At 45.9% G+C, this 525481-nt stretch overlaps 32 protein-coding genes, 3 long non-coding RNA genes and 1 other non-coding gene across 90 annotated transcripts; 21 read left to right on the top strand and 15 right to left on the bottom strand.

Annotated features, from left to right (window-relative positions):
- Positions 1–136600: 136600 nt before the first annotated feature.
- Positions 136601–139394, top strand: LOC113562080. The gene is made up of 2 exons (XM_026970236.1): positions 136601–136706; positions 138225–139394. Exons 1-2 carry the CDS (start codon positions 136697–136699, stop codon positions 138389–138391), a joined length of 177 nt encoding a protein of 58 aa, XP_026826037.1. The 5' UTR covers positions 136601–136696; the 3' UTR covers positions 138392–139394.
- A 925-nt stretch (positions 139395–140319) lies between these two features.
- Positions 140320–220605, top strand: LOC105274982 (Krueppel homolog 1). 4 transcript variants are annotated; one of them, XM_026970129.1, is made up of 13 exons: positions 140485–141543; positions 143252–143362; positions 169945–170275; positions 188293–188486; positions 192280–192309; positions 198635–198794; positions 200338–200550; positions 200802–200924; positions 201050–201190; positions 201666–201863; positions 202453–202670; positions 202858–203011; positions 203146–220605. In XM_026970129.1, the coding sequence occupies exons 1-13, from the start codon at positions 140485–140487 to the stop codon at positions 203274–203276; spliced, it is 3063 nt and encodes a 1020-aa protein (XP_026825930.1). In that variant the 3' UTR covers positions 203277–220605. The 4 variants fall into 4 exon arrangements, with proteins under 4 accessions (XP_026825935.1, XP_026825930.1, XP_026825933.1 ...); XM_026970132.1 differs by having other exon boundaries at positions 169957–170275; positions 203146–203276; XM_026970130.1 differs by having other exon boundaries at positions 188293–188477; positions 203146–203276.
- Positions 220606–222433: 1828 nt separating this feature from the next.
- Positions 222434–224938, top strand: LOC105274980 (aminomethyltransferase, mitochondrial). Its single transcript, XM_011331511.2, has 5 exons — positions 222434–222813; positions 222954–223294; positions 223358–223677; positions 223751–223833; positions 224030–224938. Exons 1-5 carry the CDS (start codon positions 222528–222530, stop codon positions 224365–224367), a joined length of 1368 nt encoding a protein of 455 aa, XP_011329813.1. The 5' UTR covers positions 222434–222527; the 3' UTR covers positions 224368–224938.
- Positions 224939–226429: 1491 nt separating this feature from the next.
- Positions 226430–230516, top strand: LOC105274978 (probable ATP-dependent RNA helicase DDX46). Its single transcript, XM_011331508.3, has 9 exons — positions 226430–226501; positions 226578–226633; positions 226738–226944; positions 227103–227250; positions 227311–227622; positions 227695–228019; positions 228103–229225; positions 229299–229830; positions 229924–230516. The coding sequence occupies exons 2-9, from the start codon at positions 226614–226616 to the stop codon at positions 230344–230346; spliced, it is 3090 nt and encodes a 1029-aa protein (XP_011329810.1). The 5' UTR covers positions 226430–226501; positions 226578–226613; the 3' UTR covers positions 230347–230516.
- On the bottom strand, positions 230457–246014 carry LOC105274979 (reversion-inducing cysteine-rich protein with Kazal motifs). The gene is made up of 8 exons (XM_011331509.1): positions 245673–246014; positions 237573–237625; positions 234667–234750; positions 234349–234385; positions 233916–234263; positions 233355–233787; positions 231865–233239; positions 230457–231740 (listed from the first exon to the last, which is right to left on the bottom strand). The coding sequence occupies exons 1-8, from the start codon at positions 245758–245760 to the stop codon at positions 231357–231359; spliced, it is 2802 nt and encodes a 933-aa protein (XP_011329811.1). The 5' UTR covers positions 245761–246014; the 3' UTR covers positions 230457–231356.
- Positions 246015–250097: 4083 nt separating this feature from the next.
- On the top strand, positions 250098–257605 carry LOC105274976 (zinc finger-containing ubiquitin peptidase 1). 7 transcript variants are annotated; one of them, XR_003406455.1, is made up of 10 exons: positions 250333–250352; positions 252198–252437; positions 253149–253432; positions 253506–253809; positions 253902–254332; positions 254407–254809; positions 254880–255007; positions 255070–255293; positions 255401–256073; positions 256191–257605. XR_003406455.1 is itself a non-coding variant. In XM_020030262.2 (9 exons), exons 1-9 carry the CDS (start codon positions 250333–250335, stop codon positions 255443–255445), a joined length of 2079 nt encoding a protein of 692 aa, XP_019885821.1. In that variant the 5' UTR covers positions 250102–250332; the 3' UTR covers positions 255446–257605. The 7 variants fall into 7 exon arrangements, 1 of the variants encoding a protein (XP_019885821.1); XR_003406456.1 differs by having other exon boundaries at positions 255401–256078; XR_003406460.1 differs by having other exon boundaries at positions 255401–256313; positions 257368–257605.
- A 166-nt stretch (positions 257606–257771) lies between these two features.
- Positions 257772–258580, bottom strand: LOC105274975 (cytochrome c oxidase copper chaperone). Its single transcript, XM_011331504.3, has 2 exons — positions 258390–258580; positions 257772–258154 (listed from the first exon to the last, which is right to left on the bottom strand). The coding sequence occupies exons 1-2, from the start codon at positions 258488–258490 to the stop codon at positions 258070–258072; spliced, it is 186 nt and encodes a 61-aa protein (XP_011329806.1). The 5' UTR covers positions 258491–258580; the 3' UTR covers positions 257772–258069.
- Positions 258581–261786: 3206 nt separating this feature from the next.
- LOC105274974 (MOXD1 homolog 1) lies at positions 261787–277522 on the top strand. The gene is made up of 10 exons (XM_011331503.2): positions 261787–263485; positions 273080–273232; positions 274188–274361; positions 274442–274528; positions 275006–275213; positions 275498–275763; positions 275905–276323; positions 276499–276707; positions 276833–276963; positions 277126–277522. Exons 1-10 carry the CDS (start codon positions 262505–262507, stop codon positions 277279–277281), a joined length of 2784 nt encoding a protein of 927 aa, XP_011329805.1. The 5' UTR covers positions 261787–262504; the 3' UTR covers positions 277282–277522.
- A 606-nt stretch (positions 277523–278128) lies between these two features.
- LOC105274973 (arginine/serine-rich protein PNISR-like) lies at positions 278129–281887 on the top strand. Of its 2 annotated transcripts, none has more exons than XM_011331502.3 (4): positions 278129–278275; positions 278406–278570; positions 278694–281135; positions 281219–281887. In XM_011331502.3, exons 2-4 carry the CDS (start codon positions 278407–278409, stop codon positions 281256–281258), a joined length of 2646 nt encoding a protein of 881 aa, XP_011329804.1. In that variant the 5' UTR covers positions 278129–278275; position 278406; the 3' UTR covers positions 281259–281887. The 2 variants fall into 2 exon arrangements, with proteins under 2 accessions (XP_011329804.1, XP_011329802.1); XM_011331500.3 differs by having other exon boundaries at positions 281216–281887.
- A 2220-nt stretch (positions 281888–284107) lies between these two features.
- LOC105274969 (centrosomal protein of 162 kDa) lies at positions 284108–290541 on the bottom strand. Of its 2 annotated transcripts, none has more exons than XM_011331489.2 (6): positions 290220–290541; positions 289780–290061; positions 289564–289660; positions 285923–289491; positions 285604–285765; positions 284108–285538 (listed from the first exon to the last, which is right to left on the bottom strand). In XM_011331489.2, the coding sequence occupies exons 1-6, from the start codon at positions 290256–290258 to the stop codon at positions 285314–285316; spliced, it is 4374 nt and encodes a 1457-aa protein (XP_011329791.1). In that variant the 5' UTR covers positions 290259–290541; the 3' UTR covers positions 284108–285313. The 2 variants fall into 2 exon arrangements, with proteins under 2 accessions (XP_011329791.1, XP_011329792.1); XM_011331490.2 differs by having other exon boundaries at positions 285938–289491.
- A 113-nt stretch (positions 290542–290654) lies between these two features.
- Positions 290655–293329, top strand: LOC105274970 (actin-like protein 6B). Of its 3 annotated transcripts, none has more exons than XM_011331491.3 (6): positions 290655–290798; positions 291149–291501; positions 291616–291945; positions 292046–292297; positions 292372–292569; positions 292641–293329. In XM_011331491.3, exons 2-6 carry the CDS (start codon positions 291175–291177, stop codon positions 292854–292856), a joined length of 1323 nt encoding a protein of 440 aa, XP_011329793.1. In that variant the 5' UTR covers positions 290655–290798; positions 291149–291174; the 3' UTR covers positions 292857–293329. The 3 variants fall into 3 exon arrangements, with proteins under 3 accessions (XP_011329793.1, XP_011329796.1, XP_011329795.1); XM_011331494.3 differs by having other exon boundaries at positions 290666–290689; XM_011331493.3 differs by having other exon boundaries at positions 290689–290821.
- A 372-nt stretch (positions 293330–293701) lies between these two features.
- Positions 293702–295987, top strand: LOC105274971 (odorant receptor 13a). 4 transcript variants are annotated; one of them, XM_011331496.3, is made up of 8 exons: positions 293702–294312; positions 294433–294585; positions 294655–294847; positions 294942–295094; positions 295185–295273; positions 295360–295573; positions 295667–295822; positions 295920–295987. In XM_011331496.3, exons 1-8 carry the CDS (start codon positions 294077–294079, stop codon positions 295974–295976), a joined length of 1251 nt encoding a protein of 416 aa, XP_011329798.1. In that variant the 5' UTR covers positions 293702–294076; the 3' UTR covers positions 295977–295987. The 4 variants fall into 4 exon arrangements, with proteins under 4 accessions (XP_011329798.1, XP_019885814.1, XP_019885813.1 ...); XM_020030255.2 differs by having other exon boundaries at positions 294655–294767; positions 294967–295094; positions 295360–295822; XM_020030254.2 differs by having other exon boundaries at positions 295390–295822.
- Positions 295834–307498, bottom strand: LOC105274972 (serine/threonine-protein kinase ATR). Of its 3 annotated transcripts, XM_011331499.3 has the most exons (40): positions 307145–307497; positions 306616–306815; positions 306310–306480; positions 306038–306195; positions 305792–305941; positions 305523–305721; positions 305319–305458; positions 304657–305228; positions 304408–304569; positions 303853–304344; positions 303545–303722; positions 303241–303486; positions 303039–303155; positions 302836–302958; positions 302512–302759; positions 302205–302426; positions 301945–302116; positions 301719–301845; positions 301498–301622; positions 301256–301416; positions 301005–301165; positions 300735–300928; positions 300569–300653; positions 300353–300498; positions 300163–300279; positions 299939–300078; positions 299628–299852; positions 299288–299548; positions 298981–299206; positions 298713–298897; positions 298403–298596; positions 298156–298328; positions 297940–298083; positions 297676–297833; positions 297363–297594; positions 297144–297291; positions 296947–297064; positions 296708–296861; positions 296326–296562; positions 296070–296252 (listed from the first exon to the last, which is right to left on the bottom strand). In XM_011331499.3, the coding sequence occupies exons 1-40, from the start codon at positions 307186–307188 to the stop codon at positions 296070–296072; spliced, it is 7488 nt and encodes a 2495-aa protein (XP_011329801.1). In that variant the 5' UTR covers positions 307189–307497. The 3 variants fall into 3 exon arrangements, with proteins under 3 accessions (XP_011329800.1, XP_011329799.1, XP_011329801.1); XM_011331498.3 differs by having other exon boundaries at positions 295834–296252; positions 297156–297291; positions 305792–306195; positions 307145–307498; XM_011331497.3 differs by having other exon boundaries at positions 295834–296252; positions 305792–306195.
- Positions 307499–308011: 513 nt separating this feature from the next.
- Positions 308012–328365, top strand: LOC105274968 (inositol hexakisphosphate and diphosphoinositol-pentakisphosphate kinase 2). Of its 17 annotated transcripts, XM_011331483.3 has the most exons (29): positions 308799–308828; positions 308896–308991; positions 310525–310670; positions 310984–311184; positions 311263–311403; positions 311472–311562; positions 311740–311894; positions 312014–312306; positions 312697–312891; positions 312987–313073; positions 313145–313333; positions 313446–313543; positions 316209–316346; positions 316816–316845; positions 317522–317756; positions 317840–318275; positions 318346–318479; positions 318598–318712; positions 318788–319027; positions 319226–319342; positions 319469–319626; positions 319771–319919; positions 323141–323464; positions 324755–324976; positions 325227–325470; positions 325915–326006; positions 326077–326188; positions 326457–326834; positions 326947–328365. In XM_011331483.3, exons 3-29 carry the CDS (start codon positions 310587–310589, stop codon positions 327398–327400), a joined length of 5112 nt encoding a protein of 1703 aa, XP_011329785.2. In that variant the 5' UTR covers positions 308799–308828; positions 308896–308991; positions 310525–310586; the 3' UTR covers positions 327401–328365. The 17 variants fall into 17 exon arrangements, with proteins under 17 accessions (XP_011329786.2, XP_011329778.2, XP_011329779.2 ...); XM_011331484.3 differs by lacking the exon at positions 310525–310670 and having other exon boundaries at positions 308012–308828; positions 326592–326834; XM_011331476.3 differs by lacking the exon at positions 310525–310670 and having other exon boundaries at positions 308012–308828.
- A 2552-nt stretch (positions 328366–330917) lies between these two features.
- Positions 330918–333291, top strand: LOC105274967 (protein Fer3). Of its 3 annotated transcripts, none has more exons than XM_020030264.1 (4): positions 330918–331251; positions 331635–331857; positions 331985–332144; positions 332243–333291. In XM_020030264.1, exons 1-4 carry the CDS (start codon positions 330933–330935, stop codon positions 332393–332395), a joined length of 855 nt encoding a protein of 284 aa, XP_019885823.1. In that variant the 5' UTR covers positions 330918–330932; the 3' UTR covers positions 332396–333291. The 3 variants fall into 3 exon arrangements, with proteins under 3 accessions (XP_019885823.1, XP_011329777.1, XP_019885824.1); XM_011331475.3 differs by having other exon boundaries at positions 331056–331251; positions 331703–331857; XM_020030265.2 differs by having other exon boundaries at positions 331056–331251; positions 331613–331857.
- A 3879-nt stretch (positions 333292–337170) lies between these two features.
- Positions 337171–359732, top strand: LOC105274964 (inhibin beta chain). Its single transcript, XM_011331468.3, has 5 exons — positions 337171–338686; positions 356167–356387; positions 356886–357114; positions 357258–357435; positions 359074–359732. Exons 1-5 carry the CDS (start codon positions 337759–337761, stop codon positions 359312–359314), a joined length of 1797 nt encoding a protein of 598 aa, XP_011329770.1. The 5' UTR covers positions 337171–337758; the 3' UTR covers positions 359315–359732.
- LOC105274962 lies at positions 339601–343928 on the bottom strand. Its single transcript, XR_893159.2, has 2 exons — positions 340108–343928; positions 339601–340031 (listed from the first exon to the last, which is right to left on the bottom strand). It is a non-coding gene; the product is annotated as an uncharacterized LOC105274962 (long non-coding RNA).
- A 3492-nt stretch (positions 359733–363224) lies between the features above and the next one.
- Positions 363225–369004, bottom strand: LOC105274965 (cyclin-dependent kinase-like 4). Of its 2 annotated transcripts, XM_011331470.3 has the most exons (6): positions 368918–369004; positions 367574–367769; positions 367164–367358; positions 366187–366472; positions 365626–365980; positions 365044–365344 (listed from the first exon to the last, which is right to left on the bottom strand). In XM_011331470.3, exons 2-6 carry the CDS (start codon positions 367739–367741, stop codon positions 365044–365046), a joined length of 1305 nt encoding a protein of 434 aa, XP_011329772.1. In that variant the 5' UTR covers positions 367742–367769; positions 368918–369004. The 2 variants fall into 2 exon arrangements, with proteins under 2 accessions (XP_011329771.1, XP_011329772.1); XM_011331469.3 differs by lacking the exon at positions 368918–369004 and having other exon boundaries at positions 363225–365344; positions 367574–367741.
- Positions 369005–370472: 1468 nt separating this feature from the next.
- On the top strand, positions 370473–373336 carry LOC105274966 (zinc finger CCHC domain-containing protein 24-like). Of its 2 annotated transcripts, none has more exons than XM_011331473.3 (4): positions 370473–370708; positions 371014–371262; positions 371748–371921; positions 372523–373336. In XM_011331473.3, the coding sequence occupies exons 1-4, from the start codon at positions 370505–370507 to the stop codon at positions 372643–372645; spliced, it is 750 nt and encodes a 249-aa protein (XP_011329775.1). In that variant the 5' UTR covers positions 370473–370504; the 3' UTR covers positions 372646–373336. The 2 variants fall into 2 exon arrangements, with proteins under 2 accessions (XP_011329775.1, XP_011329776.1); XM_011331474.3 differs by having other exon boundaries at positions 370477–370708; positions 371748–371912.
- LOC105274961 (Golgi-specific brefeldin A-resistance guanine nucleotide exchange factor 1) lies at positions 373294–381514 on the bottom strand. Its single transcript, XM_011331467.3, has 15 exons — positions 381224–381514; positions 380766–380964; positions 380464–380691; positions 380288–380394; positions 379641–380202; positions 379196–379566; positions 378908–379085; positions 378714–378829; positions 378443–378634; positions 378038–378373; positions 377749–377957; positions 377421–377666; positions 376847–377345; positions 374638–376770; positions 373294–374365 (listed from the first exon to the last, which is right to left on the bottom strand). The coding sequence occupies exons 1-15, from the start codon at positions 381368–381370 to the stop codon at positions 374264–374266; spliced, it is 5625 nt and encodes a 1874-aa protein (XP_011329769.1). The 5' UTR covers positions 381371–381514; the 3' UTR covers positions 373294–374263.
- Positions 381515–381723: 209 nt separating this feature from the next.
- On the bottom strand, positions 381724–384902 carry LOC105274958. Of its 2 annotated transcripts, none has more exons than XM_026969160.1 (7): positions 384785–384902; positions 383860–384138; positions 383473–383718; positions 383241–383398; positions 382974–383164; positions 382616–382889; positions 381724–382550 (listed from the first exon to the last, which is right to left on the bottom strand). In XM_026969160.1, the coding sequence occupies exons 3-7, from the start codon at positions 383691–383693 to the stop codon at positions 382297–382299; spliced, it is 1098 nt and encodes a 365-aa protein (XP_026824961.1). In that variant the 5' UTR covers positions 383694–383718; positions 383860–384138; positions 384785–384902; the 3' UTR covers positions 381724–382296. The 2 variants fall into 2 exon arrangements, with proteins under 2 accessions (XP_026824961.1, XP_011329767.1); XM_011331465.2 differs by lacking the exon at positions 384785–384902 and adding an exon at positions 384235–384505.
- A 78-nt stretch (positions 384903–384980) lies between these two features.
- On the top strand, positions 384981–389959 carry LOC105274959 (acyl-CoA-binding domain-containing protein 4). The gene is made up of 6 exons (XM_011331466.3): positions 384981–385112; positions 387430–387623; positions 387703–387865; positions 388115–388263; positions 388351–388701; positions 388862–389959. The coding sequence occupies exons 1-6, from the start codon at positions 385052–385054 to the stop codon at positions 389003–389005; spliced, it is 1062 nt and encodes a 353-aa protein (XP_011329768.1). The 5' UTR covers positions 384981–385051; the 3' UTR covers positions 389006–389959.
- On the bottom strand, positions 389781–390564 carry LOC105274960. The gene is made up of 2 exons (XR_893157.2): positions 390473–390564; positions 389781–390326 (listed from the first exon to the last, which is right to left on the bottom strand). It is a non-coding gene; the product is annotated as an uncharacterized LOC105274960 (long non-coding RNA).
- A 75-nt stretch (positions 390565–390639) lies between these two features.
- On the top strand, positions 390640–394277 carry LOC105274957 (prostatic acid phosphatase). Its single transcript, XM_011331464.3, has 7 exons — positions 390640–390889; positions 391151–391246; positions 391604–392026; positions 392175–392298; positions 392399–392610; positions 392731–392899; positions 393077–394277. The coding sequence occupies exons 1-7, from the start codon at positions 390791–390793 to the stop codon at positions 393202–393204; spliced, it is 1251 nt and encodes a 416-aa protein (XP_011329766.1). The 5' UTR covers positions 390640–390790; the 3' UTR covers positions 393205–394277.
- LOC105274956 (protein Malvolio) lies at positions 394278–400346 on the bottom strand. Of its 7 annotated transcripts, XR_003406470.1 has the most exons (13): positions 399341–399532; positions 399064–399186; positions 398708–398934; positions 398167–398305; positions 397922–398083; positions 397677–397835; positions 397536–397586; positions 397059–397441; positions 396764–396974; positions 396580–396650; positions 395314–395475; positions 395022–395064; positions 394401–394916 (listed from the first exon to the last, which is right to left on the bottom strand). XR_003406470.1 is itself a non-coding variant. In XM_011331461.3 (12 exons), exons 2-12 carry the CDS (start codon positions 399530–399532, stop codon positions 394847–394849), a joined length of 1788 nt encoding a protein of 595 aa, XP_011329763.1. In that variant the 5' UTR covers positions 399533–399555; positions 400131–400346. The 7 variants fall into 7 exon arrangements, 4 of the variants coding, with proteins under 4 accessions (XP_026824926.1, XP_011329765.1, XP_026824929.1 ...); XR_003406471.1 differs by lacking the exon at positions 395022–395064 and having other exon boundaries at positions 394278–394916; XR_003406469.1 differs by having other exon boundaries at positions 395022–395475.
- A 1662-nt stretch (positions 400347–402008) lies between these two features.
- LOC105274952 (lipoma-preferred partner homolog) lies at positions 402009–407183 on the top strand. Of its 5 annotated transcripts, none has more exons than XM_011331453.3 (6): positions 402009–402885; positions 403405–403549; positions 403921–404410; positions 404621–404988; positions 405140–405555; positions 405892–407183. In XM_011331453.3, the coding sequence occupies exons 2-6, from the start codon at positions 403409–403411 to the stop codon at positions 406142–406144; spliced, it is 1668 nt and encodes a 555-aa protein (XP_011329755.1). In that variant the 5' UTR covers positions 402009–402885; positions 403405–403408; the 3' UTR covers positions 406145–407183. The 5 variants fall into 5 exon arrangements, with proteins under 5 accessions (XP_011329755.1, XP_011329758.1, XP_011329757.1 ...); XM_011331456.3 differs by having other exon boundaries at positions 402010–402885; positions 403945–404410; XM_011331455.3 differs by lacking the exon at positions 402009–402885 and adding an exon at positions 402892–403199.
- An 821-nt stretch (positions 407184–408004) lies between these two features.
- On the bottom strand, positions 408005–421184 carry LOC105274954 (trithorax group protein osa). 2 transcript variants are annotated; one of them, XM_020030248.2, is made up of 7 exons: positions 419712–420959; positions 417613–417897; positions 417377–417512; positions 417111–417227; positions 416687–416790; positions 413992–414423; positions 408005–413685 (listed from the first exon to the last, which is right to left on the bottom strand). In XM_020030248.2, the coding sequence occupies exons 1-7, from the start codon at positions 419754–419756 to the stop codon at positions 412102–412104; spliced, it is 2703 nt and encodes a 900-aa protein (XP_019885807.1). In that variant the 5' UTR covers positions 419757–420959; the 3' UTR covers positions 408005–412101. The 2 variants fall into 2 exon arrangements, with proteins under 2 accessions (XP_019885807.1, XP_019885808.1); XM_020030249.2 differs by lacking the exon at positions 419712–420959 and adding an exon at positions 420974–421184 and having other exon boundaries at positions 412102–413685.
- Positions 421185–421285: 101 nt separating this feature from the next.
- Positions 421286–421931, top strand: LOC105274955. Its single transcript, XR_003406480.1, has 2 exons — positions 421286–421403; positions 421672–421931. It is a non-coding gene; the product is annotated as an uncharacterized LOC105274955 (long non-coding RNA).
- Positions 421932–424434: 2503 nt separating this feature from the next.
- LOC105274951 (choline-phosphate cytidylyltransferase A) lies at positions 424435–433607 on the bottom strand. Of its 5 annotated transcripts, none has more exons than XM_011331449.3 (9): positions 430526–430832; positions 429714–429881; positions 428493–428601; positions 428296–428412; positions 428053–428204; positions 427719–427940; positions 427459–427626; positions 427247–427368; positions 424435–427082 (listed from the first exon to the last, which is right to left on the bottom strand). In XM_011331449.3, the coding sequence occupies exons 2-9, from the start codon at positions 429825–429827 to the stop codon at positions 426980–426982; spliced, it is 1107 nt and encodes a 368-aa protein (XP_011329751.1). In that variant the 5' UTR covers positions 429828–429881; positions 430526–430832; the 3' UTR covers positions 424435–426979. The 5 variants fall into 5 exon arrangements, with proteins under 5 accessions (XP_011329751.1, XP_011329753.1, XP_019885809.1 ...); XM_011331451.3 differs by lacking the exon at positions 430526–430832 and adding an exon at positions 430122–430296; XM_011331448.2 differs by lacking the exon at positions 430526–430832 and adding an exon at positions 432809–433607 and having other exon boundaries at positions 425128–427082.
- Positions 433608–434062: 455 nt separating this feature from the next.
- On the bottom strand, positions 434063–442740 carry LOC105274948 (importin-5). Its single transcript, XM_011331446.3, has 14 exons — positions 442600–442740; positions 440884–441033; positions 440454–440680; positions 440266–440362; positions 439351–439916; positions 438731–438839; positions 438139–438438; positions 437854–438036; positions 437646–437772; positions 437187–437552; positions 436795–437048; positions 436190–436710; positions 435863–436082; positions 434063–435779 (listed from the first exon to the last, which is right to left on the bottom strand). Exons 1-14 carry the CDS (start codon positions 442678–442680, stop codon positions 435690–435692), a joined length of 3291 nt encoding a protein of 1096 aa, XP_011329748.1. The 5' UTR covers positions 442681–442740; the 3' UTR covers positions 434063–435689.
- Positions 440079–440213, bottom strand: LOC113563568. Its single transcript, XR_003407491.1, has one exon.
- A 1043-nt stretch (positions 442741–443783) lies between the features above and the next one.
- On the bottom strand, positions 443784–450491 carry LOC105275008 (rootletin). The gene has a single exon (XM_011331587.2). The coding sequence runs from the start codon at positions 450489–450491 to the stop codon at positions 446727–446729; it is 3765 nt and encodes a 1254-aa protein (XP_011329889.1). The 3' UTR covers positions 443784–446726.
- A 4595-nt stretch (positions 450492–455086) lies between these two features.
- LOC105274949 (sporulation-specific protein 15) lies at positions 455087–469094 on the top strand. Its single transcript, XM_026968088.1, is given in 11 exon segments — positions 455087–457470; positions 457551–459600; positions 459816–459902; positions 460272–460531; positions 460665–460748; positions 461181–461548; positions 465615–465963; positions 466747–467269; positions 467948–468172; positions 468311–468562; positions 468709–469094. Coding segments are annotated over 11 exon segments (6666 nt in total). The 5' UTR covers positions 455087–455172; the 3' UTR covers positions 468879–469094.
- Positions 469095–469192: 98 nt separating this feature from the next.
- Positions 469193–472142, top strand: LOC105274946 (cytochrome P450 6A1). The gene is made up of 5 exons (XM_011331444.3): positions 469193–469806; positions 470304–470826; positions 470901–471122; positions 471244–471495; positions 471758–472142. Exons 1-5 carry the CDS (start codon positions 469477–469479, stop codon positions 471928–471930), a joined length of 1500 nt encoding a protein of 499 aa, XP_011329746.2. The 5' UTR covers positions 469193–469476; the 3' UTR covers positions 471931–472142.
- Positions 472143–474219: 2077 nt separating this feature from the next.
- LOC105274945 (hemicentin-2) lies at positions 474220–503708 on the top strand. The gene is made up of 9 exons (XM_011331443.3): positions 474220–475977; positions 493043–493387; positions 494593–494907; positions 495270–495421; positions 495519–495663; positions 495923–496216; positions 496654–497046; positions 497844–498161; positions 502572–503708. The coding sequence occupies exons 1-9, from the start codon at positions 475896–475898 to the stop codon at positions 503138–503140; spliced, it is 2613 nt and encodes an 870-aa protein (XP_011329745.1). The 5' UTR covers positions 474220–475895; the 3' UTR covers positions 503141–503708.
- Positions 503709–512433: 8725 nt separating this feature from the next.
- LOC113561951 lies at positions 512434–513371 on the top strand (the record flags this gene model as incomplete). The annotated part of the gene is made up of 1 exon (XM_026969629.1): positions 512434–513371. A coding segment is annotated over one exon (237 nt), but the record flags the coding sequence as incomplete, so codon positions are not given.
- Positions 513372–525481: the final 12110 nt, after the last annotated feature.

Here is a 525481-nt window from a genome sequence, read left to right as displayed (position 1 = left end):
GCTGTGCTGCAACATATTCTTTTTGTTTTATAAAATTAATGTAAAAAATGTTAACAGCCATGCTTTTTGGAAATCGTAATATATAGAAAATGTCGTACGCGATACATGACGTAGAAAGTTGCAATCGCGAAAATTAGATAAAACTCTACTGACGTGGTATATAGTAATAATAAATATAATAAAATAATGTAATAATAATAAAACGTCAATTAATATAAACGTCAAAAATGGACTAATAAATCGGTATCTTAATCCCCTAAAGAATCCATAGAATCTTCTGAATGTAAAATAGGAAAGTAAGAAAAGTAAAATATTTATTCTCCAAAACTTCAATAATTCGCCAGTGACAATAAATGTGCAAAAAACTTTATTAGTGACCAAGCTGACGACAATCAAATCAAAGTAGCACTACGTTTCGGCCGTGATTATTGACAAATTGAAAAACAATATAATTCAAACAATCAAATACGCACTAGCAGAATGCAATTGAAATTCAATCAGGAACGCAAGGGACACGTCAACGATCATTCTGCGAATTAATAGTATGTCGTAACGTTTAATAAAAAATATCTGCGTTTTTTGTATTATGGATTATAATGTTTGTTTCGTTTTTCTATTTTTAGAATGTAACTGTTGCTCAGTACTATTTTATTTGCACTTGATAAGGGCTGGAATCACGGCCGAAACGTAGTGCTACTTTGATTTAATTGTCGTCAGCTTGGTCACTAATAAAGTTTTTTGCACATTAAAATATTTATTAATTATAAAAACACATGCTTCTTGCACTAGATGCATTTTTAATGAAGTCGCGTAATTTCCTAATTAAACATTGTTTTATTTCTCCACTTATCATTGACTTACAACAATGACAACAAACGATAAGGATGGTAACGTTGCATCATTATAAGAATACATTACACTTTTATTTGCAAAAAAATAATAAAGTGTTATAGAATAAAACGCTATAAATTTATTAATTGATTTATTAAAGTTTCTTTTAACATTATTACTAAATGAATACATTTGTTCAATATGTCCAATCGCTGGTAGTTTGATGATACGATGATGTCACCATCTAGCTTCTAGGTTTCACAACTGTTGACCTCTATCACGCCATAGGGTACCTTGGATAGATCAGATATTCTCTTGTAACATAGCTAACTGTTGATTAGATGTCGGTTCTTATGGTATTTAAAATAAACAGATATCTTTACAACTTTTTAAACCTGTAGTTGATCAAAGTTGGTAATATAATTTAATTCAAATTGTAGTACAAATTTGATAACATAGTTGAAATTTAAAATATGTAAGATATATTATATATTTCGGGCATTTTTATTTATTGCACTACCAACAGTGATATAATAACTTTGTTTCCTTTCCTACAAACACATGTTGGATTAATTACAGATATCTGTGATAAAAAATATTTTAACAAGCAGGTTTTTAACGCACAGGGATATTTAAACAGAATCAACAAAATGCGGGTGACACAAACATTCTAAATAATTACAAAACTGAATTTATTGATCTTATTCTATTCTTTTCTCACTCGAGTAACCGCCCTACACGATTTTCGACAAAACGAATAGGGATGGAATTAAAGATGGCTGAACTTTTTCCATTGTTTTACCCCCTACGATTCTTCCACTTTCGCAGCTTCAGTGCTTTTCCTTCTAAAGGGTAGATTGCGTTGGTGGGAGAGAAACATGGCCGAAAATATTTTAGAAACAGGTTAAAGAAAGGAGCGGTCGCTATCGTTACGGAAGAACTTGGTTAATATATTTCAAAATGTCGGATATATGTCTCTGGAAGAAAATTGTTACAAATAATACACAAGAACGTGTTTCCTAAATTAAAGAAAACATTTATATAAATTATCTCTAGTGCATTATAAAATATTATTTACGTTATTTCTTTGTTCTGAAGAGTTTCTTTTACAGTAATTTCTTGACGCATATTGACCGGACGGCCTCGCAGCGACCTTTCAGGTTCAAGAAAAGCACCTTCAGGTCTTTGTTTTTATTGCAAAACAAGAAAGGAGTAAATCGAGAGGGAAGAAAAAGGAAGAGATGAAAGAAAGAAGAAAAGCATGAATTGAGAGAAGGACTTATAGAAAGGAAAGGCAAACAAGGACGAGGCAAGTAGAATGAGACCAGTAATGCGAAAGGTATGCAAGAAATCGTGAGTCTGTTTCCCCATTTTCTCCGTGGACTTTCTGCATGGTCGAATGCAAAAACTTGCAGTGAACGCATAAACGAAGATCTGTTTTTGACATTTCTATTAGAAATTAGTCGTAAATACGATTATTATTTTGTATAAATCGTTTTCTATTGCATATAATTTTTATAATAGCTGCTTTCCAATTTATTAATATAACTAAAAAAGAACTCGCAGCTTGGTACAATCAATCGACTGTGCTCTGAATTTAATTATAATCTTTGAATCTAATGTAATTATCACAGAATTATCATTAATCACAGAACATGTACAAAATTTTGTAAAAGCCATTGCATTAAGTTACAGGACACGTTAACCAAATGTCATGATGTCGTTTCACGACAACTATAATTAAAATAATCACATTTATTCAGACTGTTAGACAGCTTATTGATTAGCGAGATTTCATGGAAATAAATAAGATAGTGGAAACCGTCGCGGAAATAAATAAGACAGTAGATGCGATCTCGTGAAAATTAATAAAACACGGAAATTAGTAAAACATCGATTTTGAAGACAATTTGTTCATGAGACAGTTTGCAAAGTAACGTGAGTAGATTTCGGGGAACGGTCCTTACGAGGCACCCTTTGAATTATCAGAAGCCATCTGAATTGACATAATTTAATGATCGCATTAATGAGACGAAACGCGCGATTACACGAGACGGACCGAAGACTTTCCGAGCGCGACTGGAATTTAATTAATTTGCAGCATCGAATCGCTCGATCGCACGATCCGCGATCAAGGGATATTAAATTACGATTGCGGGTGAACGCGTATGCTACGTATACGTGACATGATACAAATACGAAACGCTAGGTCTGGAATCACATGGCGAGAACGATTTTCCAACTGGCACAATACTCTTCGATCGTGTATCGGATCGCAAACTTTAAACGTAAATATATATATATATATATTTAAAATTCTAGCTTCTTTTTCGTGATAATATAACAATAGTAATATGCAATAATGATAATACGATGATATAATAAAAAATATGTACATATTAAAAGTATGTGAGAATTCTAATATTATTTTAAATTAAATGTCAATTTTTCCAATTAAATCAGTGATAAATAAAGTATCAAAAATTGCTTAACCATCGGATGAAGAAATGTTTGCGTAGAAAATTTTCACGATGTAGCTAAATAAAAGATCTCGATGTTTTCTCTGAAAATATTCCTTTACTCGGTCAGTTTTAAGATGTATGAAGGCCGTCATACATCTTTTCTTGTCATGCATCTTATGAATTTATTAATTCCGATCTTAAATTTAATAACTGATGATCAGTAACACCTTTGACCATTACCATATATGTATATTATATAATATATAATGACACACGTCTCGCCGTGACTAGTATTGATAGGTATTGCATGTGTTGATTAACGCAACGTCATTTCCTCTTCCTATCGTTCGAACTCACTCGTAGAAAAGACTACCAAATTCGCGCACTGCAAACGTATACTGAATCCAACATATATAAACAGAATAGTAGCTGTACGTGGCCGTGACGTTGCCAGTGTTGTTTGACCAGTATGCAAATCTTACCTGACCAACCTCTTGAAAATGGTCCCTGCGCTTCCAAAATTCTCGATGGAGGGTCGAGAACACTGCGCAGCTGCTCGCGGAAGATCCTTTTGTTCTGCGGAACGAGTGTCCATCTTTCCCCCTTTCCTACTGCATGCGTTAGATATTACACGATCTCTGTATTATATCAGTGCAAAAAATACACCTAGATTATTATCATTTTTTGTATTTACGTAATGCAATTGATACTTCTCCAGACAGTTATTATATAGGTATCTCAACAATCGTTCACATTAATTAGGTATACAATCTTACCTAAACGCTATTGTATTATGATTTAATTTGACGTGCCTCAAAAATAATGCATGGCCAAATAATTGTTATATTGCTTGTACTATGAGAGTGAGCAAAGACAATAACATTTCTGAGCTTTCGCGAGAAACCTGATTATGAAACCTGAAGATTGAATAGCTTGATTATTTTCCATGAATCGCTTTACATTAATTTTGAGGAGATAATTCTAGAAATTCTAGCTACCGCGTATCGTGAGATGGCGAACAGAGGGAAAGTCAATCGCGACGATACTGGAAATGGCAAAGTAGCAACGGCAAGCTCGATAGCTTTCCATGCGAGCAACGCTGTAGATCGAAATAGTTTTTCAATTTTCACGGACGATTGGTTACCCTCCGATCGCAATTTTCCCGTCGCTTAACTTTTCGATTACCGCTTAGTTTGTCGGTACTGCTCGCGTGCGTGATAAAAACATGCTACTATTCAAGATTGTTTTCTTGTCTGCTTTAATCAGGAGATATCTGTATTTTGCAGATCTGTAGCAAATTACTTAGGTAATAAAAATTGTAATAATCGCAGTTGTGTACATCGAATGTAATAATACGGTTTTTCTAGTTTTTTTTCTGGTGGTACCGATTAACGTCAATTGGTACAATTATCATATCGATTATCACATTTAAGATGGTATAATATATGGCATGATAATATACGGTTCGATTTATTCAATTTATTTGACACAATACGTTATATCGTTATATATTTATGATTCAATACGCAGAAAAAAGAATTTATAGAACTTATTATTGCATCTTACATTATTGATTAATTTTCATGATAATTAGAGTAATTAATCACAGTTTTAAAATTTTATTAGTTTTTAAATTAATCATTTAAAAAACACTTTATGAATCCTTTGTTATTTTCTTCATTTTGTAAAACCAAGAGATGAGTAAAGATCTTGTCCCTTTGATAATATCTTGAAAGGGACAATAGTCAAGAGAGGACGTTGACTGGATAAATTATAACGTCATAAGGCAAGGCCCAGGGCAAAAACAAAAGATGATGGCACGGCTAATAAAGACTTTTTGATTGTACCATAAATCTAAGAACCTTTGTTTTTACGTCGTTTGGGGCTTACGATGAATTTTATGCTGGTCATGTTTTCTCTCGTCTTTTCTTTTTCGTTCACTATCTCTCTCTCTCTCTCTCTCTCTCTCTCTCTCTCTCTCTCTCTCTTCGTTATAGAATTAAAAAATTTTAGAAAACTATAAAGATTTGAAATAATTAATGAGAAAGAATAAATGAGATTGTACGCAGTTATTAAAAAAATCATACAATTTTGCTTAAAGCTACTTTTAAAAATTTCGGAAGGCCTATTATAAGGTACTGCAAGTAGGAATAGAATATTTCTCTCAGGAATTCGATAATTCCTTATCCCAGAGGTTACTAGGGCGAAAAGGCGAAAAGGGTCGATGCGAAAGGGTCGAAAGCGGAAGAGAGAAGAAAGAGTTGAAAATTTGGCTATCGTACAATACGTTTTATAGTTTGGACAAACCCGGAAGTCCTTTCACTTAGCATCCTTTCATAAATTTCTAAGCAATCCTTTTAAAGATTGTACAAAACACTATACTCTTGCAAATTCGCAACTCTATTACATTTTTTTCAAGTATGGTTTAGAGAATTACAATCCAGTTTATATGATTATCGACATATTTTATTGGAGTGTAAGCATAATAAAAATTATGCAGATATAGTTTCTTAATATATTTGTTTATCTCCTGAATGTAATTTACGCATACAATATTTCCAAAAACTAATAATAATTCTAATAAATAAAAATATTCTACAGCAGAAGAATTTGCACGCATAACCTGTGTCAAGTAAAGCCTGCTTTTAATTCTGTTAGTTATTATTCAGTTTTATAATATTATGTTGTATAGTCGGAAAGATATCTTTAAAATACAATACAACAGTATATCATTGAAAAATAAATTACTTTACGATAAAATTGTTGAAGAAAGTTGTATACTTAAGAAAATATCTTTAATTAAGCAAGCCGTAATGTTTCAACTGGCTTTACACGAGATAACTATAGACGTAAGATCGCGGGATACTAAAAAGTCAGTGGTTTTAAGTATCGTATGGCACTTTTACGTTCTTCTAAAAAGTGCAGGTGCGACGGTAAAGAGTACCCCCGGAGGGCAGTCTCGTAAAATCGCCGGAGAACACCGATACGACAAGCTTGGGTGAGTGGGAAGGTTTAGTCGTCGGTCCAGTCGTAAAAAGGCAGAGGGGTCGAGAATGCCTTCCAAAAGTCCTTAGTCGCCGCCCGTCGTAAAAACGGCGCAACCCCGTTTTACTGCTTAACGGAAAAATGCGCCATGAAAATATTTACGATGGCGCAACGTCGGATTTCCAACAGAGATACATTCAATTAAAAAAAAGCAAATTTATATATTTTGTAACGTAATTTGATGTTGTTGCTTCTTCAAAGAAAAGATCAACATTGTACATTAGAAATTTAATATGTATTGTTAGATCGAGAGGGCCAAGTGTCTAAATGCAGTGTTGTATATCTTTGATCTCTCTGTTCCCCGTGCAATCACCGCTGCGAACTGCGAGGGCAAACAAACCCCTAAAAATGATCGCGAGTTTCCCCACCATCCGATCCCCTTCTGCCGTTCTCTTCTTTCTTTCTGAGCTTTTTGCTCCTTCTACCTTGAGAAGACAAAGTCAGAGGTAAAGGCGATCCACCTCCTCGAGCAGCCCGAAGGTAGAAGGACTGCGGGTGCTGTTGGTGGGTGGTGGCAGTGGTGAGGCGAGTCGGAAAAGCGGGAAGAAAGAGCGAGGGACGACCACCTTCGCCTCTCTCTAGTATTTCAGATAAGAATAAAGTAAACGGCGAATGGGGCTGCCGGAGGGATGGCTGTTGCAGCACAGGGATCGGCGGGGTGGACGGCCAGGGAGAATTGCTACGGGGGGATGATGCTTCTCTCAGGCCAGGCCGTATCAAAGCGAAAGGGGAAAGGCAAAAAGTACGGCGATCGATGCTACCGGTCACGCGGAATACAATGAAGACGTGCTCCGCTTCACTTTTCCATTCCTCTCCGCTCATGAATCCGCGTTTCTCAAGATGAAATATAAAATGACATTTGAGGAAAACATCTCTGCAATCTTTTAATGTTTATACATTAAAATAACTGACGTAATCCAAAGAAGGCAACAGTATAAGATATATCTGGAAGATATGTAAAGTACGCTAAGCGAGTTGTTTTATAATTTATGTATTCGGATACCTCTTTCTCTCTGTTATTAACGTTCTTTATTTAAGGTCTTAAAGATCAGCATTACGTATATGCAGTTATTTATTACCTATGCAAAAAACTTGGAAAAAAGAATTTCTTGTTAATTGCTCACATTAATCCGCAATTAGTCAGTATACATGAATCTTGGATCTAATACAATACTTCATCATTTTTTTTCCATGCAATTATGTTTTTACAGACAGTAGGTAATATATGTATGATATGAATCAAATTATTTTTTTCTACGTAATATAAATGATATTGCACATTTGTTCGGTATCTACAAACATCTATAAGCTGGTAATAACTGAAAAAACCTGTTAATGAAAATAATGCTATTGAAGTTCAAAAGTTCATTATACCATATGGAAAACTTAAAACGCCCGAAGCATTTGAGTGTAGGATTTTCCTTTTTTAGAGAAAGAGCAATAAAGGAACGAGTCGCTATTTTACGATCAAACTATGCCGTAATTACTTAATAACGCGATCGGTACGCGCGGGAAAAAGTTTACCTCGTTATAAGTTCGCCGTAATTTTCGTTATTGCTAACTGAAAAAAAGGATGACCGTCAGGCTTTTTTTGTATCCCTTTTAACGGACCGTCGCCTCTCTCACCGCTGCTGCCACCGTCGCCGTCACCGCTGACATCGCCGCTCATGGGGTTGGTTGAGCATAATAGAGGCGAATGGGGTGGGTGGGATGAATTTCCTAATTAAAACTCGCGCGAAACTATTTAAAACTTAAAAAGGAACGAAGCTAGACCCAAAGCAACTCGGGCCCCATTATCGCCCACGCCGGAGAAACTTCGGCAAATTATAAATTTCATCGGACCTGCCTCGTTCCACGGCGAATCTCGCTCTCTTCCCTGCCACCCTCTCGCCCATTCTCGATTCTTAACTATCTGGTCGATTGCGCGATCGGGTATTATATAATGAGAATTGATTCGTTTTTTTTATTTAGTCGCTTTTATTGTGAATAAACTTGCAATGAAGAACGAGATGAAGAGCGTCGATGTAATATGCTAAAGTTAGCGCATTGTGCTGTAATCAATTGCAAATTTGTGTATATAAACGTCCGGAAGAAAATTCTCACGAAATTTACTTAAAAAGTTTATGATCGATTATTGCATCTCTGTTATTCCGAATAATTATTGTACAATTTAATTAACATCTCAATAATTATATCGGTGAGTTTGTCCTGAAAAAATTCGATAATTTTCGTTACTTTAGCTACGGGGAAAAATCGTTTTGCCTTCCATGATAATTAGTTGTATTAAAACCTCGACTGCTTTTCCTCCTGCAGAGCGGCAATCGGGTAAGTACCTCGTTCCTTACCAATCCTCTTTATTCTTTTCTCTCTGCTTTTCATTGTACGAAGGTTTCTACTCGAGACTTACTTTAACAGCCTCCGGTGTGCCGGCAATTAGAAACGTCGCTTTTAAGCCAGGTCATAGATTTTTCCGCGTAGCTACCTTGCTTAAAACCGGAAAATTTAAGGGTGCTTTGCGAGCCACTTGATGCATGTGATTGTTGCCTGATTTTCTATGGAATCCTTTCAATGTTATTTTGCCATTTTGTTTGTGGAATTCTATTTTAAAAGTATCTTAAAAGTATCGTAAAAGTATCAACCGATTTACCACGAATCTTTTGTTCACACATGACTATTTTATTAACAAACGTTTTGAATTAATTTTACTCTCTTCTTTAAAACATGATATAGTAGATTTCTACTGTATCGACTTCCTAGAAATGATAGCTCTTGCCATCTGCTACAAACCAGCTACACTTGAAAGTGTGATATTGATTGGTTGCAACGAAGGGCATCGAGCAAAATGATACCTTCTTTAGCAGCAATAGATATAGATAATGGATTAAATTATACAAAAACTATTCTGACTCATGTCACATCATATTTATTCCAGATCAAAATTAATGAGAAGTGTTTGTTTGCAATTGCATAAATTTTATAATATTGCTACCATGGAGAAATATAGTATTTTAAAACTTGTTTCGTTTTTTTATTCGAAACTGAATATGTAATGTTCCAGACAGCACAAAAATCCAAAAGATATCTCAAAAATGTTTAAAGTACGTAAAGATGTTCTGTAACACTTTTTTGATGTCTTTTGGATTTTTGTGTTGTCTGAGATGTCATCGTCTGAGATGCAATCAATTATTATATATGTTTCTTCAAGAATTTTTAAAAGAACAAACGTAAACTTAAAATTTATGCATATAAATAACGCAAACGCAATAGCGTTACAAGATTTAGTAAAGGTTACAGGATTTAGTAAAAAGATTTATGAAATGCAAATGTTTAACTTTTTCATTAAATTAATATATATATTATAACCATTATTATTGTACATATAATATAATAAATTTACACAAATAAACCGCCAATTTAACTTTTTGTAACAAGCGATTATGTTATAATAATTCATTCTGTGACACGCGTACTATATTATATTCATTCCTGATGTAATACAGCGCAACGTTGATGCGATATAATTCATGATAACTTGGTTACGCACAGCAAGTAAATGCAATATTGCAAGAGCATCTCACATCACATCCTGGAACAGCAACGTTCGTGAGGTCGTGCAAAATTAATTGTCGTTCAAACATGAAATTAAAAGTAATTGAAATCTTTTTATAAATATTAAGGTAATTGTTTAAAAAACGTGTAAACAGGATTTGTAGGACAACAAATACGATTAAAAGAATTTCTACAGTTAAAAAAACATTCGGAAAATAATTGATAATCGAAAAAAAAGAGACTGTAGCTTTGTTAGTGTTATATCAAAGTTCCAAACGGTTGTTTAGCTGAAAATGCGCCTCACAGAATTTTGCAGGAGAAAGACAGCCCTGGCAACCATTGCTAAGGGTTCTCATAAAAATTTTACCCCCTCTCTCTCTTTCCAGGCGAGCATCCTTCTTTCTCTACTCTCCGTTTCGCGAGATCGCTCTTACTTGCTTCTCTAAGCACGGCTAATTCAAAATGGCGTCGCCGCCCCTATATCATTCGCAGCCCTCTCTCGCCTCCGCATCATCCCTCGTCTACCCCTTCGACCCTAGGCAAAACGGCGCGTCAAGGGTGGGGCCGTCGAACTATGGCGCCCCGTACACCCTACGCCGCGAGCACGTCTCGGAACTCGACCAACAAATTGAAATCTCGTATTTTCTACCGGCCTAAGCCTATCTCTAGCCCTCGGCAACTTTGTACGATATATCGCAGGGCTTCGTCCTAACCCCTAGGCCGGGCAAATATTTTATAAATTTGGGAAGAATATGAACACACGTTCCAGTCTGACTACGTAACAGCGTCAAGAAGAGATATGAGAAGTAACTATATTTATACTTTGCTTTAAATATGTATTTCTTATTTTAATAATTGAAAGAGAAAAGCAGAATTGTATAAATTATATGTCCAGAATAAACCATTTCATTTACTGCCGATGATAATAATATATAATTGTTTAATTTTCTATTAGCTCCATTAGAACCATAGTGATTGGAAATGAGATAAATTATTTGGCGTAGAATAAACAGGCAATGCATCCGAATATAATTAGCTGCGCCTAGTGATGCAGTAAATATATAACGCAAGATTTATCGAGACTAATTATGAATCCATCTGTGCAGAATGTGGCGAAGAGCGCACAATCTTTTCAAAGAAGTGCATTATTCTCTTCAAAACATAAACACAGAAATGCAGTTCAAAAAACAGAACTTATTAAAAGAAATTCGAAAAATTTGTGGCAGTTTGTCACGCGCAAACCGTCCGTTCAGGAAAATCGAGGTGAACGGAATCGGTTCGTCGGACGTAGGGTGACAAAATGGAGGAGGGAGAGGAGGAGGAGGAGGAACAGTTTGGTGCGTCGGAATGTGAATTCGGACAACGAGGGGGCGAAAAGGGGTGGTGAGGACGCTCGTTCGCGTGTCCGTCCCGCAAATTTCGACGACCACCGAGATTTCGGTGTCGCCGTCCATATAATCGCCGTGCTCCGAATTCCGGCAGCGAGATAGTTAGGGCACTTGTGGCCTATGGCGAACTTTTGCACTTTCTTGCGATTTTTCTGTCTTTCTCCCCCTATGTCGCGACCGAATCGGCATATTTCGCGAAATTGCGACTGGAATTGCATTAATCCGACGCGGCGGTGGTTGATTGGTGTCGCGTACCGCGGTATCGTCGGCGTTTCGCGACTCGCGCGATATGCAATCTGCCCACCACGTTCAGTATAAAATCATATCGTTCGTCTCGAATTCATGAGGTTTTGATAATCACGGGTTGGCGCGACGACCTGATTTCGGGTTCGCCCTTAAACCGCGAATTTTACACGACGGTGAGGTAAATTCATAATTTTCACAGCTTTCGCGTTGTGTCTCGTTACGATATTTTCTCTAATGAAATATTTCTGTTACGTACTTACTGCTCGTAAGTGAATGACAATGCTTAAAAAAGAACGATTCCATCGCTGCCATGAAAGATTTAATTATGTACATGTATTTTAGCATATTGTATATTTCACATTGATAAAATGTTCGTCATAGTTATTATTCTTTCTTTACAGCGAGAATTGTGTTTTACGAATAAATAATAAATATATGTCGTACGCTACACAGGTTATTTTAAAATCGACGATGTGATTTACCATTGTTTCACATTTTATCCTTTGTTCCTGTTAAAAAGTTACATTTGTCAATAAAGAGGCTTTAAATTCATGCGATATGAATGTTTGGCGGGGACTAAATTTAATGTTGACATAATGAAAATTTAATGCACCGTCTAATGTTTGCGCAGTTAACAAATATCAAATAGTATAATTAAACGAAATGTAATTAATGCAATTACAAATCGATGATGGGCGACACAACATACTGAAGTATTCCTCTTTTAAACAGTATAGTAGTTAGATGCGATAGAAAAATTTACAAAATGCATATACGTGTTCGTTCAGACGCAACCGAATTTTGATTAATGGTAATTAATGAAAGCTGGAATTTTATATTATATTTACTTGTTCGCAATAGCGTTTGCAAGATTACCTGGCTTATTTAATGTCATTTTATACGTCAGATATTTAACAAGTATTCTTACTTTGCTGCCGATACAAGTTCAATACGAGACATCCAAAGTTCACCAAAATTTCAGCAAAGACGAGAACGAATACACTAACGCGCCTTTGAAATTAACGCGAATTTTTCCACGGTTCGCGTCCAACTGACCTCGCCCTTATTTTTCGGCCTCGTTCTCTCCTTTCTTGCGACCCTCCCTGCCCTCTGAGCACCCCACCTTTGGTCCGTTGCGGATTTTTACGATTCTGCGCGTGGAAAAATCACCTTTTTCCAACCACTCGGAGAGATTGCGCACTCGGTGCGATATTCTTATCTCAAGAACGTGATAATAGATTTATTACTAATTGCAAGTGATTATTCACTTTACACAAGAATATTGATAAGAAGAAAAGACTTACGAAATAGTTGAAGATTGAAGACTCACTAACCAGTAAATATTGCTAATGTGCGGGAATAAATTTCGAAATATGATACATCACATCACATGAAATGTGATTTCAAAATGTATGTCCTAAATTATTTCACATTAATAATGCATTAGCCGATAGACGCGTCAACGGCGTCGCGCATCTTTCTCTCGTCGCGACACAGTTACATAATGAAACTCGATGGACTTAACGGCGGAATCTCGATCGGTAGAGTGCCACGCGAAGGATGGTTTCCCGCGCTGGAATCTCGCAAAGGGATTCTCGCGAGGAAGTTCGAAGGAAACGCGCTACCTTGAAGGAGAATCGGAAGAGAGGAGAGAAATCGAACTCCGCGAGGCCATAAATCTGCCATTCGTTTCGAAATTCTCTCGCTCGTACACGCGCGCACCGTTGACTCGTACACACGTTCACCCATACGTGCGCGAGTCCGGGCATATAAATTCGCTTCGCGGAATAAGGATCGGCCCCTTTCAGACGTCGGGTGGCTGGCGTATTCGGGTGGGTGGATGGGTGGTGCGGCGTGGAGTGGTGCGAGTCTCGCGTCGGAGGTAGGTCGCGCGGGTAGGAGGGTGGGTGGCACCTTCTTGGATCAATAAATGATTTAACATTCACAAAATGGCGGGTGAGCCCCCGGCAGGGGCGGAGAAATAATATAATCTACCTTAGACTCTCTCTCTCGCCTTCCTTCCTACCCACCACCCTCAGTATCGTCGTAGTGGCGGGGCCACGCGGGGTTCTTGTCGGGTGGCTGAACGAGGGTGGGTGCGTCCCCCTTTTCCAACTTACCTCCCCGCGTACACCAACCCGCGCCCCGACCCCCCGCATCGTCAGCAGACTCCTGCTAGAGAACTCCGGCAATACCTACGGTTCCGCTCCCGATGGCGTTACCACGTAAGAGAGAGAGCCCGAAGCACAGCCGGCACGAATCGACGGGGATGACGCCGTGAATTTTGACTTTTCAGATTCCGCGGATAGTTACGGAACCACGTCGCCTTGCGCGAGCGATCGCCAATTCGCGTAAGGGTTGAACGTGCGCCGCACGTTTCCGAGTTAAGATTCCGACGCTGAATGTCATTGAGGTATTAAAATACGAGAGAGAAATTCGACAGAGAAGAGAATTTAGAGAAATGGAAGATGGAAAACGAAATATAACTTTTAGTACGCGTGTAAAATGTTTTGCCAAACCGTTCATACGTAGAATGGTTGGCATTACAATGAGTAGCGAAATGCAACTTAAAAAACAGTTTTTTAGAATGATAGCATTTCGAGTATAGAATGTATTGTTGAGTATAGAATGTATTGTTATATTCAACACAGATATCCAAAAATTAATTAGTAATTATAATCAGCTTTTAAAAGTGTTTTACGTTAGACGAATGAGTTCAAACTCGGTGCTGGTTCACTTGAACATATTTTATCTTAATGGAGGCAGTAAAGTGGATTTTAAGAGGGAACGGCAGGAGAAGCCGGAGAGGTGCTTCCGCTTCAAGGCTGGCAGACGTGCAAGATCCCTAAATATTAAGGGGGCATTAACGTGGTCGGCCATTTTGCAACCCCTCGGAGCGCGTATAAGCGAGCCTTCTCTAGCGTATATTATTATATTATAAGGGGGTGCCAGGGCGCCTCCCAAGATTATGGAAATCGCGGCGGGTATTAAGGGAGCGAGGCGACGGTGGTGGCACGACAAAGACGAATAGAGGAGTAGTGGAAAGGAACGTAAAATACGTATCCCGTGCCCCCCTCTTCTATCGTCGATTCTCCCGGTTAAACTCCTTCGAGATTAGACGGGCAAATTGATTTCGTAATGTAATCCTTCGATTTTTTTTACAATCTCGTGATTTTTAATTTTTAATTTTTATGATGCGATGAGCGAGACGTCTTACAAGACGTATCTTGATAATTCTACTTGATTGCAAATTATTTAACTCATACGAAGATGCGTTGTATTTTTATTATTTTTACTGTATAGTTTATGTACGTGCATTCAACATATGCATGTTAATATGTGTATATCATAGCATCACTTATTTACATTGATTGGCATCAAGCCATTCCCTCATAATCGTTACGTTATCCAAATTTACTTGTGGTTGTTTAGGGTTAAATTGTTTGGAGATAACGTGACCGTCTGCGATGGGGAACGTGCACACTAAATATATCTTTCGTGTCAAATTCGTAATAAATCGTTATCTTATTTTAAAAATTTCTGTCCGTGAGAGGAGGATGTACGACGAATGTAGATATTCGTACGACGGTTGGTTCTGTCACATATCTTCATTAAGGGGGTGGTAACTGGCAGGACAGGAAGGTACTTAGTTCGCGGAGGGTGGCGAGGAGGATAGGAAGGAGGTAGTAACTACCGTCGGAGAACCAGCTTCGGAGTTCCTCCAAGTTTGTTGTGTGAGAAAACAGGGACTGATTTGAATTTATATTACTTGGCCTCCCCTCTGAATACGTTCCTGGCTAAGGAAATTTCCATATATCTGAGAAAGCCCCAGCGCCGAGTCCGCAAAATGAATGCCCCTGCTGCCAAATTCGAATTTTGAATATGGTGAGACTTGAACGAAAACGTGAATCAATCTTGGCGATTTGTATATTTCGTCCGTTCTCCATGTTGGGATAGCATAAAGAAAAAGAATTAGACTGATATGGAGGAAGCCATATTTTTGGCAAGCATATAATAAAGTAGAAGAGTTGAGCTACGAAATGGATCGAGAAGAGTGAAGAACATTTCGTTTCATTCCTCATTAATTACCCGCGTGTGGGAACTTGGCACGTCGATGTAACCCGATCAAAAGGCGATGCGGGAGACGGATGAATGACACGCAAGTGGCGGAAAACATCGAGAAGCTCATTTAATTCACTGGCAACGTCGATTTTATTTCTCTTTTTGTCATTCCTTCTTTTTCTCTCTCTTCTCTGTAGGCGCTTAATTCTCGCTTAACCTCCGGGTTTTTACGCTAAATTTTCGCCGGTCTCACCCTCGTTACCGCAACCGACGGGGGTTAGGTGGCTGGCTACGCGCTTAAGCACTTTTTAAACGTCCCGTATATTTATATCATCCCCTTTCGGGCCGTCTCACTCGCTTCCACTTTCTCCTCTCGCACTTGCATGAAAAGCGGCGAACACGAAACAATTAAAACGTCGAAACGAGGGTCCGGGTGTTCCGCGGCGAAACGTGTTTTCGCACCACCGTGCTCGCACCATCCTTCTCACCCCCGCAAACGTGGTTATATAATCCGAAATGGAAAAGAAGGTGCCGGACGAATTCCCGTTTCGCGCGGATTCTCATTTACCGTCGGATTTTGCACTGCCAGAAATGTTGCCACGATTTTTGTTCTACATCTTATCGCTCGCTCTGAAAATGTTGCGAGAGAACACTAAATCGTTTCTTCGTGAATTACGTGTATAAAACGCAATCATATTGCATTATTATTGCACTGTAACGTTTGTTTTTTAATATAAAGAATATCTTATAAATATTCATAATTCTGTAACGATTTTGCACAATTTTTTATAATACGAGATAGATTCACGAGCACTTTGTGCTTTAACAATCGAGACGCGAATACAGCTCCCGAAGTTCTCTCGATTGAAAACGACACAAGACTGGTTACTTCCATATCTGAAATCTTCGCGGATGTCTCGCGATGCAATTGCGAAGAAAAACCTGTTAGACACCTCGACCTCGGGGGTCGGAGCTGCCGACCAGTTACGTGAGAATCGCAACGCGATGGTCCGATGCGCATTATGAAAACAGACTCGCTTTCCGTGGTCAGTGAATATAGGACAGCTCGCAGGATTCCCACAGGACTGGTCTTGGCAACCTGCTGTTGCTCCGGCTACTCATGTAGACACCGCGAGAAGACGCCGACCAGTCGCTGACCAGTCGTCGACCAGTCAGTCAACCGATACTCCGAGGCATTAATGTGGCCTGCTTGATCTTTTCGGTGAGAGTTGGATCTCAATCGATAGAGAAGTTTCTCTTAATGCGAGAACGATGAATTATGAATGAATATTGTTCCTGATTTAGAAGGATGTAAGATTAAAGTGATCCGATTCTTCGGACTATGCTGGTTATTTTCCGACGGCACGCGCTATAATACGCTTATTATATCCACTATGTTTGAAAGTGCGTACATTTGCTGTGCAAATTATATAATTATATTTTATAATATAATTATATAATTTAATATGACATATACGATTTTACTTTTAACTTTTCTGGTTAAAATCGACTTTCTTTGCTGAACAATGTATTTCACGATGCGCTCCAGTTCCAAAGAATAAAATTACCGTATCATGCAATCGTTAGATTCAAGACAGGTGAATGCACGCCGCGTAAATATTAATTAGTCGGCCTCTTTGTTTCATTTCGACCGGGTATTCTCATGGAAATAATTTTTTTCTTGCGTAATTTGCGGCACAACTCGGTGCCGTTCGTTTTTGGTAGTCGGTGTGTCTAATATATAGCTTCGCGGACACTAGAACGTCCACAAAGGACGACAATGCTCATTGTCGTGCTCGGAGGAGAAACTTAAGTTCTCAAAGGCGACAAGTGTACAATTAAGTCATTAGGGGGACTTCCGGAAACTTGGACCGTGTAAGTTTTCGCACGGAGAATGGACCTAAGCGACCGTTAAACGGTTTGCAAATTGCAATTTCGTCGCGTATCCACTGTGGACGATGATCTCTTCGGCGGAGAAGTTGTTTGTTTTTTAAATGATGAGAAAGATGCGATTTGTAACCAGTTATAAATTATCTGTCATATTCGCATAGATTTTCGTACCTCAATCTTGTTGATCCCTACAAACGTTCTTTCCGTCATCTCCTCCTATCATGAAACGTGAAATGCGCTCACAATTTTCCACTGGTCGTTTATTACCTTCACGATGATTTGAAACTGAAGAGCAAATAAATAGATTACGGCGAAACGAGTCGATCGTGCCAATAGGCGAAAGGAGAAAGAGGGCGAAGGGAGACGGTCTCGGCACGCCGACGAGGTAGAGGAGGCTGAGGGGGTGGCTCGAGGGTGGTGACTGGCTGGCTGGCTGGCTGGCTGGCTGGCTGGCTGGTAGAGAGTTCGTTCGATTCGATATTCATCTCGAGATTCAATTCAATTTCCCCGCAGCTATCCCGCTCTCTCGGGCGTCGCAGCGCGTCGAGAATCGCGAGTCGCGCGACGAGGGGGCGGCGGCGGTTAGCGGGGGTGGAAAATAGGAAAGCGGGCGGCCGGGTGTAGTGCTGGATGCAGGGTGCAGCATTGAAAACCACCGTCAGCCGCCACTCCCCGCCTACCACCCTCTCGCTCTCTTCGCCATCTCGAAGAGGAGATAAAACGAGCCGGTGCACAGAGGCAGGACCCTTATACCGCCGACGCCCTTCTGCCAACCTCCTCTTCTCCTCGCCGTCGCGCAGCCCGCTTCCAACCCCCGATCCACGCCATCCCCCTCGACACGCTCGCGATGGCAGAAGGTACTACGCCGTCTCGAGAAACTCTCCCGTCGAGGGAGGTTTTGGGGTGGTGCGGGTCGGGTGGGTGGTTTAGGTACGAACGGGGGTTGAAGGGGGTGGAAACTGTTTTCCACTCGGTCTTACTGTACTAACTGTACCTAACCTACGCTCGTATCATTAATTATCTAAATTGAAGCTGCCACAGCGCACCCGAGTGTCTTACATCGAAATTCTCAAAGGAGCTCTCCGTACTCTCTTGCTCGTTCCCTCTGCCTCTCCCTCTTCTCCACCTCGCTCTCTCATCCCCTTCGTACCCCTTCGTATCTTACCCCCGGCTCTCTGTCGCTGTACCGCGCGTATCTCGGATGGAAAATGGCGGATGTTCGCGGGTAGAATAAGGCTGCCTCTCTTCTGCGAATTAGAGTGCGTCGTGCTCTCGATATCGGCGTTGAAGATCGCCAAACGAGCTCGAGACACACCAGCGCGAAACTCTCGAGAGTGTCTCTGGAGATGAAAGCGACGTGTGCTTTGCTGATAGGGACCAGTTTGCCACAGAGAAATATACGTCGAATTCATTAAGATAATTAATTATTTTCATTAGTGCTAAATGTCATTAATTTTTGCGTTTAAGAGTCGTCCGCTTTCTCGAATACGTAGATATTTATCCATGATCGCAAGAAATCGCATATTTTTCCGATTATCCGCGATATGTATTTGCTATTATTCATGATTATCTTTGAATGAGATATATCTCATTATACACACGCGAGCTATCCTTCGAGAAGAGGATATATATATCCTCTTCTCGAAGGATAGCTCGCGTGTGTATAATGCATATATGTATATAACAGAGACCATAAAGAGATGAAGCAACATAAATTTAACAAGGATCTTGACTAACTTAGATCTAGATCTCCTCATTCTCGCGTAACTCGCTGAACCAGCTGTCTCATAACTCTGGTCGATCCCTGAAAATAAATATTTCCATATCTCCGAGGGTGAAGGGATCGCCGGACCGAGTCGGGTAGAGAAGCGAGGGGATTTCTCAGGTCATCTCATATCGACGTATTTTAGGCGTTTTCCCCGGGATCGTCTTGCCCAAACCTAGACGGAGGGTCGTACGAGTCTTTATATGTATGCATGTGCATGTGTGAGGACGCGGGTGTACACGCGCGTATCTGTATAGGTGCTCACGAATCTCCCTCTTTCAAGCGGTGGAGTCTCTACACTCCCTGCTTCTCTCGCCCTCGCTCTGCCCTCTCAACCCTCGACTTCCCCACGACTAGTGAGTAACGATTTTCCTCCATCTTACCCCGATTCCGGAACACACCCTTGAGGCATCGCGTCCCCCCTTTTCCGAGTACTACCGCCAAACTCCTTCCATCGACGCCACCTTTATTCCGGCAAGCTGGCGCTTCCACGTGAGACGAAAGCGGATAGACATGATGGAAAGAAAATTCTCGCAGAGATAAGTTCGTTCAGAACTGAAATCGAAATTAATATAAATTCTGATTCTGATTCTGAGAGGGAGAAGTATTGTAAATCTCGACTGAATATTTCGCACATCGCGATAACGCATTTGTTCGAGCGTGAAAGATTGATGTAACCATTTAAATTCATACTGTTTAGGAAACGTTGTCACCTAGGTGGGCTTGATGGCTGACATTAATATCAATTTGAACGCTGACGTTTATGTCGACGTGTTCATGTTCCAATTGTGTAATAGCAATCGTGGTTTAAATTGAACGCAGAGAAGGGGGAGAGGATGTATAAACTCGCGCTACGGCACGGCACGCATATATTCTCCCATCCATCCTACGTATTCGCGGCGACTTGACCCAACAGCACTGGTAGGATAAGGCGAGGATGGAAGGGTGGAAAGTGAGGAAAAAAGCAGGGATTCGTCGGTGGAAAACGAAAAGTCACACCCACCGAGTACGTGGAGACATCAACGCTCGGTGCAACGACTGACATTCTTTTTCCGCAGAATTTTCCGCGAGTCCAACAGAAAGAGCTCTCACAAAGCTTATCGAATCTCACTGAGATCGAACTTCTTTATAAGTACTGCTTTACTTCAAATTAAGTGTCACGCGATTTACTTTTACGGCGAATTATTTTCCAATCGTATTTGCAATTCTTTGAACAAGTTGCCAATTATTACGTAGCTATTACATTAAGTTTCCTGTGTCAGTGCCATGCAATTGGAAAAATATTTACAGTTTCGGAGACTACCAAACTTCTCAAAGACACGCGATATTATAGTTGTCGAAAACTTGCAATCCTATGATAACAAATTAATGTTGCTGGCATCAGGGGGATCCGGGAACTCGGTAGACTTTCAGGCGACGTCGCTCGTCAGAGACGTTGCCATTGGAAGAGAGTGACGCAAAGGGTTGGTACATCATCAGACCGACGATAGAGTAGAGGGGTGCGCGAGGGGTGAACATAATCCAGGATCTCGTCTCGAGACAACCGGCAAACGAGGGTAGGTGCACATAAATACATAGGTACGTCATCGTTGATGCGTGCGTGTGCTCTCCTTTTCCGACTCCGGCACACGTCGCATACACGAGAGTACGCGAGCGCCCCGGAAGTGAGAGAGACTTCTCTCTCTTCGTCTCTCTAAGCGTGGAGTGTCTCTCAGCCACGAAAAGCGGCCGCGTCTCTACTGATTACACGGGACGAGTCTCGTGAGTGGTGTTGCTTCACCAGTTAGACTCGAAGCTTCCTTGGCAGTGCGGCTATATTCGGTCTTAGCACACTTCCAAAGACCTTGCCTTCACGTCGTTGGATAACGAGAACGAGGGTAACGCGATGTCGGGGTGGTGGAAGAGAGTCGGGTCGGCGTATCGTTGGTCCCTCTCTCTCTCTCTCTCCCTCTCTTTGGTGTTTCTCGTTTCATTGTGCGGCCACTGACGGAAACTCGAAGACGTACCTTCGAAATTAACGTAATGAACACGCTCGTACGCCGAAACGAGTGATTGCCTAATGCGATCGCGGGACTTTGAGTTTGCAACAATGATCAGATAGCGATCGATTACGACGGATGCTGATCTAAGTTACAAAGTTGTCATGGTTGGATAAGGATCTCATAAATTTCAGTATATTGTTGTGGTTATAGATATTTTTCTAATCAGCACCCTTAAGATAGACCGAAACACCATTATGAAACACAACGTTTAAAGAAAACTTGGACAATCATTTCCATCCATGTGACAAATCTTCAGATCTTGAATTACCAATTACGAATTATTTCTTTATCGAAATAAAATGTTACAGTCTTAAATTAGAAACGGAATATTCGATCTTAGCAAGCGGTTCTTTGGCGAAGAGTGGATGAAGATTCGTCCTGTCTACTAAGGAGCAACTGGGAGGAGTAGATGGTAACGGGGAGGAGGAGGAGAAGGAGGAGAGAGCCGGGATGAGTAGATCTGTTGGTTGGCCTCTCATGTTTCTCATTTCATTGTGCAGATTCCCTTAGAAACCCAAAGGCGCACGTACATGTGGATGGTTCGTGGCGAAACAGGTTCCGGGGAGCGTTTGGTACCGGCAAGGGGGCAGACGCGGAGGTGGGTTGCGATACCCCCACAAGAAGGTGGCTGGCTGGAAAGGAGGATGAAGCGTCGGATGGAGGGTAGTCTCCGCGCTCTTGGATCTCATACATACATTAACGTCGCTTGTCAGGCGTACCGAGCCACCCTGTAAGACTTAAGATACTGCTCTGAGAAAGGGGGAAGTTGCCTGCTCGCCTCCCATCCTCGTCCCTCTGCCGCGAATTCCTCTTGCCTCAGTCTCTCTATACCTCAGCGTAGTCGTTACTAAAACCACCCACTATCTTGGGAACACCCGCTTTGTTTCCTCGAAAATGGCTGCCGCGAGCTCGGATTCCATTTGCATCTGATTATACGTTTTACGCAATCCCGGCCCAAACGTGGAAATAATTCCCTGTCGCTTGCCTGCTTGCGCCATCGCGAAGGTTGTTTGCACGCGCGTTCGCCGGCGCGGAAGCTGATTTACGAAGTCGGCGAAGCGACGTAAGCTATGATACGACACATCCGATATGTCTCCAAATTTCATCCAAGTCTCTAAGTTATCGGATTAAACTGAATAGAATCGTGCGTGTGACAGAGATCGACAAGAATTTCAATTTATGGCACCTTTTCTCTTGCAATACACATATCAATATAATGTGTACACTCTAAAATTCTTCAAAAATCTGGCCGCGATCTGAAAATTTTTATCGAGTAAATGTTATAACATGATAAAAACAGTTTTACTATTTCTCGCATTTTCCGAAATATTTGCAACCATTTATTGTTAAAAACGAAAGAAATTTTAAAGACGCAGGAAGAAGCTATGGATAAGTTTACTGATTCGGGTACCGGCAGGAAGAAGGATGGTAGCTGCAAATGGTGCAAAAGGGGGGTCGCGGAGCAAGCGGAAGGTGGCCTTAGGTTTACTGTGCAGCATAATATAAGGGTAGTTTGTGTTAGGGCGCGTAGTGGTGGTACGCTGCACGCGTCTCCCCTTCGCCAGCCCCCGCCGCCCCCCCAAGACGCCTGAGCAGGGTCTCTGATTGGTCGACATTATTCAAAATGGCGTCTTCGCCACATAAGATCCGTTTTATTAGCATACCAGGAAAGGAGACGTCGCTGGTTCTCCTGATGACGCGCGAAAAATTCGGTTCAGTCGCTGTGATCTAGAACGAGACCGCCTTGCGACTTCCGGCGAGATCGACGTTCAGTTGCGGCATGCTGCAGTTGATCTGACAATGATTATGAGATATTGGACGTGACCTTGAGAAATATAACGAGGATTTAGCTGCGCACCGATGGACAACACTTTCCAGATGAGGGTTTTAAGCCGCTACCTCCTACGAGGATAGCGAGGAAACGAAGGAGAGAGATCGTAATGTTGGTTCCCTGGAGGTTCGGATGTTCGTAGGGAAACTTTCATTACTGCGCCGGAGCCGTACATTTATCGTTATGTACCTCTCGTGCCGCCGCCTACCAAATGAGGATCGTCAATCCGATATTAAGTCCCCGTGCCTGGCGACCGTGCTCTAATTGTAAGAAAATCTCATTAGCCTGCGTCTTTCACGAGCATACATGTTTGACATTAATAACGAAGTAAGCTAAATCGTGCAAAGATTGCAAACATTTTTGTTGTTGGGCAGTTCAAGTAATAAAATGTGCCGCAAAAGAACCGGCTGCCTTTGATATCTTTATCTTGAGAACGCAAAATTACACTTCGTGAAGGCCAAACCACAGTAGTGATCCGCTTCCGTAGAACTCGAAGAACTCGTCTTGAATATTACTCGCTGGTTCGGTGAAGAGAGATGCAGTTATTGTACTCATTGTCGCAGGCTCGAGGCAGTATCCTGTGGGACCTTTCGGTAGGACATACCATAGCGGACTCGTGATAAACCTGTTTCCCGCTGTCCCACTTTGACAGAAATGAGAAGTCACTTTACAGGATCTTGGCCTTCGAGACTGATCGTAACAAGTTTGTTCAGATAAAAATAAGCACGGCATTGTCCTGAGAAAGACGGTACCTAGATTATATAATGAGTGAATCGTGGGAATGTACACCTAATACCTTCGAGTCCAGGTTAAAAATAAACTATAAACTATCCCGTATCAAGATAATAGTTTGATTTCCTTAATGTGCTAAAGTTTAATGATTCAAGTAAATATCGTTTGAAAATTGTAATAGAAATACGAATAATTTGCAATACACACACTTGAGTAAATAATATTAATCACTTACAGGATAAAATGGATAAAATTTCATGAAAACATGTTTAAATTGTCAATCTCATTCAAGCATTGTACAGATTTATATATCAATTGATATTTTGTATCGCAAAATGAAATAAAATATGAGAAAGATCTGGTACTTATTCTAAAAAGTAATAGCAGTCAGAAACTCGTTCGGAACCAGTAATACCGGCGAAGAAGTTTCCAGGAGAGCACACGCGGTACTTTCCCACCGCTGACCAGTGGTCAAGCAACATCAGAGAACCTTAAACTGGCACGTATCGTAGATAGCGCGGGAACGGGGAGAAATAGTTACCGGAGGTATCGAGCTTTGCGGAAGCGATCCGGTAGGATTGTATCTAAGATAGCCAGATGGACACAGTGAGGAAAGTCCGGTTCGAAGGGAACGATATTCTTGTACATTTATTACGTGCGAACATTTTTCTCATGAACGGCTCCCGAAGCCGTCAACATAAAATTAACAATGTATTCTGCGATCAGCTTATAATTTCTTTACAACTAATTGTGAGACAATAAAAGTAAGTTGTATAATTTCTATTCTGGTTAGAATGTTTGACATTTGTCTTTCGCGAATCTTTCGCGGATCTTCCCTTCTGCTTGACGAGTACATTTACAGAGTACGGACGGATTGTCACAGTCGTGTTACAGCCCGAAAATCCCATTCGGACATTACGGAAGTTCGAAATGCCTGCGCGCACTACAACAACAAACTCTAATTACCGTAATTAATCCCGTTTAACTCGGTAAATCGGATTTTTCAGTTAGTACTGCAACTACTCTGTGAAGGTAGCAAATCCCGAGATCCCTCTTCGTGTCGACTGTGTGGAAATGCGAAGAGGCAATTAGACTAAGACTGGCCTGAAGGATGAACGGTGCACCTAAATAAGATGATAATAGTTGCAAGGAATCATTTGTTTGGAGATCGACCATTTTGAAATTTTAAGGATATTTTTGAAAAACTTGAGATTGATACATTTATTTTTCGCAACGTTCCATTATGAAATTTTTAGGATCAGATTTTCATCACTTTCCATTTCAAGATCAGACACAAAGACACAAAGAAAGAACAACTTTGATCAAAATAAAAAAAAACAATCTGAATTAATATCTAGAAAATGAAGAAAAGCAGAGAAAAGAAAATACGCTGCTTTTTAATATTTTCGTGGAATAAGTCTCTCCGGATACAAGATGTATGGAGCGAGCAAACCCATCGACTTATCTTTAATTAATCTTTGCCAACAATCATCTGCAGCCAGCTACAAATCCATTAAGAGACGATCATGTCAGTCAGCGATCGTGGATTCTTCCCACGTTACCATCATAATCCATCTCGGCAACTACTTCGCTAACTACCTCGGCAGACTTGCCCGGGATGGGTTCTTTCAGGCAGCAGCGACGATCATCCGAGTGATGCTGCATGGAGAAGGGGGTAGCGGAGAGGGTGCGAAGAGGGCGGGTGGCGGCTGCTTTCGGGGCACATTAACGTCAATTTCCATCCAGGTTCCCCGAGAACTTACTTGCAGTCCAAGTTCCTCGCAACTAAGGCTGCCGCCTCCGTAGTCGCGAGGGGAGAGAAAGAGGAGGGCCACCACGGGGGGAGAAGATGCTGCAGTACGCTCTTCCCCGGTATTATTAATGTTACGAGACACGTGAGCGCGCGATAGAGGAATAGAGGAACGTCGGCAGCGGGTTTGGCGTACTATGGTGGCGGCGTCGGAGGCGGTGGTGGCGGATAAGGCGGATTTAGGAAGAGAGGTAAGGCGAGATGCGAGGGCGGCGAATGGAGGAAGAGGCGGACACGCGGCGAAGGAATGAGACGAAGGTGCGCGCTCGGGGCGCGCGCTACCCCCTTTCTCGTCGGTCCTTTAGTCTTCGCTAATTGTCTCGGAGACGTTTCCCGACGTTCCACCCCCCACGGGCTGACAACGTCTTGGAGTAAGATTCTGCCGGCAGACAATCGCGGTGCAAAAATGCGCAGGCAGCTGTTAGACGCGACTGGAAATATGATGCGTCTAAACCCAGAGATTCCACGGTTGTTGTTCTCCGATTCCATCGGGGAAGCTTCCATCCTGAGATCCTGAGATCGATTGTTCTCGAAGATAGCTTAGAGAGAGCGCAGCTCTTCCAGAAAAATCCGAGAATTAAATTTATATCAATACTTGACAGTAATCATAAAATATTATATCACAGTGAATTTCATAATGAAAGTGCAAACCTATCTTGAGAACTAATCACTTTTAATTCTGTGCGAAATTATGAGAAGAATTATACGTATTTATGTCGTACTGAAAAAGACACCTAAAATATCTAAAAGTATTCTTTATTTATCACTGTATAGCGATATGTTTTAAATAAATGTGAACACGTTGAAGCGCAGTAATTATTAAAAACATTTGGAAGAGTTAAAAGTGTTTGAAAATATGAAACATTGAATTTACACACATACACAGTAATAAATGAGAATTTCTTATAAATTGCTCTTCGCGATTTCATTAAAGCAAATTGTCACAAACGAGATGATTTGATTGAATAAGAATACATAATAAAACTACGATATGCACAAAAATCATTCCGATTAAGCTAAACAGGATATATGTTGAAACAGCCCGCGTGCCAGAAGAGGAAACCCAACTCTAACTTATCGATTACTCGGAGTCGCCTTTCGCGGTGGCAGCGGCGTGCCATTGGCCCCTTTAAGGTTCCTGAAAAGCGAAGAAAAGCGCCCGGGTCGGGCCAATGGCTGTGGCGCGCGCACCCCCTTCGCCCTCGTCGCCTTTTTCCCATGGATTTTTCCGCGCTGTCGCGCCTCTAAGAAAGCTGCCGGCAGCGAATCGCGGCCGCGCAAAATCCATCGCGACCATCGTCATTGGCGGAGCCGCAGCGTCTTGACACCGCCCATCGAGAAACCCGGCACCCGGGAAAACAGAGCTCGCGTTCGTTCCCTCTCTCTTCCCGGATTTTCCCGCCTCTCTCGAGCATGCTTCTCGTACTCATTTTCTCTCTCTCCGTACAGCGACGCCTCCACCTCCCTGTCTTCTTCTCCTTCTTCGTCCGCCACGCATCCTCGCCCGGCTCCACCTAGAACCGTTCTCTTCTTATCTCGCTCTACCTCAGCTTCCCTTCTCCGACGACGACGACGACGACGACGACGACGACGACGATGTCGACGACGACGACGTTACCGTACGCCGCCCGCGCTCACGCTCCTCGCCCTCTTTCTCTACTTTCACTCTGCCCTCCCCGCTCTTTTGTTCCCCCCGGCCGGCTTCCTTCCTCTTCTTCGGTGTCGGTTTCGCCGGCACCCTCGGCGCACACCGAACACCCCCGAACGCACCACCGAGATGGTCTCCTCTTCTCCTCTCCTTTTCCCTCGGGCCGCCGTCTTGCCACTTGCTACCCTGACTGCCTGCGTTACGAGGCACGGCATACGGCGACCCGGAAGGAACCCCGGGTACGGGGGATACGAAACCCAAGGAAGAAGAGGAGGAAGAGAGGAACGGCGGGCTCGAACTACGCGGCAGCGCTTCCTCAGATATTAGATTTTACAAGGAGCGTGCTGGGATTTTAGAGGGGTCACAGGGTGGGTGGACGGTGATGAAGGTGGAGGAACAAGGCCGCTGAATTCGCGCCTCCTCCCTTGAAGTTGAGGATGGGATAAATATTAATTACGTTTGTAAGGGCTGCCTGCGGCCACGTGCACTGGTTATACTTCCTCGTATCCTGGGTCTTACATCCCCGGGAATTTGTGGAAGCATCTTCGCGAGGCTTGCTTTCTTATTGATCGTCGGTACGGCTGTTCCTACGAGGTACTGTTTCCACTGATTTCTCGAGTCTACGAATTCTTCGGTGAATCTCGAATGTTTCTCAGGAGAAAGGATTTATTGCGCGACTTTTTTATCCTGAACGAACTGAAAATTTATTACCATTAAATAAAACAGAAAAAACGCGTTTCCCTCTTTTATTTTTATATCCGCCTGGTGTTGATAAATAATTTCAGTATTTCATCGTTATACGTTTCTAAAGAGGAATTGATTAAATTATATGTATGTCATTATTTCAGTTATGAAAATTTTTGCCTTGCCTGTTAATAGGCACGTTATTTGCTGGCCGATTGTACGCCATTGAATCAGGTACGGTAAAGTTTTATTAAATACCATAGACGTGTGATGGTGCCGACATGGAAAAAACATGCCTCGTCGACTCGACATGCATTCGCGACGCTACTCTATTTCCCTGCGTTAAATTGATTCGCATTATTAAAAGCAGTCGTGAATTGGCCGTGAAAGTTTTTCAATTTCCCTGGCACTGTCTCTGCCGGTAAATTGCACTGATAAATTGCACAATACGACGCGCGGTTCGGAGAAAATCGCATTCAAAACTACACTTCTCCCGGTGTCTAGACGTGCCTGCGCGTCGTGGATTAGTTGTATATTTCATTTAGAAGCACAATAAATGACTTTTCTAGACGACATTAAACCACGGAAGCGACGCACTCACACTAGCAGCACTTTCTTACATTATATGTTTGACAGAATCCACAACAGATATGGTGCAGTCAAAATAAATATCGAATAATTGTTCTTTTATTAATAAAACTTCAAAAATTGTTTCTGCTTTTCTATAACGTTATCTTTTTGTCTATCTTCTTTATCTCTAATCCAATTACGTATATTAAGTTTTTCAATTAATTTATGACAATTTGTCAACAAGATATCGTAGCTCTTTCATTTTAAGTGCAGCCTTCTTCATAAAAATATTTTGTGTGAGAGTTGTTGAAACTGAAAAATTTTTCATCGCAATTTATCTCATAGTAATATCAATTTTCATATATTTTTCTGTCAGGTCGCGCCTGCTTAAACCGTCAAACTGACCACATCTCGCCGGCGGCATCCGGGTCAATTTATCGAATTTGCGGGATAATTATGTGGGGGTTGCAAACTGCACGACGTCGATCGCATGATCTTGTGGGTACACGTGACTCATGATCATGGTCGATTATCCACGGAGTCATTCGCCGCTCTTCAGGTAACGAACCAGATCACCCTGACTCACTGGAAACACCCTTCGGGGGACAAGGATCGAGGGGTGGCTGGTTTGAAACTCGGCTGAAATGGGTGGTGCTGCCGCATAGTGACGAGGTTGATAACTGATCCTGTCTAGACAGCCGCCGCAATTTAGTATCGCAATTTATCAAAATCCCCCTGGCACGTTTTAATTAGTTATGGACGCATAAAAATATTTTATAGCGGTTTACAAATATCAGATAAATCACGAGAAGTATGAAAATAATCGATGAAAGAAATGTACAACTTTCAGCTTTACAAACTGTTGAAATTAATTGTTTTTTTTATACTTGTATTTTTTTCTCATAAATGTCATAAATCTCATAAATTGCAAATATAATCGGAATAAAGTGTTTTGGCTTAAGATGTGTCATATAAGAAGTGGAGAACAGGTTCTGATAACATCGTATTAAAACACTCAGATCATCGTGACAATGATTTCATTTTATTCGTAACAAACGGTACACGCAATTATACAGAAGCAACAATTAAAATAAAAATAAAGTTTCCCTTGGGAGGTGATGATTGCACTGTACTACCATCTCAAACGGTGACGTCCGGTCTCGACTCTTGTCACCTCGTCGGACAGGATCGACTTGTCGATTGATCGCGGCATCGACGCATCCCCTGATAGGGCGTTAGATCGTCGGCTCGAGGTCGGCCATTAGCCGCAAATGACGTACTTAGGTGGCCGGCGATCTCCACCAGTGATTTGATCGGATGCGGGATTCCTTCGGACAATGATTCCGGCTTCAGACCCGCGAGACCACGCAAGAGCGAGCGAGCGGTAAGGGAGTTCACGGCCCCTTCTTCGTTCGCCCTATTGATTTTCCATTCGGAACAGCTTCGGCACTCTCGAGGCGCCAAACGTCGACGCGAGCTGCCCGACCGATTGACCGACATTCGATTGCCAATCGACGCGTACGACGTTCGATCCGCCAGTGACAATGATTGAGGCATCTGTGACTCCTTCGCAGACCGAATTTGATCGGCCTGCCACGAAATTGTTGGAAAATAACGTCCAGAATTAACGGAGATAGAATAAAGTCATACAACTGTAATTTTTCTTTTCTTGATATTTTCATAAATCATGTCTTTAAGGAAATCATACGATAAAACGAGCGTCGATATTATAATTAGCGCAGTAATCTACGATTGAGGTAGTTGGCGGTAAATTCCGGCGGTAATTAGTCGTACTGTTTGATTTGGACGACGGTGGAAGGCTCTGATTGGATGAAGCCGACGTAGGTTCGTCTTCACTTTCCGAAAGGAAAGAACAGCCCGGGGCCTCTGGCTCCGGGAAATGACGAGAAGACGAGATGAGACAAGACGGGACCCGCGAGTTAGGAACGACGAAGTCGTTGAGTTCGAATGAGATGAGACGGGATGAAGGAGAAGAGACGACGAGATGAGATGAGAAACAGCAATGTCGCAATGAGATATTGCCAGTATGCGAAGGTGCACAAAGCTACCCTAGAATCTACCTTCGTGCCTTGTAATAATATCGTGCATAAGTTATCATCATAGGACATCTCGCGGTATGATAATTAGCTTCAAAAAAACATATTTTGTTGTCACTATAATAATTATTATTTGCTGGAAAAGACAGATTTTACGTTTACTAAGTTTTAGTTTAAATCTTTTTTTTATATAACATATTCAATTAAATTAATTAAAATTATTTATAAATACTTCTGATTAATCTTAATAATCTTTTTCCTCCATTAATCTGTTATTCAAAATATTTGGTTGACTTTGTAACCGTTGCAACATACATTTTTCGATTTATTGTGCTATCGATGGTGTATCTCATCGATACGAAATATGTAGTTTTTAATTTTCTGATATATTTGCACGTCTAGGACAAATTTTCCATGGGGTATGAAGATAGGGAAGAGGATGGAAAAGCAAAAGGAAAGGAACGTGCCCACGCTGCGCTTGGGGGGGAGGCACGGGGTGCAAGATGTAAGACGAAGGAGGCGTGGTCTCAGCATTGATCCAGAACCCCCACTCTCGTACTTAAAAGTACGGTCCTGGTTGCTCCGCTCTGTGCTCACCCCCGTCGACCTGTAAGAAACTGGCAAGAAATGAATATTCATGAGCCATCAGCTTTGCCGCCTCTATCTTCTTGATTCGGTCACCAGCGTCTAACGAAAAAATATCCTTGGCTCTAATTACTTTAAACGGTGTCAGATATTATAATTTGTATTAAATTAATCGAGCAAAAATGTATAATTTAGACAGAAAATTAGAAAATTACATGAAGAAAGTAACAAAATTAAAACTTTATTTATCCAGCAATATTACGTGATATTATAAAACTTTGTTAGCGATATTATAAAAATTTCTCACTTATCGAAAATTCAGTTTAAACTTTGATTGATAAATATCTATTTTAAATTAACAATTTTAATCATTTTGCAAGCTGAAATCGTCAAGTGGATCCTCTAAATGTTCTCACCACGTGCGTTGAATTAATTGTGGTAATTCTATTTCTATTTACTGTCGCAGGATATTGCTTTATCTAATTGCTAGTGATACGCGAGCGAGGGGAAAGTGCCGGTAGTCGTAACGGTGGATTGATCGCCGATCTCGACGTAGAACACGCTATATGCGGGATGCTGGAACTCAGTTAACAATATAAATCGTTTTCAGGGAATGAGTCTTTGTTTTATTAGACAACAGACAATTACAACAGAAATATGTCCGTTAAACAGCGCATACGAGCAATCTTCAAAAAAGAATTTTTCTTTAATTTAAACAATTTTTTCACTAGAAAGAATAACAGATTTTCATTATAAAGGCAACATGTTGTGATCTGTATGACTCTCGCGTTGCTTAAATCGCACGTAAGGTACTTATACATGGTACAAGAGGGTGAGATCGTCCTATGAATATTTCATCGCTGGTCAGTGATCCGATATAAATAATCCCTCCGGAAGTTACAGCTCAATCTAAAATTTTCACGCGGCCTTCGCTCCATTCACATCAAGTATGCAGAATTGGTGAACGACTGTCCGTGAATGCATCTTGCATTACAGACAGAAACCTATTCGCAAGTATTCGCGGCGAGCTGCGGTGGCCACGCGCTCGCACACGTTGCGAGCGATATTATTTTATCCAATCGCGCACTTTGCAAGATACGTCTGAGAAAGGGACGTAAAGGGATTGGGTACGACGTTGGCGGATTGAATGCCGGCTACGACGTTCCCAGAGTACACCGAGAGTTTGTTCTAACTTGCAGTCGATGGCAGTTCTCCTCAAACAGGCTAGATTATGCTCCACATCTCTCCGTTTTCGTTCTCCCGGCTGGCTCGCGCGAATCGCGATTCGCACAGCGGGACTACATCCGCGTTTGTTTGATCTAACTTCACCCGCCTCAATCTAGCTGATTGTGAAAGAAGCGCGGACGAGGAGAGACTGTGCCAGCAAAGGGCGACGCTTCTGGAGTTTCCAGTCTTGCTAGATACGAGAGAAGCAAGACCGTCTTCATCAGTGACAAAAGGTTCCAACGCCGAATATTCCGGAGTTCGCGTTGACGATCCAGATGGATCGATCGACCGTCGCCGCTGAAGCTATTAATAACGCATTCTATGTCTCGCGGAATTTCTTGCTGTAATTTGCATAACTATCTTGCATTGTTGTAGACCAGAAACTTACTGTTTCTGAAAGAAATATATTTACGAACAAGAATATGAATAACAAATAATTTGCATAAATTTATAAAAGCAATTCTCTCGTAAATTAATCATAAATTAGTGACGAAATCGTAGCGAAGTGTTTCAAATATTCTCTCCTCTGGATTTTGATTCTTACAGTTGAGACATAATTACGGCGAACCTTTGTCTTACATTGTCGGACGATGCGCGCTATGTTAAACCCAAGTTTGGACTCTGATTTACGAAGCTGTTAACCGATAAAATACAGCCTTTCGGTTTTATTGCGCCCATTCAGCGCCATTTTGGAGCGAGAATTTCTCTCCTCGAAACACTTCTCGTTACTCTTACTTGCCTACCCATTACGTCTTGGCGCATCCCTTGGTACTGTAATTTCAATTGCCTCGCAACGAGTTCCACACAATTTATTCTTTGAAATTTTTCACCGAAATTGATTCTTAACAGAGCGATTCTAAACACGAACCAAGTCTCACCCTCGACTATTTAATTTACTTTGATCACGCTGCTGGGTTGGCTAGATCCAAGAGGTGGGATTAACCACGCTTCGTAATGCATAATATATCAGGATAGTAAATACAGGGATGCTTTTGCTTCGTTGAAAACAATTAGCAAAAATAAACTTACATTTTTCAAGTTGCGTTAGTGTAATATTATTTTGACTAACTGTATATTCTCCTTCATTATCTTGTTTAAGATATATTTATGCATAATTTGTAAGACTACAAAGTTGAAAGTGTCGGTAGGTCACGACTATGTTTTTCTCTCTCACATTGATGGGTTTTTGAAGTTCATGCGTCCCTTCTCGAGGGACAACAACTCATAGAGCGGAGTGTCACGATCCTTTAAAATATTTAGAGGAGGTAGAGAGTCCGGGGAAGGAGAGGTAGCGAGTAGTGAGAGAGAGAGAGAGGGGCGGGGGGGGGGGAGAGACTCATCCAAGTTGGCAACTTTCGGTCGTATTAGCTTTTGTATATATATTACCTCATTTGCGAGAGGAAAGCTTATACTTCTACCCCCTGTAGACACAATATAGATATACCATGCACTCACCTTCCTACCGCCACTCTCTACAATATACTCGTGCACGTGCTTCGGCTATATTCTGTCGTCAGCGTGACACGTCAGTCGTCGTACTTCGCGCAACGAATCGTCTATCCAAAAAGTTTCCCGCAACCCCGGCGGAGTATGTTACTATAACGCCGAATTGTACGAAGAAGTTAAATGTTCGTCATAGTTAACGCTGCCTACTCAAGATATTAATTTCGACAGATAATACAGAGATCATTGCGAAGTAAAAGAATGCAGCAGAGACAAAGTCCTGAGGGCTTAGGTACTTCGATAAGCCGATCAGACAACCTGAGAGAAAGGTAGCGGCGCTGCGGCGCGAAAGAACAGAGATTCACCGCGGGGAAATACTAGGTGACGAGCTGCAGGTATACATCCTCGACGCGGGAAAATAGACGTTTAATCTAAAATAACACGCGGACAATGCATACAAAATATACATCAACACGAATCGTAACTCCCTATTTCCGTCGCATCGTTGGTCGTTCGGTCGGTGGTATCATCCCGGCGCTGTTCCGATTTCAGCTCGCGCGCTGGCACCGTGACGTCTGGATGAGCCGGGCGTAAAAATAGGGAGGCGGAGAGAGGGTGGGAAAGTGGAAAACGCGATGGAAACGGAACGACCGAACGCGAGAGAAAGAGGAGGAGGAGGAGGAGGAAGAAACGGGGGAAAGCGGGAAGAGTGCGAGGAACATCGGCGGCGCATCGCCTTCGAGCAAGTATCGCCCGGCTGTTAGATGGTAGAGGGTTGGAGGAGAAGGAAGGTACCTACGCGAGCGAAGGTTAGGTCGGAATATAGTTTAAGCTAGACGAATGGGCTGGTGGGTGGTTCTGGAGGCAGAAGAGTGAGCCGAGGCGGGTAGTTTTGCCTGGGTACCACCGCACTACCGCCGCACCCCTTCGCCCATCTCCGTCGGTCTCCCGCCGCCCAACTCCCTCTCTCCCCCTGCCCCCGCCAGCCCTCTGGAGGCACCCCCGGTTACTACTCCACCACCTTCTCCACCTCCTCGACGACGCCATACCCTCGTTCATAATATCCTGCACGTCAGACTTTGAAAACTCCAACAATTTCCTCCTGCCGCCTGGCTGGAGAGCGAAGAGGAAGGGGAACGGGGAGGAAGGGGATGGCCGGGGCTCCGGGGGTTGGTTCTACCCGCCGCGTGGAGATGGTTCCAGGTTGCTGATGCTGGTGCTCTCCTCGCGCGGTGCGTTAGTAGCAACGGTAGTAGTAACGGTGGTAGTGAAGGTGGCGGTGGTGGTGGCGAACCGACGGTGCAGGGGAGACGAGTTTCGAGTTTATATAAAGTTCGGGCCACATCAATAATTATAAGTAGAGAGCCGAGGCAAGATGGCGCACCCGACTGGCAAACCCCATCCCCTCACATGCCAACCGAGTCATTATTCAAGGCATCCTTACTTCCACCCGCCTGCCTGTCCGATTGATCCTTGGTGTCGTCTTAGAGAACGATCGACGCTTTTCCGAAGAAGAACGGAAGACGGTCCTATTGCTTCTTAATGTCCCTTGTCGCGCTCTGACACGTATGTTAATATTTCACAACAATATTGAGCTTTGTTCTATAGATTGAACGATAAGCTTAACTATTATAAAGCACAAAGAAAGATGATCAAAAACTCAATTTTATTTACTAGCTATCCAACTACTAAGATTGATTTCTTCTTGCGACGAAATCGAGGCATTATAAAAAATGATGATAGTTTGCAATACATTTTAATTGTGATGTACATATACGTATATCCATACCGTTTTCAAGAAAATAATATTTTCTTGAAAGTTTTACATCTATCGGAGATATAACTAGGATTATTAGAGGAACACGAGGTTGGTGAGGAGGAAAAACACGAAGGGCCATGGCGATAGGGAAGGGTTGGTTGGTTTCTGGCAAAGATGACGGTTGATTAATGTTGAGGGTAGTTTCTTACTCATACCCAGCTCGACGGGATGGTCGGTTACAATGGCGAGCGGCGTCTTAGATAAAGCGTCAAAATGATATCACATGCGCACAAGGAAAGACAACTGCCTCCTAAACGATATACTCTTTGCAGAAAATTTTATATTTTAATAATATTTAATAATTATAATAGTAAAACAGAAATAGGCCATCTTATTAAACTTTACATTTCTAAAAAATATACAAACAAATATTATCTTCACGCGTTAAACGCGAGTGGTATCAGGATCATTTCGACTAATATTTTACTTTCGCGAACGAACCAACGAGTCAAATGAAAGTTTCGTTTGACTGCACGGAGCGAGATTTTTCAGGCGTGGATCAATTTCCTCGAGCGGTCCAGTGACGCGTTACATACACATGCGTACACATCCTGGCTATTGCATATACATGTGTGCATGCGAATACTTGGCATGGGATCGGTTCGAATCTGTCCCTAACGTAGTTTCCAGTTGAAACGCAGATCTGGTGTTGCCCTAACTCGGCCGGGGAAACTCAGAAATCTAATGCCAGGAGGACACACGGGCTGTACCAGCCCGACGTTAACTTTTAATGCACGGGATTAGTGCCGCGGATGCACGCGGGGACCTCGGCCAAACTTTGCACTAATTTGTTCGTCTATTAATCTCGCACTTCCTATCCGCTCGTGCCACGCACGAAAGAAGCTAGAGTTGTACGCAAGAAAGTCTGTATCATGAATTCTTTTTCCGCTGAAATGACCGACTGTCATTCAGATACCAGTAATTTAAAAGCAGATCTAATTTATGTAAAGATCGATATAGAAAATTATAAACGTAGCGTCGAAGAATCTCATCTTGATTTATTAAAAATGATTATTTATTAAAATACAGCTTTTTTTGCCTCACAGATTACGCGGTAAAATAATTGAGAAAGAGAAATATCTAAATACGGAATGTGGGTCGCAGCAATCGTTTGGCGAGATTTTTCGTGCCAAAGTAACGGGTAAGGGGTAAACGAGGAGTGTAAAAAGCGAGAAAAAAGTCGAGAGTAACGCGCCGCAGAAGGGAAGCGAAAAGAGGAGGAAGAGGCCGCGCGCTCAATTTACCGGTCGTGAAAAAAAGGAACGCGGGAAAAGACGGGAAACAGCTTAACGGGGTTAAAACCACCCCTTCGGGGGCTCGGTGGTAGGAGGTAAAAAAGCTAAGCGGCGTTTTATGGACCCAACAAGCGGCCCGCGTATACCTACACGGGTGCCAACCCCGTTTTTACACCCTCGTTGGAAATTAGAGGCTTTTTGTGCTAAATATACCCTGTCCCTCTATTTCTCTCTTTTCTTCTTTCGCTTTCTCTTCCTCGCACACAGCACGCCACGCCAGTGAATCTCATATTAATTTTAACTCCACGCGAACCTGACCGCGCTGCGAATTACTCGCCTGCAATCTTTTTAATCTTTCTATTACGCGAAAGGTTTACTCGAAAAAGGGAGCGAGTCAGAATGCATTTTTCTCTGGAATCGCCTCACTGTTAATTTTGATTAATCAACCGTAAATTCTCCACGCATTAAAATTCAATATTCGCATAGTATCATGTAAAAAAATGTAAAATGTACTTTATATATTATATTAAAAATCCTTGTAAATATTTTTCTTTTTTTCCTTTTTTTATAAAGATTTTCCGAGCGTTGAGCTTTATAATTCAATTTTGCAAGAAATTTCTATTGAGAAATTTCGTGTTTAAATCTCTGCAATGAGCGACACAGTTTGCAACTGCGAGAGAAATTTGCAAAAGCAGCTTAACCAAGTAGCAAAGCAGATTTGAGAATCTTCTCTGTGGTCTAAGTGAAAATAAAACGCTCGACCAACCGGCCAAGAGGGTGTAAAACGAGGGTGGCATTTCTCTCACATAAATTAGCCGGCGGGGGTAAAATGCAAAACATCCGTTCAAGCCGCAGTTCAACACAGGCGAGATTGGTCACGTTGCGGCTTTGTGTCTTCTGATTCGCCCGCAGGTAGATTCACTTCATCCACCTGCTCTTGATTTTTGAACTGACATGATTGTAGACCGTTTAGAAAATAAGTATCTCATTCTAACGAAGATACTCTCATCTTATCATAGTTTCTATTGTCGAAAATGGATGTTATTATAAGAAACTTTGATGAAGAAAATTTCCCAACACAATCAGACAATGTCTTTATTATTTTTCTCCAAAGAATTTTATTTTATAAATAAAACACCATTTGTGATTTTACATTGGCATTATAATTTTCGGATCGTATAGACGTTCTTGTATTTTTCGAGCAGAGAAATCCAGAGAAGCAGCGAGAGATTGCTGAATAAATAATCAGAGAGCTGGCGAACCACGTTTCGGTACTTCGATCCACGGGAGCGGGATTCATTGGAAAAAGCGGCGTGACAAATCACGCGCTACCAATACAACCCCCTTCGACGCCTCGGCAATACTCCGGGGCAACATCGAAGATGCAACTACCTGAAAATTCATGGCCGGCACGAAGGAATCGAATATCGCTGGCGCATCGGAACCGATGTGTCTCCCCGGTTGTTCCCGCGGGGCGAATCGAAACAGCGAAGGTCGGTGGTACTCGAAGGCGAAACGTTTCTCTAGGCATTCGAAACGAGCGTTGCGCGCGTATATCTGGCGAGTAGGTGGGCACGAGATAGCGCCTGATTTCCAACAACGACTAACGGTGGATGTAGGTACGAGAAAGGTGGTGGCGAGGGGTGCGGCTCGATCGTAGGTTGTGTTAGCTTGGGTAGCTGAGGCAGTTCACCCTCTCCCACCCTCCTTTGGCGCCCCCTCTGTCCCTTGTCCCTCCTTCCTATGCTTTTGGCTTTCGAGGCAATATAACTCGAAAATGGTGGCTGGCTTGCGAGTGCCGTTATCATTTCTTAGCCCGGTATCAGCCCGCCCTCCCGGTTATTACTGCACCCCCGGGGCTACGCCATGGACTCTTAGATAAGCCACCCACCGCGAAGGTGTATTGTCTGTTTCACCTACCGTCGCCTTCTATATGCTTCTCCTTCTCCTGCCACGTCTCTTATCCTGTCTTGTTCTATCGGGCTCTCTTACAGCGTTTCTCTATTCCTGACTGTCTCCTCTCGCTCCATCTCGTTCTTTCTCTCCCTCTCCCTCTCCCCTCCTCTCCTCTCTCTATCTATCTATCTATCTTTTTCTCTCCTGTTCTATGGGGTAACATCATCTCCTTTCTCGTGCCGACACCAGCCACTTCCGACACTCCGAGATGTATAGAATTGTTTGAGAATCGCCCGAAGCGCCGCGAGATTACTTGGGGAAAACGGATATGTCGTTCGCCGCCCGGACCGATAAGTCCGAAACGCTCGTCGTCGAAAAGGACCACATCCACGGCCGGTTCAGGCCCGATCGATCCTCGTCCGCGGGCAGGTGCACCTTCTGGACCGCCCTATCGGGATATCCTCCGCCGGACGCGCCGAGGGTTCCTATCGCCTCTGTTTTCTTAGGATTATGGCGGCAATCGCGCCGTGCCGCGCCGGGTTATCGGAATCGCCGCTGCTAATCTGACCGCGCGATCCGGAGATGTGCAGCGGATGCTTTCCTTCCTCCTCGCGGCCGATCGTACTACGGAAACCACGTTTAACCGTTTTCTACCTCTAATACGAATATGTGCACTGTATTTTCCGTTCTCCGCTGTTTCTCTTAAAGATTCCAAGACTATTTTTTTTCACATTGGTGACACGTTGGAAACTTTGAAGAAAGAATCAGAATCCCCCATACTTTTGTTTGCTCCCGAGTCACTAATAAAATCGTGAGACAGCGCGCACACAATAATTTGACAGTTGTTCGAATGAGAGTCGTGATATTCTTCTCCGGAGAACGTAAAGTTTCGGACCGCCAGTTCTCAGATCTACACGAGGGACGCGCGCTCGAGAGGGTGGCCACGGCTGCGAGCGATTTGCGGACGTACCCAAAGTTGAAAGCTAGGTTCGAATGCGAACGATTCCAAATGAGGTCGCGGCCGACTGACTGATGACGTCATTACTGTCAGGCTTAATGAAAATTTCCGGAAAGTTACCGCTCGCCTCGACTGCCGACACCGTGTTACCTCCAGCTATAGCGGGACGTGGGCGTTTTGGAAGGGGACCATGGGGGGGGGGGCGGGTGTAGCGGGATGTCGGTACTTTGCAGGGAGTGAGGACGAGCGCGGGGGCTGCTGGCGCCCGCGAGTGAGCGAGAAATTTTACGAGAATTTCCGAGACTAATTTCTCCGGCGCTTTGCGCTCGAGGCAGGCGGGCGTCGTTAATTTCTGACGTTAATTGCTAAACCTGAAGTTTCTAGAAATTTCCTGGGCGCCCCCAACCTCACTTCCACTGCACCAGTCTATCCTCTTCCTCTTCTGCTCCCTCTCGTTTACGTGTGTGTACGGGACCAACCGTCACCCACCCCTCCGTCGGTGTTTCCTTGCCTTCTCACGAGCGCGACTGCTTCACCCGGTTTTCTGATATGAAGATTAAGCGTCATTTATTCAGGACAATGCAGTGCAGCCTGTTCTTGACGAGACCATTGAGGACTGGACGCCGGAACCGACCAGACTTGCGATTGAGTCGCTTTTGTGATAATATAGTTCCGCATCAATTGCGAAGAGGTGCCAAAGTTTACATCGCACGTTACTTTGCCTCACAATTCTACACCCTGCAGAATTTTTCGCATAAAGCACATCTGAATACGTAAACGTTCCGTTCTTTCGAATCATTCATACGTTAAGATGTATCTTAGTGTCGATATACTTATTAACAATGAAAAATTGAGTGTTTTCGACTATGGAATACTGTAATGGAGAAACCGTCGTCGTGAGGAATCGTGAGAAATAACTTGACTATAAAAAGAAAGAATACGTATCCATCCGTGGTGACGTACCGCAGAAACCGCAACTACCGCCTGCCATTCCTCGTGCTCGGCTTTCCGCCCATCCTCTCGTCCCGATAGAAAGGGTCGCGCGCCCCTCTTCGATGTGCACGGGGGTCAATTTCGTTGCGATAAAAGGGCGAGAGAGAGAGTTCCTTGCGCCCTCGCCTAGTTGTTTAGTTTTCCGCCATCTTTGTTCGCGCTTAGGTGGTGCAGGGGGCAGAAGAGGCAGAGGGGGCACCCGTTCCCGGAGAAAGAGCGAGTAGGAGGATGCTGGAGCGAGGAAGAACGACGAAAGGGAGGGGGTGGGGTTAATAGCGGGCTCCGGCGGTTCTGCAACCCCGTTGAGGCTTCTCGGGGAGAGAGGGGTCGGTTGGTGGCGGTGGAGGATGAGAAGGGGTGCGGAGCGAGCGAGCCAGCAAAGCAGAGACTCGCATCGAAGAGAGAAAGCAGAAGGCTCGCGCAGCTTCGCCGGAGACGAAAAGAGAAATATAGAGGAGGACCAAGACGGATAGAGAGGGTAGAAATAGACGCAAAAGACGGGGACGAGAGAGCGAGCGAGCGGCGGCGACGGCGGTGGCGGCAACGGGCGGCACGAAAGGCGGGAAGGGAGAGATTTTACTTACTTACACCCCCACTAAGGGTGGTCCGCACGCGGCGAGACGGGCTAATGCGAGTGCGCGGGAAAAGGAACGACGACAGCGACGGTTAGGTATTTCCCCCGTAGCGCGCGCGCAAAAGGCACCGTAACGATTTTCTGCTCCTTCGAAGGAATATGAAAGGCGATATTTGCGCGAACCCAGTACCGGGAGAACGATGGGTAGAGTAGGGTACGGAAAGCAAAGGAAGAGGAGGAGGAGAAGGATAGGCGGCGGGAAAAGGAGAGCGGCGGAGAGTAGAAGGTAGCTTGGCATCGTCTCGCTCTCGCGCCCCCCACGTGTCTCTCCTGTTCTCGTTTCCTCTAATGATGGAAAGCGAGAGGTATGGTTGCCCCGGCAAATACCGCTCGGGTGGGATTTAAGGGATGAAAAGGGGCAGGAAGCCTTCTTTGCTGCCTCCGGGAGCTCTTTGATGTCACCAGACGTGCCGCCTAATTTTCAGGCCGGATCAACGTCGCGCACCCAAGGCTATTCAGGAAGGAAAAATCGTTATCTCTCGATCGCGGCAGATTCTTGCGAGAAAGTTTCAACTTTAAAGTAGATTCTTGAGAAATCGAAGCAAAACTTGTCAGAATTTCCATTGGAATTCTTGAGTCAATGTTTGAGATACCGTAAACATGCGTTGCATCGATGTTGTCAAACTACGCCTTCATTACTTGAGATATATAGTAGTGACTAAAATTTGCGGTCTTGTAGTTTGGCTATCATTAATTGCAAACGATAAATGAAAACACAAAGCGGCATCGAGTTTCTTAGCTACGAGTATAGTTTTGTGAGGACAATTTGATCGTCCCCTAAATGAGACATTTTGACGAAACTCTTCTCTACATTAATCTAAATAATCTCAGCAGTTTGAAGAACAAATGATGTGGACCAATCGTCGAGGAATGGCTCGAGAAGACAAGACGGGTGCTTGGATTATTTTTTCATCCACCCGCGGAGAATGACGATGCCACAACCAATGCATTCTCCGCGTCGTTTAAGGCAAAAGCTTGCGAGGGTGGCTCGTCGCGGGGTTGAATGGGGACGGCAGGGGGAGGTCTGTGGATGGCGAAGAAGAGGTACGCCCGGGTGGAAGCTGCCTCATTCCCGGCTGGAGACTTAGAGTTGGTAATTAAATACAAGGAACCTTGCTTCGCCTCGTCTCACCCCGAGTCAGCTCGTCCTCTTCTTCCACTCCTCCCCCTCCTCCTCCTTCTTCTCCCGTTGCTACCCACCCTCTATCTCTCTCTCTTCTCGTCTTCTTGCGCCCCTTTCGCCGTGCCCAGAATACAGAGAGAGCTGTATTTAATTCGAGACTTCATTCGATTGACTTCGAGTCGCGAATTACGCGTCGTCGAACTTGGAGCAAACGCAGACCGGCTGTCTGCGCGACTGATCCGTGAAGAACGATGAAACAGAGAAAAAAAGCTCCGAGCGTTGCCACGCGTGCACTATAGTAAATCACAAACTTGCTGGAAGAAATATTTTTTATAATACATTTACATTTTATTTGCACCCCCGCAAAATAAAAGATGAAAGCATGACATAATTCTTTAAATTTCAATGGTGCAGTCGCATAAAAACAGCCTCCAAGTTTTCTGTATTTCGGTGTGTACAATATTGAATTCATAAAAATTAGATTATTATGAAGCCGCGACGCGTGACCGTAGAGGAGAGAGATGATCGAATGTCTAAGCATCGCGATGGCGTTAATCGACCGACGCTAATTGATCGCGTGCGCACGACGCTCGGTAGCAGCTGATAGCCGCCCGATGGCGGGCGTTTTTTTTTCGTAAATCAATTTCTCGATCAGCGCGAGGCATGCATGCGCATAGTCGTGCCATTATTGGCAATAACAGTGTTACACCAGCCCATCCAAGCCGGCGGAGGTCTTCTCTGTACCTCTCCCTCTCTCCAGCGCTTTCTCGGCGTCTCGCCAGGTCTCCTCTCTCGCCGGGGCTCTCTCACTCTCTCGTGGCGAAACTCAATTCCCCAGGCCGTGCTGAACAGAGAGGGTGCACACACTTTGCTTGCTCCTGCTGCACAAGACGAAATTTCATTCCCGCCCGCGCCCATCCTGTGCCCGGTAATTGTGCACGTGAAGCAACCTGAAACCTGCATTTGCCCCGTAGGTTCGCAAAGGAGGTTTCCCTTCGTTCCTCCCGTCCTCCTCATCACGGCGCTATCCTTTCCGGCGCTTCGAGACACAATCGCCCGGATGGCGAACATCATCAACGGCGGTCTCGAGGAAAAATTCCGCCACGCTCGATCACGGAGGAAATTGATTGGCTGAAAGTAGACGACCGCGAGACCACGAGATGGTCGCACACTATAGATGAAATATTCACTTCGATTCAGACGTTGCTTTTATTTAAAAGAACATGTCCTTCGGTCTATGTAAGGACAAGTACGATATTTGATTTCTGACCAAGAAAATTGGGATTGTTTTTTAATAATTTCCAACTAATAAGAAATTTGCGCAAGACGATTTACGGACGATAAAAGCAAGCGCTACAAGCTTTTGTCGCATCAAGACACGTTCGAAGAATCCCGAAGATGTCTGTCGTCAACATCGATTGTAAAAACGGAATATCCCTTTCGTAAGGAAGGGAAAATAGTCGGATGTAGCCGAGCAAACAGTCGCGCTAACGTTGTTGGGAAGTTCAGCGCGGCCGACACAATAAGACGGCTCAATGAAAAGCGTCCTTTACTGCGGCTGCACCGCGAATGCTTATATGCCGTTCCACGGAGAGCATTCTCTTTCTCTTCTCGCCGAAACCTCCCTCTTTCGCCGCGGCTTCTCTCTTTCTCTCTCCGACTCGTCGTGCTCGACGCCGCTATTTGCGCGATATCTCGCTCGTTGGCCGCCGGCTCAGCCAATGAAAGCACGCGGAGGCGAGCTTTTACGGCGTTCTTACGGCATGGCGGGGGTTGCGGAAGGTTGGGGCTGCTGCCTCCGCAACGTTCTTATTGTTTCAGCCACCCCAACCGCCCCCTTTCTCCCCCGGCAACCACCCCGGGCGCGCAATCATCCTTCGCCGCCTCACCCCGTACACTGCCACGTTGGCGGTACCACTCCAACCCGAGTTTACTTCCTCCTCGTTCGCTTGCCCCTTGCCCCGCACTCGAGAGAGCGCCCGACCGCCTCCTACGGCACTGTGCTTAGAATTTTAATGGACCGGCTTAGAAATTGTTGGCGGAATTAGATTTTAGGACGAGATTAGGCGGGGCTGCTCGAAATTACTGCAAGGAACGGCAGGCGAGCAAGGGGAGAGGGCGAGCGTGCCCAAGCCGAAGGCCTTCACGAATTTATGCCGTTGCGGAAAGAGCACACAACGAAATCCTTCCTTCTCCCCTCCCTCGTGAATCTCGGACGATCGTTCCGTTGAATTTCGAAGAGGGTGCGAAATTTTACGATCGAACACGTCGCGCTGTCGTGTTCCACGAACCACGAGAGCACCTTTCGGACGTTCTCCACATCTCGGTTCCCTACCTCGAATGGGCCGGCTCCGTAATTTTGCGAGTCCTGTCACTCTCCTTCACCGAGTTGCTCTCGCGCGATAACTCGGTCGGTTTGCGAGCCGCGGGATGCGTGAGAGCGCTAAATTGAAATACAGACGTACATCCTGGGAATTCGCCAATTGGGAATTGACGGTCGATCGCGCCCTTTTCTTGAGACGATTATCGTCGCCGCTCTCTCCGTCATCGGAGAGGACGAGAGCACATACGCGCGCGCAACGACACGCACCCACACAGGCGTGCCGAAATCTCAGCCATCCTTCGACACCCCTTTCCCGACATCCTACGACGTCCTAACCACCCGTAACCGGCGAAATACGTGGACGCGGGGGTGAGAGCGAGATGGCGAAACGCAAATGGGGTGAGCCGAACCCGCGCTGCTGTTTGAGTTTGAAATTACAGAGCGAGAGAATTTATATGCTGGTGCCGCCTGTTCTTGCGCGACGTACTAGAAGTTTCATTTATTTAAGATCCTGCTTCGGGAAGAGGCACAGGCAGCCTCAAGAAGGGGACAGGAAGCCCTCGTCGTCCTCACATCGATGTGTAACGATATGTTCCATAATCGTCTCCGAACACCGAAAGCATAGCACTTCTCACAAAGTTTTAGTCTTTCGTCGTGTAACTTTGCATCCTTAATTTTAGAGAGAATTTCACAGCCCGTTAGCGACATCCGGCTAGCGCAATTTTCCGGGGGCATCGAATGCGGCACGTGCCTTTTTTGTTGCACGAGCACTGTCCGTACGTAAATTACAATTTTGCCGTAATTGTCGTTAGAACTAGTCGTCGTGGTCCCGAAGTTACGTAATATTCGTACGTGAGTTTCAACGTGCCGCAAACTTTGCTTCACCATCGCACCCGATTCGCACGCGAGTAATGGTAACCGTGATGTCTGTGAACATGAGGATATAAAGGATTTTTCTGTGAAAGAAAAAAGAAAATGAAGACTGGGACTCGATACATCTGATTCGCAAGATAATTTGATGCTCTTCAAGCAGAGGCGCGATTCATCGTAGAATTTCCGACTCTAACATAATTTGAGATGAACAGAAACGATCGCGAGTGGCTGACAACCCGTCAACAAGAGCGAATAGCTATCTTTTATCGTCTGCAAGGCCACGTCTCCGGCTTGCATTGTGCATACAGCTCTAATCGGGACCGACGATGAAAAGGAGCCTGCAGGTACGAGGAGGAGTCCTCACTTTGAGGTCCTTCCGAGGGAATCGACGACGGATCTCAAAGTTGTCGAGGTATCCACCCTCTCCCTATACCGAAGCACCCACCTCGTCCTCTTCCATTTCCAAGCGGCTTCCCACCCCCGCGCGCCCATCCTAACCTGCAGCCCAGGTCCTCGTCCTCAGTGGCTTTGTCTGTAACTTCAGCCGGGTGTTTCGCGATTATAATTTAACGACGCCGGCAACGAAGCGAAGTTGGCCCCAGAAATCAATGCGCGCTCCGAGACAAAAGCCAGCGACGACAGAAAGTCAGCGGGGGTAGTAGCGAGGGGGCGCGAGACGGAACGGGAGGATTGCGAGCGAGCGAGAAGGCAGGGGTTTGAGGAGGGTTGTTTTGAGGGAATATAAGGGGGTCGCGTCTAGAAAGGCGAGAGAGAGGATGCCTCGAACGTCTATGTACGCGCGAGGGCGTCATAAGTATCCTGGCGTTGGGATGTGGGGGTCGCGAAATCCAGCTGTATTTTCTTGCCGGAAAACAATCTCGCCTCGCGCGTCGTGCATCGACGTATGTATAAAGCACGACGTATTAGATCGCATCCCAAAATCTCTCTATATATCCTCCACATTCATCTGTCACTCACAATATACCGCGGAAGAATAAAATTTTCTTCAGTTTCCTCCTAACCAACCTAATCTCGAAAATTTAATTTGCAAATAAAAAGTAGATCATCTCCAGAGAATAAAAGAATAAGAACGCATTGGTTATGCAGCCCCAAATTTTCAGTTTCTCTCTCTGATTCTAGTTTAGTGAACCACTACCGATACGAGAGACCACTCTCAACCCCCGTGCGACGAAAGCACAGACGCCAGGCATTTGTGGCGGGTATTAAGAAATCTCTGCGGACGTTTGGCGGTCGGCCAGCATTCCCGGCGAATTAAAATACCGTGCCGAACGTGCAGGGCATCTCGCATTGCCGAGGTTTTCGCTGGTGCTGCAAAAGTGCTGGATAATTCGTTCTCCAGCCTAACCGGTATCTCGGCGAAGAGTTGGCAAGAACGTTAAGAAGAAACAGAGAGCAGTAGCAATTTCAAAAGTATATTTAAATATGTGCCACTGGAAAAAACAATGATAAGTTGAAATCCGCTAAATATGTATTATTCTTTCGTATTTACACTTGATACAGTTCAGACAAGATTCGATCGAATGATGCAACAATCGAAAACTATATCAGGCAATCTCTTTGGAGGCAAGACGACCGAGACACAGTTTTTTGCTGCCAATATGACACGACGTGACGACGTGACGTTCCGGCAACGGCAGAATAATTCTGACGAGTGACAGAAGCAGAAGCATGGGCGCGGCGTTTGTCGAGATTCGAAGGCTCGCTGCGCTGAATCGGGTGGTAGAAAGCGACATAAGGAAACGGCATAGACGGCGGCGCCGCTTTTCAAGGTATTGCGGGGGTACCCTGGCAGCCACGGGACTGGAACGTTTGCAGACGCGTACCCGGTGTACAAAGTCGTAGCTCGCGGCCCTTTCATTTGTAAACGAAATTACAGAATAAGGTTGAGAGCGAGAAGGAGCAGTTGCCTAGGACGAATGAGAACGAGAGAGAGAGAGAGAGAGAGAGAGAGAGAAAGAGAAAGAGAGAGGATTGGCGTCGGCGTCGAGGTGAGGACGGTTATACGGCGAGGCTGGTAAGGGACCGTCGTGGAGCAGCTAGAAAGGTGGATAGGGAAGAGGAGCGTGGGATGGTGGAAAGGAGAGAAGGAGGGAGGGTGGATTTTACTCTGAAGCAAACGGCTCAAAGGAAATTAAGGAGCATTCACTCCACGAGAAGCTTCCACGGAGAAATATCGTCTGTGAAGTGAGAGGCAGAAACGCGCGAGGACGGTCTAGGAATACGAGAACTCCTTCGAAAGCTACGCAAATGAAGCGGCAGATCTGCTTTTCTGTTAACCGAGGAGTTCGGAAAAAGCCGACAGCCACGAGCGAAGCCTAGGGTGGCATGTTCCGCGGATAGTTTATCGAGGAATATCACGATGTAATGGGAAATCGATTTTCCCTTTCACCCGGACGTCGATTCCAGGATGGAAAGTTGCATTTTAATTAAGCTAATCATAGATAAGTCACGTCGTCCCTCAACTTGACGTGCTGCTGCGACAATGCAAACGTATAGAAAACTTGAAATACTCTTTGAATCTGAAAATGCAACAGTTGTTGTGAATTTTTCAGATTAATCGCCTTATTTCTTTATATTCTGCGTACGTAAATTACGAAAGGTACATGAGAGATTTCGCTTCTAATTATGGGGAGAAACGAGTTGGATAAGACGCACGAACCTGGTTAAAAATTAATTACCTCGCTCCAGTGATTTTCTAAATTCTGACGTTTACGGTCGACGGGGCGGTAATATCAGCCCAGTAGAGGGTGAATTCACGATAGAGCTTTTGTAAGCAAGACTGCTTGCTTGAACGCTCGTAGAAGCACCGTTGCCCTCGTCCTGTTTTTCATCCCTTATTTTGCCAGAGGGGTTAGAAGAGGGCTGGTAAGACGGGGGTGGCAGTATGGCCGCTTCACCCGGGACTCCGCCCTCGAGTGGCTTCCCTCGAAAGGGGAGAGAACTTGGAAAACCTGACGATCCTACGGGGTAGTACAAAGTACGTACTTACGGCCTGGTATGAAATGAAAAGGGGATGAAGTCGAGGGTGGTGGGGGCAGCGACACCATTCTCGCGCTCGCGCTTGTGCTTAATCTTTATTCCTAATACACCTATCACAAGCGCACTTTAATCTCGATGATAAACGTACAGAGAGCTTGCTGTCGTTATCATCGCGTGAAGAAATAAATTCTAATAAATTGATAAAACTCAAATACAACATTAAACGATTGAAAACTGGCCAAATAATAAAGAAAATTGAAGGATATTTCTTCAATTTTCAGTCATCCTCTAATATTATTTTGAAATTTTCAATAAGTCATTAAACTCAATATTTTAATAGACATGATAGAGAAACACTATTTTCACTTGACAAACATTTTGATTACCAAATGAGATTACCTTTAACTGATAACGCGTATACAAATCTATTTTATCGCTTTTCGTTTCATCTTCCTTGTCTTTCATCTACTCGATATCCAGAATGTCACACTAACGAGAACTATTTGAAAGATCCATATACGCGGCACCGTCAAACACGAGACAAAATCGCAAACTGACCAAGGGCGAGAATCGTGTCCAAGTACTTGGTCAGTGGCGGTGCCCCACTCTGGACTCCCCCTGAGTGACCAGCGGCCCCCATATGTGGGAAAGAAAACCAGTTTCGCGTTGGATAGCACGCCAAGGAAGATGGACAATCGGTTGTAGGTCAATCCTGCAAGCGGAAGAGGGGAAAAAAGCAACGGAGACAAGACGTAAACCTGTTTCGAGTCAGTTTGAAGGCCCCGCTGACCCAGAGAAGGGTCCGAGGTTCTTGCCCCGTCTGTGTGAAAGTTGGACCCTTCCATCACAAACTGTAGCAAACTCGCGTTGCATCACGAAATTGCATTACGGATACTTGAAAATCGATGCAGCGGTAACATGATTTGCGAATAATTGTAAAATATTAACAATTTCATTACGATCTTTACGATGGAGAATCTCTTTGTCTTTTCATATCCCATTAGGGTGACATAATATTATCTTAATATCACGAACATTAAAATTTGCCCTTTATTACATAATTTACATGTATATTTCCGCAAAAATGAAAATATATCACTCACACACGCAAGGGATTTATAGCAGTGCCTGCATGAAATGGTATCAACGATCAAATTTCCGTGCTTTTTATTCCACTCAAAGTATCAAATCGCTAATTCGGAGATTGTTCGTTCAGGACAACATATTGTCCGCGAGGCATCTGGTTCCACGCGAAACAAGATCGACCGGATCTGCCGGACAGCGGCTTCCTTCGTGTCGGCGAATCGGCGTAACGTCCAGTTAGACCAGTTTTCAAGCATTTCTGGGACAGGACAATGTCCAGGGCGCGCAGCAGATGCGCGCGAGAACTGGCCCTCCGACGAAATTTACCTTTTCATTCAAATGTCTCGCGACGAAAAGGATTTATCGCGGACGTATCGGGCTGCGCCGTCTTTTTTCGTTCGTTTCTCTCGTCGCCGCCGTCGCTCTTTTCTTTCCCGTAATACACGGAAGATTTTCTCTCCCCTATTCGAATAAAAACGACGCAGCTTCCGACGAGCTGTCACGCCGACGGGAAGGGTAACGACGGGTAGCGCTACCGACGTTCATTAAGAAACTTTAATTAAGTTCCATCAAGTTCGGCGGAACGACGCATGAATAAGTCTCGCCTATGTTAAAATCGACGCAACATGTATACGTATAAGGGCCACGTCGTACATGTAATGCATTCAATTTTTAATCACGATAGGCCGCACCATATAATCGTAATAATAATATTAACCGGATTCCGTTTGCTTACCCATTGATAATTCAGCCGGCCCGTAACAGCCCACCCGTAAACAAAACGCGTTGCCCGCGATGTATTGATTCATTACTTTTGTATGATCAATAGTAACGTGCTATTGCATTTCTTGATTTATTTTTTCAATCAAATTCGGCTGCTCATTAATTAATTATGGCCGAATCCGGCTCGTGTGGTGTTATTATTCCACGCAATGAACATTATTATTGTACTCTTTGATAAAAGAATCAATTAAACAGTACAGAAAGAAGGGCTGATTAATAACAGCATTGTGCCCGCGTGTATGTGCGTGTATTTGTATGTGTTGATCGTCGTTGATAATCAAACGCGAGAGAATAAAAATTGCAATGGCCACGCGTGGACCCCTTGATTCATCGTGGCGAATAGCAACGAGGGCGAAAAGTCTCGCGATCGACGGCACAAAAAGAGATCTCCCTCGGTTCAGTGACCAGTGGTCAGTCTCTTTTCTTCGTCGCATCATTAGCTACGCCGGCGACAATGTGACTGCATTCTCGCGTGCGGTCAGTTGGTCATTAATAAGCAATTATTCGACACCTCATTAGACCGCGCAAGATTTTGTGCAACAAAAGGCCGTCGGAACGGGAGAGAGATGCACCGAGGATGTGTACGTGTATAGATGAACACGGTCAAGTTCTATATGTTCTATGTGCCTTTCTATTAGAACAGTCATCGCCCCGAGGCATCGGCACCCCTCTGTCCAATCCTGTGCTACCGAACCGGCAACTGAACTGGTCACCACTGGTCAGTCAACGGGATGAATTACGAGGAACCGCCACGTCGCTCTTCAAGTTTCTTTCCCCGGCTACGTACCATCGGAACGTCGACGAGTATTTCACGTGTACGGACGTATTACAATAATACAGAATATTGTCTTTCAATTTACGACGAGAATTAGCACCAGCGTGTGTATTTATAATTAAGTGAGCTACAAGCGATAAAAAAGCATTTATGAGAATGTCCGCATTGGGATGTACAATGCATATGCCTGACGGAATAAGCTCACAAGAATTGCGAGGTTGCAGTACTCAAGAGGACCTTGAAACATATTTCAAAATGCTAATGTCAAATTGGAGGTATCTTCATTTATACACAAGAAAGAAAGACTGAAGACTATCTCCTGATGAAATACACGAGAAGGGTAGCACGAGGGGTTGCGAGGGGCGTGGATGATTGCACCAGGATAGGAAAGGAAAGAGATAGCGCGCGGCGGGCGCATGCGGATGGTAGTCGCGAGCATATAAGTAAAGTTTGTTCGCAACTTATAATAGGGACGTCCTCCCCTCACTCTACGCCCCCGTACCCGTCACCTCATCCCCTCGCGCATCAAGGGAAGGATGAGGTACCAAGGTTTGAAGCTAGGTTACTCCCGCGGACGAACTTGCACGGTAATAGACCGTGTGCAGGTGCAATCTACGGCGGCAGGCAAATTGCAAAGAGGACTGGCGCAGGGAGGACGTGGTTATCGATGCTTTGTGCGCAGTTCTCGCAGTTGCATCCCCCGCAATACGCACGTGCTACCGCAATGACGGTATGCATGGTGTATATACGTGTGAAAGTGCAGAAAACGCGATCATCGCGAACCATTTCCGACGACGTGAATACTGAGGGTAAATCGGACCGTCCGGTGCGATTCGCTTCTCTGCACACACGGGGTACCAGATTATCTAAAAAAACTATCTAGATGAAAATGGTAACGCCCCTCGCGTCCGAGAGCACCTCTTTGTGCCGGGCCCGTCGAGACCCTAGGCGGGGCCTATGCGACCCCTTGCAGGATGAGTTGCGTTGCGAATATGGACGTTGACTAACTTCGAAAAAAATTTATCGCTATGTCTCTTTTAATTGCATGAATATACAAAGATTATTTATAAAAAAATTTTTAAATTTATTCTTTAGATTTTAATGTGACGATATATTATATATCGTGGACCAACGAAGACTGAATTAAAATTTACGAGCCGCTTAAGGATTGGGCAATAAAAAAAAGCAATTACCAAGGGATGAGTCGTAAAGCTTGCGTGCATTTTATGAAGCCTTAAGTGACCATAAACCTTGCACTTTGAATTGGACAGATAATGCTTGATGTAGGGAAACCTGCAAATTTCCTCGGCAATTTAGCCCTACTCGGTTCGCCCCTTTAATCGCTACCCTTCCAGGATCATCGTTTATCTCTGTGATCATTTCCAACCATTTTGGAATTCTTTGCTCAAAATTCTTTTCAGACCGACGCCGACGCAGCAATCAATCGCGTACCGCATTTGCAAAAACTAAATAAAAAGATATATCTTCGCAAAAATAAATATTTAGAAAGAAAAATGTTGCGTTTTAGATAAATAAAATGTCTTGTGTATAAAAAGTAACTATTGCCAACTAATTGCAAGCAAGTAAAGATGTCATCATTCAAAAACAATGTATGTTCATAAATAATTTTTCTTGTTACAATGACGGAGTAGTCCGTAAACTCTCGTACACGCAGTCGATATTAAAAATTTCCGACGTTTTTTCCGAGCCACTGATAGATGCCGACCTAGTATAATTCTTGTCGGTAACGCAACCCAGAAGGGTTGCAACGAGAAACGGTAGATAGCGCTTCACGTTACAAAAAAACCCGAGGGGTGAATGGATGTGAGGAGCAACTGATGTAAGGGGTGACTGATCTTTGAAGGGTCATGTTTTTTTTGAGTTTACCCTCATGTGCGTGTGCGGTCGCAAATTGCATCAAAAAATTTCGTCCCTCGGTATTACGCATTTCTTCGATTGCAGCTTCATTGAAGTAGATCTAAATTCATATTTGCATATTTTTCATTAAAAATAAATTTCTACTAATGCATTAATTATACTGTTTGCTATTGAAAATTTAATATTACACGAATATATATGCATATCCTGTGAAAATATGCGAAGGATTCAATTGATACCTCCGCCGGATTGCAAAAAGCACTCTCGACCCCATAGCAATTATTCGCCACCCTCGACTCGCTTCCCAAATTCTTCCGTCCGTCTGTCCGTTCGTCCGCGCGTTCCCTCCCGCCAGGAGAATTATTAAAACCCAGATTGAGACGAGAACGATCATCCACGAAATTCTCGCTCGCGGGCACGAAACGAAACCAGGCTTGATTCGCTCGCTAATCAGACTGGCATGCCCACCAGCCAGTTTCCTATGCTTTGCCTTATGCAGAGAATCGCATGAGTTCTCAAAACCCAAACATTTCAAACTAAACTTCATTTCTATGCGAGTGGAATAAATGAAGATTGTAAATATCTTCATTTCTCTATTATGCAGGTAATCCATTTTCGTTAATGGGAAAATAGCCTTAGTAAGGATACAATGATCTAATTTTCACAATAAAAAACGTCTGTGCGTTAACGTAATCGGTAGTTATTTCACAAATTAATCAAGAGTCTTAATTAATTCTGCTGTGGTAATACTGAGGTGTATTATCCTCGTTCCTTAATAACCACATTTCCAATAAATCGGGTCCTAGAGCGAAATCCCCCATCGGGAGCGGGCTTCTTTGACGACGCGGTCGACGTGGAAGGTTCTTGCGATGGGCAGGCTTCTCTGTTTCAAGGCCACCTCTCGCGGGGCGTCGATTTCACGTTCTTCGTGCCCTCTCGTAGAAAGAGCAACAAAAGGCTGGTGCTCCAACTGCACCCCCGTATAGTTATAAAACGCTTGTTACTGCCGCTGGTTCTCGCAATGTTTAATAATTACAACGGCCAAAGAGCGGCAAGGGATGAGGTGGCAGTCGGATAAAGCTAAAAGAGAAAGAAAGAGCACGAGAATGAAAGAGAGGGAGAGAAAGAGAGAGAGAGAGAGAGAGAGAGAGAGGCGACGGAAAAGGTAAACGGCGATAGGAGAAAGAGAAGCGGGGTGTTTAGGACGAAAGGAATGGACGGCAGCAAGGCTGCATGAAGGGACTGAGGGGGAAGGGGGATGGTAAAAGTGCGCGGAGGCGACGGCGGGAGATGAGGCTGAGGACGTTGGAGGGGAATGAGACCCGTAGACGGAGGTTAGAGGTGGCGAAGAAGGTTCGCTACGGAAGAAACGAAGGCTAACGCGAAGAAAGAGCGCGAGCGAGAAGGGAAAAAGGAGACCGAGACACAGCGCGGGGTGGAGGAGGCAGGGTGGAAGCGAGAGGCGATCCACGGCTGTTGGGATCTTCGCGGGAGAGCAAGCCAGGGAAGGAAAAAGGGGGGAAAATAAATTGAAAGCAAAATTGTACTCGCACAAGAAAATGGAATTATTCCTCGACGCTGTTCCACCGAGATACGAAGAAAAAGAAGGGTAGCGGAGGCGGGAGGGTGGTAAGGTTGTCCGAGATGGATTCGGGCTCCATTGTGTTCGCAAGAAGAACCGGAAGAGGAGGTAAGGCGGCAGGGGATACTATGGGGCGCGAGGGGTGAGTCAGAGAAGGACGAGCGGCAGCGGTGCCGACGATGTCGAGAGGTGGAAGGGTGGAAAGTGGCGGACGCGCGGTGGGAGGGACGGGGGCAGCGACGATAGCAGAGAAAGACCCGCGTTTCTTCGAGAAATTTTCTTACCGAGGGTAGCTGAGTCGAGCGATAAAAGAAAGGCGCAACGAGCCGACTATGCCGGGCCCTTCCCGGTCTTGTGGCTATCCGCCACGGAAATGCGATCTTTGTCGTGCAACGATGTACGATTACGTGCGCGTACAACCTATGCACATTCTCTTCAGATCGATGCGTGAACTCTCGCGATACCAATCTATCACTATTACCGTGCTCGTCACCTCACGAAGCTTACTACTGAAGGGACAAAGTGCGTTCATTTGCTGGACGATTTAATTCTCCTATAGTTTCATTCTGTTACGCGCTCCTGGAAACTATTCGCCAACGAGATCGTCCTGGACCATTACATTTCTTCAAATCCCACCAGCTCGACCGATGTCTCCGGGAACCTCGCTATTCTGTAGCTCATTCAATATAATTGCCTAATTAACGGGGCAATTTCTCGTCCCATTACCTGATCGACCAAGTAAAAGAGATCTTAATGATACGACAGTCAAGGAACCAATCGAAGAGTGTACGCGGACTGGACATGCCGGTACGTGTTATGAGAGAGACCCCGATTGGCCCGTACGCGGTCCGTTCTTGAAGGTCTTTCAGCAGTAGCAGCGTCACGGGGAAACGCAGCCCGTAACTAAGTTCCGCCGATAATGGCAATTAACGGAAAACACACAACTGAGGTAATGATATTCCCACGCGTATGTCGCGGCGCGTCTACTTGCGTGCGTGAACGTGAGTGTGCACATGCACCGCACGCAACGTCGACCTTATCGTTGTGTTGTCGGTCGGTCGGAGTGGTGAGGGGGTGGTTTCCTATGTACGTGCGAGCCTACCACCCAATAAGGACGCTCGCTCTTGGTCTTTTGAACGCGACCTCCGTGCAGCTACCTTGTACGTTAGGGTATCTATCTATCTATCCATTTATTGGACGACGGCGGATGCCGGAGGGTGGAGGGTGGCGGGTGGCGGCTGCGGGGAGAACGAAGAAGGTGGATGCTGGTGCTGGCGAGGGAGGATGCCAAGTACTTACGTTCTCTCAGCATCGCTAATTACCGAACGATACTGTACTACGCGCGTGTACACGCACGCAGTCGGAAAACGCGGTGTACTAAAGCTAAAGCTACCGGAAATATCGACCGCGTCAGATCCATTTCTCTGGATGATGTCCCGTGAGGATATCTGCGCAATATAAAAATCTAGGACACCATCATTTAACGAACATTATGAAAAATGCTCAAAATGTGTCTTTCAGATATTTTCACGTATTTTGCCGATGTTTCAATGTTTTAATTTTATTGTATTAATTCTTTACCAGTCTTAGTAAGCACATTTATGTCGATACTTTAATAATAAATACTAAATTCAACGTTTTTCAGAAAAAAAACTTTTATGCACTGATGTACATTTTAAGCATACTGCTGTTAGAAACATGGTAACAGCCATTATTATTCGACACGGCTGTTACATTAGGACATTCGAACGAAGGGTGGATCGACTAAGCTTTATTTCCAAGGACAATCGTTGTTTTAGCATCTTTCTTCCCCTTTCTGTTTTTCTCGTAGACTTCGCTTTTCTCCCTCTACTCATTCCAAATCGAATAAATGGAATCCCCGCGTCGAGCTTACTTCTATAATTAGAATTAATTCTACGGCGATAATAAATGATTGAAAAAAAAAACGGATTTGCATCGAAAAAGAACATTCAGATTCTTAAGATCGAAATGAAAAAATAATATAAATTTCTAAGGCTCTGAAAACATTATGCTTTCATTATTAATAGAACTGAGTGAAGTCTATTAATATTCGCTGAAGTTTGTAGTAAACTATACAAGAGCGGCTTTTACGATAATTACGTTGTAAAGGAATATTTTGCGTTGGTGTTATGTTGGTGACAAAGCGCTTTGAAAGAAGCCGCAAGAAACCCGTACTAGCTAGCACGTGACTTCAACGTAGTGCGATGCTTACTGCGATACTCGCAATGTTACAATTACATCAAATGATTCTAATTAATTTATATTATCCGCAACTATACAATGTTTCCACATTTAGAGCATTATGTATCAACAAGTAACGAAGCTTATTTGACTTTGAGTATCACGCTGATAAACTCACGACACGTGGTAGCTACTACGAATGACGCGATATTCATATTTTCCAAAGAGAGCGTCCTCTAATCTTGCAATGTTAAAAGAACATGAAGAAGAAGAAGAAGAAAGAAAAGAAGGAATGACAGCGGTGAGCCAGAAAAGCCAAGCGAGAAGGATATGAAGTACAATCCCTATATAGAATGAGACGCGCCGAGTGAGACGGATTCGCGGGCAAGAGCGAAAACCACAAGGGTAAGACTCCCTTAAAACATCCATGCAGCTTCCATCTTGCCGATATTATTGACGTTTTTTGCCACCCCTATTTTTCCACCTCCTCCTCCACCACCACCCATCGTCACGGTGGGGTCGAACGGGGTTGCCCAGGGACGAAGAAGTAGCAGGGGCGACGGGGATTGCCAGCTAGAAACGAGAAGGGGGATGAGGATGGCTGCTGGATGGCGGTAGGGGGAGAGAGGGAGAGTAAGACGGCTCTTATTCGCGCGGGCTTTTTAGAATACTTTATTGACTGAGCCTTCGTGGAACGAGGTGGCTGTGGGGGGTGGCTGGAAGGTGGTACTGTCGGCGGACAGTCGGGGGTCCGAGGGGATGGGTGAGGAGGTGAGCAGGGGTGGCGGTAGCGCGGAGGTTCGCTTCGAAGGAAGGATGAGAAACGAGGGAAAAACATTAGGAAACGCCGCGAGCGAGACAAGGACGATGAGAAAAGAGAGAAAAGGAGTCGGTTGGCTTGCTCTCGTTTTTGAATCTAAATACCAGACCGTAAGAGAGCGGAGAGAGGAGTCCCCAGGAGCCCCTGCAGCCGGAAAACCCCCGTGACTCTGACACTGTCTTTGCGAGAAATTAATGAAGCGAAGTGGGTACCATGGTCGAGATGCCGGCAGCACGGCAGCCTCCTTGATCTCTTTCTTCCCCTTTCTCGATTTCTCTTTATTCCATGCTGTCGCTCTCGTGCAGTTTCTCCGCTCACGAGTCTGACACTCGCGTGCACTTATTCGGCCGTGATATACACGTGTGGAGATGCAAACTCGAGATACGTAAGTTACATTTGCAGCCCAGCAAAGTTTTATTTGATAGAGATTTATGTACGCGGAGAGATGTTTCATGAAAATTTCTCTTGGTTCGTCTTGGTACGTTACTGACTGAATAAAGATTCATTTCTAGGCAAAATAACAGTTTATGTTATTCTGTTATAGCATAGGATATTGTATCGAAGTATAAAAACACATCCAAGAAGCTTTATTCGAAGAATTGCGCTTCGAAGTCAGGAGGGGATTGTGAATTCGCGTTGCATTACGTGTGACGGGGCCAGAATCTGGGCCATATGTCGAGTGACCCTTCGAGCTGACCCTACAGCCGTAGCCAGGAACCATTTGCTCGGTACCTTCAATAAGATCGCGGTACAGTCTTGATCACAAACTCCTCGAAACTCCTGTAGTGAAACTTTATTGAAGTCTCGTTGAAAGTGCATTGTTTTGGCGCACTTTCAGACAAAACTCATTTGATGGTCAATCACGCGAAACCGTTCTACATAAACTTTATAGTGATACACAATTTATTATGAATATTATTTTATCTTATAAAGATATACGAGTTAAATTCTACACAATGATATTTGTATTTCTACTGATTACCAATTACAAGTGAGATACAAGTGAGTCGCGATTCTCAATCTCACGAAAAATATCGTAGCGCGAAAAAACGGTTATTGCGAACAAAGAGAATCATAACGGTTCTCTTAATTCTTTCGTGAATAATCGTGACGAAAAGGACACCCCGAGCTAGCCCATCTTTCTAGCGTTAAAACGGTTTACGAGCGTGTAATTGCCGCGTTCGCCAACTTTGCTAAGCTTTCGCAAACATCATTATCCACTCTTCGCCTCGCGAGAATGTAATTAACGTCTTGCTTACGTGGTAACGTTGCACCATGAAAAATATCGCGTACGATGGGAACGTCGCGAGCGAAAAATTCGTCGGTGCCGTGATCCGATCTACCGTCGACGACGTGGAAGCCAAATTTAAGCGAGTCTGATCGGGAATGATGAATTCCAAGGGTAATGAGGGTCGACGGCTCGGAACTCGGATCGAAGCCGATTTTGATTTTCATCTCCCTTCTTTGAGACTTGACTGCTGGGTTCGCGCGGAGAGAAAGGGTTCGGCGAGAAGAAAAGGACGAGAGAAAGGGGAAAAACAGAAAGAGGGCGGTCGAGAAGATAGACGGCAGGAAGAAAGCGAGACGGAGGTCGAAAAAGAGGACGATGCCTCCTTCTCCAGCTCAGCTCGAGGTGGAAAACTTTCTAATCGAGAATTATGAAAGTTATTTGCTATGCCGGGCTTGGCAAGGGTTGCCTGCCGGGGAGGTGGGAGGATCGCGGAGGAGAAACGCGGAAGGATAAAGGAAGAAGGATGAAGCTTAGCGGACCCGAGCGAAGAGCTCCGCGGAATCGGAAAAAAGGCAGGAACGCCCAAGGCAAATCGGTAATTTCGTTCTGCGCGTGCGGCTATGATATTTCCAACCGTTTGCCCCCTGCGCCAATCCCCTTTCCCCGCCCCCGCACGCCGCCATCTCACGGCCCGCTCTTACCCCTTGTCTTCTCTATACCACCCCTCCGGAGAAAGTAGCTAGACTCCCGAGCTCTGCAAAAGACAAGGCTGGATGGGTAGTAAGTCGCGGGGATGGTGGGTGGGTGGTACGAGAGGGGATGCAAATTAAAATCCTCGCCATTTTCCCGTTTCTTATTTTCCGCGACGGTTCTCAACTGAGACGGCTACCACGTCGGCTGATTAACGGATCCGAATGTGCGCTGCATTTCGCGTGGAGAACGCGCGTTATACATGTGTCACATGTGTTTCAAGCATGTGACATCGAATCGTCGTAACGCGATCGCACAACGTAGACTTTAGAAAAATATAACTTGTGTTAAAGCTGATTGAAAACTACAATATAATGTAACTTCTTTGTTTTAATGAAAATTTATGATGCAAGAAAGGATGTTCTCTCTTGCATTGATATTTGTCCACTTATGACAAGATATTTTCAAGTAGTACTTGCTTCGTATATTAAGATGAAGATATTCTTGCATATTTCGCATTCGCGAGACGGATGTTGTCCGCGACAACAGTTGCATTTGACAACCCCGCGCGACTCCGGACTAAGACAGATTAAGTATTTTAAATTGAACAGAGGGAGACGTTCTCTGCGGCGGGGGTACGGGGTTGTCGGAAGGATTGGTGGCCGGACCGAGAGGGTGGACGCGGGCCGCGGGGGGAGGTAGCCGTCGGAGAGTCGGGGGCTTTTTCCCTCCTTATCTGCCTCTCTTCGTTCTCTCCTGGCCGGAGGGAGTTCAGTTTTTATAATAAAGGACCGTAATTAATGCCGCCCTCCTTCCACCACCGTCTCCATCCGCCTTCGCCGTCTCTCTTCCTTCGTCAACCCCCGCACTGGCCCACCCACCCTCGTCAGTTCTCACCGGCTCCCTGTCCCGGAGAAGGGGAATCGAGAACCGCCCTGGGCTCGACTTTTTCTTCCCTCGAAGCAAACGGCTGCGAAGTGTTTCGCCGTTCTCAGATTTCTTTCAACGGGAATTTTCTCAATGGCCGCGATCTCACCCATGATATGCCGGCAAATTAAAATTTATGCCAAACTGTGTGCCAACATATGATTCCTAAGATAAATTGAAGATGTGACAAAGAATGGTAAAATACTTAATTTAAAATACTTAACTTAAAAATAAAATCTTTAATATCGTCTTTCTTTTTTTCATCATTTCGCGACTTAATCGACAAATATTCTTATCGTAACTTGTTTCCATGTTCAACAGCTCAGCTTAATGCACGCGAGTGTTTACTCGGATGTAGATGCACTGTCGTCGATAATTTGGCATGCACTAACTAAATCGGCCGTGAAGTGTCGCGAAATAGAGTGCGAGGCTGTCGTTCGATTGCATCGATTTAATTTCACATCGCGGCGCATTGTAGCAACGCGGTCGCTGTAAGTCCATTACCTTCACCGGGTCATACCTCACTCTCCCCTTTCTCCCTTCGACCCTCTCGAGAGATTCCTGAACTCCGGAAACTTGAGTCTCCGACACCGAAATGGATGCTTTTGATACGCGCGATTTATCTTACTTGCGCTCCGTCGCAAGCGCTTTCCCGCCTTTCGACATACGCTCGTGTTACCTCGAAGGGCATACCTTAAGAAATCTACTCGTCCATTAAAATGCATAAATAAAACTTTAATGTACCTTCAATGTAAATGAAATTGTCACTTACAAATATGATTATGTAAGGAATCAACATCGAAATAAATTGTAAACGAATCGACTCTCAAGTATTGCCGAGGGAAGAACATGCCGGTCATGTTGAAGCGTAACGATCGGTACTCAAGCCTCCAGGTAATGCGTTTACCTGAAGACTCGTTCGCTCGTACGCACAGCCGGTCTCTCACGCCGGCCGTTAAACGTCCGAAAAATCCCGGGTAGCGGCCGGGCGCGAGCCGGAAACCGGTTTCACGATTTTTATGGGGTCATCCGGGGCTGGCCGTGGAAGGGGAGGTCATCTCATTGAGGTCAGGCCAAAGGAGCGGCGTCCTCCCCTTTGCTACGCGCAAGCCGGCAGACCGGCCGGGCATCTGGTCATCGGGAATTAAAAAGTGCGAAAAAACTAACCTGACCAGTTCTACGGCCCCCTGGCATACCGGTGCACACGTGGACAAACCGTAAGGGTTATGCTAATGCGGAAAGGGCCGTTCGGCCCGCGCGTCCTACTCTTTCTTTCCTTTTTCGATCCTCGACCCTCTGACGTTGCTTCGCTTTCTCTCTTTTTCATCTACGACCCTTCGGCCGGGCTCCGTTACCGCCAGGTAGGGTCACTTTTGAGAAACGGGTTTTCAGATTTTTTCGCAACGATCAAAGGGCCCGGCAGAAATGGAAGGAGAAAGGGATGGCCAGCGAACGGCCCAAATCGAAGGTGAGTTAGAGCACTTTCGCCGTGCCGGACACGTGCGTACAGTCTCGCGTGCAACGTTCGCGAGAGAAGGAACGTCTCGCGGATTTGTCACGTGTTGTAAAGTGTGCAAAGTGACTTATACGGTGAGCTGCGCTCTGGTTGATGGATCGTTAAGGCGAGAAAACGAGCGCGAAGGTATCAAAGTTCACGCGGCGCAAAAATTCGCGACCGTCGGAAACCGCGAGGCGACGCGGGAGGCGAATTGGGGGACGCCGCGGAAATTTAGGAAAGCAAGCGACAAATTTGCGTCTCTACGTGCGATCGACTTTAAAGTTTCGCTTAAAGTGCGCAACAGTGCCGCTTTAAGCTCCTTTCGGTAGTGCTTTGATTCCGTTTGCCGGATCGGCGAAACGACAGCGTCCGCGTAACGGTTGGCGATCGTTGATCCTGTTGCCGAGTCGGATCACGTTCTTTGTAGGAAAACAGCGGCCCTCCACGGCTTACGAAATCGACAGGACCTCGCCATGCCGTACAGTTGGAACATCGCATCAAACGCCGACCAAATATTTATCCGACGAACGAGCTTTTCCGAATCGTCGCCGTCGTGCGCAACACTTCGCTGCACGTTGTCAATTACAGAAATATTCGTTATACGAAGGGACTGACTCATAGTATAGCTATCCTGAGAGGCATGTACGTAGATTGTTGGATGAAGAGAAAATTTTCAGTTAATCGGTATGGATCTTCAATCCTTCGCAGATTTCCAATTGCTCAGAATCATTATAAAATAATGGGATCAATTTTTGCTGAGCAGATCGTCGTGATCCAGGCTTGTTTTCTCTCGTATCCGCGCTACGGCTAAGCGGGACGAGCGATTAAGGCAAAATTAAAATTGCAAGTTTCGCGGAAGCCCCTTAATCTCAAAGTAAAACCGAACTCCGTAAAGACGCCGCCTCGGCGAAGCCCGAATCGCGTCTTATAAATTGACCTGGTTGAATTCCATGAAAATGAACTTGCTCTCTCTCATTCTTGTTTTCTTTTTCTCTTTTGCTCTCTCTAGAGAAAAGAACGGAGATGTTCTTCTCTACATGTGGCCATTTTACTTGATATTTACTTTTTTTAAAGAGTACTCCCACTGCCGAAGCAAGCAAGCAGTCATCGACTGCCATGAAGTGGACCGGCATAGCGAAAAGGGGTTGGAAAAGCCGGGGGTGGAAGGATGGCTGAATTGGACGAGGGTGGTTTTTCTGACGTCGACTCACCCTCAACTACGGATCCACCCGTCTCATCCCCGGCCCTCGACGCGGCTAGGGGGAATGAAAGACGAATAAAATGGCCGATGGCTCGCTTAATACCTAAAATATACACGGCAGAAATTGAACCGCAACAAAACAGGATCCTCATGAAGTGGCTCAAAGATTGGAAAATCCGACGATAGAAATTCCGTACCGGTTCACATTGTCTACATTTTGAATAATGTATTTCTTCGCTCTAGCATTTTTAAAGCAACAATCTACACCGTCCAAAATGTATCATATACCGTGAGAGTGTTTCAATTAACAAATAATGTAAATATAACTCATACAAATAAAACAAATAAATGCGGTATTATATTTTACATTGAATATTGAAACCTGTATCAATAATGTTTCTTTAGACTATAGAAGTGCACGAGGACGAGCTTGAGAGGAACGCAAACCGAATTTAGCATCTTTTCCACGAGCTGGCAAAGTTTGAAACCCAGTTTCTACATCGAGTTTCCGATTAGAGGAATCCTACCTTGCGATCTCGTCGTATTATCGTTTAATATCATTATCGCTTGGTTTCCTGATCGTCGTCCATTGTGCAATCGGAATGTACGTACGTAAATCAGCACTGCAATATATAATATGTAATAATAATACAATATATATTATATTACAGATGTATTTTTAATTTTCATATAAATCTGTTCCTTGCAATTCTGGAAAAATATCGAGGAAAAATGTTACCAAATGTTAAACCTGAAATATGATACTAATTGATTAATATAATAATATTAATTGATAAACTTGAAACCTTTCGAAACATTTTCACAACATTTTTTTAACTTTGTTTTGGAAAAGAGTAGATAAAATCAGAGTTCTAATAACCGAAGTACTATTATAATATCGAGTTTATAACATCGAGTGGAAAAATATTGCGCGTCTTTTGCCACAAAATAAGGGCAATTAATGCTCGAGACGTTGGTTATGCAACGCGAGGGTGAGACGATAGGGGTGGACGGTTAGAAAATGAATCTCAGTCCTCGGAAGGGATGCTTTTTGTCACTTGAAATATGCCGAAAGAGGGGTGTATTCGTCTGGCGCGAAGGCGAGGAGTGATAAAATGGCGTGCTCTGAACAAAGGGTCTCGGGATTTTTGTCCCCTTCTTTAATGACACCAAGTCAAGTCCTGGCCAATTGAGATTTTCGCGCGTGGTAGCAGCGGGCAAGAATTACACGAACGATAGAACTTGCGCAGCGATACAGATAGTAATGTATTTCAAGCACAAGAAAGCTGCGATACGTTGATGAAAAATGACAGAATGCCTTATTGTTTTATTATATTCAAGTTGTCTTTGTTCCGAGAATTTGTACCATGAAAATAGTTTGCCCGAAGAAAATTAGTATATGATTTTATACAGAAAAGAAAGTATACAACTGGGCTAAAGAGAATACCTTATTCTTTTCCATGTAATGCTGAACTTGCATGTCGAGATTCTTACAAATAAATTATTGCTGGCATTTCGCGAGTACGCCAAAGTATTTCAGCTTCCCCATCTGGCGAAAATCTTTCGGCACGAAAAAGGAACAAAAGAACGTAGCGTTGGATGACTTCCCGGATTGCGAGGGTGTACGATCACCGAAACAAGGAGAGGCAAGGGGGTAAGAGATACGCGCAAAGGGGGTTGCCGAAGGAACCAGAAAGCGGGGGCGGCGGTGGCAGGCTCTCGGCAGTCTTCGGAAGGGTTGTATTTTAAGATTCACCCTCGGCTATCTCGTCCGTCCCATCGGCAAGGGGATGGATTTTTCCACGACTCGCTTTGAAACTGAAAGAAGCGACGATTCGGTATAACGAAACAAAAATTATTTATTCGCTGCGTATGTCAATCTTGGACAGATTACAAATTTTTAAATTAGGATTATCGTAGGACTTATCGAGGTTAAAAGTATTGTGCGACATGAATATAATTTATATCTTAGTCGTTTGTTGCACGGACCACACCTTTCAATGCTGATTCAACAAGCTGATCTAAATCAGTAACGTTCAATTCTGTTTGTAGCATTGTTTCTAATCGACGTTCTTATAATTGCAGCGCTTTTTTTGTCGCAGGATACACGCTGGGATTACGTTGCTGGTGTAATCGCGAGGGCTTTCTTACCCGCACGAAGATGCTAGTCAAACATCTCGCGCCGCCTCGCCTCCTCGCCGAGATGCTTCGACTTACAAGTATCCTCGACTTGAAGGTACTTTGCACCGACTTGAAAACGACACGAGGGTCGTCCGAGGGACTCGCTTGCCGCCAAACTTTGAGCGCTGTTTGCAGCGAGCAACACATGCCACGGCACTTGAGGCTGAAGAAGATGATGAAGAAACAATGCTTGCCACTTGAACGAGACTACTAATTTGTTTTTTAACACGAACATGATTCAATGAGTGCTTTACACAATTTCCATGTGCATTGACGTTTCTTACATTAAGATTACATTAAGATTAAGAGGCAAATTAAGTGCAAAGTATAATGTTTTTGTATTTTTATGTTTATTCAAGTGATATGCATTAATGTGATAAAAGATACACAAGGGAAGACTTTCATATCTACATACATCCAAGAGGATATTATTCGCATAACTGCAGTTTCTCATCTGAGTCCAGCAATGCGCGGAAGGATCTGTCCGCGCAAACGAAGACCTGAAGAACACTTTCGTATTTTTATTGATTTGCCCGGTGAGGGGTAGTTAAGGGGCGCCAATCCCCACCCCGGTTGCAGTACTCGCGCCCCTGCCACTCCTTTTTGCGAGGGAGGTCGAGAGATTGGAGAGAAAGAAAGAGAGAAAGATCTTCTCCTTTCCCGTTCTCCTTCTTTTCCTTTCGGCTCTCCCACCGTCGCGCGCGGTGGACTCTCCACCCTTGGCTTTTCCTACGGACGCCGTAAAAGAAAAGTAGCCACGAAAAAGGAGGAGCGTTCGCCCGCGCCGCGCGTCACTCTCCGGTCCTTTATCCGCAAGCGGTAAGATTTCGAGGTCCACGGAGGCCGCGCGAGCAAACTCGATGCGGAAAGTGAAAAGTTTTCTTTCATCTCGTTGCGGCAGGCGGCTAGGGCATGGGGACGGGGCGAGTGGAGGGTGGGTCGCCTTTAGCGAGCGGGGAGGGTTAAACGCGGAAAAAGTTTCAGTCGAGATTTCATTTGCGACGGGGGTGCAATCTGCCCGGCTGGTAATCTCCGTCTTTGTTCTAATGGAATGGGATTCGTCCGCTGCTTCGCAATGGCGTTTTTCTCTTAACGGCCGCACAGCAATAAAGTAATAAAATCTTAGCGAGCATACTTTCTCTCTCAATGCGATGTCGGCTCTATCGAACGTCTTGATGTGCCTTTATGCTATTTTCCGGATGTCTTTAAAACGTCAATTAATTAGTGTAAGAGAGCGCATTTATGCTGCGTTAAATCAAAATAGTTGCACGGAAGCTTAGAACGCAACGCACGATATATTGAAAAACAGCTGACAGTTTAATTGGTTCTGACAGGCTCTCGCCGGTTCTACCAAAAGTCTCTTTATTTATTACCCTTTCACGTACTCGTGCCTGCAACGACATTACGCGGCAACGCGCCTCCACGCCGTCGCTTTTTATGCTCGGCGCGTAAGGTAATTAACTTTTCGTACCACTTAAGGTTCTCCGTACTCGAGGAAAAACCACGAGAAAAAACGAAACAAGCAATTTGCGGACAGTGCGCCTTTTTTCTGCGTTTTTTTCTCTTTTTTTTCGTCGATCCCGTAAGGCGGTCGCACCGACAGTTTATGACCTTTAATTAAGTGAAAAAGCGTCGACGAGCGGTCGACGAGAGTGGCCGGCCACGGTCCGCGGAAAATGAATGGGACACCGATGCGAAAGCAGAACGGTGGATAATGGGTGCACCTGTAAAAAAGAGCGAAAAAAAGCGAGGAAAACAAGATGCAGGGGACGCACGGGGCGAGAACAGGGGGGAAAAAGCGTGGCCGTGGGCTACCACCTGTTAGAAAAAGCATCCCTCCTGTGGAGGGTGATACTTGGTACTGGGGTGGTGGAAAAAAAAACGGCAGGCAGCCCAGACACATGCGCCCGTGTACACACACTGACGTGCACCGACATACATGCGTATCGCTCACCCGACGCGAGAAATTCCGTGGAGCGGTGGCGCGTGGCACGTGCCAGTAATCCAAAAACGTTAACGGACAGGCTGTAGGGTTGAAAGGAAGAAAGCGTGGGGTGCCAAGTGGTGGCCCACACTATTTTCTTTCCTTCTTTTTTTTGAGACTCAAAATACTTTCCGTAGAGTTGAGGATGCGAAAAGAATGTTGGCGGTTGTTTCACATGCTTTCGTTGCTCGAGTATCGATGACGACGGTGTACTTTCCTTTGCGATTGTATATTATACTTGTTCCGTGTACTTATAATTGCAATAACATTTATCTATTAGCAAGTGCCATGTATGTTTACTAAGCTATTGCTATTGTATAATAAATTTATGTACTATGTCATTAAATTTTATATCTTATGTATTTCCATCTAAATCTATTTCACTCTCGTAATTCTAATCTTTAAATAAATTTATTTGATTTGCTTCATGAAAGAGTTAAAACTGTGAGGAGTAAAAGGTATGCCAGAAGAGAGCGACACAGGGTGAAAGGATACAGTATTCCTGCAGTAAAGGGATAAAACACGAGCGCTCGTAAAGCTCCTACGGAATTGGATGATAAATTTAAAACTCTGTTAAAACGCTTCTAATGAAATCTGCACGGTGGATAAGCTTGTGTTTGCCCTACAAAGATGCAGAAAAAGTAGTAAAGCTGTTAACTTATTACAAAAATATATGCGTCCATAATTTTTTCTGGTTAAAACTTTATTAAATTGTATTTAATTATTATTTATTTAAACGTGAAAGTCATATTTCATTCACGAATGATTTTAAAAAACGTAGGATTACATTAAAAAACCAAGCGTAGCCGGGACACGAACCTCTGGTAGAGGGACTAAACCGGTAGCGGCATCTTTTCAAGGCGAGGTGTACTTGTTGGCAAAGGGGTGACTTCACACGATCAGCAAATTGTTCTTTCTGTTAAACCGACCTTTCTTACAAAGATACATTATAATATTGTAACATTTTATTGTTATAGTCACATAAAAGATACAAATGAGTACTGCAAAGCGCATTACAATTGCTCGATAATTGTACATAGCTAATTTATTAATACTAAAAATCTATTCGAGTAGAAATCTAGGCAATTTTATTATACTCTTTACTTTAATGTAAACATAATCCAATTGAAAAATGTACGATTTGCCCTGTCCTCTTTATCTCTATTTCGTCGTAACATCTTGTTTTCAATTATCAAAAGCTCGCAGCAGCAGGAGCATCCCTCGCAACCGAGCGGCCGATGAATCTCTATGAAACGTCCCCGACTTTCTCACGAAATAAAGGACCGAGTGTCGCGGGCGGCCCTCCCGGTGCGACTTAGGCGAAACAAACGCGGCGACGTTAAATCTTCATGGAAGTCTGGAAGACCGCGTTAATGTTCGGGTAACCATGTAAAACCGTGCTTACTTATCTCCGGGAAAACAGCCCTTGTGCGGCCGGGCAGGCGGGCGAGCAGTAAAGGAGGCATAAAGTGGCGTGAGTCGAAAAGGGATGGTTTGGGAAGAACCACCGCTCTCGCATTCGCGCGGCATTTGGTTTTTAACGAAAATTAACGGCGCCGGGCCGAGATTCTGCAGATGCTCTGGCATAATCTAATAGCCAACGAAGTTACCGAAAGGCGGCTGCCGGCAAAGAGAGCACAGGCCGTCCTCGTGGCTTTTTCTGATTTATTATTTCGCTTTGCGGACCGACTGAATCATTTCGATGAGTTTCATCAATTCTCACCCGGAGAATCTTTAATTTATTGACGATGTCAATTGATTTATGTTATGGAATTACATTCCAGCAAAGCATAAAGAAATCGATAATTTCGCGCGGATTATTATTGCATCGAGAAGCGAAAGAACGACTGCAGCATGACTGGCAGGTATGCAGAGAAAAAAAGACGTGCTTCGAGCTGACTTTTCATTCATCGTAATCCTTCAATCGCTTTTTGTTACCGTATGCACTCGATGTTAATGGCACAATAAACATCAGCAGCCACCGAGGCGAACGAACCCCGCGACAAAGGCACACGATGCCTCGCTGTCCGTAACTTTGTCGAGCCATTCATCTCCGGAGATTAATTAAAAATTCATAGTCTGCTTCTCCCTTACGTTCGTCGTCGTATTCGCCGAGGAATTTATATAAAGAAGGGAAACGCGTTGGCCTTTTTGCGAGATTGTGCGCGGGCGCATAGCGGAACGGAGTGGACCCTTTCCGGTCCGGTCTTTTTTTGACCGGGCCACAACGAAGACAGTATGTTTTCACTTAAAGGGCGGTTTAGTTACGATATTCCCTTGCGCCAACCCGGGACGGAGTCCCGGCAATTTTTCACTCGTTCCAGCCCCCGCGACGGCAACGGACGTCGGCGACCACTTCATAAAATTACTTTATTACTCGTCCGGCCCCTTGCGGTGGCCCCGAGTGTCCCTTTTTCGAGGCCATTTTTTACCGCGACATATGTCGAGGAGGGCTTGGCCCTCTCCGAGGAGCAACCGGCCCGTGTTTTGCCTTCGGACCTTCTTTTTGCCAAGCTTTGTTCCGTGTGGACTTCTTGCGATAACGCCTATTCAATTTCTTCTCGTAATTTTAATCCTGCCATATGCATTACGCATTCTAATAATCTAAAGATTAGAGAAGAATTTTTCGATAAATTTCATATAATGGGTGCGCTATATTAATTTTATCGTCACGTCTGTATGATTTAAACATGATTTGCTATGGCGGTGCATTTACGCTTACGATTCTTGCGACACGCTTAATCGAGCGAGGCAATGTCGTCCGAACGACGGGTATAATTAAACTTACGAGAGCGAAAGCATTATGGTTGTCAAGCACGGTTGCTCGATCGATCGAGCAACGCACCCCGATGGATGAACGGTGCCATTGTCGATGAATTTATCAACTAAATGCAGCGTCACGGGCGACCAAAGATAGCCCCGGTGTCTCTTGAAATATCGGCAAAAATCTTTACAATTACAAAACAATTCAAACTACATTAATTATGTCTTGAAAAATAACGTAGTACATTTTATCATATAATATTTCTTAATGCAAAAAAATGTCACGTAACAAATGTGCGCTATAAGTTGTACATATCATTTCAATTATTAATTATGTTTGGGAGCAATTAACATACCCTGTAATTTATTGCAGTGTAGTAGGTTAATTACGCTAAACATCATTAATACTTACGGTGGAATATTTCCGAAACAATTGAATAGAACGTTTTACTTACAACAGGGCGAGTTAATTGCAGCAAATATTATTAATACCAATATTGAAATGCAATTTCGCCTAGCATGAGTATCTAGTACAGTTTTAACGAGAACATTTTTTCATATTTAAGGAATGAAGCTAATTGGCTCCGAATAAACCTTGTCTACATCAGTAGCAATCTTTGTGCAGAACAACGTTACCGCAACAATTATTTTACTCGTCACGAACGTATTCGCTCGTGAACGCTAACCAATTCCAAAACGAACGTTACATCCAGATTCTTTTCCACATTTGGGGGCTGGAAGACGAACACGGGGATGGAGACGGGGGGTGAAACTTGGGCAACTTGGAACGCGGAGTCGTCACGTGCGTAAGTTCTGTGATACATAGTCGATTCAACCTGTCCGCGTACCAAACCTAACCCGACCACCAACACACTTGGCGCGCGATGTGCGCCAATCTAGCCGAGTACTACTAAGACGCTCGCTGCGGAGACGCGACGGGTAATTTCATTGCATCCAGTTCAATGATACGCCAGTACGATGGCACCGGTGGTATTGCACGTGGCGACAGGCACCTCCTATCAATGTGACGTAAACTCTCTCGCGCGCTGTTATCATTATTCCCGTTGGATTCTTTCTCGACAGAACGTATTCTCGTCGTAACCAGTTTAGTCTCAGGGCTAAACTGAAAGCCACAAATGTCACGTCTTCGGAAAAGCGTCTTCTCAATCAGGCATTTATTCGAGATGATTAGTCGTTTCGAGCTAGGTGACGACACGTATCACGTTCGATAGAGCTAGAAATGTATTTCTATCATCAAGCAAGGGAAGTACATGTCATTTCATCGTAGAAATAGGCGAGTGGTCACGTATCACGTGCTTTCACTCGCTGGTATGTCCTCATGTGATGTAATTAACGGTGACCAAACGTCTTTGGCGTAATATCGCGCGCGACATCGCGATGTCACGAGGGGGTGCGTGAGTTTCCCGAAGAAGTAACGGCGTTACAGGCCGGATAATATCGATCACCGGCGTTGCACAACGCGAGCATAAACACGCGTCGATGTACGGTAGTAGCCGGATAGATGCCAGGCGATGTAAATCCGCTCGTCGCGATGAAAAGCGGGTTAATCTACGGGCGCGTATCCAAGCCGGTTAAGAAGGGGAATACTCCTGGATAGGAAAACGGTTCACCGGAGACGACGATGGCGGCACCCCGGTCCGGGACCGGAATTCTCACGTTTTAAGCGCGCCTCGCGAGCAAAGTTGGCGACTTAGCTGAACATTTTTCGGGGTTATCTTAATCTCGACGGGATTAGCCCGGCTGCCGTGGCCGCGCGCGAGGAAAGAGACGAAGGAAGACGAAACGAGAGACTAGAAACAAACGTGAGCACGCTTCCTCGCATAGCATCGTGCCATCGCCAGTGGCGTCTTGCAACATGGGCAAACGTGGATTGGTCCTTCGAACTACGAGACTCATGGATTCTTCATGGACTCGTGATTAACGTAATTGACTCACTCGTCGTGAATGAGTCAATTACGTTAATCACGATCCTCAAATAAACATCATAATATTTTCTCGAGTGATATAATCCACAGTGACATTAATTATTAATTCTGCGAAATTTAATGAAGTTTATTTATATATTATATATAACTCTCATTTATCTTGCAATATTACTTTCTCTAAAAATTAGGATGCCACAAAAGCATTAATCTGAAGCAAAAGTATTCTCTTACGTGAAGATACAGATTACTTTTATTCAAAAGGATTCTCATTTGCACTTTTCTAAAGTACAAAGTCCCTCACATGTAATTTCTTGAGGATCTCTCAAAATTACAAAGACGACGCCGTTGCATCTGACGCACGTGTGTGAGCTTACGTGCACCCCCCCCCCCCTTTGTTCGCTCGTGTGCGATCGTATGTACGTTCTTCTCACCGCCACCGTTCTCCGCATGTGTCTCTCGTGTATACGTTTAACGTAGCCGTATATGCGGCTCCGGCTGAAAAGTTCGTCTCCGTGGATGCTGCGGACTTTGCATAGTAGCCTTTTCGAAATCCGCTCCGGAAACTTCGCGGAAGTTGGAGCCGAATACGAAATAAAAGTACGCGCGCGCCCTGAGGAGACTTGTTGCGGCGCATAACAAAGAGATTGTATTATACAAAAGGATGATTTTTTTTAGAGAAGGAAGACGTCAATGATATCTCTTCGATGAAAAATATTTCGTTTCATGAAACTATGTATATATATATATATATACATAGTAAAAGAATATATATATATTCTTTTACTAAAAATCAGCAGATTAGCAAATCGAATAGAAAAATGAAGATGAACATTTTGTTCTCACATTCCAGAATTACTTTTGCTTGCATATACAATAAATCCCTGTTACATTGTATATTGTATGCGCATCATTGTTTTTCTCAACCAAACCTCACCATTATTTATTGTAAAACATGGCTGCGAACGGGAGAAGTTTTATCGGTCAAGATTCAAATGAATTGCTTTTTTGTTTTATATTTTTTATATTTTAATACCACGTCCTGCCACGCGTTCAAAAAAAAACATGCATTCACTAAGGCACCGCAGACAATCCAATCAGAAGCGGACGATGGGTAACAAAAAAAAACCATTCTATAAAATCCTGTTACGCACTCCACCAACACGTCGAGCGTTCCCGCGTTTGGGGTTTTGCAATGGCAGGGATGAAATCGAACGACAATTTTTTTTCTGTCCAATAGCAGAAGCGATTCTGGGGATTCGGGACGTCGCTGGGAAGCAGGCAGAGAGAGAGAGAGAGAGAGAGGGGGGGAGGTGGGTGAGTTACGAAAGGATACACGCGGTGGAGTTCTGTATCCTCTCGTTGGCGGCTTGCGGTTTAAAGCAACATCCCCAACCCACCGCAACTTACGCGAAAGAGCATACGATAGAAAGAGGATAAGGGAAACAGAGAGAGAAAGAGCAAGAGGAAAATGAGGGTGGAGGAAGGGCGCGTGCGGGTGGCCGCTCGTTATTTTTATTGGCCGCGTTTATCGGAGGGCTCTCGTTGCAAAGAAAAAAAGTGTCTGTGGCAGAGCAAACGAGAACGAAACGCGAGGAAGTAGGAAAGATAGAGCGTCGAGTGAGTCAATCTGGTGAATTTTTTTCGCTCTGATTTTCATGAGTGGTTGAACGGTGGAAAAATGGGCCGAGTTTGTTCCAACCGACACGTCGCGGCGTATCCACAAACGAGCCACGCGAGCCACGGTTTAAAAGTTGAAACGACCGAATAGACTCTCAATTGTGGTCACTCGAGTAGGATTCCTACATCACGAAGCTGAATTACGCAATGCGCTTCGCATTTCAGTAGCAATACTTTGATATGAACTATTTTATCGATCATCAATCAATCGCGTATCGAATCCCCTTTGATAAATCCCCTTTAAATCTTCTTAATTTTGATGCATAAATAAAAAATTGATAACGAAAAAATGTTGGATAACAATCTTTGTTATAGAAAAAAAGTCAACATATTTATTGAGTACAATGCAGCACAAAGTTTTTGGTTTATCGGTTGATGCGGCAATTTTGGCAGCGGTTCTTCCAGCTAACAAAGCAAGCAAAAACAGTCGGCGAACCAGGAAATAAGCGGGTTTCGCGGAATGCAGAAGCCATCTTGATACGGTTTCTAGGCGGCGGCACACGGTTTTTCCGGCAACTTTCTCAGCCATTTTCCGCGGACTATGCGGAAGCACTAAATAATGCGGATGCTCCTGGCGTCCTGAAAGGATGGCAAGAAGGGGAACGGGGCCTCCGTTCCTCGCGGGTGTGGAGGCGAGCGAGACTGAAGTGGTTACAAGGGGCGTAAGGAAGGCGGGGGTGGTCGGGAGTGGGGGTTGCAGGACGAGCTGGAGATTTTGCGCGTAGAGTTATAGTGAAACTTTCGAGCATTTATTTCACGAATCTGCATATTACGTCCGCCGTCGTGGCTGCTTCGTAAAGGAGGGTACAGGATGGGTGGACGGGTAGGAGGTGAGAGAGTGCAACGAGAGACGAGTGTCCTCGGCGACGTACGTACGTACGTAAGTACATGCACAGGGTGGGATGGCAAGAGGGAGGTTGTGTGTTTTGCTACCGTCCAGAAAGGGGTTGCAGGAGACGACCGACTTTGTGGCTCCAGCCACGTCCGACGTCCGCACGAGGTAGTAAATACGGATGGTGATTTGTAGCCCGATCGTGCAAATTAACCCCGCACGTCCCGTTCCATCTGAGGCCCAGTTCTTCGCTCGGTATCGTCTAGATTTCGCTGTGCATTTAGATTGCACCAATATCGTTACGAGTGACTGACGTTTCATTCAACTTTGTTGAACGTACGTAATACGATTACAATTACAAGGTTCGATTACTCTTATCGCTTGCTCCTACGCTTCGCGATGGTAGGTAGATGGTAGACAATTGGCGATAACCGGCGGCGAATCGCGCGCAAACTTATCTTTGACGCGATTTTTTGACGATGCATGCCGTATTATCGTGCACCAGCTAGTTCACGGTAAGTTTCGCGAGAAATTATTGATAGAAGATGGTGGAAAGATATGTGTGGCGTAGGCGAGCGTTTGCCCGCGGCCCTACCAACCCTCCCTTCCCGCCCTCCGGAGCCATCCTACGGGAGAAAATTTACGGCCACGCGAACTACCCTCTTAAACCTCCGCGAGACCAACCCCCGGCCTTTTGCCCACCTACCCCGATGCCCCCGGGGCCCACCGTGCTCCGCCATCGCAGCGAACTTTCAAAATTCGGCCCATAAAACTTTTCGAGGAACTGCGGCGCTGCGTTTGGCCAGCAATTCTCTCTGCTCCCTCGTATTATTGCATTTCGTGATCGGATTTTCGATCCTTTGCTCGCATAATCTTTCTGTAGCGTGCGCGTGTTCGTCGAATGTCACAGAATTGAAAAATTTCGAATATTCGCGCACTGACATAAGATCTTCATTTATTAAATATTATCTTAAATAATTATCCTATTGAAATACCGATAAAATAAGTAATGTCCGAAATGAGAAATGAAAAATAGAATGACATTTGCGGATTTATACATTCGCCGGAAATTTGGTTATTAAATAACATCTTTACGCACGATTTATTGAGCTTTTAATTTAATTTTCGATGAATTAAAGAAACGCATGCATTATCGACGAATAGTCACGGTTACTGTCGTAGGTACTTGACTTCTCGAATGCATCTCAAAGAGCTGGATAAAATTCGTTCCAGTACGTAGCTCGCACCGTCAGTGTCAGGCGATCCGGGCGAGGCAACCCCCGGGCGAGGATGACATTTTTGAAGAGGCCATTAGCGCACACGTGTGTGTGTTCGCGTGTCTCTCTACCTGACTCTTCTCTCTTTGCTTCTTTTTGGAGTGGAAACGATTACGTTACAAGGGTACGGGACACGAGCTGGAGCCACGAAGCGGTGTAACGTGTATATTCGCGTTTCATGAAGTAGCGCGGACGGAGAAAGAGATCCTGCACGCGTGTAAAGGAGAAGCAGAAGAGAGAGGGTGAGGGGAATAGGGAGAAAGGAGGAAAAGGGGCAGCAGGGGGAGGACAGAGGAGCGCGGATGACGCGGGGCGCGAATGCCGGGTACTCACCCCGGTAGTGGGCGAAGCGGAGGTGGGCGAGCCACTGCAACCCCGTCTGAACGAGCACCGAGGGGTGGGTTAAGAGGGTGTATCACTTGTTTACTACCCGACCGCAAACCGCCGACAAAAACATTAATGTCGAACGTTAACGGCGATAATGCGAGCGACCCGCACTCCATCCGCGATTTATTCACTCGGGACAAATCGGCATATCGTTCAGAACATATCAAAGTGCGTCCAGCCGGGCGAAGTGTGATCCCTCTTTTTATTCATACGTTATTTAACGCAACGGCATTTGATGCAGAGAAAGCGTATCGCGGAGAGAAACAACGAGAACAAACGATTCGCGACACGTGACACCTCTCATGCAATTATTTAATTTAATTCACACCTCAGTGAATTACTGAACACACGATAAATTCCGTGACACCAAAATGCTTTGACTTGCGCACGGACGTATCTGCCATGATAATAATTTCGAATATACGCGGACAGATATACGCGAACGCTTTCATATCTTTTCGCGAACAGACATTCCACGATAAAAATATTGCTGAATAATGTCTCGTAATATCTTAAAACTCGCCAAACGACGTAAGGTACATACTTTTATATATTTATCGTAAAGGTGGCTCGCATGATCCTCGCCGTATAATCGAGGATCGACCGAGTAACTCACGACACCGCTAAAAGCATCCTGTAACACAACATCGCGTCGCCTAACGGGCTTATGAAAAATGGTAACTACCCCTCGGCGGAATGAGAAGCTGCTTGCCAACGGCTGAGAGGGGTGGCATAGACTTCTTCGCTGATGCCGCAGCATAATTTCCAACAGAATGTCCTCGTTTATCTGAAAATTCTCGCTCGACACCAACGCTCGGGCCAGGCGGATCGGACGAAACTTTGCCCATTTTTGGCCCCTTTCCTCCCCCTCTGTGGCGTCCCCCATTGGAACCTCCAGCCACTTTACCAGTCTACCAACGGTACCATCTCCGGTAACCGCTGGTAACCGCCCGAAGGCTCCACGCTTGTTCCAACCATCGTCGAGAAAACGGGGGGAGGATGGGAGAGGATAAAGAGGATAGAAAGAGAGCGGCGTGAAAGGGAGGAGAAAGAGCGCGGACGGCGTAAAGGCGAGGGTGGCTGCGACGGGTGGGCGGGCTGTGGAGCCCGGGCAAGATGATATTTTCTTATCTTCTCATTACTTAATTTTACGATTGCTCCTGATACTACGGGCGTTGCCATGGCTACCCCACTTAAGTGCCCCATAAAAAGATGAATGGCGAGCCAACCATATTTCCCCGCAACTCGAACTCTCGGCTTCTTCCACTCGCGGGGGCGCGCTCGCCTACGAAAGCTCGTCGTTTCGCAGACTTATCTCAGAAGCGTTCTTCAGAATGGCTCGTTGCGAGCGTTATGACGGCCAGGAAACGGCGACCCGATTAAGTCACACGCTACCTGCAGCCGATCAACCGTACCTCACACATTCCTGATACATAATCGCGCAACAATTCGTACTTATGCCAATCTGCGTTAACATTGGCAGCCACGATCGCTGACTTTCAGATCTTGGCCCGAGTGAAAAATTCTCGTAGATAGAAATAAAAGATCTCGTAGATTGTCACTTAATTTATTATATGAATTTATACATGTACTCAAAAAATAATATATTACTATTTTTTCATATAAAAGATGGCAAAAGCTCGTTTTTTTGTCATCGTATACGATACGTGTGAAGATCCGTTTTCCTCGGTCCGATTATATCGGAATTTCCTCATTCTCATCCGAATATGAACGCGGACGGGATCGCGCTCTAAAACGCGATAGTGCGAAAGCGATCAAGCGTTTCACCCGAAAATGACGCGTCGAAGTAGCCCTAAATCTTCGGTGGCGCGCTAACGTCGGGGTAAATTCAGCCGAAGAAGGGACGGAATTGATCGTAGTGCGCCCTGGAATGATGCCGCATGATTAAACCGACGTGTCGGAAATCTTCCGCGCGATCAAGCCCTCTTCTAAGCTATTTCTTGCTGATCGCCCAGCCAGCCAGCCAGCCCTGCAACCCCTTCAACCCCCCCGGTATCTTTCCTCCTCGTCGCCGTCGTCACGGGTGCCTTCCTCCGGGCTCCTTTATCCTATAGTATCTATCTTCATTTTCTTAATCGCTCCCAACCACCCGCGCCGCACCCCCGTGACCCACCTCACCCTCTTTGGCGGCCAAGATGGCGCCCGTTGACGAAGACGTATTACCCGGGACGTTACACAGCGATGCTAGCTAAAAGGGATCGACTGCGGGTTTCTAAGAGATTGTATACTTAAGGAAACACCCTGTATTCATTCTTTCTCAGAATCCATCGGGAGATTATTCCGTGCGATAGTCTACTCGTCAAGAATCGCGTCGTTATGTGAAAAGGGTTAACTACCGCGGTATTCTGTATGCGTGATTACCGTTCGCAACAGGGCGCCGTCAGTAACGCAAATTTCGCCATGTCGATACGCGGGGATATTTTGAACGCGGGGGTACTTTGTACGAGTTCTATATAAATGTAAATAGGGGAACAGTATTACCTGCGTTTATCATAATGGAAATTGCATTTCTATATCGACGTCACTGTTGCATATTTATCGAAGCAAATGTTAAATTAATCTGAATTTCTATCGAGTTAATTAAATTGAATCAAATAGTAATTCCGTGTTGCTTGCATATTAATTGATTACGCCGCACGACACTGCCGTGAAGGATTGCTCTCGCAAAAACTCACGCGGCGCGCCGAATAAATAAAATCACGAGTGGCATTGTTATCGACGGCCTAGTAAATCACCGCGACGCGGGGAGTAAAAATTAATTACGTGCATTTACACCGGGTCGGCGCGTCAATTCTCTCTCATTACGCGCGTTAAGCGATTTAAAAATAATTAACTGCTACGTTGCTGGGAGGGAGGCGGTTTTTCGCGGACAAACTCCGTGCTGTTTTTCGTGCCGCGTGACGGCTGTTGTTTGAAAGTGGCGTACTGATAGTTATAATTCGATCGCCGTAATTAATCTCGAACGGGATGGAGAACGTGGTGGCACACACATACGTGCATAAGACCACGTGTTCACGCGGTACGACGCGCGACTCGAGGTAATCCGTAGACGAGCAGAGCACGCATGTACGCATGTGTTCGCCCTCACGCGCACCTCTCACATATACACACCCACATATACGCACACATACACCCGTGCCGGAAGAGAGTATGCAGAGAGCGAGAGCCGAATGTGGGACAAACTCATACCTCATTCATCCGCACCACGCCGGGTGCGTTTACTCTCGCACGCCGGAAAGTCAAGGCGATCCGTGATGTCATTTTTTATTCTGTTCGGGCTACGACGACTCTCGTGTCCGTTTGCAGCTTGCTTTGCAATTCAAATATTCTTCATGAAATAAAAATAACGTCCAGTCGAGATGCCCGCGGGCATCTTTTATTTCGGGAGTCCTCTGATTTTTGGATTTCGAGACGCGGTGATTCTTTATTAACGGCGTGAATTTATTCGGATCACCCGGTTTTGACCAGAGTGCCTTCTCACAAAATAACATTGATTTAAGCATCGTCTCTTTAATTGAGGTTACTGTTCGTGATGGAAATAAAATACTTCATCTTCGAAATAGAAAATCTTTCAAACTTTTGGCAACTAATCCGAGGAAAAGCGTTTTTGAGATGTGGATAATTTCTTGTGAGAGAAAGGGTTTATTGTTATCAGGCGTTACCGGGCGTATCTGTGCGAAGCTGCATAGTCATTTTTTAACATGCATCACCGAACCTTTGTTCGGGACGATAAATTTGGATCGACTACGAAGAGACAGAGATTGTCCGTGCGTCGAGCGACTGAACTCGAAGAACTCTCTAACGACGGGCGAGCCGCCGCCACCGCCGACGAAGAAGCTGCCGCTGGGTGAAGTGGGGGAGACGAAGGCGAACGAAGTTGCCGGTGAGAAAACGAGTTTCTGCCCGGAAAGTCTGGCTGGCTGCAGCCCCTTCGTGAAGGTGCGGTGCACTCCTACTACCCCTTGGTACCGGTATCAACCCCCCCGGCCGCCGCTCTGGCCCACCAGTTCTCGCCACCGACGTCGGCGTCCATGTAGTATGTGTCCGTAGACGCGCGTGCACGCGCGAGCACGCTCGCGTTGGGACGAGAAGGAGAGCGGAAGGGAAAAAGAGACGAGAGAAAGAGGAAGACGGGGATAAGAGAAGTCGACGGAAGGAAAGAGAAAGGGACGGGTGCAAGAGAGATCCCAGCTTTTCCTTAGCTCGCGGGTGGGGACGGCCATTTTCCCGAGTTCTTAATATTTTCATGATGGCGGCCGGCGCTGGCGGAGCCGCTTGGAAATGGAGAGTGGGTGGCGGGTGTAGTGACGGGGGGTGGAGGCGGCCGGGGGTGGCTGGATGAGATGGGATGGGATGGGGTGGCTGGATGGAAGAGGGTGGGCAAGCGGAACGGAGTACCAGAGGCGGGCTGAGGGGGTCGCGCGGGCCGAGAGGGGAGAAATTAGAAAAGGGGAGATTTAAATATCAACTCCCGAGGGGCGGACCGCGCGCTCGCTGCTTCTATCTTGCTTCGTTCTTCCTTTCTCGCACCGACGCCCCTCTAGCTCGCGCTCTCTCACTCACCACCCCGCGTGCTACCACCCTCTTACCACCCTTCGCCGTTCTTCGCTTATGCACACACACATACACACCGAAAGCCCCGCACAGAAAGATATGTACACAGACAGACGCTCACGCACACACCTATCGATCCTCGGCCAGAGAAAAGGCGTCTTAGAACCGTTCGACGTTGGAGGACGCCGGTAAGGCAGTGCTACGTGCTAATTGGACGGCCCCTGCCGACGCTTTTGTTCTTCGTGGACCGGCAAACTTTCTCGATATAATGATAGCGCGCGTGTGTGCGCGCGTATGTGCACCACCCCGGATACGAGGCTCGTATCGTGTGCGCGATTGTGCCACACCGACGATGAGTCTGCAAAAATTAATGCTGATAAGTCGAATATTGTTCCGATATTTTGGGCAAACATCATCTACCAGACCTTCGATGTTGACCATTGTCGATGGACCGTTGGTTAACGTGACTGATGCTTCATGTAAGCGCGAAGCCGGCTGGAGGACATTCCGCATTCGGCATACGTTAATGAGCGCAACATGAGGCACTGCAGCGTACGCTGTTAAAATTTGCCAGCGGATCGTGGAATGCCCCAAGTCCTCGCACGGAGATACTCTCGTTAAAATGTAAGATGTTTTTAATTTAACAAATGTGGAGTTTTCTAATTAAAATCGTGCACACGCGTAGCCTGGGCAAACGTAATTAAAAGTTAGATGCGTGATGGTTTGTCGAGTCGTGTTGTAAAAAAGGAGAATTGATAATGTTCCCGTACTAATTAGACAATAAAAATATAGACGGTTTTAATTTTTAAATGTAGAAATATCTTCAAAATTAACATCGATAATCATAACCATCGATGCACGTTGAAAATCATTATGAATAATTTAGGAAATAATTTAGGACAACATTGTCCTGCGATCTTTATGTAACAAAAATAGGAAAATTTTGGAAATCTTTGTCAGAGGAAAATTCTCAAGAGTAAGATTCTCGAAAGAGAAGGCTGCTGGGAATTACAGAGTGCTTTGAGAGAGGAGAATACGTGGAAGCGCGAGAAAGAGATGAGAGGGGGACAGGGCCCGGAGGACAGTGGGAGGGTGGAGGAAGACGGCGAACTCGAATTCGTCCTTTGAGAGGCCGACAGCAGGCGCCAGCCGGAGGAAACGGAGTAAAATGTTCTGGAAACAACGAAGTCTTTTGCTGCCCCTCCTCCCTCCTGTTCCCACCAACCCGGTCGTCCTCGCACCCACCGTTATCCCGTTCTCTCGTAGATACAGCTCTCGCTTACATCGCCATGAACTTCGCCCACCCTATATTTTCAGTATCTGGAATAAGTGCAACGAAGAAGAGGGGGAGGGATTGCAAGACGATGTTCCGCCTCCTTCTTTAATTACGTTCCGCCACCTCTTGGACGCGCTGCTCTATGAGAGATTGCCCCCTTTGCCATTCGGCCACCTTCTTGGTCCTCCTTCCTCTCTCCTCCTCGTTACTCCTTGGACCTCCGTGTAACTCCGTCTAACTACTTCGTTTCATCTATTCACTCGCTAGCCTCTTCTGTTTTTCAAGGAAGGAAATTTTAATTGAATTTAGAAACGCTCACGCCGTGCGTCATCCAGCTCGTCTTCCTCTCCTGCTCCCGTTCTACCGTTCTCTCCCGCATCGCAAATCATTCCCCTTACCCCTCAGACCATCCTCTTTACCCGCGGAATCAACCCTTCGAACGTCGAATCAACCCTCGACGCCCACGATTTAAGATGGTACCAATAATCCAATTATTGTCGTCGTCTTCTGCTCGACGGCAGTTGGATGCATATTAAATCGATCCGATTGATTGACTCTTCTTCTGTGATGTCGCGGTTGCAATCCCGAAAGCCCAACCGAAAGGTGAAACACGATGAGTGGAACGCATAGAGCCTTCATCGGCGCGTTTACGATATTTCGCAGGATTTAACGGCAATCCGGCGCCTGTCGCAAATTTATTTCAATTACGAGTTTACGGATATTTTCCGGGTGTCGAGGGCGGACGGGATAAGGCGCGAGAGGTTGAATTATTTTCCGGCTAATTGCAAAATCGATATGTACATAATGAGGTAGCTGCCAAGCTGAAATGAAAATCTTAATTACATTTACGGAACGTATGAGATGTAACGCAAAAAAATCACTGTCGAAAATTAGAAGGTGGCAGATGCTTAATTAAAGACGTGCGAGCATATACATGCCACGTACCACCACATCCATCTATGTACCATCTTCTAGTGATCTACGAGAGCCTTACGTGTGCCACGGCAAAGTATTGTGTTTTCTCTTAGAACAAACGATGATCCATTAACCATCAATCGTGCACACACACAATCACATCTACTGTCTTCCAATTTCCTCTTAGAAACAAAAATTATCGCAAAATAGAGCTTAGTGCAAACGCGGTATGAAATTCATTGGAGACAAAAACGTTTTACAATTTCATATAAAAATCTGAATACTATCATGTAAGAAATTGAGATTTCTATTAAATGACGAATCTATGACGATGACGCAAAGATGTAAAACGAACGCAATGGGATGAGATAACGCTGCGGTCAGGACGAAGTGAAAAGAGGAGAGACGCGAAGGAAAAGACGAACGACGGTAGAGAATTGATTCACGAGAACGAGCGAGACGCCGCGGATGCTGCGGCAGGTGCGAGAGAGACGTGCGATGAGACGGAGAGAAGGAACGGGCAACGATAGAACCGCTCGATTGAGTCCACTGAAACAGTTTGTGCCTGCGGTCCACCGAAATTGATCCGGCAACACCGCGGCAACTGTCTCCAACACTCTCCGGCCCTGCATCCCTTGCTCCTCTCTTTCACGATTCCTCTTTCCACCAATTCCACCACCTCCATCGGCAAGCATCACCACCACCACAGTAACATCCCCGCGCTTCCGCTCTGACCGTGCGGACACCTGTGGTACCTCGTCGAAGATCCTGACGATTACGAGCCGCGGGATGATCTCTCGGGATCTTGGTCCTCGATGGGATTTCGCGATTATGGGGGGAACTAATAGCGAGTTGTTGGTAGTCGGATGAGAGGGAGAGCTTGCAGGCGATCTCTTCGTGAATCGGATTTTGTCAAAGATCATCTCGTTCGTCATTATAATCCTTTTTCCTCCATTTAATAGTATTGACGATGATCAGTATTACCAGAGTTAGGAATTTTGCAGTACTAAAGGAGATAATTCTGACACGTGTAATTAAAGCGTTAGACATATTCGAATTAGACTAATGAATTAGTCGAGGCGTATGGTAGGGCTAACGCAGCAATCGCGTGTATGACTTCGTTCCCGGAAATGAGATGTAGGATTAATCCTTTAAAATGTCAGTAACAATGGTACGTAACGATCTTTCTAATATCACTTTTCGTAATGACTCTAATTTGCATAGTAATTTATTTTGATCGTCGTAACGTATCATTACATTCAGTCACTAATGATGACAGATAGAGTTCAACTTCCATCTACGTAAAAAGAAATGACTGTCTATGTTAGATGTTATCTTTCAATATTTTATTTGCACGTGGCTATTATTAATAACTCAGAAAGGTATAATCTTCTTATCAGTACAATGATTATTTTCAAAGACGAGTACGCTCCTTTGCGACAGTTAGCTACCAGCGCGTTCCGGCGAGCGCGATCTATAGAAAACTACTGAAATATCTTGATGGAAGGGGCGGAAGGGTGGAGAAAGGGCGTCGGATAGACGACACGTTGGTGGAGAGGGTCGCGGAGGAGGGTAGTAAGAATAAGAAGAGGTGGAAAGACACCGTTGGAAGCGGCTCTCGTTTCCAAAAGGTCGAGCTCTCGCACGTCAGTGGGCGAGGGAAGAGGGCAAGAAAGAGTCAGAGGGAGAGAAAGAGGGAGCTCGGCGAGGCAAGACGGATGGAGGTCGTAGGACCTACCCCGGTGGATGGAGGAGACGAAAGGAGAAACCGGAGGAGAAAGAGGAGGTCGAGATGGAGGGTAGGAGAGAAATAAAGATGGCCGCTCCCGCCTCCGGGGTCGACCCACCCACTCTTCCTCCTCGCGGTAATAAAAGGAAAAAGGGGAGAAAACTGAGGAGCAACGTTGAAGGTGGTAGGTCGGCCTGTAGGGGTGCTACGAACGAGGCGACGAACAGGGTGACGGGGGGCAGTGGGGTGGAAAGAGGGTGAGGTGGACGGGGATGGGTATCCGCGGGGGAAACAGTTCTTATTGATTCAGAGGAGCCACCCTCACGGAGGAGCAAGCCTGGTGGACTCGCTCCTGGACCTCTCTCCCTCTCGTTCTGTCCTTCTTTCGTCCTTTCTCTCCCGGTCTTACGCCATCTCTCTCTTTCTCATCGCGCGCGCCAACCTGGCTCTTGCGAACAAGTGCTCCTCCGTTTGCCACCCTCGACAGTCATCCGTCGTATCCTTCTTTTCCCGTCTTTCTCGTCGCTTCGCGAGAAATGCGGAAGTTTCAAAAGTCGTTAATCGATTTGGTCGTCATCTCATAGATGTTCCGGATCGATCATTTCTTATACTTGCATGTAACTCACCGAACACGAATAACAGAACGTCTTCATAATTCAAAATTATATAACGCTTCGTATAATTAACGTGATTTCCGCTTGCAAACTCGTCTGGCTTATTTCCTATTCCCAAGAGAAAAGTATCCGCTTTATGAGATATCACTTTTTGCTTGTATATCCGTGTCACCCTTTCCAACGTGTCCACGTTAACCGTGAAGGGATGCGAACGGTCAGCGAAGCCCAGGGGTCAAATTGACTCCGACTTGCCGGCTCTTGTTTCACGTAAGAGACCCGCGTTTACGCCGGTGGGAAAAGCGATTTCGACGAGTTTTTCTAGAATGCTTATTTACTCAGCGTAAATTATTCCACACTCGTAGTTACATTTGCATTTGCATAGCAAACAATAGAGACAAAATAGTAGATTAATATCAAACGATTATCCCTCGATAAATCTTATGAGGGATATTATCTTATCTTTGATCGACGTTTGCTGAAAGATATTTTTATTCTTCTATAAAGATTCAGCTGCAGATTATTTTATAATACTCCGTTTCTCAACTTGCAATTTCCTCGTGGTAGAACTTGGCGGCAAGTGCGTTCCTTAGCACAGGGTGCCTTAAATTTCTCCGCACCGACGCGATCGCGAACGTCTCTCGAAGGTAAGCAGCATCCCTGGTCACCGTTGACGTCGAGCGCTGTACCCGCCCCGGTGTGGGCGTTACGCGAAAGGAGAAATGCAACGTCGTAATTTTGTAGGACTTTTCCAACCTGTGTTGGTAGTCGAGTTTCTCTCTCTCTTTCTCTTTCTCTCTTCCCCTTTTCCCCATTACTCTCGCTAAAGCATTGCTCTTCTCCTTTTCTCTCTCTCTGCCACCTCTAGCTCTCACCCTCTCTCTCTTTTCGTCGATCTCGCTCGTTCGCTCGGCTCTCTGGGCAAATTGACTTTTCCTAATAAACCAACTCGCGAGGCAACTTCGGCGAAAATCATTTAAAACTTTGCCAGACTCGAATTCGCCTCTCGTTTTAATGCGGAGGCCCGCAGAAACCTCGCTATGCGTGCATCCTCGGGTCTCTTTCCCTCTTGACTCGTGCGAGCTCTTGCCTCCGTCTCGGCTCCGTCCATCCCGCAGTTCTTGTCCCCATCGTGGCCGATTCCTTTTACCGTGTTCTTTCTCCTTGCTTGCGTTTTATTGTATCGTTTTCTCGTTTCGCATTGTCGACACTTTTACGCCGTGATAGTCCGCGATAGTCTAACCACGAAGAACTCACTTATCGACCACAACCACGATCTTCTCATAGCTTTGTGATAGAGAAATGTATCAGAAAAATTCGAAAACCGGCAAACTAAATAGTTTACACCTCAAATAAATGATGATAAAGACTCGCAGCTGACGGTGAGGGAGTGTATTGATGAGAAACGTAACAGTTCTTAGACTTCTATTAAATATTAAATGCAAGATTCATCCTTCGGTGTGTGACGAGCGAGGCTTAAGGAGCCGCAGAATCGATCATGTGATCTCCGAAGAATATCCTTCCTACTCTGGCCGACCCTTTTTGCATTAAAGTTGCATACAAATCTCACTTTAACAATATTTCATCCCCGTGAATTATTCAGTGGGCACTTCGCGATGGCTGCTATCCGCTATAGAACGATCCAAGTCACAAGACGAGAGAAAGGGAAAACAAGAAGTAGCGAAGGAGACGGGAAGATCATTCTTCGCTTTCTCCGGACGAACGATTATCTAATTAAGCCAAGGATCGCCGATAATAATTCGATTTCACACCGTAAGCGCGAGAACGTCATCCCGTAAGAATGGTCTCGGTCTTCTCCCGGACACAAAAATACCGATTATTACCATTCGAATTCCTACAAGTTCGTGCATGAGAATGAACTCAAAGAATATTTATTCTCCGAGAATAATTGAAGAATAATGAATTTTTTATTTGAAATATATTTTCCGTCATAACGTACGCGACTCTGGTACGCAGTTACCCGTTTAATAATCGTCGTCATCCTTCTTCCTCGAACGCACGGCAGTAATTTTCTCGAGTTATGTCCGGATAATATTTTTGTGCCGTATACGTTATGCAAACACTTCGACCATGCCGCTACTTTTTCGACGTGTATATGCGAGAAGCTCCGGTGGTTTCTCGTCTCTCGGCTTGTTATTCCTGGTTTATGGGTTCTCACGTCGTATGGCGCGAGAGATGGTAGTTGTGTGGTGAGTTCGCACAGGATTCCGTTACTATTTATTTCATGGTGCACATGTTGGTCGCTTCGAGAACGAGACGACTACGGCTACCGGAGCGACGCGAGTTACAAAATTCATGACGTGCCATGCAAAGTGATTGCAATCTTTTTTTAACACGTTCCTCCATTTTATGTCGTTGCCCTGTATTCTGCGATGTAAATCACACATGCTAAAACGCGAGCTTTTCAAATTGATCTTTAAATATTTGCGAAATGGATTTTGAATAATTTCAATAATTTGTGTAATTATATCAGGTTTATTAATTTGAGTGAATTACTAATATCTAAATAATCTAAATAGTGTATAGATATAGTCCGCTCAAAATAAAAATTGGTAGCGACAGAGCAACGATGTTAGAGAATACTAAAGCGCCTCGGACTATTCATTTCATTCGTTGGATGAAACCGTCTCGAAATAATTACGGCCCGTTCGTTCCTTTCGTTCCGTATCCTCTTTTTCTGGGCGATGATACACGCGCGGGGCCGCACGCGGTCTCGAAAAATTAATTATATCTCGAAAGTTAAAATCGAGTTTAGGTGGAGGGGCGCGTTTGTTTTTGCTCAGCGTCGTCCCTCGTCCACCTCCTCAGCCCCTTACTCACGGAACGGCAGAAATTTTAAACGAAAGTTTACTAATGAAGGCGACTTCCCGCGCACACCTCCCTCCGCCGTTATCCCGGCAGGAACAGGAGGAAGAAGGGGAGGAGGAGGCAAAGAGGAAAATCGCGTGGCGCTTTTCCGTTTTCCGCGCTTCATCATCAACGCATGGCTCCCGAGACTTTCCCGGAGTTTCGTTTCCTTTTTTTCGCCCCAACTTGCACGCGCGAGTGGTTATGGCAAATTACGGCTGCGAAAAATGAGATACCGCGGTTCTGACAAAAATTCATCTTCCCGCATGCGATCATAATTGCTTTAGAAGAAGCTTCGTGAAAGCTTCCAGCTCTCGCGTCCAGATTTTAAAACCACCTGCTTGTTAAAATTAAACGTCCGTTGCGGCCATTCTAACTGTCAAATATTCTTTCATTTTTTAAACGTTTGTTTAATAAATCTTTTTTTTATTGATATCAGAGAAAATTGTGAAGGAAAAGATCGTCTCCTTCGTTCAAAGATACTTGTATCTTAAGAGATTTTTTTGCGGAAAAATGTTGTCACTCGTAATATTGACGATCAAATATCTCGAGGATACGGAGAGTAGGTTTCTTTTTCCTTTCTGTAACGGATGTCCCGTTTTTCGGAGATCGATAAGGGAGTTCTTTGGAGCGTAGAAACCGGTGCCAAGGGACGGGGCATAATAGAAAGAGATCCCTCCATTTTGCCAGCCATCTTTCGCGCAGGACCGACTAACCCACCCCCAGTCTACAAGTCTTTCTCTTCCGTCTCCCCCGTAGCCGCCCGTCCTTCTCCCCATCCTTCCTGTCGAAACAAACCACCCCCAGGTTTTCTCGCCGGGGTAAAAGCTACGGAGAAAGGGCTACGACGAGAGCACCGGAGAAGAGGGTTCCTACCGAAAGTAAGGGCTTAAAAATGCCCCGTACTCCGCGCCCCCGCCTTCACCCATCTGCAGAAAGGGTGCCATTCCTGGCAACCCCCAAAAATCATTAAAACCATCCCTCGCCAAGGACTCCTCTCGAGTGCGCGGAACCGGCAGACGAGGACAGACGGAGGCGAAAGGGAATGCCACCCTTCGGAACGATCCTCGAGGAAATTCTTTTGCCGGGGAAGCAGCTGGCGTCAGCAAATTTTCGCGCCAGCCGCCGCGTCGGTTTCTTTAGGATTCGCGTGATAGTCCCGTGTCTCACCCTTAATGCCTGTAATTACATCCCCCGTCGTCTGTATCGCATCTGAAGGATACGTTTCGCGTGGAGCGCGGTGAATGAGATGTAAGGAAACGCGATCGCGTAATGTGCCGATACGGAGGAACAGAGAGACGTATTATTGCGCACCGGGGCAATTGTCATTATGAGCGTTTCTTTCGCGGGAATCACCACGCCGACGCCACGCGAGGGTGGAACCGCCTACTGGAGCAATTTAACGTAATTTTAGTACTTTTGCAGTCCTCGTAGCGTAGGAAGATGGTGGAATGACCATGGCTGGCACGCGAAAGGGTTGCTCCCTGTTGTTGCGATGAATACTACAAAGTTACCACCCTCCGCGTCGTCGGTAGAAAATTGTCGAGCCGTTTCTATCGTGACTTATTTACGATGGGAGCGCAGACACGTGACAATTTGCGACAGACCGACGGCGGAGGCGGGACTGCCAACGTCGTCGGTAGCAGTCGGAGACAGTCGACAAAACCAGAAGGTCACCGGAAGTCGCGCCGAAAAATCCGAAAACTAGGTGAAAAAATCACGATTCATCGGAGAAGGCCAGATGTTGCGTCATGTGCACGCGTGCACGCCCGCCGTCTTTCGCTCACATGCACATCCGTAACCCGCACCGGGAGAAAAAAATCCCAACCATCCGGTACACCGCGTGGCCTCATTACGATGATGATCGTAGAACCGTCGGAAAGTCTCGCAAGTAATCCAACTGTAATTTGAACGATATTTACGGCGACCATAAATTACGACCGACTACAGGACGCTCTTCCTATTTTACAAATACAACGGTTCTGAGGTTCTGTCTCGTAGTTTGGTACCGTTTGACATGCAGAATCCGCGGTGTGCAGACCATCGATATTTCGACGTGGAATCTACGGAAGTACGAATGATGTTTCTCACAGTAACGAGTCTATGTAAAACTTTTTCGAAATTGCAAATTCTGCAATTTGATTATTCCCAGATGCATATTCCCGCGCCTTGAGAAGCGAGATTAATGAATGAAGATAATCCGTGGATACTCCATTGCAGTAGGAAGGGTTTCCATTTCGTCCAAAGAAAGCGACTTTCAGCCGTTCGGGAGATGCCGCGAGCAATTTTCCCGGCGAGCGATATAAATTCGTCTAATCTAAATCGAGGTAGCTTCAATTTCAGATCTCCTTCCGGCCGTACCCCCTCGCCGCGCTCATCCTGTCTAACCGCGCTCAGCAATCCTTTGCCCCGTAACCCTCCTCCCTTATATTCCTCCTTCCACCCTCTTCTTGTCCTCCTTCATCTACCTACCATCGCCTCGTACTTGCAAGTCCTGTTATTCCAGGATTCCTTAGTTGCCTAAGACGCCTTCGCCGACCGCAGAGTAAAGTATGAGGCTATACTTCACCCGCGGGGCTACATCCTCTCAACGTCCTCTCACCCACCCCCTGCCTCCTCATGCCGACCGGCAGCGTCTAATGAAACTTTGAAAAATCACCAGAATTAACCGAATTTGAATTACATCGGGTGCCACGGAACGCAGGAGCTCTGGGGAAAGCGAATCGCGCGAGGGTGCACGGAGATGGAGATCGAAAGGTCAGGAAGAAACTCCAAGAACCCCTTTTTGTCTCTGTCGCGAGTTTCTGGTGAACTTCGGCCTCCTTACTGCTTCCTTCTGTCTCTGTCAGTGAACAAATAGCGATTCGTGCAGAAACCGCTCAGATATCTCCGCCATCTTCTCCAATGGCATTTGCTGTTATCGTATTGTATATGACATACTATCATTATACATATTGTTGCTTCACACTTGTCTATCTATTAATCTTATAAGCTTTAAGACAATTCCTAACGTAGAATTTTTTCTGATATATTCTTCACTATGCGAGAGCACACGTTGTTGCCACGAAGGAAGCGCTCTTTCGTTTGCGCGAGTCCGCGCGAAAAATCCGAACAAATCGCACTCTTCGCGACGCAATCGAGTGCCGATCCTCGCGAAAAATCGCGAATAACTGTGACCAGTGTCGTGTGTCCAATGGGAACTGACCGACTGGACCCTGATCGAAAAAGTGACCGTCGCCATGGTCCCCCTCCGGTTCCCGGGGCCCTCTCTTCTTTTTGGGTCCAGTTGGCTGCACCGGCGACCCTACGCGCGCGAAAGGAAGGAAGGAAGATCGAAGGAGCGAATAAAGGTGGAAACTGGACAAACCAGTTTACCGTTTTCGAAATTAGGCTCCCCCAGCCAACGGGACCACGGCTGTCCGATGTCCAGCGTGTCCAGGGGTGTGCGTACATGGGGTACACACATGGGTCAGGACGTTCGTGAATGCTCCGATCGCAATGCCGTTGTCAAAGAGGCTCGACAACACTGATTCTTTTCTATTGTTGCCTCGAAATAAAGGACTGGAGACTAGTGGCCTTCAGACGTGAGTGCGCGACCATCACGATCGAAAATGTGAACAAATGTATAAGAAGGATGTAGAGTGTTATACTTTTCTGTTGCTAGTTTAAGAATAACGTAAATGCGACGCTTGAAATGATAAAAAAATACATATGTTTGATTAAAAGTGCGCTCTGAAAATCTTTTGTCGTTGAGTGAAATTGCCAGTATCGCGCGTGGAACGTCAGCTATTAACCCGGAGTTGAGAAAATCATTTAATTGAGGAATTTCTGTTTTATACGGAACAAAATTATGATAACTATTATTCAGGAAAGTTTCATTTGATTAACCCGCTCGCGGTAATTGCAGCTAATTTAGAATTTTGGTTCACGATTCCTCTGCCATCGGCACATGAGCTCTGAAATCTTTCACACGTCCATTCATCGATCCGAGTAGAAGTAATTGTAACAGGAGAAACGAACATCACATGATATCAATTTTAAGAGAAAATCTTCATCTCCTTTGATTCTAATTATAAAAGAAGACATACTAGCATATTTGAAAGAGAATATAATTGATCATACGTGAACAAATTGTACGTTTCACTCAAGTCTTCGTTAACGATGACGAGATAAATGAAATTAATAATTAATTATAAAAATAAGAAGCCAATGCAGTGTCAGCTGGATCTCGAAGAATGTCGCACGTTGCGCGAAGAGAAGATTAAAGACGAGGGAAAGGTGGAGAAGACAACGCGGCGCGTGTGGGTGGTAGGTGGTAGTGGCGGCGGCGGTGGTGACGGAGGCCGGAGGTGGCGTTGAGAGAGGCAAAAAGGGGGCCGCAGCATCTCCAGGAGAGACCCGGGACCGGGGCTCGTAAACACGGCGACAGAGTCTCTTGTTTTCTTATCTACGGGCGGCAACAATGGGCCCCCAAGAAACAAAAGACGAAAGACGGGCTATTTATTTCGGTCCATTGTTCCCGCGGCACAGCGCCGTAGCGCGGCGTCGAGCTTGCGAGAGCCCGAGGCTGAGGACTGCGAGTTGCGAGGGTGGTCGGGTGGGTGGAGACGATCGGGGGTCGGGGGACATGCTACCTACCTCGGAAGATGGTTGCAGAGAACCACACGCCATAAAGGCTAAACGCTATGAAACGCTACGCGGGTCCTCTCCTACGGCGAAGACGTACATTGCCTTTCGCCAGAGCCAAGGGTCTATCGTGCCTTTCGCGGCAGATAACGAGCTTACGAGCTTTAATACGACGGTGAAATACTTACAGTCGGCGTTATAAGTATCTCGCCGGTGCGTCATAATTATGCCGCACATCTTAGAAAATTAACAAATCGCATTTATAGAATTCCGGTTGAGATGAATCGCTTTCAGGAACTCCGTTGCGTTGCAGATCCGTACCGATTTCGACGATGTTTCGTGGACTGGATAACGTATCAAAGAAAATTTTTGGAAATGAAGTAATTAAATAAATAAAAGAATATCCTTTTTTTCTAAACTGTTTAAAATGTATTTTGAGATTGCATTCTTTCGCGGACCAGAAGAAAAGCGGAATCTTGCCGTTCTGTCATGATCAAGTTCGGATCAGCTTCTCAGATGTTGCGGATGTGGGCTAAATCTTGAGCGCCGCCACGTCGCCCGGCGGCAAATTAATTAAAATTTTCGCAGTCACGGCCGAGAGATGGCTGGGCGGCGAGGGGCCAATTTTCCGGCAAGAAAATTCTGATTCTAATTTCATGCAAATGGCCGCCGCGCGCTGCCGCTGCCGGGGTACGGCAACACTACCACGCCGGTTACGGTTACGGTGGCGGTGGCGAAGGGGGTTGCACGAAGGCACGGCGCGGTGGTACACGAAGGGTTGCGTGACAAAGGTGGGGCGAGGGTGGCCCCCGGAGCCGGCGACTCGAAACTTCGCTCCGAGGGTGGGCCAAGAGGGGGGTAAGAAGAGCGACAAAACAATGGAACGAAATTTAAATTATGCTCCCCGCAAAATGGCGATCGTATGCAAAGCGATGCTTATCCGGCGGAGGAGAAAGACGGGCGGGCGCCGACTTCGCAGACGCCGCCAGACGCGGCGTCGTCGTTTCTTTCTCTCGTTGCCGGAATTTATTTCCTTCTTTTTTTTCTTCCCTTCGTCGTCTCCGGATCCTCGTGGATCCCCGTTGTTGCGCCCCTTTTCGCGCACCTTGCCCGTCGCCATCTTCACCTGTCGTTCCACTTTCCCGAGATACGTTCCTCGCCTTATTCCTTTCGTCCTCTCGATTTATCTACGCATTGTATTGTACTGCTGCGTTCCTCGCGTATGGTCGCCGCAATTTCGAATGATTAATGGCACGACTCGCGGTGTTACCTCGCAAATGACGCACGCGTTACGACGAATGAATCGTCATAATCGGCACAATCGAAACATTCCCCTTTTTAAACGCGTTCCGTGAGACGGAAGGAGCAAACCGCGAGGACGGTACTCTTATCCCGCATGGTTTTCTCTCGTGCGAGAGGGTAGCGTCGACAGGATGGAAGTAAGGTGAGGGTGGAAAGGGCGGGCGGTAGCGGCGGGAGGCGGGAGGATGGATTCATTTATCTTTCTCGTAGATCTAGCTTATATTTCACCGCCCCCCGAGGCAGATACTAAGACGAATGGTCTCTCGAGCAGATCTTACAAAACATCACCCCCATCCACCTCGCTCTTCTCCGCCGCCTCTTGCCGTCGCCCTCCTTCCGCCACCTCTTCTACCCGCGCCGCTTGCCATCGAATGCAAATGTAAAACACTGAAGAGGCGAGCTAACCTTCTCAACGTCTTGTCAGACGTGAAATCGTGGCATTAGTTCCGGGCATGACACAAAGCGACGGACATCGCGGCCGAGTATCAAGATTAATGGCGATGCGGAACGTTAATCCGCCACGACTGAAAATTTCGCCGTAAGCGCGAATCATAATTAAAGTATATTTGCCAGTTTAAACCCATCGATTCGAGAATTATTCTTATTACACGGCGGGTAACCGTTGCAAAAATATGCATAATTCGCGGAACGAAAATAAATAAAAATTAGACGACAGTATGCGCAATTAGATCGCGTCGCTAAAACTATCGAGCCGGGGAAGAGATTTTATAAAGCTTTATATAGACCGACATGACGTTCGAATTACTTGCGACCGAGTTTATTCCACTCGTTCTCCGCTCTCGAATAAAAGCCATTAATTACCGAACTTCCCGCTCTCTCATATATATTACCCATAAAATCAACCGCTCGTATTATGCCGTGGATATCCACCGCGGCTGAATATTTATCCGTATACATTTCGATTTGAAAGCGTGATAAGCTTCGTTAATTACAGGTGAAGCGGAATGTCACTGTAAAAATTAGGGGTTGAGTGTTTTGACGTTGTTGATACTAGAGAATATATTTTCTCGACAATTGCCGCACTTTTCCCGTCAAGTAGAAATCATTCTCTCGTATTTGTAACTTGTCGGTGTCTATAGTCATCAAAATTATTACTTGAGCCTCAAAAATCTGCTAAGCAGTAAAAAGCGTGCTCGTTAAAATTATTGGTACAAAACTAGTCACTGAGACGTGACAGAGGTTTCGCGTGACGCATTTGCATCCTCGCAAATCGTGCCGCGGAATTAAGAAGCAGCGAGCATCGAACGGAACAGGGGAGAGCTTAAGAATGACCCAACTGGGGTGGTCAGGAAGTGACCACCTGGACATACGTTCGGTTGACCGGTCGAACGGGTTCGCGATAAAAATTCTCCGGAAAAATTGCCGTACGCGCGCATTCGAAAAACCGGTTCCCATAAAGCCGAAACGGGGGTTCGCTGACCGTTGGTCGACCTGAAGGGTTGCCCGCAGCGAGGGTTGCATAAGAAAGGGTCAGGTCACGATAAATAATCGCGAGTTACCGGGCAAGAACCAGAGGGCTTTCCCACGAACGTCTTTGTCAAGTTTCTTCGCGCGCGTGCAGCCGATTCCGAGATACGCTGATTACAATTTGTTGTCTCCATGTTAAAGTATGTATTCTTAAGAGAATCAAGGGTAGTTTCCATTTCCATTTCCCATACAATATTATTATAAAAATCGTAGCGCGTTAATAAATTTCCGACGAAAAGAGATGATCTCTCTGTGATACTCTCTATGAAAAATTATTCTTAGGAGCTCGTCCTTGAAATTAAGCACACCTATCCGTGCGAACTGAGATAAAGAGGGGCGGGACGATGACTCTAGTGGGTTCAAATTGGTAACTCTAGAAGATCAAGATGAAAAACGAGCCGAACGCCCCTTAACCCTCCCACACCGTGGTCCTTCAATCCCCACCCTCGTGCTCGCCGGTCGGTACCTCCACAGAATCGTGCGCGGCCTGAAACACCGCCACCCTCTTTGAAACAGCCCTCGCGAGAGGCTATGCTCCTGTTTTAATATTAATGGAAAGGCTGATGGGAAACCTGAAAGGAAGGAAATTGAAGGAAAATAAAAGGAGTGGCGTCCCGACGCCCGCCACGCGCGCGTTGAAAGCTCATGCGTTGCACGTCCATTGGAAATTCCTTCGAGTATCTTTTCACGCCGTCCAAGATCGTCGCGCGGATTGCGGAATAATGTTGCCCCCTCGCATTATGAATCTGCCGACTATTTTCGAACACGTTCACACACGGAATTCAACGAGAGATACGTACGTGATAGATCGAAATCGATCGATCTAGAAGATATATATGTGTAATTGCAAATAATTAGCAACAAGATTGCTAACAATAAGTAAGCGACAATCATGAAGAAGTGGCAAAAATGATACGAATGAATAATCGGGACGGGACAGACGTTTTACGCAAAGACAAAGTGTTAACAAAGTACGAAGTTGACTGATTACGAGAACCGACCTGACGTGCAGATGAGCGATGATTTTATGTTCCACTCCATCTCATTCGCGTTACATGTTTTCGTTTCATTTGACTGGGAAAGATGTCGACGATGTTTTCTCGAGTAGGAAGGCGCGCTTTCGCGCGAATTCGTATGTGCTGTATTTGTTCGCCGCGTATGCTCGTTATATGCGAATGGAAGCGAGCTCGGGCTATTGAAGAGACCGATATGATATGGCAAGGGAGATGCTACGTTACCACGGCAACTGGATGTGATTGATAACGGAGTATATAATTAATTTTAAACGCTCCGTACTGAAATGAGGTTCGATCTAGAGGAGTGATCGGAGCCTCCCGAACGGAGCACAACAAACCGCTGCGTGCACAACGCTTTCAGTGCTTCGTACGTTGCAAACGCGATTGGCAAATATTATTTCACTGGAGAGAACAGCCAAGATGGAAAATTGCGCTACGCACTTGTAGCATCTCCAAAACTTGATTTTTTTAAAATTTGATCGTATAACATAATTCGCAAGTAGCGCATCATCGAATTATGCGATTAAATTTTCAAAGAATCTTTGCGCTATCACACCTGCGAGAAATGATCAATCTTCGAGAATAACTTAGTCATCACATCAAAAGAAAAGGTTCTTATTCTTTTGTTCCTTCATCTATTAAAGTGTGGCAAACAAGCGGATGCATGTCGATATCCAAATAATTAACCCGTTAAAAAAAAAAACAGAGAAAAACCTACGATGAATGCCGAAGAATGGATGGAAGCGGCCGGCACACTTTTTGGTCGGTCGACGCGACGACGCGACGACGGGATTACCCTCACAAAGAACTTGCCAATGCGAGTCCTGCGTAATGCACAACGGCGAGGAGAGCGCGGTCCATGCTGGATCATATACAAGGTTTCATGCAGGACGTACAGGACACACGGAAAGCGGAAGAATCCGCGGCTCGTCTCCAGGAGCGGCTTTCGTCCTTTTATCTCGAACTGCGAGGCCGCTCTCTCGCGCCGGGCAAGCCGGGCGTCTTGGAGCGGGCGTCTCCTGGACGACGCCTCGGATCAATACCGACGCCCAGCGTCTCATTGGCCCCTTCTCTTAGGTGCCGTGGAAAATCGCCCCGGAGATGACGGCCAGGAAGAGGCAAGAGGGCGGCGGAGGAAAGGGACGGGTAGCGAGGGGGTGAGAGACAACCGAGCGGACCTTCCTTCCTTCCTTCCTCCATCCTTCCACAGCCTCCGGCCACTCTTTGCAGCCCCTTTCGGCTTTCGTTTTCTCATTTCAGTTGTTCGCTCCTCCGTCGATGTCGGCGTCGTCGTCGTCGTCGTCGTCGTCGTGCGACTTCTTTCGCGACGCGTATCGACGCGAGGCGACTTACGTTGCGTCGAATTATTACCGTACATGTAATGCCTACACTTGTAATAAGAGCATTTTCCCAAGATGTATGAATTCTTTTTATTATTAATTTGTTATTCATTTTTTACCTTACAATTGATATGAATAATCTCGTCTCAACATCCCTTAAGTATACTTATTTAGATCCGCTGAGTTGGTATCGCGATGCACCAACTTTCCATTTTTCTTGGTGTTACCTGCGGCGGTTACAAATGTTCGCGGAAAGTTTCGCATAAATTCCTGATAATAGAGAGTTTATTTCATGCTTTGCTCCGCCACAGAGTCCGGCTATTCTTTACCATCCTCTCCATCCTACCTCATCCTACCTATCTTCCTGTCTGCGAGTCTGTTTCAGAAACATCTACAATAGAGACAAACGCTTGCATCACGAGCGAGGAAAATGGCTCGATATACCAGGATATAAATTCTTTGTTATAAAGGATGCATTCGAGGCTGCTTCTGAAACATTCATAATTGAAAGGTTTGTCGTTCCCGAAGTGCATTAAGTCGTGTTTTTGCGCGAGTTTCGCGCACGCGATTCAATATTGTGTATACAATTGTATTAACTTTGCATTCGTCGGCGTGTTTTTTACGATTACTCGCACAAGTGTGGTTTGAATGAAACGGCTTAAACTGAAAAGGTTTAGAAACAAAGTTTCGAAAGGACGAGGAGTCACTCATCGCCCAACCGGGTAAATCCGACTGCATTTATTTTTCATAAGATCGAGGAGTAACGTTCGACGGGAACTTTGACAGAGCGCATGAAAAGCCACGTGAGTTGACCGCGTGTCCACATGTCCACATGAGGCGTGAGGTGACTTTGGAGAGCCGGGTCGTCGTTTTTGCAGACTCTTGTAACCATCGCCATCGGCGGGATCGTCCCGATAGAGGGATCGGAACGGGGCTGTGTACGCGTGCCAAAGTGATTTTTTGCGGACCCTCTTCTTTTTTGCCGGACGACCATCTTCCCAACACTGCCTCTCCTAGTCTCTTTTCTCCTTTTCCCTCTTTATCCATCGTCTAAACCTTCGCAGCTCACCTCCTCGCCAGCTTTTTTCCTCCTCGACCCTTTTCCCTTTTCCCTATCTCTGTCCCTTTGGATCTCTGCCTCCTTGTCGCTCCGTATCTCGGGAGGTACGGCACGCGCACGAGACACATTATTAGCTTAATAACTCCGGGGGACCTTTTTTAATCCCGCTGCCGCTCCAGGAGAAGCTGCCTTCGCGGAAGACTTTAATTAAAAAATAAACAAGCGAGCTGGCCGGTAAACGTGCGAGAGATTTAAAGAGCCTCCGGGAGAGTCGTGGGACATTTGCATTTCGATTTTCGGCCGAGTTACCGAATGGCCCGGGAACATGCTTGTCACCCTCCGCCCCCTCCACGCGAAACCTGTTGAGGATTATCCTAAGCAATCGCTAAAAACGCGAGCTTTTTTGTCCCGCGAAATTCGCATCGATCGCTAAAAGGTATGAATCATTAACTACCCATCGTTCCACCGTTTCACCGTTATCGAGCAAAAATTACCACCTCAGGCAACGTTAAAACGATGGCTGTATATAATAGCGGGAACGTGAATAAAAAATCCCTCGGCGTTCGTACTCTGCGTGCTGTCAATAAGCGAACAACGCGAGCAAAAATCCGCGCCGCTTAACTTTTTAACATGTATAAATAATTAAACGGCTAACGAGATTTCATGGACGGAGGCGGATGTGCGGTTCGCATGCGGGCGTCCACCGTCGATCACGATATTCGCCAAACATTTGCGAGACGCGCGGTTTGCGTTTTATACCGGGATCGATTATCCGAGCATATAATTACCACTTAACAAATTTGTTGGCACGCTGTGTATCCTTTTTCATGCTAACCGCCGACGAATCACGTTGGCGAGAAAATAAATATTTCAAGTCGTTAATCAATCGTTTCTACCGTCATGCAATTTACTCGCTAAACAAATATACATGGTTACCTTGTAATTCAATAACACTTTAGCAATTTATTAAAGAGATACAATATCATCTTTCCGAAACGTATCTTCAAAAAAGACATTATGAGTATATGAGTAACGCGGAAAGAAACGCCATGATAATTAAATGTAACAATATTCCTGATGAAGCCATATGCAATATTTATTACAAATAACAATTTATATCATTGTGCAATAAATAATTTCAGCATTGCTTGTTCGTTCTGTAAACCATTCAGACGATTAAGTCCAATCAATTTTTGTAGAAGATTGATCGAAAAAAAAGACGAAAGATATGGCTCGGGTAAGCCAGCGATTGCATAAGAGCAGTCAATGTGTGCCGTTGCATTTCCTGTTTGCACTATTTGCGAGGTCGTATTTCTCGTAGGCTCCACCGAGACGTAGACTTTACCTGCAGATTACGGACGACCAATCGCGGCCTAGCTGGCGAGGACCGGTAAGGTGTCCGGCCGCTTATTTTTCCTTGGGAGGGTGAGAACCCGAGGTGGGGATAAGTCGCGGGGGTGGGACGGTGTATGGGATGGCCAGCCTTGGACGAAAGAGGGGAAAAGGTGGGAAAGTGGGGTAAAATAGGCCGCCGGGTGGGGACCAGGCGTAGGGGCCGAGGAGGGCGACACTTAGATGGTAAATCGTGGAGAAGGGGCGAAACGAGCGGCGAAAGACAGGGGGTGTGGAACAAGGGGTTGGCGCCCTGATAGGCGTCCGAGCGACAGAGTCTACACTTCGTTAACCCATTGCAATGTTATTTAATTTGCAAAGTACACGGCGGCAAGGCTCTGCCTCGGGTAATTTTAGATTTTCAGTGAACCAAGTGGACGTTAAGACGGCGCGGGCGGCGGCACGGCCACTTCCGTGTTGTCGCGTTTTCGAATCCGCGGAAACGTTCCTCAGGACAAGAACAGCAAAGCACGATACACGCTATCGATTAAACGTCGTATTTAATCTTAATTAGCAAAACCATATCCCATTACTTGTTACGCGATACCACCGAGACTATTTTCCTTCGTCTGAAACGTCGCACCTTACAGGAACACACCTTGCACCGACGATTAACGTGACACGCTGAAAAAAATTCCATCCCTGAAGCGCGACGCCCCAGCGCTTGTTTTTCAGCCAGGTGGATAAAAATCGATGGACGAAAAAACGCAACCTGCTAGGGGCAACCACCGCGACCCTCGCACCCTTTTTTTTCTCCCTTCTTAACTACCCCCAATCATGATACCCTTAAAAGGTTTTTTCTCCGGGATACCTTTTTTTTCATGATCCGCTTTGTCGGGGTCGTTGTGCGTGTCAGCTAACAGGGTGTGGGGTCATTGAAACGCGAAATAAAAAGTCCTCACCCTCTGGGTGGTGCTGGGTGGTCCGTGGTGATGACAGGTTTGTGTTTATATTTATATGCAGCGCGCGATACCAGACGATGATGATTTATCTGCGCGAGTGCACACGCTCTACTGCAACGTTAGGTAAATATGAGATCTCGCCGTTTACGTGATGACTGATGACAGTAAAAACCCGCTCGCAGCGCAAATCCCGTTGCATTGTTGCGCAAAATCCGTACTCGGCGCGCGATGACGAGGGTTTCGCGCGGACCTTGATACCGTACAAATTCGCCGATATTAATGGCACTGCCAATTTGCTTGCAGCGCTTCCGTTTTGTGATTCATAAGAATGCCGTTTTTATTTATTGCGTACGAAACTGCCTGCTACTAATAATGACGTTATCCAAAATTTTGCCACCGAAAAATTGCCCGCGGCTAATTGTATAATTTGATGTTGAAGTATATCAAACGAACGTTTAATATACTTATATACATATTCTTTACCGAGACAATGCTAATAAAGTTATAATGCGACACATTAACAACGCCGAACCAATACACTGCTGAGTCCTGGCTCGGACATTACCACGACGAGAAGCGACAACCGAGAAGCGAACCACTCGAAACAGGATCAGAATCAACTCGACTGTGTCAGCTGCTGGTAGCTATCGCACCATCGGTCAGCTGGACGCCTGTAAAAGCACGTCGATATCACGGGCTGTTTCTGGTTCATGTCTGAACTGCGGTCGTTCGATCCTGCTCCCAACCCACCCACGTTCACCTCTCGTGGCCTCTCGAGCCTCTCTTGCACGCGAAATCCTTTCCACGACCCGCCACTCGATATCCTCGAAGCCGCACGCTCGGCCATAAATTCAATTCCGAATGCATCTGTTTTTTTTTCCCTCTCGCCAATGTAAACGGATGTTCCGGCGTGGAGAGAACGCGATGCCAAATCCCAAATGGCATCGAGATATCCTGTCTGATTAAGCAATAACAAACGCCCAACGCAACAAAGGTCCATAGAGTGCAGGGTCCATTACATCATAATGGTTAAATTATCGGGACGCTCTCATTGTTGCAATGGCGTTAACTAGTTGAATAGACAGATTCGGTCAGGGAACGCCGCGAGAATGCATCGCTTTTTTGAATGACCCTCTCTGTGCAGCGAGACTGCACTTTTTAACTTTACGTGCAAGAGGTATGGTCAGTTCGACGAGTTATTTTCATCAAGGTCGACGTTCTCTCTCTCTCCCGCTCCCTCTTTCATTCTCTCTTTTTCGCTCTTTTTCTCTCTGTCTTGACTCCCTTCTCTCCTCGCGACTTATATTCTCTCTTTCTCTGCCTCTGGATGTTGCAACCTTTCATCCCTCTCTCCGGAGCTCTTTTAGATGCAAGGTCCACATGCGAACGAGCCTCGACGAATTGGCGAATTGGAAGGGGACTTACTTCTTTTCGTTCATGATCTTCTCGCTGTGGAAACCTTCGCGTTTCGTTGCGCTGTGTGCATCATAGATGGATAATGCTTGGCATTAAAACGATAACGAAAAAAAGGGACTAGGAGAGCTCTTTTTCAAGTAAAACATTTTGATTGCATCATGTTTGTTACATTCCTGTTTGAGATCTCACAATGATACGAACCTAATTTACAGGTTTAAATGGATCAATACAAATTAAATAATTTTCTATACATCTTAAAAAAAGATCGAAATAACGTCTTTAGTGCACGTCCAGTCGAATTTCATGCATTCACCTTACTGAAACGTTATTTTACACGTTGCGACTTATCGAGGGTAACTTTATCAAAAAGCAGATGTGCACAGTACATCTCGCACTTTCATATCATGAAAGTCGTCAGCGCTAAACGTAAAATCCACCATTAAGATAAGTGGCTTTCGTCCGAGCGGACAACGGCGCTCGATCGAGAGTACAAAGTTGCCTTTTATTTTTATTATGCGCGAAGGTGTTTCTCATCGCTGCGTTACGACCGAGAGTGTATTACCCGCGCTCGTAGATCGTATCTTCGGACTCAGGCGCAATATCGATATCATTACCGTCACTTCGCCGCATATTTTGTTCGTCGCAGAAAGATACGCTTGTTCGATAGCGCGATGCCATTATCACGGGAATCGTCGGGACCGCCATCGCATTGTAATCCGTAATAAAGCTATCTCGCGTTCTTTATACGCGTCGTGCGCGTATCTTCGCGTATCGCACGCGGGGTATCTGCGTTTCTCAGGCCCGCAAATTCATTCGTCCGCCTTCCCCGCCGTTGCTTTTTTCTCTCTTTATTCCTAGACGCATCCTACTCTAGGTCCAAGCCTCCTCCAACCGGTACTCGCCATGGGAGCGCACCATCGCCGCGTATTGGCAAAGTCAGTCCCGCCAATTTTAGATGCTTTACCTCCTTTTTTCCCTAATGCCTCTCTTCAACCGCGCCCGCCTCCTCCTACTTCTTCTTCCTCCCTCGCCCCTATCACTCTTTCTCCTGCCTTCTCGCCGGCCACCGCCTGCGTAGAGCTGCCATTTTATTTTCGCGAGAGTGCGCGCGCTATTTTTAGTCGTTCTAGAAAACCCGCCTCTCCTTTTTCCGGGTCTTGGCAGCGGCCGGCCGCTGAGAGTCGATCACGATACCCGAACGCGATGCAATTTATTCTTATGCTTATGCGACCGCGAAAAATATCGGGGCGAACACTCGTCACTGTCAAAATGGCAGTCAGCGCCGCTGATCACTCTACGCTCTTTGACGGTCGCAGATTCATGCGCGATCCCGCAATATCGCGGCGATTGCGGAGAAACATTAATCCCCGTTTAGTCGATCAAGTACGTTCTCCATAATTAATCATTTCGAGTGACGCCACTTTTTTCACTGCAACTATTTACATGTCAAATCAATCCCCATGCATTCCGGCATTAGCCATTCATCCGCTTCATCAGCTACGTTGTACGAGATGGACGAGCAAGACTGTACAATCAATCTCTTCAAATCGGAGTAGAAAAATGTATCCCTCGAGAAAGTTGCTGTTTGTTAAAATTCGCTCGGATGTTAATTGATACTCGAACAGCGTGTAATTGCATACGCCGTTCATCGCACAATAATAGCAATGATCTCTAATAAACATTGCTGAAACTATTATTCAGCAGTGTCTGGATGGGATATAAAATTTGCTGTGCGGCAAGTCGGAAATAGTCGACAGTCATCGCTTGAAATACGATTTAATCAAGTTGCAAACGCGGCGCCTAGGTAAAAAGTACGCGACACGTTAGATTCGCCCGCGATTTGTAATAATATATTTTGTCCATGCAGCGAAATATTTTCATTGGCGACTAATTTGGTACGCGCTCGGTTCTACGCCGCGTGTAAACTCGATTATTTACGCTCCGGCGGCATACCATTTTAAGTTCATGCAACAATAAACGCATAAGGGAACGTGGAATATTTTTATGCATTAAATCTGCGTTGGATTGGCGATAACTGTATCTGACTGTTTAAATTGAAAAACATTGCAACTATTTCACGAGTCGCAAGCGTTGACGTGACGCTAGGGGATGTCTATGTAATAGACGAGCTAATGCATTTACGTTACAGCAACTTGTTAATTTAATACAAAGCTACATCGCACAATAATACTATAACGTGTCGTTTTTATGATTGATGACGCATACTGCATCATTACGTTTGACACGTGATCCTATCCATCTGTCAAACCGGCGCAGATCGTGCTTAAAGAATATCGGATAATGCACGATTCTCGACGAAGGAAAAAAGAATAAAAGATTTATGAGATTCGATGAGAAAAACGATGCCCGCGTCGAACGCGTTGGATCGCGGACAATTTAACGGAACGCGGAAATAACCGGGCGGAACGTACGAGCGCGGGCGAGGTAATGTTCAGTCCCATCAGAATTGTGTGAGTATTGATCGTTTCGTAGTAAATATATAGTTTCATCTAGCGCGTCCTAGTGCGTCCTAGTCGATAAAATATGGCCGGCGTGTTCGACGAGGTCCAGTAATTGTCGCCGAAAGTGCGCTTTTCGTTTCTTCTTCGCGCGGCGCGAGTCAGCAGGGTTCGAGAGAGCGAGAGCGCGGGGGTCGTCGACCCCGCGGAAAATCGATCAACTGGAGATCGGAAAGGACGAGGGCCAGCGCGTATAAAGTCCGCCGTTGGTGGCATGGCAAATGCACCGATACGATGCGTCGCGTTGCGGACAAAGCGTGCGCTTCGACATCGCGCTCGCCGATGCCAATTTAGTGGCGTTTCCTGAATAAAAAAAGATTGAGATTTTTCACGTGGCAGGTTGATCCCGATCGATGCTCGAACTTGGAATGACGGCGTGCGATTTCGCCGGAGGCGACGAATTTCCGCGCGCGTCCGACACGCTCGGGAAAGATCATGCGATAGTAAAATATGAGACGTGCGCTCGCGGACTCGCTGCGAGGGGAATATTTAAACAATTAAAAGCGCGTTCAATTAAACGCCCGCGCACAGCCATAATTTGCACGCGGGAGCCTGCAGCCTCATACGTCACGTCACGGAGAGTTCATTCGAAGATAATGACGAGGTCGAAGCACGCTGCCATCGCGCCTGCCGGTCGCGCGATCGTTTCGGTGCGAGAAATCGTCGAGTGCCCTTCGGGGCGAGTACTCGCTGCGAGCACTCTGCATTGACGGTAACGTGGCCTCCTTCCTGGACACGACGGACACGAAGACGGGATATCGAGAGACGCCTCGAGAAGGGTTCTTTTTCCGCGCGAGCGTCGCTCGCCCGTGTCTCTCTCGTCGCGTATTTTTGGATGATTTTCCCCTCGACGCGACACGAGATCCGCGCGAGAAAGAGAGTAGCCGCTTCTCACCCTCCCGATCGTGCCCTCGCGGCCTCTCCCAAACCACCAGCACTCGCGCGTGTTCCCGCGGAACGGCGGAGGGAAACGGACCGGCGTTTAATGTAAATCGCCACGCACGGCTTATACGCGGGCGGAAAGAGCGCAAGAGACCGAAAGCCGAAGTATAAGCGGAGGAGGGAAACAGCGAGGACGAGAGGGCAAGTGGGTGGAGAGGGGGACGATGAAGAGAGAGAACGATGGAACTACAGCTCGGCGAGATAGAGAGCGAGGTAGAGTGGACCGGGGGTGGAAGCGAGGGGGATCAGAACGGGACGGTGGAAGGTAGAGGAGGTAGAGAACGAGGAGGCAGCGGAGGAGGCGGCGGCGGCGGGTGGAAACATACATATGTATAGGTAAATGTGTACCTACGCCCGCATCTCTCTCGCGCTCCCTCTCCCACCCTCTCTCGCTCCCTCCTGCGTACCGGACCTCTTTCACTCGCCGTGTCCCCCCAACCCTCCCGTGCATTCCCGCTCTCCACCCGTCCCCTTCGTTCCGCACCGGTCCTTCGTTCCTCTCGTTCCCACTCGCGACGATCTCTCTTCGTTCCCCCGATCCTGTAATCTCCCTTCCTTCCTCACCTCGCTCTCTCACTCACACTCGCGCGTCATCCCGCTTTCTCCCTCGGCGTGCCTCCGCTCGTCGCGCTTTTTTTCCCCCATACCCCCTTTTTTCCTCAGCACGCCCCGGGGCCGTCGAGTGATTTTTATAATCTGCTACTTGTTGCGCCACACACCACCGGCCGCCACCGTGTGTCCGGCGCGGCCCACCCGGAAAAACCGGAAAATAGAGGAAAACAAAAGCGGCCGGCGCCGCCGCGCACCCCGCCGCCAGGGTGGTGAGCTCGGACAGCGGTGACGGCAACGGCGGCGGTGGGGAACGACGAGGGCGGCAAAGGGGGAAGGACGGGCGGCGAAGGGGATGGAAAAAAAAGAAAAAGGCATCGTGGGACCAGCAGCCGACGCGACGGATCATCCGCGCGAGCGCGTGTGCGCGCCTATCCCGCGCGAGCGGTAGCTGAAAATTATTTTTCGGTAGCCTCTCTCTGTGCCGGTGCCCGCCGGGAATTCGCATCGGATATGCGAATATCGAATGCGCGTTCCTTTTGCCGGCGGATGATATCGATTGATATTTTTTCCGATGTCGCCGGGGATCCGCATCGAGAGCGGAATTTGCCCCAACGTTTCCTTTAATTAATTCATCATCGTAATTAGTTTTTACGCTACACGAATCCCCCACGCGTATATACCGCGATTGTGTTCGATTAAAAACCATCTATCATATTTCGTAAGACGATTCGAGCATCAACGATGTATGTAATAAACGGTTGACAATGGCACATGTTCGTTTGCATTTTGCAATTCTCGGATTTTTACACTTTATTACGTTATTGCCAGGCACAATAGCGGCAGAATGAAAAATTTATTTCGTTTTACGCTGTATCGATATTTAGATATCAAAAACTTTCAAAAATGGCGGAACGAGGAAAGAGAGGAGGAGAGAAAAGAGGAGAGCGGGTGGCATAATGCGACGCGCGACAAGATACGTTCTAAATCAGAGTGTCAAATGGATTAACAAATTTCGCACGATGCGATGAGATAGTTTCCCCTGTACTCTCGAGATCGTCAGCGCAACTGAGTGCAACTGAGAAAGAGGAGACTGAAGACAGAGAGAGCAGGCGTCTCGTGCTATGTAACCGAGATGCATTGGTCACTTTCCGAAATACGTAAAATGCGAACATTTTCGCGCGTCGCTTTTTCTGTTGATTAACATAGGGCAATGTTGCGAGCGGAACAATACTGGCGTCAAACAACAAAGCGCAATTAAAAGCGGTTATCGAAAATGTTATCGGACCTCGTGGATTGTATTTTGCGGGGAACAAAAGTATTGGATTTTTTATAACACGATCAAACGTTCGCAAACGATCACAATGCGGCGGGGCCGGAGGGACGTGGAAGGGACAAGGGGGAGGATAATAATGGAGCCCGGCGTTTTGTCGGTTTGCAACCACGTCGCGCGGTTTCGGGCGAACCGATCGATCCCGATCTGATAAATCATTCAGTCGAACGGAAAAAACAACGAGCCCGGCTGTTGCACCGCCATCATCGTCAGCGTCAGCGAATGATTTTTCGCCATCTTGCTTTACCGACGGCGAAAAATCATTCTCTTTCTCTCCCTTAACGTGGATTCATGGAGAATCAAAGCCGAGGTCTGCGACACGCTGCTGCGCGAAATGGCTTCCTCCTTTTCAGGAATTATCGCGATGTAGGAAGTCTCTCGCGCGGCAAAAGGACGAGAGGAGGACAGGGAGGAAGAGAGACAGAGAGACAGAGAGAGGGTGAGAAAAAGAGGGACAGGCCGAGTGCGGAGGCGCGCAACGGCAACGACTGCGGCGGCGGCGGTCGGCCGAAAGTTTAAAATAGAATATCTCGCGAGTAACTTTCATCGGTCGTCAAAAAATCGCGCAGTGTCGTACCTAGCGGGGGGCCTCGCAGCCAGTCTATCCTCTTTCTTCTCCATCTCCTACGCTGCGTCGTCTCCTTCTCTTCCTCCTCCACCCACCATCGAAGACGAGGACCGAGAAAAGGCATCGGAAAGAGAAACGCGGAGAACAGCCCTCACCATGCTGCGGCTATGGTGCTACGGGATAGGCCGTGCTCCGACATAGCGGGTGTGCATACATACGTACGTACGGACCGTACAACGCACACGGACCCACATGCTGGTCGTATGTGTGTGTGTGTGCATACGGAGCAGCGCATCGGACACGCGAGCGCGCGTATAGAGAACGTTGAGCGAGAGAATCCAGCAGCGGTAACTCTCTCGTGAGTGCATCGGGATATATTTTAGCGCTTTTCCAGATCGCGCGGTACGGTGCGCTAGCAGACCGCTCGGAATTACTGACGTGGGTGGCCTGCGAGTGGTCCACGCGGTGGGTTTCGCGTATTTCGGCTGTGCGCTAATCGCGTCGGAATTGCGCGCGCTGGACCCACTCCGAGAGGAATCTTTCTCTGTTTATGTATCAAATGTATTCACCGATGCGTTTCGCGATTCTTGCATGTCGTTAATTTACCCCGAGCACACAACGCTCACGGGGAACAAAAATAACTTTGGCGGCAAGGGGATCAAAGATCTTGGCAAATAAATGGCGGTAACAGCAAACAAATAAAATCAAACGGAACTGTGTGTCCCTGCCGGATGAACGTCCAGCAACTCCCGTTCTCTAGTGCTACACGAATCTGCTGGAATTTCTTTGTTTCCCGAGGCTGGTTTGGCTGGTGGCACGGTGAGTGCCCTGGTCTCCACGCCAGTGAACGACGTAGCGTAGGTACTCCTGGTCGGGCGATCTGCTCTCGCCCGCGTTCTTGCTAGCTCGCGTTAGCTTGGCTAGAGATCGCGCGAGTAGAGAACACACGCTCTTGTCGTCGGGAGCGCATGCGTGGATGCTGCTGCCGTGACTCGACTCGACTCGACTCGGCTCGGCTTCGTCGACTCCGGCTCCGGCTGCTTCTCGGCTCTCCGCGGCTCTCGCCCTCCCCGCCAAGGTGCATGCATGCATTCTATGCGGCGTGCACCGCATTAGATGCATTTCTAAGTCGCGCCGCAATAAATCGCAGAAATATCGAAGTCGAGGCCTCGCGAGTACGGTCGCGCGCGTCCCCAAGAGAACTTGCGAGCTGTGCGTCAACCGATACCGCCGCGCGCGCGATACCGATCGTCCGAAAGGGAGAGACAACCCGGAGGGGGAGCCTGGAGGGAGAGATAAGTAGGTAGAACAGAGAAAAAACAAAGCGACAAAAAGGAGAGAGAAAGAGATAAAGAGATAGAGAAAGAGAGAGAGAGAGAGAAACAGAAAGGGTGGAGGAGGTGGAGTAGGAGGAGAGATCACGCGGTGATAAAGATCGAGAGATAGACGATTTCAGTGACGCGCTCCCGCGCACCAGAAGAAGCTTTCTTCTCTCTCTCTCTCGGCCGCGGCGGAAAATCCGCGACCGGGAAATCACGAGGAAGAACTCGCCGCCGAAAAGACCATCGGCCAGTCGACTCGCATCCGCACGGGATACTCTTCTTCGCGTGTCCGTCTCTCGTGGTAGCAGTGTGTGAGTGCGTCTACGCGAATTATCATACCGGTTGTTCCGCGTGCACGCTCGTACGCATGTAGAAGCACGTGCGAGTCGCTGGAATCGTTCGGGACACTCGGTAAAGTAAGCCCTTCCCCTCCGCTAGTGGTAGGGATTCACGCATAAGTAAAAAAATTGGATTTCCGGAAAGTTTTTGGTGCTCCAGGTGTCAGCAGGCAAATCGATTTTCTCAGAGGAAACAGTGATCTTTGTGAGATCAATCAAGAGGCACAACAATTGGCGATCGAGCGACGTCGCGCTCGAGTATTTGGAGGACTTTGATGCTGCGTCTAACGGGTGTACCGAGAGCAACCACGTAGGAGAACGGAAAGACTCGCATGCACCGATAATCTGCATCCGGCTGGCATTGCGAATCACCGACACATTGTAATTGTGTCGTCGTGCTTATCTCCGAAGACAAAAGTGATGCGCGAATAAAGAATCGACACATCCAGAGTAAGCTCTATCGATCGCACGATCTAACTTGATCCCACGAAGAATCAATAAACTGAAAACATTAAGCAGATTACTCGACAAAACGCGAGGGTGAACAACACGGAAAAACGGAAAAGGATCGATCGAGTGCCTCGGAAAACTCGCGCCTACTAGCAGTTTCACTTGAGCATTGAGTCTGATTTTTGGTAGAACAGCACAATATTGGCGAAAAGCCGACTTGCGTTCCGGACACAATCGAGGAAGGCGCGCGGAGATTTTTTTGCGGCGCGGAAGGGTCGAGATTTCGCGCACGAACTCGCGGCAGTGTCGTCTTCGGCGCGGCGTCGAGCGCAACCGTGAGGCTGCGCAACAAGGCGGCAAAAGGGGACACGCGGAATAAGGCGAGGGTATATCGATCTGCATCGTCGATCGCGATACACGCGCGAATCCGTCGAAGCATCGTTGGAATCGCGTGCGCGCGCTCGGAACGGCACTTGATTGACCGCGAGAGTGATTGCGCGATGCGCAAGATCGGTGTACGGTGAGGCGGAAATCTGTGAGATTGAAAGGAAAAGTGAGTTGACACACGAAAAGAGGAAGCGCGCCGACTCGAGAAAGGGCGTCGGATGAACTGGAAGAACAGGCTGCGCCAAGTGGAAAAGGATGCCGATGACAACGACGAGGACGACGAGGAGGACGACAACGACGACGACGAGGACGACGACGAGAATGACGATTATGATGATTACGAGGGAGTGCTGAACGGTGGCCTTACGAAATCCGAGTGCCGTTTTCATTAAGGTAGAAAAGACACATGTCTAAATCGAGTGACTCGACCATATATAGCGTTCTTAATATTTCTGCTATCGCTATACTGATATCGAAAGAGACGCCCCGCGAGACGGAGACGAACCATTGCAAACGAATTTTTATAATACTGGCGATATTGAGATAAATCAATTGCGGAATCGGACAGAAAAATAATATTGAAAGAGTTTCATCAAAATTAATTAACGGAGGTGTAAATTTAATTAACAGGATATAAGAATTTGACACTGCTCAATTATCGATTCAGTAATGAAATAATTATTACGACTGATCACAGTTACTGCAGTCATGTAATTTTACATGATACGTATTAGATTAATTTCGATGGTACACGACAAAGAGCGGGACACGCTCTGTGCATGTTTCACGCTCGAATAGCGTTGCATCTACGCCATCGTTCTGTCACGGGTCGAATCTATGATTCGCAAAAAGTGACTCCGAATCACCGGCGTCTCGCTTCGATGGATTCTTTCATGCTCGACCTTAACAAACATTAATATTCCTTGCTTGCAGAAACTCTCTGTGCCGGGTAGACGCTTTAGACGCAAAACTACTAACAAAACCGAAAGACGATAGCGGACGGAGAAACGACGTCGGCGAAGATTTCGCCTGCCGAAAATCTCACGTGCGTCTCCCGACTCCCGTTTTTTTTTCTTTTCGAAAATTCGCTTTGAATCCTGACTGCTGTTGCTATCGTTGCTGTCGCTGCTGCTGTTCTGCCATCCCGGCTTCCTCGACGAACATGCCGAGAGTGTCGACGTAACTACCTCGAAAACCGACGAGATATCGAGGATCGACCGTAGACAATCCGTGGCAGGGTCGTGCGGAACGATCGATCGAATAGGTGCCAACGTGAGGTGGCGGGCGGGGGAGAAGGTGGTGGTGTACGGGAAAATGGCAGGAGGGTTGGTGTGAGGTTTGGGATGCGGGGGTGAGAGAGGGAGAGAGAGAAAGAGAGAGACGGTGGTGATTAGTTGCAGTGTTTTGGAAAACAATGCGCAGAATTTCGACGGCGATAAATAATAAAGAACAAATAAAGTGTATCGGAGAATGGTGAAGTGAATGTGCATCGATAAATAACTACCGGCATATGTATTGTGCGTCGAGAATAAAAGCGCGATAGAATTTGGAAAAAAATTCCCCCGGAAATATCGACAAAGCGCTCCTTCTTTGTCACTCCCGGCCTTTCATCGCGAAAAATTGCGGTGCAGCGGGGAAGCTCTTGCTCCAGCGAATCGCGAGTTATTGGCTTGATTGAATGAATTATTTCGTTTGTCAGTTTTGCTGTCGAAAATTACAAGCATTTCTTTTAAACAGATAATTACAAATATTTCGAATTCTATTCAGCATATAACAGCCGTTGTACCGAAAATCTCCTGTAATCGATAACAGAATGCGCCTGTATAACAGTATTGCACCGTTCGTTTCCCATAGAACACACGAGAAAACCCTCGTGCTTCCTTTCCCGTTGAAAAGTACAAATAAACGAGTTGGTCTCACAATGGTCTCGACGCGAATCAGCGCCATGAGAACGATGATGTTACAATTACACAATAGCGCATTTCCAGAAGATACATTCACCGACCCTTCCATCGTCCTTTGATTCGATCTTTAAACACAGACCTTAAACAGGTTCAACCCATCTTGAGATACGTCTGCCGGGAGGGAAGACTAGATATAACGTTCGTACGGAACGGAAGAGAGAAAGAGGGGGAGAGAGAGAGAGAGAGAGAGAGAGAGAAAGCCGCGAAAAAATGAAAGAATCCTGGACACACCATGATGCTCGACCCTTCTCTGATCCCCACCCTGCGAGGACCCCGTGCGAGATGGGCCATCCCTCTCTCGCTCGGGGCCCTTCTGCCCCCCTTTTTTAAGGTGGCCAGCTGCGGGGTCAGTTTTCGACGGGCGCGCGGCGCATTAAGATGCTACGCACAAAATTTGTCATCATTGGCCGGTCATCGTCGCGGATATCTCGAAATTAGTAAGTTTCGGCGAGTTCAACCCCGCGTACTCGATGGCGAGAGACGGACCCCGCAGAAACGAAGCAAGTACCGTGGCGTGGAAAGAGAGAAGAGGAGGACTACCTCGCAACGTGGCGCGAACACCGGCTGGGTCGCTTCTGCAGTGATGAACGCGTGATGGATATTAAATGGACGCACGGTACGCATCGACAGATTAATTCCATTTACGAGGTGACGCTGCTTTTGAGCAATAGGAAGGTTTTAACAAATATACGAATTACGCGCAGGCGGGACGCGCGAGTCACTAAAACCCGACAATCACTTTTTGGGTGCTTTGTCGTCGCCCGGAGTCCCTCGTGGATAAGTATCAGATCAATTGTACGGACTGCCAATGTATGTTTGACTTCGTCGCATGGTTCGTTGAATAATTCGCGCGCGAAATTAGTAGTTAGACCCTAACGTCCATCTCAGATCTTCAAATCGTTCCCTGATGTCATTAAATTTATTCCATCAATTTCATCGAATTTCATTAATCTGCTCTTGAATAAAAAAAAGACATTGTAACGTATCGCGAGGAGTGGTTCGGGACAAAATGTTCCCTCTCGTAATTACGGGTGAAATCGTAGAATATTCATCGAGCGACGTCAACGCGCTGGCGAAATACCCAATAATGATAAGTTTTAATTTCCCCGTTTAAACAGTGCGTCCGATGTACCCGTTGGTTATGGGTCGAAATATCTCTCCTCTCTCTCTCTCTCTCTCTCTGCCTCCCCCTCCTCTTTCGCTCACTCTCCTTCCTCTTTCTCTCTCTCTCTCTCTCTCTCTCTCTGTCTCTTTCGTGTGTTTCAATCGAACGAGCCGAACGAACGTAACGCGCGCGTACGCAATCGTACGAATCTCCGGTCACGTTCTCGCTAGCCCTTTACTCAAGTGCGATGTATCCTGACGCCAGTGATTTCACGCTACCGAAGCGGTTTCAAATACTTGTCTGATTTTCTTTCGCTGTATTTGCGCCATTGTTTCTACCTATTTGGATCTTTCGGACAGCTATCCCGAATAATTAATAGTAAAGAATCCGATGGAAGTGGATGCGTAGGAAGAATGGCCGGAAAATAAGGGGAGGATTCGTCGTGCCCTTCGATCCTTTCGAGCAGCCGAGGCACGGCCTGACGTTTAATTTCGCTAATTTCTTTTCTCCCGTTCGAATTACTCGCGGTACGACGCTTCGTCCCCGACGTAAGGGTGGCTTCTGCTTTCTCGAGTCACCCTTACATTTTCTTTCTCCCCGAGAGCGCGAGAAGGATCCTCGACACGAGGGTGCGATGAAGGTGGAAAAGGGGCCAGCCTGCCATGAGAATGAGGGCCGGAAAAATAATTACTCCCTGCACACCGCGAAAAGAATATACGGGAGCCTGCCTCGAGATGATGAGCGGGAACGGAAAGAAGCTCGGCCAATTTCCCTTAAATTTGCTCCCCACTCTGCCTTCCCTCGTAACCACATTTAATAATTTTTAATATTTCTCTCATTTGGACGCAGACAAAAACATTGCAATATCCGCAATGTATGAACGCGTTTCTTTTCAGAGTGAGAGTGGCGTGAGAGAAGAACGGAGTCATGTAAGGGAAAAGTTTGAGACGCGTGATTTTACAATTCGAGCTTGGCAGAATATAAAAATTTTAAGCGCATCTTGGTGGCAAAGAAGAAGTTACAAGCACAAAACGTGTGGCATAAAATGGATTCGGCGCACCGTGAAATAAGGTGCGAAAAGTATGATAATAATTCACGATATTCGTAGTGATGGACGCGGCTATTTTTGGCGGTAGAACAATGGTGAGTGAGCACTATTTTACCGAGAAATGCATACGCGCGACTGAAATAGGGTTATTATTATGAAGAGGTGCGCTAATTCGAGTAGCGCTTGCATTAAAGTTTATCCGATGTTTCAACCATTCATATACGAATAACGTGATTAAAAAAATATTTAGCCAATTAAATGAATCAAAACGGATAAAATGGAAGGACCGACTGGACGGTATATAAAATGTTCATAAAGCCGCAGAAATTTAATACTTTATGAATTGTTCGATAAAACGCAACGGCAGGCTGTTTGTTTTGTTACGAAATGTAATAGGCAAATAAAATCAATGAAAAATTCAATTATTAAAAAAGGGATGTTACGTGACAGATAGAAAAAAATATTCGGTCGCCAATTTGTCAAAAAGAACAGAACAGAACAGACTTCTTTTACACGAGATTCTATTATCTTTACGACCAGATTGAATCGTCCAATCGCGAACCGGAAATTGGGCTTTTTCTTTCCTCCTAGGTGGATAAAAAGTTCCTTCTCACTCTCTTATCTCTCAACCACTGAAGTTTTAAGTAGCCAGAAACCCGTCGTTCATGATCTGAATAATGAAAATTGTCTCTCGAAGCTGACTGTCCAATGCTACATCGTAAAAAAAGAATGAAAAAATAAAAATCATTCACGTTTGATCGATCTGCTACCATTTGATACATACAATGTACTTTTTGATTGTTCTCAGTTATGAAAAAAGAGGTATCCATCCCACAAAGTCATTTCAATTGCACGTTATTGATCAAAACAATGGAAACAGCCATGTAACAAACGGAGAAGAACGATGGACGCTGCAGAGCGAGAAAGGGAGTTTGAAGGGACAGAAAGAGAGAGCGTGCGTGTGAGAGAGATGAGGCGAAAAGGGAAAGAGGGTAGAAAGGGGTCAGGGAAAATACAAAGAGGGTGGACCGCCACTGACGAAAGATGGCGTAAAAATGGAGGGTGAAAAATGTGGAAAGGGCGCCCCGCGTATTCTCTCTCTCTCTCTCTCTCTCTCTTTAACGCTCTCGCTTCCTTTTTGGGCGTTCCGGTGGGAATACGCCTACCGAAACGTGCTGGAAGATTTCGAAATTTTGCAGGTGGCATCCCCAGGGCCATGCGGCAACTTTTTAAGGAGGTTTCCATTAGCGCATCGAAGAGGGATGCCCGTTGCTTAATGCTGCGACTTACAAATGGAAATATTTTAAAAGCATCGGTACCGTTCGATCCGAGGGAAAGACATGCACCGTTCTTTAAACGCAGTACTTTGCTTGTTGTCCATCATGGACAATAACATGTCCACAACGAAATAAACCAAGCGACAAAGCGACGATTCACGTCAATGATTATATTCCTCGCGAACATTATACTTTAAATACGATATTCTTATCACGCGACGATTATGCGAATAATTTTCTTCCAAATAGCTATCCAATTGTGTTTTCACATCCCTAAAATATCTAAAATATCTACGATAAAAGTGTAAACATACATTTATTACGTACGTGCTATTTTCACTTGAGGCAACGTCTGTTTCGTGACGCGGATAGCCGCGAGTTAATTTCGACTCATCGATTGATCCGTCAGCGAGATCGACACGCACAATAACGCTAGAAAAGTCCGCTCGCATCGTTCGGCCAACTTTTCCACTGCAATAAAATAGAGAGAGACATGGACGGACTGACGGAAAGAGCAGAGGGTCTAATTTTACGGATTTTCTCGCATTCCGAATAATTCAAGGCTGCAACCGGGGTCGAACAGGAGGGTGGGTGGGGCGGGGATGAGAGCAGTGGAGAGGCGGGCACCAAAGTTAAAACAAACATTTTTGCGCGTGCGAGCTTCGGCCATAAAGCTCTGCCCGGCCAAATGCATCGGCTGGCAGTTGCATAACACTCTAGAATAGCCGCGGAAAATGGTGGACCTTCTCTCTCCTACCTTTTTCTTTTTTAGACTGCGCCGAGCGCGCTAGCTGAGCAGCAGCGGCGCGAGAACCATTGCATTTCGCAACTGATTTGCCCGTTCGAGGACAATTCATCGATCGCACGCAGACGAATGCGCGAGAATGTACCGCGTCCCGGTCGCCTCGAACAACGGTATTAATTAAATTTTGATGCGTGCAATTAAAACACGCGTAAACAGGATTTTTTTTATTTTTTTCTCCCCGCAATACACGTAGCAATAATGCAGCGTGAATTAACGGACGGATGAACGGGCGAAAATATGGATAGTCAAAAAGCTGATCTGGAACAACATCTTTTGCCAAATAGCAAGCTGGCGTTTCTACGGAACTCCGACAAGTTTTCGCTGTGGTTGTTTTCAAAGAAAAACAAAATGTATATATTTAATCGCGCAAACGAACGAGTGCATCGAGACGTCACCGTCTACGCGAATGCACCAGATTAATCGACGAAGATCGGTCGTACCGAAAATCAAACGAGTGACAGACACTCGAGAATCCTGTCGTGAAAAGGCCAGAGCAATTAAAATTATTTATTAAAGGCCACCGCTTCAAAATAAATAGAGAGAGATAGATAAAGAGAGAGAGAGAGAGAGAGAGAGAGAGAGAGAGAGAGGGAGCTGCGGAAGGGCGCCGATGGAAACGTGCGATCCGATTAAAATCTAATTTTTCACGGATACTCTCTTAATTAAAACATTAAATTGATTGCGGCGTGAGGTCGCGGCGACGACGGGGTGCTGCGTGGGAGGCAGGGGGCGGACGAGGGGTTGGCACCGTCTTCTCAAGGCACGGTGAAGTGACGAGAGAGCGAGCGGAAGCGAGGTGAGGGCTGGGGGTTCGTGCTAAAATAAATGAAAATGAAATCAATTATAAAACTGTTTGAGGAGCCTCCGAGAAACAGGCAGTACTCGATAGACGGATAGATGGATGGATGGATGGACTGGCGGAGGTCGATCTCGAATGTTCTTAATTAAAAATCCACAGACTTTGCTTTCAATTAAAAACAAGCGTACCATGTCTCCGCAGTTCTCAGATGCATCGTTTCTTTTATTCCTCCATGATATCGATAGCCGTTACGACGAAATAATTGGAAGATCAGTAAATTAGATTTCTGGTACCAATTGATCTGATAACGAGAATACCGAATTGTTGCGTCGACAGATTAAGAGTTCTGTCTGTCTGTCTGTCTGTCTCTCTCTCTCTCTCTTTCTCCCTCCCCCCTCCTCCGTGCTCTCTTTTACAGAGAAATAAAAGAGAAAGATAAAACTTGTCACCAACGAAGCAAAGTTTCCGCGATGATCCTTTTTTCGAGGCGGAGAGAGAAAGAGAGCGCGCTTCTCTCTAATCTTCTTGAGATTTTCGCGGCGCCAGGACGTCGTCCCGATTTATGATCCTCCTAAATCTCGTCCTCCCTGTCAGCCTCCCCGCGTGTCGCTCTTTTGTCTCGGCGCACTTTTGCACTTTTAAAACTTTCTTCGCCGCAAAGAGAATTTCATTATAAGAGCGCACGAGCGACTCCTCGGGCACTCCTCCCGCGATAAGGAACGGAGCCGAGTTGGCCGGCGTGGTTTACGCCGTGTAGTTTGAAACATTGCTGGATCTTAACTGTCCTACCCCCACGGCGTGTTCTCGGCCTGACTTTACCGCGACTTAATCAGGGACATGACTTTATAGATAAACAAAGTTAACGCACCCAACGAGCGGACGTGCCAAGAATGCACTGAGAATCGACGTGCACACGAGACTCGATGATTGACATAGGTTCGAAGCGACATCGTAAAACACGCGTCACTATGTCGTCGCTGAAAAGAATTCTCCCGCTAATACGGCCAGGCGACACTTTTGGCGACAAAACGCTCGAGTAATTATTATTTTTTGTAATGGGAGCACCGGGGCGAAATCAGTCCGCTCGCATTCTTCATAGATATCCGACGGACAATGGCCCTTAAGTTCTCTCATTCTCCTTTTTTCGGACCCTTTCCACCCCTTTTGTTCGCTTGCCGAAAACAGACCAGATATGCACAAAGGGAAGAGACTCAAACAATGAGACCCGGCGACGATGACCTCGAGAGATGAGTGAAATTACCAAAAGATTCCGCGACTTATTCATTTACTTACTTACGTTACACGTGCACGCGATACATGTCGCGACTGTTTTACAACGTCAAAACTGAGTTCGGCGCTGGGATCATCCAAATTTCCGCTACCAATGGCGGAATATAAAATCGTACAAATATTGCCCGTCAAACAAAATCGATCAATACGCAATTATTTGAGGAACAGACGATAAATATTTAAAAATTACACGATTCCAATTCTCCAAATACGCCATGTGTATATGTGTACACCATACGTACATGCACACGCTTTGGCATATTACGTATGCTAATTACCATGGGCTTTACTCCTGTTCTAATGCAACTAAGTGGCCGTATAAAAAGATGAATAAAAAAGTTAATTAATTCTAGAGAACGAGTGTGCGTTCCGAAACAAAGGTGTCAATATAAAGCTCTGTAAGGAGGCGTTACGTGTTTCCGCACGATAATCTTTCGAGATTGCACCTTACATGGTGGTCGATACATTCTGATACAGGCCGCAGCTGCTCTCTCGGGGAATCGCGACATATGCCGTGGTGAGATCGGCGGCTCGGTTCGCTCGGCTCTTCCGATTATCCACGTGTTACGTGCGCGGAGGATGGACATCTGGCCCATCTGGAACGCTTAATAAACGGATTGTCGTCTCTCGTGTCGCGTTCGCGCACTCCTTCTCGTGCTCCCTTTCCCTCCCTTTTTTTTTGACGAGCTACCTGGTCACGCGATTCCCGCAAATGTCGAAAAATCCGCTGACGAAACGAGAGCCTCCTCCGCGATAGCGACTCGCGATTCGGCCTCGTGAAATCTAGGTCACCACCGCTCATGCCGGCAACCTCGGCGAAGGACGAATAGCCTGAACACTCGACTCGGAGATGACCAGACCCGTCTATTTTCGACCAAAGCGAAATTATCGTAAAACGCTTATCAAAGCAGGAAAAACCGACCTAAGCGGTGATAAATAGCGCGTTAACGAAGCAAATCACGAGTTGAAAATTGCAGCTCGATAACTCAAATAAGGTGATTGATCGTTTGTGAACGCGATTAACCATTCGCGAGCTCTCATCGGCGGAGCCCCCGCGAGTCGGCGAAGGGAACATTGACCTTCGCCGCAGTCGTCCACGAGCGGTATGGAAATACAACGAGAGGAGCCACTAAACGCAGGCAGGGACCGAGATTCACGGCTGAATCGGCCACAAATTGCGGCGAAAAAGGCGAAAGTTGGCCGTGTAACTTTCTTCCTCCCGCCGGTCGGTCGAGAGGTTGGCTCTGCGATTTTTGTTTTCATTTGATTACCCCCGAGAGCCGCGAGCCCTTCACTCCACCCTTCGCTCGACGCCGTGAGGGCGCGAAGCGGACGGCAGTGACGGCGGTTACCGGAGCGGGTTGCCGGGGCCGCTTCGCGGAACTTCGCGAAATAACTTTGCGGGAGCGGTGGCCGCGCGCCATGAGATCCCCGTTATTTTCTCGAGGTGGGAATCGATAGGGCCACCTACATACGCCGGACGTACGGCGATACGGTGGCGGTGGCCGTCGACACGCTAGGTTGGGTTAGGGTAAGCTCGAGCGCTTAGTCCGATATATGTACAGAGAGAGATAGAGATAGAGAGGACGAGAGAGCGCATCGACGGACCGGCTGTGATGCGCTAGGTGTTTACAACGCGGAAGGCCATCACACAGGGAGAGCACCCAGATGCCATGACCTAGGACGAAAAAGGAGGCGCCTAGGAGAGATCGTTTCTTACAGCTCGCTCTCGCGCGCCTCCCTCGCCGCTCGCTCGTTTCCTCATCAACGTCGGGGGATTACTTTCTCATTTAGATTTTATCTCGCGTCTACCGCTGCCGCTCCTCTCCGTCCGTCTCCCGCCACTCATCGCCACCCGGCGCGATCTTCTGCTTCTCTTTCAGCTTGTCTCTTATGTTCGCCTCCGACGACCATTTCTCGATTCCTTCTCGCGGCCAGATCCTTTGTTTTTACTAATTACCCAGGACGTCAGCCATCGACCTCTCCCCCGCAATTATCTCTTCCTTTCTCTCTCTCTCCCCCTGCTCGCCATCACGATTCCTCCGCTGATCATTAGGCGACTAGCCAAGAGGGTGTCCCCCGAATCGCCGTCCCTCCGGCGATAGAATGTTCTCGATCCTCTCTCGGGCTTTCGTCCCGCTCACGGATGGATGAATCAATCTCCCGTAACGAAACGTACATCGATAATGAGCATATTTTAATGTGGAAAGGAAGTTGCCTCGTCTTAACGTATAATGCACTTAACTGAGACTGTCCGAGGGTGACGTGTAACGTATTCATCGCGTCGCGAGCGCTATTAAGAGATTCCTGCTGAATCGACGGACTTTGTATTTTCCCAAACGCGCCGCAAGGGTTACCGCGACAGTGAGAAGGGTGATAGGTCGACAAATCGAGAGAATCCGGCCCGTATAACAATGTCCAAGGGTCGTAACCAACGATCGCGGTTGATGCTGCTGACTGCAGCTGGCGCGGCAAAAAATGAGCCGCGATTGTTTTATCGCCCCTCGGGCCGCCCGATGGTCAACCGGTCTTTCTCCTCTCATTATTATGATTAACCGATGGGCGATGGGTCGACGGGTACAACGAGGGGCGGGTAAAGAGTGGAACAAACACGAACGGATTCATCGCTCCCTGTCCGAAGTCAGCCAGTCCTATCTGCGTCTACCTGGGCCCTCCGCTCCTCGATGGAGTGCATCGCGGACACTCTGTCGCGAGCGGCAGAGGCAACGAAATCCAATTTTTTCCCTTTTATCGACCCTTCTGCAGACTACCCCTGTCTCGGGAGAAGAGAGAAAAGTAGCCCATGCGATGCGCCACATGCCCTCGCCGTTGGCCGTCCGCGTATGCAAATTTTGTCGGTGCATTGTGTCTGCACGAGCTGCCCTTTACTCTATTGCCTTCCCTCCCTCCCTCCCCGTCTCGCCACAAAAGATCCAGGTCAAACTTTCATCCGGTTAGGAATTTTTATTTTTCGATCGGGTGAAACAACAAAGCGGATCACCCCGTGCCACGGCCGAGAAAAGGGGGACGCGAGGTAAAAGAGAGGCGAGGCGACCGGTGCACCTTTCGTTGGCGCGTAACGGTCGGTCGTGGTGTCGCCCTAAGACAATCGATACAATTACGAGGAACCGCCGGCGACGTAGGTAGAGAGACGAAAGGATCGTCTGCGAGATCCCCTTTTTCAGTCATGGCCACCCTTCCTCGGCGCGGTTCCCTCCCTTTGAGCCGCGTCTTCCTGCGAAAGAAGCATTCGTTGCGGATGATGCTCGGAGATGGGAAAGAAAGGCGGGCTTTGTGATAACGCGATGACGATACGCTGAAATGTAACACTTCTTTATATATTACGTTTGTTATCCTTTGTTGCTATGCTTATATGTATATCATATACATTTTTATATTGTACATATTGATACGCACATGGCACTCACATGTTAAAATTTTAACATGTAATTCCGTTGATAAAATCGCAAACACAATTTGCAATTTTATGTTATTGAATATCTTGTTTATCGACGCGGAAGTTTCGCCAGCAGAAAATACAGTCGTGGCGAGCGAATTGAAAAGCGGCGTGGCCCGACTCGGAGCAGATCGATTCCGGGTCCCCGCATCATATGCAACGAAATCATACCTCGACGCGTAGTCTGCAGGTCGTAATAAGATCCAGCCTCTCTATCGACGAAAGGCTCGCGCTAGGGAATGCCGCTGGAGAATTTCCAGAGGCGAGGCACGCCGACCTGGGGGCGGCCGAGCAACCCCCGTGGAAGCGCGATGGAGCGAGCTGCGGTCGACGCTAGGATTCGAAATACGATGGTGTACGTACTCGGTTACGTCGCGTACGCAATGCTGCTGTGTTAACCTTATTGTCACGGTGGTACTGAAGCACGTAAAGCCGCACGAACGCCTCGAAATTGTTATTGCATGCGAGGAACAGAGACAGAGCAAACCGATCGACGTGCCAGACAAGTCGGATCTCTCCACCGATTAAAAGTCACGTTAACGACTCACGTACCTGAATAGCTTTGAAATTGTTGCAATCCACAAATAAAATACTATAAAAAATTACTTGTTTAATAAACCGGAGATTTTCGTTAAACGTTTCTTGCTAAAAACATTTAGTCAGTAATCTCGAATTTTATGAAACGAGAAGAAAAACAGACCATAGTCTTTACTTTCCACGATATCTTCCCTCTCATCTATCCACTATAAAGTACGATGGGATGTACTGTGGTCAGTGCCACGATTCGAAATACACGATGAACGTGAACTCCATTCTGGCGTGTACGCAACAACGGCGTGCTAGCCTTACTGTCACGCCAGAGCCAAAGGGATGTAAAGCCACGATAACGCCTCCAAATCGTTATTGGGTAGCGACAGAGAAGCCACCCCTCATCGTTTACCAGCCGTTCTATGGCCCCTGGAATGAAGCGTTAGAGATACTGCGAAGGCTGCTATTTTAATAAATTTAATAAACGTTAAATCGCGTAAAACACTCGTAATCGAACACCAGAGTACGATCGTCAACCCCCTTGTTGCGGGACGCCGTCGTTGGTTTCTTCTATCGATCTGTCGCCTGATAATATGTCGTCAGTGAGAATTCGGCTTGACTGAAACGACGGTCTGAAAAATATATATTCGAAGGATACCGTCCTCGCATACGTGTTCAACTCAGCGACTTGACGGCTCGGCCAACTTACGCCTAAACCCGAGAAGACGTCTTCCTCTTTAATAACAAGAAGTTTCTGCAGCGGATTATCGTCGGCCTACCACGCGTATTTATCACGAGTAATTATCAAGAATGCAGATTGCCGCTTGACTTAAAAAATTACTTTAATTAGCAATGAACGATCGCGGTTGTCCGCCTCTCCCGTCTGTGAGCTTCTCGCGAAATCTATAGAGACTCATTATATCGTCGAGAGCTACCCTTTCGCGTCTACAAGCCATTAGCATGAGGGCTAAGGGTTGGAAAGAGGACAGGAGAAGGGGAGAGGGCAAAAATTAGGCGCTAGTTCCCGCGCCTAATTCCCGCAACTAAATTACCCAAATCGCATTCGCACCCCTCCCGACGTGGGACGCGTCAACGCGAGCGTTTTCGTAGCGGCCAGCGCCGCCGCTGGCCATGAAAACTTATCCGGATTCGAGAGAGGAGCGGCACTGGCCGGTTATCGTCATTACAAACGGTCTGCACGACGTACATGGCGTCATCCACCTGACGCCTCGGTGCGCCTAGCCGCGCGCGCGCTGGGCTGGGCACGGTCGCGCGCAGAGCGCAGAGCGCACAACGCACACGACGATACCGGAGCGCAGCGCATCGCACACAGCGCACGCCGTTCGGTGAGGGACATGGAGGCGCGAGGAAGATGGTGAAAGAGGAAGGCGCGCGTCCGAGTAACCGAGCGAACGCCGGTTCGTGGTCCGAGCGGGCGGAAAGAGAAAGCGAGATGAAACACGCGCGCGCGCGCGGCCGCGCGCAGGAGAAAGAGCGATGGAAAGAGAGAAGAGAGAAAGAGGAAGAGAGACGGAACGAAACGAGGAGAGAGAGAGAGCGGGCGGATGGACGGACGGACGGACGAACGGATGGACGGGCGTGCGGGCGTATGTGCGAGAGCGCGAACGGTGGCGGCAGGGAGCCGTTGAGGAAGCGAGATAGAGCGCGGGTGGAGGGCCAGCGCGCGTCCGAGAGAGGGTTGGTGGCTCGCTTCGGCACGGTTTAGGCGGCGGGCGGCGTGTGGTGCAATAGAGGCGGCGAGGAGGTGAGGTGGGGGTGCCCGGCACGGGGCCACGGCGCAGTTGCTACTCAGACACGGGGATGCTCGCAATGCCTCTATCAAAGGTTACCGAAATCCTACGGAAATATCCACGCGAACGCGGCGGGCCGTGCCGTGACGATTCGATGGAGACGCGTGTCGCGATCGCGGAGGTGCTCGTACGCGAGAAAACGGAGAATCGCGCTAAAGACCCGCGCCGCGCGCGTTCGAGTCCGCGTGTACGGGAAAGGAGGGACCGGGATCGGCTTGGGGGGCGGCTTCTCGCGGGGCTTCCCTCGAGGAGATCCGGAGGAAGCGTTGTGCGTTCGGAGACGTAAGGAAGCGATCCACAAAAGAGGGAAAGAGAAGAAGATCGCGCGAGAGAGCGCTGAGGGTGAAGGAGGGAAGAGGAGGAGGAGGAGGAGAACGAGGAGAAGGAGCAGGAGCGAGCTCCGAAATCCTTTCTACCAAGATCGCCACCCCGCGACGTGCCAGCAGACACTGCCGACTCGCGAGGAGCACGTGGGGGAGAAAAGTCCGGGAAAGCACGAGGATAGAGAGAGCGCGGCGAGATAGAAAGAGGGAGAGGGAGAAAGGACGTGAGACAGGGAGCTTGCGAGGGTGCGAGAAGGATGGAGACAGCGTCCCGACGCGTCTTACCACGACGCGCAAGGAGCGACGCCGCGCGCCTCTCTAGAAGGGGAAAGAGAGAAGGTGGAGGGGGCGGGCGAGGATGCCACGGCGGGGGTGGCAAAGACGCTCATTCGTTCCTCGAGTCACGTGGCCCCCTTCTTATACTAAAGGTTTTTCCTTTCGTCGCGCGGGATATTCGAATAGACTTAGCCTTTAACGCCGACTCGGACTCTGGGGATGCCCCGAGGGGGTGGCTGCGACTTATCGATGATGCCAGATCCGCGCGATATCTCGCATGGATACACAGTGCGCCTTTAAATTCATCGCGTTTTTATTTCAACATCCGAAATGGTACTTGGAATCTCGTTCCATCGGTAATCCAGGGGTGAGCAACCCCTTTATACAACTTATGATTTAAAACTTTCAAATTCGACAAACAGAATTTTTTAAACTCTTTCAGAGACTCTTTGATTTATAGTTTTATTTTTTTCATTTTACATATATACTTAAATTTGGAATCGCGACGAGTTGGTTTCCATCGGAATTGGTAACGGCTACTCGCCCCTCGGAACTCGAAGCAGAATCTGCCATGATCGATATACCCTCTTGTCGCTCGTATGCTTCTCTCGGTCCCTCCGCAAATGTTCACGAGACTCGAAATCCGTTACCGTAACCGCATGCCGTTTACCGCAAAAAGAAAAACATAAAAAAACGCGTTTAAAACCAATCGGTGGATCCGTTCGCGATAAAGGACATCGCGAAGAGGACCCACCGCCAATCGCCAAGTTCAACGGATCGATCGTAACGAGGACGTATGGGGGTTCGGTCCCCTTTCCCCTTTTCTGTTTCAGACGCGTCGCACTGTGTTGTTATGTGTTGTCATAGTTATTTCATTGAAAAATTAATTTCGCCGTTTCCGAAACACGCACCGATTTCTGTCTGTGAAACACAACGTCTGAACAACTACTCTTAAGTTTTGCCGAAAGGACTTAAATAATTTAGAGAAGCTAAAACACTTTCGAGCGATCCTGATTTCGAAATTACGACGAGCAAGAAGACGACGATTAAGAAGAAAAAGGAGAAAATATAGAAAATCAAGAAAAAATACGCGAAAAAAGCACCACAAAAAAAGAGAAGAAACGAAATTGAAACAAAAGCATTGCCTTAAAGAAGAAGAGTACACCTACACTGTCGAAGGAACAAACGAGAGACACAGGGGGGAAAGAAACAAACAAACAAAAAAATAACTTTAGACGCCTACAAAGTAAATTGTAAAGATATGACTAAAGTATATTTTTAACAAGTTTTGAGAAACTTTAGATTTTAAACGTAAATTTAAAAAGCGAAAAATGAAAAAAAACGATAAAATTCTTAATAACTAAAAATGTGATCTAAAAGTCGTTGCTACCAAGAGAAGCCTTATGTCCTTGTTTCAGTTAGTTCGGTTCCAAACGTAAGTACCCCACCAACTAACTTGATATCGATTTTTTGCATGGCATGCATGTACGCTTTTCTCTTTTCTTTTTTCAGACCCAAAGTCGCCACTCGAGAGAACGATCCTCTCGAATCTCTCGAGCGAGTAGCGCCTCCTCTTCTCCAAGAGGAAGAGGCGCGCGACTTTGTGCCGCTCGTAGAGGATCCATCGTGCCGTTTAGCGGCGGATCATAAACGGCACGATAAATCTTCGATGGCTGCCACTTAAATCCGTATCGTGCAAATAACATTATGTCCAAAGGCAACTGTTTTACAAGTTACTGTATAACGACGGCCCTCGCGCGCGGCACCACCTAACAACGGCCCCTATAAAACTTAGCCGGCGTAATGCATACTTTCGCGCAGGCCGCGGCCTGCCTCTACCGTTTTCTCTCTCGTTCCCTGAACGGTCGCGACTTATTACGGTAAAACAGTTAAACGCGAAAGTGTCCGTAATAATAGCGACTACCGTAATGACTACTGTTACACCCGTTGTAGAATCGTTGTTATGTATATTACCATTATAATTCGCGGATTATTAAGTAGTGTGCAACAACTTGATGGCCGACCTGTCGCGGGACGAATCTCAAACAGACTCGAAACGAGTTTCTCGCGGCGTTAGCGGCAAACTGCTCGAAGAACTGCCCTAAACACTTGCCGCGACTAATGACGAAATTGTCTCTTTGACAGATTCGCGAAAATACCAAAGAAAAGTGATCGTGGCATTTTCATAGTGTATTCATTGCATGCGATTCTAATTTTGTGTCTATTCCAGCAGCGCGCGAATTTTCACACCTTGTCTCCGCTGAACTATCGTTCCGCGATACGGCGCGTACTTTTCGGTCGAAAAAACGGGGAAAAAATATGAAAAGGGAGCGAAAATCGCGAATCTTTGAGACAAAGAACGCGCGATACGCGAAATCATTTCATTTCCCGAGTTCGATGACGCACCCCCGGGTCCGGTGCCAGGCCCGGGAGCTCCACCGATGATCAAGGGTGATGCGGGAGAAAGAGGGACGAGGGTGGGCTCGGCACCGGCGAGCGGCGATGCGGAGCTTCGATTTCAAATTTCCTATTTCCCGACGAGTTGGCCTGTGTTGAAAACGTAGCGTGCAACGTAACAACGCACACACGCGAGCGAGAGAGAGAATCGCATATACTCTCGACACAAACCCGGAGGGGAAGAAAATGACGGTGGAACGTGGCGTCGACGGTCGGGGGTGGCGGCGGCGGCGGCAGCGGCGTTGGCGGTGGCGAAACACCGGCAATGCCGCTTTCGCCGAGCATTTTTTCGATGATTTTCGAACGCGCGAGCGAGTGCGGACTCATGTGTGTCTCGTATGTACATGTACGTGCGTTCCTCCGCGCGCATACACACGCGAAACGGTCCTATCACCCCCTTCGGCTGGGTCGTCGATGGTTGTTGCGCCGGGGATGCCATCGGAGGAAGAGCGGTAACGACGGGCGGAGGGGTACCGGGTGGTTGGTAGTCGGCGGCGGAAAGGCGTTAGGGTGCCCCTGGGGTGGAAAGAGGAGGTGGTGCAACGGTGTCCGTGGTTGCATGAACCGGTGGATAGATAGAGAGCGAGGGAGCGAGCGAGGGAGAGCCGGCGGTGGCGTGCGAACGGAGATAGAACGGCTGTGAGATACGGTCGAGGGAACCGGGGGCGGCGGTGGGCCTGCATGCACTTTTTTTTCCGCACCCCGCGTATTGATCCCGGAGTCATTCAAAATGGCGGCCGGGGCCGAGTCAGCCAATGACTGCCTGAATCGATGACTGCAGCGAGCCACCCCCGGACCGGCCAATGGGAGGCCAATGGGAGGCCGTCGCACGCCGTTCTCTGCGGGAACTACCACCCCGATATACGAGACACAGGCCTCCCACGTTGTGTACCCTGTTACACACACATACACACGCACATACATGCACGCTCTGTATGCACATGTACGTGTCTGTGTGTGCCATACGTGTGTAGCTGTTCGGTCCGCCGGGTAGAGCTCGTCGATGACCCGGGCGACGTCAATGATTTCCACGGAAAATTTTCCCCCCCAAAAATGGCAAAACTCGCTCCTCTGGCCGGGGTATCCCGGACCGGAGCGCTGCCGCTTTGATTAACGGTCTTCCTATGTATATATCCCACCGCTCCGCCGCCGCTCACCCCCTCGTATACTTTAGGGCGAAATATATACGAGACGGAAAGTACTGCGCAGGCAAAAATATTCACAATCATCGACCGGCGTCTGCCATCTTTCATGACTGGCGGACCCGTCATTGGCCGAGCGCTCCGGCCGACAGCTACGCTTCGAGATAAACGAGCTTCGTACGCTACATTTATAAATCCGCTGATTCGAAATCATTGAAATAGCAATTGTTTCTCGATATTACTGACGACGCGGCGATGACGATGAGTAACGCGATGCGCTTTCTTCTTTTCATCGTAATCGTTGCTGCATTGCGCGTTTCGCAGAGGAGTCTCGATAATTTCGCGCTTTCGTCATTTTCGATAGTTGAAAAGACGCACGAGTAATAAAACATCAACTTGTCGCTGAACGTGTCATGTCGTCGAGCACGTCGCGCCTGATTTAGTAACCATTGCGCTTAAAAATTAAATCCAATTTAATTACGACGTCTTGGAATATTTTCGCGAGGCAGAGAGACCGGAGGGAACACGAAGATATCTCTGGCGAACCTCTCGTCGAATTTCTGGTAGTATCGAATTTTATATTCGCTCGTGTGATTCGTAGTACCCGATGTATTTTTTTTCGATGAGAAGGCAAACTGCTAGTTTTTCCAGAAGTGATCGTCGCGAAACCGTCCGAAGTCACGACGCTATCATCGTCACCTTGATCCTGGATCCGTGCACGCTTATCTTATCACGCGGCTTGCATAAAGTCTCAGAAAACACAAGAGCGATAGATAGCCTTGCAGTTACGCGGATCAGAACCGCTCCTCCGAGGCCGTAGTTGTTCGGCGATCTGGTTCGTGCCGATTTGTGGGGCCCAGGGTCAGAGGTCGATCGGACCGGGGTACGCGGTTAAAATTTCAGGCCCGTACCGACAGATCGATCGATCGCGGAATTCATCGGCGCACTTTGCGCATAGCGCGGGGCAAAGAGAATGTCGAAACTGCGCGAGGCACGAGGCACACGATTGCATCACGAGTCGCAGTGTGCGACGAGCTGCATTACGTTTGTGTGTGCATATGTACTTAGATTGGCTCCTATTGACACAGCCGCATACGACGACAGTGGTGGTACAGTCGGGAAAAATTGCATGCGACGCGTTCCGCGGCTCGTCTCTGTCGTTGCGCGGAGTTTCGACAATGCTTACGCTCTCGCTGCACACGCACGTACGCGCTCCTTTGATCGCGCGACACGTATTTGACATCCTGAATTATCCGGAATTGATATCGATTGTCGACGGATCGGTTGTCTGTACACTCGTCAACCGCGTCTCGACATGCACCCGCGCGCGCGAATGCCGGCTTCGCGATTCATTCTTTTTTTACGCGCTTTTGTCCTTTTCACGCGGCTAAATTATCCCCCCAACCGCGTGCGCGCGCGGTCCGAAATAATTTGATTCATTACGCGCGTTTGGCTATATTTAATGCGGCGATACAGACATTACAGACTCGCGGGCGCACGCATGCACGCTCGTCCCAACGAGCGTTCTCATATTTAATGTAAATCAAATTTAGAACCGGAACAAAGTACACCGGTCAGCGGCGAGCCGATTCTACACGTTTGCTCGATTACTGTTAATTAGCCATCCGTCCAAATGGACTTGAAAAATTCATGAGGTGTCTCGCTGCTCTGTCCACCCAGTTTTCCGTATCGCTGACTTTCCGCGCGCCGCAACGTTACAACCGTATCGATATCCCCCGCAAACTTCGTTCAACACGCCGCAAATTGAAAGAACATCAATGCACGCAGTGACACGCGCAATTTCCCGCGAAATAACCGAACGTTCGTATATATTTTATTGAAATCTTCAATGGAAAGGTTGCGTTCGATATGGCCAGGGGAATCTTTTTGGGAACGTTCAATCGCGTTAGATTGGCGGATATTAATAATGCCGTTTCTCGTCACAGAAAGATGAACATTCGTCTTGGCGTTGACGACGCGAGGGGAGAACGACCGATGCAGCTTTCTGACGCAGCTGTACTAAGTGCACGATGGAATGGGTTTTTCTAGCGCGGGCAGTTTTTCTATTAAGCTTCATTTGTTTCTTTCATTGCGTAATGTGCCGGACGCGTCGCTCATTTCATCCTACTGCCGACCGGCTACTCCTACCGTTAGAATTCTTAATCCGGGCCGTCAGTTTCGATGGCTCGCGTGCTGCACGTTCCTCCGATTCGCCGATTCGCCGAATCGCGGTCGTCGCGACGATCTTAATCTCATTTCCCGGCGAATAAAGTAGTGAAGCTCTCGCGACGTATACGTATATCGCCGCGACATAACGTGATAACGCGCGTGAGGTGGCTGGGTACATCGAAACCGACGTAACGTATTGCAGTGAGTTCGATTGAAAGATGCATTTCGCGCGTATTCTCTCGACGGATTCGTCAAATTCGCTATTGCATGGAACAGATATTCTTCTTTTTTCGTCCATAAATTGAAAGTTTAAAAAGAATGTCAGTCAGAAACATCGCATCATTTTGTTGATTGTGCGTACAATGGGGAATCGCATTTGTCACTACTGGCCCTTCAGCATGATCGATATTCTACAGAAGTTAGCACGGACAGAAACCTTGCAACGATTCACCCTTTTTCTCCACTCGTTCATTTCTGTGTTCCTTCTTTTGCCGCCAGGCGTCACCTCGCCACGGGGTGGTTCTTATGATGAGGGGTTGAGACGAGGCTACATCACACGATCAGCGAAACAAATTTTTGCGACAGGAACAAATTATTACTTTTATAAATTTTTGCGTGACAGATGCAAAAAAATGTCAAAGTTACAAATGCGCTTCAAAAATTGTAGATTGATTTAATTTATTTTCTATTTTCTTGGATCCATTTGAAGATTCGAACAATTTATTCAACAAAGTTATTCAACTAATCTAAAATTTTATTTTCGTAACTCAAAGTAGAAAAAATGTCAGAAATTGAAAGCGATGCAGCACCGGTAAAATAATACTGGTTCTTCCGCTTCTATCCTAGACCAGGTAATTCGAAAACCTCGAGCTAACGAATATTCTGGCGTTTCCACCATCTGACGACCGTCACCTTCGTCGAGGCGCGTTTTCGCGGACTCCCCCGCTACCACACATTCGCGAAGAGGAAAGCGGACAATCCAAAGTAGGCAGGATCAGACCCACAAGACAAATGTTTTCCTACGCAAAGGCGTGCGGCCTATCGCGGTGGTCGATCGGCTCGATTCAGAGAGCACCGCACCGCGCCGGCACAACTGGCCGTCGGAGTTGCAAAAGTGCACGTGCAACAACTCGTACGCCGCAAGTACCCGTCCGTACGTCCGTTGGCCGGCACTTGAAGTCCAGCTGCCGATCGGGATCAAGGGGGAATCGGGATCGGGATTGAGATCTAAAAGGCCGCGTATGTACGTACGTACGTCCGCACGTACATACGCACGCAGGTAGACACACGTGCACGCGTACCTGACAATCCACCCACCCTATAACTGCGAGCGCGAACGCTCGATTCTCACCTGTTTTTATCCTCGCGTACGCCGCGCCGGGCCGGCCGCTTCATTTGTAATTTAAAGTGAGCCTCGATTGCCCAATGCACTCCACGTACTTATTTTCGGAGCCACGAAGGAACACGCGCACGAGAGTGAGCGAGCGAGTCCCTCTTCCACCCGCATACGAGACCGAGCCGAAATTCTTACCACGGCGGCAGCCTGCCGCGAACGGAAGTTCGATCGCGATCGCGCCCGGCCACCTTCCGTGCCGGGGACCCTCGTGTCGGAAGTGCGTTACTTTCGTCCTGTTCATGCCTTCCTGTTCATGCCGGTGGCGCGACCGAATATCTCTGGCACTTGGCTCTTGAGAAATTACCCGTCACAATTCGTCGGTACTGATCTTAAACGTAATCTCTTTCAGAGATATCGATTATATGAGACTGTTCTTTGACGCGTATTTCATATTAAATTCGATTTCCTATGTCGAGATACTAAAAGTTTGAAAAACACTCTGTGACTTTTTGCGATTTAAAAGAATTGTAGATGAATTGATTTTGTGCAAGATTGGTACAAAGATTCGAATTAAGAGTAAATAGAAATTTCTCACTATCTAATATTCTAGATTGCATTCAACTGTACGAGAGCGTAACGGAACTATATGTCACGATAATCGATCTCATCGGATATACCGAAACGCTCGTCGTAGGATATCTCTTTAAGGAAGAGGAGACACTTCTCGATGGTCCATCACATCGCGACAAAGAAAGCTACGGCGCGCGTGGTGTAGCGTCGCACGTGCCACGAAGGTCACACGATTTTTCCACCATCCCTGCCCAGCCGAACCATTGGCTAACTTTTTTCGCGCGATGGTCCACCCTCGCATGTCGCACGCGCGTTGGGAGAGACACGGATAGGGTGGACACGGCGTGGGTGTATGGGAGTAGAGGGACGCGAGCGGACGCTACGCAATACTCTTTTCTTTGCTTCTTTCTTGCCACCGCCACCCTTCAAATGAGAGAGAGAGAGAGAGAGAGGGGGGAGGAGAAAAGGATAGAATCACGAAAGGGTGGACACGTTGTCGCGTCGTCTCGGACGAAGCCAGTGAAGCACCCTTGCGTAGCAGTAAGGGGCAGGGTGAAGAAAAAAAGGGGTCGCGCTTCCCCCACTCTTCGGATACACACTTCCACGTGTACACCACGTGGAAAAAAGGACGAGGCTAGCGTAAAAAAGCGGTGCGTGGGGGTTGTCGCGCCGGTAGGGCGATGCGAGTCGAGACGGACAAGAAAGGGAGGGAAAGAAGGGAGAGAAAAGGACGTAGGAAAGGGTGTCGGGTGGCGTCCGCGATGCACAACGAGAGAAACCGACGGTGCGAGAGGGACAGACGAAAGAGCAAGCGAGGGAGGGGAAAGACGTTGGCGGAGAAGGGAGGAATAGGAGCCTAATGCGATGGTGGGGCAGCTACGTTAGATGAGGGTTCAGGGAGGGAGGGAGAGAGGGAGAAGAAGGGAAGGAAGGGGTGGCTTGGTTGTCTACTTCGGCGAGGAGGGTGCGTAAGACGAGCGGGATGACCATCGACCACCCTCCACCGTGAAATGAGCATCAGCGCGTCCACTCGAAAGCCGACGTCCTCCGCAAGGTCGATGATCCATGTTTAAATCGTGATTTGACTTTCAAAATTCGGAGGGGCGAGTGACGGATGGCCAGGATGACCGAATACATCCGCCTCCGGTTTCTCGATCGATGCGATCCACGAGACGTTTAATCGACGCGGTTGTCGTCGCGAACAAACTTGACGAGTTGCATCGAGACCGTCATTGTGAGCTATGACTCGAGCCATAAAGAGGGATAAAAAAGAAAGTCTGTCCCACTCCCCCACACGGTACGGTTAGTCACGCGTGCGTTGCCATACGGGACACGAGGGAGGAGACCATTTTTATACGACGGTCCCCTTCTTTTTATTCGTACCTCAGACTGTTACACACCCCCTTACATAGAGAAGCCCCCTACAATTTTTCGGTCAGTCGAATACCCCGATTCGTAGTGTTCGCATGTCTCGTAGACACTTGTATATCGCGCCGGTGCACGAGAATCTTCCGATTTGCCTCGAGGGAAGATCGCGACCAGTCCAAGTGAGTTTCCGCGATGGAGATGATTGCGACAACCGAGCGACAAGTTTTCAAGGACAAACCCTTGGCAAAAAGAGCCCACGGTCCAAGACAGTCCGCTCGCCCTGGCCTTCTCGTCAACTTACCTATGTCGGAACGTAACCGCGAAGTGTAAGACAGCGATCGAGATAGACAGGGATGGATAATCGGTCCTTACGACCCTCTCGTTCTCTTCTGCCGAGAGGGTTTTCTTGGCCGGGCGAAACGGAGACGGAGAGCGGCCCCACTCTCTTTCTCTCACCCCTTACGACGCTTACCCCCGTACGAGGCGTCGGCGGAGTCGGCGGCGGAGAATCCCCCACCCACCCACCTGGGCGCGGGGTGAAGGAAGCGGGGAGTTTGAGGAAAAGGGGGAGATAGAGCGCGCGCCTCGACGTCGTTTCTGGTGGGGGCAAAGGAAAAGAGGGGTAGCTTGAAAACTCCTGTCCTACGGTAGCCTCAGTTTTTCGTCCTCCCGGAGGTAGATTTTCGTCGTGGGTGGACGCGAGCGGGGTCACGAGTCGGTCCACGGTCACCTGGGCCCGCGCCCGGGCCCGTTGGACCCGCGTACGACGTCGCCGCGATAAGAAACGGCGGCCGGCGAAGGCGCCTCGAGGTGGCCAGAAATTTCGCGGCCGCGCACCACCTAAGACAACGCCCCTACCCGAACACGCGTTCTTTAAGGCACGAGGGGGTGGCTTTTAGTCAGACGCACGCGGTCTGAGAAGCGCGCCACCACCGGCCCCCGACGGAGAAGGACTTAGCGTTTCTCGTGAGCCGCAGACCCGAGTCAGTTTCGGTTCCTCCTCCGTCAAGGACTCGAACGCGGAAGAGGAGAGAGCTTTTTCCCCCGTCGTATGTCGTCGTCGTCGTCTTCGTCGTCGTCGTCGTCGTGAGTCGTCGTTGTCGTTACCGTCGTCGTCCTTCGAAGAGGAAGAACAGTGTCTTGGCCGATACCGTGCACGAAGGTCGCGAGAGCAGCCGGGCTGAGGTGCAACGATCTTGTTACGCGTATTACCGATCATCATCGTCCACCGTTCTGCCAACTCGTCATCCGCACTTGAATCTCATCTAGTAAGGGATCCTCCCGGATTCTTTTATTCGGAATATTTCCTGCCTCTTGTCGAATTTTTGTGTCTCGACCTGTGTGAACGTACTACCTGGCGACCAAGACTTAGACCAGATTTCTTGCCTTATTTGGCAATGCGTTTACTACTTGCCGTTTGTTCTTCTCTTCTTCTTTCACGTGATTTTAGTCAGTTTTCCCCACTTTCGGCCGAGACCACTACTGACCCACCCCCTCCTATCCCCTGTTCCGAATCCTGACATGCCCGGTACGTCATCGCCGCCGTCTCAACAGTGTTACGTCGCGATCGCACACGCTTCGATCCCGTCTCGGTTCTCGGAGTGATACGATGTGCCTCGGTAAGATTGTGAGGAACGAAGGATGAGAGGACAAACGGTGAAAAGAAACGTAGGATATCTCGATTATTCCGAGAGTCGTCAAATTCGGGAACACATCTTGATGCTCGATTGCGAAATTACACAGTGAACAATAAACGTAACGAATCGCTACGGCGCGAGTAAACGAGTTAGCAATTACGCGAATAACCGTGCGTGATCATTTCGGATCGTTAATTCAGCAGACGGGCGACAATGCCCGTCACATCGCGTAAACCTAGAACACGTCGCAACAAATTATTTGGCGTCTCATTGACGTCGCGTCAACCCTCTTCACCGTGATCAGTGATGATGAATTCGCAAAAAATTTTCCGCGTAGGAAACAACTCGACGTGATGAGATGCCGAATTCTCAGTCACAAAAATACGAATTCTCGATTACACGAAGAAGAACCGAATGATTGGAAAAGGAAGGATCGCGGATGCGATTTTACTCGTGTAAACGTGGACGTCGCAGTGAGACATTACGTTAGTCGCAGTGACGTTACATTGACATAACTGATATTCCACATGTTGCGATATATCTGAGAGAACGTTTAGTGCTCCAAACATCTCTTTTCCTTTTGTCACCCGCTGTGCTCCGATTTACTGTTCATTACGTGTTGCTCTTACCGGCTAACAAGCGTCTCGTTTATCGGCGCGTGTCATCCCTTTCCAGTTCCGAGAAAATCGGTTTCCGGTTCTTCGTGTCAAACCTGCTTTTTTCCGCGATACATTCCTTGCACTCTCCGCGTTATCAGTGACGAGTACCACGCGACGGCAAAAGACGTTCGCGCGCTTCTAACCAGGAGATTTGTCTAAAATTCCGAAGCTAATTGAAAAATTCGTGTCGGTGAAGCTGGCACGATACTTGTGTTACGTTAAATTATTATCAGCACGAGAGCTGGATGTGTCAAATGGACAAAATTTACCATACCGCGTAATTAGTGCGTGCTCCTGACAGTGCTGGCTGAAATTACTGTTTGTGTCGCGGCCGAAAGTGCAACCCTTGATAAACGTCAGCTGAAAGAGAATCGCGTCCAATACTACCCACGGTCGTAAGACCGTAAAACCTCGAGGCTGATATCTTTCCGATATCACGAAATTTTATTAAGATTCTCGTAACTCTATTCATGTCGCTCGGCACTCGATATTTTCGCGCTGCGGCAGCCGGTTTTAGGCAGTGTCATCTGGCTAAAATCAATGTTTTAAATGTAGTTAGCTTCACGCGTGTTCCGAGTAGAAACATTTACATTTTAATAATATCGCCGAATCCGAAAGTCATAGTGAACATGTTGTGACTGTCACTAATTTGAATACTTGAAAAGACATGTGCCTTTCTTACCGGACGTGTCGCAAAACGTTATTCCGTTCGCGAGCAGAAACGTGTGAAATGGTTGCCTAGGACATAGGAAAAAGTAGTCGTAGCATTAACGTCGAACGTCCGTCGTCGTGCGTAACGCTGAATAACGCAAAAATGTATTTGTTCTGTTCTGGGTTGCAGCTTCGAGCGGGAGACGCGTTGCAGCGAGAGATTCCCGCGCAGGAGAGGAAGACTGGACAAAGCGGAAGAAGCAGAATAAGACGAGCAAAGCAGAAGCGGAGGAGCAGAAGAGCGCAAGAAAATCGAGAGCCGAACGAGTGGAAGCGGGGTTGCGAAGAAGAAAGTGATTAGCTTGAGTTGAGCGTGCGAATCCGAAGATAGCGCGATTTGGAGAGAGAGGACGGAAAGATCGGGAGCAGCTACGAAAGCGCAGAGAGACAAAGATCGTAGAAGCGAGACGAAGGAGAGAGAGGAAGAACGAGAGAAAGAGCAAGAGTCGGAAGAAAGCTCGACAGAGAACCCCGCGCTGCATACATATATATTTCAGTGTGTTCAAAAAACGAGTGTACCTAAGTGCAATATTAATTAAACCTAAACGATAATAAGAAGCAACCACAACTACCATCGACGATATCGGTAACGACGAGCGGTGATCGATAATCGAATAGAATTCCTTTTAAAGAGTTAAAACGCTAGAGTCGCATTTCGAGGAGGAGTCATCGACGGACGCGACGAAGCCGCTTGAAAGAAGAGAGAATCGGAGGAAGTAGGTAGAAGCAGAAACGGAGTGACGGAAATCCCGGAGAGAAACGCTCTCGTCCCGCTTAAAAGAATCCACACGGACTCACCGACTTGAGCCGACGCGCGCGACAGCCGACAACAACTTTTCGAGCCTGTCGAGCGCGTTCGCGACACGCACACACACGCACGCACACACACTCACGCACATCCAACATAACGGGGCTAAAATACTCAGGGCAAAACGGGACGAGCGGTGATCATCCGCGAGTGTGATTTCTCACCCCGAAGAGGAGCGGAAGCCCTTCCGACCGATATCCGATTCGCGTCCGCGTGGACTATCCTTCTCGTTTACACCGTCCGGGCTGGGCAATCCTGAATTTTAACCTGAACTTAAATGTACGCTAGAGATTAAGTTAGATAGACGAAGGAAAAAATAGGCCGTTCTCCAATTTGCTGGAGGACGTTCGCTCGCGCGCGCAGCAACTCACGCAAAGCAGCACACGCATAAAGCAGCACACAGACACACACACACACGCATACACCCACCCACCAATCTACATACGTAGACACACCGAGAAAGGGGAGGAAAGAAGAGGAAGAAAACGACGAGAAAGAAGAGAAGAGGGAAGACAGATCGACCATCGACGAGTCGAAAACGCGAACGGACGCGAACGTATGCGGCAGCACGAGGACCCGCGTACGTAAAATAAAAGCCTTACACGCTTAAAGAACGCATTACGAACGTACGACCACCGAGGATCGGCGGTGCACTCGCGAGGGGCATCGCGATCGACATCTACAGCGACAACCACGATTTAGGGGAGGCACGATAGAGAGGGAGAGACCCGAGAGAGGACCCGGAAGAGGGAGTGGAGGAATCATAAGAGGAAGTTTCATGAGCCAGGCGGTAGGTAGCAGGGTCGGGAAGTCGCAGCAGGTGGCGAGTAACTGACGTTGCCCGCCGCCCACGTCGAAGCTCGGCACGGCGCGAGGATCGTTATCGTTACGACGATCCCGAGGTTGAAAGCAGCGGCCGAGCGAGAAGAAAGGTAGGAAGGAACGGCGGCGAGCGCAGAGGTGTGCCGGCCGTCGAGCTGCTTACCGGAAGGGGTGCGAAAAAGCGGGCAAGCTGCGCCGGAAGGGGGTAGCCCGGGCTTCTCGCGAAGGCCTCAAAATTTCGGACGCGACGGCGGCCCTGGACCTGCGTGCCCAGACGCAAGCCCAACCAGACTTTGGCCAACTAGACCACCAGCAGCCGCAGCATCACCATCAACAGCAGCAGCCGCCACAGCAGCAACAGCAGCAGCCGCAGCAACAGCAGCAGCAACAACATCCGCAACAGCAACCGAACCAAAATCCAGAGTCGCGTCCTCACCATCACCTGCAGCAACAGCATCACCATCAGCATCACCCGGGGAATCATCTCCACTCTGGCGATTCGGGGGGTGGGATAGGAGGTGGTGGAGGAGGAGGAGGCGGCGGCGGTGGCGGCGGCGGTGGCGGCGGAGGTGGCGGCGGCGGCGGAAACGCCGGTGGTGTTGCTGTTGTTGCTGGCGGGGGTCCGCCCGGACCCGAGCCAGACCGGTCTACAAGGATTCACGACGAAGAGGAGGAGGATATCACCGAACGGGAGGACGAGGAGGAGGACGAGGATCCCTGCAGCTCGCCAGAGCCTGACCTTGAAAACGATTCCGAACCCATGGAGATCCAAGCGTCGGCTGTCACCGCGGCAGCCGCGAACCTCCACGCGCTGCGCCAACATGTATTCAAGATGTCGGACTACTGGCAGCAGCCGCAGCGCGGACCGCCTCAACACTCGCCCGGGATACAGCACAGTCCTATCTCGAACTCGACGCAACAACAGCAACAGGTCCAGCAGATGCACAGTCCGCTCGGGCAGCAGCAGCAACAGCAGCAGCAACAGCAGCAGCAACAGGCCGCGGTGTCGCAGGTGCAACAGAACGCGAACACGAGTCTCGGTCAGACCGCGAGCCCTCAACAGCAGATACAGCAGCAGCAGCAGCAACAGCAGCAGCAGCAACACGCGCTGTCTATGAACCAGACCAACCAGGGCCCGCAGCATCAGTCTTCCCCAGCACCGACGACGCCGTCGCCGCAAGCGGACCATCAAGGTGCCATTGCCTCCAGCATGGCCCAGAGTTTGCATAGCCTAGCGCAGGCACAACAGACCATGTCTCAGGCGTCAAGCCCGTCGTTGGCGGTTCAGGCCGTCCAGGCGGCACAGGCGCTCAATCAGAATCTGGGCCAAGCGCTCACCCAGGCGCTAACGCAAAACATGCAACAGAACCTCGGCCAGACCCTTCAGCACAATCTGGCGCAGAGTCTGACGCCGAACCTGTCGCCGCAGCAGCAACAACAACTGCTCAATCAGCCGCAAAACCTGAGTCAGGCGAGCCAGAGTCTGCAGCAGAACATCCAGAGTCAGGCGCAGAACCTGTCGCAGACGCTGCAGCAACAGGCGCAGAATCTCACGCAGAACCTTGGCCAGGCGCTTAACCAGCAAGCGCTGCAGCAACAAGCGCAGAATTTGCAGCAACAGGCGCAGAACCTCACCCAGAACCTACAGCAGCAGGCGCTCAACATGGCGGGCACGATCGCGCAGAACGGCGGTCTCGCCGGCATGAACATGTCGGGCAATCAGCAACAGAATTCCCAGAACTCCATGCTGAGTCCGGGCGCGACCAGCCAGGACTCCCACGACGCCACACTCACGGAGAAGCTCGTCAACGAGTTGCAGGTGAGAAGCCGAGAGGAGCGAACCGGCTGCCCCCGGCTTTTGCATTCCCGACCGGAGGCACGGAAACTCGGTCTTTCTCTATCATATGCGTGCGCGCGCGCGCGATATGGCGCGCACTCGCGTCTTTCTCTAATTCCCGCTGAAGCGCACGTTCCGCGAGAGAAACGTCCGAGTCTCTCCCGCAAGCGTATCCATTGCGAGAGCAGCGATAAATAACTAGGACGAGGCGACCGCGATAAAAATACATAACGCACCGATAAATAGGGTCATTCACTCACAGGCCGACAGTCGCCGGACAATACTTTCAAGCGAGGTTTCTCTTGTCGCGAGGAAAAATATTTATTCAACGCTGTCGACGACAACATCGGCGAGCCCTAAGCATCGCGAGATATCAAGGTTCCTTCTATGTATTTGCGCTCGCTCGCATAAATATCGCGATTTTAACGTTACGTGAACGTCGTTTTGCACAAAAATCAGACAGAAAAACGTACGTTGCATCAACGCGTTCGGCAATGTACCAAATGTTGCCTCTGATTCATCGCTTAAGTAGCGTCGCTTGCTAGCAACATTTGTAAAATGAGGAAATTGCTGATCCTCATCGGTCATAGAACACGTGCAATAGTTTTCGTGTTAATTTAACATCATCTTTGCATCACAGACTCGCATGTCATCGACAATTTCGTCGGTTTGATTCCGCGACTGTACCCAGATACGCGCTGACCACGGTTCGCATACACACATACGCGCCGCATGCACACATGCACACCGGCAGGGTACGTTGACTTACCACATCATAGTGACTTACATGCTCGTGCACGCGGAAGAGGGAGAGAGAGTGAGCGAGTGAGTGAGAGTGAGAGCGGGAGAGAGAGAGAGAGAGAGAGAGAGAGAGAGAGAGAGAGAGAGAGAGTGCGAGAGAGCACGCACACGTCAAAGTAGCAGTGCAGTCCGCAAATGCGAACGCGGCCCACGCACACCAATGCGGGGAGATGCAGATATACGTCGTCTCTCGGGGTTCTTGACCCGCGCAACACAGATAATACCATACGCATACGTCATACGGTACGCCGGGAAGATGTTACCAAGAAAATATCGCGCCGTGTTTCTGCGACGGCATGGGCCGCCCGAGTCTCGATACGACGAGGGAAAGAGTGAGAGAAAGAGAGTAAGAGAGCGAAAGGAAATGAGAGAGCGAGAGTGCGAGAATGCAAGAGAGAAAGAGGGAGGAAAAATTACGGCGTATCTTCCAACAAATAGCGGAACTTTGAGATCGCGTTAGTGAGCCCGAACATTGACGATACGTAATTAGCGAGACTGTAAACGACGCTCGTGAGAAAATCTAAGAGGACCCTAGAGCTACGCGCGAAACGTTAGATCGGAAACGCCGTCGCTGTAGGGATCTCATTTTGCACTTTCGAATGGTTATTGCGAGCGGCAATAATAAAAGTATTATTGCCTTTACACCCGGTCGCCCTCGACGAAGCGATTCTGTAGCTACCTTCGTATGTCCTCACGAGGTAGAAATACTTGTTCCGTCACGCCGTTCACGGCTCGTCACTGCCGGGAATAGCGGACGAACGAACGAACGGCTGTTTTACATCCAAAGTAGTAGCCCGACGAAAAGAAGCTTTGTAGTAGAGACGGTTAGTAGCGCAAAAGGACGACGAGGATCGGGGACTAACATGAGCTATCCTATCTTGCCTGATAGTCTCGTGCCTCTGCGGCGGGGCTTGGAGGTGCAGTAGGTGCCGGCGGTGGTGGAGGAATGGGCAACATCAGCGAACGCACCCTCGAAGAATGCTGGTCCACCCTGCAGCGAGTGAGTTGAACACTCAGCCCGTTCAAGAAACCCCTTTTTTATTACACGCTCTCTTTGCCCTGCGTGACCAGTCCCTATCTTAAGTTTCTCGCTTTCCCTCGCCGAGCATTGCGCCGGTCGAGGTTTCTCTCTCTTCCTATCGTTTTTTTTCTTTTCACATATGTTTTACCTTATACTCACCCGCACGTTGCAGACGCACATCTCGCGTCTCGTCTTGCACACATTCGCATTATTTTTCCTCGTCGATTGAACGCTCGTGATTCAGTTCGCTGTCTTGTCTCCCGCAATGACGATGATTGCGCTTACGCGCGATTTTACCCCTTGTTTCTCGTTTGCATCTAGTTCGCTTTTGCTCGTTTATTTGTTCGTTACACATCTTTTTTTTGGCCTCCCTACATGTGGCATGCGACGTATGTGTATCGCCGTTCGTTTTGTATCTCATCGGCTGAATGTGTCGCCTTGTTTCTGTGCATTGTGAAATAGTCTTATTCACAGCTGACCGCCAGCGGCGGCTCGAACGATCCTCGTTCTCGCTTGCACTCGTGCTAACGAGCGCGCCGTTGCATCGCGCACTGGAGATTTAACGAATGGCGCGACGAAACGTGCATTATGCGTTGCAGCGAGCGGTGCTTGTGTCACGCGCGCGACGAGAAAGTATATCGACGAATCAGCAATTTTTCGGCCGACTGATCAATTACGCTCTCGTGTGTCCGATCGATTTGCGTCGCACGATCGCCAACGCCGGTCACACAGACGGTGTCGCGTTGACGCGACTTTGCGCCAACGCCGCAAGCACGACGAACACGAAAATGCAAGAAAAGAAAGCGGCACTAACGAGCTCCGAATTACGTTAAACTGTCGTACGATGAACGGGGACGAGAGGTCGAGGAAAGAACGCTGCACGAGAGGAAAGAAGAGATCGCACGGTAAAAAGGCGGGGTACTCCTCCCTTTCGTGGTGCGCTCTCTCTCCGAGAAACTTTCAAATTCTCATCCCCTGAACGAAACAACAATTTGTTTCGTTAAGTAGCCGCGGCGTTCTTTTGTTTTTGCGGCTTCTTTTATTTTAGCAGCGATAGCGGCGGCGGTCGCGGAGTGATGGCAGAAAAGGTAACGCAAAGTGGGAGGGAACACGAGGGGGTTGGTCGAGCACCCGTCCTCTCGCCGTGCTTCAGCTTTTCTTCCTTTTCTTCCATCGCCACCTTAAAAGCCGTCCCGCGCCGCGCGCGCGGAGCGAAACTTTCGGAAAATCGCAAAAACGCCGAGCGATGGTAAAGTTTCCACGTTTCCCCGGGATTTAATTAAAACATTCGCCTCCTTTGTACCGTCCCTACGCGCCATTCGCGGACCACCGAGTCGTCGAAGCGAGCTGTCATCCCGCCGTGTTTCACCGACTGATGTGAGGTTGATCTTAATCCTTGATCTTTCAAAATCATTAATAACTTGTTGCTGATTTTGTCGCTGGGCTACCAGCAAATCGATATTCCAAAAATAACGAACGAGATTGTTGCACGCGGCACGAAAGAGCTGCATATCGTCTCGGAATATTCTACGAATTACAGGATAACGCTAAAATTCTATTCGATCGCTCCGAATTGTTTAATTAAGGATTGACAAAGACGGCACACGTTCAGCCGTTGTCTGCAACGATAATCGGAGTCAGCTGGATAAAAAAATGTCGAAACACTTGAGGATTTATCGTGAGCTCGTGGGAAAGATGAAGGGTTCTGCGGGCCAGAGAGGATGAGAGACGAGTGCTACGCGATATTACATAAACATTCGCGGAGAACGGTTCTCAGGACCGGGGGTGCACCCGCGTTTTTTTGTTCTACCTCGTACGCTACCTCGAAAATTAAAATCCAATTATCTCGACGCCTTTGCTCGACCCAGGTCGGCCGATTCAAATGAATTTTTTGCGCACGCTTCTCCCCAATTCGCTCTTTCACCGCGCGTTAAACCGGTTCGCTCGGCGCAACGACCGTCGCCAAGTTGCTGCCCGAGTACGATACACCCTTGATCGATCCGGAACTACGATTTCGGATCGAGCTGACAGCTGGCAGGAGAAACCAGAACCGCAGCGAAGCAACGAGAAAATCCGAGAGAGGCTGAGTTCCTCTCCATGCAAAATTGTCGCGACACCTTGCTATTGTCTCAACGTATGAAAACTTGCGTACTCTTACCACAAACGTTCTCACATTGTCCCTCGTACTTTTAAATTGCGAAAATGTTTTTCAGAAAAATTTTATTATTTCACTACGTAATGCACGAGAGTCTGAGACACGACGATAACTGTAAATGCCGTGTAAAACTTCAGTCATCGAGTGTAGCGTTAAACGATCAAATAATGATTATGTTCTTCTCGTTTCTCTTTACTAAGACAGCAAAAAAGAAGCGTGTATTATCTATTTGCCAACGCGAATGCATCTCATTCAGGCATGCAAATCTCAAGGAGTCTTTCTCACGTTGCGTCCCTCGGAAGAGCGGAGACTTTTTTTCCTCCTCACGAAAGGTTCCCGTACTATTTAAATAACGGTTCTCGCGCGCGTGTCATTGTTTCACCGCTCCTTCTCTCTCGGTGAGTAACCCTTTTGGTTAACGGGGATAGGACAGGGGGAGAGGGGTTGTTCTGTTTCGAGTCGAGAAAGAAAACCGAAAGGGCGGATGGAGGGAAGGGAGTTCCGTGCTGGATAGCCGTTACAGCAAAGACAGAATTACGACGTCTCAAGACGAGGGGTGCTCCCGTCCCCCCGTTTTACCTCCCTTTGCTTGGTCCCGGGCGGATCGTCACGGAGTTTCTTGGCTTTTCAGTAATTTTCTATGATTTTCGGATTGCATGATCGGCAACAATAACGCGCGCACGCCCCCGCGGCTTATTCGAAATCGGCCTAATCGAATACGTTCGATCCCTCGCGAAAGTCGGTGAGCTTGGAAGAATGGCAGGTGATAATGACGGGGAAGAATCATTTCTGAAAATTAATTTCCCTGCGAAAGGGGAGCGTTTCTTGCGAAAGCGTCGTCCGAGAGCGAAAGAAACGATTGCGGAGAACAGTTCTTTATAATTTTCTACCTTATTATCGTTCTAATCGAATCAACGTGGATATATTCCGCGAGCAGGTTGTGCATCGGAACACGAGTACCGTTCACGGTCGTGAATGACGCGTCGAAATCGCGCGGCCAGCATAAAGACTCGTTTACGGATGGAGAAAGGTGGAAGACGCGTCGCGACGACGCGGGCTCCGACGTGCATACGCGCGCAGCATGCACGCGGTTCTTTTCTCTCTCTTACTTTTCTGCCGGCTCTCCCATCTTTCGTTCGCGGCTTCGCCGTGACCTACCCCAAACAAACCACGAGAAAAAGAGGGAAGAGAAGCGATGGGCGCCGCGAGGGCAGTGAGAGGGGCAAGGAGGGTGCATGATAGAGAAAGAGAGAAAGAAGCAGCAGGCAGACGAACGGGCGGAGGGCTGTGGGGGACGGAAAGGGAGGATGGAAGAGAGTGCATTCGCGCCCACATACGTCCGAGAAGTTGCAACACGCGGATGACAAGGAGGAGAGCCACGAGCACGCGCGCGCGCAATAGAAGGAAGAACGGAACGCGGGGAAGAGGGGGACGCGGAACGGAGTTTATTCTTCGTGCTTTTTTTTATCGTTCGTTGACTCCGCGCTCCTCTCTGAAGCCGCGGCGAGAGCAGCATGCTGCAGCACGATAAGATTGCACTCGCAGGGGCGTTCGGGAGAAGCAGAAAGAGAGAGAGAGAGAGAAAGGGAGAGCCTTGTTCCACGACGGAGCAAAATCCGCCCGCGCACGCTATGCGTGCACGCCGCTTATATTACGTTTCAGTGTGTATATCGGAGCTCTATCGCGGAAATATCTCGACGCGCGGTAGGTTGCCCGAGGTTCGCGGGAAATTGAACGACGCGGATAAATCCCGCCCGGAGCGTTGCCTAATTTTTACAGAAAGAGATCGTGGAGTAAAATACGGGGTGACACGTGTTGCGCGATTATCATTGGACACGTGTGCACGGACTATTTTAGAAGAGAGAGAGCGGAAGTTTATTCTTGTCGTGTGTGTGTTTATATATATATATATATATATATATATATATATATATATATTGGTTACATCCGTACTCAACAATGCCGTTCTACTTCTACGCTTCTAATTACACAAATTGCGGCAGGCAGAAAAGAGATAAACGGAAAAAGAATGGAAAGATGCGTGCGACGTTAAATATGGTTCTCCCCGATAATGAATGGGCGAAACTTTTCCGGTGGCCCGCGGGGATATTTGTTGCGGACAATTATGTCAATTAGCGGCACGTATTCGCGCGACGGACCGGCGAATTCGTTATTGAGCGGGGAATGCGAGTCCGCGCGCGAAACCCGCCGTGAGCGAGTCAAGGCGACGACGAAACACACACACTTCGCACAAGGTGACTGACCTCGAAGTTCCCATAATGCATGCGCGATTATAGGGCAACGGAGGGACCGCGTTGTTTTCGGCCTTGGTGCATCGCGCGATATTACTCAATATGCGTCACGGTGTCACGCTCGCCTATAATTTAACGGCGTTAATAATACGTAAGGCGGAGGAAACAGATTTGCGTTTGATGTCTGTCCAATTTTAAATTTCACAACAATCCCATGAATACTGCACATGAATTCTGCAAATGTTTCGATGAATTATTTAAAATAATTAAATAAGTCTTGCGCTGCGTCGGCAAGGCAATGTTGCTGTACGATTAAAAACTGATTAGAGTACGTATTTCGAAATCATTGAACCGAAATCGTGGTCTGACGTAGAACGATGGCTCTGACCTGACTCTCGCAGATCCTGACGACGCCATCGAGACAAGGAAAAATCACCCACGACACGAGACTGTGAGATGAGAGGATGGAAGGGTACGGATAGTTGGCAGAAAAAGCAGGGCACACAAACGCGATGGTAGCAAGAGTGGCCATTTCGTGGCTCTCTCGTGGTCGAGAAATCTCCGCGTCTCGCGAGAGAAAGACAGACAGAGAAAGAGAAAAAGAGAGAGAAACCGCGCGCGTATCCGGAGAACCTCTCCTCTCCTCTCCTCTCTTTCTCGCCGGGACAGCCGCGCGCGCGGCAAAAGATCGTTGCCCTTCTAAATATAAGTTTGCAAAATCGAACAGCAAAACTGCGGAGTTTTGCCGCGGTCTGCGCCGCTCCGTGTGTATATTGCCGCTGGATCAGCCCCTTCTTCTTCTTCATCCTCCTCTTCTTCTTCTTCTTCTTCTTCTTCTTCTTCCTCCTCGTCTTCTTCTTCGCCTTCTTCTTCCTCGTCGAATCCTCTCCTCGGCCCATTTGCCTCCTGTTTCCCACCCATGAGCCATGTCGCTTAGTCCTCCGCCACCACCGCATCCTCTGGACGTCTCCCCCTCGATTCTACGTCCACCTCCACCACCTACTTCGATCTCTCTCTCTCTCTCTCTCTCTCGTCTGTCCTCTTCCCTCACGTCGCGTCATCCGTCTCCTTCCCCCTCGTGGATCCATGAGCTCGGATCCCCACTGTTGCTCCATGACCTGGGAGGCTCGCGAATCCGCCTCTTCGGCCGCGTTGACTTTCGGGCGAAATTCGCGCGCTCGCACTGAGCGTAGTCGTAGGTCAGGATCTTGCTGCGAGAGCGCGGGAAGAAAGGAGAAAAAGAGCGAGGAAGCGAACGAATGAGGCGCGCGCGAGATGAAGAGAGAGGAGGACAGTTCTCGAGTTCCCTCCACGGCGATAGCGAGACAGATATATCTGTGCATTTTGCGTGCACTCGGAGCTGATCGTCGAAATGCAGCGCAGCTAAAACGCTCTCGCGGTTTTCACAACTATACACGCGTGTGTGAGCCCCACCGTTATCGAACAAATATCTCACGAAGGATTTGTCAGGATAATTTCGCCACTGTCCCGTAAATGAGAGAGGGCTTGTAACACTCGCGTATATGAATCATTAAACGAAATTAATTTAATACAAATTAATATAATCGCGATCAGAGAAGCAAAAAGAATTTTAAAATGTCTCATCTGAGAATTTTAGAAGATAATTTAAATAAAAATCTCTCAATTGTACTCGGACATTTTAAGCAAAGGGCCACATAATAACATGACGTTAATGGATAAATAAAAATTCATTATTAATACGTTATCATGGATATCAAAATTGTTTGATATTTTGAGAATCTCTGCCATTCTCTGCCACCCTCTTATATCTATCGACTGCCGAAATTCAGGCGTCGACCCGGATGTAGTCATAGGTCAGGATTTGGCTGAGAATGCAAGGCAGAAGAGGACGCGAGAGACAAAAAAGGATGAATGCGTGGAGAGAAAGGAAAGAAAAGCAAGCGAGTGAATGCGGTCTGCGAACGGAGGCGCGCGGGAAGGAAAAAGGCGTGCACGCACCAAGACGCGGAGATAAAAAAGCGCGAACAGGCCGGAGGAAAAAATAACCGATTTGGAATCTGTGTCAGTGAGGCTGTTCAATGACTGCGACGATGACGGCGGCTGTGGTGGCATCACGAGAAAAAAATCCACGCGATACGCCGGCGAGTTCGACGTTTCTTCATTCTTTGAGATTAAAAATGGAGGTCAGACAATTGAAAAGATGGTAACCGTTTTGCATCGCAAAATTAATTCAATTAAGAATCGTGAAGGAGGATGTGATTTTTTTAAAAGTCTGCGAGAAGCGGCGTGAAGATGTCGCGTCAAGATAGATGATTTCCACGATGCCGCGATTTTACGTACGAGGTAACTATAACGCCGCGTTCGCCAAATGGGAAAGCAGCGACCGTACGGAGTCTGCATGCAACAGCCAGCGTTCCCGGCATCATCATCATCGTCATCTCATGCATGCGTGGGTGAATACCCTGGCTGTTCCCAAGCGCGAGAGTGGAGGGAGAGAATGAGAAGGATGAGAGATAGATGAAAAGGATGAAGAAATGAAGGCAATAGATGAAGCGAGAGAAGGAGAGAGAATGAGATGGCTGCAAAGCGAGACGAGGATGGGAGAAACCGCAGAGAAACTGAGATGGAGAGAAAAGAAGAGATAGGCACTGGATAAACACTCTGACTCTCTCCATGGTCTCTCTTTCTCTCTCCTTTTCTCTTCGTTTCTCGCTTCAATCGCGTCCTTGTTCCGCCGATAGAAGAAGGAGGAAGGTCTACTCGGCTGAGTCCGCTTTGCTGGTCCGGTCGTATCTTCTCTACGGGCCCCTATCCCCACTAGAATTCGTCTCGTCGTGTTACTACGTGCCTACGTAATCCCCACTAGAGCACGGTCCCAAATTTAGAGAAAGACCATTGGTCGCACGTATCCTACTTTCTGATTAGGAACACCCTCCGAGCCCACCACTATTTTTGGCGGTCCAAGCACTTTAGACATCTTCACCACCCACTTCCCGAAGCCAATAGAATCATCCTCGCCGACATAAAACAATTCGTTGAATCTCTTCATTGACACTTGGCGATCTGATTGGATCGCGAAAAAAATATAAATCGACATTGAGCTGTTATGAGTTACGTTACGCGTCATAGAGTCCATCTACATGCCTCATCATTTGCGAAACCCCGCGAAATGTCTGACTCGGACGAACTCGAGCGTGGTCCACGATGCAACCTCGCATAGGATGTAGCATCCTACGGCGGATCTATGCAACCCTAACCGTCCCTGAAACCCCCTGTAGATAGAACGTGTGCTGCCGGCAATAGCAACGAGCGCTACCCCACTCTTGTACTCCCCTGGATCCGCTCTGGTGCCTTCTCGAGGCGAATACTCTACCTTCGGACCTTCGCGCCAGTCCCCCCCATCGTACACAGTGTGGCCAATCCGCGACGAGGACGCCGGCGTGAAGCCTACGCGGCGACGGCCAAGCCGATTCTCGCCGGCGCCCCAGCATTTTATACGGAAAAGACTCTTTAACGAAGCACAAGGTGCGCACGCACGATCAACTTCACGCGACACCACGCGCGCACCGCGTCACACACACATACGGGGGAGGCGAGAGTGCAACGGAGACGACGACGACGACGACGACGACGACGACGACTGCGACGACGACGACTGCGACGACGACTATTACCATCACGAAGACCACGACAATCCTGACCAAGGACCTACGAACGTTTCCCGCTTCATCATCATCATTACCATCATCCCCTTTCCTCTCCCACGCACTGTCAGTCCAAAGAAAGAAACGGGGACCAACCTGGACGGCAAAGGTGCGACGAGTAATAGATCAACGGGACTAAAAAGCATCTACGGTGAGACCGACCGACAGAAGAAGGTGGATTCTTGAAAGAAAACGTTGGAAGAAGAGATAGACACATCGCACGTTACTCCAGCAAGAAATCACACGACCAAGTCAAACTGCATCCATCTTTGAGGGACCAAGGTGATCATTCGAGAGACCAAAAGAGAAGCATCGAGGGTGTCGAGCTGTCAATCTGTCTCGTCTCAGCCGGAAGACTCGTAACGGGTGTGAGAGAAGACCATCGACAACGTGCGCGCCGTTGACAGCTGACAGTGCGCTGGGCAGATCCTCCCTCGTCTCGTTCTTCGTTCCTCTCTTCGCCGTACTTTGATTCCATCGGTTCTCCAAGCACTCCTCCTCGTCTCCCCGTTCTAGGCTCTCTCTCTTTCTCGCTGTCTTTGTACTCTTCTTCTTCTTCTTCGTCACCCTCCTCCACCGGATCCGCCGCCCCCACCAGAGCGACCAGCCGCGTCGCGAAGTGCCGAACGATGAACTCGGGCAACAGTGTGCCATATTTTGTGATCTTTTTACCTAGCTCCTACCACCGCGATTTAACTGTGATCCACCTACTGTAGAGACTCGCGCACGAAAGGTAAGAAACGATCACCATCGAAAAACTACAATCGCACAAAGTCAATAGGGAGGCAGGGTCAAGTTATTCACTCATCACGTTTCTTGAAAACCGGGAAAAGTAAAAAAGATTGAGAATGTATTTGACTAGTCTCTTCATTGACTACGTGCGAGCTTGATACTAACACCGAGAGGCAGAAGGGGAGCGAGTGGACGATGCATGCAAATCCTCCAATGTCATGGTTTTGTTCTCCATTGTCAACTCGATCTACCGGCAGTTCCGGCAACGCGATGGAATCGCCAAAGCAACATTGACATCATCGTCGTCCACGTGCTCCGCCATTCGCCATCCGCATTCACCAAACCGATCGCCGATTAACCTTAAGACCCCAGGATCGCGTACCGCGGCCACACATTCCGGAACGAGGACGACGCGCTCCTTCGAGCGCGAACGACACTGCCCGCTGGATGACGCGACGCCGCCAAGATATCCGAGGAGAAAGATCCTCCCGTTCTCCGTTCGCGAAAGGCTTGCACCACGCGTTCCGCTCTAAACTTGCACCATAGATTCCCGTGCCTCTGTCCTTCCCGGACACAGGAGGAACTCGACTCGTCGATACTCGAAGTTTGATCCTCGCCGAGCAAATATTTCTTTCCTAATCGTTCTTGCAAAGGATTTTATAAATTTCGAATTGCGTACATGCAGTTCGAGTTTTATCCGATTTTTGATTAACAACGTTGCATCTAATCCTCGTACATGGCAAATGCAATCCAATATCGGGGAACCGGTCACATGCAGAATTTCGACGAGTTTCGCGATTCGACCGAATCTCTTTTTCGGGGTGTACTGATCGTGCAGGGTGTACTGAGACTCGCCGCGACCTACTCCAACGTCGAGGCGAACTGATCGACCTCCCGTGACGCTCCGTCACTTGCAGCCGGCAAGAAACTTGTCCCGGACGGTTTCGTGTGGCCTGCACTCGGCTTCGGCTGTACAAGTTCCGCGTAGCACTGTATATCGGCATTTTTCGCCATCTCTTGAGCCGGCGCGGCAGGCGGCACCGTAAGACGACGAGACTGCTCGCGTGTGGAGGGAAATGAGAGCCGAGAGTGAGAGGCGTGGAGAGTCCACCAGCAGAGAGAAAGAGAGCGAGAAAAAGAACGACGAAGAGAGAGAGAAAGAAAGTTGACGTTAAAGCTACTCGTGTGCCAAGAAATAAACGTGAAAAAAATTATATGCAACAGAGGAGCGAAAGACCTATAAAAAAGATAAAGAAAGAGTAGACGGAGCACAGAGACAAACGAAAAAAGCCGTCATGAATGCAGATCGCGCGTACGTCCGAAGAAAAATGATTTCGCTGGCGAAAAGCCAACTCCCGGATCGCGCATGGGAATTTCAGTGCGGTTCACGAGGGGAGGAATTGGAGTTACCTGCGAACAGCGAAAAAACTCGCGGCGCGCAACGGGATGAGCTTCGCTTGGCTTGAACGTAACGAGTTTCAGCAAGCGTAGGAAAAATCATCCACGTCCACGATAGACTAGTCATCGCGTTACATCGTCGCGGTAGATCAACGGCAGGCAACAATCGGTGCTTGTACTCGATGCTGCTTAATGTCTCGTTCGGCTTGGCTCGTACCGAGTGCTTATTTATCTCGACAAGCAATCTATCAAGCATACCAATGCTGTATTGTAACGCGCTTTCCCCCCTAGGTTCCCCTTTTTCGGTGTGCGAGCATTCGCTTTTCCGGAGTTCGTTGACTCCGCGATTCGAGAAGCGCGGGTGGAACCGAAGAAAAGATAGGAAAGACGAAAGGCGGGATAGAGAAGGATGGGATTTAATGAGAAGAAAAGACGCGGATACGTGGAGAAAGGGAGGACGGCGATGAGAGGCCGGCGAGGAAAGAAGGAGAGAGAAAGACAGAAAGAGAGAAAGAACTCGGAGGAGGACGTGGCAACGGCGCAAATGCAGAATGCACGCTGACATAAAACATACATATATGCAAGATGCAGCGACCAGCATCCTGCGTTCTCTTTCTACTAGCGCGCTGCGGACGCTCGGCCGTGAGCAGCTCGATGTGCGGCACGGCACTCTCCGGGGCCTTCGAATTCCTTGCGATTTGACTCGGTGTTACTTTTGACTATCCTCTTACGTGTTGGGAACGTTGATCCCAGCTCCGCGCGGGACCTTCGCAAGAACGCGTCGCTATCTCGCGACCTTCGCCGCACTTTGGCGTCACGATATTTCGCGTTGCAATTTCGCTGGACCAAATTATCATGTCAATCACCGATAGCTGTTCCGATCTTATGTGATTACGTATCTATCAAAAATGCATACACGTTGAATAACGGGCTCCGCATTATATAAAATTTTCTGCATCCCCGATGTAAAAACAAGTACACTCTACTACAAATACGCTATGCTTGCGAATTTTTTCATGCTCACGTCGGTTTTTACGTCTTCGGAGGTTTGCGTAACGCAAAATGATCGTAACTGCTGCGTCGATCTCTTTGAGCTTTATCTGCGCGTTGAAAATGAGGAGCGAGGAAAGAGATCGAGCGTATCACGCGGCTGGTGAATCTGACCTCAGACAACATAGCGGCGTCGGCGGCGTTCGGCATTCCCCCGAAGCCACGCTGAGCCTCCATCTCTCCTTCGCTCTTTCTCGTAGTCGTTTCTTTTGCCTCCCTCGAGTCACGCTTCGGTGTCATTAAAATAAATTAGAGATTATCAAAGACAGTTCGCCGGCTTTCTTTCATCAGCGACTGACAGCGGAACAACTGACCGCAAAGATCGCTTGAAAAAAAGACTGCAATATTGCGAGATGGTAAAGTGACGAATTAATAATACATAATTTCCTACAAAGTCTTCTTTCTCAATTTGAGATCGTGAGGAAATATCTATACTGTCGTGAAGGTATTCTCGCGAGATGCGGATAAGATAGCAAGAACTTGGACATTGGTCGCGCCGCGATTTCTCACCGGCGCGTCGTCAGGGTCGTCTCCAGTGTCGAGGATTCAGCAATCGGTCGCGTACTCGGTCAAGGTTGCGCGGATATCGGGATGTTAATGCCATCTCGTCCGATCGACCGAGTTTGAATGCAAACGTGGCCAGAGTGCCAACGTTTCGATGCCGTTTTGCATGAATGATATTTTCGACGTCTGCATTTCCGCGCGAGGGAGTCCGGGAATTTTAATTTATTTCTAATTCATTATATCATCATCGAATGGAGTGTCGATACATTGTCGTCGCCGCCGTCGTCGTCGTCGCGCTTGACGTTAATTGCATTCGAGATAATTTTCTTGTTCTCCATCCGTCGTTATTTTACAACACGTCGCGGTCGCAGCGAATCCACTGCCACCACAGATCCGCTAATCGATTCCACAGATTCGCGCTCGATTTTTCTGTCTCTCTTACAATCCCTCTCGCTCTCCACTCCACTCCCTCCCTCCATGACATAGTCTGCTTTTTATAATCATGCATACAATATTCTGGGACTTATCTCGACGCGGCGACTTATCGCCCGCGCTCCAGCTGTCGCCAGCGATCGTTGTTGGTCTGAAAGAGCGCGTTTCACAAGCTGGTGCGCTGGTCCGCATGTTCGCGGCATAAGCTCGCAGGAAACGAAAACAAAGAGTCGGAAGGAGAGCGAGGAAGAATGATTTTCTACGGACTGTACCGGCGATACTGACCACTGACAAGTCCGCTCATATTGTCTTACCTTGCCGCAGCCGCGACCGCGTTACCGCGCGCGTCGCGTCACGACTGTTAGCATACGTTTGATATGATAAAAAAAAATTACGTGACGCGAGAGCGCAAGGTTACTGCCACACAAGCTGACCAGGCCGATACGTCCGTACTACCGCCCGTGGCGAAGACCCCACCAAGCCTTCGTCAGTCCGCCTGTTCCGAGCGCGAGTTCTCGAGCGTGAAGGTAGGATTTCGTCCCCTGGCCATCCTCAGCAATGGCCGCGGTGACGAGTGGTAACGGAAGGTACGCTCGAAACTGGAGCGTTATGGAATCGCGTTATCGTCGGTATCGCAGATAGCCGCCATTGCGCCTCGATGCGGTTTCGATTACCGCGAATAAAAATAGAGCGCCATCGCGCCGACACGGCGATTTGTAACGTCGCGCAGCCCGTCGGCCGAACGTCGACTTAATTAATGTCGAAGTCCATTTATCGCGGCTCGTTTAGTCGGCGCGACGCGCACGGAGAACGCAGCTTTGATCCGACCAGCGGAAGAGAAACAGTAAGTGCAGCGAGGGGCAACGGAGGCTGCGGACGGGGAACCGGCGCGTAATCTGACACGGTCTCGCGCGGATGCAGCCGGTTCTTAAATCCGGTGTTGTTTGCCCTTTTTCTTGCCACATCAAAAGTGCAGCGAGTCGACTATGGTTACTCAATTCTGCGCGTGTCGCCAGGTCGACACCCGGTCCTTGTACCGATGGTACACTTCTTCTGCCACCGTCAGAGGAGAAGCGATGCTCGAATGGCATCTGCATCTGATTAAACTCTCTGCTGTATTAAAGATATGTGAACATGAATATCTTTACGCGAACGGAAAATAACTCACGTCGACGCCGGATCAGAATGTCGCGAGGCCGTTTCGCGTGGCACGTTATCGGCGCAACGGGATGACGTACGCGCGATCGTGATGCAACTCGGTGCATTCGACTGCGGACGGTTTAGCGAAGTCGAATGCGCACACCGAAACAATCTCCTCGTATGTATGGGAATGCAGCCGGCGATCCCGCATGTACGACCGGGAACGTCCTCGCTCGTAATTCCGCAGAATGCGGAAATATCGGACGGTGTTGGAGAAATCCCGCGTGCACGCAGGGCGAACGCGTGTAGAGGTTCTCGGCGTTCCTCGCGTGTGCAATGTCGGGCGGTCGTTACAACTCTTGGTGTTCTCTCGCGGCGACACGAGAAGAAGAAGGGTGAACGAGAAGCAGGGGAAGCGAAGGGGCATCGGGGAGAAAGATGGAGCAAGGAGGACGCGAGAAGGATTCCGGTAGCGCGTGCTTTCACGCGATCGTCCGCCGGCGAATCGATAGATATCGCGAATCGGGGGAAACAGCACGAGATCACGAGAGTTCGAGCGGCGATTCGGTCCACGCGCTGTGTGCAGCCTCGCGACCGTGCCCCGCTTCCGCTTCTTCGGCGTCTTCTCACGACTCTCCTCCCGACGATCGAGCACCGGTAGCGTCGAGCCGTTGCCGTGGCCGTGAATCGATAGGGCGATTAAAACTGAAATATACCCACGGTGCAGAGAAATGTTAAATTACTCCGGACCGGGCGGGCGCGGGCGGCAAGGCGTAACCCCGCCGTCCTAAAAATGAGGATCCATAAATAATGGAAGAATTCGCGCGTGGATTCCCTAATCAGCATACCACCCATCGAGATACCCGGTATATTTGTATGCAAACGTTTGTAAGTGCGCGAGGGCCAGTAACGAGGGCGGTAGGATGCAAGGAGAGGAAGGAGGGCGACGAGCACGGGAGACGATGGAGCGCAAGCGACTCCGTGATCACGAGCGTCGACGTCGGTTGTACTCGCGCGCTGCGTGCACGCACGATGAGTCAGAGGACCCCGACAAATCCACGCGGCAACGCGACGACGAGTGCGAGATCGAGAAGAAACTGAAGAATCGCGCGCAATTTACCGAATGGATTCTACAACGAGTTCGGAGTTAACTTCTTCGCGAAAATGGTCCAAGAAAGTTCAAACTGAGGGGAGAGTACTGTAAAGATTGTCACTGCTTTGCGCTCTGTCTGTCTACTCGGTTTGCGAGATGACAATCTAGATATTTCGTACGTAGACGACGTGCGTAGACACGCGACGAATGGTCTACGCGTGGAATATGTAAATCGCCGCCTTGTAATAATCCACGTAGAGGCATGATAGAATGTAATCATGACTCTCCATTATTCGTCCACCCGTGTAATCAGATTATGCGTAAGGCTTTAGGCCTCTTGCGCGTAGACTATCCCTAGACATCGGCATAGATTTTCTCTCGAAATGATCGCGTAATTCTGGAATGTTTCGCGCGTTACGTTATAAGTATGTCGTGAATTGACTTGCAATTTTATCGGATATAAGTAGCTATTATACTATCGTTGAGCGGAATATGACTCCCACGTCATTTTATTCCAGCAACGTTTTATTTGTCATCGCGGTACTTTGACGGAAACAATTGAAATTCTGCGACCGAAGTCTCGAAGCGTCGCGCGCAGGTTGTGTCATCGCCGATGACGAGCACGTTGCAATTTGCAGCGCGCAAAATTCGGCCGCAAATTACGAGAGATTTGCGAGATTTATTCTTTTCGGAGCTTCAGAAGCGGAGGCTGGCGAACTATGATAAACAAATGAGAATTGGCAACGCAGCCGTCGACAACTGTGCATCAGCCAAGGCCTGCCGAACTTTTATTTTTCTCTCTCTCTCTCTCTTTCTCACTCTCTCTTCTTGGCTCTCTCTCTTTTCTTCTCTTTCCCTGTTTCTTTCTTTCTCTCGCTCAACCTTTCTACTTCGTCTCGCGAGCCCCGTTCGCGCCTTCTTGTTCATTGCCTCTCTCCTTACCACGAAGGAGGGAGCACGAAGGCGGCTGCAACGTGGAGGAGGCGGTGGTGGCGACGCCGGAGGAAGAAGAGGCTCACACAGAGACTCTTATTTGCTTCTTTCGTTATTCTCCTTATTTTCCTCCGCCCGCCGCCCGCGGATGCTGCCTTCTTTCTCATCGCACTCTTACTTCTTCGGTTACTACTTCTCGTCTTCTTCTTTCGTTTCTTCGCGTCTTTGCGCGCGCGTTTCTGCACGCATCCCCTCGCCCGACTGCAACTCTGCAATGGCCTTTCAGCCCCTCGAACGGCAGTTTATTTTTATTGCGATGTTCCGCTCCCGCCTATTCCACCCTCCTTTCCGCGCATCTCAACCTCGATCACCGAGCTCTCGAGTTCTCGAGTTCTTTTTATTCTTGTTGCTCTCCCACAACGTTCTTTCGATTCTTCTTTCTTTCTTTCTTTCTTCCTTCCTTCTTTCTACGGCGCTCGCGTTACCCGTGGTCAGTAATTTCACGAAGGGGTGGCATCGAGAATGCGCGCCTCGGCCTTCGCGCGTTGGCGTCTTCTTTTTGCTCTACCACCACCACCACCACCACCACCACCACCTCCCTCGTCCTACCTTTTCCTCCACCCGTTCCTCCTCCACCTACTATCTCCGTTCTTTTCTGTTCTTTTTTTCCATTCTACACCACTCTTATTTCTCGCGTACACGCGCCGTGTCTCGCGGTAGGGAAAAGTATTGACTGCAAGCGGGGAGTGCGCGGCCCCGGCCGCTCTCATTGCCACGATATATAACCGGGATATTTGCGGAGTTAATGGCCCGCTCTTTATCCGCGCGACGATCGCGATCGACCGGCGATACCGCGGATACATGTAACGCGCGATCGACCATACGTACGCGCCGGCACTGTAAATCGCTCTTAAATTAGAACGCGACGCCCTCCGCGATATTTCGATACGTAATAATATCGGCGCGCGCGACTTACCCGCGCGAAATCCCGATAAATTGACCCTCCCCTTTATATGCGCGCCGATCCTCAGGACGAAAGGGTGCTCGATAATTTAGTTATACACGTATAATACGGCCAATAATCGGTAATTTGCGAATCATTAGCGGCGTAACGCGGCGGGATATTAGCGATAAAATATCGTCATTGCCGGACTGCGAGTCCGTTCAGATGGACTGCTTACACGGAACTGCTTAACCGGTCTTACTGCTACTCGGAGAATTAACAGGATTAACGGACTTTATTAAAATGTCTTGATCTACTTTGCCACCTCGCCCTGCTTACGCACGTTCATGTATAGGTGACGAGGCAATCAAAGCGCGAGAAAGATCGGGATAAAGTTGCGGGGATTTTATTTTTACGCGACCTTTAATGTATCTTGTTTGAAACGCGCACACCAACGCGAGTAGACTCCGAATACGATATATCTTGATTGTCCTGCATTACCCGATATCTCTCGATACACTTTCTCCGCGCGCGCGCGTGCAGCAGCTCGCCTATGGTCGTTGCACTTCTCTTTCGGTTTTTCACGACGGCTCTCCGCCATCGTTTAACGACTTTATTACAAGGTTCGCTGCGCGTCGAGAATCATCGATATACTGATCGGAAGATCGCGACCACTTTCGCCTACATATGAACACTGATAAAGAAGCAGATACGTGTTGCGACGTGTCATCCAAGATTTATGCAGATTTACGATACGTATTTCAATATTAATTGGAAAATAAAATATTAAATAACGCGACGATATAGCAAGTACATGTAAATAATGCAATGAAAGTTGAAATTTTCAAGCGAGTATGAAATATGAGTCATGTTAATATACATAACATGATAGTGTGAGGGAATACTTTATCGAGATGCATGTCGCATGCGTGACAGATTACCACATTTCAAGTAACAAAGTCTCGCTATCTGAAATATTTACGCGAATCGCCGGGTTCTCCAAATTTTTCTCCGGCTCGCTAAGTCGACCCTCATCCGGCAGAACGGAGATCTCGCCGATGCGAATAATCCGATTGAAAGTTTCGCGGTCCAGGTACCAACTTTCGGGACTTTTGAAAAGTCTTTCTCGCATTTCTCGAAAGAGGAGACAAAAAATTAGAAGAGAGAGAGAGAGAGAGAGATACGATCGTGTCACACGGTACTCTTCTTCCGGCCCCATTGAAAAGTCTCAGGGACACGCGCGCGCGCGTCTGTAGCCAACATCTTATCGCGACGTCACTGATAAAGCAGCCATGATGGATAGGCGAAGAATATCTACCGCAGACTCCGCCCTGTTTTTTTCTCTCTCTTTCTTTAGACGAACGTACTTTTAGCACGCACTTTTCTAAGCCGGTAACCTTCGCGTCTCCACGCCCAAAATAAATCGCCGAAGGCAGGAAAGAACATGGCGAACGCGCGATGAAGAAATCTCTTGACAACCAGTCTGATTCGACTGATCAACCTTGACTGTATACGCTGCCTAAATGTGATCACTGGATATTAGATGACGTTATACATGAATAAGTGACAAGGATTTGAAGATAATTAATCAAATCAATTAAATTTCTAGATGTTCAAGTCGAGAGGAGATTCGAAGCACAGAACTCTTAAACGTGTCCGCAACGATTCATAATAAAAGTCGAGGGTGTTACGTTTACGATCGTAATGAGAGTGGCTCTTTTTAATGGCGGTATTAATTTATAAAATCACATGAAGGCCGATGGTGGAAATCGCAATTAACGAATTATCAGGACGATGATATGCAGGATTCACGTGCATACCCTGCTTGTGAGATCGATCGACAGCGCGCTTCCCTGTCCTCATGTATTTTTACCCCCGATATCGACCGGTACGTTATCTCCGCACGTTTCGTCGGATATATGCATCATGCACGAGGAATGATTGGTAAGGTGCCAGGAATTAAATGATTCGCTTCTCACCGTTGTGGGGCACTTATCCCCGAGAGGCCGGTAGCAGAGGGGGTTCTTAAATTAATCTGAAATTATTCGGCGCGATTCGCAATTAATTAAAGCTTAATATCGGGGCTTTCCACTCGGAAATTAGCGGTAATCGGATAATCGATATCTATATTAATACGTTATAATATATGATGGAATATATTATAATGCGCGCGCGTGCGTGTGTGTGTGTGTGTATGCGCGCAAGCTACTCTGGACTCCATCTATCCCTCCCCGTCCCGAGACCCTTCCGAATCGAATTGGCAAAGGTCGATGCTTCTGTGGCAAGATCCGGATCATCTTCTTATATCGTCATCCAACGAGCAATTTCCGCGTTCTCTCACAGTGCAGATCATCCACCCTCCAAATCCGCGTTGTACGAGTGGTACCTGACAAGTAATATCGCGTGGGCGGCGGGGGGCAAGAAGATGACTGCTTGGAAGTGGAGGAGGATCATTGTCGTGTTCGCGATGAAAAAATGCAGCTGGCGTGATGGAAAAATCCATCGGGTCGAGGATGACACCTCGATCGGCGCGTACACTTCCTGTACTGGCCGGATTGTTTCCATCTCGCTTCGTCGTTCGCTCTCTCGAACGCCGTGCCTTTCTCTCTCTCTCTCTCTCTCTCTCTGTTTCTCTCTTTGCTCTCCTCTCTCTGGTCGCGCGCCCGCGAGCGAGTAGAGGGTGGAGGAAGAGAAGTAACGGCTGCGATGGAGTAGAAGCGGGCACGAGGACAAGGCGGCCAGGAGGCAGGAGGCAAAGAGAAGGACGCGTATGACGAGGAATCGCGGCGGCAAGTCAGGCAAGCAACCAGCAGCAGTAGCAGCAGCAGGCAGGGGGCAGAGCAGGGGGCTAGCTAGCGAAGGGGGGTTGCGTGAAAGAGGAGAGAGATAGCCCGCGCGGCGTAAGGCGGTGCGGGCGCGATTGGCCGCTTCCGTCGTGTCGCTCGTGCCGATTGGCGGGTCTGCCTTCCCCGGAATCGTGTTATTTCAATCGATATCTCTTCGAGTAGCCACGGCGGATTTTTCGTTTCGCCGCGGCCGCCTTATCAGTGCGCCTTTCCACCGCGCGCTGGCGGCCTTTTTTCCTTCTATCCCCCGTTTAGCGCACGCACGCACAGACGGAGCGGAGGCCAAGAAATTGCCGTGTCCCCCCCTTTGGACCGGTTTAGTTTGCGAGAGACGCCACACGCTGGTGCACAGCGCTGCGTCCGCGCTTCTACATCCGGCCTACCCGCGCACGGACTTACCCCCCAGTACATATAAAAAAACTCCACCCGGTTGGAAAAAGTGATAGTCTCTTAGCGGTCGTTGTAGACCATCTCGTGGGATTCGTCGTGGGTGTCGTCGTCGCGGACCCCGTACCTCAGCCGTTCGGCCGCAGCCGCCTCTCGAGCGCGCGCGGTACCCGATCGCAACGAGCGTGGTGGAACGAAAGTAGTACAAGACCAACGATCAACGAAAGATCAACGAAATGTGAAAGAAAGAACGCGCGACGAACAATGATGTGAAACTGATCGACCCGTCGAAAACGTGTCATACGCGAAAAATCGTCAAAACACAGCGACGAAGGCTTCCATTGACTCGGGGAAAAAAATCGGTCACAAGATCGCAAGAATAAAAGTGCGAAGAAAGTGCGGAGAATTAAGGAGAAAATTTTCTTGTTGATCGTCATAGCCATCGATTTTTTCATCATCAAGGACTTTGTTCGCGAGTGCAAGGCCGTGGCACGCCTCTTACGCAACGATTCTCAACGGTACCGTTGCGCAAAAGATGACGATTACTCGAATGTCGGACCGATCGAGGTGACGTCGACGGATATGCAGTGGAGAATTCAAGTACCGCATGAAAAAAGAAAAAAATCGTAACGAGAAAGAGATTTGACGAGGTGGCTTAATGTCCGTTGAACTTGACGACGGCCACGGGTGCAATATTCATGGATGATCGGCCGATGATTGGGAAAGTAATCGCCGCGAACGACGTACCCGACGTGTGATCTCCCGTTCACACGCGTCGCAATACACAAAGGGAGGAACTATGGGGTTCCGTAAACGCACGCGGAGGCAACCGCTATCGTTCCTTCACGCGGCGATTTCCCCATTTTCGATTACGTAAGACCCTGTCGATCAGAGAGGCCTCGCCCGTTGAAACGTGAAATGCACACAATAAGGAGTCGCTGGGCGGGAAAAAGATCCGCGGGCGAGATTGATCGGAACAATGGCGATCGAAGAGCCAGGCCGCACGCACTACGTTCGCGGCAGTCGAATATTACGCGAGCATAACGATCAAGACAGTCCGTGTTCAACTAGTCAGGGACCAAACGCCGTAGATTCTACGGTCACCGGCTCGACCGAAATCGATTCTAGTCGTACACTCTTCCTCGTCGGCGAAGCACAGTCTCCTCGATCCACCCTGTGGGTAATCACCTTGTGAACTTTGTAATAATAGCGAGAGCAAACCACGTGAACTCGTTCCGCCATACGCTTGCTTAATCGCGATCCGAAGTTGGAGATCGTGTGACGAGCGCTCCAACGAATGGTACCACCGTTTGCCGCACAAAGGGACAATTCTCGCGCGCGTGGTGAAGCCGGGACGCGACTTTAAATTCCTCATCGAGTGGTCGAAGGGCGCGCGAGCGCTCGCGATCATGCCAACAGTGTCGGGGTCTTTCGTGTCGTCGTCACGCATGGATCGGGGCGGGTGGGACTCTTCAGGTTGCGTGCTTGAGATTCTTCCCTGAAGATGTATGGCACCAATGAAAGCCACGGGCCGAACCACGGGCCTTGGACACCGCCCCCCGCGCCCCAACCGCTCCCGCCACAAGCCCAGCATCAAAACCATCCCCGACCTCACCCCCACAACCATCCACCGAGCCACCCACCGTACGTACCGCCGGCGTATCAGCATTCTCATCACCACTTGCCGCCCCAGGTAATTATTGATGGATATATTCCACGGCTAGTTTGAGGCCGAGGATCGAAAATTCGCGCCGGGAGCAAACGCCAGCCCATGTGTGGCAACGGAAAGAACTCACCCTCGAGGGTGCGTCTGTCACACGTGTTAAACATCTATGACAACGCGCGCGACGTGAATATTATGAATATTATGAATATTAAAAAGCTAAAAAGAACGTTGCCCAAGATCGAAGGATCTTTTCGTACTATCGTTCGTACACGTTCGCATTAGAAACAAGTATCGCAATTACAATACCAAGAGTAATGATACTCTCTGGGAAGAATGACGTGCGATTACAACCAGCTGAAAAAACTCAACGTCTTACTCGCGACGTTGGCGATCGAAGGGAGAGACTATACACACGATAAACAGTTACAGCCGTAGACGATGTACAACTGTCTTTAGATGCACTTTGCTCGCAAGCTCAATCCGATGATTAATCATGTGGCGGAGACCGCTACCTGATGACCGCTTATTAAATTACCTACGTGACTCGAATTATGGTTATATACGCGACAGTGTCTTTACCCGCCGCTAACCTGGGTGTTTGCCTGGTAATCACCGTCGCGATCGAAACTTGTTCGAATCGAGCGATCATGTATAGTCCACTGATCGTACGAATACCTCGTCTTTAAGGTTGACGCCTCGTTAAAATCACCGTACAGAATGAGTCGTACAGTCGACGTTTCCGAAAATATCGACGTGACAGCAGCAGCCACCGCTGCAAAACGACCGTTAATAATTAACACTTTCGTGAAACCGTGCTAAAAATGACTATTGCATATTTGATCGGCCTCGTGGAAGTTGGCGCTGTTCGCTGCGGAAGAGTTTCGAGAACCGAAATCGTTTTTCCGTGGAAATCGCGAAGTGGACATCGCACTTTCCGTCACGAGGCTGCGACGTCCTCCGCTTAGCTGACTGTTCGGTGGAAATGGCGATCCTGTGTCCATCGCACAGGTACACGTCGCCGGGTAATCCGAACCGAGGCGAATATAGCATTACCACCGACGTCAAGACAAGACCGCAAGGCCGACCGATCATTGACAGACTTTCGCCCGATCATCAGCGCTCGCATGGCGTTTCTGCTTCATTCTTGGCATTGGACTCGGTCTGTCTATCCGCCAACGCACATTAATACGATCAAAAACCCGTTATCGTGCGATCTCGCGAACTCCGATTTTTTCTTCTCTTTCCTTTCCTTTTCTTTTTTTTATCGGTCTGCCCCTAAGCTGCAGGATAATGACCACCTTTTGGCGTCCTTAATTTCGACGTGCCGCATCGTGTTATTTGATCCTATCCGCCGACAGGAAGCCCGATTTTGCCTACTGTGGTAGAAGGAAACAAAAAGATAGCCCAGTGCCTTTGGCGGTACCAAAATCAAAATCTCATCTCTCGACAAAGAAATTTAGCCAGTCTTGCGTTCACTATTTGTTTATCAGAAATGATCACGCTCGCATGTGCGAGTGTGACCAAGACGTCCAATTGCGACGACTGTGGAAGTTATCGCAAGACTGCTCGAGAGTAATAGGCGATATTCCGCGGTTCGATCGTCCGTCTATAATTAAACGATTCGTAGAGATGGAGAGTTGCTCTCGACGAGATAACGCGTACACATACTAACGAGAGCGCATTCGCGTGAAGCGCCTTCACGCTCTTTGATCTAACATCAGGCAGATGCGGGAAGTGGCGACAGGACGTATCGAAGAATCGGTTTCCGAAGAAATCAAATCGCCAGGTAGTTCTTTCTCGCGCAGCTGATCAGCGATCGTCCGCCGGAAACGGACAACGTACCACGCGGAGAATCAACGTGCAACGATTCGGACGGATTAAAGCCGACAATTATAGGGAAGTCGGGGATGGCTCTCCCCTTTTCCTTTATATTACAGTATGTACTATCCGCGGCGGTAGTTTAGACAGATAGGTGGGTAGGTAGGTCTGCGAATGAGTCAGGTCATGCCATGTTAGATTGGACGTTGTCTCCGCGCACGTATACGCTCGTACATACGCACAGCGTACACGCGTAGACATATGCACGTACATAGGCAACGATATACCATATGTGAGCCGCTGCATGGCCAGCGTGCGTGGGTGGACGGAAGGCGCCGCTCGCGCGTATACGTGTACGCGTGTACGCGCGTGGAGAGAAGGCATATGGTCAGCAGGTGAGACCTTTGCTTTGTATTCCAAGTGTATAAAGTAGCCCAGTTCGAGTGGCCCGACGTTACTCACGGACGTAATTCATGGTGAGGGGGAGAGAGAGAGAGAAAGGAAGGGTTGCACGTCGGTTCCTCCTGAAATGCTAACGATCCCTTCGAGCATCAGCATCAGGAGGAGACTCGCCGAAAGCGAACGAACCCATCCGTCCATCACGAGAAAACGGGGTCGTGCATTTTTCGCAAGAGCTCACAGTCTTAGATTCTACTACTCTATTAGAAAGAGAACGCGATTAATGAGTGATTCGAGAGTTAATAAAAAAAATGACAGACAAGGGAGGAAGATGTAAAAATTAGAATACCGCAAAAGGGATGAGACTGGAGAACGGGTGAGGGAGATAGAGAGAGGATCGGAAGAGATGCTCCCAAAGAAATACAGTGGGTGTCATTTGATATATTTTTCCATTATTAAGGACATTAAGCCGGCGGCCCGCGGGCCAACTCTTTCCGTTTTCTTCTTCCTCTTTCCATTTCTCTTTGCGGGTCCGGGCGCGCGACCGTGACTTTTCTCTTTTCTCTTTTTTTTCCCGCGGCTGGCGACGGCGATAAATCAGAAAAAAAGATTCAAACCGTCAGTATGGTCGGGCGTCGGGACGCAATTTTCCGTCTGCCAGGAGATAAAAATTTGATTAATGGTCACGTAGTCTTGAAATTTAAGAAAGGCATGGCGTTCTCGCCAAACTACGTTGAAAAACTTCCATGGGAAATAATAACTAACATTGTTCCTCTGTCAATAGTGTTAAAATTACGCGTTTTCATACAATATTCCTTCTCCAAAATGCATATAATTATGAAAATAATGAGAACATTTTTTTCCATAATTTAATTGTAATTTAATTCGTTTGTAATCAGAGACACCCCTGAATATTCGATATATTTTACGATATATTATATATTTTATCAGTTATAAATACGAAAACGTGGAAAAGTAATTATCGGCTTATAAAAATCGAAACGTCTTTTTCACGAAAAGTTTGAAAAATCTCAGCAGACCACTGTCGTTAAATATTCACGATGCGACTGTGTCGCAATGTCACGCCGTTTTTTACGAACCCTTCTGTCATTCTCGACCCCGGTTAATCACGATGAAACTTGGTTTGCGAGGGGTAAAGAGTTTGAAAAGGGAAAACCCGTGTTGGCAAGCAATTATAAACACCTCCAAAGTACCTTCAAGGAATCGAACAAACAGATTGGAATTGCACAATGCAAAAATACAAGAGAACGCTTGATTGCACTGCATGGATACTTCTTAATCGTACATTCTGTATCTGATTATGCAATTTAAATGCACACGCGTCCCGATCCCAGGTATCGACGCACCGGTCGTACATCGATTAAACGAAGCATCGCCGTGCTCATTGCTTTCTCCCTTGAATATCGCAAAACAGGAGCAATTTCATCCAAATCGACGACGAACAACAGCCGGCCAACCGTGTCCGGACGGAGGTAGAAAAAATCGAGAAAAAAGGCGCGGAATAAAATCACACCGGGCAGCCTCTCTCTCTCCCACGGGGATTAAAGGGTCCAGGGATGCCCAGCGTCGAAGACCGTCGTCGACCGTCAAGTGTCCGCAGTCATCTCGAACGTCGGGAAAAGGGTTGAACTCACGGAAACTTGAGAACCCTCGATGACAATTTCAATTCTCCCCGTCTCACTCGAGACCGCATTTCTTTTTCTCTTTCTCCTGCTCGCTCTTAGCACCCGGCGCTCCTCGTCGTCGAAGGGGGTGATCTAAGATTCTTAAAACTTCTCACGAGATTTTTCGATTTTAATTACAGTTTTAACATATTTTAATAAAATCCCCGCGCTGTCTTTCCAGTCCCTCTTTAATTCCGCCAAGTTTCGCGGCCCTTTTCCTTGCACGCTCGACCACTCTTTCCGCGGACTGTACAGACCTAACGTTAACCCTTTCGCACGTTCATCTACGAACTTCGTACGTACACCCACACTCGCGGTGGCGCAACACCTGTTCGCCGAACGCCGAGGAGAAGCCGAAATTGAAGCCGTTTCTCCAACAACCGGCTAAGCGGCCCGGTTCGCCGCTCTATCAGTTTCGATTCTTCCTCGCGGCGCTCACGAAGAGCCGCAGTAGCTATTCAACCGCTCTCGTACACGTTCTCGTACGAAACTCGCGTGAAACTCTCCATGTGTGTGATTTTTTTAACTGATCTACCTCGGGATTTCTCTCGCCGTTGCACCAGAATCGATGGCGAACCTGATAAATCGTAAGCACCTGGACGATGCGGTAATCGTTTGTATAGTTGGCGAACGACTAATGACACGATCAGATATAAATGCACATGCGTGCCTCGGATGTATGGCCGGAGAGAACGTTTCATTCTCGTGTGCGTCACATAAAACACGTGCGTGCTATAACGGTACTCGAAATCGGAGCAGCGACTTAGAACGAGCTAAGTGACAAATTTCGCCGGGCTAGCCGTAGAATCGGCGGTTGCAGTATCGGTCAGTGGGTCAAGTTGCACACCGCGCCTCCATCTCGCGATTATAAACATTGGCTCTCGACCTTGCACACCGGGGCCTCGGTAATTCCTACTCGCCAAGTTTAACCGATGCGAGTTTAACGATATATCTCTCGCAACACGCATTATTTCCTCGCGATTTCTGACAAGCACAACGCGATGCGAAAAAAACAGCGGAGCACGAGGATCGATTGAACCGCGCTTTCCGAAATCAGCCGAAATTATGAAGATGAATGTCGTACCCTGGAACAATAGATTGAATAAGTATTATTGAAAATTAATTCAAATATGTTTTCGTCACTTGTTCGTCTTTTCTAATAACATTGACCTTTGATAAATATCACTTCCATTGTACGATATTTCTTCAAGTCGAAGTGACCTCGCCTCTTCTTCTCTTCCCGAGAAAGGACATTTTTAAGAGAAAAATTGAGTGGTCTACTAGACCGGCGGAAATTTGCATGAAAAAGATTCCGAAGAGGAGGTGACGTCCTCGGTTTCGGCGATGCGAGAACGATGGCGATCGACTGCGAGGCGGTCAGGGTCGATCTACCATCCCCCATTGCTCGGTGAAAAGTACAGCGTACCAACTAACCGCGGCAGTTCTTCTCGCAGATCTTCATGCACAAGAGCGCGATGCAGATGCACGCGAGGGAGCTGGGCGCGGGTGCACTGACGAGGCCCGGCGGCGGCGTCGCCGGCGGCCTGGCCGGCCTGGGCGTCGGTGTCGGCGTCGGCGTCGGACCGGGTGGCATGATCAGCAACGAAGTTAAGCCGCACCAGTGCCAGCAGTGCCTCAAGTCGTTCTCCAGCAATCATCAGCTCGTGCAGCACATCAGGGTCCACACCGGCGAGAAGCCGTACAAGTGCAGCTACTGCGACCGCAGGTTCAAGCAGCTCAGCCACGTGCAGCAGCACACGCGACTTCATACGGGTGAGTGACTCTACCTTTCTCTGTATGTGTGTGTGTATGCCGCGAATTATCTATGTCGCGGGGAAGATTTTTCGGCCGCGATCACCCACCGATTAAAATCGGCCCACCCACGCAATCGGCACCGCTCGATTAATGCAGAATAATACGCGTTAAACCTCGGTACCCCACCACACGGCCGCTGCCCAGGGCTCGTCGTCGTTATAGAATCGCGCCGAGTTATTGGTCAATAAATTAGTGCACGAATATATATTGCTGTTATAGTAAATTCTATGAATACTATATCGCTCGGGCTATAGCCAATAATCAATAAATTAATATGCAGTTATTGTCTGTACGGGCAATCATGCGTCCCGATTGTGACTAACTTGAATGCGCGCCGGTGCGAAATTGCTTTGTGCATGCAACATGCGCGCAAGTAAAATATTCCTACGCTACTAGATTCAGTTGAACGAACGAATGAACGCACGCACGCACGCACGCACGTATCCCTTCGCCCTCAGCGATCCGTGCTCTTTCGCGTCCCCGCGTGACTCCCGATATTTAAATAATGATGCATCTGCAGTCGCGCGCGCGGAAGGCGGCTGCGACTAAAATAACATCGACCGGGCCAGGCACGGAGGATTTGCAATAATGAGAAAATCCGATCTGGCTGCAAAGGCAAGCCAATGGGTCGCGTTCGGGTAGAAAGAATTTCATTAAGGGATGAGCGTAGTCACTCGGAAGGTATTAGCCTCTCGCAGGCGAACGGTCAGCGCGCGCGACTACTAGACCCTTGGAAAAATCTCGTTGACCTTAACGAAGATTTGCTTTGGCGAAGCAGCAAAAAAAACGAGAGAGCAAAGAAAGAAGCACCCCGCGTCGGGTATTCGAGCTATTTAATCGAATCGGCCCGAGCGGGAGTGCGGAGCGGAAGAGAGATACGAGATCCCAAGTAACGATTGATCGGAGGAAAAGCTCGTCGACAAAGTAAACGGATCCCCCGTTTCGCTCGATGCTGGATTCGTGACGAGTCACAGGGAACAAATGTTGCGCGACACAAATTCGCTCTCAACACAAAGTATTCTCGCGATGCGTTTTAACCGTACACGGCTTTCGCGCCTCCGATCGGAATGGCTCATAAAAGCGGACGATGCTGTGGATTTGACGAGAATATCCAGCGTAACCTGGTTTTCCACGTTCGCGCTTATCTTTTTATTTCCGCGCAGCGGCGCGCCGCTTCGGTGTCTGTCTTTTCTTAACCGTAAATAGCGGCGAAAGAAGGACTCGCATTGATTTTAGCCGGCCCGTCTCTCGACCTCCCATCTTCTCTCTCACCCTCTATTGCGACCACCCACGGCCAAATAACTACTGCTCAGCCACCTCTTACATTAATAACCGCCCTTCCCCACATGTCCCACCCCTCGTCATCGTCCTTCTCCGTAGGGTGGTGCTCAAGCTGGGCGTGTATGCATGCGCGTACACGTAGAGGGTCGCTCTGGATTTCCACACTTCCATCGATAAAATGTTTTAAATGCACCCGTATGCAGAGCCTTCTTCTCCACCTTCTCCAACCCCGCGAGCGTCGAGGGAGAGGGTGCAAAACTTGCGGCGGTATCTCGTGACGCTTGTTACGAACGCCCGAGTCAAGTTTAGCAGCGCATTGGAATATTTCTATTTTCGAACGCCTTAAGGAGAAATGATTGGGCGGTGCAAAATTTATATCCATGCAACATGCAAACGCGACAAACTTGTTAGCTCCATGTAAATCATGAACCTTGCTTCTACCGTGTAAACAAGTTCTTGATAATTACTATTAGTCGATCTTAGTTAACTGCATTTTCCGTTATCTTCATCGTGTCTCGCTCAGAACGATATCTTCCAAGGTAAATATATAAAAAATATCAAACCAGATAGCGCAGGAATATTTAAAAGTATCAGGCTGCACTTTCAAACGGATGAAAGTCTTCGAAAGAACAAGTTGCAAAAACATACTGGATTGGTGATTTTTGTTAATTTAATATTTCAGTTTTTACTGCATGCGACACAAGATTACGTAGACAGAAAAATCGGAGAAGCGGCCGTGCAATGTCGGCGTTAATTAATGTCGAAGTAATGCGAATGCAAAGCAGCATACTCGCGAATTGCGCACATTTTTGCAACGGAACAATCCCGTTATAGCGTTTGCACCGTGTATTGATTTCTCATTTCGATGAAATTCTGGCGCGGCGGGGCACGCGGCGATTGGTCGTTCGCGTTCAAAAATCGGCGGGAATTCGCCGGCGTGCCGACGAGCCCCTCCTGCCACCCCCTGTTTCATCGCTCCGCAAATATGCACACGAGTTACATCGTTCGCGCGCATATATGCACGCGTGTCTATATATTATACATATAATTCATTAACCGAAATTTGCGAGAACGCGCGGCTGCTAAAACGCGCGAGGTGGGGAGCAAAACGAAAGAACGGACTCGGAGGAGGGGAGGGTGTTGGGACAGCAGGCGCCACGGAGAATATAATATCGACGAGTGTGCACGATATCGATAGCTGGTCAATATCTGTAGCCTAGACAAATACCTGGCGAGGGTGTAGAATGCAAGGGACAGAGAGGGAGAACGGCCGAGAGAACGGGGACGAGGGAGAGTGAGTCCATCCACCCCCTCTTGCGCCAGCGGCGTGCAAGGATGACCAAACGGCCGAGCCAATGAGGGACCGGCTCGCCCCACCGGGATATTTGTGCGCGAAAAAGCGCGGGAATTTTTCGATCGCCCGATCGCTCAATAATGGAACCGAAGTTACGCGCCGCCACCGTCGCAAGTGCGCACGACCGCGTGAGCGCATAAACGCGACCGTAAATTTATATATATATATATTTTTTCATATACATAAAAGTGCACGCATGCAGAAACCTACGCACGTACGTACACACGCACGCATGTGTATTCGTAAGGTATGCAATGATCGGGATGCACAGAGCGAGAAAGGGGAAGAGATAGAGTCCGCGCGCACAGGAGGCCAGAGGCTACCAAAGATTATCCCTTCGGCAGCGGGCAAAACTCAATTTCCCAGCCAAAATCTAATGATCGGTCGCCCTGCGCGCCAGGGATTAATCGGTTTTCCCGGAGCCGCTAACCGGGCGCGCGTGTGCTGGCTGTGAAAATCGCCGCACGAAAAGCGGCGCAGGTGGAACGGCGCAGAATGGTCTCAAAGGACTGCCGGGGCGATTATTAAACGCTCGCGAAAGCCCGTAATCTGGGCGTCCATTCGGCAACATCTATGACCTAATGATCCGTCTATGAGCGCAATCCACCTTGCGAAAGACGCTGATGCGTAATGGCCACGTTATCGATAACCCATCGGTATTCGCCCTGCAGCGAATTCGCAACGTTTCTCGTCGCTCGTAATTTGTAAAGGATTCCACGAAACGAGGTGCGACTTCGCGTCCATCGCGAGGACCACAAGGAGCATTAAAAAGAGGGTCTCCTACCATCGGGGACTGTACGGCACCGCGTCGATGATGGCGGTGCTTGAAAAAAGGAGCACGTTCTCTCGACGAAATTGACCAGACAATTTTAAAGCTCCCTTAATACTGCGAAAAATTGCCGTATCGTCGGCACATGAATAAAAATTAAGGTCTTTTGCCCTCCTCCGACCATCGCTTTCCACCTTCCGAGTACGTTACTACTTCTACAGGCGCGAAACGTAGTTTGAAAACGAGGCTGCATATCCGTATTTACAAAGAGTCGCAATAAAACGGGGAAAAGGATGACTTCGCGTACCGGAATTTAGACTTCCTCATCCCCGTCTCGCGACGTCTCGCGCTTCCACGACGATCTTCCGGCAGTGTTCTTTCCTGTTCCGTGTTCGCGTCGCGTTTTTCCGTCCCTCTCGCACTTTTAATTCGCTAATTTTGCTCGGTTAAGAATTCATGCGGCGGAATGCCTCTCGGCGAATGTCTCGAGAAAAATCAAAGCGACGAGAAAGCGGCGACGCGAGGAGGGTCCGGAGAACCGAAGACGCCGCGGAAAAGAGCGACGCCGTTGGTCCCTTTATCACAAATGGCGTGGAATGAAAGATTAAACAACGGTGCGGCGGCACTTTGAGCTCGACAAATAAAAATAACGAACGGGGTGACGACGAGGAACGCAACCAGCTGGGAAACGAGCTTTCAATCCTCCCTGCCGCGGTCCCGATCTTGTATGCAAATTTTTCAGGTTCAAACCAACGGTAAAATCTGCCTATTCTCGTATTCTAAGCCCGAAAGTTGATTAATTTTCATTGGTTAATACAATGCAGGCTAATCAGCCAGCCGACCTGTACTCCCGCCATGAATGTTTTAACAGAGAGTGAGCATTAGTTCTAATACCAGTTCGCGTACAGCGCGGCGTACTCGTAAATTGCTCGCGCGGGCAGAATTCATGCGTTTGTGCAATTTTGCGGGCGATGTAACCGGCTCATGTTTAGCAATTAACGCACTCGGCTGTAGCTTCGTCGCAGTAACTTAAAAAGACACGATTATCGATACGTGTTGAAATTTCGTGCAACTTTTCATGGTCCTCTGTATATCGCGCGTAAAGTTTCTCTAGACCGACACATAACTATATATAGTACATTATGTACACGACAATCTCTCGAAAGCATTACTTTTCTGAAAAATATTATTCGAACAGCCGTTAGAAAATACCGGTAAACTCGAGTGAGAGAAGATACTCTGCGCCGGGGGAAGAAAAGAAAAGTGATTAAGCCGGGAGAAACGCCGTATGGCTCGGACCGAAAAATGAACGTATAGTCACGGCGCATATGCATAGCCTATCGACGCATCGGGCTATTCTAATTTCCCCCAACCCTTCGGCGGCGGTTCCGCGTTTTTTCCGTGAGGGTTAATTTGAATAGAGCTGCTGCTATGGGGAGGACGATACGTCCGACGTTACGTACGCCTACGCTTCTTTTTTTACCCTTAGACCGCCGCATGGAATGATTCGGCGATCGACTGACCGTCCAACTTTTTTTGTACGGCTGTGTTGCGAGGTGCGATCGCTTCCGCTATCGATCGCGAGGTCGTGGCGAGACAAAAAGAAATGAAACGGAACGACGACGACGGGAGCTCGATCGTGAATCGCCTTGGCAATTTTTCCGACTGGTTACGAACTCGACCGCGCGCCGATTGTCACCGCACGGCTGTTTGTTATATGAGATAAGGAATCTCGGTACGATGTTTGCACGGCGCTCTGTTGACAGATCCGAACTAATAGCCGGTAAATTGACATTTTTGCGCAGTGTCTCGTGGCTGGATAGAAAACTTCACGAAAAACAGATGAATCGGGGATGCGCGATGCATTTTGAAGGAAATTTATTTTGCGAAAATAAACGAAAATAACGTCGATTTTTTCCCAGATTTGTTCTCCAGAGATACAAATTTCACGTGATGGCAAAATCAAATTTTACATCTTCCTGTCGGCGATATTACTAATGCGGAGGAATAATTGCAGAAGTACCGTGTTTTCGAATTGCTTTCCAAATGAGGAACAACGGTTAAGTCCTTTTTCACGGAGCCCGGCGGCGAGTCTCCTATCCTTTTTGTTCAACACCTTGTACGACGTTAGTGGTCGATGAAACTAATTACGCGGGATGGCAAAACGTGGACTATAGTATGCATATTGTGGGGTATAGTGCACTTACCTCGTTTTTTCCCACCCGCAGCTAATTAAAATTTAATGGGAAGGGAAACCGCGAGCCGCCTAACCGGACAAATCACGTGACTCGAGTGTTCTCTATAGTTCAGTTATGAAGAAAGGAAATGAGATACTTTCTCTCTCTCTTTCTCTTTTTCTCTTTTTTTTCTCTCATTTAAACGGAAAAGAGCCGGCACGAGTCGATTTTGTAATCGAATTATGTTTTAACATTCCAGTAACACCGTATAAAAACGCGTCGATATCGTAATTTAATTAAAATCATAAAAGTGCAAGGGCACGCTTTTAATACGTGATAAAACTCGCGAGGCAGACGGAGTTATTTCATTGATCATACATATTCTGCACAGACGTTTTTCAAGGCGCGTTCACTTTTTCCGCAGCACGCAAATCCGCAGCGCATCGTGAGATTGTTGCTATGAGAGTGATTTTTTCCACGGTTATCTTATCGCTCGTAGCTGATATAGAATAGTCCGAGATGCAGCTAGAAGTATTCGTCGAAGTATAAAAAGCAAGGTCGCGTTAGTTTTCACGCTCTCCTCGATTCATCGTTTATTTAGCGCGACGTAAAAGCGACGTTGCTCCTCCTCCCATTAACGATCCCAATTTAGTGAATAAACGTTCGCAGCTTCGGGAGCAGCAATTAAAAATGTCGCTCAGGACCGTCAGTGAATCGAAACGATTCCAGAAACGACGAGGTACGCGATTCTCGTAGGATGCTTAAAGAGACACCGCCGTTTTAATCTTTGAATTCGGCTGAAAGTTCACCCTTGCTTTACTGACTTACTTTCGCAACCCTTTCGCGAGCGGAGACGCTCCACGCTCCTTCAAGATTCTCCTAGCGAGACGAAAATCCCTTTCCACGGCGAAACATAAGTACGCCGTGGAAACAAAAGGAATATTTCAAGTACAAATAAAATATCCGCGTTTGCCCTTTCCGGTGCAAATGAATTATTTTACAGAAAACTTCCATCTCGGAATCTCATCATTTTCGGCAACGTGAAACGTTATCCGAAAAATATAAATGTATCAGACAAACGTCAAATGTATCAGATGCAATCTCACGCGACTATTTCATCATTGACAATTTCGTTTTCTCTAAATGCTCGCTGATTAATGACCGGCTAGTGCAATTGCCATAAACAACGTCCACGATAATTCAACAGAAGTAGAGAAAAAATCGCAACGTGATTACACCGTGCGGAGATGATAGAGTTTCAAAAGGACCGTTGAATTTTGGACGAGCATCATAAACGAGAACTCGCGACAGTACTCCAATCTCCCGGTCGCGTTTGTCTCGCACCGCGTGTAATTACCCACACGCGGGCAGTGAGCGGTGCGGTTAACGAAATGTAGATTAACTTTCTAATCTGACACGAAAGCCGGACTTTTAGCGCAAAATCAGGTATGATCTTCGAGCGCGCTGCTAGCGCGATCACGTTTTAGCGCGCGGAGAACCGGTCAGTAGGTTAAGGATACTTAATGCTCCTCAGCCTCGAATGCAATAACTTCGCGCCGACAAATGCCACGACGATGGCGGAGCTAACGTTTCCCTCTTTTTCATTTGCCTTTTTTACTTTTTATTCGCTTCATCGATAGTTATTAGCATCACGCGCGCGAGATGGCTAATCCACGCTGCGAGCGCGACGACTATTTTGCATCTGCAATTATTCCGATTATCGATGACGCGCCTCGCGTTATCGTGCCGGCCATCCAATAATCCAATAAAGAGAACAAGATGCACCGAATGAGAATCGTCCGACAATTGGGATAAAAGTGTATCCTTAAGTAGAACGAGGCAGCGACGCGATTATCGCGCTAACATTACGATTACAAAACGCGAAGCGCGGATCCGCGCATAATTGCAACATCAACGCTATCTTGTTGATACTATTAATGACTCGGTAATATTAATCGCTCCGTCTGAGATTAGGCGGCATAAATTTAGTCTTTATGAATGACTAATTTATTAATCACCATTTCCCTCTAAAGGAATCTCAAATAAAGTCATTCTCGCGCGAGTCTACCTGGATTTACGAAATATCGGAGTTTAACTGGCAATACGTAATCCCGAGTACGACCGAGGAGAGATATTCGGAAAATCACGGGATTGATCCGCGTTACAGCATATCGGAGAACTTCTCCGTAACGTTGTTGATAAAATTTTCCATTTCGGCGAGGAAGAGATGCGTCTCTTTATCTGCGCCGCTCGGCGAGCCTCGAACTGGAAAGATTTACGCGGACCATTTATATCGGCCGCTCGGGGCCGGCAGGTCAAGAATATTGAGCACGATCGGTCATAAAATAAGATATAGATTTCCATCTAGTAAACTTTCTACACGGCATGTGTGGGAGGTAACACGCGGGACGCCATACGGTATACGAGAGCGCGTCGGTTCTCCGCCGTCTTACGTCGGAAACTTCGGGGCCCAGCTTTGTGTGCGGCGCGATGCCCGCGTTATATACGCCTCTACCTACGTGAACATACATGTACATACGTGTACATACCTCTATATACGTGTATTCACCGTGTGCGGTAGGCTTAAAGACGCGGGTATGTTTCGACGATGCGCGAGCTTAAACTCAAACTGCACGCTTTCTCACGAACGCTGTCGTCTTTACGACGTCGTGGCTTTTTCCTCGCTCGAAAGAGTTGGCGCTTTGAAAACATGATGCGCGTGAGAATAGCAGAGAATGACTTTTCCTTATCAGATTTTTCGCTTTAGATGAGATTTTATCTATAATTGGAGCGGTTCGGAGAGTGGTGGTTGTTAATTCAGTTGTACGTCAACCTCATCGAGGAATCAAAGGTCGTTCAACTGGCAAGCACGGACGAAGGGGTCGCCTTCCAGGATCTTACGAACAAATGGCTCGCGATGAAAAATCGTAAAGACACGAGAGCCATCAGGACTTAGCTCCGGCCACTCGACAGGCCGAACGTTCGTTCTGAGACATTAATTTTTACCCCTTTTTACCCCGGTCTGCCTAATGACCCAAGGTTCTCCGACGTCCTACGACTGAGAGAGAAAACGAAACGGGGAGAACGAAAGCGAGAAAAAAAAGGTCTCAACGAAATGCCTGTTAAGCGGCGAGAGATTGTCGTTAGGGGAACAGGGGGCGACGATCCTGTCCTGCATCTAGAAACGATCGTTACCACTCTCGGACGGATGCGGACGGGTGGTAGAAGCAGGCGCCGCGTGTACTCCTCTTCCGGTGTCTTATATAATTCGCGATCCTCCTTTTTTCCTCTCTCTCTCTCTCTCTTTCCTCGACTGGCAGCACGGCGACCACTTCAACCCCTCGTTTCCGCGGGGCCCTCCCTTCCTCGACTCGACTCGTTTTCAACCCCCTTCGTCGACGAGAGTGCGAGAGAGCGCCGACATCGTCTCGGAGACAATGGGTCTCATCAGACATCGGGAATAAATTATGCTCGGCTGAGCCCGCGAGAAAAATTACGGACCGGTCCGAAATTAGAGTTTGTCGCGCGGTGGTAACGCGCGTCGACGACGAGCGAAACTTGTCAGTTCCGCATATTCTGCTCGATGAATTTTTTTGTCGATCCTGCTTCTCCAAGCTCGGCGACTGACACCGAACGAGCGCGAAAATAAGACATTCACGATCTATCACGTTGAATTCGCAGGTGTCACAAATGACGTGTGAGAAAAGGCGTTTTGTTGAATCTATCGCGCTTCCGTATCGCGATTCCGAATATTCCACGTGCCGGTCGATCGATTTACGGGGACGGAACCGATCGCAAAAAAAGGGTTCATCAGCCTCGATGCGTGGAAACAAGCGTGCCACAACGATCAGGAAGGGTTACGAGCCTCACAGAGTCAGCGACCCTGATGTTCCCCGTAAACGGCTCGAAAAAAACGAAGGCATTGGTCGAAAAAAAAAAAGTAAGAGGTAAAGAGTTTCGGGCAAGGCAGGTGAAGCTCTTCGAGAGGGTAGGAATGCAAGAGAGAGAGAAAGAGAGAGAGAGAGAGAGAGAGAGAGAGAGAGAGAGAGAGAGAGAGAGAAGGAGAGAAGGAGAGAAAGGACTACCATATGCCCGAATAATGTTCCACCCGCGCAACTCGACCAACCGGCAACGACAACGGAAGTTCGTTGGCATCATCATCGTTGCAGGAAGAACCGCGAAACATCTTCGAGCGTTGAACGACCTTGCTCACGAATTCACAAATTTTTGCATCGCGATAAACGGCATCCCCGTTGCGCAAACTGTTGCTAAATTTATAAAATTATTTCGGTACGCCGAGAGTCGTCGATGCTTCGTAACGGATTTCATGTATCTTTTAAGCCACTCCCATTATCGATTACCATCTAATTAGTACCTTCATGTCGAGCGCAGTCGGTGTTAAATTATCTAATTTTTAAATTACTGAAATTGTTCGAATTAATTACGCGAATTAGTACGTGCACCATTCCCCGGTGGTTTCGTATCGTGCTACAGATAGCCTCCTTAAATCGTTCGTTTTTGAATGATAATAACGCTGTTAACGCACAATGATTCTTCCGAAAGAGTTTGTTCACCGAGGGAGGGAGAATGCGACCTGTCATAAAACACGGAACGAACAGCGAAACGAAGCGTAATAACGATACACGGGACAAAGTGGAGTCGGCAGTAATCTTTGCTTCATCAAACTTTCATGGCCGCTTAATACGCCGGCTGACGTTTCGACGTGAGCGAATAGCGGTCGCATTCGGCAAAATATAAACGCGCGCCTAACCAAGTTACAGGATTATTGATCAACTATTACCGCCCTTTGCTCTGCCCGGCCGCGATTCCCGAACGCTTGCCCGCGTGCCTTGCCCGCATCATCAAACGGTGCATCTCGTCGCCAGACCGAGACTAGATTCCGCGAGCCTGCCCGCTAACTCGTTCTCGCTTGATATCGACTCGAAAATTTACTTGAGCTCTGGCTGTGCATACGCGAACCTTGAACTTTCGGGCGACGTCGGCGCGACGACGAGTTGCAAAATGCCGGGATTCCGCCAACGTCATCCCAAGTGCATCGTTACTGACATTGTCTAGAGTCGTGATTCAATCCCGGTATATCTCGCTTATTTTGGCGTCGTAGACACGCGAGAACGATCTTTGCTCTTACTCGCGTACCGGAACCAGAATCGGAACCGGTTGCAACATCGTTTGGTGCAGGTTTTATTTTAAATGTGGGGAAACGTTTACTACGCGAATTTCGTGATCGTACACCGATTTCAGTGGACGCGAACTCGTCTCATTCAACGCGATGCTTGCATGACACAACGCGGCTATGGCACCCGGTAACTAATGAATCCGAACTGAAAATCAGTCCCGCTGAATCGTCGGTCTTTTCTCGAGTGCATGATTCATCATTCGTGAGTGCTGCAATACCGCACGAATGATTGAATTTCTCCTACGAGTGACTGAAAAGCCCCGATTTCAATCCTGAAATGCACCTTCTAGAACGCTCGCTGACGGCGAGTTTGGAAGAGGCTGTACCCGGGTGATTTCGCCTAGACTACTGATGATGACTGTACCCCGCGTATGCGGGGGATATACCCCACACACCAACGTACCCGTGCACAAACACACATACACGGGAGAAATTTCGCACGTACGTACGTACAGTACATTCGCCAGGGGGTAGAAATCATTAAAGGGGCGTGGCGTGCCCGTGGTTGCCCGGATGACGGTCACGTGAACCAAGATGGCCGCTAACCGGGAGGACTCCCCTCTTTGCAACAGTCATTTGTTATCGGCCATTTTATTTTAATGATTTCCATGCATGCGTGAAACGCTCCGCTGCATCGCTCGGGAAAGGGATGCACTCTCTCCCTCTCTAGATCCCTCTCTCTCTCTCTCTCTCTCTCTCTCTCTCTCTGGCCATTTCTCTTTCTCTCTCAAATTCTATACGCCTGGTAACACGCTCTCCTAGCGCAATATACCAAACGCCGAACGTGGCGCTAACGCCGGTTTCATGGTAATTCCGAATCATATAAATTTCCAGGCACGTCCACGATAATGTCCCCGCGCTCTTCTTTCGATAAATCTGATGGAGCGTCCCGATAATGATTCCCGCGGAAACTAATTTCATCTGTCCGACGCGTCGCCGCAGCCGGGAACACCGCCGACGTTAACCACCGGGCGCGAATTTCCCGCGGAGCGAACACACCTTTCGGTGGCGGCATTCGCGAACGAGTTAATACTAAAGGGTCGAAGCGGTCGTTTGACCGCTTACCGCATTTTAACGCTGCACTGCTGACCTATGCTCTGCAAGCCGAGACTTCTTTCGGTGCCTTTCATATAAATTGCCACAGCAATAATTTTAGCGTGCGGTTGCGAGTCACTTGGTTTTTCTGTTCCTCATTCGAGAAACTTTCGCTAAATATTCGTACCTTTCCATGACATGCATTTCTCCTACGTGTGTTCCTACGTGCGTACGACTAATAATTATGATGCACTTTGTCAACGTTTTCCGTATTAAAAGAATTCGTTCGGCAATGTCGAATGGGGATAGAAGGCGGTTCCGGTATAGCAGTTAATTATGCGGCTATATAGCACGCTTGATTATTAATGACTGTCACGGGAATAATTATCAAAACACAACGACTCAATTGTTCGGCTCTCGTACTAGCTGGGTTAGCGAAACCGTAATTAATGTAGACCAATAAACGCGGTGCGCCCATAACCCGTCTAAATAATTAATTCTCGATTTTTGTTGCGGCACGAACACGCGCGCGAATGACGTTTACTAGCGCTAATTTACTAGCACGCATAACTAATTTAATACACACCACGAACCGCGATTTCCGGGACACCCTGTATACTTCGCGATTGTGACGCGGATCTTTTTATATCACCCGGAACGATCGTTTTCCCAATCGATCCGGTGGAAGATCAACGATTCCCGGACACGGAAGAAAATTAATGAAAGCTGTCATATTAACGTCGTACTTTTAGGCTAAATTTGAAGCTCCATCGCTCGTCGACTCTCGCTTTAGTGAGGGCTGCGCGGATAAGCATGCTTTAATTAGCAACGAGCCGAAGTGCGCTATAGACCGTCTTTTCCCAAAATACTTTCCCGCCGAACCAAGGTTAATGCAATCCATGTCGTTCCCGCGTGAGGAATCTAAATTTTTTAACGGCCACTTTGCACCTAAACACGCCTGTATTTCCCTAATCGTCGCGTGAATACTGTAGATTAGAATAGCATTAAAACATCGCGTCTCTGTCTCAACATGAAGTAGTGTATCGTTTCGAAAGATACGATAATCAGACGGAAATCGATTGATAAGCGAAAAAGTTTTATTCCCGAGTCCCGATAACGATCTGGTATAACGTTGCGGCTACAACAGAGTGTCTGATTTTCCATGACGTCTCTGAATGCCATCATTTTCAAAGATACTCCCTCTTTACAATGAAACATTACGATTCTCGCGACTTCAAAGCGATCTGATGCATGCAGCTTCTGCAAATTGCCGAACGGCAGTTGGCAATTTTGTGTCGCAAATGTCGAGGAGCGAGATGAAGCGTGAAATTTCACGTTGCTCCCGATAATTGCATAAACTCGTTCTCCGCCTTTCGCGCGCCATCGCTGTCATCGTCAATTTTTCCGGGGAAACAGTGCGTATTCGCCACACTACACCATCGTCCACCGCCCCTCACTCGGGCACACGCCAAAATTCGAGGTATCACTCGTGTGGATAGTTCGACGAGTGTCATAGAAGGTCGCGAGAGCGAAAGAGCTGAGGGGGTGGCAGTGAAGGGGGCTCGCCACGGGAGAGAGAGCCATCAGTGCGAACGACGCACGTGCGTGTGAGTGCGTGCAATTTAATGATTTCCAGCCGGAATTTCGATGACGCTGGGAGTGCGGGGCGAGGGCCGAGAGAAAGAGGGGAACCGGAGGGAGAGGTGGGTGGCACGGGGAGAAGAGAGGCAAACGCGGAGAAACGCGAGGCCGGAAGAGAGAACGAGCGAGCGCGCGGTCGCGAGTTGGTCGGGGCCGGCGCGTTTCCGTTCGCGAATTCCCGTGCGGAGGATGGAAGGACAGAGATATCGACAGAGATCAGCACGAGAGAGAAAGGGAAAGAGAGAAACAGAGAGAGAGAGAGAGAGAGAGAGAGAGAGGGAGAATACGTAACAAGAGAAAAGACGCTCGGCCGGGAGCGAGATGGGACGTAAATTTTCTGGCGGTGGTGCGTTCATTTGTTCGTTGAACGAAATGCGAATGCATTATACATGGATTGCAGGGGACATTAATTTTCTGCCGTGGACGTGTAGTGGGCCACGCGCGCGGCAGGGCGGCAGGGCCGTGCGGGCCGGGATCGCGGGAGGGATGGCCGAGCGCGAGGGGGTGGATGGCCATCCACCCGGTATATAACATGCAGCCGGTGCGTGGCCGGGGACGTGCGGGAGCGCGGGACGAACGACCAGAGCACACACACCACCGGTCAGGCCGAGGTGGCGGAAAGGTGGGAAGGAAGGAAGGAGGGAGGGAGGTGGTGATTCCACGGGCTGTTTCGTGCTCACACGTCCAACCACGTGCGAGCTTTTGCCGGGCTTTCTACCTACTTTCGCGAGCCCGGTGATTTTGACGAGTGCAATGGCGAGATGTATGGGCGTCGCGGAAAAAAAGAATCGGAGAGAAAAAAATTCCGGACGAAAATGTCGCAGTGCCGATTGGTAAACGTGAGACCTCGCGTTCACGAGAAGAGTCACGGGTGCGGCTGACGTCAAAGGGTTGCTGCGCGGCGAAAGGGCGAACGGGGTGGGAAATCATTGGACGTTCTGTTAGAGGTGTTTGATATTCTGAAAATGATTTGCGCGGACGGTGGAGGAAGAGCGATGATGCGAGAGGAAGGGGAGGGTGAAAGAGAGAGAGCAAGAGAGAGAGAGAGAGAATTGGAGAGCGTTGGCAGGAAGAGGCAGGCAAACCGGGCGGATGGAGAGAGAACGGGAGAGAGAAAGAGAGAGAAAGCTCGAGGGTAGTAACCGTACGTCAAAATTAAATGTTGAAATTCATGTAGAATGTCTGGCGCGATAAATTCGTTCGTGCAACAATGATCACGATTTTTAATGGAATAAAATTGAAATTGTCCGGGCCCCAAAATGACGGATAGAATTTATGGCTCGCACGGAAATACGACGCGGCAGCAAATAATATATTTTACCTACGGTGCCCAGCCAGACGATATTTTCGAATGTTAAAGCGCGTGATATTAAGAAAAATGCATCATTATTCATTTTTTGAATTTTAACTTCGCCATTAGTCCGAAATAACTTTATATTATTTATTAAATAATGATTATTATTTAGTTATTGCAATTTCGTTATCATGTTGCACGTGAAAACATTCCGCGAGGAACATGATCCTACTACGATGGGCTAGAGAACATCGAATGTCGAGCTTAAATGGGAAGTGCACTGATTCATCGAGCGATTCTTTACAATTCGTAATTCTTGCACTCGACAAAAGGCTTCAAAGAGTTAGGGCTAGGCTACCCTTCGATGCGGCAACCTCGAGCGATCCCTCCTTCCTCCTGCCCCTCATTGTTCGATCGCTTGTCTTTCCGTTTCGCACGCGAGATTTTAAATTTAATCACAACTCGTTGCGCGAATTATCGCGGACTAGTGTAAATCATTACGTAACAATATGAAATTATTTAAACAAAGCACAGGATATTCTATGCAAACAATCGAGGAGGTCGTCGATCCTTCGGGATACATCATTAATCCCTAATGATGTTATTCGAATATCGAATCAACGAAAACTCGATAAGAATTAATAAAAGTCGGTTGACGACGGTTATTGTAGAAACGATATTTCTCCCATTACGCGTTTACGGATTAATACCTTCGCGAGTGACACGGTCGATTAAACGATAACGAGGTAGTAAAAAATGAATGTCAACCGCACGCTTGAAATACCAGTGTCATATATATGCTGCCGCAATGCCCTTTTTTATTATTATCGCGCGAGAATGCTCGGCATTGTACGTTAGCGCAGCGTTTTATCGTGTTATAGTGTGGGAAAACGGACTATCTTCGTAGAACGAATGACCAGCCGGAGTCGCTCGTTCTATGTCATTATTTCTCTTTCATGAACTAAGAAAGAGGAAGGCGCGCTCACTTCGTAACCCTTCTCGCCGCGTTTGTTCGTACCGCCGTTGTTTCCGGTAGCGCTAAGCGCACAAAAAAGGTGCATATTACGTATGTGCGAGCGTACACGTGGGCGAGCTCATCGTTCTACAAATAAATGTTTCAACCGTCAATTAAGCGCCGACAATAAGAAACCACTAGACTTCCCCCGATGCCACTGTTGCTATATAGCCGGCGGTATATTAATACGTTTTTAATTGTAGCGACAGAAAACATACGGCGAAGAAGGGAAAAGCCGAGTATCCCTTCATAAAAATTCCAATAATGCCTTCTAACGTTTTTCTTCCATCCACGAGACCGTTTGCACCACGCGGTTAAATATCCGGATAAAAGGAGCAAAATTTCTTTTATTTTATATTCTCCATGGAAGAAAGGAAAATTTTGTGCAACAACATCTCGGTAATTGTTAGCGATTATTAATCTGATTATAATAATATTACAATCATATTACAATCAATAATATTACAATCAAGAAAAAAAGAAACAATCTATATGCGAGTATGCATATACACGCGGAAGCGTGTTCCTATCGTGAATAAATTAACGCATTTATGTACGTACGCGGCAAGGTGTTTCATTTCATGAAAACCTTTGCAGATGCAAAGGTACTGTCTCCCCTGCGCCTGTTTCACGTGGGAAATAAATATGAGCGATCCGCTCGCTAATTTTCCTCAAGCAATCGCTTTCTCTAATAATAGACTTGCCGTACCGACGTGGCCGTAAAACGCTCACTTTTACCGTCGCGCAAAGAAACTACCATCATTTTCCGCAGTAAAAAAATACGTGTCGTCGAGATCGCGTTCTGTTTTCGCGCTCGGAGACGCCAAATGCCAACACGCGATAAAAGATTGCAGAATCTAATTTTGCTCGCTCGAGTTATTTTTATTAAATCGAACAGGATGAAATTCTCTGATGAATCACGCGACTGAATAAAAGATGAATCCCGCGGAACGACTGAAAGCAAGAGGAGGAGGTCGACGTGAAGGAAAAAGAGATGGAGCGAGAGGGCAGAAGGAACAAGTGCCCGGGGTAAAAAGGATTGGGGAAGAATGTCGATATTAATAAAAGTTAAATTGAGCCAATCGCTTGTGGGAATTAGAATCGAGTCCACTCGAGACGAACGGCGAGTCGTGGAGAGGAGAAAAAACGCAATAAAAACGCAACGCCAGCTGAAGTCTGCCTCACGGATGCCGATCGATCGAAGCGATTAGACGATCGCGCGAGGCTACGTTACTCTATCATTATTATGTAGGATGAGAAGGAGGAGAAGAAGAAGGCAGGAGGCGCTTAAATATTCGCATTTTGAAGTAAACGGAAATTTCTTAAGACCGTGCAATAAACAACTTTGCGCATTTGCATAGAAAACACTTACGCGTTAGCTGCCTCCAATTTACGCACTCGTCGACTCGCCGTCATGCCTTCCTGGCCCCGGCCACGGGGAAAAATGCGGCGTTTTTCTTCCCACCTACTCTTCGATGTAGATGTAGAAACCTGTTGCATGTCCATAAAAAAACACCACCGGAAAAAAACCACTGAGAGTCACTGACCAGCCAATTCACTTCCTAAGCGCGTTTTTCCACGTAGCTTTTACCTTTCAAGACCGAGTTGCGGAGTGAGAGATACTTGGCGAGCTGACAAACGAGTCATTAATGACGTTTCAATCTCTTCATCAATCTTCGTCGTACATGAGACCGCGTGTGAGGACAAAGTAATACTTGAATACACGATACGTTATGAGAGAGGATGATACTTTAGACTCCAATCATAAATAAACGATATAAACAGCTTAGGAACATAAATACTTTACCCATAATCCGCTAATAATACCAAAGAATATGGCAAACGTATAAATGATTAAAAACAAACAACAATTTCACGCGCGTCATCGAGACGCGAGGAATATATTATAACAATTTTTCGCGAAAGAAATAAATTTCAGGTAATTTCCACGCGAAATTCTCTCGCGTATAATAACGTTCGATAAAAAATATCTGACGATGCCAGGGCTCGCGTTCGACTCTCTCGTTGGAACGTGAAATTTTTCGAATTTCGTACGATCCGGGGGAAAATCGCGTGGCATGACCGGCGCGAATTTCCCGATTGAGCGTGTACGCGGCCGTTACGTGCTCCATCGTCGGCCGTAACACAATTTACGTATGCCCATGCACACAGAGCACGAAATTCTAATACGCCTTACGGTATCTGATCGCAGGTGAACGACCGTACAAGTGCCATTTACCGGACTGCGGGCGGGCCTTCATCCAACTGTCGAATTTGCAGCAACACCTGAGGAATCACGACGCTCAGGTGGAGCGGGCGAAGAACCGGCCGTTCCACTGCAACATCTGCGGCAAGGGTTTCGCCACGGAGTCCAGCCTCCGTACCCACACGTCGAAGGTCAGTCATGTATGTACCAAATCCGACGTCCAACTCGCAAGATTCGCTGATACGCGGTGCCGGTGAAACCGAGTGGGTGAAAAATGTCACAGTATGGCAAGGGAGATCGTATCAATCGATCGCGGCAAATCCGCGCGTACATTGTATTTCCGCTAATCGCTCCTCTAACGATCGGGATCATATATTAACTCTTTCTCGCGCGACACGTTCAGTTTAATCGTACGCACGCACATGGTGGTGGTGGGTTCACGCTTGCCTCGATACTTGTACAGATGGATTCCCGTGTTTGAGCGCTCTTTGTCCGCCGTTTCCTTTGTTCCGTTTCGAGGGCTCCCTATATATAATCGATGTGTCTCAAGCCGGTTAAAACAGTCGTTGCCGCAGGAGATGCGGCCGACGCGCCGAGCTTGCGAATCGAGAATTCGGAGACCCAAGCACGAAAGCAGCCTAAATAATCGCGTCATGAGTCTCGTAGTCGCCCCTTTTTGTAGATAGCGTATTTATTCTCTCATGTATCATAACGATGTAACGAGGGTGGCTTTGGATAGTACCTCTGGGATCCTTCGCGGGGTGCTTGGGCTTGCTTTTGCCGCTCATCCAACGCTTATCATCACGACGAATCGCAACGTCGACGTCGAACCGTCAATTCGCGAGAACCGCAAGAAAATAACGTTCGAATTTCGCAGATCGGATTTTTGGCGAGGACGCCCGGTTCACGGCGAATAACCGACTCCCCCGATAAAAAATGCACAGAGTTGTCACGAGGGGTGAGCAGCACTCTGACACACGGCGTCACCAGCTACGCAAGCCGGAGAAATTTTCTCATACCCCGTGAATGAACAATCGCTGTTTACATACACATGATCTCCATGGTGGCCGAGGGTGCGTGCCACCGACCAGTTATTTAAAGGGACAGAAGCTTGAAAAAAAAACTTGAAAAAAAAGTCTGATCTGGGAAAAAGACCGCGACCCCCGTGCCCGTTAATCGAATTCACCCTTCGCTTCGCGTGGAATCGCGACGCGCAGCGATTACCAGCGGAATCTTGTATCGTTTTTACTGCCGCCGCTGCCCCACCCCGACCGGCAACTGAATTTCTCAACCCTTTCGCCTTCCGCGCCGGGCACATGTCTCAACGAAAAAACGTGGGAAGGCATCTGTCGGCCCTCTTTCCTCCGTTCCTTCGTTTCTCCACCACCTCTCCTTCTCTCTTTCCTGTTTCTTCGCCACGGAGAAACACGACGAGACTCGCTCGAATTTTTTTTCAATCACGCGTATGCGTTTGTAAAACAGCTTTTTGCTTTGTCGTGAAACGGATGCATTGCAGTCCGACAGGCGGGAATTAATTACCAAGAGTCGCGAGCGATCGAGTGTGCATAACTGATCGCCGTCTTTGCGTCAGACTTTCGCGAATCGCGGAATCAGGTGCGGCACATCGAGGCCCACGCGAGCTTAATCCGTTCACACGTCGGATACCCCGGGGCAATAAATATCGTTCTTTTAACGCCCCGCTCATCGGGCTCGTCTAATTGAAACCTAATCCACGGCTAAAGCTTGCAGATTATCCCCTTCCCGTCCCTCGCACGACCTCGATAAATCGTCAAGTTCCCTGCCGGCCACCCCTGCCTTACCAACGAGCAACCCAACCGATACCATTTTTTTCCCTCCTGAAAAACACGCAGTAACGAAAGAATTAACTGACGCATAATGACGATCGTTATCGCGCGCTCTTTTACGCACCATGTCGATAATCCTCGCAATAATGAGGATGTTTTTTTTCCGAGTTACTTAGCCCGTCGCGCTTAAAATAACGGATGGCGTTGAACGATCTTTCGATGATAAGACTCGTCTTTCGCAAAATTATCGCTGAATAGCCGGCTTATGCGCGCGCGAGAGAGATCGATGCGCCAGATTAAATAGCAATACGAAATATGCACGAACGTATCAAGCTACGAGAACGGCGGCGTTGTCCGGACTTATCGGCAAAAACATCAGAATGCACGTAGCTCGCGCTAAACGAGAGAAACGAGAAAAAAAGTAACAAGAAGAAGAAGACAAGCGACGCAACGAGAAGAAACGGATAAGACGCAGAGGAAAAGAGCAGAACGAGAAGCGGAGAGTAGATCTTACGGGGAGAGAGCGCGGCGAAGTAATTAAAAGCCGCCGGGGCGCGCGAGCACGAGCGTGCAACAGAAACAGAGTACGCCCGCTGGAAATAAAACGAAACGAAACAAATGGAGAGCTCGAGCCCATCTTCCGCGGCTAATCGAATTTTCGTCGGGCAGATTTCTTGAAATTATTTTCGCTATTTCAAGACCGCCTAGCCGACCGTTTTCCCTCGCGTCGGGCTGACGTTACCACCCCGATAGCTATCGCTAGTTAAAAGAAAAAAATAAAGAAAAAATAAAGAGAAATGAGAGAACGAGAGAAAGATGAAGGGAAGAAGCAACCGGAGCACGAGAGGACTCTCGCAGAGAAAGCGAGACAACGAAGGAGGAACGGCCCACGGAAGTACGGCGGAGAGCGAGGGGAAATGAAAGAGTTACGCTCCAGGTCGAGGCCTGGCGTGTCGGCGAAACATTATCCCGCTAAGAAAGACAATACACCCAGAGTACAATATTATAATAGGCCGGAACGTAAATGTATTATAGAGAACGATCGGTAGCTCGGGCATAGAAACTCGTCTACGGTACCTGCACACCTCCTTCGCCTCGTGCTCTTCCTCCTCTTACTCCTTCTCCTTCTCTCTGCGTGTATCCCATTAACGGTTATCCTCTTCCCGCTCGGCTTCGAACAGGGGCGGATCATCGCGACGATACATCGCCGCGATATGTTCCCGGTTAATACACCTACGCTCCCAAATCCCGCATGGTCAATTCACGAGCAGTTATTCCGCGTTGAAATTTCCTTCCCGCTGATTAACGTACAAAATCTCTCGGTCTCTGTGCGTTCCGGTACGTTCCGGCAAACCAGTCCTCTTTCTTTCTTTCTCTCAACCCTTGTTTTAGATTTTCGTCTCAAAAGAGAATTTCGTCTGAACGATCGCGACGAATACGCGCAAACACGAAAGCGAAATTATAATCGGTACGCAAATGAGAGTTTCGCAAATTCGACCGGTCCTGATCTCGCTCCGTCTCGTTCTCCTTCTCGCGGCCTCTTTGCCACTTTCACGTGGCGCACAGCCTTCGTATTTATCCGTAGTTTAGCGGTGCGAGGATTGAATGTCGTGCAACACGATACAACCCTCTTTCTCCTGCCTCGCGGACCTTCTTCTACCTCACCTCACCTCCGCTCCAGCCAGCCCGTCATCCCTCTCACCGGCGACCGTTCTCCACCCCTCTTCTTAATTGCCCCGGCGCGCAGCTCGGTAAAAACTCGTTAGCCATTAGATTTATTTTCTCTCGCCACGGGGATTCATCCCTCTTCCCCTGCTGTGTTAAAAACCGCGCGGTGGTTGTGTGACGTTTAACGCCGGATCTGCTTTTTTTTCGTTTTTACACGCACGATCATTATTCGGATGCCACGTACGGATTGATCGCCTGCGATAAATGTAAATCTGTTTGCCTGGATGCAGGTGGTTTCAGCCGCTTATCGCGCCGCATTTTCGCCGACACGGAGCGCTAATTAATTACCACGCTCGCGGTATTTACACGGTGTTTTTTTTAATTCCTTCCGCGGGAGCGCGTGCACACACACGTTATGCCGGTATGAATACTCCTGAAAATCTAAACCTATGAATGACGATTTAATGGTATCACATTAATTCAGATTGATCTCCATTTCATGCTGGTCTCTTTGTCGCAGTGTTCGAAGTACCCATGGCAACGATTAAAGGTAAAACGATCGGGTCAATATGGGAGAGCTCATGGGAATTCCTTTCGGCTGTAATTTCAACTCGTTTCGCCGCGCATTTACAAGCGCACTCGACACGCGTACAAAATCTCCGATTTTCATTATGATGATCCATTCGCGCGAGTACATACACATGTACATTTATATTCGCATATACATACATATATATATATATATATGTGTGTGTGTGTGCGTGTGTGTGCGTGTGTGTGTGTGTATATATATATGTAAATTTACATATATTCATATCCGCTTTCGTCACACAGTTTTCTCGCAATCCGCGAAATTACGATAGCGTTGTGGCGCAAAATTACGATGGCGCTTCGCGTTTTTCATGCGTCTGATACACGTGATCTATTTAATTAACGATGCGTCGCGTGAAATTATATATCACGAAATACAACACGAGTCGCCGCCTGATTGAGCTCACGTCGCAAAGATCGTGAAACGATTATAATCCGGCTCTTGTTCCTGTTTTTTCCTATATCCATACGATCATGAGTACGCAACGATTCGATACTGTCTCATGTCGCGTTATTCGTAATTGTAGTAAATAACGCTCTAATATTACGATGGCGATGCATCGCCAAAGAATGGTACCACGAACCTAATTTTTTTGCCTAATCGATTGCGACTAATCACTGTTTCTTAATTTTGGTCCGTTCTTCTAATTAAGCAAGGTTCACTCCACGTTCCTACTCGAGTCCCTCTCTGCTCCTTCCTCGGATAGTTTTTCGTTCTCTCTCCTTCTCCCCTGTAAACATCGCCGGTTGGCGAATCTCCAGAAGGATTTCGCTCTTTGTCTCTTTTGCGACATTAAAATAGAAAAGTGGGACGGCCTTTCGCGGCAGAACGCCTCGTAAATCGGCTCGCTCTTACGAGATTTCGCGTGACTCCTTCGTCTTTCCCGGTAATTTCTACAAACGTGTATTTTTATATATATTTATTCAACTGTTCAATGTGCATTGATATCCTTTGGCGCGTCATCTCTTGTGCGAAATTATTTGAAATTATTTATAAGAAGTATTAGACTTTTTTCGCTTTCGACCTTCATCATTATTGCGAGTCCATTTTCCGATCGCACCCCTCGAGCTCTCCTTCTTCTCACCCCGAGGCATTAATTTTTTCGACCCCGCCTTCGTGGCGCTCTGTCACCCTATTTTTTTCTCCATGCTCGATCACCAGCGCGGGTACTAATGAAATCATTCCCGTGGCGTTTCCGATAGGGTGGGATTCGTGCCCCCATTGTACCGACGCCCCTTCACGCTCCTTTTTTCCGCTCGCCTAGTCGAACGCGTCCGGGGTCGATCCAAGTCTCTTATTGGCACAACACAGAGGGTGCACCGTTGTCAACCCTCACGGCGTTAAGTAGATTCGCTTTTTTCCTTCGTCATTCTCGCCTTGCATCATTCGTCAGCGACTGATTTTCGCGTGCGTGTGTTCCGCGCGGATTACTACAGGCGCGACTTGGAAGTGGACTAATAATGCGGACCGACAATGCGAGGAACGAGTCACGGGGTGACGAGCGATGCATATTAATTTCTATCGATCGCACGCCTAGGTGCACCTTTTTCCCGCGCTGGAGAAAGAAATTCTGGACCGTGAGAGAAAACGATGTAATTGCATTAATTTCCGAGTAGGATTACGTTGTTGCAGTTCCACGGGAAAATTTATTCCTCGACGCGGAAACAAAAATCTACGAGCTCTCAGAGGTACTTCCGATGTCTTTCAGACATCCTATGGACTTTCACGTTGTTTGTGTTCTCCTCGCCGTTGGTCCGAAAGCTCCGAAAGCAGCTATGAGTCAGACGCGAACGGAGAAAAGGAATCAGGAATTTCTGGTACCTTCCTTATCGGGAGACAAAGCGTTCTCGTCTCGAGAAAATAACGTTCGCGCGAGCGAGCGAGCGAGCCGAAGCGAGGGAGAACGGACTCTTTCTCTCGTACGACACGGAGAGGAGAAGGAGATGAGCAAGCCGGTGAATATCTCTCTGCGGATTCCGCGAGCTGCGCTGGAGCAACGAACAGCCCAAGTATCATACTGAAGGTTGTCTGCCGGCGAGTCTCGCGGCCTCGCTGCGGCTAAAAAAGCCAAGGAAAGACGGCGGCGACAATGAAAAAAAAGGCAAGAAGAAACGACGGAGGGCGGGAGAAAAGTATTGCGCGAACGGCCTTCGGATTTTATCGCCGCCCGGGGAAAAGAGAGGAGCCCCGCATTGTTGATTATCGGCCGCATTTAGACCGCGTTTTCAGATTGCGATGCTCGAAACGCGAAATCGCAGAGTCCACGAGAGACGAACGGTAATGGCTGGGCACGAGAAGAAAAGAGAATGATTTTGCGGCACGCGAGCGTCATGAATCGCGCGGATGACGTTGCACCGATTACATCGACTGATGTGCGTAAGGGAATCTACCCGGCTTGATTTGCTCTAATAGGATCGCTCCATTAACGAGATCTTAGCTCTCGATCGAAGACGGTTTCATCTCTATGAACACAAAATGGCCACACTACGGCCGACGTCACGCACCGCTACACGTGTGCTCACACCCACTTCCTTTTTACGCCACTCCCTGACCCGGGCCCGCGTCGGGGCCCTCAAGGAGCGGATAATCTACGACCGGGATCGCTGGAAAAATCGAGGGACCAATTGACGGTAGGGTGCGAAAAAATCCGGAAGGGTGGGCGTGATCGCGCCTGCCGAAGCATTCGTTTAGCCTGAATCGGCGTCCAATGGACGCGGATCAAATCATATTCGTCGCTTAATTGGGAAATCGTCGAATGCTATTTAGTCTCGGCTAAAATCGTGCGGTCTATTTATTTGCAGCGCAACGTTAAAAATATCACCGGACGTAGACACTGCGTCGTCAACCGTTGTATTCGTTCTCGTGTCGTCCAATTATCAATCACGTTTAAGATAATGGCCGACGCGCCGCTAGAAATCCATTTAATCATCCGCGCCGGCGAAATTGAAATTATTCGCGAATATTTGCCCGGATATCTTTTTATGCACGCGCACTTTCGATATTCCAACACACGACTGTGAGCAATTCTGTACTTTATATTTAACCGAGAGAAACTGATTGAACGTTTCTTTCCGTTCAGTGTTTCTCTTGCCTCGCGATTGAAGACCGAAGCAGAAACAAAAAGTCGCGTACAGAATCGATCGCTTGGTTCATCTTTCTATGGAAACGAGGATCTTGGCGCGAGGAAGAAAATTCACGGCCCTGGCGGATGCACGTAGAACCTCTTAACGGGATCAGGAAGTGTAGAATTGGGAATAGCAGCGAGAGCGGCGTGCGGAGCCGCGCGTACAGCTTCGCGAGAGATGAATCTGGTCACGGCGGATCATAAAGTTCCCTCGGGGATTCGCCCACGCCGCGTCGTCCACTCTCTTGACCGAGCTAGAGAGAACGGGTCGGAGAGACAGCGAGAGACAGAGAGTAAGATAAAGAAGAGAGAAAGAGAAAGAAAGAGAGAGAGAGAGAGAGATGGAGAAAGATAGGAAAAGAGAAAGAGACGACCGTGGAGAACGGGTGGAGAAGAAGGGAAAGAGCGTCAGAGGAGTCGAGGTACTCGCGGCGCAAAAAGCGAGGATATAAGCAAAAAAGGAAGAGCGCGACGAAGAAACCGGTTTTTTCCAGTTGGGCCAGGTCGGGGCGTCGAACCTAGGGGGACCGCAGCCTCCCTCCGAGAATAACTTGCATGCAGCAACAGCGGCGGCGGCGGCGGTGGCGGCGGCGGCCAACGACGCCGTCCTCGTCGTCGTCTTCTCAACATGCTCGCGGTTGCCCCAGGTTCGGGATAAAAAAGGAGATAGAAGGCATAAGTATGCCGGCGCGGTCGGCCACCCACTCTCTGCGCTTATCGCGAGACTGTGAGAGCGGGACCAAGTCGAGAGGGAGAAGAAACGCGCGTACGTGAACGTTGAAAGACCGAGAAGAAAACCGGAAGGAAGACGGCAAAGTGGCAGCGAGGCCATTATCATCCGATTGGTATCTCGCCAGCTTTTCTAGCCTTTTTAGTGCGCCGACTCGCGCTCGTTTACGAGCGGGAAGAGCCGGCAGAAAATCAGGATTGCTTCAGCATCTAGCACATCGTTAAAAATATCTGGAAAGGGAAGAAGCGCGAGAAGGCGCGGGATTAAGCGTGGATGTATCTATAAAGGAGATCCAACATCGATGCAACGAGGAAGATGCAAGAAAGTTACTAGCACAAAAAATATGACGCGAGGAGCGGAGAATCATGCCGACAATAAGGAAGAAGCAGAGACGCGCGAGAAAAAGAGATGCTGCGATGTCCGAAAAATTCGGGGTCATTGCCGTCAGAACTCGTTTTAGCCGTACCCGCTTGCATTCGTTGGCCTCAACGCGTTCGCGATTACCGTAGGTCCAGGATAAAAAGAAGGACGACCGATGGAGAAAGAGTAAAAGCGAGAGACGGGCGGAACAGGACTGGGGGAGTGAGGCGAAAAAGTATACGAAAAAGAAGAAATCGCGAATCGGAGAAGGAGAACAGGAAGGAAGAGAGGAAAGGGGACCCCGAAACTCTTTGGGGTCATTGCCGCCCGGTCTCGTTTTAGCCCGTTCTTGCTCGTTCGCTACCTTCTCCTTTCGCGTCTTTTTTCTTTCTCTTCCTTCTCTGCCGTTTTAAGCACTCTTTCGCGCAAGTACGATCACCGCCATGTTTTTCCGAGTTGAGCGTGCACCTACCGCCTTATATGCGTGTGAGCAACCTTCGCGTGTTCGCGATAGAGAAAGGAAAAAAAGAGACAGCGCGATAAAGGGATGGGGGACGCGTAAGAGAAAAGATGAAAAATATATATATATATATTTTTTTTTTCTATATATATATATATATATAGAAAAATCGGCGCGAATCGGTTCCATAACGCGTGATAAGCCAGAGAGCGAAGCGAGGGAACAAGAATCGCTCATCTGGCGCTGAGGACGTCGAATTTCATTCATGATTTCATTTTTTCTGATCGATATGGCCGTTGGTAGAGCAACTGACTCGACGAGACAAAGGTAGATCTCCTATTTAACGATAACACGCATAAAGCGTAAAGACGAGGAAAAGGAATGCAGATGCACGCGAGCCAAAGATGTACTAGCAACGGCCATGGTAGTTAAAATTGATGTATGGTACAAGCTAGTCATTCCATGCTTCGCATTCCCGTTCATGGGTGAGGTCGTGCGAGGTCGATCGGAGGTCCAAGGTCGACGAAAGTGGCGGCTTTGTTTTCGCAGTGCAACGTCTGGCACCAGCCTTCAAGTTCGTATATACGTACGCGGAGGCGAGACCGATGCCGAGCAGCATTAGCCGACGAAATCCCTAATCGTGGTTAGGGATTAATCCGCTCCGATCGTTCTCCGCGCCCCACGCTTCCACATATTTGTCTGTCTAGGCTTCGCTTCGAGCTTCCCGATCATTACCCCATCTTGCCCATCCCTCGTTCCTCCGAACCGAGTGCTCTGTTCTGGCATTTAAAGACGATGTGTTTTTGATCGGTCAAGCAACTCTTCGGTAACTCTGTCTTTGCATCAAAATTTCGCGGCACAAAAATTGAGCTCGGCAAATCGAACGCGTTTGACAAGAGCGTACATGTGAGCACAATACATCCCTCTCAATAGCGATACATTGGAAATTACGAGCGTAATTCCAACGATATCGAAAGAATATCTTACTCCCATCCCGTGATGTTCCAAGAGCTAGCTATGATCTTTCCGAGTATCTTTAGCGACGACTCACCTGCAGCGATCTAGCCATTTGCTCCGAATAAAAAATGATTCATTCTTATTTTGACGAGTGCTACGATATTGGAGAAGCAAAGTCAAAGTATAACAATTAATCAAGTATAAAAGTTTAAAGAATGAATCATCCTTCGTTTGACGGACAATGAATAAATCGCGGCGATGAGTGAATCAATATGAGAGAAGATCGTCGATGCGCTTCGGGAAAGAAATTTCGTGAAAAAAATTTTAATTTGTTTTATATCTGCTTTCGTTATCTCGATTCTTTACGATCGCACACTGCACTTGACCGACTGGAAAACCCAGCCAGGGCGCGATACCACAAAGTTCCTACCAGACACACTCGACACGAATTCCCTGTGCAAAGGAGTAGTCTGTGGTGGCGGCGGTTTATTGGTGCCTTAACTCTCACTGGTCAATCGTTCTGTTCTGTGCCCTGCCTGTCCTGCGCTTCTGGTTCGCAACTCTGTGGTGGTATTCTCTGGGTCGGCTCTCTACTACCGGTGCGCCGCGTGTGCCTGCTTCCGGTACTTCTTCTTCCGGGCCCCCAAAAAAGGAGTTGCAACAGCGTGTTGTGTTCCAGCAACACGCCGCCCTGATCGGCGGCCCGAACGCAACCAGCTGTCCAGTATGCCACAAGCTCTTCCTCGGCGGCGAGGCGCTGATGGAACACATGAAGCACACCCACAAGGACCCGAACGCCTCCGGAGTTGCCAGTAAGTATTAAGAAATCGCGTACCAACCGCCCTCTCGACCGGTCGTCTATGTCTCTCTCCTGCCACGCGTTGCTCTCGTATTTGCCCCCTCCGTTTCGCGTTACTTACCAATCTTCGTTAACTGTAACCGATCGATTAACTGGAATCCCGTCGCATCTCCCGTAGCGGAGTGCATCGTTGCATGAGAAGCGAGTTGCTTGAGAACGAAACCTTGACCGTGCTGTTTCTTGCCGACTAATCACGAACTTAACACCAAATCTCCGCTCGCGCTCGCGCGTTAACTTTCCGACCGAGGGATCCAGCTCTGTTCGCTCTCTAACCGCATTTAACTGGGATTCTTAACCAGAATCCTTAACTAGGATCGCACAAGGGGCCTCTTGAGAGTTTTGAGAAAGGGAGAGAGAGAGAGAAAAAGAGAGAGACAGACATAGACGCGAGAGCGGCGACGTTAATCGTGAGTAAGGCTAAGAGAAAGGTGGAGCAACCGCTCGTCGAGACACGAGGGGTGGTTCGTTCTTTAGCCTTTAAGTACATTTCGCATCCATCCCAAGAACTTGCTTTGGCGCGGGCGGTACGCACACACATTGTCCTTCGTTCACTTCTTCGTACTGTTTTCGCCTGGACGGGAGAGGCGTGTAGCATTTGGCACACTCGCCGACTAATACTTGGGTACTACTCGCTAATACAGATACACGATGCTTCGAAGGTGTCTCGTTCTCAACTTATACATCTATAAAACTATATGCGTGCATTGACACATGCGTGTGTGATGCAGATGTGTGCGCACTCGCGGACGTACAGAGAACAATTGTCAAACCGCGTGTTTCTCGTTCGTCGTTCGATTTTCACGCGGGAACCGACGCTTCACCGAATGCGAGTGAGCACGATGCTGGTCTTGGACGATCGACATGGTCGACGTTGAAAAACGGCCGTTGGACGGATCGCGCCTACTGCGAAACGCTGCCGATTGTCAACGTAACGTTGCAATATTGACAAGACGGTGCAAGCGCGTGTTAGCAGCCCCTTTTCACCGTACGTTCCGGCTTCGTGAAGTGAACAGCGAACAACCATTTCGGTTAAACGAGTGGCATTTTCGTGAGATTTTTTTTCTCTGTGCGTCCGCATACGTGCAACGCGCGCGAGTACGTGCGCGTGCATCCCTGGGCTTTTTGGGACGGTGACCTTGCTCGTGAAAGGGAGTCAGCAGCAATGCGGTGGCGGCGCCGGCCGACGAGCACTCTACGTGCCCGAGGTCAGTGCTCCCCTGGGTCCTTGGCTATCCACGTTCGTAAGGTCTCCCTTCGCCGTCGAGGTCGACTGGAATCTGTGCGTACGTACGCGCGCGCGAGTGCACGCGAATGCGTGAGAGTGAGGTGAAGGATTAAAAAAAAGAGCGAGAGAGAGAGAGAGAGAGAGAGAGAGAGAGAGCGAGAGAGCGCGATAGAAATGATGGTGAAGGAAATGGATGAGGAGGAGGCGGCTTTCGTTCCTTGGGACGCTTTATCCTGCTTGGCATTGACCTTGAAATTGTGTCGCCCTATTGTTCCCTCCGCTGACTGCACAACCTCCGTTGCCGGGGTTTACCTAGCGAAGCGACGGACCGCCAACCACCCGTGCCCAGTGTGCGGGAAGCACTACGTCAACGAGGGTAGCCTTAGGAAGCATCTGGCCTGCCATCCTGAGACCAGTCAACTTAGCACAAGCCTCAGGATGTGGCCGTGCTCGGTGTGCCAAGCCGTCTTCACTCACGAGAGCGGTAAGTATTTGCCACGTAAAGAAGACACGGATCGGCGGGCCGACCGGGTCCGCTCGTGTAATCGGTTGAAAGTACACCCGGTTCAGTTTCCTTACTGTGCTGTTACAACTTTTCATTTCCGTTCTGTGGAGTAATAACAACGTTTACACCGAGTGACACGTATATATCGTCCATCGTTCATACATGCGATAGTGATGGATCATCCTCCCTCTGTACTAATGACCACGCACGTTTTTTTCTCTGGTGTTAAGGTCTCCTGAGCCACATGGAGCACATGAGGATGGACCCGAAGCATCAGTTCGCGGCACAGTACGTGCTGAGTCGTGCGGCCGCCGAGAGGCGAGAAAGGGAGATCCTCGCAAGTTCGAGTTTAGGTATAAAAGACTGACGAGTGTTCTCACGTTAACGTTAACGCCGGCCAGCGCCGCGACGTCGCGGCGAATTTACGACAATTGCGTAAACCGAACGTGCCCTAACATGACGCCCTTACGCTGTACAGGAGCCGGTTTGGGAGTGTTGGGAGGTAGTCAGACCGGAGGACCACAAAATTTGCAACAACCACCAATGTGCCCGTCGCCGTCGGCCCATTCGGACAGCAGTAGCGGCAACGGAAGACTATCGTCGGCCGGTAGTGAACCTGGTACGCTACGATACTTGTTCTACTACTACTTACAAACGATCGCCCGCCAAGTATCTAGATATAATAGATATAATGTTGTCACAGAGTTTCGAGCACAGTTTGTAACACCGCCGTTATCCTCCTTTTTTTCTCTGATTTCGTTAATGATGATAACTCTGTTGTGAAGTACCATTACTTATTGTAGTATACGTAAGTTACATATATATATACGAATAAATATATATATATACATATACATATACTTGAGTCGAAATAAAATATATACGAATTTCTGGTCTGAGTAATTCTCTCATGTGAACGGCGCTCACTGCAGTCTCACTATGGGCGGTTTCCACTTCGGGATGAAGCCCTTTTTAACGCTTTAGCGTGCCGATTTTACGTACCGACGCGGAACGATATACAATATGCTACCTAACTAGACTAGTGCGCAATAAAACCCGTCCGCCTGATATCCTGTACATACTGACGAGAGCAGATTTTTGCGCAGGCACCGGTCTACTGAACAATAACAACAATAACAATAACAACAATATGGCATCGCCGGGACCGAGTGGCAACAAGCTCAGCGAGATGCTACGAGCGGGTAGTCAACCGGGATCGGCGCAGCAGTACCACGACGAGATGCAGTCGCAACAACAACGCATGGCTGTTATGGCCGCGGCCGTATCAGCGGGTAAGAAAATCAATAAATAATGATAATTGACGTAATGAAATCGTGTACAATGAACGCGTAAGCCGACGTGTCAGTAAGATTTAACGAATCGATCGAGCGAGCCGCGCGAGTCGTCTCCAAGGACTGCGTTATCACTTATCAACGCTAAATTGTAAAGGGGAAAGCCGATAGCTGTGTTCCAATTATTGTCGATAAAGCTTGATTTACAATATTGTTTCTTCGCTTCGACGTTGTCCGTTTCTCCCTGACTGCGGACGAGCCGAGCGGATGACGGACGTGCGAAAAGAAAGCGACGTTTCCACGAGTTAACTTGGCGAATTTATCTCATCCATGTAGCTCCGATCGCGCAGCTCGTCGTGAGATTCGCCGGTAGAAACGGTGGTATGAAAAACAAATATCGGAATCACTTACCGCCATCCCTCGCCTTTCCCCACGACCAAAGTTAGCAACTGCAGCGATCCTTCTCGACACGTGTTCCGCAGATCGTGAATAGCCCAAGATTCTGAAACACACCATGCGGGATATTTAAGTCTCTTGCCTTCTCTCGTGTTCAACGTTGAGCGTGATGTGAAAGCGATATTTCTGTTAGGATTGCAAAACTCTGTGTCGCCCAATCTCTCGCCAGTCGACATGGCGTCGCTCGCGGCGGCCATGAGGATGGGCAACAACGGTGACATGAGCGGTACTCAAGGGTCGACGGGACCGCAACAACAAGGGGTGCAAGCGAGTGGACCGGAACAGGCTCTGAGGATGCATCAGGCGGAAGCTCTGCTTCGTTCTCAAGCCGAGGCTGCCCTCAGACTCGCGGTAAGAAATAAGTATTGCGCAATGCTGCTTTCTTGAGTCACAATTTCGCAAGATAAGTCTATTTGACCACTACAGATATGGAACATGTGTTGAAAAATTTTCTACATGGAAAGCACTTTTACAGATAACATAAAAAGACATTTTTCGAACATTCTTTCAACTTTCTTTCTCGCATCTTTGCGCACAGGTATCTCAAGCGGCGGCAGCCGCGGCAAGTTCCGCGGTGGGCGGCGACGTAAGACATCATCTAGGACAGCACAACGGAGGCAGTGCTTCCGGCATGCCGGGACACCATACGAACCAACAAATGTCCCAACAGGACTCCCTCGCGCCAGACCTCGGTACGTATTCAACGTTGCGTTGCGTTACGTCATTATACATCCATAAGCGATAGGCTGATAGAAGACAGATCGATACTGTATCTCGTTTCGCGGAGATTTCTAACAGGTCGTCGGTGCTCGGGGTTTTTTTTCAGGAGAAGCGCTGCGACTACAAGAGCAACGATTAGAACAGGCTCTCAGGCTGCACGGTGCAGCTGATCCGCGCGCCCTGAGCTTCACTCTGGCTCAGCACGTCGTCAATCAGCAGAGCAATCAGCAACCCTGAAAATTCAGTTACTACTGAGACGAGTGGACCCCTTGGGCGCCGGATCAGACGACCCTGCAGCAGAACGAGCGCATGAACCAGCAATCGCAATCGTCGGTGGAGCGCTCGCCGCCGTTACACGATTCGCAGCAACAACAGCAGCAGCAGGGTACGTCTTCCATCGGTCATCAGCAGCAGCAGCAGCCTGAAGACCGTGGCATCAAGAGGAAAGCCGACGAGATGATCGGTAACTCCGAAAACGTGTAAGAGCGATGACACGTCTGTCGCTGATAGCGCCGACGAATCGTCGCTATCTCGCTGGCGTGACTCGCCTCTAACGCCCAAGTGCGGTCACTAGAATTTCGCTCATTGTCTCAGCAGTACGAAAATGTCGACAAAACAGAAGGACTTGACAGGAGGGAGAGAATATCGGTGTCTTCCTATGCGGATAGAACCGACGATCGCCGGACCAGCCGGGAGCGGCCGGGAGATCCATTCTCCCGGTCGACGAACTCTCCGGATGGTACCGTGCCGGACGACGGGAGGAGAGTGAGAATACGTACATGTATAGCGATCCGTTGCACGGCTCGAGGCGGAGGAATCGCAGTGGCGACGATCGTCTCCCGCGATTTTTCGCGTCGTTGTTCCTACACCGGTCCTGGATCAAGGATCCGCCGAATGGTGCTCCCGTTCGGAACAGCTTGACTGCTCAGGTTCCTCAGGACACGTCGTCACTGCCCTGCCACCGCCTCGACTCCCGATACGTGCCATAATAACGAGAAGCTGCTAAAAACAATAAGCCATCCCGGATGTCTCGTCCTCGGGACGGGCGCCAGGGTGCAGCCCCCGAGGTACTATGATCTTTTAGTACAAGAGCCTTCTAGTGCGGCGCGCGACGGTACCGAGGATTCAACGGATGATCCTCGACCGTCCTGTAGCCCTGGCTCAACAAACCTAAACTATATATAAATATTATACATACATAGACAGACGTGTCTCTATCGAACCGCGTTTAGAGAGGTTTCACTCCCCTCAAAACTCAAGCCCTCTAATATTAAAAAGCTCCCGTAATGCTTAAGGCGAATCACACCACACACCCACGTACGCAGGCTCATCAAGAATGTACGCGTCGCGCGGTTGCGGCGAACGATCCACCATACGGCGTGGAGTCGTATCGCCCCGTTACACGGTTGTTAATTATATACGTACCGAAATCCCCTTCCCCGTGTGTGTGACAGACGGACGCAACCCAATCCGAACTGGACGTTCTCTCACCTGCGATCAACGTTTCGCGCGAACGACGACAAAACGACGTTGACATTTCGCGCACGAGAAACGAACGTCGGACGTAACTGCGTCGGGACAGATACGTATGCAGCAGACACACACGCAGGCATGCACATGCATACATACACATACAAATACGTACAGAGATACACATACACACGTGTACAATATGATCCACACATATAAGACTCATCAGCAGCACACTTATAAGGTGAAAATATAATGCGCGCAACTTGTGCTCGTCGGTAGCACGAAAACTATTAGCTCATAAGCGAACAAACAAAATATAGTTATTACAAACAGTTATATTATATATATTATATATACATACAGAGTATGAAGAGTATGACAGAGACAAAAAGAACGTGCGAAACCCATTCACACTTGCGCGTTTACGCCGAGAAAAGGAAAAATGCGGCAAGCGTGAAAGAGCGAGCATTTTTCGTGAGCAAAGCACGCGACGACGGAGAAGAGAGAAATAAAAAAACTAAATGCTAAATATTATATATATTATATATATAAATATTATAAATAATGAATATAGGGTCTATGAGACTAGGATAGTTAGGCGAAAGGGAAATACGAGCGAATGCGGAGCGCGCGCCCCCGTTTTACGCGATCACGAGCACTGTCGACGAGAGAATGTGACAGCACGGGACGAGAGAACGAACGAAGAGGAAATCAGTGTGCGAAAGCGCGGGAGAGCAAGAGAGGGAGAGAAAGAAAACGTACGAAAGAGTGATTTTTTACGAATGCACGACCTCGGGATCGGCGTAGATGCGCGGGCGCGCCATCGTGCGAATGGCCAGATCGAGTAAATGTGAATGCTTCGTGAGCATCAAGGAGGAGCGAATGCGAAGAACGAGAGTGAGATTTTAGAGTGGCGTGCTTCAGGTAATCTGAGGTCCTGTGATCGTTATAAGCGAAATATTTTTTTATTTCCGGGTAATATAATCTGAAACGCGTAAAACTCTTGCGTCGTTTTGAACTTTTACTTGCAATATACCGTTACGTTCTCGCAATACTTAGGATGAAGAAGAATAAGAAGAAGACGAATAGGAATAAAGAAGGTGGATGAACAAAAACGTAAATAAAAAAAACAAAGATACGAAGATGAGGATGACGAGGGAGAGGAAAAACACGAGATTAAAGTCCATAGGTTTGATCGTGGAGCGAACTTTTTGAGACTCGAGTCAGCCCTTGCCCTCCTAAAAGCATTCCTTTTTCGCGATGCCCCATCAATCCTGACCTCACCCGACTGAACTCCCCTTCGCCTTCGTCCGTACTTTCGATGGAGTTTATCTTTCGATGAGACTTAGACGAGATGAAACGAGACGCTGACTGTGAATGCATCGCAGAGAAAACGAGAGTTTGACGTTGGTTCGATTGGAAAAAATCATTTCTAGACATTGGAGAACGGAAATGCTTGGATCTCCCAAAGGACAAAATCGAAATCGACAAAGTTTGAGTAACGGAAAAACGAGAGGAAAACGAGCACCCCGGAATACCGGCCGAAACATATCGAAAAGATTCGACGTGCATTCACCTATGACACAATTCGATTTCTTCATTTCTTCGACTGCAATCGCGGATTGAGTGCGGAATTGAATGGTAGCGTGCTGAATTTGTTCACTCCTGGACATTAACGTCGATCGATCACGTTACTGTTATTTCTTTTCGGAGACTCTCGACGGGACTTTTCGTTCCTGACCGGTTTATTTTTCCAAACAATATCTCGGTTCCTTCGATCCTTACTTTCCATCCCGCTCTGTGCATTATCTTGTTTCCAAAATCTTCTAAATTCGGTCAAATAAAATTTCGCCTACGAAATAATCGGTAAAAGTCTTTTCTCTCGCTACGTTTGGCAATCGTACTTTTCGAGCTGCGAAAATTTTCCAGAGGAAATTGTGCATTCGCTTTCGCGACATGTCTCCGCGACATCTCCCTTTCATGTCCCTTTGTTCGCCAATTACGAAAGTAAAGCCTAACGTCGTCATCTTCGTTGAACGTAAAAGACACGCGCTGAGAAGCCGCCGAGTAGCCAGGCTTTTTGACCATCTGGGACGAGAGAAGAAAAGATCGCTAAAGGATTCATCGTCAAAGCTACATTTAACGATCGCATTCGCTTCGCGATCGGAACTCGACGGACATGCCCGTTATAGTATGTCTCGTTTCGAAAAATTGTCAAAAATTCGCGACTTTCTGGGGAAACGTTCTCGTCGTCATTGGGATCGATCGTCGCGCAGAGTCAGAATTCGGAAAATTTGGAAAATTTTTTTACGTTGGTCTACCGTGTTCTCGCGAGCAAAAACGGACGGGCCTCCTCGAGTTCCGGCGATCGCAACCGCGGGTCGATTCATTGATCGTTATTATTAAAGTTTTTGCGTTACAGGGCGTTTTTTCCTCGGATTAAGTAGTATGTAAATACACCTTGATATCACAAGCATAAACTGAGAATTTACTGGTAAACTTAAACGAACGTACATAATGCGAAATAGGGTTAGTTTCTATGTAAATACCTAAAGCTGGGCGAGTGCATACACCTCGTTCATGCAACCAACGATAATCGTTTCTTATCGAACCAGAGTTTCTGTTCGTTGTCGGTGCGTGTCCCCGATGATCGGCGAACGCTTTCGCGCTCTCCCGAACTCGCTGCCGCCCCACACTGACAATGAAGGGTGAATTTTACATCACTGAGGGTGGGTTGCGCGCGGGAGCGTTCGCTGTCTCTTGGACATCACCGATCGGGAAATTTTTTTTTTCTCGACACCAATACTCTGACACACTGATACACACAGACACACTCACACAGCATTGCGATGGATTGTACAGCTACGAGCTAGCAACACGTAATATCTAAAACAATCTTCGTACATTTCGGCGCCCATGCAACATCATAGAGACCGACTTTTCGGGAAATTTTCGTTAATAAACGATCGCGCCTTTTTTTCGGAGGATACAAAGGGTATCAGTCAGTATCAGGCGAAAGTTTCGAGTGTTGTGTGAAAGGTGCGAACGTGCTACACGAAATTTTGAATGAGAGAGCTCGGAGAAAGTTTGGAAGAGAGCAGGAATGCAAAATTGATAAATCTTTAGAATATCGTCAGTTGATGTCTGTGAGTTTGAAGCGGATGAACGATCTGGAACGAATGAGCAAAGCTTAGTTAGGCAAAACTGTTAGCACGTGTCGCGCGAAGCGACGGAATTGTCGTTGAAATTTGCTAATAACGGTTTCTCAAAGATGAAAATTTTATTTCGCGGTCTTTAATCGAGAGCGTCGGGAGGTATGGAGAACGGTGCACGAAACGGTAGTAAAAGCGCGAAAGTGAGCGGAAAAGGAAACGGAAGGATGGAAAAAGTGATCAGCGTTACTATTTACCATCATCTCACTATACCATCACAAAAATTTTAATAAAACAGCAACAACAACAATACAAAACACTACCACCACTACCACGTCGAGATCCTTCATGATGATCGCGATCATGAAACGATTGACAGACGACTGTTTTCGACCGGTGCATCCTGCCGTGCGCCGAGGGTTGCTTTTTTAACTAGTAAAGCGACTAGTAATGATCGACGGGACGGTTCGGAATCGTCCCGCGATCCATTAAAACACGTACCTCACGCGTAAAGGAAGAATTCCCGAGGCGCCGGCCCGTGCCCCGCGAACGTGTACCATAATTTTAAATTTAAAAACAAAAGGTAATGCAAAAGAAAGCACACACACACAAGCGCGTTAAACAATAGATCTAGTAGTGTATGTTCTGTAATCAAGCGAGAAGTAAGCGAGGATAAAGATAAAGAAAAAGTAATAATATAAAAAAATGCGGGTTGCACCCGCGGAAAAAGCACAAAAAAATAATTTACAAATATATTGATTTACATATGCCCGTAACTCGTAAGGGGGCCGGTGGCGCAAACGCGCCCGCGTGAGATTTTCGGGCCCCACGACGACGACGACGAAAGGGTGGAGACGGCGGGGCACACGCTCACAAAGGGCGTCCGCGAGTTTCGCGACGCAAAGAAACGTGCTCGCGGTCAAAGAGCAGTTAACGGAGAAAATGTGCGCGTGCAGCGCGAAAGAGAGACCGCGAGAGAGAGAGAGAGAGAAAGACCGCGAGCGATTGGGTCGTCCGTTTTCGTCGCGAAAGAGGCAGCGAGCCGCGCAAACACGAAAATGGCGATGGCGGTCCGGCAGCGACGAGATGCAGAGAGACAGAGGTTCACGCCTAACGACGGAAGAATCCAGGAAGGGAGGCCCCCCCGAGGCGTCACGGACGACCCGAAGATGCGTACCCGACCGTAGCCCCGTGGCTCGTGGAGATGCGACTAAAGGCTTAGTCGAGAAGGGGTCCACAGTATGATGACACGTATATACATATATATACGCAAAGGTATATGTATATGTATAAAAAGGGGAAAATCCACAGCGCGACGTCGCCTGCAAAATCGGCCCTATCCATAATCTTAATCTCTTTCATGTAAATTTGCTAAATGTTTAAATAATCTAAAAAGTGCCATAGCCCGGATGCGCTGGTGCATACTCCCAGCGCATACACACTTACAAATACGACTCGACCTTCACGAATAAAACGCAAAATCCGCGGTTCCGCGCACGTCTGAGGCGCGCGCGGCCGCGGTAGAATTGGTATCCTCGCCAAGGAACAAGTACAATGCACAACAGTGACAGAAACCAACGCAAACAGGAAAATACGCCACAAGAATGGCGCGCACCCCGCGTCGCGACGCGGGGATGCGTCCCAATGTTACACAATCTGAAAAGTTGCCCTGGTTCAGAGCGTGCAACCCCGCGCGCTCAAACGCTTCTCAATACACGAGCACGCGTGCTCACATACAGATTACAAGTTACAATACAATGTTACACTTCTGATACACTTGAAGCACACTTATCTACACTTAACCACACACGCTACGGATATGTAAAGCCAATTGATTTTGTAAATTGCCTAAAAAAGGATTTTTAAAAAGCTACGATTCGGCCCCGTGATAATATTATATTTTTGCGCTGAGATAACGCCGATCCGCCTCGGAAAAGCCGTGGATGGCCTGGATGGAGAAGGGAAGGCCCGCTTTCCAGACGGAGACGCGTCGTCTCGGACGCCCTCGAAAAAGCGTTGATCGGTTCTTCGCGGTACTTTGGAAAGAAAGGTAAATTTCGTGGATGACATAACAGCACACGCGTTTGTGCTCGTAGTACTATCGTATAACGTATAAATGCAGCAAAATTTCGCGGCCTTTGGCATACGTTTGGATGCAATACCGATGATGAACGGCTGCGTGCACGCCCGCGTGAGTACACGCGCGAGAATGCACGCTCGAAACGCGTCCCGGACTTGACACGAGAGTACCCGGATGTGACGTGTGGGCGGCTTCTTCGTCGGGCTATATCCCGACAGGTGGCAAGGTGCCAGAGAATTTCGTCAACGAAAAAGTGCAGTGCGAAAGGAGAAGAGAGAGATTTCGCACAAAGAGGAGTGGACGACAAAGATAAAGTGACGAGCCAAGTTTGAGACGAAATTCGTGACCCTTCGATCAAGAGAAAGAGAGGAGGGCACCTCTGATCGCCACCAGGAGACCCCTGTTCCACGAGACTCAATCAGAAAGGTGTAATAATCACATGAACACACACAACCAAGAGGAATGTGGCAGCGGCAATTGCATAAGGGCCGTTGTTCGAGTGCGGCTTTACAAGCAAAAACCGTGGTTTGTTTTTGATCGGGTTTTAATTTTTTAATGAAATAATCTCACGACGAATACATATGACGTACGATCGCACGTGCTCGCCCACTCGTCGCCGCGCCATGGTGCAAAGATAAGCGCAAGGTGCAGCGATACCCAAGGGGCAACGGCACGACGACGTATGCGCATATTATTCGTGACAGTGTGTATCGTAAGTGCGCAGCATATGATAAAACCGACAGTCTAGCAGTGCGAGCGCCTCGGCGGCATTCGCGTCTTCACGCGGTGACCCTGACCGAGCCTCCGTGATTAAAAACCGGAATAAGTTGTTTCAATGTCCACTATATAAATGAAAGAGCCATAGTTGTTAAGGCGGTGGGTTCCGGCGTTCGGCGGGTCGACCTGATTCACATCACGCGCTCGTTCTGGCCCCAGAGAGTGAACTTCGAGAGAGACGACGGCGGCGAGTCGACGGGGAAACGCATGGAGAGACGGAGACTTCAACGACCGCGAACCTTCGGTAGACTGGCAAAATTACATGGCTTCTGGCAGATCGAAACGATCGAGGTAGCCGGGACAATCCGATTCGGAATTCGGCGATCTGAACGCGCCCTTCGGCAAGCAAAATTTCACTCTCTTGTCTACACCCGCGCTGCGTTTTCAACGCCACGCGTGACTCCGATTCTTCCTGTCTCTTGCTGACAGGATGGCACCTGATACCAACAAAGGATGTGAGAATCAGATGCATTCAGCTGAGAATGCGAAGCGAGGGTGTGGACGTATATCCTGGCTACCAAGCGGGTGAGAAAGGAAAAGAGTGAGAAACAGGGAAACACCGGGAACGGAGATAATCCAGAGACTCTAAACCTTATGATCGATCGAAGTCGTGAAGAAGTAGCGACTGCCATGATCCAACTCCCAATAATCCACACCGACAATTGATAACGGTCGACAACGACGAGCGTGCGGACCCATCGCGCTGCTTCGTCGCGAACAGATTATGCGGACAACGACCGACCGATCGATCAATTCGATCGACTCGATTGTGCCGCGTGATCTCTGTGACGAGGCGATACTCTTTTCAAAATATTCTTCATACTTCCGTTCAGGAGAATGTGTTTCTTTCGACCCGAACCTGAGCAACCCCCCGCATGCGTGTCCGAGGTGAAAGGCCGAGTCCGTTATTCGACGTTTAATAAAATCAGTGATCGGAAATAATGGCGAAATTGAAAGGCGGATTAACTTGCGACAATCAAAAGAGAAAAGAAGCAGACGAAACATGAAAACGAGATGAATTAGTACATAGTCCGCTGAGTGGGTGCCTTCGTCAGGGTTTTCCGTTACAGTAAACAGACAGTTTTCAAGTATAACTCACAATTAGTAGTGCTATGGTAGAACAGTAATCACAGTGTACCGCAGTTAAACAGTTAAATAAGTAAGTATACGGGAAGCACGTGGTCTTTTTCAGTGTCTGCAGAATCTCGTCGTACACCACCTACCTAATCGGTTAGTGGCACGACCGGAAGTATACCGGATTCATTTCGTGCGCAACTTCCTACCCCTACCGGACTTCCATTCGATCCACCGTTTCGCAAGAGTTTCTCCCCTGACCTTCCCCAATTTTTTCGGCTCTGAGTGACTGGCATAGAAAGAAATTCGATCGAATTATCGAGAGAAAGCATCCTGAAAACAAAATTCAAAAAAACCCTTCAACCAAACCGGTCACTCGCAACTCCTCCTCCTCCTCCCGCGATTCAATCGACATTTAATGAATAAATATGATAATAAGTGTACTAAGTGTCTGTAGTTTAGCCAACGTGTACGTTGTATACTCTGATAGGCGCGAGTAAGCGAGCTGTAGGAGGCTGATAAAGCGCGAAAAGCGAAGAGAGATGGCAAAAGAGAAAGGAAGTAGAGAGACAGGTAGACGATTGCACGGTGGAGCCATATTTAACTAACTGATAACGATTAATTAATTACAGTAATCATTCAAGATGACTTAATTAACAGTTAACCGTACCGCATACACACATGCATAATTATTAATTACACGTATTCCAGTACATAAGTAAGGGCCAAGCGGTAGCGCCGCGCGTACCGCGCGCACCGCATCTATCCAATAAATAAATCGCGGAGGCACTCACTACGGAACTCAGCGAGCAAGGACTTTGGGACTCGGACGCGGATCGGAGGGTACCTGAACACGCGCGCCAGGATTCCAGAATTTCGAGAGTCGAAATTTACTCGCCGCGGAGAGTTCGCAGAGAAAGCGAACAGAGAAAAAGGAGAGACGGCCTGCAGGTCCGACAACTCGGAAAAGCCCGTCTGGTTTTCCCGACGTCGGATAGTGTCAGCCGTTCGGTTTCAGGTTCGCATCAGCAGACCGAGATCGTTCAGGCAACGCGTGTTCAGGTGTCCCGCACCCCATTACTTTATTGGTCTTTCAAGTGCAACGTTGAGTTACTTCACTTACAGCGTTGTTTTTCTACACAATACAAAATACCCTACCACCCGTCCCCACCGGCGAACCAGTTCACCTCATCACGCTCCCGCAGGAACAAAGCATCCCCCTCATACCCACCGCCCTCAACCACTCATCCCCCCCCCCCATACAGTGTTGTTTCACGTCCGTTCGCGATCAACTTGGTTGCGAGTCCAGCGGCGACTGCGCGCCGTTCCTTACGCGAAATTGAGATATTTGGCAATCCTGCTTTCCCTCGAAAAAGAAGAAAATATTTGAAAATCGTGAGACTCTTTTTCACATCTGCGGAAAAATGTTCTACGAAATTCTCAAAAATATTACAAAAGTCTCATCCGACTGGATGCAGTTTCTGGACAACGGAACGGAGCGCGCTTGACCTGGACTCCGAAAATAGCGAACGTTAAGTTACAGATTTCAGACTTTTACGTACAGTTAGTTACCGAGTAATACAGCGCAAGTTATCGTTAATTTTCGACGCGCAGCCTCGTTGCGACGAGGGCGATTTATGAAAGAGTGCAGCTCATCCGCATCGTGAGTTTCGCACCGAGGAGCGCGACGAGGATGCGCGTGCAGGTTTAATGGTATCGATTGAGTTTGGTCGAAGTCCCCTTTTGGGCAAACACACCGACGCACTTCCGGTCCCGCCGGCCAGCATCGTTCGACGGAAAAAAAGAAAGGAAAAAAAAGAGAGAAACGAGCTCGAGCCTCCGAAGAGATCGCGACAGAGAGGGAGCGATTCTCCGTTCGAAATTCAATTCTAGTCAAAAGAGGGTACAAAGCCGAGACGGGTGTCAACTCGGACAGGCGAAATCGGTACTTATTTAATTATTTAATGTGAGGAGAAGGGAAGGGGTGGAAAAATGGAAAGAGACACAGAGAGGAGAGAGAAAGAGAAAGAGGAGGCTCGAGAGGAAAATACCTTTCATGGGATTGCGCGAGCGCGCGTTCCACTCGGCGCGCAAAGATGAGATAAGGAGAGAAGCAGAGGAAATTGGCGAATAAAAATAGTAAGAAAATAAAAAAAACAAGAAAGAAAAGATAAGGTGCTGGCAAACGCAATCTGTGGAATCGGCGGGGTGGCGGGACCGTACACGAGGAAATATCCGCGTTGCTGACAAAACGTAGCCTCTTTTCGTTGTGTCAAACCGCCGGCCAGGATCCGGGCCGATCCTTGTATAAGCAAAAATGACAAATTTTCAAAAAGCAAAAAAAGATGAATGTACGGTGCGAATGGATCTTTCATGAAGCTTCGATTGTTGTTCCGTCGAGTTTTTCCTTTTGCATATAGATGCAATGCATATCCACCCTCACGCTTTTCCGGCGAGGCTGCGGGGCGGGATCTCGCACGTACATTTCGAACTAGAAAATCGGTTCTCGATCGGCGCGAGATACGCGAAAGGTTTTGGCGAGTGGGATAAAAAGGAAAATCGGAAACGTCGAGAACCCGTCAAGCGAGCCCCAGCCTTTCGATACCGCGGTTAACCTACTATTATTATGATTATCATTAGTTACTAATTATCATTAATATTATTATGTTGATTGCCACAGGGCAATTGGAGGCGTATTTTACAGAGAAACGAAAGGGAAGGGAGAAAGAGAGAGGGAGAGAGAAAGAGAAAGATCTAGCAAGCAATGCCTCGATTGGAAGTTCGCTCGGATCGTCGAAGCCATAATATGTTATAAACGTTTAATAATTCTTAAGTGAATCGACGAGAAGCGGTAGTAAGGCAAGAGAAGCCACGTTTCGAGATTCTCCTTTCTTTCTTTACCATTTTTATGGCTCCTTTGTTTGACTATACACGTATACACGAAACACACGTACATATAATTACGCTGGTTAAATATTATGTATGTTACTTAGCAGATAAAATATTTATGTGTACTAAAGTAGAAAAGAAACACACGATATATCCCCCTCGCGTTACGGAGAAATTAGAGTCTTTCCTTGTTCTATTATTATTGTAATTATTATTGAACAATTAGGCATCGAAATTTTATTGTTGTTAACGATCGTGCAAGATTGGTTTTTCATTATTTGTTTGTTATTTTTCTTTTTAGTTATGCGCGTGGTATTGCACGACTGAGAAAGGCGGAAATGACTTGATGACTTTTAATTGAGCTTTACACGCGTTTTCCTTTACGTTTAGATGTATCGAGTTCGACTCTCGCTTTCTTGATCTTTTGTTTTCTTTTTTTTTTATATATATTTGCACATTGCGCACGCGGATCGTGCGTGCATTGCGTAGGTGTTATTAAAATTTTACGTTCCTCCTTGTCCCGCCCCTTTTTTTACGTATACCAGTGCACTTTCCTCGTTCAGAAGGCGAAGAGTACGAGGATTAATTTCGATCTCATATTTTACGTATCCAACGTTGTCGCGGGAAATCAAACTCGTCCGAATCGACGAATCGCGCGGATTGAATTTTTATTTCTTCCACGATTACATACGTACTCTTCAATATCGTCTCTTCGCAACGTTTTCGTTCGCCGAGCCGCGGAATTACTATTAAAAGACCACGCTTATTACGTGACAATTATCTTCGGTCTCGCTATGAGAGAGTTCCTATTTAATGAGCAAAATAAAACGGTAATCGATGAGGAGGACGACGAGAGGAAGACTCGGGCTGAGAGAAAAGCGAGCGTGGCGGAAACGCGGCGTTCGGCGAGCGAGCTCGTCGTGTTACGTTTGCTAGTCAGAATTGGTTTAAAAACGATGAAGCAAGATAGGGATTTTTTTCTTACGATTAGTTACTGTCTAATTAATTAATCTATTAAGCGTAGCCATTTACGTTTAGTTGACGCGGCCCCACATTCGAGCTGCACTCGTCCTGAAGTTAAGTAGGTCAACGTATACACGTGCATGCACACGCGCGCAGATACAGAGGCACACGCACGCAAAATGGTATACAAACTACGGTTCATTAGTTACTATTCACATAGATTGAGTCGCCGATTTATGAAAATTAATTGCAGTCCGCCGGGACGTAGGTCACGTTAAATTTAAGTCGACATGTAACTCCATCCTTATTTTTGTTACTTGAATTTCCTCCTCTCACGCCTTTAGATGCATACAATCACGCAGGCTTTAGCCGCAACTACTTTACACGTAGCGTAGTGCCGACACTACCATCACTCCTATACTATTACACCTACTGCTACCGCTATCGCTAGAAAATGTTAGTACATCGCTATTATTACTATTATTATTATATTATGTTATATATTGTATGTTATTATTAACGTAATTATTAATTTTTATTAATATTATTACTATTATATTATTATTAGTATTATATGTTTTAGAGAGAACCCGTGTTGTAAACTGTTCTGTCTTCGTTCGCGTGTGGTTCATTAGTTAAATCGATGTGATAAATGTCTAGTTCTCTTTGTGCCGATTCGATTAGTTCCCTTCTTCACACGTTCTCTTTTTTTTATTTTTTAATTCATCTCTCGTGTGTGGTTCCTCGCGTCGAAATTTGCAACCGACGGCTTCTTTTGCGTGAGAGAAAAAGAAAGAGAGAGAGAGAGAGGCAGGATAATGTGTCGTATCTTTAAAATACGCTGACGATTGTCACATGGAGTTTAGGACACGTGCATTTATTAAATTTTATCGTTACCTACTATTACCTTGTCAATGAAATACCGGGTGTACGAGCGCGTAAGCAGGGGAGCATCTTCCTTTCTCATCGCTCATTTTATCGAAAAAATCTCGCATGTAAAGTTGACGCTTCGATGTAGAAAATGTAAAATGAATATATTTATTTGATTTTAAATAAATATATTTAAATTATATACAATTTATATGTAAATTGACATGTTGCATTAAGATCTCGGTAAGGAGCGCTTGTACACCCGGCAATATACGTTATTAGTTAATACTATTAGTTATTATCAGTTAATGCCACATTAGTACTATTATCACTATTATTAGTTATCGCTATCGACTCTTGATGCGACCCTTATTGTCGATCGGCGAGCGAGATAACTATTTCGATTGCCCCTCGTCTCGAGCGTGCTTGAGCTTGTAGTTGATACTGTCGCTACTGTATTCTTTATTGCGTTAATATTAATTAATTTTATCAAACCTTAGACAATATCAAGATATCTGAAAAGTCTCACCGTTGAACAACGTATGATTTTTATTTCTGTTTATGCGGTTATAACTTTTATAACAAAAAAAATAAAGAATTATTAGATATTAATCGTGAGAGACATTGTTGCATCGAAATCATTCGAAATTCTCTTATCGGCAAATTGTTGTTCGACAGCGCAAACCACGAAGCTAACCGACCGAGACGGGGAAAGGTGTACGCGATTTGAGATATTTCGATGGAGGGTTAGTGTTCAAAAAGCGCGATGACCAGCAAAAGGGAATAGATTGCACGACCGGAACATCGAGAAGAAGGATCCTTCTTCTCTCTAATCGTTTCCGATCGTGGAACTGTTCCGGCTGCAACTAGAGAAGCTATGATGGGATCCTCAAAGCGCCCACGCATGTCGCGAGCTACGTACATACAATTTCCAGTTTCGAGAAAGTGAATGACGCGCGATAAAGAAAATGTAAAAGCAAAAAAGTTATCTTAAAGCAAGCACTATGTAGTAGTGAGAAAGAAAGAGAGTGAGAGAGCAAGCAAGGAGGAAGCATGTCATACGATTATAATTGCATCAGTCTCTTTCGGTTACGAGCGAGTTCCGCATTGTGTAGGATGTCTAATTGATGATTACGATATGGAGATCATATATACGAAATGAGGACGAGGATGGTCGATGATTGCGACTAACGGTCGAAGAGCAAGACCCAAATTGAAAAAATCGCGAGAGCCTTTTTGCACGAAAAAAAAAAAAAGTAAAACGCATCGCAGGCGCGTGATGCGTATCTCTAGGAACGTTCTTTCTGTTGTTGTTAATGATGATGATAATGATAAATATGTCGATTAAAAGAAGAGATGCTTCTGTGCGACGGAAGGCACTCCGGACACGCGTGGAAGGAAAATTCGAAATTCGAAACCCAGTCTTTTCTCTACCACGTACGTGACGATCCGATTCCATCTCGCGTACGTGGGCAGTGTTCGATGAGAATCCAAAAAGAAAACCTAGCGATCGTATCGATAGCTACTGGAATCAATTTTTCTGGACGATCAGTCGACCGTCAATTATCTTCCTGAATGTAGCAACGGTGAATGAATGCGATCGCAGGCTGAACAGGATGGTGAGAATTTCCACTTACTGACTCCTCTGGATTCGAGGAGCGATTATTCTCACGATCGTAATTCCAACATTAATCTTCGCTAATCCTGCGATTCCATTTGTCCAATGCGTTGCTGTAATCCTTAGCCGAAAAAGATGCTCAATTCTCTTAAATCAATCAATCATACTGTCATATTCCGTATCTAGGACGCTCGAAAGTTGTACTTAATTTACACGTTGCAAAATTTGTTACGCGAAAAAGAAAATACGCCGCGGTGTCTCGTCGAAATCCTTTCCGATATATTTCAAAATGGCATTATCGACAAAAAATAGCTGTTTCGACTGCAAATATTTGTTTAAGGAACTTCTCAAATTTTCACGTTCGATGCACATTATTCACCTCATGGGGAAAGCGTCTCGACGAAACGCCGCGATTCTCTCGATCAAACATATCAAAATACAAAGGCTCCCACGTTGGAACGTTACTGCGACATTGCTTTCGTAACATTAGATTGTAAGCGATAAATCCGAAAGGAACACGCGTCTATGCTCGAAACGCAACGCGTTCCGCGCGTAGACGCCATTGAACACTGCACGATCGATGACCGCGAGAAAGAATGAATAATCAACGCGAGATCGAGGAAAAGACTCGATCCTTGAAACATCTTTTAGGCTTAACGATCGAGGATTAAGAGTTCGTTAGATGTTAATGTCTACGGAGCGGGTCGGCTTCGCGTCTTCGTAGACGTGATCTTCGTGCAAAAATAGTTTCGCAAAATTCCAAATTCTCTCGAAAGATCCCAGTAGAGAAAATTCAAACGAGATCTGATCCGTGAAACAACGACTTTGATAAAAGTAGAAAAAAGATGAAGTTTATATGGCAAGAGAATCGAAAAAAAGGATTCGAACCGAGGAGATCACTTTGAGAAGATTGCGAGATCGATTCGCGGGCGTGTAGATCGAAGATAGGCGAAAGGAGAAAAGAAGTTTATAAGCGAGAATAAATTCTTTGTGCCTCACGACTTCCGGCTGGACGACCTTTCGCGCGACTACGATACTCGTGATTAACGCCCCGGATCGTTGGACGGGAGACGAATGGAGGAATTCGTGTCACGGTTAAATTGTAAATACGCGGAAATTACGTGAGATGCTCCCGATCGCGAAATTCGTTCCTTCGTAAGCGCAAAACGGAAGCTCGTCGATTCCGGAAGCACGCGATCGGCCAGCCTAAATTTAAGGTCTTTTTTAGAAATTAGCGGCGGAAAGGCAGATATATATCGCGAGGGCGACTATCGCTGCAATTTTGTGAATGAGAGAGCAAAGGTTTGACTGCGAGCGAAATAAATTGCGAGACAGGATGATCTATTGAGAGAATGCACAAGCAAGAATGCACCTGTTGGCGAGAATTTGTGCATCGAGAGAACGACAACGAGTGAATGATAAAGAAAGAGAAAGAGTGAAAGAGCAAGAGATGTTGCAAGTGCGAGAAAATGGGATGTGCATGTGAGATGGGAGAATAAACAAAATTTTACTACCAAGTGGACTAGAATCGCAACCGATGGGCATTATTAAGCGAAAATAAAATTTTCGGAACGTTTTTTCGACGAAGAAAAGCGTCCAAAATTGTACCTATTTTCATTTTATAAATTATATATATATATATGTATATGTATATGTATATGTATAGATATACGACGACCTAAACGATTATTATTGCAAGATGTAATTGCAAAAGAGAGAGAGTGAGCGTGAGAAAAAGGAAGACAGCAAGCGTGAAAGAGAACGTGCGAGAGAGCAAAGTAGTAGGAAGATGAAAAATAAGAAATTATTGTATCTATATTCGGAAAAATGATCGATGATGTATTCGAATCGTGATTATTATTATTATATATTATGATTATTGTGTATAGTTAAGGCGAAAATGGAATTTTAGACGAAATTATCGAACTCGAGGTATACATATAGAGAATGTAAGTAAGAGAGAGCGCAAAATAGTGCGAAAGTGGATGTGAGAAAGCATGCGAGAAAGACAGAGAGAACGAGAGCAAGAGAGAGAGAGAGAATTTCTCGATGGTGATTGCACATTGCATGTCGACAGGCAACAAAACAGAATTCCCCCTCCCCTCCAGTAAAGTCAATAGAAAAATCAAGTCACGGCCAAATGCAAGATGCAGGAGCAAAACGTTTCGAGATCGTGAACCTTTCCGGGTAATTATGCAAAATTGAAAAAGAAAACGGACTAAAACGGGCGACTTTTTTCCATTTTTCGAAATCGCGGTTCTTCCGAGGCAAAAATAGAAAGAAAGAGAGTGAGAGTGATTCTCGTTTCCTTTGTACCAGGACCAAAAGAAAGCAAATAGCCGAATATATATCTATATATATAAAAATATACATATATGTATGTATGTGTATGCATGTATATACGCATTCCGTATGTACGTACATACACGAATCAACACACGCAACGCGTACGAGACGTGCAAGCGCATCATCCCCCGGCGCGACGATCCTGCCGGATTGACACGCGATCGAGCGACTTTCGGACAACCAGAACGAGTGCCTCGGGTCCGATTCCAGATGCGGACGGGCCCAGATTTGGGAAAATTTCTTGCCGGCAGATCGACACGCTCGGGGATTCGGAGCGGAGAGGAAGAGAGAGGCGGCAGGAGGCAAAAGTAGCTCGGGCAGCAATAGTTACAGATTGAAACAAAAGTAAAAAGCAGGTTGATTGAATTCGATGTCGGAACAGCGGAAACAAAAATCGCGTGAACACGAGGCAACACGTAGTTATATACTTTCTCTATCGCGCACAGATCGCAATTTCAGTTCACCCCTCGCGATCGTAGACCGATCGTTTATTAGATTTTTCGATGCTCACGGTATCGCGACGCCCGTGTTCCTCGATCGGGAACGAGTTTTTCCTTTTCTTTTCCTTTTTTTTGTTTGCGGTGCACGATGATCACACCGCTCGATGAAACATCGCGAAACGATCGGAAGAAAAGAAAAAGAACGAATTTGCCATCGATCATCGGACCCGCGTCGTCGCCGATGCCTACTTTTTTCACCGCGATGTATATATCCATTTTTTCTCACCAATATTGCATTCCCTTCCCCCCGCAATCCCCCTCGTCTGATTACGGTAAATCCTTACGTGCGGTACAAATCCCGCGGATATATCCCGTTTCCACCCTGACCACTCCACCGTCACCGAACCCCCCCCCCCTCACACAACTAACCCGTCCTCTCCCCAGTCCCTTCACTACTAAACCGATTTACTAGTGTGAGTGAATGTGTCAACACGTGCAAGGATTTAAAAAGGAAAAAAGAAGTCTAGCGAATTTCATGGAGGAAAGGTGGAAAAAAATGAGGAAAGCGTCGAGCAAAATACGATCGTGAGGATTGATTAAAAGAGAATAACCGGGAAAATGTACACACACACACATTTCGTCGGACCGTGTAGGGACATTTTGCATCAATTGTGTAAGACACGAGACAGAGGGAGAAAGTGTGCGTGTGTGTGAGAGAAAAGGGGAGATAAAAAGCGAAAAAAATTAAATAAAAGAGGAAGCGAAGTCGAGTGAGAATGCGCGTGTGGAAGATGCGAGAGCGAGAGGTAGAAGAGATCCTAAAGAGAGCGAGCGAGAAGATAAAAAACGGCGGAAGCTAAAAAACAAAATGTACGAGCGAACATTGATACTATCTTCGTTTTTTAAGATCGTTTTTCCGTTCAACACGCTACTGTATGAATATTGACATATGTCATTGAATTATTACCGACGACGATGAAGTATCATTATTATTATTATTACGAAACTATTATTATTACAATGATAAATGATTATTATTATTACTACCATTTATTATTGTCATTATTATCACAATTTATTATTGCGATGATGACCATGATTATTATTATTATTAATATTATTATTATTATTACGTGGTACAATAAAAATTTAATAAGCAATCCAAGTCTCGTGACTGTTATCCAGCTTCCCATAACCATCGTACCACACAGTTTCCTTATCTATCGTAACACTTTCGTACTATGACCCCTCTTACGTATGTAAAGATAAGTGATAACTGTCTGTCCACAACAGAAGAAAATAAAGTTATCGTAAGGCGGAACGATATCAAGTCTCTATTTAGTTCGCAGGGACGTTTTGCTCGCGCCATTTTCATCTGCCCAATAAATCATGCATGATAAACCGTGTAATCTCACCGCTCTCTCTTTCTATTGGCTAATTATAAAGTACACAATCGCAATGGCGAAACAAAGATTAAATTCAACAAAAAAATGTCTGAGAAATTATAATGATGATTAATAATATTTTAAAAGGCCGACCGATGTTCTCGATAATTATGTTTCTCCGGTAAAAGTTCTTTCGAATTTTTGCGCAAAATGAGTTTTACGATAATTGCAAGGGACTGAAAATATGATCTATTGTATCTACTAGGCTTTTGAGTCTAATGATTCTAACTCGTATGATCGATACATCCGAGTCTGTGAAGACAAACATCATGCAGGGTCATCAACAGCCTTAGCGGAGCACTCTGCCGTTGAATCAAGTTAGTCAAGTAGTTGGCCGAAAGCACTAGAAGGAAGAGGCATCATGCTTCGTTTTGGCGCTCGTGGCAGATTCGTTATCTGTGACAATCTCGAGAAATGCTTGGACGCTTTGGGAGGCGTGCGTGATACCTGCAGTATAGTCAAGGCGTCAAGGATCAGGGAAAAACGCGTTGGTGGTTCAACGTCGCGTTCGAATTGTTTGATCGATTTCTTAGCACCTCGTGCGGCCACCAAGACGATTCAGAAGGAAAATTGCCGGCAATCATCGACGTCAGCCGTCAACGAAACTCAGAGGACATGTCTTTACGATTTTCACGTGGAGAAACAAGGTGAGTCGCAGTTTGAGTGAATTGCTAGTATATCGAATAATCAGTCGTGTCACAGAATTATATTTTAAATATCTACACGATCTGTCAGAGGAATAATGGGAGTGAAACTGTATATCTCACTGGATTTTACGAATGTTTAGGGAAGATTGTCAATTTTGCCGGATGGTTGTTGCCGGTGCAATATCGAGAGACAATCGCTGTGTCACATCTGCACACGAGATCGTTGGCATCGCTCTTCGACGTCAGTCATATGTTGCAGACACGCGTCTCCGGTAAGGACGCTGGGGAATTTTTGGAATCGCTAACCACGTGCGATCTGATAAATTTAAACAAAGGTGCCGCGACTCTGACGGTCTTTACTAACGATAATGGAGGAATTCTCGACGATCTCATCATCACCAAAGACGACGAAAACAGATACTTTGTCGTGTCTAACGCGGGCAGACGGGATGAAGACGTTCAGCTTCTTTTGGAGCGTCAGGTAAAAACAACTTTTAGCAATTTAAAAATTTATTTAATGCAACTAATATCTTTCGATTCTCAGGAAGACTTTAAAAAGCTTGGCAAAAATGTGTTTGTTGACTTTCTGAATCCTCTACAACATGGTCTAGTAGCTCTTCAAGGTCCAACAGCAGCGAAAGTCCTTCAGTCATTAGTTAAAATCGATCTTTCTAAGCTAAAATTTATGAATAGCGTGAAAACCGAGGTGGCAGACAGCCTTGTGAGAGTTTCGCGATGTGGATACACCGGAGAGGACGGTTTTGAGATCTCGGTGCCTGCGAAAGACGCGGTTAATCTAGTCGAAAGGATCCTGGAGATCCCTGACATAAAACTGGCCGGTTTAGGAGCCAGAGATAGTTTGAGGTACGTAAACGAACATGAATCATATTTTATACTCGTCTCCACTATTTTTTTTAATTTTCACGAATCTTTGCAGATTGGAGGCTGGACTGTGCCTCTACGGCCATGACATTAACGAGGAAACCACACCAGTCGAAGCTGCCCTTACGTGGCTAGTAGGTCAGTGGCAAAGGTCATTAATGAATCTCTAAACGCGATAGATATTCTCATGTAACCATTTTTAAATGGAAAATTTCTTTTTCGTCTATATTCGCACTTGTTCTTGTCACGCGAGACACGAATTATCGCAATTTTGCTCGTGCTTTATAACTTTAAAATTTACATCAATTTATCTTTTTCTTTCTCTCTTTCGTAGCGAAACGGCGAAGGGCCGAGGCCAATTTCCCAGGTGCACAGAGAATACTGTCGCAGATTAAGACCGGTGCCAAGAAGAAACGTGTCGGGCTCTTACTAGGTCAAGGACCACCTGCCAGGGAAGGCGCACCCATATTGACGCCGGAAGGCGAGCGAGTGGGCAGCGTCACTTCCGGTGGACCAAGTCCGACCTTGGGCCGGCCGATCGCCATGGGATACATGCCGCCGGATTTGGCACAGTTCGGTGGAGGAGTATTGGTCGAGGTACGAGGAAAGACCTACAAGGCTACCGTGACAAAGATGCCCTTTGTGAAGGCGAATTATTACACCGCGAAGTAACGCATTGATCGACGACCATGACCACGACCACGACCACATCAATCAGGAATGACGACGAACACTAATCAACTATAAATAAAATCGCGATACTAAAAACGATTAACTAGTAATGACCAGCTGTTTATACATTCGCCGAGTGCGTGAACAATTTGCTAATAGGTTCTCATAGATTAGACAGTTTTTAAATTGCTAAAAATGTGTCGCAAATATAAAGTGTTTTGAATTGATAAGCGAATCAGGCTAGCGAATTTGTGTTATATTTTAATCAGTTGATATAATTCTCTAAATAAAATTTCCTGTTAACTTTCTATACAAAAGTAAAAGCATAACCACTGACATCATAATATTCTTACGTCAATGAGCATAACAACAGACAAACAAAAATTAGAAGGAAAATGCTGTCATATTTTATATATTCAGAACTTACAATATTGAAGATGGAGTGAAAGAAGAAAAACCTATCTGAACAAGGCACCTCACTTTACAATGTATGCACTCTAGTGCATTGAGTTCATTTTTTGTATAATATCAGTATGTAAAATATAACGTGAGATTATAATTTTTATGAAAATTTTATAAAATAAAAGTTATATCGGTAAATATAATATATCGATAAACTTTACAAATATGTCAATGTTGTGCATTCTTGAAAATCATCATCTATTGCAACTGATTCATCTATATCAATGTAAATAATATTCTTTATATCATATTATTAATTGATAATTAAATCAAATTGCATGTTCCGAATGTTATTAAAAAGCACAGTGCATACGAAGAGATAGAAGCCTTTCTCGAACACGTTAATTTAATTAAGTTTTGTAAGGGTTTGAATTCATAAATACTCAATATCCAATCACAAATATTTCAGTAGCTTTCATTAATTATTAATCATACTTTAGCAATCATATTTCTATAATCCAATGCAATAAAAATGTGAATAAGACTTGAGTAACCATAAAATTAACTAACTAAAATTAATTTTACATTGCACTATAATTTAAGTATAATTATTAATTAAATATAATTCGTAAAGGAATATGATTGCGAAATTAAACTCATCGATTACGCAGAATTTTTCGCGGCGCGATTAAAAACACGCGATTGAGGAAAAAGCGAAATAAAAATTGTTAACAATTGTTTTTTTGCTCACGCGCATTACGAGATTTTTCAATCACTCCAGCATTCCCTTAACTTGAATTTCTTTCTAGCTACATTTTCATACTACTGTCCCCATCTATGTCATAAAATTAGTAACAAAGCTACATAAAAAACTACTACTTGCTTATCATGTGAATAGATATAGTAGTGTTACCCACTGATTCTCTTAGGATAATGCTGGTCTGCGGGATAATTGAAGAACACGATTCACTGTCGGTAACTATATGGCACTTCCTAAACAATTTCAAACATATAATTTAATGGACGGCAAAGTTGCGATTCTTGAAATAATGGAGTATCGTTGAGTGCTATTGAGTGATCGTAGCAACACAAGTATCTTTGCCGGTGCAACTATCTGAACTATGTATCACTACGAACGAAATTTTAGTAAATGTTAAAAGAATGCTCGAAATATCACAAAAAATGTAATTAGAAAACATTGCGTATACAGGGTATATTATAACTCTGTTAATGGCGTATAATTTGGAGTTTTTGACAGTCCTGTACCATTTTGACTCAGCTAAGTCCAAATAATACGCCATTAACCAGCATTAACAGCCATTAACAGAATTATGAGACATTTTGTATACATACATAATAGTGCACGTATTGCATTGCACTTTAATGATAGCACTTATTATTGTACTCACCAAAAGAGATTTTGATCGATGTCGATCGCGATTTTGACGTATAATAACGATGACGCATGGCGTCTGTTACATCATGATAAACATCTGACATGCTGCGAAACGCTTGCGGTGATATTTTCGCAAATCACGCAAAATACTTACTTTTAGGCAGCAACAACCGTGAGAAACGGGTACTCCGAACATGGCGCCGAATACATTACAAAAACTAGCAGGAGTGACGTCACAATCACGTCGGAGCTAGGACCCTAGCTAGGGTCCTAGTCAGCGCCTTCAGCAAGCTTCGCTCCATTGCTACGCTGCACGCTGAGGGAGCGGTTGTTGACGTATGATTCTTACTGCTATCATCAATAATTAGTTACATACATAAATATATACGCAATAATTTAATTAACGTCTTAGGTTTTGACTAATAGCTTAAGAAAACCATATTCAAACATGGTACGAAGCAGCGACAAGTGAGTAAATCATTTATATCTCGCATTTTGAGGTTATACCGACGTCCTTTTCCTATTTCGAAGTTATTATCGATGAAATTATTGTAAACGTTTATTCGTTATAGGGACAGACATCACCGACGAAGATCCAGATCGAGATCGAGATCCAGATCGACCGAACCCGAAAAGAAACGGCGCCGGTCGAGAAGCAGAGACCGAGAAAGGGACAAGGGACGACACAGGGAACGGAGGAGCCGTTCTCGGGACAGAGACAGGGAGAGGGCTGACAGGAGGGACCGTTCCGACAGGGACAGGGATCGCGAGAGAAAACGGTACATTCTTAAAACCGAAAGAATTTCAATATCTTAAACTGAGACAATTGTTTATGCCATTTCTCTCTCACTTTAGTCACAAATATATCCAAGATGCTTTTGATAATGATTGCAACAATGAAATAATTCCTTAACATTGATTGTTCTCGGTATACTAGTGGAGACAGTAAAGAAAAGCGTCTTACAGGCTCAAAGTCTTCACGCTCTGGCAAAGAACGTTCGAACAGGTCTCGGTCACGCGATAGAAAGGATAAAGACAAGGGCGACAGTGAAGAGCTGCCTTTCGATCACACGAAATTAGATAAGGTAAGTCTTCAAAAGTTACGTGAAATGACGGAATGATGTACATTGTTGTTGATTCCATAGGAAGAAGAACAAAAACGGCTAGAATTGGAAATGCAAAAAAGGAGAGAAAGGATAGAAAGATGGCGGGCAGAGAGGAAGAAAAAAGAGCTGGAAGCAACCAAAAAAGACGGTAAGACATCTATTTTGGCAAATCTTCAGCTACCCATGAAAAAGTGGTCCCTTGAGGATGATAGTGACGAAGAGACTCCTGTGGTACAGAATAACACCAAGGAGACAAAGGAGGAAGGTGTAAAGGAAGAAGTTGAGGAAGTAAAGGAGGAAGTGAAAGATGAAGAAGAGGAGATTGATCCGCTTGATGCTTTTATGGCAGAGGCAAGTAGTACTGTAATCGACACGGAAATCGATCATACGATACGTTTATGTCACGTTCATTTAATTCGACAGGTTCAAGAGGAAGTGAGGAAAGTAAATAAGCTTGACAACAAAGCTCCGAAAAGTGCCAACAATGGCACCAATTCTGGAGCGCAGAGTGGTGGCGTGGTCATTGTGACTGGCGTGGCCAAGAAGAAGGTTCAGAAACAAAAGGGAGAATTGATTGAGCAAAATCAAGACGGATTAGAGTATTCCAGCGAAGAAGAGGGCGAGAATCTTCACGAAACCGCAGCTGGTATCGCGAACAAGCAGAAGCGAGAATTGGCTAAGGTCGATCACGCCACGACAGATTATCAGCCATTCCGAAAGTCCTTCTACGTGGAGGTTCCTGAAATCGGTATTCTTCATATTTCTTTGTATGACTCGTTATTTTAAACGTGTTTTATTAATGTTTAATCATCATACGTTGCGTTCTTGCAGCAAGAATGACGCCAGAAGAAGTGGAAGCGTACAAGGAAGAATTAGAGGGTATTCGCGTGAAAGGTAAAGGCTGCCCGAAGCCTATCAAGTCTTGGGCGCAATGCGGCGTTACCAAGAAGGAACTGGAGGTGTTGAAGAAACTCGGTTACGAGAAACCGACACCCATCCAGTGCCAGGCAATCCCGGCTATAATGTCTGGTCGGGATCTTATAGGTATTGCAAAAACAGGTAGTGGAAAAACACTGGCGTTTCTGTTACCAATGTTTCGCCATATTCTCGATCAATCGCCATTAGCCGACGGTGATGGACCTATCGCTTTGATTATGACACCGACCAGAGAGTTGTGCATGCAGATCGGCAGAGATTCAAAGAAATTTACAAAATCGTTAGGGCTTTCACACGTGTGCGTTTATGGCGGGACCGGCATTTCCGAGCAAATAGCCGAACTTAAAAGAGGAGCTGAGATCATCGTGTGCACGCCTGGAAGGATGATCGACATGCTGGCTGCCAACAGCGGACGAGTGACGAATTTGCGTAGAGTGACGTACGTTGTATTGGACGAGGCTGACAGAATGTTTGACATGGGTTTCGAGCCGCAGGTGATGCGCATCATGGAGAACGTGAGGCCGGACAGGCAGACAGTATTGTTCAGCGCAACGTTTCCGAGGCAAATGGAGGCGCTGGCGAGAAGAATACTCACGAGGCCAGTGGAGGTGCAAGTCGGAGGACGTTCCGTTATTTGCAAGGATGTCGAGCAACACGTGGTCGTGCTGGAGGAGGATCAGAAGTTCTACAAGTTGCTGGAGATCCTCGGGCATTACCAGGACAAAGGCTCCGCCATCATATTCGTAGACAAGCAGGAGAATGCAGACACCTTGCTTAAGGATCTTATGAAGGCTTCGTATTCCTGCATGTCCCTTCATGGCGGCATAGATCAATGTGACAGAGATTCAACCATTCTGGACTTCAAAGCTGGTCGTACGAAATTGCTCGTGGCAACGTCCGTGGCCGCCAGAGGTCTGGACGTTAAGCAGTTGGTGTTAGTGGTCAATTATGATTGTCCTAATCACTACGAGGATTACGTGCACCGATGCGGCAGGACTGGCAGGGCTGGAAATAAGGGGTAAGATAACTGTTTGCACCTTGACGATACGAAATATTGTTGACAAGTTAATTGGGTTACTTTCTTGTTTCAGATATGCGTACACTTTCATCACGTCAGAGCAGGAACGTTACGCTGGCGACATTTTACGCGCGCACGAGTTAGCGGGCGTTCCGGTTCCGGAACCCTTGCGTCAGTTATGGGAGGGTTACAAGGCGCGTCAAGCCGCGGACGGGAAGAAAGTGCATACCGGTGGCGGTTTCAGCGGCAAAGGATTCAAGTTTGATGAATCGGAGGCCGCTTTGGCGAACGAGAAGAAGAAATTCCAGAAGGCAGCTTTGGGCTTGCAAGATTCCGACGACGAAGACATAGAAAATGATATCGACCAGCAGATCGAGAGTATGCTGGCACCTAAGCGAACAGTTCGCGAGATAGCCAGACCTACCGCGGCTAGCATCACGGTTCCTGGTCAACCGGTACCTAGTGCTACCGACAAGCTAGAATTGGCCAGAAGATTAGCCTCGAAGATAAACATCGCAAAGAATCTGGGCGCCGAGGCGAAAGGTGCAACTCAGCAAGCTGCGGAAGCCATACTCAAGGGTGCGGGACCTACGAACCTCATTACGGTAAGATTCTCAAAACTTTCGTTTCGAACACTACCACGATAAATAAATATGATAATCGTAAATAATCGATATTTCTTTCATTTCTGCACACAGGCGAAGACAGTGGCGGAACAACTGGCGGCGAAACTGAACACCAAATTGAATTATCAACCACGTGAGGAAGATCTGGTAGAGAGCGACGCGGAAACGGGCGAGCAAACGTTCCGCAAGTACGAGGAGGAGCTTGAGATCAACGACTTCCCGCAACAAGCGAGGTGGCGAGTCACGAGCAAAGAAGCTCTGGCTCAGATCTCGGAATACTCCGAGGCGGGTTTGACCGTGAGAGGAACGTATATCGCACCTGGAAAAACGCCTCCGGAGGGTGAGAGGAAGCTGTACCTGGCGATAGAATCGACGAGCGAATTGGCGGTGAGCAAGGCCAAGGCGGAGGTTTCTAGACTTATCAAGGAGGAACTCATCAAGCTACAGGCATCTGGTGCTCACACTGCGTCACGTGGTCGATACAAAGTTTTGTAAAATGTTTCAATTACATACACATACACACATATTCGGAATGTTACATTACACAAATGTTACATCTTGATATGTATGCATGACAAAAGTTAAAAATTTATTACACATTCACATGATGATATAACGTGTTTGTATTTAACGATACAATAACAAAGTATACTTATAAACACCTATGGGAGTATTATCCGCATCATTGGCACAAACCACTCGCAAGCGATCCAAATTTCTGTAGATTTAAATAAAATGCAGATCCCTTTTCTTCGCTTAACTGTATTTTAAGGAGTTCTGTCTAATTAATTTATTTGTTCGCAACATAAAATAAAATTCGGAACGCTCAGCAGAGTAAAACTTACATTACATGTGCCAGGAAAGTCTTATATTCATTACGCAGTTATGATTTTGATAAAATTTTATGTTATCTTTTTCAGTTCCACTCTAATTATAAAATCCACTCTAATTGATTACAATCCAAGAGAGAATAAGAGGCTTATTGCTTTTACGACGCGCTGTAAAGTTGCACATGCGAACACGCGATATATTATAGATACATAATAAATTTATGAAATCCTTTTATTTACAAATGAAAATGAGCAGTTCTTAATCATGCACGCGGAAAATTCCACGCCTTTGTACATTCCCTCTTTCTCTCTCTCTTCTTCTCGATTATACGTACGCTCTTCTCTTTGGCAGTATTAATTAGTAATTAAAAATACATCCTATATTACTGCATATTATTAAAAGGCACTAGAAGAATCACAGACACGAGACACGCTGTAGACATTCGCCGCTGCGAATGGCATCGCGATTAGGTAAAGAAACGCATTCAGCACCAAAAACGAATGAAAAAAATAAGATCTATCGCTTATAACTGCAACTCGGAACTCGACACTGTACAATAAAAAATATATGGATATCTCAATCGATTAATTGGATTTTTCACGCGTAAATGCTTGAAAATCATACTGGGCAGAATAAGCGATCTATCTTGTTCTCTTCTTTCGATGTAATCGCGTTCAGGATAAAATATTTAGCGCAAAGATGGTAACGACAATGGTTGCGAGCCGAACTCGGATTTTCATGGCACTCGAAACGTAACTGTGAGCCACCTCGGCTCTGGTAAGCGAACCTAGAGGCACTTCCGCCGCGATCCTGGGACTCCTCTCCGAAATTCTGGTGACGAGTTTCTCCGTTTCCGTCACGCAAGCTCGCAGTTGCAGTTTCGACGGTTTCTTGGTAACAGGCTGAACGATGATGAAAATGTCGCGATCGGGCGTCATCATACCGTGAACAGCGCATTGTGCCACTTGCAATTGACGACCCAGAGCGACCAGAAGAGCTTCCAGGGTGACGGAATCCTTGTCGGCTTCCTCGTCCATCATATAATAAATTCTGTCCAACTGCAAATTGAAACAATATGACACTAATTGTAAGAAAAACTGCACAAAGATATTTATTTTCAGTAAATTTTTATCATCAAATTTTGTTGAGAAAAGTCCTGTCTTATTTTTTTTAAAAACTCACCTGTTTCTTCGAGTAAAACAATCTTGCCGCTCCTCCGCAAACAGGACAACAAGCACCCGGGGGTGTAACTCCGATGCAGTATGGCTCCACCAAAGCAGGACACTGCACAGCGTCACTACAACGTGGTTTTGCCTGGTCGCCTATGAGACCGACAGCGACACAAGGTCCTTGGTAGTCCACGACAGTCCTGTCGGCCCAAGCTGTGCATTCATTGGCATATACCTCGCCGTTGATTCCGCACACTGGACCACGAAGACTGCAGCCTCTCAGACAAGGTCCCCTGTAACTTAGGATGGCTCCAGCTCGAATCATCGCACAGACGGAAGGGTACTGACGATTTTCCCGATCACAAACCGGTCCACTAGATTCATCACGTGGATTACAGTCCATCGGCACGCACTCATATTGACGACAAGGCTTGTGTAAGCGCGACAAACAGACCCTGGGCCTGCGGACGCACTTCTCTGCGCTATCGCAGGGGTTGGGTTCGCAGGGATCTCTGCTGGAACAGCTGCCAAACTCCACCTCGGTGGCCGACAACTCGGCGCACTTCGCCAAGCAAGCGGACGCGAAGGTGAAGCCCAATCTGCCGCAAACCGGCACGTAATGTGCCGGACAGTCGCAGGGCAAGGACGGTGCACGCAACTCGCCGCAGCTTCTCTTGGAGCACGTAAATTCGCCCTCGAAGCAGTGGCAGGGGTTGCACTCGAGATAGAAGCTGGCCTTGTGCTGAATAAACCGGTCGTGCACCCAGCAGGATTTGAAATTGAAGCAGTTGAGCGTGCGACACTTCTCCAGACCACGCGTTGTGCATTGACAAATCTTGAGGCAGCCCTGCTGATCAAACCGTGGGATCTGAATCCAGGATCCGACTGGTACCAGCTGCTTCGACATCTCGCCGAGGGAGCACGCCGACACGCAACGATAGATCTTGGCGCCATTTGGTTGGAGCACGCAGAGCTGACCCTGCGGGCAAGGATTCTGCTTGCACGGCGTCGTGATGTCTTCCTCGGGATGGATCACGGCCTCGTCGTCCTGCGGATCGTTCAGGAACGGTCTCAGAGAGACGCAGGGCGCGTCCGGTCTACCTGGGGAGAGTTTAGCGCAGAGCGTAGCCGCAGTGTACGGTCCAGTGATTGCACTCCAGTCGACGCAGCTGGCCATCAGCTCCAGGCAATCCTCGCGGCAGAGTCTTGTCTCGTGGATTCTGTTCTCGCAGGGTCGCAGTTGCAAAAGACAAGCCGCCGCACGCAGGGTCTCTGCTGGACAGGAAGCTGCGGCACGCACAGGCACTCCTAATCCGCGAATGATGCTGCCTCTGGACCAATGGTCGGCCTCCCACTTCGCGGCCTCATCGGCTGCAGTCGTGCACGTTCTATCGAGAAGTTAAGATTTGGTTATGACATAATCGAATCTCTCAAGAAATCTCAATTTGAAATTTAAACAAAGCGCAATCGCTGATGCGACTAGACTTTAATTTAAATCCGTACCTAAACAAGGTAGTGGGTCTATCGTTAAACCGCGCGCAGTAAGACAATCCGGAGCAGCCCATCTCGCAGGAGTCGTCGGCGTCCTCAAGACATCTTCTGAGTTCGCCCTCCAAGCTGGACGAGAGACACTGCGCGTCCAGCTGAACCCAGGCAGACTCCCAATCAGCCTGAAAGGCTCGCCAGCATAAATTCTGGCAGGAGGATCTCGTCGCTTTCGTGCAACATGCAAGTTTGCCCGCATCCAACGGTAAACGCGCGGGTTTCGTCGAGCCTGATTTCAACAAGCAACTCCACATCGGCGACTGAGGCAACACGGGGCTGCACTTTTCCGCAAGGGCGTCCATGATCTCTTGATCGGTGGTTGCGGTATGCAGGATCTTGCGACAGGTGTCCAGGCACGCCGGAGTAGTTGCTTCCTCGCAACAATGCAAATCTGCGCAAACAGAATTTGTTAAATTACGTCGAAAGTAGTTTTTGATTTAACCAAGAATATCTTAAGAAGATATTTTAATGTAAAATTAAGAGGCATATAGAGACGCGATAAATTTATTTTCAACTAACGTTGTTTCGGATCTTCGGCGTGCTTCACCTCAGCTACGCTCTTCAGGCACTTGGGAATTTGATGGAAGCATCCCTTACTGCTGTACAACTTTAAACTGGACTGCTTGTCAGGCTTGTAAAAGAGATCCTTGCAGATGACCCTGCAAGTGTTATTGGAGACGTTGCTGCAGCATCGTTCAGCCTCCTCGCGTTTCTCCAGGCAGAAGAAGAACTCGGGCTCGTCGCTCGGACGACAGGACTCGCTCAGATCGTTTGTAGAACCTGACAGAGCGCAAGTCGTACGACACGAGGGATTTTGTGCGAGACGACAGCATCCTCGACCTATCCAATTCTCGTTCCTCTGTAAATCTACAAGAATTCAAATGACTCGGTATTCAGCGCGGCGATATTGTTGCATATTCGACCGTGACACGGTGCCGTGGGCAATACTTACCATTCAACGTCGAATTCACGCAGGACCAGAAGTCCATCTGAGAAAAAAAGGATTCGTACGTAAGAAAAGACAGTTGTAAGAAAAAAATGATGAAGGACGCGAAGCACCACAATCGTGCGATCGACCGCAAGTCCCGAGATCATTTTTCATAAAGCCATCACTTCGGATGAAAGAGCGTGGATCACATTGCAGACATCCTAGATCGTTTAAGGTGCCCATTGTCAACAGGCTTCCGATCCAGATTCAAGCGGAATGAATGAAACGGGCGGGTGTCGATCGCACGGGGCTAAGTCTTAGAAATGAATTGCGACGACTCACCAGCTCCATGGAGCAGAACTCCAACAGACGCTGAGTGGCATTTTCCCTCGCTTCAACTTCCGCACCCAGCACCACCAAGGATATCTAAAGTTGCGACAGAGTTATTTTCAGGAGGGAACATGGATTGTGTGTGATGTAACTAAAAAATTATTAGCATAATTTAATACAATACATAGCACAAAATAAAATACGTAGCATAGATGAATACTAATTCGGACGTCGTTGCGTAAAATTGCGAGAAGTGTCTCGAGTCGCATAAATGTTACAAATAAAACGTCAATTTCTTTAATATCCGTCTTAGGATCGCGCGCTGAGGACTTCCCAAATTCGAAATGCAGAGTGGTGCATTAACAATCATTAAGAATCAAGGACACGAATGCACGCGAACCCCACGATTTTCTGTTGCCCGTCACTGAATAACAATCGCTCTCGGGGCCAGATATCGACCGTGCGTTTTATCCTCATTCCGGATTCAATCAGTGTCCTCCACGAGGACACACCGGAACCCGCTTGGTATGTCCATCACGGTTGGGAGTTACGACCATCCATCAACGTGTGGTGGGTCCTGACGGGCCTTGGCGATGGGCCGAGTCAAAGGTTACATTCGACCACTGAACATAAATCATTGATCATCTGTTCGTGCTTCTCGAGTGATTGCCGAATTTTTAATTAAATTTTACATTACAGAGAGACTGTAATGTAAAATGTTTTATTATATCTCTCTATTAAATCGCAACAGCTGTGTATTGTAAATTTGCTGAGTGCTTAATCGTAATCCATTTTATGCACGTAATAATTTAGCAATATACCCCCAAGGTATTTCTCTGTCAAGCCAGGCTCTTATAAATGTTAGAGGCGAAAGTGATGGGGAGTTGAGAACACGACGTACGTATTTCCGTCACGGTGTATTCTTGGAGGTATGCGCAGCCGGGCTTCGTCGCCACGGGATGCATTTTTGCGAATTTTTTGCAGTTTTGTAGTCTTACCAGCGAGAGTGATTTTTAACACGACGATAAATTTCTGGTTTTCGCTGAATGCAAAAGAAGTCTCGAGAAATCTCAGGATTTTTATATGATCATTCAAAGAAAGTAACGCGATCGAGAGACAATTTTCATGCCGCTGCTCTATTTTTAATATCATGAATAATATCGGCGCACCAAATATCGTTTGCAAAAATCTGAAATAAACGCCACTTCAAAGCTTATATATTTCTAACCAGATAAATCAACCTCGACGGCTCACGAGCGAAAGTCGAGATCAAAAGATACCGAAATAGAGTCCAGGAGCTTCCATAATTTGCCCCGTGCTCTCATTTGCCGAACTCTCGAGCCGCAAACGACTGCGAGATGTCGGTCAATTAAACTGACAATCAGAAAGTTCTTCGTAATTGTCATAATGTGTTATTGTAAATATCCCCTTTATACTGACAATAGCCTTACCTTGATTGATTTACCTTGACTAACACAATACTATCAAAAGAAAAAGAAGACCGTGAAATTAATGACTTCTTTTGTAACGTGTGCTACGAAAATATTGCTAATTCGAATTAACATCTTCAAGTGAGGAACATCTCTTTCCTGCCTACCTCAGAAATAACTCGTCACATAACTCGATGCTTCCGTCACGATTTCCGGTTATTTTGCTGCTAGATGGTCAAGAAGGAAGCGCTCATCAGTAGTCAAGCAAGACTATCCGGAGAGACGGCTTTCTCGAGTTTTTTTGCACCTCGCACGGCCGTGCCTTACATCTCAAGTGACCAATAACGTTTTAAATGCTAAGACGGGAAACGCTACAGCCACATTTACGGTATCAATAAATTTTTCTACAAGGCTCTATTGACACTTTCACATAATTTTAACAGATGATTCCATTTATCATTTTCACTTTCGGAAATACGAGGTACATTGAGATCATAAGTAAATTCACATTATTTTCTTCCTCTCGGTGGTAAAATATCCATTGTGAATGAGACTGTTTTGTACGTTATTTCGCAATGAGGAACCAACAAAAGGGCACCCAACGTGCGTTCCACCCCTTTGGCTAAACTGCATGGAGACACGGTATCATTGATAACGCACCGTACGTCCACCATGTTCAACGCATCAATTCGTAATATTTGCGTATGAATGAGCTCACGAGACGCCCCGTAGAGGCTCCACGTAAATCTCGCAGCGGGTCCCCGATGTCTCCGATATTATCTCCGAAGAGGAGGCCCCTGCAGTCACCTCTAAAGAAGCTGCAGCGAGACGCGCCCCACGTGGAGAAATCCTCATCGAAGGGAACAAGAAGGTACGCGTCTCGCTTCTTATCTTTTTTCACCTATCCATTTCCTCTTCTCCTATCTCACTTGTCGCGCCCCGTTCCGTTTTATTTTCCGGATCCTAATATATCCGCGGACACGACGTATTTCGTGTCCTTTATCGTCCCAGGGTGGGCCCATGGGTATTTATCAGCCACGCGATATCGCATTCGTCCGACGAACGATTACGCCTTCGAGATTATCTTTTTGAAATTCCCACGGGGCACCATCCTTCGGCGTATAATTAATAGATTGTATTCCACAGCGCGGTTACGACTAATTTCTTCACCGCAGGGAGAGGAGAGGTGTATCTTTATGTCTTTTACTGTCCCATATATTAATTCCGAATTAACAGGCGGTCTCGGATTTCGCGAGTCGTTGTGGACACCTTGCTGTCGACGATTTATCTTGAACACGAAATACGGTAGCGAGAAAAGTGCGCTTTGAGATGAGTAACGAAGAGGTGATTCTAGTAACTTTCACGGTGATGACGCAGCGTGTAAAAATATAATTATATCGCTGCATGACTTTACATCCTTTTGAGATTCCTTAAAGAAAGCATGCACACACAAGAGTGTGGTATACCGTGTTTATTTAAAATGCGTACCTTCGAGCACACATTCCGACAGGATCCAGTAACCAGTGAGCAGCAGGGCATCTCTGCAACAGAAACAGAAAGCGGATATTAGCTTTGTCTTTATGTGCCGAGAACATATGGAAATTATGGTCCAGTGGACGCTTGTATACGCGCAGTCGAGGCTCTTTTCTCGGGTTTTCCATCGACACGAAGCAGACGCGTGTCCTGCATTACGTCAGGACAAGAGGGGACAGAAAGAGAAAGAATCCGTTTTCGAGGGTCCAGATGAAGGCACGTACGACCTGTCAAAACTTTACCGCTCCCTCGAAGGACCTCACATATAGTATTCCAAAGCTGAATCCGATTTACAACCAGAGACCGAATCGTGCATTCTCTATTTAATACGAGACTATTTCTGTTATTTCTTTCTTGAATTTTCTTTTTCCACTCTGTTTTCTTATCGTGTTTTGTACCGTAAGAGAGAAATAATTTTGTATTCGCTGTCGCGATATCTAATTATTAACATCTGCATTATTTAGCTTAAGCTACTTCAGCTACTTGAAGCAACACTTTAACTTCTCCACGAGAAGTAGGGTAAAATAGGTCAGAAGTCGGAACTTTCGCTGCAAACCTTTCCGAACAACGAGTATTCTTTCGCTGGTGGTATTAAATATTAAAGTCTCTACTTGAGCTAGCAACTGCAGCGGCGTGCAATGTCGAGGAATATTCCGTGCGTCCCCTTTCTTCCCAGCGTCTTTAATTATTAAATGACGGAGGGGAATTGTCCGGCGCGTCACACTTGGATCGAAGAATCGAATAAGACATTCCCTTTTACGAGCCTTTTTTCGTACTTAATGATAAACCGCGAAAACGCACGATATTTTCAGGAAACGTGGAGCAATTAATTTTAGTGCCTCGCTTAGACTTATCGCGCACGATATTGGGCCAGCTGCTCTCACAACGCCTCGATTGTGACGTAATTATGTACACACCAGCGGTTATTCCTATTTCTACATTTTTGACGTGAACGGTTATCAACGGCTCCTCCCAGCGTGTCACATTTGACGCGTGAGATCTTTAACGACTTTACGGGGTTAACATGCGGGTTCGATCAAAGTGGCTCGTGTGAAAGGGGCCTTTTGAATGGCGACTGAAATCGTAAGGGCCGCCGAGACAGTGCACGTATGCACTGCGTTACAATGAAGCTAATAGATACCAATAAATATCAATTAGAGGCAAATTGTGTTCCTCGAGAGAAAGAGAGAAGTACGTCTCGGAGTTGACAGTCTTTAAAGAAAACAGTTAAAGATCCTTGATGTGCGCATAAAGAGATATGCTTGAAATATGCGTGAAATTGTCTGTAAACTATGTAAAATATTCTTTTATCAAATTACAGAGTACAGAATCGTTCCCCCACAGTCTTGCATTTTATAACGTTCGTGGAAAAAACTATAATTACTGCCATATTGTCGGGAATGGGGAATATCAGTCGCGACAGGGATCGTTTGCATTCCTGGGAACGGATGGGAGGGTACTCCCGTACTACAGGAACGTTCTCCTATTACAGAATAAATTACAAATGTTTGGCCAGATATCGGTTTCGGTCACCGACACTTGGCACCTATCCGTTTGTCACCGAGTTATTCGCGTTTCCACCAGAAATATACCGGCTGCCGACGAGCGAACTGGTTGGCGGTTTGTGGAAGGGCATTTTCCATGGGACGTAACACCATTGTAAGAACATTGAACAGCAGTTTATCGCCATGACTTTGCGGTCGCACGAGAGAACGATCTTACTTATTATTACGCGAGCGCGTACCATTTCGCTGCTGTAAAAAGGCGAGTCGTTCAAGACTTTAATCGAATTCTCGCCACAAGGAGTCTTGATGTAAATTCCACGTGCGATTCGCGGCGACAAGTGTACGTCGTGCCTTAAAACAGCGCCGTTTTGTGGCTCCTGTTGCGGGCGACACAAAAATAGCCGGCGTCGTTCGCGGCCATCCGGCGTTTACACCGATCTAAACTGCGGAGCCCCCTTCACTTTATCACGTCCATTACGTGCTGAGGAGGAGCCGAAAACGTCCGTGACTTTGATGAAAAATTCATCGGATCGACAAATGGGTTCGATCCGAATCGAGCAACTTGTGAAACGCAGTCACGCACAACGTTCCATCTCGTACTCCGATGATCGCGCATCTGACCGGGGAAGAAAAAGAGACGAGAAAGAGAAATACTTGTTACGGTATGCAAGAACTCCGTCGTGATTATGTAATTAGCAGCAATATTGCGGTAATGATTCCGTAAAAGAAATCGACATCATGACGATGGTATACCGAGGAGTGACGACTAACGTCTGAATTGGACCGCTTAATTTGACTAATTCGAGATTCCACGGAGCGGGACCAGTGGCATTTAAAGACCGTTAATGCGCTTGATGAAGAGGACTCGGTTCTCGCCGTTCCTCAGCATTAGCATAGAACAAAATGGGAGGGCATTCACGACAATGCATAAACGCGCGAATCTTCCCGAGAATGGTCGCGCGTGTTCCGCCTCGTGCGTACTCGTTCGGTAGATTATACGTTGCACGATCATAATGCCGTGCCCCGTGGACGTGCTGTAAATTTAATTCAACGTTCTCCCTCTCTCTTCCACTCTCTCTTTATGTCTTCTGCAGGCGCCACACTGTGCGATACGTCGAATGCGTCTAATATATGACACCCATGCCAATAATGACAGATTCCATCTGCAGTAAATCCCGCGGCGTCTAAATTTATACATCAACGTGTATCTACATATGCGATTTCGCGCAGTACCTCCTGGCGCAGGTCTCCAACCGGAAACCCGCATCAATAAGATAATATTTTTTACATATACCATAATCGCGCTCCGGGGTGTAATAAATTCAAATTGCTGGACGGGGACCACCTTAATCGGTTGCCCGGCCGTCTGCTCGGTTAATTAAAAAAAAAAACGTTAATATCAATAATGCAACGTGACATTTCACTATAATATATTATACATCATTTATGCGTTCATGCCATTAACGTGTCTTCCTGTCCGTTCGAACACTCTTGGCATGTCGCTCCTCGCACGTGTACCACGATGTACCACGCATGCAGCTCGGCGTTCCGCTGCGAATCTTTTTATAATTTTTTTTTCTTCTGCTGGAACGAGACGGGCGCGTTTCTTCAACGAATTTAAACGACCCGGGTGACGTCGATCGACGGGAATGTGTCGTGCGATGTCGGTTTCCTCACGCACTTTGCTGTACATACAGACCCCGGGCATAACTGCATTCGCAGCTGCCTGTTGACGCCCGAAGGCAAGAGACGCGACATCGTCGGCGTCATTGCGCTCGTAAAACCTGCGCGATTCTCCCACGCCCTGGGATAACGAGCCTACCAGCGGATACGTAATACGTAGGTATGATGACCCCGGAAAGCCGGAAAAAGGTCCCGCGAGAGCACGCGCCGCTCCCACAAACCTTTTCCGTTCTAATTCTGATAACCAGACGAACAGTCGAACGAAAAATTCAAGCGAGATGAAACGATCGGGAGAAGCAAAATGTTGGACGCAGAAACAATTTTTAAATGTTTGTAAAACATTGTTAATCTAGTCTGTTACAGAGATGTGGAGTCCCTAAGACCTAGGACATCAAGCGGAAGACTACGTCAGCGATCCGGTTAATAGTCATCAATCATACCGCAATTAAATTCTCCGCGAGTTCTATCTTTCATAATTATCGTTTAATGCTAATACCAACTGCGCAGCATCGTAATTCGTAGATGGCCGCGACAATCCTCGTAAACTGTAATTTCGCGCTATCAATAGGCGAACGAAGCGCGCGGCTCATTCAGAGAAATCGCATATTATTCCTAATTAATACAGTCATCAAGCTCGCGCGCTGCGTCGCGCCGCATTGAGCGAGTTGGTGCTCATTTTACAACGCATCCAAGAGAGAAAGAGAAAGAGAGGGATAGGAAGAAAAAGAGAGAATCTCGAGGGAGACAGAGGCACGGGTGGCGGAGATAAGCAGGAGGGGATCGAGATACGTGTCTCTCGACATGTTTTTATCCGGCGTGAAGCTGTCATGGCGCTTTATGTGTTTATTTCTCTCTCTTCTCCCGTGATACACACAGTAAAGACATGCACATCGACGAGCCAACACATGCGAGATGCACGCTGGAGAATCTCTCTCGGAGGCACCTACCGATTGCAAGTCGTTCTCTCCTTTAACCCCTTTGCTGCTTGTCCTCTTTCTCCCGCGTTCTCTCCATCTCTCCTTTTCTCTCGAGATTTGCTCTGCCCTTTTTTTTGCCCCGGCTAAAGGTTCGCAACAACCGGTCCTCCGGGGAACACCATCGGGTGTCGCCGTAAAGTCCACAAAAAGCTCCCAGTATCTCCCTAATTGCGATCCCCGTCTCTCACATTGTGCGAGGGTGCGTAATCTGACTTTTGAAATCGGATAAGAGTGCGACGGCCGTGGAAGATATACGTCTCTCGTGCTTTTCCATCTCCTCTTACGTATGTATGCTATGTCACCGTTACTAAAGTAATTATTATTTATTAATTTGCGTTGCACCTATCGCGCTGTTCGTCACTTTTCTGGAGCGGAACAGGAGCGTTTTATTAGCAGGACCGTCAAAATCGTCGAAAGGATCACTCGTAAAAAGTCGATCGAGGAGTAACAGACATAAAAACACTCCGCGAGAGATTTAATTATCGATCGACCAAATTAGAGTCGCGTAAATCGCAGGTGTGACGTTAACACGTGTCCCCGAAATTTCCGAACAGGGCCCCGAGTGCGTGCCACCGATTTAATTATCGGTTGGATATGTCAACGCGACAGGGGCACGTGTATTGGCACTAAAGACAAAAATTGAGATCGCCATATAATTTGGACGCGTTGGGATCTCGATACGCCGCGGATACAGCAAGAAAATGATCTCTATAATTATACGTCCAGTAATGAAAACTGAAATAATAACAGTAATTTTAATCCCGCGCGTGTCGCTTGATTAATACTCGCGACACTGATAAGCCGGCTCTGTTCTAATTTCAGAAAATTGCTAGAAGGGGCGACTGATCTCCGCGTGACTTTTCAAAGTATTTCAGATATAATGGCTCATTGAGGAAGAATCCCGTGCCGGACACACGCATTAGGATTACTTGGAAAGCAATCGGCGACGCATAATAATGCATTGACAGTGCGCGAGGGCGGATCAAGGGCGGCGCGATGAACGGATGTTAATGGTAATTAAGAGTTCGATCACGATCGGCGATCAGAGGAGAGCGCGGCTGTATGGTGCATACGTGTACATTATGTATATTACGACTTGCGTAAGTTCCCGCTCCAATTTCCAATCGCGCGGGAGAGACACACGCGCGAAATTACACGCTCGGCTAGAACGCCCGTCAAATTTACGCCCTGGGATCATTATGATCGACACTCTCTCGCCAGTATTAAACGATGCATGTGTGTACGCGTGACAAGCCGCCAATTATCCCGCCGCCTTTTACGCAAACCCAGTGAAACGGTCAGCTCGGCACGGCTTTACGCTCCGTAGGTGATCTGTTTCAAATGGGGATCATTACGATCGGGAATGGGCCGCTTAAATGCTCCTCGCGATCGCCCGTCGACGCGATTAACGCGCCGATGAAAAGTCGTCGCGTGGCGCGGCGCCCGTTTTCCTATCATTTATGCAATTACGCGAGAAACGCGCGAAAATTGCATTTCGCGCGATAACGACGTGACAACTGGTAAATATACCGTCGATAAAGAGAACGGCAAAAGGAGAGAAGAGAGAGAGAGACGGAGAGATGCAGGCGTACTTTATTGACAACGTAGACACATCGAATTGCTGTTCCAAGGCGTTTAATTTCTTTCAATCTCTCTCTATAGCTGCTTTTTCCAACTTTTGAACGCGTAGTGTCGTATATATCATTAGAATAGGATAATTACGTAAGCTTACGGCGGATTTTATAATCAGTCATGCGCGCACGTCGTGTAACTATAAATCAAACGGCGAATTTTGTAACACAGTCGTGCCAGCAAATTACGTATTATGCATTTTCCAGTCGCGTAAATAAATTGCCTTTACATTCCCTAGGCCATCAAGACCGACACGTAACGTGTTAATCATTTGCGACACATGGATACAATTCGCTTTCTATGTAAGTCGCGTGCGTTGGTGATATCTATTACGGCGTTGTTTACGCTTGATATCGCGCTCGTGCGAATGGAAGAATTATGAACGATGAATGGCGGATCTATCGGTGATTTATGGGAATGACGCAATAATTGCAGCAACATTTTCGTATCTGAGACCAGTTGAAGTACAGCCTCGTTGAAATAGGACTCGAAATCTGGGAGGAAATCAAAACGTCGATATACCGTCATTCATGTGTGGAACTTCATGTAATAATCTCTGATTCCATAGAAATCTCGCTATAGACACTGGTCCACCTGGATTCCTGGTTCTTCTACGAATGCAACGTGTTCTCCGCATTGTCTCGCATTGTAAACGCAATTGTGTGGTGCGCGCGTGAAACACAGCATGTTATCACCTTGGGTTTTCATGTGTGGATATACTTATGCGAGAATACGCGCTGCCAATGCCTCCGCTTGTGTGTTTCTCGCTTTTCTCTTATTATACCGTATGCAAGTACGCCTCCGAGTCAGGATGCAAAGAAGAAGAGAGAGAAAGAGGGAGAGACCAAGGACCGTTAGCGACACCTCGTTCACACGCATGCACGTGCACCATGTAAATTTCAGGAAAGATTAAAGGGACCAGAGAGAAAAGTAGAAACGAAGCGAGAGACGGCCGGAGAACGCTGGCGAAAGCGCGAAAACGGAGTACAGATGGCAACTCGATGAAGCAGATCCTCGACGGTGCACGACGCGTGAAAATTTAGGATTATCGGCAGCAAAATACGCAAACGCGCCTAATATCGTTAATATTCATGTTATCTCGCGTCAACTTGCATATTCATTCGTCGATAATTGCGACATTATCTCTCGCATCGCGACAAGTGGAACTGCTTCTTTGATCTCGAGGATACCGAGCAAACTCTGAGGCAGACCGTTCCATTCAATGACAATATCAGAAGGATTGTACAAGGAGAACCTTCATCATTTCTCATGCGAACGAACGAGCCTCCGTTCTCGTAATTCTCGGCACCTAAGTCATTTATATTTAAAGCGGATGTAAATGCAGGCATCGCGACGCGCGAATCGAAGATTGTCTCACGTCACCGCGAGCTCGCCGAAGAAAAATCTATCGGTTATAGCGTTGACCGGAAGAACGTAATGAAAGGCCAGATCACGGAAGGAAACGGAGCTTTTTGCGACACGGCGATCCGTGAGAACTCGAGCACTCCAGATAGCGGGGCACTCGACTGAAATCACGATAAAAAAGCACTCTTTCCTCGAGTGCCTCTCGTTCTTCCGTTTCTCCGCGAGAGCGTTAACGAAGACGAGCGAGGAGAGACATTAAAAATCGTCGTATGACGGCAGGGTGCAGGCGTGAAAAAATTAGCACGACGAAGAAACGAGGAGAGATCGGGGAAGTAGAGGAGACGGAGGAGGACCCACATGTGGCGGGAAGTTGTCGTTGATATCTTCTTGCCGCACGATGACGGACGCTCTCGCGACGGGTTCAATGAATCTGTCCCAGGCTCATATTTTTGCGCGTCGGGCACAAAATACCGTCGCACATGCGACATCGACCGATCTTAAAAATAATCGCGGTTCATCCGGCACGGTGATAAGCATACTCGTGAACTCCTACGCTCTACTAGAACACGCTCCCGCGTTTTCATCGCGAGGGATCGCAGCTGATATTTCTGGCAGGATGACCGTGTCTTTCTTTCATTGATTTTTACGCGGTCGATGACAGCTCCGCGCTCACAAACTGCCTGTGAGGACGATAAAACTTGCTCAGAAATTTAAAAACTTCAGATTTTGTACAGATTTCTCTCAAGTTCACGTTCACTTCGATTTACTTATCTAACTTTATCTAAATCTCTTTGAAATTTAATTTATGTATTTAACACTATAAAAGATATAAATTTTAATTTATTTATCTTTCTACTAATCTCTCGCACGAAATAAAAAATATAATTAATTACCTTGAGCAGCGTCGAGGAAAGGATTCGCGATGACAGGCGCGAGAATCATCGCGGACGCCGTTATCAGCAGCATCATTATGTGACACATTTTTGTGAGTGCCAAGCGCCCTTCTCTTGGATCCCTTCGTAGGGACGCGCGAGTTCATCTCATTTCACTAGCATCCGCACGCGAACACGCGTGTTTCCACGTGGAGGAAATGAGAGAAAGGAAAAGGGAGAAGAGAAGAAAAGAAAAGATATCAGCAGCGTCACGGACTCGCGTGGGGAACTCACATGTCGAGGAGAAACGCGTGGAGCACTCGCACAGAATCGAGGTGTGCACTCGAGCGCAGCTCGCGAGCGACTGAGCTTTTCGTGGCACTTACGAGCTACGAGTGAGCTTTTTACTGACTGAGTGGGTGAGAGGAAGAAACGAGGAGGAGAACCGGAGCCCCCCTCGAGTGCCGGAGGTCGGGACGACGAGGGTAAGAGAGAGAAAGAAAAAGAAAGAGGGACGAAGAAGAATTGCATGTGTGGGTGGGAAGAAACGCTTGGCGCGCGCGGTCGTCACGCGGTGCAATCGCTATTGTGACATCTTCGGGGTACCCACACGTATTTTTCCCCATCATCCCTTAATCGCACGTTCTGGCAGCTCTTTGTTACGTGCGCAAATAGAGAAGTGCGTTTAGATACGAACGTTTCTCTTCCCGTAAAATTAGTTTTATGATAGAGAACGAGATGTCTAGTACATTTTCTTCTTTTTCTTCAATTTTTTGACTTTTAAGAAATCGGAAATAGGAGTTGGGAGATAATAAACGCATGATTGAAAGATTTGATGCGTTCGTTTTTTCAGGTCCAATCTATCGAGAGTTTTCTCGGAGGGCGCGCACTCAGGAAGATACGGACGGAAGATACGAATTGGTAGAGACGCGAGAGAGCGCGTAATGGACCACTTGACCGTGCACTCATTCTCCAACTGCAGCAGCGTCTCTTCTTCAAGTACTCGCTCATCCCGGGACCGACAGGTCAGACGAAAATCAGTCCGCGGTCATAAATCTAATGTCGTTGCGGCCCATTACCCCATGGTTTCGAGTGGCATCGTATTCCGAGAAGGAGAGAACCCGATAACCCAGGGACTTCCGCCGATAACGCGACGATACGACGCGAAGTAAGTCTCCGTAATACATTTCTGATACTCGGCATCGATGCTGCAGACGACCTCCTACGCTCGTAATCTGTGCGCTTATGGACGTCGATCGTGTAAAGTGTCTGTGCACGAATGTGTTATGTCCGTGAGATACGATTATTGCCATTATTATTTGTAACGTATTCCTGTGACAAGATTATTAATTAACCGAACAAATCCATCGTCGTATCGTTGCATTTGAGAGAACGGGAACGACTCAATTAAATATTGTGGCAAGATTTTGTCGAACCGCATAGCTCGCGTTTCTCCGAGCTGCCTGATTTATCACGCGGTCGGAGATTGGAGGATCATCCATTTTTTATCGATATCTCGTAGCAGCCAACGGGTATCCGAAAACGCGTTCGCCGTCGTCTCCGGATATTTGATTGACTGATCGGAGCGGATTCCCTCGGAACGTTTGTAATTTATTAATTTATTCCATCGATAAATCGCCTTCAATCCGCACGTGGGCAGCGGACGACCGGTTCCCGGTATCTTTGTCTCTCTTTCTCTCCCGGTCGTCGCTATCCTTCTCCCTTTCTCTCCACTTAATCTCGTCTCCTTCTGTCTCTATTGCTCCCGCTCGGTCCCTTTAAAGAAAGGCCGTTATTCTGCTGCCGATATAAATAACAACAGCACGGTGTGTCATTTGCATGCGTTGCACAATTGGCGGCTATTGCGTAAAAAATGAATTAACCCAGCAGGTACTAATTTCAAGTAAATTAAGTTTAAAATACGGTTTTATACCGCCAACTCATCTCTCTCCATCTTCGTGGTGATCTTGTTGGTTACACACCTTTGCATAATACCGTTCAATTATCCTCGTAACAAGGACATTTTTCATAGACGTACACAGTGTACGCAGAGAATAATATCGAGCGTATTCTTGGTACTGTTTAACATTCAAGCATTCTTTCGAATCACTCTTCATCTTTCCGGGATTCGAAGATGGTAAGAGATGACTGCAGCGTCTAAAGTCCGCTCTCCAGCAGCCGTGTAAAGCAAACGCGCGACCAGTTCCGCGATCGAAGTTCTCCGTCCGAGACACGTCCGCTATGTTAATCGCGAACGATCGTATAAATATTCAAACGTTGCTGGACCGCAGCACGATGGACCTCCATGCCTTATCTGAGTACATCCACTGCTATCTGTCGCGCATAGATAATTAACGATGAATAACAGCGTACAAATCAGCGGGCCTGCTCGCGTCGATCAACGATCGACGCATGCAAGAATGTGAGCGATCCCTCGGGCGATCCCACGGTGTCTGCTCAAAATTAAACGATTTAATTGGCCATTAAATCGCGACAGACCGACAATCATGGCAAAAATTACTGCTACTAATTTTTTCCGCTTGTGTAAATTACGGATCTAATGACGGCCTTCAAGACTATCGGCTGAAACATCTGTTTTCGGGAATTCGACGTGTGATCGTCTGACTGTTCGAGCTCATCGAAATTTCACGGATTCTCGCATACGTTATCACCTTGATAGAGACATCTGAGAAAGAGAGAGGATCCGAGGATGTATTTCAATTATCCACCTGAGATTCGAGCGTCCTGCCAAAAATCCTCTCGCGAATGCCAATTCCGGGGAAACCAGTTTTGCCGATCGCCGAATGGCCGAAAAACGTGATCGGAGTTGCCACAAGTGCATACCGGTTTAACCTTGGATCCAAGTACCATCAGGATCTTTATTCCCGTGCGGGAGGATACGGTGAGCAGGTAATTTGCGAGATACAATTTCGAGCGTAAAATTATTGTCTTAACATTTAAAGCCTGGACAACATTTTTCAGGCATTGTACAGATGCATCGTCGTTTCGTCACGTTGCTCTCGTCGTGCGTCTATTTATTCTCGCCGGACCAACATCCTCTCGATGAGGTTCTTTGTATCGGAGCGACCTAATACCAGGAACACAGTCCGGCAGCGCGATCTCCGCCGGACTTGGTTTAACTCGCTCAAGTACTCAGAATGGTTATTAATTATCTCGTGCAGACGTCGGCTAATTGGACGGCGTCGTATGCATTCAGTGGACGAGACGAGCGAGATGCGAATTTTGATTTATCGTGAACCAAAGGCAAAGCCCGCGGACGATTATCACGGCGTTCACCATGCAAACGAAATAATAAAACGCACGATGAAAAAACAGTAATAAGAACCTCATAAAAATTTTAGCAACTTAAAAAATGATTAAACATTTATTCGGTGGTACTCTCCAAGAAGTTACGTCGCGATCTAAAATTCGACGTTCGATTTCACAGGAAATCGAGCCAACACGAATTCTTCTTGAGCAATTCCAACTCATTTATTTTTCAGGACGGGAAAGACGGACTGACACCAGGGAGAAAGGAGCAAACGGTTCGCTGAACGCTCATATCCTGCACCAGTCGTCGGCTGCATGTCAATGAGGCTGCTGAGGCACGAGCTGGGGTTGTCGGCGCGAGCGTCAACGAGCGGACGGTCGACGAGCGAGTGAACCGTGAGAAATTGAATTCCTCGTGCGAATTTGTCGCACGTTGCGATCGCGAGCGGAATCCCGAGCATTGATTCACGTTTCGCATCCATCACGATGCATCGCTCGTTCGCGAGGCGTCAGCGCGACGGTTGCGTCCGCGAAAACTAAGGGTGCCGCGTTCGGGCGACGCGCCAACCATGCGGATCTACCAACGGCGGCTCGCGCGTTGCATTCTGCAATTTGGATAATGCACGCCGTCACGCGGCCCTTCTCTTACGCGCCGACTTGTCATTATGGAAAGCTCGGGCGTGGAAAGACAATGCGAGAGCGATTAGAAGAATTGGAACGCACGATAATGAGCGCGCCTTTCTTGGTACCGGAGATCACAGTGCACAAGTGCGCGGTACCGTTTATCCCGTTGTAATTGTCCTCTTGTCGAAAGAGTTCGGAAGAAGCGCGAGCAAACTCTCGGTCACTCATCTCGCGTGTCTTTTACCGAAGGATCAAGTGACGTGAAGAGGGTAGTTAAGATTCAGAATCCAGTTTGGACCTCTAGAAATATATCAGCAAGCGTATTTTAATATATCGTGATTTTTTCTCTACATATTTCCCCATTATTGGAGAAATTGTGGTGCATTATAATCGATTAACTAAGATATTTGTAAAATTATTTTCAGATTTTTATTTTTATACAATTATATGATCGATATCGTCGCGGGTACCACATGTTGGCATTCTTACAAGTCATCTCTCGTGAAACAACCCGTGTTACCGACAGTGTTTTAAGAGGGTGAAGAGTGGCGCTTCGAGCATCGTTAGGGGTGGCGTCGGAGCGACTGGTGCGATCAGCGGACACACTGTCACGGGGTGACAGCGGCGGGCGGCGGGCACTCTTCGCGCAAGGAAAAGCGAGTCGTAAATTCGTCCGGACGAAACGACCGTGATACCCGTCATATGGAGAACGGAGTGGCGCGTTAGGGTGACCGGTGATCCCGCTTCCGCGGGTCAAGAGCGAGGGCCTACCACGAGGAGAGCGCGAATGATCGATCCGACAGTTCGGTGAGTGAGTGAGCGGACAGGTGAGCGATTATTGAAAGAGTGCCGCGAAGAAGGGAGGAAGAAAGAGAGGAAGGAAGAAAGGAAGGCAAGTAGGAAGCGAACGAGGCGGACGAGCGACTTCCGAGTGCACGCGTACTCGAGAGAGAGGCTCGAAAATGGGTCAACCCAACCCGGCAGCGACCGTTTTCTCGCGCGAGTCACTCGGTGGCCTAGTTTCGTCGAGGGCGAGCAAATAAAAAGAATCGCGACGCGACTCTCCCTCCACCAGCAGCGACGTTACGCGCGTGTCATCGTTGTCGTCGTCGTCGTCGTCATCGTCGTCACCCTCGACGACGCTTCTAATCGCGAAACGGTGTTCTCTCCGTCGCGGGAAAAAAATTATGGACTCTCACAGACTTCCTGCTGGCCTTCGGTTGGCGAGAGTCCATTGATTGACTCGCCACCCCAACGTCGCGATACGGCGGCATTAAATACGGCTGATAGTCGAGTCTGTGAGGGTGAAATCGCCGAGGTGAGAGAAGTCACATTTGCAGGTGCAAGGTTCGACTGACGGATGCAAATGGTGCTTGCAGCAAAACACATTCTGACAAATTCGCTTCGACTGACGAAGCAACGGACACGCTAAAATATAACGCATTTGATCGCCGTTAAACTTTGTGACTCTGACGAGAAATAAAGATCCGGAAAGACATCTCTTTAGGACAGATGCTCCCGCTGCATAGTTGCTATATTGCCATCGCAACTTCACGGTCGCGCAAAAGGATGCACCTGGTTCGATTTCCCACGAGAAAAGGGAAATGTCGAGCGACATCGCCACGGTGAAATTATTCGAATGCTTGTTTGCCCGCAAGGATCAAGAAAAAGGATCTTTCAAAATATCGTCAAAATTTAATTAAAACGAGCTTTGGCGAGAGTGCTTCCGGAATTGAATTATACCGATAGTGTAGAATGTGGAGAGTCATATCGAGATTAGTGTGTGCCCCGTTCCTTTCTCGCAAATTGAATCCTTTTATTAAATTCAAACTAAAATTTTATCTATGTAGAAAAGCAGATTCAATCAATGAGATTGTATTAGATTAACTGATTAAAATTGATTTGTCGCGATTCTGGATGATATAAGCGAGTGGCCCAGAAATCGCGGATTCACTCGTTGCATAATACTATCCTGAACTCATATCGATTGCCGGAGGAAGTTAATTGAAATCGCAGACGCAACGTCAAATTATCTGCCGTGAAATATCCACGTGTGTTAATCCAAGTGTCATAATGTATCTACAAATTAGTCAGAATTTGCGATGTCATCCTCGTGCTCGTCACGAGCGTTTAATCGTAAAAAGAATCTTCCTTCGGAATTCGAAAACATTTTCCATCTAGTTTCTCTTTCGCGATACACTATCTTAAAAATATAGAAATGTGTAAAATAAATAATAGACAAAATTAAGGAGACCAAACCTAGTTAAATAATTTTATTGGATTTTGATTTCAATTTCAAGTTATAATATTGGAAATATCATTATTGCAAATGCAATAAATTATTAATTTCTATACAAGGTATGTATACATATTTCTATAGTGATTCATTAACATTACTGATCTCAATATGATTAATCTGATAATCTAACAATAAGAGCTTCCGATTTGCGAGCAAATGCTGGCAAATGGTATTTGCGTAAAGATTACGTTACTCCGTCAACATCCTTTTACTATTTACAAACTTGCTGCTAATCCCGTCTATTCACGTTCTCGGACAGTCGATATTAATTTTATGACCGCCGCGGCGGTGGGCTTGACATCAATGCTCTTGTTTAATTCGGACGATTAAATTATATTAATATTCTGACGAAGGATCGGGAAGGCCGCTACCTCGGATACGCTGAAAATGGCGTCCAGCAAACCACCGGAGATGAATTACACATGCGAGATCTGCGGCCTGGAAGGCTTCAACGACGAGGAGATGCGCTCGCACATGGTGCAGTATCACCTCCAGGGTGCCGCCAACTGCCCCTTCTGCGATTTAGGCGAGATCTCGCCCACAGAGATGCTGGTCCACGTCAACAGCGCTCACCTGGATTACCTGACCCCGAGGTACGCTCTCTCGACGGACAGATATTATTCATAGACGTACTTCTTTTAGACTTTACACTGCATTTCTTCGCATCTCTACGATAATATCGCAGCGAAGTGGAATAGAAAAGAATTCCTCTTTTAACTCGTATTAATCTTGCAATTATTCTTCTCAACGGCAATCACTTTTCACTATCCAGTTTTACTCGACTTCTGCGCGACTGCTTTTTTATAGAAATAGATCGTTATTCGCTTCTACTCCGCATTAAAGAGCGCAAAATAGTACTAATAAATTAAATAGATTAATACGAGTTGAAAGAAATTTATTCCAAAATGGAATAAATCAAAAGTTATGTATTTTTGTATTCATTCAAAAAGCTTGAATAAATACACATCCAATTATGAAATGTAAAATGTAAAAGACATACAGTCGAACCAAAGCGTTTTCCGACCCTCATTTACGATCGAGCGCGTCCAGGTGCACTCGCATAGATTTGAAAAAAAGCTAGGGAACTCATTCTGTTGAATCAAGGAGGGAGATTTCCAAGGGATTCGTACAATTGTCGGCAAAACCGGATCCGCTCGGTCGTGCGACGAGCACCGAAGAAGCAGATGTGATATTCACGTTTAAACTTGTGTGTAAACAGCGATCGATACTCTGAACTACCGATCGCGGATCATATCGTGGTATTATGGATCAACAGTCTCATGATTGATTACGTGTTTGTACAGCACTCCGGAAAACGATATGATGGCGTTCATCGACGACGACTCGCTGATGGAGGAGCACAACAGGCGCGACGAGTGCCGGGCGCCCTCGCCGTCCATGTCCCTGCGACCACCTTATCTGCAGAACGGCTGGGGAAATTCTGCGGGACAACGTATCAAGCAGCAGCAGCAACAGCAGCAGCAGCAGCAGCAGCAGCAGCTTTCGTCGAGAAAATCCGACGCTCAAATCGCGAATCCCAACATGAATAATAACAACAATAACAACAACAGCAACAATGCGAATACCGGTAAAACTTTAGATTCAGATTGATTTGATTCGCGAGACTGCGAGAAGTGAACACGTGACTTGTCTTTTTCTAGTGTTGGAAGGTGCAGCGGGTCAAGGTTCGCCACTGCGTTCTGGCCTAAATCTGCAGTTGCGCTCGCACGCCACCCCGAAACTTCCAGTGCAGGAGTGCCCGATGTGCCCGTACAGTTCCGACAGCCCCCTGAGGCTGGAAGAGCATATCAATCGCCAACACTTTGATCTCACCTCGCCGTCCTTCCCGCCGGAATCACCACCGACGCGGGACGGAGTCTTCAACTGCCCTCTTTGCGTTACGTCTTTTCCGAATTCTTCTGATCTTGAGTTACACGTGAATATCGAGCACAAGGATATACTAAGGTGCGATATATTTATTTCACATTGCGACATGCACTTTTGCGGCTCCGCAAATTCACGTGGTGCACACAGAATAAGCGATTTATTTTCGACAGCCCTGCGAACGGGACAGCCTCGCGGTCCGACGTGGCTACTGTCGGCAGCGACTCGACGCCCGCCTGTCCAGTATGTCTTAGTACATTATTTAAGAATAATGACGACCTAATGGCACACATCGAAGAGCATTTCAACAAGAAGAGCACGCCGTCGCCCGTGACACCGGACGTGTCGACCGACAGGCTACTCGCAAAGGACATGGAGAGAAGAGAGAAAGAAGTGCGGAAGCTGCGTGAGCAACGCGAGTTTGAGATGTTGCGGGCGCAGTACGGCATGGACAATCAGGGTAATTTCCGGGAGCAGAGCGTCACCAATATGCAGCGAGCTGTTTACGCGGGCGAAATGTCGGTGGCTGACTTCTTCGAGAGGCAAATCGAGCTGAGGGTCGCCGAGAGCAGCGGCATCGACGACGGCAGCTCTTGCACACGCGGTAAGGCAATTTGATATGAAAGAAACATTAGCTTCCGCTATCCGTATAAACTATTCACGGTCGTCCCTTCGCAGGGCTGGTCCCGAAAGTATGTGCCATCAGCCAGGCTTGCAGCAACGTAGTGAACACCTGGATGTGTTCGACCGTGGACCATTACGCGTCGACTTACGGCGACAAGGGCTGGGGTTGCGGCTACAGGAACATGCAGATGTTAATCTCGTCTCTCTTGCAGCACACAGGGTACAACGAGCTAGTTTACAAGGCGTGGAGTTCCGGCGCCGGTGGCAACGGCTCCACGGAGAACCCGCTGCGCAGCTCCATGCCGTCGATCTCACGACTGCAGAAGATGATCGAGTGGGCGTGGACGCAGGGCTTTGACATTCAGGGTGCGGAGCAGCTCGGCGGTAAACTGGTTAACACTAGGAAGTGGATCGGCGCCACGGAGGTATTCACGCTGCTGTCTAGTTTGAGGATAAAGTAAGTTCCATGATCTCGGCCGGTCGCCAAATCATACGACGCACACTTTTCTCTCCCTGACTTCGTACAGGTGCCAGCTGGTGGACTTTCATAGACCTACCAGCGCGGACGGCGGCCACCCCGAGCTGTTCAACTGGGTCATGCAGTACTTTCAACGGTGTGACGACTTCAAACCACCCCTTTACCTTCAGCATCAAGGTAGGCGTTTTACTCTGCGCGTCTTTAAGTATCGCTGACGCATGATCCAATGTTGCTTTCAGGGCACAGCAGAACGATAATGGGTGTAGAGCAGTTGAGGGACGGCTCGATAACCATGCTGGTGCTGGATCCGAGTCATAGCCCGGCGCAAATGGCGCATTTCAACAGCACGAGCAGCGCAACCGGCGCGATGAGGCTCGTACGAAAGTCCACCGCAGCAATGAAGGCGAGACAGTACCAAGTTGTGGCTGTAACCGGTACCATGGACACAGAAGCGCAGTACCAGGTGATATAGACACCGTTAAATCTCTAAATATAGACGCCTCGTTACTTATTGATGGCGCACGCACTCAACTCACTTTACTTTACGTATTCTTTGTTTTCTGTTTGCAGCAAAGTAAGGTATTACGATCAATGCGCGTGCCTCAAGACAGGTGAGAGTTGCTGGTTCGAGAAACGATCGAGCTACGCGCGAAGACTATAGACTACTGCCTGAAACCAATCTTATCCGGCATCCTTGAAATTACGCGACCGCGATATCCTATGTTCTCTACCACTAACAGACTTATTCCATTGTAGTAGTTGCAGATCGTATTATTTAACAATATATTCTTACATCTCTAATCGTTAACGGTGGACTGACTCCTTGTGAATCGTTGTGTCCGCGCGGAGCTGACATTTCAAATATCAAAAGGGAAGCTGTTCTCTCGACGGACTGCTGCTCGAGCAACTCTTTTCCGAACGCAGGAAGACCTTATCTTCAACAACAGAGAAGATCGAAGATTCGTTGTATTCGAGGAATGCAAAAGTCTTGGTCCTTTTTCGTGTCGGAAAGTCCATTGGCTTAAATGAGACGTTTTATTTATTATAATTATATTGTCTTCATTTTCCATAATATTTCGCCAACGTTCGTCTAATCTGCCCAGAACGTAGCTCGTCTTCCAAGATCGAAATCATCAAATTGAAAACTTGTTTGCGAACCACCCTTTTGCGCTTCGCTCGGATGGAGAACAGCCTTCGTACATCTTTTGCACGTTTTCTACCAGTTTGAGCTTCTTCAATAATCGTAAAGTATAAGATATTCTTCTTGTTCATCCAATATTCGTTATTTTAATTAATGAAAGCAAGTCGAAGAGAGTTATTCACGTTTAATAATAATATCGTCATCTTTGCGATATTGCAGTTGCAGACCATCAGCAAGTCAATCTTTTAGATAAGAGCCAAGACTTTTGTGCTCGTCCGATACGTGCATGCGAATTTCTGCGGGGACAACTATCAGATTGAGACAACAAAATGTCCGATGAAAGTTAGTGTTAAAATCGATCGTCATTTCTTGTCCAAAAATGTTCTGCTCAATTTTCGTCGCACCGAACAGGCTGTGCTAACCCTTAGTCGACCAATCGTCTTGTGCCGATCGGTTGCATCACCGAAAAAGCCGTGGCAGAGCTTGGAAAACGAGACTTTTTCGTAGATGTGATGCTGTTATCAATACGATGCTAATCACACACATACGTCTGAAAAACCGGACGCACTCTTGGAAACGCTCCAGAATCAACTCGGTGTTCCCAGCACTTATCTCGTTCCACATTCTACACAATTTGTGACATGGATTTTCCATCAAAGTGTCGTCGACTTTTAGTCAATATAAAAAGTGCCGAGAGCTACACATATGGTATAAAATATACATTACGACAAATTTTATATAATAATACGAGAGATATTCTTTGACGCATTTTCATTGCTAAAAGCGCTTCTATGTGAAAGGAGAGTCTGGAGTGTCTGCAAAAGTGACTAAAAGTCGCATTTTCATATATATTATATATACATATATATTATATTATACACACACACACACACACACACACACACACACACACACACACGTATTATACACATCTGCACACTCTCCGTTATATCGTACTTCACTTGCCCACACATAAAGTACAACTACTTTCGTATTAATTACAGATATTCTATTTAATTATCCAATCGACTCTTAGGCTACTTATGTCTAGCTCGTAAGTCCAAACGCGATGCTGTGAACGAGAAGATAGTTGAAGAAGAGAAACAAAAAAAGAGTCCATTTATTTGTTATTTGTATTATACACTGGACGCAAGAGTTACGTGACGATTAGTAAAAGTTCTTATTATTATCAAATATTTCATAAATTGTACTGATATATATATATATATATATATATATATATATATATATATCTAAGATCTATTTATTATAGTTAAAGAATATATTTGCGACCATTCGAGAGATGTGGACGCGGCGCCCGCGGGCGCCACGTTCGTTGTTTTATAGCTTCGATATTTATGGTGCACCACAGTCGAATGTAAGTTTTGTCTTTCAGCCCAGTAGGACCACGTCGCAATAACGTTACTGAGATATCTGAGATACTAATTGCAAAAATCGTCGGACGACGACGAGTCATTATTACAGTACTGGATTTCGCCATATATGTCGACTTAAGAATCTGTTCATTATTTGGAGTGTTCAGGGAAACCAAGCTGTGGAATTGTTATGCAGGAGTAAAACCTTCGCATTAGCCACACATCAAATTAAAATATATGCTTTGTTAGAATTCCCAATACGCTTTCTTTTTTACTCTCGTTCCCTGCTATGAGGTCGCAGAAGTCGAAGATAACAAAAACTATTGCTTCAGAAAGCAGAAAGAAATGAGCAGAATGACTGATGACTATGAAGAAGAAAATTAAGTGAAAGGAAAGACCTGGGAAAGGTAAAGTGAAACAAGTCTCACTGGAAAACTTATTGCGAACTTTATTTTTCCTGAGCGATCATTGTTATGTACAGTGCTCTTCGAAGCATGTTCGAAATGAAATGAAAGTCATTAAATTAATGTACTAAACTCTCACTTGGAGAGAATCATCACTTGCTTTTTAGCTCTCATTATAGCTAAGAATATCGATTCACAGAGAGATATATGTACACAGGCATGTAGATGCCTACAACCACTCGCAGAGTTCTTCGCAGAGAGTATGGTCTTTGGTTTATCAAAAGTCTCTCTAGTAACGAGGGATCACTTTCGTGCACTTTATATCTTAAATCCCATTGATCGCATACAAGCTTTATGTGCCTCTATAAGGTCGCCGCAATTTTCTTCGCCATTTTCTATGATACTGGAAACATCAAACGTGATCTTACGATATCAGACAACTACATAAATGTCAATGAAGAAATTCAATCTTCTTTATTGATTTCATACATGTATCGATAATTTCAGCAGAAATGCAATCGCTGTCATGTGCAATGACAGTCATGTACAAAAGATGAAGAAACTATTTTTATTGACACGTGACAAGATGATTCAACCAGCACAACTATTTCGAAATATGCAATTCATAATTTACTAACCATGCGTCTCTCGCTTTCTTCGTTTCAGGACAAGCGCAGCAAGGCTTTAGCTTCTTCTGCTCCTCTGGCTTGGACTCTACTTTCGCCGCGGTGTTTCCCATTTTTATTAACTTTAACCGAAAAGAACTACGCAAATCGCACGCAATTACACGGTTATGTGAGGACAACCGGGATGCTGGAGACTTGCGAGCGCCACTTAGCAACGGCTGCCTGCAACAGCTCGACCGCAGAAATACTGTCTACTAGGTGCCAGTCTAATCGTTGCCTGCAAGTATCTGACTCAGGTATCAAGACTACTTTAGCGATGATCAATAAAGAAGAAATTTGCTTATCGAAATAGGTTTTTGTACTTTTTCATTGCACAGAAGAAATTATATTATAAAATTGATTGAAGAAGCAGCATTGGTGAGTAGATAAAAAAACAAATTTATTAATTATTTATCGAAAAATTTGCAGAAATTTTTAATTATCTCTCTCATATTATGTATCTTAATCGGATGAAATGCAATGTGTCTAACATGGAATATTATTTGTGATTTCAATTTGATGCAATTTTATTACTTCAGTATCTGTCGAAAGAGATCTTTCTTTCTCATACGGGATTCCCCAGGACATTTCGACAATATTCGCATGCCAGCACGTAGCACACCTTACGTGGCACAAGACCTGAATAGCATACGAGTTATTATCCATTTATTTGCGTGCAACTTCAACAAAACTCCATCGACAATGCCTGCAAGATTCTTTAATCAGCTTGGACAATGACGTGTCTCACTGATTCGAACATTATACGGGGCAGGAAATACTTCGACGTTCTTCGTCTCTTTGAAAGTCTTCAGTATTTTCAGCATTCCAGACTGTTGGAGAACGCGAAAAGTGGCACAAAACACATTCAGGAATTACTTCAGCTAGTAGATATCTTTGGCACAGTTTTCGACTACTGCGTTTTCATTTTTATCCACCGCATCGGATATCGAAACCTTGAAAGGCAGATGGTGTCGGGACGATGTGATTACGTAGCAGGTGTATAGCTCTGGACGCGCGCGCGACAGGTGAACGGTAGGAGACGGCTTTAATTCCTGCCTGTGCCCAAGATTGCTGCCACATTTCTGGAAAGCCATAGCCCGACAGAGAGCCCAGCGAGTTACATACTATCTTAGCGCATTCCAATAGATATCAACTTAATCTTACGGAATTTCAGTTAAATCGAGACGGACTGACAGAGATCCAAATCCGGTCTCCTCAGTTATAGCATTTCTGACTTCTTTCATCGAAAGCATTGAGCCTGCGGATTAATATCGATATCACAAAGGCCAGCGCAACCATCCCGGGACCAGCCGGGATTTCATCATCCGGGTGCGAGCTGAACCGCGATAAAATTTATTTCGGACACCGATGCGATGGAGAACGCGCGCGGAATACGCGATCGATCGAACGTGTCCCGGTATTGATCGTTCGTTTGCACGCACGTGTAATCGATGGGAATGAATCGCTTCTTATGCTTGCCGCGCGTGAAGCACTCGGCTCCTTCGGTTTTTCCCAGGATGAGGTGATTTCCGAGCCGCGTGGTGTCCTCTCTCTTTGTATAAAAGTCGATGAATAATTTCGCCGAATGAATACTGATACGCCGAGTTCTGCGCTCGTGTCGTGCACACCTCAATCTCGCGTATATCTCTGTTCCTTCACGATGAGAACACCAGCCAGCGAGGAAAAACGAAAGGATCCAGCTTTCCGCGATTTCCCGTGCGTCTGCACCTATCGTGAAAAGTAATCAAGCGATTTTTCCAATTCGTTCCAGAGGACGGCACGCTTTTATGTCGAAGGCTGTAAATCGAATCGCTATACGACGTCATAAAGCTGTCCGGCAAGCCGTAAAACAAATCCCTGCTTCCTTACGGCTGGCGATCCTTCCTGCCAAACTAGTTTCGGAGGGGCCAATTAATCCTGCGGGCAAGAATTGACTTGGATGACGACGGACGCGTCGATCACGATGACGTGCTGCAATGTGAAGTTGACGGACTGCATCATCGGGGTAGTTTTCTTCTTCAGGATAGAATACTAGTTTGAATTCATAAAATTCATGAAATATCTCTGTTAATTGTGTATTTACTAATTTTACTAAATTTTGCTTGAAAAATATACATTTTATATGTTTTTGTTAGTGATCTGTTATTTCAGAATTATTCCGCGAGACATTCTCTCTCTTGCATTTTCGCATCGATCGATATCCCACCCTCTGAAGAATATAAGGATCATCGATAGTCTCTCTCTCACACATACGACGTATAGTGTTTCGATGTCAGTTTCAATGTACAGGAAGTAACTCGATACACTTGGCTTCTGAACACGTGCGGACGCTTAAGCGAAATAAAATGTCCGAGACGGCCACCGACCGGATGAGATTCGCACGATTGAGTGCTGAACCGACAGCACCTTCGCTATCAACATAAATCAGCTATTAATACCATAAATACACGTTGGCGAATGGATATTCACGGTAAACACATACATTCTTAACAATTTCAAACGATTTATCGAAAATCTGTTAATTAAAAAAATCTAAATGAAAACGTATGAATTAACTGATTGAATAATTTTTTTCATGCAACGTCAACTTCAAAGTAATCTACTTCATTGGGGGAACCGAGAACTGACATGAGCATCACTGGGGAAGAAGGGCGCGTGCCGAGGGTTCGCATCTGCTGTAGTTGGTTTCACAACCCCTCGTTTCTTTTCTGACGAGGGAACGCTACCACTAGCACCACGCATCGCCATCGATGCACGAGTCTCCGGTTACAAAAAAAAAAACGAGAGAAAGAGAAAAAGAGAGAAGAAGGGACGCGCTTCCGCAGGAAGCACCGTCCAGAACCTTCTTTCGTCCCTCATTGAGCGCTCTCGCAAACCGGCGCAGACGAACCGCATGTTGAATAATCGTATGTGCACTCACCAAGCGAACTCGATCGTAAAAGAGGATTTTTACATCCCAGTCACCGCGATTTCGTATTGCCGGTAATGCACCCTCATCGTCCTCAGCGTCCCCAGGATGTTGCAGTCGCAACGCGGAACGTACGTATCATCGCCAATTACGTGAGTTGCAGCTAAGCGTATAGCGCTGTTACGATTAGTCGCACGTAATCAGTTGTACGCGAAATAAAAAAGGAAAAGGTGCAAACTGCTTCTTGGCAGACATCATAAAAACTGGATAAACGGCGAACAAGATGTTACTTGAAATTCAAGTAATCTAGTCATCATCCGGACTGCAATCATAAAAATTGTTAAAATAAAAATTATTCTCAGATCGTTCCTTGTCTTTTACTTGAAGCTTTAATTCCGCATGAAGTTCGTTAACAAAGACGAAATTTTATTTTTTCAGCTTCGCAGGTTTTTCCTTGATCAATCTTCCGCGTTGCAACGGAGGGAAGGAAAATGTGTGACAAAGAGGAAATAATCTTTTGTGCGATTTTATAGATGCTGGGCGACCGAATGCAAGAGTCTCAAAGCAGGAGTCAATACGTCCCTGTGTTGGGGCCCACAGGAAGGGGACCAGGTAAGCAGCTGCAAGCATCTGCAAGGGAAGCGGCTGCCGCGTGTTTAAATTAGTCCCGGCACAACTGTCGTGCGCGCAACATGTACGAACGATCGTTCCCGAGTCCGGTGTATTGGAAAACGAATTAGCGAGAAATTGTGAAAGAAACTGACACTCAGTGTACTTCGAACTATCTTTATTTTTATTGCACAAGTAGATACAATCGCTCTAATACAATATTGGCTCTAGGAAATTAATTTCCCGATCAAATACAACTGATAAAAATCTTGTCCGCGCGAAGAAATAATTTTGCAAACTTACGGTGCATGCAATTAATAATTGAATTTCTTGAAAATCGCAATTAAATTCAAGCAACTGAAAGATGGCATATTAATTTCGATGGCACGTATAATTAAAATATTTAATTTGACGGATAGAGTAATTAATATTTAATTTGACGGATAGAGAGAGGAGAGAGAGAAAGAGAAAGGACAATTTGATGGCCCTGATGCCGACAGTGGAACAAACGGCAGAATTTGTTTAAATGATCGTATGAAGCATCAGGAAGAGAAAAAGGAAGCGGAAGAAGATGTTGCTACTCAGGTTGATCGTGACATTGGTCACGTGCTGGATCGTCAAGTGCGATCTGCTGGATCTCTACGTACAGCACATGGACGAGACCATGAGGACAATGTTGTACAGAAACAAGCGGCATCCGATGGACCCCGTTTCCAGGAGGATAAAGAGAAGCCTCGAGACTGAACCTCTACTCAGAGTCGGCAATTTTAAAAAGCAGCGACTGGATGTCGACGAAGACTGGCTGAAGCAATGGAAGGTTAAAAAGAGAATCATCCCTTACAAGAACGACGCTCTGGACTATTCGAACAAGCGAGAGGAAAACCTGGACCCTGATCAGCATGAGATTCTTCTTAACACGACACAGAAATCGAAATTATATTCGGAGGAGATGACAACAATTTTCGAAGACGCTACTGATGCAAACTATAACATCGTGCGAGACAAAGATGAACCGCCAGTCGTGGAGGATCAGACCAATGCCGAAGACTTGACCATCGAGCCTTTAGAACTCGAAGAGGAGATCGCAGTAGAGGACTGGCAGGATCCTGAGATAAACAAAGAGACTTCAGAGTTTGAAATCATTAGCGAGAACGAGCGGATCAATCCGAAACCGTTTGACGATCCGAGCTTCAAGCGGAAGCCGTGGGGAAGCCGCGCGCCGAAGAAGTATTTTCCACCCTTGGAAAAGCCGGTCAAGGATGCGCAGGAAGCGAGAAGCCATGCAAAGGGCGAAGTAACGAGGCCCAAGAGGGACACTACTAAGACTGCTAAAGTTGAAAAAAAAAGGCCCAAGTTTACCAGATATGAGCAGCTGGACGAGGATGGAGACGTGATCCTCGAGTGGGATCCCTCGGACGACAAGGAAGTTGTCTTCAAGGTCACCGCCAGGACCCTGGGTTACGTTGGCATCGGTTTCAACGAGAAGAGTCACATGAAGGGTGCCGACATCTTGCTTGCTTGGGTGGACGACACTGGCATTGTCAACCTATTGGTAAATTGCACTTTTATGTTTTATCGATTTTATGTCCGATAATCTAATGTTTCGTTCGATTGTCGATTAATAAAAAAGCGACCGGATGCGCGCGATCTGACTGATAAATCTCAATTATTAATTTAACGATCGGAACGATTTTCCTTTCCGTTGTTATTCAAGCTTCGCGTGCGGCTAATTATTCTCGCACGACGGCGATGCGGCAAATTTAATGTGGCGCAAAAAGCAGTTTACGTAGGCATCAGAACGCGAAGAAGGATTAATAAAACGATCGTCGATCTGACTAGATGGATCGGTCGTTGTTTAACCGATCCAACGCGTGGGAAGGACTCGTTTTCTTCTTATCATCACCTATCGATTGCGCATACGGTGCACGCTTCTCTCTCGCACGACGCTTTTTTCTCGCAAGGCATCCTTCGCGACCAGTTCTCTCAGTGAGTCACCTCGGTGATTTAATTAATGCAGAACCTGCTACTGTGCAGCTAAATAAAAACAATCAAAAAATCCGACATGAAACGAAAAACAAAACGTAAAATTATTCAAGTTAATGAAGGATTGGAGAATCTTTTGCTATAATAATCTACAACGCGATTATTATAAAATTTTTCATTCAAAACGTGTCAATGAATCAACGATGTGTAAAACGGGGTAGTTTGACCATTTTTAAACTGCACAAGCAAAAGTGGTGGGCGCGGAGTCTCGCTCCTGCCAACTCCGACAATCCAACTCATGAAGTATCAGGAATGCTCGGGCGGAAAAAAACACGCGAGAGGACGAAGAAACGACCGGCTCGATTTCGCGCCGAAGCAGCCCCTCTCGAGATCCGAGACAGTTCGAAACCTGTCGGCGCGGATCCCTCGCCGGCGAAGAGAGCCGCTGAAAGAACGAAACGCGCGCTGGGGCGACAACAAAGAAGAGGACGAGGTGGAGAGAAGGAAGGACGAAGAAGAAGAGAAGATGTGGAGAAGAAGCACGACGAAGAGATGGAACAGAGGAAACGAAAAGAGGAAAAAGAAGCTAAAGAAACGAGAAAGCCGGGGGAATTAAAGGAAGATTAAGAAGGCGGTCGAGGCAGAAAGGGAGGTCGAGGCAGCAACTTGAAGGACCTGCGAGAGGCCTCGGTAGAACGGGATGAAGCGAGGGGTAGGAAAAGGGAGGGAACAAAAGGACTATTGCGAGTACCCCCGAGCCGTGCGTCTCTCTCCGCTCGAACGACGAAATCGCTTTCGAAGGGGAAACGCACTCTCAATCGCGCAACCGATTCGTATTAATGAGAAGCATTAATTAACGCGACGTCATGGCGATGATGAAGCCGTTTTCGCTTTCGTCCACGTGTACCGGCTCGTACGCCGAGCTCGTTTCGCTTTCTCCGAAAACTGCACTTGGTAGAGAACTCGCAACGAGAAAAATTACACGTTCGCCGGTATTCATTACCGAGCGGCAGGATTAATAATGCGTATCATTATTATACAGTACGGAATCACGATGATCGTTGACAATTAAAATTTCCGAAAAGCGGCACAGGACGTTTTAATTGGTGATCGAATACCAGAAGGAGGCCGACCGGCAAACTTGAGGACAGTCCCGGTCCAGAACCTGCTTCCAGAACGGGCTGGACCCTCTTTCTACGAAATCCTAATCTTAATTAAATTTATATCCATTACGCCTGACGACCCGGCCAGTATCGCCGCGCGAGGAATTCCTCTCGACAGCGGCTTGTCCCCTCCGTTTAACACGGAGGCTGAAAACACGGAATGTACTCGGCGACGACTTCTTGCAGCCAACTTCTTGTACTACTCGGACTTCGACTGCAGCGTGTCCCGTTCTTCTTCTCGCTGCAACCTGCAAGACGAATCGATTCTGTTTACCAAGGACCCAGCTATCAAGAAACCGTCGAGATTGCGAAGCGACGCGAACCTCGCAAAAATATCCTTCCTTCCGAAGTTAATTCACGCCTCGCCTCCCCGCAGCGGGAAGATTAAAACGAGATCTCGAGCCGCACGAGAGTCACGCGATACGTGTTGGACCGAGTCCTAAATCTTTCCGAAACGAAGAACTCTCTCCCTGGCACTGACACACGAATCGCGTTTCCATCGACTTGAGATTTTCAAGCACATTTTACCTGACGCTTGTCTTAACGACGAGAGGGTTGAGAAAAAAAGGAGAGGAGAAGAAGGAACAGCGAAAGCCATGGGGAGAGAGCAAAAAGAAGAAGAGGAAGGGAAGAATGATTCCGAGAGAGGCCAGAATAAAATTAACGAACGTGGCTCCAACGGGCGAGATAACGTCGTGATAAATTTACGTCCGAGCCGGGCGGCCTCCCTCGCCGCGCGCTTCTTCGGCGTATGCGATCGATCTACCCTCGTGCCCTTCTTACCTTGATGAATTGTAAATCCTCGGGACCAAACGAATTGAGACCCTGGACCCAGGTACCTCATCAACGTGCCACGTAAACGAATTCTTCTTAGTGAAATATAATTACGATTTTAGGAACAGCCTTCAAGATCTCCGGAGGCATAACTGATCGCAGCAGATCACTTCCTCTTTGGAACAAGGAGACACTTTTAATCTCTCTCTCTCTCTCTCTCTCTCTCTCTCTCTCTCTCTCTCTCTCAGCGAAGCCAGTTTGTTATCAATGTTTGACAAATACTATGCTGTACCTGTTGCGTCGAGAGACGTACGTGCGCATGTATGCATTTGGATTCAGACACCCTGGAGGCTGAAAATGCCGGCGGTGAAGAATACACGCTCGGCGTGTGGATATAAGGATGCGTACGTGAATTTGCGTGCGTGGCCGAGTGTGTGGTCGTGTGTGGAGATCGACGTGAAAGAAAGAAAGAGAAAGAGAGGACAAGAGGAGGGCCCGGCGGGTATGTCGAGCCCGGAGTTAGGTCCGAAGGGGCTCCAGTCAAGGCCTCCAGACATCGTCGGCGGGGGGGCCTTGTGCGAATCTTCGAGCATCTGAGCTGCCGAGAAGGACGAAAGAATAGTCCCGATGAACAAACCGGTGGTGTGCGTATCGTAATACGCGATACCTCGGGCCTTGAAGGCCCCGAACATCGCCCCGAGTACCAAGGATCTTTTAATAGGTTCTGCCGATTAAAGACGAACGCAAACGAGGTATGCAGCGAGCATGCGTTCGAGCCGAGGAGCTGACCAGGGAATGAAATAAAACGGAATTAACTTGTAGAAAATTGCAGGTGAACGCACGGAGATATATCTTCAGACTTTCCCAATCAAATGGGGTTCGCAATGACTGCCAAAGTAGCAGCGACTGCCAATTAATGAACCGCTATTAATTTACGGCGACGAGAGGGTGAGGCTTCATCGGCGGGGTCTCCGGTGAATGGGCCTCATCGACGAGAAGCAGCGGTAGCGGCGGTGAGGTCTCGAGGACGTCAGGCCGGATCGGCGGCCGCTGTCCAGCGTGACCGACAATGCGTGCACGTACACGACGATTACGATCGTAATTTATTACCGCGCCGGGAAATGCGAGTTGCCGCGCTCCTCGGGTGAATCTGAAATGCACGTAATCTGCGATCCGTCCATCCTTCGGTCCGAGGGTCCGATGGTTCGTCCTGGACGGACGGGCGGACAGACGGACAGTCGAGCGCAACGGTGCATGGATGGGCATCCTCCTCTTCCTCCTACTCGATTTCGCTGGGATTTTTTTCTCATTACCCTGGACGAGTCCTCTTCTTCGTTTTCTACCAGCGGCCGACACGTTTTCTTTCTTTTCCAATCCTGCTTGGCGTCGTCCTCTCTGCCGTGCGGATATACAACGGTCGTTATCTTCTCACAAAGTACGGTGCGGATGCCGAAGGAACGCGAAAATAAAATCCTTAATGCGTCTGCGGATGATAGTCGAATTAGCAGCGATCATTGGATTACCGTGTCCTTCAGAAATTATTGCGTACACGAATGAAGAAATAAAAGTGAGAGCCTTGGCTAAATTATATTAACATTTTAGAGTAATTCATGAGAATAAGGAACTATCATCTAAAGGTTCACGAACTGCCTGTAACCATAAATAAAAATTCGTCACGCTTCGTAGCATTATTAATAACGTGATTAGGAAGAGGTGTGAACGTGGAAGAAGGGAGTCGAGGTAGCCAAACGGCAGCTGTTACTTATTGTATCTTTGAATGTATACCCCGAAGGTAGGTCAGGCAGCTGCTCAACTTTACGATGTTATCGCCGTCGCTGCGATGTGAAGACCCTAAGGCCACCGAGGTGTTTACTCCTGTAACCGGCATGCAACAGATTTCGTTCCGTACGAAGACGAGACCAAGAATTTACCAGAAAATTTGCCTATCTGCTCTGCCTTCGCTCTAATCAGCGTATCTTCACCTCTTCTTCTTTTTCGACTTGTCTAGTCGGTTCCGCCGCTTTATTCCGTTCTTCGCCGCAGTAGCGAAGAAAGACTTCAGTCAATCGAGTAGAACGCTTCACGGATTAATGTCTTCGTCAACTTCGTACTTTGTAGCGCAAAGTCCACCTTGGTAGTTCTTTGACTGTGGACTTCGCGGGTGGTTTCTTTCATAACGAGCCTGCCGTCGTGTCTTTCCGATCGACACGTCCGCGGATCTGAAACGCCGCTTCCGCTTTCGCAGAATGGAGGAAGCGGACGCGAATGGGCATGCAAAAATATCGATTGCAAGATTAATCAGACGAATTCGCCTACGGCGAAGCCGGCGAAAGGGATTTTTGCGTTATTGATAAACGAAGGGCCAGGCGCTTATTAGCATTCCCGGTGTCGGAACTGACGAGTAATCCAACGTATGATTTACGGTGTCCGCGTCGCGGAACCGGTCCACGCGGGCCAAATAAAATGCCGTCCGGTACGTGCCGTTTGTCCATCGTTGGCAAACCACCCTTCAGATACGTACCTGAATCATCGTTCGTTTTTTAGGCGCGACGAGTCGGCGTGATCCCTCCTCTCGTGTTTCCTCCTGCCGTAATCCGAAACTTCGTTCTCCATCGAGAGCCCGATAATTTTACAACACCTGTAATCGAGCGTCGACGGATTCCGAGAGACGTCGGGGACTCCCACGAGGATATTAATGAGAAGATTCGTAATTATAGCGTCCGTGCGGCGACATTCACGCGATGCGAACTCTGCAGGTTCTGCAGAGAGCTTTCTTCATCCTTCCGCTGAACCTATCCAATGACCTAACCGATACAATTGATAAAAAGTGATAGCTGGAGAACCTGCAGGTTTGCAAAAATCATCATTTGCACCGCGTTTCTTTAATGTCTCGAAGGAGCACGAAGCTCATTGTTTTCCTCTCTTTCAGCCATGTCTTTTGGTCGTTCCAGTTTACCGGTAACGCCACGATGAGAATTACAAACCCCCTTTTTCGTGCATCACCTTGCCTCGAGGCCCGAAAACAACACTCAGAAAGGGGGAGCGAATTAGTGTTCTTAACGGTCGAAACTGCTGCGAAAACTTGTTCGTAGAACACTCTCGTATTCCAACGAGGTTTGTCTAGTTCAGCGATCGAAGCCACGAAGGTCCGTAGTTTGAGATTGCTTCAGAGAAGTTGGTCTTTAACTCGTTTAAAACAATAATTTACGCGTAATGGACATAATTACGATTTTTTAAGATTTTTTCTTAAGTGGTTTATTACTCATTTAAATCTTGGTTTCACTGATGGTGGCGAATTTATCGTTGAAACTGCTGCCATAATTGCGAGCAAGAAACGAATGGTCCTCAACTTTATTCATCGTTATTATTGCGGACCCCTTTTAGTACGATTTTACGTCGATCGGCGGGACCACTAAGAGCAGAAATTCCACGTGCGATTAAAGCATTAACCGCCGGTATCGTTAAAGTCAGCCTGCCGAGAGAAAATTGCGGAGGACGCGCGCACCCCCGAGTGACCGGGCGGGCGGCCCTCGTCTTCCCCCGTCTGACGACGAGAGTGAAAGGAATTTCCACCGCATTTTAATTCGTTGATTATTATTCCGCGTAACCGCTCGTAAAACCGGCCACGATGAACCTTAACGACTCGCCACGTAATTGCGCGTAATCGCGTGCGCGCTCCTCCGACGCCGCGACACATGAGAGAACCGAGTTGGAATCGCGACTAAAAGCTCGGCAATAATAATCTCCACTCGAAGAACAAAGGATTACAAATGCGATCCGCGAAATGCGACTGCGACGATGGATCCGCGCGAAATCTCAAGAAACCTCAGCGCCGATATCGCCAGGGTTCCCGAGGGACAGAGGAATCCTTTATTCCTCCCGAGGAAGGATCTGATCGTCGCTACCAGCTGCTGTTCTGCCAGGTGGTAAAAAGGAAAAGGCGGTAACGGGAAGAGAAGTGTGGGGAGGGAAGGTATACTCGAATATACGTGAAGGGAAGCAAGAGAGAGAAGGATGGAGCATACGGTTAGTTTCACCGACCAAACGAGTGTGAAAGAGCGAGAGAAGAAGAGAGATGGAGGAGCAAGAGAGACCAACACTCAAAAGGAGAGGACGAGAGGAGTGAAGGGATGGACCGACCCAAATGCACGCACTGCGAAGTGCACGAGGGAGAAAGAGAGAAAAGGAGAACGGTGAAGACGAGGAGAAGGCTACCACCAAAACACCTGGCGAGCATCCTTCTCCTAGTGGCGCCTCTTCGGAGAAATTCCTTCTTTTTTCTCCAGGACCATGGGACCCATGGGAACCATCGCGCAGCGCGTTCCGGCACAAAGCCGAGGCGGCATTTCCTTTTTTGCGGGACCGGTGACGCGTCGATGCACGTCGATCGAGAAACATTTCATGAGATATGCGCGACCGGGATTTCGGGATCCCAGCCTCCGAGAGGCGACGATCGCGTTTCTCCGAGAAGAAGAGACGCGCATTGTGCGAAACGAAACCGCGGAAAACGCGCCGATCCGCTCCATCTTCATCCCCCGGAGTGTTGTTACTGGAGATCTACCTTGACGGTGATCTTAATCCCGATCTTAATCCCGATGTGAATAACTGATGACTCAATGGTGGGATCCAAGCAACATTTTTTACATTGACAAATTTCTAAGAAGGACAGTTCTTAAAATTTAATCTTTCTTTAGCTTGCATCATGCTTGTGAAGATATCTTTCAACTTCACATTGCGATAGCGAAGGGAAAAGCAATGGATTAATAATAAAAATTCCTCAATATACGCGAGGGGTGATTACATAAGACAGAGCGATTCGTTATTTCGCGTGGAGGATATTCTGCCCTGAATCGGATACAATGATAGTTTGTCAGCTGTCACGGACTTGTAGTTATAGAAAATCAGGTGGCAAGCCGGTTCGTAGTTCGGATCGTTTGCATAATATTTTCGTGTAACGATCGACTCACTTTGTGACATTTTTCGTCCCGACTGGCACGACCACGATAATCCACCGTGGGAAACCGAGAGTGTTTCCTTCTCTTTCGTTTTTCCTGCTTTTCCCAGTCGAGAGACACTTAACTGGTTCCCAGATGTTTGTGCGCGAACCGCCCGAACGTGTTCTGAATCTGTTCTCGATAAATTAGCATCGAGATAACGTGCGGACGGAACGAGCGTTATTGCTATTACGGTTTAGTCCCGCGTCGCGCGAAACACTTTATTCGTGCGAAGCTGTGAGACAAACTGACAGGACGTGCATATATATTAAAATAATTGGCCCACGTTCATCGTGTGAGTAACAGCTCAATTAAAACACCCCCGGAAAAACGTGACAACGCCTCAAACGTATCAAATGTGAGAGCGATATCACACGTACCGCTGACTGTTCAGAAATTAAAATTAAATTTCACAAAACAGACCAATTTCGCAAACCAAATAAAACAATTACGAATATAATAATAAAATGCGAGAACCTGACATAACAAATATTCCACCTTGAGATATGAACCTTTCGATAACGACCGAATAGATTAATTAAAACGGTCTTTTTCGGATCTCAGATCCTTCTTAATCGCCGAACAACGGCAAGACCGTGCTAATTAGTCCGATGACGATGAGAATATCCGGATGCCATGAGAAAACCGTCGCAAACTTCGTGAGAACGCACTTGAACCCCACGAAATAGCAAGATGCGACTCCACCGCTGATCGAGATAAAAAAAGATTCTCGCCGTCTCTCTTCCGGGAAGATTTATGCACACGTATCATTATGATACCCGACCGAGGTCGTTGAGTGTTCCTCACGAGTGAAACTGATTATAATTAAGACTCGCTTATCTTTACTCGAAAATCAGAAATCATCCATCAACCTGACACGTTGAGCCATCCGCGATTCCTGTCTATCAACGCCTATTTTTGCCCATTAGATTTCTTTTTCTCTTAAAATAATAAATCTTAAATTATTTGCGGTTCATGCATGCGGCGGGATCACCTCGCAATATTCATATACATATACGGAAGCCTGCGATCCAGAATGAAACTGGAGGTGATGATCAAAGCGTTGATGCTCGCGGGTGCGCGACACGCCGAATAAAGTGTCATGCGGTATGATAACGATAATCGCGTCGGCGAGAGAAGGTGAGAATATATAATTTCGCAACAGCTTTCGCGCGCGGAGAAATATGAATACTTTGGATGTCATTTGCATGTTAATGAGCATTCCCCTTCCGTGTCCCTGGCCGCTTCTCCGTTTCCATCGGTTCCTCGCAACGTTCCGAGACGCTTATTACTATTTCCTTTTTGCACGTGCTCGTTACGAGGCACGTAGTACTCCACCAGGCATGACGACGTTCCAGCAATTATTTGGATTCATTACGAGCAGGAAGGGGACTTCCCTTCGGGGCCCCCGTCTCACCCCGCGCATACGAACGTCAGTGAACGCTTCACCATGACCGAGGCCCAACGGACCCAAACGCCTGCGGCCTCCCTTACTCGCGTGCGCTACCACGGCAGCTGGGAAATTGTTTCCTTCTTCTTTTTCTCCAAGTGCAACGCCTTATTGCCGTGCACCGAAATGTCGATCCGTGATTTTGCAGATACACACGCTCATTCTGCGTAAAATTATAATGATACACCAAGTGTACTCCAGAACTACCACGAGTGGATGTAAAACCGATTCTTCCTAGGTCCAAATTAATGAAAAATCATGTGCTTTGTCAGCTTCAAAGTGTTTAGCGTTCAATGTCCAAGCGATCAGAACATTGCGATATCTCGATTTAATTAATTTCGAGTTTCTCGGAAGTTAAAGAACTCGCACGGAAATGGTATATCCTTTATAATCGCGCGAATAATTTTACTCCGAGATGGCATCAACATCCTCTCCATTGTGGCGTCCAGGACGTAACTGTACGTCACGCTGGCGAGCATTAAAGGGCGCGAATGAAAGCCGCGGCATAATAAAGGATAACGTATTTGCCGTGTTGTTAAGTGAAGTAAAAGAGAAAGTAGGTAAGGATGGAAAGACAAATTGCGTCGGACAGAAGGACCCAAAGTCCCAGTTCGCCGCCAACGTGAACACCTGGCGTTCACCTGACCCGATAAAGTTCTCGATCTCTCGTCCAATGCCGAAACGAAGGAGCGAGTTTCGAGGGCCCGCGGGCCTTGTTTCGATGGGTACGTTGAACCTTCGTCGATGTTTCTAACGTCTCTCTCTTCCTCTTCGTATTCCAGGACTCGCACGGTATCGAGGAGGTGAACGCCGCGCCGGTTACCGATACGTCCCAGGACGTCCGAGTCCTCGGGGGTTCACAAAATGATACCCACACCACCGTAATGTTTGCCAGAGATTGGGACACGTGCGATCCACAGGATCATCAACTCACGGTGAGTCTTGGAATCAACAATGCAATTTTGAAATAACTATATATCAAGTTAATACTTTTCTCCGTGGTAGATAGATTTTTTTATTTCTTAAACAAGAAAAATGTCTGTTAAGAAAGAAAATAAATATCTCAAGTAATATCTCAGCCAATTATAATCGAGTACTGTCTTTGTATTTCTTGCAAATTGAGAATTGGACATAACGGAGATGAGAGTGGTTGTCTGAAATTAAAACCTGTCACGGCTGAACGGCCGTACGGTCGTCGTAGACGGTATTTCCAACTCGAAATAAATCTTGCGAGGGGGAGAGAAAGAGAAATCTTGAAACTCCCGAGGCCTCGAATATTGTACGTAATTGAAAGAGGCCATTCAGAATGCCACGGTGATCCGCAAGCACGCATTAACGCAGCGAGAGTCAGGAATTTATCGTGCCCCGCAAACGCCAAATTACCTTCCGACCTCTAATCCGCTACTCTATAATTAAAACGCGTGCAAAAAAAGCAAATCCGCCGTCGCACATATTTCGCCGCGGTGTACCGGCCGAACGGGATCCTTAAGAGGTCCTACGTGAAAGAAGGACCATGCGGTCCGGAAGATTTACTGTACAGCCGTCGCGGACCCCGTAGAATTCGCGGAGAACCCTCTCTCGATTTATGCCCGGGGTGGCGGGGCCCCGCGGCTTTAAGAGGCCCTAAGGCCTCGCTGTCTTGAATTCCCGCGGCGGTATTTAGGCGTTTAGCATGCCGTCTGCCCCCTTTCGCCGTGGCGCAACCCTCCGGGCGATCAACGTATCCGATTTTGCTGAGATCATGCCGTCGTAATCCGCCTGAAGTGAAACTTATCGAGATAAACTTCTGGAAAAATATACGAGAGGTCAAGATACTAATTTTCGCGTATTAATATTTTTTAATATCGATTTTATCGCCTTAAATAGCAAAGCTTGCCTGTTCGAATCTAGGGTGACAGCATCAGGGTGCTGTGGGCCTTACACCAGACCGATCCCGAATTGAACACGGCGGAATGGCACGGAGACAGACGCGGTGGAAAGGCTCTGAGAGTGAGGACAGCAGCAGCCCATTCTCCGCCAGAAGAGACGCAGAATGTACAACACTGGGATATAAAACTCAGTCAGGTAGAATCTTCGATGATGTATCATTTTTCCATCTCGCATGCGTTAATAAATTGCGACTCAATAATGTTGTCATTTTACAGTACAACGTCTCGGGCGACATGGACACTATCTACTGGTGCAAGCTGTTCAAGGCTCCCCCGCTGAAAGAAAAACACCACATGATAGGGGTAAGTACATGGCGATGCAAATCCACGCTAACAGGTTTCTCAGTAAACTCGAGACCACTCGAGAGAGTAAGTCCCGGACGCTGTGATGGAATGCAAAAGGCTGGGCCTTATTCGTATGTGCCACACGAATCACGGTCATTCATGCCGGACGTCGCGCGACGTGGATGCGCGTCATTAAAATAAAGAAGAGACCCGGAATGATGTCACTGCGCGTACCGAAACGTTCGCGGACTGTCAATGGGATCCTCGCGGGAGAAAGGATCGCGATTGTGTTCTTAGGATCTCATCGTAAATTTCTCGGCAGCCCGATCTCTGCGTATGCAGAGAGGGCTTCTAAAAGATAATTTTCTGAAAATAAAAAATAAAATAAAATAAAAAAGGCGGAACAATGTGAATTTCGCGCAAGCTTGAAAAATTGGATAATCGAGACGAACTGATTTTGAACTCTTCGCATTTATGCATTATTTATGGTTTCAGTATACACCGCTCGTGGAGAAGACTCACGAGGATCTGGTCCATCACGTGATTCTATACGAGTGCGCCTCGACAGGGTTGACACTCGACAGGTTGGACATTCTCCGTCGGCAGACCAGGCTCTCCGGTGTTCACTGTTACAGCTCGAATATGCCGCCGCAATGGGAATCGTGTTTGCAACCCATCCTAGCTTGGGCTCGTGGCAGTAAAGGTAAATTATCGCCAAAAGCGAAAATAAGGCTGAATCATAGGATAATCGATTCCCTGTATCCTCAGCAGAAAGTAGTTTGCACAAAATTATCTACAAAATTGCTCTCACAGGCCGAAAACACCATGGGGTGTCAGCGAAAGCTACCCTAAGTAGTTCTTACTCGCGTTAAAAAATTGTTAACAATTTTTCACAAACTACAAATTATATTCTTAAAAATAATTCATTAAAAAGTTAATAAGCAAATCTTATAAATGTTACCTCTAATGAGGAAAATTGTTTTACAGGAGAATGGTTGCCGAAACATGTCGGTATACCCATAGCGGAGCACGGAGAGGAATCCTATTATATGCTGGAAGTTCACTATAATAATCCGAACATGAGAAAAGTGATTGATAGCAGCGGCGTAAGACTTCACTTCACTTCACAACTTCGTCCTCAGGAAGCAGGCATCCTCGTAACCGGCGTGGCTGTGAGTCCTCTTCATCTAGTACCCCCGAGGCAGAAGGAATATGCCACCGCCGGATATTGTACTCCACATTGCACTAATACGGTAATTGAAGAATCACAGCGATATAGAGTTTTTCTTGCGATATACAAGAAGTTTTACGCCAAAAATTACAAATGTATAAAACAAGATGTAAAATAATGAAAAAGATGTAACAAGATAAAAATAATTTATAATTAATTCTAGATGTTTCCCGAGAGTGGTATCAATATCGTATCGGTAGTCCTGCACTCGCATTTGGCAGGACGTCGTCTCAGCTTGAAGCATATTCGACAGGGTAAAGAGCTACCGAGAATAGTTGAAGACAAACATTTCGACTTCGACTACCAGCAGTCTCACAGCCTAGAGGAAGAAGTAAACGTGTTACCTGGCGACGAGCTCGTTGCCGAATGCGTTTACAGTACTTTGGATAGGACGATACCAACTTTAGGCGGTTACGCAGCCTCCCAGGAAATGTGCCTGGCGTTCGTCGTGCATTATCCCAGAACGCCTCTCGCCGCTTGCTACAGCATGACGCCTGTCAAGGATCTCTTCAGGACCCTTGGTGTGAACAGTTTCCAGGGAGTGACAATGGACTACTTGGAGACACTGTTTCTGACGACAGGGTAAGTGACACCTGGCGTAAAATATTTTTGAGAGATACTTTTAAGATCATAATTTATATAAATAATTATAAAAATTAATTTTTTCATACATATTTTTTCTCAGACATTTATATTACATTTATATTCGATTGATCGAATCGCTTAACTTAAACTTAATGCATGTCAAAATTTTCAGAACTGACTTGGCTTTATCTTCGAATAATCAACAACAGCTGTCGAATAATCAACAACAGCTTGCCACTTATCCGATTGAGAAACGGATGGACAAAATCAACGTTACTCTTGCTAAAGAAACTGAACAAGCGTTCAGAAAAATGAGAGAAAACCATGAGAGTGATAACGTGTTTACGCGGCTTATCATCGAGGAACCTGAGGAATTCAAAGGTAAATCTATTAACAAAATTATAAAAATAAATAAAAATAAACTAATTCTCTCTTCAATGATTAAATTACAGAATGTTTAGTCATTGTGAAATATGTGCTTTACTAATATGTTTTTTAATTTTCAGGTCGAACTTTGGCCGAACATATGCTGGCTTTGCCATGGACGGAAGAATTGCTTGCGCGATCGATAGAAAACAGTCTTTATCATGGCAAGCACATGACATTTTGCAGGAAAAGGGACGACAGATTAGCATTGGTAAGATTGGTTGCATTATTAAAATACTCTCTCAAACTAGAAAAAAAAAATATATTTTTCTATATAAATATTTTCATTATTACATAAATTTTAGCTATTGAAATTTGTAGAAAATAAAATGTATTAAGTTTTATTCTAAGATCGTTTTCTCATTTTTTCCAGCCGGCAGATATTCAGACTTTCCCGAATTATACGGCGTTACCGGAAGCGAATAACACGTTTTGCAAGCTGAAGATGAAGTCTGGCTCTTCCTCAATTCCTCTTCCACTCGTGATAAACCTGGTCACTATCATCATCGCATCGGTCCTTATGTTCTAAGACGTTCCGAGCGCATAGTCAGCGACAGTGATAAATGTTGCAACAAGAAGCGGCTCTTTACGACATGAATATTCCTTGTACATTTCCAAATGATTAAGTTATTAATTTAAGCACGCCTATCTTATAGAGAACGATTTCTTCAGACAAGACTCGACCGCTCGAAACAAGTCGAGAAGTCTTTAAAAGTATTAGGTTGCTGGTCAATTCCTCTTTGTTAGAAAACAACAGTGTTTTCGAAAAACTTTCGTTGCACACCGCACACTACGCGTATATATATATATATATATATATATATATATATATATATAGATAAATATATAAATAAAAATATAGAAATATATAATATAATACAACATGTAAATACGCACGATTAAATAATATGTATATTTATATAAGACGTATAGAGTATACATTCTTCCGTTAGTATGTAACACGTGTTTTGTATAAAAATTAATGTCTATAGTATAAATATAATTCTTTCAATGCATGCACTCTCGTCTCGTCTGTCTTTCAACGATCGCAGTCGCCTACATTCATCTACATTCCTCAAACATAGTTTTACATGGAGTTTTATTTGAGAGCGATGCAGATCCTACTTGGAATTGAACTTCAATTAGATTTCGAATGACATCTACACGCAACATGTGCAACCACCATATAGGATATCGTCCCGTATAGGACGATTCGCAATTTTCCGCGTGGTTAACGCAAATGCGTCACGATTTTCCAATCTTTCCGCTCGCAACGCTGCCCACCCGCACAGCGATCTTGTCACGCTGATATATGAGACACCATCTGGTCGTCGTTGATAAGCAGTGAATTGAGCTTCTATCAAATTACGACGCGAGTCCTGCGGGTATAAAAGCCGCTCCCTCGGGACGTCCGGTGTCAGCAGTTCCTCGGAGCACCGAGCAAGAGCACTTGTCTCAAGAACTTGAAGAGCCCTTCGTATTCTTCTTGGAGAACTTGGTCGCGGCAGCCTCGGCTTCCTCAAGTACAGCTTCAGTGAAATATTCCAAATTTCTAATATTTCTTAAATGCGGATTTTTTTCATTTCAAGTGTAACAAAGAATCGCAATTAATTGAGGTAAGGTAACGTAAATGTTTATAATCTTTTGCGACAGAATGCGGCGTACGCGTCACGTAGTGCTGCCTGTACGATCTTGGCAGTACATCGGACTCCTGATAGTATCGTTGGCGTGTCTGACTCTAGGACTGGTGTCTAGAGATAGGGAGGGACACTCCGGTAGTCTTGCAGGACCTGAACTCTCGCATCAGGCTCCCCATGAGTACGAAAGAAATTAATATTTTATTTCATATTAATTTTTTATGTTATAATTATGTGTACTTTTGTGAAATATATTCTCTAAAATCGTTTGTTATGAACTATCATAAAATAATATTATTTCTAGGGTAGACGCCTGTCCAAATTTGAACGCTATCACTAAAATACTTTCGTGTCCGATTGCCGAACCAGAAGAACCTACGAAACCGGTTGACGATCATAAAACAGGAATATCCGAGTTCAGAGTATTACCCGCGTCTCAAAGATCCGTATTCTCACGATCGTTGAGTCTGGATCGTTCGTCTAGGATCGGTTCGCAGGAAATCAGGGAACAATCCAGGAACCGAGATCTAAGAGCAGCCGACAGGCTTTCAAGGACCCGCGTCTCCGACGACGAAACCAACAGACGACTCCGAGAATCCCGATCCAGAATGACTGCACGATCTCGTGACACTAGAAATTCATTTGATGCTTCTCGCTCGCGGGATCTACCCAACCGAGCAACCGATCGCCGTTCTGCCGAGCAAAGATCGCGAAACCTCCAGAACCGTCTGACTGATCGCATGAATTCCCGTTTCGAAGATCGTCGATCACGATCCACGGAACGACGTGAGGTGAACGAAATCGAGCGTCGACAAGATCGGGTGAAACGATCGATGGATTCACGAAATTCTCTGAGTCTTCAGCGTCGTACCAGCCTTGATCGTGATCGTCGGTTACTCTCAATGGAGCAGCGACTTCCGAGCGAGATCAATCGGCAGGAATCACGTAAAGTTTCGCGTGAACGCCGTGAGTACCGAGATTTGGCACGCGATCGTGTAGATCGCCAATCCGAGATGCGCGAACATAGATCAAGCCGTCGTGAGGACCGCAGGAATCTTCTGGATCGTTCGGCGAGAATTGCACGAGACGACATCGATCGTAACAATAATCTGGATCGCCGAAATCGGGAACGATCAATTGAAGTCCGCCGCGCTCTTCCGCATCGTGTTGCAGATCAAGTACGTAAATCTTCAGTCACTACCATAGATTCTCGTAGAGACCTCACTAGGTCCAACAATCGTCATTCAGTGTCTCGATCAGTGGAACGTCTAAACACCAACGATCTTTCCCGTGAAACGCTTAACAGACAAGTTCGATCGATAGATTCCAATGAGAAATCCAGTGATCGCAGGTTGTCCTCCGAACGTAGATCTTCGGTCCGTTCCATGGAACGTCGCGAAATTAATCATTTGGAGCGGCAAAAGGACGAGAATCGGAGATCCCTCGATCGAGCGCGAGTTTTGCCCGCGGATTCCCACCGAAGGATCGTAAGCCAACGTGATTTCCGTGAAAACAGGGCAAGAGAAAATTCTAGGGCTGGTCTGACACGATCACGTTATGATTTCGAAGAGATCGCGAGTCGGGAGCAAAGACTTGCCCGATCATCCCGTTCGGTTGATTCTAATGCGATAGATCGACGGGAATTCGCGAGGATCCGAGACTCCAGAGATCACGAACGTAAAGTGCGTGATTCTTCAGCAGCTCGACGAGATTTAAGCCTGGAGCGACGAGAGCGGACAAATCGCTTGCAACGATCTCGCGAAGAGCGAAGGATCGTTGCTCAAAAATCTCGCGAAACTGAACGACGACTGTCCGAGAGAATTTCGGAAAGAAGATTTTCTGACCGACGAGTTACTGCGGATTCTGCGCGACTCGAGTCACGAGGATTGTCCGAACGAAGGATCGACGATAGTTTGCGATCACGCGAAGGATCCAGGATGACAGATCGGCGTCTGGAACGAAGCCCGGAATTGCGAATTTCTCGTGAGAGGATCCTGGAGAGACGATTACTCCATTCTCAAAGATTCGACCGAAGGATCGACGACAGCTCAAAATCGCGCGAAAGATCCAGAGTAGCAGATCAACGTGTCGACCGAAGCCGGGAACTGCAAATTTCTCGTGAGAAGCTTTCGGAGGGACGCAGGCTCGAGAATCCGAACTCTCGCGAAGGATCTAGGATGCAGAATCGTGTAAGAATAAACTCCGAATTACGCAATTCGATGCGAATGATGGAGCGTAGAGCAAACTCCGGAGTATTTTCAGAGAACAAAATCGTTCATTCATCGGAAGGAAGATCGAACGCACGGCATGATCTTCACATTAGAAATGAGAAGGAACGTGGAATAGCTCGATCAGCCGAGACACCTGATAAAGGATTCATCAGGCAACAACGTCAGACATCGGCGAATCTGGATACCACCAAGAAACCATCCAGACTCATCTCTCTTCATCGGGTCGTCGGGGTTTCTCGAACTTCGAATCAAGTCCGCGAGCAATCAAAGTTATCTGCTGAGAGAACACTTGCCAAGAACGCAGAAAATAATCGATTATCCGCAAGATGGAAACGAAATTTACAGGACACCCGCATCGATAGGAACGTGGAGATCTGGACGAAGACCGCTTCATTAAAGGATTATGGATTTCTCAAATATCTTATGAACTACGATCTCGTGAAACAAGCTTTCCTCGTGGCACTTTGTACCGTTTACGGGTTTTCCCTTTACAACGGCAAAAAATCTTACATTAGGTAAGGCGGGTAAACTTTATCGCGAATTTTTAATTACGTTTTATAAAATACATTATAAAATGTGTATGATATTTTTTCAGTAGCAACATAGTGCAACGTATGCAGCGTTTCATCATATGGTAAACATGAAGAAACAGTCGACTACAACGGCATTGAAACTTGCTATTGAAAATTGCTATTCTCTGGACCTTCTCTATCGATCTCTTTATCTCTTATAAATTAAAGAATTAAGTTGCAATATGTGTACTGCTTCCGTGAAGATGCTTAGAATGTTGATGCTTAGAATTAACATCCTTAGAATGTATATAATGTGTATCCTATAGAAATGCTGTAGAGATCCTATATCTAGTATGTACCTAATTGTAAGAGGCTATATTTTGTGCGAATTAATATAATATTTCTTCTCGCCTATCAATACAAATGTGAATTATTTTTTTCTAATAATTCCGCATCTATTATACAAATTCGACTATTCTACGATAAATTGAAAAAATTCCTCGTCATTCACGATGATACCTCAACGAAATTTCGGATCTATACCCATATCCGGAAATATTTATAAACCTTTTATGTACTTTTTATATAGCATTTTATGATTAGATAATTTATAAGTTGCTATCAAAGAGAGTATATCAAATATTAAAAATTATGTTCACATTAAGTATTAATCTATTGCTAGAGAGACGTAATCGTATGTTTTACTCACAACATGTAATAATTTTCTTTTTAAGAATAAAATATTTATAATTATGTTTATATTGACTGTTAGTCCATTACACAAAAGATGTAATGATGGCATGTTGCGGGTCACTCATCTTCGATGCGGAAAATATATATTTTTTATCGATAAAATTCATTAATTTTGATTTTGAAAAGAAAGAATCAGATCTTGAGAATCATAAAATGCAATAAAAGTGCATGAAATATTCCTAATTACATTAATATTAATTATTAATATCGCGCATAAAAGTGGAATGCGAAGAGGTTACATTTATTCTATGCGAATCGGCATAGCTGAGGCGTCGAAAATCTCGAAAATTTACGTATCAGGAGCAGGGTAGCATGATAGGCGAGGAAGTGACACAAGTTAACATGTCGATAACTGTATGTTTTATCGACCTTACTTATCAAGTCAGTAAAACAGTATTTTATCGACCTACCAGTGAATGTCGATAACTATATAATAGTATACCACATTACCAACAGATTGGGAAGATTCGTGCCACTTCCTTGCATAACATGTTATTCTAATCCAAATCCGTCAATTTTCAAGATTTTCGACGACCAGCGTGTGATACGCATAGTACAAAACATAACCTTTCTCATTCTACTTGCTTGTACGTTAGATTAATCATTAATTGAAACAAATTACAAATATATGGTGCACTTTTATTGCATTTTATGACGCTATAGATTTAATTCTTCGTTCCGAAATGTAAAATTAATGCATTTTATTAGTAAGATATACATATTTTGCTCTCTAATGATGAGCGTACCACGTAATATAATCTTTTTATTAATAAACACGTATTGCTGGTTCTTTAGAGAGATCTTTTTGTTTCCCGACACGTTGCTAAATGATCGAACGGATAGATTTGAGTTATAATACTTGTATGCAAAACGAAAAAAATGCAGTGTGTTCATTTAGGTTATTCAAACAGTTAATAAATTGTTAATATAATTATAATAAATATTCTGTAGACGTTTAAGGCATCCCATTAAAATTGTTACATTTTATAAATAAAACATAAATATTTTTGTCATATTCCATGAACGTCCGCATAGAATCATTATCATATTTTTGTTATTGATATAATTAATATTAATGGAAATATAAAGTTGTATGAATTCTTATTGCATTTTATGATTAGATAATAAATATACGTTGCTATAAGAAAATGTGTTAAATATTACAAATATATATTCTTATTGAATATTAATCTATTGCTAAAGAAATGTAATAATTACGTGTATTCTATATTTTGATTTAAAGAATAAAGATTTAAGTCTCAAAAACTATTAAATGCTATAAAAGTGCATAGAATATTTATAATTACGTTTATATTAACTGTTAATCTATTACAAGAAAGATGTGACGATTGCACTATGCGAATCGCTCATCTTCAAGAAGGAAAATATATATGTTTTACTGATAAAATTCATTACTTAAAAAGAAAGAATCAGGTTTTAAAAATCATAAAATGCAACAAAAGTGCACATAATATTCCTAATTATGTTCCTATTAATTATTAATGTAGCGTACATTTAAGTGGTAAAAGGTTACGTTTTGTACTATGCTGGTCATGCGGCTTGAGTCGTCGAGAATCTAGAAAATTGACGGATTTGGATTAGAGTAACATGTTGTGCAAGGAAGTGGCACTATGTCTTTAAGATTGTTGGTAATACCGATTGTATTAATTACCGACATCGACCAGTCGGTAATACACACTACCATTATCGACTTAATATAGGTAAGTCGATAATACTACAGTTACCGACAGTTTAACTTAACTGTCATCTCCTCGCTCATCATGCAACTTTGCTCCTGATCTGTCCATTTTCAAGATTTTCGAGCTCAGCTGTGCCAATTCACATAGAGTAAACGTAATCTTTTCACATTCCACTTAATTATGCGCGACATTAATAATTAATACGAACATAATTAGGAATATTGTGAGCACTTTTATTACGTTCTTTGATTTCTTATAACGGTTAGTATTTTATTTTTAAAAGCAAAAGTAATAGATTTGTTGTCATAACATGCATATATTTTCTTTGTCGAAAAGGAGCGTCTCATGTATTGCAATTATAATGTCTTTTTGTCGATATTTAATAATTTATGGAAATGTAATCAGTAATATTTTAGAAAGGAAAGAGAGACTGAAATGTGACGAGAAAACTATAAAAATAAAAGATATTAATCAGGAAAGGGAAAGATTTCATTACGGGAAAAAGTATTGAATTAAACGAAGTAGACGAAAAGATTAAAGATATAATTATAGATTTTGTACATGTGTCGAGCTTAAATCTATTTAGAAAAAGGATGTGATTGTTGATCCGACGTAACCGAGTTTGAAGAAGATTGCCTCGTGAGAATCGACAGACTTTGATGAAATTGAAATACGAAAGATAGGCATTTTGCGCTAATTGATTATCATCCTCAAGCCTTGGCCACATCAATTTGTGCTTGCGTTTATTATGAGCGCATACAGACATGGCTACATTTGACGAGATCATTAAATTACCAGCTAGGCTTGGCAACAGTAATAGAATTACTTATAATAATACGATACACATGATACAGTCGAGCGCTCGAAGTAGGCTCAACTTCGTTGATTGCGAATAAATCGACGGAATATCCCGAACTAAATACAGCGGTTTATCTTATAACATCTATATACAGCAAAGTTTCGAAAAATTTAGATATAAAAACTAGATATCGTTTAATTTCGGAAGAGAAATTCTTTACGAAAGTCCTATTCGCCTACTATACTTTCTCCCTCTGCTCCAATTGTCGTGCCAGATAATTCATTATAAAACAAATCGTAATAAGATTGATTAAAAAAAAGAGATCAACTTGTCAATAAAAATTACAATAAATAAATAAATAAGATTAACTATTCTAGGTACGCGATATTTTTAAAAATTAATTCTTGATTCACTTTAAAATAGACTGATCTAACAGCGCTGCAGAGTATCGTGAGTATGCGCGCGGCAAGAGAATTGGCAATGGAGAGAGATCGGGAAGAATCTGCAATTTAACTACACGTTCGTTCGCCGTTATGTGCGCTATCGCTAGTTTACGGTAGCGTTCCTTTCTTTGGCAGTGATTCGCATCTACCAAGTAATCTGTGAAAATTCGACGTTGATAGACACGAACTCGCGAAACGAACGGTGTCATGGACGCAAGAAAGAAGACTGCGCGTATAAGATTGCAATGATAATCCTCGCCGATCCTGGAAGAACCGATGAAGGTATCGACCAAACGTATTGACTAAGCATCGCAAACGAACGCGATATTATGCGCTACACGCGGTATCTAAAGTAATACCTCTCTCAAATTATCTAAGTTGTATCGCGAGTCTTACATACGCCTGCAAAAATTATCACAATGTTCGATGATGAATCGAGAATCGTCCAATTGTGCTCGAAGGACGGAAACTCCCGATTCAGCGATATCAATGGACATTAGCGATCTCCTGGAGCATCCCTAGAATGTGATCGAGCTCCTGCCGGAAGTAGCAAAGCTGCCGATTCTTGCCTTTTTCGTTCTTGCAGTCCTTGCACTGCGTACGATTCCTCAACAAGTCGCGGACCAACGTTTGCAGGGTCATCTCTCGACTTTCGTGCCGCTGCTGGAGGATCGTGATCTTGTCTTGCAGCAGCTGCAGCTGTTCCGTTCCCTAGAATAGAAATAAATACCGTGTCGAGTGCCATGCCTCAAAAGCCGTCACGACTTTTCACGTACCGGCGTTGTTAGGTACTTGACTTTCTCATTCAGCGTCTTTACTTTGTTTTCCAAGTGTTCCCTCTCGGCCTTCAGCATCACGACCTGCTCTTTGTAGTCCCGGAACTTCTCGACTTGCTCCTTCAAGTGCGATATGATTGCTCCCTGAGTATTAATCTGACCCTGTTGATGATAAAAACTTTAGTATTTCGATAATTCTCAGTCACGATAAATTAATTACAGTGAAGCGAAGCAAAGGTGCAGTTTATTCGAATGCCTTCGGATGATAAAAAGCAAACAAAATAATATACAAGCCAAACGCTCGCACAGCATCACAAACCTGTAATTTTACCACCTTAGAGTCTCCGAACTTGACGCTGTATTCCTTCACAAGGGTGGCCATCTCCCGTTCGTGTTCCTCCTGCAACAGGTTCAAGTCGTGCAACCTCTTGCTCTTCAGCGCCATAAAGTCCTTGTTCATTTTGCTCAGCTCCTCCTTCAAGATATCGTTCTCGTTAGCCAGTTTCTTGATGATACCGTTCTTGCCATTCTCCGTGTACTGCATCGGATCATACAGCTTCGTCGTCGATGACGACAGTTTCTGAGAATCGGCGACATGACCGTTCTGATACACATTCGAATTCTGATCGTTCCCCTCGCCGTTCTTCGTCCCCCGCAGCACTTTATCAAACTCCATACTCCTGAAGCTCTTCCTATCGTTCAGCAACTTCTCTCTCTCTTTTTGCAGCCTCCTGTTCGTCTTCTGAAGCTCCTGATATTCCTTGGTCATCTTCGAGACGACTTTATCCTTGTTCGCTATCTCCAATTTCAAACCTCTTATGGTAGCCATGAGATGCGCGTCTTCCTTCGGATTTTGGGACTTCAATCCGACTTTTAGCGTCTTCTGATCCTTCTTATCTTCCACTGATGAAGCTTTATCATCTTTCTTGTTAGTTTCCACGCTCTTGCTCTCGACGTATTTGACTGTCGTCTGTGTGAACATGTCATTGAACAGCTTGTGCTCCTTTATGGAGGTCTCCAATAGTTTCGCTTCTAATTCCGTCACCTGCATCGTGTACTTCTGTTTCATATCGGTAAACTTCTTCTGCAACTCAGCCAAATTTCGTTGCGCGATATCCTCTTTGGCCTTGATCTCATTCTCGAGACTTACTATTCTCTCCTCCAGAAGTTTCACCTTCTCGGAACCGATCTTGTTGTGCTCCGAATTGGCAGTGAGTATCAAAGCTGAAACCGAATCGGGATTTTTCCTCTTGAGTATACGCTCCAGTTCGCGCACCTGCCTGTTCAGATCCATCATCTTCTTGTTGTCCAGGATGACTTGATCTTTCAGCTTCTGCGTGAGCAGCTTCTCGCGCTCGACATGACTCTTGCTTACTCGCAATTTCTCCTGAAGGTTGCCATCCTTGACTCGTAACTCCAACAACTCCTTCTCTAAGGGTAGCACGCTTTGCTGAAGCTTTTCTAGCTCTTGTTTCGTCACTCGCAGCTGCTCTGACTTTGAGCTCAATTTGATATCCTGATCCTCCATTTGCTTCTTCAGTTCCAACTCTGCAGTGGTCATCACCTGCAGCCGATCCGTGATAAAGTTGTTCTTCGCTCTCAACTGCTCCTTAAACATATCCAGTTCGTCTGTGAGTAAGCTATTCTGTTGTGTCAAGTCATCGTTCTTCAGCAAGCAGTCGGCATTCTTCTCCTTCAATTCGGATACTTCGAGATTCAACTTTAACGTTTCCTCTTGAAGGTCTTTCATCCGATCGGCGAGCTGTTGAACGTCGTTCGTTTCCGAAATGGTGTTCTTCTGCTTGGACTGGAGATTCTTCAATTCCTCCTGCATGCGTTTCGTGTCTTGCATCAGTTTCTTGTTCTCGGTCTCGTAAGCGCGGATCAAATTTTCTTGCTTCTCCAATTCCTGTTCAAGAAGAGCGACTTTCGTGTCATTTTTCGTATTAGCTTCCGCGTGCCTCTCGTTCAGAGAGAGCTCGTCGACTCTCGCTTTCAAAATTATATTCTGTTTCTTCAAGGCAAACAATTCTCCCTCGAAGGACGCACGCATGTCCGCGATCTGGCTTTTGTACAATTTCGCCTCAGCTTCTAGCTGTTGCTTTAAGAGTGCATTTTTATGTCTCTCTTCTCGACATAACATTTCCCAGTCGCGTTTCACTAGATTCTGCTTCGTATCTCCGCCAGCCATTAAGTTTTTCCTATAACTGTCGGGCGATTGTACTTGATATCCTTTGCACGTAGCCGGCAGACTGGATGTCGATCCAGTTTTAGCGGGATCCATTTTTGGTTTTAACGGCGCGTTAGGCTTCGATATAGCTTTGGATATCACGTGGGATTGCACTTTTGGTTTTACCATTAGCGATTTTTTATTTGCAAGCTTTTTGGAAATGTCCGGTGCTTTGTTAGTTCTGATATGTTCGAGGGAAGTTTTCAGAGGAGGCTGGCATATCTGATCGTAACTCTTGGACTTACAAAATCTGATTTCTTTCTTCAATTGCCTATTGCCTGGTGCGCTAACAATGCGATCGGCTTTAGGTACATCTATTGCTTTTCTCGAGGTGCTGTGACCATCAGTCTCCTGGTGACTCGTCTTAGAAGTTTTCAATGCTTTAGTACCGTGTAAATTGTCTGTCTGCACGTCAGCCTGCGCTTCTGGACATGTAGGTTCTTTTCGCATCACATCTTCCTTCTCCACGTTCTCTTTCCCACCGTGTTCGCTCAATAATCTCTCAGCTATAAGTTTAGGTATTGCATCCGCGAACAACTCTAATCTTGGTGTCAGTCCTACCGTATACAATTCACCCTCAGAATTAACTATCTTCTTATTGCTTTCTGCTACGTTTTTATTGCTCTCTGTATTTTTTGATGCAGATTTTTTAGATTCGTTGCTAGAATTTTTCAAGAATGTCACTCCGGTTGATGGAGAATTCGGTGCTCGTTTAGATTGTTCCTCACTCATGCTAGAATCACTCTCATTGATTTCATGTTCCACGTGTGCGTTGCAACTCGGTAGTTCCTTTCCTAGAATTTCAGAAAATTCTTTCTCAGGGAACTCCGGAGTTTTCCCGCTAATTAACAGCTGACCTGCAGCAGTCGACATCATTTCACCGTTAGTGGACTTGAGAAAAAGATCGTACATCGTATTGGGTTCTTTTGATTCTGGCTCCTTTCTGTCCGTGTTCTGTCCCTGAAGCAGCTTCAGGAAATGCGAAAAGTCTTCCTGTCCGAAACTGGAACTCTGGGACATCCCGCCTTCCATCTTCTCCTTGGATCTTCTCAACAAATCCTCAAAGAAGTCCTTGTCCACGTCCGTGATTTCTTTCTGCAGATTCTCTTTCTCCATTTCGATCTTTTTTGTGCTTTTTAATTCCTCGGACTTGGAATGTCTCTCAATCGGATCGTCCAAGTCGGAACTGCTCGATATTTCAACTTTCTGTTCTTCAAACTTTCTCCTTTGGAGTTCCAGTGACCTTGGCGGTCTTAAACTACTCAGACTCTCGTAAACGATTTCAAACCCAGGACTATTTTCCCGTTTCTTCTCATTTTTCGGACTTCTCTTTATTTTTTCGGTTTCTTTATGCACTTCTTCTTCTATCAACTGGAAAATGTCGGCTTCCAGCTGCCTAACTCTACTCATACTCTCATCCAGATTATTTTCTGGTATTAGGGTATTGGATTTTGACGTGCTCTTTGACAGAGTACTGCTATTTTTTCTCACTAGTTTCTCAGCCTCTTCCAATAATTCTTCCACAGACTTTTCCTCTTCAGTGGGATTCTTACTGGAACCACTGGACTTGGTATGTTCGGGACCTGGATTAGGACTCAACGCACCAGCAATTTTGCTCATTTCCTCCAGTATACTGCCGATATCTTCATCAGTTGCATCTGTACAAATCATAAGCATGTTAGCAAATACTGTTAGCGAATACTGTCTTGTAAAATTCTAGAAAAACTTACTTTCAAAGTCTGATGGATATTTATCAAAAGCTGCAGATGCAAGTATATCGCACAAAGTGTCATCTTTGTCTTTCACTTCTCCTTCACTTTTCGTTGCCTAAAAATCATGCAGAGTGACACATTAGAAACAATACTGAATTAAAGAAAGACTGCTACGTCTCAAGTTATTCCATGAAGAAAATGTTTTATCACATCGACATTAAATGATTCAATTACTTTGCACATTTTCTCCTTCTCGAGAAACTCTTTCATAGAAGAGCTCACGTCCGATGTAGGTGTAGGGGAATGTTTCATCTTTGCTTCCGTATTCTTGGCACTTAACACCTCCAGTTGTGTCTCAGGTCTCTTCAACCACCATTTATGTTGCACGTCCTTCTTATCAACTGATAATTCTTCTTTTTCTTTGATAGGTTTCGGTTTTGCTTTGATACGTATTGAGTTCTCCCCAACACTTAGGCTTATGGAGGATCCCAAAGTGTCATCTTCTATAGAAATTAACTGAAAGAAACATAATGCAAGAAAGTTATTATTTAATTTCTCTTGTGAGCAAGATTTACAAACAATTGAGCAAATTGTACAGAATCAGCAGAATATATAAGAAGGGATTTAGGTTAAGCGTACAGCCTTGCAAATGAATATCAGCGTGAGCAACTTACGTCTTCCACTCGCGGCGATTTGCCGGCATTCAAAGACATTTTATTTCCTGGCTAAAACGAAATTATTTCAAAACGCTCTACGTTTTCAGTCATTCTCTCCGAATCTTCTGACACCTGCCATACTTTTGTTTGTTTGTATATACCTGTATAGTTGTTATATGCACTGTTATATATACATATATATAACAGAGAGTAATGCAGGATCCTGTTAGCTTACTATCGTGCTACACTTCTTCCGATCAACCGTGAAATTATATCATCTAAGAATAAAACCTTGTCTATTGAACAATATTATTAACAAATAAAAAGGTTCTTCAATTCGCCGTTGAAATTAGAAATTGAAAACTGGCTGCAATATCGTTGAGTTGTACTACTACCTCAATTTTGGAGCGAAGACAGTGGAGCTCGTAGCGGAATTTTTTGGAACTAATTTTCTTCGATGGGAAATAGGAAGCGTTCTGCCAGACAAGGTTATGGTCGCACATATACCGTAAAGAATTACAAAAATAAATTTTCATGTAGTCATCAATAGACGGAAATTTTACCGTCTCATTCAATTATTTCTTCAATAAAAATAAGGTGAACGAGTGAATTTTTTGGATGTGAGAATACTGAGATACTTAATCCCTTTGCAGTTTTAAGTCAAATTTGACATAGGATACCGCGTTTCGTGTTCTTGTGCCGCTTCAGAAAATATATTTGTCTTGATATAAATATAGCGATATCTGTAGATTGTGTTGTGCGTTATATTAGTTACTGAAATATTAAAGTGAGCGCAAAGTACAACTTGGATCGCGGAAGTTTAGAGACCGCATTAGCAATGACGTGCAATGGCATACCATCAGTGCCGCTAATCAGAAATTGTCAAGATAATATCGCGAATATTGTAATACGTAAACTTGCAATATTTATAAGAGCTGTTTATGCAGATATCCCATATTGACAATTTGCCAAGATGTCTGGAGGTATGCTATACGGTGGGGACGAGATAGGAGCACTGGTGTTTGACTTGGGTCATCATTCCCTAAGAGTGGGCTACGCCCAGGAGGACACGCCAAAGGCAGAGATCCCAGCCGTCGTTGGTATAGGGGAAGATGCCAATGGCACAGCTGCCAAAGTTGACCACATGGATATTGACGACAAAAAGCCTGATAACAATATCACACAAAGTGGGTCCAAATACTACATTGATACTACAATTCTTCATGTTCCACGTAAAAATATGGAGATTGCGAGTTACATGAAGGATGGCATGATCGAAGACTGGGATCATTTCGAAAAGGTAATGTACGAGTTGAATAACATTATCAACAAATTGTACAATGTGAATTTTAGATGTGATGAATATATTATCAAGGTTTTTATGTTAATAATTGTCTATATGTGTGTCCGTTAGGTTCTAGATTACACTTACTCAAAGATAATTCAATCCGATGCCGAATACCATCCTGTGTTATTCTCCGAATCACCATGGAACATACGCAGTAAGAGAGAAAAGTTGACCGAGCTGATGTTCGAGAAGTACAACGTGCCAGCTTACTTCCTCGTGAAAAATGCAGTCTTGGCTGCATTTGCGAATGGCAGAGCGACTGGCATTGTAGTGGACAGTGGAGCGACGCATACATCCGCGGTGCCAGTGCAGGATGGATTCGTATTAACACAGGCCATTGTCAAATCTCCTCTTGGCGGAGATTACATAAGCATGCAATGTAGACAGTTCTTACAGGTACGCAGAGAATGTGTAGAGCCATCAAATTGTCCAAATCTGTAGCTTGTCTATATATAATTCCTATATGTTCTCTCGTTATCTACTTGAATAATTGCAGGATAATGATATCGATTTATCGCCTCCTTACATGGTGGGCAGCAAAGAGGTAGTCAAAGATCACGACAAACCACGATGGATCAAGAAGAAAGGGCTACCAGAAGTCACCAAATCTTGGCACAATTACATGGTAAAGAAGATAATTCAAGATTTCCAAGCCACGATTCTTCAGGTGTCCGAAACGCCATATGACGAGAAGATTGTTTCGACGATACCTGCGGTTCAGTATGAATTTCCCACTGGATATCATCAGGTATGTACAGATTTCAAGCAACGTTACGTAATCCTCAAACTTGAATCTAGCATAATCGAGGAACACGTTTTAAGGAGTTTGGAAGCGAGAGATTTCGAATGCCGGAAGCGTTGTTCGATCCTAGTATGGTGCAAATGCGGGGAGGAATGGTCGGAAATACTATGTTGGGCGTGGGCCACATTGTCACAACTAGTGTTGGCATGTGCGACGTGGATGTGCGACCGGCGCTTTATGGCAGCGTCGTTGTAACTGGCGGCAACTCATTCATCCAAGTACGATGGCTCCCATCATCGCGTTTAATCGAGCAATCGTTTTCGTATGTACTAACGAATCATGCTTGCAGGGATTCCCGGAACGTTTGAATAGAGATTTATCCATGAGAATACCATCCAGTATGCGTCTCAAATTGATCAGCGCGAACGGTTGTGCGGAGAGGAGATTTGGCGCTTGGATAGGCGGCTCGATATTGGCATCGATCGGCACTTTCCAACAGATGTGGATCTCCAGCCAGGAATACGAAGAAAGCGGGAAAAGTCAAGTAGAAAGGAAATGTCCTTAAATCGTTAATAGTTCGTTGTGTGTCCCTTTCCTCCATTTTTCCGTCGAGTCACGTTGGTGTCAGTGTCTGTACAAACGTCTGTACAAACGCAAGGAACGAGTACAATTTTGCGAATAAAAGAATCGATGACGTCGTGCACTGCTTGATACTATAAGAATATAGAACCAGACTTCTTTTTAATAAAACGATTTTGATAATATTATGCCATGATGATGATGAACACTTGTAATGGTAATGGGGAATCACAGCTGCTCACATTCGATATATACATATATATTTGAATAAATATATTTTATCCAAACAAATATGACATATTACGTATTGTTCAAAATATTATAAATAGTGCAACTACTAAACGAAAGAATTTCATCTTTACTATCAATGTTCTCCGTGCATGACGAAATTTTTGTAAATTGTAATAAGATTTTTTATAAAGATATAAAAACTTACCGTGACAGGCTGTATCTTTGAAACTCTGTCTTTGAAATTCCTTTAATTCTTTCTCTTGTCTGTTCCTTTGATCTCGTTCATTTCTCTGCACTGTGTGCTTTTAGTTTCACTGTCAATACATTTATCGCATTCATCGCACTCATGAACATTACTGTCCAATAACACTATGGCAAGTGTCGCACAGTAGCGAGATAAAGTATACATTCAGCTAGGAAATGCAATTTTTCTTCTATGACACGTACATGCATTTTGCATTGAAATAATAAAAAGGTATAAGAAAAATACAAAGGAAACCATTTGTCCCCTAAAATATCTTAATTAGTAGTTGACTTCAAGAAGCAGGTGATGTCGAACTGCATAAATAAAAAGGTATGCTAAGGGGAAGATCATAAAACGCAGTTTGTCTTTGTGCCTTCATAATGAAAGACATTGATCTAGGAAATTGACTGTCATTACAGTCTTAAATATTAATTAACAGAGGCAAAGTATTTATAACATCTATCTTTCGTGTTTTGCGCCTCTGGAAGGCTCTTTAATACAAATACTTTAAGTCTGTAAGTCTATTAACCGACTCGATGCTAATCAGTAAATGTCTGCTAATTACCGTAGGATAAATCAATTAAGAGAACTGGGTTGAAAAAATAGCAAACTGCTGAAAACCGATAATGCGTTTTCAAATAACGAAATATTTATAATATTTGTTTGTCGAACCCTCTAGTTAGTGTTCCTGTCAATATTAATTAACGTAGATAGATATAAAGAGCTCGCAAATGCTTCCTTCCTTCAAAGCTTCAAAATTTCGAATTGCATATTCTTCTAACGAAAATAAAATGAATATTGATGATTATGTATTTATCAATAAAAGAGTTTTAAAGTTCGTCGGTTTGTATCCGACGAATATTGCGAGATACATCGTGTGTTGCGTGTGTATGTTCACGATCGTTATACCACAGGCAGTGCAAATTTATCAGAATTGGCGAGATTTGGCTGTTGTGCTGGAGACAAGGTATGTACCACGAATTTTCGTCATTGACGTGCAAAACTGAATCTTAAACGTTACATTTTTGCGATCTGATTCCGAGGAAGAAATTTTTCGCAAAATTTTATTCGATTCGTTTTCTTTCAGTTCAGTACTGCTCACTATCTTGCTTGCCATTTTAAAATCGCTAGTTTGGATAAGCAATAGAAGGAAGATGGATTCTTTTATAGATTACATGTTTACAGATTATTGGGACGTTATGACGGCACACATCTCAAAACATGAGAATGTATATGCTATGTAAAGTAACTCTTTGCTAAATTGAGAATATCTGACAATTACGTTACATCATTTGATGCTCATTTGCAGATACGTGAGAAAAGGACACTTATTTACTAAAGGATATTTATTTTTAATATGCAACTCTTTACTGTTTTTCTTTAGTCTACCCATTTTTGAAAGCGTTGTCACTACAATCAAAGGTACTAGCGATAATAGTACAAACAATTTTCCATTTGTAGCCTTGTATCCTGAATCCTATTACAATTTTCCAATGTATGAGGTAAAAATCTTCTTTCTGACTTATCGAAACTATTGAAAATATTATTTCTATGTATTTGTATATATTTGTGTATGTTCTGTTTAATTGAGTTTAGATTGTCTATTTCTCGCAAATGCTAGCAACGAGCTTGTGTGGCCTTATTATATTGGGGACTGATACTTTAATAGCAACAGCACTGTTTCACACATGTGGTCATTTTAGAGTTCTTCAAGGAAAAATAGAGCATATTAACGGTGAAATTGGCCACGTTAGTATTCACTTTACGAGTTTCTCGGATTATTTCGTATCGTCCTATTACAATTATCACGTCAAGTAACAGATTTCCTTTTTTATTTAGATGCTACAAGCACACAACGAATTAAACATTGTGCGGAAAATTAAATTGCAAATAATAAGTACCATTAAACATCATTATACAATTCTTTGGTAATAATCTTTTTACACAGTTCGACATTTACGTTATTCTGGCACGTACAACCGTGGGATAAAAATATCGCATTTATCATATTTAGGTTTTGCGATTACATGGAGACTATTTTCAGTCCAATGCTGTTTCTGCAAACACTAGCTAGCAGTCTTATAATCTGCTTAGTAGGCTTTCAAATTACAGATGCACATATAACTGCAAATGCAATCTCCAAATTGATTAAATACTTTTCATATTTATTAATGGCACTTTTTCAATTGCTGCTCTTTTGTATTCCTGGTGATGCCCTAATAGACGAGGTATGTGACAGTAGTAAAGCCAAAAAATTAATGAATAAGAGAGGAAAAGTATATAAAAATCGATATATTATGTATCGACTTTTCACATCGCAGAGTTCCACAATCAGTCGAACTTTATATACAATTGATTGGTACGAGCTACCGGTTTTATTTAAAATCGAAGTATGTTTGCTCATGTTACGCAGTCAGAAGTCCAGTAAAATCACCGCAGGAAAGTTTTACGTGATGCATTTGGAAAATTTCAACGCAGTAAGAAAATATCGATTCACTGTGTTGTAAATTTATTAAAAACACAGAATTCCTACAAACTAAAAAGAGATATCTGATTGTTTTTTTTTATTTACAGGTATTGAGTACCGCGGTCTCTTACTTCATGTTACTACGAAGTTTCAATTCAGATTAAAAAAAAAAAAAGACTGATTTAGTCACGGTCGAATAAAATCGTATGTGTGACTGAGAAAGGAATCCTCCGATCTCTTTACCTGATAAAACATCGTTACAAAAATGCGCCCCAGCCGCAATACATCTGGCACAGATTATCCACGCTTGTCGCCTCCAAAATCAAATGATTAGTCTGTCCCTCGACGCTAAGATGCAACGCGATATTTTCAGCTTTCCTTCCGGGATATCGAATCAAACCTTTCAACCGTTGCTCGATGTTCTTTATGTGTTCCACAGCCTAAGACAAAATTAAATTGATAACGGTTACGTTTTTATTTTTCTTTGCAGTATTCTGTACGTATTAGTTGTACTTTTTCGTTCGTTTTTTCAGCCGCTTCACCGAGTTGATTCTTATTCCAACTGACGAGTGGATCGTAGACGAAGGGCGTCAGGACGCTCAATAGTGTGCTCGATTCCTGCCGAAGTACTCGCATAGTAATTTGGCAGGCGCGTCTGAATGGTCCCTCAATTTTTAGCGGACCCATGGCATCCACCATGTTGTGCGTCAAACGGAACGGTACACGTTCGGGCCAATCGAAAAGTTCACCCTAAAAATTACAGCGCACAATACTTGATCAGAATCGTCACAATTTTTTAACACATGTGTGCCAATAAAAAAAATATGGAAAATTTATGATTTTAAAACAAATATATTAACTTTTCGAATTTCTAATATATGTGGGATCTACTTACTCTGTTGAACAAGCAGTTAAAATCAACGTGTACGCAATCTCCGCACTTGGAATCGAACAGTATGTTCTCCCCGTGACGATCTCCAAGCCCAAGTATGTATCCCACCATGGACATGACGGCAGTGGTTCTAATGTATGCCGTACGAGCTTCGTACCTTGTTAAATAATTGGTAAATCACAGAAAATTACAAAGGAAATATAAATATAAATGCATATAATATATTTCATTGGCATATTTACCATCCGTATGGATCAGGGAACATAATGCGAAACCAGTCTCCAAATATGGGCGGATGCCGCGGTAATAGTTTCTCCAGATACATTTGCCTCTTCTTTTCTAACGGATGTTCTTTTAACGCTAAAACCGAAACGAAATTTTCAAGATAATCGTATTATAATCACATGTGATCACATATAAAATGTATAGCCATATGTACAGTCCATCTCACATAGCATCGTTTTAAATTCCTTGTGCGGAACTGCAATGCCTTTTTCCCTGTATAGATTATTAAGAGTAGGTCGAAGACCCACGAGATTTGGTACCCACTCTATTAAACCACATTCTTCATTTAATGGCACAACGCTCTGCAAATTAAGGACAATTGATACTCCATCAAGAGATCTCTAACTCGAATAATATCACTGACGAGTCTTACGTATGTTCGTATATAGAGTCTCCTTTGTCGCGATTCTGGATCATTTTGAAGATACTTGTTCACAATGTCGTTGAATTCCATCAATCTGAAATCTTTACGCAAGTCGTCTTTCGGCTTGCACATAAAGAGATATCGTTTCCCGTCCGATCCTCTCAACGTGATCCGTCGCGGTCGTTGAAGCGACGGCATTATTACCACGTTTTCTTCTATCTTTGCTATGTGCACCCATCTCCTGCACGTTAAAATGTGACAGAAAATATATTGCTTGCTACTACGAAAAAGGAATTATGAACGAAATAATTACGATACGCACAATAAGAAAGGATTGTGATCTTCGATTGAACCATTCTTCGAGGGAAGGTGTAGCTGTCTGAATTTTGTCGTTGGTATCATGATCGGACTGAAATCTTTACTCACGAGTAATCTGGGCAAATTTCTTGACAGATGATTCATCGTGGTGTTCAACATGCCCTGTTAGTACAGCATATCATTATTCTTCAATCTTTGGCATTTTTTATCTTTATGTGCACATTAAAGATACAAAATGATGATGATGATTGAGTAACGTGCGACTTACATCTGGTATCGTTTTGTTGGATAATTCAATTAGTCTTTCCCAAAGTCTGTGGAAATCTCTAATAAGCTTGGACATCTCCGGTGTTTTCAGTTGCGCATTATTTAGGATCTCCTGGCATCGTTTCTGTCGCGTGGGGTACGAGGACTGCAAAATAGATGGGAACGTCATGTCTTGATCAATCAAATAAAATATAAACAAAAATGTATTAATAAATACGTTAAACACTGATGCCATCATCCACAAGCAATGCTGAGGATACGCCGAGATCAATTTCACCAGGATCGTGCAAAGTGTGTTCTGTACTTGCGGAGACGGATGACAGATCCTGGATACAAGCTGGCTGAACGCAGTCAGCCACATAAATGTCGGTAATCTGTGATGATAGACCTCTGCAAGAACATGAAACTTGATTAGTCGCTCGAATTAATCTCTTCTATTTTATTCAGGCAACACATACACGTACCCATGATCTGAGTCATCTTCGATACGCGATCCTGACGGAGTCTACTGATTTCCGGATCTAGATCGGAGGTACCCATAGCGCGGGAGGCCAAGTCCAGCCAAGTAGTCAACATCTTGGGCATCGAGTGGTGGATGTACTTACAACCGTACTGAAGCGACTTGCCGTAAAAGTTCATCATGTGCACTTGTAGATCTCTTTAATGAAGATTATTATTATTAACTTTTTTGTTAGAAATGATACATATATATATGATTTCTAGCGATTAGTATCAATCGCAAACAGATTGATTCCTTCGTCGGAGCAAACGTACCGTCTGTTTCTATCCTTGTCATCCTCGGTCATTCTCTCGATGATGTTCTCGTAATATTGAGCGCACGACAGCCAACTCTTTTCCCATCCTCTCCAAACTTCTATCGCTTCTTTGTAATTGAGAATACAACCATCTGTATCGATGTTGAGAGTCTCGTCGTTATATTTTGCAAAAAGAAGTTTTGCCTGAAAGAATCAAATATAAAGTAATTGTAAAAGTTTAAATGAAAATTTGCAGTCAATAGTTTGATTCTCTTAGCATTACCGACCTTTGCGCACTGCTTCCTTTCTTCGTTGCATTGTTCGGAGGGTAATTGCTTGTAATACTGGACTGGTTGGAAACAATTCGAAAAGGAACGCTTTAAAGTGGTGAAAGCGTCTTCCTGGCAACCTTTCTGCCAGTATAACTGGGCTTGTTCTATGTACAATGGTTGCGGCGGACATGAATCGCTAGCCGACAGGATGTGCATATACGCCCGTTGATACAAGCCGGCTCTAATAAAACGATTTAAAATCCAATTTAAATTGCAGCACGTCAAGAAAGAAAGATATTAAAAGATATCAAATCACACATACTTTCGAGCAATTTTGGCACTTTTCAACCATATTTTACCAATTTCTTGTTTCAGCATGGAGTTTTCCGTATTGCGAGTCTTTCCTTGTAACTGTACAGCTAAATCCAAGATCGCCCTACGCATACTCAGGACAAACTCTACGCCACGAGACGCCCTCAACAGCTGACCACGGTTCTCCCATTCTTCCAGCATCGCTGGAAGGTCCTCCGCGTTATTCAGCATCATCGACGTTGCCTTGTCAAATTCGTTCAATATATGTAGCCTAAAAATTACATGTTTACAACGAATACAGTTTGAAAGCTTATAATTCTGGGAGCGCAATAAATCATCAAAACTCTCACTTCATGATATACGAGTAACTCTGTTGATAAGCTCCTGGTCGAGAGGTATCTTCTAATAGTGATACCAGATTCTTCTTTAGCGACAGCAAGTCTGGCTTGATTCCTTTCACGAGATCATCTAGTAATACATGTTTTATGTTCTTTTGCGAAGATTCTTCGAATCGGGAGAAATGAGCGAGTCTCCAGAAGAGCTCGTGTTCGGTGATGAGAGGCTCCAGTTCTGGTCTATCAAAAAGAAGTTCAGATTCATAAATAACTGTGCAGATATATTTTTAATCAATATAATAAATATTCTTAGTACATATGATTACCTATTGCTTAACAAGCCCTCGGTGATGTGCTTGGCAGTGAACGGTTGATCCAGATCGACGTAACACTGGATCATACCTTGCAGATACGTATGTTTCAAGTCCTTCTTCTGTGCCAATCTTTCGTAACATGTAGCTGCATCCTGTAAATTAATATTCAGGATTGTTTCAATCGAACAAAAGTAGCTTCATAGTACAATTACATAAAACTTTTTTGTAGAACATACTTGTAGCTGTCCATTAACTTCGTGGGCTAGAACTAGCTGCTGCAAGGTAGGCGACTGATCTTGGGTCACCAGGATACCAGAGACTCCATCGGGTTCATCGAGTTGCGCATAAATTTTCTATAATAAAATACGTCTTACTAAAATACGTCGCATACGTTACTGCATAGGAAAAATATGAAATATTACGTACAGCGAGTAAACCGCCTTCTATCGATTCTGATAAACCTTTGTTACTGAACGCCATATGTTGTTCCAGGTACATCAATGCCCGATGATACTCCCGCGACTGGTAGCAACCTTCCGCCACTACCAGGCTGTCTAAACTGCTACAAAATTCTAAAAAATATCAAATTAATTAGATTACGATATTACTACGTTGAAAGAATATTCATTTCCTGATACACACTTTTTATTGCTTCATATCTGCTATCCTGAATTAATCTTTGTTCCCTGAGCCACCTTTGCAAATGATCCAATATGCAAAAGACCACCTGTTTCGATCGCCGAAAAGAAGAACGTTTAAAAGTAATGTAAAATCGGCACATAAAAATTGTTGACAATCTTATACTCACTCGCGAGCAGCGTGTGCGCTTGGTTTCCTCGGAGATTCTATTGTTATCGGCCTTTACGCTCTGTCCATACCGAAGTGGTTGATGACGCAAAAGTACAGGATCCAACACGGGCTTGTCTCGAACGTTAATCACAGCCAGCATTTCTTCTCTGAGTTTAACGTAATCCTCTTCTTGGTCGTTCGCAATTATGTACGCTAAGATAAATGACATATAAACGCGTACAAAATAGATTCTTTACATGTATCATTGAAATACAGAACTCGAACTTACACACGATATACGGCAGACAAAAGATCAACGTTTTTATATCTCGCTTGAATGCCAATTTGCACGCCTGTAATACATTATTGAGCGTTGTATCTCGCACAGCGCTGGACATACTGCAAAGCCAGTTGTAAGCCCAGTTTTCGACTGAAGAACCCGCTTCAGAGCTGTAAAGGCATAAGATGAACGGCGATACTAGCATGAAAAATTCGGAACAATTAAATTTGTGCTCATCTCTTCGTTCAAAACAGACGTACCCATAAATAGGATGTGGAAATTCATTGTCGTCACTAACAGTCACTATTTTATAGTGGGACGTTAAAAAGGGAATAATAATCTGTTGCATTGTAGATGGCAAATTATTCCACAATTCACTGTTTCGACCTTGCGGAGAAATGTCGTAGGCTCTCAATATCTCCTAGTGTTACAAAAAGTCAATTATTGAATACAAATGACAATTTTTCGCATATTCATCAAGTGTGTAAATAAAGTTATATACCTGTATTGCGAGAGAAAAACAATCCATACTTTGGCTGTTCTTTTGCATTTGGAAAGCCCGTACATGTTCGACAAGTAGTGCACACGCGAATTCCTCATTCATGTCTGATATAAAGTTGCTATCCTCTGTAACACATAAAGATATTTTTTTTAAATCTGGAAAATTTATAAAATTGACAAAATTGATATCTCTTATTCATTTATAAAAATATATAATTAAACCTCTAGAAATGATTCTTCGTGGAAGAAGACTCGGCTCGATCGCTCCCAATTCTCCCAGACATTCCCCATAACGTAAACGGATAGATTCATCTTTATCTTGACATCCAATCAACAAAATATCTAGCAACTTTAAAACATTTTTATTAAATTAATTAAATTAATATCCATATAAATGTAGTACACACTACACACACATGAGGTTGGTGTAATAATACTATATACATACTTCAACAATTAGTGGATGGACGTCGGTTTCGCTTAATATCATACTGTTAAGCTCACTACGATGCTCCTCCAAAAATGTCTGCAGATATTTCAAAGCTCTCACTCGCACTTCGTCAGTTTCATGAGTGATCCGTCTCAACCATAACTTTAAATTGACGTTAAATCCTTCAGGCCTTTAGAAATTAAAGAAATTATTATGCAATTGTACATTATTGTTACTATTACTGCAATAGGAAATGCATAAGTTAGAAATGTAATTACTTCGCCTGCAAAATATGTGCCTTAACTATATCAGATATGTGAGTAGGAACTTCGATGTCATCTATGAAAAATAATTCGGAGATGTGACTGTTGTCTCCTTCGTTACTTCGAACGATCAAAAATTCTAACATTTTGTTAACTCTTTCAGGGAATGTTTTCTGTAACTGCATCAGTGATACACATATCGTTGGAAACAATGGTCCTAGATCCTCAAAAGTTATACTGCAAAATTTTGAGAATTGATATTTCTCGAACATGATGACTCTTTTTCTAAATATTGTATTAGCTTGATATTTCTCTGACATACTTGTGAATAAAAGCGTCCCACGCGTCACAGACCAGGCGCGGAAAACCGGGTCTGTTAAATCCAAGCGAAGTCCGTAACGTAGCTAAAATTTTGTATCGAAGTGGAGTTAGATAAGCAGCACCCATGTAACGGATCAAAACTGCCAACGAGGCAAGTGCAGATTGCTGTGTGTGTTCGTCCGACTTCGGGCCAAGTTTTATGTCAAAATTCACCAGTATGCCGTGTAATCGTAGATTTAAGTAAGACGCCTGCGTATCACAATACAATTGTATTATATTATAATATAATCATAATATAAGTTATTGCATATTCTAAAATACTCACAACTTGTTCTTGTGTGCGAAAGTTCCCTTTTTGATTATTATCATATTCCGAAATAATTTCTAAAAACCCTACTATTTTCTCAGGGGACTCGTAAAAGTGTAACATAAGTTCTTCAAAGATACCCTGTAAAATTATAAAAAACATATATGCATATCATGTAACAAAACTTACAATTTACTAAAAAGAATTCAATATCCCTTTACCATGAATGACTGCTTCGTAAGTTGTGCGAGGCTGAATCCTGTTAACTTCATCACGAGCTTCAGAGTCTCAGTAGTTACGCGTACAGACGTCCCTAAAAATGCATGGCTGCAAATATACTGAAAAGAAAAACAATATTTCGAATCACATGACAAGTCGAATTACGTTACATTAAATTATGTTGGACAAATTTTGCGCACATACCGGAAAGTATTCTTCGAGCATCTGCTTTACATCCATACTTATGAGTTCGGCTATGTCGTAGAAAAGTTCGTGTGCTTTCGGTTCGTCGACGATGCAGGCAATCAGGAAGCAAATCGCGTAATGGCCATCCTTGCGCAGTAATTGACGCGATCCTTCGTAGCCAATGCACTTGGCGACGCGATGTACAGTGGTTGCTATATTATACGAGAAGCTTATGTAATTGCTCACCGCGCGTTCCATTATAATCTGCAATAAGTTATATTAATAATGCGCTTATATAATTTACAATATAAAATATAGTTACCTGTAGAAAATTCTTTCGATATCGAACGTATAAAACTTTTGGCGAGATGTCCAGGAAGTCAGCAACATCCTGAAACGCTACGGTAGCGGATGCTACAGCGACAGGTGATGAATTCGGATGTAATATTGTGATTAAGAATGCATTCAAGATTCTTCTCTCTGTCAAATGTAATGGCACACTGTATGTGCAAAATTCTCATTATAGTAATAATAAAAAACAACTGTTACATTAATAACAAATTGATACAATGAAAGCTTAATATCTATTCCAACGTTGATATTAAAAAAGGAATAATTATTATATCTTACCATACAAAATTCTTGGCAGTGACGAGTAACGTGTCGTGCAAGGAATAATTGGAGGTGCCCAACGCAGTCGCAAGCGTATTGGCTATCTCGTCAATTACCAGATCGACGAATTCGTCTAGATCGTCTGGTACAGTGTCTGGCAAATGTGCGTTGGCGCTCTCCGATATCGAAATCCTATTACTCAACAATCGCCCGATCACCGACGCAATGTTCGACCGGATCTCGACGTCGTTGTCGTGTATATAAGGGAGCCATTTCTTCGCCACTTCGTTCGTATTAAACGATTTTACATGATTCGAGAGAGAGAGAATGCTTTTGGAGATGTTCAAGCGTACGGGATCATTCGTCGATGTAAGCAGCTTAAGGTACGTGTTAAAAACGTGATCGTAAACAGTTGGAGGATAACGACGTACGTCGAGTTCAACGTTGCGTTTGATATTCTCTGTGCAGTGTTCGCAATGTATCGTCCATTCTCTGCTATTCGGCGACTTACTGAAAATTGATATCGTTAATTCATGTGTTTTAGATTATTTTACAGAGATATTAAAAGAATACCTGATTTTCGCCTTCCCTGACGAGACGCAGGCAATCTGGCCCAATACCCTGGCAAGAGCCTCGTGTATTTCCACTTTCGTCGAAGATAAGCCAACGTTTAGAATGTACTGATTAATATCCTTCAACTTTATATGCGCGTCGTTCAGTAATAACATACTGTTCCTGATTTCGGTAAAATTAATTAAGAATCAATCGGTAATTTCAAATAATAAGTAGCAAATAAGACGTATAAGTTATTGTGTAACTTACAACACTGCCGTAACGGCTATTTGTGACTCGCCGTTCAATACACACATCCGTAATAATTTTAATCTCTCCTTTCCGCTGCCGTGTGCGCACAACGTTTCGAGGCACCGTATCATCGTTGCAACATCCAGAGACTTTGCTCTCTGCACCATTCTCTGACTGATTTCCATGGATCCTTTGAAATCTTGCGTGAACGGCAGCGCTAGTATTGTTTGCAACAAAACTTTATTCGATTCATTATGAGCCATGAAATTCATCAAGATTTGGAAAATGATCTGCTCGTCCTGGCATCCCTCCGAGTTCAAATTTTGTATGAGAATCTTTAACATAACGTTCAAGTCGTTTTCGTACAGTCTCACTTCGATACTCTCTTTCTCCAGGTAGCATTGCAACGAGGACGAGGCTTGAGCAATGTGCAGAACTTCCGTAAACTTTTCAGCCTGCACAAGGCTCATTAACTTCTTTCTCAATAATTTCCACGATTCGCTGATTTCTGTAGCAAGAATAACTTTGTTCTGCGCAACAGCCCGTCTAATATCAAAAAGAACATATTGCATGAAAATGTCGATGACAGCCTAAAATAAATATACCCATATAAATACGAGCTACTTAAACTGTGGAAGGTAAAGTAATACGACACGTGAATGCTTTTAATGATTACAGACCGGACACCATACGGAGCAAGCTAACAATCGTTGGGCGTCCGAAATGGTACAGGACTTTGGCTCGACAATCAAATACTGCTTAATCTTACAACATGTTGTCTCCATTAATTTCTTTGTTGCCTCAGCTTTTACATCGTGTACTGAAGAGCATACAGAATTAAAGAGATTAAGAAAAAATAATGAATCAAGAAAATAAATACTAACCGGAACATTCGGAAGCGATGAAGTTGATGACTTCAAAACACAGTTCGACAACCTTGAACGAAACAGGTAACAACTGTATCAAGCGCGTTAATGTTTCCGCAAACTGAGATAACAAATGCGCAGGCAAGTGGAATGAATTAATCCAGGCTGGGAGACTCTTCACTATTTCCAGACTATATGTAGTTATAATCATCAAGTCCTGAAAAAATGAAGAATGATTTTAATATGTAACCACAATGCAAATTAATTTCCACGTTTCAATTACTCACTCGATCTTCAATGAGACAATATTGCATTATTTCTGTACAGAGACGCAACGCTTCAATCTTAAAATCTGGAGAAGATTTAACAAGTATCATGACAGTTTTGTCCCACAATACTCTTTGATTCCAAGCTGAGACACCAGTCTTCATAATTACCTGTGAAACCATAAAAATATCGTTATTATCAAAACAATACCAAAATTTTGGTGGAAATATTCTTATTAGAAGGTTGAATAACTTGACAAACGATACTTTAAATAGAGATGTTAGCACTGCTGGCACACTTGACGATTTAATTGTTGCAGGAAATGGCGTTAGATCCAAATTTTGTATAATATTCTTTTCCGTGTGAAATTTTGAGAGAGTTATTTCCTCCGTTTCTTCACTATTTAAATAAAACTCTGAAATTTCTGTGAAAAATACAACATTTCAATTCCATTAACAAAACATACTGTATTCATAACTAAAATTTCTATTTTCACTCTTAATTCTATCATTTAATTCTTAAGTCCATTATTACATACCATCAAGTATATTTAAATACTCCAAACTAATGGTCTCAAACATCATCATGTGATGCCTTGACAAGATTCTGAGCATACAAGCTTGTACTTCAATACTGTTGGAAAGTATCACATCACTAGACGGTACACATAGCAAGTGAAACATTGTGCCGAATAACCAGGTCGTAAATGCTGAAAATACATGAACAAATCTGAATATTGCTATGCCATAAAATGCAAATTTTTTATAATATGACAAATTTATAACATAGATTTATGTATATGACAATATTATTCCGATATAAAAGAAAAAGAAAATAGATGTACCTGCATATTGTTGTTGCAGTGTTTCATCCACTGTACCAACAAATGGTGGAACCAACACAGTAGTTAAGGTGGACGATCTTTTCAACAAGGACTCTAAAAGAGAACAAAGCATCTGCTCTGTTGCAGGATTTTCCAGATCAGAAAAAATCGCAATTATCGGACTGTTAATAAATCTCCATACTGAATCAGCGACAGTTATCCTACACAAGAACAAGAAATATTTCTCGTTGAATTAGATTCACAATTTTTCAACATTTTCTACAACGCGACGTGTATAATTATCCGCGATATGTTAACATTCGGAATTAATAAAATTTTAGACATAAATTTGGCATTGCAACGATGTCAGTGTCAATTTTGGTAAATAGAGCAAATATTCCCATCACATGCGATATTTTCTTTATTTTATTACTTGTACAATTCCTTGATGTTTCAACTGTGCATCATGTGCATTTGTACACGGCCCAACTATTCGTAATTGGATATATTCATATGACAATGAATATTTTTGATACAAAGGCATTCTTACGTGCTGTTATCTTGAGGAGTTGCCGAGTCATTATTTACTTCCATAATTGTATATAAATCAGTGAATAGCTGTAAACCGCTTAATTAGGCGCGCAGCTAAATTGTTGAACCTTCTGCGAAGGCGCGAAATCTGACGTTCGAAATGTTAAAACTGGGTTTATATAATCTATAGCTTCCTCAATGAAGAATTCTTACTGAAGTACTTCTAGTAAAAACACAGTACCGCCATCTAAACTTTTCTCTCATTCACTCTTTCTATTTCTCATTCTTTGGCTCTCTTTTTAGCATATTATTGTATCTAAAATTGTAACAAAAATTGCGTAAAAACAAGATATTATTATTATTATTTATGTATATATAATCTTTAGCATTTTTCGACTAGCATTAAGTCTTATATACAATAAGCAGTTTTTGTAAAAAGTAAAATACATATATTTAAAGTTTTCTTTAGCTGCGACTATTGACTCTCGAATTTTATTCTGTTTTTTATTATAATAAGAATAATTTGAAATTTTCTTCTATTCGATTCAGCCGACTGCAAGTGGCACAACTCAACGACAGGTCAGAAGAATTCCCTTTCCAACCAATGCAACTCGATAGCGGAACTTTTATTTTCAAGTAGTACGGCTCAATAACGAACTGAACAAAACTTTATTTACATTGATTTTGCATAATTTCATTTCGTGTAACCATTTATTCTTCTCATGAAATTGCAGAGGAAAAAAGAGAAGAGTATAGATGCGAGAAGAGACGTGACAGCCAATGAGCTTCCCGCGTTTTCAAAAGTACCATGTGCATACGGAGGCGATTGGCCAATCAAAAATTGGTGGATTCTCCCTCCACCTCTCGGTTGACACGAGATTCGATTATTCGATTGCCACAATATGTCTGAAAACTGACTGAAAGCAAGCGTGAATGCAAGGCTATTTCAAAATTCGATATCACGTGGCGTGTTTCGTGTCATATTACGAATTATTCGCAACCCGCATTATCACAAATCGCATTTTCACCGCGATCCGTAAGTATCGTTCGATTTACCTGCGTGCTGCTGGAAATCATCGAGAAACGTGCGGTCGACCGGCACGTGATTTTGTACGCCGCATTCCAACTGCGACGCAGCGTTGCCCGTTTAATCGGCGAACGAGGACAAGCGCGCTCGCTCGTTTGTGTGATTAATTATTTGCGATTAGTCACTTGGAGTTACTTGAACCCGTCTGTCTCAGTTAAACGTACGTACTTACGCGGCGTTTCTCTGTATCGCATTGCTTACAGACGATCTGCGCGCGCGCGCGCGCGGGTGTATAAACATCGTCGCGTAGTATCTTCAAACACGGCTTGCTTACGGTTTGCCGAGGATAAACAACGTTCCGAACGACGTGTTCATAGCTGAACGAATATACGAGGAGAGGAGAATTGATCACCAGTCGAAACCCGCAGGAGAATTCACGTGAGAAAAGAGTTCGTGAGGCAGCAAACACTGCAAGGGAGACAGTTCAGCAGTTCCTCCTTGGAGATCCCTTTGAGTGGTTGCACAATTAGCGCAATTGATCGAATGGATTAACGTGCGGTAACGTGTTGATTTCAGCAAGATATTGCGTAGCTCGAGCGCACGAAACGGCTGTTTCCTCTTTATCAATGATACCTGATCTGACATGTCTTACACCGAGCTGGAACATGGTTATCAGGTGCGTTGTTAACAGCCTCCTGATTAAGCCTCCTGATTACACTTATCTAATTGGATCTGACTTGCAGGGTCTCAAGAATGCGAGCAGACCAATGTTCTATATAGGAGATGTAAATACGGTGCAATCATCTGTTATTCCTTCCATCTATCGCTCATCGAAGAGGGTAAGTCTGGAGTTTGCTGTTGTCATAGAGGGATGCCAATCTCGCCAACAAAATTCATGCATGCCTGAGAAATCATACCGAAATATCGCACAATCCGAGGTCTGTCTCTTATTTCTAATCACAAAGCACACGTGTACAACATTTCATGGATGTGTAAGACAGAGCGTTCTCTTTATTTCTATCATAACGTACATAATGTTCCAGTGATTGTATGTACTTAATGTACATTTGCATATTGTGGAAGTAGAGACCAATTTGGTAGATATGATATAAATAAAACTACATGTTTCTGCAATGACAATGTCAATGTTTATCTTCAGGAAGATTAGAGCTTAAAATAGAGTAGCAATATTAGTGCATATCTACGCCTTGCTTTGTGTTATAGAAAAGTATCAAATGTAACGCACGTGTAGAGTAAACATGAAATAAAAGATGAAATTTATTTAGAGGTTAGAAGTATATATTTTGGGAATATGTTTGCGATATGTACGTAGATCTCCCACACTCCAAAATACAAATAGTTCATTAACGCTGATTTACAGTATGTTTGCACTTTGCAACGGTAAAAAATAAACACGATATATAAGCAGTTGCTAAGTGAACGTGAAGAAGTCGGAATGAAAGTTGGGTATCAGTCAGCGTTTAAGTAGTCAAGTGTACATGTTCCCTTATGTAATATTGGCTTTTAAAGGACCAAACCTCTCAGTTTAGTGAACGTCTTTTGCAGTGCATGTGTACATTTGTATATTGATTTGTATGTATTGATAGGCGTTTCTACCTACTGGAGTGTGCGAATGTAGTCGATAAAGGAAATAGGATAAATTCTGTGTCTCTTCATAATGTTTGGGCAAGCGGGACTTTACTTCATTGTAAGGCAAATCATTCGAGCACGAATGGTATGCATACGATACAGTTAATGTGTTATTTAAATTTCACCGTGATGTGTAGAGTGCAGGCTATTAGTCATTTTGCTCTGTTTGTAAAAAGTAAAATAAAAGTGCATTTATGTGATGCCTGTACCACTAGTTGTGCTAATTTTGAGCAGTGTTAATGTTGAAACTGAATATTTATTTGTATAATTATTTGTGATTAGTAATAATTGTATATGTAATATGTGTGTAATTAGATGTACATGTTAATGATATTCTAAGAATGTATGTGCATAACGTTAACTGTATCATGTCTACTTCCTTTGGTTTGCGCTTAACTTTAGTTTATCTCTTCTTTTTATTTTTTATTTTGATCTTGTCATAAATCTTTTATTGCGCGACGATTAATAAAAGCGCTCATATGCTTCCGCTTAGTTGTTGCATGACTGGCATCGCATTGATCTTGAATTGCATTCAAATTAGCAGTAATACAGTAACGGTAATAGCAACAGTAAAATAGAAAACGAAGAAAAAGTGGAAACAGAAACATGTAGATAAAGAAAAATGTTACATTGAACAAAACATTTTGAAGGTTGCGCGACGTCTACTTCTCGGATTTGTATATCACGCTTTGTTGCTTGATACGTATTACCTTTCTATGTAGGCAATAACATATGTGATCAACGTGTAACTTACTTATTGAACGATCAAACTCTAAAGAGTATAATGAGTAATCTTACGAGAGTTCGCGATGAAAATTGTCCTGCTGACGACAAGCCCAGATTTCTATCCTGCCTAAAGGCATACTGGGTGAGCACTCCACTTAGCCTGAAGATTTTTTGATCTTTGTCTTTGCTTGTTACATATATATCAAAGTATAGAAGCGCTTTTCACTCATTTAGAAAATATGTCAAAAGTCATGCTGCGACATTCTTTCACCTCAAATATCACTGATTTTTCTAGAGGAAAAAATGTGTGACAGTGAATTTAGTTTTAATTTTAATTTTCTGTGTAGCCTTCTGATCATTTTTCGTTTATTAACATTGAGCATCGTCATAACATGACTTCCGTAACATTAAATATCCTCTTTAACAATCGTTATCATCTGATCTTCATTTTATAGCCCGATCTGCCTGAGGGTTGCACTCAAGATGATGCTTACATGGGATGCAGCGATTTGGAGGGAGAGGGAAAGCAGGTCCTGGTTGGGATATGCGCAATGGCGAAGAAGTCGCAGAGTAAACCAATGAAAGAGATTTTGACAAGGCTTGAAGAATTCGAATACATAAAGATTGTTGTATTTCCAGAAGAAGTAATATTAAAGGTAAACAAAAATTAAATTGTATTTATGTTATGGAAGAATCTGCATTGCATCGTCTACATCTTAAGCGTTTGCTTACAGGAATCTGTAGAAAATTGGCCTGTCGTCGACTGCTTAATAAGTTTTCACAGTAAAGGCTTCCCTCTTGATAAAGCTATAAATTATGCGAATTTACGTAATCCATTTATCATTAACAATCTCGCGATGCAATATGATATTCAGGTATATATAACACTTTTGACATAACAAATTCTCATATTACACATTAATCAAAATGGAAATTGCAACAGGATCGCAGAAGAGTTTATGCTATATTGGAGAGCGAGGATATCGAAATTCCACGATACGCCGTTCTCGATAGAGATTCACCGGATCCGAAGCGTATGTTATTAATAAATTTTATTTGTTTTCATTCCGATAAAATTATTGTAAATACAGTCGATTTTAAGTGATGTAGGTGATTTGGGAGCAAATAATTTCAGTGCACTCGAGATGTATTTAGAGAATCTTGTGCTACATACTTTTGATATTTACGCGTGCATAATGTATATACTTCAGAGCACGAGCTGGTGGAGTCGGAGGATCACGTGGAGGTAAACGGTATCACTTTCAATAAACCGTTTGTGGAGAAACCGGTGTCTGCTGAAGATCACAACATTTATATTTATTATCCTACTTCTGCTGGGGGAGGAAGTCAGAGATTATTTAGAAAAGTATGTGTAACACCCTATATAATAATTTGGTATGCGTAGAATGTTATCTGAACTTAATAAACGAGCATTACAGTCTTCTTACGCGTAAAAATACTCATGATATTTGTTTTGTTACACAGATAGGTAGTCGTAGTAGCGTGTACTCGCCAGAGTCTCGCGTTCGTAAGACTGGTTCTTATATCTACGAGGATTTTATGCCCACCGACGGCACCGACGTTAAAGTTTATACCGTGGGACCTGACTATGCTCATGCCGAGGCAAGGAAAAGCCCGGCCCTCGACGGCAAAGTTGAGAGGGACTCGGAGGGTAAAGAGATTCGGTATCCGGTAATATTGAGCAACGCTGAGAAACTTATCAGCAGAAAAGTGTGCTTGGCTTTCAAGCAAACGGTGTGCGGTTTCGATTTACTTAGGTACGTAATTGTACGTTTAAATAATACACGTGTAATCGGAAAATTTAATTAATTTATTTTACTCTGAACAATTCGAAACATTTGATATTTATAAATACAGATTCAAAATAAATTTATTTTATTTTGAATCTGTATCTGTACCATGTATGACTAAGAAGACGTGATGCGTTATGCGTTGACGTATTATACGCTGACACAGTTGCCGGCATAGTTATCAATGTTATTTTAGAGCTCGTATCGCGTTACATACTCGATAGCTTTGACTTTCATTGCGGTATCGTGAACCGACTTGGCTGAGAGGCAGTATTGATACCATGACGGACGTACCACTGCTTGTAAGTGGCGGAAACTCGAGTATAATTGGTACAACGAATACGGTCTTGTTCGCAGAGCAAACGGTCAGTCGTTCGTGTGCGATGTAAACGGATTTAGTTTTGTAAAGAACTCGAATAAGTACTACGATGACTGTGCCAAAATCCTGGGAAACATGATCCTGAGGGAATTGGCTCCCACGTTGCACATTCCATGGAGCGTACCCTTCCAGTTGGATGACCCGCCTATCGTGCCAACTACATTCGGCAAAATGTTAGTGCAAAAGTGTAACTGCAAATGATGATTCCAGTAGAATTGATGTTGAAATGCATTTCTCTTGTATCACTATTCCTTCAATATTCATCTAGGATGGAGTTGCGTTGCGTTGTAGCGGTCATCAGACACGGTGACAGAACTCCGAAGCAAAAGATGAAGGTCGAAGTGCGTCATCCGAAGTGAGTGCATGCATCGTTGTTAATGGTTCAATGATATCGCGACAAATTGAGACAAATTTGACGTCCCGTAGATTCTTCGAGATATTTGCAAAGTACGATGGCTACAAGCATGGCCATGTGAAGTTAAAGCGACCTAAGCAGCTGCAGGAGATTCTCGATACGGCGCGTAGCTTATTGGCAGAGATACAGCATCGTGCAGCGGGGCCCGAGCTCGAAGAAAAGCAGGGAAAACTGGAACAACTCAAGAGTGTCTTGGAAATGTGTGTATTAAAATTGTGATTTCGATTATTATATTACATTTGGACGAGTCATAACTGAAAAAATTTAACGAATTTATAAGTTTATAACAAAAGCGTTAAATCTATATAACAGGTATGGACATTTTTCTGGCATAAATCGCAAGGTCCAATTAAAGTATCAGCCGCGAGGACGACCACGAGGAAGTTCCTCCGACGACGGTAGTGATCTTAGTATGCCACATTTGCTTTCTCACCGTTTTACATGTGATATTATATAGTATCTACACTCACTCCCAAAAAAAGCGGTACACTAAAATTTAGGGAAAAACTTACCAACCTTCAAATGATCATAACTTGGTAAATAATGAAGATAAAAATATGTTCAAAAATGCAAAATGAAGCTTCAAGTATCCACTTTAAGAATATTTGAATGGCAATTATGGTCGGCCATTTGATTCAAAATGGCGGATGACAAAATGAGAGGATGCAAAAGTGATAACCGAAAGTCCGAGTTTGTGACGGTGCATGGCGTGAATTAGATATCGCAGCCTAATGGGACCAAATGCAAATGAAAATATAGTGTTATCTTTAAAATGCTTTTTACCGAGCTCGATGCGATCATTTTTCGCTGAGTTGTGCAACTTTAAAAAAGAAAACACTCTGTTAAGTAAATTTGGAGTATCTCAACAAAAAATGATCGCATCGAGCTTTGCAAAAAAGCGTTTTAAAGATAAAACTTTATACTTTTATATGCATTTAGTCCCATTGGGCTGCAATACCTACTTTACACCATGTGCCATCGCAAACTCTAATCTTCATTTATCAATTTCGCATGCTCTCCCTTTCCGCCATTTTAAAAAACTCGTCGTGCACAATTTCGATTTAAATTGCGAAAAGTAGGGTTTCAAAGCTTTAAAACCGTTTTTGAAATTTTGTGCTAGGATAGTTAGGTACCGAGATATTCAATTTCGAATTTGCAATATCGTCGATTCAGCAAGGCCTAAGGAATTAGAAAACCCTGCGGTTCGTTTAGTTCTTTTATAATTCCAACTGCTGCGTTCATTATTCTTTGTACTCCAAATCCTTCTGGTGTGTGTGTGCGTGCGTGCGTGCGTGCGTGCGTGCGTGCGTGCGTGCGTGCGTGCGTGCGGTGCGTGGTGCGTGCGTGGGCGTGCGTGCGTGCGTGCGTGCGTGCGTGCGTGCGTGCGTGCGTGCGTGCGTGCGTGCGTGCGTGGGCGTGCGTGGGCGTGGTGCGTGCGTGCGTGCGTGGTGGGCGTGCGTGCGTGGGCGTGGCGTGCGTGCGTGCGTGCGTGCGTGCGTGGGGTGCGTGGGGGCGTGCGTGCGTGCGTGCGTGCGTGGGGGGGGGCGTGGGGTGGGCGTGCGTGGTGCGTGCGGGTGCGTGCGGTGCGTGCGTGCGTGCGTGCGTGCGTGCGTGGTGCGTGCGTGCGTGCGTGCGTGCGTGCGTGCGTGCGTGCGTGCGTGCGTGCGTGCGTGCGTGCGTGCGTGCGTGCGTGCGTGCGTGCGTGCGTGCGTGCGTGCGTGCGTGCGTGCGTGCGTGCGTGCGTGCGTGCGTGGGCGTGCGTGCGTGCGTGGCGTGCGGGTGCGTGCGTGCGTGCGTGGGGGGGGGGGGGGGGGGGGGGGGCGTGCGTGCGTGCGTGCGTGCGTGCGTGCGTGCGTGCGTGCGTGCGTGCGTGCGTGCGTGCGTGCGGCGTGCGTGCGTGCGTGCGTGCGTGCGTGCGTGCGTGCGTGCGTGCGTGCGTGCGTGCGTGCGTGCGTGCGTGGTGCGTGCGTGCGTGCGTGCGTGCGTGCGTGCGTGGCGTGCGTGCGTGCGTGCGTGCGTGCGTGCGTGCGTGCGTGCGTGCGTGCGTGCGTGCGTGCGTGGCGTGCGTGCGTGCGTGCGTGCGTGCGTGCGTGCGTGCGTGCGTGCGTGCGTGCGTGCGTGCGTGGCGTGCGTGCGTGCGTGGCGTGCGTGCGTGCGTGCGTGCGTGCGTGCGTGCGTGCGTGCGTGCGTGCGTGCGTGCGTGCGTGCGTGCGTGCGTGCGTGCGTGCGTGCGTGCGTGCGTGCGTGCGTGCGGTGCGTGCGTGCGTGCGTGCGTGCGTGCGTGCGTGCGTGCGTGCGTGCGTGCGTGCGTGCGTGCGTGCGTGCGTGCGTGCGTGCGTGCGTGCGTGCGTGCGTGCGTGCGTGGTGCGTGCGTGCGTGCGTGCGTGCGTGCGTGCGTGCGTGCGTGCGTGCGTGCGTGCGTGCGTGCGTGCGTGCGTGCGTGCGTGCGTGCGTGCGTGCGTGCGTGCGTGCGTGCGTGCGTGCGTGCGTGCGTGCGTGGCGTGCGTGCGTGCGTGCGTGCGTGCGTGCGTGCGTGCGTGCGTGCGTGCGTGCGTGGCGTGCGTGCGTGCGTGCGTGCGTGCGTGCGTGCGTGCGTGCGTGCGTGCGTGCGTGCGTGCGTGCGTGCGTGCGGTGCGTGCGTGCGTGCGTGCGTGCGTGCGTGCGTGCGTGCGTGCGTGCGTGCGTGCGTGCGTGCGTGGCGTGCGTGCGTGCGTGGTGCGTGCGTGCGTGCGTGCGTGCGTGCGTGCGTGCGTGCGTGCGTGCGTGCGTGCGTGCGTGCGTGCGTGCGTGCGTGCGTGCGTGCGTGCGTGCGTCACAAGGATGAGGAGGACCCCGTGGTTCGTCAGTTCCACAGTAATTTAAGACTCCAAACCCTCCTTGTAGTGTGTGTGTGCGCGCGCGCGTGCGTGAAGGTAGGTAAGTTTTTCCCTAAATTTTAGTGTACTGCTTTTTTTAGGAGTGAGTGTATATTAGCTATAATTACATGAACAATTGTTTTACATCAGAATATGAAAACTAGTTGAAGAAATTGCATATATCTAGATATACGTACTTCTTCATTCTCTCTGCTTTCAGACCGGCTAGGAGAACCATCTCTCGTGTTGATATTGAAGTGGGGCGGGGAATTAACGCCGGCTGGACGTATTCAAGCGGAGGAGCTGGGACGCATATTCCGCTGCATGTACCCTGGTGGTCAAGGTAGACACCTTAGTGGTTCGTATCTTATGTTCATATGCTTGCCATGCTCGTTTTTAAGTTTCCACGCAGTATCGAAGATCACTTTTACAATAATTCCCTCTGTTAGCTGAACTTGATCTAGGATTTAATATATTGCGAATATCGTAATTGGAAGCCTTTAGGCTTTTAGTACGCAGTTTACTATATCGCTCGTATCTTCAGAGTGCTATGTGCAAGTTGCAAAATTCTAGGACGACTTTAAGATCGGCGTAATGCGTGCTGTATTGGGCTGTATTCTCACACGATCTCGCTATTGTATATCGCGCAACAGATACGAAAACTACTCATGAGCAATTAATATTTCGGGTATGCGAGAATAATTTGTAGCGGTCGCTCTGTGGCACTAACAATCATATTGGCAATCATATCTAACAAGAAAGTAGTTAGTAATAAAAAGTAGTTACATACTCGAGTATAGGATAATTGATCTCAAATGTTATTTCAGAGGAAGAATCAGAGATGTTACCAAGCCACGGTAACCTTTTATTTACGATCCACGCTTATTCTATCGTTCTCTGTAGGTTGTATTGCTGTCCTTAGAAATAGCGATGTTATAGCGAGTCTTCGGTGCTAACAGTAAGAGTACACTTGCACCCTTCTGTTCATTTGAGTGCTCCGGCTGCCATTCCGGCTCAGCGAGACGAGTCGTCTGGTGGCTTGGGAGTAGCATGGTTTTTAGCGTTGTGCATTACACACTAACTCACTTCTCGCTACTTGCTTCTTCTACGTTGATGAATGTTTTCGACGGCACACCACGATGCACATTTCACTACACACGCAACACACGTTAAGTGGCATTTTAGTTTTCATACAAGACGTCACGTATGCACGCATTGCACAATTGTTTTTTCATGTAATCTTTAAAGTACGTAACCAGGAAGCTTAAGGTAACTTTAATACATTTAGAAACATGAGAAACTTATTTATCCATTTTACGTTCCGATTTCACGTATGACGTTAATTAATATAATTAATAACAATTGTTGTGACGTTACGATGATCTCGATACCAGAGCGTAGGTCATCTCGGCCATTTCTGGAGTAATATCAGAATTGTTTAATTGTTCATTGTGTTCTATAATTCTATAATTATCATAGTGCCTCTGCGAATCTGTTCATTGCACTAAGATCGTTCCTTTTATGCAAACATAGGTGAATACGCGGGTGCGCAAGGATTGGGTTTATTACGTCTGCACTCCACGTTCCGTCACGATCTGAAGATCTACGCCAGCGACGAGGGACGCGTACAAATGACCGCGGCCGCCTTTGCGAAAGGGTTACTCGCGTTGGAAGGCGAGCTGACGCCGATTTTGGTACAGATGGTTAAAAGCGCAAATACCAATGGCCTGTTGGACAACGATTGCGACAGTAGCAAATATCAGAACATGTGAGTACGAATGTCCCGGTGTTACACGCCTCTATAATCAAGCACGCGACTTTCGTGTCACGCATATTATTTGTGATTTGCAGGGTGAAGACGCGCTTGCACGAGCTACTTCAGCAGGACAGGGAATTCACTCGCGAGGATCGGGAACAGATCAATCCAGGAAACGCGTTGAGCATCAATGCCGCTTTGGACTTTGTCAAGAATCCAGTCCGATGTTGCCAACACGTTCATAGCCTTATCCAGAAGCTCCTGGATATCGTGCGGATCAAGAAGGACGACCCGAAAACGAAGGACACGATACTTTATCACGGCGAGACGTGGGAGCTAATGGGACGCCGCTGGGGCAAGATAGAGAAGGATTTCTGCACGAAGAACAAACGCTTTGACATATCCAAGATTCCCGACATTTACGATTGCATAAAGTACGACCTGCAGCACAACAATCACACGTTGCAGTTCGAGCATGCGGAGGAACTGTATACGTACGCTAAATCCTTGGCGGACATAGTGATCCCTCAGGTATAATCTCCTTTTAGCAGTAATAGTAATGGCACTTTTTGCGTGAATTACATACTAACCACGTATGCAGGAATACGGTCTGACGGTACAAGAAAAATTAACTATCGGTCAAGGAATATGCACTCCTCTACTAAAAAAGATACGAGCCGATCTGCAACGAAATATTGAGGAATCTGAAGAAAGTGTCAACAGGCTCAATCCTAGGTATAATAATTCAATCCTATTTACAAGGAATTTATTTCCTTAATTTGTAATTTTTAATAATACTTTAATGATTTTAGAATAATTTATAATAATGATTTATAATAATGATGATCCATAGATATTCTCATGGTGTTTCGAGCCCTGGACGCCATGTACGTACGAGGTTGTATTTCACGAGCGAGAGTCATGTACATTCCTTGCTTACCGTATTGCGTTACGGTGGTTTACTCGACGTAAGTGTCACATTTAGATTCGACAATATTATTTCATGCAGTTTGCTTTTAACTTCCAACGTATCGAATTAATAGGTGGTGAAAGATGAGCAGTGGCGGCGCGCGATGGAATATGTCAGTATGGTTTCTGAGCTGAATTACATGTCGCAAATTGTCGTTATGTTGTACGAGGATCCGACCAAGGATCCGTGTAGCGAAGAACGTTTCCACGTCGAGCTACACTTCAGTCCCGGTGTTAACTGTTGCGTGCAGAAGAATCTGCCGCCCGGTCCTGGATTCAGGCCACATTCGCGCAATGAGAGCAGTCATAATGTGGTAAGTCGATCAAGATCTCTAAGTATCTGGAAGAGCAATGCTTAAAATTTTAACATTAAGAAACGATTGAGAAATTAATTATTAATCAGAAAAGAAAACAAAAATTACATATTAATAAAGTTAATAAACAAATTATGTTAGGGAGAATTATGAGACTTTTGAATCATGAGATGAATTTTATATTGATACTTTTTTAAGGGGGACAATGGCGGTTCCGGGCAGGATACCAGTTCACAATGTAGCACCCGGATAGAAGAGGAGGATGCGGAATTGGGAATCATGGAGGACGATCTTATGAATCCCGCAGCACAAGCCGTGAGTATTATAGTTTGCGTCGTGTCGATTGTAACAAACGCGACAAACACACAAGATTATTACATTATTTGTTGATCGTTCAGGCGTTTTTACGATGTGACAAATAAATATCTGCAACCTTTTCAGGACACACCTCCGTCAATAATGGAAACCGATGCTGTGGACTCCATGCTGGACAGCCCGACGACCAGTCGCGCAATCGACATGATGGATCTGGATCCGAACATGATGGACGAACCGTACGACAGCGGATTCTTGCAGAGCTCGGCTCCGATCCCTATCAGGTTCGTTATTCGCCTGTATCCAACTTTTCTTGAGTGCTTTTTTTGCGCCGCTGTAATCTGTCTTTGAGAGCATTAGTAACATGTAATAATTATTTCATTAGTGTAAAGAACAGAAATTTTATATTTAATTATTAATATGTGCAGTGCTAGAACCGTAGCTGGACACGAGGCTGCTAGGCTTGGCAGCCAGTTGGCGGCGAGTCAGCGACAACGTCGTGGCAGGGAGGCAGGGGCCATCGTGGAACCGCGCTCGCGAAGCTACGATCATCAACGACAAGAGAAGCCCGAGAAAGGTAAGTGCTTAGTTTTGGTGCTAAAATTGTTCGTATCAGTGAGCAGATCTGTAATAAAACTAGTGTGAAGGATGCTTGTCGAACGGCGTCGCTGATGAACAAGCGACGTCGAACGTGGTACGATGTTAACGAGTGATCTTACTGCATACGTACGCGTATACAATGTGTACGTAGGCGGAACGTGTACGGTATCCTTAACACGTTAATAGTTTGTGCATGATTGTGATTATTAATTACTATGTCGGTTTCTCTATATACATATCACACTGTGATCTCGCACCAATCGATATATTTATACGCTACATATGAATGCCGTATGCTCTCCTTTTAATTATGTAGCAGCTTCACATTCTCTCACGGAACTGCATCACGATAGACTCGATTTCCAAAGTGTATGCGCGCAGTGCGAAATTTGTGTGTCAGAATATCTTTGAAAATATCTCAACACAAATTTTCAAATATCTATTCAAAATTTGATATTGTCAAATTTGACTTATTCCTTGTTACGTTAAATGAGCAAAAGTAGAGATTGCAATATCGTAAACTTATACCCTACGAGGTATTGCATGTAAATGAATGAAATTGGTGATGCGCGACATAAGGCGGATAGTATGGTACAAACTCAAGTTGTTCTTTCGAATAATGCAGAGCGTTTTACACAAACGTAAAGTAATGATGCTTAATACATATATATGTATTAACGTTAAAGGCATTATCGGGCTATTACGTAGAGCTTTTAGGGCTAATTGCTGTTGGCAATTGAATTGATGGTGGAACGTCGCCACAATGCTCCTTTCTGTGTTCTGCTATCTCTTTTTGTAGCTGCGGACAAGCTGCAGTATCAGAGCTTGGACGCGGTCAACAAAGAAGGTATGTTTATCGGCTACCAATTTTTATATGATGATTCTGCGAGATAATATCGCATATATAACGTGAATTTTTCAACGGTACTTATAGACATTCTTGTTTGTCACAATCAAGTAGTTTATTCTATATCTGTCCTCTTTCTTCATATTTGAATATTATATTCCTTTCTTTTTTAAATATTTATGGAATCTTGCACATGTTGCAATGAATTAATTTCATCGATCAATAGTAATGCACATAGAATTCCTGATTAAAATACTTATATATTTTTTAGCAGGGATTTTTAGTTACAATTTAAGAGAATAGTTAATGTGGTAGTCTCTCTCTCTCTCTCTCTCTCTCTTTTTCTCTTGCCGAATGTAGTATATAACTCCTACTCCTACATAAATCACAGATAGTTTTAGAGATCCTTCTTTTTGTTGCATTAGAGTGTGCATATTCATTGGACCAATATCGATATCTGGAATGCGCTTTATATGCATATATCGTCGGTATTTGGAAGCGCTGATTAAAGTAACTGCTAACTCCGATACTTTTACACATACCCCATAGTTATAGCCTTGATGTATATCTAATCCTTTCCTCGTTAAATTGATTTTTTTCTGTTTTATGCTCTGAGTTAATTTTTCGCGAGAGTTGTTGCAGTTCGTTCTCTGTTTGTTATTTTTCTTTACCTTTACTTTAATCAGTTTTAGAAAAGTATATATAGTACTATATAGAGACTGTATATTGTATAGAGACGAGAGAGAAATTGATACTTCTTTTTTTTTAACCGTTTAGAATACTGGACAAAGTACAAACAGTCTGGTCAATCGATCGGGTGGGATGATCTATCCGGAGGAATCTAATGTGTCTTGTTTCATGTAGTATAGCCAAGAGAGATTGTGTATTTTGCCAAAGTAGGAGACGATATGAGATACTTGAAATAACTCTTTGCTCAACGATAGTTGTGCGCGTGGAAGCCAACTAATCTAGTATCGGCGACTGTCTGGATCACACATGCACTCGCGCACACATCGTGGTGTGTGTGTGTGTGTGATTCATTCAGCCTGCCCAACCCGAATCCTCGATCCCGAAGTCACAGCTCCACGAAATTCGTAGCATCTTCATCATGATCATCATTGTCTCTCTTCGAGGAGCCTCGGGATTCATACACGTACATCGTCACATCGCGAATTGCATCATTGGATTTCTTGATGAAGCATAATACGCTTGTTGAATCGCACTCATCGACATCATTGTCAGCCGCTTCTTTCGCATCAGTTTATAGTCATCATATTCTCGCTTCTCATTCAGTAGTCTTCACTTTCCTCGCAATCCCATCGATTGCGACGAGCTTCTCTCGAATGTTCCACTTTGGTATCTTTTATCTTTCATCGATCAGCTCGTGCGGCATGTAACATCTTGGAGTTATCCTCCTTATCATTTATACATATTTCACAAGGACAAGGTTAATTAAAACAAGACTCGAATCGATGTACATCGGTGCATCGCGTCCTTTTTATCATTGCGAATCATATAACTAATGCCGTTAGTGCTTCGGCAACTCTAATAAATGTCAGTGTACGAGGCTGTCTATATATGTAAAAACTCGTGTCGTGTGGTTTGGTTGGCTTACTGGTTGCATGGCTATCGTGTGCCACGGTTGTTGTGTGGTGTGCGTGAATCCAGTAAATTCGCTATGAAGGGTCGAAGGTATACTATTTCCTTAATTTACTTGATTTCTTCCTCGGCGACGAATCTTTATAGACGCCAGAGTGTCTGAAATGCAATTATTTATAATCTAATTTTAACAGTTCAAATGTCATTTGTTTAAGATTATGATGCAAGAATACATGTTTCTTATTGATATTATAATAGAATATTATTATAGAATAATATCTTTATCTTTTTATTTCGCATGTTACAGAGATTATTGTTCATAACATTTTATCCACATGTATTATAATATATTATTATATATCTGAGTTACTCGAAATCTCCGTATACATAACTCACATAAAAAGGAAACATAAAAGTACATTACAAAGTATATCGTTTTACATTGATATAATGGTACGTACTAATAAAGTTAATACTGTTTATGTTTGTTCATGAAGGAGAAGCGTCGCAAGTATATAAGATTCGTCTACCGTTTTTCCGTTTCTTCGGTAAATGGATTATTTAATCGGCTCTTTCTCTCTTTTGTTTTCTCTCCCCTTCCTCTCACAACACCGTCATTCCGAATGCTGCACCGGTACTCCTGCTCTCTGATAATGCTATCACCTGGATCTGTACTGCCTGCGCGTTTCGCAAACCCCCGCACTTGCCTCGCATCGCACCGCACCGCACCGCAACACAATACCCTTATTCAGTCACGGAGCCGACTCCGCAGGAATCCCGCGACGATCGGTGGACGTGCCCGCGGGAATCGGCGACGCTGTCGCAGTCGTACAGTTCCCCGGAGTTGCCGGTCTCGTCAGACGAGAGCTTCGCTTCCTCGTGCTCGCTTCACAATATGCGTGATGATAGACAACCGCCAGCCGCCGCCACCCTTCGCTCATTGTTCGATTCGCAGATCGCGACCGTCGTCAACGATTTGCCAGCGAGGCAGACTAACGTCGTCCACTGTCGCGGCAGAAAGTACGGACGATCGCATTCCGAAGTGATTTTGCCGAACTCATCCGCCGAAACCTGCGGTGAGTTTGAATTGTTCTTGAGAACAATTAAATGCGTGATGTCTCTCGAGATGAAGAGAGACCGTTGTATGAAGGGTGGCGCGTGGAAAAATAATCTAATCTTAGTGCCAATGTCAAAAAGAAGTTTACTTTTTATTAATTTTCAGATTATATAAGATTTTATATAAGATTTAATGAATTTTATTATGTTTATTGATCGAATGAAATTGATTGTTTAATTAAGTTTATTGTGAATTTTAATGAATGTGTTAATGAATGTTATGTACTTGGTATTTGATGATGAAGACCTTGGCAGAACGACTCTAAATCGGTAAGTAACATTTCAAACATAAGGTTATATATTAATATAATTTTCATTTAATATCTTTACTAATTGTACAAAACTCTTGTTGGCATTGACACTGGCAGTTTATAAGACTGGATTATTTTTTCGCGCACTGCTCTGTAGTTTCCATAAATCGGATGTCTAATATTGTGCGAAAATTTGACTAACCATTAATCCTATATGAACTGTCGGGTTTTTTTTCGTCACAGCATTATGATCTGAAACTGAGAAATTGTATTAGTAGGAATTACGTGATCAATGCGGTAAGTTAAACGAGATTAAAGAATCTATCGAAAGCAACGAAATAATTCGAACACTGCTACCTTTTAAAGTTATTAGCGTAACAAATTAGTATTCGTATAGTTCTGTATCGTATTTTTTGCTCGATATCTTCGGGAACGAACACTCCAGTTCTATACATTCAACAGTTTCTTCTCTGATACGGATCAATTCCTATAAGTATTCATTAAAATCTAGTGAAATAATTAAAATTTTTAAAGTTTAACGAGGCTTTCCTCGTCTCTGTCTAAGTATGTCTTTAGAGAGAGACAGGAAGCTGATTAATTGAAATTTTTATATTCACCGGCTGATCCGCTTTGCTCGTTCTTGCTCATTCTTTTCTCCTACCAATGTCTCTTTTCTCTCGTTGGTACGCAACGCGAACGCGCAAGCATGTACACAAGAGCACGAGCACGAGCACGAGTCTGTCGTAGTAAAAAGGGACCTAGAGCTTCGCACGTAACACCGGGATTTTTGTAGCTTTAAGAATATGCTGTATAAGTTGTAACCACGTTCATGACATTCACCAATTGTCACTACCATCAATACCAAATCCGCGAGTTTAATCGTCAACGCTATCCGGAGTGTTGTTTATCAGCATCCAAGTCCTCTGTTTGTCCGTTTTGTCGGTCCAGACCAACAACCTTGGCTTCCTTCTGACCTGATCCCTCTTCTCCTTATCCTAGACACGCGACCTCGGATCATTCAACCTGATCCTACCTGCACAGCAAGGCGCCACCGTCACAGTATCTCCGGACAGATGAGTTATTTCAAGCTGCTGGGTTACAATGTCAGCAAGAAACTTACCGGCTCGGCCAACAGCCTCTTCAGCACCGCCGTGATAAGCGGTTCGTCGAGTGCGCCGAATCTTAAAGACATGGTGCCACCGCATGCTTCCGCGGTCGCTGGTGAGTAACGAATCATTGGCCTGACATCTGATTCATCTGTAACATCCAATTGAAGAATAGAGATTAGAATCGCAGATCAAAAATGATCATTCTTGCGCGACAGACGCTAAAATGTTCTAATTCCCACTAAACACCTGTAAGATATATTTCTTACCTGTAGCACAATTTGATCGATTAATTCGAGTCTATTATTCGTGATTTTCCTGATCTACGTAACAAGCGATTACGTAAAATTACTTTTTATCAATAGCAATAGAAGGCTTCGGCGGAGTGCCACCCATCAGACCGTTGGAGACCCTGCACAACGCATTGTCGCTACGCCAGCTAGATGCCTTCCTGGAGATGATGACCACCGCGCCGTTGTACCGGACTCCAGCTTCGTCGCCACCCAAGTCATCGCCAGCAGGATCGACGCACGAGTCGCTTAATCCGCCCCTTGGTCATCCCGGGATTGTTCGCGAGTATCATCACTCTTCCGACTCTGAAGCTGTCAGGTATTGTGAGAAATTGTGTGAAGCGCGTTCGTGAGTATATTGAGTTCCTCCAACTTCCTTCAGTCTCATTCACAAGCCATTTTCATTTCATTTCTCGCTTCCCATTTTAAGTAATCTCTTAAAACTTGTATTACCTAATAAATGCATATACAATTTTAACATTTTGTATCTGTTAATTACTTACCTGTTAATTTTGTGTTATGTATATTAATGAAAGTTATTATATTAAATTTGCGGCTTACATGAGTGGATCATTTGTTACTTTCTTCTTGATGCTTCAATTATGTCCTTATTTAACATCTGTATTATTTTTAATTACTGAAGATTGTGCGCGTGTGCGTGTGTGCGTGTGTGTGTGTGTGTGTGTGTGTGTGTGTGTGTGTGTGTGTGTGTGTGTACAAAATATTTAATCTCTGGTGAGTATCGTCGCATTACGTCTCTCAGGTACATCATGCCGACTCCGATACAGTACAAATCTCTCGGCGAAGCAGAGGCATGCGACCCAAGGAATCTACCATCGCCTACCAGTCCAAACAGTACGTCTTCGTCTTGCAAGCTACAACGATAATATCGTTTTTATTTAATTAATTTTTATTCGTTATATAGGCACAGGATGGAGTAGCGAACCGCAATCTTTTCTATCTTCCGAACCGTCATCACCAGCACCAACGTCGACAGGCGAATGCAGTATGTCCATAAGTCTAATCAGTAACGAAGGGTGAGTCTCGAAGCACATTTTACATATTTGTCTATATCTATCTTCTTCTCATCTATCTCGCATTTACATCAGATTTATTTGATTGATTAACCAATTTGCCTGTTTGCGCTTTGCAGTTGTGTTAAACTTTGCTAAATCAAATATACGTTTCATACGGTCAGTAATCCTACTCTTGTTAGCTTGCTCACGCTTTGATTTCTCTTTCCTTGATTTCTCATCAGCGTTGTACGTTAATAAAGTATCAGAAACAACGTCTCTTCGTTCGCAGTGCTCAACTCTTTAGCACCGCGCCGAAATTCTCCCCCGCTCCTTGTCTGGACGTCGATTTTAACGAATTTTGTATGCGTCTCGATCAAGAGAATCGAGAAAGTCGCGGCAGCGTCTCATATACGGATTATTACAGCAACGAGGATGGCCAAATACGCAAAATAACGCAAATGCCGCAAGTGATACAGTCAGGTCCTAGTAATAGTGCTCAGACGTACGGTGACGTTCATCCCGGTGACAACATCGATGACGACGAGGATCACACGTTGACGCTGAAGCAGAGCGAGGAACAAAAGAAGCAGGATGTCAAGTCAATATTCGAGCAGAGGGAAGACGTTAATCCGGCGAAGTTGAGCGGCAGCTACAAAAAGATCGGCCGGTAAACGAAAGAGCGATTTAGCGCGCAATAAATAATTTATAATACGATAAAATATAATTTATGTAGAACAAGATATTTTTTTAAAGACACATTCATCATCTGTTTATTTCAGTTTTCGAGTTGAGAGCACGGACATATCGCACGGCGACGTCAGAATCAAAGATACTGACAACGCCGGTGCTCTCGACAGAGTAAAACCGTCTGCATCTCAGAAATCCGATTCGTCAAGCGTGGAGAAGACGAGAAAGGATTCTAAAAAAGGCAGTGGCGGCTCGCACGCATCGTCCCAGAAGCGAAAGACCTTTTCTCGCTCACAGAGCGTCACAGCCCCGAAGCCTGCCGCACCGAAGCCCGAGGCGACCTTCAGTTACTCGAAGCAGAGCTCGTTCTCGACCATGTCAGACGCGGATCTGGAAAATTGGAAGTTAAGCATGCTGGATGCAACAGCGCCGTGTTCCTCGGAAACGAGTCAACAGGAACAACCGATACTTACCGTCGCAGGCAGTCTTACGGATAGTTCCAACATCACCGTGGGATTCGATGTTAAGGAGAAAGAGAAAGAATAGAGACATCCAGTCACTGATCGATATCTCGATGTTTTGTTTTGTTACATTCAGAATATTTGATATACTCTTATGTAACAGATCTGGGCATCATACTCAATCTTAAAGCAAGAGCAGAAATAAATTTTAGAAGGAATAGATAGTTTACCCCATTTCTGATTGCCATAAGAAAAGTATTAAATGAAGAGTATTAAACGAAAAACGAAACAATCATTTTGACGTTAGCAGTCTGTGCTGAGATCTAGTAAACAAATATACAACCGGGATTTAAGCACAGAAATGTAGCGGAACTGAAATCCACCATTTCCTTATAGTATGTGCTTATAACGAGAGATATTAAACCAGATAAACGTGATATTATACTCATTTCAGCTTGAAAATTAAAGGTCAATCTTCATACATTATTTCGTAGCTTATCAAAATATATTTTTATCAAAATGCAATAATTGATCTTTTATAAAAGATGCGACAAGCATTTCAGTTAGAAAAGTTCATATGAATTTTATATTTTATGATACAAAAATATACCAACGAATTTTATTCAACTGATAGTGGAAAAGTTGACTTTTTACTACCATATTTTTACAATATGGAATAATAATACCTCAATTAATTTTCTAATTAATTATATTTTAATGTGTACTTATAGTAAGTTGTTGAGATAATTTCTTACACGCATTTATTCTCAGGACTGAAGATCAAAAGTTTTTAATCAACAAGTAATACAAGTCGGCGCAATGCAGTTTGCGATACAATTTTAATAAGATCCTTATTGTTGATTGTAAATCGTTACAATTATGCGCGTAGAATTATCCATCTAGAAATTCTACTGGAGATGTACAAACACTAATGTGAATAGATGTAGCAATATCATGTGATAACTGTACCTTAAGTAAAAGGCAGTCTTGTAGAAAGAAATGTAAAAATGTAAAATTATTAGAATATATCCTTATTCCTTCGGAGAGCCATTCTTCTGACTTTTTTATTCTGAATCTTTTACGTACCTCGAAATTTTACATTCTTTACTCTCTTTTACCCTTTTTCCTTGTTACGATATTTAGGAAAATAATAATAATAAATAATATATATTTAATAGTGAGATGCATGCGGCAATAGATTTTTCAGTTTGCTTTTATTACAACAGTATTGATATGTCTTTCCCCCCTTTTGTTGGACTATTAATATATTAATAATATATACGTGTGTATATTTTAGAGAGAGAGAGCTCTCTTATTCTTACTCGAGCGATTGTCAACGTTTTTCCGGAGATTATTTTTGATACTTCCGGTCTATAATTGGCATCGCGTCGAAATAATATCGCGGAGTCAATTTGCGATTTCGGCGGACACGTGCACGCTTTTGAGGGACAGTCAGCATATTGTTTGCGACCGACGAGGCGGTCCTTCTCGCGGAACAAATTCTAGGGGTGTGCCTCGCCCCTGAATCAATTAAATAGATATTAGCCGTGTCACTTGACGCGGCGAGGGGGAAAAAGAGAGAAAAATCATCCCTTACACCGAACGCGTATAAACATCGCGCGTTTCCACGCGTTAAATCGGATCTCGTGTTTGTCCCAAAGTGACTTCAACTCGAGGGGGTGCATAAAGTTATTAGGTATTCCCGGCCCCTTTCACCCCGCGAGATATCTCCATGCTCTCCAAACGCTCTAATTACGTCGTAGGGATGACATACGACCTGACCCGATTTTTTTTGGAAATCCCTCGATTCTGAAATCCGATTTTTCGGTGACAGATCGCGAAGCAATCCGTCATTTGCACAATTTGCTTAGCATTGATAAAATGCGTTTCTTTCTTCATCTTTCTTAACAAAATTCCTTTTGAAATTATGTTAAGCTTACTTTTTTTTTCCTTTGAAGAAAACTTGACAAATTAATTTAGACTTTGTTTTGAGATTCAACAAATGTTTATTGAACATTCTATATTGGAATTGAAAATTATTACATTACATATGCTTCTACGATATGAGAAATTATGGAATCGGTAAATTCAAAGTACGGACAAGAGGCGCGAGCGTAATATCGCGTGAAATATTTGATAAACGGGATATATCCGAATCCGTTTAGCATCATAAGCGCGCGTAGAGAACGACGTAGATGTTTAATACTGCCCCGCTGTAATATTTGCTATATACATAACTGCAAGCTGACGCTCCGGATCGATGTTCCAGGCGTCGGCGCCGGTAAGCTTCAGGGCTTTTCGCCATCATTTTCTGGAGCGACCGATATGATACATTTGATATCACAGACGAAATAAATTTTCCTCATACATCTATAATAAAAAGAAAGAATTAATAAGAATTGCCAGAAATTAATTTTGAGAACAAATATATTCTTATATTTATGAAAATATTTATATAAATCCATAGAATTCACAGAAAAATTTGATGCAGATTGAATCTTCAGTTAAAATGTCGAGACAATTTCTGTGTAATTAATATAAATAAATGACTGGTAAGTTAAATTATTTGTAAAATATGTAAATACGATAAATATTTTTACATATTTTACAAATAATTTAACTTACCAGTCATTTATTTATATTAATTACACAGAAATTGTCTCGACATTTTAACTAAAGATTCAATCTGCATCAAATTTTTCTGTGAAATTCTATGGATCAGCATCACCCTCTGTATTTCATGGTGTATCATGGAGCTAGAGTGATTCCCGACAAATTTGCGAAAATAGATGGGATAATAGAGCAAGCTAAACGTGGTTCTTCGGCTTTCGCACGTGTTCATCCGATCTGATTTTGATTCTTTGCTAACAATACACTGATCCCGTGCATCGTCGCCCGCAACGGGGTTACGCCTGTGAGCGAAATTACGGGATTTCGTCACGGATCTTTCCAGACTTTCCCGATGCTTATTATACGGATTCGTTGCGGACCCCTGAACAGTTGCGACGTTGAGGGTGATCTAACAAAAAGAGAAGAAACTAGACATATTAAATAATTGTCATGTCAAAATATAGCTTTTCAAATTAATATAATTGAACCCTTTAGATCATTTCAGAGAGTAAATCAAGTCTATGATTTGTAAATTGCAAGCTTATGCCAAGTACAAAGTATTAATTTTATAAATTATCAACTTAAACTTCTTCAATTCTGGAACATATATCTATCTCTTGAATCGAATTCTTTTAATAAAGCAAAAAGCTTCATATATAACTTTTTACTTAATTTGATTAAAGTTGATTCTTCTGTAACAAGAAGCTTTAATAAAAGCGAATGTAGAGAACATCTATTAAATTTAAATATATGTGTCAGCTAAAAGCGATAATTTTTATATCAATTTGAGCACTTCAATTTAATGTTTATAAATTTACACTAAAATTCAGATTAAAAATCTATCATAGACCAGTAGCTTTTTTCTCAGCAAGCCAAGGTTTGATTTTCGCGTTGCTCGATTCGTGTCCACTGGTCTTCCATCTTTCATCTTCCGGTCGATACCTGAGATGAGCTCTCGCAACACCGGGGGTGGGTCGTGACGAGACAAGCACCACCCAGCGAGCCCAATGTCACGGCGGTATCGCGGCGCACGCGTTCTGCGACGAGCAATCCCTGCGCGTACGAGGGTTCCCGGGGGCGGTTCACCACCATGGTACACTCGGCGAAGTTTTCGAAAATGCAGTCTGGTAGATCTTCAGAAGAACGAAGTCGCCGATACACATCGCAGGACGTTGTCCAAGTACGCGCGCGGACATCCCTTTTTTTTAATTTTTTTCCGCCCTCTCGTGAGTGAATCTGCTGGTGCACATCCGCCCGTCGCTGGACAGGAAGCGGGATATGAGCTACACCGAACCGCTGTGGGAGATCAATGGAAATCAAGCACCAGTGAGTCCTGGACGAATTCTGTGCAATAATTATTCCTGGTGTCGCCGTTTGTGTTAAAAATTCATCAATTTATCAGTAGCGCTATTTTGTGTTGTGTTAGCGATATCACTTTTCTGCAGAGTCTTTACACACACATCAACTGATGTCGCAGCACATATTTTCATTGAAAAGTAAAAATCCTGCTTTCTTTATTCTTCTTGATACTCAAACGATCAAAAAGAGTATAGATTGAATTAGATACATGTTCGATTAAAGTTAAATTCTCGTTCTCGTAAAAGGGATCAATTGACAACAATGTCAAAAAAATCAGAAAGAGTGAAAGTATCTCCTTCTCTCTAAAGAATGTTCTCCAATGTACTAGACACGCTGCAAATATCCTGCAGATATCGGCTTTTGGGTTTTTGCGCGCTCACCTGGACCGATCTTCTCAGATGAAATCTGTTCGCGACAGGTAATCGCGGCGGAAATGTCGCAGTACGTCGGGGGTGAACTTGGCAGCTACCCGATGTGGGACAGTTCGGTTTTGTATCAGACACAGCCGCCTAGCCATCCGCACGTTAACGAGCACGGGTTGTACAGGCAACCCTGTGGGTTGCTGCACCAGAGGTAATTCCGTCCCTGAAAGTGCAGAAAACGATGAAATGCTTCACCGTGGAGCAAGTCCTTTACGAGTAAAACGATATCGTTTTTTGTCCTACGACGAACCCGACTGAAGAAATCTTGAAACTTGCAGTCGTTACACGCCGAACGGTCGCTCGCCGAATCTGCCGTCGTCGACGACGAAGAAACCAAGGCGTCGGGTGGCAACGGTATCTCAGAGAAGGGCGGCGAACATCCGGGAAAGACGCAGAATGTTCAATCTGAACGAAGCTTTCGATAAGCTTCGCAGAAAGGTATGTACGCCTCCTTTGTTGCCGCGAAATTTCCTTAAAAGAAGAGTTAATTCGATAATTAATTCTTAATAGAAGAATTAATTAGATTAATTGTTTAGGTACCAACGTTTGCTTACGAAAAGCGGCTCTCGAGGATCGAAACGCTGCGCTTGGCAATCACGTATATCGCTTTCATGGGAGAACTCCTCGGCATTGAACCGAACAGTCCGAAGCCAGACTATATACCACGAGAGTACTATCTGCCAAACTAAATCTCAAATGATGCAAGCTGATGGTCCTATCGAAATGATGGAACTTCTAGTTTGCGAAACCAGTCTTCCATTATCGATTAGAATATTCTAGCGTTAAGTAAAGATTTTTATGTAATTTAACATATATATATATCCGTAAGTAACACTTGTATGTTCTTTCATAATATTTCCATGATAGATGTATAGATAATTTATTATTTATATCATATTTAAAGTCATTGTTCATTGCTCTTTTCAACATAATTCTTTAATATTCTACAGAAGTTACTGCTATCCACAAATCAAAATGGAGTATTTACCTAAATGTCAATGGAGCTTTTCAAACATTTTCCAAAAGATTGATGTTTCATCTTAAGAATATCGAAAGGGTTGAAATCTTTGTTGTTGATCAAATCTTCTCTCATTTTACATAGACAATAATCTTGTAAGCCATACTTTGTCTGAGTGATTGCAATCTTCTTATCTGTAAATGTTAAGATTTAGAGAAACAATTGTGACACTAAGAAACAATATTAAATTCAACTTCCTTCTATTATAACATACGTGTACGTCGTGTAAGATGATTTATTAAAGAATTAATAAAGACGAGATAAGAGTTATAGCATGATGAAAAGTCGAGAGAACTTTTAGAATTAAGAAGATTGCAATGAGAAAAATAAGAAAGAAGAAAATATTTCATAAATATAAAAATGGAAGGAAGATTACCTTTTCTAGTATTAATCAAAATGTGTTATCTTTAGTAAGATACACCATCTTACACTGTTCTGCAATTTTTAATGTTAATAAAACAATCATTGAATGTCACTGATTACCATATAATTGATGATTAATTGGAATTAAATGGGTGTAGTATAAAAATAAATTAAAATAAAGACTTCACGGAGCATTATGAAATCTTTCAAGTTGGAATAAATACATGGCAATAATATTTACCTACTTTTTACACAGTTACATCGATGAATGCGTAATTTTTCACTATCATGTAAAAGCAATGCATTTATCTACTTTAACAGCAGGTGCAGTCAATGCGATTAAAACGAAATCCTACATGTGCATCGCTCGATAAGGTTGATTTCAAGTTACCATCGAAAGTGCAGATAACAATATCAGCATAAGATAACCCGACAGTTTACTTGTTGGTACACGACGAATTTTCGTGTCGGCATCTTCGATTCCGTGCGGTTCGATTCGAGAGGAATCCGCGGGAACGCTATAGGACATCATAAAAAGGGGCTTGAGGGGGGATCGGAAGGAACCGGTAGCCACCCAAGAAGGCGGTCTCCTTTCTCTCTGCCGGCCGTTTAACAGGACCCCCCTCGTCCTTTTTTTCTGATTCTTCTTTTTTTCCCTTCAAGGTTGCCGCTGAGAGATCGTTCGCCAACGAAAGGCCAAGAGAGAAAGAGAGGGAAGAAGAGAACGAGAGAGAGATCCTCATGTTCGAGCGATGCGGGTGAGCTTGTTAGGCTGACATCTCAATTTTAGCGTTCTCGATCAGAGAAGTCGCGGTAAGACTCGGCTTAGAGGGTAAAGGGGGAAAAGCGATATCGACAATGAGCTTGTGTGCGTACTCGCGTTCGCACAAGCGAGCCGAATAGGCCACACGCATTCGCTTTTCGTCCGCATATGGACAAATAAATGTATTACACATACACATATATATGTATGTATATATAACAAATTCTAGATGCCACGTTCGGAATAAAGGCAAGCCTGAGGACAAGAAGATAAAGTACAAGCAAAGCAGAGACCGCGCAAAGCGCTCGAGATAGTGCGGGGTAAAAAGGTTTTCCGCCGGTTGGGCGAAGAGGCAGTGGCGGAGAAAGAGAAGAAGAAGGAGGTGGAGGAGGAGGAGAAGGAGGAGGCGGAAAGACAACGGTGGCAGTGGCGGTGGCGCGATGGTTGTCGAGGGTGAGCTCCGCGGGGAAAAGAAGAAACGCGAAGATAGGAACCTTGGCTCATAATAGGTGGAGAGGCCGGCGCCTCTCGTAGCATCACCACGTGGCATGCGGCCAACTACTGTCTCCTGATCAATATGCTTACGGCTACCTCGCCTCTCTTTCTATCCTTTTCCGCCCTCCCGTGGCGTCTCCCTTTTGCGCCTCTTGCGTTGCGAGTAGCGGATCAGGCCTTGCGATGCGATGCGACGCATTGTCCGGCGATCATTTCTCGAAGCATCCGCATGTGCGTCGATTCATCGAAGATGCAGAAACGCTGTCCATTCTTTCTACTTCCCACGAGATCACTTGGGGTCTCAGAATGATCGGGGAAAAAGATCCACGGCGTTACTGGTGTACGTGAAATATTCAATTTTGTTACATCTTAACTAATACGACTTTGGCGCAGGAGTTTCTTCAATTTAGGAAGACGCTTCCTGTCCAACTTTCTGTCTTAAGAAGAACTTGATGTTGAGAAAATGATGAATGAATCCTTTTGCAGTAATCCAATATTGCTAGGACGTTGTTGATGCTGTAATGTCCGGGATGCATGGAGACTAGTAAAATTTCCATCGTAGCGAAAAGAACGTACTCAGGTGTTGGTGATGAAGTCCAAGTTCCCCAATTCTTCTTCTTCATCAACGAGCGGTTACAACCGGCGCATTGTCGATGTTATGGATATAGATGGACATATCGCAAGGATTATTCTCGCCTCCGCTCTTCGCGTAAGCGAAGATAAATGTTTCCGAGGCTTTCGAGCGTCGCGTGGGTGGGACAAATTGGTCATTCGTTTCCACTCAGGCGTTATCTTATCATCGGGAAAGTTTTTCGCCGTGATATACCGTTGGGGCGCCTAACAGGTGGTCCCGTTCGTTCGCTGCGACACCGGCGGCTCCTTCGCTATTGCTCGGTGTCGCTGATGATACCGGGGATGATTGCGGATCGCGATCCGAGAGAGCAGCGATATCACGCGTCAACCACGTAGTGACACTTGAAGTAATCTTCCTGTCTTCCCTCCACTCTCGCTGTCTTCTTTTCTGTTATCCTCGATTCCTGTAGAAGCCAACGAAAGTGTAAAGACGAGAACATGAGATTAAAAACTTTCCTTCTTCCTACCTCTGCCGTTCTTTGCATCTTGAATCGTCATCCAAGTCCATCATCATCGCGGCCGACTCTATCACATTTGTACCCTCGTGTATGGCGTGCACGAGAGGGGGGCTTTAAATATCTCGGCGGCGTTCGCGACGGATCGCGTTATAAGGGACCACCTATATAAAGTTACCGAGGAGAAGAGTTTAGTCGGCCGTTGTGTAGTACCTATATCACGGTGGGTGGGTGGACAATATCTCGTTGGTCGCGCTCGACACCGCTGGCGGCGGCGGCGGCCGGTGGTGATGGAGGTGGGTGGTTGATGGTGGTAGTGACGGCGGTGGCGACGATGGTTGTACCGATGTGGCGGTGGAAGTGGTGGCGGTGGAGGTGGTGGTGGTGCTGTTGGCTACCGCTGGTGCTGCTGCTGGCTGCTGCTACTGCTGCTGCTGTTCCTGCTGCCGGCTCACAGCCGCTGGTAAATGGTGCGGCGGTGGTGGTGCCGGTGTCAGTGGTAGTAGTAGTGGTAGTGGTGGTGGTTGCCCCTCAGTGTCTGGCGCGCCTCCGACAAGCGTGCTTCGGTCGTTACGAGAGGATCCCTCGAGCGCGCTCGCCGGCGTTCGACCGCGGATGACATCGGCCAACTCCGTGCCATCATCATCGCGTAACGGAGAGACGGCCAAGAGCGAAGATCAGGGTAACAGCGAGAGCAGCTGGCACGGTGACGAGATACAGCGGGAAAGGAACGTGTCGTGGAAGTCGGTGGTGACTGAACGAGGCTGCGAGGATCGTTGGATACGTGGGATCGCGTGGTGGTTGTACCGTGATCAACGTCGGATTGTCATCGTCATCGCCTTCGTTGTCGCGCAAACAAGGATGCGATTAGCCGCGGCCTCGCACGGGCGCCCGTCGTCGGTGACGTCGGGGCACGCGATCGCACGTACGCGCGAATCGTTCGCGCGAATCAAGACGGGTCCGCGACGTTCGTCGCATGTGGCAATTAGACACGACGACGAGTCCTGCTAATAACCGGCAAGCAGCCGCGCGATTCCCCTAACGTGCACGCGGAAAAGGGGGTAAACCGTCGACCGACGCGACGCTGTCTGGAAGACGCGTTCGTGGAAGAACACGGGGACCGCACCGCGGGTGGAGTGCCCGGAGTCGGAGCATCGGCACGCACACGGGGCCGCGCCAGACTTTTAAATGGTGCATTATTATCCCGGGGATCTTAGCCGTAGTGAAGAGTTAGGTATACATATACATATATATAGGAAGTGCCCGAGAAAGTCGAGAAGACCCTAGTCGATAGCGAGCGACGTCGTCGCTTCGTTCGTTCCGTGGAGCCGGCGTGACAGAGAGAAGGAAAGAGAAAGAAAGGGAGTGCGAGACAGAAAGGGAGATAAAAAGGGAGGAAGAAAGAGAAAGGAAGAGAGAAGCAGAGGGAGAAGAAAAGGGGTTGGAATAGCGAGGTGAAGCGTGCAGTCAAGTTCAACGACCCGCTCGGATAAGCTCGCGCGAGCGAGCGGAAGGCCGGCTCAAGGACGGTGTTCCGGAGGAGACCCCGGAAGAAGAGGGAAAGAACGAGAGAAAGAGAAAGAAAACGTGATACATAGGATTATAAACATATATATATATATATATATATATATATATATATAATACACACACATACGAATGAGGAAACGCGTTTATGGGTGAACGTGAGAACGCGGAAGCAAAGCGAGCGCGAATGGCCGAAATTACGAACAGGGTGCACCGGTCGGTTACGGCGATCTATCGCTTGGGTGAAATCGATCCTAAAGCGCCGACAATCGGTAGTTGGTGATGGGGGGTTTAGGCGAGGATGCCTTCTCCCTGTCTTCTCTGTCGTCATCATCACCGTCGTCGTCGTCACCGTTACGCGCCGTCATCCCCTACGTCGTGTCGCCGAGCCGTCGTACCGTTCTACGTCGTCCTGTCGTCCCCAGCGAGCGTCGTCGTCGTCGTCGCCGTGGTTCCCGTTGCCTGTTGGCACTGCCGCCAAGCCGCAGCCGGTTACAGGCTAGAAGAAGAAGAAGAAGTAACTCCGTTAGCAGCAAGCAGAAAAGAGTCACCGATAACACGACAGACTTCCTGCTCTTTGGCGTCGAATGCACCAGTGATAGCGACGTCAACGTCAACATCAACGTTGCCGAGGAGTCCAGCGACCAAGACAGAAGGAGGAAGCAGAAGCACGCAGGAAGCGGGAAACTCATTCAGCTACCGGTACCGTATCAGGAGCGCGGAGAAAAAAGGGAACACAGAAGCAAGAGGAAGAGGAGGCGGAGGTGGTGGAGGCGCACGAGGTGACTCGCCGTCGAGATGCACCAGGTGCCGTACGGAACGGGACGCAGCACCTCCAGCACCGGCAGAAACAAAAGCGAGAGCTTCTTCTGGGTGCAGCAGCAGCAGCAACAGCTTGAGCGCAGTCGTCGAGTGCCGCAACAGCCTAGATCCCGCGGTCGTGCCCGAGTCCGTGTCCGTGCTTGCGTTCGCGCGCGCGCCTATACTTGCCGATCATCGACAACCGCCGAGTCCGAGACGACGACGACGACGACGACGACGACAACGCGGCAGTCGCGGCAATTCGACGCCGGGCCCGACCAGGGCCGTAAGTCCCCACACTGTCCGGGCCCGGTACGTACTGCTTACTACGGTGGCACCCCGTCGTCCTTACCGTCCAATTTGTTGCTAATAGGGTTGGCACTCTGTTGCCTGACCCTGCCGGCAGTACAGCCACGTCTCAGCGGTCACCATCAAACGTGTCCAGGCTGCCCGCATCAGCAACAACAGCATCAACAGCCGCAGCACCATCACCATCATCAGCACGTGCACCACGAGGATTCGCCGCGGAGCGGCCTCTTCCGGATGCCCAGCCCGGACGACCTCAGACTGGAGGCGATCAAACATCAGATCCTGCAAAAGCTTGGCCTGAGGGCTCGCCCGGACGTTAACAGGACGTTGGCCAGCGTGCCCCGGCACCTAGCCCTAGAGACCCTTTACCGGGCGGAGGCACAAATGTCGCCGCGATTCCCTGACCGGTCGAGGGTCGACTATGAAAACGAGTATTCGAGCGAGTTCCTCTATGGTGGCGATGAGTACTCGTACAGGAATCTCGATCAGGAGACCACCACCACGGAGGGTAACGCCAGAACTACGGCGAGGAATTACCAGGATTATCAAAATGTCCAGGAGGAGCTCGACGACTTCTATGCAAGGACCTCGGAGATTATTACTTTCGCCGAGCCCGGTAAGTTCCGTTAATACTTTTACTTCTTAAAAAAACCGTGTCTCTTGTTCTGTTCATCGCATTATTTCTGAGGTACATGATTTTTCCGTCGAATATCCTGAAAAACGGGAAACGATATATTTTTCAAATTCTTGAAATATTTTAACAAAGAGAGAAAGAGATAATGTAAAATGGGAGATGCAAGATACCAAAGAATGATTTTGAGTATTTTCGAAAGAGCATAGGAGAAAGATCTTAAACGTCCAAAGACCCATACCATTGAGACATAAGGAAAGTTCCTTGCTTAAACTTATGAGACGTGTATTACCGGGATCGTTTATGGCAGAGAAAATGAGAGTCACCGATCGTATACCGGTTCCTATCGCTGATTTTATTCGCTTACTTCCTATATATATAGCTTGCATGGGAATCTCACGAGAAAGATCCGAGGGAGAAAAGTTGCGTATGTTCCTGCGGCCTCATAATCGATATCAAACGATCGGGATTTAAAGAACGCGAGCTGCCCTTACATCACACGCGCGCGCGATTTCCTCAACGCGATGATCTTGACGTGTAAAGCAGCTTGCTATCAAGAAAATGCGTAGACGACGTAAGGGTTGTGCCGGTGCTGGACAAGATCCTTGAAAAAGTTGCAAAGATTTCCGCGAAGCGGAAATATATTGACGTAAGTTGCTTGCGACTCCGCCAACTTTGCTCGATAAGTGTCGTGGGTTTTGCAATCAAAATATTCCGCCTATGTGTAAGAAGATTATCGTGGATCGGTGCAAAAGACGTTACTACACATCTATGGACATATAAGCAGTATATTATCCATCAATATACATGTATAGAAATGCCATTTGCAATTATTAATTAATTGTCGCGTTGCATTCTATTAGCGCTTCTCACTGAGAGATTTGAACACAATATTTATTAATGTTTGAAAATCAGATTTTTATTCTTCAAAATAAATAACAGACAGATGCATAGAATTAATAATCACAGGATTATGCATAATTACATTTAATTTGCTACCAGCTATACAGTTTTTCATTGCACGGCGTCTATTTTATCATGATTCGAGGCACACAAGTATCCTCGTTCTAAACTTTCAATCGTTGGACATCTAATGGGCCCAATCTTTGGAAAACCAAACATTAGAAAAATGCTCGACAATGATAATGCGACGTTTCGTAGTTGCAGGCAGTTCTGTGTTACGGATGTATAAACGCGAACCACGAAGCTCGATCCAACGAGCAGTCGGCGATAATTCATGGAAATTATGGAAATCCAGAACCGACGATGTAACACGGGTCGACATCGTAATTGCATGATTTTTCCTTTTTTTCATTCACTACCACGTTTGCTGCAGAGGCAAACGAGAAGCTACATCGGATTAAGCTGAAATTCGTACGATGCCAAATCGTGCGAGGAGAACTTACTGATTCCACGTCTGATTGGATGACCCAGTCACTCGAGCAAAGTTTTTCCGAAAGTTTTCACGATACGCCTTAATAACGATCGCTTCGCCGTATCGGTACAGACCGGAGAAAGATAGCCGCCGTTTATTTCGTTGTCTATCGATCGCGTCTGATGATCATCCCTCGAATTAGTGTAGCTTGCTCCTCTTCATCCGCAGAGGAATCATCCGCGTGCTCGCATTTACTCGTTGCTCCACGATGATCGATCGATGCTTGCTTGCTGCAGCTCACGTGCTGCAAAATATTCATTATTAAAGATTCTAATATTCTTTTGTGCGATCGTACATCGTCAATGGTGGATATCAATTTTCTACGTGTTGTATGCATGTACATGTCTGCGATTGTAGGCTGCCGAACCAGTGTAAGATGGAGGATTCTGCCAAAAAGTACTCTAGGTACAGATTCTCTCTCTTCCTCTCTGCTCTATATGTTTAGAATAAATTCATTCTTCAAAATTCCAAGAACCATAAATAAATATACCTATAAATTCCAAGGAGAATAATAAATACATTCTTCGAAATTTTATTTGAAAGCTGTTGGTCGTCTCTCAAAACTTTTAATGTTAGTTTTTCTTAAATCAACAAGAAATAACGATACGTGTATTTTTCATTGTTTATCGGATCGCACAGCGAAGCGGATTTGTCATAAGCCTGGGAGGACCCGCGCTTTGTATTTTATATCGCGATAGCAAGCGAACAACACTGTGTGTAACTCAAGTGTGGGCGCGTGTATTAAGTAACAAGTACATGGAATGGGGCTGGCGATAGACTGGAGTTGCAATAAGTTTGGCCTCCGATAACGGGGGACGAGTTGCACGAAACACCGAACAACACGTCGCATGTTCGCCGTACACGATGTGCCCGATGCAATATATTGAATACAACGTATCGTAACAACCGCGGTGTGCGACTTCGGAATTAATCTATTCGCGCGTGTTGCGTTACTTCTCCGGTAACGACACGTAGTTTCATCGTGATAAATCCCATTTATGCCGTAGCCTGTGACAAACGCGTCTACTTGTCGCTCTTGCATACAATGTTCCTGAATACTTGTGCAGACGCAATTTGCGTAACGACGTCAATTAGTCGGCTATTAATTTCGACAGTTTCCCCGAGATTATTTATGCAAATTCGTCGACCAAGCTGGGATCATCGTAAGCCACATAAACAATTGTTTTAGTTCTAATTAGAAGCGCTTAAAACGCTGCAACGGTTGACCGATCGCAAAATTTCAAGGGGTTCGTCGTACTCGTGACTCCCTGCCTCACGATGCCGTTGCATTATTCACCGCGTCACTTCAGTCTCGCTTCCGTAGTTTCGCCTAGTTCGGGGTTGATCGTCGCGTCCGTACGACGCGATTCGTGCACGTAATTGCGCGAGAAATCGCGACCAGGGGGCCTCTTCCGGTCGACCGCGTCAATGAACGCGACACGGCGAATTTTCGAGGCCGCCAGGGGAACGACTCCGAGGGGGTGGTCGAGTATCCCTCAGCCACCCTCCCGATCAATGGGATCGCGCTTGATCGAAATTTCACGCGGGGTTGACGAAAGGCCGGAACGCACCCTCCGTTCGTCGACGGCGCTTGACGAGCAGCTCGCACACGCGTCCCCGCGGGGCCACACACCTGCAGCCACGTGGCCCGCTGCAGTCGCCCGCGAGTGTTGCGACAACACAGAAGCGGTCTATAGTTCACTCCGTAGTTCGCAGTAACTCTAAGTTTAACAATAAGGGTAATAGAACCCCAAGGTAGAAACGGTAATGTTACCGACTCGTTGCCGCGGCGTAGCCGGCGCTTGCACCATCGCCACCATTAAATTAACAAGCCTCGAGCGGATCCCGGCGTTGCCCCTCTTGTCATCGACTCTTTGTCGTCTGCTCTCGGTCTCGTCTCGTTTCGCCCTTTCGTGTTCAGGAACGATCGAGAGCGTCATGTTGTACGTTGAAGCCTTTTGCGGTTCGATTTAGTTAGTCAGGCCCGTAGAAAGACTGTAATCACTGATGTAGACGGATCTGCATTGATTTTATCCGTAAAAATACAATCTTCAGGATTGATATGACTTTGGAGGTGGCGTCTTTGGAGTCAGATAATCTAGAACGAGAAATTCTCAAGAATTAAAACTGTGCCAAACTAAAAATCTTAAGGGTGGGGATGGGCAGTAACAGATGAGAGGGAAATTCTCAGATGAGAGGATATGAAGAAGGACTAAAGAATATAATCGCGTTTTCCGTATAGTATTTCATCTACGTTATTTCAGCAGGAACCCCTTTTCCTCCGATAAATGCAAGTCGATTATGGGGAGAAAATATTCTCGTCCCGGCAAGAATATTGCGCGACAATGGATTTTTGGTTTAATTGTGCTTTAGGGTTGCATTAGAGCTCGCACTGGTGCGCGATCGATTCGCCGGGGCACGTACCGGGACAGGGTGGCGAACTTTTCTTCGCGGCTGCCGCGCGATATCGATATCGGGAATCCTCGCGCGGATCCAGCTAAGGGGGAGAATTCCGGACGACCACCCCGAACGATCCTAGGACAGAAAATCGCGAGAACAGAATTCGCGACGTCGTTGCCCGCGAGGAACTTTTCCGGCAAGGGGGCACTTTTCGAAAAGGGGAGGTCTCGGCGATTTTGTCCGGATATTGCGGCGTCGAGACGTATCATAATGTGACGCCATATGTGATACTTTAACGTTAATGTCGCCGTGTCACTATACATAGCCGATGAACACGTCATTCTTTTTGAAGAAACTAAAGAAACTATAAACGACCACCATTGCTCGGCCCGGCATCGACCGCGGGTTGACCGGCGGGGTGCGCGATACGCGGGGGTGGTGGCGGAAGAAAGTTTGTGTGCCACATTTTTTGTCTACGTGGAACGCGCGAAAAAAGAGTCGTGGTACCTGGGGAGGTACGCGATGCTCGGCCCCTCGCGGCCTTTGTGAATCGCGCGCTGACGTGCCCTTCTGATCCCTCCGAGGAGGTGAATCGATAAACGCGCCACGCGGTTCACTAGTGAATGATAATTACACGTTGCTCGTTGTTACGAATCTTCTCGGCCTCCAGTTCCTCTCGACACGCGCGAGATGAGACTTTCGTTACCCCTTATTTTCTCTCGACGTTACCTGAAAGCGAGACCTGCAACGTAATCATATTTCGATACAATGCAATCTCTAGAATACCACGAATGGCGATAAAAATTATTGCATAACGTAAGTTGAGGTAATCTGCATATAATGTTTTTTAATAGTATTTGTCGTACCATTGTCTTTTTTTTAAGTATTTCGATACAGATATTAATAAAGTATTTGGATCAACCCCTTGACACGGGCCATATTTTTAATATCGACACTGGAGAAGCGATCACGGCGGGAAAGTTCAATTTTTTTGGCGGCACCATAAAAAAGCTATGCAACTCACCGATACATCATGTTAACGAGTTTTCTAATCATACCACGTACGAGTCAAACTGTCGTCGAAAACAGTTTTATGACTTTCATTGTTTCAAGTATCGTTCCATCGCGTTTTCATCGCTTGCCAAACTCTGATCAATTCAGCCGCCCTCTCCCTTAAATCTCTGTTCTCTCGACCCTCGGTGATTACGGAATAAAATCCTTATCCTCGGCTGTAGGGGAGAAGAGAATCCACCACAGAGAAGCCTCAACCGCGACTTAACAAGTTATTCTCTTTTCCACTACAATTGCATAAAGTAAACGTTGAAATATATTATGTAGCACAACTACATACGTCAAAATTTATATACATAATTGAATTGGAACAATAAATGAAATTTATTTTCCGTTATTAATTATTTTATTCATTTATCGAAACTTATATATAATTTAAGATTGCAATAAATTATGTGATTTTTAATTATCGCATGTAATAATTATCTTAATAATCTCATTATAATGAATTATTTTATGATCTACATTATTTCATGTTTACTTTACCTGTAATTAAATATTTGCGGTGGTCTTGATAATACCTCTTTCTCTTGCTCCACGCGCGATCGAATAGGGCGGGATAATTCATCGGGCATAATCGAATTAATTTGATTCCCCGATTCATCCGTTTGCTCGGTCCTCCTCCCAGGCCGATATGAAAGGAAAGAAAAAGCGGAGGGATAACGTCCTTTCACGGTAATGCAACGGGAGATTGTACGAATGCAATCGACAGTAGGAGAACTCGTAATGGAGTCCGCTGGGCGATCGAAAGTTTCCATAGCGAAGGCTGCCGAAAAAATTCCCATTCGTCGAAACTCGTTTCGGTGGAAACCTTTCAGGCGTTATTGCAAATTACGAGTGGGCGATTTTTCTGTGAGGAAAAAAAAAAGGATGCGTTATGTAAAAGCGTGATGTTGGAAAATAAATATACAATGAGAGAATATAGAGCATATGCATGTCTTCTTTGTTCTCGTTGAGGATTAAAAAAATTACAAACGCAAATCAATACGTTTTTTAATTAATAATTTTATACATAATAGAGAAACATGCATTTGTCGCGCAATCGAAAAGCTTATCAGACATTATTATTGCGATTATTGTCCCAGCTTAAAGATTGGGACGTTATAGCTTCCTGAAGAGGAAATGCAATAGCAGAGGAAGAGAGAGAGGGGGGAGGGCTAGATCGCTGTTTAAAAGTTTACCAGAGGGAGGATATTCGAACCTTGTATTCCTCGACAATCGATACGAAATGTCAGTACATGGTGGTATAAGTCCTCGCTAGCGAATGTGTGAAGAGGTGTCAACTATCAGCAACAGCAGTAATAGCAACAGTATCAGCATCAGCAGCAGCAGCAGTAACAGCACAAGCAATCAGCACGAAACTTTACAACCCGTGAGTAACGTTCCCGTGCAAAAACAACGTTTATATTCTCACCACCCTTCAGCAGGCGGGCAGGCCATTCTGAAGCACTTGGACCATAAGATACCATAAGAATTTATGCGTCTCACTCAACAACGCCACCAACGGCGTTACCATTTCGTCGTCGTCGTCGACCTCGTCCTTGTCGTCGCCGTTGTCGTTGTCGTTGCCATCGAAGACGCGAAATCCCGAACGGGGAAGATGATGACGACGGCGAAGAAGCAGAAGGAAGATCCTACGGATAACGAGAGACGAAGAGAGTGCGAAGGAGCAACTGAAAAAATTCGGTACCACGGGGAACGGTGATGATGGTTACTTATCTCTCTAAGAAAAAGGGCATTTTAGTGGTAGATTCGTATTGTTGGAGATAGATAATATAGACGTCGGAGAAAATTCTCGATCAATGGGGATTCTTCGTTTGTCGATCGGTCGGACATGCTAAAGTTGCCAGTACTGTTACAATAATGAAATATAAAAGGACAATGTTATTTTGTAAAAAAAAGTACAAAATGAATGCACGGAGAAAAAATGAAAGAGAAAGAGGATGGATTGACACACGGAGAGAACGGAGACGGCGCTCGATAATCTCGCAGTCTCCTCTCTGTCTTTCTTTTCTTCCCTCATCTTTCTCTTTTTTCTGCTTTCTCTGTCTTTCATCTTTTTTCTTCTCTGTCAACCCTTCCGCGTAGTTTCGTGCGCGTTGACTCCATCCCTTTAGACGCGGCCATTCCACTTCCATTACTGAACGGTGCCATAAGCCAGCAATCGTAATTTTGGCGGTTTATGGTGCCTCACGTTTCTCATGTTCAAGAGAGGAAACCATTATCCCTGACAGGGTGCATTGCGTACACTGTATTACCCAGTCGCGCCCGATGACGGACGGCCGAGTCCGATTGTTCATCCCCGCGCGCGCACGCGGGTGTTGATGGTGGTTGGAGGTTTCCCAAGGGTGCTGCCAAGGATCATTTGCCCTGCTTTCGCTCCCGGTTAATTACACGTAACCACGCGCCTCTACCTTCGTTCAAACGTGGCCACCGTGGCCGTAAATTGTAAGAAGTTTACCCCAAAGGCGAGCATACCGGCAAAGGTGGCGGCATTTCAAAGGAAAGATTGAAAACTGGAAAAATTCCACGTGTGCGTCTGCAAAAGAAGACACTAACAAATTGCAAAACAATGTAAAAGTGTTTTGTGTAGGAATTATAATATTATGTTAATTATAGGCGATTAGCTACTTTAGAAGTTGTGATTCCAAGCATGTATGATTCGTATGTTGCGAGTAGAGATGATTCCATTACGTTATATTGCATGAAGTATGCATGTGAGATAACGTTTAAGTTAGAGACTCTCATCGGGCGTCTTGACAATGTACGCAAGACAAGGCGCTCACTATTAGTAATAGTAGAGCAATCTCTCATCGAATGGTAGTCACTGCATGTTCATCTGAATGTTTCCGTGATAGAACTGGAAATCAGTAGATAACATTGTCACTGCTTCTATTTCAACTCGAATCGATGTGAAATTTAATAGAGTCCGAGTCAATCAATTTTTATTTAAAATTATAGACTACATACCTGTATATTCATGATTAAAGATGCATAAAAGAAGATGTGAGCGTATGAGTGTGCATGTAATTTGAAGCTATCGGATACTTTTTCTTCACAACTTTCTTCTTCGGCCAATTGGACACAATTTTAGCAAAAATGTTTCAATTCATCAAGATTCTAACATTTTTCAACATCAATCACTTTAAAAAAGTGGCTGTCATTTCTGTTGAATAAAAATAAAGCTAGAAATAGATCTAAGAATCTATAGGAAAAAAATAGTTTACGGTCTTCAAAACACTTTCTAAAAAATACGTAACATGTATAATATTATATATTATAATATTTCTACGTTATAGTAAAATATAGTATTTATTTATCACGTAATATTTGAAGGAATAGTAACCAATTGCCGCTGGCCTCATCAATAAAATATTATAAAATACGATCGCATAATTCGCGAACACGAGCAAATCGCAATCGCGATTGTCGGTGGTCGTGGGGGTTGCACGGCAATGGGGGTCGACGCGACGCGACGCGGCGCGACGCGATGGGCGAATTGACGCAGTATTTCTTAGAACGTTCGTCATTGCCCGGATGAGATCTCGTAGATCAGAGAGAGAGAAAAAGAGAAAACGGGGCCCCTGTCGCGCGCAGAGACCATTATGCGCGCTCGACAGTTGTTCTCTTTTAAAAGGACTTGGCGGCGGATCTTTCCCAACGCGATTCTTTATGAAAGCTCGAGCGTCCGTGGCTCGTAACTCGCGGCTCTTAACAGTCACCCCAGTGCACGTAACATCCCCTATTTAGGCTCCTAAACTCGGACCAGCACATGTCTCAGACAGTACCTATTCAGATAGACGTATTTTTTAGTTTTTTTTTAGTTAGTTACACTTTTGTTTTATATTACATTTTTCATTTGGTATTCATCGCGTTTGTTGACTGCGCCAATCCCACGTGTCGTGCACTCATTGTATCCATGACACGCTATAGTAAAACGCTCGCGTAAACATCGTCCCGCTTCTTCGGCGAGTGGGGTTGCACGCGGGTTGGATTACACCCTGAGTAGCCGGGAAAGTTTAACGTCGCTAATCCATCTACGAGCTTTTAACGTGGATACTTTATTCAAGGCCACTCCGTGAGATATGAAGACGCGGGGCCGATCCTCGGCGCAGACCTTGGAACCCCGCTAAGAACCGATACAGCCGGAATGACGAGAAAATGAACGATATCGATTGCGTTTACGTTTGTTCGCGAAACACGACGCGACAGTTGGAGGCACTCGGTTCCATTATCCTTTTTTACGATTGTGGAAAGATTGCCGCGTATAAATGGGCGTATACTTTCGCGCAACGCCGTGATCCCACACAAACGTTCTGCCAAATCGTGAAAGACGGACACGGTAAAAGTTGTGCTATAAAAAGTCAATTGAGATACGAGAGAGACAGACAGACAGACAAAGAGAGAAAGAGAGAGTGAGAACGGCCCGATAGGCAATAAACGACGTCGGTTAATTTTTTCCCCCTGTCCCCTGTACCTCGATCTCGGCCGGTACCCTAATCCCGTCCTTATTATTTATGGGAACACACAATGGCCGGTGACGTGCGATTTAGCGTGACGACTTTTCGAGAAATTCGCCAATTTTCCTCCTCGAAGGAACCGAGGCTCGCATCCCGAATTCGATAGAATCGAGTTCGTTCAACCTGTGGAAATTCCGAGGGCGAATACCGAGTCGGACAGTACGATGCGGGGGTTAAAATTCGCCCGTCCCCGCAACCCCGCAAAGCGACGTGCCCTATCTCGTCTCTACCATCCTTTCTGTCTTCTTCTTTCGTTTTCTTTTATCTTACGGTTTGTCCATTTTGCTCCCATTTTCATTCTTCTTTTAATTTTCCAATTTCATCTCCTCGTTCTTTCTCTTTCTCATCCTAAATTTCTCTCCGTCTCTTATAAATTTTTATTTTCCAATTTTTCTATTTAGATAAATTGTTCGAATTAGATAAGTTTCTTCTTTCCTCACCTTTTCATTTTTTCATACCTTTCATCACCTCTTTACCCTTCCTCTTCTGATATCCTTTCACATCCGATCTCTCGTTTCCTCTTTCGTTTCTCGCCGCTTCCAGCTGATTCCCTTCTTTTCTCATTTTCGCATTTTCTCTTCCCCTTTCTCCTCCTCTCTTTCTCTTTCTCCCTTTACAGGGAGAATCAGAACCGGGAGTTTGACGGTTCAGGATGGGATGAAACTGTTCGGGATGGTTTTGGAGTGGGGTAGAGTCGAACTCATGGACGAACGAGCCGACGGATAGGACGGCTGGCGCCTGTAGTCAGATCGATGCACGTGGCTCCAGCTGGGCGCCGCTCTTCGTATATCTCCTACACCCCCTTTATTCCCTCTTGACTCTCCTCATCCTGGTACGCTCTCCGCTTCAAGATAGAAAAGGGTAGGTTACTTCCTCTCGCACCCTCCGCCTTTCCCTCGCCCGTCTCTCGCGATCGCCTCGTCTACACCCTCTCGTTTCTTCCGTCTCCTCTTTTCTTCCTGTTCTTCCCTTTTGTCCTCTTATTCGTGCACTTCCCCTCCACCCATCCCCGCCACATCTCGCTGTCTTCTTTCACTCTTCTTCGTCTTTTCCGTCTCCGTTGCTCCCTTCTTCTTCTCCGTGACTGCGCGGTCTCTTTCTCTATCTACGCGTTCATCTCGCTCTCTCTCACCCCCTCGCCCCAAGTCGACCCGCATGCTATACGCTGCTGTATCTTTTTCTTGGCGTTGTCTTTAATTTCTCCGGTGCACGTTCGTCTAATGTAGTATCCGGGAACCCTGCGCGTACAATCGCGCAACCCCGTTTGCGTAACGCGCCCCGCGTAACTCATCGTTCCGCTCCAACTCCTCTATTCTTTCGCACGCAATCCTCCCTATATATATATCCTTTGATATCCAATACTAAACCCCTCCGCGAATAAATCAGCCGAAGCATCGAACGCTGCGTGGCTTCCTCGAGGAAACCTTCGTCACTACACGTGGCTGCCTTTGGTTGCACGAGCGTCTGTCGCTCGTCGCAACATCCGAAATATCAAAATTACGAGATGCACGTCGCGTAATCTTAAGAGGGATGTGTGATCCCCCGTTCAATCGTTTCCGTTCGCCTCCCTCACCCCCCTACTCGTGCGGTGGTATTCGTACGTATACGTGGCGTCGCGATTCTGGATTAAACCACCACCAGCAGCCACACCCAGAGCGACGGACGCGATCACAATTTTTATTTTACGACCTCGAGTGTTCTAACGAGTCAATCGATGATGGCGGTCTCGCAGCGTCTCACAGGAGCCCCAGGACAACGCAGATCCGCACCCTACAATACGTCACACGTGTTTTAAAACGGCGAGCAGGTATGACAGTCGCGAGCGACCACGTGGCGATAGATCTGGATCAGGGTTACCAGCGGGCTATATCTGACCCTCTTATTTGACTGGTCGTATTACGGTCAATCGCCTCGGCCCTACACGATGCGAGTCCCGGTATATCGCACTTGTATACGTGGTACTATGTCTGGAACACGTCAGTGACATGTCGGGCTGTAATTAGATTCGCGCGCCGAGCTCGCCGAGGCTGCGCTTCTTATCTCTGGTGATAATGTTACTACTGGGCTACCTGTGTGTGCGTGTGTACGTGTCTACGTAGATGCGAGAATGGACGGCGAATGCAGTATCGTTTCAAGTGTTTCATCGATGGCCGACACGACGTGTGGCATCAGGGTGTTTCCTTCGTCATTGTCAACGGCGATGCGAGCGTGACTTTGATCACGGCTTCTCTCCGTGCTCCTCTCCTTGCGTCTGTAATTAACAAAATCAATCATTATGATATAATAATTGGAGACGATTACTTCTTTATTCCACGCGCGTAGATTGATATATCATACTGTTATCTCGCATGATTGGAATGACTTAACGTACTTGAATGAACGTTCGAGCACCAATCTGTGGTTGCTTTCGATTCTACTCCACTCTCAGGGCCCACGAGGAGATCTCACGAACTTCCGGCTTTCCGCCCTAATAATCACTCTCCAACGCGACCCCCTACGAGGGCTTTCTTCCGTTCCGCGTGACTTCACCCTCGATCCTTAAACGCACTTGGACGATTTAAGGGAGCCTCAAAAATCGCACACTCTTCGCTTCTCCATCAATCTCGCGAGCCGCGACCTCCTCGCTACCTGATACATGCTCATCCCTCGCGTTCGCTTTCATCCCTCGTAGCAATTGTTCATTCTGCGGGTTCCTTCTACTTTGATCTAGACTTTCTTCCATTTCCTTTCGCGTTTCCACGCTGATGCATGTTGTTAGTCCACTCGAGTGCTCAATTCCTGCGTCGCAACGAGCGGATCAGACGGATGATCCGTTCGATCACTTGCTGCATCTGCAAATCCAAAAAGACCCGAAAAGAATCGAGATGAATCGGTTAGAATCTGTGGAAAAAAGAAAGGGTGGAAACGCTCTGTATTCTCAGCGTTTTTTGGATCAGTATCCCAAAGACTCAGACCAAGAATCATGGGACCGCGGTATACGATTCGTCCTTGAGGGGTTCTCGATCTCCTCGTCCCTCATCAGTCTCTATCGGATGATCAAAATTCACGAAAGAGAATTCTTCTCGAAGCCTCGCCGTTATCTCTCCTCTACTAGCACGCCGTCGTTCCCGTTCTGCTGTCTGGCTTGAAGTCGCCTCAGCAGTTTTTTCCAGGGGTCAGGACTCATTTGGGAAACGGCGAAATAGGATCCGCGAGCTCTCGGCGGTGCTTCTTCATTTATTCATCCGTCCGTAATCCTCGCGACGACAGTGACGACGACGATGCCGCCGATTCGTAAGACAGGATGTGCGATCTCCTTCCTCTCGTCTCGATACATCGGGACGGCCGCGAATTGTCCTAGAAATCGCTGCTTTCTCTCACTATTCCCTCGGCCTTCGGCAAACCGGAGAGTCTCGTGTTTACCCGAGGCTCATCCTATCTCCGACGATCTCTTCGACCGCCGGCGGCTCCAAGGACGGACCGAAATCTCGTCCGTCGGCGAGTTGTCAGTGACAAACTGTGTAAGCCGCCGCTTACATTCGGCCGGATCCCGGGATGGTCTTCTCGTTGCCGCTCTTTCCTCCCAATTTCTCTCTCGCAAGAATTATAGTCGCCGACGCTCCTTGTCGGGGGATCCACTCGCGCGTCGACGGCGGAAACAAACCGCCCTTGATATCGCGGCGCGTATCGTCGAAATAGAAACCGGGCAATCGTCTTCGAGGAGTCCTCTCATCGGCTTCTCGGCTCGCCGGGACTAAAAGCAACTATGCAAATTTTCTAGCGGACGCTCCTCGCCGTTTCTTCATTACACTAAAAGTTTTCAAACATAAGCAAATATAATCTGAACAGTTTAAACAGAAAAGAACCTTCAGCAGGACCTTCGGATTGTTGCAGTGATGCAGTCGGCCTCGAGTATCAACATAATGCTGTTCTTTCTTTGCGAGTGATATTGTTGTATCGCAGCATCACTTTCCTCTCGTCAATTGCCTTGTTTTGCTATCGATCTGTAATTTCAATCGTTTCTATGATTAAATCAAGGATGTCGATGCACGAAACGTCGTTCTTTTGGTTTTTTTTCTTCGCTTGGATTTTTGTCGAAGGCTCGGAGATCCCACCCTCCGACCACTTGGATCTCCATCGCGGTCTCTTTTCGATATCCTATATCGCAGCGCATTTTAAATGGACAACTTGGCGACGGAGAGACCCTACTTCGCCGCGCTGACGTGCGCGTGTGCAAAATTTACGAGATTCTCCACCACCCGAAGAGAGATCGCGCTAACCCCGATTATGCGCTCCCGCCACTAAGGTGAAGAAATGAAGAAATATGAACTACTTCGTAGGCAGAAGTGCATGCGAAAATTTTCCAAGCGGACAGGGACACCCCTGTTCCACATTAAATTTAACGATATTGTTTAAAAGGAAAAGGTACGTATACGACTCGTAGATACAGCGAATATATTTGAGTTGTTACCGAAATGTTTCAAGTCGTCACTAAACTTGAAAAGAAGAAGTTTAACTGAAGCAACTTATAATTTTAAAAATCGCAACAAAATGTAACTGAGAGATTTATCTTGACTTAATTACTCTAAATTTTCATGAAGAGCCTGCTCGTCGAGAAACAATGGAAACAGTTGGGAACATCTCTTCATATGTGTCTGTGGAAATAGGGTGAGCGGAAGGACGGCAGAGCGATATATCAACGTAGGACGAATGTAGGACCTACGATTCCGGAGCCGTATATCCTACAGTCTAAACTCGGAAAAGCCCTGACCTTTTTTTTCCCACAGCATGTCAGACATGCCGCCTCGCACCAGTGAAAAAGCTTTCTATTAAATTAGAGAACGCGGAACCGCGCACGAGGGTGCTTAAATGGCAGCGACAATTTCGATAGAAAGTGCTGGCAGAGAATTCCAAAGTAGGACGAACACGGAGTTACCTCGCGACGGATATTTGACGCAAGGTCACGAGGAGCTTGCCAATCATCGTCGAAGCCAAGTCGAAACATTCGAGGGATACTCCAAGGGTGACTCCAAGGTTCCAGCTGGATTCGATACCCCAAGGACTCGTCTTATCAACGACGGAAACGACAGAGGCTAGTCCGCCAAAAGCGGCGTATCTGCCATTGCCGAGATTATTCTTAGCGTTTCTTGGACAATCGCATTTTGCTTATCGAGAGCGTGATAGGTGCAATGTAAAGCCTATAACACTCGAACCTTGGCCGTGCTAATAGGTTGATTCGCTCGATAGCGTCCGTTCACCGTTACGACCCGATGCCATGCGCTGCACTTGATGGTTACCATCACACAGACGGCTGATAGCTTCACCGGCAGTCTCCGATTTAACAATGTTACCTCCTCGGGAGTCGTCTGATCCACGTGTAAATAAAAACCATTGCCACGTGGTAGTCGGTGATTCTCGTTGCTCCGCTCGCGATGACGTTCCTCACGTCGGTAGGAAAAGAGGTCTCCCATCGCGCAGCGGAGGATTGTCCTTGTGCGATGAAAGACGAGAGAACGGGGCGTAGATTCCGTGTTGATGTCGCATTGCGGCGCACGGGGGGCAAGTGTACCACCCGATCTACCGACCTCGAAATGTACGACACAGAGGATGCACTCGAAACTCGAGCGAGGACGTTAGAAAATCGAACGACGCCTCTGTAGAACATCGCGACCGACCCAGCGACAGACAAATGGAGAAAAAGAGAGGGTGGAAGGGTTCGTTCAAAGAGAGGACTAGGAGCGAGAGGCCGGAAGGAGAGCGCGCGGAAGATTATAGATACGAGACTCTTCGCGAGGAGCCGAAGCTCTCCGGGGGATGAATTATATCGCGATGTCGAATCCCGAAGATAAGTGGCCAAATGCCATAAGTGTCCTGTCCGGCCGAAAATCTCTAATGTTTCATTTAAACCGGACGGTTCGTGGCGGATTTGGCGAAGCGTGTCTCTGACCAGAGTCGCGCGGATATTGGCGAACGATATTAGAGTTCTTTTTAAGTCCTTCTTCATTCGGCGGGGACGTCGCAAGTGAAGCACAGTGAATCCTTACGAGTCTTCCGGAGTCGTTACGGGTCATCACGATTTTGATCAATTTTCTGCAGATTATTCTGTTCACAGATTAAATATCTGCGACGTGCGCCGTTTATAAGAGTGAACGAGAAAATATCACAACGATAGCCGAAACTGTGCAGAGAGATGAAAGATGGAAGGAAGAATCTCGGCGAGTCGTGATTATGTCACAAGTATTTTGCCATTACAAATCCGTATTATTCTTATTGTGTCGATCACGTGCCAAAGATGTGCAGCGTTCTGGAGCCACGTTTTATGTATTGCGCTTTTTCCTCAATATCCGCCTCGGTCTCCTCGCGCTAAATCACGAGACCAAGACGTTGCTTTGCTCCTCAATTAAGTACATTTTACTTGCATGGCGTAATTAATTAACTAAGCAAGATATTGATATAACTATTTAACATCAGATTCTTTTGTAACACACAAACGTTTGCGTTTCTGAAATCGTGGACAGGAGAACGTCATAAACAATTATTGTTTCTCTCTCTTCCGTCCTATTTGTTCCCGTACATTTTTGAAACTTATTATTTTGCATAAAGATCGATCTATGATGACGTTGTTTATGTCAATCTTCTATATGACGTATATGTCACTATTTGTTCTCTCGATCCTATCTCACAGAGGAAGGAAAACCGAGAGTCGTTCGTATGTTCGGGCGTGGTGCCTTCGCGAGCGTTACGATCATTGACATTGTTCCACTGCGCGCGCTCTCTCTCTCTCGAATTTCGCAAAGTCGATCGCGAAAGTTGTCTCGCAGCTTCCTCCTCAGGATGGCCTGTAACGGCATTGTAACTTTTCTCACGTTTTACATTCCACGATATATTTTGTTTCGCAGCGTCCCTCGGAAAATTCACCGGTGAAATCAGGTTCTTTGTAATCTGCGCTCCCTTATTTTTAGCATAATTCCGTTTCCTCTCGCGATTCTAGCTTTATTCCAGATCTGCTTCCGCAATTGTGGACGCGCTCTCGCAAGACCACAGACCGGATGAAATTCCTCGATGTCGTGTACGCGTACATAACTGGGAATACATATGTACACATGTACGTAGATGCACCTAGCTAAATCATCCCGAGATTGGAGAACTAGATCCGCCTAAGGATGTAATCGCGAGGAATGCCGACGTGGTTCGTCGCAAGCGAGAAATAACTATCTGTCGCGAGTCATCAGCGTGCGAAGGGGGTGAATTACCGTAAATCGTAACGAGCTCACGCGAGATCTCAGAGTGATTGCGCCAGGTCATCACGGGTCATCGTGTCGCGCGTGGCATGGCGAATCGATGCGGATCATCATCGTGGGTCTTGGCGAGTCATCATGCGAATCACCGTATCATCCGCGAGTCATCGCATAGAGGAGCAACGAGGCATAATCGCGCGTATATCGGTCGCTATAGCGCGTGCAACGCGCCGCGGCTAGTTGACTGCGGAGATGAGGGTGTAAGTGGGTGGACGAAGGGTGGCGGTGGCAGCAACGGCGACGGCGGTGGCGGCAGCGGCGGGTTACGGTGGAGGGTGCGGTGAAAGGCAGAAGGCAGACGGGCGGCAGACACCCTGTGCTTATCCCTACCGCGACCCACCCCGATCCGTGACTCACCAAACCGTTAAAGGATGAAGCCGCCCTGCTTTCACTCTACGCGCTACCACACACAGCCGCGCGCAGGTGCACACGTACATCCCTTCTGGAAAGAAAAAGAAAGAATGAGATAGACAGAAAGGGAAGGAAAGAGAAAGAGAGGAGAGACACGACGAGCGGTGCTTTCGAGTGAGTGAGCGCTGAACGTGTACGACGTATGTGAACGCGTGCATAGAGGGTGGTTGAAAAGCAGAGAGTTTAATTATAATGATAAATTTTTCGAAGAATACTGAGAAAATTACATTTTGCACGCGTACGGCAGACAAGTCGTTATCGACACGTGATTTGATTGATAAGAGGCAAAATCATCGTTCCATCTTGATCACCAACCTGTTTGAATTTTAAGACACGCTCGTATCGTTACAGGGCACACGCTGAACGGTCAGCCGTTGCTAGAATTCCCGATGTCGAGTGGTGAACCGGCATTGGAACCCCTAAGAATCAAAAGAGCCACCCTATGGGCGAGAGTGGAGCTCAAGCACGCCCATCATTATCAGCATCATCGTCACAGTCAGATCAACCAGAGGAACATCACTCTCTGGGTGTTCAGAGTGCACTGCGGTAACATGACGCATCTTCGGGGGAAGGTAATCCGCTCTGTCAATCGATAAATTTGAAAATTTTCTAGCTACTCTGTTTATTTAATTATACCGTTGCAACTCTTTCACCCCACATTTTTCATTTATCGCACCAAGTAAAGTTTAGTGAAAAAAAGAAGTGAAAAGAATGCAGTTCCTTTAAATAAATGCACTTCGTGCCACGAGTGAATTAATTATTCTGAAAGTAACTCCAAAATCTTTATTTTCTCAGTACACGCGAAAGATATACTCGGTATATTATCAATGTGGAAATATTAGTCTTTAGTATCATTCATTAAATGCGTCATGTTAATTCACAATTAATATCAATAATTAATATTCTTATCAATTATTGTCAATAATTAATCGCATCAATAATTGTTATCGATTACTGATCGCCAATTTCACCGATTGTTATAAATATGATTAAACATGAAAAATTTATATCAAACATTTTTTAACGATTTCTTAAAATGACTTATCTTTAATGAGTGAATCAACCCTTAGGAGCTAGGACAACACCTGGAAATGGTGACATCCCTCGTGGTAAACATCGGCCAACTTGGCTGGCAAAAGTTCGACGTCACGAAGATCGTCAGCAGATGGTACACGATGAGCTACTCGAAGGATAAGCTGACATTGCTCGTCGACTGCAGCGGGTGCGGCTCGCACGTCCACGTATCGACCTTTGACGGGCATTCACCGCATGTCATCGAGTCGTCTTTAAATTCGAAGGGTAAGGGTACTCGAGATTTCGATGCATAACAACTGATGGAAACGTTTGCAAAAACTTGAATAATCTCCAATTACTATTTGCAACATTTCTCTCCAATGTATTATCTCTATCACATTTGATTACCTGCAAATATCACGTTCCAGGTGATCACGATCCGGACAGGCCGTTTTTGGTCGTACGTACGGATCCAACAGCCGCGAAGCGTGTGAGAAGGCGAGCAGTCGAATGTAGCGGTTCGCCAAAGGATCACTGCTGCAAGCAGAGGTTCTACGTGAGCTTCTCTCAGCTGGGGTGGGACGATTGGATCATCGCTCCTCAGGGGTAAATAAATCCAGCTCACACTAGAGGAATGTTATATGAAGATTCTTTGTGTGTGTCAAAGTCGCATATACAGGGTGTCCCATGGGAAGTTGCTGAAACTAATCAGCTGTCATTTTTAAACGTATGTAGTTATTGAAAAAACAAAAATTGCGTTGGAAAGAGGAAAGTCTGCAGTTTTTAATGGGTATAAATAAAATTTAGCAAAATGTTTGTATATCAATTTATTTTATTAATGAAAAATATGCTAATAATCAAGTAAGCTAATGATAAATATTTTCAAAGTGTGCACCATCTGAATTTGTATAAAAATCAATTCTTTTACGAAAACTTGTGAAAACTTTTTCTAACATGTCGTCTTTAATGTTGCTGACGACCTTTTTAATAGCTACTACTAAATCTGACACTGTTTCTGGATTTCCGGCATAACAATGGTCCTTAATGTATCCCCAAAGAAAGAAGTCACATGGATTTAAATCCGGCGAGTACGGTGGCCATTCTAGCCCCCCCCCCCTGGGCAAATTTGGGGTATCCCAGACCGATGACTCGATTGCCATAAACTTTATGGATTGTTTCGAAGACCTCCTGGGTTCGATGTGGTGTCGCTACATCCTGCATGAAATGAAATCCTCTGACCAGGCCTCTTTTTTTGCATGAGGGAAGAATTGTGTTTCGAGAAGCTGCTTGTAACTTTCACCAGTGACTGTTGATTCGAAGAATTGCAGATAAATTCCTTTTACCGAGCTCGCAGCCCATGCTGTTATTTTTTGTGGATGTAAAGGTTTAGCCAGGGAAACGTTGGGATTTTCCGACCCCCAAAATCTATAATTTTGTTTATTAACATAACCATTTAACCAGAAATGTGCTTTGTCCGTGTAAATTATCAATTTTGCATCAAGTTCTCCATCTTCAAACATTCCATTTATCGTCTTGCAGAATTCCACACGCTTCGTTATAGCGCGTTTGGTTAGCAATTGATGCGATGTTATTTTATAGGGATGCATTTTCAGGAAATGTTTTAAAATCCTGTGTAACGTTGTTTTGGATATTTCAAGAGCTTGGGCAGCTTTCCGAATGGAAGAATTTGGATTCTCTTCAAAATACTTCTATCTTCAATGTTTTCTTCTGCAGCTACAGACACAGAAGGACCTGGCAGATCATGTCTACGGTCTTGGATAGTTCCATACTGCATAAAATTATCGATAATTCTGATAAAAATAACGCAAACCATTATTTTAATGCAGATTTATTGCCAAAAAATGGAGTGACGTAACGCATACGTTTACAGAAATAATAAATTCTAACCTTTTCAGCGTGTTTTCGCTCTTAACTTTATGTGTTCCGTATTTAGTACGAAACCCCCTGTAAGCATTGCTATAAACTTTTCCTCTGGAAAAGAAGCACTCGACAAGATAAATCTTTTCTTCCGTCGTCAGATTACTCATTTTGACGCGCACGGACTTGCATCTACCACAACCAGAATAAAACTGCGGACACTCAGATGAACGACCGTTAACCGTAAGACCCTTTCTGAAGTCATGGAGGGGAGAATCAATCGTTTACTTTCAGCAACTTCCCATGGGACACCCTGTATGTAAAAAACATCATTCCTCTCGCATTAATCAATATTCCCGTTGATAGATACTACGCCAACTACTGCAGAGGAGACTGCGCGGCCGGTCACAGGACGCCGGATACTTTTCTCAACTACTACACCCACGTGATCGAAGAATACCGGAAGATGGACCGGCTGGTCGGAATGCAACCATGCTGCGCGCCCCTCAAGTTCTCGCCCATGTCGCTGATTTACTACGGTCCGGACTCGAACATCATCAAGAGGGACCTACCGAAGATGGTGGTGGATGAGTGTGGCTGTCCTTAGAGCACCTCCACGGAGGAAAGGGGAGAATGCCGCCTTGCGAATAAACGATCCGTCGTGGGATTCACGATGATGACCGCGACTTCCCGGGCAAATCGGCTCGGAAAACCGTCCGAATTTTGCGCGATCGGCCGAGCGATTGGTCTCGCGTTCGAAAGCGACGACGTGGCGATTCTTTGTAAACGGGAATCGCTCGAGAACGAGGGTAGACCAATACACGAAAGGTAGCAATCAGAGAGACTAGGTAATTTCGCTAGAGATCACGCGCGTGCTCGCATCGGCGGCGATGCGGCCGCATTCTGAATGCGAATCGTGAATGTGATTGCGATTTGCACGCGCGGCGATAAAATAGAATTGGCCTTTCTATGATAGAACGGTCGAGTTTCTAGGGTAGATCTTATCGGGTGGTAATCTGTAAAAAGGGAAGAGAAGAGACATGGCGTCTCGGTTTCAAAGCGTCGTTTACGATATATATATATATATATATATATATATATATATATAATATATATAATATATATATAATATATTATATAATATATATATATATATATATTCATATAATATATTTATCTATATCCGATTTATTTGTACACGCGAGATCCGAAGAACGAGGGAAGAACGAGATGTAGAAGAGAAAATATTCAGAGTCGGTATTCTTACCCAAGAGCTTAGTCTTTCGTTGTTAATTGCATAAGATAACGGAGAAAGAAAGAAGAAACGAGAGAGAGAATGAGTGCGAGAGAAAAACGTAAACGATTGAAAGTAAAAAACGTGACTTTTACGATTATACGTAATGTGTGTATATATTATATATTATAAATATTATATATATATATTATATATATACATATATATATATATATATACATACTCTCGGATGCATACATACACACGACGTGATTCTACCGAAGTATACAAATACTTGCATACGGGCACGTTAAGATTTAAGTATAAAAATGATAAAAAAACTCAATCTAATTGCCTTGTTTTTTATGCAAAACTTATGAAAGTATTGAAAGTAACAGTTAAAAAAGTAATGAAAAATGCTATCTAAGGATCTAAAAAAGTATATACATATATATAAAAAAATATATATATTATAAAAATATAATACATACATATACGTACGCACGCACGCACGCATACGCAGATGTGTACATGTAAATCCAATGTGCCAGGGTCAAAGTCGGTATTCTAGGCGAGTGGGTTGAAAAGTACTTAAAAGTTCAAAAAGCTAAGAAAAAATTATAATAATTATAATTATTAATTGTATCTAAGAGCGTGAGGTTGACTCCAAGACTATTGAATTGATCGGGGGGTGCGAGCGTGCGTATATTTCGAGGATTTTTACAAACGCGAACACTACTAATATTATAATTCGATAAGTCGCAAAAATATCCAAGAATATACAGTACATTTAAAAGAGAGGGAGGAGAGCCACACACTCCGCATGTACCGTATCTTGTAGCGTTAAGAACGCATTTCGCTAAATTTTGTTCAATCCAAATGAAAAAGGAAGAAGAAAGATACAATATTGGATTATCGTTGACATAACGAGCTCGCGAAAAATCCATTGGAACGCGTGTCGCTGATCGCAAAATTGCAGGAGCACGGCGAGGCCATTGAAAATAAGGGATGCAGAACGAGGCGAGATCGATCAGCGTCGATAATCGCGAAACAATGAACAATAATGCGACAATAAGCGCAATGAGCGAGGAAAAAAAGGAGCCTTGAACACGGGGTTGATAATTTTTGGGTGGTGGCGCACATTCTTTTCTCGCGGGAAACGCGTCTTGGCGAGGCGCAACCCCCTCGATTTGTTGTTCCAGGGCGAAGGGAGCCGCGCGCGATTTTTAAGAAAAGAAACAAATCTTGGGAAAGTATATAAATGAAATTTTTTTCGTGGGATAGTCACGTTCGACCCACGCAGCCTTACTGGGCCTTATTAAGGTATCGTCGTACTATTACTGAATTACTATCAAAGTAACGATAAAGTGTAAGTAACGGTGATCAAATGTGAGAGGGGGACAACAGCGAAGAAGGTAGCGCGAGTGGAGGGTGACGCGAGAGTGCGAGATATTGCGCCCCTTTCACGATTTAGAATAAATTGCGATGAGCGTGATGGGAGCAGTGTGATCAAACGACTCGTAGAGAAAATCACGACGATATAGAGAGAAGCGCGAGGCTGCAATCCGCTCGCGAAAGCGTCCAGAAGAGTAGAGAATTAGTGATCGAGTTGTCCGTTTCCTCGGAGCGATTTCGACTGATCTTCTCTTTTTTTTTCAACTTGCTAAAGCACGAGTGGATGTGCAGCGGTTTATGTGTATGCGAGAGAAGATGCGTGAGAAACTGTATGACTGAGAAAAAACAAAAGAGAGAGAGAGAGAGAGTTATAAATATAACTATCCGACATTCCGTCGTTCAGCTAGAAGAAAAACTAATTGCGTCCACAGTTTGCGAACGACTTTAAGCAAGCGTATTTCTAGCACTATTAAGGAGCATTTCTTCGAATTTCTCTACTTCTTCATCTTCTACTATTACTAGTACTCCTTTTTTCTACTTAATTCCCCTTTTGAAGGGGGAGCTATATAAGTGCGTACAAGTCTCGATAAAGAAAAAGCCTTTAACAAGCTCAAGGAGTGCGTTTACGACTATACTACCGACTTTAATGTATAAATGAAGAAAAAGAAGATAATAAAACGACGATCATGGTAATGATGATGATGATGATGATGATGATGATGATAACAAAAATGATAGTGGCAACAATATTAATAATAACAATAGTAATAATAATACTGATAATAATGACGGTGGTAATATTAATGATAATAACGGCAACAACAATGATAATAATACAATTACAATAATATTAATATTATGAATTATTATAAAATAATAATAAATATATATATATATATAATTATAATATTACTATACGCGAATATTATATACCAATAATAATAACAATAAAACAACAATAATAACAGAGTACTAATAATGATACTTATTAATATAATTAATGCATAACAATTAAAAATAATAATAATAAGAACAATAATATATTGATAATATTGGTAACAATAATGATAATAATAATACCGTTAATAATATTGAAGATATGAATAATATTCATAATAAAATAATAATAATATTCTAATGTCAGAAAGAAAGAAATTAATGATAATACGCGTAAGAGAAAAGACGCGAAAGAAGTGAACAGAGAGTGCAAGCATCAAGGCTGAGCCGACGAATGTCGAAAGTCTACCCTCCTTAATTTAAGAACGAACTCCAAAGTGAGAGGTATTCGACGCTTTGAGTGACTCTGCGATTGTTTGAGACGCTGATATCTCGTCGAGCGATCCGACCGAGCGACGATGAGCCACCTTCTCTCGACAGTGCGTATAACGTTTTTAAACAAGAGAAAAGAAAGAAGAGACGAAGAAAACAGACAGATTCATAATTCCATTCTCGTATTATCGTTCTTCGACTCCTATATAGATCGCTTACGTGTTACTTGCGCGAGAATAATAAACGAACAAGTCACTATCTCCCAGTATTCGAGTAGACTAACTAATTAAACTAATCAACACTTAATCAACTCTGAAGAAAAATGAAAAATAGAAAAAAACGTCTTTTTTATCTCTCTCTCTTCCAGTAATTATCCGCTAAACTTGGAAGGTGCGATGGTCGCCGCTCTGGATGCGTGCGACGCCGCGGAAAATACACGCGACGCGATTCACGACGCTCTATACTGCGCCAACTTCCGCAACAGAAGGGAAGGATTTCGAAGTTTCGAGCTGCGAGAAGATGTGACTTACGTTTGCGCCCCGATTAACCGGATTGTGCGGTCCGCGTGATTGATAATTAATCGATTCGAAAGACATCGGTCGACCACCGATTGACTTCCGGAAATCCCGATCCGAGTAGCAGCAGACAGGAAGCAGTCCCGGGCGAACCACCCATCGCAGATCCGAGACGCGCTTGAGAATGACGTATATAGGTCCAACTAATGTTTCACAAGTGTTTGTGAGGAAAGATGACGACGCGCGCATCATTCGCGAGTATGATAAATTCAAGCAAGTGCAAGTGCCTTGCGCTTTTAAATGCCTTTTAGCGAATTCCCGTCTCTTGTGTACTCGAGTCGCGCGCTTTCTTTAGCAAGTAGTATAGTGAGTTTCGGAAAGTACTGATATATTTGTTAGAACGCACGTTCTTAGTGTACGTACACGCATGATGTTCAATCTAACGATGCAATTTTGTAGTGCAGATGAAAGTGCCTTATAACGGTCCTCCACAAACGCGAAGCGAATTCGTTACGCGGATTTTCTCCGGCTAGCGAGCTAACTAGCGAGCGGATTGCTTTGCGAGGGGATCGCCCGGATTCTGTGCAACATCTTGGTGATTGACAGTGAAGTTGTTGCGAGCCTGATCGGTTCCTGAAGTCGATCGGTTTCTAAAAAAAAAACTAAAAGATAGAAAAATTCGCGTGACGATCAGAAATTCTGAATGCAGAACGAAATTGTAGAAATTGATATGTGTGCTTGTGTGTGCGGGTGTACATGCGTGTGAACTATGCCTGTATGATGTACGTGTATCTGTGTGTGTTCGCTCAAAATCTAGAAAGGAGCAGGTAGTGAAGCATCTGGAGAGGAAGAGATAGCGCAAGAGAAATTTATTGTCCTGCCATGGAGAGACAAGAGCGCGATGAAAAATTATGTAACATAATGCAATAGTATTGCAATAATAATTGAAAATTAATCTTGCAACGTATAAAGTCTTGAAGTAGCTTTAAATTTGAGAAATTCGCAATTGAGATCGACATCGACATCGATCTGATATTCACAAGTAATTGAACAAGTTATGGAATATTACCTTATCGCAAGCAAACAAGATTTTGAAAAAAAAGAAAACAAAGCTTTGACAAATTTGTCAAAAGGATCGTTACACAATTGTGGGACGTGACTCTCGAATATATAATTTAAAAACTTTTAAAGATATAATTTAATGAATATATAAAACGTATATATGTATTAATTTTTAATTTATGACAAATCTGAGCATTGAGTACGCGAAGCATTTCGATGCACATAATTTAAGTTCTCGCGAGAAAAAGAGGGACATTGAGAAAGAGAGAGAAGAGAAAGAAAATGCGTGAGAGAAAGGAAGCGATATAATGAATATTCTGAGTAAAATGTAGACAAAGAATATCCCGACGTCTCTCTCGATAGCGAGCGATACCAAAGGAGAAATCATGTTCTCTCATCTTCTCGAGTTCTTAGTTTCGGCACGGCGTCAGCCGAGGGGGAAAAAGAAAACAGGGAAACAAAAGTATGTGTGTCGGTGATTTTTTCGCGTCCGGCGAAGATTCCTTCTTTCTTCCCGTCGCATTTGCTGCAGGGTCAACGCGTCCGTTGCGAGATATTAATTATATATTTCAAAGATGGATGCAATTCCGAAATAAAAAACCCCTTAAACATGTCAAGTGGTTGCGAATTGTTGATCTCTTCGTGAAAGACGAACACTGTCCGACTCCCTTCTCTATCGACAATTTTACATTTATTCATTTCAGAATTTATATTCACAGAATATACATATAAAGAATATATACATACTTGACACGCTTCTCTGACATTCCACACAACACTTAAGGAGTTTCTCTGTACAGACTTTTAACTTCTCTCGATATTAATATCCGAAAGAAAGTATTTGCAATCCTTAATAAATTCTCAACGATTTTTTATGCCAGGAAGATCGAGCTTTTTTCTCTTGGCGTTCGTCTTCGACGTCAGAGCTGGTAGGACGCAACCTTTCGAATCGGGCATCAGCAGTCCTTTATGTTCTAACCGTCGGATATACGTAGTGTTCGGTATCACCGAGACCGGGCCGAAGTAACGTAATTCGCGCGGTCGATTTATCTGCAGCGGCCGATCGGCTCGATCTCTCCGTGAATTCTCGTTCTCCGCAGTCTCAGCCAACTCTGTCTTTTTATTCGCCGCTCTCTTCTCTTTGATCAACGTCATCTGCCACCTGAAAGCAGCAAACGCAAATTTATCATTACAATAAGAAAGCTGAGTATAGGTATCCGTGCAAAGTAAGTCACAATTTTGCAATTGCTTTTTCCAATTATTTTCTTCTGAATTTCTCAATCTTTGACAAAGTTTTCAAATATTAACATGTATCACACGTTATTTTTAACGAAGCAATTAATAATTATTTTAGATAAGAGCTGAAAGCTGCTTCTTCAACAATCAATCAGAATAAACCAATTCATGGACTGACTAGCTAATTCGTCATTAAACTAGGCCAACCTTCCAATACTGCTGCGACAGATCCTGGGCCGCATTTCCGGTCTTTTGGTCGCGAGTGGATTCATCGCGGATTCCTTCGCAACGAGTCGCTGTAATTCGTCGAGGAACCCGTCAGCAAAGCCATCCTGTAAGAACAACGTATGCTGCAGCAACGCAGGACACTTGGGCCTGACGTCGGGATCCGTGCAGAGACACTGCGCCAGGAAGTCTATCGCTACTGAGTTCCATGTGGGGAAGAGATGGAGGAGAGCTGTGGTCGCGGGTCGCGGCGAACCCGAGATCTCGTCGGCGATCGCGCGTCGTAGCAGATTCACGCGGCCGCTGCTGTTTATCGAGTGCCTGCCGTAAAGGGGACCTGTTCTCCGATGCATCACCGAAATGCCAAGAGATTTATTGCAAATATAATATTAAAATCACAGATAATGCAGTCTGGCGAAACGTCAAACTGAAAGCTTGACGTAAACTTGCAAGTCTGAAATTTTCGCTGCTTTCAATTATCTAACAAAATTCTTCGACCGATTAAAATTTGATGATAATCTTTTCTGTTTATCTTCAGCTTACCGAAGACCTTCATGATGCGATACAACTGATCGACATCGCTGTCGCCGGGAAAGAGCGGTTGTCCGCTGACCATCTCGGCGTAGAGGCATCCAGCCGCCCAGACGTCGATCGCTCTACCGTACCTGGGATTGCCAACGAGAAGCTCCGGTGCGCGGTACCACCTAGTGGCTACGTAATCAGTACAGGATTCGTTAGTGATGTAACGTGCGAAGCCAAAATCGCACAGCTTGATAACCCCGTTCGGCGATACCAGCACGTTCTCAGGTTTTATGTCACGATGCATGATCTGTAAGAAAAATAATTCATTTGAGAAAAAATTATTCAAGTAAATGAGACGATTAATTAAACTCAACAAGATGGAGAACAAGAATACAGATACGTAAAAAATAATAAACAGTGGAAAATCTAAGAAAACTATGTTTAAGCAACTGTGCAAGAAGTTACTTGAGAGCGAAGAAAAATCAAACGAGAAAAAGCTATTTGAACCTAATTAATTATACGATAACATGCGCATCGCGCATCCTCAATTAGATTCACGATCCCACGAATGGGAAAAACGCACGGCATTTTCTGCACGCTAGAAACTTTCCAACGTCGAGCTCGGGCAAATGCAGCAGCCACTGCCCTCGTTCGCTACAATGCGATCATTCATTAAGTATCCGGCCGTTGCGTGCTGCTGCACACATGCACGACTTGGTGCAACTCGGAATTTAAACGTCACGACCGTGAACTTTAGCGTAACCAGTTTTACCGTCACGTATTACCAAAGGTTGCCGGAAACGGCAAATACTATTACGCATCATAATGCGCTTTCTTCGGATATCTCCACGATCATTTCTAAATTTATCGTAATAATAATATGCGTTTACTGCGAATCTAGAAAAACTTGGATCACAGACTTGACCCGACGAGATGCGTGATAATTACAATTAAAATAATTGAGCGGTAATATAATCGTGATCAGAGTTCTCGCTCACTTTGTGATTGTGACAAAAGTCCAAACCGCGGAGGATCTGGAAGATGTGTCGCCTCGATCTTTCCCAATCGAGGCCACCCTCGGTCTCCTCCAGTTCATCCAGCACCGTGTGATCAAGATACTCGAAAACGAGGTACAGCCTTTTCCTGCGACGGAATACCTCGATCATGTTCACCAGATTCTCATGGCGTAATTTCTAGACAAGATTGTATGATTGTATTTTAACATCTTGCGATTGCATCAGCACGAGCAGCAAAGTGAATGTAATGCAGCTTATGAATTACATAAAATCATGAAATCGTCACGTTTATTCGGCAAGCAGCCGTTGGATGAAAACTGGACAAACATAATTCGCTTTTGTCTGCTAATTAATATAATCTTATACTTGTAATTAATTAATATGACATGTACCTTTAACACCCTTATCTCGCGAATTGCTATCTTCCGCACCTGCAGGTCCTCCTCCGTCTCCAAGAATTTCTTTATCGCCACCATCTGCCCGGTTCCGCGGTGTCGACACTTCATCACGATTCCGTAGCTACCCTCGCCCACCACCTCGATATTCTCGTATTTCTCCATCACACAGCGAGAAAAGCTTCACGGATTCCTTCCGGTCAGAAAAGTCACTGCGATCTCATTCAACGGAGTTCACATACTGGGAATACGTACAGGGCATTGAACGTTAACCGATCGCACGTTGATCGATCGTTCAGTTACAGTTTCTTTCGAGCAAGTCCGCAACGTGGACTAATTTTTCATCATTTATTCAAATAGCGTTTCATCTTTCATCAGGTGAGTAATATTCAGCTCGTGAACGTTTGTGTCATGGGGTAAGCTTCAAGAAAATTTCGTTCCGAACTGTGTCATCTTAACGTCGCTTTACAAGGAGGTCCGAATCTAAAACACGCGGACGAACATGTGCAATTTGCAAGTCTATGCGTAGATTTTGCGATACGATCGAGACAACGCGATTCTTAATGCTGACTCGTTCGTCGACGAGCCTCGACTGCCACGAAGAGCCTCCTCGTGCACGACTCCCCTCATCGATGATTATCGATTGGCCGGTAATTAGTCAGGGGGTGGTCCTCGCTCGGCGAAGAAATAGGTAAGGTAGCTTGGCATTTAAAAGCAGGGGAAGACACTGCTGTAATTCGGAGTGCTCCCTATTTGTCGCAGTTTCGTTGCGACAGGTAGAGCACGCGAGTAATTTCAAGCCTGAAATCGCGACCGACAAAATGTGACAATAACATAAAAATAAAAAAAACGCACGTTAGAGGTATATCATCAAAATAACACATGCATGAATAGACTCGAATTTCGGACCGGTTGCGTCGAATCTATCGATTGCTATCGATGATAACTCGAACGTTGAGGCGAATGCAACTTCCTCGTTGTCGTGTCAAAGGTGGCTCGTCATGGCAATTTGTTGCCGCAACAAGCCGGTGAGTATAATCGATACACGCGAATAGCAATTGGAGTTTTATTTATAGATGAGTTCGGTGACTCGCCTTGATATCGTGACCGAAGGCGAAACCAACGATTTTCAAGCCGAATTGCAAACGCTGCTGGTAAATGGCAAAGGTAGTGGTGCAGTGCTCATAAAGTACCCCCTTACCAGAACGTTCATGAACAGCACGATTGCTGATATAATATCACGACAATGATAATCTAATCTATGACAATCATAATTGCGCACAATCAGCTTTCAGCAATAATCAGAACACGATCAAGATAAAAAACACTTTTTTCAGGTACCGTATAGATAACAGTGTGGTGTCCAAAAGCACATCCGGAGATGCGGATATCGAGGGCCATTGCGGCATCCAGGAATAATCGACGGACCATCGCGCGTGGGCTGAGCGCGAGCGTCTGTCAAGCTCTCACGTGAGCCGCACGACCATGAGAAGCTCCGCGAATCCGTGGATTCGTCAAGAGCGGCAAGAAGAAGAAGGAGCCGGGGTCCATTCGGAGGCGTCGGTCGAGAGCAAGCACGGAAATAGCACACACCACATGGCGGGGCTCTCTCTCTCCTCCGGCTCTCTGTGTACACGTTCGTCCTCCTTGACGCGTCCGCCCTATGCAGTCGTTGGTCGCGCTCGCCTCTGGCGTCTTCGTTCGGCTCATCGTCGCCGGAGAAAAATCCTCGCCCTCGATTCGAATTGTCCTAGTGCGCTAATATGACGTGCAGCGAGCGCGTCGTGCTCGAAAAACGGACGTGCTCGTTGCGATTCAGACGTGAGTCTTCAATTTACGACTCGTAACTCAATCCGATCCGCTTCCTCGTTGGACCGACGACGATACAGCGCTGCGTCTTCTTGTGAAAATTTTGCCTGAAAATTGAGACAGCCGTTACGACAATAAATTATACTGTGACGAGAAATGAAAGGAACATTTTTTAACGTCTTGTTCTTCAAGATCGGTTCTTCTTTCTACTACGCGACCAGTCAAACGTTAACTACGCGAAATCTCGAGGGGAAGACAAAATTATCGATGATTTATTTATAATGATATTTGACGCTGAATACGGGAATGCAAACTGAAAAATGTTTCATGAATAAAGCGAGTTCGCGAGTTGGCTGAGTTCAATATGAACATCACGGGAACATCACATCCAAGGCAGTGACGGGGCATTCCCACAGTGCGTACAAGAATACATCGTAGTAACATATGAAATAAGATCAGTCCGATACGCGTGAGTGTGTAAGTGCGTGAAACGTGAAAAGCGTAAAAGCATCGTTTCTCACGATCCCAGAACGAGAGTGCTCGATGCACGTTCAAGAAGATGCAGTTTCAGGAAGAGCGAAAGAGAAACGAATGACGAAACCGTTAACGTTTCAAGCGGAAGAAGAGCGATTCAACGTGTGTTCAAAGCTGCAATGCGATGAAATTAGAGTTCAATTCGTCTTAATGACTCTTTCGCCCAATGTCTTCAGCACTGTAACAATATCCTCGAAATAGCGACGTGTGCCTCAATGTCATGTCACCGACTGTACTTCCCAAAGATCCATGATGGTGACTTCAGAAGTGGAAGAAGTTGCGTTTCATGTTGATTGCTGGAACCGGATGTCATGTCAGAGTTCTGATCTGAATGAAATAAAAAATTTGGAACATTAAGAAATAATCACAATTAAGAGATACCAACATCCATACGTTTGAAGTGATACATAGCTTTAACGCTGACAATCCTCATGGAAGATTGAGGAGGGATGTCAGATGAGAAGACTGTCGCTCGCGTTCAAGGGTAGGGAGATGATAAACGATCACCAGCAAAAATTGCTGTTGATGACACGATCCGAGAATGCCATCGGGGATTGATAAACTGCGAGTTGATTAGATAAAATCATGGCTGCGTGTCATCCAACACCTGCCGTTCAGCGGCTGCAGTTGCAGGATTCGACTCGGATCGGTTACGGAGCAACGATTAATGGCATAGGCGCGCACGGAAGTCAGAAGGCGCTTCAACAATCGACTACCTATCCGCCGCATCTGCTTAACTGGGTCTACTTGGCCATCGCCGAGCAAAATCCGTCGCAACCATCCGATCAGGTAAAATCATCCACGATGATCGAAGAGGCAAACAGGAGAGTGACAACATTGGAGAAGATGTTTGTCTTTGCACACTCGAACTTTGATTTTAAACCTTCGCCTTTAGAGGCTAAGAATCTGTTTCCAAAATAAATTCGCGTCCAAATAAAATGGAAATAGTGTATCCTAAAGATATAGAAAGTCCTTTCCGCAATTGCTTTTATTTAAAAAAAAAAAGAAAAACAAGTAATAGAAATATCTGAAAACTGAATCGAATGTCAAATTATTTCCAATACAGAATAGTATTATATTACTTTACATTTTAGAGCAAACTACTGCCCACAGTCTGGAACAATTTTCCTGGCGCTACGTCGCACACTTATCTGCATCAGGGCGCGTTGAATCCGTCCGGAGTCATCAGACCCATGAGAAATAGCATGGAGAGCATCACGGATTTAGCGGAGCACTTTACCGACTTGGCTTTAAATGATAGAAAACCGATGAAGAGACCACCGTCAACGTACCTATGTCACTTGTGCTTCAACAAGGGACATTACATCAAGGACTGCCCGCAGGTATTCACTCAATAGTTCTAGCGCCAATGGTAAAAATTATATTAGTGCAGAATTTAAGAATTTATCTTCCTCTTCACCAAAATAAAATAATCTCTCAGAGACGAATCTCCACCGGACGCGTAAAGTCATCTTCGTAGCTGTCAGTAAATTTAGCCATACTCGTAAACGGCACGCGTGCCTTGATGCAACGCAGCGCGATGATGCGCGTGGCTCAATTGAGCGCTAATTGACATAACAAACAGCATCTCTGGAACATGTGACGTCGCACGTTCAATAATCGCGGTATGCTTGATGAGGGCAAGCGAATTAAATGTCGCTCCTCCTGGCTGAGGTGATATTCTTCAGCGTCGATTATCTATCAACAATGAATGGCACAATGCTTGTTAAAACCTTGATTAGAATATATCTGATTGTCTTTGATTAATACTTGTACAATAAATGGCCACAGTGATGCTTAGAAGACTGACTTCTCGCGATTTTCACAGGCGCGACCAAAGGGCGAGGGCCTGACACCGTATCAAGGCAAGAAACGCTGCTTCGGCGAGTACAAGTGTTCCAAGTGCAAACGCAAGTGGATGTCGGGCAACAGCTGGGCTAATATGGGTCAGGAGTGCATCAAATGTCACATAAACGTCTATCCTCACAAGCAGGTGAGTCAGGTAAATCAGTCCGTCTCGTCTTATCATCTTATCTTATTGTTGTACTCCTTTATAAAGCGATCATTGGAATTAATCGAGATTACTCGATCGGGATCTCCCTGTCGGACTTCTGCGGATTCGATAAAAATCTTTTGGAACCGTCTCACTCTCTCTCTCTCTCTCTTTCTCTCTCTTTCTCGAAATATTACGCCGCCGAGAGAACGAAGTATCGTGTAAACTGGCGAAAGCTAATTATAGTCGCATAATCTCGCTCGCTCGTGCCGCCCGGTGTGCAGAAATATCCGGTTGGAGTCACCGGTAATTGTTACGTTACGAATCCCAAAAGACGTTCGCAGATTCCTGTTATAATTAAGCGCTACATTACGATTGTATCACAATTATGTAAGCACCAGTTGTACGTCGTGTCACCAGCTAATGAATATCCATCATTATTTGAATAATATTAGTAACACGTAAATAATATTAAAGATACCTTTTGCGCAAGACAATCGAGACACACACTTTACGAAAGCGTGGAAACGCGATTCGTCAGCTTCCATAGAACGCAGCGTACAGCTGTGTGTATGTGTGTGGGCAGTAAAATGTTTCGTATTATTTTCAGAGGCCGTTGGAAAAACCCGATGGTCTGGACGTATCCGATCAAAGCAAGGTCCATCCTCAACATCTCTGCGAGAAGTGTAAAACGCTGGGCTATTATTGCAGACGCAGCGCAATAGTGACTTAACGATACTCGCTGGCTTATTCCGTCCGACTTGCACCCTGAAGAGAAGAGAGAAAACGGTTTCTCTTGCGATGAACCAGGAAAAAGACAATCCACGTACGTCGGGCATGCCCGAGCGTACAGTTTGAACATGGATCAAAAATCATGTATAGCGCTAAAGAGGAAAACAATTCTGTATATTTTTATGTACACACTTATATATATAAATAATATATGACTAAAGATTTTTTACGCCGCACGCGATCCTGGATCACGATCGATGTGTGGAAAAGCGTGGAGTATTCGAGTCACACGCGTTCTATTTACGGGCGATTAGTGAACGCTGTCGCGTTCATGAAATAAGGAAACGAGGACATCATTCTCAGGGATATGTAATAAAGTGTTTCGCCTCTAAATGAACCGATAATTATAATCTTAAACGGGCGAGTGACCAAAAAGGCGAGTGGCGTCTCTACTCGAGGAAGAAGGCCGACTAGAATTATTATTTAGCGAAACAAAATATTTTTGTTCGCATGTTTATATGGATATTTTAATTTTATATGCAAATCAGTGCGCTCGGCGAGAGCGCATTAAATGCGACGTCGATACGATCTTGTTCGCCGGATATTCCGGATTTTCGGATTCCAGGGACGTATGAACATGATGCATGTATAAATCTCTTATTATTCAATATATTATTTGCATATGTACAGATTAAATTGCTATATACGTAATTGCAGAAACATTCGAATTGTCATTAAAAGTCTGAGTCACGAACGGAGATCGAAACCGGCCAGAACTTCGCCGATGGAGTTCGGTTTGCGACGTATCTCTGAAATTTCGACACGTGCGAGTGCTCCGTCATCCGAAACGTGCTGATTAGTGATTAAGACAGTTGTTTCTCAGCGTCGCAAATTGAACTCTTCGAGGTCGCAGCAGTCTCGATCTCCTGTTACAAGCGTTTCTCGAATTTTGATCAATTTGGTATTCTCTCTACGATCGCATCGAACATGTACCAGTCTAACGCATGCGACTATGTATATGGAGATTAACAGTGAAAGAGTAGAGTCTCTTACCTGGTGCGCTAAACGTTTAAGAGGAAGGAATAGTGAGAATTTGTTTGGTTCGGGTTGTTCTACGGGTTGTTGTAAAGGACAACACACGCAACGCACGCCGATAAAAAACACCAACGGCAACTCTGATCGGTCGAGAAAGTTTGGCTGGTATTTGGCTGTCGTTCGCAGTCGAGGAGCACCTTCCGCTCGTAAAAGATGCAAAGAGGTTTATACAACGAAAGTACAACACATATTGAGTGCTAAGAGTGAAGGCGAGGACTATATTATGCCGTCACTTATTGTTGAGATTATGCAACGCGTGATGATCTTAACAATAATGTGAGCGCGTGGAACACGCATATAATATATATATATATATATATATATATATATTATCTGTATATAATGAGTGCCAAATATACAAACCAAAGATATACAACGACTCCGCATCTCTCTATGCTCGTTCCTCCTCACGTAATCATAACGTAAAGCTGATTCTTGATTGCACTTTCTCTACGCAAAACATAATCGCGCGCATCGTAGAAATATTTTTATATAATACAATTTACATAGAAAATGTACAGTGGTCAAGGATTAGTGACGACGAAGAGGAGATCCGCCGCCGGATCCTCGCTAAAATACGCCGCGGAGTTAAACGTCGTTGCTGGCGTAGGATCTACTGTCATCGTCTGCAAACAAAACATTCGGTTACATTACGTTTCGTCACACTATCAGTGGGATCGGAGCAGGCATAAGCGAATTAGCTAATTTAATTTCCATCTAACACGAACAGGATGTGGACGGCCTTACTGACAATCTTGAATAACGCGTAAAGATGATCATCTTTGATATCATCTTTACATTCTCTTTTAGCTTTTTTGTCAACGAAAAATGAGACACTTTAATGAGATTCTAAGCAAACGCGATCGAGATCCTGCTAAGATGCGAGACAATGATTCACCTCAGGTGGATCCGCGCGGTAGGAAGGATTTTCCGTTGGCGAGTGCTGATACTGTGCCACCTGTCCGTACGATATTGGCGCATGCTGCTGCATACATTGTTGTTGGATGCACTGCTGCTGCATCAGTATTTGTTGCTGCTGCTGTTGTCTCCATTCCTCGTATTTCCTCATAGCGACGTGATTTTCGTCGGTTACGCCTTGCATTCCGTTTTGCGTTGATCTGCCACACTCTTCTTCGCTAGGTAAAACTTGCTGTTGTTGCTGCTGCTGTTGTTCTCTCTCGTACGGTTTGTCCACTGGTGAATTTGCTCTGTGGTAAATATCAAAGATACTCTGAGCCGCGGGTTGTACCGCAACGGGACTCGACACGCTGGGTGGTGGTTGACTGACCAGAGTGATCACTTGCTGCGACTCTTTGCCCTCGGTATTGTACATCAACGTGGGAAGCGGCACTGGGACCGGGATCCCGCCAGATTGCGCGATTGAGGGATTGAGAATATCCACAGGTTGCGCTGCAATTGTCACGTCCGCGCTAGTCTCATCGGAGCGTTCGATTTCAGCCGAAGGTGGATTATTTTCCGGTTGTGGGGGTGCTATTGATCCTGGAAAGGACGGCGGAAGCTGCTGTTGGCCGACCAAGCTGATAACCTGCGGCTGTTGCGGCGGTAGCGGTTGCGGTGATGGCAATACCGGTGGTTCCGGGAAAAGTTCATTCCTCAGGTTCGGTAGGAATGTGTCGATTGCTCGCCACGTGGGCGCCCAGAGATTAGAAGTTGGCGCCAGAACGTTGGCCGATGACATTACCAATAGCATGTTCTTTAGCGATTCAGGAATCGCCTCGAACAACAATTCACTATTGTCAGCATGCATGTATGCACGCAAGAGTTCCAATACCGTCAGCCACAGCGGTAAGAAACCGGGCAATGTCAGCAGCGGTGTCAGATGATGCAGGAATACCTTGGAGAGCAACATCGCGGCCCTGACTCTCGTCTCCTCGACGCCAATAGGGTCGTTCGTCGCGATCGGGCCCAGCAGTTGCGCCAGTAGCGGAAACAGCACCTCTTCCAAGCACTGTGACCACTCTATCGCGGACAATTGCGCCAAGTCATGCGCCAACAGAGTGCTTTGCAAATACGTGATTGCCGCGGTACGTACCGGCCTGCGGGAGTCACAGCAGAGTCGCGCGATACCTTGCAGAAGTGGCCGCCAGGCCTGCGGCCACAGAGATATGCCATCATCGATGCTGCCTTCTTCCGCCCACCATCGGAATACCTGAGCGATTCTGGTATGCAACGTATGCATCAGATTCAACAGCTGCACGGGACTCTGTTGATACGCGGGCGACTCCTCCGCCGAGTTGCATACTCTGCTACGTTTGCCCGCGCACTGCAGCATCGCCTCCGCGAATGTTCTCACGCAGTTGACGCACAGATCGAAATTGAAGGGCGTCACGTGCGCCATGTCGCGCACCAGGAAGTTTAAGCTGTCGCAGCACTTGACGAACGCCGCCGGGTCGTGCAGCTGAAGATCGCGTACCAATACGATCGTGTCGGCTGCGACTGGAAGCGGCGCCTCGGTGCCGGTCGGCGACACCAGCACCCACTCTGGCACAGGACTGATGGGTCTTGGATCTAAGACTGATGCTCGGGCGTTCGTCGTTTCATCGAGCACAGTGTTGGATCGTTTGGGCGCCAACGCGCCGGCACCCGCACACTCCAACAGACTGAACACCACTTTCCAATCTTCCGCGCTGTGAATATTCGCCGCGCCCGTCTTCAGGAGCTCAAACAGGCCGTATGCGATCTGCCGGGCCAACGGCGCGGTTGTCGCAGATGGCAGATGAGTTAGTGGCAACAGAGGAGATAGACATGCAAACTCCTCCCCGCGCAAGAGCCTAATGGCCAGTCTCAGCATACCGACAGCTACCCTCTCGAGAAGATAGGGATGATTCTCTCGTGCTGCTAGCGTTAATAGACGGTCCAAATGACCCTGGACCACCGGCCAGATGCATGTCACCCTGTCGCGATTCTGTATAGTCACTTCCAGCAGCAGCTCCAACAGAAATATTGAAATATCCTCGTCATTGGGATTCACTGACACTAGAGCACCCACGAGAGAATTCAGCGACTCGCTCTGCAAAGTTGCGACGATCGTTTACACGTTAAACTCGCAAGCGTACAGTCAAAAGCGTAATCAAATGTCGAGTTACCTGAAAGAACTTGCTCTCCTCGATGATAGCTTTGAGATAGCAATTGGCGATAAATTCTATGGCCTTTTTGCGCGCAGTAGCCTCAGCGGGATGCGGTACACGCGACGTGTCCATGGCGATATAAGAGTAAAAGGTGGAGAATATTCCTTGATCGCCTGGTGAAGCTTTGGGTGTGGTCGGTTCTCGAAGCAGAGATATCTTGCCGGACGGATCGATAAAGTCCTCCACCTCCGTCAGATTTTTCGGCAGCAATCTTGCCTCGTAGAGCGACTGCAGGCAATCGATAATATTCTTCCACGATGCCCTCAAAGCATCTCCATGTAGGTGCGTGATCTTGAAGAGGGTGCGAGTTGCCAATTGCGATTTCATGCTTCCACCGAGGTGTAGAACCACCTGCTCGGGCTTCCCGCCGATTATCAAACCCGTGAACTTGCACAGACTCACTATGAGAGTGTCTAAATCACCGCACATGCCGTGATGAGCGCTGATTGCCGCGCAACTGAAAAGAAAATTCGTACAATTAGTACGAGATGAAATTTTTATGACAAATAATCGAGGATTGTGTGTAGCAAACCTGAGAAATGCTTGAGCCACTTTACGCTGCAACGATCTATCCTGCGTTTTATCATACGCCCGACAAAGAGCGCTCACGATAGGACCCCACGCGTGCTCGGCTAAATCTCTGTCTATAAATTCCCCGGAATTGCCCACTTTCAAGTACACGCTTTCAGGACCGGAACCTCTCCTTAATAAAACTTTCCATAAATAATTATCTTTGACTAGCCCGGTTTGTTCAGCTGGCATTACGATTTCTTCTCCCCTGCACAGATAATAAATACATAAACAGTACTCTACAATGAAGATGGTAGGCGCTAGCCAATATCCGTAACATTAACGCTTACTTGATCGACGTATAGATTTCGTCAAGCATGTCCTGATCAAAATCGGCATCTCCGTTAACTTTCTTCAAGTTTCTCTTGAACTCCTCGGCAGTCATAGGATTATTTTGCCTCTTTACGTTATAATTATGTTGATCAACGTTCAACATAATCACCGCATAGGCTAACGTGAAGGCGGCATCGGCCGAAGCGAACGGTCTACCGTTGCTTTCCTAGGTGCGATACTCTGTTAGTTTAATTTTGTTTTATTTGCGTTACGTTACTTCTAATAGAGAGTAGAGGATGTACTTACGTGCCAATGCTCAGCGAACTTCTCGAGCAAGAGAGATATAAGGGGCGCCTCCCCGGGTAACCTGAACGATTCCAGGTAAAGTCGCAGCGCCTGATCGATCCGGGTATTCCTCAGGTCGAAATTGTGCACGAAGTAATTGAGAATGTTCTTGTTCTCCTTCTTGCTGATGTACTCGCCGATCGCTTTCTTGTCCAGACCCGGATTCTCTCTCAGCAACTTCGCCACGTTCTCTGGATCCGAATGACCGGGAGTGCCGCCGAGGAGACCGTGTTCCGTGAGCTTCGCGATACCCTCCCGTGGGTTTTCGTTAAACTTTTCCGTACCGAGGACCAGCCACTATAGGAGCAAGAGGAGAGTCTGATTCATTGCACTTACGTCGAGGATAAGAGAAAAGAGAGTACTCACTCGTTTGTTTGATTTAATGGCAAGTAAATCTTCACGCGTGGGAAGAGTCGACGACGCTTCGTGACGCGACGGCTTGCACAGTTCCTTGCAGCCTTTGCAGCAGATCTCCATGCCGGTAATCAGCATTATTATGGCGTCCAACGATATCAATTGCATACTGTGCATGCCAGCGGTCATCGGTATGGAAACGTTCTAAAAGAGAATTTTTCAAGATCTGCGATTTCTGCATGTTGATTAATATTGACGTTATGACATGACGAGACCTACGTACCTTAGAAAACATTTTCATAAGTTCCTCGTACAGGTTTGTGGAATAAAGCCCGCAATCGTAATTTAAATATAACTCGGCAGGCAAACCTGGTATTCTCCACAATCTTACTATAGCCTCTGCAAATTGTGAAAATAATATTTACGATGCCGCGCAGTGTCGTGCATTGTGTAGCGTTATCAAATTAAGATACCTACCAAGTGCGAGTTCCCGTTGCTCATACGATATCCTATTGGACTCTGAGCTGACTATTTCCATTAACTTGGTTAAATAGTACTCCACTTGGAATTTCAAGTGTTCCCTTTGCGATTCAAACAATAGAAATGACACTTGAAGATTTACAGCGAGGATCATCAATCTGTCTGTCCCTAGCAGCTGAAATATGAAGGGCGAGATATGTAACAATATGTTTCGCGTGTTTTTTATCTTCGTTATTATTATTGCTATTACATGTATGTGCAAGCAGACATACATGATTCTCTTACCAAGATAAGATTTCTGCATAGATCATCCTTGACCAGGGCAAGTAAAGATGAGAAATTGGCGAGCGCGTCCGCGGCAATTTCCAACGCTACTTGAAGCAAACTGAGACCCAAGTGGGTCATAATTTCGTTATTCTGCTTGTCGAGAGGACTGCACAGGGAAATGAGAAATCGAAACAGCTCGCGCACGCACAATGCGCCGTATGGCGCGCGCTGTTGCAGTGGAATAAATCGGACACCCTGACTATTCACATATTCCTCCATCTGCTCGGGCTCCCTCACTCTGGACTTTTTGGACACGCTGTCGTCCACTGACAGATCTTCCACGCTGCTAGTCGGGGATTGTGCCAACTCGATGCTCTTTTCTTCGTCACCTGCGTGATTATTCAGAAAATGATAACTTAGATGTTATTACAGTTTATTCGAAAATAATAAAAACGATAATTACCTTGGCTTTCCGTTGTTACTGATTGTTTAGCAGAAGGTTCGCATGTTTCGTCTGGTGTGCTCTTTTGATCAACTGCATTTTCCTTCTCTGAACTTTTAGCATCCACTCCAGATGCAATTTTGCCTTCAGTATCGATGTTTTCAGTGTTGTTACCTTCGGTTGTTTCATTCTTGACGTCTTTGTTGCTTTCATCTTTATTATCTTTCTCATTTTTATCCTCCTTTTCCTCTTTCTTATTTATCTCCTGATTATCCGGAGCTTTGTTACATTCGTTGCCATCTTTATTACCGTCTTTTTTATTATTAATCTTGTTTTCGCTCTTCTCGTCTTCGTTTTTATCAACACTCCCATGATCGAGCGATCCCTGCATGTCGACGATATTCCCGACTGGTGAGACTGGCGTGGTAGCCAAGCGTCCCGGTCGAATTTTGTCGACCGAGCTGAAAATATGCGACTCCTTCTCATCGACCTCATCCGTGGCGGATTTTACCTTTTGTTTCGCATAGCTTTTATGTTTCCTGTTTTTGCTACGAGTGTTTTCCATGCTGTTTGTCCTCATTTTCTGTCAAAAATCATATATACTCGCTTACATGAGAATACTTTAAGTTATGCTCTGTAAAACTTTATTACTAGTCATCACCACTTACCTTCATATTTGGCAAAACTCGGGTATCGTCGACAAACTGCGGTAATCTAGTAAACAAATGTTGAACCATGTCTCTCAGGCAATGTTCCGCCGTTCTCCGAAGTATTTCTGTAAAAACGGGCATCTCAGATTTATTTGCAACATTAGCAGAAACTTGACACTGACTTTACAACTCACCACTAAGGCGTGTTTCAAAACATATCCTAAAACAGCTCAGCATAATTTCGCATATACTTTCATTGGAGAGATGATCACCGGCAGGTGACAGCATGAGAGCCCTCAGTACCTGTAGAATCCTCATAAGGACCACACCGTCGCCGGATGCGTCAGTGCCTACAAACCTGGCATGAGTAACAGCATCTGCTATGGATTCCACACAAGACGCTATGGCAGGGTGGTTGGGATCTACAAAATAATTTGCGTGTCGAGACATAATGTGGACAAGTGGATTCCTCTGGGTTATCATGATCGAAACTAACCCACAAGGCCATAAGAAATTATTTTATTCACAGCAGACAGAGCCAGACTGGTCACGGGCCCTGTAGTTTCCTCCGATCTTATGATCTCCAAGAAGGGCGTGAGAAAAACCGCAGGCTCCAATTGAGACAGGTCTCGCGGTTCGTTCAATACCTCCTTCAAGGTGTTCAAGCCCTTCACAAGAGTGTCCTGGTCGTCGTCCTGGAAACAGTCAAATGTGTCGTTAGGAAAACCTGCAAGGTGCATCGCAACGTCAGTCAATCTTGTTTGACTGTTGACACGTCGAAACTACACGGTCTATCATCTGTCAGCGAGTGCAACCTTTGCAACCTGTTTGATCTGCCAGAAACGAGAAGAAATACCCGAAATACGGAATGACACTCCAAATTGCACGACACTTTTTATCTTAATCTTTTTATCTCGATGGAGACAGATGGCGAAAAGGACAAGGCCGTCTAACCTGGTGAGAATGCGACGACCATCGGGCACCTCGTCGCATCGCCGTCACCAGGAGGCACAGTTCGCTCTCGACGACGTACAGGCCGCTCCTGCACGGGCCCGTGGACCTCGTAATTCTGCTCATCTCGCGTGGTTCTGCCGTTACCATGCCATGATCGAACCCTGGAAAACCTCACGTCACAGCCGGATAATTCGCGACGTTTCCTAAACGTCCGTCACGTCAAGAGACTCGAGAAGCGAGCCACTTCCAACTTCCAACGCGATACCATCGATCATCGCTAACCGCAGTCGATCCGCGATAGTACAGCAGCCGCACGTTCGATTAATCGATACTCTCGCGCCGGCATCGAGAATGCCATTTGAATCGGTTCAAATAGGTTATGTTAGAAAGAAAACTCGGAGCAATGCTCGCAACTCGGTGTTTCGAGTATAATCTTGATACATGTATTAAATGTATGTATTAAAACAGAAAACAGATTTAAATAATTTATACAAATATGATTCAATCCGTAAATAAACTGTTTATTTAGAAATGTGGATTTTCTAATATTACATGATTTAGAAATGTGGATTTTCTAATATTACACGATTATCTTCACAGGATTAATCTCATACAAAGTTCACTGAATTTGAAGAATGCATCAGTACAGAACAGATAAAACTAGGATATACTATGTCCATGTTACATCCTGTTTACATCTCGTTCTTCTGTCATTTCTTTTCGCCGTTTTATTTTGAGATATAACAATTACGTCGGAACAATATGTAATGGAACTATTTCATTCAACTATGCTAAAAGGGTAGACTCACTTCTTATATCTCAATCACGGCTGCGTCGATTTATGCATAGCGCATGCATATATCAACATAAGCATTCACACTCTTTAAATACAATCTTATTACGTATAATTACGTTTATACATGCATATATATAAACGTGAACATGTTACTTATTTGTTAGCAAGAAATACAAAAATCTGTCACTTTTATCGTGTCTTTTTCGTTATATACATCTTTCAGTAGTCCAGTAAAGACATATTTACTCTGTCAGTTATATTTGTTATAACAGAGCAATTATTCATAATCCTTATGAAATCTATCGTCGTGATCCCAACCCTTGTTGTTCTTCTGCCTTGGTGGCGTTATTTTCAACGATTTCAGCTTCGCGTTAACGTTATCTTCTTTTTTCGGCTTACCTGATGCACCCGACCCGCGTATGGCTCTTGGCACACTTGGGTTCTTCGAGTAATTACCTTGCTCCGATGTATCATTCCTCATTTCGTTTTTCGTGATGTGTTGATTGTCATCGACTTCCTGCGGTTGATCATCTGAAATATCGGAACATTCCTTGTGACGTATTATTCCTGAAATATATAATGCGTATTGTCATTACCGTATATAGTCTTTGTCTCTGCAACCACTTTTAATTCCGCCTGGGAAAACGGGTGCTTGAAGGAGAGCGACTTGATGCTCGAGAGATAAAACTCTTTCAGTTGTCGGTCCTTAATTTCGTAAGCGTTATTGGCTAACTCGATCATCAATAACAATGCTGCACGATTCTGCGAGTTATAACTATTGTCTCTCAATAAAATGTTTCTAATTGTCATTATTAAGCTATTTAATTGCTCTGGGCATTCCGCATAAAGATCTTTACCAGATCTGAGAATCTGAAAAAGAATAACGCATTTATCGTGTTCTCTCACTCACTGCCTTTTCCTTTCGTCTGTGTACGTGCCAATATAAAAACTTACTTGTATCATGACAAAATAGATATTATCGTTGAGATTGTCTTGCAATATATCTTCCAAATAATGAATTAACGGCTCAGCCAGTATCCTCAATCTATTACCATTAATTAACCTCATGCAATAGTAAAGCTCCGCATGGAGCAAGACAATATTCGCAAACGTCTTGCTATCTTCCACTCTATTTTTCTCCTTGGCTAAAAAGCCAAGCGTATAATAATAAAGTAATACAACTGCCAGTATATCTATAATACATTTATACAAAATACTTACATATGTAATTATCCTGTAGAAAACGTAACAAACTGCCTCGTACCAATTCATTGTTGTCCCCTATCAGAGCAATTTTGTTGTCACTGAATATCACTGCTGTCCTCCTAGTGAGAGAGTCATCAAGTACAGCTTGCTTCCAGAGAGCATTGCATGTGTCCCTGAAATTTGCGACCTTGCGGTGAGAGCTGACGAAGCAAGTGGCACGAGCGTATCGAGAAGAAACCTTGATTACTTTAGGGCACCCCTGTTGAACGCGCTGGTCATGAGATCTGCGACCTCCTGAATCAGTTGGGGCGAGACAGGTTCGCGTATGTCGTAGCCAGCTATCTTGTTCGTTATGTCTTGGACAATGTTATTGCCACGATTACTTGCATCTCCCGGTCTACGCAGGATCTGCTCCTTACTTGGATTCTTTTCGATGAGCCATCCGCGACCACGACCAAACGAAGTCATCTCCGACAAGCTTTGACAGTTAAACCTGTTTGAGACAAGAGGAACGACAAATCAGTAGATTGTTGATTGTACATGTATGTACATCCGACATGACTTTTTTTGCGATTTGGCATCTGCGAGAGCGGTTGCCAATTTAAACTGATCATCAAGAGAAATGTGAACTTACACGTTGATGAATACAATCTTGTCCGTTCATTCGTTTACGCGACAGATTTTTAAATCAAACATTTGCGTGCTCCGTCAGCAGGAATCCATAAGTTTGCTCCTTTTAGCGGCACCAGGTTCTACCGCGACAAGTAGATTGACAAGCATTGGCACTTCAGGCACTTACGCTTCTTCCTCATTCAGTCATTTTGTCTAGTGACATTGAATAGATAGCGTCCTTCTAGTAAGTCCGCCAGTAACAGGGAAGCTATGGCGCGCTGTTCGAATTCACTTCTACAATCTACGTAACAAGAATTGTACATAAAAGTTGGATCCTCACACAAGCTCGAGCTCGCAATCATATTATACATCTAGAAGTCTGAGGTGTCACACTTACTAGAGCTACTCTATAAATAGAGTACCAGCAGTGCCCTGATCGAAGCAAGTTATACTTTTTTTCTTTTAAATCTTTACTCAGGAATATCGTATTGCTTGCCGACGGAAGCAAGAAGAGTATAGAAACAAGGCGAAGAAAATGTTAATGTTAATCGTCGTCGACCAAACGACCATTGGAATTCCTAGCGCAGCGATATGCGATCATCCGAATAAGTTTATCGGTCAAGGCACTCGTGTTATTCGCGTTCGATCGAACTTGCATACTTGACAACTCGTACATACATACTACGTAGCTCGCACGGACAGCAAGTAGAGAAGCAAAAAAAGAGCGCGGCTGAGTAACTGGACCAGTCGAATCGAATGTCGCTTGGCGATTCCGGTGAGCGCTAGCATCGCTCGGGATCGCCAATCGGTACGGAAACTGCCCGTACTAAATAAACTGTCAGTCATCGCTAAGGCGGTCAGTTACCATCACTCATCATCGCGTGGCTCGTCAATAAGTGATTGCCGACGATCCTAGAGACTCGGGCAATCCGATTGCAACAAGTTACCTCTTCCAGTGATTCGCTCCTCAACGTGGGACGAGTCGCCAGAGCAGTCGCAGTAGTAGCGATCGCAGTCGCAGTCGCTGATCGTCGCTGATCAGGTACGTCTCGTCGCGTGACGTTGACCCGCTCCGAAGTGTTTTCGCTGGCTGGAGACGATATCGCAGGCCTTATCGCACCTCCCACGTAGCGTGCGGTTGACTCCAAGAAGTGGAACAGGATACTCACGAGGGAAGACGGGAAACATCGCCGTTTGTTCCTTCAGCAGGGAACATGACGACGGAGGAGAAGTTCAACGCCGCCGTCAACGTGATCAGGAATCTTCCGAAGAATGGTAATTTCATCATTAAAGCGCGTTATCGCCTCGACTCGGACGTCACACATCTCGGGACGCTATCTCGGTCACTCGACTGCAGCAGCAGTGAGATTCGCGCTTCTTGCTCTTCTTGAAGTTTTTGTTGCGACTTTCGTTCTCACATCGTCCGGGCGATGATAGTCATCATCGCGCGACGGACGTAGTCATGGCAATATCGCGATCGTCTCTTGCTTTCGCTGCTTGTTGATTTCTTTTCCTTTCTCGCTTGTCCTTTCGGGCGGCGTGTCTTATTGCGCGTCGTCTAAAGTCCACCGCCGATATTAACCCGTCGTCATCGTCGTCGTTGATAAATGTCATCACGACATGTACGTTTATTCATGATAATGCGAACGTGACGAACAAGGTCCTTTCGGATTTATTGTATCCTCATTACTAATAGCTCGGAAACCGGCGCCATCAAAACACGATGCGGCTTTCGATCCTTGGCCTAAAAAACGGCCGAATGACAGCGAAAATGATGCGCCGCCTTCCAGTAAATACGTTCCTGTCTTTGCGACGAGCGTTTACTTTACCTTCAGCTTTTACGTGCCATTTTACGTCACGCATAAAAACCTCTCTATCATCACGAGCTGTTTCTAATCGGAAACAGGAAGACTTGCATTGCGCCATTACACGCTGCGGTGTGCAGAGAAATTGGCGAGATCGAATCACGCTAGTCGAGGAAAGTGAATGTAGAACTTCTTACTCGCAGCAGTCGAAAGCGATATCAAAAATGCAATCTCTCGTGTCTTCTTGCGATGCACGACTTTTTTCCCGCAGCGCGAAGTAAAAGCATCCGTTCGGGTTTCATCCTCTACGTTCGTTCACTAGTCATTCATATAGTCGGATAGTCGGATACTCGTGCCGAAAACCGGGCCGCCTTCACCTCCGGAACTCTGGCCACATCGCGTCGCGATGTAATTATAATTCATTCCCAATCATTATTACGTCAAAGCAATTTTGAAACTTAGCTGCTTATTTGCATCTTACGCAAAGCATCGTCATCATAAATACGGTGTAAAAGGAAATAAATCCTTAATTTGCATATACAAATAGCATCTGAAATTAACATCAAAGTGATACGTGGTATAATATTCTTCCTAACGAATCATTAAGTTTCCAACTTTATTTATTCGCTTTCAAAGAGAAAGAAATCCGATTATCTCTCTATCAAAGAGATAGACTCTCCTAGATAGAAAATACAATTATTTGCAATTCAGAAAAACTTTCAATATTATGAACAATGAGAATGGAAAGATAACGTACAGAAGTTACCGTTAATATTATGCCGATGAAACTTTGTATCGCCTTGATATCGTTCGAGTGCATAGATATTTCCTTTTTCTTTACTGTTTGGCCTTGATGTTGAATATTGCACATGCAGGTATACTTTCCAGCCACTTCATATAGCTAAGTGACTGTATTACTCCCCACTTTACTTTCTAACGGCGCAAGACCAGCTGAACCATGGCTGGTGGTTAAAACTAGAATGTTCCTCTTCACTGATCACAAAAATCGGCATGTATCACACTGGCAATTATGAAACTTTGTTAACAAGCGCTTTAATCGTCGCGGACCGCTATGTTATTAGGAATTGGTTGAATAAAGTGGAGCTTTTTGTCTCGACTTTTTAGGACTCTGTACTGTAGACTTAGGTCTTTTCAACGTAACAACGTACAAGAAAATGATACTTCAAACGATCTAAAGTACAATTAGTTTTTTATATTTACCTCGAATTTTAATAACATCATTGTGCCTCAATGATATGCATCAAGCTAAATAATAAGCTTTTGTAACAGTCATTACAATAGACATTCGTGACGTCAGATTTTAGAATTGGCAACAAAATAGCAATCTCAGGATTATTGCATAGTAACTGCTAATATATGTATAACTGTCAGCCTTAAGAAGAATGTGTCAACGTTTTTCTTAATTTTAATAATAACGTTGCACCTTACTTGTAGCTAAGAAGAAAAATTGATATAAAAGTTGATTTGCAATACGTTGTTTATTTCATCTCGCTTGAAGGAGCACTCTTGATTGCTTGACTAGAGATCAAGGCTAGAAGATAAAAATGTGCTGCATCACGCTCTATCCAGTATTGCATTCACATTTAATCTCATATCAACCTACAAAATAAATCTTAACGTTATATGTTTCTAGATCTTTATATTAAAATACTTTAAAGCAATGCCAAAATTCCATCAGACTGTCATATTATCATATTTTACAATACATTTTTTACAGTGTTATTTTTCATATTAATAAATTATTAATAGATAATATTGCGTTTTAGGAGCGTACCAGCCTAGCCATGACATTATGCTGCGTTTCTATTCGTACTACAAACAAGCGACTGAGGGGCCCTGTCAACAGTCGAAACCGGCATTCTGGGAAGTGATCAGAAAAGCAAAGTGGGATGCGTGGACGCGTCTCGGTAACATGAGCCGTACCGAAGCTATGAACAATTACGTGGAGGAACTGAAAAGAGTAAATATAGATTTCCGTAGAAAGCCGATTGATGCAAAACGAGCGTATGAAATGAGAAAATGTTGCCATTGCATTGCAGATCGTCGAAACTATGTCTTACACGGACAACGTGGCGACGTTCCTCGGCAGTCTGGACTCCTTTTACGAAAGCGTGCCGGTCGAGGATTTGGAATTACTCGTGGGACCAGTACTGGAGCGTATACGCTCCCAACCAGGTTCGCCATTGTCCGGTTCACCACTAGGTTCGTTTCTCTTCACACGATAATATTTGAATTTTAAATAATCGTCTTATTCACGCACGAGTACGTGTACGTACTGACAACTAAATCTCTCCAATCCATATTCAATGTATCAGCTCTACCGTGTGCATTCTTTCAAACAATACGGGCACTTAAAGCAATCAACTGTTATCAAAATAATCATGATAAACATGATAAAAGTATGATAGGTATTCTACAATCCGTTCTAAATCTTCTTTCTTGATTTATCAGCATCCAGGGAGACATCACCGCACAGAGTTTGCAATGCTTCTCGGCATATAACGAGTAGTTTGGAGACCAGCCCGACCAGCAGTCGTACCGCGAGCCCGCTTCCACAGGACACTGATGGCGAAGAAGAGGAATTTATAGACACTGTTGAAGTACGACAGAAATAATTTAAATTTAATATTACAACATTAGAGCTGTCGCAAATGCGCGAAGCTGATTTCAACTCAATTTCATTGCAGTCCGCGCCGGAAAAAACGCAGAAAGACGCGCTTAAATCCACTAGCGCTTCCCAAAAGATACAAACCACGGAAAATAACGGAATCGATCGCTCGAGTGCGGAGAATGTTACACGAGAGAACACTGAATTGACCAATGGATACAGTAACGCTAACGGTCACGTGGAAGCGATACCTGAAAGCCACCGAGAGAGAGGTAGACCAAGAATGAAGAAGGACGATGGTAAAGACAATGCGGAATTTCTGAATCAGATCGCGACTACTATGCAACATCTGCAGAGAGATCTCGACCGAATAACGGCCAGAGTACGAGGCTTGGAGGGGAAAGCTTTGCAAGCGTTGGCGCCGCAAACAGTACGTGTGATGTTACTATTTAAAATTATCCCTGCAATTGCAATGGAAGTAGAATATATTTCATTAAAGCGGCAAAGAGGAAAAATAGTGTCTGTTGTTTTGATTTTGTTATGTTAATTGGCTGCTGATAAAAAAGCTGGATCGTTTTTCTTCTCTTCAGGAGCTGACCATGAGGCGCCCGTATGGCAGGTGGTGGCCGCTACAGGAATGCTCGCCGCGTTTGTTCGTCCTGCTAATTCTGTGGCCATTCGTTGCGCACCTGTTGATCAACTTTACGCGACGCTATCGCCAACGGAGACTGTGATGCCACTCGGCTGTTACTCGCAAACCATTTCCATTAGTACAGTTGTTAATGCCAAGTTGGGAACGTGTAGAGATGTTTTTAATTTTATATTCCTTATATAGAAGCAGAGTTATCCTAATGCAATCTGCGATTACGCGCGTGTCCGTAAACGTAAATTGTGATAAAGTTGAATAAGCCAATTTCTGTATATTTTTACGTATGCGGCCTGTCTTCGGAAGTCGCATACTTTCTCTCGCTTCCTGATTCTTCTTGAATAAAGTCGGTTAATTCAGGGCGAAAGTTTGTCCAAACATCAATTTTATTGTGTTAGTTTTGTGTTGAGCAAAAAAATTTAAATTTTACTATACCTTAAAATAACATCGACAAATCCATTTGCAAGTTTAATTTTCTATTTACACACCTCTGTAACACAGACATAAATCTGAATATTTTCCATTGCGAGAAACGCAAAAGAGAACGTACAAAATAGAAAGCTTTTTGCTTTTAACATATCATATATTTATATATATATTTATATATAAATTGATATTTTTTTAATGATAAAAATATACACAGACATAAATATTTCAACACTTATTAGTGCTTAAAAAAATGCGTGAGTTTATCGATTCTTACTAGTCTATGCTATTTATTGTGCTTCAAGTGAAACGTGTGCGACTTCCAGGACAATCTGTATAAAAAAAATACAAAGCTGTAATTGCATAGTTTATACCTATATGTATGTATATATAAGGTGGATTGTATGTATTATAAATAATTGTATATTCTTAAATTGTAATATATACGTACACGGAAAAAGCAAATCTTTTGTATACGTAAATATATACGATAATTGTTATATGTACGCATTTTATATGTAAGGCGAGTTTGTAAGAAAACGGGACTTTTAGTGCATATATTACTGGCATTGCAACAAAGGTAATATTACAATAAATGATACTTTCTGTTCGAACGAATATTTGTACGAACCAAACGATCGATTTTAATAGATAATTATATGTGACATACACACACATGTGTCGCATATAAAAATACATCAGTTTTTCATTAATAATCAAGATTTCATTCTACTCTCTTACCACCCAGTATTATCCCGCAAATAATCTCATCACTGTTATTGATGCTACGGTGAGAGCGTTCGTTTCTTCTGGCCGCGCTTTTTACCTCCACGAGAGAAAGTAGAAAGAGAATAAGTGTGGAAAGTATAGCTACATGTTTCTTTTGTGAGTGGCAAATCATGTATACGAGCGACGATGCTCGAGCAATCGAGCGGTTTAAATTTGCAACTCGCGTAACTCAAACTTTTTCGAGTCATTTAAACCTGTAACAACATAAACACAGTATAAACTTGTACACACTGTGACATAACGCTTTTCAGCAAAATGTCATAAAATAAAATAAAAAGCAAATAAAATAAAATCAGCGATATCTCGATTAATTCAGTTAATTCAGAATAATAAAACGAACCAATCGAGTTTCAGACGGCCAAACTCCAAGTTCGGATGCGTCTATCTGTGCAAACTTCTGTAATCGCACACGTGTCACATTTATAGCTGACAATGCTCGTGCAACGCATTTAAAGCGGGAAGGCGCGTGCGTAGCGTCATACAGTGCAAGGCCGTCGATCCGCTCGCACGTTGCTCGTTCGCGTTACGAACAATGACACGGAATATGATGCTCCAACGCTTCTAGTGATCGTCCTGACGACATTGACCGATCTCACGCAGGATCAGCACGTGGGGGGCTGCCCGTTCCAGCAGAAATCGCCGCGTGAAATTCCGCACGATGAACACGCGAGTGCTCCTAGTGTTCGCAAGTGTTTTCGCCGTCACTTGCTCCGGCACCGAAGATCTCGATTTGGGCACGATCGTCTTCGCGAATATTGTAAGTCGGGAAACCGCGTTGCATCCAGCGTTGGCTCCTGGAACACCGTTATGCAATATTACTCTGCATCGCTTGTGTAACCGTCCACGTTTTCAGGCTTCTTAAGCTTTCAAAACACTCGCGTGCGTCGTTCCCGGATTAAGTTTTTACGAGAGACTTCAAAGTGCATTTCTTATCGTCCGCCTCGCGTTCTGCGCGCGCGATAAGTCGCAAAACTTATTTACTAATGTGCACTGTACAAACGTTCGTTTTTATTTACAGTTGTACAGGCATGGAGACAGGACTCCCATTAAGGCTTATCCGAATGATCCGTATAACGAATCTTCCTGGCCAGTTCCATATGGACAGTTGACAAATGTTAGTATGGATACTTTACGGTTGTAGTTGCAATCAACAAACATGATCGGAGACTGCTCACAATTGCCTTTGTGTACAGCAAACGTAGGCTTCGTGTTACAAATGTTTCTTTCCTGATTATCTTATCTTATCGTAAATATTCTTCTGCTTCTGAAATACGACACTCTGGAGCTAGTCCCAAGGAGTTTGTATTTCCAGATCTGTCTCCGATGATTCATGATCCTGCTTGAATAAGACAAAAGATATATTAAATCATGGAACGTGAAAGAATTCACAAATAGTTAAAAGTATCAAGAAATTTGAAGATCTTTACCTGTCATTTTAGCGTTAACTTTGTTAATTATTTGATAAATCTAGCTGGGGAAGCATCAACACTTACTTCTCGGACGCTGGCTGAGGAAACGATACTCGAATTTCCTGAGCGACACTTACACGCTGTACGATATCTACGTTCGCAGCTCAGATGTGGATCGCACGTTGATGTCCGCCGAAGCAAATCTCGCTGGACTTTATCCACCGGTGAAGAACCAGGTCTGGGACAGCCTCAAGTGGATGCCGATTCCCGTGCACACTGTTTCAGAGAAGGAAGATTACTTGTTGAGACAGACGAAATATTGCCCGCGATACGACTACGAGCTGCAAAAGCTCCTGACGTCGCCGGAATTTCTACGCATAAATAAGGAGAACGCGAAGCTCTACGACTATTTAACTGAAAATTCTGGAATGGAAATATCATCATTAAAAAATGCTGAACATTTGTACGACACTTTGAAGATCGAGGTACGTGTCGATATAATATTTTACATATTTATTTAGTCTTGCTTGTGCGTGCGATGATGCCTGTGTTTTATTGATTGCTTTGCTAATAAAGATAGATGATAAAAGATGTATAAAACGATGCGATAAAACTTGATTTGCTTCTTTGCAGAATTCGTATAACAAAACTTTGCCGGTATGGACGAGGTCAGTGTTTCCAGAGAAGATGAAACCTCTCGCTATACTCAGTTTCATGACGGAGTCATATAACAAAATACTTAAACGATTAAAATGTGGTAACTATTGATATCATTTATTAATATTTTTATATATGCTCATACAGTGAGGCTGCTGTCCCTTAAAAATACAGTACTCCAATCTAAAAATGCATCGTAGGTCCGCTGCTCGGAGAGATGATAGAGCACATGGTAAAGAAATCGCAAAATAAATTAGATCCAGATCGGAAAATATGGATGTACAGTGGCCACGACGAGACAATAGCGAATCTGCTGATGACGTTGAATGTATTTGACCCTCACTGTCCACCCTACGCTGCTCTGATTCTCGTAGAATTAAGGACAAATACTAAACATCAGTATTTTGTAACGGTATGAATATTATTTAACGCTTACATGATACTGCGCTCTATTATCAATAAATATATATTATATAAATCATAATTACCGCACCGTAATATATCTTTTGTATATCTTTTTCCTTATTTATAGGTTTCTTACAAGAACAGTTCTGCTGAGGAGACGTTACTGACTTTACCAGGCTGTGCTTCGTTGTGTCCTTTAGATGAATTTATAAATTTGACGAGGAGCGTTGTACCTGAGAACTGGGAGAACGAGTGCTTAATGGGCTGGGACGATATAACTTCCAATGATGTCATCAGTAATTATTAGTTTACATATCTCACATTGTCTATTTATCATCAAGCGACGCGGTAGCGTCTATTTTCTCTATGTCGTGCCACATTTACGACTGAAATGCGATATTGCCATTTATATTATGTATATGTCTTTTAAACAACTCACTGACTTCTAATCAGTATGTTTTATTTTTTTTCAGCATTGCTGACGTCGTCTGTATTAATGCTAGTTTTATTAGTCCTGCTGGTAATCGCCTTCGTGTATTGGCGTCATAAAAGAGAACACAAACAGTATTATCTTCGCTTGGACTATAACGAAACCATGTAACAACATCGGCCAAAAATAATTTAATAATAACAGTGCGAAGCGCGTTAATACCTACAATTAACCGAATAAATAACGCTCGCGATAAAACCGAAGGAGACGCTTCTAGCTAATTATCGTATCGAACGTCTTACCCCGAGTGTCTTTCCATGTTAAATTTCCAATTTTTTTACTGCGACGCGCTCGTAATGAAAAGCGCTCGTCTGATGGCACAGGAATGTCCTTTGTACATAAGATTTTTCGGCACAAACTGCTGCGTCAAGAACATAAATTTTTATAAATCATTGATAAAACGGACAATGCAGTCCTCATTATTCCAATTCAATTCGACAATAATAAACAAAATTTACAGTGACATCAGTCTTTTTAACAAGACTATATCATGTAAGAAAATATATACGTGTGAACGCTTATAGAAAACAAATTACACATAACGTGTGTATAACGATTTCATAATATTTCATATTTTGGTATTATACCATATTATGTCATTTGCGAACTTATATTGTCCACGGCAAAGCTTTCGGGTATAAGTTTGATTACACGTGGAAGAAATCAAAAACCCCGAATATATTTTATTCCGTGATGCAGCTGTACGACTTAATTATTGTTACTGCTAATTGTACGATACATGTGTGATATATTATTTGCAACGATCATCTAGTCATTGCTGTATCGAGCTTGGACATCGTCAGTTTCTTTACAATGCAACAGTAACTTAAAAGGGGAAACAGCTGATGCGTAGCACTGCCCACAAATATTTTAGTTCGAAAATGCGATCAGTGAGATAGTTCAAGTAGATAGTGACGATTACTTGTATCATTAAAAAAATATATATATATTTTTCCATGACATGTTTGGAAAAATATACTTTTTTTCATTTTTGATATTAAAGATGATGTTACAAAGTCATACGTGCGAAATCGTGACACGTACAATTCTTACAACACGGAACATGTTCCTGTTTCGAAATTTAATATTATTGTATGTAAGCGTGCACGCGTGTCGAATTTTTTATTTTAGATTATCTTGTATTTACAGGTGTATAAGAGAAAAATACATGCATCTCATTTTAAGAGCAGTTTTTTTAATATTTTCAACGATATAAATAGAGATATGTAATCGACGACGTTATTTTACCGTATTTGCTATCATAAGATCAGACTATCTATTTTATATGCGTAAATCAATAAAAATTATTGCGTTGGAAATAGTATTTACATTATTTTACATTTCATTTTACAGTTGGATCATCTACATCTAAAAGTTAATAAAATACTTATCTACGTCTTATTTGTACAAAGTAAAACTATCTTATAATACATAATGTGTAAGAAACGTACATATATATATGAAGAATTTATTAAATATATCATTGTATAATATTGTCTTTATTTTTCATTTCATTATATTTATTAATGCATCTAATATGTTCTATTCTCTTCGTATTTATAAAACTTCTGTTCTGTTCTGTTTAAAACACATGTGAATTTAACGTTGGACTGTAAGCAACGCAAGGCATTCCTGCCGCAAGGCATTAAAGATTACCTCTCGTACAAGTATCAGCAAGAGCAGTCTTGCTTATCATGGCACTCGCGTTATCACTTACATATTCCATTGGCGATATACTTGTCAGTGTGACACGTTAGTATTCTGGTACCACAGATGTAAAACTGCCACTCAAGTTTTCTTGAATGCTAAATGCTGGATTTGTTCTGCAATATACATAATAGTTAAGATAAGATTTGACATACCGCATAAAGTGTCATGAATCTCAGTTGAATCAAGACAGCAATTTAATCTCAATGTGGCATTCTTACCTTCATTATGAGACGAGGTATAAGTCAGCGTTTCAAGCTCAGACTTTCGTGTGTTAAAAATGTGCATGCAACGAAAATAGTTCCGGTTAATCACTGATTACTTATTTCTAATGAACATTAACGAGAAACGATGGAACCAGACAAGACTGACAACGATGGAAGAACGACGATATTCTGTATCAAGGCATCGTACGGTAACGGTGATGAAGCGAATCGTGATGGTGAAGCACCATTGTTTATTTATTATAAAAATTATATATTTCTCGCTATCGGTAATAACTGATGAACATACCATAGGGCATCATGCTGACGTCACGAGATGTAATAAGCACCTTTCCAACGCGACATTGTTTTTCACATTGTTTGTTGAATACAAAGGCCGCATATTGTCTCGCACATTCAATTGCATTACTCCGACTAAGCGTTTAACGACGTTTCCGACGTATTGTGGAAACTATGAATGGAGAAAACTCTTTCTGAATTATCAGCATGTACAAAAGTAGCTTATGTTATAACGTAATCTATTTCTTTTGTTTAAGAGTCGTAAAGAGACAATTTCCGTAATGATTATACCACTTGTAGAATTATTATACACAGAATTATATTACTTTAAATATATTATTGTAAAAATTAAACAACTATAATTGTATAATAATGACGAATTATCGTCAAAGATCATTAAAAACACTTGACATTTCCAAATAGTTACCGTAAACCGTAAACTAGCTGCAGTACCATCTTGATAAGTTTATACAATAATGTGGAAGCAACAACTTTGCTTATAATATGCATATTATGCACTCGAAATAAATGCATGCATTACAGTGTGTTTTTAAAAGCATGCTGAATAACATGAAGTGTGTTCCAAACACTAACATCCCACCTGTTAATAGCCCTAGTTTTAAGAACAAAGACAGTAAGAATACCTTTCTACAAATGTGAAGCACATCGTACACTTAATTGCATAGCTGTCGACGTGGAAACATTTACATTCGTTCTATTATGAGGAGATAACACAAAGCCAATTATCTTTTGCAGACAACTTTTGTGAGTCATGAGCTGACTCTTCCCTTGCAACCACCTGCATTAATTTTGCACATAAATTTACATCAGAGTAAATTTTGCACCTCCAATCATTCCCATATCCGCATACGATTTCACTCGTTAGTCCCAGAAAAATACATGCTCGAACCCTCATTAAGGGTGTTACATCAAATCCCAGTTTAGTTTTAAAAGCGCATCTCGCCGAGAGAGACTTCATGCAGCGCGAACGTGAAGACGTTTCGTTTCACGTAAATTCACGTTCCACATCGTTACTCTCAAGTTGTAGATAATAGTGTTATTACACAACCCCCCCGCATCTCGCAAGTTACGCAATACAGGAAAAGCATGCAGACAATACCACGCTATTCCTCGTACGACACTTAAAAATTTCCCGATCAAACTGTCACAGCACACAGCACACACGGACAGAACACGTGATTAGTGCTACATGGCGAAATCGCGGTTTAGTCGCAACAACGTGAACGAGTACGGCTAAGATCCTTCTCCCTCTTACCTGGCATAAACGGCGGGATTTGATATACCGAGCGTAGTGTCCACAGGCGCACCGATGTATTTGCTGACAAACTGCAATAAAAGATACGTCAGTTATTAGTATCGTTTGTAAAAAAAAATGAAATGCATTATTTGATTCCGCTAAAAGCGGCGATTCAATTGTAAGAATAAAATGGGATACATACCCAATGATTGCCAAGGGAAGTTGCACCCATGCTCACAGCCATATGGACAGCCAGGTAAGCGCAGAAGATGAGATAGAGGATTGCGTACACGGACATGCCTAAGAATATGGCCCAATGATGCGGCAGGTCCTCTTGGACGGTTTGTATCACGAAATATATATTTATCGTTATCACTAGGACCGACAGAGCAGTCGCCACGATCTTGTTCATTCTGCAACACACGGATACGACACGGTAAGAAGTGGGCTACAACTAGATCGAAACTGGAAGGTAAGCAAAAGACAAAATCGCGTACATTCCGTTACGGAAATCACCCATGATCTGAACACTGCTTGTGAACGCGATTGTCGGCAAGGTGGCGAATGGTAACTGTAGGCTCATTATGGCGTTCAGGATGTCGTTCATGCTGCTCAAGTTGTTCATGTCGGCGAAGAACGCCACCAGGAATGTAGGAACTATGGCGATCGTCCGAGTGAAGAGGACTCGTTTCCAGCGGGCCCACTGCAGATTCAGAAAGCCTTCCATAGCGAACTGGCCGGCGTAGGTGCCCGTCATCGTGGACGATTGGCCGGCAGCTAAAATTCCCACGGCCCATATGTACATCGCAGCGGCGCCGAAAGAGCAGCCAAGGAAGATACCTCCCTTGTACAGATCTGCGTTGAACGTCTCGTTGTTCTTCTGAAATTTGCGAGAGAAAACACGTGCATACTCGGCTAAGAAAATCTTGTACCAAATTAATTGTCGAAAAGACAAAGTAAAAACAAGTATTTACCGCGAAGGTTTCCATGCCAAGGGTGTAATTATTCTCCGCGCAAATCTCGTACTGTAAAATAAAATAGAAATTAATTCCACTTCTGGTTGTTTGCGTGAAAAAATGTTTATATCTAGTTTCCAGCGATGTTCTGATACTTACAACATCGTTGTTTGTCTTCTGGAAGAGACCGTGAGCAAATACAGCCACGACAAATACATTGATGATGAATGAAACGAACAACGCAATGGAGGCTTCGATGAAGTAATACATATTGGCATCTTTCACTTTCGCCGGCTGTCTTCGATCGATGTCTCTTGACTAAACAGTGCAAATTATTGTAAGAGAACAGATATCGTTGAAGGATTAGTGGCGTATATATTACTTAGGCTCGCTTTGACTCTTACTTTGACTAAGGCACTATGAAGATACAAATTATGCGGCATAATAACCGCACCGACAATTCCTACAGCTTGCAGCAGCACTTTGTTATCGTAATTCATCCCACTGTACCATGGAATGAACATACCCCTTATAACTTCTATTTGTGGAGGATCGGAAACGACGTACTGAAGGATCGAAAACGATTTAAGCAAGAATATTTCGATTAGAGCTATGCGACTGAAATATCTCGCGAAATCAAATCCCTTACCTCATAACCGAAGGTAAAAGCCATGATCGATATGAGCAAGCCAAAGAAGAGCTCCAGTTTCCTCAAACCGTATTTGTCTAGGAATAAAAATGTGAACGTGTCAACTACAGTGATAAGTACACCACCCCATATAGGAATTCTGAAACATAAAAGAAGATACTGGTGATTGCTCCAATCACATTGCTGCAATCATTTTCTTATCACGAATTCTCTGTCTATATTTACATTCGCTTTTTACGATTCCAAACATACAAAAAAAAAGAGATAAAGATGATAACAAGCAACGTCCACAACGCAAAAAGTTAAAGCTTTATATAAGAGAATTAATAATTAAGTGCGAAAATATTTTTGTCTGGACATTTCCGTTAATGTTAATTTTGCATGTAATTAGAGTTTTCTAATTTTCAAGTAGTGGTTAATGAAGAGATTGGTTACGTGAAATATTACGGATTTCGAATGCTCCAGATTCCAGAAGAAAATCTGATAAATGTGTTAGTTTATGTGCGTTAGAGGTAAACATTAGCAATCGTATCAGACTTACGCTTTATTAGATAAGAGGTAAAGGGCAATAGCCGTTCCTATTACTTCTTGCATATCGCTACCAATAATTGCTATTTCGATCATTACCCATAAAATAAGTCTAGGTATTTTTTTGTATTGTCTGTAACACATCTCCGCTAAATGTAGACCGGTCACTACGCCGAGGCGGGCGCTGAGCCTTTGCATAACGAGACCTAGGATAGTAGCGCTTAGTAGTACCCATAATAACTGAAAGTGAAGGCAACAACAACGAAATGTCATTACAAAAAACAAAACCGAACTTTTGCTTTGTAAAACAAATCAAACTCATCGTGCAACGAGCATATTCATTTTACGTCAAGTGTCAGAAGTGTGCACCTTGTATCTTGCCACCACTCCGGACTGTAGATCCGACTCGATGTTCCCAGGATCCAGATAAGCTATGGACATCAAGAAACCAGGACCGGTGAAGGCCCATAATTTCCTGAAACTGAAGCTCGTCTGCAAGAAAAGTCCCAATTATATCGAGAAACAAAATCAGCTTCGGGATGACTAAGGACGACGATGAAAAAGAGTTTGCAAAGTTAAAAACACACTTCTAAGTAGTCACAAACTGTTCTCATGTTAGTGGACAAGGTACACAACGCCAACTTACACTTGCTGTCTCTGGCACTTGCACCCTCTCATCGGCAAAGTAGGTTTGATTGTTGTTTGGAGACAAGGAAGTGTTCTCGGTGGGTTTGCTATTCTCGGTGGGCTTGTTATTCTCCGCCTCGTGCATACGTTGATGCGGCACTGTCGTGACCGTGGCATCGCCGCTGGGCTTCACGTCGTAACTTTTGGCCATGGTGTACTGCTGTGTGCGATACCCTAAAAAAGGAGAAAGACACATCTCATTAGTAACAAAGTCAATCTGTCTGCAGCCATGTAGCAAAATGTCAGAATGATATAACTGAGCAAAGCGCAATTCTGACGCAACGATTCTTAGAAAGAAAGAAAAGAAAGAAGATAGCTAGTATAATCGTGAACAAAACAAGTTTGACTAAACAACGGCACGTTTCTCCGCTTGGAACTTTCCAACGTGAAACAATCGAGCTGTTCGCAACATCGAACGTTCAACTGTTAAATAATTTATAACTGCTCAATTGTTGGCATGGCCCTCTTCTGAATTAGGCAAGAGGACAACAAATCGATCGAACTGTTTGAACTGTACAAATTAAAAATCAAACGTTCGTAAGTTCGAACACGTGGTTCGCGCGTTTGACCTGATTGCCAATCTTCAGGGTGATCGACTCATTTACAACGTCAAACTAACAGTGCACGAAACAAGATCACGTAACTGACGGATCTCCACGATCCCTGAATCATGAATTAACACGAGATTAATCGGTAATAGCGTTCAACGCAAGTTGACGACCCAGAAAAGTCGACAGAGTTTTACTCACCTCAGCGACGAAGAGAAGCACGAGAATCAACTGGACTCGTGCACAGCCAGCAGTCACGTCCGCTCGGATATCGTCAATGCGCTCTATCTACGTGTTACGATCATCGATCGCAGATCTATTCACGCTACGTCACACAAGAATCACCACGAACCACTCGTCCGCGACTGACAACTGTTCACTGAGTCGCCTGGATCGCCGAATGCGCGAACTTGGCCGCTCAACGCAACAGGAGTCAGAGTGGGGGAATCCGTCAGGAACGTAACTGAAGATGATGATGAAATCACGAGTGGGCAGCGAATCGATCATCAATCATCGATCGATCGATTCACAAATTCTTACGGGTTATTTGCCGTTCACTGAAAACGAACTCGTACTAATAATGTCTAGCGTTATCAAATGTAGCGACAATATTTATGACTATATTTATTACATTATTTTATACATTTATATATCTACGGAAAGAGACGTTTTTCAAGTGACGTAATTATACGCGCAATAAAATCGGAGAAATTATGGAGGAAATTTGCATTGTTGCGACAAAGGCTCGTTCAGCTAGTTACGTGACTGAGCGCGCGGGTGACATCGAGCTTTACAAAAGAGAGACGCGTCGGTGCATTGAAAAGAGATCTTTTGCGCGCGTGTCGCGATTATTGAAGAAGAGGCCGTGACACAAACCTGGGAGATCCCCGGGTTTATCGCGCAAACGGCATTAAATTATGAGATAGACACTTCGTCCTTTCTACGAGCGCGCTTCCGCGCGCACACCCACACACACGCACACGCAATTCCGGAATGTCGACAGACTTCGACCCATTCGCGATGTCACTCGCAATCAGCAAGCGCGAAATGTAATGGTGTATGAAAACCAAGCCAAGTGATATGATTAATGAGGAAATTAGGTTAACGTACCGCGCGATTGCATCAGTGTAGCTTGTACAACTACATTACTGCATAATGAGAAACTACGCGCGAGCTTATTTGTTCTTTCCAGATGTACTTTCTGCACGTGAAACGAGAGGGAAAATTGAAGGGGAAAAGATGACGTTCACGACAGGCATTCTCTAAAATAAGGGATGTCAACTCTTCCTTTCTTCGTGAATTGCTGAATCAATTGGAGATTTACTCTCCCGTGGCATTGCGGAGAGAGAAAAGATAACGTTTCAAATCAATTCAACAGTCAGGTAATTCGATACGCTTTGATTATCGATACCAGCGATTAGATATTAACTAGCGAGTGCACCTGATCATGTCAATCACTCATGATTGACGTTAAATTTTAAGTACAGGATTACCGAACAATCGTCACGTAGCGATAATGGAAACGATATCTTCATTATTGTATCTACTTTTTTCGATCTCTCTTTCTCTCTTACGTAGAAAAAATGTGGAGCACATTGTAATTAACGGATAAGAGGATTTAAGAAAGAAACCGTCAAGTAATAGAAAAAATTTCGATGATACGATGGTCACGAGAGATGATAATTTAATGTTATTTTTGACATAGTTTTTATAATTATCGACAGTCGTTCCCGAGAATCGCAATAACGAGATGCTAATGATTTCGCTGACGATAAATCTAAGTAACACTTTACGAATGCTGTGATATTATCTAGTTTTTTTCTAATTATTTTCCTCATCCGTCTATTCAATCGGTAGCAAGTTTATGACTCTAATAATAAATCATAGAAAATTGCGTGTTCGTGATTCATCTTGGTAATCCCGAAAACGAGGAAAACTCGGATGTAACAGTCATCAATATGAAGAAGATCTTCAAAAATGTTTAATTCAGCATAAAAAGATAAATTTTAAAATTTATCTGTTAACTTATCTGTTCTGTAAAATTTAAAAATTGTTTTGTTAACGTTGAAAATCATTCAATTACTTGTGCACATTATCTCAGTAAATGTGCGATAATTCTTGTGTGCGAAGCCGCTTATATTGTATCTAATTCGCCTCCATTTTCGCTTGTTTAGCAGATATATAACCCGGTCCGAGAAAACGTGTTAAGCCCAGACATTGTTTCCGCAAGTTATGACTAAACGTGTGTTTCATTATATGATGAGATTTTTATTTCGTTTTTATCGTTCTAGAAAAAATCCATTACGTGAACGAAAGCTTCTCACCACAGAAAAGACTAAAAACTATATAATACAAATACCTAATATGTATATTCAACTATACCATTATTAATAAAATTTCTAATCATCTCATATAATCTATAAATAAACTTGCATGATCAGCGCAAGTGGTAAACGCAGGAAACTGTACATTTCCTGTCGCGGTCCTTGAGACAATATACCTCGGTGACAATATTCGCCCTGTGCGTCATGCACGTTATGCATGATCCTCTCCTCTCTCCAAACTCTATCGAAACTCGCTGGAATTCGCGCCGGCACACGGGATAGTCACCGACTGGGACTCGCGTGAATAATTGGAGCCTCGACAGTCACGGAGCAGACCGCGTGCTGCTTCGTTGGGGATTGATCGGTCGTCCGTCTCTCGAATCGTTTAGCCTGTCGAGCTTATCGGGCGGGTCGCCGACAGGTTGCAAGGGTGTGGTGCGGCGTGGATAAGAGGAGATGCGACTTCCGGGCCGTCTGGTTCATTTTTTTACTCTGGCGCGCTGATAAGGGAGTCCGCGCGCGGCCACGTTCACGCCCTGATCGACGCGACAAGTGAACAACTTCACGAGGCTCGAGAAAGGAAGAGGAGAAAAAATTGTGCAGACAGCGTCGACGAATCGAGCTTTCGGCGAGTACGTGCGTCCACACAGCGGATTGCGTTATTGCATGGTTCTCGTACATATGTCATTCTACGATAAGCGTAATCGAGGCGTAACTCCGACCGATGACGCTCCCGATGACGTTTCGCGTGAGTCATTACTAGGGCCGCTCGTGTCAGCTGCACGTTTGCTCCGTCGCGCGCCGTCTCCTTTCTTCTCTTTCCATCCAGAAGTGAAGAATGCATATTTATTTCGTCCCGTGGAGAGCAGAGTGCAAAGTGCGAACGTCTCTCGCGCTTTAAAAGCTTCTACCGAGGGTCGTTGACATCGCGCGAGCGTGCTTTCAGGTGCCTACACTAATCGCGCCGTTATTTTCTACTTTTTCGTAATTTTCTCTATAAATTATTCATGGAAATCCTTGAGTCGTGCTCGAAGTAACGTCTGGAAAAATTACAAAGTACGTTAGGTGGGACCGCGAGCACTGATAAGCGCTATCTCGGTAATTTATGGGCAAACATACGGGTCTACATAACCTAACCTATCGTGTTGCAGAAAAATGTCAAACGTGAGTAATCTGGAGCAGCAGATCGCCAGCCTGCAGATCAATCACGGCGATGAGGCGACCAAGGCGGCGGTCAAGCCTGGCAAGAAGGTCGGGCCTGCGGTGCCGCCGAAGCCGAAAAAGTCTCAGCCGCAGGTGAATCTTATTTTTCCCGTCATAACCTCGTCACTTCATTGCATACATTTTACACTACCTTTCATATACTTAACATTACATCATATACATTTATATATCACACATTACATATATTTATATTATCACATATTATATATATATTTAAATATCAGTACTGCATGCAATATTATTATTAGCTTATATTATTAGACACTAACACAGTTTTGGATCTATTTACACGCATCCTTAAAATATGGATGCGACAATGGTAACTAAAGCTAAACTATATTATAATTATATTATTACCTGTATTATATAACACATTGAGCAGCGCAAAGGTTGCAGCAGTGGAAACACAAGCGTTAAGTGCAACGTGGCAATTTTTGTCCCAGATACCACAAAGTTACACCGTGAAGGCTCCACCGACGCCGTCGTACAGCACAGTGCTCAACAACACAGGCTCGAACGACAAGACTTCAAATTTGTACATGAACACCCCGTCGCCGTATGTACCGCTGGACATAAAGAACGACTTTTCCCAAATGGCATCCGCCAACGGCAAGGAAGCGTCGAAACTCTATCAGAACAACGACAGTTTGTATACGCAGCCGGAGGAGAAGTTCGAGCCCAAGTACAGATACGACGAGAAGAACTATTACTCCAACGTCGGAAACATGCCAGCTCCTCAGGTCCCCGTAGACGATCGCGCGAGCAGAGCAACCAGAAACGCCGTGTACAGTAACATAGAACCGCCGGTACCTATCCCGGTACCCGCGTACAAGTATCCAAACGAGGCTGAGAAGGACATTATATACAGCAACATTCAGTGGAATTCTAAAACGGAAAACACATATTGCAACGTTCCTCCAGCGCACAGTGCCGGTAAAAATCTTTTCAAGTTAATATATTAAGAAAGGAGAAGTAACAAATAAAGTAAGCAACTTAATATTTTATTTAAATCTTTAATAACATTTAAATTTTAGATTAAATCCAAAGATTAAATATCATTTAGAGTTGAGAATTCTCAATTTAAAAAATGCAATTGACAGCATTTGTCCAACAAATTGCTAGTATCTGTTTGTTGAACTGCAGACGATTTACCGCCACCGCCGGAGCCGTCGGAGTACGTTTCCTGCGTGCCAGGAAATTCGTTCCCGCCGCCGCCCGAGGAACTGCCTCCACCGCCGAGTCCAGTCTCGTCGAGTTACAGTGAGCTGAGACGCGCCACTTATCAAACTGATTATCCGTCCGGCAATTATCCTGCCGATATCTATGGGCCGAGTTCGCAGTCCAGCTCGACGTACGAGTCGATATACGAGCCGATCAATCCTAGACCACCGTCGCAATTATCTTGCAATTACTCTATGTACTCTGGGTACGGATCAGCCGCGTCCACGCAGCCGCAAGGCAAGGTGTCACCCGTTAAAGAAGACAATCCCCGAGATTCTGTCTTGCGAAAGGTATAAGATGCTGTCTCAAATTATTGGTCATCGATCATAGAGCGATCAGTTTTGATTTTCGATTTGAAATAATCTTTTTTCATCTTTTTTTTTTCTCTCGAATATTTTGCTTCGATCGCTCTAATTGACCAATAAACAATTCTGTTCGTAGGTCGATGTTCTCACGAATCTGTTAGTTCGAGGAATGGAAGATAACAATGAAGACAGCGATATATACGGCATTTGTGCCCACTGCGGGCGCAAGGTCGAAGGCGAGGGCACTGGGTGCTCGGCAATGGACAAAGTCTTTCACATAAACTGTTTCTGCTGCTTCGTGTGTAAAGTTAATCTACAAGGAAAACCATTTTACTCGCTAGAAGGCAAGCCGTACTGTGAAGAGGATTATCTTAATACTCTGGAAAAATGTTGCGTCTGCACCAGACCGATACTCGATCGGATACTGCGAGCTACTGGCAAGCCCTACCATCCTTCTTGCTTTACCTGTGTCGTTTGCGGTCAGAGCCTCGATGGAATTCCCTTCACGGTTGACGCCACCAACCAGATCCATTGTATCCAATGCTTCCATAAGTAAGTGTATTTCTTATCAGATAGTACTAAAATAGAAAAAAATAGAAAAAAATGGATTACTCATCTTTTTAGCCATTTTATAATTAACATTTTTGCCGGTGGCTATCCTAAAGTAAAAATTGCAAGATGAATACATAAAAATTGGAAAAAGTGTATACATTAAAATAATATTAATAGTAAATTATGGATAACAAATTAATAAAATAAAAACATCAATCTCTCTCTCTCGGCTCATGAAAAAAAATTAGTGCCATGTCAGCGGCCGCAAGTGTTAATTCTTGTGAATCTAAGGGTAGGAATTCTTTGCATTCTGCTAACGTACATTCTTCCACGTAGGAAATTCGCTCCCCGTTGCTGCGTTTGCAAGTTGCCAATAATGCCCGAGCCCGGTCAGGACGAGACTGTGCGAGTAGTGGCGTTAGACCGTAGCTTCCACATTCAGTGTTACAAGTGCGAGGATTGCGGATTAGTGTTGTCCTCCGACTCGGAGGGGCGAGGCTGCTACCCCCTGGACGATCATGTTCTGTGCAAGAGTTGCAACGCTACTCGTGTCCAAGCCTTAACATCTCACATGACGACCGAGTTATAAATTATATACAACGTTCTGTACGCGCGGTAGCTAAATTCATTGATATGCATTTTATGAAACTCGTAAGGTAAGGAAGAAACGTCGCGAACGAGGGAATATTGCGTATATCAAAGACACGTCGTTGTGATTAACTGTGTAGCGATAAGAGTACCGTTCTCTACACGGTACTTGTGTAGGTCTTTTTACGATTTTTCCATTCCGCTAGAATTACTGCTGCTTGCAGTATTTTATATCTATCCAAGATAGTATTTGCTACTCATTATATCAGCGATTATCGATTTTATGAGATCACTTTTTTACAATATTTTAACAATATTAATAGCCTATGGAAATAGACTACGAGAATGATGGAAATTTAAGCCGGATTTTTTAGTCAAACAACGAGCGACGAGGTAAATTCCGGTTATATTTCAACTAGCTTTGTAATATTGCTCACACATTTTTTGTAATTTGACGAGACGCGAGATGAGAATTGTTAGACCCGATGTCCGACTTACTAGCCGTAACGGTGTGCAAGATTGAGGCGCGTTGAAATTTCGCCACTGCCATAATTGAAGCATTTCCAGTATGTTAATAACGCGGAAGTAAGAAATGTATCGTCTACGAATTAGAAGTTAACGTAGATTAATTTCAACGTCTGAGGTAATATTCCTGCGGATGTGATTATCATTGTGATTTTAGCGAAGTATTTGATGTAATGGTAAAGTATTTAACACGTAGTCTGCTGCGATGGGAATACCGCTTCGATTCATGTATATTTAGCGATGGATCGCAAGTTTCAGGATAGCGTTAGTATTAATCATGTATCACGGTGAGGAGTCGTGCCATCTTTTAACGTTGTGGTCGTTAAAAAAAATCGAGCTTTCGAGCTGCAAGGTTACCGAAAGAAACGAGAAGCAAACGCTCAAACGAACGCGCTCTATCTCGCGATGTAAAATCAGCTCGAAAAATTCTCGCATGGGTAAGACATTACATCAGGAGGAGGAGACTTATATGATCTCTGTATTATAGTATCAATAAAAATACAGTTTGTTATTTATGGCCAAAGAGTAACATTTCGTTTCTGCGACCCGTTCTTGCCCATCCGGTAATTTCGCTGTGTATAACAGACCTGTAGACTACCCGCTGTCGCCCTGCACTTGCTGAGTGAACACAGTCTATCATCGAGCTTCGTACCTTTCAATGTTTCAGTGGGACTTTTGCTATTGATACTATTACTGTTATCAACTATTGCGATTGTTGTTAATAGTTATACACGGTGGCTCAAGCTATCGTACCTCCTTTCAGTTACGGATTTTTCTTGAGAAATTTCAATTCGATTCTCTCCTGGAGCAAACATTTCATCACGTGTAACGGACGTTTTTGCTGTAGTTTTTGACACGTATTTCCGTCGGATTATTTTGCTCGAAAAATTAAAGGATCAGCATGTTCTGCGCTGATCATCTAGTAAATATACTTTTTTTGAAAATTTAATCGTTTGATTTCTGGATTATTGGAGGTCTGACCAATTTTTGCCATGGAAATATCGATTTCAAAAATTCACGAGGAAAACTGCAACTGAAATGAAGTCCGATTATACAACCTGTATACACGTGGTGTGTGTGTACATGTATATAATCAACACGTACACACACCAGATGATGCGTCTTGTGTATATGTATATATATACACATTAAATTATTTTATCATTATCATTATATAATTGCAGAAGAAATTTACAGCGGTTTCCTTCTATATCATCCCTTTACTAATTTTTCTCTAACTATGATTTTCATGCACAGATGTTTGTCTTTTATCATTGTATTATTATTTATTATTAATATTTCGTTTTAGATAGTTGCCTCTCTTATGCATAACATATTTCCTCTTTTATTACCATAGAATATTTAAATCTTATATAACCTTTGTGATATATAGCTTGTATGCTATTTTGTGTATAATTTTATGTTCATTAATGCGTAAATTTGTTTCATGGGCACGCTTCGTGGATCGTGGAATGCACCCACTTGCGTTTCTCCCCGGGGAAATATGACTGTTCGGTTCTACACTCATCTACGTAGTATTTCAATACAATTCCATGATGGATACATAAATGTATGTATCCATCATGGAATTGTACAATGGTACATCGGTATAAAGATAAGAGAATAGCGCCAATCTCAGAGAAACAGAAAAGATCACAAATAAACGAAACAGGTATATTCCGTAATCATATCGTCCGCGGACGTGCAACAAACGCAATATCTTCTCATTACTGATTATCCGATGTATGCAATGTGCAATCATTTCATCTTCAACTTGCGGAAATATTCGTTTATGAAATTCGACCGTGTGCCTCGCCTCTTTCTTTCCTTCCGCTTTTATTTGCCACATTTTTTCTTCTTTTTTTTTTTGGAACACGTGACAAGTCGCTCATTTTTGTACATTAACAATGTTATTTTATTTTCCTTCTTCTTTTCCTTCTCCCGTTACTTTACTAACTAGTCTTAGCGTTGCTCGCGAGATTCATAGCTTGTCGAACTTATCATAACAACGGATATATTTTGTAATTATAATATATTAATATAACGTAGATATATATTTTATATATATATATATATAGCCGGTATTTCTCGTGAGGTAACCCGTATAATCTTCCGAAAGACAATAACGTTTTCGAATATTCGATACAGATTGCCATGGAAAGTCTATGTTCCTCTCAACGTATGCCTCTTTCCGCAAGGATCGCGCGAACGCGACGAAAATTAGGACATTCCACGATCCGAAATGCATCTTTGCTGCGTATAATACATTCGTAGATTCTATTACTTCTGCTACACATAGCTCAGATGTATATCTTAGATTCTTTTCTCTCTTTTCTCTCTCTCTCTCTTTCTCTCTCCTCGGAGATTAAAACTATAATTATATTTTGTGTGTAATATATATTTATATATATATATATATATATTCTTTTATATCTTTTTTTATACTCTCGACTGCGTTTTTAGCACCATTCTACGTTAAATTTAGTACACGATTGTTTAGCGCTCGTTTAATCTAACAATTCGCTTTCGAGTTCTTTCACTTAGCTTTGTTGTACCAAAGTCAACATAGAATTGCACTTTGCTATACCTCTCTCGCCTTTCCTTTTTCGTATAGATACACGTATAATTAGAGAGTATAGAGAGTATGTTATATATATACACATATATATACTATATACTGCATATCATACGTATATAGTTATATATATATATGCATATATGTGTGTATATATGAAATATGCGTGTGCCTGTATAACGAGTAAGATACACGGGCCACACGTATGCTTACATATACATCTGTACTCGCACGCAAGTAATCACAGCCACCTACCCAGATTCGCGCATAAGCACAAGTACACACACATGGACTAAGTAAACGCATATCTCTCTTCGCACTTGCATCTTGGATATCTTCGGTATGTATTGTAATGTCACTCGGTACGTATGCACATGCATATATGTACATCAACACGGGTATGCACACACGTATATATATACGTATATATACATATGTGCGTCTATATCGCAGCGCGAATGTATGCATGCACACGATGGATATATGCATGTGCATACAGGGACACGTCTTCTTCTCTTTTCGCATCCTATCTACACGTAGAATTAGCTGTCGAAATAAGCCGCTCTCTTTTTTTCATTTCTTTTTTTATTTCTACTTATAATATCCATTCGCTCGCTTCACATGCACTCTCACTGCTTTCCCAGTCCTACCCTTCCTTCCTTCTAATGATACCTTCCTCGTCGGCATGATAACATCGATAATCATGCGGCGTTTTCGTTTTCTTTTCGTGTCTCTGCGCTCGCTTTCTTTCTCCCCTTTTCTCTTTCTCTCTCTCTCACACAACACACGCAAACACGCAGATTACTGTCCTCCAGACCTCTTTACAGCAGTATATTCTCACACTTCCGAATTCGCTGGGTATAGTTGGGCATGTTTAGCATCACGCACGCCCTAAATCAATAAATAAATAGAGGAACAACATTCTTCAAACATCTCTTTGTTTCTTATAACAACATTAGAGGCTCTCGGAGAACATAACACAACAAATGTTCAACAATACAATCACGAAAACAAATAGAAGGCACTCTTGCTTTTCCAATAAATTAATTTCTTCGTGTTAACTATATTCGCTTGGATTTCCCTCTACGCGCCTTCTCGCTAGGCCTTGTCTATGCCGCATTGCGTCCCTATCGGCCATTTCGTCTATCGGACACGTCGCCGAAACCATCGCGACACGATGCTCACACGACGACACGCAACACACTCATCTTGTTTATCCTATCTCTATCTTTCTTTCTTTCTCCCTTTCTCTCTCTGTGTCTCTCTTAAACGGACAATCATAGCTACGGTGTGCGAGATACGAGATAACAAATTTGCTTCACATTTACGGGTAAAAGAAACCCACCTTCGATAACAATCAGGTAAGAATATTCTTTAACTTTTAATATTACAATAATTTAATTATTGTTATTTGCTCGGAAGCTCACAGCCGACACATTTTTTTTTAATTCATTATTATTATTTTTCTCCTCTTTTAATATCTTATCTCTTTTAATACCTTATTTTCGCTTGGGTACGGGGCGCATCATCTTTCATCGTCGTGGATCTTGGGTTTTGTTTTTCCTCAATATTCAACAGCTATAAGACGCACAATGTTTTTAGCGCGAAAATTTCCCGACAAACAAAGGGAACAACGAATCGTATTGTTACACAATCCGCTCTATCCGATCTAGAAAACGCGCGACAAAAACAGATAATGACGGTTACTCTAGAGAAAAACAAGAGAGAAAAATAAGTACGGATGTCACCTCCCGTCTCTCCGGGGTAGGAAAATAAGAAGTGTAGATGTGGCAGTGCCTTGAGCAACCGTTTATGAAATCAACCGTCTATCTCGCCTCCCTGTTACCCATCTGCCTTTTATTTCTCTTATTATTTTTTTTTCGTCTTTTTGAACACATGACAAATCGCTCGTCTTTGTACGTTAAGAATGTTATTTATCTTCTTTTTCTTATATTTTTCCTCGGTTCTACTTTGCTAACTAATCTAGCCTTGCTCGCGCGAGATTCATGGTTTGTCGAGCCTATCACGCATAATAACATCGGTTACTGTATATAATGGTATGTGTATTAATAATATAACGTAGATATATATATATAATATATATACATATACATATGTATATGTAAACGATGTATCGTACCTATGTATGTCTGGATGTGTGTGTGTATATATATGTATATATATATTTCTTTTTTTAAGATAGAAGTTGTCTTTTCCGTAAAGTTGTCTTTCCACACATCTCTCTTGTGTTGAATATTGTTCAAGATCAGCTTCACTTTAGGTACATCCGCCCATCTCTCTCTTACTACGTAACAACAAACAATATCCTACTGTGTCTCTGAACATTCTCGACTGTACGTGCTCGTGCGGGTCGCACATATGCAGGAGAGTTGCTCGTCGGGAATCAACGAGTCTGCGAGCCACTATAATCGAACTGGGAAAAATTACTCGTAGTCGTGTGTCTGGCTTTTGTTCTCTAGCGTGTCGAGTCTGAGATCACCGGGGAAATTATACCATAGCGTTATAATCTTGTGTATTTATACATTTACATATAAACTGCGAAAACGGCACGGAATTAAGCGGGCAATACGCTTATGAAAATGATGAAACGAAATTAAACAATACACACACACACACACACACACGCGCGCGCGCGCGCGCGCGCGTTTGCGTGTGTGTCTGTCTATGCACGGGCATTGTCGAGTTAAATCTGAGCCATTTTCGTATTTCGCAGCCATCGTTTTTAAGGTTCCTCTTTCTGTTCTACGGTATCCTTTAGAGGACACGCGCGATACACTCCCGGTAAGAGGACAACGAAAATGAAAAGAAACGTACAGAAAGAGGCCGATGGTAACCTTCTACAAGCTGAGCGCCTGCATTTGATGGCACGTATCGCTCAAGTTCTGATCGCCAGCCGCCGGGTGTCCAGTCGCCCGCGGTGTACCGGGTGGTGTTATCGGTAGCCTACCCGGACCGTCGCCAGCGCCTCCCAGACTGTCGTCGAGCTTGCCCGTCACCGTCGTGGTCGCAGCGGTCTGCATTATGCCGTTCACCTTGAACTTGGGCTGCCGCAGCATCGTAGTTTGCGAGCCGCTGTTGGTGTACTTATCGGACGGCCTCCGATTGGCGGATGACAACGACTGGCCGACGGAGTACCGACTGCGTTGATTGACTGACTGTTGCTGGTGCATTTGGGACGGGGGCATGGAGGATTGCTGATAACGGTTCTGGATCGGGGTGTAAAATTGGACCTGCGGGGTGGGTGGTGAGAGAGTTGGAAGGGGTTGTGTCATGGGCGAATAGGGGGCTGGCGGTGGGCTCGCTGGTTTCTCCTGAACGTTCGACGGCGCATCCGCGCTCGCACCGGCTGGAGATAAACGCGAGGACAACGTCGTCGTCGTCGTTGTCGCCGTAGTCGCGGTTGTTAGTGTGACAACAAGAACGACGGTGCTGTCAGTGCGAGGAACGTCAGTGTTAGGCCGACCGTTGCTGCTATCGTTCGCAGAAGACGTCTCCAACCGGGCCGCGCCGCCCCTGTAGCTGTTGCCCGACTGGCAGTTTTTACGACTCGAGCCGTAACCACCTCCGGAGGATGGTTTGCTATTGCTTGCGTTCGTCTCATAATACTGATCGTCGCCGCAGCCGTTCTTGCCGCGGCCGTTCTCGAATCCCTGACTCGCGTTATTCGCGACGTTGTAGCCCGGTTTAGGCGTGCCGCTACCATAGTTGGACACCATGGCGTGACCGCCGAGTTTGTGATTCGAGCCATAACCACCGCCAGATCTGAGAGACCCCGACGAGCCCATGTTTCCTCCGATCATTCTCCTATTGTGCGGCACCGGCAGTCGCGACGATACCGCGACCGTTGTATGTCTGTGGAACCCGCCGTCTGTCACGCTTCCGCCGCATTTGCTACTGTGTGACGAGCCGCCCGGTGCGCCCTGCGACCTAACGTGTGTGCCCTGATGAGTTAATGGGTGCCCATGATTCTGACCAGCCCTGTCACCTCTTGTGTAACTGTTCCCCTGACCGCCTGTGTACTTGTTGCTGCTGCTGTCTTTATTGTGCGTATGCGTCCTTGTGCTATTGGTATCATAGGTCGATTGATGCAACGAAGTCGAGAACGGTGTCGGCAGGAGACTAGCGGTACCGGACGCGTTGTGGTGATACGTATGTGGCGGTGCGTGTGCGTGTGGAATGTACATGGCCGGATGATAAACGAAAGTGCGACAATGCAGTGGACTGGCAGCGGTGCAGTCCTCGCTATCGTTCTGCGCGTTGTGCGGCGCGTGCATCGCGACCGGATGATAATTAGTATGGTAACGACCGGACATGGGATATTTGACGGGCATAAGAGGCACCAGAGGTGTCGCCGGTGAGCCTGTAGCGGCTTGCGCTTCACCGTGCGGTTGCTCCGAGTGGCTTGGCGCTGGACGTGAATCCTACGATTTCATTTCATAAAGTGACACACCGCACTGCTTTACGTCAATCTTATAATCGAACATGAGTGCGATTCTTCGTGTAGCGTAAGCAAGTAAATTCTCATCAAATTCGCAGCGAACGTGATCATTGATATTTCATCTATCAAGAATAACCATTAGCGTACCAACACTATGATTTGACAGCGACCGTGCTCGAATATCCACGTGAAATTTTCGCACCGGGCATGTACTTGATACGCGGCGATAAATATTCAAACGATTCAATGCCAAAGAAAGTTACAAAGATAATAATCTCAGAGAGCTTACCTCTTGCGGAGCAATCTGACCATCAGATGTCGAGGTCTGCTGGCACGTAGCATCTGTGGCATACATTAACAATTGCTGCTGCTGCTGCTGCTCGTTCATTCCCATAGGCGCATGTGGCAGCGGCGGCGGGGGACCGGCTGCGAAGGAAAAGTACATATGGTCCATCTGCGCTGGGGGTGGCGGCGGACCAGTCGGTACAGGCGGATGATGATGTGGAGGTGGTGCGGCCGCATAAAAATGTGTCGGGTGCGGAGCAGGTAGAGGCGGTGGCGGACCTGTCGGTGGGCTGGTCGCTCCTGTGCCGTTATTCCCGCCGCTGCCGGAATTGTTACCGCCACCACCGTTGCTCGCGTTGCTCGGTGAACTGCCGGTAGTAGCGTATACGTACTGAGGTGCCCCGGTGGCGGCCTGTCCTGCGTAGTACGATTCGTACTGTGGACACAAACGTAAAGGTACGTTTGATTTAATCTCTCTCGAACGCTGCTTTCGGCTCGAGTATTAAATGTCTCGCGTAAATCAATCGTCACGTCCACGAATTGTTCCCAAGGAACGCTAGGTAATCATCCTTCGTCGCGCTACTTTGCCCAATTCGAGAACCGATAAACGCTTCAATTTCTCCAAGTGCTAAACTGTGTGCTTCTTTAAACGAGGCAACGCGATATAGTACATACATACATACATACATGCGCGCGCACGCACACACACACACACACAAAATATAACGTTGGCAGCTGCGAGAGATTCAGAGTCCTACTTTTCACTTGATCCACATTATCTGTATACGAACGACGAGTAGGAACGTATTTTAAACGGAAAATAAATTCTCGCATCCAAGTGTCGCAGCTGCCAAGAAAATACGGACGATCAAAGCATCGGAATTAATTAATCCTTTTCTTTATCGGGAGATAAAACGGGCGTTAAATTGTAGACGAAAGTGTGAAAAGCAACAGTTAATTAATTGTAACTAACATTTGCGAGAGTAGGTCTATCTTAATGAGAGCAAGTCCATAACTAGATGAAAGCCAAGCACGAGGCTGTATGCTTCGTTCCACGTGTGTTTCAATATTGCGTAACAGTAACATTTCTTAGGTCATTCCAAGTTAGGGAGGAGATGCAGCGCGTGTGCGTGAGAAACAAGTCAAACATTCGGGGAATTACACTGATGGAGGAAGCGGTTAATTACTACGTGGCATAACTATCGGCAACCTCTCGTCCACACGAGGTAAATTGTTCCGTGATTGCTTACTTGTGTCTTGCATGAGAAGAGCATCTTTGAACTAAGCCATTTTAAACTCATATTGCGCACATAACTGTATACACATATAACACGATATGACATTTACACAACAACATGCATTTTCGACAGTTTGTACAGTGCTGCTCAATTAATTCTATTCTTTCATGTGTAGGAAGAATTTTGCGCGAATACAGCAGAATCTGCGAAGGTAACGTTACACAGCGGAGAAGTGTCGTTTCGGTAACGCGCCTCGCGTGCGAGGGGATCGCGTGCCACACGAATTCGCGACCCGAGTTAAGTGCGACTCGTGTCATTGGAAAGTGAAATGAACTCTGCAACACGAAGGCTGAGGCAGACGATCATGCTGTACGAGAACGAGATTGATACAAGCACCCTCGACGTCTCTGTTACGACACTTAATTACAATCTACCAAGACGGATTGTGCACCGATAAAATTGGAGACAAATGGGGAAAGCAACAAAGAAGGGAACAACGAGGAAAATGTATGGATCTACGATACGATCGCCACAGAAATTTATCGATCGTCTTGCACCGTTTATCTTCTTCTGCCACTACTTATTTTTCATTTTAAATGATTGTAAGTAGACACAAGCTAGATTAGTTAACCAATTATTAGCTCTAACATTTTCATTACTCGAAATACTTTTACTATTGTTGGCAGCACTTTACACAGTTACTGAAATGATTTCGTTAGTAGGACATGTACGTCCATCTCTGTCATTTATCTTCTCCAGCAGCTTGATTAATTGTTCTATTATGTTTATCGTGACTACTAGTCATGTTGCTATCACTTGCACGTTTCTCAATGCGCGCTCCGACTCTTTTGTTTCTATCTCAATTAGACCTAACATTGCAATTACATTAACGTACAGATTAATGTCACAAGATTTTACGTGGACGACATCAGTGAATACACATCAGGTGGTGAGACAGGGAAGAGAGCTTTTGAGCGAGGCATCGACAGATTTGAGCATGCATCGACAAGCCGTGCATCAAAAGGTGACGCAGAACGAAAGAAAAAGTAAAACGCTCAAACAACGACGAGCGGCATGCTAGTCGCTTAGCGTAAACCATATACCTTTGAGTCTCAATACTGTATAGCGTCGAGAAGGACGTAAGTAGGCATTTGCTGAGGGTTGGGTAGAAACGCCGGTGGTATGGCTTCTCCCATCAGACCATTTGTCTGTCAAACCGTAACCGACATATGCCATTTAATAAAAGATACAAAGACACAGACGAGGACAATCAGGATTTTATGCTTAGGAGCTATATGTATTCCTCTGTGTGTGTGTGTGTGTGTGTGTGTGTGTGTCTGTATGTGTGAGGAAAAACCCCATACCAGGATCTGGTATTTAAAACGAAGAATCAAAGAAAACGGAAAAAGTATGAAAACGAAACATGTGTGTACGAGCAATCGATTATTCTTCTATACGTACCGGTATGGGCGAATACTGGTATTGCTGCGGCACATAAATAGAGGGAGGCGGACATGGATACATCACAGGCGTGAACGTTTGATGGCCAGTGGCAGGTTGAGGACCTGTGCAAAAGAACACGCGAAAGAAAATTAGTATATTTTTAATTCGTCGATTAAATCATCGTAAAAAATCAACGCCATTAGCTTCATCGTACGCTAAGATTGTCCATGTATCTCGTGGGGATTAACGTTTGAGACAAGACGTACGCGTTATCTGCGAAGAAAAAGATGAATCTTCTAAAGACTAATTTTTAGTAAATTGACGATTAAAACGTTTCGGATAAACGTAGCGATAAGCAAGAATTCGTAAGGTCTCAGGTCCGTTCCAGCGATTTCCATGAGCGATTGTAAGAACGTGTGTAATATCGGCGGGTAATGCTTACCAAACACTCCTGCAGCTTGATAAAGTGTTCCTGGATCCGTAGGTGGAGCAATGGAAGTCGCTGGTGTGGGTGTCGTGTTGTAGAACGTCATGCCGTTCTGATAAGGGAGGCCCATACCTGTATACACACACACAAGGGAGGAAATAAGCGATTGAAAACGCAATTTAGGTATTCCTCAATCATACGACAACGTTACGATGCTGCAACGAGAACGTTGCATTTTGTACGACACGCACGCGATTAATGATGTATGATTAACGGCGTACCATTCGCGTAATAGTAAGTACTAGTAGGCACGGAAGGAGGAGAACCGGTACTGCCGTCAAACGATCTCGAAAAAGGTTGCTTTTTGATCGCAGGCGCTATATTGAGTTTCCTTTCTCTCAAGACGATGCATTCGGCCTAAATAAAAAGAAACGAAGCACAATAATGATTAATGTACGACAAAAAAACAGAGGAATATTTTCGAGATTTTCCAATCAAATCGCAACTGTTTACGTACCTCCTGTTGGGGCCGTTTGGCCTCTTCTTCCGTCTCGAAAGTAACGAAGCCATAGCCTTTCGATACTCCGGCGCGATCCGAAATAATTTTCGTTTCCTTGACGTTGCCATAGACCGAGAAGACCTGACCGAGTTCTGCCTCGCTAGTGCTAGCCGGAATGCCACCTACAAAAATGCGATTCGGTACCAGTGTGCCGAATTTTGGCGCCGACATTGTCAAGCTAGTACCCGAGGCTGGGCTAGAGGCAGGACTAGACCCCTCTGTACCACCTGTCGAGGCCGAACTCTGAAAAAAAGCAAATGTTGCAATTTTACATCTTGACTTCCGAGTCAAAGTATAAGAATCTGCTCAGAAGAAAGTGACGCACGTGAAAGTGACTTGACGATCCTAAAGCTTATTCAATGCATGAATATCGCGTGATTATCGACAACATTCTTTGCATTTCTTAAATTTAGGAATCGTATGTTGACTCGCGCGGATTTCGTAATTGGCAGAGACATCAATTTATACTTCAACTCGTACTTCAACAATGATTTGCTCTTCGAAATGCTTCTCGAGAAGAAATAGAATGTATTCGTAGTACAAACATAGACATCGCGAGAGTGACAAATTGTGACAAGTGTAAGACGCAAATATGTACGACCAATGTTGCTCTCCAATAGCGGGTTGATCTAGCTTTTCTGTACGCATACACGATGATTTTTAAACGCATGTCAATATCTTAGGATCTAAATATTCAGCTAGAAACGAAAAATGACAATGTTAGATAGACATATGCCTAGGCTTTAAATGCTCGATATAAGTGTAGTTTGCCGCAATCGCTGCAGCATGAGTTTTGGAGCTTTGCACGATTTTTTACAAAGTATCTTATCGCGGCTCCTAGAAAATGCACCTGCAAACGCTACATATGGCTTACACATAATGCCACTATCTTCTCTGCACATTTTTAGATATCGTCTTCCTAGAATGATGAATAGGATAGGACGAGAAAGATCGATAACAAGGCCTCTCCTCTGATTTTAATTCATCAGACTATTATTTTTGGAGATATTTAAAATCTATATTGTGCACGACATCAATGATGTCCATATAATCGAATTAATTTGGTGCTTTTTAGCAAACGCAAGATACGATGTCAAAACCTGCCGCAACAACAAAAGACACGTTGAGCATTTTCCTTAATTTGCTATAATATGCAAAAAAGCGTTGTGTTCACGTATCATTCTTTTTCCTCGTTTCAAGTCGTCCTCGTATTCATCCTGTATAAAATATCGACATGCATTTCAGAATCACCCTGTATACACACATGTATAAACTCGTACACTGTCATTACAATTCCATTGAGCGCGCCAGCATTCGCGATATCAGCACAGAAACATTCGGAAGCTACATCGCCGCGGACGATTTGTATACATACATATATAAGCACCGATCGTTAATTAAGAACTGCGCTCCCGCCGAGTGAGAATAGATTACGAGGTACCGAATCGGGAATACACGTATGCTGGAAAAAGCTATCGACACCGAGAGTATTTATGTATTCGCGTATTTCGATGGAAGCGGCGCGCGGAATCGAACTAAATCGAACGAAATAAAAACTGCGTAGTTTGAGGCATCTCTTTCCTCGTGTGGAGGATCACGTAGACCAGCGTACGTTTTACTGTAAGATGACTGACAACTAGCAACTACTGCTTCTATGCTACGAGACGCGCACACGATAGTAAAATGAAAGCAATATAAAAAGCAACATTCTGACGAATTAAGTAGATTAATTGTAAATAGTCGTAAAAATGTAACATGTAGCTCAATAAAGCAACGGAAGTGGTCGCGCAGTGGCTGTGTATCCAGCTCCTTTACTGACACACGATGCATTTATCCCGTCTGCGTTTACTGGTCTCGACGTTATCATACAATCACGGAGTTAACTCTAATCATTCGTTCCTTCGTGCGTTTCCACCTCAGAAACGTCCAGCATCGCCTAACAGTTCCAATCGGAAAAGGACTCGATCGGAGAAGAACGCAATATTATTTCTCTGCGCAGGCGAATAACGTCGCGGTATATACGCGACTTCGTATGCACACATGTAGCGATTACAAACCACGAGCATCTCGGTGTACATCAGCAGGCTGTTTCTCTCGTCCATCGGAACTCGCGAGGGCGAGGGGGGTCACTCTGGACTGGTATCCATCCGACGAGGAGTCGCGGAGGGTGCCGGAGCGAGAGTGAGGAGCAGAAGGGCAGTCGCGGAGGGCAGATTTCGCGGAGATTCGGCGTAAATGCGCGCAGCTGCGTGATCGGCATCCGGCGCGACGTGAGCGGGTCCGACGCCACGCAAAATATTGACTGGCGCGGAGGGCCGGGAGGGCAACGTCGACGTCGACGTTCCAGTTACGCGATTCTCATCGCGTGCGGGGGGCAGCGCAACGCAACGCAACGACAGAGATGCGTGACGACAGAGAGAGAGAAACGGGGAGACCACCCCACCCTCCCAACGACGTCGATGACAGCCAAATGGCGCAACAAACAAACAAATAAACAAACAAGCAAGCGAAGAACGAACGAATGAACGAGCGAGCGAGCGAACAACTGAGCGACAAGCGAGCAACACGCATGGCGCACGTCGCGCCGAAGCGGAGCTAACGAACGGCGATCGTACCTCAGAGCTGCTCGATTCGCGTGGACGCGCGAGGATTCATCTCCGTGTGTTTACAATCGCGACACGCGTGAAAAACACGACACGATCGGCACGTGAAACCGATATGGGCGGCCGACGTTTTTCTCCTCGCGGCAAATGACTACTAGACACAGAACTCTGAGAGGGATCGTGGCAGTCCTTTCCCATTCCTCTCGGCAATTGAAAAAGTTGAGAAATCGAAAAATCCGATACCTGAGTCCGTGCCAGTTCTACGTGCACGACACGCGTATGTACGGTCGCTCTATGTCGCGCAGCAGGTAGAGAATCGTTCGCAGGTAAGATCGCCTCCATTAACGACGAGCGGAAGGAAGAGGAGAGGGGGCAGATACTTGGCGCGAACGCTTTCGAACCGCGGGGTGCCTCGAGCGTAATCGTCGTGTCGTCGTTGACGTTGACAATAGCCGTTTCCGAACCTATACAGGTTAAAATCGACTTGGGACCGTCATCATGAACATCTTCATCGTTATTGTTGACATCGACAATGATGACGACGTTGATGATGAGGATGACGAGGACGATGATGACAACGACGACGACGACGCGAGCGCGAGAAACAACTTTCGTCGATCCGCGATTAACATCTAGACTCCTCTCCTCCTTTCTCTACCCCTCTCATTCTTTCTCTCTCTCTCTCTTTCCTGAGGGTGTTAACGGCGGACGCTCACCATCTTTCGACGGGTTTCGGGCGCGCAGAAGGATCCGCTGGCGGCAATCCTGTCGGCTTAATGGTACCCTGGCCTCGCGCGAGGTCACCTGGACGCCCAGGGACTGCCAAGGACCGTAGCACCGACCACTTCAGCAGCACTTCCAGCCTCCGACGGAGAAGCTGCCGTCCCGTTTCACGTACACCTCCAACAAACACTACGGCTAGGCACTCTCCAACAAGATGGCGGCCGCGACGCAGCGCCGCGACCAAGATCACGGAACTACTAGAGCAGAGGGAGAGCGCGCGCGCGATTTTTTCGGCGGCGGGTAAAGCCAAGCAGCGTGCTTACCGACTCTCGGCGAATAATGAACTTGCTCTTTAAAACGTCGTGCCTCGTTTGCCACGATGATCGTACATCCGCACAATCGAGCGCAATCAGGGGTTATCTGGTGCGTTTAATAATCAAAAACTCTTCTCTGTAACATTTAAGAACGTTTTTTTGAAACGTTTTTCAGCTGGTTATGTGGAATAATAAAATACAAAAATCGGCGCATTACGTGTTCATGTAACGCGCGAAACATTCTGTATGAATAAATGCGAGCATTAATATTAATACACCCGATTAATTGCATGCGACAGTGTTCATTACTGTTTTTTGTTACAAAGCTTCCGGCCATTATTATGAAACTACATATTAAAATTATACTTCTCTTTCAGTGAAACAAAAATTAAGTGAAGCACATGGGACGATGGCGGTTCATGCTCAGTTCGCCATATTTTCGCTTTCCTCGAGGGATTGAGTTTTTTTATATAGAATAATTATTGTTAATGATCGAGATAGCAGATGCCAGTTCATCGCGATCTCAGCTGATATTCTCCGCTTCTAAGCAGAGATCATTTGGGGATTTAATTAATAATGGATCATCGATTGATCGTCTATGGTACGTCACGTACGCGACAATCGACGTATTAAAAAAGAATTGATTTATTTCTTTGTTGATTAATATATTGCATCAACAGTATCAACATTAATGTTGCATTTCGATATTGATTATATATTAATCTCTCTATTGTATTTATTACCTATCTATTAATATTTATTAACTATTATATTAATCTCTCCATATTTATTATAATTAAGAAATTAATTTCCTTACAAGTCTGTCTGGACTCATTTCAAATTTTAATACATGTTGGAGGATGATGCAGCACAATTATTAATATCAAATTATTAATGAATATTGTAAATGTTTTTTACTATAAATATATTAATATTTGCTTTACAAATGTCTATGGACCTTCCGATCAACTTAGTAGTCAGTCCAGAATAATCCAGAAATGGTGGGAATGATATGTATTCCTCGTAAAGATACTATCAATTATCAAATAATTATTATCAGATATTATCTGTGATAATAACTAAAGATGCTATTAATTGGCTTCGGAATTGCAAAAATTGATAGTACTAGCCAGCAGTGAGAGGCTCACAAGCCATAAAAACTATTATTACAGAAAAACTCTTACTCTTACTCTTCGGCTGGTTATGTAAATTACAGGAATTCCTGCTGCTCCTGCATTAGGAAATATCGGAACTAACGGATAAATCCACATGAGGCCTGATTTTTCGGAAATGATCTCTGTGGAGAAGAAATATATTGATTATATTCTCAAAAATCTTGATTAGTCTGTTCTCGGAGGTATTTATAAAAAGCACAAGATTGCAACGAACAATGACATTTTGGAGGAAAACAATTTCGGCCATCCTGTCCTCGTTTCGAATCTCTTTCGAAACGCAGGAAAGATGAAGACTCGTGCAGCAAGAAACAACGTGGTTGCGCATCGCGCAATGCATATCGCGCTGAAAATGTGAGAAAAGCAGACTGCAAACGTTGTTTCTTGCCGCACGATAAATATTATGCATAATATAATGAACGATGGGGACAATTTGTAAAATTTCTTTGCGAAGAAATTAAAGAATTTACCTCTAAAATGAATCAAGCGATTGACTCGCTCCTGACCACAATTTCGGACGATCCGGCGTGCGGCGAAAAGGCAGGCAGAGAGTCGGACGCACACTCGGAACAAATGGAATTAAATGAAATAAAAACAACGAACGCGAAAAACCGCACGTACGAACGAAAGTATAAACGAGAACCGAATGGCTAAATATATCGGCTGCGATCTCATAGACGACGACTTCCGGAGGAGGATTACAGGATACGCAATTTTCTTTTTTACAAGAATCTTCTCACGAGAGAACGATAATATACATTATTATTTCTTCTTAACTTCTTGATAAATTTGAAAATTCAACGATGCACAAATTATTATTATTCGCCATGGCGGAAAATCGAGAAAATACGAGGAAGATCGTGGAAAACGTGTACGATGACAATGATCCGGGCGAGTTGTAACTCTAGTTATAACCGACTCCGATCGCCAATACAAGAACTGCACTTGTTTCATACCAATACAAGAACTGCAATACAAGAACAAGGAGAAAAAATCTGGGGAGAAGCGCGAAATAAAACGGATGAGGGAGAGTGAGAAAAAATATTCTTGTCTTGCTTTAATGTATTGCACCAGACATATAAAGAAGAGACTACCGGATATGCGTAAACGTTAGAAAATGTTTTAAGTAATTTAACATTTAAACGTAAGTATTGGAATGTTTCATGTTCCACTGACGAAAATGGTGCAAGAAAATTGTGCCGAGTGCGATTCCAGTAGCATATATATAATTATTTTCATTTTAGTTTTTCTACTGATAAACGTAGTAAGTTTGAATAGAGACCCTCTATACCTTCGAAGATTGAAGCAGAGAGAAGCCTGAGAGCGGTCACGCTCGCGTTTTAACTGTAACGCCTCAAACGTGGACATTGAAGTGATTCTGTCTTTATTGCTCACTGAATATTGAATAAAGATAGAATGACGCCGCGAGCGTTGGGAGCGTCAAGTGGAACGCATATGTCCACGTTTGAGGCGTTACAGTTAAAACGCGAGCGTGACCGCTCTCAGGCTTCTCTCTGATTGAAGTCATCCAGCGTTTGATTCGTCAAAGTTAGAGACACTAGAATACAGAGTCTGGACAACTCGTGGACATCTTTCCATTGGTTGACGTTCTCAGGCCCCTCAATGGCGGAGCCAATCGAAGTGTCTTTTTTCGCTGCTTCACGTATCCACTGCAAACGCCATTTTGAGGGGTTTTGGGTGAGATGACTCTGTATTCTAGTGTCTCTAGTCAAAGCATGTCACGCACTCATGGCGCGTTCCATGTTGCGGAATTGGCGGAACGAAGATGCGACAAATATGAATAAAATAATGGAGCAATTTATGAATAATTTATCCCTAACGTTTCGAGACGAGGGAGAAGAAATAAAATTCTGCATCTTCCACTTTCTTTCTCTGTCTATCTACTTATCTATGGTGGGATTGTTTTTTTAAAAGCAAGGACAAAGACGCACTCGACATAATAATGTAACGAGTAAAGAAAATGTATCTCTCAAACTAATTATACATACGTACTCATACAACATACGCAAGCTTTTACAAAGTGTCTTTTTATCGCCGTTCAGGAAATAAATATAATTAAATCACACGGGAAGTACGTCGCGTACAAATACAGTGTGATCGTAATGTATGTAGTACGCCCCTTGATATATTCATATATCAAACCTATACAGATCATTAACAAGCTTGCATATATATATATATATATATACTATCTTTGTTACAAGAAAATACAACTGTTTGATTATGAATCATAAATCGGCCGTAAATAAGTTACATTACGCAAGAATACATAATCTCAACATAATTTCTGCGCTCATCGTTTAATGCTATATTACAACATATATATATATATATATATATATATATATAACTAAAGATTTTACTGAAACATTTGCATCTCTAGAGCAATTTAGTATCGTGTCAACTTTATATATTCTTGAGAATTCGTTACGGCTTCAAAATTAACAGCCTAATTGTTACAATATTTTTTACAATGTAATAAACTATATGGCAGATACTGTCTCACTTTTATCGATAAAAATGCTTCTAAAAGTGGTTTGAAAACCACCTGATTGGCTGGGAAGCCACATTGAGGGCGCTTTTATTGATAAAAATGAATTGAGAATATGGACCTATCTATATATACACAAGCTATGTATATAGTTTTAAAAGAAATTGTATTTTCCAGAAACGCAAGATGCAACATGTTTCTTTTTACAGAGCTACTCGACAATACTTTGTAATCAAATACATGAGATTACCTAATGCATGTTTAACATTTCTAATTAAGAAGTTGCAATCAGTAACAGATTCGTGTGTACGTGTATGTTGTACGTGTGTGTATGTGTGTATGTATGTTATCAAACGCACTTTCGCACGACTACAAAATCAATTTTGTACACGAAGCGATATCTGCACAAATCTCATTACAATTTACACGTTTAAAAAATACGTAGAAAAGAATACGCCTATATAAAAACGTACAACTCTTTGAAGTAACCGAGCTTGAAGAACCGCTCGCCAATCGCATGCATGCCAATCGTGAAACACTTTTTAGAGATCAGAATCTGGGGGGTCGACAATAAATATCAAATGCACGCTATATATATCAAACTGAGGCAGCATCGGTATATCACAAGAAACTGCTGTTTTGCTTTAGTTGAAGTACACACTCTTCCCTCTCTTTCTCTCTCTCTCTCTCTTGTACAATAAATTCGATCTGTTCGACCTCTTCTCGCCGAAATCTGATCCTCTACGTTGCTAATTCACTCTACGTTAAAATTACGCTTCCTACGACTTTGCTTAGAGAACGATTTGCAACGTTTTGCAAATTAATAATCCCGCCGCTGTCGTTACTATTCCCTCGAGGAACATTATAAGCACACTAAGCTCTTTCATTAGTCGTTAATCGTTAATCGTGAATCATGCTCGCGGCGCAATCGTAGATTTGCAATACCCGCCGTCGCTCGACTATTCGTCATATAAAAAACTTACATTTAGTGAACGGTACAGTAGTAGTTGCAAGCGTCAGTTGTGTAATCTAGTTTCCTTTTTTTTTATTAGGTGTTTACGTACGCTGAAATGTTCGAAGAAATTCCCACGCCTAATGTTCGTCTAGTCGCTTTCTAAACGCTAATACTTGGAACACGACAGGAGTCTTGCAGTGTTACGGGCCTGAAGAGAGATAGTCCGTTTCGTTACATGCATCTTCTCACATCTACTTACAAGTAATACTACAAGTATCAACAAGTTGCTGTTGCTGCAACGAAAGTGTTAACTCGCGACGCACACGTTAACGGTCTTTTTGTTTTTTTTCCCAGATCGAACCAATTGCAACCGATGCATCCGCGCATCCGTGCGTGAGAAAAGAAACTTGTCGTTTATGCATTTAACCAAGATTACTTTATAAAAATCACTATACAAAGTTAATCGTAACATAATCTAGCGCCTATACACATACAATATCAATATACAATAAATACAAGCGTAGCTTCAATGAACATTTTGTGCTTGAAAACGTGGACGACACGTCGTGTGTCAACCAACCGAGCTCGTTTCGCGCGCGCGCAATTAAGTATTAAATTAGAGGCGAGTGATGATCCGCGTTCGCGTTATACAGAACTTATAGGAACTGAATGGTGCAACGGCATCTCGGAAACAACAATGGCGAGCGCTACGCTCGATGGGCGTCGCATCGTTGCCTTAAACAGTCTATCGCGTTATCGTTATCGTGGTGCTTAACGCGTCATCGATCTAAAATGATAAAACCTCCGCGAAATCACGCTAAAACTTTCACATCACACAGGCAACTTTGTTGTTGTTGTTTTCTTTTAATGTATAGTACTTTAGTTCTCTATACCATACAAAAATCTATCAAGCATAGCGTTACACTCTGTATTAGCAGTTCACGTAGTTGTATGAAAATATATCTAAACTTTAAGATAGTAAATAAAAATTGCACGTTTCTTTTGGTCAACGAGAATGCGTGTCTCTTTAATGCGATCATCAATTATCATTTGGAGCGCAGGTGTTCCTCCTCATCGTCGCTGTAATCGTCGCTTAGGTAGTGATTGTTCGGCGAGAACTCGTAGCGTCCGGTCTTCTTCGGCGGCGGACTGCAGTAACACAACAAAATTAGTCAGCGTAAATCCGGGCGAAATAAATGCGCGTAAAAATAAAAATTAATATTTATTTTATTATAAAAATGAAAAATGACTATTTATTTTATTTAACGATTAAATCCAAAGGAGAACTTGCAAAAGCGTGTTCGGACACGCACCTTGTCTGGTCTTCATCGTTCTGACTGCTACTGCTGCTGTTTGGGCTGCCGTCCCTCTTCGGGCTGGCCGGTGGAGACAACGCCTGCAGTATGCGGCCCTTACCCTCGTTCCAGATCGTAGACTGCGAAAAGAAAAAAATCCCGATGTACTCCTTACGCGCTCCGAGAAGGCACATTAATTTTTATCGATATAATTCCCAGCTGTCACGTACCAGTCTGCCCTCTCTGCCGAACAGCAACAGGAAAGCGTCGATAAAGTCCCGCGATTTCTCTTCCCACTTGCTTATCATGTCCATCCGCTTCTCACCGATGTTCTCCATCACTCGTTTTCCCTTATCCTTCAGATCATCAAACTTGTTCTGCAGACGAAACTTTTTCTCCTGCAACAATACTTTCTCTTTTAGTCTCGATCGTCTCTCTTTCGATAACGCGGCATTATACATGTGCAGCGACAGTCGATGTTGTCACTCACGTTGAGGAAAGAAACGTTGAGTTCCTTGGCGCTGTAGCCGCGCGCGAGGTTCCTCCTGACGTATATGTCGTAGTCCTTGACTATTCTCGCGACTATGTCCGACGTGGAGACCCCCTCCGTCCTTTGTGTAGCCACGAACATTCCTTTAGCCTTCAACGTGGCGTAAACGTCCGCTCCGTCGTCCGTCATGTACGGTATATCGTCGTGGGCGACGAAATCGATCTGTAACACGATGATACTTTTTACTGTACGCAATTTTAATGAAGCAATTTGAAGCGTACAACATTCTATTTATCGACTCAAAGAGATGCGAGTCTCTATCGTGAATTTTTACCTTGTGCTTTTTGATAAAATCATCATCGAGTTCCCAAGGCGCGTCGCGGACAACTTCGTCTACGTATCTACAGTGCCTGACGGCGTCGTACCTTTCCAGATCCGTCATTACGGTCCTGCCCTTTTTGCTATGCGTTAACTCATCGTTACATACTGCGGAATAAAATGAGGTTACAGGTGATGCATCGCGCACAAAATTATTATTTCGTGTTAAAATAATACATTATTAGGAATCTGTAGCTACCTCCAACGATGAGATAGACGTTTGGGAAAATATTTTTAGCTTGCATGAGCTGCCGTGCGTGTCCTTGATGGAAGAGATCATAAATACCATCCGCGTAAACTCTAATTTTCCTAGGAACTGAGGAAAAAGAGCGCGATGAGCAACGAAGCAATAAGAAATGTTTAATAAAATTTTAACAAATGATATAGCCACGTTACCTTTACCACTCTTCGCTTGCTTCAAGATAATTCGCGTGTTGTAATCACACGCATTCCTTTCTGCAATCGCTTCTGGGTCATCGCTGAATGGTGCTTCTTTGCAGATAGACTAGAAAAAAGTCAGGAAAAAAGGCACTTTAGTAGTGACACGACGATAAATTAGCTATTGACACAAATTGAGTTGTTAACGTGCAAAAATTTTGCATAAATATCACGACGTTCAAAGAGGAAAGACCTCATTCATGTGAATACCTTTGTGCATTCATTTGCAATACCTGATACTTAAATAATTACGCTGATTGTATATTCATTATGCTGCTAAGCAATTTAATGTGTTTCGTAACACGAAAAACAAAACAAAACTAACTTACTGGAAGCCTCTCGTGATAAACAGAGACCTGGTTGCAATCGTTCAGAAGCATAGGACCTACACCATTACTTTCATTCTGTTTCGAGCCCCAGGTCATTTTTCTAACTCGGTGATATACCCGTGCGCGACGTTAGAATTGATCTCCCGCCTCGAGTGGCCTCAAATATTGTCAACACTTGTGTCGAAAACACTGACCACGTGCAACGAATGTTTCACTCGGTGACCACACTCGGCCACTTTCACACACGATACAGCTACGGAACGCGAGTTTGTACAACGCAGAGTACAATATGCTTGAATTCAATTATGCCAGCATGGTCAGCTCTCGAAACCGGCCAATACTGTGGTGGCAATGAAGCGTCCCCAGACTTTTATCTCGCTAGATATGCCAATCTGGCATCACGCCAGACTATTATCAGTTAAAGAGCAAAGCTGCACCACTTTTTGTATTAACCCCTAGTAAATAATCTCGACGATAAGCGCAGCGTGCGTTAAATATATCACGGTTTATAAATGGACATGCATATTTCCTCGTATATTACGTATATATTACATATTACGTAATGTCACAGTGCCATAACATCAGGGAATGCTTCATTTTAATCTTGTCGAGTATTGAAACGAACGGAACATCCATGATGATGCGATAACGTGATTGTGTAATAAGTATCATAGCTGATCGAGTAATGTGAATGGATAGATCGCTTGCGAAAGACTTCTAGAAATTGGTGCAACTCTCGGGACACATGTATCCCGTATCAATGGTACATTTCCACGCGAAACGATAGCGCGGTAATCTTTTCGCTGGCTTCTGCTCGCACTCGCACGCCTGGCGAGGAATTTGTACTCACGGCACAAATCGGGGAGTCCTCCCTCGAGCATGACGCGCTCTCGCCGTTGACGTTGTTCTGGTTCTGATGCACAGTGGTCAGCATAGTTTCCTCTCTGGCACGCTTCCTGGACATTTTTTCGTCTCACTTTTGCGAGGCAGTTGCTGTTGCCATGCAGCTCCGGTTCAGCTGCAAGCGTTCAAACATTCATTATTACCTCGTTATCATTCATCATTGTCATTGGCGATTAAGTTAGCAATCAAGTAGCACGGTGCTCCGAATCAAGAGGGTCCTTAGCACGATCCTTGGCGATATTTCTACTTGCATTCGCGTATTGTATTATTTTTAACGTCCCGTTCAACGAATGCCGTTATCCGCTCGCCGGCGGAGCGCTGAAGGAAACCGCGCTAACGAGATTAACATTTACACCTGAAGGGGAACACGAGGCTACAAGGACGCGAAGGCTACGATCACGGCATCCTTTTGTGCGAGCGGCCGAATTTCCGAAGATCTCCGATCCGCCGGTCTCCACCGGCCGACGTCACACAGTGCCGCGCCTGCGAACCGCGTGCACGCACGACGGATGGACGGACGTTAGGGAGAGCCGAGAAGAGGAGAACGCTCGCACGCGGCGCTGAGAGCCGCGCGAACAAACGAGTCGCGCTGTTCGATCGCAAAACGAACGCATTCACGCGACGCGAAGCGAAACGCCAGCGGATTCGACGGCGATGCAACGCGACGCACGCTCGAGCCCATCAGCTGATCGTTTTCGCTTGCGCGGAAATTTCGCTCAGCGAGATACCTGGAGCAGGTGAAAAAATTGAGAGACCTACCACGTGGTGCGAGTTCTCGTACTTGGATTTTCCCGGGTTCGGTCGAGCCGGTCAGGCGAGTAGAAGGAAAGTAACGGGGATTTTAGAGGGAATGCGATGAGTCACAAGATCAGGATGTGCGAGTGCGACGTGAATGAACTGAACTGAACGTCGCCGAGAGTCGAAGGCAGCGCGCGTGCCAATGCATCGCTCACAATCAGTGCACGTCTCGAGTCGGGTGGGTGTCGATTGACCACGTTGCAATTGGACGCAGCCAATAAAATTAGTCAAAGTTAACCTAACCCAACCAAGCTAAACAATGTGATTGGCCAATCGGGACACTCCCCTCGGGTTACGCCAAATAGTACTGCGTACTGCGAATTGCCAGTCGCACGGAACGCCGCCGTCGATTACACAGCAACAACAGCTGACCTAGCAGACACCACGGTGTCCAGCCGGATGTTAGATTTGGGTGGGGGGGTCAATTCTGTATCATTTCACTTGGTGAAAAGTACAAAAGTCAGCAAATTTACTAGAGTATTTATAATTTTATTGGTTAACACCTAGTGAATTTGCTTATTTTGCACTATGGCCCAAATTCAGGGCACGCTTACGACGATGAAATATGGCCTTCAATATGGCTTCTCAGCCAATCAGGTGGTTCTTAAGCCACTTTTAGAGGCGTTTTTAGAGTCGTTGCAAGCGCGTTCCGAATATGGGCCACGAGATTTGTTCGGTTGCGAGATTTTTACACTTTTTCGCTGTGTGTAGGTTAGGCGTTAGTGAGAGAAAGAATAAAAGTCGGTAGAGGATAGAACGAACCAACGCGAAAAGTTGATGCAACGCACACAAAACTTACGATTTTTGACACGGAAATGTCGAGCGGCTGCACATATACGTTCTCCAAACATTTCGGGGCGCGTCTAGGGAATATTACGATTCGTCGAGGACATATTTTGACGAAATCGCGAATTTTCGGTCACTAGGAATTTTTTGTGAAACGTCGTTGTTTGAAAATCTATACTGCTCTGAAGTGAGGCGCAGTCGAGACTGCGTTACTTTTCTGAGCTAATAAATTCTATCTAAGGTGTAATACGCAGATCGTTTCAATTAACGACGCGGTGATCTCACGTGTCAGTTATGCGTTGTGCGATCGTACGAAACGCGATCGTAAAACATAATCATTGCATTTTGATAAGCAGCGTTCCTGCCTTCGGTGTCTCGCTATCTATTATATTTCCGCTTTACGATTACGCGCTATCAACAATGCGATTGTCGCACGACGAGTGACGTTCAAACTTTCTACGCCGACAAGCATCCGGTTTATTAATTAACGTTATGGACATTTACATATTCTGAAATAACCTGAAAAAACCTAAATATTCTACACTTTGAATTATTATTCTTTAAAATATTCTATTTATTGTATATTCTCTAAAAATAAATTTCATACAACAATACATAAGTCAAAATTTTAGGCCCCTCTAATCGTAAATTATCAATTAATAAACAAGCCTCTCTAATTTATAAATTATAATTCTTTTAATTTCAAATATTTAAATTTTATTATCTAAATCAATTCAATTTTAAATACTAATCCTAGTCTAATAACATAAATTGATTAATCTATTTTTCGTTCAACCATTTCATTAATAAATTTAATATTTCAGCAAGCGAGCAGTTACATACACACACATATGCGTGCGCGCGCTCTGCTTTGTTCGTCAAATGGCAACGTTTTCGGCATCTTTATGTTAATTAAAATTCTTGCTGACGAATCGTAATGTCGTCCTCCGTCGCATACACGCACATACTCTCGTGCCTCATTTCAACCATTTAATACTAATTTCCCATTGTTATACTCGTTGCGATTTGCGCCTCAAGACGTAACGCGCGCGAACGACGTATGTACTTCTTCACCAACGACAACGTGGAATCCGCAAGAGACTCACGATTTCCCTACGGTGGAAATTCTGCATTCCGCGAGCTGCCTATGGTCATTTCTGCGCTACGTGGCTGCAACGTGAAGTTGGCCAGTCTCCCGAAAAGCTTTCAAAAACTTTGCGCAGCACGCGCAGGAACGCGCTCTGGATTCCATGTTACGTTCTCTCGTGCTTTTCGTGCTTGGAGCGAATCAGAAAATCGAACGTCCAATCACGAACGTCGCACATTACTTGAGAAACGTTTAAAAGATACTCCTTCTCTTAACAAGCTGCGTCGCGTCGCAAGTTTGCCTTCAAAAATCATCAAACTTTCAGGAGCGACGGACATAAATAACAACTATAGATGCAGTATAAATCTTACCGTATCGAACAGCCGCGCGCGTACACACACACCCCTCGAGAGAGTCGCCGGGTTGCGGCGCACGGGGAGAAACGTCGGCGTAAAAACGTTCACGGTTTTCGCACTTTCGATGCAATTTTCGCGATTTATTAATTTTCAGCGCGCGACTCTCGCAGAAGCTCGTCTATCGCGCCGCGAACTAAATCGGCGATCAATGCCAAAGTCCGGTCTGGGATATGATTATATGTTATGGATGCGCGATTCCGCGTCTCGATGGCGCGTCGCGTCTGCCTTATCGCCGCAGGTCGCACGTTGCTGCATACGTGTAACGTAAGCGCGCACTGGCGCGACGGAGCGACTGCTATCGGCGGCCGGAGGTGGCGACGATGACGTAATATCGGATGATCGCCGGCGTCATGTGTGCGCCGGCCGTTCCGCGTGCCGGTGCGTGCGTACGTACGGTCGAGTGCATTAAAATGGCGGGGTGCGCGGTGCGTTTAACGGTACCGGTACTTGCTTTCTCTGCACTTTCGAGGTGTATGTACCGTTTCGCCTGTGAGGTTAACTGTAAAATCGAGTGCCCCGAGTGGTCATCGATCGGTGAATGGCGCGTCGAGTATTTTCATGAGAACGCGAGCATGTGTGTGTATATATGTATATGGTGTCCGTTAAAAAAAGAAACAAAGTTGCGAGCCCTTTTTTGAATGGACCGCGTACGAAAATCGCGGAGAATGCGAACCACTGCTCTCGCGCATGCGCGAATGTTCAATGCCATTACAAGATGAAAATTTATCTAACTGGTCGTTGAATAGTATTATACATCACACGTTGCATCGAACACAAACGAAACTTGGCGAAACGTGTATCGAGCATTGGAGAACTGAATTTACGAAAATCGTGAGAGTAAGTGAAGCAAAAACGGTCGATTACAAAGCTGAGATTTATTTTAATTAATAATAACTTGAAAATAATCTCTATGTGTATATCATTATAAGAATTATATTTTCTTTCCTTTCACATTAATTTTTACGCTTCCTCTCTCTCGCCCTGCATAGATATTGCGTGTATATTACATAAACAATCCAGCATTAAATTTCTGTGTATCTGTAATTGTATGTCGTTACGCGTACGCCTCACGGAGACCGCGGTGTCAATTTTTTTGCCGCGAAACAATTATCGAGGTAACACGCGTCAGTAATCACGTATCAAGGATACTTATACACGATCGAGTTTTGCAACTCTACGATGCTCGCTCAATCTTTTACACTCTGTTGATGTATGTACATATAAATGTTTATTATTTACTTCTCTGCTTCTTTTTTTTTAAATTCCTTTACACATCTCAGTAAAAAAAGGTTCATCACGTCTGTAGAGCACTCGTGTGTTAGAAATAGCCGCAAAGATCCCACTGCGGGATCAAATTTCTTTTCATCGATGAGATTTCGGTGCGCAGCTCGCAAAGTTAGATGCCGCGTCGCATCGTGTATAAATAAATAGCAACAAGAACGGGGAACTGCATCTAAATGAGTCATTTTCACTCAGTCCACTTCGTTTAACATCAATCTCCTCGATTTCCTCGCGTCGCGTTACATCAATCGAAGGAAACGTAATGCGATTGCGCTAGAGTCAGTTCAGTTTTTAGTATCCTCACTAAAAATCCTTGCGTAGAATTCTGTCACCTTTCTTCTCTCTTCTGACACAACATTAATTTATAGATATTCTTTTTTATAGTATCAAGTACGTGCGTTATGATCTTAACACACATGCGAATCGACTGTAAAATTACGCGATGAGATGGTAGCTTGCATCTCCCTCTCTCTCTATTTTTCACGTAATTTCGTAGAAAAAAAAGATGCGTTCATTACACGTTCTAGACCCACAATAATCTCGTCTGAGGTTCCTTATAAAGCGATTCATTACGTTTCGTTCAAAAGGCATTCGTATACACAGACCTCAACATTGCGATATCGTCGACATTATCATTAAATAACATTTAAGGTATCTAAATTTAATAAAAATATCTAAATCACAATAGAGTGTGTCACTTGCGTTCACTTCATGGCTAGGGGGGGGGGAGGGAGCGAGCTGGCTTGTTGTCCAGTCTATGTTTGCCTTGTCGTATTTTGCCGAAACGAGGGGGGGGACAGCTTGAAAAATGTACGACACGAATTTCAAGAGATCACAGTGACGAAATCATAGCTTCTCGAACGTTACGTTTCGCATAACAAAGCTATACATTGCATACGCGACGCTCTACGCAATTTTTACAAAGCCACTCTCTTTTAAAATAATTTAGCATCGTTCGGCTCTCTCGATCAGGCGGGAAGTGTAGTCGCACGGAAATTTTCCATTTTTGTTCCTTTTAACACATCGTTTATAAATTTTTTAAGCGTTAATCAACGTGATAAAAAAAAAGATGTGCATGTATATACATATATAAATATATATCATACATACACATACACACGTATATACACATTATTTAAAATGTTGAAATATCTTAGGAATACATGAGCTTCAAGTTCCGTTAATGCTCATTCGGTCGAGATAAACTTCTCTCTCGGTTTTATATTCTCATCCACGGAAACGTCGTGTTAAATCATGACAAACGCAATTTTCGCTTCAAAGTGTTCGGCAACAATCCCTGACAATAGAAAACGGGTCATCGCGTTATCGAATCCGATAATGAGATGGAGAAATTTATGTATACTCAACAAGTACATGAATAATAATATATGAAACACTTAAATATACTCGTATGTATATAGCTAGGCTGGAGCGAAAAACCGTTTTATAGGTATTAGTCTAACTACCTATCTCTGTGACTCTGTCCCTGTGGAGATTGATTAACGCGGGCATTTCTTTAGATTTTTTTTCTTTCTTTCGTTACGATGGTGGAAATTCAACTTAGAGTGCTGAGTGCTTCATGAAGCGCCTGCTGCTGATCCGTCGTCAGTTGCATTATGGTTGCCTGGAACATGGTCTCGTTGTTCTGGAAAGAAAACGAAATTTATTAATTTGTTTTTTTTTTTCGTTCACGGATGAGACGGATGTGAACGTTCTGTGCGTTCTCACCTGTATTTCCCTAACAATACTAAGAATCCTGGACATAACTGGATGATCGGTAGGCACGGCTTTTCTAAACAATGCTTCGGCAAAGAAACTAATAAGTCGCGGCAAATGCGCGTTATTCGTTCCTAAAACTACTGCGTGGTTTGCTTCGATCAAATCACACAGGTATCCGTACACGTGAGGTGCTTCATCTTCATCCTCGACAACCGGCAGCCATGTTAGCCTGCATGAAAGAAATAAAATGTCAAATGCAAGATACAATCATCATCATCATGAATTTACAGGCGAAATGAATTGAGTAGTCCATCGAGTGGCAGAACTGGATCTTACCAGTGTGGGAGAATTTCGTCGACATTAATGGCCTTGCTGTTGTATTTGAGAATTTTCGTGACCGCCGAGATCGCGTTCTCCGTGGGGTTCAAATTGTTCGGCGATCTCGACTCGGGATCGCCGATTACCTCCATCAGTTTCGGCAAAGCCTCCGCGCACGCCTGCCCGAAGCCCTCGCCGCCGAACTGACCCAGGACTCCGCAGCCATAAGCCGCCGCTTGCCTGACTTCCGGAGACTTGTCGGAGACGTATTGAATCATCGGTCGCAGGAAGAACTCTTGATACTTTGCACATTCGGGCCCACCGAACTCGATCACGTCGTCAAACACGCACAATGCCCACTGATGATCCGACCAGGATCTCTCGGGGCTGAGCAACTTCATGAAGTGTCCGCATATCTGATCGAAGTACGGGAAGAATGAAGACTTGTAAATTACGAGTAAGGCATGCAGAATGTCGGCGATTTTGCTGAGCGTGTACACGTCCTCGTTGTCCTCGTCAGCAAGCTGTTCCTCGACCACCTGATCCAACAGAACCCATCTATCAGTATCCGCTAATTCACGCAAGTCTCACTCAAATTTTGCATGATCAAGTTTGCGCGATACCTCGTCGTAATCCTCGTCCTTCCGTTTCTCCAATCTAGCGACCGCTCGCTCGAAGTGGTCGTTAAGTAACTTGTCTAAAAGCCGTAGTAGCTCGGTCATGTGCGGCGCGCTCAAGCAACCCGCGCCCAGAGTCTCGATACATTTCGCAAAAGAGGACAGGAGTTCCATAAGAACTTCGGATTCTGGTTCGGTATCGATAGCTTTCAGCAGATCCGGGCAAATGTACGCCCACATGCCTTCCAGATATTGCGGACCTGTAGATGTCAATCATTATATTTCACATAAAGTCACTAGATATTAAGAGACTAAAATGAAATAACTAAAATATAAAATAATATCGCGACAGACGAGAAATTTATTTTTTTTTCCTGATAGAAATATTGTTCGCTAACCTTTGATCTTCGCACAGTCGAGAAGGTACGGCAAACTGGCCGCTGCTGCCGTTCTAACGCCGTCATGGAAATAGAACTTAAGCATGGGGACCATCAGCCGTACGACTTCCTCTGCGTAATCCGCAAAACCTTCCTTCAACTCGCGAGCATAGCAAACCAGCATCTCGCAAGCCGAAGCCTTATCCTCTAAACCAGCAGTTTTAATACCGAAGTTCTGCTGCTCGCCCAATGAAACGAATTGCCAATCGAGATCGCCCTCAATGCCTTCCATATCCTCGTTGTCCAACAGTGCGACCTCAGGTTTCATAGCAGCTGTTCGCAGAACAGGTCCCATCACCAATGGCAAATATTGCTCAAATTGTTTCCCTGCAAGACAATTATTAATACATAGAATAAGATTATGTAGATTATATATTAATAATTTCTAATCTTTTATTGAATTAACAATTGTTGTCTTACCAAGAATTTTACAAATTCTGGCCCAAGCGGAGATGAGATAACTAGTCTGCGGATCGTCGTCCGGAAGATCGCCTTCTGTATGCGTTTTAAGCAACATGTCCATAACTTCACTGGCGTCCGCAATAAACTGTTGAGATCGAGCAATGTAATATAACTGACGATTACATGATATACAAACTTAACAGCTGAAATTGGAGGAATTAATTACCTTCTCCGGGCCGACCGCCAGGCCAATCAGGCTAACGCATTCAATGGTCTTGCCTCGTAACATTTTGTGCTCCTGCTGGCTCGCGTTCTGAATAATGTACTTCAGACAAGGCATCAATCTATCGTAATAAGTCACAAACTGTTCCTCGCAGGTGTCAGCAACGGAGGCAATCGTGGTAACAACCTGCAGCAAGCAATTTAAGAGTCACGTCAATTAAACCAAGTCGTATAAACAAAAACTTGTACTTTCTCGCAAACTTATTCACCGCTCAATCATCCAACTTACCTGTTCGAGCACGAGTTTCGTTCCCTTCTGAACGAGTTCGTGGAATTTCGCGGTCAATATGGATTCAAGTTTCGCCATTATGGCATCGAGGTATGGTGTGAGGATATCCTTTGGGCAATCTTCACTAAAATTGACGAGAGCTGCTCCTGCGTGGGCTTGAACTCGAGGATTCGCGTTATCGTCCAGCACCATCAGCAGACCCGGGATGACTTTGTCGTGGAATTTCTTTTCGAAAGTAGGCGAGAAATCTGTGGACATCTGGCCAACGGCATTGCAGGCGGCATATCTGACGCGGGGATGCTGGAAGAACGACGTTGCTCAGCTCTTCCGTTTCTCTTTCGTTTGTGTAAAAGAACGTAAAGTAGAAATTTTGTGTACGTTCCAAGACTAGGACTGTTTAACGGTAAACAAACAATCGACTCTCAGGAACCACAAGGAACGAGTCTTGTATTCTGCATTACCAGAACGGCAATGCATCAACAACTTGCGTTCCTTGTTTAATCTGCCACAAACGTAACGCTGTCACGATCACGAGATAACTGTGACGGCTGACTTGATCGTGGCTCAACATACAATTTGTACATGTACTTACTGGATCCTGCAAATATTGTATGACGCCTTCCATTATTTGCGGTAACAGGGTTTCCATCTGCTTGTGACATCCCTCACCAACAGCTGAAATAGCCATAAGTGCCGCATGCCTGAATCATGAAAAACACATCGTCTCCCTTAACTTTACATAATTCCACGTATACATTTCTACAAACAAAATACATTGACACCATAAAGCTGCTTAAAGAATATCGAGAAAGAAATCTGTATGTTTTAAAACTATGACAGTTACACAGACAGCAACTGCCAAGTCTCTTTTTAAACACCCAACGAGGATCTCAAATGTTCACTGCCAAAACGACGTGATCAAAGAAGACGGTCTCGCTGGTCTCTCTGTCACAGATGTAACGCAATTACATAATAGAAAAATACGTAACTGCTGACTAGTCTGTGATGCTTTGGGACATCAAAACTCGATTGTGATTGCAAAACTGACTGACTTTCATGAACATACATTTTGTTATAAAAATTTAAAGATTAATTAGATGTTGGAATAAGATCACGCAGGCCAAACTCGCTGATGTATGTAGCACAATTACGTAATACATGAAACTGCTGGCTTTCCTTTGTTCATGATCTAATGAATAGAAATAGACTCACCTGTACTTCCAATCGCTGTTGTTCAACATCGTGGGAATATTCTGCACGATCTGTGGCAGCATCGTTTTGCCGCCCAAGCCACAGGCTAATCTGTCCAAAGCACTCTCGGCAACTACGTTGTTACTGTCGTTGTCTTCCTCAACGATCTCATCAGAGAAACTCCACTTCTCGTCCTCCTCCAGGTCGGTCATCATTTTCAGTACCAATGGCACCAGCGACGCGATGTACTTGCCGCCGACCTTACGCACCATGGCCGGCGCGGTCTCGGCCAGAGTTACCAGCACTTCTAACGCTAGCTGCCTCCAAGAGTCGGGCATGTCCTCGTTGGAGAACACGTTCATGCACATCTGCATTATGTTGTCCAGCTGACCCCTGAGGAACTTGGGCGTAGTCTCCGCCAGGTCTATCAGCACCTTGATGAGCGCGTCATCGTCCAGTTTCTCTATCGATTGAGCGGTCACTTGCACGAGCGCTGGTACCAGCTCCGAGAAGTGCTTCTGAATGTTGTACTCCTTGTCGTGCGACGTTATGAACGAACCGATCGCTCTCACGGCTTGAAACCTGACCTGCATATGATAGAGAACGATTGCAAAAGCCATTACGTAATCGTTCCTTCAACAACTCGAAAGAATTTTGGCATATCGAAATATTTCTTTAATCGATAACGAGAGGAATGCTCGTTTCGTAGAATCAATTAAGGAGCAACGCGTGGCCGCTCCTCGTTGGAGACTTGTATGCCCCGTATCTGTCTGTAAATTAGTACTTCACAAGTTACAGTCATCAGAAGGCATTCTTTTTTTTCTTTTGGAAGAACCGAGTGACGAGTCGTCTGATCTTGTCGACACTCGTGTATCTATCTTCCCGTGGCAAGAGAGAGAAAGGGAAAAGAGAACCAGGCAAGAGTATGTGAATTACCTCGTAGTTCGTCGCGTCCATGACAGACTGCTGCAACATTTGTTTTATGAGGTCGAGGTAGTTCGCTTGCTGATTGCCGAACACTCCCGGGACGGATCTGCGGAACGCGTACGCATTTAAACACATTCGTCATTTTTGCCGGGATTTGCATGCGCGATTCCGTCTTACGCGATGGAGGAAACACTCACGTGAACATGCGAAGCGCGCTCTCCTTCAACGCCAGCGACGGACTGTTCGCACACTGAAATAGGAACGAGAGGAACTCTGGCCACTGGTTGTTGCCGTCCTCGTCTATTAGATTCCTCGCGACCTCCGCCGCGACCTCGCACACCTTGCGTCGTATGGTATCCGTCTGCTCATTTTGAACGGACAGCAGAATCTGCTGCTTCAATTGGGCCTGCGCCTCCAGCGGAATCTGGAATAATTGCACACCGAATCTATTCTCGACTGATCTTTGATTCAGGCAGAGATATATTGGAAATTGAGCTCCTGATAAGGGGCTCTTGCGAAACAGAGTGGATATAATGCAAGGAGAGTTTATCGTCGAACACCTTCTGGCTAGAACGAATTTAATTGAAAGGATGATTCTGATGCAAGACAAGAGGTCTCGGTAGCTACCTTCGGATAGAAGTCCATGAATTCTGAGGAGAACAATCGGCGCAGCAGTACCGCTGCCATGGCCCGCATCTCCTCTGCTTGGGAGCCATTGCATATGGTGGTCAGGAGATATGTCACCTTGCTTTCCACTGGAAGATTACCGTACGCCTCCTAAATTTTCCAAACAGTAACAATTTAGTTTCTTGATCTTTATTGCAACGTTTCTTACAATACTGGCTAACAAATGTAATAGGTTTTCATTTAAATGAGACTAACGGTAAAAATAATAGCTTCTCATTACAAATAATGTCTCTTTGTTTAACAAGTAGCAACACACGTGTCTCAGAAAATATATACATAGACTAGTTTTATTTCTTGAAAGATTAAACACATTGCAATATTGTAATTTTTTATTATAAATCTTTATTATATTTATTATAAATATAAAGCAGGCCCTAGAGGGTCAATATTATTACACAATATTGCTAATATTAACATTCTCTCTCTAGACAGTGCAATAGTAACTCTCAAAGCAATAATTTAATTTCTAAGAAAATGTTAAGTGATACAGCTTGTGTAGCTATTGCATTAGCTTGTTATAATAAAGAAAAGAAGGGAAGAAAGTGGATGAAAAAACTTTTAATTGACACAATATATTGCACAAACCTTCAATATAATCTACAAACGATCAATAATATTGTACAACAATATTGACCGTCTAGGGCCTGCTTTAGAGAAATGTTGGAGAAAGTCTCAGTGGAGATTACAGAAAAAAATTAATGAAACAGCATTAATAATCGCAAAATCGAACACAAAGAAGTGCGGTACTGTAGTCAAAGTATGGTCAAAAAAGTAAGCGTTTTCCTCGTTACTTTCCTACATAGTACAACTCGCGTGCGAGATACACGCGGTGAACCCATCTACAATCGCCGAAATCAGGGCTCCCCCCAGAACTAAATTTACCAAGGCGCATCTGACTCATTCCACGGCGAGCGCATACAGTGACCAGCGCACGCATGAATATTCACTCGATTACGCTCGACACGTGATCGGTACATGAGTCAAGGCAAAACCGTGACTATATAGAGTGCGGGAGACTCATGTGCAACAGCAAACCCCGAGTAAACCTCGAAGCACCACGAGATCGCGTGGGCAAATACGTTTCGGGCGAATCGCGAGCACGTGCGACGATCTGCGGGGAGATCGCTGCACGGCGGCCGCCGGAAATCGCGCAAAGCCCGAAGCCGAATGTAGGCGGGAAAGCGCGAATCGCGACGTGCAATGCGGCGATCGGCGACGAGCACGTCGCGACGTGACGAGACTTCCCGAGAGCGTAGTCAGTCAGCTCGCGGCTCGCCGACGCCTCGTGTGCGGCGAGCGGAAGGCACGCACGAGCATGACGGACGACACGCGCGCTACCCGCGTGCGGGACACCATTTTGGATTCCCTCGGCCGATCGCGCGTATATACTTGTCAAGCGTGCGAGCGGAAATTCGCTCGCAGCTCTTTTTTCGCAGCGATCTACCACGCGGACGATCGGCCGGCTTCGGCGAGTCGATCGGAAGCTCGCGGTATCGCGCACGCGGTGTCGGCGTGCAACACCCACATGTGAGCTCTGACAACACGTCGGCAACGTGCTCGGCGCGGAAGGCGCTTCCGAAGCGCGAGCTCGCGTTCGCGACGCGCTCGCCGGGCCGACCTTGAGCGAACGCGAAGGGCGTTGGGAATTATACGTACCTCCGCTTGCGTGCGAGCATCGTTGTCTGTGCTGAGGAGTGTGTTCAGAAGCTGTTGAAACTGGCCGAGATCTGCCGCCATGTCGCCGAACGAATGAAGCCAACGCGCACACACTTGCCGGAGATGATCGTCATTTCACGACTGCCAATGCAGCGCGACCGAGTGTCACTGTTCCGCAAGGTTGGCAATGCTGCCGTCCGCCATGATTGGAGACCCTCTATATAGGGTCTCTAGCCATGATGCCAGCCATCCGACGCTTCTTCGAAAGCGGACCTTAAGCCGAATTCCCCTAGGTGCGCGCCACGCATGCGCGAGGAATTTGAATGGACTGTATTTATACGGGTTAGGTTTGAATTTAATTTTAAATGAGATATTGATTAGAAGAATAGAATGAACCTATTTATTCCTCTCAAGATAAAACGAAAAGACTTGCTATATATATACTGAGAGAAATAAAATGGGTTACTAATTAATTCAACGAATTAACATGTTATGCAATAAAAATTAATGAATATCTGAAATGAAATAAGATCTCTCATATTAGAAGAACTATAGATGAACACGAGTGCACAAAAATAGATAAAGCATACGTAAAATATTTCATCGATAGAATTCATATAATTTCCAAACATATCAAATTCACACAGTTATTTATTGTGTAATCAAAAATATTTATTGTACAATAAAAACAAATATAATCTGCGCTACAGCGATATATAATCCTCCACAGTGCTGACAAAAAGATAAAATCGCCTTTCCACACTTTACATAATAAATCTGCGCTATCATTATTATGTGTTACATCTACAATGCGTGTACGCAGTAAAATTTACGCATTTTTTTAGAATCGTCCGTTTTAATTCGGGAAATAAAAGAATCCGACAAATTTTGGATTATACTTTAGGATCTTCGGCATATTTGACAATCGGATCGATTAGTCCCATTACCAGCGGATAAACCACCCCTTCGTCATCTGCGTGCGCGACGCGCGATTACACGGTGTACGGTGCGTATGAGCGTATTGCGTAACAATAATGTTCGGATATTTAATTTGCGAGAATGCGGAATCGCCCGGGCAAAAATTCCAACCGATATTTATCTCGCGCGTGCTCGCAAAACAAAGGGGGTGGCCGCTACATAACATCTGTACGACGCTTCAACGTTGTGTGTGTTTTTTCTTTTTTTTGCTTTTTTTGTTTTTTTTTCATGCGCGTGACGTTTGCCGTTACGCGCGCGATCAGTTGATTTATCACGCGAAAGATATTACAAAATGTACGTTCGAACGCGTTTCGGTATCGGGCTCGTCGCTTTCACGTCCATGCGTGTGCGTATTGCAGTAAAAAATTACGTGCACCGCATAACTGAGCATAAAGCTATCACGCGGCATGATTACACACGCGCGGCGTTATTGCAATGCTCTTTCTTCTTTCCCGCCGATAAAACTGACCCCGGAGTATCGATCAGTCTACTCTAAACGAGATAATATTCAACGCTGTCCTATTGCCGTCGGATCCGATCGCTTTATTTGCGATCCGCTAATTCGACGTGATCGACGTGCACGTGCGCTATAAACGTCACACAATAAATAATTGACTTTACCACTTGCAAAAGCTCGTATAATAATTTGTAAAAACGATCGATTATTAGCGACAATTGGGCGATTATTTCTCCTACTTGGCAAAGTGATCCTTACATTGACATTTCGATATTTGAATCTCTGATAATGTCTCGCAACGACAATGAAGAAAAAAATAACACTGAAAAAAAGGAAAAACAGATAATGAACCGGTCAGAAATCAGGTCACAATATAACGCGTCAGCGTTTCATTACGTTCAATCTTACAATTAAAGCAGAAAGCTGATTTGATTGTTGTAATAATCACATTGTTCGACCGAAAAAGATATCAATTTAAGAACTTTTATTTAATATCGGATGGACCCGTTTTCGATTTCTATTTCCTCGTGGTTTCAACTTCGGTTTTGTCTTCTTCTAAGAGCCAATTTATCAGTTTTTTATTTAATATCAGAATATGTATTTAATATCGGATGGATCCATTTTTCATTTCGATTATTTTTATTATTCATGTTTTTGACTTTGACTTTGTCTTCGTATAAGAGCCAAGTTATCAGTTTAAGAATTTTTATTTAATATCGGATGGATCCATTTTTCATTTCGATTATTTTTATTCTTCATGTTTTTGACTTCGGCTTTGTCTTCGTATAAGAGCCAATTTATCAGTTTAAGAATTTTTATTTAATATCGGATGGATCCATTTTTTATTTCGATTATTTTTATTCTTCATGTTTTTGACTTCGGCTTTGTCTTCTTATAAGAGCCAATTTATCAGTTTCAGAATTTTTATTTAATATCGGATGGACCTGGATTTTCAATTTCGATTCTTCATGTTTTTGCTTCGTACAAGAGCCAGTTTATTATCACTGAATGAATGTGATTGTCGTCAACTGACGCCTGATGTTGAAACAGTCTGAATATACTCATTTTATGTGTCATTGCCGGTCCGTATCATATAGTGTGAGTTAATCTTTTATCAGTTCAGCTTTTTCGCAAATATAAGTAGACTTAATTCGTCACATACGTCAGATGCTGTCTGATAATGATCACGATGTACATGATAATGATAATGCCGCGAAGCAGGCATCTTAGTAGATAGCGAGAGAACTAGGTAAAGATTCAGTGACTGATATGAAAGCTGCAAAGTATACGAACAGGATGCGGTCATCGCGATTAAAATTTTGTCGAGTCGAATCGACATAATCCAACGAAAATTTGTCGAGCGAACTTCGAAACGCCAAGATTTATTTATGTCTCTCGCATTGTTCAACGAGTGTGCGGCGCGTGGAATTTTTATTGGACACGACGGGAAGAATCTGACGAAGGAATCCGGCGAGCAATGGCATTTTATGAGCGAGGCGGGCTTCCGGTAACCACAGTACATACTGTAGGGATGTTTCAAAGGACGTCGCGGAATATGCAACTCGCGGATTTATGAAATTTCGGCATCTGCGTCTGTAAGTTTAACGACAATTGCGCGCAACGCGCGCGATATAGGTATAGTGGCTCTCGCGCGTAAAATACAGCCGCTCGCGCCGAGCGGACTTGTTAAAAAGACTAACTGGGATGAAATGCCAGCGGATGAAATTCGCGAATAAAAACTGCGACAAAATACTTTCTTCGGGAAGAATTCATTACATCAGTTATTACATCAACCAGAGAAAAAAATACAAAAAAAGAGGAAATAAAGCAGCAGCAGGAAGAAGGCGTCGTCCCATCCCTGAAGAGTCTAATTGGAATCCGGTTGCGGGGTTTCCAGTTTCCGTGGATTCGAAAGATCCATCGAAAGACACGTTCGAGTCCGAAGATCGTGATGGTCGCAGTCCGAAGATCGAAGACCGCCGTGATAGTCGCAGGGGATGGTCGCGGTGAGAGGGTATGTGGAGCACCATCCGCCCTCGCTTTGCAGTAGGCGCCTCCGTGTCTCCAGCGGCATGATAGATGAGCGTCAACTATGCCGCGGAACGAGCTACAGCTTTTTGTCGAAATAATCTCAGACGAGGATTTTCAACGTGGCTTGCCGCGTGTGCGATAATGGCCCGACATGCGCGCGCGATTAATGCATTATTATTACGTGCTCCAACGACAATCGCTTCGTCCTTCCTGCCATCACGCCGCTGTTATCATTGTCCTGTGGTTGGCTCCAACTACTCGTCTTCTCTGAAAAGCTAAAGATGAAGCAGCGAGCCGCGCAAGCTTCCGCAAGGTTTTGCCGGTCGCCCTTAAAACAATCCTCGCCGTCGTTGCTGCCGAGAGAGAGAGGAGAGATCATGAGTTGGCTTCATGAATTATCAAAGAAAATTTCCCGCTCGCGCGTGAGATCTTTAACGAGTGAACAAAGTAAATGAAGTGAGATTACGTATCATCAAAATGCAGTGAGACTACATTTACAGGTCATTCAATTAAACAGGCTTCTCATCATGTTCCTCCTCGAAAGCTCCTCGGAGCAAAGTTGACTTTGTTGCTTCAGGATGGCTGTTTATGTCTTCATCTAACATTCTCGATGCCGCAACTAGCTTCTTGTACCTTCTCCTCGCGTTCTCCAGACTATTTATCAAGTCCACGTTGTTCTTGTTGAGTCCATCGCGCTCGGCTCGCAGCTCGCGCGACCCTTCCTGAAGTTGAAGTTTGAAGTCGCGCTCGAGGTGGTGAGCTCGTGCTTTAAAGACGCCCTCGCGGGTTCTCGTGCTTCTAATGCCTTATCATATCTCTCCAATCGTGACCCCAAAACCATCCTCTCACTTTTCACGGTCATCAGTTCGAGTCTCAGTGACTGCATCTCGTTTTTTACTTCGTATGCCATCGTTCTCAGTTTCTCGGCCTCCATCGCGCTGGAGTTCAGGCTGCTACGAAGAATATTCAGTTCGAGCTTCAACGCAGTGTTCTCGACTTCAAGGCGATCGACAACGGCCACTGCAGACCAGCTTTTCTCGTCTCCGATGATCGCCGGATTCTTAGGACGATCGAGATGATCGCTCTTGTAGAAGATGTGTACTGCTACGTGACCGTCCAGAACATTGACAACTTCCTCGAACGGTCTAGGTTCTTCTATACCCGCGAGTGGACTGTTCTCGTCCTTTCTACGCACAGGCGCAGTCCTGGTGAGTTGGCGATCTTTCGGCTTTGAATCAGCCACGTCCAATTGCAAAATCTTATCCCCAATCGTCAGACTTTTTAGCTTGGTGCTCTTCGGCTTATCTTTGATCCTCGTTTTGATATCGTGGACCGCGCGCGTATCGGATTCTGCTTTGAATTCCACGTCGCCCAGCTCGTCCTTTATGGCCGCACACAGGGCATCCGAGTAATCTCGTTTGTGCTTAACGTCGTTACGAGCGGCCGCGGATCCCGGCTCGCGTGCCTTCGCAAGTGGATATCGCGGATTATCGATCTTCTTTAAGTGACTCTTACGATCGGTATTTTCGTGGTACAACGTGGCAGCAGCGAACCGCAGCGCTTCGTACTTCATCCGCTGGATTCTCAGTTGATTACCGAGTACTCTGCACTCGCTACCGATTTCATTAGCCAGCCCCCGCGCCTCGTCCCTCTCTCTCCTCAGCGTGCCGTAGTCCCGCTCCCTCTTGTCGCAGGTGACCTGCAGGAGGGCGTTCTTCGCCCTCATCCTCTCATTTTCGAGCCTTGATTTATTCAATTCGATGGAAAAATATTCATTCTCCGCTTCCGCCTTATTCAAGCGCCCTCGTAAGGCTTGAACGCTCACGCCGTTCAGCTCGTTAATACGTGTCGCCAGCTCGTTCTTTTCTGTCAACAGCACTCGCACGCGCTCCTCGGCCTCGCCTTTCCGCAGGGATTCCGCCTCCAGATCGCCGGAGATCCTCGCGTTCTCCGCTCGCACACGTGTCACTTCGGCGGCCATGTTCTCCAGTTCCACTCGCACCCTTTTCAGCTGGAACTCCAAGTTCTTCGCAGCGTCCTCGCGCTCGTTTATCCTTTCCTGCAGGCCACTATGCTCCGACTTGAACTCGTCAACTCGTTGCTGCAACTCTTTGTCGACGTCGACGACCGCGCGAGCCAGCAGCTCCTTTTCAGTTTTCAGCTCCGACAATTTCGCAGCAAGTTGTTCGTTCTCGTTCCCCAGCTGTTTGACCTGACTCGCTAGTGCTTTGTTCTCCGCCGTGGCTCTCTCGGATTCTCTTGTCGCTGCCTCGCAGACGCTCGTTCGGACGTTCAATCGATGCGTCAACGACTGCTCGTTAGACTTGAGATCGGAGATCTCACCCTCCAGCCTCATCCTGTCACCGACGGCTTTATCCAGCGCGCGCCTCAAATGGTCAATTTGCTCGTTCGCCTCGCCCAAGCTTATTTTAGTCTCATTCGACTCGGCTTTCAAGCGCTCTACTAACTCATCTCGCGGATCCCGCGCACGCTCCCACGTACCCTCGCCATTGTCTCGCCCGTTCACCCCCGAGCTTTTCATCTTGTCCGGTCGCTCCTCTCCCGCCCAGTCGGATGCCGCGATTATACTTTTCAGTTTTGCATTCTCATCGGAAGCGATCTCGAGTTTCGTCTTTAGCACCGTCACCTCAGCGTCAAGCCTTCCCCGGAGCGTATCTCGCTCCGCGATAATGTCCTCGATCTCCTTGTCTGTCCTCTCCCGTAGGATATTACGCATCCCCTCCGTCTCGCGTAATAGCGCCTCTCTGTCATCGCGGAGGTCCCGCAATTCTTTCCTCACTGCATCAATTTCAGCCCTCATCAGTCGCATCGCGGTGGTGGAATGCTCGCGTTCGCGCGACAGCTCCGATATTTCTCTCTTCCCGTTGCTTACACCCTCGCGGAGACTCTCATTTTCCGCGCGCATGTCGGCGACAATCTTCTCGTGCCGCTCGCGATCCCTCTCCAAGCTCGATCTAACGCTCACGTGCTCGTCGCTGAGCACGCGTATACGCTCGTCTCTCGCCGCCAGTTCCAATTTCAGGCGCATTACCGAAGCTTCCAGCCGGTCGATTTTGCTCTGCAGACTCGCGCGGTCGTCGAGCACCTCCAGATCCCTCAGCTTGCGGCACAATCGCTCGATCGAGTCCGCCAGCTCCTCCGTCGCCCTTCTCCCGTTCGCGCTCGTCATCCCCGATGAGTCCTGCTTCAGCGCTGCGATCACGCCGATCGATCGCTTCACGATCGCTTCAAGTTCCGCGACCCTCGCCGCGTATCGCGTGCCGCTCACGCCACCGATCCTGCAGTACCTGTGCATCGGTTCCACCCTCAACCTTTCAGTCTCCGTGTCGATGTTTTGCAGGAAATCGTTCAGCAGTGAGACCTTCCTCCAACAGTTGCTGCTTTGCAAGTCTTCTCGCGATCGCTCGCGTAGCAGAGCGTTCGAACGTCTCAGCTCCACGGACAGCACCCTCAAGTTTACCCTCAGATCGACCACTTTTCTCATGTACCGCAGACAATCCGGATCGCCGGCGGCGATCAGCGCCTCGCGCTCGCTCTTCAGGCTGTTTTTCAGATCACTCATCAGATGTTCAACGAGCCTGACGACGTCCTGGACGTCGTTATGATTCGCATCCTCGTTGATGGCTTTCAACCGGTCCATCTCGCCGAGCAATCGTGCCGAGAGATTGCTCAGCTCGCCGATCCGCTTCCGGTATTCCGTGCCGCCGTCGCCGCAGCGCGTCCGCAGCATCGCTCGCAGTCGGTCCAGCTTGAGACGCAGACGCCTGTTCTTCGTCCTGAACCGACACAGGTCCTCGCTGACGAACACGAGCTCCTCCGACAGGCCAACCACTGTCTCGACGGTCCTGCCGATCGCGTTCGCTAGGACAACCTCGATCGACCGATCACCCCTCGCAAAGTCCAGCTTGTCCCTCAAGTGGTGCTCGAGCGTCATGCTCGTTTGATCCTCGGTCTCCCTCAGCCGCGTCCTCAGACTCAGGATCTCGTCGTTCAGCCGTTCCCTCTCGTGCGCGAATTCCTGCTTGATCCTGGCAAGCTGGTTCCCCATCTCGCGGACGGGCGCGGCGTCCCCCTCTGCCTTGCTGAGGGTACGTTTCAGACTCGTCACTTGGTTCTCCAGGTCGTCGTTCGTCCGCCTCAACTGGCTGATCTGAACCCTCTGATGCGCGATCAGAGGGTCTGCTCGCTGGTCGTCGAGATTGTCGTCCGCCTGCAGGGCCATCCTCATCCGCCAAATACTGCTCTTCAGCTTCACGCTGTCCTCTTGCCACTCCTTCATTCGCTGCATCGCGTCCTGTAGCTTGTGCAAGGTCGCAACAGCCATCTTGGCGACCCGCGTCTTCTCCTCGATGGCGACGTCGATCGCGATCACTGGGAGGCAGCCGTCATAGTACGCGTTTGTCATCGTCGAATTTCTTGAATTTTACCGCGGCCGATAATAATTTGATAATAAAATGTTATTTGGGATAATAAATTCTGCTACACATTAATATGAGATGATCAAATCCGTGCATGTTCGTGTAAATCTATTAGACATTTTGATGTGCCTGCTGAATTATTCGAAAATTTTATGCAGGTCACCGCACCGACCTTGTTACTAATTAATTTTTGTAAATATTCTGCCGTGGTTAATATCGTGATTGTGCTGCTGTTGAATATGACATCAATGTTGGCCAAATACTAGCGTTAATATTGACGAACATTTTTTTCCTTTTTTTCATCGAGATGTGCATAACAAGTCGCAGTAACAGCGTAACAGTTTACGAGGTCATCAAATCCTGTCGTGATGGTTAAACTCTTAAATTTGATAATTTCTAAAATGAAAATTCCTATAATTGTACTTGAAAATTTGCACGTCGGAATGTGTCGGGGAAACAAAAGATCGATTTTCTACGCGCACATGTTCAGTACGCTTTTCAGAATTCGCTCTTGTATCGTTAATATATCGTACGTATAACAATTTTTAGGCGATTTCCCTTTACTTCTTGCTTTCCTGTACATCTTGCAAGAGGAGCCTGCGCGCGCGTTGTTTCGTTACGTCAATTCGATTAAACGAAACGCTGATTTTGCACGAGTAATGCGGCGGGCGCCGAGCAAAAAGGGGCGCGCAAAGTTTCGCGGAGTTCGCGAGCCCCGTTATCCGCCGTGTTTTCCTCCTTCCTTTGCAATTACCGCGCAGATTTAATTGATGACGGGCCCTCTCGATAAGTTCTCGAACGGAACCGAACCGTGGCCCGAGTGCTCTCGAGAACCCCCCTTGAAACTTAAGAAGCGCTCAGTATCGCTGCCTGGCCTGGCCCCTCAATATCGGAACGCCTAATAAGACTGTTCTAACGAGAACTCGCCGAGCATATTGCGCGCAGTTCAATTATAGCGCCCGCTTAATTATGTGAGTCGTACGTAACCGGCACTTCCGGTTTTCCCTCGGTATGCCCTGGTGCGCCGACAACTTCGCCACAGGAAACTTACTGGATAATGCATGCGTGTGCTAATGTCTCGGTACTCGCGAAAGCAGTCGTAAACCGTCGATGATTGTCTCGCCTGAGGTCTCGTATAACGTGTACATAGTTGCATTAAATGTAACCGGTATAATGTATTAAGTCGATGCACAAGTTCTTTTCGAGTTTGCAATACCTTTTTATTGAAATAACACAATCGATACATCATAAATCGATCAAAGTTCGTTTTCGATCTAATATATAAATTCTCTCGGACGACGTCATGGCGACACGTGGAAGAGAGAGTTTTTCGGATTTTATTATTAACGTGGCGTGTCATTTATTTCGTTAGAATTCCGGGACAGATTGTACAGAATTTAATCGAAGAGCACGATAATTAAGTCGCGTATTGATCCCCCTGTATCAAGTCCGAGAACACCCACAATCGATTTCGGAAACGCGGCTGACGTCTCGCGTGTAAATTTCCGCTCATAAATTCCTCGTGCCTCTCGATGAACTCTCCCCTCAATGAAGCAATTCCGCGATATACGCAAGAGCAGCGCGCCTCGTCGTCGTGAACCACGTCGCGAATTGACGCGAGTGACACCCTCGTTTCCAGAAACCCTCGTTCCCTCGATTCCGTGCCGGATATCGAGAAAAGCCTAATAAAAATATCGGTAAACCGCGTGTCGAGTAACCTGCCAATTTCTCACTGTGTCTCACGATTCGTCGGAAACTGCCACCGCGAGTATAGATTCGCCTCGAGCGAATCTGGAATAGAGCGAGACTGAAGACTGGGTCAGAATAGAGAATTTGACGCTATTCTGTGACCTGAAAACTATATTAGGTGAGGATGGAGAATCTGACGCGACCCTAAAGACTGTATTGGGTCAGAATAAAGAATCTGACGCTATTCTGAAGACTTTATTGGATCAAAGTAAGAAAAACTGATGCTACCTTGAAGATTAAAGAATTTAACGTGACGTGAATTTAAAGACGGTACTGTCAAAATAGAAAATCTGACGTGACCCTGAAGACTAGGTCAGAGAATCCTGAATATACCGTACTGTTAGAATATGTAGATTGACACCGAGTGACTCTGGCGCGATCCTGCAACCTGCACTGGGTCAGACTAGAGAATCTAGCGCGATCCTGACAACTGTACCAGGTCATGGACGATCGATACACAGCGGCGTTTTGCCGGTGCGGCTGCCATACACCGCGTCCTCCGGAACGGCCGATCGAACCGCCACACGAGCCCTGCTGTTGCTGCGAGTATAATCCCTTCCGCGACAGCACGAAGGAGTCAGAGATGTACGACTTGCCGTTCGCGCTACGCAAATTGACGGTGATGAAGTGCCAAATGCGGAAATGGCGGATGGAGCGGCTGCAGCTCGAGAGCGAAAACAGGTCCCTCAAGCAGGCCCTAAGCTCGCTCGGTACTCAACGCGTTCCTTTCCCTTCAAAAGCGAGACCTTTCTCTTTCCCCTCCTTACGCTATTTTTCTTTTCTACGCTATTCGAGTCACGCGAAGAGTAAGCTCGGCGTGGCCCTTTCGTCGTGCTCCACTTGTGAAACGATTCTACGCGAAAAATTTCTAGCAGAAACCGTTCCGAATCGATCGCCGCCTGGATATTTCGATTGCGCAATTGAATGAACATATCGCGAAAATATTTTATTCATTAAAGCGGAGTTGATAGAATCCATCATTATTATGTGCGAATTCCGCTCTTTTTAAAAATTAATTTTGCGTAATTGCGTCAATTCAACGCTCACAACGCGCTGAAAAATCTGCGTTTCTGGGTCATGTTGGAGAGGAGGAGAGATCGCGAGGTGGCTAATTATTTCTTTATTATTATTCGTTGAATTATTATTCGGAAATATTATTAAACGGTCAAACTATTTTCATCCAGGTGTGAAACCCGACGACGACGTATTGGGCCCCGATCCCCTGCTCGTGCACTACCGCGAGGAGAACGAAAGGCTGCGGAACGCAAACGAGGAATTGGAGGAAAAAGTTCGCGACCTCGAGGAGAGCCTCGCCGAGCGAGATCGCGGCGACGATCCGTGCGGGAACGTTAAATACGCGAGGGAGAAAATAGCCGCGCTGAGGGATCGATTCGCCGCCGACAGGAAGCAGTACGTAATGCCGAATGAATGCTCCCCCTCGGCCGCATGTCGTTTCCATCATCGGAGGGATGCGCTCGCGAAAGGGCGAGCGGAAACAACGCGTAAATCCACCGCGGGAGATTAACGCGGAATTAATCGCCGGCAAATTATCGCGCAATCGTTGGAGGCTTTCTGTCTTGCGGGGTTGTATCGCTTCAAAAGGAGATTAATCACGGTTCGCTCACTCGCTCGCTCGCTCGCTCGCGATACTTCCTCGAGGGCCATCTATCTTTATTAAACGCCGGGTACGTCAATATAATTACGTGCAAACTGTTGGTATCGCGACAGAATGCGAGACACGATATCGCACCTGAAGCTGAGACTGGCGGAAGCCGAGGAGGATACTTCCTGCGCGGCGTTAAACCGTTTGAGGGTAAAGCTGCGCGAGTTAATGAAAGATGGTCAGAAGGCCGTTCAACAGGTATCCCTGATCGCCGAGTGATCAATACGAACGCCGGTGAATCTCGCTCTCAAAGAGGTTCATCGTCATCCTAGGAATAAGGAAATGTTCCGACGTTTTCAAGCTGAGCTAACGTTAACGTTCCCCTCGTTCCATAAAGGAGGTGGCCGTACAGGTCACGGAAGTCCTCGTCGTTCCTCTCGCTGCGGCCGTGGAGGAGATTGACACGTCGGTGCTGCTGAGTCGCCTGCAGAACTGCGAGGTGCTCGTGGAGGAATTGAAAACGCAGCTGGACGAGAAAACGGCGCACTTGCAGGCTCTACAAACTGAACTCGAGGAACGGAGAAAGGTTCCCGCTGCGGTGGAACCTGAGGAACCTGAGGTGCCTGGCGAACCTGAAGAATCTGCCGAGGAACTCGAGAGATTTGAGGAACTCGAGAAACTTAAGGAACTCGAGGAACCTGAAGAACCTGTCGAAGTCGTGGAGGAACCTGGGAGACCCGAGAAGCCCGAGGAACTCGGGGAACCTGAAGAACTCGACGACAAGGTACCTTCTCTTCGTTCCTCTCCCCTCGCTTGCTTGTAGCGGTGCTTGCGGCCGATTGCGGGTGCGTTTCGCGATACGGAGGTCATGAATGTTTTATGGCGACACTTTTGGACTTTCCGTCCCTCATCGGGATGAGACGGGTGTCGGAGAGGGATGTTTACGCCACGTCCAACTTGTAGCAGTGCGGTATTCATGACGATTGGGCGTTTGTTTGCAGATTACGGAACTCCTTGGCAGCCTGCGGCAGTCCGAGCTGGCGGTGCTGGGCGTGACTAAGTTGCAGAGGGAGATTGAAGATACGAGGTCCCAACTGTATAATCTCCAGGCGGAGAGAAAGGAACTTCTCGATGAGCTGAGGCAGATACGGGGCGTAGTGTCCGAGAGGAACGACCAGATCGTCGCGCTCCTGGAGGAGAAGGAAAGGACCGAGAGCGATTATTCCGCGAGATCGGCAGCGGTGCAGGCCAAGATCGACGCGTTCCTCGCGCAGGAGATCATTTTCCGGGATGAAGCGGAGCGGCTGAAGAGCAGCATGAGGAAATTGGAACAACTCGCCGAGTGCGAGGATCGAGTGATTGAGCTTCAGCAGCTGCGCGCCGACGGCGACGAATTGTCGAGCAGGTTGAAGCAGATGCAGGAGGACACGGTGTTGCTGATGGCCGAGCTCGCGAATGCGAAAGACGACCTGAAGACTCGGCAAGCGGAAATGGATATTCTGCGAGGCGAGAAAGCGAGGTGTCTGGACGAGTTGGACGTGGCGAGCGAGAAGCTCGAGAAACTCGCTGGCGAGTTACGCAACGAACGGAACACCAGGACGAGCATGCAAAAGGCTCTCGAGGATTGCCAGGCGGAAGTGGATAAGTTGCGGAGCGACAATGCGAGTCTTCTGAGCGCGATAGACAAGACGCAACTCGAGAACGACGAATTAAAGGACGCAGTCGACGAACTGCGGTCGGACTTGAAGACCTCAGAAGAAAAGAGCAAAGGGCTGGCGTCGAAGAATGATCGCATCGTCGCGGAGTACGCTGACTTATCCGGCGAACTTGAAAAAGTACGTGTCGACAATCTGAGATTGATTAAAAGGCTTGCCGAGCTTGACGAACTGAGCGTGGATGCTGATCGCAGTGCGAAGGAGAACGAAGCCCTGCGACGCGAGATAAATAAACTGAGCGACGAGGGCGAAACTTTGCGGAAGCGCATTGACGCGATCGAGTCCGAGCGCGACAAATTAAATACGAGGAACGCGTCGCTGGAAGCAGAAGCCCGGGAAACACGGGCGGAACTCGGGCGAGCGAAACAGCAAAGTGACGAGTTGAGAAGCGAGGTCGATAAGCTGAACGTTGACCTGCGTCTCCTGGCGGAAAAGTCTCAAGTGGCGCGGGAAGAGCTGGAGGGCACGAAAGTCGATTTGCATAGTCTCGGGGCTGAGAATGAATTCCTGAAGAAGGCATTGGAAAATGCTAAATTGGACGTTAACGAACTCGCGGAGGGAAATGTTGCCTTAAAAAACAATCTTGATAACACGATCAAGGAGCTGAGATCCGTGACAGTCGAACGCGACGACGTCAGAGCGCAGGTGGACCGGTTGTCATCGAAGAACGAACGCTTGCGAGACGAATCAGGGAGGTTTCGAGCGGAGGCGGATCAGTTAAAATCTGAGGGGGTGGCGTTGAAGGACGGCCTCGACAGACTGATGCAGGAGATTGACAAACTAAAGACCGAGAGCCGTGAGCTGCAGGACGAAAGTGCCGTTGTTAAAGCCGAGAGAGACAGCCTGAGATCTGAGAGCGGTTCTCTGAAAGACGACTTGTCTAGGACGAGGGAGGCATTAGACGACACGAGGCGGCAATTGGAAAAGTTCAAAATCGAGAATGGAGTTCTCCAGGAAGACCTGGCGGGGGCTAATGTAAATAATAATAAGTTACTCGCGGAACTGAACGTCTCGCAGAGCGAGATGGCAAAGTTGAGGTCGGAGAACAGGGAATTGCTGCGACAGGCAGATCATAGGAAAAAAGAGATAACGAGATTATCGTCCGAAATGGAAAGTCTGCGGAGAGAGATGGACGACACGAGCGGCGAATTGACGAGAGCGAGCAGCGAAGTTACCGAGCTGCGGCGGGAGATTGTTGGCTTAAACAATGAGCTGAAAGAGACGAGAGTCGCGAATGAACAGCTAACGGCGGACGTTCGTCGCACGGAAGCGGAGAGCAAAGCCGCTAGGGCGGAGGCGGATGACTGCAGGGACGAGAATGACGCGCTGAGAGCGGAGGTAAGCGAATTGAGGGAACAGATGAACTTATCGGCGGCCCAAGTAAACAAATTAAGAGAGCAGCTCGACGAGGCCGAGAATCAGATTAAGTCTCTCGAGCCTCAGATCGCTAGTTTACGGACTCATAGGGACAAGGCACGGAACGAGATTAACGCGTTGCAAAACGAGATCAGCCAACTGAAACTAGATCTAAGCGCGGAGACTGCCGGCAAACGAGACATTCAGGAGGAATTAACGGCGCTGAAGAGCAAGATGAAAAACTTCATCCCGATGATCGATGAGCTGATGGCGCAGAAACGCACCCTGGAAGAGGAGAGGGACACCCTGAGGAGGGATCTGTCGAGCCTGAATGAAGAAACGTCGAATCTGAGGGTTGCAAACACCGAGATCACGAGGGAGGTTCAGAGTTTAAGGCCGCTCGTGTCGGACCTGCGGTCGCAAGTGTCCAAATTGGAGGGCAACATCGAGTACTGGAGGTCGGAAAATCGCAAGCTGGAGATGAACGCGGCCGAGCTGTCCGCGGAGCATGAAAAGACGAAGAAAGACCTGGACGACTGCAAGGTAGAGATAACAGTTAATCCGTCTAATTTTTTCACGCTTGACACGCTTGACAAGATAATTACTTATCTTGAAATTCGCAGGTTGAGCGACAGGCGTTAAAGAACGAGACAACTAATTTCCAAGACGAGAAGTTGCAGCTCGAGGGAGAGATCGTGGAGCTGAAAAGCCAGTTGGAGAAACTAAATCTGACTTGGCGCGCGGAAAAATCCGACAAGGAGAAGGCCGCGGGGGATCTGGCGAAGGTCAGCGACGAGGTCGTCGCCCTGAGAGAGGAACTCGATGCGCTGAGGGTCGAACTGACTAAATTGAGAGCGGCGAGCGATAAGGTGAGGGGCGAGAGGGAGGATCTATCGCGTCAGGTATTAGCAGCGAAGGCAGAGCTGGAGAACACGAGGAACGAGGCTACCGCTTTGAGAGCGGACAATGACGCTCTGAAATCTAAGGCAAATACGCTGGCAACCGCGAACGACAGTCTGCGAAACGAGTCGGATAAATTAACAGCCAGTCTTGACAATTTGAGATTGGAGAACGTAACATTAAAGGAGAGACACGATCGACTCGCGGAGGACTTTGACAGACTGAAGGGCGAGGGCGACGGGCAAAGGGTCGAGATCAAGAGTCTCAAGTCTGATCTGTCGGCCGTACAGGCGGAATCGGCAAAAATTAGGTCGGAGTTATCCGCCTGCCAGTCAGAGAACGGTAGATTGCGAGCGGATCTGGAAAAGCTGCGAGAGGACTCGGGCGTACTGAAACTGGCGAATGACAGATTAAACAATGAGGTGGAGGGGCTGAGGGCGGCATCGATCGATGCCGAGAACAGGATGAACAGGTTGCGCGATCAGACGGCCGCGTTGCAAGACGAGAAAGCGGCGCTTTTGAGCGAGTTACACGGCTTACGGGCGGAAGTGAGCGAGTTAGGTAAAGAAGTTGCGGATAAAGCCGCGAGGGAGGCGATCTCTCCGAGCGGCGAATTAGCGTCGCTAAAAGCGGAGCTGGATCGAGTGCGCGGGGAGCGGGCGGGTCTCGAGAAGAAGCTGAGCGACGTGAATAAGCAATACGCCGCACTGGAGGCCGAAAATACCGCGTTGAGGATCGAAGATAGCAGAGTGACGAAGGAGCTGGAGTCCTGCGAGCTCGATTTAAGCTCGGCGAGGCGCGATCTCGATCAGCTCAGGAATCTGAACGAAGAGGTCGATCGATTGAGAAAGGCACACGGTGCCGCCGTACGAAAAGTTCAATTTCTCGAAGGGCAGCTTGCCGATTTGCCAGATAAAAGAGAAAAGAAACCGGAAAAAGAGGTGGTTGCTGATGACGTTGCGCGAGTGCAGCTTGATGAATTAACGAGCAAGCTGGATGCCGAGAAGCCAACCGAAGAAGCCATCCTAAGAGAAGCGGATGCTTTGAGGGAGGCTTTGGCTCGCTCGCAAGATGATCTGAATAGATGTCGCGCGGACAAGGAACGATTAACGATAGAGTTGACCGCCGCGGAAAATCGAGCGTCCGCGTTGCGGACGGAGTTGGAAAAGGTCAAAGCCGAGAATAACATCCGGGAGAGCGAGATGGCCCAACTAAAATCGGCGCACGACCAATTGCGAGCTGAATGCGACAAATTAAAGGATGAGAATAAGGACGTGAGGAACGAGCTGGCAAGCGCGCGGATCGAAGCGGACGAGCTGAGGGACAGGCTGACGAGATTAAGAGCGGCGCGCGACAAAGAGCCGCGTGATCCGGATCTCGAAGGGCTCACGCTGAAGAACGACGAGCTGCGGGACGAGCTGCGAAGGGCGCGGAGCGAGAGAGACAGGGCGCGGGAGGACGCGACGCGCGCGGAAGCGGAGAATGATAAATTAAAAATTACCGGCGACGCTCTTAGCGCGGAACTCGATCGATTGAGGGCTCAGCGAGACAAAATAGCGGATTACCTCGAGCAAATCGACGCGGGGCGGGAAGGTAACGGCGCGGAGGATCGGATCCGAGGACTGTTCGACGAGAATCACGCTCTGAGAATCGAAAACGCCAACTTGAAAGCCGAATTGGATCACTGCCAGGCGGAGCGGACGCGTTTAAACAAACAGTTGGACGATTTGCAGAGCGAGAATATCAGATTGCTGAGGTCCCTCCCTTCTCCGGGTGCGTTTCGGATTTTTCTCTTCATTTTTAGTAGCGTGAGGTAATGTTGGCGCGTTCACGTGCGAGAACCTCATTCTCTGTTGTTGTAATGATTTTGCGTAATTTCGCCTCTCGCCCCTCGCGATTTTTTTGAATTCTTTCCGAGTGGATTCTTTGAATCCAACCCGACTGCGCGCGGTTACGGTATTAAAGTAAAAATATCTTTGTAATTCCAGAAGCCGGCGCGGTTAAGCCAGATGAATGCAGCGACTTCGTTAAGGCGAATGAATTACTAAAGAAACAGATTGAAAAGCAATATGACGGTAAAGCTTGTGTGCGCAAAAACTTTCCGACTGCTTTGCCATACCATCGTGGAGTTTTCCATCGTGCTGCGGAATACACGAATATACTTATTCATGGCTCTTAATTAGTCAGATTAACGTCTTAATATGCAAACATTTCAATTATGCTTGATTAAAAATTGCTTTAATAAGAAACGAGCAAGTGAGATTTTGCAGATTATGTTGCATCTCATTATCCACATCAATGCAAGTTGCATTACTAAATTTCACAAGAATTCTTACTGAAGTGGCATAATAGAATCCAATCTCAAAGTATGAGATGAAATGAAACGCTGGGAATTTAATGATACAATTTTTGCAAGTTACTTTCGTCTGTTTTCGCAATAACAGCTGTGCAGCGGGTGCACAATTACATACGCTTCGTGGACGGCGAGATTTCCGTGAGACCTACGATGGCGACGATGTTGGAGGACGACCTCGGTGACCTCGAGGAATGGACGGTGCCATCCATCGTGGAGCTGCTGAGAGAATCGCGGAAGCTGTCCGAGAACCTGCACTCGGCCGAGATGGACGTGCAACGCATCGACAAGCTGGCAAAGCTTCTCGACGAGTGCAGGAGGGACAACGAGAATTACATGAAGCAATTGTCGGTGAGTTTAATGAGGGGGCCAGCGGTGGCCGGGTCCTAATGCGCTGGCCGGGCACTGTTTGCCGATTTATCAAGCGGATAATCTGAAATTTCCGACTCGCATATTAACGCTTGCGGGAACGAATCACTTGCAGGAGCTCGGCGTGCAAGTTACCAAGGTTGCAGGTGCGGATAATGGCGATGAGCTTGCAGCTTTTGACCCTGACTCGTGGCTGAAGGTACGTGCTACGTGCCGCCGACAAGATGAGAGTTCATCGCCAAAGGGCGCCGCGTCCCTTCGCGACTGCGTTAAGGCCGGTGGCCACATGCGGAACCAGAAGCAGTAAGCTCTCGAGCACTGGGCAAATCAACCGATCACGATCGGTTTTCGATCATGTAAAATTTTAAAGTTGAAACTAATTTTTGATCATGATTTTAAACTAGTTTCATGCTTGAAACCGAATCTTGCTCGCGAGTAATCGATTCGCTTACTTCTCGAGTGTCATCTCGAGTCTTATGGTTTTGAACGTGTCAGCAGTCAAGTCTCCTTCCTCGCCCCCCGGCGAGGGGGAGGTCAAGAGGACACGCGCGAGGGAAGAGCTAATTTTACAACAATCTTAACGAGAATCTCGTTTTGCACTTGTTGATGCAAAGCTGTTTGTCACTTCCAGTCGCTGACATTGACGCAACTCGCCGAGTTGCACGACAAGGTCTGCCTGCTGACTTCGAGCATGGTACAGCGAGATATTCCGGTCGCGGGTCGCGATCGATCAGCGATTAAACGAGGAGAACGCGACCCGCTGCAAGCGGATTACGACGCCTTAAACCGGCGGATCGCCGCGCTGCAGAGGCAAATAGCCGAGAAGCAGATTGAAGCGGGGCGGAAGCTACAAGAATTAAGACAAGCTCTGCGTCTGGAGCAGGCCAGCCTGATCCGGATCGCCGAGCGGATGAACCTCGAAAGAAGGCGCAACCTGGCGCTCCGTCTTACCATGGACGACTTATCATGAGGTTTTCCAATAAAAATCAATTAAAACCCGTCGATAAGTCCCGTTTGTTTGCCACCAACCAAGTCTTGCTCCTGCGCGAGGGCAAGAGGGCAAGAATATCCCTCGCAAGAACACCTATCGCGTCGTTCCACCTCCTCAGATTGGTACCAGTTTGCTAAAAGAGACAACGATTGTCGCGCAAGAGTTCGAGCTGGCGCGGAAGGGATTGATCCGAAATGATTCAGCGAGAATGATTCTATTTCGGAGGTGTTGTTGCATGTGCGCGATTACGGGAGCGACAACGTGAGGGGGATGGAAATAAAAGTGGTAGCGTTACTCAATCATCGTTCCCTTCATCATACCCCAGCCACCGCTTCCCCGCCACCCTCTGTACGTTCGATTCCGATCGATTCGCGCGATCCGAGAGAATGATTACAATAATCTTCTAGGCGTATAATCGCGATAACGCACGGGTATTCGACAACAACCAGTTTTGTTGCTAATCACGGCCGGACAATGGCGGCTAATGAGGGTCGCTTGTTTCGCGGTGCATGCTTGTGCACGCGCCGCGCTCGCCATACACGCGCGCTAACGTGATTTCCCGTTTCATTTCGGAGGTCGCGTTGTTCGATCGAGATTAATTCAATTGTACTGTACCGCATCCGTTCCCGCGACTTTACCCGGCTCGGCGCGGCGCGGAGCGGAGTGGAGCGAGTGCGCGCCGGCACAATAGGAAGGCGAATGCAGTCGACAAAGAGTAAACATATAATTGAAATGCGCGGGTAGATCAAACGGTAAATCAATTGTCGAAATCCGTTTAGCTTGCCGCCGTGTCCGCAGCCGTGGATTCGAAATAAACTTGTAAAATGCCGAATGGACACGAGAGAGAAAAAGAGGAAGAGGGAAAGGGAGACAGCGAGCGCGTTAAAAGCGCCATCGGACGCATCGATCATGGCAAAAGACGTCGCGCGGACTGCAGGCCATTTTCCTCTTTTCACGATTTTTTTCTCTTTTTTTCAGGACGCACACGTAGCGAAGCGCGCTCCGCGCTCGATTTGCCGCCCGCGCGTATCGCGTATCGCTCGATATCGCGCTAATTCGATCTCGAATTAGCCGGCTGCAATCTCGAGTTTACGCGTTTCACGGTGCCGCGTTTTACGGATACGGCTCGCGGGATTAATCGCGGCAGGATGCTGTATAATCTTCGCATCATGTAACAACGATCCGCGATTCTATAGAGCGATATTTTTATTTCAATCGTCGGCGCTCAAATAGAGGGAGAGAGAAAGAGAGGGCGGAAGGGAGACAGGGGGAGGAAGAGGGACGGATGTGATCGCGTGGAATTACACGCGGAATATATAAAGCCCGCGGGAGAAAAACCAGTTCAACCAGTGAACGCTGGAAAGGAAAAAAGCAAGAAAAATGACTGCACCGCGCGGGATACGTCGGGCGATACGACGGTACTTGCTAATCGTTACGCATGCACCGGGATTCAGTTACGCAGTAAGAGGATTTCCATTGATGCCCGGCGCGTTGCATCGCGGAATTTTTTCTTAACGCACCGGCGGTCTGATCAAAAGTGGCGGGATCGCTAACGCGGTGTACACGGCGGGCAAATACTTGGCGACACTTTCGTACATTTTTAACTGATCTTACAATTAGATCTGAGACGGAGCAAGTATGAATACTGCACGCAACGCTCGAGTCTTCGACCAGCGCTGATTCACCGAATTTTTGGAACGTTAATGTTTTCATTAATTCTTGAAATTTCTGATTACTTAGCTTTTTTTTCGCAAAGGAAAAAATTTCTTGCTTTCGGTTAGATTGTCGCGTCTACAGTTTGCGTTTCGTCTGTAATTGCCTGTTTTATAATTTCGCATCGCTGATACCTAGGATTCCAGAATTCAGTGAATTGTCTGTGGAAGATATAATTATTAATTATATAAATTGCACGTACTTCGATTGCGACGGCACTTTCCTCGTGATGGCTACAATAGCAATGCATAAATAAGAAAATTACTGCATGAAGAATCTCGCTGGAAACGCTTATTTAAGTTCAAGTTCAAGAAGCATTTTAACAGAGTTTTTTAGAATTTATGTATATTTATTCCTTTAGAAATATCTACATTTTTTATTTTGCAAATATGTCGAGTCAGATCGTCACTTAGTCACTAATTATGTTATGCAAACAGCCATGCATGTGTATCAATGCATTTTAAACGAATGAGTAAGACATTATACGACCAATATACTGGCAGAAACTAGAAAAATGCGTTTCGTGAACGCATTTCTCAAAACGGTGGACACCCAAATTTTAGCCGATTGCAACTGCATTCGTAAGGTGCACAAATCGTATAATTAGAATAAAAGACACTAAACCGAGAAAAAAAAACAAAACCGAGTAACATGAACGCCAATCTCGCGAACGACGTTATAAACTAAAGTTACACATAAAACTTAACTGAGAATAAAGGACCATTAAAAAAATTAAAATGGAGCATCGAAAAACGAGTGAATGTAATTATACAGAAATTGAAAAGAAATTTCTCCGTCTCGCTGGATGCAAAGTTAATTTTTTGATTTAAGAGCATTATCTTGTATCTTCATTAATGCTTGATTATTGTTGCATAGCTTTTACAAAATCACTCGCTATTGCCCAGATAAGAACAGCGCGATGGAAAGGCTAAATGGCCGTTATTTAGTAATGCTTATGCACACAATGTTGATAATGACAAGCTGCTTCATTTGCATGTGAGGCTACATAAACTGTATTCGCAAAATACATACAACACACGCTTCAACTTCCGCTCGCATGCTATATATAAAATTATTTATTTTATATATATATATACACACATATATGTATATAACATATATGTAATTAGTACACGTGTACCTGCGTTATCCAACGCCAAAGCTGTCAAAGAACTCATTTAAATTTGCTGACACCGCTCCGAAATACACTATCAATTATCGATTAATACTTCCACTCTCCTCTCTTTTTCTCTCTCTCTGCCGTACCGTGCGCTTAGGTGATTAAATAAACAGTACATTAAGATTAACGCGCGTCACGTTTAATGATTCCGCATGCGATGTAGTAATACCGTTCGTATTGCGTTTAGAGATTTAACTTTCCGCGCTGTTGTGCCGTTATCATTATTACATTACATCCCGCACAATTATCTAAACAATTTGTTGCACGCCACCATCTGCAATTCCGACAAACGTTTTAATGATCTCACAATTATTATGAGAAGAATCACAGCAAGGAGAACGGAGAAGAGAGAGGCGCGTTCGTCATTAGCGCAGCTGGCGAGAATTGTTTAATCGTTGAATTATGTTAATTCGAATTGGCGAACTCGATCAAAAGCGGAACAACAAATTTGCCGCAGCGACAATTGCAACGATTGGCTGAGATCGACGCAAGATCACGAGGTGAGTCGAAAAATTATTCTCATCAGAATTACAAGCAGTTTTCGATTCTGCTGCGACAAGTTGTGATGATACAGATGACTTGCACGTTTCGTGCTTATCACGTGCGGTGATTGTGTGCACACAGCCAGAAGAGTTTTATAGAATTATTATCGCGACGTCTGTGAAAACGATATTGCCTGTAATGCTCTTTCGTCCGGTATCTTATTTTGTTCGTGTAATTATAAGTGTTCTCGCTTAGCACTACTGCGCATCTGTTCTTCTCAGTTGTGTATGCTTTAATTTGCGCTTTCGTCACGGCCGCGTTCTCCTTTATCACCAGATAATGGGCGCAATTATATAAGGCACTGCAGGCATCTACAACGATGATTAAGCAAAACGTTGACCAATAAAAATATCTAAGCGCAGTACGGTATAAAAGTAGGATTCCTTCTGCACGCGGCGTATATGTGCACATCGCGAGCCACGTTCTTCTTCTTCTCTCTCGAGCCGCGATCGTGAAACGATCGTCTGTCGATGGCTTTAATCTCACCGCAAATTCCGTTATCGCCTGCAGTTGCGCATTCTGTTTAGTTACGGATCAAGACTAGGGATAAAAGTGTTATCGACGTGTGTCTGGACGTGTGCCTGCTGCTGCAGTTTACCTTGACAGAGATTTAGTCTCGCAATCGTCGAACGTAAAAGCGATCATCTGATCACGATGGCTGCGTTCGAGATTCTGTGCGCCTGTCTAGTGATCTTACTGTTGCTTTACTATTATGTCACCTACGAGTTTGATTACTGGACGTCGCGCAGAGTGAATGGACCGAAACCAGTGCCGTTCTTCGGCAACACCAAGAATTTCATATTAGGCAAGATGTGCATGGGCGACGTCTTCAAAAGTATCTATGACAAATACCCGAAGGAGCGGATGGTGGGTGCGTTCATCAGAGGGGAACCCGTGCTCGTCCTAAGGGATGCCGACGATATCAAGCAGGTGCTGATCAAGGATTTTACCACATTCCCCGAACGACACAGCGAAGTCTATGAGAAGGTATGTTTAATATGCACTTTGCGACGAATTATTCTAATTTTGTCTGGTGCAGGTAATTTGTATTGTTATGTAATATGTTATGTATAAAGATATGATAGGCAAAAAGATAGTTAAACATTGTAAAATTAGAATAAAAATTAGAGGATTAGAGGAATATTCATTGACAGTAATTCTTTAGTAGAGAGAGAGAGAGAGAGATTTGTGGAATATTTATTATAGTAATTTTTATATTATATTATATAATATAAAATATAAAATATAATAATATTAATTATACATTATATATAAAACATAATATATAATATAAAAGTATATTTATTAATTTATAATTACAAATTATATAATATTATAATACAAATTATATAAATTATAGAATATAAAATATAAGATATAATATTATATAATAATATTAATTTATCACATTAAAATTGATGTTTTTCTTAATTGAACGATAGTAGATAAAAGGATCAATTAATTTCATCTTTATCTTATCATTGGGCATAATTACATCATCTATCTTTATCTTTTTATTCCGAAATGCACGTGCCAATCGCGATAAATGTAACTTGGAAAATTGAGAGTACTGTGGACAGAGAGAGAGTTTCTCTCCTTTCCTCTCCCCCTTCCTCCCTCCCTCTCTCTCTCTCTCTCTTCCTCTTCATCTCCAGGATGAAGTTAGACCGGCGTATAAGTTTCCGGGCGGGCGTTGATCACAGGGAAACTTCAGGAGGAAAGTTTCTAACGTAATTCCCGCTTTCTGATACACTGATGCATAATTTATAGGCCGAGCCCATGTCCCTGCACCTCTTCAGGCTCGACGCTGTTAGATGGCGACCATTAAGAACGCAGCTCTCGCCCATCTTCACGTCCGGGAAGTTGAAGGACATGTTTCACTTGTTGCTCAACTGTTCCGAGCACTTCGAGAGGTACCTGGCCGAGATGGTGCCCATAGAGAGGATCGTCGAGTGCCGGAATCTCACGTCTAAGTTCACTATTGACGTGATCGGCACGTGCGCCTTCGGCATCGAAATGAACGCCCTGAACGAGGAGAACAACGAGTTCTGCAAGATGGGTCGCAAGATATTCCGCTCCGACCTCAAGACGCTCGTCAGGAACACGCTCAAGGATATACCATGGTTCTACAAGCGCATTGGGCACATCTTCGACGACCATGATATCACCGAGTTCATGACGAACATCACCCGCGACACCATAGAGTACAGAAAGAAGAACAACGTGCGCCGGCACGACTTCGTCGACACGCTGATAGAGCTCAAGGATCATCCCGAGAAGCTGGGCATTAACAGTAGGAGCGACTTTGTTTCTTTCGAGCAGCTTTATTTATCAAGTTTCAAGCGTGCTTCATTTTTTTTTATGAAGTACGCTCGAATTTATTGTCTTCGAGGATTCTCGAGTTGCATCTATGTATCTCGATTTGCATATCTCAGAGGAGGCAGGCAAGACGTTCGCACTTGCGACATCCGTACAGTGATAGTAGGCTGCCTGAAGAATAGATGGGGAATTTTTGATAGCCGAAGCTGGGCCTTTCACGGCAAAGTGATCTTCTTCGAAAGGGAAGATTCACTAGTGCTTCTGACATTGCCAGTCAAGATTCTCAGCATCGACCTATGTTAATACTGTCACTGTATTGTTTGACTAGCAAGCAAGCAAGGAGCAACATCGTTATTGCGTTCCATTTCTTAATTTGACAATGAGCCTCCGAGCGCGTCCAATTTGATTTTATCTTTATTGTCCGCGTCAGTTTTATGGTCCTTGTCCTTGACCGAGATGTAATTGGGTACAGAATGTTGTTAACGAGTCAGTTTGAGATGTACAATAATTTGTTAAAATTTATGAAACTTTTACTAAACAGTTATTATCACTATACAATTCATCGTATTCATAAATCATGTATATAACTTTAAAAGAAATTTTTTGTTTTAGGTTCACATATAACTAATGTTTATTGCAACATATTTTACAGACGTAAACGACACTTTTATCGCCGCTCAATCGTTCGTGTTCTTTGCGGCTGGCTTCGAGACGTCCTCCACAACGATAGCCTTCGCGATGTACGAACTAGCTCGGAATCACAAAGTCCAAGAGAAGCTTCGCGATGAAATGAAGCAAATCTTGAGCAGCTGCAGCAACGGAACAATATCATACGACGATATCAAGAAGTTTACTTACCTGGAACAAGTCTTCCGAGGTTCGTTTGTGGCGCTCGAGTATTGTATTCTGATCTTTGGAGCGTTTTCTTTTGTTCGGCAATTTTTTCACGAGATTTTCCTCCGATAAATTGGCCAAGAATCTTTCTATTGAGCGAGACGTTCGCGTTGCTTCTCAGAGACTCTCAGGAAGTATCCGCCGGTGATGTTTCTCTCGAGGAAGGCTGAGCGGGATTACACCTTCGAAAGTACTCAACTTACCATACGAAAGGGATTAAAAGTATTCATACCGGTGTACGCCATTCAACATGATCCCAGCATCTATCCGGACCCAGAGGTCTTCGATCCCGAAAGGTTCAACGACGATAATGCCGACTTGAAGAACTCCATGTACTATCTACCTTTCGGCAACGGCCCACGGAATTGTATTGGTAATCCCGAGCTTACTCTTATCGCAAAACGCTTGCCCCAATTTGTGTCCGCTTATTATAATATTATCTCTTTATTACGTTTACACAGTTCTCTTTCATCGAGATAAATCTTGATCTCGAGTATGAAAAGTGTCGTTTTTTCTTAGGTGCAAGATTCGCCGTGTATCAAGTGAAGATCGGCTTGATAAAAGTGCTGATGAACTACAAGATCGACGTTTGCGAGAAGACTGAGATTCCCCTTACTAATGAACCAATGAGCGCTATAATGTTGCAACCTCGTCACGGCGTATACGTGAAACTGACCAGGCTCACCTAACTTGGGAAGAAGGACTCGAATTTTATGAGCTTTATGCGTAGTAATATTAATGATACTGATTTATAATGTGTTTAATGGTATATTTATAACAATGTATTTTTCGTGACATCATCTGTAGATATATTTTTTATACGAGAGTTATCTTTCAAGTGTAACCTCGACGACACATACATGTTAATATATACTTGTTAAATAAATAAAGTGGTTTTCTTACGATGCAAAAATTACAATAACAATGCATGTAAAAACTGGCAAATATCGCGATAAGGGCACTTTCGTCACAAGCGAGAGATTACGCAAACTGTCCGCGAATTCGCATAATTTATTCCATCTCAAACAAATAATATAACAGCACTGGAACGCAGTTATTAACAGCGCAAAAACGCAAACGAGTTCGACGATAACGCGCTGATAAGTCACACTTACATTTTTCTGACGATATTTGATAATGACTCGGCTTAAAATCTAACTATAACATTCGTGACGCGCAGTCGAGCGAGATTGCTCACCGGACGAAAATCGGACGAGAACCGAATGAGGACAACGAGTCAAATCGTAGTTTGACGCAGTTGTGATTAACAATTAACAGCTATTCACCATGGCTTACAACATTTTGCTCGGGATCATCACGCTCCTCCTGGCCGTATATTATTTCATCAGGGTGAAGTACAACTACTGGAAGGCTCGCGGTGTGAAGGGACCAACGCCGTTGCCCCTCGTCGGCAACTTTGGCGGGATCTTCTTCAACAAGACTTCGGTGGTGGAATTCCTGAAGAAAGTCTACAACGAATACAAGAGTGAGCCGCTGATAGGGGTCTACTCGGGGGTTAATCCCATCCTGGTGGTGAAGGATCCCGCGTTCATAAAGGACATCCTCATCAAAGACTTTTCCGTCTTCGCCAATCGCGGTACATTTGCACGTGACACGGTCAGTACTCGGAGTGTGATATCGCACTTGTTTACTTTGAATATTATCATTGCTGAATAATGTTTCGTTTTAATGTTTTCTGCTATAATTTTATTTTTTTCTATCTCGTTACACAAAGCGATTACTAAGCACGCTATTTGCATCTCATTACGACGTTTCGTTATCAGCAAGTTGCACACTGTGTGGACAAATGTGGGACAAGTGTGGAAACCAATTAGATTCTACTTAAAATAATACGATAAGTAGGAAGTTGGGCACACTTCCACGCGTGTCTGCTTGAGATTTAAACATTGAAACAATGCGTAGTAAAATGAACGGGATATAGATAAAGAACACGTATTTCTCTCGAATTTCTGTAATTAAATGCATTTTTGCTTATATTTTAATGGATCATTTCTATATAAGTGTATTTTTCAAGAACATCCATGAAATTACGCACGCACGCACATTTACATTTTAGAAATAAAATTCTAATGTTAATCGTGTTGTTCATCCAGGTAGACGTATTCGCTTCCAATCTCTTCAGGATCGAGGCGCAGCGATGGCGACCGCTCAGAGCCAAGCTCTCGCCAACCTTCTCGTCCGGCAAGCTGAAGAACATGTTCTATCTCCTGAAACAGTGCGCGAATAACTTCGGGCAGTACTTGGATCGCCTGGTAGCGCAGGAGAAGATTATCGACTGTCCCGCGATCACGTCCAAGTTTACCGCGGACGTGATAGGCACCTGCATCTTCGGGATTGATATGAAGGCGTTAGGCAATGACAAGTGCGAGTTCCTGGAGATGGGCAAGAAGATGATGAAGCCGAGACTGAAGGTGCGGATGAAGGAGTTCGTGAGGAACTGGCCGTGGCTCTTTGACATCGTTGGCAACTTCTTGCTCGACCACGACATCATCGAGTACTTCATGACGATGGTCACCAAGACGATCGACTACAGAGTGAAGCACAACATCATCAGGCACGACTTTATGGATATACTCACGGACCTCAAGAAAAATCCGGAGCAACTTCCTGAACTAGGTAAACTATAAGATTGCCGGTTCGTAAGTGGTTTTAAGTGCAAATCTGACAGTAGTGCATTTCGCTCCTTGCAGAAGTGACAGACAAGCTGATCGTGGCACAGGCAGTCGCGTTCTTCATCGCAGGTTTCTTCACATCGTCGAACGTGATGAGCCACCTGCTGTACGAGCTGGCCTTGAACCCGCACATGCAGGAAAGGCTCAGGACGGAGATCACAGAGGCGGTTGAGGAGACCAACGGTGACATGGAATACGACAACTTGAAAAAGATGGATTACCTTGAAGCGGTTTTCAAAGGTGAGCATTATTAGTGTATAATTATATAGAAAGAATACTGTATCAATAATTTGGAGAGAAAGTCCAGCAGTTCAATTAAACGGCGGAAAGTTGATTTTTTTGTTTTATTTCTCTGATACAGAGAGCTTGAGGAAGTACCCGGCAGTGACTCACCTCATGAGAGAGTCGCTCGAGGACTACACCTTCTCCGGGACGCAGGTGCACATCCCGAAGGGACAGTCGATCTGGATACCGGTGTACTCGCTCCACCTTGACCCTACATTCTACCCTGACCCGCACGTCTTTGATCCCGAGCGGTTCATGAAGAACGACGGGGACTTGGGAAACTCGGTGCCCTACCTGGGATTCGGAGACGGATCCAGGAATTGCATCGGTAATGGCAGCATCCTGTTGAAGATGGAGACGTTACACTTCACACAATTAGACCTTATCTGCATTGAAATAATTGAAATATTATATGACAGTATAATTATATCTTCAATCTCATTTTTATATCTCATATTTTAAAAAGTATTTTAATTTTTTTGGACCTGAAATTCCCCAGTTTGGTGTCCGCTAGTCTTGTTCAAAAAAGGCTAAAAGGGCGAAACGAGAAGAATTCGAGTATTGGTACTTACTGGATGACATGCTTCCAGGTGCCCGTTTCGCAGTGCAACAGACCAAGGTCGGCATAATAGAGATCCTGAAGAACTTCAAGGTGGACGTGTGCGAGAAGTCTACGTTCAAATACGGCGACCAGCCGCGGCTGTTCCTGCTTACGGCAAGCGAGGGCACGTATCTGAAGTTGACGAGACTCGGCAAGGACTGATCTCCCACGGTACAGTTGCGGACGTAATCCTTTCAATAGTGTTACTATTGTATAATATTCATAGTGCATTTATTTTCCTAGCTTCTACGCTGTTGTTAATTAAAACTAACGTAAAAAATATCTCTAAGATTGTCGCGTCTGAGTCAAGAATGATGCTGGCGGACGCTTGTATGCGTTTAATAAAATAAATAACAATATTTCTATTAAGACGACTACTGAGGCGTCCCGGGTCTGATTGTCATTCCTGATTCCGGCGAGTGTAATGAACGCCATCCTTCTACAATGCCGTCCCGGAAACTCGTTGCGGATGCAACTTTCGTCCCCGAGTATCTTATTGCGCACCTGCGCTCTTAGCGAACACGTCGTAATTACGATAAACGCGGTGCCAGCGTGCCTATTCAATGCGTGTCTCGTGTACGAATAGCTCGCTAAACGCTATTGCCAGCTTGCAGACATCGTCGTGTCGTTACGAACAAAAGAGGAAAATATCTTTTGAGAAAAAGCGTAACAAAGCGACTCCCGAATTCGTCAATTCGAGAGAAACGTCATGCAGCGCTCTCAACGCGTACAGACTTTTCCTGGGCATTTTCACGTAATTACGAAAGGCACTCTCTCGAAAAATCAACATTTTGCATTTTGCCAATTCACCATTTTGACATTCTCGAATTTCAAATGCCGTCGATGTGGTGTATTTCGACGCGGATGCACGTGTATGTGTGGTGCTTTTTGTTTTTCGGTTAGCCGATGTCCACGTAAATCACTTTCACTGGCCGCCGGGGTGAGCAAATGAAATCCGGCTTGTTTTGTAATTCGATTTTTGCCATTTTAATGCCCGCTCTTTTATCGCATCGCGGGATGCTCGTTTTTCTTGAATTGGTACATTCCGCCGTGACGCCGAACGCATGTAAAAAAATCTGGATGCATCGGGACGTGCGTGGACGTGAGGGATTAATTGGCAGGAAAGTTGAAAGAGGACACGGCGGTATCGTGACTGTGTTGAATTCCGTATTACATCGTCCACATTAATTCTCCGCCATCGATTTAATGCTCCATCATAATTATCCAGACAAAAATATCCGCTCGTTCATTGCGCGCGCTCGATAAAGCGCATACATACATTCTGCATTCTGCGATGATATCGTGTTCCATTTTTTTACGTTGTCTCATCCAATATTTATGGCAATCTGATCTTCTTTCAATCAACGATGTAACAGTGAGTCGCAGAAATCTGAGATTATTAAATATATGTAGAATTACGTGAATTCGTAGAATATGAAAACTGCCTTGAATAGGATACTGTCACTCAAAGTGTCATATTACTTAATTCCTAATATTGGATTAACTTTTGTTCTGAGCTTTTCGCTCAGAATTTGCTCCGCGTGGCATTCCCTTTCTCTCTCTCTCTCTTTCTTTTTTGGGAATTTTCATTTTGTTCCGAAATTTGCACGGTGCACAAGTTGCGATAAACTCAGTTTCGGTCGATTGGGGCACGCGAAGTGGTTGCGCACGTGGTTGATCAGACGCCGGAGCGCGACCACGTCATTTCGACGGTACTAGCCGTGTAATTGCAATTTGTCCGAAACACAAAGAGCTTTACGAAATGCTTTGTACTTCGCGTGGTGTACATCTCTGTCCACACGTACGCCACATGTGCGCGGTAACTTCCCTTTCGGCATTAAATGACGAAAAACTGTTCGTGTAACGCCGAACTCCGAGAGAAAGAAATAGAGAGAAAGAAGGTATGCAACTGCAGCGGCTCTCTTGAATCTGGTATTTGATTTACATATTTATTTATTTACTCATTTCTCTTTCATCTGTCTCGTTCTCTTGCTATTCTATCCCCAAATTCCTCCCCAATATTTTTCAGTTTGTTTCATCAGATTCATTGTATTCTATCATTTCTCTGACCTCATTTTTGTTTCATCAGACATTCCGTAATACTTGTCTTGCCTTGTCGTGTTTTTATTTACCCATATCACATTTTTCGCTGTTTCTGCTCTACTAACATAAGTACTAACTTTAACCATCATTCGCCGGATTCACTTCCTCCCTTTTATGTACTTCTGTACAATGCTATCTTTATTTTATCACAAATATAAGTGACCCCGCTTGCTCCGTTCCATGTCGCTCGCGCGGCCGTTTTCGCAACATTCGCATCGAAGTGCGCACGCGGCGTTAGCAGGACGCGGACGGGGGATGAAAAGTGATCGCCGAGCGCTTTTAAGCGGCCGCCGCGCCGGAGGGTGACGGACGCGCACGAGTCGCGCCGAGCCGAGCCGAAAGCTCCGACGGTCCCGTCAGTAGGCCTGCCGCAACGCAGCAGTGAGCGCGCCTTCTATCTTGAGTGAGGGTGCGCGTACCCCGAAGATCGGTCGATCGGTTGGACCTCTCCCTGGGCGACCGGCAGCTCTGATCCGGTCGCCGATTCCTCGCGCGAGTGACCCGAATCGTCGGTCAGCTGATTGTGTAACCGACCGATCGACCTCGATCGAGACGATCGACTCTAGTGACCAGTGCATTCGTGAAAGTGGACCACCCCCGCGCAGTATTGTACACGTCTTCTTTCTTCAGATAGAGAGAGAGAGAGAGAGAAAGAGAAAAGGAGAGAGAGGTTGTACTTGGCACGACACCGTCGACCGCTGACTCGAAGCACAATCTGCCAAAAACGGAACCGCGTTGCTAAGTCTCCGTTTCGACGGAGACGGAAATGGATCCCTGCGAATGGACGGGTGATGTAACGCGCGGATAAGCGACTTTTCACCCCGCGACGGTCGACAACCGTCGATGACCTTTGTGCACCTCGAGATCGCCTCGGATTGATTAATTAATTCGCTGATCTCGATCATTTTCCACTTTAGCAGAACTCTTTTCTCCTCTGAAAGTGCACTTGCCGTGAGCGCGGCAAGGTGAAATTCGCGAGGGGGTGAAAAATGCGTAACGACCAAGGCAGGCGGTAATCCCGGTGCCGAAGCAGACTGGTGCGACGCAAAGCATCCCCGAGACCCGACGGCGAATGCGTCTACGTAGCGGGGTGGGCATTAACGTCCGACGTTATCGCAGCCGACGGCACGAGTTCAGCTGAACTTATCGATTTTTCCGTCCCGTTCACGTTCTCGCAAACATCATTACGTCATTATTGCCGGCGGGCGATGACGGCGTGCGATCCAGTCGTGTATGAAGCGGCCGCCAATCGACCGTGCGAGGACGTGCAATTACGCGATCGAGCAACCCCGTTAAACGACGATGTGGCTGAACTTTGCGCGCATAAATAACGCGCGTAATCGTGCGGCAGCCCTTAAGGAGTTACGCGACTTACTTATAATCCTCAGTTTTACGTCGGTTGTCTATCAGCAACAACAGCAGCAGCAGCAGTAGCAGAGAAGGCAGCAGAGAGAAAGAGATAGAGAACAAAAGAGGGAGCGAGAGAGAGAGAGAACAAGAGAGTGCCTCGCGTGCTCCGCGAACTGCACTTAAGCCTCCTCTCAAAGCGCAGGTCGTGCCCCCATCCACCTCGCTCGTTACCGTTAAAAGTGTATATCGGACGCCGAGTTTTATCGGAGGTCGCCGTGAAAATAGGCTGCGGGGAAGACACCGGGGAGGAGGGGGGCAGGGTCCGTCAGCTGCGGGTCAAATCGACGCGACGGATCTCACCGTCATCCGTCCCCTCGCGTTGCCCTCGTGATCGACGGGGGACGCGCCCGCCGTGTCCGTGATTGTCTGGATGACCTGACGGATCTCTGGCCTTCCTGCACCTCCTCATCATCATCCTCTTCCTCCTCCTTCTTCTCTGCTTCCTTCATCTCCGCTTCCTCCTCCGCTTTCTTGCCGTCCACGGGATTCGTCTCTCTCTCTCGTCGAAAGTTATCAGCCGCGTCGGCCGCCACTTGAGCACGGGGATTTTGAAGGAGGACGATATCTGCACCATTCCCGACGCCGAGGGTGGAAGAGAGCAAGGATCCCGCACAATGGGGAGGATGCTTTTGCTGATGAGCTTGCTGACCCGTTTCGTCGTGGCGGAAGTTCTGCTCGGCGACGTCGACGAGCCACGTAAGTGAATGAAAAACTTGGGGTGAACTGCGGAAGAACGCGTGGGAGAGGGTGGGAAGGGGAGGGAAGGGGATGAGTTTTCCTTTCCGCGCAGAGAGGCCTAGTAGAGAGAATAATGTGGAGTCGCAGTGGCAGAGGGTGGAATTCGTCCCACCCCTTCGTTTGTTCGTTTGCGCTCGCTGATGGAATTGGGGAAACAAATAATTGGCTCTCGGATCTTTCTCGTCCTCGTTGTACGATCTTTCTCCCCCGTCCATCCCCGCAGTCTTTACATTTCCTCGCCGAAGTTTCGTTATCATTATCGGTCGTACGCGCGCCGGCACGTTTAACGTCAAGTTATCCGCCGCGCCGCGCTCTCCTCGAACGAGGAAACTATTTGCGATGTTTCCCAGCGATATTTTTAACGCAAAAATATTTGTGCGCTTGCACCGAAATAGTTTTTTACATCGATTTTCCGTGTATAAAGATTGGTCTTAATGAAATTCTCATCGAAAATTCAGTTCGAGAAACTCGGTCACATTTCGACATCCATCAGGAGCAAGAAGATATTAATGACGTGACACACGGCACACGATACACGAAGCTCGAAAATAAAATAAACTGTAACGCGACCATGCTCGAAATAGTTATTGTTTAGTTGAACGTTTCGCGCGAAGTGGAGCACGGAAAACGTTGCGATAGATGTTTTCTACATTCCCTATGGGTTTCCTACGCGCCCTGCAATCGCAGATAAAACACCTTTCCCTTCACCGCCATTGGTGGTTGAGTATACACGGGCAACTTTGACAGACACTATAATAAACCGCTTAAATAAACGCCGAATAATTGGATTAATTAACAAGACCAGTTTTGCAGACGAAGTTTCGCGAGCGCGGGTGTCACGTCGCTGGCAAAAATCATAGCGCACTCCCGGCGAAGGTAACCAGCTGATTGAAACTGAAAGGGCCAGCGGAGCCGTTCTCTCTATTTTACATTTACCCTCTCGATTGGGCGTTTGGGCACGGAGATCCCAATTATTTGTCAGAATTGTTTCTAAATAATTTCTATTACTTCCGCCGCGGAAAAATGTCCCCGACAACCCCGGGGGGTTGTTCGCTTCATTATCGCCGTGTGTTTCATGAGACACCGCGTGCTGCGCGGACGGCGCTTACCGCGTGTACCAATAACCACCGGCAAGCGCGCAATAATTGTACGATTCGTGACGGTTTGCCGATGTGATGTCGTCTGGAATTATTGCGTCGGCGGAAACATGTCGCGCCGGCTCGTGCCGCAATTATCATGCAACAGCGGCTTGGACAAATAGCGCATTAAACACGAAACTAAATAGAGCAAGACTAGAGGGTGGCCGAGAGGGACGAGTGGATTTGTTCGGTAACCCGATATATATTTCGAGCATTACGGGCCGATACGCGAGGTAGACAAATGACGCGTCCCGATTTACGGAGCGCAACGTAAAAGGGCACGCCACGGGATTCCGCGCGTGCTCGCAACCCCTCAATTAAAGGGCGAAGGGCGATTCGTACGCGACACCGTAACGACACCGCAATAACACCGACGAGCTCATAATTGTTACGAGCACGTCGCGCGTATATACGTGGCGCAGAAAGGACAGGAAAAAAAATCGGATGGAGGAGAAGGGGATGGGAGGGGGTCGTATTAATTTTGACGCACGCGGGGGACGTGAACGGCGTCGAAAATCCCGCCGCGTCAATAGTTGTTTTGCGGCGGGGGTGCGCACCCTGCGCCACCACCTCCACCTCCGCCGCCACCGTCGTGCTCTACGACATCGGACAGGACCGCAACCCGTTTATTTAATCGATGCATTATGCAAATTGACATAACGGCTCCACTTCGGATGCAGTAATCGACCTCCATCTCTCGACAGATTCACAATGGGCCGAACGTGTACGCTGAATAATTGGCAGTAGCGTGTCGTGGGCTGAAAATCAAAGCCGGCGTATGTGCACCCCCGCCGTCATCCCCCGTGCCCTTTTCCCCACCGTCCCCAAAATCCCCGTGTATATCAGGAACCAACGATGGACTCCGCGCGCGTGTAACGCGGCCGCGTGACGTGCGTTGCGTACGTTGGTGAAATTTCGAGCGCTCTCCCCGGCCCCGGAAGTATGCAAATGAATCGGATGAAAGATGGCGGATGTGATGTAACTCGGGCGAAAGTACACGGGGGATGAAACTGCCGCGGTGAAATTTTTACGAGTAGAGGGAAGAGGAGATTGCATGCGTCGTGAAACACAAAGAGCTGCAAAGAAGAAGAAGAAGAAGCGCCCTGGCGCGAAAGGGTTCGCAGAGGGTCGCTCTCCGGGAACGGCGACTGAAGCTACTGGAGATTTTCCGACGACGTTCCTTTGCAAGTTGGTCAAGGGCTCGCGGCGCCGATTCACCGAGCAAATAAACGCACGGCGAACCAACTGGCGATACGGCCGAATGAGATTTTAATGATGCACGTTAGCGGACATCCTTCGGCATGCAATACGCTCGCCAGCGCATAGCGGCGTCCTTGTTATGATTTAAACGGCGATTACGGCAAAGTAGGACGATTGTAAAGTTAGCGCGGGACCGTTTTGCAGAGTGTAACGCTGACTCTTATCTACTTCGATTACCGGCGCGCTACGTGGAGCATTAAATTTTTATCCGATCGTTAAACGGACGGGTGAGTGGACGAACGGATGGATTACGATCGCCCTGGCATCAGACGCGCCGCGCGCGCTCACCCCACGTGCCAGGGGGAGGGGGGTGACTTTACACCGCGCGTCGCGCTGACAGTGAAACAAATTACGGGAGTGCGCGAACTCCCAATGGCTCACGGACAACTCCGCGTGTATACTCCGTGTGTATAACCGCGTCGCTGAAACGAGCGGCGAAAGTTTGAATTAGAAGCTAGAGGACGGCCCCTCGCCGCGTCGTGAAGATTAAAACGGACGTGCGGCCGAGGTAAAAGGATCTTAAAAATTAAAAGAAGATTCACTTATAAAGGAGGAACCTCCGTAGGACGCACGCTTTCCCTTAGTGTCCGCGATGCTTGTCCGAGATGCTTCAGTCGTTGATTAAAACTAGAAGAGTACATCGCGCTACCGAGAGCCATCCGCGATTTTGCGAGCATGCTCGAGGAAGAAACTGCAGAGGTGCTGCAGTTCCGGTTACGGTGCACCGCGTACTTGTAATGGGGCGTAATGCGTGCGGTAACGGTCCATTACGGACGGAAAATATTGAAATTCCGCTGAGGTGCAACTTTGCCGGATGGAAACTTAAAATTCTTTCGCCGGCGTCGCCGGAGCGAGCGCGTTGCGGCCGCGCGGCCAGCCACGGCTTGAGTTTCATATCGCTTGGCCGAGAAGACGCGGGGAAGTTTATAAAGCAGCGGATAAAGCGGTAGTATTCCGCGAGCGTTGTGCGGCTCAAAATAAAAGGAAACTGCAATTACAGTCGCCGCCGGTGGCTCCCGTTGCCCTCCACCCTCTCCGTGACGCAAGAAGAGCGCGCGGCGAGAATCGAAGAAGCGCACTTCTCCACTTCGCTCTCGTCGTCCTCCGTCGAGATGTCATCCGCGTCCGTGTTGCCCGTGGGCTACCGCAGAGATCGAGACGGAGGAATGTACAAAACGAAAAAAGGGGATGAAGCACGAAGGGAGGATGAAGAAAGAGGAAAACAGAAAAAAAAGAGAAAGATAGTGAAATAGGAAAAAGAACCGGCTTCAACGTCCGCCGCGCGGAATGCACGCTAACAATCGGTGACTCCAGACAACCGGAAGCTCCGAAGCGTGGCTCGCACGTCCGGACGCGCGCGATGGCGCCTTGCTTGCTGCGTTTACGCCCTATGTTGACAGGGTTACGTCCACTCCATTCGGGCGTCGCGACGCGATTGCAGTGAATGGAAACGCTGCCGGCCGGCCGACCGGACGTATTTTCGGATGCCATATTGTTCCCTCGGAGGGATTTTTTTCATGGTTGCTGCCTGCCTTTTGCTTAGAGCGCGATTCCGCCGCCGGTGATCTCGCCGCGATGCGGTAGAATTGTGCCGTTGCAAAAGTTCTGCGGTGCGCTTTATCCCGATCATTGATACCGGAGAACGAACGGAGTGGAATGCCGGTTATTTCGATGCATCGAGCGTCATGGAGGCATTCAACGCGCCGATACGGAGTGCTCCACCCCCGGCTACACGCTCGACAGATCGCATCGCAACGAGGCGGACTCTGGAATGACATAACATCACTCGAGATGATTTTCATCAGAATGGTAATCCCGATTCGCCGTCGCGAGGGTTGGTATTCGAAGCGCACGGTCGTGCGGGAAAATGACACGTTTGCGTGAGATTATCCCGATATCGACATCGACGTCGACGACACGGAAGCTGCACGGCAGTGGTAATTTCGAATAAAAGTTTCGGTCATCGGAAGTTACCCCGTTCCCGAGCGAATTTCGCAGCGCGGAAGCTCGGCGCTCGGCTCGGCGTCGTTGCAGCTTCTCGTTTCCGTGCCATTGCGCTTGTATGTGTACGTGTGCTGCATTATCTTCGCGCCGACTGTCGTAACAATTTCTATTTGTAATGCACGAGATCATGTCACATCCCCTTTCGATATCACGATTCTCTCGCGTCCGGCCTGTAAAAGCCAGACGACGTCATTTTCCACCTGGCGTATTACCGCGCGCCTTTCACGGCGACATTTAACGAAAGGCGTATGCATAATATTAATCCTTTCATTAATCTTCCCCTCCTCCCACCTCCTGTGATGTAATCAGCATACGGGCGACGCGGACTGGCGATGCGAAGTCGCATTTTGCCGAGCTGATGAATAACATCCCCTGAAAAAAAACCCCTTCGCTGTTGGAATATTTTATCCGGGATATCCGATGCTATTTAGGCGCGGACAGAGACGAGAGGGTGGTGCCCGGCCGCCAGTTGTTATAATTATTTCGACTGCGTTCCGAATCCATTAAGGTACAGCTAATTTGCGTCGGGTGCTATGGCATCCCACGTGTGCATCGAAGAATTCCACGTGCACGAGGAATAAAGGGCGCGATCGAAAGGGCGGACTGGAATAATATCGATTATATGCGAGTGCAGACGATGTCGATCGCGTTGAACATCGCTGGCCGCGATATTTAATTCCGCAATCGCGGCGTCATAAAAGCCGCGTTACCAGCGCTTATCGCCCGTCGGCGTTATTAATTTTCAAACTGCACGCCCGGGGGCAGATGGGGGAAGGGCTGCGCTCCGGAAGGCGGCCGCTCGCGGAGGGATACTTCGTAAATCACCCGGCTGGGATTTATTATCGAGGATGTTCGCCTAAATGGCGGGGCGCCAGCGGGGTGGCTTCGGAAGAAAGGAAAAGCCAGGCAACAGCAACGACGGAGCCGGGAGCGTGACGACGGGAAAAGCGGAAAGCGAGCGAAGCGAGCGAGAGGCTCGACTAGTAACTCGCTCGTGAGAGAAGGATATCCGGCCTTGAAAAGCGAGCGGCCGGAGAGGGCGGCGGGGCAGAGGGTGCAGCGAATAAAACAGAATAAAAGGATAGAAAAAGGAAATAAAGCGGACCTGAGGTTTGAGAAGCGGGGGCGGCAGGGGTGCATCGCGCGCGAGGAACTATTTCCACAATGGCGGGGGAGGAGAAGAGGGCGAGGGGTGAGCGCGCGCGCTCGGCCCCAGCGCGAAATAAGTCGACGCGGCGCGAAATGTGTGCCGTGCACAGGAAAAACAGGAAACCGCGGTATTTCAAAGTCCCGGCGCGGGTTAACGAACGACCGTTGCTGGCTGCCGGCCGATCGGTCAAACTTTTCGCGGCGGAGAGAGAACGAACCTGCTGGCGAAAATTCCTCCCGCGAGCTCCGGCGAGCTGTGACTAATGCGCTACTTCACCGCGGCTCTCCCTGGCTCCTGGTTAGGAAAAAAGATTGGGAACGTAAAAAGCACGATTTTTAAAGATATTCATGCCTCGAGCTACCGCTGGTCTTCTCCATCCGAGAACGATAAATGTGTCCCCTTTCTTACAATTTCATGACTGTATTTCTTTATTATCGCGATTCACAATTGTATTTCTCTCTCTCTTTAATTAAATTATATTACATTACATGCTATTAAATATATTATTGTAAATTAAAGCATTTATTATATTTCATATTGGTTATTATTTATTGCCGATTAAACAACTTGTTACAAATTATTACGCATCGCTGCAAACCTCGGAGCGCTTTCATTCGCCACACATATCCCGCTGCGAGGGATACAGGCGTACAAAAATTCGCACTTGGATACACGAAAGCAAGCATGGTTTCCGGTACGCGCGCACGGGTCGCGTTCTGTCAATCGTCAAGCGTCGATTTGATCCCCGCAATAAATCGGACATCGAAAAGCGTTCGATTCGTTCGTTCGCGTTCGCCGATGATGTCGTGACAATGTCACGCGCACGGTCGCATGGCATCCAGCTTTTTTCCGCCCTCGGACACGCGTTGATTACCCCTTTCCCCTTTTCCTCTCGACGTGCACCCCAAGAGAATACCGGCGAGTCGATTATCCCGGCCGACTTTCGTCGCGGCGCGTGTCGCGCGATGTGTTTCCGCGCCGATTATTGATTATCCGCCGGATCACACGCCGCGCCGGTATTTATTGCCCATCTGTAATACGCTTGCGGAGAATTGCATACGCGACGCGTGTAAACGCGAGAGGAAGGGAGAGGGAACGACGGTTCCGCAGGAGGAGGGTGGGTGCGTCGAATAATAATCATTTCATTTATTAACGCGCTATTAATGCTCCTGTATGAGCGTGCATAAATTCAGGTCCTCGGCGGCTCCTTCGCGCAATTTCGATATTATTGATATTATAATAAATGTTACATTGCACCCCGACTTGCCTGATTTGCCGACTAATGTGCGCTGAAATCATCATCGAAAATAATATTCGACGGGGGTGAACGAGGTGCGAGCGAGTGAGCGCGCGTGTCCCGCTGTATCTGCATAAACGCCTCTTGCCCTCTCGCATTTTCAATTATTTATGCCACGTTATATGCGCGTATATCTCTATAGCTAATTAGAATAATGCAGAGAACGATGGAGGACGTTACAATACCGCGGCGCATTCAAATTTATTCAATACTAACAGCGCTAATTTTACATAGGAGTCTTGATGAATTATTAAAGGCCCGCTCCCCTTACCGCATTCCGCGGGGGATTCGGTGAGACAAGAGTGGCGGAGGAGAGAGTGGTGGGGGAGGCATGTCGGGGGTTACGTACATTTCATGGCTTTTCTATTTGGCCGTCCGCCAAATGGCAGTCTTTCTGATTAAATGAATCGATCCTTGCACGTGTCTGGTCGTATTATACTTTCGCCATTACGCTGCGCGACGCGCCAAAATTCCGTTCCAGCGCGCGAACGCGAGAAATGCCGATTTCATGTCGGAGTATGATTTTTCACGTAAAATCCGCGTCGGGTTCGCGCAACATACGCGATAAGCGTTTGCTCTGTCTGCGCTAATTTAAAATTCAATCTAATCTAATCGCAAACACGATAAAGTATATTAAAAAAGGAGAACCACCCTCCGACGAGGGCGATTCACGAACACGCGCCTGGTCCGCTCGAGCGGATCCTCTTCGAGGGAAGCTCCTCGTGACGTCATTATTGCTTCACACGTGTGTGTATGCGTGCGATTCCATCCGGGAGCATCTGCGAAACGCACCTTCCCCGCCGCGCGCGCGGAATCGTTCGCAGGGCAAATTACATTTCCGCGGCTGCTTTCTGCCACCGGTGAAGGGGAGAAGAAGCCGTTACTTACCTACAAAGCCCGGCCGTCCGCTCCCGCGCGCGCGCGCGCGCGCTAAGTCGTAATTCTCCGTAAAACTCGGAGCCTGAGCCCGAAAGTTCCTTAAACGATCTCGCGCGAGCGGAGGCCTCTCCTTTGATCATAATCTCGCCCGGAGTTATTTGGGAAGCCTCTGAATTGCAAGGTGCGCGCGCGCGATCGACGCTCCCCCCTGCAGCGCGATAAAGTCGCTTTACCCTCTCGACTTCCTTCTTTTTCTTCCGCTCCTTCCCGCTGCTATCCCGGACCAGAGAACGCGGAAACATCCGCGTTTAAGAGCGCGCGATCCTCATCGCCCCGCCTGCCATCGCGTTCCATCCACTCCCGGCGAACCATCACTCCCCGACCCGATCCGATCGGTGAAAGACGAGCCTCTGGTGGATTTTCTTACTTGATGATTCACCTGATGACCGTTTCCAATCGGTGTCTCCTTGCTGCGTGCAGTCTGCACAGCAGATTATCGCTGATTGCACGCTCGTTCAATTACGCCGCGACACGCGGCGAGACAGAGACGGAGACAGCGTAGATGGACGCCCGGGTGAGAACGGTCGGTGAAGACTAATAGGCAATCAGAGTGCACCCCGTGAGTGAGAAGAAGGCGAAGAAGGGGTGGCGGAGAGAGCGTGCGACCTCGCTGGTAATCCCGTTACGTCGCGCGGATATGGAGTAATTTCATTTGAATCGCGCATAATTCACGGATTACAGATTGCGCTCGCATTTTCTCGTCGAGCGCGGCTAATGGGTTTCGCTCGAGACAAACGTCGTCGTCATCCTTGTCGTCTTCCTCGTCGTGCGCGCGGATCGCTCTTAATCGCGTGCGATCGTTGCAAGGAATATTCCGCGGAGCGAACGCCGGGGTTCCCGTGGATTATGGGGGCCCGATAAGTCTCCCTCGGACCAATACCAGCTTCCGTTACGGTCCAAATCACCACTCGGGAAACCGGAAAACCTTTTTCCGTTCGTCCATCCGATTGTCAGTCCGTTGTTCCGTTTATTTACAGCGTCAATCCTGATTGTCTTCTTATTAATCCTCGTATCTCACTCCTCGCTCCTCTCTTTCTTTTTCACTCTTTTGTTTCTCTCTCTCTCTCTCTCTCTCCCTTTCCACGGTAATCCGCTCTTCTCCGCGAAACGAAACGCCAACCGCTAACTCGAGAAAAGCTGCTTTCGTTTCGTTGCCGAAAGGACGATCCGCTAGGAGTCTCCTTATTTTGTTCCGTCCCGCTTCTTCCTAGTGTGTCCGCGCCCGCGTCCCACTTCTACGTATCCGGGGACACGCGACGGAGATGCGGAAAGTCCCAGAACTCAATGCGGGACTGATTGGCTCGCGCGATTGTCCGTGGCCCACCGATTGTCTCGGAAAAGTCGTCTGGAAGGAAATCTAACCGGGGAGACGGTGGAGACTAACATCCAAGTCTCGGAGGGAAAACAAGAAGGAAGTGGAGGAAAGGCAAGAGACGCGAGCGGAAGAGCGAGAAAGGGAAAAGCGATGGGAAAGCGAGGAAAGTGGCAAAGAGAAGGCACGGTGAGCGCGATCTCGCGATCGCGCGATGCCGCTCGCAGCATCCCTCGTCGCAGAGCCCCGCTTTCTTCCACTTTATCCCGCGGATTTGGATTCATTCGACCGGACGGCCAGCCGACGGACCATCCCCTAATGCCCGGATCTTTATACGCTTCTTGGCCGCCAAGAAAGCGCGGCCGAGGCTCCGCCGAGAAGAAACGGCCACGCCGGCATCGATCGCACCGAAAGTAGCACGATTCCTTTTCGTCGGGAGAAAGAGAGAAAGAGAAAGAGAATTGCTGGGAATCCTCGGAAATCCTCGAAACAATTGTACGCCGGCTGCTCGCCGCGGAGCCGAGCGACAGCCTCCTTTTGTCCGCCAGGGAAAAAGAAGCTCCCGCTTTCCATCAGCTCGTCGTCTCTCCATTATGCAACGCGGTTTCTCTCGTCTTCTTCCTCCCGCCTCTTGCACTTCCTCACCCCGTGTCTTCAACCCCGATGACAGACGCGGCTTAGGCAAGCGCGCCGCGCGCGGAGCGGACTAATTCCGAGACAGACGGCGAGTCCAGTTCTCCCGGCGGGACGCCGTTTAATGGGCCCTTTATGGGAACCCCATGCGTGCCATCAACACCGGTTAACTTTAATCTCGCTTTAATTGCCGGCGACGCTTAAACTGCGATCAAAATCAAGCCGGACACGCGGCCGGGCCGAGTGAGCGAGCAGGATCGATTCACAACAGCGAATCGGACTGGACATCCGGTCCTCCTCGCGCGGTTTCTCCGGCGTTCTCGACACGGATTTCTCCTTCGCCGTTTTGCCTCTTCCTCTCTCCCTCCCCCAATAAAGAGACACCCATATGCCCGATGAAACTCGAATACCCGCTCGGCAGGAATTCAGGTTCCCGCGTATCCGCGCGCGAGTAAATACGGCGCGGAGACGCGACCGGTTTTGTCGCACCTGCTCCGCACGACAGGAGTTACTTCCACCATTCTCTCTTCCCTCCTCCCCTGGGAGTCTCATGCATACGGTATGTCGCATAATAATCCACTCTCCCGTTCCCGGTTCTCTCTTCGAGAAGCTTCCACCGCTTCGATCCTCCTTTCACCTCGCGCGCGTGTCCTCTCGCGATCTCTCGTCCTTTCAATTTTTCTTCTCACCCCCGTTTCTTCCGTCCTCTCTGCAGTGTCGCTCGCTTCCTCGATCTTCTTATTGTGCGTGTAACGTATCCGCGCGTAACATATGATTACAAGTCAGCGCGCGCGAGAGAGAAACAAGGAGACGCTTTCGGTTCCGCTGAGTCCTCGTTTGCAAGCAGAAAGTTTTTCTGTTATACAGACAGAATTCAAAGGTGCACGAATGTGTTCTGTCACAACGATTCCGCGGTTATTACATTAGGCAAACACGGTCTGAAATGTGTACAACGACGTGTGCAACATCGAAGACCGCGCGCCGACAGCATACGCTCGGCCCTCGGAATCGACAATCCCGGTTCAGCGCGTCATCCCGGGGTTTCCGGTCTCTGGATTATTTCTAACGAAGGAGACGTCGCCGCGAGTAAGCGCAGCACGTAATTTCCGGGATTACGTAATCCGGCGTGTGCCAGAATTTTCGACGGCGAGCCGAGCGTAATTGGCTCCGCGCGCGTTTCGCGAGCGTTCTCGCGACATATGTCGCGTATAACATACGTCGTCGTCTCCATGTCGGATTCGAGCGGCAGGTCCGAGCAGGAGGAGGAGCGTGATTGATTTTACGCGACTCGTTCTAAAAATACTCGTGATGATTCATTCGCCCTCCCAAACCCTCCCCTCACAGATGCGCGTTATTACGACGACTATCGGTCACGTCAGTCATCCCTTATCAATCGCTGCCAGCGCGCCGGTATCTCCTGCGTTTACACGCCGCTGCCTAAGTGAGATTGCAACGTTTCGAGCATCTGCTCGATCGACTACTCATACATGGTTCGTGTGGATGGAACGTGCCCGAGGATATTCGGACACTCGCCCGTGAGGACGACCCGACACGCATCCTCACGCGTCGTTCAGCTATCGCATTAGGCTGACGTGCGTGTACCTACTTTACCGCGTTTCCCTTTTGGTTCCAGTCCTTTTAGGTCCAGTCATAAGAACGAAAGTGGAGGAAAATAGTCCGCTGTTGCGGATTCGGACACCGCACTCCCAGACAGAGCGCTAAATTAATTCTCCGGGATCCGAAGAAGGTTCCGCGAGAGATTTTTCAATCCCCGTCACAGAAACCCATCTAAATTTGATGGCGGAGTGATATATCATTTACTACTGGGAATATCTCCTCTCCTGACGCAACTGAATATCTCATATTTAATTAGCCATCGCAGTCGAGTTTCGATTACTTTCAGGTAATGAAGTCACGTGCACGCGTAACGGTGCGGCGTAATTACGGAATTAATTCCGTACAAAATTCGACGAGATTAGAAACTCCTGTATGTTTTTTTTAAGCAGAACCGCATTCTTCGTGATAAAATTAATGCTGGATGCTGAATCCAGAAAACAGGGCGAATCTCTCGAACTCGATGCTTCCGGTTACTCCGGCGTGAGAATTGCGATGCTCGCCGAAGCGTGGTCGTATATTAGACTGCAAGGAGACACATGTGTCCCTCGAACAAAAGTCGGGGACGTAATGCGCGCGTATACGGTCGCCGGGACGAGAGGGAGGGAAAAAAAACTTACGTGGCTGATGCACCGTAAAATTCGATTTCGCGTGTCACCGCGAGGCAAGTTCGAGCAAACGGCGTGCGAAACATTAAACGCCGGGCTGGAGATCGCGGATAAAAATAATGGAACACGTCGCGCCGCCCGATTGAATTTTTCAGGCAACGTCCCTCTCGTCCCCTCCCCCGCTCCCTCTGCGTATCGGCGGCTATCGAGAATCCCGCGGTCGAGATCCGATAACGACAGCCCCCGAAATCCGCGCGCGCCGTGGATTAATTCGCCGCGAGCGGTGTCCGATTTTGCAGAGACGCGAAAACGCACAGATTTTCCCCGGATTTCCGGTACCGCAGTACCCGGTGTATTTCGGCGGAACTTGCGAAACGACAGAGAGTGCGTAATCAAGGGACAGCATTCGCCGCGTTCTTCGGATCTTGTGTTCACCGGGATGCAATCTGGATTTTATTGGCCGACAAACGCGGGGCGACTCGCGAAACGGAAGTTCTCCGTTACGCCGAGTCACAAAACGCCAGGAATCCTGATAGCAGCGAATTACGCAATACACGTGTGCATGTGCACGTGTATGTTGTGTATGTGTGTATCTCCTCCGCCACTCCCGAGAACTTTGCGATTCTCCGGATGCAATAACGACGAACGGATCCTCCTTCGCCCTTCTGATAGTAATGCGATCGATTCAATACTCGGCTGAGGACCTTTGTCGTTCCAACCACGTGCCAATTATATAGCCAGATCCTTTGAATTTGCTGGTTATCATCATTATCAATAGTATCAGCGTAACACGCGAAAAACACCCGGGCAAAAACAGCGCGGATATGTCCGCTCGTTTCCGCATCTGTCCGCGCCGCATCGGGACTCGTTAAATAATTTATCATAAATTGGCTCGCGTAGCTGGCGCTTCCGCTCGCTCGTACTTTCGCACACCTCGTCTACTTTCGTCTAATTTTCTCCTCCGCACCCCCGGCACGTCTGGTTCTCTTCCTCGCCGCGTTCTCCATTCGTCGGTGTCTACATCCGTCCGTGTATATCTTTCTCTCTCTCTCGCTCTTTCTTTCCTTTTCTTATCCCTCGCTCACCCCTAGGTTTGCTTTCTTCGTCATACCGGCGCGTGTTTGTTCAGTCGGTGGTTTCGGGGGTGGCGTGACGTCGTTTTCCCGGATGCGGCAGTAAAGGAGCTGGCGCCACGTTTGCACACCGCCCGCTGTTTACACGCGCATCTCCCGGACGGGTTACCGACGTTACGAAGTTAAAGAGGCCGATGATAATAATCGCCACGGGCGCTCCGGGAATTTATGGCATCTTAATGAGTTTAATAATCGCTCGTTAGCACTCGGCCCGCGTCGCCGCCTGGATTCGTCCACTCTAACGAAGTTGTGAGCGTACACAATAGAGAAATCTCCCCCGTCCCCAGCGTTGGTCCCAGGGGCGCTTCCGGGGGCGGCACAAACGAGGTCGCAGCTGGAAATGCGCGGACGCGGGCTCTAACGGTGTCTAACAATGCAGTTTCTTCGGCAAAAGTTGATCACCTCGCGGAAAATTAAGTGGATCTCAGCTTGACGGATCGACGCCTGCGATTGGCACGTAATCGAGATCGGCGAAGCGTCGCGCTGGCTCTTTCGCAAAGAAGTCGAGGCTCTTTTGTGTTTCTCCCTTCGCAGTGGAGTTTGTTTCGTCGTGTTTGCGTGCTGTTCCGTTCGCGGAGACTGGGTCAAGTTGCTGGCAAGCTCGAGGAGAGAGAGATTCTCCATTGAGGCGATGGAATATTCGTTCAATGTCCTGTTTCCCGGTGCTCCTTACCGCTTTCCCGCTTTCCAGCCGGGAAAGTACGTAAAGAGCATTTTGTCAAAGTTTTCCCACCGCGCATTCTTCGTCCCGGCAGGAAAGTTGCGCTTTCCGTCCGCGCGCGTCGAAGTGCCGGCCATTCGTATCCCTCGCGGATCCGCGCGAACACGTAACGACAATTGTCGGCTGCCACGGAATTTCGTACGTTGCCGGTTCTCCTTCTTTACTTTTTTATCGACGGCAAATACCGCGCGGAAATTTCGCTCGACGCGGATATACGAAAATATGCGAAATACAATTTTCGCGACTCGCGCTAGCCAGTTCGTCCTCGAATCACTACCCCACTACTTTCTTTTTATTGCTTCCCGGTTGCGCCGGGGATTCTACCCTCCGTGTGTTTGCGAAGAAGCCGTCAGTTCGCCAACGATGCCTGAATCCACAGCGAAGAAGAAGAAGAAGTTGCCCCCGCGTTTGCACACCCCGCGATGTTTACAGGCGGTGCTTTGGTCGAATTACGAGGCTCGCGCTCTCAAAGCGGCGAGTGCTCGCGCCCGTGCAAATTGAATTTGCGTATTAGACGAGAATCGTCGGCCAAAGTATCGACATCGCGGCCGCCATAGAGGGAAATCGGTTTTCGACATTTTCAGAAGAAGCGGCAAGCCGCTCGCTCGCGCACCTCGCAGCAATTTCCAGTCATCGTTTCAGCGCACCGTTGTAAATCGCAATCCGGCCTGCTTCTTTCCTACTGTTCGCCTGAAAGAATCGCCAAGAACGCGTCGAGATCGAGACGAGACCGGATTTGTCGTCGACAATCCCGGTTTCGCTCACCAGTCAATGACGCGCTGCTTAGCATCCCCTTTCCACGTATCGTGCATCCCCTTCTCACATCGTGCATGCTTAAATCCGTATATGCACGCGCTCACGGTGTATCCCCGTGTGTATTCGGGACGCGGGTAATACGATGTATTACCGATCCACGACGGCGCTCATGTTTGCTTTGAATAATTACTCCGGGATCGTCGTGTCGGCCGGATACATATGTGTTCCACGTTACCCGAGAAACGGATATTCGCTCACGCTCTCTCAAGTAAATGCGATACACGCACGATGGAGAACACCCACCCACGCACGCACGTACGTACGGAACGCACGCGGAATACGTAAGTGTCGGTGTGTTGGGGGTGGCGCGCAACGCGGACTCGCTGCGTCGATGGCTCATTGTCTAAGTCATCAATTTGCAAGGTTCATGAGAGGATTTAACGAGGTAATAGGACTCGCCGGCGCTATTAACATTTGAATTGCGGCATTAATGACCCTCTCCTCCCCCTCTCCGCCGCCACCACCTCCGGCTGCCACCCCCCGCTGCGTTTAATCAGCACGTCCGCGACTGATTATGTCCGTAACCCGTGGCCGTAATATCGCGACATGTGCTTGCTGAGTCACTTCCGCCGCGCGCGCGGATCGTCACCGTTCCACTCGGCGTCCGCTCGGAGGAGCGCGACGCTTCGGGCGCGATCAAAGCGCGCGCGGCGACGTGGCTGAATTCGTTCTTCAGAGATATATTCTGATCGCGTTTTGCTGCTGTACAGTGCCTGTGGATTCATCCGGACAGCTCCGATAACGCGCGCGAATGATCGTGTGAATATTCAGAGTCACGTATCGTCGGAGAAGCGTAAAGGTGTGAGAGCGCTGCCACGTGTGCGCGTTGTCATTGTCGTTGTGTTGTTAACGAGTTGCCGCGTGCGTACGACCATTCATCACCCGGCATTAATTACAACGTATCATTAACACCGTCGTCCTCGTTGTCCGTGATGAATCTCAGAACTCGCACTGATCGCGAGCCCTGCCGCGCGGAATTTCGGATGCGCGCGAGGATGCCCGTCGACGCATATAATCAATGGCGCTCCATCAATAACGTTGAAAAGTCCGTTCAATCTTGCTTAGGGGAGACCGAAAACGGAGGAAGCAGAGAAAATTTTCCGCAAAAATCGGAAAGACAAAAAATATTGTATTTGTTGCCGGCCGAAGTCCTGCGTGATTGCTGCGTGTGGCAGTATCGAAGCAACAATTACTCAGACGATGACTTGACAAAAAATAAAAAAGAGAAAAAAACAAAATCTCGGTCTGAAATATTCGTGCAAAGAAAATCCTCTCCCGAACTCGCTTCTTTTTTTTCTTACGCACACAGTCATTCCTAATCAGACCGAGGTTCCCCGATAAACTCGAGATCATACGATGGCAAGCTGCGTCCCGCTCCCTCGTCGACTTTCGCAGTGGAAAAAGCCGATACATGTCGACCACGTTCGCGCTCAATTAATCTCCGACGGCGGTGGCGGTCGACAATGCCCGTTTCGGGGGTAATTTTCCCGGCACTCGTTACGTCTAAGGTTAAAGAGGGAAAGAGGATAACGAGACCGCCGGCGGTCGATCGGTCGGCGGCTGCTAGGTGCCGGGACGATTGATGAGACGGCTATGAAGGCCAATAAAGTCGTGCCAACCCGCAGTTGGCGCGTCCACCGCGCCGGTATAAATCGGCAAGTAGACCGATTAATTGGGTTTCAACCCCGCTTGTGTGTGGGGCCAATCGGCGAGGGTGCGCCGCGCCACGTCGCGCGGAAACTTTTGTTCCTCCGCGCGTGCACCCTGTGTGTACGTGACGCCCGCGTTTGTGTGTGCGCGCGAATTGTCCCTCGTGCTCGGCCTCGACTGAACCGTCCGACCAATTTGCAGTAATTCGATCGGCGCCGACGGTGACTGACTAAAACTCCAAATTTGCGGTTTCACCGAGAAAACGTACGGCGACGGGGGTTGCATGAGGGTTGCACCGCGCGTTGTTGGCCGCATACGGGGCTGCGTGGGTCGCAGTTGCGGGGAACTGAGGGTGACACAAACTACTGCTCGAAAGTACGCGCGACTCGCCGCAGGATCGTCGTGTCGGGATCTCCGTAATGCGTTTTACGTAATTGCACAATAATTGAAGCGTATACTTTCGCACGACGTTCTCGAACATTTCGACGAGACTGCGGTGGCCTGCGGAGTCCGAGGAGGGTAGTTTGCGGACAACGCGATATTGTACAACTGATTTTATTGATTAATTAATGTTTCAGTAAACTATAATAAATTCATTAATTGCGTTATGCAACGAAACGTTTCTGCGAGTTTTGTTCACTGAGAGTCCGGGGTGAGTTCAGAGTGGAATCTGCGTATCTTAAGGTAGCCCGAAGAACCGTATGCCCTTCTGTGAGGCTAACCCTGTGGCTTGCCCGTGCTTTTCAGTGCCTGTGCTGGACGTCAGCGCGGTGGCCGGCTTCAAAGCTCGGATGCCCTGCGACATCGATCCACCGATTAAAGACGAGACGGTCATCATGGTATTTTGGTACAAAGATGAAAAGGACGGCGAGCCGATATACAGCGTGGACGCTCGGGGGCGGCAGATAACGCAGGCGAAGCTTTGGTCGCACCCGTACGTGTTCGGTGAAAGGGCGGTTATGAGGACGAACGTGAAGCCCGCCGAGCTGGAGATAGAGCCCCTCGAGTCCACGGATAGTGGCGTGTACAGATGCAGGGTGGATTTCAAGAACAGCCCCACGAAGAATCAGAAGATCAATCTGGCGGTCGTAGGTGAGTCTCGCTGGCGAAAAAGAAAAAAATGGGGGAATTTAGTCTTAAACCACCGTGAGAGCGAGGGAGCCGTGGAGAATCTTTGCTAAATTTGCCGTTTATCGTTTCATTCACGTAATACCAGTTGGATCATCTATGATGCTTCCGGGAAGATTCCGAGCAACAGTTATCTTCTTACCGAAATATCGAAATACAGAATTCGCGCTTTTTATTTCTGCCATTTTCGGTGTAACGCACGAGATCGAGTGGGACGGGGCGGTTAATAATTGAGAAAAAGCGAGGCGAGCTATAGGCGGTCTAGAAACGCGTGGGATCGCGGAGAGCATCATCTCAATTATTCACCGCCATCCATATTATCTGTTATTACGACAGAATGTCGCATTTCGTGACGCGATATCGCGGCTTATCGGCAACGAGCGGCTGGCGGGTACGGATCGCGCTTCATGAGATTTTAATCGAGCGAATACGTCGAACTCTACCTACTACTCTTCCACTCGCTCCCCCGTGATTTATCCGTTTTGCATTATATCCGGCCGGATCGGCGGGAGATGCGTAACCGCGGAAAGCGGACAGGAATGATATCTCGGATCCGATTCGCATGTTGGACAGTCACGCGGAAGTGAAGCGGAAGTCACTTCGGAGACGAAATGAAGTTACGGGAGTTACAGAAGACAGAAGCGGATTGGATCAGTTCCAGCGAGTTGCAGGAACAAACAGCATCGAATCATCGTGGCTCGATGCGTTCGGATGTAAGGTTGACGCGGGTCGATGCAGTCAGCGGTTCCTAATGCGATTTTGAATCAATTAACCGGAGATAGGCATAAGCTCGCCGGCTCAACAGGTGTTAATCTCACCTGTGGTTAGCCTCACGCTGCGCGCCGGCTGAAAAAGTGTCAAAGGGAACCGGAAGCGTAGCGTCTTGATCTCGCGGCGAGTCGCTGGCTGCATGTGCGCGCTTACGAAAGCTTGATAGAAATGATGTGGCTGTAATGCAGGTCCGATTTCGGTGGCGGTCATCGCAATCGGCTTAAGCAGTCATACGCCGCGCATTAATTATCAAATCACGATGAAGATCGCGTGGACTCTCGTAATGAGAGAGCGAGATCGATCTCGTTACCTTGAGAGGCGGCTCCCTTGATATCGCGAGAATGAATAGCTACGATCCGAGCCGGGCGATTGAGTTGAATTGAATTTGCTGCCGGCAGTGCCGCCGAAAAAGCCGGTGATCTACACCGGCGCTAGCAGGATCCTGGCTAAGATATTGCAGCCGCTTAACGAGGGAAGCGAGATGTCCCTATTGTGCGAGGTGATCGGAGGGTCGCCGCCGCCAAAGGTCACCTGGTATTTCGAGGGCAAAGTCCTGGACGACACGTACACGCACGAGCACGAGGATATAACGATAAATCGACTGGATATCTCGAAGGTCACGAGGGACTTCCTGAGGGCCAGGTTAATTTGCAAGGCGAACAACACTCAGCTCATGACACCACTGACCTCCGAGATCATCCTCGACGTGAACCGTGAGTGTATCAATATTCGTATCAGTTGGACAAAGGAAGACAAGACATGATCAAATTTTTCTTTTTCAATAATTGCTCTCGTTAAATGCTTTTATTTTTTTAAATGCTTTTCTTTTACATGAAATCTTTCGTTAGAAAACCAATGTAAAAACCAATGGAAAATTATAATTACGTTTGACAATTATATTTCGCACAATGAATTTATCTCTAGTATTAATTTTGTTTGAGATTCATTATTAAAATAAATAACTGTCGAATATTTATTATTATACATGTAACTTCTATGGATCGGAAAGGGGTGTTTTAATGGACACTCCGCGCTGGATCGTGCATTTTTGCTGTATTGCGATTGCTCGTTACAGTGAAGCCGCTGGTGGTCAACATTACGAGTAAACGATCCCATTTATCGGCATTAAGAACCTACGAGATCGAGTGTCTCAGCTCAGGTTCCAGGCCGGAGGCAGTGATCACCTGGTGGAAGGGGACTCATCAAGTCAAACACATGGCCAGAAATGTGAGTATATCCGCCGCGAGCGCGGACGCCCGTCCGTTTCCGGCGTGCGGAACGCACCCCTACGTCGGCGCTGGCGTGGATTCTGAGTTCTTCGTAGTTTGCAGACAGTCCGAACGTCACGAGAAGCGTGCTGAGCTACGTGCCGACCATCGAGGACGACGGGAAATTTCTGATGTGCCGGGCGGAGAATCCCGTGGTGCCCAACAGTGCCTTAGAGGACAAGTGGCATTTGCTGGTGTATTGTAAGTCGACGCTCTCTCGCTTGTCCCAAGTGCCAGGTCGTCCTGCAAATTGCAATCCAGATGATTGTCGTCCTCAAGCGAAATTTCTCTTTAACAGTTTCAATCTCGGTGTCCCCCATTTTCCTCGCAGTCGACGGTCAGCCGTGCTGGTCCCATGTATTTAAATTACATTTTACGTTTCCTTCACGTTTCAACTATCTTAAAAGTAATTTGCCAGTGACTTTTATTCAACAACAATTTCGCCCTCGATGCCTGGCAGACGCGCCGGTAGTGAGCATCAAGTTGGGGTCGAGTCTGAGGGCGAACGACATAAACGAGGGCGACGACGTGTACTTCGAGTGCGACATCCGGGCGAATCCTAGGTCCTATAAGCTGCTGTGGTTCAAAGATGGCAAGGAGTTGCATCAGAATACCACAGCAGGTATAATCCTCCCTGGTGGACAGTCGCTGGTGTTGCAGAGCGTCACGAAGGCTTCCGCCGGCGAGTACTCGTGCATGGCGGCCAACGTCGAAGGAAAGTCCATCAGCCGACCTGTCACCCTCGAAGTGATGTGTGAGTATTCTCTCATTCTTGGAAACGGTATCCGTTCCGGATGTTCGGAATTTGATTGATTCGGAATTTAAGACCTCCCAAGTGTTTTCCATCCATTATTCGCCGCCGCCGCGACGACGACGTCGTCCTCTCGTTGATCTAATTTTATCAATGCATTCGCTCGATTATCTTTCTCATCTCTCGATATCAACGCGGCGTGGCCGATAAATCGCGTTTGCATAGAAGCGTCAATTATCCGCGGTGAGAAACGGAAATCGAAGACCACCGGCACGGTGCGGTGCGGAATTTCCCTGCTTATCTTCCTCCCGCTGTGGCATCCACGAGGGAAAAACGAACAAACGAATGGCGGGAGGGAGAAAGGGGAATCGCGCCACCGAGTGGTAAATTGAATCCAGCGGCAGCAGCAGCAGCAGCCGGTGCACCCGTTTTATTTTCAGACGCGCCGATCTGCAAGGACGGAACTTCCACCCAAGTGGTCGGCGCCCTGAAGCACGAGACGATCTCGCTGGTCTGCGGCGTGCAGTCGAAACCACCGCCGATCACCTTCTTCTGGACCTTCAACAACTCGGGCGAGTTGATGAGCATGCCCGCGACGAGATTCGCGCATGTCAAGCAGCCGAGCTTCACCAACAACTGGCACTGGCACGGCTCCAGGTTGAATCACACGCTGAAAACCGACATGGACTATGGCACGGTCGCCTGCTGGGCGAGGAATCGGATCGGGGAGCAGAGGACGCCCTGTCTCTTCCAGATAATCGTCGCCGGGAAGCCCTATCCCTTGCAGAACTGCACGGCCCTCCAGTCGACCGGACCCTACGCGCATCGAATGGGTAAGCGAGCCGAGAGGGTCGCCGGCGAACCCTCTCAACGACCCGCTAACTGCGCCATTACATCCCGCCATCATCGTGGATGATGCCTTATGGTCGTTGCCCTTGTTGCAAGGGCTCAACAGCTTGTTTCCTCGTTGCTGCCCTCGAAGGGAGCCCTTCGTCGGCCCTCCATTCGCGCGAGAAAATGCTCGTGAATTAGTCTTGGGTCGTCTTCTTGGGTGTCTGCCGGCGCCCTTGAATAGTTCTTCCTGCTTCGAGTAATTTGATCGGACAATCGCGCGATTATTGTCGTAAAAGCGGCAAGTTGATTTACTCATTCTTGCGCGCGCCGGAAAAAATTGCTATATTGGTCTCTCGCAGATTGGTGTTCGATAAATTTTCGAACTCGATAAATTTTCGAGGCGCGGCGCAGCGCGAGCCAGAAAAGCCCGGTTGAAAAGTCACCTTCCGTACTCACACCCGCAGATTTACGATCTCATTACGGCGCGCTGAGGATTCGTTGATTCGTTAAGCTAATTAAAATTGTAATTCGCGATCGATATTGCTAATTACGGCTGTTCCGCGTGCGCTCCGCGTACAGTCAGCCTCACGCACGTCTATAGATCCGAGGCTATTATCCAATTAATTCGGACTGACCCCCCTAATCGGCGCCCATTGAGGGTACTCCGCCGCGACGACGCCCGGCGTCGGCGAGCAATTAGGTCCAGCGAGTCTGTGTGTTTTTCTTCCCGCTGTGGCAACCGCAGCTTGACCCGTTACTGCGAACGAACCGTGACTGCGACTTGTGTGTTGAACAGGTCACGAGGACTTTAAAGCCACCGACTCGAGGGACGCGGACTGGCTGATCGTCAGATGTGCGGAGGGTTTCGACGGCGGTTTGCCGTTGATTAATTACGAGCTGGAGATCTACAGCGAGGAGAACGATTATCATGTCAATACCATTTACCTGAACCGCACCGACAGATTCGCCTCGCCAGGCCCGGTCTTCGAGATCTCCGGCCTCGAGCCGGGACGGAATTACCGGCTTCATCTTTACGCCGTCAACGCCAAGGGCCGCAGCGATCCCGTTGTTCTGGAACCGGTCACGCTCAAAGGGGTAGCGATGTACACCACCGGTGAGTTCCATCTCCGTCTCTTCTGTCGCTGCTGCAGTCTGCGATTCGCTAACGATATTACGACGATATCGCGCCACGCTCGGCGTAATCTAACACGAGTCCTCGCGCGTATCTCGATCAGTTACCTACTCGGGAACTGTCGAGTTGAGTGAATGTTCATCGCGCGCGGACGAATAAACCTTTATCGAGCAATTTTACGGCGAACTCGATGAGGTCGCTCCGATGAGGTCGTCGAGAGATTATGAGACGATTCCTCGACTTGAGAACGTCGCCGCTCGTGTAATTTCCGATTATTATTATTGGTCTTAATATATGTAGATTGCGTTACGTCGATAGTTATTTGCCGGCCGTGATTAACCCCGTACTGGGTACCTTCATTACGTAATCTTGCCGCGGTCGCGGGCGAAATAATAACGAGGCGGGTTAATGAGCGCTAACGACCATCGTGGAAAGAATTCTGAAACGGTTTCGGCCGGCCACTTAATTGGACCGGATTGCGCGCGATGGGCTCGAGCATACATCCACCGCTCGGCTCGGCTCGGCTCGGCATAGCGCCTCCTTCACAAGCAAACGTTTACCTGTTTATTTTCTCGGCGCGCAATTATACGCGCATTGCTTCGGTGCCTGCGCCTTCGTTTCGCGCCGGAAATTCCAGTTTCTTTTGCAGCCGTCGCAGCTCCTCGCATTCCCCAAAAGCTTCCATTTTCGCGCTTTCCCAGATTATTCAATAGAGGTCTTCCTCTCGTTCTCCTTTCTTTCAAATTACCGTCTTCTCAAAGAAGAATCGAAAAACGTCGCTCTTCCGGTCGACTCGCCGTTCCAGAATTTCCGTCGCAATTATACTTGAGCTTGATGCCCGCTCCTGAGAAAGCGCGGCCTCCCGCTTTCTCCCGTTCCCGTACGGCCCGAATCGGCCGCCATCCACGGACCTTGAATTAAAATCCCATAAAGCCCAAGTCCCTTTCCTCGCCGCCGCCTCATTCCGGCTGCATTTATCGTCTTTAATTTCCATCCTCATGGGTTATTCATGTCGGCTCGCGCACGATTCCGCTGTGCGCACGTACGTATGTGTAAGAGTATGTGGAAACGTGGGTACACCGTATCCGCACGTACGCACGCACGCACGCACATGTGTGCGATTCCGACCCTGGCGAGGCTTATCCCGATGCCCGCCACCATCACCATCACCATCATCGTCACAGATCGGGAATCGCTGTCGGGCATCCCTCCAAACGCTCGGAACCTTGCGCCAATCCTCCCTGCGAACACCCTCTAGCCGCCTATCTCCGCAGGGGTGGTAAACATTCTCTCTTAACGGCGTGGCGATGGAAAAACTCGCTCGCGGGGAGAGAAAGGAGCTTACGAAATCCCGGAATGACGAGGCCGGACAGAGGGTACGCTCGCGCGTTTCCAGTCTCCGATTGTGTGGGTGACGGGTGATTGTATGCGCGTCACGGTGTACGTAGGTGCACAATACACACATACACACACATACATACTCCAGCGAGAGAGAGGCAACGTTCGTTGGCTAACGAACCGAGGCGTTTTCTGAATTCCAAAGAGCCCGACCATCTCCGAACCTGATCTCTTCCCTCCTTCTCCCTTTCCCTCCCCCCATCGTCCCGCCTCTTAATCTTTGCTTCCGGAAGCTGTCTGCGTTTCCTCCGTGATCCAATAAGTACATAAGGAAAAAGCGAATCTCGTTTACCGGACACGTCGGCCCGCGCGCTCCACCACCAGCCCCGGACGCCGTTGATGTCGTCATCAGTTCAGACGTCCATCCTGATGAGGACGGATGTTCTTTGCCGGCCGGGGATCCAAACGGACACACATACACATACACACACGATTGCGTAATGGTTTCATCGCGTCCCAATGCGATACGTCCCAATTAGCATCGGCTAATTAAACCTCGCCCGTTAATCAATATCGCTTTGTGCGCAACGGAGATTTTCCTCAGCACGAGATCGTGATCGGTGTAACGTTAATGGGTTCGAGATCTTTGATTTGCAGATATCAGTGATATGTGGATATTTGATACTGAAACGGAAATCTGTATAGAGGGTCGTTTGATAAATCTTCACAAAATATGAGATAACGGCACTAAGATCTGACATATAATATCTAACTAATAACTGACATGATAGTTGACGATGTATACATATATATATATATATATATATACATATATATACATTTATATTTTCTATGGACTTATTCAATGACCCTCGTAGATGGATGTGCCCTTTCGGTCGTATTCCAACTTTTCAATCCATTTTTACACATTAATAATCGAGCTTGTCTCGGAATAATGCGGAATTTGTCGTTAATATGCTCGTTCTGTCGTTATTATTTTTTCTCGTGAATTTTCGTCTGCAATGTTAAAGCGGCAAGATTGCCGATCGCAAAATGCGCCGTTTTGACGGAGATCCAATCCTGACGAAATCCAGGAAGAAAACGCGGCCGATCGCCGCTTAATTATCGCATCGTGACGTGAGCTGGAGCGCTGGAGAAACTAACTCAATGCACTCGATCAATAACGGCCGTGTTCATTTCTCGCGAGTATCATCGTCATCATCGACGAACGAGCCGACAAGCCGGAGCGAAGAGTTCAAAAGCGTGCTTGCGTGGCGGAATTGACAGAATACGCCCACCTCGTCATTATTGCTACGTTAATGTTTGTTAATCATGCCGCGCGTGGAGAACGCATCATAGTTAAATGCGTCGATGGCAATCGAAATCTCCCTTCGATCGTCCCCGGAAACGACCTGATTCCTCGTGATCCTGGATGCGTGTACGCCGGGATTGCACAGCTCGTTCCGCTGATCCGTTTTTGCACTTTGTTACACAACGATAAGGAAACAAGAACGACGATACGCGGGGGAAGGAAAAAGTGCGCTGGCGCAGCATATTTTACGCTGTCGTGACAAATTTATACACGAATTCACTCGCGGCGCGAAGCAGGAGTCCGATCGTGTCAGTTGTAATGTGAGAACGGCAAAAAAGACTCGTCGGTAGTATTAATTTTATTTAGTAAAAATAGTTTCTAAAAAAAACGAAACTCACATTGCTTCGTCGCCGCGGCCGGATCGATGTCGATCGTTCATGCGAGCTCGTTTATTTAATGAAACTGTCCCCGACCTCGTCGCTGAATCTTTAACGGGGACCCACGTAGAAATTGCCGAGGTTGTTTAACTGGCCCAACATTGGCCTAGTATTGGTAGCCCAGAGTACGGCAGCGGCGTTATACTCCAGTGTCGGATCTGTACTGGCACAATACTGCAAAGAGTTGCCAATAATATATAACTAGCAACACAGGCGCGCGCTACGCGCGCTATAAATAAAATAAGAAATAAAAGAAATAAAATAAAGATAATATAATAAATAAAATTGTCAATATAACCGCACTGACAGCCACTATGACATTCTGACATTCGCAACACGAAGTTCAAGTCACACGAAGTTCGTCGCGGAAAAGAGGTCTCAATATTCGATAAAAAAGAACTTCACGAAGTTAACACGCCTTTTTTAGAATAGGATTATAACAATATATTGATTCACCAGCGACCGATAGATGGCCAGATCAGGCGTGACGTTCTCGCTAGAAACATTTGCGTTATCACGTATAAATAACTATCCGGAAAACCGATTTAACATAACATTTTTTTCTTTTAAACGCGATATTAATTCACGCGACATTTACAAAATGATTTTACTAATATATATATATATATAAATATATATAATATGTATTTTGTACTATTTGTATTTGTAATTTGTATTTGTGACTTAAATATTATAAACAAAGACTAATGCAAACAACATTAGTAAAATCATTTTGTAAATGTCGCGGGAATTAATATTGCGTTTAAAAGAAAAAGATGTTAAATCGGTTTTCCGGATGGTTATTTTTATATATATATATATATATATAAAATACATTTATACATTAATACATTAATTGGCAATTAAGTACGGCATGGCGTTACACTCCTGTGTCGAATCTGTACTGGCACAATACTGGCGGCCAGTACTGCCACGATGGCAAACGGTACAGTCCCAGTATTGGACCGTTTTGAAATTTCTACGTGGGGAGTAATCAGTCGCGGAATTCGTGTCGATTACGCAGCAGTACTTTCAGCAATATTTTAAGCAGTAGTTTTCCATCATTCCAAAATAAAATGACTCCTCTTATGCGAAGATACATCGAGCGCTGGAAAAAAATATCGTTCTTCTTTATTACGCCGATCTATCTTCAGCAACCTGACTGTTTAATTATCTCAAATACAGCACGCGTTGCAAACACTCGGCGTCGCGGAATCCGAGCAGAATCGCTTCGAGACGAATGCGACGAGACATAACGAATATCTTGCATGCGAGTTACATTTTTCGCGCTTGTTCCTTGCGCAGGTCGCGGCATCGCGGACGAGACGACCGACTACAGCCTCCTGGTGGCATTCTTCGCTGGCGGGATTACCGCGATCTGCATCCTGATCGTCGGGGTCACGCTGACTCTGTACCGGCGCAATCATCCGACGCGGACGATTAAGAGCCAGCCGGCGGAGCCGCCGTCGACGCGCTACGAGTATAAGGAGGACCGATCGGCGTCGTCGGCGCCGAGTTCGACGAACGACGCTCAACACCCGGACGACCTGAAGCAGCAGATAAACGCGGAAATGCCGGACGACGATCCTGACGTGATACCCAGCAAGGCGGTGGAGAGGCGACCGGACATCTTCGAGCCGGACTACGCGTCCAGCAGGCCGTCCGAGCGGCCGAAGGACTTCCGGTATCACGAGGAGCTGGACTACCCGTCGCCGTCGTCGGTGCTGCACGCTAAGGATTCCTGGATCTACCCCAACGGCTATGCGGAGAAGGGCGAGAAGAGCCTGAGTCCGTTACGGCCCAGCACGCTGCCGGTGCATCGCACGCACGACATTTACACGAGGAGTTCGCGGGTTCAGGAGAGCTGTATATAGACTCAAGGGAGCGAGCAGGAGAGGTCAAAGGGTGCAGACCCTTCGGAGACGGCCGCCAAAAAGGCTGTCGTGATTCGTGAGTCGAACGCGATTCGAGACGCGACGCTTGTACATAGACAATAAGTACCATTAAGGGCCCACTTCCAAAAGAGCGACCTCACCGTCGACATTCCTATTCTTGTTTTTCACCTAGAGCTAAGGGGGTAGCTGTTAGCTTCGTTCCAAGGGGGACGTGATGCCAGAAGGGTGGCCCCGTAGCGCGGTAATGCGCGTGTACAGAGACAATAATTTCCGCCGTTGAAAAGAGACGTATTTCCCCGTCACCTTTCTCTCGTTCTCTTTCTCTCACCCTCTCCCTCTCTCTCTCTCTCTCTCTCTTTCTCCCCTTTATCCCTCGTCGGAAGCCTTCCCGTAAAATACTGTCCGAACGCGAACGTCTCTGGGCGTGTATGTCGGTTTTCTCTACAGATGTCATGTTCTGTCGTGCTTCGTGGTTCATTCGATGGTCAAATGAATATTATGTAAACGTTTGTATATACGAGTAATAAATCTTGTTGTTTAATATGCACGCTGTGTCCGCCGAGATCATTGAAATCCAAAAATTGACACCCCGATTCGTCCGTTGGCGATCAGATTGGCGATTCTTTCGGAGGCACGCTTCCGCAACGAGAGGTAAGTAAACGTCAAAGAGATATTTCACTTGCTCCTCGAGCGAGCGACTAGTTTATCGCGCGCGGCTAAAAATCGTTGTCACTGACGATCATTGTCCAGCCGACACTCGTTATGATCCGTTGAACGTTTGCGCTCGCTCTTACACTCGCCCTTACCACGCTGACAGTTTGACAAGTAAGCTGAATTGGCTCGCCGGTTCGCCCGCGATGCTTAAATTGGCACTTACCAAAGTTACACGGCCGCCATATTCGCACGCGCGGATATGAATGGCCGAGTCGTTTGCAGGCCGGATTCTGATTACCGCGATCTGATTACCAAGATAGATTGACCGAGCGCTCAAAATACCGTCGTCCACATTATCGAGTTCTTGAGAAATTTTCACGGAAATACGCTGAGCGCTGCGAAGCGATGGGATAAAATTTTCGATGAGCATCCACCGAAACATCCACCATTTCCGCTCCGGAAGTGCCGATCCGTACCTACGTGTGTACAGATCGCGTGTCCGATGAACGAGCGTCGACGCGACCACTCACCACTCTTAAGCCGCGCGACTTTCATGTTGTTTGCGCTGTTCCAGCCGAGGCCGCCGACGGTTTGCCGTTCGACGGACTTCCGGTAAGCCGCTTATCGTCGTTGGTCGTGCGATAAGCTCGAAATCGACGTCGGGGGTGTCCCGGTGCGCGCGCGTGTGTACTGACGATGACGAACAGGGGTGAGAGGGGGCTCTGTCAGGCCTGCTGCACGGTAGGTGGCGACGATAAATCACATCGTTAGGACAACGCAACCCCCTCGGAGCCCATCGGCTCCCGCTCCACGTCGAGCGGAAATAAACTGCCCCGGCGATCCGCGGAAGCGGGCGAAGTCGATTGCCAGCGATGAACTCTCGCCACGACTCCCCCCATTTCCCCGGCATTCTTTGCCGGGGCCGCGGGTCACCCCGGTCGTCCCACTCACCCCATCCGGGGTACGTCGTGCGAAATAAGCTGTCGTTACGCGACACTCTTTCGGATCCCCTTCTTATCCCGTCAGCCGGTCCGCCATCGGGCTCTCCGAGCCCTTTGTACACCAAGTGACAAAGACGGATCCCTCGGCCCGGCACCGGAGTCCTGGTCAAACAAATCACGATACATCCCGGGGTGAGTTCTTGTCATCAAGACGCGCGACATCCTTATTCTCTGGCCGAGCTGAGAGGACATTCTCTCAGAAGGGAGAGTTAGCTTGTGGAGCAAGACAGAGGACGACCCTTGTGTGTCACGAAGTTTTCGATAGATTGTTTATTAAAATCGAATTATGAAATTTTAATTCGAGGAGGAATATCAATTTCGGACAGCAGAGGGAAGATTCGTCTCATTGTTCTGATGACATTAGAAATGGAAAATTTCTGGAGAGGAGAGAGATCGTTACCAATGTGTTTTCACGTTTCGGAAAGTTTATCGATTCTTTGCGCGTAGCTGCGACATCGCTCACAGCGTTAATATCGAAGGATTTATTGAGATTAATGTCAGAATATGTCGAATTATCGCGCGAGAGATGCTCTTAGAGAGGCGCATACGTGTGCTTCCTCTCTCCTTCTGTCTCTCGAGCGGAGAAAATCCGAATGAGAAGTTCTATTTAGACACGGATTCGTGAAATTCCGCCATCGAGATCCTCTTATTATCTGGCGAACAGCGGTGATTTCAAGCGTCAAAGCGGAGGAATTAATTATTCCCTCTGACAATGATAGACGTTATTCTTGCATAAGACTTAATTTCATTCTCGCGAATGCGCGGCTCACAAATGAAGATTGAGCGCGATTGCATTAAGTATTTCGTTAATTCGATTCCTGAATAGGGTGCTGAACGGCGTCGTTAATTCGCGCACCCAGCTACCCAGCTGAATTAGGTCCTTCGCCCCGTTTCGCGCGACTACTCGACAAACTAACGTTTCAGATCGTACTTTCAGAATTATTACTTGCTCCCCGTTATCGGTCATTTGAACTGTTTACTTCGCGCGGAACTCACAATGACCAATCTTCGAAAGCCCTGCGCGATCTCTCGTCATCGTCGCTCTGTCACAAATGAAAATCTCGTGACGCACGTCGCGATTTGTTCCTGCAACCGAGCAAGCACGATTGATTAATTGCAATCGCGTTGGAAACGTGCCGAATGAATGACATGCAAATTACGTAATCCCACATGATGCATACCGACGCGACAGAAAAAAAAAGAAAAAGAAGGAAAAGAAACAGAGGGACGTAACGTCTCGCAATTGCTCGTAAGGCGCGAGGCGTTTCATATTAAAAGTGTAAATGCCTGAAATTTCCAGTCGGCGGGCTCATATTTATTCGCGGCAGTGATTTCGAACGAGTCTGGAGAACCGAGAATAACAGTAGCGGAGATCCCCCGCGGTGTCGTACCGGAGGAACGTTCCGCAGCGGAGAACATTGGGATATCGTCCGCAGTACGATACCTGAGAATTTTACATTTTTTACTAAAAGCCCTCCGTTAGAAGAGCCGGTATTATCATCTCTATGTATAAAATACTACTTTTGCGGTCGTGATCGAGCGCGCGCGCGGTTCTCTTCCTTTCTTCTCTCCCTCGCGCGCCACCCCCACGGTTGCTTTGAAGAGTTTCGCGGAAAAAACGTGTCGCGATTTATTATACAGCCAATACGGGATATTTATTGTATTACTGCTCTGTACGTGACAAGCTTTCTCTCTTCCTCTCTCTCTCTTCTCTCTTTTTTGCTCGAGCGGAACCGAACGTGCATCACAGAGCGTATACTATAATTCGCCAGCGCGCATAATTTACACGTCTATTTTCCGCGCGCGTCTGCCTCGTTACATGTTGATTGCGTCGTTTGCGTCGCGTTAACTGTTACGCGATCATTGCATGCAGCCCACGTTGCGCATTGATGTTTCGACGTTGTCGAGCACGACACGAAGGAACGACGAGTGCAGTACCGGCGAGCAGAATCGGCACTGCGGAATACCCGCAGAACAAAAGTAGAACCATGACGGAGGCCCGTGGGGCATCGTATTCACGAGGCGGCTTCGGGAGGGAAGCAACGCGGGAATATCGGCAATATTGTTCGCGCTACGATACCGTGAAATTTTACGGCGTCGTATTCGCCGGGGAGCAGCCGATCCCGATAATTTTCTCGGGGAGAATTTTCGCGACGCGACCGAACGAACGAGCGACGGAAGCGGCTAATTACGTCTGTCGAATCGAACTTTCTCGCCACTTTTCTCCTCTTCTTTTTTTTGGTCTCTCTCTCTGTCTCTCTCTTTCCTGTTTTTTTTGTTCGCCCTGTCGGAACGACGCGAGAAATCGATTCGTTTTTCTCGCCGGGCCGTCGCAAATTGCAAACCACCGGCAGTGGCTAATGCGGACGCGCGGATGTTTTCCGGAACCGTCGGCGGTGTTGAAATTTCGCACGCGGGTGAAAAGGGGAAACTTCCTGTCAACCGCGACGATGGCGACCACTCGTTTCTTGTACATTTTTACGAGAAAATGCCGTTAGCTTGGAAAGCCGCGCACACGGAATATAGATTCCGCGGACGCACCGTAAAGCGTAATCGCGCTTATCGTAAAAGCGCGATGTAATGCGCCGCGTAATGCCGCGGACAATTTTCACGGGAGACAGGAAGAAAAAAAGGGACGAGAGAAACATGTCTCGGTGCAGTTCGCGACGTGAGTTCGCTCGACGATGGACTGAAGCGGACCTGGAAAAACGGGGCTGTTTGTAAAATAGCTGTTACAACTTTTCCGTGCGCGCGCGGATAATCCGTACAATTTTCATACGAAGCAAACTAAAAGAGAGGAGAGAAACTACCTTTTTACGTGAAAATTATCATATTAAATTTTTCTCTCTCGGTACCTAAAATCGAAGCTGGTGCAAGGAGCTTTTCTCAAGTTGACAATTGAGAACAACGAGAGCGGGTTCGAAGGAACCGTCTCGAAGGAGAACGCGACTCTTCGTGCTTTGCATGGTACACGTCAAAGTTTCATCCGCTTACGTGCCTATTAACGGTAACGATATGAGTAACGTCGACATGACATGGAGAACGGTATAACGTTCCGACGACCGCGTATCTCTCTCCGTTCTTATGCCTGCGGGCGAGGAGGAAGAGGAGGAGAAGGAAAAGGAGGAGGAGAAGAGAGTATCGATCTAATAACGCAGTCGTTAAACAAAGTCGAAACGCAGGTTCGGAAAAGATCGAACGCACGGAAACCAGATATTTCGTTTCGAAACTCGATGCCGTACGATGCGTCAACGCAGAATTGCACCCCTCCTCGTCCTCCTCCTGCTCGCTTGCGTCATTCGCCGACGAACTTCCGCTGCGAATTTTGCTTTTTCGCTTCGCTCGGGTGAAGTAATTGGCTTCTCCTGTCTCTCCCTTCTTTCTCTCTTTCTCTGTTTTACTCCTCTTTCTGCAGAATCTCCCCCGATGCTGCCGAGTTAAGTGTCTCGCGAATCCACCCTCCTCTCCTTACGAGGCACGGGAACGCGCGCGCTCGGCGGCATTCGAGTTCATAAATTTCATCTCGCGCGAGCCGTCGAATTTCCCGATGAAAAAGATTTACGGCAAGCAGAAATATTAAAAGAGGATGAGGAGGGGGCAAGAGAGAGACAGAGAGGAGGCCGGTTTCCTCATAACCCGTTTCAGCCGGTTTTCTAATACTCTTTTAATTTCCCGTTTTCCACGGCCTATTTCTCGCGGGCACTCTCCTTTCCTCTCCCTTGCACTCTCTTTCTCCCTCGATACGATTAAAGCGACGTCCTCTTCGTTGGCGACGCCGTCAACAACCGGCGACGCATTTCAGCCTCTCTTCTTCTCCCTTTTTTTTCACCCTGCCCTCTTATCGGCCTCTTATCATCGATCAGAGTCTCACGAAGTCGATTAAACGTCATCGCGCTCGCGCGGACACGCATAAATTAATCGGTTAATCTAGAGGCGCGACAGCCCGGCACAAGGAGCTCAGCCTGTCTGTCGCCTCGCATCCATCGACTGCAGTATGCAAACCGCAATCCCGCGGCAATGCCGTCTCGTATCGCAGATGTTTCCTCCCTTGACACCCCCGGATCCTTCCTCCCCAAGCATACCAGCGGAAGGGTGCAAATGCGGTGTGCCAGACGCGCATTCCGGGGGCGCGGACTTTCCGCCCGCGTAAACGAAACGATTGAGCGATCCGCATTCTTCGTCCCGGATGTGCACGTCTCACGGATGTGCATTCATGTTTGGAATCGCGATTGATTAGTCTCGTAATTCGTTCACCGCGTTGCCGCGCGCTGGATTGATAAAGAGGGATGAAATTAATTCGAGAGATGGCAATTACGCGATTAACTCCGTTAATTCTGTTAAGCGACACCTTAACTCGGGCGTTTTTCTCTGTTAAACAATTTGTTTGCGCAGTTACACGGTTTTCATGGTTCAACACTTTTATCCTGCCGCCGCAGGAATATCCGAGGAGGAATGGTGTCGCCTTAGCTCCGACCAAGATGCGACGGCACGTCACCAAACAGAAACTTTTATACGAGTCCGATTTTTCGCGGTGGGAGATTCTCAATGGAAATATATCCGCGATCCGCGTGGCTGGGTAACTGCTTTTTAAAATTACGATCGATAAAATTGCGCGATCGTGTAATGTAATCACCCGCAATGCTCGCACACATACGCGCGCGAGAAATGTGTAGAATTTCCGCGCACAATTTAATTACGCGAGAGACTTGAAGTGTCGCGCGAAACTAATTATACGTACATCGTCGGGAGAGTCACCGCGCGACGTTAAACATTTGTTTCGCACGCAATGTGTCAACTTGACACATTTCCGTATCGAGTCATTTAAATTATCCGGCTATCCGTTAAAACGCCCGTTTGAATAACGATCGTTTCCCAACATGCGTCGCAAAAATCGTCCCGGCAAGTGGCGGCCGATTAAAAGATTCTACCCCGACATCCGGGAGGACCAAAGTGCGTAAACGCTTGATGGCTAACCTGTGTAAATAAATTATTACCCCACACACACACACACACAGACATATACAGACACATATACGTTATATTAAATTTAATACAGAATTCCCGGAAGACGGTATTCGCACACTTCGCTTGAACTTTCCGTCGTCGCTCGCGCAATAATTATTCGTTGACAGAGGATAATTTAACGCGCGTTATTAAACGTGCCGCGGCGCGGGGTGAGGCCGCGAGCGCGTTTATTCCATCTCGCGCGCGCGCGTGCAATTCACTTCCTCAAGCTACGAAAATCCATTACAATCTTTCTCGCCCGCGTCTCTCGTATCGTACAATATACGGGGCGTCCCAGCTTCAAAGAACGCGCACTCCCTCGCACGGATCTCTTGATCTCTCCTCTTTCCTCTCATATTCCACCGCGATATTTTCACCACGGAGCGAGAGAGCGCAATATAATCTCGGCGTGCAAGAATGGTATCTCCCGAGGCGGGGTTCGACCGAGCGAGTCGCCGGGGAGTGTTTGGTCGTTCTGAAAATTGCGGACGATGAGCGAGCGAGCGAGCCGACACACTCCATCGAGTCCGCATCGTTTCCGGTACGTTGTTCTGTCATCGAGTCCGTAGAACGCGGTGACAGATTATTTCGGGGGGTGGCGGGAGGCCCTACGACACACAGGCGGAAATCACGGCCGGGTAGAAGCGGCCGGGCCAGAGGCGAACGGGGGAGGGGTAGGGGATGAATGAGCAACGAACGAGAGGGGTGCGCGAGAGAGTGAAGTGGTTGTGCACTTTACGAAATGAGATACACCCACGCCGATAAAACGCGACCACACCTGCACGTACGTGATACGGCCACGGATACAGCCGGAGGAATTAAGAACGGCATTCGCCACCTCGCCCACCCTTCTGTCCGTCCGGTAACCACCCCCTCGAGCTAACGCGGCGAGCGTACCGAAAGGAAGAATCCGCTGACGTGAGGCGTTACGTTTAATCTTCGTGCATTTCATTGAGGAAAAAGGATAAAGAAAAGGGGGAGGAGGAATGCGGCGCACCATCGGCAGGAGCACGAGTAATCGCGATATCGCTTCATCGCTCGAGTCCGCAGAGCGTGTACTTCCGGAACTCGGAATTTCATAAGTTTTCAAAGCCTCCGAGAGTCTCCTTTTTTATTTAAAAAAATAAATAAATAATGATTGCAATAGTTTGGAATATATTTTAAGTTAAATTAAAAAATCGGTGTCGAAAAATCATGTTTACGTTGCACTAATTCATGAAAGGCACGCAAACGAGATCGAGTGCATTAAAACGATCGCTCGCATTGATTGCACGCACTCGACTTTGCGCCAGTGTTTGCGTCAGCGTTTGTAATCAGCGTTTTAATTATTGTGCAACACATTGTTGATGGCTACTTACGGAGTACGACTCGCGCGGCTACCAAAACACATTTCTTCGTGAAACGTTCGCACTTTTAACCGTGACGCCGACATCGGTAATTCAGCTTCGCCGGCTTCGCGCTTTTTATGTAGACCATAACAAATGGACGTTGCGTTTGCGTTCTCTTTTCCATTCTTTTTTTCCACTGAATTTTTGATCGATCGTTCTGGTCTCTGCGCGATGCGACCGCGGCTACATCAAATGCTGCGGTTTCGGTTTTCCGCCCGATATACGCACACCTATACACACATACGCATACGTACACATTCCTTCATATACATGCACATGCACGTATTCAAAGCTGAGTGAAATTTTCGCGGATACTCCCTCGTTTCTAATTATCGATCTGATTATCCACGACAAAGACATTCCTCTTACCCCCTTTCCCTCTCCTTCCCCGTCGTTCCTGCATCGATTTATCCCTGTCTCGCGGCGATTAAATTCCGTATTTCGTATCTTCTCGCCGAGAGGACTCGCACAAAAGTGCACGCCATACGCAAGTTGTTACGAACGATTCATATTTCATCGCCCGCAGAAAGGACTATTTTCTCGCGGGCTCGCCCCCTTCCGAGCGAGCGCATATACCCCTCGCGCGACTCGAATCTCACCCCGTTTCCCGTCTCGCGATTTTACGCCGACGAGTTTTCACCGACTCGGAGGGGATGGGGCGACGGCGGCCTCGGATGCGGATATATGCGGCGAATGCGAAATACATCCGCGTGGAAATAAAAAATGCATGCCGAAACTGTTGTCGATCAATCGTACGCGGCGGCGAAACGCGGCGCGGATTCATTCAATCAGAATCTGTCTTCGTGGTTGTATCAAGCGACAGCGAAGCCCGCTACACGCGCGTTCCACGTTACGGATTTAATTATCATCTTTATACGCGCATGATGTAATGTAACGCCGAGCGTACTCCTCGGCGAGGATCTTGACGGATCGATTTCTCGCTCTGAAAACTGTAACACGCGGAATGATGACGTCTCATCAAGGAATCCTCCATCTCGAGATGGAGGATCGTAGAAGAACGGGGAGAACGCTCGCGCGAGGTGCAATCGCATTACGTTGATTTAATAGTTAAGAGAACGCGCGTCACTTCCGACGCGCGCGCCGGAAAATAATATGACACATATATCCTCCGCGCGTTTCCGCGCGCGCGAGTGACGCTGCTAATCGCGTTACGCTTTATCAGCGAATTGTTCAGCATCGCTCACGAAGATGTGCTTAATTTTGAACGGCAGGTCAGGCGTACGTCATATCCGGCAGAGCGCAGGCCGCCCTCTCGGCCGTCGTGGAAAGCATATTGGAGGAGTGTCTGCGAGACGCCGAGAACTTGGCTACGGCATCTGGTAAAAGCTGCGTCACCCCCGAAGAAATGGAGAAGGCATTAAGGAAGCTCTGCATGCGTTTAAGCGTGCAGCCGAGCACGCCGAGCAAGCAGAAACTTAACACGCGGCGCGAAAACGCTTGAACCGGCAACTTCAGCGAAGTCTTCCCGGCAGGATGTCTCAAATGGAGTTCCCAATCGTCTTTGTTGCTAATCAATGTCGAATTGTGCAAAAGTGCAGACCGTTCGCGAGCAACGTCTCTCTTGCTCGTCCGTTTCGCATTTCGTGACGTCAATTTGTATCGCGCGTGTAATCTTGGACCGAGACAGATAAAAACTTAATAAATAAATTTAAATGTCATTATAAAAGACATGAATGGACCAATTATTGAATATCCAGAATAGGAATAGGAAGACATCGTGTCTCACATCAAATTCCGCGAGCGAGATAGACGTTTCCGTATTTTCGACGAGCATCTCGCTCGGCGACGTATTTTGACAATCCGGAACTGGTGCACGTAACACGTCATACACCGCGCAAATGGGAAATCATTAAGCGCGCGGCGAGTGCGATACCTCTTTTGCAGCACGTGCGGCGATTGTTTAATCCGTTAACAACCGCGTATCTATCAATAACAATTATTCTCCCTTCCCTCCCTAGTCCCTATGACTTTGATTGAAATTCCTCTCGCATTTAATGTGACGAGTCGCGATTCACGAGGGCACTCTCATGTTCATCACATTCAGCTGGAGAGCAGTCATCGTGACAGCCGAGCCAAGCAGTTGTTGCGAGTTTGCTGTCAATTCGTGCGGCAGAGCAGCTTCTCGCGTGACTGGGAAATTCATTAAGCGGCGCGATAAACCAAAAATAATCTCATCCCGCATCGCCGCGCTTTAATGAACGAAAGAGAGGAGCAGTGATAAATGTGTTTTTTTTCTGACGTGTTTTTTTCACGCTTCACCGATCGCGCGGTTATCTCTCTCTCTCTGCTCTTTGCTGTAAGTGAGCCAAAGACCTAGAATGAATCGTGCTACATATTATGCAATGTACGCGTTGTTGTGGAGTTTTGTAACAAAATTTCGCAAATGTGCTGTTTTAACTCAGCGCTAATTTCGTTAGGTAAATTGACGTAGTAAGAGCAGCGGTGCTACTGTTGACCCCATTATTCGCGTGAGTTTACTTACACGTGGAGAGAACAGACTTAATTTTGGTGTTTTTGTAAACGCACGAGAGTGTGTACACACATCGTTCAACTAATTTTGTTTCACATCGCCGCGATCTCTGTGAGCTGAGATATCATCATTTAAATTTTGAATGACTTTTAATTTAGAAATTAATTTTATTTTTGTAATCAGCCAGTCATACCGCACAAATTAATTAATGGAGATAAATGATTTTGAGCTCGTTGAAAGCGCTGGAGTTTCAGCTTTCAAATGAAACTTGTTTTATCTCGCTGCGATTTTTCTGTGCAAAGTGATTGATACCTAATTATATCGACCCGTGATCATGATCTAGAAGCGAAATCTGTGGTGGAGGGAATCACGAGATCTTCGTCGACCAATCATCATCGAGCAGTGCTCGTGACCATGTGCTCCGGCCACGTGCTGGCAAGCTTGCACCTGCGACGAAAAACTGCTACTACCCCTAATTTTCAAAACGCTACAACTCGGCGAAAAATTGACATAGTTGCGTGAAACAAACGCGAATCATCTGCTTCTCGCATTCCGTACACGCGTGTATGCAGTATATGTATTGTCATCATGAAGTATATTGTGGAAAGAGCTTTCAAACCGTCGATAAAAAAACAAAAAATATTTATTAACAAAAATGCGGGAAAGGACCCCGCACAAACCTTATGGAAAATGGTTTTCGGTGAAATTGGCTGAAACTTTGCCATTTTGTACTTGAAGTGATGCTGATCGAAAGTTACCATTGCAACAAGTCAATCCTATGAGCCGTTCTTGTTCTAAAAAGGCCCAAAGTTTGTTAATAGTGTCTATAATACATTCTCGCTCTAGGCGTCATCGACATGGACGTAGCATGGATCTGACCCTTTCTGTATGTATGCGTGCGTGCGTGCGTGCGTGTGTGTGGTGCTGCGTGCGTGCGCGCGCTCGTGCAACTGTCAGAAATAAGAAAATAAAAATAGCAACGCGAAACAAAATGAATTAATTGTTTCCAAACAGAGATTGTTTTTTTCGCATTTTATTTTATTATCATAATTGAGTCTTAAACAGAGAATTGGTGGTATACACATAAGCCCCGCTTACTAGTTATGTGTATACCACCAATTCTCTGTTTAAGACTCAATTATGATAATAAAATAAAATGCGAAAAAAACAATCTCTGTTTGGAAACAATTAATTCATTTTGTTTCGCGTTGCTATTTTTATTTTCTTATTAACAAACTTTGGGCCTTTTTAGAACAAGAACGGCTCATAGGATTGACTTGTTGCAATGGTAACTTTCGATCAACATCACTTCAAGTACAAAATGGCAAAGTTTCAGCCAATTTCACCGAAAGCCATTTTCCATAAGGTTTGTGCGGGGTCCTTTCTGTGCAAGATTTCTGTGTGTTTATTTCTTACTCCAATAAAATGTACATATATAAAATGATGCCGTGATAAATAGTAATATAATAATATAAACATAAATTTGATATACTCAAATATTTCTACGGCCACACACCAATTTCGCAGAGCGCCAATGCCGATACATAAAATACACTTGCCGACGTCCAACCTCATCGTATACTCTCGTCGGCGTCGTCAGGTTGAGTTCCTTCTCATTATGACGACCAGCAATATGAAAGCCGAACGTACAACACAGATATTATTATAGCATACACCAAAGCAGAGGGAGCGCGACACAACTGCGTGTCGTCAAAGTTTTCCATGTAGCCTGACATCAAATAAAAGTCATTTGAAAGCGTACCGGGCTATGCGCTCTGCGCGCGCGTACCGACTCCCTTTGAAATTATATCTCGCTAATGACGTTGCGCGCCGGTCTTCTCTCTGACGAAGGTATTCTTAGATTGAAGTTTCCTTACAGCTGGATTCAGCCTCAAGAAGCATTTTGTTCACGTCACTTCGACGGGCGTCGCGGCCGAGAGTGCTTCTTTCCATATGTCGCGCAAAGCGCCGGGAGGAAGCGACGCGCACGAAATATCTCCGCTTGGTGAACACGCGCGGGCTCGCACGAGCGCGGACAAGGCCCGATATTTACGAGCAGATCCGCGCGAAATAATTGGGACGCGTTAACAATGGACCAGTCGCTCCTTCCTTCTCTTTTTGTTTGTCTGTCTTGTTTTTTGTTTCATTTCTGTGCACTTCTGCCCCCTTTTTTTGTTTTTTCATTTCAACGCGTCGCGATCGAAAAGTTAATAGATACATGAAATGGCGCGCGATATTCGTTACCGTGCCGCGCCGATTTTATTTTGTAACTCGAAAATTCGCTGTTTCATAAAACGAGATTCGCAGATACGCGCCATATACCTGAGGCCGTGCGCCCCGACCGGAAAATATTTTTCCCATGACAGGGACGACACATAGGAACAAAAAAAAATGGTAGTGGGCGGCCGGGCGATAATCAATCGAAAAATGATTTCGGACGGCCGTAACGGACCGGCCGCTGCCGCCGTGTCATAAATCTTTAAACCTGGCGATTAAGCAGATACGTCCACCTGCCAAAACGAATATTCACGATTTTTGATATACGCGGATGAGTCCGGAATACATTACGTGCATGTGTCGAAGCGTGCCACTTGCAAACGCTCCATCGGATTTCGTCGTTGTCCGCGCGTCACTTCCCAGTCCGGTGAGATTGGCAACTGAAATTTCAAAGAAACATGTAGGCGAAACATGCAAATTGACGGAAACGCTCATCGATCAAAAGTAACTATAATATAATACTGAAAATTGCATGGGCATTTAATAAACGCACTGCTTGGAATTTATGAACCACTGAATATTCATCCGTATCCAGCGTCTCTCTCTCTCATGACGAAATATGCTTTAGTATTTCATAAGAAAATTTACGTGAGTATTTCGGTTGTTGACTGGCGCGGTACATAAGAGCCCTTTTACGCGGCTAATATTTGACGGACGAGAAATGACGTGCGCCATGCGGGTGGTCGCCGGTGGTCGAGAGCACGGAATTACCAGAAAACAAATTAATTTCAGTCTCACGCGCCTTTCGTTGGAAGGCCCTTCGTGTTGCGCGCGCGCTCCGCCTCCTAGAGGCGATCCTTCATGATAGCTATTCCGTTCTGATCTAATTTCTAATTAAATCTTGATTAAATAATCCCTCGCGCGCCTGTACGTTTATCAAGATAGAAGCGAGTGAGACGGAGAGAAAGAGGGAACGCAGAGTCGGATCAGAAGTGCAATTTCAGGGGAAATACGACTGAGTTTTCCGTCAAGGGATTCACTTGGGTCAGCGCCAGTCAAGCCGGTCAAGAATCAAGTCAGAATTTCCTCATTCGGCAATTGGGCCCTTTGTCTGCGCACAAAGTCCTCGTTGCATTTCTCTCGATCGCAGTCTTCGATTTCGTCGTGTTGCTCGCAAGGTTGCGACCATGCTGTCTTCAAGACAGACCAAGGTAGACCAGCGTTAAATAACCAAGAAGGAATTAATTCCGGTCCACGCGTTCCAGCGAGTTCCATCATTTCTCTCAAGAGAAACTCCTCCTCCTTCTCTCTTCCTCTCTCTCTTTCTTTCTTCTTTCGAGTCTCGAAGCTAACGAAACGATCTCCGCCTGTTCGCCCTTTCCGCACGTCTCCCTGCGCGCATCCGTAAAATAATAACTTTACGACGGTCGTTGCGACGCTCCGGTGAAACGCGACCGAGCTGCGTGAACGAAAGAAAGGGCCGCGACAGAAATAAGGAGGGTCCTGCTCGAACGCGCGCAACGGTAAGAAAGGAGCCGCGCGCGAGAGAGATGTAAAAGGGAGAGAAGCAAAGAGCGACCACTCCAGAGAAAGAGAGCAAGAGAGAAAAAGGCAGAAAGGGTGCAAGAGAGAAAAGCAAACGGAGAAGAGAGAGAGAGAGGAGCCGCGGCAACGAACGAAAGAATGGAAACTAAAATAGTCCCCGCGACTCGAAACGAGGGAAAAACTCATTCCGTCTGCTCGCTCGCAGCCCTGGGCCGCTCTCCATTGTGAGACGGCCAACTATTGTGTAGTTCGCGGTAACCACGGACCACCGTCGTTCCGTTTCTCCCATCCGCTTTTGCCTCCTTTGCCCGCGCGCGCTCTTTCTTTCGAGCAGAGTCCTCCTCTTCCTTTCCGCAGAATTCACCAGTGCACCCCCGTGCCACCTCCTTCGACCTGCACACTCCCTCGTTGTCCCGCGTTGTACGTCATTTCTTTTTGTCCCGACGCGGTCGCGCCTGTTCGTCGTTTCGCGTTTCGACGTTCGTCGGAACGCGCTTCGAATGGAACGGCGAGACGCTCCGTGTCCTCTCGGCAACTCGTTACTCTCGCGATGCTCCTCTTTTCGGGGATGCACGCCCGGCACCCTCGTAAACGCCCGTTGTTGCCGGAACTTTGCGAAAAAATGCCGACGCCCCTGACGAGATATTGCTGCCGTTACCTGCGAAACTACCCTCTCTTGCTCTCGGCTTTTCCTCTCTTTCGCTTTTTCTCTCTTTTGCTCTCCGTCTCTCTCCGTCTCTCATATTAAAGATCTGGAAACACGAGATACGCGTTTGCTCGTTGTAACTGGTTTTTACCGTCCGTACGTAGGTGTTAGATAAATAAGGGTAAGAAAAGCGAAGAAGGGACGCGCGCGCTTGGCTTCCTTCAGCTTCCCTTGTCACGTTCTTCTTTCGCGGTGTTCTTCAGCCATTCGCGTTATTAAATCAGTATGGCTCGCCGGCGGGAGGCGTTCGGAGATGGCTGGTCCGTCCGGTGTCGTCCCGCGTGAATTTCGACCCAAGTTTCTCGTAATGAGATAGCTCGACTTGGGAAGTTATCGCTCCGTGGCTCACGCGCCCGATGAACGACGCGCCATATATTTTCCGCGGAACCCACCGAAACCAACATTCAGACACCGGGAGAGTGTCGCGAATCTGAGAACCGAAGCTGCGAGATAGAACTTTGTGATTCCCGTCACAGTCTGCGAGATTTCTCGAGAAAAGCCATGAAAATTGCGATATGAGGTCTCACTATTATTGTCCGCGCGATTTTCGCATTAAAGTCTTATAAATAAATCGAGAATACTGCATGCGTCAGGATTTCTTCATCGAAAGTTTATGTCTCCCGTAAAGACTGATCTCGCAAATATTAAAGAAAACATATCTCTTTCTTCGGATGGATTTTCATCGGAAGGGAAGACCTCGGGTGAGTTTCTTCAGTTGAACGTGAAATTGTTGTACACGTGAAATATGAGACTGTTGGCTGGCACGATGTTTCACGTGCTGCTGGTAGTTCCGGTGTCGGTTGCGCCGTTTCAACTTGGTCGCGGAACTCGGACGACAGCCGGATCGCGAACGGCGCAATTATCGGGGATGAACGGGCGACGGTGTCATTTTCGATTTAATGCCCGGGAAAATTCGATACTCCACTCAATCGATTCGCAGTGGGGAAAAACCGAGGCGCGATGTCGAAACTAAACGTCGTTCCGTGCTCCGCCCCGCGATGGTAATAATTAATGTAAAACAAGATCGGGATTGAGATTAACGGCGCCGTGTTTGGTCATCGTCGTATCGGACATTTCATATCGTGTCATCGATACGTCATCGACAAATCACATCACACGCTCCCTGCGCGTTACACGCAACACGATATCAGTCGGGCTTGACACCGTTTTGTCCCTCGACAACCCGATGAATTACCAGTCGTCCATTCGGTTCGCCGATTCTCACCCCCGTCTTCGTCGTTCAAGCGCATCCTTGTTCCGGCGACGCATTCCTCCACGGGCATCAGAATTCCGTCGAATCCTCCAACGCGATTTCACGGAGTTCTCCTTTCCCTTTCCTCCTTTCTTTTTTTCTTTTTTTTCCAAGCGAGATATTCCCGTAGTTTACTCGCGCATTAACGAGGCGCTGTCATCGACTCGCGTCGCCATCGGACTTTTAATTTCCCGACGGGATTCTAAAAACTTCTCCTTAGGTAAGAGAAGGGCTTCTTCGACAATTCCGTGCCTCGAGCGCGGACAGCGAGGTGCGATGGCTGGAGGAAGTATGCGAGAAAGTGGAGCATTGGACCGTGATAAAACGGGATAGCGTCCGCGGAAATAATCGGGTGTCGCGATAGAATTTCGTTTGATAATTCGGTGGTGTATTGCGGCGTTCGGGATCTCGCAAGATGGATGCGCCGTAATATCATCGTAGCGCCGCGTGCATAATGCAACAACCGGGCAAACCGGAACGGCCGGGCGACCGGGGGGTGAAACGACGGACGGATGGGGTGCAAAAATGCTCGTGAGAAAGCGCTCGACCGGCGGTTGCGCCGCGTTCGCGGTCAAAATTTTCCCGGCCGACGACAACACCGTGGATGAAATTAAAACGGGAGTGGAAACGTAAGCACGCTATCGCGTACAGCTGTCGCATCGCCGTGTGTCGGCGCAAACTTCTTTAAATCACTCTTTTTCCGCAGACGCGGCGACCGAGCGCATCTCCTCCCATGGCCGCCCACGTTTTCCATGGGGTGGCGACGGGGAAGTCCTCTTGATGCTCGACCAAACGCAAATTGCACGTAGAGAACGTCGCGTTGTTTCGAGGATCCTGTGAGAAAGAAGTTGGCGTCGTCGCTCGTGCATTATTCGTTTGTGAAGATGGAGAGAAAAAGAGAGAGAGCGAGAGAGAGAGAGATTGCACGGAATTGTACTTTGGCGAATTAATGGCGATCGAATGTATAATTCGGGCTGTCCTCAATTAACATGCTCACGTGTAAGTCCCCGTAGAACGAACCGTGGAGTTCCCTCTGGTGTTTCGTCCGATGGGACACGCGAGCTCGATGAATGAATAAGTAACTGCGAATGTTTAATACTTTCTAGAAGTGCTCGTATCCCATGAGCGTCGTGCGTGATGGAGTGCTCTTAAATTCCCATTTTTGTAATATTGCCCTCTCGTCAGTATGCCGCTCACGGCATGCTGGATTATTCAGCGCATTTCGCGCGGAACACGTTACAGAAAATTCGTGGAGTTCCAACAGCATCAAAGTATTGAAGTTACGCTTTAAATAAAGAATATTCGAATAAATTTCCTCGAAGATAATCGGGGCTACTCTGTCTCTCTTTTCTCTCTTCTTCTTCTTCTTCTTCTTGTCTCTCTTTCTTTCTCTCATACTCTCTTTGTCTCTCTCTCTCTCTTTCTCTTTTTCGACGACGTTATCATATTCAAACTTGCGAACCGAGTTCGGACGGAGGAAGCCAAGGGTGAAATTAAGTCGGCAGTGGAAACGGTCTTGAACGCGACATGTATACATCCCTTGTATCACGGTGAGCTCCCTCCATTACGTAATTCCTCTCCACGAGACAATCGTCTGCCCTCGCTGGGAATAACCGCTGACGTAAAATACGAGGAGGCCACCGGGAAACGATCGGCAACTGAAAGTGAACAGTGCGCCAAGTCATCTGGTCACTCTCAGGCAGATTCCAGCAGCAGGATCGTTAATGATCTTGTCTACGCATCCACGTTGTTGCCATCACTCGTCTCATCACGAACACATCTTGCATCGGCAGTTTTGAGCAAGTTTGCCAGTTTTTCCCACGCCGATCCTAGACTCTAGAGATGGACCCGTGTCAACATATCCGCGAGGAATCTCTTTTTCAAACGGACGCGCGATCGATAGTCTCGTATCGCTAGAATAGTGGCTTAAAAGGTGGGTGGGCGCGGAGGAGGTAAACCAGCTTTACTTCTCAGCGATAACCGAACGTGCTAGATACGGTCCACTGCGTAGGATCACGTATCGCCGATGGCTCACGTCCACGACTTACAGTTTCCACACGATCGCCGTGCCATCCCGAGCCATCCGGATAGCGTCCATGGCCGTCGAAAGCGACGACCTTCGACTTCCGCACCGGGGGACAGAGGGTGAATATAACGGCTTGGGGTCGCATATTCTCGGAAAATTTCATCCCCCTTCCGGTCCTCCCTCTTCCCGATTCAATCGGCTCGCGCCGATCCGGCGTGCCGCCGTTCCGCTAACTCCGAACGACCACCCGCCTAATAATAGCCGCTTGAGCGGAAATGTGTCGCTCTTGTGACCGAGGAAGTTCGAGATGGCCGAGGGTTACCAAGGATCTTGCGATATCTTGCCACGCGAGGAGGAGGAGATACCCGGAAAGAGCGGAATTCTCATTTCATCGGCGAACACCTTGCGATTAGAACGGCACTGAATCTTGCCGAGGCGGCGCGTGATAATTTCTGGACGTGATAATTTTCCACGCAGCAGCCCACGGCAAGAAAAAGAGAGAAGGAGAGCGAGCGAGCAGACCCCTTCCGATGAATAAATAAAACTAGCCGCATAACCGAGAGCGGAGGAGCGTGAAGGAAACGCAAGTGGAAAAACGCGATGAGACGCGGCGCGTCCAACTGGCAGCGGCGCGCAGCCGGAAAAGCGTAATGCATAATTACGAGGCGTGCGTTCCATACGACCGCGGAAACGGATCCCGGGGATTTCCCGGATGCATCGCGCGCGGCGGTGGTGATGCTTTTAGCGACGGACGGAGTAAACTCTTTATTTCCGCGTGATATACGAGCGGATTCTGGTGTACTCCGGCAGGATTAAACGAGGCGGGTCGACGGCGTCGTCGTCAATGGACTTCGTTTCGGCAGTCCTTTCATTATCCCAGAAACACGACGAAAGGGCGCAGATTCTAGTCGCGCGCGCGAGGGTGCGGGAATGCCTGGTGATGGCGAGGGGGTGCACGCGGGGTTTGGATGAGGAAGGAAAGCAGGAGCAGGGAATGCGGCATGAACGACGCTGAAACGACGAATGCGAGTGAGAGGGAGAGCGGCGGAGACGACGGGGATGGAGTAGGATGGAGTAGGTTGCGGAGGTGGAGGAGGATGGAAGGACACGAAGGGGAGAGAAAGGGCGAGCATTAGAAGAAACAAAAGGGGTATTTTCGTCCCGGCGACGAGTCCAAATGGAGAGGAGCGGACTTTTCTCTTCTCGTTCACCCAGCAACCTACCTACCTACCTACCTTTATGTCCGCGGTCTCCGAGGATTAATGTCGCCCGGCACGCTGCCAAAAATAGAATGGCTGACCCACGCGAAAATATTCGAGCCGAGCCGACTTTGAACTCGGCTCGACCGCGCGCTCAACGCCCAATTGCCCGTCGTCCTTTCACGTCCACTGGCGTCCTCCCATGAAATTAGCGAATGGACGTCGTCACTGACGATAATGTCTTGACGAGGGATAACGTCTTGGCGAAACAAGAGATTAGGATACTTTCTAGCAAAATGTTAGGAGATAAACACGGATCTTCGCAGACTCCTCGGAATCGCTTCGACAAGTTTTGGTTTTCTAGATTTCTGAACCACTTGTACGATTTAATTCCTGAATCATTATTCTCGAAATTATCTTGATATTCAATTCTTCCTCAAGCTTTTATTAATGTCTCTAGGTTTATCAACGGCAAAAGTTGAGGAGTAAATTTTTATGATTGCAGACTTATTTGACGCGTCACGCACATGTACGCGTTACATTGTTGAGTGTACGCATCCTTCTACCCGGCAGAAATTTAATATTAAAAATTGAAGAGTTACGTAGGAGAGTTAAGGGCTCGCGGCATCCGCGCGCGGCACGTTCCTCACCGTTTAATATATCGCGCGGGCTTTATGCTTGCCGAAATTTGTATCTCCGCTCTCTCGCCGCATAAAGGCAGACAAATTGCGGAACACGTTTTGCATTTAGTATTCTTTCCGTGCGCCAGGCTGCGGAGCGAGCGAGGGCCATTGCGGCGACAACGTAACGCACACGTTCGCGTTTCGTTGCCTAACGGTGGTGGCTACAAGGGATTGCGGTACTACGCCCCTCACCCCTCGTGCAACCCGCGAAGAGCGAGTCGAACGCGATTAACATTTCGCGAGCAGCGTATTTCGATAAATACGGAAATGATGTTTGTGCGAGCGAGACAAAGGGTGAAAGGGAAAGGGAAAGAGACAAAGAGAGAGAGAGAGAGAGTTAGGAAGACAGAGAGATGTCTCGTGCCTTTCTCGAACGCCGTTCCATATTACCCTACTTTGCCCCGTGAACGACCGTACCGTTCCATATTCCACTTTGTCCCGTGAACTGTGTGCACGCATATATTCCTAGAAGAGACAGACACGGGTAGGATCAAAGACCTTTAAAGTGGATCCTACTTTTATGCAGTCACGTTTCTCCACGGTCCAACGAACTCATTCTTCGGCCCTCCAAAGAGGCTGAAGCAGGAGCACGAGCGCGCCGACCCGATTCTCTCTCGTCTCTTCTTTCTTTCTCTTTCGTGCACACACATACACACATGTGCGCAGGCACACACGTAGAAAAATTCTTTCACTTTTTTTTCACACCACGAAGCTAATCATGTGGTACCTGTGAAGTCTCGAATTCCGAGATGAAAGAGAGGGCGAGAAAGAGAGAGAAACTACGACAGACAGACGAATATGAAGGTTTATTAATCCTCTCGAGCTCGTCGATTGCATTTGATATCATTCCGCGATAATTAACTTATTCATCGTGATTCGCCGGAAAACCGGTATATAAAAATTCGTTTTATTTTTAATTTCCCTCTGTGATATTGTTATTTGATGTTGGCTGTTTGATACGGCGAGATGTAGATATCTCGCGCATGCACACGTGATTTTTTCATGCCGGTGTAGAATTTGCGATGCCGATTGGATATTTAACCGAAATAAATTTAATTTTTCAACTATACGATGAAAGAGAGAGAAAAGAGAGAGAGAGAGAGAGAGGGGGGTGAAAATGTATGACAGAAAGGATTAATCATATTCTGCGAATGCGTCAGAATGAACGAAATTATTATATTATGAAGGATTCTTTTTAATCTCTGACCCAGATTCGCAGACAATGCATGAAAGTTCGATAAACAATAGCCAATTTTACGCAACGTGAACAAATCTATTGATCTTGTCTGAATGCCAACATCCTGAATATGAGACATTACATATAACGCAATTTCATATCTAATACGATTGGCTCTCGATTGCCAATCAGACGGTACTACTAAGTACATGGCAATATCCTTATTTATCGAACAAATCGCCGCTGGCGGTCCGTATGGAACTCTCATTAGTAACGAAACAACGCGAATAACAGCGACATGGTTTCGCTATCGCAAATCGCGCCATCGCGTGTCCTCCGTTCAGGAAACATAAACCGTACCCCGCATTCAGTGTCGTAGTCGGAACCTTTACATCCCCATGAGAAGTGCCTTCACCCCCTGGCACCTGTATTCATTGAGACTATTCTCCATTTTTATCAACGCAATCGCGTCACTGTGATATTTGTCCTTTGTGCTGATGAATAATGATTTCTACATCCTACAAGGAAATAATATCGGAGCTACCCGTATTTCATAAACGTAACTATCAGAGACAGCAAACTAATAATTAGATTAGTAGCAAACGTGAAATTTGCTCGACCAGTTTCCTCCGCACCGTTCAATCTAATCCCCGACGAGCGAGTCGCTCCGCGTTCTCGTTCCAATTCTATTCGCGCGGTGATCCCGAGTTACCGCATTACTCTCGAAGAAACCCTCCTCCTCGCATGCAGCTTTTACTCCTGATTTTTTTCTTACGCTCGGGGAAAGTGCGCGAGGGAGAAACGGCACCGCTCAACGGCCGGCTTTGTTTACCGCGGTGGCGGTGCGCAATAACTACACCCCTGTCTCGCTGACGCAAACCTCGTAACTTAACCGCGATCCTCCGCGTCTCCCGGGAAAGGACACGGTTATAGCGAATGGCTGCTAAAATAAAGCATACGCAGAGCGTGAGCCGTCG

The sequence above is a fragment of the Ooceraea biroi genome, chromosome 1, assembly GCF_003672135.1.
Source record: "Ooceraea biroi isolate clonal line C1 chromosome 1, Obir_v5.4, whole genome shotgun sequence".
Lineage (NCBI taxonomy): Eukaryota > Metazoa > Arthropoda > Insecta > Hymenoptera > Formicidae > Ooceraea > Ooceraea biroi.
Note: the sequence above shows the minus strand (reverse complement) of the source record. Positions and strands in the feature narration are given on the sequence as shown.

Coding starts and splice junctions, on each gene's coding strand:
- LOC105274976 (XM_020030262.2), top strand. CDS start 250,333: ATGATCGATCCGACAGTTCG. Junction 252,438..253,148: donor CTGGATTACCTGACCCCGAG/GTACGCTCTCTC, acceptor GTGTTTGTACAG/CACTCCGGAAAACGATATGA. Junction 254,333..254,406: donor CGGCAGCTCTTGCACACGCG/GTAAGGCAATTT, acceptor GTCCCTTCGCAG/GGCTGGTCCCGAAAGTATGT.
- LOC105274974 (XM_011331503.2), top strand. CDS start 262,505: ATGTTGCTACTCAGGTTGATCGTGACATTGGTCACGTGCTGGATCGTC. Junction 274,529..275,005: donor AAAAACACCACATGATAGGG/GTAAGTACATGG, acceptor TTATGGTTTCAG/TATACACCGCTCGTGGAGAA. Junction 276,324..276,498: donor ACACTGTTTCTGACGACAGG/GTAAGTGACACC, acceptor CAAAATTTTCAG/AACTGACTTGGCTTTATCTT.
- LOC105274979 (XM_011331509.1), bottom strand. CDS start 245,760: ATGTGTCACATAATGATGCTGCTGATAACGGCGTCCGCGATGATTCTC. Junction 233,240..233,354: donor AGACCCACTACCTTGTTTAG/GTACGGATTTAA, acceptor ACTTCTCGATAG/AACGTGCACGACTGCAGCCG. Junction 231,741..231,864: donor TGTTTTACTCGAAGAAACAG/GTGAGTTTTTAA, acceptor TTCAATTTGCAG/TTGGACAGAATTTATTATAT.
- LOC105274961 (XM_011331467.3), bottom strand. CDS start 381,370: ATGGTAACGGCAGAACCACGCGAGATGAGCAGAATTACGAGGTCCACG. Junction 378,830..378,907: donor GCAACGGGAACTCGCACTTG/GTAGGTATCTTA, acceptor CACAATTTGCAG/AGGCTATAGTAAGATTGTGG. Junction 374,366..374,637: donor ACCGCGCGGATCCACCTGAG/GTGAATCATTGT, acceptor TTTTGTTTGCAG/ACGATGACAGTAGATCCTAC.
- LOC105274978 (XM_011331508.3), top strand. CDS start 226,614: ATGGTACGAAGCAGCGACAA. Junction 226,634..226,737: donor ATGGTACGAAGCAGCGACAA/GTGAGTAAATCA, acceptor TATTCGTTATAG/GGACAGACATCACCGACGAA. Junction 228,020..228,102: donor CGTGGAGGTTCCTGAAATCG/GTATTCTTCATA, acceptor GCGTTCTTGCAG/CAAGAATGACGCCAGAAGAA.
- LOC105274959 (XM_011331466.3), top strand. CDS start 385,052: ATGACGACGGAGGAGAAGTTCAACGCCGCCGTCAACGTGATCAGGAAT. Junction 385,113..387,429: donor CAGGAATCTTCCGAAGAATG/GTAATTTCATCA, acceptor ATTGCGTTTTAG/GAGCGTACCAGCCTAGCCAT. Junction 388,264..388,350: donor AATTTATAGACACTGTTGAA/GTACGACAGAAA, acceptor ATTTCATTGCAG/TCCGCGCCGGAAAAAACGCA.
- LOC105274965 (XM_011331470.3), bottom strand. CDS start 367,741: ATGGAGAAATACGAGAATATCGAGGTGGTGGGCGAGGGTAGCTACGGA. Junction 367,359..367,573: donor GCGAGATAAGGGTGTTAAAG/GTACATGTCATA, acceptor AATCTTGTCTAG/AAATTACGCCATGAGAATCT. Junction 366,473..367,163: donor ACTTTTGTCACAATCACAAA/GTGAGCGAGAAC, acceptor TTTTTCTTACAG/ATCATGCATCGTGACATAAA.
- LOC105274957 (XM_011331464.3), top strand. CDS start 390,791: ATGAACACGCGAGTGCTCCTAGTGTTCGCAAGTGTTTTCGCCGTCACT. Junction 391,247..391,603: donor CATATGGACAGTTGACAAAT/GTTAGTATGGAT, acceptor TGATAAATCTAG/CTGGGGAAGCATCAACACTT. Junction 392,027..392,174: donor ACGACACTTTGAAGATCGAG/GTACGTGTCGAT, acceptor GCTTCTTTGCAG/AATTCGTATAACAAAACTTT.
- LOC105274971 (XM_011331495.3), top strand. CDS start 294,077: ATGCTTCCTTCCTTCAAAGCTTCAAAATTTCGAATTGCATATTCTTCT. Junction 294,313..294,432: donor GCTGTTGTGCTGGAGACAAG/GTATGTACCACG, acceptor GTTTTCTTTCAG/TTCAGTACTGCTCACTATCT. Junction 294,586..294,654: donor CATGAGAATGTATATGCTAT/GTAAAGTAACTC, acceptor GCTCATTTGCAG/ATACGTGAGAAAAGGACACT.
- LOC105274956 (XM_011331461.3), bottom strand. CDS start 399,532: ATGGCCAAAAGTTACGACGTGAAGCCCAGCGGCGATGCCACGGTCACG. Junction 398,306..398,707: donor TACCTCTTATCTAATAAAGC/GTAAGTCTGATA, acceptor TTTATGTTTCAG/AATTCCTATATGGGGTGGTG. Junction 396,651..396,763: donor CTTCCCTTGGCAATCATTGG/GTATGTATCCCA, acceptor CTTTTATTGCAG/TTTGTCAGCAAATACATCGG.
- LOC105274945 (XM_011331443.3), top strand. CDS start 475,896: ATGGGGAGGATGCTTTTGCTGATGAGCTTGCTGACCCGTTTCGTCGTG. Junction 494,908..495,269: donor GATCATCCTCGACGTGAACC/GTGAGTGTATCA, acceptor TGCTCGTTACAG/TGAAGCCGCTGGTGGTCAAC. Junction 495,422..495,518: donor TCAAACACATGGCCAGAAAT/GTGAGTATATCC, acceptor AGTTCTTCGTAG/TTTGCAGACAGTCCGAACGT.
- LOC105274946 (XM_011331444.3), top strand. CDS start 469,477: ATGGCTTACAACATTTTGCTCGGGATCATCACGCTCCTCCTGGCCGTA. Junction 469,807..470,303: donor GTACATTTGCACGTGACACG/GTCAGTACTCGG, acceptor TTGTTCATCCAG/GTAGACGTATTCGCTTCCAA. Junction 471,123..471,243: donor CCTTGAAGCGGTTTTCAAAG/GTGAGCATTATT, acceptor TCTCTGATACAG/AGAGCTTGAGGAAGTACCCG.
- LOC105274964 (XM_011331468.3), top strand. CDS start 337,759: ATGCACCAGGTGCCGTACGGAACGGGACGCAGCACCTCCAGCACCGGC. Junction 356,388..356,885: donor TGACGCATCTTCGGGGGAAG/GTAATCCGCTCT, acceptor ATCAACCCTTAG/GAGCTAGGACAACACCTGGA. Junction 357,436..359,073: donor TGGATCATCGCTCCTCAGGG/GTAAATAAATCC, acceptor TCCCGTTGATAG/ATACTACGCCAACTACTGCA.
- LOC105274980 (XM_011331511.2), top strand. CDS start 222,528: ATGCTTCGTTTTGGCGCTCGTGGCAGATTCGTTATCTGTGACAATCTC. Junction 222,814..222,953: donor TTTTCACGTGGAGAAACAAG/GTGAGTCGCAGT, acceptor ACGAATGTTTAG/GGAAGATTGTCAATTTTGCC. Junction 223,295..223,357: donor AGCTTCTTTTGGAGCGTCAG/GTAAAAACAACT, acceptor TTCGATTCTCAG/GAAGACTTTAAAAAGCTTGG.
- LOC105275008 (XM_011331587.2), bottom strand. CDS start 450,491: ATGACAAACGCGTACTATGACGGCTGCCTCCCAGTGATCGCGATCGAC.
- LOC105274968 (XM_011331476.3), top strand. CDS start 308,796: ATGTCTTACACCGAGCTGGAACATGGTTATCAG. Junction 312,892..312,986: donor CCAACTACATTCGGCAAAAT/GTTAGTGCAAAA, acceptor ATATTCATCTAG/GATGGAGTTGCGTTGCGTTG. Junction 313,334..313,445: donor CTCAAGAGTGTCTTGGAAAT/GTGTGTATTAAA, acceptor TCTATATAACAG/GTATGGACATTTTTCTGGCA.
- LOC105274967 (XM_020030264.1), top strand. CDS start 330,933: ATGTCACGGCGGTATCGCGGCGCACGCGTTCTGCGACGAGCAATCCCT. Junction 331,858..331,984: donor TGTGGGTTGCTGCACCAGAG/GTAATTCCGTCC, acceptor TGAAACTTGCAG/TCGTTACACGCCGAACGGTC. Junction 332,145..332,242: donor TCGATAAGCTTCGCAGAAAG/GTATGTACGCCT, acceptor TTAATTGTTTAG/GTACCAACGTTTGCTTACGA.
- LOC105274966 (XM_011331473.3), top strand. CDS start 370,505: ATGGCTGCGTGTCATCCAACACCTGCCGTTCAGCGGCTGCAGTTGCAG. Junction 370,709..371,013: donor CGTCGCAACCATCCGATCAG/GTAAAATCATCC, acceptor TTTACATTTTAG/AGCAAACTACTGCCCACAGT. Junction 371,922..372,522: donor CTCACAAGCAGGTGAGTCAG/GTAAATCAGTCC, acceptor TATTATTTTCAG/AGGCCGTTGGAAAAACCCGA.
- LOC105274970 (XM_011331491.3), top strand. CDS start 291,175: ATGTCTGGAGGTATGCTATACGGTGGGGACGAGATAGGAGCACTGGTG. Junction 291,946..292,045: donor AATGTAGACAGTTCTTACAG/GTACGCAGAGAA, acceptor GAATAATTGCAG/GATAATGATATCGATTTATC. Junction 292,570..292,640: donor GCGGCAACTCATTCATCCAA/GTACGATGGCTC, acceptor TCATGCTTGCAG/GGATTCCCGGAACGTTTGAA.
- LOC105274973 (XM_011331500.3), top strand. CDS start 278,407: ATGCGGCGTACGCGTCACGTAGTGCTGCCTGTACGATCTTGGCAGTAC. Junction 278,571..278,693: donor TCGCATCAGGCTCCCCATGA/GTACGAAAGAAA, acceptor TATTATTTCTAG/GGTAGACGCCTGTCCAAATT. Junction 281,136..281,215: donor GGCAAAAAATCTTACATTAG/GTAAGGCGGGTA, acceptor ATATTTTTTCAG/TAGCAACATAGTGCAACGTA.
- LOC105274982 (XM_026970129.1), top strand. CDS start 140,485: ATGGAGATCCAAGCGTCGGCTGTCACCGCGGCAGCCGCGAACCTCCAC. Junction 170,276..188,292: donor GCACACGCGACTTCATACGG/GTGAGTGACTCT, acceptor ATCTGATCGCAG/GTGAACGACCGTACAAGTGC. Junction 203,012..203,145: donor CTCCCTCGCGCCAGACCTCG/GTACGTATTCAA, acceptor GTTTTTTTTCAG/GAGAAGCGCTGCGACTACAA.
- LOC105274975 (XM_011331504.3), bottom strand. CDS start 258,490: ATGGGAAACACCGCGGCGAAAGTAGAGTCCAAGCCAGAGGAGCAGAAG. Junction 258,155..258,389: donor AAGAAAGCGAGAGACGCATG/GTTAGTAAATTA, acceptor TGATGTTTCCAG/TATCATAGAAAATGGCGAAG.
- LOC105274972 (XM_011331497.3), bottom strand. CDS start 307,188: ATGGAAGTAAATAATGACTCGGCAACTCCTCAAGATAACAGCAC. Junction 305,722..305,791: donor ATTGTCTCATTGAAGATCGA/GTGAGTAATTGA, acceptor TCATTTTTTCAG/GACTTGATGATTATAACTAC. Junction 303,156..303,240: donor TGCTCGAAGAATACTTTCCG/GTATGTGCGCAA, acceptor TTTTCTTTTCAG/TATATTTGCAGCCATGCATT.
- LOC105274951 (XM_011331448.2), bottom strand. CDS start 429,827: ATGTCCAGGAAGCGTGCCAGAGAGGAAACTATGCTGACCACTGTGCAT. Junction 427,627..427,718: donor TCAACGTTTCTTTCCTCAAC/GTGAGTGACAAC, acceptor GTATTGTTGCAG/GAGAAAAAGTTTCGTCTGCA. Junction 427,369..427,458: donor TCGGCAGAGAGGGCAGACTG/GTACGTGACAGC, acceptor TTCTTTTCGCAG/TCTACGATCTGGAACGAGGG.
- LOC105274958 (XM_026969160.1), bottom strand. CDS start 383,693: ATGACTTCGTTTGGTCGTGGTCGCGGATGGCTCATCGAAAAGAATCCA. Junction 383,399..383,472: donor TTCAACAGGGGTGCCCTAAA/GTAATCAAGGTT, acceptor CGCAAATTTCAG/GGACACATGCAATGCTCTCT. Junction 382,551..382,615: donor AGAGACAAAGACTATATACG/GTAATGACAATA, acceptor CCGATATTTCAG/ATGATCAACCGCAGGAAGTC.
- LOC105274969 (XM_011331489.2), bottom strand. CDS start 290,258: ATGTCTTTGAATGCCGGCAAATCGCCGCGAGTGGAAGAC. Junction 290,062..290,219: donor AATCGCCGCGAGTGGAAGAC/GTAAGTTGCTCA, acceptor TGTTTCTTTCAG/TTAATTTCTATAGAAGATGA. Junction 285,539..285,603: donor TCAAGTACCTAACAACGCCG/GTACGTGAAAAG, acceptor TTTCTATTCTAG/GGAACGGAACAGCTGCAGCT.
- LOC105274948 (XM_011331446.3), bottom strand. CDS start 442,680: ATGGCGGCAGATCTCGGCCAGTTTCAACAGCTTCTGAACACACTCCTC. Junction 439,917..440,265: donor TGGACGCGACGAACTACGAG/GTAATTCACATA, acceptor TATCATATGCAG/GTCAGGTTTCAAGCCGTGAG. Junction 438,439..438,730: donor TACAATATTTGCAGGATCCA/GTAAGTACATGT, acceptor TCGTTCTTCCAG/CATCCCCGCGTCAGATATGC.
- LOC105274954 (XM_020030248.2), bottom strand. CDS start 419,756: ATGGACGAGAGAAACAGCCTGCTGATGTACACCGAGATGCTCGTG. Junction 417,513..417,612: donor CCAAACGGCCCCAACAGGAG/GTACGTAAACAG, acceptor CTTTTTATTTAG/GCCGAATGCATCGTCTTGAG. Junction 414,424..416,686: donor ACCAGTATTCGCCCATACCG/GTACGTATAGAA, acceptor TTGTGTCCACAG/TACGAATCGTACTACGCAGG.
- LOC105274952 (XM_011331453.3), top strand. CDS start 403,409: ATGTCAAACGTGAGTAATCTGGAGCAGCAGATCGCCAGCCTGCAGATC. Junction 404,411..404,620: donor TCCTCCAGCGCACAGTGCCG/GTAAAAATCTTT, acceptor GTTGAACTGCAG/ACGATTTACCGCCACCGCCG. Junction 405,556..405,891: donor TGTATCCAATGCTTCCATAA/GTAAGTGTATTT, acceptor TCTTCCACGTAG/GAAATTCGCTCCCCGTTGCT.